General features: G+C 40.5%; 30 protein-coding genes and 2 long non-coding RNA genes across 60 annotated transcripts; 20 read left to right on the top strand and 12 right to left on the bottom strand.

Moving 5' to 3' along the window:
• Positions 1–59,324: 59,324 nt before the first annotated feature.
• Positions 59,325–94,546, top strand: nphs1 (NPHS1 adhesion molecule, nephrin). The gene is made up of 29 exons (XM_069695552.1): positions 59,325–59,402; positions 63,492–63,686; positions 67,711–67,833; positions 73,442–73,564; positions 74,272–74,353; positions 76,229–76,332; positions 78,112–78,233; positions 78,433–78,604; positions 79,830–79,987; positions 80,954–81,095; positions 81,519–81,643; positions 81,742–81,910; positions 82,117–82,246; positions 82,417–82,589; positions 83,278–83,418; positions 83,973–84,113; positions 85,381–85,502; positions 86,078–86,237; positions 86,334–86,490; positions 86,800–86,951; positions 89,265–89,376; positions 89,465–89,646; positions 89,760–89,810; positions 90,133–90,255; positions 90,811–90,859; positions 91,207–91,339; positions 92,220–92,298; positions 92,457–92,623; positions 92,773–94,546. Exons 1-29 carry the CDS (start codon positions 59,339–59,341, stop codon positions 92,860–92,862), a joined length of 3,741 nt encoding a protein of 1,246 aa, XP_069551653.1. The 5' UTR covers positions 59,325–59,338; the 3' UTR covers positions 92,863–94,546.
• A 3,010-nt stretch (positions 94,547–97,556) lies between these two features.
• On the top strand, positions 97,557–105,217 carry fxyd5 (FXYD domain containing ion transport regulator 5). Its single transcript, XM_069696232.1, has 10 exons — positions 97,557–97,769; positions 99,197–99,242; positions 102,117–102,200; positions 102,402–102,539; positions 102,627–102,674; positions 103,286–103,351; positions 103,765–103,794; positions 103,874–103,948; positions 104,062–104,107; positions 104,567–105,217. The coding sequence occupies exons 1-10, from the start codon at positions 97,659–97,661 to the stop codon at positions 104,589–104,591; spliced, it is 669 nt and encodes a 222-aa protein (XP_069552333.1). The 5' UTR covers positions 97,557–97,658; the 3' UTR covers positions 104,592–105,217.
• Positions 105,218–107,383: 2,166 nt separating this feature from the next.
• Positions 107,384–116,680, bottom strand: LOC138619608 (uncharacterized). Of its 3 annotated transcripts, none has more exons than XM_069696230.1 (8): positions 116,615–116,680; positions 111,536–111,596; positions 111,011–111,037; positions 110,078–110,110; positions 109,280–109,345; positions 109,060–109,128; positions 108,802–108,844; positions 107,384–107,603 (listed from the first exon to the last, which is right to left on the bottom strand). In XM_069696230.1, the coding sequence occupies exons 2-8, from the start codon at positions 111,585–111,587 to the stop codon at positions 107,558–107,560; spliced, it is 336 nt and encodes a 111-aa protein (XP_069552331.1). In that variant the 5' UTR covers positions 111,588–111,596; positions 116,615–116,680; the 3' UTR covers positions 107,384–107,557. The 3 variants fall into 3 exon arrangements, with proteins under 3 accessions (XP_069552331.1, XP_069552332.1, XP_069552330.1); XM_069696231.1 differs by lacking the exon at positions 116,615–116,680 and adding an exon at positions 115,368–115,453; XM_069696229.1 differs by lacking the exon at positions 116,615–116,680 and adding an exon at positions 114,374–114,454.
• A 6,319-nt stretch (positions 116,681–122,999) lies between these two features.
• On the top strand, positions 123,000–123,642 carry LOC138619606 (uncharacterized). Its single transcript, XR_011310824.1, has 3 exons — positions 123,000–123,079; positions 123,201–123,286; positions 123,435–123,642. It is a non-coding gene; the product is annotated as an uncharacterized lncRNA (long non-coding RNA).
• Positions 123,643–130,178: 6,536 nt separating this feature from the next.
• Positions 130,179–130,868, top strand: LOC138619607 (uncharacterized). Its single transcript, XR_011310825.1, has 3 exons — positions 130,179–130,236; positions 130,314–130,708; positions 130,824–130,868. It is a non-coding gene; the product is annotated as an uncharacterized lncRNA (long non-coding RNA).
• Positions 130,869–132,754: 1,886 nt separating this feature from the next.
• Positions 132,755–146,718, top strand: LOC138619605 (IgGFc-binding protein). 2 transcript variants are annotated; one of them, XM_069696227.1, is made up of 22 exons: positions 132,755–132,799; positions 133,800–135,038; positions 135,120–135,457; positions 135,587–136,163; positions 136,266–136,864; positions 136,963–137,530; positions 137,715–137,980; positions 138,127–138,465; positions 138,664–139,237; positions 139,366–139,565; positions 139,869–140,010; positions 140,112–140,440; positions 140,525–141,101; positions 141,190–141,788; positions 142,175–142,742; positions 142,849–143,447; positions 143,574–144,141; positions 144,248–144,447; positions 144,633–145,013; positions 145,128–145,414; positions 146,286–146,336; positions 146,443–146,718. In XM_069696227.1, the coding sequence occupies exons 2-21, from the start codon at positions 133,847–133,849 to the stop codon at positions 146,293–146,295; spliced, it is 8,913 nt and encodes a 2,970-aa protein (XP_069552328.1). In that variant the 5' UTR covers positions 132,755–132,799; positions 133,800–133,846; the 3' UTR covers positions 146,296–146,336; positions 146,443–146,718. The 2 variants fall into 2 exon arrangements, with proteins under 2 accessions (XP_069552328.1, XP_069552329.1); XM_069696228.1 differs by having other exon boundaries at positions 132,762–132,799; positions 134,771–135,038.
• Positions 146,719–147,364: 646 nt separating this feature from the next.
• LOC138619603 (FXYD domain-containing ion transport regulator 6-like) lies at positions 147,365–157,331 on the top strand. 2 transcript variants are annotated; one of them, XM_069696223.1, is made up of 10 exons: positions 147,367–147,614; positions 150,050–150,103; positions 150,256–150,282; positions 153,196–153,219; positions 153,413–153,436; positions 154,726–154,800; positions 156,700–156,736; positions 156,843–156,880; positions 156,958–156,982; positions 157,070–157,331. In XM_069696223.1, exons 2-9 carry the CDS (start codon positions 150,055–150,057, stop codon positions 156,975–156,977), a joined length of 294 nt encoding a protein of 97 aa, XP_069552324.1. In that variant the 5' UTR covers positions 147,367–147,614; positions 150,050–150,054; the 3' UTR covers positions 156,978–156,982; positions 157,070–157,331. The 2 variants fall into 2 exon arrangements, with proteins under 2 accessions (XP_069552325.1, XP_069552324.1); XM_069696224.1 differs by lacking the exon at positions 150,256–150,282 and having other exon boundaries at positions 147,365–147,614.
• Positions 157,332–157,891: 560 nt separating this feature from the next.
• Positions 157,892–160,892, top strand: fxyd7 (FXYD domain containing ion transport regulator 7). The gene is made up of 6 exons (XM_069696225.1): positions 157,892–158,285; positions 159,186–159,221; positions 159,365–159,443; positions 159,538–159,571; positions 160,189–160,226; positions 160,333–160,892. The coding sequence occupies exons 1-6, from the start codon at positions 158,273–158,275 to the stop codon at positions 160,370–160,372; spliced, it is 240 nt and encodes a 79-aa protein (XP_069552326.1). The 5' UTR covers positions 157,892–158,272; the 3' UTR covers positions 160,373–160,892.
• A 1,476-nt stretch (positions 160,893–162,368) lies between these two features.
• On the bottom strand, positions 162,369–168,274 carry LOC138619259 (NF-kappa-B inhibitor delta). Its single transcript, XM_069695551.1, has 12 exons — positions 168,232–168,274; positions 165,590–165,726; positions 165,422–165,455; positions 164,854–165,041; positions 164,566–164,747; positions 163,984–164,089; positions 163,703–163,849; positions 163,557–163,608; positions 163,226–163,383; positions 162,854–162,970; positions 162,552–162,716; positions 162,369–162,440 (listed from the first exon to the last, which is right to left on the bottom strand). The coding sequence occupies exons 1-12, from the start codon at positions 168,245–168,247 to the stop codon at positions 162,369–162,371; spliced, it is 1,374 nt and encodes a 457-aa protein (XP_069551652.1). The 5' UTR covers positions 168,248–168,274.
• A 4,700-nt stretch (positions 168,275–172,974) lies between these two features.
• hcst (hematopoietic cell signal transducer) lies at positions 172,975–175,134 on the top strand. The gene is made up of 5 exons (XM_069695549.1): positions 172,975–173,180; positions 173,678–173,756; positions 173,951–173,971; positions 174,190–174,324; positions 174,710–175,134. Exons 2-5 carry the CDS (start codon positions 173,711–173,713, stop codon positions 174,751–174,753), a joined length of 246 nt encoding a protein of 81 aa, XP_069551650.1. The 5' UTR covers positions 172,975–173,180; positions 173,678–173,710; the 3' UTR covers positions 174,754–175,134.
• Positions 175,135–177,507: 2,373 nt separating this feature from the next.
• Positions 177,508–178,773, top strand: tyrobp (transmembrane immune signaling adaptor TYROBP). The gene is made up of 5 exons (XM_069695548.1): positions 177,508–177,565; positions 177,690–177,710; positions 177,810–177,953; positions 178,057–178,124; positions 178,234–178,773. The coding sequence occupies exons 1-5, from the start codon at positions 177,529–177,531 to the stop codon at positions 178,288–178,290; spliced, it is 327 nt and encodes a 108-aa protein (XP_069551649.1). The 5' UTR covers positions 177,508–177,528; the 3' UTR covers positions 178,291–178,773.
• Positions 178,774–182,634: 3,861 nt separating this feature from the next.
• On the top strand, positions 182,635–189,813 carry LOC138619601 (casein kinase II subunit alpha-like). The gene is made up of 15 exons (XM_069696222.1): positions 182,635–182,715; positions 183,597–183,688; positions 184,038–184,114; positions 184,335–184,463; positions 184,592–184,703; positions 184,816–184,917; positions 185,020–185,070; positions 185,177–185,236; positions 185,378–185,461; positions 185,576–185,686; positions 185,819–185,920; positions 187,520–187,620; positions 188,349–188,497; positions 188,627–188,716; positions 188,959–189,813. The coding sequence occupies exons 4-15, from the start codon at positions 184,363–184,365 to the stop codon at positions 189,072–189,074; spliced, it is 1,179 nt and encodes a 392-aa protein (XP_069552323.1). The 5' UTR covers positions 182,635–182,715; positions 183,597–183,688; positions 184,038–184,114; positions 184,335–184,362; the 3' UTR covers positions 189,075–189,813.
• Positions 189,814–190,721: 908 nt separating this feature from the next.
• Positions 190,722–195,135, top strand: LOC138619600 (serum paraoxonase/arylesterase 2-like). Its single transcript, XM_069696221.1, has 9 exons — positions 190,722–190,871; positions 191,029–191,099; positions 191,187–191,242; positions 191,822–191,984; positions 192,819–192,945; positions 193,046–193,249; positions 193,324–193,405; positions 194,067–194,195; positions 194,391–195,135. Exons 1-9 carry the CDS (start codon positions 190,795–190,797, stop codon positions 194,550–194,552), a joined length of 1,071 nt encoding a protein of 356 aa, XP_069552322.1. The 5' UTR covers positions 190,722–190,794; the 3' UTR covers positions 194,553–195,135.
• A 596-nt stretch (positions 195,136–195,731) lies between these two features.
• LOC138619597 (potassium channel subfamily K member 5-like) lies at positions 195,732–199,507 on the bottom strand. Its single transcript, XM_069696218.1, has 5 exons — positions 199,265–199,507; positions 198,459–198,570; positions 197,761–197,927; positions 197,488–197,656; positions 195,732–197,403 (listed from the first exon to the last, which is right to left on the bottom strand). The coding sequence occupies exons 1-5, from the start codon at positions 199,448–199,450 to the stop codon at positions 196,649–196,651; spliced, it is 1,389 nt and encodes a 462-aa protein (XP_069552319.1). The 5' UTR covers positions 199,451–199,507; the 3' UTR covers positions 195,732–196,648.
• Positions 199,508–204,704: 5,197 nt separating this feature from the next.
• On the top strand, positions 204,705–236,368 carry LOC138619596 (protein 4.1-like). Of its 9 annotated transcripts, none has more exons than XM_069696210.1 (33): positions 204,705–204,866; positions 211,772–213,060; positions 214,332–214,604; positions 214,732–214,836; positions 214,950–215,068; positions 215,283–215,501; positions 215,720–215,807; positions 216,182–216,334; positions 216,760–216,857; positions 218,251–218,423; positions 218,512–218,628; positions 219,330–219,599; positions 219,952–220,086; positions 220,231–221,091; positions 221,422–221,649; positions 221,787–222,011; positions 222,137–222,367; positions 222,493–222,723; positions 222,824–223,066; positions 223,174–223,362; positions 223,545–223,778; positions 223,862–224,035; positions 224,650–224,835; positions 225,513–225,712; positions 226,027–226,095; positions 226,227–226,271; positions 226,944–227,006; positions 228,449–228,628; positions 232,456–232,845; positions 233,381–233,503; positions 233,729–233,848; positions 233,939–234,019; positions 234,579–236,368. In XM_069696210.1, the coding sequence occupies exons 2-33, from the start codon at positions 211,780–211,782 to the stop codon at positions 234,606–234,608; spliced, it is 7,134 nt and encodes a 2,377-aa protein (XP_069552311.1). In that variant the 5' UTR covers positions 204,705–204,866; positions 211,772–211,779; the 3' UTR covers positions 234,609–236,368. The 9 variants fall into 9 exon arrangements, with proteins under 9 accessions (XP_069552311.1, XP_069552309.1, XP_069552312.1 ...); XM_069696208.1 differs by having other exon boundaries at positions 233,939–234,029; XM_069696209.1 differs by lacking the exon at positions 204,705–204,866 and adding an exon at positions 205,528–205,885 and having other exon boundaries at positions 233,939–234,029.
• Positions 236,369–236,420: 52 nt separating this feature from the next.
• LOC138619598 (casein kinase II subunit beta) lies at positions 236,421–241,007 on the bottom strand. The gene is made up of 7 exons (XM_069696219.1): positions 240,924–241,007; positions 240,333–240,408; positions 239,245–239,347; positions 239,041–239,156; positions 238,883–238,958; positions 238,571–238,760; positions 236,421–237,565 (listed from the first exon to the last, which is right to left on the bottom strand). The coding sequence occupies exons 2-7, from the start codon at positions 240,402–240,404 to the stop codon at positions 237,475–237,477; spliced, it is 648 nt and encodes a 215-aa protein (XP_069552320.1). The 5' UTR covers positions 240,405–240,408; positions 240,924–241,007; the 3' UTR covers positions 236,421–237,474.
• Positions 241,008–241,119: 112 nt separating this feature from the next.
• LOC138619599 (allograft inflammatory factor 1-like) lies at positions 241,120–242,942 on the bottom strand. The gene is made up of 6 exons (XM_069696220.1): positions 242,844–242,942; positions 242,635–242,696; positions 242,399–242,465; positions 242,259–242,300; positions 241,969–242,134; positions 241,120–241,609 (listed from the first exon to the last, which is right to left on the bottom strand). The coding sequence occupies exons 1-6, from the start codon at positions 242,860–242,862 to the stop codon at positions 241,522–241,524; spliced, it is 444 nt and encodes a 147-aa protein (XP_069552321.1). The 5' UTR covers positions 242,863–242,942; the 3' UTR covers positions 241,120–241,521.
• A 912-nt stretch (positions 242,943–243,854) lies between these two features.
• Positions 243,855–245,943, top strand: LOC138619255 (uncharacterized). The gene is made up of 8 exons (XM_069695547.1): positions 243,855–243,911; positions 244,220–244,546; positions 244,624–244,899; positions 244,992–245,048; positions 245,154–245,321; positions 245,409–245,453; positions 245,560–245,619; positions 245,719–245,943. Exons 2-8 carry the CDS (start codon positions 244,297–244,299, stop codon positions 245,727–245,729), a joined length of 867 nt encoding a protein of 288 aa, XP_069551648.1. The 5' UTR covers positions 243,855–243,911; positions 244,220–244,296; the 3' UTR covers positions 245,730–245,943.
• LOC138619254 (uncharacterized) lies at positions 245,941–248,938 on the bottom strand. 2 transcript variants are annotated; one of them, XM_069695546.1, is made up of 8 exons: positions 248,601–248,938; positions 247,759–248,040; positions 247,387–247,674; positions 247,280–247,309; positions 246,731–246,976; positions 246,511–246,615; positions 246,343–246,368; positions 245,941–246,230 (listed from the first exon to the last, which is right to left on the bottom strand). In XM_069695546.1, exons 1-8 carry the CDS (start codon positions 248,695–248,697, stop codon positions 246,114–246,116), a joined length of 1,191 nt encoding a protein of 396 aa, XP_069551647.1. In that variant the 5' UTR covers positions 248,698–248,938; the 3' UTR covers positions 245,941–246,113. The 2 variants fall into 2 exon arrangements, with proteins under 2 accessions (XP_069551647.1, XP_069551646.1); XM_069695545.1 differs by having other exon boundaries at positions 246,114–246,230; positions 247,061–247,309.
• A 588-nt stretch (positions 248,939–249,526) lies between these two features.
• Positions 249,527–253,239, bottom strand: cyp21a2 (cytochrome P450, family 21, subfamily A, polypeptide 2). Its single transcript, XM_069695544.1, has 12 exons — positions 253,119–253,239; positions 252,746–252,937; positions 252,496–252,585; positions 252,255–252,409; positions 252,017–252,112; positions 251,728–251,838; positions 251,549–251,635; positions 251,132–251,215; positions 250,830–250,943; positions 250,579–250,745; positions 249,870–249,973; positions 249,527–249,780 (listed from the first exon to the last, which is right to left on the bottom strand). Exons 1-12 carry the CDS (start codon positions 253,237–253,239, stop codon positions 249,527–249,529), a joined length of 1,575 nt encoding a protein of 524 aa, XP_069551645.1.
• A 470-nt stretch (positions 253,240–253,709) lies between these two features.
• On the bottom strand, positions 253,710–258,634 carry LOC138619219 (tenascin-like). Its single transcript, XM_069695503.1, has 15 exons — positions 258,514–258,634; positions 258,277–258,408; positions 257,836–258,194; positions 256,964–257,675; positions 256,714–256,836; positions 256,407–256,550; positions 256,185–256,304; positions 255,624–255,779; positions 255,378–255,487; positions 255,153–255,285; positions 254,913–255,064; positions 254,735–254,831; positions 254,485–254,646; positions 254,232–254,395; positions 253,710–254,133 (listed from the first exon to the last, which is right to left on the bottom strand). Exons 1-15 carry the CDS (start codon positions 258,632–258,634, stop codon positions 254,035–254,037), a joined length of 2,784 nt encoding a protein of 927 aa, XP_069551604.1. The 3' UTR covers positions 253,710–254,034.
• A 6,190-nt stretch (positions 258,635–264,824) lies between these two features.
• On the bottom strand, positions 264,825–278,385 carry c4b (complement C4B (Chido/Rodgers blood group)). Its single transcript, XM_069696207.1, has 41 exons — positions 278,284–278,385; positions 277,829–278,018; positions 277,563–277,737; positions 277,375–277,445; positions 277,193–277,281; positions 277,020–277,102; positions 276,829–276,916; positions 276,114–276,237; positions 275,851–275,992; positions 275,031–275,143; positions 274,777–274,938; positions 274,523–274,690; positions 274,241–274,432; positions 273,704–273,847; positions 273,471–273,594; positions 273,129–273,200; positions 272,821–273,033; positions 272,587–272,701; positions 272,215–272,285; positions 271,998–272,137; positions 271,693–271,908; positions 271,520–271,571; positions 271,350–271,439; positions 271,058–271,264; positions 270,380–270,458; positions 270,094–270,274; positions 269,868–269,963; positions 269,164–269,326; positions 268,640–268,833; positions 268,375–268,533; positions 268,220–268,279; positions 268,050–268,140; positions 267,812–267,980; positions 267,601–267,691; positions 267,273–267,347; positions 267,051–267,153; positions 266,885–266,974; positions 265,750–265,854; positions 265,516–265,599; positions 265,301–265,433; positions 264,825–265,225 (listed from the first exon to the last, which is right to left on the bottom strand). Exons 1-41 carry the CDS (start codon positions 278,346–278,348, stop codon positions 265,084–265,086), a joined length of 5,121 nt encoding a protein of 1,706 aa, XP_069552308.1. The 5' UTR covers positions 278,349–278,385; the 3' UTR covers positions 264,825–265,083.
• A 5,777-nt stretch (positions 278,386–284,162) lies between these two features.
• LOC138619594 (CD209 antigen-like protein A) lies at positions 284,163–287,125 on the bottom strand. Of its 2 annotated transcripts, none has more exons than XM_069696205.1 (5): positions 286,916–287,125; positions 285,706–285,777; positions 285,138–285,497; positions 284,693–285,034; positions 284,163–284,559 (listed from the first exon to the last, which is right to left on the bottom strand). In XM_069696205.1, the coding sequence occupies exons 2-5, from the start codon at positions 285,755–285,757 to the stop codon at positions 284,432–284,434; spliced, it is 882 nt and encodes a 293-aa protein (XP_069552306.1). In that variant the 5' UTR covers positions 285,758–285,777; positions 286,916–287,125; the 3' UTR covers positions 284,163–284,431. The 2 variants fall into 2 exon arrangements, with proteins under 2 accessions (XP_069552306.1, XP_069552307.1); XM_069696206.1 differs by having other exon boundaries at positions 284,445–284,591.
• A 41-nt stretch (positions 287,126–287,166) lies between these two features.
• On the top strand, positions 287,167–295,516 carry rxrbb (retinoid x receptor, beta b). 7 transcript variants are annotated; one of them, XR_011310823.1, is made up of 13 exons: positions 287,167–287,271; positions 288,468–288,655; positions 288,986–289,139; positions 289,399–289,578; positions 289,961–290,014; positions 291,721–291,881; positions 292,078–292,207; positions 293,103–293,229; positions 293,312–293,353; positions 293,454–293,545; positions 293,639–293,744; positions 293,852–294,644; positions 295,282–295,516. XR_011310823.1 is itself a non-coding variant. In XM_069696197.1 (12 exons), the coding sequence occupies exons 2-12, from the start codon at positions 288,515–288,517 to the stop codon at positions 293,997–293,999; spliced, it is 1,335 nt and encodes a 444-aa protein (XP_069552298.1). In that variant the 5' UTR covers positions 287,167–287,271; positions 288,468–288,514; the 3' UTR covers positions 294,000–295,516. The 7 variants fall into 7 exon arrangements, 6 of the variants coding, with proteins under 6 accessions (XP_069552298.1, XP_069552303.1, XP_069552301.1 ...); XM_069696197.1 differs by having other exon boundaries at positions 293,852–295,516; XM_069696200.1 differs by having other exon boundaries at positions 287,183–287,262; positions 293,852–295,516.
• fhod3b (formin homology 2 domain containing 3b) lies at positions 295,251–383,625 on the bottom strand. Of its 4 annotated transcripts, XM_069696191.1 has the most exons (29): positions 383,098–383,625; positions 377,145–377,251; positions 370,237–370,301; positions 331,541–331,608; positions 329,861–329,966; positions 317,138–317,232; positions 316,137–316,248; positions 315,143–315,237; positions 313,780–313,923; positions 313,348–313,595; positions 311,815–311,931; positions 311,507–311,677; positions 310,369–310,428; positions 309,112–309,219; positions 308,825–308,959; positions 308,338–308,388; positions 307,278–307,468; positions 306,218–306,763; positions 305,219–306,135; positions 304,192–304,350; positions 303,314–303,496; positions 302,622–302,741; positions 301,627–301,788; positions 301,310–301,500; positions 300,940–301,132; positions 300,134–300,157; positions 299,420–299,606; positions 298,858–299,019; positions 295,251–298,258 (listed from the first exon to the last, which is right to left on the bottom strand). In XM_069696191.1, the coding sequence occupies exons 1-29, from the start codon at positions 383,260–383,262 to the stop codon at positions 298,176–298,178; spliced, it is 4,965 nt and encodes a 1,654-aa protein (XP_069552292.1). In that variant the 5' UTR covers positions 383,263–383,625; the 3' UTR covers positions 295,251–298,175. The 4 variants fall into 4 exon arrangements, with proteins under 4 accessions (XP_069552292.1, XP_069552293.1, XP_069552294.1 ...); XM_069696192.1 differs by lacking the exon at positions 300,134–300,157 and having other exon boundaries at positions 383,098–383,624; XM_069696193.1 differs by lacking the exons at positions 311,507–311,677; positions 311,815–311,931 and having other exon boundaries at positions 383,098–383,624.
• On the top strand, positions 383,618–389,543 carry slc6a19b (solute carrier family 6 member 19b). The gene is given in 14 exon segments (XM_069695502.1): positions 383,618–383,726; positions 385,024–385,131; positions 385,134–385,248; positions 385,994–386,136; positions 386,219–386,240; positions 386,242–386,354; positions 386,446–386,606; positions 386,609–386,629; positions 386,716–386,826; positions 387,356–387,468; positions 387,564–387,692; positions 387,810–387,966; positions 388,095–388,227; positions 389,359–389,543. Coding segments are annotated over 14 exon segments (1,620 nt in total).
• A 3,761-nt stretch (positions 389,544–393,304) lies between these two features.
• LOC138619593 (ferroportin) lies at positions 393,305–398,415 on the top strand. Its single transcript, XM_069696203.1, has 9 exons — positions 393,305–393,468; positions 394,113–394,218; positions 394,313–394,380; positions 394,514–394,673; positions 394,963–395,078; positions 395,301–395,427; positions 395,618–395,872; positions 396,697–397,377; positions 397,987–398,415. The coding sequence occupies exons 2-9, from the start codon at positions 394,116–394,118 to the stop codon at positions 398,244–398,246; spliced, it is 1,770 nt and encodes a 589-aa protein (XP_069552304.1). The 5' UTR covers positions 393,305–393,468; positions 394,113–394,115; the 3' UTR covers positions 398,247–398,415.
• Positions 398,416–405,613: 7,198 nt separating this feature from the next.
• Positions 405,614–425,009, top strand: LOC138619590 (rap guanine nucleotide exchange factor 5-like). Of its 4 annotated transcripts, none has more exons than XM_069696188.1 (18): positions 405,614–406,054; positions 411,589–411,728; positions 412,419–412,519; positions 416,426–416,504; positions 416,785–416,929; positions 417,019–417,116; positions 419,163–419,193; positions 419,352–419,430; positions 419,885–420,034; positions 420,688–420,785; positions 421,100–421,222; positions 421,385–421,563; positions 421,778–421,868; positions 421,998–422,048; positions 422,276–422,363; positions 422,512–422,576; positions 422,688–422,742; positions 423,032–425,009. In XM_069696188.1, exons 1-18 carry the CDS (start codon positions 405,875–405,877, stop codon positions 423,148–423,150), a joined length of 1,872 nt encoding a protein of 623 aa, XP_069552289.1. In that variant the 5' UTR covers positions 405,614–405,874; the 3' UTR covers positions 423,151–425,009. The 4 variants fall into 4 exon arrangements, with proteins under 4 accessions (XP_069552289.1, XP_069552288.1, XP_069552290.1 ...); XM_069696187.1 differs by having other exon boundaries at positions 422,688–422,751; XM_069696190.1 differs by lacking the exons at positions 405,614–406,054; positions 411,589–411,728 and adding an exon at positions 412,216–412,278 and having other exon boundaries at positions 422,688–422,751.
• Positions 425,010–426,240: 1,231 nt separating this feature from the next.
• On the bottom strand, positions 426,241–464,332 carry LOC138619589 (dynein axonemal heavy chain 11). Its single transcript, XM_069696186.1, has 82 exons — positions 464,108–464,332; positions 463,718–463,861; positions 463,382–463,575; positions 463,104–463,293; positions 462,900–462,999; positions 462,545–462,756; positions 462,178–462,399; positions 461,927–462,094; positions 461,678–461,794; positions 461,434–461,571; positions 461,216–461,331; positions 460,890–461,085; positions 460,422–460,526; positions 459,927–460,322; positions 459,004–459,336; positions 458,255–458,509; positions 457,992–458,161; positions 457,686–457,908; positions 457,422–457,538; positions 457,220–457,306; positions 456,971–457,129; positions 456,659–456,742; positions 456,372–456,530; positions 456,162–456,284; positions 455,517–455,639; positions 454,726–454,950; positions 454,559–454,650; positions 454,353–454,479; positions 454,086–454,238; positions 453,768–454,001; positions 452,752–452,883; positions 452,152–452,312; positions 451,890–452,046; positions 451,609–451,754; positions 451,413–451,529; positions 451,189–451,327; positions 450,908–451,000; positions 450,632–450,826; positions 450,474–450,551; positions 450,247–450,379; positions 449,986–450,113; positions 449,542–449,690; positions 449,288–449,438; positions 449,045–449,176; positions 448,379–448,552; positions 447,583–447,787; positions 447,138–447,303; positions 446,820–446,922; positions 445,971–446,210; positions 445,736–445,897; positions 445,446–445,639; positions 445,140–445,302; positions 444,564–444,687; positions 444,196–444,338; positions 443,023–443,184; positions 441,239–441,472; positions 440,934–441,080; positions 440,702–440,815; positions 440,465–440,608; positions 439,427–439,609; positions 439,198–439,299; positions 438,981–439,115; positions 437,488–437,661; positions 437,091–437,326; positions 436,867–436,989; positions 434,410–434,614; positions 434,107–434,271; positions 433,769–433,909; positions 433,326–433,496; positions 432,776–432,898; positions 432,448–432,641; positions 432,221–432,369; positions 432,001–432,128; positions 431,400–431,627; positions 431,087–431,278; positions 429,840–429,968; positions 428,985–429,227; positions 428,721–428,903; positions 428,536–428,651; positions 428,247–428,359; positions 428,029–428,169; positions 426,241–427,886 (listed from the first exon to the last, which is right to left on the bottom strand). Exons 1-82 carry the CDS (start codon positions 464,324–464,326, stop codon positions 427,639–427,641), a joined length of 13,389 nt encoding a protein of 4,462 aa, XP_069552287.1. The 5' UTR covers positions 464,327–464,332; the 3' UTR covers positions 426,241–427,638.
• A 45,594-nt stretch (positions 464,333–509,926) lies between these two features.
• On the top strand, positions 509,927–512,863 carry sp8b (sp8 transcription factor b). Of its 2 annotated transcripts, none has more exons than XM_069695543.1 (2): positions 509,927–509,984; positions 510,432–512,863. In XM_069695543.1, the coding sequence occupies exons 1-2, from the start codon at positions 509,964–509,966 to the stop codon at positions 511,767–511,769; spliced, it is 1,359 nt and encodes a 452-aa protein (XP_069551644.1). In that variant the 5' UTR covers positions 509,927–509,963; the 3' UTR covers positions 511,770–512,863. The 2 variants fall into 2 exon arrangements, with proteins under 2 accessions (XP_069551644.1, XP_069551643.1); XM_069695542.1 differs by lacking the exon at positions 509,927–509,984 and adding an exon at positions 510,101–510,258.
• Positions 512,864–519,502: 6,639 nt separating this feature from the next.
• macc1 (MET transcriptional regulator MACC1) lies at positions 519,503–526,134 on the top strand. 2 transcript variants are annotated; one of them, XM_069696183.1, is made up of 5 exons: positions 519,503–519,537; positions 521,141–521,263; positions 521,360–523,410; positions 523,665–523,853; positions 523,934–526,134. In XM_069696183.1, exons 2-5 carry the CDS (start codon positions 521,149–521,151, stop codon positions 524,135–524,137), a joined length of 2,559 nt encoding a protein of 852 aa, XP_069552284.1. In that variant the 5' UTR covers positions 519,503–519,537; positions 521,141–521,148; the 3' UTR covers positions 524,138–526,134. The 2 variants fall into 2 exon arrangements, with proteins under 2 accessions (XP_069552284.1, XP_069552286.1); XM_069696185.1 differs by lacking the exon at positions 519,503–519,537 and adding an exon at positions 519,561–519,631.
• A 13,861-nt stretch (positions 526,135–539,995) lies between these two features.
• twist1b (twist family bHLH transcription factor 1b) lies at positions 539,996–541,148 on the top strand. Its single transcript, XM_069695541.1, has 2 exons — positions 539,996–540,622; positions 540,862–541,148. The coding sequence occupies exon 1, from the start codon at positions 540,090–540,092 to the stop codon at positions 540,594–540,596; it is 507 nt and encodes a 168-aa protein (XP_069551642.1). The 5' UTR covers positions 539,996–540,089; the 3' UTR covers positions 540,597–540,622; positions 540,862–541,148.
• The last annotated feature ends 10,106 nt before the right edge of the window (positions 541,149–551,254 follow it).

Below are 551,254 nucleotides of genomic sequence, written 5' to 3'. Positions count from 1 at the left end.
TTGTTCTTTGATGTCGTTCATTAGTTATTCATGGGTCTATTGATTAACCAAAATAATGTGCCTTGCAGTCATCTGGTTAATCAGTCTTTCACTTGTATATTGTACCAAACAAGGACTTAATTTCATTTTCACACATCCCCCACTTCACACACACACACACACACACACACACACACACACACACACACACACACACACACACACACACACACACACACACACACACACACACACACACACACACACAAAAACACGTGCCCTGTTAACTCATCCAGGTGGTTAGAGCTGCATAAGACTGAAAAATTCATCAAAGTGTGTAGATGTGGACACTGAGGACTTCAGCATGTGTGGATAACAGAAAAACATCATCCGCTGAAATAAGAGTCTCTCTTTTTAACATTTCACACTGCATTTAATTAAACACTGAACCACAGAGTGATTAGGGCTCAATCCTCATGAGGGTTCCCCCCAAACAGTAGTTTTCAAACCCTGGGGCTGGCCTTCCTGTTTATTGCCTCCCTGTAATGCAAACATAAGGGTCCCCTGCCAGTAAACACATGTTGATGGAAGAAACAGCTTGCACAGCTGGGAGGCCAACCCAGGTTAGTGTGACTGAGCACATGGGTAAATGAGTGTGTCTGAATGTGAGTGTGTGTGTGCGCATGTGTTTGTTTGTTTGTGTGTTGGAATAGATGCTTGATTATTGTTTTTACTTACGTCAGAGCAAAATTCAGGATGAATATCAGTACTTGAATGTGCATGAGGGTAATCGAAAGAAATTGTCAATCATTGCAGGCCACAGTGTTTACGTATGAAACCATCAATGGAGGAGTGAAGGCAGGGGCTTGGCTGAGCTGTAAAACAGCGGGGTACCTCCACCACTTGTGCTGTGATAATAAAATCAACATCCATTGTGCAAAGTCTGTCACCAGAGGCATGATGCTGCGAATTTAAATGTATGAGCTCCTATGGCTCACACAGATGGACAGATAGATGAGGGCCAAGCAGATGATGCATGCACCAGTATCAGTTTGAGCCAACAGTCTTTAATTATATTGGCCTCAGTGGCATCAAATAGAGGGCGCCCATACTCCCCAAGCTTTTGAGTGTGTGAATAATTGATAAATAAAAAGGGGGTTTTCGGCTGCGGGTTTATTAATAATAAATATGGTTTGATATTTACTAAACTGTTCAGAGGGAGAAAGGGGTGACAGTTAAGACATCGTTTGCATGGTAATTGTAAGGAGGTTATAAATAAGGCATGAAGTGGAGATATATGGAAATGCAATTCACGGGGAAATGAGAATAATTTAAGAAAATATTATCTCACTCACTATTTGACCTGGGGTCAATTAAAAAAGAGATGTCAGTCATGGTGAACGGCATCCTGTGCCTTGAAAATTACAATTGCTTGCGTTCTCTTTTGTCCGGCTGGAGAGCGGATAACGTTCAAGTGGAGTAAAATGTATTCACCCTGACACAAACCATGTGTTTAGTTTGAATGAATATTAAACTGAATAAAATCAACCTCATTATTTCTACCGCAGGGAGAGAAGACATTTCTCTCTCATAAGTGAACTCGGAGCAGCGTGAGCTAGAAGTTGAGGAATGTGAGTTTTGTTTTGTTTCAGAGCTTTCTATTCGCGTGGGAAAACTTCATAGTTTTCATTGAAAACACACACTGTACCTACATAATGAAACATATTAAGGATATGAAGCAATTTATTGCTAAAACACACTCTTCTTTTTTCCCTTAACTGAGGATTGGGATTTGAACTATAGTCTGCAAGACTGATTAACATCCTGCTCTGTATACTGTATTGTAGTGTGTCCATATTGCAGTGTTCGATTCCTAAAGGGGTCTAAGGTTTATGCTACTATCCATATGAGAAACATTACACCAGCTTTTACTATAATTGTGATATTGAATGTTGAGCTGATCTGGTGTCAACCATAACTCTAAATGCCGCTACAAGCTCGTAACTCATAAGGACATATACCTTTGCTAGGCAGAGGTATCCATCTGCCCGGCTCGCGAGCAATTCAAAACCTGTCTCCTCTCTCCCATTTCAATAATATGACGTCAGTCTACTGCACTGGTTTGAAATTTGCAATTAAGCATTTTCTTTATGTGTGATTGACGAGCAGGAGGAGGGCCATTAAAGCTCAACATGGACCCGGGGCTTTCTCTGCAGTCTATAGAACTATTTTCAGGCTTGTATCAAATCCATGTCCTTTGCCCTAATATCAGAATATGATTCTGGCCACCCATGGATTCTGTTTTTGTCTGTAATGAAAGTCTCTCTGGGGATATAGTTGAGGGATCCTTTTCGTCAGGGGTCAAAGAGAGGTTGAGGCTTCTGGTTCACGCTGTGCTTAGAAAAGGGTGTGGATTACAGGAATGTGACTGTTGACCTCAGTTTCTACAGATATATAGAAATGATCTGCAGTCTGACACTACCGGAGAAGAATAAAGACTTAGTTTTGACAGAATTGTCAGGGTTTGAGCCTCTGGTTCAGAGTAAAGGAGTATGCAACTTCCCCTCCTTTTCTGCAAGCCAGCACTTCATCAACCTAGTGTGTGTTTTCACCTTCTTCTTCAATAAAGTGAGTGCAGTATCCCCAAAATTAAGATCAGAATGACTGAGTCCTTGGCCAGCCTGACTGTGTCTACACTGATAAGTACAGCAGTAGCTGTCTAAAATATTCATGCACTGATGCAGAGTTGTTGTCCCTTGATGGGCCTCACCATGTGCAACATCTGTTCCTGATGTCATGGCGCGTTCCTATGTGCCAGAAAAGCCCTGATGGCGTCCGTGGCATCTCTACTGTACGAAGCCATGTCCAGACACACACTCAGCTAGGATAAATATCTGAGACAACCGTAGCGATCTGGTGGCCTGGACAGAACTATTGAGCACTTCTGTCGATCCATACACATAGATTTAGCCAATGAAGTGTCACACTGAGATCAGCGATTCTGCCATTCACTGATGAATGTGTCCGTAGATTGTTGGCTCTATCAACGGTTCATGATTATTTGGAGACGATTCCATGATGAGTCCCTACGTAGTGGAATACAGGAGTAGTGATACAAACAACATTCATTGTAAGCTGCCAACGTGTTAATACAGTTAGCCCCATATCAATCTGATGAATACAGTTATTTTGCAACATTGTACTTTTATCAATGCAGCAGTAACTCATCGTACTGTTAAAAATGCAAGTTAAAGGTAAGCAACCACATTGTTTTCCACCGTCGACACTAACCCCACATGTCTGTGACATGAAAGGGAGACAATGAGAGGGACAGAGTCAGCAACAGTCAAGGTGAATCCTGTCCCAGATGCAGCGTCCATACTCGGTCACAACTGCAGTCACAACTTCCTTCACAACTGGGCTTGCCTCACTGTCTGCTGACAATCACATGAATAGGCCACGACTGGCTGCTTGTTTTGTGCAATGATCCCTTGCTGCTCATGCTGCTGAAAAAATAAATAACCCAGCTCTGCGCTGCTATAAATAATGGATGACTCGTCCACTGTCACTTTTCATAGCATGTCAAGCCACGGCCTGGCCATTATTAGGGTCTGTCCTCTTCCCCTTTCTGCCTCTGACTTCAGTTTTGTTATTGTTCTGGTCGACTTGCCTGCACACCTCCTCAGCGGGTCGGCTGTCAGTCCATCTCTTGGTTGGTGCGGTTGATGGTTGCCACAGAGAAGAAAGAGATGCTTTGGGGGCCTGGAACAAGATGGGTGATACAGAAAACCTCTGCTAGACGAGTAACAGCAGGAAATCTGCCTTGACCGGGAACAGGTAGCTAAGCACTTTCAGCTAAGATGTCATCCATCTGCTTGCTGAGGTGCTTGTGGGGATGTGGTTAGGGACTGACCTCATCAACTTGAGACAGACTTTCTGTCACCTCCAGACCCAATGAAAAACTAAGGATTTTGTTTTAAAGTCAAAAACAGGTCTACTTAAACAGACTCAGAATATACTCCAATCCACCCATCCAGCCGGAGAAATCATGGATTATTTACACATGCAGCTGCGTCTGAGAAAAAGGAACGAGGAACATCTGGCTGAGGGGGGAACATGAGAGAAAAATATGAGAAAGACTTAGTCATTTGGCCTCTGTAACACAAACATGAAGGTGTATTGAGGGACCAGAGGATGTTGTTGTTTGAGGGGGAGACACTAAGAAAGTGAAAACTGTGTTTTACCTCCTTATCGGTTTCAGCTCTCTGTTTGTTCAAAATGTACCTCGGTGCCGCCAGGCCAGGCCCGAGGCAAGTGTTGTCCACTAGCAGCTCCCTGCTCCGGCAGACTGAGCCAGTCTCTCCATCTGCAGAGTAATAGCATCAAATCAAGGCCTGCAGCAAACAAACCCTGACAGATCCTCTCATTTGGGATTCACTTTGGGACAGCTGTGGTGCCATCCAAAAGGGGGGACAGAGAGGGGGAAGCCAGCAGTCGGTAATGTATGCAGAGTGTCTGCACGTCCTGGATGACAGCAACACGAGTGCTTGTCACAGGAGACATCAGTTCTACTTAGTCACAGTGCTGCGGGGCAATCCATATGACTGCAGTGCTGTGCGAACTCTATTAATAGTTATCTACCTTTCAGGAGTTATTATGCTGAGTAGGGGATGACAGAAGAATATAATGGAAGAAGTCCCAAATGAGGAAAGAAAACAGGGTCTGTGGAGCATCTTTTGTGCCACTTGGGCTGTTACAACTTACGAATCCTCCTGCAATCTCCTCTCTCAACCTATTCCTGTTAGCGTGTGCGAACGGCAGCCTGGTGCCAGACCCACAGTTTATGTGAGAGGCGTAATAAGGATTAGTTATGGGGCAGGAAGGGGAGTGGGGGGAAAGGTGGACTGGAGAAAAGATCAGCATTAGTGGAAGGAAGGACTGAGAGTGAGCCAAAGAGATGGATGGCCGAGAGTATGGGTTTTTGCAGGTTCACTTGGTTCTGAGGAACCCAGACAAGATGTGGTCCTCGAGTCAGACCAAATCCAAAACCTACTCAGTCTAATAGGGTCAGATAGTGACTCAACTTTATGGCAGCCTGTTTATGTGTCAATATGTCCAGTGGATCTGAATGAACCTAAGTGTGTGATATCATTGCCTTTAATTTCTAATAGCTTTTATTATTTGTGCAGAATGTGGAAATCGGCCTTTATGGTATACATTTGTCTTTGAAGCATATAAAGAAATAATTTAAGTTTCTATGACTTTGTATTTTGCTCTATTATAATAATGCTGCTCTTTCCCATGGCGGCTGCTTTTTAGTTGTTCGAATTGATTGATAGCGCATTACGCTGGTGCCTGTGTGGTCTCCTGCAACCTGATTTCACCCCAGGGAGTCAAATACTGCCATTTTGTCAAAGCCCAAAGGCATCTCAGAAATACGCACAAGGTGCTTTAGATTTAAGCACCAAAACCATGAGTTACATTTGGGAAAAGACCAGTTTGTGTTTAAAGTAAATTACTTGTAAGGAGATAATTTACCCCCAAAACTCTACGAACAAACAAAACATGTTTTACAAATGCCTCACAATTCACTAACGAATACAGTATTGTCTGCAAATACAAAACACCATGAATGAACTAATGCATTTTGTTTTTCAAGTACAAAACTTACCTAACAAACAAATACAAAACATATTTCTACAGCATCATGCTTTAAAAACAAATACAGCATGTGCTACAAATTAAAAAAAAAAAAAAAAAAATCCCACAAAGACAAAAGAAATAGCAAATGATTTTTCCATCGTGTTTACATACGTTAGTATAAGTACGCTACTTAATTAAGTTAAATACGCTATGTATGTTTACTTACTGAAGACACTTATAATAACAATAGGGCTTTCACACCTTTGGTGCTCGGGCCCTAATAAATGACCAAATTGACTTTTGCTTTTTCAGGGGCTTGAACACCTGTCTGCTCTGTGAAAGTCTTTTGTTTGATTCATCCAACTTCCCCCAACCAGCATGACACAGACCCCAAAGTCCAGATCGTGCATTTCTCTGTGACACCAGCAGCTTTGACTAAACAGCAGTATTTGGTGCCCTGAGTATCAGAACTGTTAATGTCAACCACATTTGAGATTGGGTCAAATTATCTTTGGATCCATTTGGAAAGGTTAATGTTTCAGTTTCGGATCAGGTCCAAACTTTTGGACTGGCGATGGGGTTGTAGTGAGAGGAAAAGTAGGTGGACCTTTTTGATAATCAAGGTCTTCAGCTGGCCATGGTTAATTTTTCATCATACTCCTAAATTAAACATGTGAAGGGTCATCACTTATTTGTCAAATTGTCTTTAGCTCAAAAGGTGGATGTCACATTGGGTTTGCAAAAGGTCAGGGGAGCTAACAGCTAGCGAGGAATACGGTGAATCAGAGACTGCTGAGCCCACCAAATGCTCTGCTAAACTACCTTGTTTAAGGGGCTTTTACTCCAAATGGAGTTCCTGGACCGTTACACTAAGTGGAGATGACAGGATTTAAAATGTAACATCTGGAATGGCTTGTGCATACTTAAACAACATACCTTCATGGTCTTGCATGAATATAGCAAAGATATAAACAAAATACACCACATCAGATGTATATCCCCTACTTAAGTCTTAAAAGCCTTTAAGTTAATACCCACATGCTCTAAATCAATACAACATTCCTTTCACTGGGAGCATAAAAATCTTACTTTCTCTGTGATTATCATAACCACTCAAATTTGCTGTAGTCAGCTAATATATTGTAAAGTGTATCAGCTAGATTTCTGCATATTATTTGATTAATTCTTACCGTCCACCTTTACTTGACTCTCAGCATTCTTGTTATTTTAGTGCTTCTTGTAAAAGAAAAGCAGCATGTTTGAAGTGAATCCACAGCCCGGATAATCAACCTCCCCTGGTTGTGCTTACTGTGACTCCTTTTCTACATTTAGAAGGAAGGAGAAGGAGAGAAAAAATGATCGACTTGTGTTGCTTCTACCTCTTCAAAATTGCAAATGTGTGGATCTATGGATGAGTGCTTAGCCCACAGCTGCCAGCCAAAGGAGTGAGAGAGACACAAAGATCCCTTGTGTTCAGGCCTAAAGACCGGCCAAGAAAGGCAGCTAAAGATCTACTAGTGTACCTCAGCTGTCTTCAGGGTCAATAGATCCTTTCCATTCCACTAAAGGAGCCTACAACCCCCACTGTTCTGCCATAGACAGGTCAGCATTGGTAAATCAATATAATGAAATCCAACAAGTAAAAAAACATTTGATCCCAGATTCGTCTCTTTTAAAATGTCTGTCGTTACTTTAACTTTTCAAAGCAGATCAGATTTTCTTGTTTCCTGTTTGAATAGGAAACAAGTGCTAAAAAAAAAAACAACCCTGCCATTGAAAACCCAATTGTTTTTTGTATTTTACACATCTGGAGCACTAGTTCCTTTCGCCCCATTCCCTCATCTCTTCTCGATAGGCTAAGGATTAGCATCTGTTAGTGGGGACATCTTGGGAGATCGGGCAGCCTAACAGATTGTTGTTGAGGATGAGGAAAAGGTTGTTTTGATTCAAAAAGGGGACTTGGTTTACCATAAAGCCTTCCTGTTAGTTTTCTGACCTCGCCTCATGGAGGAGATAACAAATTATGATTTTTAGTGGAGACTGCGTTGGAGTATTGTGGGTAGGTTGAAAACTGCAAAACACCAATTTGTTTTTGCTGCACTGAAATCACCTAACTGGCATTGAATAATGATCGGATAATTTCTATGATATAAAACGGAATAAAGAGAGAGAGAGAGAGAGAGAGAGAGAGAGAGAGAGAGAGAGAGAGAGAGAGAGAGAGAGAGAGAGAGAGAGAGAGAGAGAGAGAGAGAGAGAGAGAGAGAGAGAGAGAGAGAGAGAGAGAGAGAGAGAGAGAGAGAGAGAGAGAGAGAGAGAGAGAGAGAGAGAGAGAGAGAGAGAGAGAGAGAGAGAGAGAGAGAGAAGAGAGAGAGAGAGAGAGAGAGAGAGAGAGAGAGAGAGAGAGAGAGAGAGAGAGAGAGAGAGAGAGAGAGAGAGAGAGAGAGAGAGAGAGAGAGAGAGAGAGAGAGAGAGAGAGAGAGAGAGAGAGAGAGAGAGAGAGAGAGAGAGAGAGAGAGAGAGAGAGAGAGAGAGAGAGAGAGAGAGAGAGATTCTTATTTGAATCTTTTAATCTCGTTGTAGGCTACTTATTTTTTAAGGGGAAAACAAATCCAAAATGTAATATTTCATTGCATCTGCACATTCAGCTCATGGGGATTGCTGGAGTTGTATAAATGATTTACTCATTTTCCTGCAAGACCAAATTTAAACCAGTTAGTCTGCATATTGTTTGGGTTACACCGGTGTCTTATCAGCTCTATTATTAGCTGGCCACTCGCTCTCTGCCTTCCTTCCAGTATTTCCTGATTGCATTTTTCATCCCTGTCTCAACCACGTCCCCTGTTCTTGTGCGCTGTGTACTTTCCCTGGCAGTTTGTACATAAGGCCACATCCTCACCGTGATTAGAACTGCTTTTAGAAAATAGCATCCCAGAGGAAGTTTATCAGACCCTTGCCACACCAAAGCAGCATGCCCCAAACCTCTGTAAAGATCCACACAAGTTACCCCCTGTGACTTAAACATATTTTATACCGGGGCTTGTAAGCCAAGGTTGTGCCCCACTGTCTGCACAGCTAACAACATGATTGTCATGACTTGTCAATCACTGTTCCCAAACCATTATACTCGGTCGGAAATAACAGAGTTAGGAGGGATTGAGACCTTATGTAAATATTAGTGTTATTATTTCATGGCTTGGCACAGGCTTTCACCCCAAGTGACTCACAAATTCTGGAACCCATTTGCAAAGCTGAGCTTTGCACCAGTGAAATGCAGGTAAAGTACATTGCTCAAGGGTACAACCGTTCCACATAATACGTGTTGTATTAAAACAGGTCGTGCTCAAATTAAGTGGATCCATGAATTGAAATGAAAAAGGGCCCCTTTTGAGAGGAAAATAGATTAGTTTTGCTGATAGATGATCATTTGAAAGCCCTCTGATATGAATAAGGAAATTTTGACCAGTTGCAGTAAAGCTGATTTATATCAGTTAAGATGTTGTCCTGAGGGCCAATGCAGATGGGTGGGGGATATGGCAATTTATACATGAATACATCAAAGCCCTCTGAAGTGGCTTATTGCTACAGATATGCGTTTTCATTGTTTACATTGTATAACCTAATTTAGTTTGTTAAGAGGAATTCCTAAACAGTGTTTTAGCCTTACATGCCTGCGACTGTTAGCATTAAGTTGGTTAAGTTAGTAACATAAAACGCTGCATGCACTTCTTCCTATATACGCCATATGCAAGTCTGCTGCAGCACTGATCTTTTAATAAGAGTATATTAAATAGGGATCCCTCTGGTACTGTTCATTATTGTTGTAACACTAGCTGAAGTACTTTAGTGGAAAGTAGAAATTGTGGTTCCCCTCAACCAAAACCTGCTCATTATTGTCCATGTGAACAGCTTGTCTGATTCATTAAGCGTTTCCCGCACTATGTGCTCAAGAGACATAGTTAAAGCAAAGAAGGAGCTGTAGGAGGGAGGGAGGATGATGGTAGGTTGTGGTTTAGCCCAACCGTGCCTGAAGAGAAATATGATTGATTAGTACATTCTTGGGTTGACATGCCTGTTAACCTGTTCACTCAATGTGCACAGACTCTCCCGAATGAAGAGTCAAACCTGTTGTGACTGCCACATGGCAAATATTGTGGTTGTCTGGCCAGGCCACAGCTCAAGTAGGGTAGCAGAGATATAAACAAACAGTCTACAATATGAATTAGGGTGTGTGTGTGTGTGTGTGTGTGTGTGTGTGTGTGTGTGTGTGTGTGTGTGTGTGTGTGTGTGTGTGTGTGTGTGTGTGTGTGTGTGTGTGTGTGTGTGTGTGTGTGTGTGTGTGTGTGTGTGTGTGTGCGTGTGTGACACTCCACGTCCATGTTTGGCAGAATGTGTGTTTGTATTTGTATAGATCCATGCATGAAATGATGGGTTGCATTTTTCCTTGGCTGGCTTGAAACATAATATATCAGGAGCTGAGTGTTCTCTAACATCTGTTTGCAAGTTTTAAACAAACATAGCTTCATACATATCTGACCAGAGACAGGCAGAGCTACATCCGGTGGATTACTGAGGGAAGTGAACCAGGGGGGATGTAATAGCACACGGCGAGATATCACATTCAGAGCTAATGTCACCAGCTTGAGTCATCTTTGTTGGATCACCATAACAAATAGGTTCTTTTCTCCTCTCTTCATTAATCCTAGACGGGTTAATGTGGATTTAACACAACTTTGCCGAAGGTCAGATTAAATCAGTTCTTGGTAAAATTGGAGCTTGGTCCTAGGAAGACTGGGGAAATACAATAAGAAGCACCATGATGAGCGGGATGTGAGCCTATCTGTCAGCAGCCACTAGCGGTCACATCAAAGCTTCAATGAAATCAGACTCTTGCTGAGAGCTGTCATTACAGAGCTGTTTGAGAGTCTGCAGGGCCAGGTTCCAGATCTCAATTGACCCCACAGTGCTCCACGGGGGTCAATGCCACTGCAGCAGCAAACACCATTCAATATTCATTCCACGAGGCCAAGTTCACACCTATTTCTGCCACTAATTAGCGAACAATAAAGTGAGAAAAAGAGATGTTTTGAATTCCTGATGGTATCAAAGAAGGTGTTTAAATCACTGTCCCCCAGGTGTCTACATCTTCTACAATGAAACTGCCTTTAGTACTTTCATTTTCTCTCCTTAGCAGTTGACCATAATGATTTCTCACACAGAATAAATACACCTTTCCAATAAAGGTGTTGGTTAAACTTTACTTTTTATACTGAAGTGGAAAGCTAGGTGAGCTGATTGCTCTGTTTTTGCACTACCAAAACATTCAGCATTGGATGAATGGAATTAAAGTGTTAATTCATAAATACATGCCTACATAATTCACTGCAGGAGATTCAGGTGGCACATAGCTCCACGTGCTGATTTCCCAGCGTTCCTGTCTACGTTGAACCACCACAGACAGAGATTTCAGCCATTCCCAGCCAGTCTGTCTAAACATCTGTGTCTGGGGCTTTATGGGTGGTCTTTGCAGCAGGGACAATCATTGTAATCTTGACCATGGTGGGGGAAATAGTAGCGCACTAGGAGTTCAGTGTGGCTGTCACTGGAGTCCATGCTTGACAGGCTTGCACTTGAAAAGTCCCTGCAGTGTGAGTGACTCTCTCCTGTCTATCCGTTATCTGGTCCCCTCAGTCCCCGCCACACACACACACACACACACACACACACACACACACACACACACACACACACACACACACACACACACACACACACACACACACACACACACACACACACACACACACACACTACGTTTATTCACCCATCACACAATCGTGTGCCGCAACAACTGTCTCTCTCGGCCACCTCTGTTCTCTGCCCACTTGGGGAAGATGACATGTGTTCAATGGCTAAAATCACTGCACTGTCTACCTTCTCTGTCTCCTCAGCGACAAAGCACACCATGGCCCGAGGTTGGGGGTGGGAGGATGAGTGAGTGTCATGTTTGTACTGCTGAGCGCCTTCAAAAGAGATTTAATGTAGCTGATATGTTGTTTTGTTTGTTGCATTGTGTGTCGCTCTTAATTAGCACCATGGACAAACAGTTATGTGCCCCCTCAAAGCTACTATAGCTAATCAGGAATGCTGAGGAGCCAGAGATGAAGAGGAGAATGATGCTGACCTCAAAATGTCAGCTGGTTTTGCATTTCTTATTGTTTGCTCTCACTCTTCCACTGGTGTGCATGATCATGCTGAAGGCTATTTACATATTTGAACTCTGCTTTTTGTCCATAGTTATTTCATAAATGTCTTAAAAAGGCTAGAAAAGCCTTGTGTCTTATTGTTGAGAGGATGGAAGCTCATTATGGGGAAACAGGCTGAACCTTGGCCACCCACACCATTCATTTGGGCAGCAATGAAGCTCATTATCATTTTGGAGCGACTACAGGTCAGGGCACCACAACCTGCCTTCGATAATCGCCACAGAAAAGAGCCCTGCGCAACTCAAAGGTGACATTAGATGGCACATTACAGCCTGTTTTTTGTAAGCTTATTTGCTAGTCAGTGAAAGAGCCAAGCGGGAATGACAAGAATGAGATGAGAAGAGATGACACCTGCCAGTCATTCAGAGCTTGAGTGATTGGTGGTGATAATGCAGTCATCTGCATCCCTTATTGTTTTTAAAGCTTTTGCCCTTGCAACTCTTGACTCGATGTCTCACACTTACATGGACGAGGGTAAGAAATTTGAGCCACAGAAAGTTTGCTCACAAGAAAATTTTTGGATAAATAATTGACGGTATGTTCTACTTTTACAAATGTAATCAAATTGTAATTACTGGAATAAAAGTCATAGTGGGTGGGCCTCAACCTGCCACAGGCACACCTGAGCTGATAAAAGGCAATATTTAGTCATTTCATTTGAAAGAGCCCACAGTGGAACCTGCTATCATTATTTGTTTGGTTGACAGAATTTTCTTTTTCCTTTTGATTGTACCATGCATGCGTTATTGACTTCAAATCCTCTGGAGCAACAACAAAATGAAAGTGAAATCAATGTGAAACAAAACTAAAGCCAAAATAGCTTTTTGGTCTTCATCATAGACTGTATTTTAACTGGTATGACAGTGAACATATTTCTTAAAACTCCACTAGAAATAGTTTTCAGAAATTCTTGCTATTTTTGTACATGATCTCGCTTGTCAGATTGCCTAAGCACCGAGAATGGACCAAAGAGCCCAAGCAGAATAACTTATGAGAGGCACATAACGGACCCACACCCAGAATCCAGCCTGCGTCATGATTCTTTTCGGGCACGTTTCCCGACTGTAAGTGGTGTTAAAGTCTCACGTACACCCTGGAAAACTGAATATTAAGGGCTAACAGATCATGAAAAGAAAGGATGTAATGCCAGAAATGCTGCATGCTATGTGCCATAACGAGGAAATAGCCATACTTGTATGCTCCACCCATGTCCACCATCTCCTTAGTAAACCATGTGCTGAATGTTGACCTGCAACTCAACTCCTGTCGAACAAAGAGTGTATTTGGCTCTTGCTCTTTGGTTCTCATTTTAACTGATATGTTAAGTCTTTTGAGCACCAGCAGACAAACAAATTTATTTTATTTTTTAAAATATTTTTTTTATAAATTTTTAACACAAACTTAATTGGCATCCATCAGTCTTGCCACAGTGTTACCACAATATCTAATAAAATGTTGAAAAATATATTTTCAGTTTTGAAAAATGAGCACCATATTTTTCGTTTACTCTGGCAACACAACTTTTTTTTAGTATTTCACCTGTCTTCTGTGGGTCCTGGGATTAAACTAATCAGGTGCAGGGCTCTGCCACGGGCACCAGCTGTTTTTATCTGCTTGTTGCTATTGGAAATGGTGACACTTAAACTCAAGGGCCCTTTCTTAGCCTTGATAGAGCTAGCTATCTATTCTGAGCCTCTTGGCTCTTTCAATACCCCTGCTAACAGTATGGCCACAATCTGTCCTTATCACTATCCCCACCATGGCCCCCTCCCTGAGTCTTGCTCAAGGAAAAGTGAGGGAAATGGTAGTTTGGGTGATGTTTATGATTCCCACTCTTTCCTGCCTCCCTTCCTCCCTCCCTCCCCCAGTCACTGAATCCCATGGCTGACTGATAATGGAACAAAGCTGCTGTCCACTCATCTGTGTGTGTCACATGTCCTGCTTGAAGCCCCCCCTCAGTTATGGTGAATCATCTGCGACAGAGTAACTGGAGCACACGGTCACTGTGCCCCTTAGCTCTGCCTTGCCAGTGCCAGTACTGAATCCATTGCCTGCCCAGGGAGAGCAAAGAGAAGGCAGGCAAGACTTTGTTGAGATCTCCCCTTCCTCTTCCCTGAAGCTCGCAGAGATCAAGCCTGCATGGGTGGCCCTGTCTGAGGCTGTTTACTCTTAATTGAGTTGCTCACTCAGCCACTGGCCCTGGGGGACACCTCTGTGTCACTTCCGATGATTAACCTAAATTTCATCCATCGTCCACGACTGCTGCCAGATCTGGTAAGGCCATGAAGTGTGTGTTGAGACTTAGACAATAAAAGAGCAAGGAGAGGAAAAGGGAAGGGGTGAGCAGAAGGCCGAGGTAAGATTTGATGATGGCGACAGAATAAATCCACCAATTAATACTCACATCTATACATAAAACAGAGAAGTGAGGATGAGGATAATTAGGATACTGGGTAAAAGGTCCAAGTTTCCTGCCTCAGCAAAAGCTCCACTGTATTGATGTCACACAGTCCGTATTGAACTGGTCAAGTGGATTTAAAAATGGCCTCTCGTCAGACTGGGTTCCATTACACAGCGTTGGTGCGGACCAATTTGGGCTTTTTAGCTCTGGCCTAGCTCCAGGGGATAGGACGGTAATGTATGGGGCTTTCTGTGAGTTGTCTTCGGCCAGGTTGCTCATTTCCCCAGTAAGTAGCAGGAGATCAAAGGCAGTGAGTGAAGAGCCATTCTGTCCAGTTCTACACTGAGCCAATCAGACCTTTCGTTTATTGGCACTCCAAGAAGCGGTATAAATCACGTCGACCAGCATCGACCAGAGCCTTAGTCATGAACAGTAGCTCACAACAACACATGGATTTGCTGCTGTCTTTGATCAATGTGAAGTTATTTAACAGCTTTGATGGGCGACCATTGGCGAGTACCATTGTTTTCCTATTTGGCTTTCAAAGCTTTTTCTTGTGTTCCTTCTCAGTTGCTTCCTTTTTCATGCCTATTTTGTTTTCCAAACACTTGTGTGCATCAGCAGCCCTTTCCCTGCCAAGGCACTCATGGAGAAGTGATAGGCATGGGGAGTCTGTGGGCCAGCAACCATGAAATAAATATGGATGGTCATGAGTGAGATGAGCGAGGATCATCTGTTTTGCCATCTGCTTGTGCGAGAGCGTGGATGTAATGACTGTAGTCCTGCCTAGCCCAGTGAGCCCTCCGTTGCCGGGAAGACGCCTGACAGAAATGCACACTTCCTGTGCCCACCAAGTCACACACACACACGCACACGCACGCACACACACACACACACACACACACACACACACACACACACACACACACACACACACACACACACACACACACACACACACACACACACACACACACACACACACACACACACACACACACACACACACACACACACACACACACACACACACACACACACACACACACACAATCACACAATTGCGCAAAGTAACACAACTTTTACTGTACATAGTCAGTTGATTCCCCAAAAGGGTACAGTGCCTACACACTGAGCCACATAGACACAGCAGTGGCTTCCCGTCTAGGCTCAGGTACAAAGCCTGTGCTGTTGCGTGTGTTCGACTGGCTTGCCTATTCTGCGAGCATCTGGCCCACTGTGGCCATTAGAAATGACAGGTTGACAATTGCCAGGCAGGATTGGTGTTGGTGATTGTTCAGCTGGCATTGCCCTACCATTCGACAGTCTGTTAGTGTCTCTGCATGACGAACAACGTGGGACTTGTGTTAGCAGCACTCTGGGCATCGAGGGGAGTAAAAAGCTGTACCAATCCAACAGCAAACTCCCCCTCCATCACCCCTCCGCTCTGTCCCCCAAGCAGACAATCCTCTTTTTGCCTTGGATGGCTTCGTCGCTGAGGGCTGGTAATAGTATGAGTGTATGTTTATAAAAAAAAAAGAAAGAAAAAAACAGGCTGTTGAATTATACATATTCCTTATGGAGGGTGACACAGTAGGAGCTCTCAGAATCAATCTTGACGCTTGGATGGAATCACAGAGCGCAGAGAAAATGGCAAACATTGCTGTGGCTCAATGGCCTGATGCTCTCATAAATATGTTTTTATGGCCCTGAATGAGTGGGCGCACAGAGATGTTTGGTGCTCATAAAGGTGTGTGTGTGTGTGTGTGTGTGTGTGTGTGTGTGTGTGTGTGTGTGTGTGTGTGTGTGTGTGTGTGTGTGTGTGTGTGTGTGTGTGTGTGTGTGTGTGTGTTAGACTGTACAGTGTAATGCTTCAAACTGGAGATTATAAAACATTCCTAATTTAATTATCTTATACAATATAAAAATCACTTGAATGTCAATCATAGTTCAGCGTGTTACACACCATGAATCAGGAGTTGAGTGTAAGAGATGGACTTGATTGCCGATACTGTCTTGTCTCTCACTTTGTCTTGCAGAGGCTGCTGTTACTATATTGAATTGTCCATTAGCACAACAAAGTTACAAATGCATCTAATGCAACACAACACTCTCAAATCAAACCCTGTCTCATTTACCGGATCCTCTGTGGAGAAATTGAACATTCTGCTGCCTCTGATTTTTCATCCATCCTTTGGGTTAAGTGTTGTCTTGGGAACTCTGAGAAAAGCAGCCGGCTGGGGGTGGAGTAGGGTGAGGGAGACTGTTAAGAGGCTCTTGAACTATAGTCTACTGTCAGTGGAGAGTGCTGAATGAGAAAACTGTCCAAGAGGAGAAAAGAAAAGCTGAAGGAGCAACAGATTCATGGCTAGGATGATTTGTTTTGCTTGTCTACATCCCCTGAAGCCGCCAGCCTCCACTATCAATGAAATACACTTGAACAAACCGAAGCATAGCTCCTTGCCATGTACAAAGTCATGAGATTGGAGTGTTAAAGCTGCTTTACTACCAGCCAAAATGTAGCTTTTCTGCTCTCTGTGTTGTTTTCATTCCCTGTTCCGAAGTTCCCTGTTTCTTTTTGTCTGATTAGGAATTTCACAATGTTCTCTTTGGAAGAAAAAAAACTGTGTACAGAAAAACAATGAAGCAGCTATTCAGCTGTGATGTTTTTCTCCCTCATTCAGTTTGAAGCTTCACCAACTGGCACACTGTACTGCTTTTTTCATGTTGCCCTGGCATTTAAGCTACTGTGAAAGCACTCTTTGAAATCTGTGGCTCAAAAAAAAAAAAAAAAAAAGTTATATCCTTCCCCACTGATATGTGGTGGCCACAGGACACGCCGCCCTGTTTTGAACCTGTGTAATTTGGTGATTAATGTTGACCCTGTCTGCCCTATACCTTATTTATCTCCTGTTTTATTGAACCATAGGGAATTGCAAAGACTGCAGAAACTCTGACTCTGGACGCCAGTAGTCTGTGAATATGATGCAAAGGGAGTCCCATACCTCTTCCCAGGCCGTTCCTTTATGCCCTTTAGCCCTCTGATGATTCACCTGCCAATAATCAAACGTGCCTCACTTTCATGTCTCGCATGCTCCAATAAAGCTTAATAAGAAGTTGTGGATTTAAATAGCATAGGCCAAACCCTGGCACCGGCTCTATTCCCCCACTCCACACAGGGCTAGAAATAGCCAAGATCTGGTCCAAAACGTCACAGGGAAATTGGGATTAAGTTCAGCTTGATGTCGCATGTCTCTCCACTGCCCAGCTTTCCACTAGTACTTTCCCAGCAGCACTCTCACATCTTTGTGGGTCACATCACTGAATTCCTGTCATCAAGGGCGGCGGGTTTTAACGTCAGGGACTGTGATATCTCCTCCCCAAACCCTTCCCTCTCCCTCTTCCCTTCCACCGATAACAGCTAATCCTTGCCTCACATTAAACTGTGACCAAGATCAATTAAAACCCTGCCTTACCCCGATTGCAATCTCCCTCCGCAGCAGCCAATGGCGAGGGAAGTTTGTGTGTCTGAGTGTGTGTACAATACATTAGTAGACATGTGGATGTGGCTGAATCTGTGCATGTGTGTTAAGGAGAGAGCTATAACAGAGAGCCATATCCATCCTCTTCAGTGGGTTGCAGTAGGTTGCCAAGCCGCAGGGATAGCCTGCCATTGATTTTCATCGCCTCTTAACAGAGATGAAAGACAATAAAAAACAATAACAGTGATGATCACAGCACTGATGGCCATGTATGCATATAATGATTATCCATATCTTAATTAGTATTCTTTCCTTTGTTGTAATTATTCTTATTTGGCACTGGCCTTATCATTGTTATGAATTCTGTAATGAAAATACATAATGCTTAGTGTGTCATATATTTGTTTGTGTGCAGCTGTGCGAAACGTAATACTGCTGAATGTGGGTCTGCACCCTACATTGTTCCTCCTTCATCTCATTTCTCATTTTGGGATCAGTCCAATGGAGATCTCTCACACAAAGAGGCTTTTCCCCGCCTATCGTTTTTATTTAGAAACTTTAGTGTAAGTGGGCAGCATTTTCTGTTGCATATGGTGTGCAAGTTTCATGGTGCACGGCTGTTTCCAAAACCATTGGCATAACAGTGAGACTGGCTGGCAGAAATGGAAGGCTCGGTTCTGGGGTGCCAAATGTGCGTTGGCATGTGAGATGGAGGGCTGGGTAGTGGGAAGTGGGGGACGCCGTGAAGGTGGAGGATAGGGAGGGGATGGCAGTGAGCGCGGCAGGACAGGGCGGGAATAGAGGCGGAGAGAAGTCTCCAGCGTGCAGATTCGCTGCCAAGCCGACTGTCATGTCAGCCGCTGGGATTGGCTGCTGTGGGCCTCAGGTTGTTTTGGTGTGTACATCAAAAGGACAAGCTGTGAATATGAAAACATAACAAATTTTTCCCCCTATCTATCCCATCTTTCGCCCACTCTACACTACTTTTTCCTCTTGCTCTTAGGCTCTCTTTTTGTCTTCTTTCCCTCGAGAGGCACATCCAAGGTGCTGCAGCATCTTTGAGCTCAGAAGGAGAGACAGCATGCCTGCAGGGTTGCCACTACAAAGTGCAGGAAGGACCCACAAGAGGAGAGGAAAGGATAGAAATGGACAAGAGAGGTGGTCAGTCAGCAGTCTGAAACAAGCATAAGCCTAACTATTGTGTTATCAGAGATGACAGGGGAAATGTGTCCACCGTATTTTCAACAGAACAGATGACCCAGGCAAACTAAACACAAGCATCTCACTGCATCACAAGCTGCATGAAAAGTGCCGTCTGGTGCCATTTTCACCCTCCTTCCATTGTGCCTGTGTTTCGTCTTTTGCACTGCTGTCAGCACTGTTTCAATTACATTCTGCAGCTTATGTCTATAGCGGATTACACCAGCTCGGTGTTCATGTGTAAGGCAGTGGGTTGACTTGTGCTTGTAGGCTATGCAGGGCTTTCTTCTTTCATTGTCTCATCCAAATACAATGGTGTACTTGGCCTGCGAGCGGTTTCCACCCCTATGTACCACAGTGGAAGAATTACATTTTGAGTGATCCAAATTCAGAACAGAGATCCAATTTTGATTTCTTAATGTTGTTGTTTTTGTTTTCTTCCCTCTTTGTACCGCACTTTTTATTTTTAGTTGGTGGGGCTTTTTTCTTCTCCTAGATTGGCTGTGCTTAGTTGTGACCTAGTTTATTAAAAGGGGGGGAGTTTGGCCAAGCCATGGGAATCAGGGGCAGATTAACTTTCTGTTAGTTCTCCCTCGCAAAGCTCCATATGTCAGAGCTGCTGCTGTGAAAAACGTGAAAAAAGTCACTAAAAGAGTAGAATAACTTGTGGGAGTAAAAATGCCCACTTCTACTGAGCAGATGCATCCCTAGTATGAACAAACCAAAAGCTAAATTATGCTTCTCTGCAAAGGTGTCTTAAAAGATACACAGGAAATGTAACTATTGAATGGGCCACCACAACACTACATCCATTTGTGCATTATCACACTGTGTTGTGCTTCTTTTTAAACCTGAAGTAATCATGATCATGTCCCTCACTCACTTGATAAAGAACAACAAATTCAGCAGGGAGAAGGTTAGAGCGGGAAACGGAGACATTAGATAACCCAATAGGAGTTTGTCCAGTGGTAGTGCAAAGAAGAAAATGACTTACCCTTTCTCTAACCTAATACGTGTTGTCGGAACTATCAGCAAACACTATCAGTGCTAGAAAGGTGTGGAGGGAAAACATATAGATGCTCATGAAGGTCAGTCACAATTGTTTTTCAGGACGCCACACATTGCTGTAGCCCTGATGTGTACTGTAATTACATTTCTGAAGAGGTGCACACCACAGGATGTAGGTATACCTCAACACCTCGATGCAGAATCATCATTCAGCCTTAAGAGCATGTATTTGCAGCTTAATTTAGAAGTGAGTGGCCAGAGGAAGGAAGCGGAAATAGGTTGTATTGCTGTGTTAAAACTGAACCGCATTAGCTATCAAACACAAACTGTGTTTGCCATCAAACACAACATCACAAGTAAGTGAAAGACATGCAGTTCATTACTTAATTATTGGGTAGAATAATATGCATCAGGCTTTGTGAGGAGGTATTTTGTAACTTGCCCTATATCTTCATTGTTTTTATCTCTCCTTATCTGTTTTTGCCTGATTTAATGTAAACACACCCATGTTATCCACCACCGTGATTGTAATTAATCGTATTCAGGAGTGATAACCTCATTGAATCTTAAAGCATTTACGGGTTATCCAACTGAAGTTGGCTTACAAAAGAAGTCAGGGATCAGGAGTAAATGACAAGAGGATAAAGGGATAGGAGATAGGAGAGCACTGAGGAAGGGTGTTTTGCTTCTTGTCTTGCTTTGCTGCTGTCAGAATGCAGAGGCTAGTTGGTTATTTGGATGGTAAAGGGCTTTAAAGGATCTTAAGCATGTTTGTTTGAACTCTCTCTTTCTTTGAGTGTTGTTTGGTTTCTATATGCCGGTAAGTGCTGCCTGTTATTTATTGTATCACTTAGTCACACTCGGTATTACTGACCCAGTAATACTGCAGCATCCTGATCTGTGCCATACTGATGAGGCAAATCCGTCTGAGCCTCACACATGGGAATGCTAGCATCCACACTATTACCAGCATGCACACTGGACCTAGAGTTAGACCAAAACCAGGAGAGAAGGTGTGATGATTTCATTGGCTGAGCTCTAAACATCTATACTAATCAGAGTGTGACCCTGGGGTCAAGACTTTTACATAGGCTATGGATGCATTTTCAAGGTCACTAATCTGAAATCTGTTATGAAATATGTTGTGATTTGGCGCTATATAAATAAAATTGAATTGAAAATTGAATTGATCTGGTGTCAGAGCAGTATTAGAGTGACAACATGGTCCAGTCAACATGCACTCGTTTATTCTCACGCTGCTCCCCTCACACTCATACCAAACAACAAAAGGCCAGATAAAATTACAATTGGATATAATAAAGGACACCCACATGTTGCGGTGAATTGTGGAGTGATGATCAATTCAAAGAGGATCCAAATTAGTTCCTTGGCTATGGAAACATGTGCACACATTTGCATAGTGACACAGGATGCACAAGTGGTCACATTATGTGGATAAGACACTCAAGTTTGACAGAATGGTCCCAACCAAATGGTCACAGTGCAGGAACATTTAGAGCAAATGTAGTGAATGCGATGTGGAATGAGTGACTTAATGACTGCAGAAACAAATCGCCCATCAGAGCACACAGAGGCACACAAGCACTAATCAAGACTGGTGAGTCCTGCAGGCAGATCACTCATCTATGTCTCTGCCTTTCATTACCTGCCCTGCTTCATGTGAGGACAGTTGGACAGTGCTGCTTACTGCCTCTGCAGAGCATCTCAGCAGGGCCCCGTCATGGTGGTCCCTCCTCCCCGCCACTGAAAAAACTACCCATGGCTACTTTTAAACTTGTATTGGATGATTAGACTTGGGTTGCATCCCAGAACACCGCTCAGCCCCAGCAGGGATTCAGCATGGAGCATCGCAGCCAATGCATAATTTCTCAAGATGGGGGGACTCAGTGAGTTCTCGTCCTGCGACAGTAGACATGTGAGAGGCTTATAAGAACTAAATAAGACAGTGTAGAGAAAATGAGGAGAAAAAAGTGACCTTTTCTCTGACACCCTCAGAAGGAGCAACAGTAAAATTCCCAGTAAATGCTCATTATGGGATGAAGAAGTGCTTGGCATTTCCTTTTTGTAAAAGGGAATAAAGCTCACCTCTATTTTTTTCTCTTGTTTCACCTGATGCATTCTACTGTCCTTCATCTCCCTCATTCTCCATAAAGGGATGCTCAAGAATACACTCTTCTCCCTTCTCAAACATATCTACATCTTAATTAAACGTTTCATGGCTTTCCTAAATTCCATTTAGCATTTCTCCTCAGTTATCTTATCTGAATTTTCGATTTCGGAAGAGAAACACTGCATTGCTGGAACAACAACTGCGACAGAATAATGTTATGAAGATATTTGTGGACCTCTCTATCTGCCAAATGAGGAGATTGCAGTCTCTTTCATCCACTTCTAATCAGCGCTGAACATGTGGGAAACTAATGGTGTTTTTCTGTTTGCAAAACAGTGCTCGCTTCACCTCTGAGTGGGACAGTATACCGGATTATGGACTGCGCTGTACATACCAACGGGTCAAACATACAAAATGTGCATCTTTTATTTTTAATGGCTTATGAATATTTAACTGCCAGGGTCACTTAGCAAAAATCCACAGTGGAAATCAATAAATTGGTCTTTTAAATGGAACCAGGGTAAAGCATTTATTTTCACCAAAAATACCATAAATTAGCCAGAGCTTAATCTCTTGAGCACTCAGCCAGAGTGAAAAAACAGGAATTTTTGACACCACTGAGTGAGTGAGAGAGAGAGTTTTTATGCATGTATGCATGGTTGCATGTGTGTATTCTCGGTTTTCTGTTGTGAGCCCATTGTTGAGCCTTTTGCACCACCGACTATACTTTTTGGGGTGACTGTGTGTACAGTGCATGCATTGATTTGAGTAGGATTTATGTATACAGTGTGTTTATGCGACTATAAAAGCACCTTTCATTCTGTCATGCTCATAAATTCAATTTCTAACTCAAGAAACATGAAACAGGAATTAAAAAAACAGACTTCCACTGTGACTGGATGTGCGCCAGCATACTTTCAGCCAATTTTTTTTCTCCTCAGCTTTTTTCTTTACCCAACAGTGAAACGTTTTAACTGGGGGTGATTGTGCAGACCTGTCTGCCAAGGGTTCTAGGGAGAGCAATGGTGTTACCATGGTGCTCGCACCCCTCTCTGTGTTGTAAACAGGAGCCAGTGAGTCCCCATTGGGATGATTTTGCATGCAGGTTGGAGAGAGAAAGCTGCTGGCCCCCCAAATGCATTCCATCACCATCACCCTAAGGGTCCACTGCTGGAACCTTATTTCAACACATAGACTTGAGGAGGGACAGAGCTTTGAGGGGCATACAAAGATGGGGATATTAGGGAGAAATAGGAGGAATGTGTTGAGGTGAATGAGAAGTAATACATTAAAGAGATACAGAGAAAGACAGATGCAGAGATTGGTGAGGACGGGAAATAGAGACCTGTGTGTATGGAAACAGTAAAAAAAAAATGGCAGAGTGGGATTTAATGCTTTGAAGGTATAGCTGTCTGAATTTACATACCTCAAAATGTTACCCTGGATGATTGCTCCGCTGTAGCCTTAGGGGGGAAACTCTTTTGCATGAGACTTCAAAAATCAGCTCAAGACAACTATAAGCAGCACAATCTGACATCAGTAGCGTCTCCAGGAAAATGTTATCTGAACCATGCTCGGCGGTCTTAGTGAGGCCCCATACACAGCCCCAGGTTAGTGATAGGGGCCATACTGATGAGCAGTCATGATGCAGTGAGAGTCAGAGGCAAGCTGCTATGGCTTAGAAGCTGCTGCCTTATCTCAAGTTGAATTTTTTTTATTTACTTTTTGGAGTCCAATCCTTTTTATCTGTGATCTAACCTGCAATGACGAGATAAAGCTGTGCTGACTTTTCCATAAATGCACTTATCAGAGCTGTACAAGCTCTCCAATGCCAATGAGATGGGCAGGATAATCACTAAGCATTCAGTATGCATGCCTTCACCTACACCGCCCTGTGTTTCACACACTCTTGCCCACAGATACACAAACAAACGCACACATACACCTACAGTACATGAACTCGTACACAAAGCACAGAGGTGCATACACAAACACACTTTTCTACTTGTGTTGCTGTGTCTACAGGCTATTCACAGTAATAGCTTGGGCTTTCAGCTCTAAGTGTGTTTTTTTTTTTTTTCTGCGCCAATCATACAATAGTGCCTGCTGAGCTGGCAAGTAAGAATATCAAACAGCAAATGAAATTCCTGAGAGCCATCTGCACCAACACCAACTTGTAACATGAATTTTTCATCATTTGGTGTGGTAATATTACCTCATTAGAGTACTCAGGCAGCCATTCAATAAATGTGGTCATTCTCCTTGCCAAAACTGGATCAGCGGTTGTATCAAAACAGTTCAATTAATTAATTACTCTGTCTATCTATACACACGTGCATATAGTATCTTACTGTACATACTTGCATCAATATGCAATGAGGGTCATGTGTGGCACTGGAGATGGACGTGCAGGAAACAGTCAATGGGAACATGTACACATTCAAACAGACGAATGCATAACGCCCAGTTGCCCACACAAACATTCTCAATCTTCCTTTTTCAGCGAGACACCGCACATCTGCCTCACCTTGTCTGCTCCACTCATTCTTCCACTCCTCCTAGGATTAAAAGCTATCATATATGTTGAGGGGTGTGAGTATATGTGTGTGTGTGTGTGTGTTGCGTTACCTATACAAATATTCCAAGCAGCTTTTAGAAAGTCTAAGTCACTCCAATCTGGTATATTCATTACTTCCCTGGCTCTCAACCCTTATGCTCACTAGCAGCCGACAGCTGCTCGCTCATTTTGGTAGGCTGAGGTCTCCTGGTGGAGTCAGGAGAAAACACCATTTTCACCTGGCTGCTATTTATTTGTGGGATGAAAACATCACAGGTTGGGACATTGCAGGTCTGCAGCATCTAGCAGGTGGCTAGCTAGTTATTTATTAATTTCTCTAGCTGGGAAAATATTTACATGTCTTTGCTGCTGTGTTTTCCTGTGTGTTGCTGCAGGAGTGTGTTGTTGTTTTTGTCTCTCCAGTCGTCATTCAGGGAAGGTTTTATCACTATTTTCACTGCAGGAAGCCGGAACCACGATGGAATTTATAAAATGATAATAGCAGCCAGAGTACAGGTTTTAGAAATCAATGAGTGAGTGGAAAGAGAACAAGTGGTAGTTTGACAGTGAAACTCAGTAATACCTGGTGCCAACTGAGTATTTTAAAATCTGAACAGTTTTACAAATATTGGAGACCTTAGACATAATGACAGATTTAACAGATTTCTAATATTTTAATTATAAGAACACACACACGATTCAGCATGGCTTATACATTTTTTAGCGTGACCTGGAGGTGAGTTGGAGATAAAGTTTCATTGGCAGTCTCAAACTGTGTTAGTGCAAGCTAACAAGATAACGTTATTATTTGTATGCAGGTTGAGGGGAAAATGGAACTTGTGATCATTACAAAAGCTGTTACTTTTATCCATTCTTTGACCTTCCCCTGCCTTGAAGATGCTTTTCCGTATTAATATTACTGTGTTCTGGGCTTGTGGCGTTGGTGACGCCTTCTCAGTGAGCTCGCTCACATTGGCTATTGCAGGTTTCTGCTCAATATTCCCTCGCTATTCTTTTCACATTAAAAAGATTTCAAAACAGGAATATCAAACGTATTTGATATTTATTATTCAAACACGGGGAGACTCTGATCCAGTTGGTAACATTAAGATGATGTCTGTAAACCCCTTGCACTACACTACAGGATCGTTTGGGCAGATAATCTTAAACCCCCCCATGATTGTTGGAGAGGGGGGGGGCGATTTGGCCCCAGAATCTGCCCAATTATCCTCTTGTGCAGGGCAACCCTAAGGAATCATGGAGTAGCTGCATCTTTTTGATGTTGAGCTCAAAAGAGAAGCAGGCTGCACAGAACAGAGAATTTAGTGTCATCATATGGGAGTGTGTGTGTTTGGGATTCACGTTCAGGCTGTTTCCTTACCTGAGTGCAGTAAATTATGGAAAGCAATGTTGGTGTATGTCTTCAAAACGAACTGAGAAATTGCTAATGAATAAAAATAGACAAACAAGAATGTCTGATTTGGCTAATTCAAGTCACTGATAATCACAATTCAACATACTGTATCTAATGATATTGAAGAAAGAAAAATCACATAAAGATCGAGTATATCTATACAGCAGACCTGCTCTTTACTTGCCCGCAGCGGCCTGAACAACCGCAGATGTTAAAGCAATAGATAATAGTATGAACATCTGATATGATCGCCCAGCCATATCAGTAATGTCATTTTTTTCCCCCGGGGCAAACAAGTAGGGATTTGGCAAAGAAGTCTGCCACAATCTGTTCCTGTGATATAACTATATATATGTTTCAACAGGTCTTAATCCACATTACACGGATTTAACATGAGATACACAGGGATTTGAAAAGATCAACGTCTGTTCAGAGACAGAGAGAAAAAAAAAATTACTCTTCTCTGCTTTTTGTCATCCCTATATCAAGTGCAATTGAGTGTGTGTGTGAATGTGTGGAGGGGATATGCTGTGGAGGGCAGATGCTGTAGACATTGTTTTTCTCATAATCTTTTTTTTTTTCATGTTCATGTCAAATATATTGTGGTAACAAGTCCAACATCTTTCTGCTCTCATAAGCCCCAAATCCTTTATCACTGTTGTTGTCATGTATGCTTAGCGCAGTGATGTTTCTTGCTCCAGCTACCCCCCCCCCTCCTCTCCACCCACCCACCCACCCACATTATGTTTGCTGTCGTAATCATCTTATTTACAGGTTATGGTCCCATAAAAACTGCCTCTCATGATCTCAGTCACAAGGATTCGTCATGATGAGGCATGACGGTTCGTGATGGAATCAGCCACGACTCCCTGACTAACCTGTCTGTGACTCTTGTGTCTGGTGGAGCCTGGTGCATTCTGCCATGTCTAACTTCCCCCGACCTTCATCGTGCCCAGCCCTACAGCACGCTGCACAGCTTCCGTTTGCCTCATGCAAAGAACCAAATCTGGCACAAGGCCGCTTAGCAACAAGAGGCTTCTGCGCTGTATTGTTTTTTGTTGAACAAGACAATTAGGCTACAGTCTGAGCATATAGAGTCCCAATAAGACTTCCCCCTTTTATCTTCACCAAATCCGATTCAAACTGATGAGAGCATCCTCAAGTAAAGTGACTGCAGACTCTCTGAAAATATTTCTTTTTTTTTTTCAGGCAGCAACCGTAGAGTTTCATTTTGCTAAGATTTTATGCTTTGAGCATGAGAGAGGATGACAGAAAAAATGACGAGTTGTGTAATGAAGCCTTTCTGCAAATCCTGTGGTGATTAATATCTGGCAGGGAATAATATTTGATCCATTGCATGCCTCATCCTGATAAAGACTGGTCATTTTTGCTGCCACAACACATGAAACACCACAGTCTCTCCACAAACAAAGAACAACAGCTGCAGTAAGTCACAAAAGGAAATAGGAAGATTTGTTTGAGGGTGGAATTGTGTTCAGCAGCCATGGCTGTCTGTGTCTTGGCCTCTGTCAACCTTATTGCTTTGGGGCTGTTTCTCAGCCCCTCTCCCTGCTCCAATATGATAAGATTTACTGGCATGTCCAAATGGGTAATCTTGTTTATTCACTGTAGCTGTTTGGATCCCACCATCACCAGGAGAATTAAAGCATCTGAATCTCAGCAGGGGGTCAAGCAGGAAAAAGAGGAATGCAGTTTTCTATCTCTATTCTGCCTCTGCCTTGGTGTTCATTAGTGTTGTAACAGCTGATATTATTTTCTCTGCAGCTAACTCCCTCCTCTGTGACTGATCTCACTCTATATATCTTTCTCGTGCTTGATCTCTTCAACCCTGCATCCTTCTGCGTGCGTGGTTGTGCATGTGCATGTGTGTGTGTGTATGTGTGTGTGTGTGTGTGTGTGTGTGTGTGTGTGTGTGTGTGTGTGTGTGTGTGTGTGTGTGTGTGTGTGTGTGTGTGTGTGTGTGTGTGTGTGTGTGTGTGTGTGTGTGTGTGTGTTTAAAAGAGAGAGAGAGATTCTGGATGTTGCATCTGCTTGTCTTGTTTCTGTTTCTAGTGCTGGTTCAACATTTAGGTTTCAGATGCAACTCTGAATTATGCAATCCATACCATTGATCTGACCAGCAAATTTAAGAAAAATGTCCACTAAATTGTTTAATTGAACAACTGGAAAAGCCTGGTTGTATTTGGACCAGAGGAGGCGATAGAGCTGACAGTCTGATGTGGTCTGTCACATGAGCATGGTCTCTCTCTCTCTCTCTCTCTCTCTCTCTCTCTATCTCTCTGGAAGAGATCTTCAATTATAAGAGGCTTGTACTGCTTTTGCATCCCCCCATCAATCCTTCACCTCCATTCAGATAAGCCCAAGCCTTTACCACTTGGTTTCATGAGGGAAATCTGCAGACACTGAGAGTTAATCTCAGTTTTTTACCACAAATCCTCTGTGCAGACCTTTCTTTTAGAGACATTTCATATACTGTATTAATCTGTGTTAACTTTATGGACATTGTCCTGCATTCACCCCAAGACATTAGAATGTAAAGATCGATCTGCAACTTAGCTCATTACTGGCAGAAGGTTGTGAAATAGGTTGAGCTTAATCTGTGATACAATTTCGCCATCCTTCCATGAGGAGCAGCATAAAAACAATCCCAGCTGAGCAGATGTAATCTTGGGATTCAGACAGCAGCAATATGTAGCAACCACAACACTAGCACAGCACAGCCCTGGCCAAAAAACAGAGTGCGCTTCTGTCCTCTTCGGGCTGACAATCTCTTCATCAGTGAAGCGGTTGACTCACCAAATCAATTCAGCAGAAAGGAAGAAACGAACCGTATGGACAAGACATCTTAGGTGACAGAGAGCTTTTATTTGCTCTCTTTCTTACTTTCACTTCCTAATAGATAAGACATCAAGATATCCACAGGGAATTGTTTGTGGTATCTGTGTGTGTGTGTGTGTGGGGGGGGGGGGGGAATGGGTGGGCAGGTTGGGATGCAGGTTGTATGTGATTGCATCAGCCATAGTGCTGAATTTGGATTCCTGGATTTCGCTCACGTATAGTGGGGCCATTGAAAGGAAACAGGTGGCGGAGTACAGCGGGGAGGGGGAGGGGGGGGGGTTATTGTAATTAATGCTGCAGATGCTGCTCTCTGCGGCGCATCTGGGCAGTGCTCTCATTTTCAGATATCTCCTCCAAATTCTCTGCAAATCCCTGCAGGACTTCAAAATCCTATAAAATCTCTCCGCAACTTCTTTTATTTCTGCTTGTTTCTTGACCATTTCCTCCTCTTCACTTTTTTAGTGTATGGCTTGTCCAAAACCTTTTATTCTTCTGCATCTGATACATCATTTTTTTCTCCCATCCTCTCATTTTTTTCAGAAGTAGTTTGTGCATGCTTCCCTGAGAAAGTCTTTTAATTCTTCAGCCCCGTTACCTCCACTTCCTCTTCCTTCCAAACCCACCTGCACCCACACCACCTTTGCAGAGTTCAGCAGACCAGTGGCACGTGTTTGCGTGGTCACAGTGGTAGGAAGCCCAGTCTCCTCTGATTACAGTGTGCTCAGGATTAGAGGGAATGTGCTCTAACATATTCAGTCTGGTATTATGTTGATATCCCCTGACGCTGCTTCACAGGAACACCACAGCCAGGCCAGGATGCTGTCTCATTGCAAACAGCATGCAGAGCCCCAGGTGGAAAATGGCATCAAAACTGGCTAAATGAGACGACAAGGGGTTCAGTTCTGAGGCAGGGGAAGTTTGTGTGGATTAAAGTGAAAGTGTTGGAACCTTTTAAATTTAACATAGGGCAATTTAGAGGCCAGAGAAATAAAGAAAAATATACTGTATGCATTATCACCATCTGATTTGTTCAGCTCCACTGTCATTTAGTAAAACTGCAACATGCAATACATTCAGGAATGAAAAAAAAGTTGACATATTATGATATGCATTCATTCACACATCAAGGGCACATTAAAATAAGGGCAAAGAATTCAACAATCTTCAGAATTTTCTCCCCTCTTATCTCCCTCAGCTCGGCATGCACCGTGCCAATGGAGCACGGGGGGACGGGGGGGACATCTTTGCATAAAATAGCAAGGAGGCAAAATCTAAAACAGTTGGTGAGGAACTCTAAATAATCACGGTGCTTTTGGAGATGAATGCATTAGCATAACTTAGTCCCAGCGAAGTAATCACTCGTCTCAGGGTGAAGAGAAGATCCCCTACAGGCTCATCTCATTCCTGCTGCTTCTATCCCCCTGAGTTCAGCCCCAGCAGAATGACTGACCCCCTGAGACTCAGGCGTAGATAGGACACGTGGCAGAGTTCAAGACCCCCGTCGGGTTGTAGCAAAGTGCCTTCGGCAAGTGATAAGATTATACGCAAAAAAGGATAGATCCACTACAATGCATCATTTGGTTTGTCTTCATCCCCATATCACCATGGGAGTGACCACATGCACTGAAGAGACAGAGCATACAGTACAAATGAAGCTATGACCATGTCAGCATGTGTTCAACACAGGGAGTCCACAAGTAAAGAGAGTAGCATCTAGATGAAAGCAAAAATAAATACTCCATTTCTAAATTAAAAGCATAGTTCAGTTTATGATCTGTGCTACTTTTGTACTTTTACATATCCCAGTGGTATCCTTTTAATAGGGTGGTTTAATGTTATGGGATTAGATGTTCACTGCTTTTATTGTTTTGATAATACAATATTGTGTTTGAATATAGGAAAAATGAATGTAAAAAGGTAGAATGGTAGTAGTGATAGACAGTCTAATGTAGTGGTGTGTGCAACAGGTATTAACAACTGAAATCCAGGTGGACAGCAAGACTTTTATCTTCATTTCAATAAATACTGAATGTATTTTTAAAATGTATAAATAGAAGTCATGTATTAACATCAGCAATTGCATACAGTTTACAGAAAAAAAGTATGCGATTTGGAAATAGTACGCTTCCTTTTTAATGCCTCATCTTCTTTTTCTTCTTCTCCTTCATTATTTCGCAGGTGGAGCATTAGTGCCACCAACTCTCCACCAACCAAAGATTGTTTATTAATTGTGCAAACAAGTGTCAGTAAGTCTGGTTTGTTTGCTACATAAAGTTGCCTCAGTTTAGTAAATAGCCAGATGATGAGCTAATTGAGCTCGTCACAAACATCACACCTACTTTAACTAGTCTGAACTGCATATCAACAAATAGCCACGGGCTGTGGTTATGTAGTTAGCTTTTTAAATAATGTCCACTGCTATTTCTTCACATTTTATAGATAATTTGAGTTAATCTTTGAAAGTTTTAAACTAAAATCGTAAATATTGCCCTTTTAAAGCTGAAATGGTTATTTTCAACGGAAGTTCTAGACCAAATAAATCACATTTCCACCTTCAAAATGTGCAGTGCTTGGGATTTTTTAATTTTTTTTTTAGATTTAACTTCTGGCAAATGTTTGTGAATACAGTAACACAGTTGCTCATGGTAACCCACAAACCTTGTTATTGGCAGTTTTGTTCTACTGCATGGAGATAAACGGTAGGCCGAAAGTAGTTCTCAAACTGTTCACAATAAGGTCATTATCATCGCTGTGGCATTTTATTTTATTTTGAAGAAATTCTTCTGTTGAACCTTTTAAATTTCCTTCGGCACGTCAGACCCACAACTGGCCCTGAGTGAACTGTACCAGGGTGATCTATGGGAAACATATATGGATAAGTAAGTGCAAACGTTTTGTTGTTATGTTGGGAGAACGGTGTCTTGACAAATGTGTCTGTTCATGTGGATAATGGTAACAAATAGTATTTCCACAGAAGTTGCCTTTAATTAGATTCCACTGAATCAGACGCAGGCTAAAAGTGAAAATTTCCACTGGAGCGTCAGCCTTGGGGAATACAAAGCTCATTCACAACTGACAACTGAGGCCTTATGTGTTTCAAGGGACATTAGCATAGTCCTCCTGAAGTTCCCTATAGTGGAATATCTCATGAAATGTTGCCACTTCTATCAGCAACGAGCCAGATGTGGCATGACTTCCATTGTGGGCCATTGTGTTGTATATACTCTCCTCTGCCTCTTGCAGATTTGATGCTAACTGATCCATAAGGGAAAAACACAACATGTTTACAGTAAATGTGGCAGTATATTGTACCCCCCCCATCTTTATTTACCCACGTCACACCAGTCATTTCCTTCTTACCTCTATTTCCTTTCTCGTATTTAATGAAATGGCTGCCTGTTGACTTCTCTCAATCAGAAACAGATGGTGTTTGAACAGCTTTTGATTAAAAAAAAAAAAAAGAGAAGTGGTTGTGACTTGCTGTTTTCAATCGTCACAGGCAGCATGGAGATCTAATACTGTATGTTGACCATTTGGTGAATTCAAGGCCTAAAGCTAGCATAGCGCTGAAAGCCACACATGCCCAAGGATTCAGGGATACACTCAAACACATGCCAAACGATAAGTGATATAAAGCAAAATACATTTTGCTGGGTCAACTCTTCCTGTGCTGAAATGTGAAACAAAAGCGGTGTAGTATGTTTGGCCAAGTTTTCTCATTTTAACTGCTGAACTTGTTGGCATCGCTGCTAGTTTGTCTGTCGGTGGGATTGCCATAGTTTTGTATGTAAGTGTTTGTGTGTGCATTTTTGGGTCTGAACTTATGCTCAAGTCTACACATTGGTTTTATGCGTGAATTAGGCAGGGCACATGATTAGGATAGAAATATGTGTTGGTTTACCGACTTGCTGGCAAGATTTAAATGAGAGCAAATGAAAAAGGAGGCCAGCAATAGAAGTCTGTGATGAATGGACACCGAGAAGAAGATAAAGAGGTTTACTTAAAGGCAGTGACAACCATTTCCATGTGCATGTCAACCCTCAGCTTTTTCAGGTGTCATTGTTTATTCCTTCTACTGTATAGAGCCACCATTTGCTAACACTTCACCCTCTCATATCACTCTGTGTGTGTGTGTGTGTCTGTGTGCTTCTCTGCTCTATCGTCTCTGTTTCCTCCAGCCTGAGTAAATGTCAGAGCAAGCTGCTGCTCTTCCCAGACCACGCCGTGGGAGACAGACCAACCTCATCGCCGTGGCAACCCTCTGTTCTGGCTCAAAGAAAGAGGCTGGGGTGAAGAAGAAAGGAACTTTTATGCCTCTGAACCCCCACCAGTTTCCTCATCCCCCTTGTCCTTGTGCATTGTAGCCCAGGCCTGAACCATGTGGCCAAGCTCCCAGGCTTCACTGTGTGACTTAAGGGGAGGAGGAAAAGAGGGCTGCAATTACTGAGTAGGCGATGAAGGATTTCTAAAATTCAGTTAGAAAATGAAGATAAAGCATTGTAGAAATATTGGCAGGGAGTGCTTTTGGATAGATACTTCATGAATTAATTGAATAACAGAAAAAAAAACAAGCTCTTCAATTCGGAAAGAACAAATCCTGCCAAAAACATTTCACATAAGAGGTAAAGAAAACTTCACTAGAAATTCCAGCAAGGCTAGGAAATGGCACTATTAGATTTCCCAGAATACATTCTTGGCTTGGAGCCATTGTATTTGGTTTCAATTTATACCAGCAAGAGGCAGCTTGATACCTTTATTCTCTCGTAATGGCTTTCTTCTCCAAGCTGACTTGTCACCTCTAACAAGAAGTGTACCTTAAGGGATTTCAGTGGTCATAGGGAGCCGTCGTAGGAGACTGGCCAAAGACTGTCACTCACATCCAGAGTGAAGACTATTTTTTTGTGACAGCACAATAAGTGGTGGCACGAAGTTGAGTTGCTGAAATGACAGCATTTAGCTATTACCCACCCTGGGGGAGATGGAGGAGACTGTTGGAGAGACAAAAACTGAGAGAGGGATAGAAGTGTGGCAGTGGCGGTCAGAAGTGAGGAACCATCTGGGTGTAGGTCAGGGACCATATTTATCACTGGCAGAAGCTCAGTATTGTGTTTCTGATGCACCCAAATTTCTGCCAATAAATTTGCCCTTTTCCCAGTGTAAATCTGTTCATTTTGTTTCTGCAATCTGTTTTTATCCTATATTTACTATTTTTTTCATTCCTTTGGGTATCAACAGGCAAACACACACACAGGCCACAATCTTTATCATGTTTATCTCTGTGTTTTACCGTTTTATCAGGTCCTCCCTCTGTTATTCTTGCATTGGAAGCAAAACAAGAGACTGCCCTTGATACATACAGTAGATATACTTAATTTAGTCCTTTAATGAGACCCATTTTATGTCACCCACACCAACTTCAGTGGATATTGTATAATATTTAGGCAGTATCTACAGAGAAGAAAAGACAACAATATCTCTCTTTCACCTTTGTGTTTACGGCTCAACTTTGTAGAACTTTTAAAAATGTTGTTCATGCAGCGCTGCTAACATGAATAATTACACAAATGCACAGGTGTTGCTGATGAATGCATATGTAAAAATTATTGTGCTCGCTGTTGTGCAGAAAAGGGCTGTTATGCCTGTAGTTATCAGTGATTACACATATGTGACTGCATGTTCCCTCATTAAAACTAATATGCTGTGGGCATGTGCGTGGAGGGGAGAAGGAGCAGGCTTGTCGTGGGAGCTGCGTCAGGTGTGCCTAACAGAATTTCTATGCAACATGCCCTGTTTTTGGTGATCTTGATCATATAAATGTTTTTGATGGTGTGTGTGCATGCCCGCTATGTGTGTCTGTATGGACTGTGTGTATGCATAATGCTGTTTTCTGCTCGGCTGGCTGTGCCGGTGTGCGCCTCTGTTCAGGTTGCACATGACCCTGGCTCCGTTGGGAGGTCCGTGTCTTTCATGTCCCCTGTTCAGTTCTGCCTCAAATCTGGGTCAAAGGATAAAAGAATAACCCCTATTCGCTATGACACTAACACACACTGACACACACTGGCTTCTCTAAAAAATGACTTCCTGGAGATTTGACTGGTAACAAGGTGCCATTGTGGAGTGGACAACTTTTAAAATTCACCTTATGTAGCGGCAAACACATTGTTCTACATCCTGTCACCTCAGTCTATTAACAACAGTTACTCATCCGATCTTCTCCATCTAATGTCTCCTCTGGTTTGTTTCAGTGCATCTCACAGTTGACTTTGCATAGACCAGATGAGAATGCTGTATTTACAAGTCAGCAGTAAGTTGATTAGGAATGCTGTGGCTCAGTGTCTCCTGGCATGCATCTCCGTGTCTGTCCATATCTCTCTTATAGTCTTTCTTCCTCCTCCTCTCTCACTTTCACTCTCTTCCTCTTCCCATCAATGCTGATGTTCTGGACCAGCTTCAACCCACAGAGGAGGAAGGAGCCATGCTGAGGCATTTGTGCATGTCAATGTGTGTGCAGGCATTCATGGATGTGTGTGCGTGTGTGCGTGTGTGTGTGTGTGTGTGTGTGTGTGTGTGTGTGTGTGTGTGTGTGTGTGTGTGTGTGTGTGTGTGTGTGTGTGTGTGTGTGTGTGTGTGTGTGTGTGTGTGTGTGTGTGTGTGTGACAGTTACGGAAGATAGTCCTTGCCAAAACAGAATAGTGAGCATTCGTAGTCCCCTGCATTTCAGAGCAGTGGGCAGTGGCTGTCATTGAGGTCTTTTCTTTCTATTGTTAAAAAAAAAATGAAGGGAAGCGGGGAATTGTTTCTGCACTGAGACACCCTGCCTCTCTGAAAACTTCAGCCCTGTTGGCCTACGGCTTGGAGAAGGACTGTGTGTGTGGATGATGTTAAGACCTACTGTCTGTCATAGATAAAGGCTGAAGACCTCCTACTAGCAACAGGACACAACCATCTGGGAGGACCACTTGCAGTGCCTTATAGCCATGAAACCCCCTGCTGCGCACCCCTGTACTCACACACCCAGCATCATCAGTGGTCCCTGCTGGGCGAGGGAGAACCCTGTCAGATTGATGGAGCAGTCCTCTTGGCACACTTTTTGTCTCCAACAACTTTGTAAAAAAACTGATGAACACAGACCCTCCCCCTACACACACCACCCCCCCACCCCAACCCAACCCAACCCACCATTCCCAACAGCCTGTGCATTCTTTCTCTCCTACCTCCCCATCCTGCACAGCCAGGGCAGCGCATTGTTCCTGGACCATTCCCTGTTAATAGAAAAAAGCCTGTGACTTATGTGTCATAGTGTGAGCTGTCATCAGTGCCTGGCAGGGGTCTGTAATGACAAAAAAGGTAGTTTTCTCTGTCAGCTGGCATGTTACAGGAGACGAAAGGAAGTGGAGGCCTCTGTGTGTGCTGGTTAATGTGTTGCTGCATGTGCATCAGTGTGAGCATCCAAATGGCTCTGCTGTGGCTTCTGTGCCTCTCAAAATTCTTAACATCCTGGTCTGCAGTTGTACCAGCTGTGTGCAGCTCTTTAGCTTGATTGTCTGTACAAGCAGCAGCTCTACAGAAAAAACAAATGTTTTATTCCTCTTTGTACTGTACCATGTGCCTTTCTTTTTGTTAATGATGACCCAGACTGTGCAGATATGTAAATTTCAAGATAAAGACTCTCTGTAGTGCACTCAAGCTTGATTATTTAAACAGCACCAAATTATCAACAAAGAATTGTCTCTACACAATCCTAAAGAGACTACTCCATTTTTCAAAGCGAACATATCTCTTGCATCCCTACAGTATTGCCCAAAACCACCCACGTTACTTGGCAGTATGATTAAATGAAATTCGTATTTTTCAGTTATTAATGACATGCAAACGCGACTCAGCACTGGTAGGAACTTTCTCGTATGCTGTCACATCTGGTGTAATGTCATGTTTTAAGTAGGACGATATAACTTAATTATGTAGGTTTCTACATAATATGGTATAACAAGGACTGTAAAAAGGGCTCTGGGAATATTGAATGGTAAAGGTTAATGTTTTAAGCAGTTGGCAGCTCCATGGGAACTTTCCAGACTCTTTAAACACTTTAAACACTCTGTAACTGTATCACAAAACTGAAGTTTAATGCTTTTTATGTGTTTTTGAAACAAGGGAATGCATGGGTTTACCTTGATTTACCTTAAGCTCAGTGAGATTTTCTGATGTGCTTTTAGGTAACTCCCACAATAATAGCCCAGCAGCATGTTCACATTCATGGTCATGACAGTACTCAAATGTCTACAAAAGAAGGTAGTGTGCTGGCCAAGGAAGTACTGTAGGTGTGCTAAATGGAGGACATTAGATAGAGGTATGAATCTCCATCCATTTAGTTTCCTATCCAGTGACTCAGGTGCTGATCTTCCATCTTTACCAGTGGAACTATGAGGAGTGAGACACAGAGCTATCCTGGGAAATTACCCTGTCGACAGACGGCACATTGAGACTTCGTTAGTGCAACCACCCAACCTAGTGCCTCTCCAGCCTGATCGAACAGAGCAGCTCTCTGTGACAAAGTAAACAAAGCAGAATCACACGGATGATGAGGGAGAGTTTTTTTTTTTTTTTCATGTGATTAAATCGCTACAAATCTGTGGTTTTGTGTGTTCATGTATACTTGCACCTAAGACTGAGGAGGTGGAAATGTCTAAGTGGGTTTCTCTTTGTTTTGATTACAAGTGTATACGTTTTATCTGTGTGTGTGCTTGTCTTCGTGAAGGTAATTTATGTCAACATTAATCATGTCAATGCGTACTATATGATACATTTCTTTGTTTGGGTATTTGTATTACTGCAAATGTTTAGGTGTTTATATAGGCTACTGTATGTGTGTGTGCCTTTCTGTCTGTTTGTGTGTGTCTCTTTGTCACAGCGAAGAATGTCAAGGAGAGAGAGGAAACAGAGAAGAGGTATAAGTCAGGCACTGCAAGTAAACAACCTGCAGTACCTCCAGTTAAGTGTCAGTTTTCCCGCCTCTCTTCCACAGCTTCCCTGCCTTCCTCTTTTACTTTTCATTCCTTCGCTTAAACAAACATACGCAGCGATTGTGCTGCCAAGTTACTGAAGAACTCGCTCCGCAAACTTCATGGCTTTGCGTCTCTGCTCAGCTTTTTGTGCCTAAATTGATAATTGAATTGACTATCGCCATGTAATCAATTAGGGTGTTCATCCCCAGCTCTGAATCAAACAGTTAATTGGCTTGTGCCACAGAGAGGCTGAGATGGAAAGCAGAGTGGTGCAGGAGAGACTCTTGGATTACCACAGATGGGCTCCCAGACCTATTTGCATTGTGTCTGACTTTAAGTCCTTGATTGCCTTTGTGGTTTGGAAATTGCTTGGGTGTGAAAGGCACACAGGTTGAGATTGACCTTGGTGACAAATCCTGCGTGTTTAAGCGAAGAGGGCAGGAACAGATATAGAACACACGCAGCTGGTTATCTCTCTGCTTTGATCCCAATCTTTCAGACAGATGCATGCAGGTTTCTCTTCTATTACACACCCCTTTGTTACTTTTTTACCAATGTCTGGAAAAATTATTTGCCACCTGCAGTCAGCACTGCTTTGTCTGAGCACACAGAGAGCAAAGCATTTCAAGTCCAAACAACCCTGCAGTATTGATCCATCCCACACCTTTTTCCATTTTGTCCTCTAAAACATGCCTTTTCACTCGGTAGACTTCTATTCAAAGCTATCCAGTGAGACCTGTGTCAATGGGGAAGCTCGACTTCATTCCATAACTCTGGAAGCCCCCTGGGGACTAGGCATAGGCTGCTAGACCATGACAGGCAGGGGGCTAATAGGCCGGATAGGATTGGATAAAAGAAGAGGGGGGGTGTTGTTACAAAAAAAGTTTTAAGACCAGGACACCGCCATCTGCTTTTGTGGTGATGAGCATCAAAGCCTGAAGGAGCTCTGTTGGGTACCTCTTTCAGATGGCCGGCCTACATATGGGCTTCATATTTCACCAAGACAGACAGTCAGCAAGGCCCATTGGGCCACAGCCGAGGCCGCTATTCTGTCTCCCTGCATGGTTTCTAGCCTTTGAGAAGAGCAGAGAGATTACTTGTATTTCTCCTGAGAAATGTGGCTAATAAATGACCAGGCTCGACCCAGAGGATTTGGCCCTGCACCCCCACCTCACTAAATGAAGGTACAGACAAAGATGGGCTGCGTGGGTATGTTACTGTTGAGAAAAATGTTAGGGAAATGGGTCAATGCATGGCTCCAACTACATGCTCCCAGGGTCATTAATTATTAAAGTGACTAATACTACATTTGCCTGGAAGCACTGGGGGCCTCAGTCCACATTGGTGGCACCATAACAATAATCAGCCCTGCTGCATCTTTCATAACTCTTTGCCCCTTTTCACTGCTCCCCATCTCCCTGACTTCCCCTTAATTTCTACCCTTTTTGTTATTCTGCCCCTAACAGGTTTCTGTCTTCCTCTTCTGTCTCTTTGCCACTTGACAAAAACAGACCTCATTATCTAATTATGCCCTTTCACTCACTCTCTATCTCTCTCTATCCCTCCTTCCCTTTGCCTTAGTCCCTTCTCTTGTTTACCCTCTGACAGTATCATCGCCCCCATTTATAAGGAAGACTGGGGGATAAGTGAGCACCTTGATGAGAAAAGCGAAGGCCAGACACATGATATCAGTGCTGATGGAAACCAGCCACTCTTGTCTAACTCTGTTTCTCCTTCGCCTTTTGCTAGACTTTGCTTGCCTCAAGGTAGCATATGGCATTCTCTCAGACTGCTGGACTTGTTGGCCTCCCACACAACAGTGTGCATCCATCTCTCCCTCACTCACAGCTCCTTTATGGCTTTCCAACAGTTATTTTCTCCCGTACTCCTCTCCCCTGATACTGTGTAGAGCCCCATCCCTCCACATTCTATTTCACACAGCCACACTCCAGTGACGCTCACTGCAGAGATGGCTCAGGTCTGGCAGTTGGTGGGAGGAGGGCAGCCGAGTCTTGAAGGCACAGTCATTAGTTAAATATTAGCCAGACTGTGCTCTACTCCCCTAACATCCATGGGAGGGGTGCAGAAGTCATACCCTTCCGAAACAATGGGCCATAAGGGGATGGATTTGTGCCCTTGTGCTCACGTGAACAGACACAGACCTCCCTTCTTTCCATACTCATCGAGATAGTCTTCTTTTTGTTATATCTTGTACATAAAGTATAGTACATCATCCCCCTTGAGAGATTTGTTAACCTTACCAAGGTGCAAGCAGAAGGTATAGCAACAATGAACGTAGGGTCACACAACAATAGACAAGGCCGACAATTTACACAGTGGTATAAAGCGAACATGACCAGACGTGGCAGATATGTGTTGTGCCTGCTGATGTATCAATTCTGGGGTGAGGACAAAAAGTTAGGTCTCACAGTATAGCTGAACAGATGGTCACACACAGTGAGAGTTGTGTAAGCATATACAGTATTTACTGCACTTTTTTATATTATGGCCAGGGGAAAGTGAACCCAATTGCAGTGACAGTCAATTCCTGTTTGGGGAAAATCACAGTCCAGTAGCTGATGCATATAAAGGTAGAGAATGCTTGCCTGGGTGTTTCTGGTAGAGAGGTGTGGCCTCTTTAAATTACAGCTGAGTCGCTGTTTCATGTTTCTGATTTGAAGTTTCTGTTAGACCATAAGGGACAGCCTCGTCCTCTAAATGATCAATCTGAGAGGAAAAAGTTGTAAAGATAAAATAGATTTTCTGAGTGCTTTGTTTTGCCTCCAGATGAAGACACATTTTTTCGTGATTATAACGAGAACACTGTGGATACCATATTGGTCAGAGTTTCAGATCTTGCTAGGGGTGATGCTATGTCCATGTGTTTCACTCAGTGTGTTTGTGTCTCTCAAAGGCATGGTGAATGGTTGGTGTGGGAGCCACAAGCCTCACACATGCAGTGCACAGGGTTCATGCTGTTTGTGTGGTGAAGGGTGTGTTGGATTCATGCTGCGAGACTCAGAGATCATCTCTCCTCTGCCCAGGAAGCCTCTGGTCAGACAACAGCTATCTCAGCACAATCCTTCTCTTCTCATTTTGTTCCGCTCACTTCCTTCTCCCATGCCTACCTCCTCCCTGTTGTCTTCATGTTATACGTGAAAACAACATTAAGCACATTGATGAAAACATTGTTAAATGAACCAAAGGAGCTTGAAAAAAAAAAAGGCAAATACAAATAAAAGGCAATACAACGTGATAATAACATTTACACAGAAATTAAAGAAGTAAATGCAACTTTTTTAGTTTGTGGAAAATATATAATGCCCCATTCAAATAAGATTTTCACATCAGCGGATGTTTTTTTGTAACATCCATATAATGTCCTGCATATGCTCAAGAACTAAAAGCAGATCATGGGACTGGCATTGGAAAACACTCCGATCTATAACTTAGGAGTCCAAAATCAACAGATTCTTTCTTGCTGCACCTTATCAGTAATCATGTCATTTTTGTGTTTTGGTATTTTAAAAGAGGGAGTATTTGAGCTGGTCATGCAGCAGGCCACTTAAACTTTGCAGCTTTCAGACTGTGAGTAAAGTGAGCTACAGAGTAGGCTACATTTGTGATGGCACAACATCATCCACCTCCTGTCACCTGGAAGAACGGGCAGATAAACTACAAACTGTAATCATTGCCACACCCATAGTTTATCGTTTAAACATTTTTGATATGGGTACAGACAGGATGCCTAGCATACCGGCTCCTCATCTTTTACCAATTTGTGCCAATTTGATAAAATTACATTATACATTACTATACAAATCTTTAGTGTTCTTGCAGTTTGGGGGAGGGACTTTGGGTTGTGGCCACAACACTCCCCTAGCACCCCCAATGAATTTCCTAGGTTTATTTATCATTTTTATTTTTTAGAATGTGAATACTGTAATTTATAATCAGAAAAACAACGAATACATAGAAAAATAAACCGATTACTTCTTGACTAAAAAAATATAAACCGGACACAGGTGATCGGATTCGGCCAATGGGCGCAGCACCTTTGAACTTTTGACCGCTACCACTTCCGGGTTGCCAGTGCACAATATTTTGGTAACTCAGCATTAGCAAAGTGGTTGTGTTACTCTGCAAACATTCGTGTGTGGAGACTCAATCAAAACCTGGAAACAAGAGTGAAAGTGTACCTAATAGGACTCATACTGCTGATGTTAATAGGTGTCATGAAGTAGTTACTGTGCAGGACCAAGAAAACCTGGATGGATTTGAGGAAGAGGACCTGCCGCGGTTGCCAGTGAGGATGCCAGCATTGCATTTAAAAAAAATATATATATTAGCATATATATATTAGCAATGATTCTCACGAGGGCCCATGTCTTGCAAGAGGACAACATGTCCAAATATGTTTTGAAAATCCCCTTAAAGGAGCAGCGGGGACCCAAGAACCAGTAATCTGCACTGTTGGCTGTAAACAAAAAACATGGACCTTGTGACATCGCTAACTTCGCCCTCAGACACAACAACGGAGGCTTTGCTTGTCATGAAGATGTCTATTGGTAACTGTGTGATTTTATTTTCCCTCCGTGACTGTTAGAAATTGAATGCTTGAGGCGCAAATTCTGACTCCAGGCGCCGCTCATTCATTAGGTCTGTGCAACAGAGAACTGTTGATTCAAGTTTTGATAACTGTTTAAGTTGGCAGGCTCATGAACCTTACATCTACATGTGATACTGTGGCGCCAAACGACTGCATGGCTGCAGAAATACAGCCTATATATGGGAAATGCTGCATTGGCTAACTGATGAGATTTACTCCTTTTTTTTTGTAAATGTAGCAAAAGTTATGCATTTAAAAACAAAATCGTATGAGTGTAGATGTAGCTTAGGTATCAACATTTGATACTGAATAACAAGGCATTGTTTGATACTAAATCGTACTGAAGAGATTCGGGAGGTACAGTGGTAGTATCGAGGTGCCCAGCCCTTCACACCCATGCGGTTCCGGCCTCGCTCTTTATCTTTCCATAGAATCCCCACCAGAGCAACCGGGGCAGGCACAGGTGTGAGCAATTAGTGGGATTCAGTAATGTACTCGCCTGCTCTCAGGTCTTTTCTCTCCAGAGTCCCGGGCAGGGTCCACTGGGCAACAGTGCAACAGTGCAATTAGTTCAATATAGTATCCTCGATTCATCGAACAGCAACACACAATTCATATTCTCACTACAATAAAAGACTGCACGCACCCTCTGGTGAGGAAGTCCGGGATAACTCTGAATCACTCCACAGTCACAGTCTAAAAAGCATTTTCAGTATTTTCCAAGACATTTGGTGCTCGGGCAATTGCAGAGAGATTACTCAAATATAATTTAGTAGGTGGTGACACGATGGTACAGTGTTTAGCACTTTCGCCTGCGTTTGAACCTGCTGGTCAGGAAACATCAACCAGTCCACACATGGGCTGCGCTTGACTACTTTATAGCAAAACATGTTTTGCATATGAATATTTCTTAAACACAAACATGTTAGAGCTAGTTGTTTGGTAAAAAAACAAAACAAAACAAAAAAACACGGAATTCTATAAGCAGAAGCTCCAAAAGTCTGATTGAGGCACCGTTCACACTTGGCATTAAATGCTTCTTGAGAGATACGACCTCAAGTGGACAGCTCAGACGTACAGGTGTGAACCCACCAAAGACACACTGAGGACACATTGAGAGCCCATCTGCTCAGACCACATCCAGAGGTGGTCTGGACTTTATATGGCCACAATCTTTTTAGCAGCGTGCACTCAAATATGTCCAAGTCCACACTGAAGGAGCGCATTCTCACGGGATTCTGCAGAGCACAGCTGAACTGTACAGAAAGTAGGATTTACTTGTAAACAGCAAAAAAGGAAAACAATCGCAACAATCACTCAGTTAATTTTCCTCATCAGATTATTTGTCTCCATCTGGTGCAACGTGGCTTTGATTTATCCATGTCATTATAATAATGAGAAACTAGAGACCCACAATAGACTATTTTCTAACTGTAATATATCAGCTCAGGAGTCTGAAGGCTTTCAGCCAGATCTATATCATCATAATAACAATGGTTATTTTACAGCACTTTTTAAAACCTGTTGTACTTCTCTGTACAAAGTTGAATGAAAATTAAATAAAAGAAGTGCAGTTGTGATAGGGCATTATGTATTGTATTTCTTTGAGCACTTCCAATTTTGTATGGGAAAATGATTTAGTTGAATAATTGACAGCAGTAATTTATAGATGTGAAATATGTATAAGTAGGCATTTAAATGAGGCTTGAGTGACCAAGGATGTCTCATTTTATTAAATGCCTGTTGCTTTGACTCCTTTCACCTCACATTTTTGTATGTATTTCTGTATGTATTTACATGTTTATTTATGTATTTATTTCCATACTGAATAGGAAAGTGAGATCCCATCACAAGTGGTCACTTGAGACGTGTGTGGACACGCATGTTAATGCAGTGTGTAAACTGCTGTACATTGAGCTGTCCACTTCTGATTGGATCATGCAAGATGCATGTTATGGCCAGCTGTGAATCCATTAAATCTTTTAACAAAGCAATAATTTCCAATCTGATCCCCACTACACGCCATTAATGACTCAACATTTGTTTGACCTATACAAAAACTAAAGACTAAAAATTTCAATTTGTGTTTTTTTAGGACCAATTTGTAGGATTAAGGGGAGGTCTATTGGTACAAATGGAACACAATATTCATAATTAAGTTTTCATTTGTGCACAAAGGGCAATTGAAAAGTTTCAATAATGTTCTGAACCATCATGTGCATGAACCATCATGTGCATGACGTTGCTTGATCAAAAACAGCAAGTTACACTTGTTTTTTTTTAGCAGTGGTACTGTACATGTGCATTTTGATTTATTTTTGATCCCCCATGTATAATCACCTGAAACTAAGAATGGTGTTTTCGTTTCCTAGAATGAGTCCTTCATATCTACATAGGGAGCAGGTTTTCTTTCACGCCATATTGCAGCACCATGTTTCCACAGTAACTCAGAAGAGACAAAGAGATGGTAATGTACTTTGTAGCAATGGCTTGATACAATTCAGAGGGAACCACAGTTTATACTCGGGTCTATGACCCTCATGATTACGTATATTGAAATTGGTTGGGAGTATTCCAGGCCTGACAAGACTTAGCCATATAACATGTGTGCCAAAGAGGTGGGGCTAATACATAGCACAGCAACCCCATTCACAGTAATTGAGGTGCAATCCCTCGCCCATATGGCATGTATTTTCCATGCACACATGCACACTCGGTAGCATCTCCATACACACATGTTCATAACCCTTTAATCAATTAGTCTTTGGATTGCACGGGAATGTCAGATGGTAGCACTCAGGAACCCCTTTAGTTTTTCTCTCACATACGCAGGCAGCTCACTAAATCCCCACTCCTGCCCCCAACATCCCCTGATGCCCTTTTTTCATACGGGATGTGCAATATGTTGATTTGCCCTGCAACTCCGCTGACAAAAAAATAAAATAAGATCCACTGATTAAGCACAGTAAGCTAAACATATAATGCATGTGGTTGATATTGTTTATGGAGGCAATGTATAATTTTTTTTTTTTTTTAAATTGCATATTTCTTGCCATGTGTAGTCCCATAAAATGCATAGACCTCCACTTGTCTGTAAATGGACCCTAACTACCCACCCAGCGCTCCCCCTGTTGCCACCTTGTGAGATCAGGAATGCATTGACACATTGAGCCTGTAATGTTTTTACCATTTGCACTGCTTGCAGCCCGCACACCCATTTATATACACTTGATTATTTTATTTCTGTGTGTATGAGAGTGAGAAAGAAGAGCGATAGAGAGAGACAGGTTCTGTTTATGTAGAGGTCCTCTGTAGTTTTACTTTCTGCCGATTATGACTGTCTGTGCAGCCTGTCTTTAGTTATTATATTATAATGCGTGTGTTTATTTTAATAAGACTTATAATGAATGGAGCCATCTTAGTGCTGAATTCAGGACCGTGCAGGCGGCACGGCACTGATTGCCCATTCAGGTTTTTCCACCCTGTTTTCTTGAGTGTGGTGCATGGCTGAGTGTTAGAGGAGTTTCAGGACTTATTCACGTTATAATTAGAAAAATCCAGCCATCCATGTGCAGTTTGTTTCTTTGTGTTTGGCAATAGAGGGTAAGCATTGCATGTCCGTGCTTGTTATTCTTGTTGAAAAACTTCACAGTGCTGTGCTTCAACAGTTCACAGCCGCAACAAAAACATTAATCAAAAGTTATTCAGTGCAGAAACTGTTTATCTTCGGCCCATTTTCAGCCTCAACAAACTCCCTGTTTAGGGCCTCTGAAGATGCAATCATAAATTGGAAATGACGTATTTCAATCAAATTATATATTGTCTAACACATGTTTAGTATGTACCTTTAAAAGGAGATCTGACTCAAATGTTTAATACGATTACAACTGGTGTTCTCTGCAGCTTTTTATTCTCAACCCTTTCCTCTTTGTCTTTGCTGGTTTTCTCACACTTTTGCAATTAAGCAAGAATTTCTTTTGAAGTTGATGCCCCCTTCCCTCTCATTGCTTTTGTCTGTAGTTATTTAAATGAGAGCAGAGTGACCTGGCATACTACACGTATTGTGCCTGCTGAGTTTATACCACTGCTATAGAGCATAAACAAAGACTGTTTAATTAGGTGCCTTGCACTTTATTAGTCCTTAACTCATAGTTAACACACACACACACACACACACACACACACACACACACACACACACACACACACACACACACACACACACACACACACACACACACATACACACCACCATCCCCCCTGAATACACCCAACACTGTGTGTTAGATTCTGTACTTGTTGAATAATAGGGCTCTTGCTTAGCTTGAACAAAGAATAGCTAAAACGCAATGACGACCAACTTGTGTGTGTGCAAGCACTTGTGTTTGTGTGATTACTGTATGTGTACCTTTTTGGATGCTGACAAAGCGGAAGAGCTTATTAAGAAAAATGTTTTCTTGGCCAGAAATCAGCAGCTTTTTGCTAACTGGCCTTTTTTGTCAGGATAACAAAGAGAAGCGGAAATGTGCAACATCTTAAAATCTTAAAGTGGGGACACCATTTCCACCCTTAAGCATATGCAGGCATATGTGCTGATGTCCTGTGTCTCAACTGTTTGCTTTTCTCTAACTTGGCTCCATCCTTTGTCCCTTTGACAACTTTGCCCCAGTGGACTCTTTAGGGCCGGTCGCCATGGAGACCCACCATCAAGTGGCATGGGAGTGGTGCGGGTCAGGGGAGGTCAAGCCGAGGGACTGTTTTGGCAAACGGAGCACGCTTCATTAGGCCTTTTGGCTTGGGGTTCATTAAAACTGCAGGAGAGGACATTCCAGGAGACTCTATTAAACAAGCAGCCTTGTGACACGCTGTCAGGCCAACAGATTTCAAACATATTGTGTTAAACCAGCGTGCCCTCCCCCACCCCCCAGCACAACAACACAAAGACACAAAAGCACAACTGCACGCATACACAATACATACTTGCACACGGACAAAAACAAATGTAGACTTCACATACACATGCACAAACACACTTTGAATCACATGCACACACGTGCATACCCCCCTCCCCTCCCCCCTCCTCCACACACACACACACACACACACACACACACACACACACACACACACACACACACACACACACACACACACACACACACACACACACACACACACAATAGCCTCCATCTGTTGGCCCGCTCAACTTTCCCTGGTGGTCCTCTGGGGGTTGTGAGTCTACAGGTGGAGGGAACCACAGTCACCCTGTTATTACTCCTATGACACCTTCAGATCAAAACAGAACAAGGGGGGCAGTAGAGGGAGTGGTGGAATGTTTTGGGAGTTAACGTGAAAGAAGGAAAACAAATACATTTTGTTAGGGATGAAGTGTTAGAGAGGTAAGAGTGGCTATTGGATAGATAATTAAGATAAAGTGACTGGTTGGAGGCAAATTGTACGGGTGGAAACATATTGACATATTGGGAGAATAATTAAAGAAAGCCATATGCTGTGCAACCCACCAGCACTCCATATATTTTTGTTATTGTGAAACATCAAGTGGAGCACACACCAGACAATGTGGTTAAAAGGACTGAGCGGATCCTTTTAGATTGAGCCACATGATATACAGTAAATCAAAACACTTTGCTTAAATCAAAATGCAAGGTATGGCTCTTCAGAGCAACGCTGTCACATCAGTGCTTTTAACTGTCTGCTGTATAAGCAGGTGTAACTGGATTATTCTTGTGTTTCGGTTAGCAAGCCTTATCATGTAGGCTCTACGGTTGGTCAGTTCAAACTGGGCAGATTATAGTTGGCAGAGAAGAGCTTTAGCCTCGTTTGGAGCTCTGATATGTTAATTAAAGTGGATTTTCCAAAAATGGGACGGGCAGGATGGCAAACTCCACCTCGACAAAGCCATAAGCCCATCTGTTGGCAGAGGTGTATTTGGGCCTGAATGTGTGTTTTTTTTTTTTTTAATTTATGCCTGTAGACTCTCGTACTTCTATCCCAGTGAGAACCACTCTGAACCTTTCAGAAAGAGGACATATTTGTCAAGTGAGGTCATTTTGGTCTGTGATCCATTTTGCAAGAGACAGGTTTAATAAGGGTTTACACAATTCCTTTTTCTTTTCAAAGAGTTAGGAAAGTACTACAGATAAATATATATTTTTAGTAGACAACGGCTTTACAGTATATATTGTGAATAGTTAATTTGCTGCAGTCTATTGTAAGGGTGGACTATATGGCCAACTGATGTTATGATATTTCACAATATTTCTATTCTTGACGAAATGACAAAATACTGAAAATGTTTGACCACTGGTTTTAAAAGTACAACTAAATGATTAGTTTTGTATTTCAGCATAATTGTAACAGTTTGCTCTCATATATTCAGTAAAAACTAACATATTACTGACATTTTGAACCAAACCAGTATGTAAGTAAGTACGTTTCACACTTAAAGACATGTAATCCTGCACACAATTTGCGTGATTTCATTCTTTTATTTTTATTTTTACATCCTTTCCTGATGTCAAATTTTGAAAGCAGCACATCCTGTCTTAGTTTATGGCTGCATCCACTCACTAATGTTAGACGCAAATCAGAGTAATGTTGTGTCGGTAACTTAGGTACAAAAAAAAACAAAAACATGAATCAGTCTTTCTTTCTTGCTCGCAGAGTAGATACATGTTTGGGAACCTACATGTTAAAGGTACCCGACAAGGCAGAATGTGTAGACTAACTGTTAAATTAAGCTGGATATGATTTGTCATCTCATTGCGCTTTCTTCTTCTGTTATGGTTTAATTGCACAAGAGGAGAATCGCTTAACTTCTAATGTTTGGCCGATCGCATTTTGATTAGCTATTGTCACTAATATTATTGATTTTGTTACATATTCAAACACCACAGCTCTTCTTCTTAATAAGGTGTTTTAAACTATGATAATGCTCATACTATAATAGCGGCAAAAAATGAACAGAAAAAGGCAATTCAAGTTACAGTTAGTCACATTCATTTGTATCACAATTACACGTCAACAAAAATGTCATGATCATGATGCCCTGCTAAATCTTGTTTGTGTTTTTGGTAAATCTGACTATTAAAATAATAAAACAAATTTGATTCATTTCATGGCGTTTTACTGCAGTCCAAAGCTTCATATTGCACAAAAGAGAAGCGCTAATTCACTACAACAAACATAGCTACACTTTGTGAAACAAAAACAAAAAAACAGCACTGCAATATGAAGGAAATGCCTATAGGCTTCAATGACGAACTACTGTGGGTCTCAGTTCTGGACACACCGTCTATGCAAAACACAACGTCTACTGAATTGAGGTCCTATCGCAACAGTGGCTTTTCTTTGAGATGACAAAGGTCCTGCAGCATTCATCCTCACTCACTAATAATCACAAATGATGTTAACTGAATTTGAATCAGCTACTACATCTTCTTTATTAAAAAAAAAAAAAAATCATTCTCCTGGTAAAAATTGCAAAATCTTCACCCCTGTTGTAATGGTGATGCTGTAAGTCGAGGTGAGGAGGAACATGAGTTACAGCTGTTGTGGTAAGAGTTATGTTTAAATGTTAACAGAGGAATGAATCCTGTCTGTGGAGTTTCTTTCATGGAAGATTTAGAAAGATGTTCGTGGGTAGGCCATGCGCATTTACATGAGTGTGTACATGTGTGGGTGTATTTGTTAACAGCGCAACATAAATAATAGAACACAAGGGTTTTGTTACTAAAGTGGCCTTTTATTGCTTAATAGCTTTTGTTAAAGGCTTGCTTTAGATCCATTCAATATTGTTTCTTTCCATGCCTTGTTTTTTTGCCCTCATTTTTAGCTCGCCCAGATTTAGCTCTGTTTCATCCTCTAATCCTTCTGTTTTGTTAGTGACACTGGGAGAACAGCCTGGTCTGTGTGGCTCAGCCCTGCCTGTCAAAGCCTATAACATCTCTCACCAGGATCAGGTTATTGCCTGAGCTCTGTGTATCTTTATATTGAATTGCTTGTGATAGGAGGCTCTGGTGTTGTGAAGGTTTGCCTGTGTGTGTGTGCGTCTCCGTGCACATATATTTGTGCGCATACTCATTGTACATGGATCAGGCGGCTCTGAATAAGCGAATGGGACACACAAGAGTGGATACAAAAATGGTCTTTTCTGACCTCAAATTTCAATATTGTCCCCTCATGTCTCTTCCACCCTCCCACCACCTCATTCTCTGCTTTGTTTTACATTCGTCCATCACCACATGATAGATGGGGCAGCGGAGATGGCGGAAGTGTAAAGTTTGTGGTCCGTGGCCGGACAGCTGAATATCAGTGGCACAGAGTAAGTGCTGGGAATTGGATGAGCAAGAGCGAGGGAGGCGTCAGCACTTTCCCTCCCATGTATTTTCACTCAGCCGGATTGAGTCTTATTATCTGACCCAGCTCTTCTTCCCTCAGTGACCTAATAATATTGTTTCAGCGATCCTGTTCAGCCTCTGACCCAATGACTTCACACAGGAATCTGTTAGATGAAGAGTTCCACTTTCCCAAAGAAGCTTGGTAGTTTTTAGCTTTCCTTCCTTGATTGTGCTGTAATCATAAGCCCTATAGCAGCAACTGAGTGATGTTTATTAGGGCCCGAGCACCGATGGTGCGAAAGCCCTATTGTTTTTTTTATTGTCTTTCTAAAAGTTATTGCAATTAAATTACCATAATAGAGCCATCAGTTATATCTAATGCTGCTTATTAGTCTGATGGAGATTCAATCTTATATTGATTCACTCACACTTGCCCAGTAAGCATCTGAATGCTGAACTGTACCAAGATAAAGATCTGTCTAAAATCTCATCAGCAAGGCTTGTCAGATTGGTCAACAGTGTTTGTTTGTTATTACCAGCAGAATCAAAGTTGTGATATCAGTGAATTAACATGGTTATGTAGGAGCTTGTTAGGCAGTGGAGTTAAATGGGGGAGATTTGGGAAATAATCCTTCTCCAATCTGGCCACCACAGCTGGTTGTCTCAAGCCTCTCCATCCATCCTGACACAGACACACATTTGCGCGAACACACACACACACACACACACACACACACACACACACACACACACACACACACACACACACACACACACACACACACACACACACACACACACACACACACACACACACACACATACACACTCAGCTCTGAACTCCATGTTCGTGCCAACATGAACAGGGACACAGGGATGGGGATTCACAGGGAACAGCAAAGAGTGTGTTGGTGTTTAATTAGGTTTTTCCAAATCCGTCTTAACCCTGATACCACATGCACATGCTCCGGTATCGCTTTGTCTACAGGTCATCCAAAGCACAGTGACTTGAGAAACTCTCCCCAGTGGGACAAGGTTCACGTCCCTATTCAGACTTCATCATAACATCCTTTCGGAGGAAGTGCTGCTGAAGGGGATTAAGCAACTATCGCTGTCAGACTTTTGAAAGTCCTCTTATCTCTTATCTCTGTTTGCAACTGTTATTTTAGTGATGTCTGTAATTGTCATTTCTGGTTTCTGGTGATGCAAACTCTCAGTCTGCAGCTGCCTGTTAAATCTCCTTCTCCTGTGGTCGACTGGGAGCCAGATTGGTCAGGGGAAAAATAAAAAGTATGTTGACCCTACAGATTTAGAACACAAGCATCACTGATATGGCAGCTGTACTGTGGCAGGCAACAGAAGCCCAGGCTCCAATCAGATCATCAGGTCAGATGGCTGTAGTTAATGCCAGGGCTCAGAGTTTGAATGTAATACTGCCTAGCTCATTGCACAGACAATTTTGAAGGCCTTTAGGAGGCCTCAGAAGTGTTGAAGGGTTACCAAGGCCCTTTTTCATTAAATTAACTGCTTCCCTCCAACTCTGGACACTGGACTAGTTAAACCATCTTCTTGGTGTCGATCACATATTGGCAGTGTTGTGAAGTAACTGGTGCCATAGAATTAAATTACAGTTACTCCTCAAAATGTTAATGATTACAAAGGGGTTACATCAGAATGCATTATTTTTGGTAAAAATCATATATGTATAATTTAAAATTCATTCAGTTGTTATGCATCTTTTCGCTGTGCAGGAATGCCTTCTGTCTACTTCCGGACAGGTTCCATCCATCTTGCAGTATGCGCTAAAGTTTTGTGCCGCTTTTTTGATTGGTTCTCTTATTTGAATTCGTTCATGTCTTGTCTGCCAATCAAATCAACGTGCACTGCCCTAAGCAACCACACCAAGGCGGTTGGCCATGTCGTCAGATAAGATGAAAACCATCACTCAGCATGGAGTTGACCTGAATATAGACTGGGTTTGAGGTTGTGGGAACATTTTTGCTTGACTGCAGTCAGCTATGATCTACATACCTGCAAAATCAAAACAGTTCAATATTAATTCAAGTCATATTTCAAGAACTTTTGATTCAAGCTTGACAGTAATCAGTGTTGAGTATTGTTGCCTCGTTTAAATATATTTTTTAGGACTGATCAGCTCTATTTCCCAGTTTATAACGTGTATTAGAAAGGTAATCAAATGTAATAAGTTGCATTATTTGGATGAAGGAATTAATATAGTTACATTTCTCACTGCACTTTGACAGGGTAACTAGTAATCTGTAACCTTTTACATTTCAAAAGTAACCTTCTCAACACTGCATATTTGGCATTCAAATATCTCCTGTCTGCACTTAGCAACTGACTCCAAGCTTTCATATTAATTTTGTAATCATGCATTTTTTGTATTTGTTTTGACAAGTGACAGAATCTGAGCAGCCAACTTGCTTGTGGCTATCCAAACGATTTAAACACATCCCCTACCTCATGCACCTTCCACACACATACTGCACACACCCTGAGGCATGCACAGGAACGCAGACACACCAAAATATCACACACAGTCTGACTCCTACTCCACTTTTCTGAATCAATCTCCTGGACATGACCCTATCTTTCCCCTTTTCCACATATTGTGTTGCTTCCCGCCGTAGTGCTTATTGCTTTCTTTGATTAATCTTCCTCCTTGCTTTCCCTGACGCACTGGTCTGAGCCAGTAGACTTCCTGTTGGTTTTCAAAACAACTCTTCATGTCAGCTTTCCTTCCACCCATCTCCCCCCTTCCTCTGCTCCTCCCTCGTCTTCTATTCATCACTCCACAGCCCATTTTACAGTATCTCTCTGCCTCTTTCCTCCATCCGTTTCTCTCGCTCCATTACCTTGCTCGTTCATGTCCCCTTCATCTCCCCCTCTGCCTGTCCAACCTCCTGACATGAATTCTTTTCGCCCTCTTACTGTCTTTTCCCTTCTCTTCCCTGCATTTCTCCCCTCTCCATTTATCTTCAGGTCCTCTGTCCATCTCCCTCCATACCTCACTACCTCCCTGTCAGGCTCCAGCTCTCTCCCTCCCCTTCCTTCGTCTGGCAGTGGAGCTGCTCCACTCTTGCTGACAGTGCTGTTTGTGGGAACTGAGTGCTGAGCTTCACAGCCCCCTCGCCTCCCATTGCTCCCCCTGCTGCCTCTCCTCCTCATCCTCCACCTCCTTCCCTCCTTTCCTCTTGCCTCCCACCTACATACCTCTCCAGGCAGGGAATTAACCTTCCAGCCCTGGGCCGCTGGGCTTAATGACTGTCTGTGGGGCCAGCTTCGGCTACATAACCCAGCTGCTAACATCTGGGCCACACACACCCACTCACACTGCCTATTCACAAATACAGAGACATATATGCAGTACACACAGAGCAGATACTGGACACCTGCTCTGCACATTATGCATAACATAAGGTTACAGTCATTGAATTTAATTATTAATTATAATTATTTTATTTATTGCGTGCTGCCACGAATATTCTCACTGACAGCGGTTGGTTTATCATTACTGCATGGCTGACCCACAGTGGAACAGATGCAGCAGTGCAACTGCTTTTCTGTTTATATTGAGTAAATAGCGGGTACATGTCAACAGAGAGCCACAGCACAAGTGCAGACTATCTGCAGATCAAATGAAAAATAAATGCACATTGAAAATAAACATGACCTTTGAGTTGCCTGGAAAAGCTTTCAGGATGTTCCACTAAGCAAGTGGTAGTATTCTCTGGCCACCATTCAGTTGGAAGTACATAATTGACAAAAGAGGTTGGGTGGGAGGAGGGTGCTGGTGGAGGGGCAATATTCAGAAAAAAAATATTCCACTGATAAAAGTGAATCCTTTGGCCCGTCTCGGTCTCCATTTCTGCAGTGGAGCAGATCAGCCCAGGAGTATTCAGTATAGGAAACACATTTATGTGGATAGTCTCTATTCCATTCATTATGTATGAGCATAAATGTTACAAACTAGCAGCTGTGAAGACATCCATGTTGCATCTGGAATTTTGAGGGCTGCTCTGCTCCTTCCAACCCAGCACAGTGTAATGCTAAATAATGGGATCCGTGAATGCTCCCCAGGAAGACGGTGCAGAGAGAAACAACAGTTCCTTCACTTACTGGCTCACTGCAGCATTACCAAGCCTTTATACTTATTCAATTCTAGTGAAACACAAGAGGTCCTACAACTTTTCAAGTGCTCACTTGTTACTATCTGACCTCAAACATACCAAAATGTGTTGAATCGTTGAGGCAGCCCTGACATTATTTTTTGACATCTATTTTTCTGCTCAATTGACCAGCACCGCACAATTGTAAGCACCGCTACCGACACCTCTCATTGCACACCTTACTTCATTCTTCAGCCTGTGCTACTGCTTCTCTCCCTCTCTTTATCTGTTTGCCTCTGTCTTAGACTAAGGAGTGAGAGAGGGGGGAGTCCCATTGGCATTCTTTAACATCTCCGTTGCTCACTTGTGTTCAGAGAGCCAACTGTAGATCAGGAAGACACAAAGACGCTCCCGAGCCTTGGCGTCACTCAACAGGTAAGCACAGCTCTCTTTCTCTCATGCAAATTCACAGACCTATTCAAAGATTCTTGGCTTTTTTAAGAAGGAGGTACGCCCTCTCTGTGTGTCTACCTCACTCTTTCTCTCTGTGCACCCTAGGCAGGCAGATGTGCTTGAGTCGGTGGAGGTTGAAAGGAGGTTTTGCCTCTCTGTTTCTCAACTTTTTCCTGGGGAGAGCAAGCGTGTGAGTGTGTGTAGCAAAGTCTGTGGAATCCAGTAAACTCGAACACTCGGAGCTAAAGGGAAGCACACAAACACCTTACTTGTGCTTCTTTGAGTGCTGTGAACATTGACCAAGCTGATATGATTTAGCCTGTCTGCCCTGTCTTTGTCTCGCACTGCCAGCCAGGTCTTAATCAAATGTCTTAAATAATGCAATGTTTAAATGCACAATCAGGGATTTGGATGTGATTAGATTATGTTGCTAATCTAATCTGCATCTTTTAGAAACCCTCTTTATCAGCAATTAAGTGTTAACATCTTCTATATGCTACAGCAATTGGACCCACAGGCAACTGGTGAGATTGGCAAGAGTTTAGGTGTGTATTAAAATGTAGGACCACATCTGAATTGGACAGCTGCATGGAGGTTGAAACTTCATTTTCTGCACATTGACTGATTTCATGGGGTTTCACGTTAAATTAGTCTAGGATTGAGTGTATTGAGACATTTGATGATGTTATGAAAGATGCCATTAAAAATCTACCTGTCGGGGTCACGCTGAATGGTTCAGCTACCTCTAATGTCCTTGCGGGGAGAGTGGCAGCCTTTTCTGAAAGCGAATCAAATTTCAAATCAAACTTCCTAATTTGCATTTGTAAGAAGCTGGTGTAGAAGAGGGTAAAAAAAAAAAAAAAAAAGCTGTGGCAATGAGTACTGCTGTAGTAAAATATGTCTTTTTTTTTTTTATTATTATATCTGATGACAACTTAAATTGCCATTCAGTCCGGTCTTTATCTAATGCTACATTTTTAATGACATTTTAGAGTTATTCCACAAATGTGAAACCATCACATATGCTTCATATAAAGGAAACAAACATGTATTATTTAAATAAGCATTCTTGCGGCTGGCTGTATTTTTAAAGCAATTAAGGCGGTTGTTTAACTAGGTAATGGGAATGTGGGCAGGTCAGGCAGGCTGTGTCTGCTTTCATTATGGGTCCCAATGAAAATGGTGACTCACCAGGCCAGCAGCGACCTTTCTGTGTTGGACAAACATTTCCCTTCCTCAGAGTGATGTTTGAGCTCTAAATCCCTAAGGTAGAGATACAATTTTAGCTTCTTTTTTTTTAATTGCACTGTCGACAAATGAATGAAATCCACTTCTTCTTATTAAACTGTAAATTGCAATGCACATGAGAAACAATTTCAACATTAGGAAGGGTATAGTGATTGTCTTGAAATGAGGCAGAGATAAATAGAAGATGGGCATTTTTAACCTCAGAAAAGAATTTCTATTCATTGAAGAGGGAAATAATTGCCCTTGTGTGTTCAAAGAGTATACTGCGGGCTCTGAAATACACAAATGTTTTGAGAGCGAAAAAATAATTGAGTGTGAGTTAATTCTTATCAAAGCCTGTTGGAGTGCAACTAATCGACTGAGGGGAGATGCGTCAAAAAGCTGTTGCCTCCAATTCATTTTGTCTATTCAGATGAGAAAATATTTAGTTTTCAATTAAGTAAATCACTATTATTTGTTCCACTCCTGCAGCAGATAAATTGAAGTGATTACACACTGACTTAAAATCCACAGTGCTCTTTTCCAGGTCAAATAAGTCAGTCGGTGCCCAGAGTATTGGCTGTTATGGGCACAGACCCATGACACTGCCTATGGCACTAATTAAAAAAATGTCCCTTTATCAATATTTACAATGAGAGCATGCCGTTATCCTGAAAGTGCATCACACTTTTACACTCGCATGCATTCTGGAAAAATAGCCTGCAATAACAGATACACACTGTAATTGACATAGAAATTGGACATTACTTTTTGAAAGGACTGTGCCATTACAATTACACGTGTTAACCTGTTTACTTGGTGTCCTCATTCCTAAACCAATACAACCACTCAAATGCATTTTTTTTTTATCTACCTTCCATTATGTTAGGCAACTGGCTGTTCATTATTTTCCTCGTAGATAAAAATATATTATAATGTTCTGAGAAACCATTAAGCTGTATTTACACAATTGATGTTATTCAAATTTACATTATTATTGAAGAACTTTGTATAGATTTTAATGCATTTTCTGATTTTCACACAGTCACTGATTTCCATTCATATAATTGCTGTTTATAAATCCACTTGCAGAAACTGAACACTTTGTGGAATAAAGTGTATGTTTTCCAAGGATCAGTGCTCAAAATGTCAGCATTTCCCTTGTCCACATTGGTGTGTGTATCGGCCAGTAACAGCAGATTATTAGGTATTACATTCTGATTATCAATGGTGAATAAAAGGTACTAGCAGATATTGCTGATCTTCGCAATAGATATTCAATTAAGTAGACAACCAATTTCAATTGGTGTCAATTGTTAGGTCAAAACTTATGTATATATACATAATACATATATATATATATATATAATATATAAAACGCTAGTGGGCTTTTATTTTAAAACGAGGGCTTTTAAATTGAATGGATACAGAATGTTGCAGCATTTGGCCAACCAATGGTGACTACAGCCATTTTCTTATCTAATTGGATATGTGATGGTGGCATAAATTCAGCAAACACTAGACATTTTATATTTATAGCCACAGGTGTTTTTGCTGATGCTAACATTACAGCCACAATGTCTTTGCTGCTAGCAGTGGTGCTAATGTTAGCTTGCTGCTTTTGGTATGCATTTAGTACTGGTTGGGTAGGAGTTGACTGATCTGCTGTGTCATCATTTGACTATGATTTTATTGCCTTTGTGCCCTTTTGAAGCCAAAATGGGAACTGGTGAGTGTCACGTAGTGATTGCTGGATAACGCAGTTTATGTAGGGCCATTATGAATCACCTAGATAACCTTGTATGAAACGTGCAGAAAAGAGTACCAACATTTTGTGAGAGGTGCCGGTGCAAGTAAAGACTAGTAAAAGTGCCAGTGTACTTCCTGCCAGGGAAAACTGGCCCGTTTCAAGCACTTTCTAGGATCGTATCTCCTCTGTTTCTGACTCCCTTAGATGATTCAGTAAAAGAAGCCTTGACAAAGGCTGTAAGAGACCACTGAGGTCTTTATATCTAATCACAAATTCATGTTCAGTGCTCACGGAATTGTGCACTCCTTGTGACCCATCAGGAGAACACGAGCTTAACTAACTACAACACTCAAACGCAGGAAGCTCCTCTTCATTTTCTTCATCTAAAACACTAATTACAAACACTGTGGCTATGGAACTGATTTTGTACTATTAAAATGATAACAAGACAATCATAATGACCTTTTAACCTACCTAATTGATTTTTAAAGTTATGCTTTAGCTGCATGAAAGTGAAGAATATGATTGATTGATCTGAAGTCTGCTGTGGTGGTGTTTTAAACATGTGCTTGGACGCAGTTTCTCAGAACTAAATGCTAAATTGAATAGTAGAAGGTAATGCCAACCCTAAGGTTTAGTGTGCTGTCAGAAAGTCAAACCCTGACAATAAAGAAGCACTTAAACACTTAAAAATAAAAAGACTAATTTGAATTGGATACCTTACACACTGCACTACTGGACTCAATACAAATAGTTCTCAAAAGCATTTGCTTGCTTGTCGGAGACCTTGAGGTTACATATGTTTCATACGTGTGTGTTTTTTTTTCATGGTTGTTACAGGGTTCTTGAAGGTCAGGTGTCAGTGGTGAAATGGACTTCTTGTCAGCATGGATCGTGTCTCCTTCAGCTCTACCCTTTCTCTGTCTCATCTTGGGTAAGAGAATCAAATGTCACCATGGAGTTATCATTACAGTAACTGCGGCCTTTTCAAGTCTCATCTATGTTCAGGCCATTCAGCTGAGCACCGGGAACCTTGACTTTATTGAAGCCGCAATTGAAATTTCACTATAACGTAAAAGCTAGAGTGTGTTTACATAGAGAAAGTTTCCCTCTCAATCTGCCTTAAATAGCACTTTATAGTGGTTCATGTTCTGAACAGACTTAATGTTATACCTTTCTGCAGCTGAACTAATCTATAATCAGTTATAAAATCAAGATTGTGAACAGGACTTACTATTAACACTGCCGTTATTATCCTGTTGTGTTTGCTTCGAGGGAAACCATATGCTGCATGTTTTTCACGCTTTTTAGCTGAGGGTCAGGCAAAAAGAGACCTCAGGTAGAAAGGAACAGTTTGTTAACAATTTTATTTATGGAAAAGGGCAAACCAGGCCAGTTTTTATACTCAAATGGTTTCATCTTAACACTCCCTCAGCTGTAATATGCCCAACAGTGACTTTACTGGTAGGGCTGTTCGGTACGGTTGCTAAGGTAAAATATCCAGGGTGAGCAGTAAGGATCGACTGGTTATCAGCCTGGCCGATTTAGCATTTTTACGATTATCGGAATAGGGAATTTTTATTTTTTTATTTTTTATCTTTATTCAATCGCCGATAAAATGAATGAATTAAAAATACGCTGCTTTGGTTCTGATGCAGCGTCCCTCAGTCTAAGTCAACCACTCTGTGGTGTTGAGCAATGTCCCGCCCACAGCTTTATGTGATTGGTTACACTTCATGAGTAATGGCCAATCAATGCTGATAACCAACGCTGTCTCACAGACAGCAGAGCAGAACAAAGAGGGGACGCAGGAATGTTACTCGAGTAGCTACACTTGTTACGTGACTGTAAAAAAAAAGCGCAATAAATGCCCAAACTTAAGCTATCAATGAACATACCCCAAGCACATTTTAAAATCATGTATTGAACATTCTGCTGGTGCCTCGATAAAGGATTTCTTTTTTATAATAAATACCCCACATTGCAATATACCTTCATAAAAAGATTACATAGTGGTGGCATTTGTTTATTTAAAGTCATTTGAATTAAGTTTTGTGTTCGAATTTGTTATTCCAAATTTTGACACAAAGATTTTTTATTTTTACTGCAACTTATTTTTATCTGTTCCAAATATTGGTTTATCGGTCTCCTTGATTACCAATAATCGGTATCCCCCCTGAAAAAGCCATATCGGGCGACCCCTAATGAGCAGTATTCTGATGTGCGTGCTGTCATTGATACTTTTTAAACCTTAGATATTGTCCTCCTTTTTTTTTACCTCTGGCATTGAGTACTTCATACAGAAAAGATATAACACAGAATCAATGTCACTTCTGCTCATGGTTATTATGCACACAGTTTCCATGGTGATTTCCACAATGACCTTCACTCCATGGAACTTAAACACATAACCCGACGTTATTTGAAAGTATAGTGTGGAACATCACCTTATTCATATATCCTACCACCTTATGACAGGAGAGTAAAATGAACCTTTAAATTTAACATTTGCATCAATAGACACCATTAGACAATACCGATATATGAGGTGCGTGCGGCTGTACCCAGACAATATGTGAACTCGTATCTGGAAACGAATTTGCTACTCTTGAACAACAAATAGACAATATCTTTATCTTAATATGTTCAAAATGAATGTGGAAATATGGGTTGAAAGAGACCAATGCATCCATACAGCACGTCATTATAGACATCCACTCTTGAGGAATGGAAATCAACATTTCACAGCAGACATTTCGACAGTTCATAGCAGGAAAGCACTGATGTAATTAATACCATTTAATTAATGAGGGTTGCATTTCATGTAGTTGTTGCAATTTCAGCACCATGCTATTTTACACAATACTTGCTTACTGGCAATCTTACGCGAAAATGAGCCGTCAATATGTTATTACCCGCACTTGTGAAAGGATAGTTCATTAAAACAGGCTGACTTTAGACTTCTTTTAAAGCTGTTTTTATATGTATGTGTGTATATTATTTGTATACCAACATTATCAAATGCTTGTAATTTAGTGACGCGCACAGTCACAATCTTACAGAGAATTACAACCCGTTTTAGCTGTATGTAATCTTTTTTGAGTAGCCAGAGATTTCCCTCAAGGGTCGGTGGAGACCAAAACAGAATAAAAACCAAAAGTGAGTGTTGAATTAGGCCTGGTCAACATGAGCCAAACACGTCGTGATATTTCGGGGTATTTCAGGGATCACGATACTCTTGATGATGTCACAAAATACCCCCAAAAAGATTGAATCATTTATCTCAACAACACACAATTGCCACAAAATCTGCGTCGTAGTTTTAAAGGCCATCATAATCCATAAACACCACGCCTCTAAATATTCAATAAAAAAAAAACCGAACATATCTCCGTGGTTTGTTGGGCACCTGATCTTTTATAACCAAACTGCTTCCACGCCACTAAAGTCGCTCTGCCGTGGAGCCGCTTTCAGCGACGCTTGTTGTAGTTCACAAGTTATGGTACATAATGTTAAGTCTTTACATCGGGTCGTACTATCGGCCTTATCACGATTCGAATCTGTTTTGACATATTCGATATGTTAACGATATTATCGTGAACAATCCGATACCGTCACCTTCAACCAGACTGAGAGAGAGGAGTCGTGTTGTTTTTGACGACGAGCGGGAAACAATACAACGTATTTTTATGTTTAGGTTTTAACTTCTTATTTTATTTTCTTGTTTTAAAACCACCGTTTATCTGTAACATGCTAAGAATAATGAGAATCAGGAGCCCAATCAAAGAAGGTTAATTTAGTCAAACTCTCCATAATTGCAGTTTTACATGGTATTTTAAGTTTTGCTAACTTTAGCTAACACCAGCCACAATAAGCTACTCAGTAGTTAATAGCCTCAGTGGAAAAAAAAACCTCTAATTGTAAAGAACTGAGGAAGCGTTTTGCTTTTTAGAGTTTTTCCATTTAGGACATGAAGATAGATATGTTCACTGGTTTTTGATATGGTATATTCTGTATCTCAGAAAAATGCAGCGTAATTCTATTCTATCAGCTATTGTGGACCATTGTTGAGGATTCATTTATGTAAACTGTATGCAAATATGCTCCTGTGTTTGGTTGTTTGTATGCATCCTCTGTAATGGCCAATCTTGCCCTTCATATTTGACGTGAGGTGACTGGTTTAGCCTTGATCTAAGAGCTCTGCCTCTCACTCATGTTGTCAGATGCAACAGAGCATGCACTTCACAAACAACTTGGTCATTTCTTCATTGAAGGTCAAGATTTAAACAGCCCAATGGAATCAGGCTGGCTTCTCTGTGGGGCATTGTTTGAACGAGACTCGTGCTTAGATATTAAGCACTAATTGGGGTATGCGCTTGCATTTGGCTCCTTGAACTGAATTTATTCATAAATGCGTATGTATAATAATCATATAATCCGAGCCCCAGTGTTAAAGACTGATGGTGGTATGCTGCTACCTTCTGTACACCAGCGCACTGCACCACATAGTGTCACCTAAGAGCCAGGCTGAAGGATGGCCAACACCACCTATGACAAACAAGGGGGATTAAAGTGATAATCATTACTCTTCCCAGGAGGAATTAGCTAGTGGGACACCGACATTGAAGAAAAACCGCAGGTGAACAAGGTCTCTGATACCCCATGCTTTTTTCCTCCTCCCAATACCCTATCTGCATGGCCGAGGGGGGATTTAATTTGCAGTAATTACTTTATTGACTCATTTTCAGGGCCGTATCACTGCAGTTTCCCATCAATAAAACATATGCCGGGATGACTAATGTGGCCAGACACAATGGGGTGCCTTCTCAGACAAAGACCACAGGACTGCTTCCCTGTGGTGTATGTTTATATCATACTGCCTCTATTCCTTTTATTTCCATCATAACACTTCTCACACATAGTCAGCCCTGATTATTCTCCATCTTTTTACATTATATCTCATCACAACCCTTTGCGGCTCTGCCATACTACTAAAACTCCTTCTCCTTTTTATGGCTCCAAGGCATGCAGGCCCAGCAGGCCTTCAGGTCTGAGCCCAGGAATCTTACTGTGCGGATGGGAGCCACAGCTGTGTTGAGGTGTGAGGTGCTGCGGGCCTCAGGGACTGTGCAGTGGGTGAAGGATGGCCTCCTCCTGGGACCTCAGCGAAGCCTGCCAGGCTTTCCACGCTACAGCATGATTGGAAACCCCAAGAGAGGTAAACAGGGAAACTCACAGAATATAGTCTCTGTCCTATTGGCCTTCTATGGATCCATCTAAACAACATAAACTTGTTTTATAACAGCTCCATAAAAATACATCAGAATTAGTTATCAGAGATACCCTGTGGTTGAAAGAGGCTTGTAGTATATAGGTTTGTCAAAGGATAAAAAAAAAAAAAAATCTCCCAGATGCAATAAACTCTGGGTAATATTAAGCCACCATTTGGGCAGCAACGTGATGCCATATGTGGAAAGGGGACATTGAAGTACGATCTACCAAATAGATTTACCCAATTACATGCTGTCAGTATTAGAATAAACCTATATACTTATTGTTTTATTGTGACATAAGGTTCTCATGGTTTTAATTATGAAGCACCGTACACAGCTGAGAAAGCATCCAACAGTACAGCTTGATGGTGGCTGCTCTACAAAGTAAATGAGATGAGGTCGTTGCTATGGCTTCAAAGTGCTGTAATAAAGCAACAAAGACATTGCAGGAACATTATGGCTGTCAATACAGGGAGCACCTGGGGCTGGGCAGGTGACGTGATTATCAACAGCCACTCACAAATCCCCCTTATCCTGTCACTCACATGTGAAGACAAAAAAAAATAATAGAAATTTAGTGTCAGCTAATCAGTGAAATGTGGCAGAGAATAAAGTGTGTTGCAGAATCTGCACCACAGTCTATAAAAAGTAATAGCCAATTAGAAGGCAATCCTGAGTAAGAGAAGAGCATCTGTTCCTGATCAGCCCACAACTAGACAAACCGCACTTCACTGTTGCACAGTGTGGGAGACCGCCAATGACATATAAACACTGAGGGACGCATATGCCTATGCACACATACAGTAGTCATACTACTTTGTACATAAACAAACATAAAACACAAAAATATTATTTCTCCCTTGATTTGTTGTCAGTGAACGAATTAGTAAGCATTACATCAGATACGGAGTTTGGAAAATAAAATCTTGCCACCTTTTACATCCAAAATGACAAAAAAAAAGACCACGCACATATGAATTTCAAGACTACAAACACACACAAGCTGCCAACCACTCATATGCTCACTCATGAATAAAATAGCCATCAGTGCAGGTACACTTTCCAGGAAAAGAAACTGCAGACTGATGTATGCAATCACTTTTCACCACACAGAAAGAGCAAAATCATTTAAGATGACACTTGACAGCACTTGATACACCACAAGTTTTCACTGATTGTCACCATCAGTGATGTTTATTGATGCTTATAAAAGCCATAAATCAAAGATTCACACACACAAGAGAGGCCAGCGTTGATTTCAACATATACTTACAGTAAATGTAGCACACTTAGCTTCAGAAAACTGAAGGAATGATGTAAATGTGAACATGCACGAGCCTAGGTTTGTGTGAAAAACTCTGATTGTGAAGGCAAACACATAGATGAACAGATGAAACAGCCTGATCAAGGCATCCAAGCATTAAGTATGTCTTTCTTGATCTATTTTCAATGATTGGCCACCAAGCAGTAATTTAATTGTAGTGCATGGCACGCAGCCAGTCAATCAGGCAAAATGTAATTTTAACGAACACACGACATCACATACAGCAAGTGTAGCATATTTTTCATGACTGATATCAACTATGGTCACACATGAAGATCAATTTAACCACTTACTGGGATTTCTTGTGTATGGCAGCCTGGTAACACCAGAATGTCTTTGCAAATAATGTCTTTGTCAAGTTAAACATTTTTATCCTGTAAATCCTTGCCAGTTTTCATATTTTACTTTATCTCACTTTTAAATAATAATCCAGTACAGAGTCAGAAAAAAACAAAAAGTGATAGTGAGTTAACAGCTCGTTCACACCTGTCTCATCGTGAGAACTGTCTGGATATTTCATTCTTGAAATAATTAAGGCTTTATGTCGAATCAGTTTTCACCTGATATTATAGAGGAGCACTAAACACATGATGATTAGTCTAATTCACAAGACTAATCCAGTCAGCATTCATCTCCTGTTCTGCTACCTGTGTATTACTGTTTTCAAAATCCCAGTTGCAACTTGGATGGGCATTTCAAGCAAAAATACTATTTGATATTTGCTAGGAAATATTCGACTATTATTCGAAGAACCCCTCCACCAGCCGCCGCATGTACGCGCGCACGCACACACACACACACACACACACACACACACACACACACACACACACACACACACACACACACACACACACACACACACACACACACACACACACACACACATACACATACATAAAGAGAGAGGGACTCACTCATACAATAAACTTGGTTTTAACAAAGGTCAGACTTCAAAAACCCTCACCTTATTGGACAAAGCTGTTGAGAAGCATGTCTGTAGCTATCATCTTTAAGATGAGGGCCGTTGTTTGCTCTGCACATCAAACCTCAAACTTATTACATCTAGCGATAAAGCTAGTACCCATTGTTTTGTAATCTGTGGATGGACCGTCTGTGGGTCATGCAATAAGGCAGGCCTGCTTGGGATTTATCCATTTAAATGCCAGGGCTCACCTCCCAACATGTCCACCAAGACAAGTCCCCCCCGACTCTATTTTGCAAAGACACTGTTGCCCCATCTCGGGCTTAGTGCTGCCTGAGGCGATTATGATTGGTTTAAAGAAATACAAACAAGCCAGAGCGGGTTTTTTTTTTTTTTTTTTTTGCCCTCTATCGCAGATTGATATATTGGTACAGCCAATTCTGGAGAATAGCCTAAATGACAAGCTTCCTGAAAAAGGAAGGGAAGTGAATAGTCATCAAATTATGGACTTTTTTTCACTCACAAAAAAATGTAAGTGGGAGAAACTTTGTCTGTACAGTCTTGCACAACAATTGATACTACAAAATGTTCTCCTTCTCGTTCGCTGTTCCTTTGGTGCTGACATTTCACAGTTATGTAACACTATGTGATTTTTAGATTTAGGTCCAATGCAGTATTGCATACTTGTTGAGGGGAGATGGTATTCTGCTGCAGGCATAATGGCTATATAGATATATTGCATCCCAAAATTGTGAAGGCCCTGGATTAAATAAATACAGAATAATGGATAAATAAGTAAATTGTGTTGCAGCGATCTACAATCCCCCCCGACCACAAATACACACTCTCTGCAACTTGATTGTACTATTTGTGAGTAATTTCAGGACAGAGGAATATGATTAATAACTTCAATGTCTCTCCCTCTCTGCACTCAATGATAACTTAGATGTGAAAATTGCTTCTGGTTGGTGTTAATTATCTTGCCAGCTTAGTTGACGCGTGCATTTTTAGGCCTGGGCGGTTGTCAGACCAAGATACTATGTTCCACATGTTAGTAGGCTGTGAGCCATCAGGAGCTGGAAAACCGACACTAAACAGCATCTAATCCCCACAGGTTATGGCAATGCATCAAACAAATCAAGCCCGGTTGGCATGCCAGAATATCAGAAGAGAGATACAGAGTGAGGTGCTCTGCCTGGCTCCAATTAATAGACAGTTTATTCAGTCGACATTGTGAATCTGGAATTGGATTTCATTTACCACACTGAAAATTCATTCTGAAACAAAATGCCTGTGTGAGTATAGACAACTGCTTGCATGTCAATGGCAGTGTCTGCACCAAGTGAGATGTTTCCATTTTACAGACGTAACAAATTTGTCTATTTGTAGCCAAATCTTCCACCCGAAAGTCAGTATTAGAGTATCTTATTGAATTGATATTCCAGACTGTCTTTGAACAAATTGCTTTTATTGTTAATTTTCTCATCCCGTAAAGTACAAATGGCTTATAAAATACACACACAAGAAGTAGGGCCTCCACAAAGTACATCAATATAGTGTCTATTCAACAAATCGGTACAGTCGTTGTTATATTTAGTGGAGTGTGAACAAGAAAAGTAAATGAACCCATCCTCTTTTTAATTATTTACATATATTTAGTGTGCACACCCTCATCACAAATATGTCACAAAAATAATGAATATCTCCATTTCTATTGCAGGGCAGTATCATCTTCAGATTGAAAATGCCCAACTGGAGGATGACACCCTCTATGAATGTCAAGCGGGACCGTCTGAGAGCAGTGGAGCAATTGTTTCCAACACAGCTGGAGTCACTGTGCTAAGTGAGAGAAAAAAAATGGAGTGTGTTAACAGAGGAGATTTGGGACTGATAAACATGTATTTTTCAAAGTGACAAAAGGATGTATATGGCACAGTGAGCATTTTCGGTAGTCCAGTAACATACATAACCTTTTGACCGTTCATCAGCATATAAAGAGCTGCTAAATATTCATTCCTATTGATAAGGAGCTTTCATTTGTTTAAAATAAGGCAGTTGCATTTTGAAGCAGAGACTGAATTAAGTGTGTCCTTGGTACAGTCTTACAGTATTTCTCTTATGCCCGAGTATGAACCATGAAGAATGTCACAATATTTCCAACTTTTCGGATCGTATTTATTTCTTTAACAAGCACTGTGCCATCCCTGCATGTTCCAGTAGGTGCATGGCTTTAACCAGCACAACCACCACAATATGAAGTAACAGTGGAGCCTGGATTCCTGAGCAAGCCTCAGGGCGATTCGTGTCTCTTCCTTGCACAAGAATAAATTATAACTGAAGTGATTGAAAACTTCCTACGCAGACATGGACGGGAATAGATGCAATTGTGCAACTACATTAGACCACCTGTTGTCACTCTATAACAACCGATATTTGTCTCTCTCTCTCGTTCTCTCTCTCTCTCTCTCTCTCGCTCTCGCTCTCTCTCGCTCTCTCTCTCTCTCTCTCTCTCTCTCTCTCTCTCCCTCTTGCTTGTGGGAGCAAGTCCATATGTGGCAAGGAAAGGAGTCTAAAAGAACCTTTCTTCTCTAGGCACAGTTCATTTACTTACACCCTCCCTCCTCATTCTCTCCCTCGCACTCAGGATTTCTCTTTGGTGACCATGGACTGTGGGGGGAGGTTTGGATAGCTGGGTCGCTGTGGCGATTCTAGCGGCCTCACTCTCCTCTGGGAAGAGAGCAGGTTTTTCTGACATCAATGGGCTGGCGGGAGGGACGGTGGGTGGTGTGGGGTAAGACGAGGCATAGACTGCAGACGTCTCTTTTGAATGGCTGCGTTCTTTTCTGCACTGCAGCAGTTTTATGTCCTACAGCACGCCTACACCTGCAGCCACAGCAGACTTGACTCCCACATTTATTACCTCCGAGATGCCTATCGCACGTGTGCCCATATACACAAAGTGGACACAATGGCCTTCGGCTTTGTCGAAAAGGTCAAAATGTGTGGGAATTATGTTGATGTTGCATCAGGGATGGCTGGTAGCGATATTGACCATGACTGAAACCTACTCTTTCAGATATGGATCGTCTCCACACATCTCAGTAAGTGTTTTTGTTCTGTGTCTTGGGATCACTTCCCAGCTGTTGATCATTTAAGATGGACAGTTGCAGCTGTACCATTGCAAAGGGCAAAGAGTGAAGCGACTGACTTAAAAAGCACGCCGTGGTCCTAAAGGGTCATTTGTTCCACTCCAACAATTCAAGTGATTCAAAATACGTGACTAATCTGGGGCTTGATAATGAGCTGATGAATTCAATCTCCCGTTAGTGCTGAACTGGGACTGGAAACTGTGCATCTTTTTGAAGAGTGCTGTCTCTGATGAGTTTCCCATGGACTTTTCCATCACTGAACTACAGCTCCCAAGGCCCCACACCCCTGGCCAGTCAACCATGGCCATATCCCATCGAGCTCTGCATCAAATCAAAACACCATAAACTCTTTATGAGGCAATACAGTAGGGGAGAGGGGAGGAATTTGAAAATAAAACAAGAGATTGCTGGTTGTATAATTGGATTCTTGGGTCAGAGGGAGTGGTATCATGACTGGCTAATTCAAGATGGATCACCACAGGCAATAAATATCAGGGATAGAGGCAAAAATGTCAATAAGCCCCATCCACGGGCTTACAAAGAGATGTTTTCAAGACATTTCTATTGGTGCAACATAACTCCTGTGTGTTTTTACCTTCCTGCGGAGCTTAGATAGGGGATTACTGCAATAGGCAGATCAAGTGGCAGTGAGTAATCCATGACAATAACAACCTCTATACCCCCTCTGCTGAAACCCCCTCCTCTGCTAAAACTTACCCCGCACTGTGCCCGTCACATACCTGACACATCCTGTGTCTCGGTTTATACCATTAGCCTTAGCATTTAATCCTATTAATGAACAACTCTCTCCCTCACCACATTGCATGCATGTACAGATGCCTCCTGTTCAAAACAGTTTTTGATGTGTTCTGGTTTTAGACTGTTACTCATTCAGTTGCCATAGTTGGGTCTCACAGAAGTGTGTGTGCGTGCATGTGCGTGTGCGTGTGTGTGTGTGTGTGTGTGTGTGTGTGTGTGTGTGTGTGTGTGTGTGTGTGTGTGTGTGTGTGTGTGTGTGTGTGTGTGCGTGTGCGTGTGTGCGTGCGTGCATCTGTGTAAGCTTAATATCAATGTTGGTTGGAGGTTAGAAGACATTTTAGGAACCAGGGCTATGGTGAGGTTTTTTGCAATAGCTAATGAGTTTAGCACTTGAAGAGTATATAATGAGCCTTCATTTTATGATTCCCTGTTATGAATAATGGAATTACTTATAAATGGGGGCATAAGCAACGTAAAACATGGCGACTTTATTCGTCTTTGTTCACGAAAAGTTCTGTAAGTTGGCCAAGATGTAACCCCATCAGAGGATGATGTGTTATACACTGGTCTGAGGGTGTGCATGCTACAGTGCCAGATGGATGTTAACAGTGTCAGGGTCTGTCTTTACAATTAGCGGGGGAACTTCTGCTAAATAGTCAAATGAGACAGTAAGGGGTTTGCTTTTAATTCTGTTTGGAATTAATCGTTAAGGTAAAGTCAGTTCAGTCTTTGCACGTGTCAGATGTATTTTCTGTAAATGGCCATTTGGGAGATGGACGCTGACAAATGGGAATGTAACTGTTATTTATTGGATCCCAAAACAAAGAGAGACATAATGGGTGGGACAGGGAGGAGTGGTGTGTGGGTGGATGGGGGCTGATGGAGGTAGAGCTGGGAATGTTTCATTTCTGTCCTAAACACCTTCTCCCCAATAAACGGAGAGGATGCAGAAAGGAAGAGGGAGACAGAGAGACAGAGAGAAAGGGAGAGCTGAAAAAAAGAGCACTGTTCTAGCAGCTTTCATTGCCAGATATCACACACCTGAGACCTACAATGTGTGTGTGAGAATGAGTGAATGTCTTTTTATATGCACATGTGGGTATGGTGCATGGATATATGGTGTTACCCAATATTTGTCTTTCACAGATAAAACTGATGAGTTGTGTCTGTCTGACAAGTCATATCTCCATTAGCTTGTATGCTGTTCAAGCTTTTTGGAGACTGTTTATCCTCTTGGCCTTCTCCAATATTTTTCAGAGAATCAGGTTGGTATCACATGTTAGACCATGCACATACACACTGGTGCCTGTTTTTAGAGCAAAGTGAGATGAATGTAGCTTGTCTGCACATTCACGCGCCTGTGTCAGTGTGTTTGTGCGAGCAAATCTGCATGCACTGTAGACTTGAGTTTATCTTTGGGTGTTTGTGTAAAGGAAAAAAGGGAGTATGTGCATCTGTATGTGAATGAGCGAGAAGGATAGGTGGAAAGAGCTGCTTATGCATATTGATGTGTGTCTGCTAATCTGCTTCTTATCTGCCTTATCCATCCATCCGTCTGTATTTGTGTAATGAATCGAATTTTGCGGCTCACTGTTTCTCGTCTGAACTGCAGGCGCAAGTCCCTGCCTATCTATTTTTGTGGTAATATGTACCATAATAAGAGAGATAGAGCTAGAAAGCAAAGAGAAAAAGAGATGGGCAAAGTAAAAGAGCTGATAGGCAAGTATACAAAGAAGGCGCAGAAAGAGTTAATCAAGAGCACAGCGTGTTGGATGTCTATTCTTGCTTCTGAGTCTATTAAATTAAATAGAATGTGTTTCGTAGTTGTCCACATGTGCTATCACATTTGCACAAACATTGGTGTGTTTCTAAGTTCATCGTGGCTGATTGGGTCACATGGTTTCCCTGAGTGGATGTGAGGGATGGTGGGCTGTAAGTCCCAGTCCAAGCTGGAATACACCTTCCTCCGCGCTTCTGCAGTTTAACTGCAGTGTGTGTGTGTGTGTGTGTGTGTGTGTGTGTGTGTGTGTGTGTGTGTGTGTGTGTGTGTGTGTGTGTGTGTGTGTGTGTGTGTGTGTGTGTGTGTGTGTGTGTGTGTGTGTGTGTGTGTGTGTGTGTGCGTGTTTGTGTAGGGGGGGGTGCTGCTGCTGCTCTCCTAGAAAGGGATGATGGAGTGAATGAGAGATAAGAGAAACAGGCCAGCAGGAGCAAGCGAGAGAAAAATTAGATACCTACCTGCCTGCCTCATTTGTGAACATATCATTATTCTTATTTTAGGATTTGTTAGGCTGCCAGACACTCCTCGAGCACAACAAGTGATGCGCCTATATGTGAATTGTGTGGGCCTGAGTAGATTGAGAGTGCACGGGCTGTCAATAGATGCATGGCCCAGTCATCTTCTCAGGGAAGAGGGGGAAAAAACAAACAAATGCATCTCATTATTGCCGTGCGTGCCTCTGCGGTGCTCTGGGTAACCCATCACAGTCCACACAGATTCAATTGCTTCTTTTAAATCAGTTTGAAGCTGCAGCCACATCTCATCTGTCTCAATAGCAGACTAGAGTCAATGGGCGACTCTGCACACAGCAACAGCTCCTCCTAGTGGTCAAGAATTCATTGAACGTGCCAAGAAAGCCGGGAAGAGCTGTTGAATGGGTGCCTGTTAGGTTGCTTGTGGTCCAGCTGTTTAGCCATACATTGGCAGCGAATTTATCTCTGAATTCAGCAGCAGCTATCTTCCTGCCCCTGTTATCCTCTACAGCCTGTCTTACACTCACTTTTCATTCTTGCCATATCTCTTTCCTCCTCTGCCAGTCTTTCATGTCTCTCACACACACCTTCCTCTACTTACCGGCTCCCCATTCTGTCTCTTAACTCAGGCAGCCTTTTCACTTGATCTCTGATGAAAGAAAAACAACCTTCATAGTTTCTAATTCTACAGGCTCATCCACTCACTAAAAGCTGGCACAATATATGGTCAGTTTTCTATAGAGAGTGCATGATTTAACTAATAGTTGCGGTGAAGAGGAGCTAACAGATCCGCAGAATAAATCTTTGATAATTAGTTGGTGACAGATTTCTCAATTCACTGCCAAACAATGTTTGGTCCCTTGTGTTAAATGCCATGTTGTTGTTTTTTCTGGAATCCCTATTTATGGTCAGATAAAAGGATTGTAGAGTAGAAAAGTAGAGAAGTGAAGAATGCTTTGATCAGTCCAGAAAGCACATATTTAGCTTGGGGGTGATCTGAGTGGAGAAGTGTTTGGTGTTTGCTATGATAGATTAGCACTGGATCGTTTTCATCATTGTTTCATCTCTGCATTCTCTTCTTGTCCTCAATTTGTATTCAAAAGCAACAGAACATCAAACCTCACTGTAGTAAATCACTCAAAAGCTGACAGAGTGACATTGCACTCACTCCTAAATGCTACAATCTCATTGTCATATCATTGCATGAGCTAATATCCATCTGTTACAGCAGCAGCAGCAGCAGCATATTGATGTCACAAGCATAAAACTTGAGCTGTTGTTTCTCCCCCGCAGTCCCTCCATCTAAGCCATACTTAGAGGTGGACATGGCAACACCTTGGGTGTCAGGGAAGAAGTACACCATCACTTGTGTTGCCCCTGATGCAAAGCCTGTAGCTGAAATCACACTTTTTAAAGGTGAGTCATGCTTTCTGCTGCATTACATTTGATAGTGATTGTCAGCTTGACAGGCTGGAACAATTAAAGAGCAACAGCCTTTCTGATACTCTACACTGTGGGATCTCTAAAGCATATGAAAACATTACAAGGGAGCCAATGCAAGTTCAGTAAAGATTTCTTGTTTTAATAGTTTTGGAATAGCTGAGTTAAAAGGAGAGACTCTGTGTGGGAGGAAAATAGCCTGAACATTTGAATTTCCAATTTCCACTGACTTTGCAATTGCACGTACAATGGATGCTCCTAGTTGTTTACAAAAACAACCACAATTTCCCCACTTTTTAGTTTTTACCTCTTGCTCTCCCGTCACACCTATTATACAACATCGTGCAGAGATGTGTTTTGTTTCCCCTGTTAGTGTGAATATGATTACCGGGTTGTGCTGTAGGTCTAAGATATATATTTTCCTCTTGTTAAAATGTATATCCTTATTGTATTCAATAAAATGTAATCATGTTCTGGTGAAATGTTTTATCTTGGCACAGATTTGATTTAAATTTAAAGAAACAGTGGTATATGTTACTGTAGCACACACAGATAAACATATTTATCATATTTCAGTATTTGCCATTCCACATTAGAATGACACATGTTTCTGTTTCACCTGAACAAATTTACACACTGTATTCTCCCCTTTTTGTGCGCCTTCCCCTGATTGTGTCTTTTAGATGGAGTCGAGCTGACAGGTGCAGAGTCTTTCACCATGTCTGGCTCAAAGGATAAGCTTCTGAACACGCATGCTGAAGTAACGTATGTGTTCAACCTGCCTGCCAGACTCATTCTCCTCACCAACCTGCTCAATCTCCCCAAGTCTGTCTGTGTTTCCTGCCTCCCTTGTTTTTCACCACGCTCCTTTTTTCTCCTTCTGTCTTAGTGAGTACAATGAATTTCCTCACAAAGCGAACTGTTACTTGGCACTGTGCGATTGAATTAGCTTCTGTCAAATGCACAAAATTACATTCCTGCAGCGAGACAGATCCGATCCTTGCTGGTTCACCAGGTGCCTATACATTAAACAGGGCTGTAGACTACTTTAATCCTGCATGTCTCTTCTGTGTCAAAGATAATAACCTCTTGTCATGTCCCGAGATAACATTGGTGCTGAGGAGCTGCAATGTTGTTCAGCCCTCTTGCAGAACAGCCAAAGTCTTAAGCAATATTTATGCTCCTTCCTCATATTCACACTGAGCATACACAGCAGTGGGCCCTGTGTGATTGTTACCGCTGTCTTTGTACTGTAGTTTGATAGAGAAGACAAACTGATAACTGGGCTCAGAATAAGTCCACATTTTGCCAAACAGAGTGGTGGAAAGTGTATATTTACTCAAGTTCTGTACTTGCATACTGTGTTCGGGTACTTGTATTTTACTTAAGAATGTCTATTTTATGCCTCAATAATTCCACTGCATTTTTTCTGACAATAACTGCTCAAATTATCCAGTATTTTACAAAGACTAGAGAGTAAGTTTGAAAAATAACCACAGATTTCTGCAGCAGAACTTTGTTTTGTTTTTTTCTCTGTGCTACTTCATTAATCACTTCATGACCCCCTTAGATCTTGTTACCAGTGTTTAAATTACATTCACAGACAGAGACAAAGGCAAGGATTTTATCATTGCTGCTGCCTATAAAACCAAATTTAACAAAGATAAAATAAAAAAAAATTAAAAAGCTGAAGCAGCTGCTTAGTGAGCAATTTCTACATGTTTATAACAAATTGGTCACTGGGTGGAAAACTTGAGATGCTAGGATGTTTCTCTATTGATTCTATTCTGAATTCATGTTTTTGTGGCTGGCATAAAGGAGAAATCTGCCTCACAAAGGTCTGTGGTCTGGACAGTAAATATACTTGAGCACATGCTGATGGGTAGAGGATATATGTTCAACTTTACTCACCAGAAAGGATGAGATGGTGGCTGCTAAACTGAATGTGTTGCAGGATTCAAAACAACACGTGAAAGCAGCCCATGAGCTGCAATACATTTATAACGATCCATCACATGTTCAGATACATTATTACAAATATTACTGACTGAAAACAAAGTCAGCCCCACAGAACAGACTGTATCTGCAAGCACGCATTTAAAATGAATGACAGGACGTTTTGCTTTTATGTTTGTCTTATCTGATTAACTGCTGATGGTTATGTATTACTTTTTGGAGAGTCCCTAAACTCAACATTATAATTCAAACATTGCTTGTTACTCTTGGGGAGTCCTGACCAATAGGTTGAGAACTAGAAGCTGAACTACCAGACTGTAGATAAAATTTGCTCCACCTCAAACAGCTACAACAGTAAAAGGCTGTTTACACATTCATGCAGAAGAATTAACAATCTAGTAAAGTCATATACAATAATATATCAGTAGCAGGGGGCATTTTACCTAAAATACTTACATTGAAGTACTTCTACTCAAGGAGGATTTAGACTTTTTTTTTTTTACTCATACTGGACTGTATTTACATTAATGTATTAATACATTTGCTCAAGTAATGGATCTGAATACTTCCTTCACCACTGGACAAACATAACCATGATATAATGTTTTTAGCACATTGTATGTGTCAGTATCATCAGTCTTTTGTCCCATCTCATTTCCTCTCTCTTTCTGACCCCTCTCTAAGGGTCACCGCTCTGAGCTCAGACAATGGGAGACAGTTGGCATGTCGTGCGAAGAATCCCGCCCTTTTCCAGCCTATAGAGACCACAATGACCATGAGTGTGTACTGTGAGTGTCCCAGCCCGTTTACAAACTGACAGTCCACACCCCCTCTCTTTAAATAAAAACACACTTATGTACAAGCACAGAAACCCAACCTCGGGGAGACCTAAGGGTATCCGGCCTAGTGCACTCAGTCTGTGTTAGTGGTCCAAGGAGAAGCATTCAACCTGAAGGCAAAGTCACACCGACTTCAAAACAACATTCAGCAGGGGAAACCTTGTGAACATCCACTTCTCAAGGCAGTCCCTGCTGGACTGAGAGTGATATGACCAAAGGAGGAAGCTGTTTTTATTTTCCCAGTGGCGGATAGCTGTGTAAAATAATACACCAACCTGCAATTAAATCTGTATTAGTTTAGATGTATTGTTTTATTGAGTAATTTTGAAATGAATTACACCCTTAGTTATTGCTCAAATGTTAACCAATGCACATAAACCAATTATTAGACCAACACGGATGCATTATATCAGCAAGGCTTGTGGTACAGAAATTTTAACAATATTAAAACAACTAATATAGGAGGCGGAGGAGACCACAGTTAATAATAATAAATCCTGCAAAACTAGCCCAGCAACATTTGTTCTCATCAGCTCAAATTGAATTTAGAATCCACTGAGGCAGGAAATGAAGCCAGTTTCTGCTGCTTTTTCTTTCATGTTATTATCACAAACTGTGTGACATTATCTAATAAAACTCGCTGCAGTACACGAAGGTCAGTTGACACACATGCTGTCTCTGCCTTTCATTGCATTTGGGGCTCTTTTTTCCTCATATTTGGCAAGGCAACAATGAAAGCTATTGTTTCTGAATGCGCTAACAGTGTGACACTGCAGCTACAGCCAGTTTAGTATTTTCTACCCTGTTGATCAGTTGAAGTAATTGATTGTTGAGGCCTTTGAGTCTACCCACCTGCTTCTCCCAGGACTAAATCATGTTGTTGATTAAAGTGGAGCAGGGCTGCTGACACATTCAGAAGCAAGTGCTCCCTTCAGCTCGACTGCCGTTATTATCCACAGGCTGACTAGACACCTTAACGTTGTCTCTATCAACGCTTCTCCATGTTAGACACCGCTGCTGCTGTTTTAGCAATGGCCAATAACCGTAAGCACTCCTCCCTTCCTCTCTGTCTCTCTGCTCTGTACTAAACAACAGGAGCTCTCTGCTAAAGTGCTAATGTTGCAGAACTTGGGACCACCGCTGCAGTCTTACTCAGTATGCCAGCCCATCAAAGCCAGCGCGGTGGCCATTTTCAGCCAGCCAGATTGTTAGCAAGGTGGCAATTTGTCATGCTGGCCCAGGGTCTGCAGGCTGCTCTCTGAAACTGATTGCAGCAATAACAAAGGCCCATCCTCTTCTAATTTATTTAACTGCATATATTTTATTCAAGGAGGCTGTAATTTATTCATATTTCACGTTCCCTTATTACTGTTTGAACATCTGTTATTTTGCTTTATGGACTGGATCCAGCTCACTGCTGCCTTAATAGTTAATGTTTTCATCAGATCTGGACCTCTTATCCCACAGTCATGTTGAATGTGACCAATTTATTGGCCCTGTCTCAACAAATAGGGAAACTCCCTACTCAATTGCCAAGAGTGTTCTCATCGCAGTGCGGTTTCTTTTTCATGCTGTTGTATTGATGGTCACTCCATACCTCTCTTTCTCTGTGTACACTACATCCCTTTTCTTCCCTCACCTTTCTCGCTTCCGTTTTTGCCCTCTATGCTATTCCCCTTTGTCAAAACGGTTTTTTTTGTTTTTTTTCTGTCTCCCCTCTCCTGACAGTCCCACCTCAGCCTCCAGTTATTGTGGGTCTGGAGAGAGAGGAAGTCAAAGCAGGGATAGTGCTCGTGTTGGAGTGTGTGTCTCATGGTGGAAACCCCCTAGCCAGTCTCCACTGGAGCAAGGTAAATCTTCTGCACCATCTGTTGAGGAAGCTTTGCAACACACTGTCGCACTGGCAAAATTAGCCATTTTAGTCTAAATCTTTGCAGCATAACTATACTTAGTAGCTTCTCTTCTTCACTGACTGCACCATATGGGAACTTGCAACTATTCAAACATTCTGCTGCTTTTCTGAGTTGCATGTGTTCATGTGTTTGTCAGAATGGAGAAGTTCTGTCCACGACTTGGGAAGATGATGTTGTTGCGCAGAAGTCCAGCAGTGTCCTCAAACTGAAGATCACCCCTGCTGACAACCAGGCAGAGCTGTGCTGTGAAAGCGTCAACCTGGTGTCCCTATCGCCTCGGCCCGTCAGCCGCAAAATAACTGTGCTCTGTGAGTGAAAATAATGCTTAATGTAGTGCACCGCGCTGGAACACACACTTGCACTCACAAAGGCCCGGCAGGACTCGCTGATTATGGATTATTAAAGATATGGACACGAGGCGGAGGAATATAGTAAATCTTGCCTCTAAAACCAATTCTTTTGCTGTCCCAGCAAAAATTCTAATGTTAATATCATTAATGAAACTAATGGTTATTATGGCTGCAGCCCATATTTCCGACTGCCTCCAGATTAGTATCACTGTATGCTCTTTCATAGCGGTTACATTAATTTAGCTGAATTGCTTCAATGCACAATCCTGAGGCACTAAAGGCTACACTTTGTGCGACAGTATCGCCCATGGTTAATAGATTATACTTTTCTCTCTGAATATAAAATGTTTGTTTCAGCAACAATAAAACAAATACAGAATTAATATTTAGCAGCCTTGGCGCATTGAGTCTAACAATAGCCTGATTTCCACTACAGAGCCAGACATGTAAGTCACAGCTTTAAATGCCGTCTGATTGATGCACCTATTTTATGTAAATATGATTAAGATCTGCCCTTCCAGAAATCTCTTGCTCATGCCGTGTAAATGGGGCTGAAGTTACATTAATACTTCTCCTTTGTTCAACGAGGCCCCGATGGGCTGTGGTGCCATGCCTCCCAGTCAGCCATTCAGGGATGTTGAAAATGAACTGACTGCTCTAGGCACTGGGAGAAGCTGGAGGGCACGGAGTAACATTCGCTGGTGAAATATGAATATGCCTCTTTTACCATACAGCACCTCTGTAATTTCAGCAGTCTTTGTGTGTGGCATGCTCAGATGCACTCCACTCGGTGTCTCATGTGGGGTAGACACAGGTATGCGAAAGATTTACATACGTGACCCCTCCTTCCCCAAGTCTGCCAGCTCAGTTCCCAGCCTTTGTGTTCCCCTGAAGGCTTTATACAACTGCATCACTTTGCCTGCAGCTATTGTACCCTGTCTCCCCCTCTGGTTAAAACGAAGCAGACTTTAGAAACCACAATGAAAACCCCCTGAGAAAACAAGTTGCCACTCAAAGTGATTTCCCCTCTCACCCTTGATACAGCTCTGTGTTTCACATCCAAAAATAGTTGTGCTGCCGCTGTGATCAGAATAGGTAGCTGTTGAATGTACTATTCAAGGGGTGATATTTTTATTGACTTTGTCTTTGTATGTTTGCCTGTGTATGTGTGCTTGTGCATCAGTTGAGCCTGCAGAGTTGACACTGTCGGGTTCGTTAACGGCCATCGAGGGGCAAGAGTTGGACCTGAGCTGCCACGCCACCTCCAGTAATCCGCCTGTCCACATTCGCTGGTGGCTGGGCTACAAGGAGCTCAACACCACGGTTGTCACGATGGAAGAGGTGGAACTGCTCGGCACACAATTTGCACAAAGCTGAAATGTATATAACTAACCCGGTAGAAGGGAACTGCAAGACACAGTTGACACAGTGGCTTGTAACTTGTGGTAATGTCAACGGTTTAAACAGAATTCTAAAAACGGGTATGTTAATGAGTCCTTTTTTTGTGAACATATGACAAAAGGAATGAAAGTTGATGCACAAAAACAGTCCCCTTCAGTCAAGCTTGCTTTTAGGGTATCATAAAAAAAACCCGATAAGAAAGCCTCTCATTGAATTTAAAGATTCCTCAATAAGAAATTTGACCTCATGTGAACCTTTAAAGATGAAAGAAAACAGTATGACCACGAGCAGTCTGTGAATAGGCCAACTGCAGCTTTGGAAATTAATCAGCTGGTTCCAAAAAAAGTATTCTGCTGCTCTTCTCCTCTTTTGTGTATGTTAATAAGATCAAAGTGAATAAAAGCTGACACAGAAGATGAGTATTATTAAACAAGCTCTTTATTCATCTGGCAGCAGCATTTTCATTTGATCTTCCATGAGGCTCTCAGTGCGCTGTATGTGAGCTTTAATGCATGTGAAACAGCGTGAGGTTAATGAAGACTGACGCTCCTGGCCACTGTCTTTGTTAGTCTATCTGACTGTGGCTTTTACAGTAATCACCACAATAATGGCTTTAATAACCAGATGTACAGCATAGGCATGACCACTATCAGGCAGGTGCAAAATGACACTTTGCTCAATTCATAACAGTGTTAGTGGGAGAGTCAGATGAATATGCTTATTTGTCACAAACCATGCACAACATCAGTTATTATAGCAGCTAATTTACCATCTGTATTCACCAAGACAAACCAGTGAGGATTGTTTTTCTCTCTGATTTTTTTCTCTCTCACCTACAGCTGAGGAAGCCACACTAAGGCTGTCTGTCCTCCGACTGAACTTGTCATGTGTGTCTTATGTCTTCAGGGAGACAATGGTGGGATGACAACCATGTCCAACATGACCCACCGGGTCTCCCGGGAGGAGGATGGTCTGATGCTCACCTGTGTGGCTTTCAATAAGGGCACACAGTTCTCCCAAAAACAGAAAGACAAACTAAGTGTCTATTGTAAGTGAGCTTAAGGGTAGTCGCATACAACTTTTTAGTACACATAACCAGCATAAGGAATCTCCTTGAATCATGAAATTAAAATTTGTACCTTACCTGTAAGTACACATCCATCATGGTTCAAGAGGGCAGTTATAGTTACAACCCTACATGCCAAGAACAAAACCAAGAATAATCTTTGACACAGAACGAGAACTATTTTCTAAGCCTGCTTTGTTTCATGTTAGAGGAAAGGTTTTCTGTACAGAATTTCAAATTAAATTCCTTCCAATTGATTTTGACTCTAGCTTTTTTTTAGCAGCCTGTGTTGATCTTTAAATACAGTTTAAACAGCAGTTCTGCTCAACATCTGTGGAAACCAGAATGAACTGAAATTGTGAAAACACACTTCCAATCTTCAAACCGTTGATTCTTTTATAACAGACCCCCCTCAAGAAGTATGGCTTGATGCTCCACTTCAAGATGTCCCCCTTTGCTCAGGGACCACGGTCCGTCTCACCTGTTTCTCCAGTGGAGGAAATCCCACTGGGACTCTGACCTGGTTCAAGGTGAGTGTGTACTGCATATGCATGTCTGTCTGTATGTGTGCATTGTCTTGTATGCCCAGCGTACCCACCCTGCTCTGTATCCTTACATCCTGTTTTAGAATGGGAAGGCAGTGACAGCTGCGCTGAAGCCGACGTCCTTTGATATGGGTGTAGCTAGAGAACTGGTCCTGATCCTGACAGCAAGCGACAACATGGCTACCTACCACTGTGAAGCTACAAATGTGGTAAAGAAGGCGATCTCTGCGTACACTAAGCTCATGGTTCACTGTGAGTAAGACTGGAGCTCTTCGACTAAAACGCACCTTGTCCTTTTTTCCAATCTAACTCATCTGAGAGAAAAGCACAATGTCAGATAAATGGACTTGATATAAACCCATTGACACAGATTTTTAGCTGCAGCATTTTATACTCTTCATCTTGATATAATCAGTGAGTCATGGTTGGATTTTCTTGTTTACTCCATGGTTCTCAAGTTACCGCCATAAGTATGGAGATCACAACCAAACAGGAGGTGCTGCGTCGGGGCCAGGTGCTAACTTTGGAGTGCCAGGCTGGAAGCAGTAACCCTAAGGCCAGCATATACTGGATTCTGGGCCCACTCAGGTATTGTCTGGCAGGGGGACATAGCAGACAATGCAGACAATTGTCCTGCAAAACGATTCACTGTCACAATAAGTCTGAGAAAGTGGTGTTTATCCTGTTAAAACTGTGATTGTTTGGTGAACTTGAAATTCTTTGTTAACTGGATTTGCCGGATGGGATTTGGGTCCAAGGTTCGCAGGAGTCGAGCACGCATCCGAGAAGGCTCCGTTTGGTGGATTTTCAGTGCGCAGCTTTCTATCGCTGAATCTGACTTCACAGCATCACAACCAGAGGGTCATTTGCCAGGCCTACAGCCGTGTGTTGGCAGAGGGAGCCAACACTTTCTTCAAACTCGATGTGCTTTGTAAGTACAGGGTCAATTGTTTATTCCTTTCTTTCTTTTTTGGGTTGTTTTTTTTACTACTCTGTTTTCGGTGAGTGACCAAGAGATGTGGTTTGCATAATTGTTAAAGAATGCATAACGATAACAATGGCGTGGCTGAAAGCTGCTTCACTGGTGTACTTCAGCAGTATGTGTGTGTTTGTTGTTTACTGGAAACCTTTGTTGTGATTTGTGGGTCTGTTGAGCTCTGCGGCAGTGTGTCCTAATTGTGCATTTGGTTTGCTGCATGGCCATGTTTGTCTTTGATGCCATTTCACAGGCAGCAGCCAGCCACTGCTTCAAAGCTTGGTACTGTGTATGAGCATGAAGGAATGTCACTGTGTGTTTGTGCGGAGCTGCAGTTGGACAACAGTACTGTCACTCGTCGTTTTAATGCCTGTCCCTCTCCCTCCCGCGCTGCCTTACTCCCCCGTCCAAGTGTGTGAAGTTGGTTAGATGTGGAATTATTGGTGGGATGTCGACTTTCTACTGGTTTGACTCTCATTAGTGTCTCTTAGTGCTGTCATGCTCAACATGTTTTCTGTGTCTTTGTGCTCACTCTTGCGGGTTGTAGTCATTCTGTGGGTTTTTGTATCCACGCCTCTGCTTATGTATGTTTGGTGTAAGTCCAACTCACTGTAGCTGTATTTCTGTGCTGCTTCTGGGTCAGACCCGCCGGAATTCAGTCCAGACCAACCAACAGAGGTCCAGGTGATGGAGGATGACATGGCAACCATCCCACTGCTGGTCTCAGCTAACCCAGAGGAGGTCTCCTGCATTTGGCTGCACCGCAGGGAGAAGGTGGTCAAAGGTGATCCAGGGCTGTGTGATGGCTCTATAAACCAGCTTCTAGTTTAGCTGAGCCAGCAAGTAAGCACTCAGCTCTGCCATTCAGGGTCTGAATAAAACATGGCAGGTTAGCCAGCACAGACCCTGCCAAATGTGATTCTCATTACGTCTCTAATGTATGCAGTCTAAATGAGGATTGCTGTCTCCCACAACGGTTCTAAACCTGGCATCTCCTCCAGGCCGGTGTCATCAGGGCCCTGCTGCACCCACTCCCTTTTTCTGTTAACTCTGTTAGCTCCATTATATGCAGCCAACACCATAAAATGACTGTTTTGTGTATGCGGAAACCCATTTTGTGTGCTTGCAGTACAGAAGGTGTCTCTCACGCAGCCTATTGTTGGCTTGATGTGGGAATCCAGCCAGGCCAATCAATAATGCAGGATTAGATGTCACTTAGAGACCAGTGGCCGGAGGACATGCAGTTGATGAGCATGTAATGAATACTTAATTTACCATTGGTTTGCATTTGTGTGCATTTGTGCCTGTGTGTGTGTGTGTGTGTGTGTTTTTGTAAAGAGGGGGATCTGCACTACCACTGGTCAGAAGATTACTCACTGGAGATCAAGAATGTGACGAGGAAAGATGCCGGAGTTTACACTGTCAAGTGTGCAAATGAGGAAGGTGTCAACCAAATCTCCATCACGCTGGACGTTCTGTGTAAGACCCTGCACACGGAGAAGGGATGAGCAGACATCTTTTCACCCCCACGCATACACTGATTTTGTTAGGTTGCTGCTGAAAGTCAGCCAGCAGTTTATAGGGCTTCACAATTTACTTGCTATTAAAGATGGACAAAAGAGAACAAGAGGTGAAAATAAGCACAGAATAATTTTTGAGGTTTTAACAAATGCAAATATACCTCCAGGTCCTGCCACATCATGTATCTCTGCTCAATAGCTCTTATTCTGTAAGGAGAATAAGAAGATTGAGCAGAATTTCTCTTCCTGATGATTTTCTGTTTTGTGAACTGAATTTGAATCTGCACCACAGCATGATTTTGAACTTGTCCGGTGCTGCTAAGTATCGGCGCCGTCAGTGCATCCACACACGCTGACACTCTCGGACAACAACACAGACTTTCAGCTCCTCCCCACCAAACGTACCTCATTCATTAGGCCTCCATGCAAGGCCCTCCATCTCCACAGCTGCCCCGGGCCCAGCCTCAAGCCGCAGGCCCTCTGCCCCGATACTGATGATTTAATAATGGGAGTGTTGAAAATGTAGGTCTGCCTGATTCACCAAAGCCCATGGTACATGCCTAATGGATTCTGCCATCCTGATCTGACTGGGCTTGACAGTTGTAGATATTCATTATGTATGGAGGATTGTAGTAGCTTTTATGTGTGGCAGTGTAGCCCACTTAACAATGTCAGTCTTGGTTAGGAGGCCAACATGGGTGGATCCCGCGAACCCAGAGGTCTGTGTCTTGCTAGTGTTTCCCGCCACTTCTTCAAGAGTGAACATAGGTTTCGACAAGTAGTCACTAATGGCCTTATTGTACATGACACCCGTGGGAGGTATAAAAAGCTTGTGAGGTAGTGGTGAACAAAGAAAAGAAGAGGAGTCTTGCAGTCATAAAAGAGAGATAAATTGATGGATAGATTGGTAAAAAGAGGAATCAAGGGAGGGTCAATTTGCTTTAGTCAGAATGAGGTGCACTCTCGTTGGAGGGTTTTATGGGTCACATAACTCATTTTCATTTCGGATGCAGAAGTGTCTGCAATGCTCCAGCACATAGAGAAGTTAATGGCATTGTAGCCAAAGCAGAGAGGCTGATTACAATGGGGTTATGAGCATTTTCAAAGGCAAACAAGTGTAAGTGTAATTATAGCAATGCAGCATGCCTATTTAATGGCTTGCCAAACAATTTGTCCCAGGCTGTCATTGGTCCTGCCTTAGCCCTGTCCCTTTTTCTCACTCTCAGATGCCCCCGGTGTCAAAGCAGAGAAAGACCCTGTGTTTGTGAACCTGGGGGAGACAGCAGACCTGATATGCGTGGCAGATGCCAACCCCATTATATCTGGCATGTTCTCTTGGAAATGGCTGGTGAGAGCTACATACACACCCACAGGAACCCCTAAATTATATTTCCTTTATCTGGCCTCTTTTCTATTATTCTGTCCCTTCATATTGTTTATCACTGGGCTTTGTAAATGCACAGATGCACCATATTTTACTGACTCTAACTATCCTTCCACCCCACCTCTTCCTGTTCCACACTCAGCCCAAATCCAGAAAAATAGCTTTCATTACTGCTACGTGACTAAAGGGCACATTCGTCAATGTGGCGTGGTCTCTATATCTACTGATGCTTTCTCCAGTTTAACCCACCCCCCGGCAGCAGAATGTGTCCCGCTTTCAACCTGCACGGCCCATCCTTTTCTTTTTTCCTGTGGCTCTCCAGCCATCGGCGTTATCCTTCTCTGTCCTCAGAGCTTGTTTCATCGAACGCCCTTCCCATCCAGACCTCGAACCCTGATGGTTTTTTCGTTCACTGTCTACCTGTCTTGCCCTCAGAACACAGCAAGACAGCTAGACAGCTGTCACCCTGGAGGAGGGGAATGTGTGTTGAAGAATAGTGCCTGTCTCCTGCTTATTCCCCCTCACTCTGTCTTCCACAGGGAGAAGGAGAGGTGGAAATGGGAGAGGAGACCCAGGAAGACGAATCAGGCCTTCTGACCATACGTGATGTGACTCGGGCTCATGCTGGTCTTTACCTGTGCTCAGCCAATACAGGCATAGGACTCACTGCTGATGTGAATGTGCGTCTGGTAGTGCAATGTGAGTTTGTAGTATTTATTTTCAGACACATACATTTACTCTTGTGCTGTCTGGTTTCTGCATCAATAACCTCCATGCCCATCTTTTCTCGTGTAGTCAAACCAGAGCTTCAGAAAGGACCCCAATGGAGGAAGGTAGCCAGTAGAGGGGATGGCACTACTATTGCCGAGGTCGTGTGTCAGGCGGAGGGCATTCCTCGTGTCGACTTCTCTTGGGAAAAAAATGGTGTGCGCATGGACTTTGCAAACCCCAGGTCAGAGAGAAGTAGTTTGCCATTATTAACTTTGGTGCTGTTGTCAGCAATTGGTTACATACTAATGAATCCTTAAAATTAGATTAGGCTCATCCCAAATATATTATCTTCCTATTTCTTGCTATTCCACTCCTAAATCCAGATTTAGTGCATTATATACTGAGCCTTTCACTATGCAAATACCTGTTTAACACTTCTTTGATGTGTGAAATTGGGTGACAGTCGGTCTGCAGGACATCACAATCCCTGCTGTCTGTCTGCTCAGGATTTGTCTTCGTCTCTATGTGTGTGTGGGTGTTTGTGCTGCAGGTATGAGGAGTGGACGGTGAGGGAGGGCTCCTTCCACAGCAGCACAGTGCGAGTGGTGAATGTGAGCTCAGTTCTGGACTATGCCGTCTTCAGCTGCACTGCTCGCAACTCACTCGGGGAAGACAGGCTAGACATCCAGCTCGTCAGCACAAGTACTGCATCTACATACATTTCCGTTTTTGTTGTGCGTGGGCGTGTGTCTCTGGGTGGATGTGGTTCTCTCCACAGCATCCTTAGTCGATGTCCTGCAAAAAACATGTGTTGCCAACATGTCTACCTTTCATGAGCTAAGAAAAAAACAACAACCTTGTTTGTGTTTTTCAGTTCATCCATCAGTTTCTTTAAAGAGTTTATTGAGTTTCAGATGTAGGAGATATCTCGTTTCACCAACACTTGATCCTTCATTTAGTTTTAAAATGTTTGTTGTTTTGTTTATCAGAACACCACAACCGGCACGAACACTGTATGGTTGAGTCTTATTGTTCTCATCAACACACAAGAGAAGCAAATTAAGGCCTGTTAGGAAGTCAAGCATCTAATAAGCTATAGACCCAGATAAATACCCACAGTTGGAGGACTAAACCACAGCTTTAAGGTAAGTGTATATTGGTTATTCACTCGTCTTGGTGTCTATGTCAGCTCGACGTGCAGTTTTTGTTGGAGCCTTTTTGCCCCCTCGTGGACAAAACTCACTCACGGCTGCTTTAAATGAACGGCAAATGATCAAAGCCAGTGGTTATGGCACACAACAAGTAAGGTTTATGCATATCGCATACTTCGCATGAGAGGACAAATTTTTCCTTTGGTTCTAATTTGGCAGCATTTCAGAATAACTGAGTCTCTGCCTCCTTGTCCAAAGTTTATCCGCCTTTTTTTTAGCAACATTGCAGTGGCTCGGGAGGGCCATCAACCACTCTGGGGGGAGTTGTTGCTCCTGAGAGTCAGCCCTTTAAGTAAACTTATTCCACTGCTCTATCTCTACCTTATCATTTAGCCTGGAGCACCATTTCACTTCTTCCTCAGATAATGGTGCAGTGATATGCTTTACTCTCCCGGCATACTTAGACTCTTCTCCCTTCAAGCTACCAGTGTATCTGTGCACTACCACCATTATCAACACAGTCCAGCTCTCAGCAGAAGCCTGCAGCCAACGTTGGACACATTTAATGTTTACTATAAAAACCATAAAATACAATCCAACATTGGCCCTGTTTTTCTCCAGTTATGTTTTATTTTTTTTTTTTTTTTTTTTTTTTTTTAGAGCTGTGAATATTCATAATTAATCTGACGCAGTGATAATAAATTTTATATGCTTCCTTATCATTTTAGAGCCCGAGAGGAAGAGAGAGATTTTTTTTTCTTAGCATGGTGCTTTTTGGATTTGAAGGAGACGAGATCCAAATAAGGCTGACCCTCTTGCCCTGAAATCTTATGAGTGGAACTGATAGTGGGAATTATTTACTTTGCAAACTGGGCTGCAGCCTGGAGCCATAGATGAGTCGAGCATCTTCTTCTTATGCTGCTACTCAACTATCTCTCCTCCTCCTCTCCTTAACTATCTCTCCTTCTGCCCCCCAAACCACCCTCCCTCTCTTATATGCTCCAAATGCAAAATAATCCACTTTCCCTGCACTACCCTGACTGAAGTGGTGCCTTGTGTCAGACTGAAGGCCCTGGATAGCCTCCTTTGATCTTTGTTCACAATATTGATAATAATCAAGAGGCTTCATCTTTTATTGCATAACTTTGGTTGGATAAATTGGACAAATCAGCCACTTGGTTCTGAGAGGGATCCGGCAAAGCTCTGCCCATGTTTCCTGATCATTCGTACAACAAAGCACAACCCTAAGCAGGAGCAAATGAGGAGAGCTGGAAAAATAATGCCAAGCTGTTGCTGTCAAAAAAGATGTTTTTGCAGAAGCCCTGAAAGAAACCGTGATTACCAAGATATAAATTGCTGAAAGAACAAAGAGGCTTTGGAGGCTCACTGACAAGTTTTGACCACTATCACAGTGGGGAGGGGAGGAGAGATGATCACCATCTCTCCTCCCCGATTGAATTTCATTCCCTATTTTTCATTATTTATCAGCAGTTTTCCTCATTAAACGTTCCAGACTTGTATTATAGTGCTTGAAATGATGTGTTATGAGTCACAGCCTGAAATCATGCAACAATTATACAACAAAAAAGTCCACCCAGAAAAAATATTTTTCTGAGGTAAACCGTTATTACCGATCCTTCTGACACAAATATCTTGCAAAAATAATTTTGTAGCCTCATGTGTTGTTTCACAGTCTGCAAATATAATCACTGAACTACATAATGGCACATATCTCAATTTTTTTTTTTTTTTATCACCTAAAGCCTTTTGAGATAGCTGTCTGTTCAGTAAAGGTGTTCAGCTCTCACTCAAATCCGAAAACATGGTTGCTTTTCCCACTTTTCTTCTTTTCTTTTGCCCTCAGGTCACCCAGATCCTCCCTCATCATTTCGCCAAGTCAGCCTTTCCCACGACTCCGTCACTCTGGAGTGGATCCCCGGCTTCAATGGTGGTTTGCGCCAGAGTTTCCGTATAAGGTGAAAAGCCCCCAAAAAAGATGCTACTTTTGGAATGACACCTTTTCATAATTAAAGACTTGTACTTGACAGACATTTTGGTCGACAGATACCGTTGGGATCAGTCAGTCAGCTTCCTGTACGTGGACGTCTTTCCTCCCAGTGCAACAACCTTCACTGTCACTGGTCTGCTGCCTGTCACCACCTATAACTTCTCTCTCAATGCACTCAATGCAATGGGAGAGAGTGGCTATGCTGACAACAGTGCAGTACTGACCATCACCACCAAGGGTCAGTTTGGAGTCACCCCAGCTGGACACTAAAAGGACTGAACAGTACAATCAGCTGATCGTGAATTTAACATAGCTTTAAATTGTGTTTTTGTCATCCCCTTTCTTATATAGAGAGACATGAGCTAGAAGAGATCCCATCAGATGAGGACTCATTCTCACAGAGTAAGTCTTCCACCACGGCAGCCTGGAAAAGCTCTTATAGGTAGTTGGAAATTGCTGTTTGCACAGAAGCTAGCCTCATTTGGCTAAATCATGTTAATGTATGCACCTCCAAGGCTGTTAATGTTTGCTCTACAAGAGTAGTGGTTGCCATGGCGCCCACCCATACTTTTTCCCCTCTGCTAGTTTTTAATCAATAAAGACAATTGAAAGACTGGGGAGGTCTGTCTCGGTCAATTTCTATCTTCACATATTTCCATATTACTTCCGCTTAAACTTTCATTGCTCTGCGCTGAGCTAATGTTTCTAATGTTTTGCAAACTAGGTGCAAGTGGACTGCCAGCCTATTTGACTGTAGTCTTCACTGGGATGTTCGGAGTCCTGCTGGTGTTGTACTCACTCGGTTGCTTCTTTTGGCTGAGGTGGAAAAAGAGGCGGGGTCAGACAGGTAACCAGAATTACCTTTTCATCTATGGATGTGAAAGTGTTCCTTCCATCACTTTCTGTCATTGTAATGTTCTGACTCCTCAACAAAACTCTAAAGAGATTACTGTGAACCATGATGCAATTGTCAGCTCAGCCTCTCATTCTCTCCTCATCTCCCCATGTCCCTCTCTCTATTCGTCTATCCTGTCTCCTCTCCTTTTGCTCATTCTCTAAGCCTCTACCTCCCACCACATTCATCCTTCAAAGCTGTCACTTCTATGTTTCATCCATATCTTTTATCTCATTTGCTAGCTTTATGTCCTTCCTCAATCTCTCCTTTTGTCTCTTTCTATTTGTTCTTTGGTCTAACTGTCAAGGTCTTCCTCTCAATATTTTATTTTTCATTCCTCACCTTCCTATGCCATCTGGTTTTTACATGTCTTTCAGTCACGCTCACTCTCTGGCCTCTTCATTACTCTGATCAGTTTCAGTGCTTATGATATGATGCTCCTCTCTTCAAGTTCAAATTTTGCTCTGACAGTAAGCCTCTTCCGTCCTGTTTCTATATCCCCGGCAGGTGGTAGAGGGGGCAGCGTGGTGGATGGAGAGAAGAATAAAGAGGACGGGTAAGTTAAGGGCCTGCAGTAAAAGTAATAAAGATACACACATCCAATCCACTGTAGGAAGTCTGAGACCTGATGGACTGGCTGACCCAGGGATTAAAACAGCCAAGCAGGCAAAACAACAAGCTTCTGTCAATATTCACTTATATTAGTGTCCTCAAACTTGCACCACAATCCTGCGATAAATGGGCCGCTGTACAACATAATGCATTGCTATTTAGAACTTTATGTATGCAGGAAACAACTTGTTCTTTTCCTTTTCATCACTGTTAATTCACACTGGGGGCTACTTATTACCAGTTGCCGGGAAATAAATAATGTAGATGACAAAATTGGCTTTCTCCATGCAGGTCGAGTCAATCAACTGCAAGAAACTCCAATAAGTATGAGAGCGGAGAAAAGATCAACACTGCAGCCCAGAGCACCCTCCTCATTGAGTCTGGATCTGAAACGGACAGCAACGTCTACGAGAGCTGCGTGGCGGTAAGAACAGGAGAGAAGGGGGGGGGGGCAGGACGGGGAGCGAAAAGGGCAATTGAAAAAAATATTCAGAGACGCAGAGAAGGTTGAGTAAACAGATGAGGGGAAGAAAGAGGTTAGACAAAGGATGAAGGGATCTGGCAGAAAAGGAAGTGGAAACTCAGCCATAACAAGGAAAATGGATTGATAAACTAATGAAACCTTTAGCTATGCACAGAGATGGAACATAGATCAATACCTCACAATTAGCATTCAAAATATACATCGATCCTGGAGAAATTATCTTTTTTCTTTTCTTTTTTTTTTACTTTAAAAAGGCCAAAAAGGATTTGACCCTTGAAGAAAACTGTTTACTGAGGTAAAAGAAAACGGATAACATTGTGCTTTCAGAGGAGGAAGGATCCTCAACTTCACCTCAACCCTAATTGACCTATAGATGTATTTCTTCTTGTGTCTGTAGTGGTATCTATAGCGGGGATAGTTTTGGTTGTGTGGCCAGGTTTTGAGCTGTCCTCCTGCACAATGTCTGCCTTTTATGCCAGTACAATGAAGTATCGGAAACAGCAACATATTAATTTATAAACAATATTCTTATCACTTTGGAAACGCCAGAGAATTCCTTGCCTTCAATTTTTATTGGGGCTATATCTTTTGCCTTTTATTGTAAATCAGAACCAGAAACCAGAAATCTTGAATTTATGTAATGTGTAAAACAAGGCCAACACAATCAAATCTGCCATATTACTACGTGGTCCATTACTAGAGGCAAGTTGGGGGAAAAAGAGAGTGCAAGCCCTGATGGAAAACGTGGAATTGCCATTGAAATGAAGTTACTAAAGGTCAAGCTGATCTGATGCTATCTCTTCTGTTTCACAAAATTCAGGAAAGTCCCCATTATTATTATCCCACTGGTGACTACATGCCGCCTCTCTGTACACACCCTGAGGAAACACGTCGGTTTGGTGAGACGCAAATATTCTTAAGAGTAAACAAAGTAACAATAAACGTGAAACAAAATATCGAGTGGCTATATCTGCCCCAGTTTAAACCTGGCAATTATTCAAGTAATTTAAGGACCCATATTTATGTTTTGAGCATGTGTTTCCATGTCCTCCTCAAGATGTTCTTCACCTCCCCATGGACTCGCAAAGCCATTTGTATGAAGATGTAAGAGCCGGGGGCCTGAATCAGGGCGTCCCGGCTTCCTCTCTTCCTTCCCCTCCATATTGGTTCGACCACAGTTTGCTTCAACAAAGGAATGACGGGAGAACACCAACCTATCCTCAGGTCTGCATATTAAACCCATACCTATACTGAGAGCTATTATTTCATACATTCATTGCATTTGTTAAAATCACAATTCAGTTGAAAAATGAATGAAAACAGATGACAAATTGTAGCTAGTGGTGACTGAGGTGCAAACCATCTCTTGGCAGGGTGCTGGGCGAGTGAGGCAGTTCGTGGATTGTCAACAATGGCAGAGAGATTCTGATCTTCCCTTTGAACTACGAGGAGAGTTAGTTTAGTTTCTCTAAATGGGAAAATAAGGTCCTACAAATACACTATGGCAGGGCCTTAACGGTCATTAAATGCAGGGTTGTATAGCAGATACTCAGCAAAGTGTTGTTTATTTTATTCTTTATGAATGGTATGTCACTAGCGACCTTAAATTAACCTTTCAAGAGCAGAACTGAAAAAAATATATAATTTTAAAGCCTATTTCACTTCTGAAGTGTTTTGACTTTTTTACTGTGATCATTCAACATTTTATTCAAAGGACCAGGTTGACCTAACAAATACTTTAATTTGACAAACTGAACAGAAGCAAGAAAGGATGGCAGAAATATTTGTAAAAAGAAAAAGATAGCCTCAATAAAGTCACGCAATCAGAGAGCGTCAGAGTGATGCTACTGCAGGTGCCTTTTATTTGAATACAGTTGTTTTTCTCGTACTTTTACGCCGCCAGCTTATTTTTCCCCCTCTACATCCCCGATGTTACGCTGTCCTCCAAATCTGTGGCCCCACTTTCACCTTCACAGTCTTTCTTGGGGCCAAGTCACAGTCGCGAGCCACTGTTCCCCCCCGCCTTTGGCCTGCAGGTAGACGAGAACCAGTCAGTTACAGACCAAAACAGACTGACATCGCTGTGGTTGTCACTGGGGCGGAAGCAGCACAAACTCTCAGTGCTAACCGAGCAGACATCATCCTTTTGACATCAACACTTTCGAACATGCATCAAGTTGAGAAACCTGACGACAGCGCGGCCCTGTGCTCTACGAAGAGTTTCAAATCTCACAGTTAGTCGGTGGGAATTCCTACAATGGGATTGTATTGAGTGGTATTTAGCACAGTTATGTCTTCAGGAGGTAAAGCCATATCTAGGGCCAGACTCTAATCTTGTTTTCTCTCGGATTGAAGTTCAGCTCACAACATCAGTGACAGAGAGAACCATGCAGGGAATTTGTCTCAGTGAGAGTGGGCAGTAAGAGAGCGATAGAGACCAGAAGAGAGGGTTCGGCTAAGCTGCGACTGTGGCCGCTGCTACAAAAAAAAAAAAAAAAAAAAAAAAAATCTTCTCTAGTTCCAGGAAAGCTTTCACTCCACTGTCGGTACAAAGATTATAATCTTCATTTATAAAGCACTTTTCAGAATCACTACACGGCAAATTCAAACCAACGAATTATACAAAATTTACGACAACATCAAATTAAATGGATTAGATTTCATTTAAAGTGGATAAAACCAAATTTAGTAACATAGGATAAAAGCAATTTCAAACAACAACAACAAAAATAGGTCTACAGCCATGCCAGCAGTTCTGCAAAGCTGTACTCAGCTAAAATCGATCATCACTCCACCATCGCTCTCAGTGACAATGCTAACATGTTAACATACAGCAAGGGCACTCTTTACACAGTTCACCGTATTAGTGTTGCCTGTTAGGAGGCAAATGTTTGCTAGTTAGCCTTCAACACCCAATACAGCTGAGGATAAAGTATTTCAGGTATCTGTCATATAGTTGACAATACATTTTTTTACCTGTTGATGGTGTTGAACAAAGAGGTGCTATCATCACCCACAGAGGCATGCCACTGCCTAAAATAAGCTAAAGTAAAATCCAGATAAGCTCCACGATAAAATCATATTTTAAGACTATATTTTACAAGTGCAGTTGCCTCAGCCAGCTTTAATTGTTCAGCCAGGTCATTCCAGAACCACAAACATCGACTAAATATCTGACATATCTACTGTTAATGTATATGAAGCTGCTGTCATTGGCATGTCAGCCTGAAAACCTACAGAGCACACAACACATACTTTTCCTGCGGGTTTGTGGGCTCTGTGTATCTGTATAACTTCATCTATTAATGTTTACTGTGAAGAGATCAGACACTTCTCAAAGTTTCCATGGCTCTTTTAGGCTGCAGTGCCTTGCAGTATGCACAAATAGTGACTGGGCTCTCATTATATCCGTACACAGATGCGTCATTCATACACCCTGTTTCCTCTTCTCGCACCTCCTTTTCCCTCAAGTACTATTTGTCACACCAGTGTCGCATGTCACAGACATCACATACAGTCACGTAAGACACACATGCAAAGAAATAGGATATAATCTAAATGTACTCTTCTTCAGTAATATAATGTCCCCTTTTTTTCTGATTAATATGATGTTTTACTGTCATATTCTAGTCTTTTTCAATGCATTATTTCTATGGAAATATTTGCTTACAGGATGCGAGGTGATATTTAAATCCTGGCGAGGTTGTTACTGTGACATTGGTCAAACCTACAGATTTCTGTTTCCACAGTGGGACCTGACTGCCTCGAGATAAATCTGAATGTTTCAATGAGCCGTATTCCCTCAGTTAGGCTTGCTATTTTCCATCATGAGCTGTCATTATTGAACAATTGTTTAAGTTCCTGTCTAGCTGACTGCTGTTTTCATACCAAAGCTTGCTCATAATGCATCATTTCAGCTCAGCCAGGAATAGTAATCTGCTAAACTGAAGGCTTGACAGCTCAATACTGTATGTCAACTTCTATTTTTCCACACTTGCCTCATGAGCATTTTGATATGTTGTTTTCAGAGGAATCCCAAAGGATCTCAAACAGACTGGCTGCATGAGTGCACAATTAAGTCAAAAGAGAAACAAATAAGAGACTTTAATTACCTCATCTCTTGGAGTGTTTCCACATCCCTCTCACACCTCTGCAATGTTTTTGAAAAAAACAAACGTGAGATTGAATAATACCTCTTTATCACTTTAACAGGTTGTGCTACCAGCAGGGAGCTCGCTCAAATTTAACTCAAGCTCCTGTAAACCTCGTCATGGCTCTCATTATTCCGAGTTTTCAATTTGAACTAAATAGAAATCAAATCAAAAGCAACCACAGGTTTTTACAAATTACAGCATGATTTTACTGGCAGTTATTATGACTCACTTTGTGCTTCTGCTCTCCTGGTGATAGTAATGAGGATATACAGTAATTTTCCACTCAGTGTGGATGAAAGAATACAGCTGCAGAAAGTAGTTCACGAAAAATAACTAAGAAGTTAAAACGATGAATTGTTAATACTTGAACGCAGAATTAAAAGCATTTTGGACAGTGTGTACACAGAACTGTACAGTATCAGACCACATCAGTAAAAATCAAACAATCAATACAGAACAGTAGATTTTCTTATCGAGTTTAATGTGCAACAGACATTGTCTTCAATTTATTATATTTATGTTTTAAAAAAAAACCGAATACAGACTAACACTGCTCGCATGGTATTTTTCCCACAATGGTATACAATTAGCAAAAATATGCAAGCACATTTGAACTTAAACACACCCACTCAGATAAAATGACCAAAACGACATTTATAACAATGCTATTATTCATTCAGAGTCTGATATAGGATATTGAACAAATATATTTGACAATTATTTACATTAATAAATCACTTAATTCTTGACTTTGGGGAAAAAAAAACATATATTTGTATGTGTTTATACATGTAAGCAAACCTACCTCCATATATAATATACATTTTAATGTATCTGTTGGGAGGGGGGGGAATACAATGCAAAACTAAACTGTAGTTACGTAAAAGAAATAAAAATGTTAAGTTGGAATGATGCATGTTGTGCAGCAAATTAATAAGGATGTAGATACGTGGTAGATAGTAGTTGGTCACTTGTTAGTTGTACCTCTTGTGTTATGATTGGCTGGACGGATGATGGTGAAGGGAATAATGGGTAGAATCTGCTTTTAATGAGTCACCAGTTTGTTTGGATGTTGTATCTGGAACCCTGAGAAGAACTGATTGAATGTGATGATCAAAACTGTATTAAGTAAACTTATTTTCAATGTTAGTAGGTTCTTAAAAGAAACATTGAAATGTGACAGAGGACAAGCTGGTCCAAAAACATTCCCAACACTGAGGACAAAGACTGTCCTCTGCTATTGTGGAATAATTGCAGGCTTTGTCTGCTGTAACAGTCTAGGTTTGTGCTTCACAGTTGGCTCATGCTGTTGGGTCACAATCACAACCTACTTTTTTTCAGCCTTGGAAGAATCTGTGTGAGGGGGGGGGGGGCGACTGATTTAAACATTAGCAGTGGCAATTTTTCCATTCACCATGATAAACATAGAGGAAAGTATTTTTGTTGTATTTTGTGATGGAGTTAGGTGTGCTGAAACTTTGACTTTGTGATTAGGTTTTTACAAACTCTTCATATTAAACCTCTGGTAAAACAAAGACATGTTAAATTGTATACTGAATGGCTTTTTAGATGCATCTGTAAAGATTGGTATTTAAAGTGAATAATATGCTGAACAGTCACAGATATTTTACAACATTCTCAATGTCACTGTGTTCAAGGGAGGATATTTTATGAATAAAGGTCTTCAACAATGAAAATAAGCCACATAATTATTAATGAATAATAATTCAACTTTTATTTGGTATGCACTGCATTTCTGAGTGAATGTAAATATACAAACAAGCTTTCATTACAAGGTCATTCACTCTTGTTTGTGAGCCAGCAACATGAGCACAGATGACAGATGGAACTGCGTACAGAAAAGTGTGTATACACATGGGAAAATTCAGTTAACTAGAGGATGGATAAGGCAGGAAGACGGGCCACTCCGCTGAGACTCCGCTGAACTGCAGACAGAGATATCAGCAAAGGAAGAGTGAAAAACTGGCGGCCAGAGAACAACAAGAAGGAGGAGGCCATGCCATGAGAAGGAGTGGGTGAAAGAGCGACAGTGAAAGACTGAAACGGTTCAGACAATTGGATGAGGAAGTGGTGGTGGAGAGCACATGGGTGTGGTTGGTTTGTTACTTCTTCATCAGCCTTTCAGAAGTGACATACAGAGGACAGCACGGTGGATGAATCTCTGGACTCAGGCGCCACACACGATGGATACTAAGGTAAGCATAATGGCCTGGAAGCAATACTAAATGTCCTGGGGTATGGGGTGTTTTGGGCCAAGCCAGCTGAAAGGAGATTGATGGAGGATGACAGACAAATGGATGAACAGACAGACGGAGAGTGAGTGAGAGTGCTAGATGTGACAAACAGGCGGGGGGGTCAGGGTAGGGGAAGGGAAGGACGCCTGTACAGCCCAGGGGAAACAGGTCTCATCTTGACATATGCTCCGGAGTGAAATGAAGATTGGCATGACCCGCTAATCTGAACTGTCAAAGCTCATGATGGCCACAGACGTTCACCTGTCACACTGTTCCCAGCCCGGAGGATGAGCTGCCACCAGGATAGGTCAAAGACCAAGATTCATTTTCTGCTGGGGGTGGATTCAAACCAAGTCCCTGGCCCAGACTTCCATCTGTCACCCACCTGTCTCTGTCGTACCTGCCTGGCAGTTGTTATTCTCTTATTGCCATAAACTCATACCATAACGGATACTTTTTATTGCCCGTTATATTTTTCTATAGTGTTTTGCTTCAAGCTATGGGCAATATGTTGAGGGGGAGGAAGAACTATGTTTTCCCGCTAAAGCGGAGATTGCTGCTCACCTGTACAGGATTTCCATTATGTTAAAGTGAGTTGTTTTGACACATCCTCAGATGCCATTTTCTTTTAATTGGTGACAGCTCACAAATGATGAAGTTAGACCTATAGTACCACAAAGTTCAGCCCAGATACATGTGGGAGGATTGCATACACACTAATGTGGCCTCGATCGCTCATTTTCAAAAGTATAAAAAAAAGAAAAAAAAAGTTTCCTATAAAGTCTGACATTCAAAGTAAGAATCAGTTTTCTGTCAAGCTGAGTGAGGAGTGTGGGTGATGTTGCCTGCGTGCTATAGAAGGAAGGAAACGTGCATGTGATGCTAACCTCAATGAGTACGCCCTCCCATCTGCTAGATTTTCACTGTACAGAAGTTTCCAGAGTGAATGCTGTCTTGCCTCAATCATCGAGGCAGTTCCTTAAATGACATAATTTGTACATCCGCACTGTGCTCATGCCCGGGCCAAACAACTGTAAGATAATTACCATGACTGGATAAACACTGTATAAATCAACAGTGTTTTTATGTGCACTAATGAGAAAACATTGTGTCTGAATGTGGTGTATCTGCTCCAATCCTATAACACGCACATCAGAGTGTATACACATGGTATAATGATCAGTCACCATGTGGTTACCTGCGTTTCTTAGTGGCTCTGAATTACTTTGAAGATTTTAGAGGTTATTTCAATTTTATAATCACAGACTGTTAAAATGGCTCAAGGTGACACACTGTTTAAGAGAATAGTTGAGATACAATCTAATTTACAATTACTGCTCCACTATCCACTCACTGTCTTTCCTTACATGGTGTCTTCTTTCTTTTAGATTAATTTGGCTTCCTTGATCTTCTTCCTGTTTCTCATGTTAAAAGGTGAGTGGCAAAAAAAAAAAATCTCCACTGGGATGGGATTAGCTCACTGAGTTTAAAATTAGTCTATGTAACTTTTTTTGCTGAACAACTGATTCACTTTGCTCACAAATGACAGAATATTTTGAGGATTTTGGGAAATACTATTAAAAACGGTGGTAAGAGCTTTTAAAATTGCCTTCTAGGTAATTGTCATTTAGAGAAAATGGTATTTCAACTGTGACCTGAGAGAATGCTAGAACATGAGAACCACAAGCTGGCGCAATTTTACACTAGTGGGCCTACAGGTAGTAAAGACCCACGAACTCGGCAAATTAACTCAATGTCAGTTAAACGGCAATATCTATCGGGTGTGTATCTACGGTCCCAGGTTCCTTTGATCACCAGGGTCCTTTGGTGCCCAGTTCAACCCTAACCCTATGTTCCACAGGTCTGATGTTCCCCAGATCTTATGTTTCCGGAATCCTGTGTTCGCTTTTTCAACCCTAACTCAATGAATAGTCCAACTGGCTTAGGAAGGTTCCTAAGTGAGTGACGTGACCCAGAAGTAAATAAGTGGCAGCTGTGTTAAGAGCTGTTTGAATTTTTCAAATGCTTAGGAAAGGAGCTTCAGTGCTTCCTATCTCATGAATGAGAGGATAGGGCCTTCCCACAATTCCTTGTGGCAGCAACATTCATTGCCACACATCACTTGTCCGTTCAGGGATGATGATGTGTGCAGTTGTACATTTGAGCTTAACATGTGATGCGCATATATAATTCATGTCGATAAATATGAGGACAGGAGGGTGAAAGTGAGCAACCGCCTCCTGGAAAAAACATGTTACAGAAGATCACTGTGATCACGGGACGAACATCAGGATTTGCACACATTTCAGCACCAATAAAGTGCTTCATAAAGATTACCAAGAGCAAAAAAATATCAGTTTTCTGCCTTTTAGTTGTGGAAAGTTCGCAGATCATCCTGACATCACGGATCACCTTTCATGTATAGTTCAGCCTCTGTCACGTTGCTCTCTCACCGCTTGTTGCTCTACAATTTAACATTTTTACGAACAGAAATGTCCAAAAAAACAAAAAAAGTTCTTAAATGTAATATGTTGCGTCCAGCTGTTTGTAGGAGTCTTTCCTCTGAGTTTATTAAACAGGCCGACCTATAACTTCATAGTTTCAGCAACGGGAGCCATACGAGCGTCTGCACAGACAGAGTTGTGCGCATTTACGCGCGAGGCACATCATCGGTAACTTCATTAATGAATCTGCCCGACACAGAGAGGATGGGTGTAACGGGAGGCTTAATGACAATATGAAGCAACTTTTTTTTCACGTCAGACAGGTTTCACACTCACAGTTTATCAGCTGCAGGTAAGTCATTGATCCACAGCGTCCGTCCTCTCTGTGAGGCTGAGTATTAATGACAGCTGTCAGGGTATTTTTATTTACTGTTTGTAAAAGTCTGATCTGTTTACTAAAGTCCAAATTTCTTTTCCTGTGATGTCGGGTATTTTATTACGGAGAGATTCCTGTTTCCGTCTCTCAGCAGGATGTCTGCAGTGTATTGTTGTGTCTATAAATGCGCTCCCATAACTGACGTGACCTATATGATCAATAATGTTTTTACTACCCATAATAGTCCGTGTAATATTCAGCCAATACAGAGGCGGGAAAGATATTTTTCAGGCCCCCATTATGTGTAACAGTATATTGAGCTCGACAACATAGAACCCTTTGAACATAGATATGATTAACGTTTGGCAGGATTATCTAACATTTGCCACCATAGGCTACTGTCCATACCGTGTTAGTAAAGGTGTGTGTTTATTACTTCTGAGTTTGACATATTGTTTGTTTAAAGAAGAATGCGTTATTTCCTCAGAAATTTAGTACATCACCTCCATGAAGTTAGGGGATATGCGAGAGACAATTTTTAAAATTATTGGCCAAAATCGAGGCAAAATCTCTTAATTTTTTCCCCAGTAAGACCCAAGTTGGACCCTACCTGCCTGGTAAATGGCCATATGAATGACATCATCAGGGTTGTTTTTCTGGTAGTTGACAAAACTCTTCCAGAGCCACATGGGACATTATATCATTATTCACAGTCTGAATAGCAATCCTCATTTATTAGTAAAAACTGATTGCCACATGTCAAATTGGTAGAGTTGTGTATTTAACAGCAAAAATAATTCAATATTCATGAGTGTGAGCATGTAGTAATAATTCTATACATTATAATGCAACTTGAAAAGTTGTAACACCTCTTGCGTAGCAGCCACAGGCTGAATGTCCAACCCTGTGACAGTTGAGATAATACTGTGTTCACAATAAACACTATAAACTAAATAAATGTTTCTATATACACACAATATATCTGACAAATCAAAACTTACAAGTATTCTAGTAAGCCATAAATCAATACTCCTCTTAATCAAGTCCCCTCATACGGGTTCATTAAAGTCGTTCGCATCACAGCAGTAGCCCAAGAAAGTAGAGGTTTTGTGGAGCTACAGCCCTAATTGGAAGGTGCTGAGTGAGTAAACAAACAACGGCTCTTCTGTCCTGTAGTCTTGCGCAACAATCCAGCTCTGTTGTAGGCAGAGGTTGCCTCACAGCCCCACTCACAGGACTATTACTGTGACATACTCAGTGCATCTGCAGGCCTCTCTCCCCTGCATGGCAAGACACATTCTGAAGTCTGGCCTCTGCCAGGAATACATGACAGCATTGTTTGAGGAAATCACGGCTGTAAAACAACACAGTGCTTTGTTTCTCCAGTAAAGTGGACTCTATTGAGGCCTCGCTGTGAAGTTTCATGTCATCAACTTGAGTTTTTAATGATTGAAATGTGTCTTTTTTTCTTTTCTTTTTTCCCCATAGTGTCAAGGGCTCAGGCTCCCACAACTGCAGATCAAAAGGAGACTGTGAGCACCAGTAATACAGACACTGTTCATCCTTTCACTGGTACAGTACTTTTCAGTCTCCAGCGTATTTCAGTTACTGACCATTAACATAAATGTTAGAACCCAACTCTTAACATGTTAGTTGCTTAGTCCTTGAATAAAGATAAAGGGGAGTCTTTATTTGTATTCAAATCTATATAATCGTATAATGAAAGGTCACATGTTAGTTGTATCTAATTCAGTTGCTTCCTGTCTGTAATAGGAGGAAGTGTGGAGATTCGAGTCACAAGAGATGTTGACTCCTCCCAGGAAACCTCCCTTGCAGATCAAACCACAAAGCGACACATCAACATGAGCAGCTCAGATAGCACCACTGCATCAGCGTTTAAGACTTCAACAGGTAGTCTGGTGTGTAATTAGCTCTGTATGCAACACCCATAATTTCTCTTTAACCTAATGTTATTTTTCATCATGTATTTACCTTTAGCTATCAGGGCAGAGACAACAAAACAAACAAAGTTCACTTCCACTCCAGGTAACGACTCCCCCCCCCCCCCACACACACACACACACACACGTTTATAGACTCATTGAGACAGAGAGAGTGCTGATATGCCTAAAAAAGTGTCAGCCTAAATTTTCTCTGAGTCATTCCACTGATATACAGTGAACCCTCACTATAACGCGGTTCACCTTTCACGGTCTCGCTGCTTCACGGATTTGCATCGTGCATTGAAATCACATTACGACTATATGTAACGTAGATATATTTAATGTCCAGTTCTATCTATTTCAATTGTAAAATAAAGGTTACTACTTCACGGATTTCGCCTATCACGGTTTCTATTTGGAACGTAACCCCCGCGATAAACGAGGGTTCACTGTATTCAGAAATTCAATTAAAAATTGAGTCAAACATAGGAATGCATCTTTAATAAAAAGTAACTATGTACGGACATGGCAAAGATAAGGCGATAACGCTTCCCCAGAAAAATATCTTCCAATATCCAAAAGCTTCTGAATTATAAACTTGTGTATTATAAATATTGGACTATATAAATATTAAATACAGGGGGGGAAAGGGGGCTAGATGTTTTTTCAAGTCAAGGGAATTAATGTTTTTACAATTTTTTTCAATATCCACAGTGACATCCTCCCCATCCACGCCTGACAAAACCACCAAATACACAACTGTTAAACCTGCTGCCTGGGGTAACTAATTTTTTTCCCTCTTCCGTAGTTACCTTAAATGCCACAGGCATTGCACTTCTATTGTTATCTCAAGGCAGACTGACAGTATCACAATTTCCTGTCTTCCTAACAAAACCCACGGCGGAGTGGTAGAATAGAGCACCTCACCTCCTCTCTTGCCAACAGATTAATGCTTGATTGTACCTTATGCAAGGGGAGATAAGATATTTGTGTCTTCGTGCTGTGCTGGCTTACCACAGATAGGGTTTTGATACACCATCAACCGCATGTCAGCGAGGCCAGTAGATCTGTCATGCCATCTCTGACAGTTGTTCCCCAGTTGATCCTCTTTCGGTTTTGTTCCCATCGCTGCTTCCTCTGTTCAACAGTCAAACTTAAGTCAATACTTGTCTTTCTACTGATGCTTCATATAGATTCGAAGTGGGACCAAGGTTTCACCTATGGTAAGAAGCTTCTCTTGTCAGTGTTTTTTGTGTCATCACTTGTCGTGCATTGTTGAGTATTTGTGTTTCACATGTACAGATTATGAGTCCCTGCGACATGCTGGACTAGGCATTGCTGCATTACTCTTCATCCTGGGCATAGCAGTTATTAGCTGTAAGTATCTGGAAATCTGAAAACTGTTTTTTTTTTTTTTTTTTTTTTTGTTACTATAATATCTTGTAACATTAAACCACCCGTATCATTCTTTTGCTTACCTCTGTCTTTAGTTGGGAAGGTCTGTCGGCTGCCAAAGTGTCACAAGAGGCCAACGAAGTAAGTATTTACAGCCATAACAGTTCTATTTTTGTCATTTAATTCTTGCTAATGTTCAAATTTTGTGTACTTGTGTTTAAATAATCTAAGACAATGAAAGCTGACACAGAAATTATATTTTACTCTAGTACAGTCCACTGCATGAAGATTATTAATGCTTATAGCATGCTGTTGGGAAACTGCAGTTGAGTGATTTAAGTAATGTATATGGCTGGATGATGTATGGCAAACCATCAGTCACTTCAAACATATAATAGCTCAACAGAATGCCTACTAGAGCTCTGTGATGATTAATAGATCAAAAGGATTATGATGAAGCTTTTTGTTGGGCAAAATCGCAAAACACCACCTGCAAAAACTGCAAACCACACTTTGTTTTCTTCATTAATACTTGATAAATCTATTTGATTGCTATAATAGTGCTTGCTTCTTTAAAAGGTTGTGTGTGATTATTTCCAGGTCATATCAAGTGGTCCAAGGATAAGGAGACAGAGAGAGCAGTTAAAAAAGCAAAAAGCAGCAAGAAACCAACCAGGAGTCCCTCAAGAGAGAAACACGCCACCTGGCAGCGTGTGTGTGCATGTGGACTGAGACTGTATGCTGCTTAGTAACCATGTCATAGAAAAACAATAAACATAGAAAACATGATTAATGCCGAGAAGTGAAAAAAGGGGACCCATCACCTGTTTAATCTTTGTCAAATGTTATTTCTATAGCTGGCAAAAGTCAACTAAAAGTGATTATTTGTCTTGGCAAATAATGAAGCGATGCTTCATATTTTAATCACACCTTCAGCCATGAAGCAGGCTTGTTCCTAATGACCTTTGTATTTAACTGATAACATAGCCATGGGCATGGTCTCACAGCTAGGATTATTATTAAAGGTTATGAGGAATAACCCCGTAGCATCTCGTATTTCACACTCTCACACAACACTTTTCGCTGTTCCATGAGGATATAAAAGGGAAGCTGGGTCACTTTCTCTTACTAATAGTTCCTGCACACTCTTTACACCTTCAACCTCAACAAAAACTCATGTTTAGCGAGTGTCTAAGATTCTTGGTAGTTCAATGCTTGCAAGGGAGTAAAACTCGAGATAAAAAAAAAAAACATCCATTGGCACAAGAACATTTTTATAACGTATTTAATGTCAAAATATACACAATTCGGAGTTCAGCAGAGCTACACAATGTACAGTATAATTCACTGCTCTAATTGTTATCAAAACAGTCATGCTGACTGCAACTGTACATCCACAATAAATTCATGATATTACCGTTTGTCATTGTCCTTGACATAAAATTATGTATGAGTTTATCTGGATAGAAAGTGCATATATGAATATAAGTATTTAACAGTGTCAATTCGATTTTTTTTTTTGGATTTTTTTTTTTGCTGCAATGGAGATGTGAAAATACATATGTATTATATATATATATATATATATAAATATATATAAAAGTTTTTGGCTCTAAGCAACTTCCACCCACAGTGGGACATAAACCCCAAAAGTCAATAGATATATAAAAAAAAACATTTATCCAAATATATCTATTTTTTTCCATCAAGAAACACGGTGCATAGCGCTACGTTTTTTAATACTTACAATATATCATATTAAAAAAGCAAGAATAAATGCATGGACATACAATACCTTTAGCTTTGACGGATAACTAAATTTAAAAAAGCATAACCTTTTCCACATGCATTACAGCTCTACAACCGCATGTGCTACATTTACTGTACACGAGTAGTGTCAGAACTGAGAGGCTTAACAAGCGGAAGTAAGAGGGAATTGTGGTCTAAACATGGACTTTGGTACTCTCTTTGGATTAGGCAATGCTACACTTTTGACAAATTGAGTGCACTCAAATGTTGTCACCCTGTAGTTTGTGTGTCCTACAGAAATGGCGAGTATCAGTAAATGAGAAGATACACATATCAAAATAAAAACTGAAATGTTTTGTACTGTAATTGTTGACAAATTCCCCTCCTTTTGAAATGCTGAGATATATTGAGGGCTTATTAGGCAATGCTGCGCTTTTGAAAAATAACATACTGTACGCACAGTGCTCAGATATGAACAGTAAAACAAATGCACAAAAAAAATAATCACATCTACCAATTTGTCTGTTATATCAACTTAGAAACATAATTTTTAAGATGGCACTGAAGCACAAACCAATAGTCCCTTTACACTGTGATAAAGACTCGACTGCACAATGTTTTTGTTCTCATGCCTGGCTGGATTTCAGCCAAGCCTTGCCCCCAGTGGCAAGATTAGTCGCAAGATTTAGGGAGGGAGCAAAGAGAAATATTGCTTTGACAAATTCAGTGTTTAACTCCATGTAGCCATTTCCTGTATCCATTATCTTCATGAAGCACAAAAGAAAAAAGTAACACGGCAAACAGGGTACATTCCCTTCTGCTTTAACCTTTGCTGACAACAATCAAATAAGGCAACTTCCTTAGGTTTCTGGGTAGCGTGCTTTCCATCACACGGCATGAGTGAGTTGATTTGAATGAAATCAGGGAATCTTTCATGCTCCATGTGAATGAAACAAAGGTATTTTTGGTATTTCCCCCCCAATCATCCTACTTTAATTTGCAAGATTTTATCCCTCTCTCACACCAAGCCTCTCTCTGCCAGTGTGGGAGGCATTAATCTAACTATCCACAGCATTCGCTGTTTACAATCTGCGAGACTAAAGTGAAAGCATTTCAAAATGAAAAAAAAGGAGGCTAAGAAAACATCATCATCCATGGTGGTTGATTAATTTGCAAGAAGGTTTTCAGACTTGTTTTTTTTACTGAGGTTCACAAGACAGGGGAACAGGTTTTTTATTTTCCTATTGCGTTTCCTCCTGTCACTTCTAATGGGCCAGGAACAGAAGATGTCAGGCAAGTGAATGAGAGAATGAAGTGAGCACTGGGTTGGCTTAGTGTGGATTAGCATGGTTTGTCTCTTAACAACCATTTCACACAGACAGGTCTGTTCCACATGCACAAAATCAAACGCAAATACAGTTTTGCTGCATAGCTGGTGGGAATATTTTCTTGTTTCAGGCAGTAAAAAAAAGGGGGGAGCTCTGGCTGTGCTAAATTATCCCTTTAAACAAAAGAAGCTTCAAGCCATATTCACTGGCTTTGATTTGGATTCCTCAAATAGAATCCAATTAGAAGGTTTGAATGTGTTCCAAACGTCCCTGGCTAAATTGTGTGTATGTGTAGTACAAACGGCTGGGACAAAGACAAAAGTATACAACAGTAGCATATGTTACATGTATAGGAGGTTGTGTAGGAGTGAGCAAATCAACTTAACAGTGAGAAGCAGGCTGTTGTGCAAAGAAGTCTAACTGTCCTGAGTCAAAGAGTAGGAGATAACATAGCCTGATGCATTGCTCCTCTCTTTCCTGCATGCGTGTTACAGGGCTGCTGCTCCGCCAGGAACTAGACGGCCCCTTTCTGGTCCTGTTCTGCCGGCACTGAGTAGATCCTGAGGAAAGAGTTGAGGACAGGCCACAGGAGGTGAGGTGAGACAGGGCCAAAGCAAAAGTATGTCAACTTTAAGATATTTTTAGGTTCTTTCTCAGATTTGTAACAGAAAACACAAGACATATCACTGCGTGGCGGAATTCAGGAGACGACATGTCTGCCTCATGCTGCAGGGTTTTGACAGGTGCACAGTGACTGCATCACCTCAAAAACACAGCTCATCCCCAGGTGGGACTTATAAACCTGGCAAGGCACTGTTGATCCAACAAGCCAGAGGTTGCTGTGTGATTAAGCCTCTTTTCAACAGAGCGATCAGTCAGCACCAAACACTGCCAGAGCTGACTGCAGCCCCAGGAGGCAGCCCGTAATCCTGCAGAGGAATTTAACCCTTGCACATTGACTTGGGTGTCTGCTCCACAATGGCTGTTCTCCTGCTGCTTGAAGATCTCTGGAGACTAACTTGAACTCTGCAACCCTGTGACCCAACCTGCAGGTCATGCTATACTGCACCTCCAGAACAAAAGAAACTGATTACTCTGAAAAAAGTCTTGCGACAGCTAACTGCAGTTAAATAGACATAGTATGGAAGGGAGGCCAAGAGCAGGGAGTCTTTCTGTATAACTGGTTTAGGCCGTTTTGATTGCTGTTGGCCAATTGTTGTCATGAGGTAAAGTTGTCTACTCAGGCCTCAGTTCATGAGGTAAGCTTTGGAACAGGTTAGGTCCTGTCCCATTCGGTCATACAGAGCCAGCGGCACTGTCTTAAGGCTATTGTTTGATGGCTAAGATGGATAGGTGGGGAGTGTTTTCTGGTGGCGGTGCATGACTTAAGACTGTAATACTAATTGTTGTACAAGTCCAGACTGGTTGAAATGGGTGGATGTTGGTTTTGTTTTTCTCTGGTTTTGATGCTGATGAGTTGGGTGAAGTAGGGAAAACTGGCAAAGCAGCAGGAAAGCTGTTACCCACCAGACTGGTTCTGTCACTTGGAAGCTAGTAAAGTGAAACAGGAATTTCTCTGCAAGACACTGACAGCGCGTGTTCATAGGAAGGCCATAAGAAGAAAATACATGTGTTCTTCTTAATTGAGTTTGACACTAAAGAACATGGATACAAAAGAAACAACTAAATATACTATGTATATATAAGAAAATGAAAATGTGAAATATCAACTCTGATAGTGAAGTACTTTGACCTTACCCTTGTTGCCGGTTGTGCATTTGGCGTCTTACTAATATTATGGCTGCAAGTAAAAGAGAAAAAAATGGAAAAAGGTCACATCTCTGCAAGAGAAAAGTTCATATTTGCTTAAGTATTAACAGCTTTAAAAGGCACACAGGGACTACAGTGATTCCGGCCAAGCACTGAGAGGCTTTACAGCAGCGCATTTATCAACTGTGGTAATGTAACAGGAACCATTTCACTGCAGTACGTCTCAACAAAACACAGAATACTTACCGACAATTGCTGCGACTGAAAGAGTCAACACTGTCACAGCTACAACAATGACAATCAGGGTGAGCTGATCTAAAAGACAAAATATGAAAAGTTGGCATGACAAGCAGTCATAGCAATGATCCATAATATAAGTGCATTATATTATGCATCATTCATACATGGTAATATTGAAATCTTTTTAAGACATTATCACTAATCATAATTAAAGTACTTCTCTCACTTGAGGTTTCATCCACACCAGTAGTTTTGTCCAGATTTGAATCTGCAATGTTCTCCTCACGAGCAACTGCGATTTTTGCACATGGCAAACAGAACAAGAGAGAGCTGTTAAGTTAGGCTGATTTCAGGTGTACAACACATTTAAACCCCCCGTATAACATGTCTTGTCTGACAAAAATGGTGCACTACTTCCTTAAATCACGTGTGGAATTATTTTTGACTTATGGAGATATTTAAAATGTACTTGAAGTAATTGAAAGGTTTGCCTAAGCCTGAATTAAGCCTATGTGCTTGAGTCTACAAAGACAGAGAAGGTTGAGGTTGTGGCTGTTTGCAGAAATGCTGCTGCTCCTCCGACAGCAGCCAGGCTGCAGCCCTGCTGCAAACAGACCTGTAATTCTATCAAATGACCATCAAAGCGAAGATGAGGAGTGACAGAGAAAGGCACGGAGAGAGAATGAGAATGCCAATGTTGATTAGCTGACCGACAGGATGGCGGAGATGTCGACGTGTTCATTGACATTTCGGCAGAATCCACAGGGCCTCTCTAGAGAGCTAATTGATTCCATTCAGGGCTTAATAGTTGGGGGGAGGTAAAAGCCAACGGGGGCCACAGCCCTTCACACATCTCACTGGACGAGAACACAATGCTGACATACTGACAATAATTACAGAGGCCATAACCTTCATATACTCTCGTCAGGACAGCTGCCATTACAGTGTTTGTGCATATGACACAGAAGACACTACACGATCCAACTGTGCTATCCACTCTGGAGAAATAAAGTCATTAACTCACCAGTTTTCTTGACAAAATCCTCATCATCCAGATCTGTGGAATAAGGAAAAGCCAGACGCTTAGAAAGACAGTGTAGCAAGGCAGGTTCTTAGTGTGAGCACTTTCAAATAATAACAGTGTAAAAGTTATTCCATTATAGATAACACCTTTCATCTTTAGCAACACTATTGATTTGAGGTTTTATGAAGTCAGTTTGGAGTAAAAAGGTCTGAGAGCAAAGAAAAATTAACTATAAATAAAAATCAATATTGTACACAGCCATATGAGAAATCTAAACTGTGGTGTAGACAACAAGAAAACTGCAAACAAGAAACCACATCCTTAAACAAATGACCGAAACTAAGTAAATAATAGAACTAAAATGACGAAGAAAAAAAATATTTAGAGCCAAAAGTGAGAGCAGTGAATGAGTCGTCACAAAAAAATCATGAAGCTCCTGTTGTGCACTTGGATAAAGTGAGTAGAAATGCGAAGATGGATGAGGATCACTGAGGAAAATGACATCCTATTTTTACCCATCAGGCTGCATTATGGAGCTACATCAGGTTTTGAAGTTGTTCCATTAGACATGGAATTCACCAGTTCATTTTAAGCCCATTAAGCTTACCCAAAGTCAAAACAACGATGCAATATTGGAACTTATAATAACAGTACAAGAAACATGTAGAGAAAAGCAAATCAGAACTTAACAGTGTGATAATTCTTTTCGAAACATATTCTCTGTTGTTACGTGTGGGTTTAGTCTCTCGGTTGATCTAGAAGGCTTAATCTAAACAAATTTGTGTCAAACTTTTTATCCCTGAATTGACATCATACGAGAACCATTTACAATTTATTTGTTGATATCCTTTCAAAGTTCAACAACCTGTGCCCAGGGGTTAAGAAGGGTGTTGTTTTTCTTTATTTTACTCCAAAAATGAATGCATTACATACCGTCATTAGCTGATCCTTCAATATCCTCTGAAACAGTTGCAAAAATAAAAAATTAGAGTTATGTACCAGGGAAATTAGTACAATTTAAATGTTAAAGTTCACACAGTTCTCTTGAAGACAATGGTACCAGAGAATGCGCATATGAACTGTACAGCACAATAAGTACTCGGGCTACAATGGGTTTAACGGTTTAAGTGCATGCTTGTATTTAGTACATTTGATGAGTCTGTCTGCTGTTATTTTCTTACATATTCTATGCTAAGAAAGTACACCCATTAGGAAACTGTTGCTAATTTCACCGTGAGTGGTTTTCTTTGATGTTATTCTTCTACTGTATGTGCGAATTGTAGCACTTTCTCTTTCAGGTGGTTGGATAATTCCGCTGAGTGCATACATTAATGCGGTTGCACCCAGAAAAAGGCAGTGCACATATGTAGGTAGTTGAGGAAAACGTGCCGTCCCAGGGACCCACAGACCCTGATTAGATGTTTATCACCTGAAAGCGTCACAGAGATGAGAACGTACCAGCAGCAGTTGGCAGCAGTAGCAGCAGACACAGGAACAGCAATCGCATCATCTTCAAATGCTGCAGGGGAGAAAAAAAAAAAAAAAAAGTTAAAAATATCTGCTATTAATATTCAGACATTGATGTGTGTGAAATCTTGGTGTTTTGGTTTTTGGAGACAGGGTGTGATGGAAAGCAGAGCGGCTGTCTATTATTGGGGCTTGTCGGGTACTTTGAGTTTCAGGATCACATACTGCTCGTCGGTGGAAAACTACAAATTCCAAGCCAGCCAGTCCTTGCACGGTTTTAACTAGTTTAAAAATATGCATGCAAATCTAGATCGTAATCCGAGATGGGTGGAGGCAAGAGGGTCAAAATGACAACCTTATTTCCCATAATGCTCAGCAGAAAAACTGCGCTGACGCTCAGTTGTCAACAAGTGTCTAGTCAACATTTTCCCCTCCTTATGCAAAGCCTGGGTGCCAAGACAGTTGTCGAGAAAGAAGTGTCCAGAACGATTTTCACTGTCAGAACAAAAAGGAAGTAAATAATTCTCTCTTTTTTGAGTTGTTTATTATTATTGCCCTGCTAAGCAATACTCTTGTCATGAATGATAATTGGGAAAGAAAAATCTGAGCTAAATTGAAATTGAACATACAGTAATCTGTCAATTTGACCTTTTGTCACCAGGATAAAGTGGCACACTTAACATTTATTTTTTGCGTGTTGTGGGTGTTGTTCTGAAGGAAAACTCGTACAGTTTCCTCATGGCACAGAGCCCAGAACAAAACCCTACCTCCGTTCCCCATTAGCACCACATAGATGTGGAACGCAGATGTCCTCTGCCCATCAAACAAAGCCCCAGCTGTTACCAACACAATATGACTGTTGATATTTTTAAATGGGAAATCATGGGAATGACCTCTCTTCCAGTTGAGGCCCCGGATGAGTCCTCATTGGTCACATTTAGCCACCGAAATTGGCGACAGGAACCTATAGTCACTCGTGCAGCGTTTGATACTGTACACAGGGAACTCTCCTGTTGACCTTTGTCACATATTATACTTCATTGTTAGCCATGCCCATTGTGTCCGTGTTTCCTCCATAATTAATGGCTATGTGGAAAGAAGAGGTGACCCACATTGTGAGGGTACAGATGATCAGACAGTGCTCTAAGGGACAAGAGCAAACCCCTAAAGAACCCTAAACCCCTTACAGCAGCCACTGACTTACTGTTTGTCATTACTACATTTTATGGAAGTGGATTGTGCACTTTTCTATAGCGAGTGGATTCAAACTACCAAATTTGGTCAATGGAAGTGAAAAAGAAGCTGTGGGGTGCATTAAGAAATGAGATTAGTAAACATTGCTTCCTTCTTGCAATAAAGGCTTTTGACAATTTTATGAAAAGTCCTAGTCACCAGGAATCTGGCCATATACTGTAATCTCGTCTATAAATATTGTTGTGGCAGTTGAAGTGTTCAATCTATCATGCAAGACACACGTCCACCATGTAGGGCTGCACAAGTGCGGGTACAGCAGTCTACAGAAAGATTATATTCATGCTAAAATGGCAGAACAGCAATGAGAACTATTTTGGTTGATTTTATTGGGGGGAAAAAAGATGTTAATCACACAGCTGAAGCTGATTGGAGAGGGAGTGTAGTGTGGGCTGTTCTGGCCTCTTGAATAGCTGAAGTAAATCTCTAAACACGACTAACCTAAGAAGCTGCAAATAAAATCCCCCTCTGTATCCAATTTGCTTTTCAGAGTCGCTTTGGGCGAAATAATAAGCTGATCCAATTTGGAAATATTTATCAACCCAATCCACTGCCTCTGTATCAAAATGGCTCCTGACGCCTGTATTATTTTTCAAATTGAGTAATATATTCTTGTACGTCTGAATGGCGACTGAATTTGCTCCTTAATACCACACGCAATTTGCAACATATAATAACCAGTGGCTTGCTTATAAAGTAGACATGCCAGCTGCCTTCCGGCTAGAGATGCAAAGATCATAAACGGTAAATGAAGGAATCAACAAATCCTGAAACTAGAGAGCAGTGCTGCAAAACAGGCATATACTATACTGTTGCTGCAGGGTGAATATGTCTTGTTTTTGTTCCCATTCCCCCAATGCAGTTATCCACTGACAGGATTAACCCTAGACCTCATACCTGTCTGGCCACGTTAGTAGATGTAAGAACACCAAAATCCTGTTTAACAGGGTTAATTTTGAATGAACGCATTTCATGTCTTCCAAGCCATCCAGTTCAATCTATGTCAACAAAATACAAACAGAAAGGTTTACGAAAACAGAATTACCGAATTGCAGAAGCTACAGACTAGCTCTTTCTTATCTGTTTTGCTCAACCACTGTGCATCACTGACAAGACTGTGACACCAGTGATAACGATCACAAATGTGTAAAGATATCAGAATTACCGTGGCACAGAGTTCACAGAAAAACAAATAGAAGTAAGAAAAATTGAGAGAAGGATGGAAAAGTATAGCACTGAAAAACGTTATGCCGTGTCAAACCAACTTGTTCTAAAAAGACAACAGTAAGGACAAAAACAGACTGAGTGAGGAAGGAAAAAGCACCCAAATCATTTGTTATTCATTGCCATTCAATTTTCTAAAAGTGGATGCTTATTTTGGTTCAGTGAAGACAGAAGACATTCTTATTGAAATGTTTACTCAACTCTGCCATCTCAATAGCTGCTGTTTGTCTAAATGAGGTTGATGCAAATCTTTTTTTTTTTTTTTTTCCCACAAGTAACTGCTATGCCACTGGACTGCAAACAAAGTGACAAGGACACTAATGATAAAAAATAAAATAAAGCAAAACTCAATACCTCAGTTGGTGCCATGCATGCCAGTGAGCAATCCACCACGGATCAACAATGAGTATGACAACTAAGCAGTTATTTCCTGTGCTAATGGCTTGCGAGTGACTCTTTTAGCGTTGAGGCTGGTAAAAGAGGATATGAGAGTGTGTCTGACAATGACGCACTGCTTTCTTAGAGACACATATCCTGTATTTCCCCCACTCCCTCTGTACGTTTGTGTAAAAAGAAAAAGAGTTTTTAGCACAGACTTTAAGATATGATTCTGCAGTTGCACCAAAATGCTGGTATTTTCAGCCTCTATACTGTTACCAAAACACAACAACCAGAATGAGGACACACAGGACTCTGGGCACGTACACCTCAGGTTTACTTTTTATCAGATGGAGACAAAGCTGTTTGTTCTTTGTTTTGTTAACAACACTATCATAAGACCTATCCCTGTCACATTGAGGTTTTCCTAAATCCAATCTATGTGTAACGCAGCTCTGTCACTCCTCAAAGAAACAAGCAACACAAAAAGTTTAAAATGAAAACTCCCCATGCTCCATCTCTGACAATCTCAGGACAGGCAGCTTGATTAACAACAGCAGACTTTGTTATTTGTTTGCAGACTAATTTCTCATCCAAAAAGGAAGTGAGATAAAAGGGTGCTGCTGGTGTGCCAAGTCACTTTTTTTTCAAGCACCTGTTTCTTTAAAAAAAAAAAAAAAAAAAAAGTCGGCACATTTGAACTGATAAAATAAACTAACGTCACACTGAATAACAACCAGAACTGCTGTTGTTTCGAGGTAAATCTCTCTCCATGAGCAGGACATTTGACAAACTCGCACAAACACAGGTGAACTTAATGAGAGACAGAAAAACTGAGAAAGGAAAAATATGGAGGTAGTACCAGAAAAACATTCAAGCTGCATGATTGGAGCTCATTATACCCGGCAAACATTTTCATTTGCAGTATTTGTGTATTATTACAGCAACATTTCAAATTCCAATAACCTACCAAATCAGGAGCAAGACAGGTCTACTGCAAAATGTGTACTCCTGTTGGGGAAATTAAAGTTCCACATTAAACTCCTCTATCGTCGTTTCTTCCCTGAAAAGTGACGCACACTCACCGCTGCCGTATCAGATGAGCCACATTGAAGCCGCGTCGTTAACAGGAAAAGCTGTCTGCTTGCTGTGTGGGTCGAGTTCAGAGCAACTTTATTCTCACTTAGTGCAAGGGGATTCACAGCCACCTCATTTAACGCCGAACTGCCCCTTAAACCTGCGTCTGTTTCAGCTGCAGTGGGAGGTACATTTGCCTATTTATTTTTGTTCTTTTCATAACAGCTATGAAGACAGTTTCCTGAAAACGATGTGGTTAGATACTGAGAAGAACTCGCCATGATTTCATTATCACGTTTGAGCACAGCGGCTCATTAATATGCGTCAAGCACAGGCGCGCTAACAGGCCAGCTTTACCATCTTCCCCTTGTCTCTGGCAGTGTGTCGCTCGCTCAATAGGTTTGGATGTTTAGTTTCCCCAGGCATGCAACGAGCCCAAAATGTATTCCTTGTAGGGAAAACAGAATCAATATCTGTTGTTCCGTCCATGTGAGTTGTCTTGTTTCAATGCAGTAATGCAGTCTGCACTGCTGCTCCAGTTGTGTCTTTTAGTACTTGGGCAGTGGCTTACAGGCTATTGATTGCAGGTACTGGGCTTTCATTTTCACCTAGATGCAAAGGTCATTTGCACAAACGGCAGAGTAAAGCTTTGTTGTTGTTGTTGTTGTTGTTGTTTTGCAGCACGCTTGTCCCTTCTTCACTTAGGCTGGCCAGCTTGCACTAGTCTTTTGCTCTGTTCTGCTGCTGTTGAGAAATTCTATTTGTCTAGTTTTGAGTGAATGGCATGTGGCTATGTTTCAACCCTTGGAACAAAAGATACTAATCTGTGCTCTGTTGGAGGGAACTGTTGTCAGTAATAGCTGTCCTGAGAAAATCTTTAGTATTTATTTGTGTATGCATCTAAATGTGAATCAACGTATTTTGAAAACAGAAACACCACACCAACAATCAGTTTGCCTTTTGTTCAAATGTGATTATTTCCTTGTTGTTTCATCAAGTTTTTTGACTTTTTTTTTGCAATGAAAAAACATACATTATATACTTGTGCAAAAAAAAAAAAAAAGTGAGCATGTCACAAAAAAATGCAGTTTGAAGCAAAACCCATACTCATCCAGAATATTGGCTAAAAGGTTTACTTACATTTAAATGAGATCTTGTTCTTTACACTTCTGGTATGTTGTTGCTTCCACGCCAAGATCCTTGTTATCATGGAAACTGCCAGTGTGTGCACACATTAATACAGGTGTACTCAAACAGGAACTGAAAGCTGTTCTTCATTGGCTGCTGAGCTTGTCGAAATATGACACCACCCAGTCTTATCTGTTCTACAAGTAGACTTGCTGTGCCTATTGTGAAACTTATTCTCTGCTCTCAGTGAGTAGATGTACAGTAATCACTTTAGTGCTGGTGTGTTGTTTGCTGTCATAAAGTCCTCTGCTGCTGTCAGGGTAGTTAATCTTTGTTTGTTAATCATGTAATTGCTCGCTCTATATGCACATATCCTGCAGTTGTGATGTGGGAGCATATTTAATTGTTTTATGTTGAAAAATAAAGTGTAACTCAATTTGTTCTTCTCCTCTGCAGGCCTTTCTGGGGCCAGTCCTGGGAGGGGGTTTCTGATGATGTTTCCCTTGCATAATGACCCTACAGCAAATCTTATTTATCAAGTCACAATCACAGCCACTGATGCTTGGGCTTCAATCGCTATAAAGGTTCTGGAAAGTATCTTTATGCATCACATCTTCCTCTCTGCTAGTCAGTCAAAGACTATTCACCTGCTGTCATCAGTGAGAAAGAGCAGTGATCACTCTTCCCACATCCTCAGTGTGATGCCTGTATGGCCTGTCACAGTCCTCGCCTCATTCTGTACCCAGACTGGTTGTGACCACAGCCTCCTTCGAGATGTGTCCTCCTGGGGGACTAGCTACTATCCCATTACTCACTTCCTTAACCAGACTACTGTCAGTCAGATGGTGATCAATCCAAAACTGGAGAACCATTGCCGTGAGTTTCAAAAAGCTTTTAGTATATTCTTAAATGTTTACTGAAAAAGAAAATGCTAAGATTGTGTTGTTCCTTTTACAGCTATGGCATGTCCTATGAACACCCACTATGAGATTTGTTGTTCTGCATGCCCAGCGACCTGTGGTAACCCCAACACTCATCTTAATTGCACGGTGCCTTGTGTGGAGTCATGTCAATGCAATCAGGGATATTTGCTGAGCTGTGGGAATTGTGTACCACATAGCAATTGTGGCTGTGTCCACCAAAGTCCCTACTATCTCCCCAAAAATAACTTCTAGATTGACAAGCAGTGTCAGGAGAAATGTGTCTGCCATCCTACCTCCAAGAAGGTTATGTGTGCTCAGTCTCATTGCCGGGAAGTGTGCAAGGCTCTGAATGGAGTCCTGGGTTGTCAGATGGATGGGCCAGGGGTGTGCATGGCCAAAGGACAGCCTCACTACCACCTTTGATGGACGTAACTTGGATGTCAATAGCAACTGTACACATCTCACTGTCCTACCTGGGGATACTTGGAATACTTTACTGTGGAGGTCCAGAACCAGATAAAGGATGTCACCAATGTTTCCTTTCACTGTGTTAAAATGGTGGTCACTGGCTATTCCATTGAACAGTCAAATGATTGGAGTAACTGGGTTAAGGTAGGTTAATTTATTTACTGCTGTGAAACTAGTCAAACTGTTTTCTATTTGCAGAGTAAACATTTCTATGTTTGTTTCAGGTAAAAGGTCTGTTACTGCGTTTTCCATCTGTGTTGAGTCGAGGTAAAGTAAAGCTCTACATAACTGGTCTGTCAAAGTAGAGATATAGCATAGAGACTGACTTTGGTGTTATTGTGACGTACAACTCTCATGTCCTCACTGTTCAAATGCCAAGGATCTACTCTGGTACTCTATGTGCCCTGTGTGGGAATTTTAATGGCAATCCACATGGTGATCTGATCCCTGAAGACGGAACTGATATCTCTCAGGCCACTAGATACAGGCAAATCAGTAGTGAACATCAATGTGTGGATGCACTTACAACCACCTCGGGTTGCAGTTCTCAAGATCTCTTTATCAGGGAAAATACTTTTGTGGAAGTTTACTGGACACAAATGGAACATTCCAGAGCTGCCACCAAACAGTTGAGCCACAAGATTTTGTTTTATGATAACTGTGTTCATGCCCTCTGTTATGGCAACCAGACTACCTTAAGTCAGGTTTTGTCAAGCTATGTTGCTCTATGTCAAGAAATGGGAGCTATAGTAGATGAATGGAGGGCTTCCAACTTTTGTAGTAAGTAACCATAAAATTTTTTTTTTTTTTTTTTTTTGCCTCCTAGGTATTTCCTGCCTACCTAACGGTGAATACCAACTGAGCTCCAGTCACACGTCTGACTGTGCAGAAAGCCCAAGTCCTCTCACTAAAATGCAAAGAAGGCTGTTTCTGCAAACCTGGGTTTTTCCACAATGGTGGTGAATGTGTACCGAACTCTTTCACTATGGTTGCATTCACGACGGGGTTTCCCATGAAATTCACGAGAGCTTCTACCCCGATGAGCACTGTCAGCTCCACTGTGTCTGTGTTGGCTACAACTTCAACTGTACAAATGGAACAAAATGTGCCATCCAAGATGGCCACAGGACATGTCAAACATTACAGCCGCTTAAATGCACAGTCATGGGTGACAGACACTTCAGGAGCTATGACGGACATAGCTTTGATTTTAATATGGAAAGCTGCAGTTCTATCACAGGTTTGTGATGGAGAAGAGTCTGACCCCACTGTTATTATCCAGCAAGGTCAGCTGCACATCAGGGTCCATGGAGTGAATGTGTCATTGGAGCATTTGGGAAAACTAAAGGTAAGTAGCTGCACATTTACAAATACACACTGTTTAGTGTGCTTTGATTGTAACTTCAGTATTTTAATTTAGCAGATTGATGGTGTTCTGAGGGGTCTTCCTGTCCAACTGGCTCATGTGGTAATACTGCATTATGGCATGCTGACTCGTGTTGTAGCCAACAGAGTTGTTGTTACTTATGGAGGGCCTAATCTGATCCAAATAGTAATTCCTGCCCTCCATACAAAAATGTGTGGCTTGTCTACAAATATCAATGCTGTTACAACAGATGGCAAACGGAGCTTGAATGGTGGTTTTGCAAGTGATGTTTTCATCTTTGCATCCTCCTGGTCACTTTTGCCACTTGAAATGAACTGCTACAAAGAATGTGATCATTGTTCAGTGTGCGGCTCTGTGACAGCTGAATTATTTGCATCTGATAAATTCTGTGGAATGCTGCTTGCGTCTGCAGGATCAGTGGATGCCACTCCACTGTGGATCCAAAACCCTTGTTTCAGAACTGTGAGAAAGACCTGTGTCTGTCTAATAGTAACGAAGGCTTCTTTTGCAGCAGCTTGAGACAGTACACTTTTGCATGCCAGGCGGCAGGAGCCAAGGTCAAACCATGGAGAGGTGAGAACTGCTGTGACTATAATTAATCTTGACCCTCTTACATGTACATGTGTTGTTACATTAGTCTGTTATGAAGTGCCAGTGGATATAAATCAAATGGGTCTGCATACTTGTTTCTGTTGTACTTGCTAAAACTCTGGCAAGCTCTGTACAGGGAAGCTGCCAGATTGATGTAAGGCTAGCTCAACTGTTCAGTATATAAAGCCTTTTTTCCCCCCTCCTACATCATTCGCATGCCCTGAAAACTCTTACTACCATATATGTTTTGATGCATGCCCTGAGTCCTGTGGTATTTTATCCGATATCCCCCGGCCCTGGCCCTGTTATGAGGGGTGTCAGTGTAAATCTGGTGAGAGTGGAAATGCTTGCGTCAGATCGGACCAATATGGTTGCTTCTACCATGGACACTACTATGATGTCAGTGGCTACATTATTAAACTCACAGGAATTTCCCCCTTTATCATTAAAATTGTGATTTTTTTTTTTTTTCTTAATCAAGTGAAAAATATGTTTGGCATATGATGTGGCCTAAAACGTACTAATTGTTTAACCTCTAATAAACCTACTGGTTCAGTTGGGATGTGTGTTATGACAAATGGGAGGCTCAGTAATAAACACAGTTGATGCCAAACCCTGAGCTAAACAAGTGTGAAAAGCCTGTTAATAACATGACTCACTAATATCCTGGCCAAACATGCATATGCCTCACCTGTGCATGTGACACATGACTAAATACAAAATCTGAGGCCTTTGTGTTATCCTGGGTTTGCTCAGTGTTCTAGAACAGTTAGGTAATGCACAGTGACTCACTGTTCTCTGTAGCTCATAAGGGATGCTCTGAGCAGTTTTACTGCTCTGACGCTGCCACCATGTGCTGAGAGCCAGCCTTTTGCCCCGAGGGACAGAGCTGCACCCTTAACAATACCTGGGGCTGCGCAAGGAAAGGTAGGAATAGCTGGTTCTGCTGGATTGGGGGACGTTTACTCATGTGCTATTCATCCAGCTGCACCATGCAGCACCAGTTCTTGCATTAGATTGCATATGCTACTTTGTTTTTCTGTCAGGGCTTTTTGGCAACCTTGTAAATACCACGGAGGTGGGGTTTTTTCTGTCCTGATATTTTACCTTAAATTAAACTAACCCCTCACCCTGAGGACATCAGCATGTTTGTACTGCTTGTCATAAGATGATGCACTTTTTTTTAAGAATACATTTTCTTAACCTCATAACATGAAATTTGAATATGATGCTTCACAAAAGATGGGGGGGGGGGAAGCCAAATTAGTTCATTGACAATAAATACAAATACATTCACTTGGGTAGCTACAGACTATTTGCACTTTAACCCAGAACTGTTATTTATTAACTATATTAATCCATTTAGTTTTTTGCAGCAGTTTCATAAATTTTCAGCAGTTGTTTTCTACCTATAAACCCATTAATCTGATACTTGTTTTTCTTTTATTCTTTCAGCTTCTGATAATACAATTTGTGAGAATGGAGAGCCATGTGTCCAGAGCCAGTGTTGGTTACTGGGAGGTTCCCACTTCTACACTTTTGATGGACACGTTTTTGAGTTTCAAGGAAACTATACTTACACTTTGATTCATATATTAATTGACACCAGTGAGTACAATACATTCTGGGTCGGGGTGGTGAAAGATAAAGAGAGGAAGCCTCGTTGGGGGTCCTGCTCCAACAAAGCTTCCTCTCTCAAAGCCATTCACGTCATACCACCATCTATAGAGGGGAAAATGGCTTTGTTTGAGTAAGTTTGAATTTGGAGATGAAGTCAACCATAACTGATCATGACTTCAAAATGACATTAAATGTACAATTGTTTGTTTCTTCACAATATGGATGTATAGAATCTGGTGATAAAATTGCATGAAAAAAAAAAATTGTAATAAGGTATACAAATTGTGTTTGTGTTTTCCCCACAGGTAAATAGTGAGAAAAGGCTGCTGCCTGTGTCTCTACAGTTTGGATTCGTAAAGATTCATCAAAATGACATATTTGTTGTTGTGGATACTGATGTAGGCATCCAAGTTAAGTATGACTATGCTCATATTACCACTATCCTCCTATCTAATATAACAAAAGTCCATGGTATGTGTGGGAATAATAATGGCATTAAAGAGGATAACTTCAGGACCCCAGAGACGGTTGACGCTACCGCCTTTGGCTGGAGCTGGAGAGTTTCTCACCAGGAAGCTCAGTGTACATCAGATTGTAAAGACACATGCCCACGCTGCTCTGCTGAACTGCGACAGGAGAAAGATGTTACCCATAAATGGATCTTCCTGCATGAGTACCTATGGTCACCACAAAATCCCTTGTACCTGTGCCAGGAAGTTAACTACACTAAAATCTCCACAACAGTCGAAATATTTGACCTGTGCTCTAGTAATGACACTCAGAAGACCCTCTGCTCCATCTTGGAGGCCCATGCCACTGCTTGGCAAAATGCTACAATTCAGATGGGAAAATTGAGGAACAGCGCATTCTGCCGTAAGTGATATTGTGTTATTATGAAGTCAGCTGTTATTTGTGACTTAAAATGTCTCTTGGACATCAACACAATTCATTAATTACAGGTGTCTTGTTTCCTCTCATTTTGTTATGCAGACATGCTTTCACACACAACTATGCTGACATCTTCCTAAAATTCCACTTATCATACTTGAGAGTTGTCAACATGTTATTTATATATTACTAGTGTCAGAAAATGTGTAGTTTTTATATTATTCCCCCTCTCTCCTGTCAGCCATGTCATGCCCACTGAACAAACATTGAGTCCTGTGGTACAGCCTGCCCAGTCACCTGTGAGGCCCCTTTCGGTTCAAGCCTCTGCACCCTGGCTTGTGTGGAGATGTGCCAGTGCAACCCTGGATTCATCCTGGATGGTGACACTTGCGTCCCCCTGTCCCAGAGTGGCTGCACTCACAATGGCAGCCGTTACTGCAGCAACCAGACCTTCTGGGCTGATGAGGGATACACTGAACGATGTGTTTGTGACACCAACACCTGCCAGATACGGTGCTTTTTGGATTCGTGTGATCCTCATGAATTCTGTGATCTTCAAGATCGAGTTAGAAGCTTCTTTCTAGCACCCTCAACAGACATGTATGTACACATAATCACCTTTAATTGGTATGATTATGATTTCTGTGGCACCTGTCAGTACCAATGACTGGGAATGTGTGAAAAGAAACAAAGCCTTGATACCATTCTGGTTCATGTACAGACAGATGGACACTTGGAGTCAATTTGGTGGTCAATGTGAGTGGTGTGCTTGTGAAGCTGAACAGCAAAGCCACTGACAACATAGAGGTGAGTGCTAGTATCAGGTTGTTTTGAAAATATCACGGAATACATAGGTTTTGACACAAATGGGTCAGAAAAAAATCACATCATTAGATTTCTTTTGAAAATGTTTCCTTGCATTGATTCTCAAATGCAATTTTGGCACCCCCTACAGGTTGATGGTGTTAAGAGGAACATACCCTGTGCCCTAAGCCTTACTGCACTGGCTTTCTCACTGGAACTGCACACTTACATTTACACGAGCATGGGCTTTGAATTTAGTCTTGGCATAGAGAGAACAGTAACCATACGAGTCCCCAGAAAATATGCTAATGATACTTGTGGCCTGTGTGGAAACTAAACTCGGATCCTACTGGTGACCTCATAGCAAATGGCACACAGGAGCATCTCAGTCCTGATCATTTTGCAAAGCTGTGGGCAGAGTCCTTGGTGTGTGGAGGGCTGTCTTGGAGGAAGTTCATCTGAGCGTCTGGCCCGCTTCTCTGACCCAGAGGCTTGCGGGAAGATTTTGGAAGTTAATGGACCATTCAGAGACTGTCATGGTAAAGTGGACCCCTCCAGCTTTTACAAGCGCTGCATCAGTGACCTGTGTCTTCATAGAGGTCTTCAGCCTGCACCGTGTCACTCTTTGGCAGATTATACTTCTTTCTGCTTTTCCCACAAGGCTACAGTTTATGCCTGGAGGAGTCTTGGATTCTGCTGTGAGTGTTAATGTGCTCTCAGCTCTGTTGTGCAAGTGAATTAAATGAATATCTCTTACAATTGTAACTATGCTGTTTAGAGTTCAGCATCATTGCACACCAAATGAAATATGGAGAGACTGCAGATGCCTCTGCAAGCACATAACATTTCATCAGGTTTAGGTTGTTGATATTGATAACTGAAAATGAGGAAATGAGAATGGAAATGATTTGCATACAAATCAAATATATGCCTGTAGGCACTTAATGTAAAGTTTCTTTCTTTCTGTATTTATAGCAAGTTGGAAATTGAAGTATAAATCAGATTGTGTGCCCATTAGTATTGAGGCCGCAACCGTTCAGATGCCATTGGGCCACTAGATGGTACTAATGCATCACTGGTCAACCCGAACCTTTACAACATATTTCTGTCTTCCTCCCCTAAGTGACTGATGCATCTCTGCAGACCTGTCTGGTCCCTCCAGTACCAGCTATAACATGAGTTCTGCCTCTGTTCACCTGTGACTCAGCTCGCAGAATTACACATTTGAGATGCCTCCAAACATTGGGGAGCCGGTTTAGCTCACAGTGGCAACATCTGTGTCAGTCCAGAAAACTGTGGCTGCTTTCACCACGGCGAATACCTGAAGGCAGGACAGGAGGTGTCCTCATGCAAAGAAAGCTGTTTATGCCATGGTGGGGGGACAAATTACTTGTCATAATGTTTCCTGTGGAAAGGATGAAGAGTGTAAATCTTATTAGGGGTGTTCAAGGTTGCCACACCAAACCTAAAGTGGCACGCTGCTCCGTTGATGGATCCTGGTACACCACGATTGATGGAAAGGCGTTTTAATTTTATGGTTCATGTAACTACACCTTGGTGCAGACATGCTCTCTCAAAAAAATGGATGTGGTGCATATTTTGATAGCAGCACAGGGCAACTGCAGTCATGGAAGGCAGATCTACCTGCAAGCCAATAACATGCATTTAAAGACATCAGTAGCTTTTCCTGGAAGAATTCAGGTAATTTATGTAATGACTTCACTACCTTCAACACGATTTATTAATCTCCATCATACAATCTGTATTGTATATAATGACGAAAGGTGAATTATTTCTTCCTCCCAGGTAAATGGAGTTTATGAAAACTTGCCATTCTCCCAAAACAAAATCACAGTTGATCAGAAAAAAACTGATAGATAACCTTTAAGGCCCCTCAATCAATTGAGCTTATTTCGGACCTACAAAATCACATTCTAGGCAAGATCGCAGACATTTACCACCAGGCAACCTGTGGCCTTTGTGGAAACTACAATAATAATCCCTTAGATGACCTGCAGCTTCCCAATGGAACTGTGACCTCTGATCTTAACATGTTCGGGCCATCGTGGAAAATGTTTGATACTTACTCATCCTGCAGCGACACGTGACAGTGCTTGTTAAAAGTGTCAGTGCCAGAAAACACTTCTGACCTGCGCTGTGGTCTTCTCACGCATCCCGGGGGACCTTTCTCCACTTGTCACAATTTAGTGCACCCACAAAAATACTACTCATTCTGCATGAAACATCTTTGTGCAGCAGAGGGACAACACTGGGCCTTGTGTGATGCACTGTGGGCCTATGATGCCGCACGTAAGGAGGCAGGGGGGATGGTTGAAGTCAGGATGAACACCACAGGCTGTGTGATAAGTCAGACAGCTTGATTAATTGTGTAATGCCATGGAAAATGTAAAATGATTAAGTGCAATAATATACTATAATTTAAGATATTTTTTGTTTGTTTTACAGCTCATCAGTGTCTTCAATTCAGCCACTACAGCCAGTGCCAATCCTTGTTCTGCACTGTGTCCTGAGATTAGCCAGTTAGTGCGTTGCTCACAGTACTGTGAGGAGGGCTGCCAGTGTGATGTGGGACATCTTTATGATGGCCATGCCCATGTGCCAACAGAGCAGTTTGGTTGTGTCCAGGATGGGAGGAGCTTTAAGGTCAGAATTACTGCTTTGTGTGCACTCTATCTGGGAAATGTAATTACTTCTACACATTTACTGGAATGGGGCCATTAATTTGCAATATTGTGATGAAGTATCCAATTCAAATTTATATTTTACCTCTTCTTTTATGCTTAGGCCTCTGAGAGCAAACATTTACAAAACTGTACTGTTAAAGGCACCTGTGGTCCTCCATTGCATAGTTGTGTAGTTTCAGATGCAATCATAGGCTGTAAAAAAGATGGTAAGCATCTGAATTAAAGAAACGTTTGCTTGCTGGTTCTGTTATTCATTTTCATTTGAGTAAAACTAACATTGCTGTATTTTTCTTTTAAAGCAGAGCGAAACACAGATCCATGTGAAGGGAAATGTGATGACACTGAAATATGTTACCGGAGCAGTGGTCTGCCTGTTTGTGAGAGCCACCAGGGTCCTCTGCGCTGGGCTTGGGGAGGCCAGCAGCACTACCACACCTTTGATGTACTCAACTATAACTTCGAGAGTATGTGTACCTATCTGCTAGCAGCCAGCAAAGGAGCAGCATGTGGTCTAACACCCTTAGTGTCCAAGAAAAATGAATGCTGTGGCAGCAGAGATGCATCCTCCACACAGGTGGTGACTTTACAAGGTAATGGGTACAGCATCCAGTTCAGCAGTGAACAGGAGAGCATAAATGTAAGCATGTCATTTTATGAGTGACAAAGCTGCTCGGGTTTTACTTGCTAATGACGCTCCCTTTTTATTTCCAGGTTAATTGTATCCCTGGCTACGTTTAAAGATTAGAAAGGTGATGTGGCCCAGTATCAGAAAGAACTAGGACCGCAGGAGCTCAGGAATGGAACGTCAGTAAAGAGGCACAACGCAGGAATGACATTTTCATGAACTGTATTAACAACTGCAGTACAGATGGTTAAACAACAAATGGCAAAATCCCCCCCACACCCCCAAAAAAAAAAAAAAACTAAAAGAATAAAATAAATGTCTCTGGGTCCAGTCTGTGATTGTCAGTTAGCGGATTGATCGCTGGCTCGACCCGTGTTTGTGTTTTTGTCCGTGAAGTGAAGAAGGGAAATCCACTCTCAAATAGTTGTTAGTCTGAACGATCCTCCTCAAGGACTCATCGGTTGAGTCGCCATCCAGTTAACTGGAATATCTTCTGCTGGATGTTCTTCTTTACCAAAAAACCTGACCTCCATCCAGGTCACACATTCATGAACAATTACATCCACACATAGTTTACACACAGGTCTCATTGAACTGCTGCACTCAGCGTGAAATGTCAGCTGTTGTTAAAACAACCTCTGCTTCAGATCACTGTTAATCATCTCTGTTGTACAACATAACAGTTCTTTAAGCTCAGGTTCAGTACTGAATTAATTAAAAATGCTTAACTTTAAAGTTATTGGTCTTCCCGACCAGAATTGACCTTGATTTAAGGTTGAAGACAACATGCATTCAATCCCACATCTTTTCCCACAAAGCGCACAGCCTTTTCAGCAGTGAAACGCTGAAAGCTCCGTGAGAAGAACTGCAAAAAGTGAATAAAACTAACAAAATAAAACAATTGTACAGCTAAACTTTCTTTAAATCTCTCCTCTACAGAAATATATGGCTTCACGCCAACAGCACGTGACCTTTACGAGGTTTCATTCATAGTTCACGAGCGCACGGATCACGGTTTTGCGAGCCACGTTTCCCCTCACACCACATACTAACACTATTAGCATTCATCTATGACATTTAACATTGTAAAAGTTAGCATAGCCGCAGGCGGATTTTTTTTTTTTTCCGCTCGTCTCAATCGAGACGTCTTCAGCTCTTATCAACTTCTCAGCGAGAAGCAGGAGAAAATGTCGCACGTGAAAAGCCACAGGTCAGACACTCAAGTGACAGGCTCGAGATCAGCTTGCAAGGAGAGGTGGAGACCCGCCTACTAGCCATGCTGCACCACAACAGATCATTTCATTGGCCCATCACAGTGTCAATCAAAAAAAAAAAGAGCTTCTTAACCCTTTCTACGCCATCTATTGCTTTTTCAAGTGCTTCTGTAACCCTGGTTTCATCAGCAATCCAGAGGGATGTGTGCGTCCACATCAGTGTGGCTGCCGAGGCTTCAGAGATAAATACCACATCCTCAATTGTCTGGGGTCCAGAAAGTTGTTCTGGATCCCAGACAACTGTGGTCAGCTCTGTATCTGTGGACCGGCTGCTGGAGACCTCCACTGCAGGCCAGACCCGTGCCCCCAGAGGAGTGGTCTGCAAGCAGTGACGTCACAAACGTGTGTGTCAACCTGAAAACTCCCTGAATTGTACCATCATCACTGGGCTGCATTTTACAAAGTTTGATGGTCATAAATTTGACTTTCGGGACAGTTGTATGTATTCATTAGTTGAAACCAACACTAATCTAACACCATTCGATATCACTGTCTCTGATGCAAGTTGCTACTAAAGGTTTTTTCATAGCCTCACCTTAACCCTCTCGGTCAAAGGTTTGATGGTGTTGGTAAGAAAAGACGACCCAGGGAAGGTTTGGGTGAGTACTTTGCAGGATTTTATCGGCACAGTTTTAGAATGAACCATTGTATGTAATTATAATGTTTTATGTTTCTGTTTATTCTCAGGTTGATGGATTATAAAGCCTTTACAATATTCTCAGCAGACAGGCCTTGTAAATGCCTACAGCAAACCTTCATCTTTCGTCATTCAAACTGATGTGGGATTACAGCTGATCGTCGACAACACCGGCACGCAAATGGTTATCCTCCCCGGCAGTTACAGTGACCCACATGATGACCAAATGATGCACAGTGAGGAGCTTTGCCCAGAGTTGGAGGTCTCAAGAAGTGGAGACCTGCAGGTCCAAATGTCCCTATAGACTGAAACATTGTCCTATTGAGGCAAAAAAGCTTTTTGAAGGCAGGAATCTTTGCTCAGTGTTGTTGAATGAGCTGGGGGCTATTTGCAGACTGTGCATCAATGTTAAGTCCCAAGCCTTTCTTCCACAGCTGTGTAGTAGATACCTGCTCATATAACGGACACTACTCAGCAGTTCTATTGCATCTTATGCTGCTGCCTGCCAAGCAGCTCAGCTGCCTATCAGGCAGTGAAAGACTGACACTTTCTCTGGTACGTAGTTCAATCTGTTAATCCGTTAAATTTATGAATCCCCTGAACCCTGACAGAGTGAAATTGTAAGTACTTGAGGATGCACTAATTGGTTTTCAGGCTTTTATAGACCTTTAACACAAAGAAGCAATTGTAAAACGTCATGACAGGAAATGCCCATATTTGGAAAATGAATAGATGGCATGTTTACATATGTAGAGAGTCAATGTCCTTAGGTCACACCCAAGCTACCACCTGCTCCACTGGCTTCAGTAATTTGCTACAATATCTCAGATAAAATGTCTTTTATGCTCTTTGTGAAATAATGAAGTGTGTTCCTGCAGTTCAAATTCTTAGACAAAAACTGAATCCACTACAACACTTGCTGTTTAGTATTGACATTTTCAAGATTTTAACAAAGTTAACTACATTTTAATTTCCTTAAATGGTTATAAGAATGATTCACTTCTCACAAAGTTTTGGCCAGTCCACATTTAACATTTTGAGCCCTTGTTCTGAGCTATATAATAAAAAGGCTCAGGGTTTATTTCGGTGTGAACGTCTATGTAGGATTAAAGTGTGATGTTTGTACAATATGACATGTACTGTATACTTATAAAGAAGTAAATCATGTTAAAAATGTATCATGAACTAAAGTATGACTTTTCCCCTCTCTCCCTCCCTTGGTATGTCATGCCCTAAGAATAGCCACTATGTGCTCTGTGAACTACAATGTCCTGTTGTGTGTGTTGAGCTGTCCTCTCCAGCAAATTGCAGTGGAAGTTGTGAGGAGGGCTGTCACTGTGATCCTGGCTATGTCCTCAGTGATGGCCAGTGTGTGCTGGTTTCTGATGGTGGCTGCATCCATGAGGGACAATATCATCCTGCTGGCCACTTCTTCTACACTGAGAAAAGCTGCCAAAGAAGAGAAGTCACCTGCAGCTCGATGGAAAGTTGTACAGTAAAGAATAGCCTTGACTGTCAGTATGGACTGTGCCAGGTGTTTCCTGGCTTTGGCTACATCACTTTTGATGGTGTTGTTCTGCCTTGTACATGATTAAAGTCTGCTACTTGGCTTTAAAAAGGATGGCAGTGGCATTTTCATAATAAGCCAGCTAGAGTTTAATTTGCCTTCACTGGAAGTGTCCGTTGACCCTCAAACTCCTTGGAAAATACAAGTAAGTTCTGCAGTCTGTATTAATTTGTGTTTAAGCTGCAAAGATATTGTGAAACTTACTTGTCTGTGTACTTTCAGATAAACGGAGAAGAATGCAGCCTGCCTTTTGACAGTTGAGAACTTAAAGCATCCCAAGTTGTCAGTAAACTAATAATCAGCACACCAGTTGGAGTAGGAATTGACTTGTCCTCTACCCAATACCTCAGGTTAACTCTACCACAGGTGTATGACACCTCTGATTCAGGTCTCTGTGGGAACTTCAATGGGGACAAATATCATGACTTGCAGCTGAGAAATGGTCGTCTTGCCAAAAGCTTTTCAGAGTTCCTGCACAGCTGGGCAGTAGCGTCTCCTGGCCAGTGTGCAGTGGTTCAATTTGATCTCTTACCACGGTCCTTGAGATGGCAGCTCCTCAATGCTTGTCACTATGTTTCAAATTCTCCTGCGAGGATCATCAATTGCCATACAGGAAGGTACAGTAAAGCTATAAATCCACTCAGGGTTTTGAAGGACATAAGCTGAAACTTCCTATTTTGAAAATGTATTTTGAAAGGTTTGTCCTAACTAAATCATTGTTGCATCCTAAAGGTGAATGGGCACTTTGTGTCACTCCCACACATTTTGCCATCAGGGTCGTCCCAGTCATCTGGTGTAAACTAGGATAAATCAGTGGTCATGGTTATCCTGAGGAGAGAGGCTGGGCTGGAGTCGGAGTTGGAGATAGAGACTGGAGTTACTATGGTGACAGTCAAGGTACCGCTCTGGTATTCAGGCAAATTGTGTGGTCTCTGTGGAAACCTTAATGACCTGCACTCACACAATTCAGTCAAGTCGTAGGTTCTCCCCGACTTTCCTGGCTGGTAAGTGATGCTCTCCACAACAATAGCATTGTATTTCACGAATTAGTGTATATGTTTAATAGTGAATTCACCAATGAATTATTTTTCTCTTTTCAGTGGCTTCACTGGATGATTGGTCATTTTAATGTTCTGAATAATATTGTCAATGTCTTTTTTTTTTTTTTATAATATAATAACAATTAAACAACTTTGTGTGGTCTTTCAATTAAACCCATTTTACATGGCCCTCTTTCCAGTTAGAGCCTATTAAACATTGGCCACACTTTATTTCAGAGGCAATGGGTCTAACAAAATAGAAAAACAGTAATGAGAGCACACCTTAGTCTTAATCCACTCACAGCGATATGTGTGCAATAACTAAACTACGCCTTACTGGTGCCCCTCCCAAGAACTGAACCAATTCAATATTTGAGCTTTTGATTACTTTTAAAACTGACTCGTGTCAAAATGTCCGTGCTAAGTTATATTTACTTTCTTTCTATTACAAATAATTGTTGTACCCACAAGTACATGCTGTTATTCTTTGGCTTAGACACAATACCAACAGAATCCGCCCACTTAGCACAACTACAACATTGTTACTTTGTTCCGTGGAAGCATCCGCCAATTTTGCAAGGTTTACACAGAACACTTACAAGGATGATCTGGCATGAAGGACATAGTGTGAGCATGGGAAGAAATTCGCAATGCACCTAAAACACATGACATCAAAGACTTAAGTGGCCAAAAAGAATTTCAAAAGTAAAGCAAAAGAATTAAGAATAAAGAGGGTAAATTAACATACTGATTAAAATGTCAATATGTGACATGGCACGCGCTAATACATATAGTCCATGTTCAAAACCCTTCCTTCTTATCCAACGAGACTGTTTGAAAGTCTACTCAAAATGTTGAAGGTAATTTCTGATTTTTGCCTTGCACAGACTAAAATGATAATATTTGGTTAGAAAAGAAAATAGAATACAGCTGAATGTGGACAAATAATTTAAAAAAATATCTGCTGTGTGTTAAATATCAAATGGTTAAAAAAGTAATAGAATTGAGTCATGTTGCATTGATCTAGCTATAAACTCTTTAATAGCATTAATGTGCCAATAATACAGTATATTATCCAAATGCCCTTTTCAGTATTTTTTTAATTTTCCACGTTAGATAAAATGAGAATACACTTTTATCATCTAAAGAAGAATTTATTTAGGTTTGTAGAGTTAATTTTTTCCCTTCCAACACAAAATGTAGTATTATCCATATTGACAGTCAGGTAAAGATTTCCCGTCAGCAGTTTTATGTAAATAAATTACAGGATGAACAAGGTGTGTTGCTACGGTTAAACATAAACCCTCATCTCATAGATTTGCATTAGACCTCAACTATATCAACATACAGCAGGACCTTGTAGTCACTAAAAAGCTCTGCCTTAATTTGTTTTAGAGGGAGGATGTTGTTGTTCATATCTGTTGGCTTTGGGGTATTTTTTTTTTATTGGTTGGGGCTTTTGTATAAAAGGAGCTGTAAAAAAAAAGAATGATCACATGAACGCCTTTTAGCAGGTAAGAATGCTTCAATTTGAGATTGTGTCAAATTCAAGCTTTTATCATTGAAATAATATAACTTTTAAATACTACTTTTAATAAAACAAGAATGTTTCTCTTTCAGCCATGGGCACCCTGTTGCTGCTTTGTGCTTTGGGGGCTTTACTCACTTGTAAGTATAGTTTATCATGCTATGATATATTTAATTGTGGCAAAACTCATTCAATTTGTATTGTGATGTATCTGTTCATGTCTTCTTTCCAAATGATAAATGAGTTAAACTGTGACCAAAAAAAATTAAATTCAGGAAAACATTTTTTTTTTTTTTTGTATCTGTTAAAATTCCAGACCATTACTGTGAAATCCAACTAAAATGTGAGCAAATCAGAACTCTCCAGCAGAATGTGAAGCAAAGTGATTGTTCAATTTGAAACAATTTATCCAGGTTGTGAACCCCATCAGTCAAGAGTATTGTTGTGCAGCCATACCAGGTGCTTGTGTGAATGAGGCAGAATGTTAAACAGGTGAAGAATATGTGGGTGCAGCACATAAAGGATAGCTATCTAAATTGAAATTTGCTTTTGTTGGGAATAGCATTTACCTTTAGCTGCTGTTGGAACTATTAAAACTAAATGGGTGAAACAGGAGTGTAATCTAAATCCCCCAGGCCCTGACTGAGCCCAGAAAGTGGTCTTTTCACAGCAAAAGCGCAGATATTGATAATATTTCCATGATGCAATTATATTGTCTGTGCAAGTGACTTATTGAGTGCTGCTGAGAAGCAGTCAAGTGACTATTCCTCCGTCTAAATCTCTCACAATGGTTATCTAGGAAAAAAGCAATCCATTCATTATAGACTAGCATTCATCCCCGCTTTTTAACTTTGAAATGGAAGCATTTTTCAGTCGCTTTCTCTGGTGTCATTTTGTTTCTTTGTACTGTGTATGCTATCCAAGCAGTCGCAAGCCAAGTTGTTGGATTGCTCATCTGTGAATCCTTTGATTGCTTTGGCACAAATAGTCTCATTAATTTCCAAATGCTTCTCTTGACATATTTTCACAAGATTTGTGAAGCACTGTTGCGCTTGACTCCTTAATTTTTTGGTAACTTGAAAAAAAGCCCGTCTTTTGACATGTGTTTTTGTATTCCCTTGCTCTCTCTCCATCTGTCAGGTCCATCTAGCGCTAGATGGGCAGGGAGGGAATTTGCCCTGTCATTTATGCAGAATTATGCTCGACACTCTAATCATCCTCGCTTTCAGTTACACATCAGTGCTGTTCAGGCCAACGCTAAAGTGACAGTAAAAGTACCTCCCTTAAACTTCATGCAAGTGAAAACTCTAAATGCTGGAGAGGGGGTCACCATCTGTCTCCCCACTAGTGTTGAGATGTACGACAGCAAGAAGTATTCCAACACAGTGCGCATTGAAGCTTCAGCAGATGTGACTGTAACCTCCTTCAACTCCAAGCCATTCACAGCCGACACCTCTGTGGTATATCCGACCACTGAGTGGGGTACAGAATATTTCATCTTTACACCTGTTGGATCGCCCAAAAACTCCTTTAAAGAATTTGCAGTAACAAATGGAAAAGACGGCAACAAAGTGGAGATTTTCCCAAAAGGGACAATCACGTTCATGGGTCATGTCTACAAAGGGAACAGCAAAATAGTCATAGATCTCAAGCCATATGAGAGTGTCCAGCTCCAGAGCACAGATGACCTTTCTGGCACCCAGGTTTCCTCTCGGCACCCTGTTGCAGTTTTCACGGGTCACACTTGTACGTGGCTTTTTTCAAAATGCAACCACGTTTATGAGCAGCTACTGCCAGTGAGCAGCTGGGGATCCAGCTTCATCATTCCTCCCCTGAGCTTCCAAAAGAAGTATGATAGTGTCTACATCCAGGCTTCCAAGCCCACCCAAGTCAATGTCCAACAGGGCAAAAATAAATATATTTGGAGTTTAACCAGGGGACAGATGAAGGAGATCCGTTACAGAAATCCTGAAACACTGTCCATTCAGGCTGATCATGGCATTCAGGTCCTCATGCTCTTCAATGGTCTCCAACTAAGCCAGTTACTCTATGACCCTTTTTTGATGACCATTATGTCCACCGACCGCTTCTGCTCTTCATACGCTCTAAAGGCTCTGAAGAAATTTGAAAACAAAGCCTTGATTGTAGCACAAACCAGTGCAGTGGCAGCACTGCGTATTGATGGTGCGAACCTGCCCCATGATGTCCAGTGGAAGAAGATTGCAGAGTCCGATTTCTCTTGGGCAGAGATGTCCTACAAACAAACCCCTGGCAGCAATAGACGCACTGTGTCCAGCCCCGGTTTCCCTTTTGCTCTCTACAGTATAGGAGTCAGTAGGGGGAATGGCTATGGTGCCCCAGGACAATGTATACAGTCAGGTAAAGTGCACACACTCACCGCCAATATTTCACATAAATGAATTGCAATGACATGCGCATTAGTTGTATAATGTTTTCCAGGGAAGGGAACTTTGTCCTGCAACAGTATCACCTGCAGTGCCAGTGAGGTGTGTAAGATGAAGGGTGGGTATCCCTCCTGTGTCCCCAAGCCTGCTACCTGCTGGGCTATGGGAGATCCTCACTACCATACATTCGACGGGCGTCGCTATGACTTCATGGGAACCTGCACATACGTCATCACTAAGCACTGCGGGGAGCATGATAATCTCCCTGCCTTTGAGGTCCTCGCCCAGAACGAGAACAGAGGAAGCCTCAGGGTGTCATATGTTGGCCTGGTCATAGTGAAGGTGTATGGCATCACTATCACAGTAGTTCGGTCTGAGAGAGGTCATGTGAGGGTAAGGCTTCCCATTTGTCTTAGTAAAAGATGTTTTTTCTTTCAAATATCCTATATTTTTACACATGTTAAACATTGTCCCAATTTTAACCTGTATTGAGTGATGTATTTTCTGTCTTCATTTTTGCAGATTGACGATAATCTGTGGAGTTTGCCAATAGCCTTGCACAATGACAAACTGATTTTGTCTCAGAGCGGTCGCTTTGTGGTCATTGAGGCTCATTTTGGTCTGAGAGTTCGTTATGATTGGGAACACCATCTTGTGGTCACAGTGTGCAGCACTTACGCTGGTAAGACGACTGGTCTATGTGGAAACTTCAATGGCAACCCCAATGATGACTTCACCACTCCCTCTGGCACTCAGGCAAGTGGGGCTGTGGCCTTTGGGAGCAGCTGGAAGTTACCAGGGCTGGGGAAAGATGCTGTGTGCAGAGATGACTGCGTGGGTGGGTGTGATCGCTGTGAAAACAGCCTGATGAAGACTTGGGAGGGTGACTCGTTTTGTGGGCTAATCACGCTTAAAAATGGGCCATTCAGCAAATGTGTTGCCGCTGTTGACTCAGAAGCATACCTGGAGAACTGTAAATATGATTTATGCATGGGAGGTGGTCTTCGACATTTCCTCTGCAGGGCACTGGAGGCTTACACTGAAGCCTGTCAGACTGCTGGGATCCAGGTTGAAAATTGGAGGAAAATGGCACAATGCCGTAAGTAATGTTAACAAAATTAATGATGATTAATAAACATAATTTTGTTTTTGTTATCTATTGTTCGCAAAGCATTTATTACACTACTTTTTCTCCCTAAAGCTGCCAAATGTCCAGCCAACAGCCAGTATGAGCTCTGTGGCAGTGCCTGTCCTGCCACCTGTTCTGACCCGAAAGCTCCCTCCAAATGTAAACATCCCTGTGTGGAGACCTGCACCTGTAAGGCAGGCTTTGTTTTAAGTGGAGAAAAGTGTGTGCCTGCTGCTCAATGTGGTTGTACCTATGAGGGTCATTATATTCCTGCTGGGGAAACTTTCTGGGCTGACCGCGGCTGTACGCGATGGTGTAAATGTGTTGCTGGAAGCACACGTGTAGAGTGCCAGGATAAAGGCTGTGGGGCAGGGACGCAGTGCCAGGTGGTTGAGGGCATAAGAAAGTGCCAAGCAGTGTCCCACAGCACCTGCCGGGCCACAGGCGATCCCCATTATGTGACCTTTGACAAGAAGAAGTTTGACTTCCAGGGCACATGTGTGTACCAACTCGCTTCACTGTGCTCCAAGGACCCAGAGTTGGTGCCCTTTAAAGTCCTGGTGCAGAACGATCACCGGGGCAACAAGAGGGTTTCCTACACCAAATTAGTAGAGATCAAGGTGTACTCCCTCAGCATAGTCATTACTAAGACACACAAAGGCTTAATTATGGTAAGAAGTACATAATGCTTTGTTTATCAATTCTGTTTGGTCATACTATAATGAATATTTATCAAAGCATTTAAATACCACCGTGTGTTCTCTTTTAGGTGAATAATGAACTGGTCAACCTGCCTGTCACCCTGGAAGGAAAAAAGATATCTGTGTTTAAGAGTGGCTGGTTTGCAGTCATTACCACAGATTTTGGCCTCAAAGTTACCTTCAACTGGGAAAGTGCTGTGTTTGTAACCTTGCCAAGCAACTACATGGGAGCTGTATGTGGCCTCTGTGGCAATTACAATGGCAAACCCCACGATGACCTGACTCCGAAGAATGGTGACAAACCTGTCTCACAAGCAGATTTCGGTGCCAGCTGGCGAGTGGCCGAGATCCCGGGCTGTGTTGAAGGCTGTAAAGGGGTGTGCCCTGCTTGCGACTTTGCCCAGAAGGTTCAATATGAAAAGGGAGATTTTTGTGGGATATTAAGAGACCCCGAAGGGCCTTTCCGTGACTGCCATGCCAAGGTAGATCCAGCAAGCTTCTTTGAAGACTGTGTTTATGATGTATGCCTGTATAAGGGAAGGAAGGATGTGCTGTGTCAGGCTATTACATCATACACGGCTGCCTGCCAGGCAGTGGAGGCCAAGGTTGACAGCTGGAGAACCAGTCAGTTCTGTGGTGAGAAATGCATTCAGTTTAAAAACATAATTTCCCTAAAAGAAAAGGTCACTAGTATTTGCTCTAATTGAAAAAAGTCAATAGGTGTTTTTTTTCCCCTATTTCCCTACTTTTGTGCTCTAAATTAAAATGTCTCCAGTGAATGAAAAAAAAACCAGCATTCTCTTATGTCCCTTATGCACAGCGGTGAAATGTCCCATCCACAGCCACTACGAAGTTTGTGGAATTGGCTGTCCAGCATCTTGCCAAAGTCTGGCTCCCCCTCAGGGTTGCCAGGCTTCCTGTGAGGAGGGCTGTGCCTGTGATGAAGGGTACATCCTCAGTGGAGATCTGTGTGTTCCCTTCTCACAGTGTGGCTGCCTCTACAACGACCGCTACTACCGCATCGGCCAAGTGTTTTATCCAGATGAGCAGTGTGCAGAGGAGTGCAAGTGCACACAAGATGGAGAGGTAATGGACACAAAAGTGAACAATTAAAACATGATAATTTGGTGCTGATCAATGTGATCTCACAGATCTCACAGTCTAGAAATTGTTTTGTTGGATTTTTTTTTTTTTTTTTTTTATAAAACTTGTTTCTCAAATGCTTTTTTCAGGTTGAGTGTAAGAAGTTCACATGTGGCCCTAATGAGAAGTGTAAGATAGAAAACGGCATCCAAAAATGCCAACCTGTTGGGAAGGGTGTGTGCCATGCTGCTGGAGACCCGCACTACCTGTCTTTTGACGGGCGAAGATTTGATTTCCAGGGCACATGCACCTACACGCTCTCTCAGAGCTGTGGGCTGGAAGGTACACACCTGCAGGCCTTTTCTGTGCAGGTGGAGAACGTGCGGTGGAACCGGATGCAGAAAAAAGTGGTGTCGGTCACCAAGCTGGTTGCTGTGAAGGTCTTTGGCTTCTCTCTCATCATGAGGAACAACATGTTTGGAGTCCTGGTGAGCGACAACACTTGGTCGTCAATTGAATAAGATCCATATTTACTGAAGTTTATTATTTGATTTGTAGAAATACAGATGTATATATAATTTTCTAATCATGCAAAAGATGTATAAGATGATCTAATATATCCTAATTTTTGCATTCTTGACATCAGTAGATATTTTCTTAAAATAACGCCTCTGCCATTCTTTTAGGTAAATGGAGTGTTTAACTACCTTCCTGTGAATCTTAATGATGGAGAAGTGACGGCCTATAAACAAGGCAGAAATTATGTTGTTGCAACAAACTTTGGACTGCTTGTCACTTATGACCTGGTATATCATGTGACAGTCACAGTGCCTGGCAATTATCGTGGCAAGGTCTGTGGCCTCTGTGGCAACTTCAACGGGAACCAAAAAGATGACTTCCAGATGCCGAGCCATCAGCTCACCAACCAAGTCAATGTGTTTGGAGGGTCCTGGAAGGTCGCCATTCCTAATGTGGTGTGTGAAAATGGCTGTAAAGGAGATAACTGTCCTGAATGTGACCCAGCGCGCAAGGCTGTGTTTTCAAAGTCAACCTACTGTGGAATTGCTACAGCACCCAAAGGTCCTTTTGCAGTCTGCCATAGTAAACTGGACCCACAGCCATACTTTAATGACTGTGTGTTTGATGTGTGTGCTTCCAATGGTGATGGAAAGGTGCTGTGTGACAGCATAGCGGCCTACGCCTTTAACTGCCACATGGCAGGAGTGGACGTCAAAAACTGGAGGACGGCTTCCTTTTGTCGTGAGTGACAAAGAAAAATTTACTTTTTTATTTTCCATCCAAGTAAACCACTTATTATTTTTTCCTACTAATACTTCATATGCGCATCTCTCATATATTTGTCCTTTTCTTATGTTACTTTATTTTAGCCATGAAATGCCCCGCTAACAGTCACTATGAGGTGTGTGCCGAAGACTGCACTGATTCCTGCCCCGGCCTCACAGAGATTATTGAGTGCTCCACCAGCTGCACGGAGGGCTGTGAATGTGATACTGGCTTTTTATTTAATGGACAAACGTGTGTCAAAGAGACTGAGTGTGGCTGCTATGATAATAGCAAAACTTACCAGGTACAATTCAGCAGCTTTGTCTGTACAAAAAGGCCACTCCAGATACAGAATAGTTTTTAGTGTCAAAGTGGTTTAAGTAAATACTAGCAACATTGATTCTCATAAGGCTATAATGCCACCTTTTTTTTTCTTCCACATAAGCCAATTTGATTTTAAATGTGTGCATTGACGATTTCTCCAGAGACTTAATTAACCGATTGCTTAAATTTGTGATTCTGAATGAATATGAAATAATGTGAACCCTTTCTAACTTTACTGTGTAGTAGTTCTCCTTGTAAAATGAAATTATTTCTCTGTCACCAGCCCGGTGAAGTTCTGTATGAGGACGACTGTAACACAAAGTGCACCTGTAATCCAGCGACTGGTCTGGTCTGCGAAAAACACTCCTGTCCCCAAAGCACCAAATGCATGGTCAAGAAAGGAATCAGGGCATGTTACAACACAGGCAAGACACAAATACTGTACCTTTGTCTTATTAAGTGAGTAAGTACTTTAATTTTAATTTATTTTAAAAAAATTTTAATAAACTGCAAAAAACCCTTTCAGATCCCTGCAAAGATGCCAACTGTCGGATCAAGGAGACGTGCCGTGTTGAGAAGGGCGAGGCTGTGTGCGTCCCCAAGTACACAGGTGTCTGCTGGGCCTGGGGTGACCCTCACTATCACACATTTGATGGTTACAACTACGACTTCCAGGGCACCTGCAAGTACATCATCTCAGAGACCTGCGGGGACCTGGATGGTCTCGTTCCATTCTCGGTCACTGAAAGGAATGACAATAGAGGAAACAAAGCAGTTTCCTATGTCAGGGAGGTGGATGTTTCTGTGTACGAATACAACATCACCATCCGCAAGAACCAAGTTGGTCGAGTCATGGTAAGATTTTATTTTGTTTGTCTGTTTGACCTGTTGTATTTCAGTACGTACTCTGTATACATTGTTCTGATTCATGTTCTTCAGGTGAATGGGGAGCTGCTGAATCTTCCTGTAGAACTAGGTGACAATGAAGTGTCAGTGTTGCAAAGTGGGAACGCCGCAGTGGTGAAGACAAATTTTGGCCTTATTGTCTCCTACGACTGGAACTGGAAACTTGTCATCAAACTTCCCAGCAGTTACTACGGCAGTGTCTGTGGTCTGTGTGGCAATTTCAACAGCAACATTCATGATGAACTCCAAAATCCAGCTGGCAAAGCAGTCTCCTCTGTGGTGGAATGGGGCAAGAGCTGGCGAACGGCTGATCAGGATCAGGATCATTGCGTGGACACATGTGAGAAAAACTGTCCTACCTGTGACAAACAACAGCTGAAGATCTACAACACTGAGGCTTTGTGTGGGGCCCTCACGGCCACGACCGAAAGTTTGTTCAAGAAATGTCACGGAAAAGTGGACCCCAAGGCCTTCATGAACAACTGTGTGTATGATATGTGTTTTACCAAGGGAGACCAAAAGATGCTGTGCCAGGCATTGGCCTCTTACAGTCAACAGTGTCGTGAGGAAGGCATAATAATCAAGAACTGGAGGGAAAAGTTTGACTGCCGTGGGTATCTGAGAAACTCTTTTGCAAATTCGTTTTTTTTGTGGGTTTTTTTGGAGTTAATGCCTGTCTAAATTTAATTTCTATCCAGCAATGAGCTGTCAGCGTCACAGCCACTATGAAGACTGTGCCAGCCCATGTCAGCCATCCTGCCCCTTCCCTGAGGAAAAGCATGGCTGCAAGGAGGCCTGTGTGGAGACCTGTGTGTGCGATAAGGGTTACGTCCTCAGTGGTGGTGTCTGTGTTCCTGCTAAAACATGTGGCTGCTCTTATGAGGGCCGGTACTACAAGCCAGGGCAGCGCTTCTGGGCTGATGAGGCTTGCGGTCGCCTATGTGAGTGTGATACGATCCTGGGCATGGTGACATGCCGCGAGGCTTCCTGTTCTGCCAACGAGAGATGCTCTGTAAACGATGGAGAGCGTGCCTGCCGAGCCATCAGTCACGCCACATGCACAGCCTCAGGTGACCCACACTACCGTACTTTTGATGGCCGCAAGTATGACTTCCAAGGCACTTGTGTGTATCAGCTGGTGGGACTGTGCTCTCAGCAGTCTGGGCTAGTGCCGTTCAAGGTGACTGTGCAGAATGACCACCGGGGAAGCAAGGCTGTGTCCTACACAAGGACTGTCAAGTTCTCTATATATGGTGTCACTCTCACCATCAGCAGAGAATACCCCTACAGGGTCTTGGTAAGTGTGGAGGTGGGGGTGTGGATAATGTGAAGCATACGGGTGATGTAATGAAATGGGTAATCTGTTTTAATGTAGATTTTTGAAGAGAAAAGAAATGGGACACAGCATGTAGTCACATTTGATAAAAATAAAAACAGCATAGATTCTCTGAGCCTCACTGAAATAAGTGGAGGATAATGCCTTTCGTCATTGTGATAATTCTGACATCACTCGTGCTGTTCTGCATATATATTTAATTGCATATTACATTTTTTGATCCAGGCAGACTTAATTAACTAAGATTTGACTGCACATTAGAATGGATTAGCAAGGTCCGCAGAATTATTAAATCTATAATCTCCGAAAAATATTCCTCTCTCCCTCCCTTGTTTTCTGTTCTTCAGCTCGATGGGCAGCTTGCTTCACTGCCACTGGATTACAATAATGAGCTGGTTGTGTTTCTCAGCGGACGGTCAGCTGTAGTGAAGACAGTGGCTGGTATCACTGTAACCTTTGACTGGCGGAGTAAGGTGAGTGTTACTCTGCCCAGCAACTACAAGGGTGCAGTCTGCGGTCTGTGTGGCAACTACAACGGAAAAGCTCAGGATGACCTTACCATGCAGAATGGCCAGACCGCCCCTAACGGAGCCAAACTGGGGGAGAGCTGGCAGGTGGCCCTTGCACCAGGCTGTTCGTCAGTCTGCCAAGGAGCATGGTGCCAGGCCTGTTCAGACTCCCAGAGGAAAGAGTACCAAGCCAAAAAGTACTGTGGTATTATTGCTGACAAGGCAGGGCCTTTCAGAGACTGCCATAGCCGTGTGGACCCAGGTTCTTACATGGAAGACTGCGTTTATGATGCTTGTCAATATCATGGACACCGTGAATCAGTCTGTGATGCTGTGGAAGTATATGTCTCTGCCTGTCAGAGCCAAGGAATCACCATCCACTCCTGGAGAACAGATACTTTCTGCCGTGAGTTTAAGTTTTCATTTCATTTTTGCTTTTTTTTAAATTTAAAATCTCTCTTTTTAAACATCTTTTTGTGTTACCTTTTCTCTCTTCTCCTCTTATCGCACAGCAATGGAGTGTCCCGCTAACACCCATTACACCCTGTGTGCCACGGGTTGCCCAGCCACATGTGGCAGCTTAACCTCCTTTGCTACCTGCCCCAGACATTGTGCAGAAGCCTGTGAGTGTGACGAAGGCTACTTGCTGAGTGGGGATACCTGCGTGCCTGTGAAAGACTGTGGATGCTCGTACGACAGCCAATACTACAAGAAAGGAGACATTTTCTACCCTGAGGACAAGTGCGCGGAGAAATGTGTCTGTGGAGAGAACGGGGCTGTGTCTTGCCAAAAGGCAACGTGTCATCCAGGAGAAGTCTGTAAGCTTGTAAATGGGGTGAAAGGTTGCCACCCGGAGGGGCAAGGAAAGTGTGTGGCTTCTGGTGACCCTCATTACACATCCTTTGATGGACATAGATTTGATTTCCAGGGTACATGTGTCTATGTATTGGCCAAGGTTTGCGATGAGGACAAAGGCCATCTGACACCTTTCACTGTCACTCAGGGGAATGAGAAATATGGAAATGGAAAAGTGGCTGTAACCAAGTCAATTGCAGTGGTAGTCTACGGTTACGTCATTTACATCCAGCAGGGAATGCCTTGGAAAGTCATTGTGAGTTCAACAGCTTGATCCAAAATACTTTTGTTGTTGCATTTGGGCGCGTTTCTTTTTTTTTCCCCCTTATTTTCTTAAAAAAGTTTCTCACACTGATTATGTTCTCCTCCCTTCTTTGCCCAGGTGGATGATGAACTCCTAAACCTTCCTCTGTCCCTGGATAATGGCCGTCTCAGAGTCACCCAGGAAGGCCGCAACATAATTGTCCGAACAGCCTTCGGACTGATAGTCCTCTATGACACTGTCTACTATGTCGAGGTGATCGTTCCTTCTACGTACCAGGGTAAGATGTGTGGTCTTTGCGGCAATTACAACAAGAAACGTGGTGAAGATTATAGACTTCCTGACGGCAAACAAACGAACAACATTGATAACTTTGGGAAGGCGTGGGTGGTGGACCTGCCTGGGCATGTGTGTGGCGGATGTGGAGGACAGTGCCCAGTATGTGAGCCTTCCAAGGCCGCTTTGTATGGCAAACCGGACTCATGCGGCATCATCAGTGCACCTAATGGGCCTTTCAAAGCCTGCCACGGTAAAATTGACCCCGCAGCATATATGTCCAATTGCGTGTTTGATGTTTGTGCTGTGGGTGGCAACAAAGATACTCTGTGTAACAGTGTGCAAGCCTACGCTTTGGCCTGCCAGAGTGCAGGAGTTCAAGTCCAGCCATGGAGGAGCAACTCCTTCTGCCGTAAGTTGGACACAACAGCATTTTAGCTGAAGAGTTATCCGTGTTTTCAGAGCTGTACATTTTTCTGGTGAACATTTAAATTTCTTACAAATGTTGTCTCTTGTAGCGGCTTCCTGTCCTCCACACAGTCACTATGAGCTGTGCGCTGACACCTGTGGTGGGACATGTGCCAGCTTTAACGCCCCATTCACTTGTTCTGAAAGCTGTTTTGAAGGATGCCAATGTGATGGTGGCTTTGTTTTTGATGGCGCACAGTGTGTTCCCCTGGAAAACTGTGGCTGTGGGCACAACGGCAGATACCTGATGGTAAAACTTTACTGTGCTTTTTACTTTGTTGTTGCACATAATAACTGTACCATAATTGAAAGTTAGTCATGACGAAATAGTCAGCATTTAATAAAAATATGAATAACTTATATTGTTGCCATAATATTTACACAGAAATGGAGATGTAACAAATTCTACTCACTGTAAACAATGTATGTTTTCAGGTGGGCCAAGCAGTGGTGGGCAAAGATTGTGAGTCCAAATGTGTGTGTCAAGCCTCTGGGCTGGTGAAGTGTGACAAGCTGTCCTGTGCCAGTGGAGAGGAGTGCGGGGTAAGAGATGGGGTCAGAGGTTGCCACGTCAAAATGGGCCATTGCACTGTCAACCAAGTAGGCCAGCTGAGCTCCTTTGATGGCATGTCGGGAGCCATAGGAGCACAGGGGGCATTTGAAATGGCGTTTCTGTGTGACGAAGCATCTGAGCTGTGGTTCCGTGTGGTTGTGGACGCCAGGATCTGCAGTAAAGGGGCATTTCCCACAATTGTCAATGTGTATGTATTCTTCAACGACACCACTGTAACAGTGAACAGCCAACATGTGACCTGGGTGAGAACTGTTAAAACCATTGACTTTTTGATGCAGAAATTGGTTTGTTACTAGTTTTAGTTTGTCTAATTCATTTTCTTTTTCACTTTATTTCCCCTTCTTTTCATCATCCAGGTAAATGGCAGGAAAGTGTCTCTTCCCAGCAAACTGACAAGTGAAGTATCTGTCCAAATCTCAGAAAGGACTGTGATCATTAAGAGGGCTTCTGCTGTGCGGATCACCTACTCCATTTCACAGAAGGTCGCCGTCATTATTGACAGGAGCCTGTCTAGTAAAATGTGCGGTGCTTGTGGCAACTACAATGACAACTCCAAAGATGACCTGAAGACTGCAGATGGGAAAATCACCCATGATGTGTCTGCGGTTGTTGGCTCCTGGAGCGCAGGAGACTTTTCCAGATGGTGAGTGTTTGAAAGACACACCACAACATTTCCTCAGTATAAATGTGGTGGGCAAAGATATATTGGTCCATTTAGTTCTAGCACAGCGATAGACCTTTGCTTCACTACTTTCTCTCATCACGGTGCTCCTGATGTTAACCTTAATTGTTTTAATAACATTGCAGTTTTGCCTGCTTGTCTGCGTGTTTAACCTTCAATTCCAGTTAGTGTGAATGTTTTAATCTGGAACTCTATCTTTCTCTTTATTATGTAAACTGCAAACTTAATTTGACCACTGAAATAATCAAGTACAGATCAGCGCGAGATGGGACGGTGCTATGACCAGTCAACCGCTTATTCTCTTAACAGCAATAACTAAACAAGGACTCCGCAGAGCCCTTTTAAAGGAATGAGAGTGTGGTTTTTAATTGCATTTGGTCCAATTTAATTAAGAAATGCCAGAGAATCCCCCATGGTAATTACTGATTAAAAAGCAGGTGAGGCTGACAGGCATGGCCATCAAAAGCTACCAAGCTTGCAATCCAATCACTGCTTGTCATCCAAGGACACTTAAGACTCATCTGGGTGCAATATTAATTTGGGCTCTCATCTTTAGTTTTGTGTCCTAGCCTTAAGTCAATCCTTTAGGGAACTGAGTTTTGTGAGTCCCCCTGCCTCTCTTTATTCAAAGTAGCTGACATTTTCTCATCATCAGACCCTAAACAGCACAAGAAAATACCCCCAAGATTCAGTGCTGTCCCTGAGTGTTTGCATATACTCTTTAAAAAATGCAATTTCAAGAAGTGTTGCTGGTAATCTCGATTGTGCCAGAGTGGACATGACTTTACTTTGCACCAGTGCCCTTTGACTGAAGTTTTCTTTTTCATTGCAGTGGCCTGTAGAGATGTTGGCTCTGTTGTCTCTAAAGGCATCTGGTACATGGGTAAAAAAAAAAATTAAGTTGTTTCCTCTCAAAAATACCCTCATTGAATAAAACAGCTGTACAAATAATGCTGCTCACATCCCTGTGTTTTACCCCTTTTCAACAGGATGAAGAATGTTGCTTGTTTTAAGTCTCTCTCATCATACTTCACTACATCCTCTTTTCTACATCCTCTTGATTCATGAAATTGGTTTTGGTTGTTTCCTGGTGGTCTGGTCCTCTATTGTTCGCCCGGAGTTGGAGAGACATGCGGCTCATTCTTGACCAACATCTCCATCTAGTGGAGGAGGAAATGATGTCATCTTCATTCCATATAACTCCGGCTGATACAAAAGGTGTTCTCCTTACTGTTCTAACCAATCAATAAATGTTTTTATGACAACATGTGCTTAAGTTATTTGTGATTCCCAGAGAATGTACTCTGTACTTCGACAAAACCTTGAGTTTACTTTGTTTATCAGTCACATTTTTAAATGCATCTTTGCAGTTTGTGTTTGGCTTCGTCTGCATCTGGCACAGCTAGGTAAAGAAAAAAAATCCTGTCACCCTGCTAAGAAAGCTATCTGTAGCCTAGTAAAAGTCCTCGGTGTAGGAGAGAAGTGATTTGTACAATAACAAAATTCCACAATGTAGATACCATATTGAGAGAAGACCAGCTGCCTTCAAAGCTTGGTCAGCTGTGTGTTTGTTCACAGAGGGGGGAATCTGGCACTTTGGTGTGGAAGAGACCTTGCGAAGACAGTTTTCAGTGACAGACTACTCTGGCCATGAAAGCGCTCTAGTGTTTATGCTTTCACTTCACTGCAATGAGCCTCTTTTTAAAGTCTGTAAATTACACCACAGTACACTATTTGTTGCTGTTTATTTGCCTGTAGGGGGAAATGAGCATGGTTTACAGTTCATTGTGAAATAATTGTACTGATCAGTTCCCCCCCCCCCCACACACACACACACACCGTGTGTTGTTTACCTCCGTGCAGGTTCAGGGTCATTTTTGGGAGTAACTTCAGTGGCACCACCCCATCCCCCCCACCCTGTCTCATTCCTTAGTCAAGACCAAGAAGAAACAGAGCTTGTCTTGGTACAGCTGAGTAGAGAAGAATCTCAACATTTTTAATCACTAGTTTTCTCTTTTTTTTTTTTCTTTTTTTTTTTTTTTGCCAGACATAAGAGAAGCTTTTGCATATATTTTATTTCTTGGCTGCAGTACATTTTGAGAAAAGTTTGGCTCACTGGGCGGAACAATCTAAAGAAGAGTTTGTAGGAAGCTGACACACGGTAAGTTTATTTTTAAAGTCCAAATATGAGCTCCGGTGAAGTGAAAGCATTTCCAAAAAAAACGCATGACTTATGACTGTGGCTTGAAAGTGAAGTTTAAACGCTTCAAATCTGCAGGCCGGTTTTTCTGTCCTCTTTACGTTTTTCTGGATTTTTTTTTTTTTTTTTTTTTTGTGCAACCCCCCAACTAAATGTGAACATGTTAATGTCTAATTACAAGCTGCTTTCACAAATTTTGATGCACGTGCCCAACGTGTATTTTTCCATTTACCGGTGCATCATGCTGGGTATGTGAAAGTGTCAACGTTTTCATTCAGTTGGCTCGGAGGGGTGCACCTTATAAATGCCACGCCATCGGAGAAGTTCAATGGGGTTTGGTGTCACACTTTCACTCGATGTGGCAGCCAAGTTGCTAAAGTTATGAAATGTTCACAACCTGTATTGCGGAGAACAACAACGCGATCTATCGTGAAGAGGAGTCACCGGCCTGTCTGATGCACGTATCAGTCTTGATAAGTTTCCAAACACTGTATCCTGCACAGAAGTTGCAGTGTCCAAATGTCTGTTTCATCAAACGTGTTCAACACGAGCCAATTAAAGTTCAAATTAATCGACCTCGCAAAATAAATTTCGTCTTGATTCATAGGTCTCAAAGCTTGCAGTAAGGTGATGATATGTCTATGTGGGGGTTGTCTATATGGGTAAATGTAAGTGAAATGTAAAACGTAAGCTCCTTTTCCTAATTGCAAACTGTCTGTGTTAATCCCACTTTATTGTAATCCATGGTAATTCATTTTAAATTGCTTTATGAGCTTCTTTACTGTCTCCACATTATATTCCTCTACATCACTCAGAAGGCTAACAAACAAGATTATTGGATCGGTTCTTTTTTGAATAACTCACCCTGTATTTGTTTGATTAAACCTGATTGGCAGGCCTTTGTTGTTAATCCTGCTCCCAGGGCTGAAATGTTAATTTCTCTCCACTCCAGTCCCATGTTCACACCCCCTCTCTAGTCTGCATGAATCCCAGTCAATGCTCTGGGCCAGGGAAGGAGCCCTTGGCACTGCTAACATAGGCATGATATTTACAATGCAACACGTTTCATTTCATGGCTTAGCATTTCTGCAGCTGCAGAGCTACGCAGTGTATACCTACATTACATTTTTGTTGTCATGTCTTGGGATGTTATGCCTGTAATTTGGCTGTGAAGCGAACACAATTGCAACCATTATGCTCTCGAAATTGTGAATCTTCTGCAACTCCAGTGTCCAATCACAAGTGGTAGTCTGGTTGTGGAACTGTAGCCTGTAAACATGAGTGTAAGAGAACCCCAAGGAATGCCCTAGATAATATATAGACAGAAAGACAGCCGCAGGAGTCTAATGCCCCAAATGTAAACTAGATGACCCAGCAAAACCCATCCAAACCCACTGACCAAGTATCCAGTGCAACTCAACACCAGCCTGGTCTTGCAGCCCCTCTACTGCCAAGCACCACGTTCTGAGGTGCTGAGCCTGAAATAGATCATCCTCTCCTACCCAGATTCATGAATCCATATCATTAAGACACATCCTGATAAGTAGTGTTTAGCTGAGATGGAACATTGTGTCTCAGGCATGGTTTTGATGAGAAGGCACTCTTTGGACTGAAATTCTGTTCAATTAAGTTGTCACCAGGAGTACTACTTAGCCTGTGAAAATGGTTGCATACCTCTGGTTCTGGAAGGTGCTTGACAATATAAAACAAACCCTTTTAGTGTCATTTAGGACTTTGGCTTGTCCATTTAATGACATAAAAGTGAAGAATTAGGAACACCAATTGTTCATCTCAACACTGTTAACTTCTAATAATTGACCAATTAATTGTTAATTGCAATTATTTGTATGAAAATTAATTGTCAACAAAAATGTAGTGTCCATAATGGTACTTCTAGATCTAATAAAACACTATTACGTTGCATTATGGATGATCCTGTGTTAATGCTGCTTTGATTTTAGCCATTCTGTTTTTGGTGTTCACCTTTAACAATATAATTTTAAGCTGCAGTTTAATGCACACAGCCAAGTTGATAAATAAAGCATTGTTTCCCATACCTGACTTCTCATTGCTCTTGAGAACAACAACTAACCTGAACCACCCTAAACTTTGCCTGAGCTGACTGCTTGGTAGTTTCTGTATGACACTCGAGGTGAGTTGCACTTTTTTTTTTAAACATGCTCCTCTGTTGGCAAGAGGTTTATGAGCCTGGAGGGAGTCAGACAGTTACAAAGTCTATCACATGAAAAATCTTCAACTTCCTGTCACTTAAGAACATGACTCTCATACAACTAATTATGAATGACACAGATCACAAAGCTACATTATTGTTTTAAGACATGTTTTATTTGTCTTTATTGTTATTTACATCCTAACAAGATGCTTGTCTGATTCAGGTACGATGGCTCTTGTGTTGGTGGCGTTCAGCTCCTGGCTGGCTCCTGCACTTGGTGAGCATCCTTTTCACTAAATTGTCAGCAGCTTTAGATTGATCCTCCTTTCAAACAACCTTTGTCAGCAGGATGTTCCTCAACTACTTTCCCTCTCTGTAGTTTAGTTTTAAGTTCCTCCATGCTAAAAAGCTGATGTGTCTGTATAACAGGATCAGCGTTTGGCAGGGAGGTGTTCGGTAAGTTTTCTGTTTCAGAGTGGACGCTGCATGGCCTTTTGATTTTATTTGAATCTTTTTACGCTGTTTGCTTATTTGTATGGCTGTTTTCCATGTGCCCCTTTTGATAAAAATGTTTGCATCATTTGCATTTGATATTTTTCAGCTAAAATGTTTTCTGTCAGTTTTGTGCTCTGTGAAAAGGCCATGTCAAGAGAGCATGAATGTTTCCTTTCACTGCAGTTTGAATTATTAGTTATTCAGACTTCAGACAAATTTTCCATTGTTGATGCAGGTCCTGATCTTTGATTTGTGTCTCTGCAGTGCACACTGCATGCCATCACTTGGACTTGATGTTAAGCAGATTTGCCTACACAAAGGCTTATTTTTATCTACTTTGACTCTTTGGTCAGACCTTATTTGAAAAGATTTGTCAACACCTAGATGGTAAGATTGCGTTTTCTCTTCAGTGAGAAAAAGACTAACAGGAGGTCTTAACGCCCAAGAATGAGGTCAGAGTTAACTCGAACACTCTAACCTTTTCTCCCCAGCAAACAAGATGCAACAATGTATGAGTTACTGAGTTCAGGGTTTCAGCCATATCATGTCTAACAGTTCATGTCAGACTTTTCTGAATCACATAAATAAAGGACAATTTTCTTTTACCAGGTCAGAAACGACTCTCAGCTTTTAGCATCTAAACTTACTGTTGAAGAACTGTAAGAATAATAAAGCTTGTCGTCTTACTCATCTGATTAAACTTGTAAATTATCATTGTAATGTATTCAGCATCATTTGTCAAAGTTTATACCCAAGCACAACGACTAAGACTGGCTGACATTTAAAATGCTGTTTACAGTCTGTTGAATATTTCAATGACAGCTGTAAAAACAACACATTAATGATGTGAAATTTATGTAAACTCCAGTTTGCTACCTCAAGGTTGCATTGTTCTCACTCCAAACATCCCTACTATATACAACATCTGCTTTATGTCTTACACAAGCTGAAGTTGGCCGTTTAATTGTTCTGGTTGTTGAACAATAATCATTCATTCAACAAAAATATCAATTCATGTAATATTCTTCCTTGGAGAAGTACACCCATGCCCCCTTTTAGGAGGAATAACGTCCTGTAGGTGTTTTTGCATTATTGTCCACCAGTCTCTGACCACTCAGCCATGCAAACTTGCTTCATTTTCAAGATATTTGAGGGTTTTCTTGCATGCTGCCTGTTTCAATCCCCTTACAAAATTCAATGGGATTCCAATCTGCCCTTTGACTTGGCTGTTAACCATCCATCTCTTCTGTTTGAGACATTCTTTTGTGGATTTGTGAGTGTGATTTGGATCATTATACTGTTGAAAGTTCCACTTCAACTTTCGGGCAGATGGTCTCACATTATCTTCAAGCACTCTTTGATATGATGCAGAATTTATAGTTGAATCGATGCATGGAAGCTGCCCAGTTCCTGAGGCAGTGAAACAACCCCAAACCATATCATTTCCACCACTATGGTTCACAGTTAATAGTCAGTTTAAACAAACATGTCTACTGTTACAGTGGCCAACAATTCTTATGTTTGATTTGTCTGTCCAGAACACATTATTCCAACTGTGTTCATTGGCAAACTGTAGTTTGTGCTGTAATGTTATTTTTGGTAATCAAAGGCTTTTTTCCTGGTGCAATCTGATTATTGACATGTGCACTTTGACTCCACCAGTTGTTACCAGAGTTATCTGTAGAGCCTGTGATACCTTTTTTGGGGTACTCTGAGATGTTAATTTGCACCATTTGTTTGTCTACTTGTAGATTATTTTCTTTTCAGTGGAATGCTTTATTGCAAATAATTTAGAGATCTTTTTAAATCCCTTGCCAGACTCACAGGCATCCACAACTCGAGGGCTCTTTAGATCTCATCAGGATGACATCACACACTAAAATAGCAAAGGGAACTGTTATTTATTTTAACCTTGAGAATTAGTACAAAATGTCAAGTCCTTGCGTCATTTGTTAGATTATTATTAATAGGCTCTGCTTTAAAAGAGGATACAAATTTTACTTGTCCAAATATATCAAAATGTTTACTTGTCCAAATATATCAAGACAGCCAACAATTTCCATGGCATTTACCAATTTTGTTACATAACTACAGTTATCTTAATCTACGGCAGGGGTGTCAAACATACGGCCCGCCGGATGACTTTGCTAAGTGTGAAAATTACAGAAAGACATAAATTGCATTTCTATGAGAATATGGAGGTTTATGAGTACAAACGTTTTGTAATTTTTTTAATCGATCCAGTAATTGCTTCAAAAACAGCGTAAATGCGATGTCTGCTCCGGAGAAAGAAGCGCTCGTTGCCACGGGCAGCGGTGCTCGCTGCTCACTTTGTGACACGTTTGACGTCAAACGCGTCACAAAGCGAGGGAATCTGCAGAGGAGAGCCGGGGCAGATAAACAGTGGGCTGATGTCTGAGTTTTTGGTCTTTATGTTTCTAGTTTATTGTAGAAAGACCTTAAAATAGGGTTTATCATCCAAAAACCTTCACCAATGATTTAAACATAGAGAAATATTGTCGTTATGTATGCTATGATTTTACTGGTCTGGCCCACTTGAGATCAAAGTGGGCAGTATGTGGCCCCTTAACTAAAATGAGTTTGACACCCCTGATCTACGGTGTATGGGACAAATACACTGTGACTGAGAGAGTTTGGAGAAATTTCATTTGAATCAGTTATCCATAAATTTTTCCTCTTGATAGGATTATTACAACCCAGTATGTGTACATAGGTTGGTATTTGAAGGTTGTGTGCACACTCTGGAGAGTGAATTTGCTCCACTACCCTCAGTTTTGCCATTTGCTGGCATGCACTTACACCACCAGGGGAATTTCTTATAAAGATTTATGTTTTCTGCTTCTTTTTTCACAGCTTCAGCAGCAGTTGAGGAAAAAGGTGGGTATTATTTGAACCAAAGTCAAATTAAGATAAGCCGCATACTCACTGTAGCTAGCATATAAATTAGTGTAGGTGAATGACTGAGGCACTAAAACTGCTGAATAGCTGTAATATCACAAGTACTCTGTGAAGTGTGTCAGTGGGTAAATCTGCTTCTCATTTGTTCCCTCTCTCTGCTCTCCCCTACCAGACAATGACAGCGCTTTTAATTACGGTGAGTGCCGAGCAGATGAACGTGGTCTTTTAATGGTCGACCCTCTGCACAGGAAACATCTGGGAGATTGAGATGAGTTTGCATTTTATACTTGTTTTCCCAGAAGGGATGGAAAAGTTTCACCCTAATGCCAAGCTTTTGGAGTAGCCCCAATACAAATACCTAAGATCCTGTCCACTGGGATGATTTTGAGTCTGCACAAAACGACAGAACATCTGTTTTGACATCCTATGAATAACTACAATCAGCTGTGCAGTTGTTAGAATTTGTTCTTTTTGGCAGTAGGTCATTGTGTTCTCGTAATCATGGTGTACCATTCTAACCATGGCCTGTGTCGTAATGGAAGACTATTCATTTGGTTTGAAAGGCCTAATTTCCTCTGGGCACCTTTTGTTTGTTTTGTTTTTTGTTTAGTTTTTTTTTTTGCCCTCCTCTCTTTTTCCTCTTGGTGTTTACATTTGATTCCTTCACTAAAGGACCAGTAAACCATGTCCTGCCAAAATCCAATTGGGAGAAGCTTTAAATTGAACCAAAGGTTAAAACGCACACGCACAGGATTAAGCCTGACAAGATGTAGTGAGTGATTTGCTTAAAGCTTTATTGTTTACTTGTTGATAAAGTAATAACAATATTTATCAAAATGTGTCAGGACTCTACCAGAAAATTGGTGATTGATGAGTTAATGTATTATAATGGAGAAATTAATGTGTTTTATGAGACAACAGATCTATTACGTGCATATTTATTTTTTATACTTGTTTTTGAGGTTTGTTTCTTTAAAGAGCCTTACTACTTTGTACCCTTCACTCACTTCGGACACCAAACTTAATCCCTTGATGGTTTCCCCTCAGGGGATCCTATGATAAATCTTAGATGTTACAAAATATTTACAGCTTTCCTCAGCCTTGTGAAATGCTGGGGATTTTCATCTCTTTTAGCCAGCACACCAGCGCCATAACTCATGTCTAATAGTCTCATATAATAAATACTTCCTTTTAAGGGATCTCAAGTCAGGAAGACAAGGGATACTTTTTTCTTTTTTTCAGAATTTCAGTTCCTTTTTCTGCAGCACTATCCAGACTAATTATGACATCCACTTAAAGAATTAAAGCTGACCATGCTGTTTGCAGTTTTGGTGACTGCTGGTTTGTGCAGTGCTGCTCTTCAATTAAAATGCATTAAAAACCTCAAAAAAAAGTCCTCAAAGGGCTTTCAAGTTCATATTATTAAGACTTTTATGTGCTATCATGCACTACAGCAAGCACTCTAAAGTACTTTTTTCATTTTAGATTATGAATCTCTGAGAATCGGTGGCCTGGTTTTTGCAGTGGTACTGTTCCTCCTGGGCATCGCCCTCATTGTCAGTAAGTATACAACTAAAGTACACTACAGATGTGCAGTGCTAATCCTTGTATGTGTGAACTGACCTCACAGTCTCCTGAATTCAAATAGTGCTGCAAACCAAGCAGGCTTCTGTTTCTACACAGATGCTGCTTTCACAGTCCCGTTCTGAATTTATGGTTCCTGTATCACAGCTATTTGGCCTTTATATCGTATCCCTTTTCTCACTCACTGTGTCCTTCCAAGGTTCCTCCTCGTACCTGCCAGCACATGCTGCTGCTGCCAGTGGTAGCCCTGAAACTAATACCTACTAATACATAATTCAGCGGGACACACACTCTCTCTGATTCTGTTAGTAAAGAGCAGCGTGGGATTGTAACTGCATTCTATAAAGACCTGTGTTTAAGACATTTCTTTTAGTACGAAACAGAGAAGTGGAAATACAAGCAAAATATTTACTGAAATCAAAAAACAAAAAGACAATTATAGAAATTGAATCATCTGTCCAAATGTTAATCAAAACTGTCATATCAGCTAATATTGTTGTTTTTTGTATTATTTAATTTATTCCAAAATTAAAAGGTCTTTAACAGATTAAAATAAAACAACTAAATTAGCAATAATTATCATTATGTTTATGGAATTTGCTTAAGAAGTAGAACATATTTGCTTGTTTTTGGCTCAAAAATGGGTCTTGAATTACATCTGTGAATATATTTAAACTGTCATTTTAAGAGTTACAATTGGGCCCCTTCAGGTTTTTGAAATCAACTGATTGCATGAAACACTGTTAAAAATCTGTTTGATCTTCATTTGATTTAATCAGCACTTTTAAAAGTGTGACATCAAATGCTTAAAGCGCCTGCGGCAACTCTTAAAGGCAGAGCATGAAATGGAACATAAAGACGGCAAACCTTGGAAGATTATTATTTGCCATTTAAAATTTTGCATTTGGAATTTTAAAGAAATTTATTGACAGCCGTAGGCAGCCTTTGGCTCCAATGTGTGTCAAAGTGAGTGAATAAAAGCTGAGTTTTAAGATGCTTCCTATTTTATTATTAGCCCTGTTAGTATGTAGGTCACTAACTTAGTCTGGGGTTTCCCAGCTGTTTTGTTGGCCACTAGGATGAATAAAGCATCCATCCATCCATCCTTCCCTTGGACCTTATCTGGATTTTATCCTGGCCTAATTTAGACCTTATTTAGAACTAATCGAGACTTTATACGGACCTAATTTAGACTTTATCGTGACCTAATATAGACTTTATCCGGACCTTATTTGAACTTTATTTGTACCTAATCTAGACTTTATCCGGACCTTATTTAGACGTTATTTAGACCTAATCTAGTCTTTGTCCAGACTTTATTTAGATGTTATTTAGACCTAATCTAGACCTTATCCGGATCCTGAGAAACCCTCTTCCATAGAGATAAGAATTTTGTTTTATCATCTTCAACCTATAAGACACAACTTTTACTCAGTGTCACTATAGACCATCTGTAGCCCAAATAGAAATTCTTTACAGAAAGTAGAGACTCGGAAAGTAGATCATACATGATTAATTTCATACACTCGGCTGGTGACTTGGTAGACAGAGACTTGAGATGCTTAAGAATATTTGTGAATGAAATATACACTGTCATGTCCTTCCCAGTGACATTCATTAGCAAACTGACCTGGGTCTGAATTACATGACATTTTTCAGCACACATTTGGTGTTTATAGTTTAACAACTGAATCTTCTTGTTATTTAGATATATGAATATAATCTTGGGCTCAGGCCAACAAGCTGCAAAAGCTCACTGCCATGGTCGCAGACATTCCCTTTAATAACACTTATGTCCTTTTTGTACAACAACATAGCAATGACAATAAAGTCCCTGTATAAATCTTTTTCTTGTGTTTCTGCCAAAACAAACAGCACGAAAATGTACCTGTTCAAACAGTGACAAGTCAAGGTAAGTAGAAGTCAGGTTAACAATTTGTAAAGACTTTTAATGTTGTTTTTTTTACATACAGATATAGAATTGCAGTTTTTCATTAACTAACTTTTTTTTTTCTCAGATTCAAGGGTCCTGATGTTGAATCAACTGTCCCAAGGGGTAAACATTTTTCTTTCTTTTAATAACAAGAAATTTTAATTGACTACGAAACGGTCATTTCAAAACTCTTTCTACAGCTCAACAGACACAGATGTAAAAGAGGTAGGTGTCTTAAAAAAACATCTTTGACTTTACTGCCTGTAGAAGCTGAAAGAACAAATCAAACTTATCTTTTGCTTTTGTCCACAGTTTTACTGACTGCCGTTAGGTGGCAGCAAATACCATGATCACAGCAGAGGACAATCTTTCCATGAACACAAGACATAGGAGCTTTTCTTCAATTTCATAATGTTACTGTTCTCCCTTTCCTTCTTTTTTCAAATGTTTTAACATCAATAATTGTTACTAGATCATGTGCCTACTTTATACAGAAGCAATAGTTTTATTATTGTTTGTATTTTTGTGACTTTCAAATTGATGCAAAATAATAAAGTAAATGATTGAAATAGTATCTTTCTTTGTTTTTGTATGCTTAGTTAGCTCATTTTCTGTGAGAGTAGAAGTAAACCAGTGAACCCAGCCCTCTATTACTCTGCACCTCTGCCTCTGCTGACACTGCAGACAGTTCAGTTACCCATGCAGTAGTAACTACTAGCAGTGAGTGTGCAATGATTTATGAGCTGTATTGTGCAGCTTTTGGAGAGAGAAAAAACCTCTCCTCATTTTACCTATCTCTGTGTTCAGAGCTGTTTAATGGCAGATTTTCCACCATAGTGAGTCTGGCAGCTTCTGCGAAGGAAAAAGCTGCATATGTAGGCTATATTTTCTCCCCGGAATTGCAGGAGTGGGCTGACTGCATTGCACTGCTCTGCACTGCACTGCACTGCACTGCACAAAAAACACAACATAAGACAGAAACTGGTGCATTTTCAGCATGCAAGTCCACATTTCTGTGGAAAAATGTTCAGCATTGTAAGAAAAGAGCTGTATTAGATGTTGGAGGAAAAAACACATCATGCACAAACAAATTATCTTAATTTTTTTAATCCATAAGTAATAACCACACTACTTTACACACCACACAAGACTGTATGATCCTCAGTAAATAGTTGAAAACAGTTCAATTGTCATGTATACTTTGTTGTAGGATAATATTAGCTGTTTTCCTCACTCCTTTATTTAAATTTTGGGTTGCTGTAGTGTCCCAGTATCCCCTGTAGGCTGCAGCATATCTGATTTTTCAGGATTACCCCTGGATTGCACCACTGGCTTTGCAGTATTTCACCATCACCACCAGAGGATCCCTACTGAGTTTACACTGAAGCTTTCATTAAGCTGCTCTGCCCACTGCGCTGTCCAGCTCCCTCATTTCATATCCAGTCCTAAACTGCAACCCAGCAGCCTGCTAAGTTTCTACGAAACAGAGCTTGTCTACATCCCTGTAGTGCAGCCATGGCCACCACAGGTATGACTGTTTTTTCTTCTTTTATGGGATTTTTAAGGGTGTGACATGTAGTGCACTGACAGTGGTTTTACAGATTGAAAGAAAAAATTGCACTTGTTTATTTTTTATATATGTGATCATATTGTGATATCAAGTAATTTGGACAATTAAGGTTAACTGTTTTATTGTTCCATGTATATTTATGTAGTTTATTTTGCCTACTCTATTGTTGCTACGGTGATGGGATCCTATTTAAGTGATGGTGCATTGATTAGTGTCATAACAAGGGAATTTCTAAGTAAACTACCCACTTGAATGAACAATTACAATATTTAGCACTTGTTCCTCTAAAACTGATTGTTTTTTTTGTAGCAGTAGGGAAACTGATAGAACAAAATAAAAACTGCCAGCTCAGCCACTTGAGACTGAGGGTTCAGCAACATGCAAGCTGCGTTATTGACATCCAGATCACAGTCTGGCATAGACTATAGCCTGCAACACGCTTGTATTTGCAAAATAAGTCACTGTATTGGTCCCGAGAATTCTTAATGTATCATTAAAAATAGCTAAAGCACAGCCATCTTTTCAAATGATCCCTTAAGTCCAAATCACCATTTAAACCCTTTTCACTATTCAAGCTCTCTCTTTGTCTTTGCTGCTGTGATGATACTTCTACATCCCGCTGCTGGCTTGTAACCCATTTTTTTCTGCTGAGCAAAGATGCTGCATTGAACGCCTCTCAGTGGAAAAAAAAATACTCCTGAGGAGTAGTTGAGCCAAGCCTGCAGATCTTGGGAGCTGAAAACCCTGCTGTCCATTGTGGTGGATTCAGAATACACCCTTAAAGCTAATTGTTCTCCGTTTTGCTAAAACAAAACGTTTGTTTGTTGCTTTATAATTAACAAAACTCTTTCTTTTCAGAAACAATGTTTCCAGACCAAAGTGACTTTGATTATGGTAAGATTTACATCATTTACTAATTTCAAAAATAAAACAAAACATGCTTAACAAATTGAATTTTGTACTTTGGACTACAGTATATTTTCATAAATTTGTCATAAAATTCCAATCTCTGTCGCATATGGTTTTATTCCTTGTAGATTATGAGACATTGCGGACCACAGGGGTTGTCCTTGCTGTTATTATGTTTGTCTCTGGCATTTTAATAGCCCTGAGTAAGTTTAGACTTTCTTTTAAAAATCCCCAAAATGTAGAGGCTTTATGATTTGAGAATATTACCTGTGTAACTTATTTATCATTCTTCAAACAGGTAAAAAATTCACAAAATGTGTAAAATCCTCATCCAAGTAAGAGTGCAAGGCTTAGTGGATGATCTGCCCGTGCATGTTGTATGAATTTGTCCTTGCTCCTGAACTTCTGGGGGGAAAACATCTTTTTCAGAATAAAACTGAGTTTCCCACTTTTTCTCCCACCCTACCCTGGATGCCTCCTCCCTAAATGTCTCCTCTCTGTTCTGCATATACACAACCCAAAGCACACTTCCAACACATTAATTATTTTTACGCAGAACCTTGTGGATCACATGCAGACAGTGCTTTCATTTTCTTTTTATCTCAGTGCTTGTTCTTAAGAAGCATTTTTAAATGTATGCATCACAGTGCTCATGTGTTGGTAGTGAATGGGCAGTGTCAGCTGATCGCATGCTGCTTGTATGGCAAGACAAGAGGAAAGATGAGAGCCGCTGTTTTTAACAGGGCGAAAAGCTGCATTTGGTCCGTGGTTATACTTGGAACCCTGTGACTTCAACTATTTTCACATCTTGTTACTCTGACAATGTCAAATGCACCTTCAAGTTGACGTTATTGCCACAGTTTTCAAACTTAATAAGCATATTTCATTATGAGCAATTCAGATAACTGAAAAAAAACCAAATATTTTCTAATATCTCCCTTTCTTTTTGCAGTTCAAGCTCATCTGGTACCCAAATTCCAAAGACAGAAGGTAAGGGTTCATTTTACTGAATGGAACTGTTTAAAGTCAATATGTGCTTAAAAACAGTGATATCATTTTTTTCTCTCTGTCTCTCTTTTCCCCTTTTCTTTTGCAGTACCTCCTCCAGCTGTTTAGAACATATAGCATATGCTTGAAAAGGGACGAGGAGTCGTCACAGGACCCACGCTAGCGATAACACAAACACACACACACACACACACACACACACACACACACACACACACACACACACACACACACACACACACACACACACACACACACACACACACACACACACACACTCCAGGTGTTTTGTGGCCATTCCCCTTATGGCTAATATACTGTACCTGTGCCATCTGGATGTTTGATAAACAGGGTTTTCCAACACACCCGCACCTGATCCCAAATCTCCCACTGAATTCTGTAGAAGGTCTGCAACATATCTATTTACTGCTCCATATTGTGTGAATATTGGGACTAAAAGCTTGTTTAAGACAAACAATTAAAGATTAAAAAAAATACTCCCAACCATGAGACTCAACAAGGTGCAATTAATCAAACAAATGCAACAAGTGTGGTTTCTCTTCCATATATTTTTCTGCTATTAAACAATAAAATTAAGATAATGATTGCACAATTATACATTTGTCCAGTTTGTGTCAACGAGTTAACAACTGCATGCATAGATCGAATTTAACCATTAATCTGTTATGATCTACTTTTTTGAGCTTTCAAAAAAAAAAAAAAAAAACATGTTTCATGAAAATATGTTATATGTATAAATGAAGGAAATAAGACATGCTAAAATGAAATAGTTTAATAATAAAAATCAAACTGAAATGTTCAGTAATGCCTTACATTTTGAGAGTGCTTTGAAAACTATAATGGGTATATTTTGTGCTCTTTTTCTCTAAAGGCAGAGGTAGGCCTATTAAAAGTGAAATTATGAAATTACCAGTAAGGCAACAAAAATTTGACTACTTTCAATTAAAGATCTTGTCTACTTGTCTCTAGTAATCTTAAAATAATTTGAAGCAGGAATTATGTTGCTTGAAATTATTTATGAGGTGAAAAAAAAATCTAGAAATAAAAAGCCCTTAAATGAGAAATATCAATATTTTCATGTGATTTACAGTAAATTACAACATGTCCAATAACAAAGATGACATAGGTGAGAGACTTATCTATTACATGGTCATTTCAATGTGAGTGGGTGCCTTGAAAATGAAAACTAATGACTAAAATGTACAGACAATTTGTCACCACACTTACTCATGTCATGTCTCAATGATAAGAAATAATTTTATTTGTCACAATCAGTTTCAAAAACTGTTTTACACAGTAAAGTTTCTGTTTCCACAAAGAAAATTTCACCGAAAGTTACACATATGTATGTATGTGTGTATGATGCATACACGGAAAGTTAAATTAGAGAATAGATTATTCTCATTTTGAACACACGTTCTTTACGTTAGCACACATGCTGATTGAAATTAAAACCATCTCTCAGTGTATCAGTATGATAACTTATCGATGGGGTTTTGTTTTAGAAGACTTACGGGGACATTGTCCTGGAGCTTATTCTAATAATTTCATAGAAATCAACATTAAACTGGGAGTGTAGCCTATCGGAAAAATGAAGATGACTCCACCTTCCACAACAGCATCTAGACCTTCTGCATTTTGTAATAACTAATGCTCTCCATTTCGGCCATTTCATTTCGAAATATCAAATATACATTTTACAAAAAATAAATACATACATTAAAATGTCTCTATCAGTCAAAAATTTTAAAAGATTACCTTTTGGTCAGCTTCAGCAGGAGCATTTTGTGAAAAGGCTTGATGGAGAACATCATATTTTAGGGTGAAACATTCACATACAGCTTATTACTAAATAAATAAAGCTCTATAGTTTTACAGCTGCTAAATAAAAGGCAATTTAAGCTTTATGAGTGAAACATTTTTTGTCTAATACAATGTGAATTGTACTGTTTCAAAACAATCATCAATCAAACTAATTTGTTTATCACTTTTAAGGCCAGAGACTCCCAAAACCTCATAAGAATAACTTGTAAATCCCCTTCTTAACGGGGGAACCATCTTAAAGACTCATTCCCTCCAAATGGGGATTGCAAGTCAGTTAAATCATTCCTGGTCCTGCAAGGATATGATACGTCGACGAGAGGAAGCGCTTCTTTTCTTCAGCATGAGCTTGAGCTACAAAGTAAAAGATTAATTAGTGACAGTGAATTACCCTTTATTAAAAACTAAAACAGCCAGACTTGAGATTGCTGATATAGCAGGCTGTTGAAATGATGGGCAGATTACCTGCTCTCCCTGCAGGCCGCTCTGCAGCAGGTGAGCTGGCTGGTCATTCTCCAGATTGCGGATACTGGGATCAGCTCCTTTGCTCAGCAGCAGCTGCAGGATTTCCTCCTGGTGGGGGTTACCATGGAGACCAGCAGCCATGTGCAAAGCTGTGTGTCCATGAGCCTATGGCAAAAGGGTAAATACCACATGAATTAGTCTGTTTACAGTCAGTGTAGTTATAGTCCTATTACAATAGTAAGCACACAAACGTGCCTAAATATGACATCAAGTTCTGAGTTTAATGTCAGTGTGGGACTCACTTTCATGTTGACAAAGTCTTTCATGTTTGGCAGGGGAATCCTCAGCAGATAACGCACCAGATCAATGTTCCCTTCCTTCACAGCCAAGTGCAGCACAGTCTTGTTACTTTTGATTTCCTGGAATTGGACAATTAGAAGTGATGGAAAAAATATATTGAAACCACAAGTCTAAGAACTAAGACATTTAGGACAAAACAAAAGAAAATGTGTGTGTGTGAGGGTGGTGATAACTGGCACTATGACATAATCTTGGTTAGACAAAGCCTGATCACTGCCCCTCTGAACTGTAACTGCCAACTGAGAGGTCAGGGTTTATCATATTGAACTTTGATGCTTCTGCTCCAGATTTGTTTCCCGAGTGGGCTACTGTACCTGGCTGAGCAGGGACACCTCTGCACTGAGAAGCATCTGTACACAGGAGAGCTTCTCCGCTGCCTTGGTCTGAAGATTAACATCTGCCAGCCCGATGGTAGACAAAGCCTTCATGGTGACACTGTGAGAAATGGCTGCACAGTGAAGAGGCGTCATACCTGAGGTAAAGAAGATGACATGTGGAACATTTGAATTAAGGCTCCAGTACGTAAATCTTTTTGAGTTTGTGATGAATACTTGGTCCAAATTATAATGTATGGCTCTGTAAACTCATCATCTCTGTTGTTTAATCATATTTATAGTAATAACAACAGGGAGAACATTAAATTACCTTCAAAATTTCGGGCCTCCAGGTTGACAGCCGGCCTGCTAGACAGAATTGCCTGTAGAAACAAATCAGTTTTAGGGTCTGCTCAGTGTACTCGTTTGTGAGGAACTTTTTCATCGTCATGATAGAGTGATTCAGTATAACTTTACCTGCAGAACCCTGGGGAATCCATAGTGAGCAGCTAGATGAAGGGCAGTTTGTCCTTTAACTTCACAGGCGTTGATGTCTGCTCCTAATGACAGCAGATCTTGCACAATCTCTGGCTGGTTTGCAGTCACTGCCACCAGTAAGGCCGTCTGCACAAGCACATTTATAATGTAGGTTTGTTTGAGAAATTATAATCCTGCATTTATGTTTGTAAAAAAAAAAAAACTGAGAAAAAGAGAAATCTGCACACTTTGGAAGACTTTTTTTTAAATTTTTGTATTACCTTTCCTTTATGCTCTTTGGCATCAAGCCCCCCTGCATCCCTGAGCCTCTCTGCTGCAGCAAAGGCACACTCCCTGAGCCCCTTGGCAGTGTAGATGTGCAGGATGCTGACAGAGCAGGAGCACATTATAAATTATTTATAGATGAGGCTGGATAATCGTGGTAATCCCCACAACCAATTTCCCTCAATTCACTTTCATAGTTGAACGTGTTGTTCCATTTTATGAGTTTCTAATCACAAAGCATGAGTGGCTGACTCATTGACATGTTGTTTTTTTTTCTTAATCTCTCTGATTATCAAACTGCACATGTGGTTCTCACTTTTAGTTCATGACTGAAAACGAAACTCTGCGGAAGTAAATAAATTGTGTACTCATATACACCCATTCAAAGAAGATACTCATATCAACAGTGGAGGTTTAAGCAGGTCAAGAAAGAAAATATTATATAGTTTCAAATCTTCTGTTGCAAAATATGCTGAATAACTAAGTTAGGGCCCATATGCAGTGACAAATTTGTATTTTTTTTTTCTTAGGCCTTGCTAGCAGATACAATCCGCACACATACACTCAGAAGCACTTACGTGTCTCCATCTTCATCCTGGCAGGTGGCTCTGCTGTAGTCCATCCCATTGAGCAGCATCCTTGCCTCCTCCAGCTTAGTAGCATCCATTGATGGACCAAAACTCAGCTGTGTGGTCTGACCAGAACTCAGAAGTGACCAAGAAGTAGCCCTGCCGGGATCTACGACTGCCATCGGGCCGTCCTGCACAAAAGGATGCCAGTTTAATTTACATCATCGAGGTAGGATTGTGAATTTACAGACAGACACAGGTTTATCATCTGAAAGTCCACAAAATGATTTTTCTTACATAAGTTTGAGACACTGTATCTTCAAATGGGAGCTGCTGCTGTGTGCTGTATTCAGATGTCATTGGGAGGCTGTAGGCTGCAGCATAGCTGGGTCCTGGATGGTTGGTGTAGTAACTGAGTGTAGACTCAGGGGCTGGGGCCCAAGACTCATAGCTCACTGCCATGTCTGAGTAGCTGCTTGCTGCACCTACAATGGCGGAGGCAGAATGTAATTCATCACTGGAGACTCAGTCAGTAATAGTTATACTGTGTTCTGTAATATGCTCAAGATATCAGGCCACAAACTTTAAATAATTTCATATTAGAGCAGTAGTTTTTAGAAAACATTGACTATAAATAGTATATTTGCTGAAGACCATTTTCTGAAGGAAAAATACAAGTTACCCAGACCAACAATATGCTTCACTGATGTGCCTTTTATAGTTTTTACACATTAGTGGATGTCTATGGCACAGATGAAGTCATATCACACTTTAACTACAGACACAATCATTTTTACAATCATTTAATTGTTCTTTTGGGGCTTTTCATGCTATTTCTTTACAATAAGAAATACAAAGCTCTTACCTGTGCAGGTAAATGGTTCTGGTGAAGACAACTGCTGAGAGAAGCAAAAAAAAAAAAAAAAGAGAGAGAGAGAGAGAGAGTGAGTGAGTGAGATCATAACCAATCCCAATTTAATGATATAGGCCAATATTCTGTGAGATGCTGGGCCCCTCTCGGTGTTGGTCTTACTATAACAGTGGTTGGAGGAACAGGACTTGTGCTTGCACTAGAGCAGGAGGGTGGCACAGAGGACGTCTCACGTTTTCTCTTCTGCTCCAAGAGTTTCTTCACTGTGGGTAGAGTGCAACACAGCTTCTCTTTTGGCGCTGAAAAAGAAAATTTAACGCCAGAGGGAATGACAATTTTATCATATACAGTCATATGAAAAAGTGATTTGTAAATTATTGCCAAATAATACTTCATAAAACAAGGAATATTTTATCCCTTTTAGAAGACGAATAAGCTTTTTAAATTATTTATTGGACAGAAATATTAAGTAACAAGTAATATTCCTCTGTGGAAAAAGGAACTACACCCTTGGCTTTTAGAAACTATTTGTCCCCATTTGCTAGAATAACTTATCTATCCATTTGTGTTTTGCTGAAACTTTTGTCACTCATACAAACTTCCTGAAGTTGCGAGATGTCTGGGTTTTTTCTTGCTTGCTGTCACTGAGCCGTTTCAAATTCCCCTATAACGTTTCAATGGAATTCAAGTTTAGACTTTAACTTGACTTGGCTTTGACGAGCTGATTGATTTTATTTAAGGCAGGTCTGAACAAATTGTTCTGGTGAAAAAACAACCATACAGTTGTTATCACTTCAGATGATTCTTCCTGCTCAGTTTCTCCATGGTGGCATTTTTCTGCTCACCTTTTTCATATGCATAAACATCAAATCCATTATGCCATCATTGTGTTTTCCCCTGTTGTTACAAAACTATAATTTCCATCGAACAGGTAAAGGAAATAAAAGAAATAGGAAAAAAATATTACAAAATCAAACTCTTGTTTCCAGCTTACATGATGTGACCACACAGATTGTTTCCTCCAAAACTTCACCCTACACGTGAAAGATAAAGTGATATTTCCGCCCAGAGTACAAAAGTATAAAGATCTGAGAAACCTCCTCCATTAGGAACACAGATTATGTGGCCATGCACACCAGACAGATTCATCAGAAAAACTTCAGCATGGGATTGCCACTGCTTATTTTCTATGACATCTTCCTGTCCCGCTCCGTTACGCTACAGAATCACAAACCACATCTTCCTGCCTTTGGTGTGTCACAGGCACGTCACGTCAACACGTGTAGTTGCCTTGTGCTCTCGATAGCACTTGCATGTCTGGGACACAGAGCACAAGAAGAGTTACATGCTCTTTTGTAACTTCTCTTTTTTTTTACTCCTTGAATATTGACAGCTGTGGTAAGCCTACAGGGACAGCTCTGTTCACTACAGCAAATGCAGAAAACAAATGCAAATTCAACCACTGACAGAAGAAATATGAGTCCATTGGCTTGCCAGTTTAGATTTCTGCCTGTTAGTTGTGTCTCCTTTGAAACACAACAATCTCACTTCCACTTGAAGCCCTGTCAAAGACAAAAAGTAATTGTGCTGCCGTGTGTCATTATGTCCCCAACACAAAATAAAGGTCACTTAATCAGAATATGTGACATCAGTCAGTACTTTTTAAGCGCCACAAAGTTTCATTTTCAAGTTCAGAAGGTGTTACTACAGGTCACTTAAATCTGACTCATTTGATCTTTACAACAAAATGCTACCTTTGACCTTTTCAACAATGATGTAACACAATGACACAATCTATATGAAAGAGTAGCAAAGGAAATGATCAGATTAACACAAAGAAACAAAAAGCACAGAAGTGTCGATGACTAGAGTAAGAAGACCCACCCACACATGAAGTTGGGATTTAAACTAATTGCCCCCACACTGTTTTGGACTACTCTGTGCTATATTCAAATAGGGGCTGTGGAAACCCCTGGACATTGAGTCATGTGCGTGGGAGGCTGGGGATTCCGACAACCTTTCAATTTTGGCTCAATCCTCAGAAAAAAGAAAGAAAGAAGCAGTGCAGAGCCAGTTTCCTCATTTTGTGGTTTAACAGATCCGTCGTTCACAACACAACACAACACATGCGTGTGGTCGTTCAGGCTTGTGTCAAGGAAGACACGAACAAAGAAAGCTAAGCAAAGCAAGTTACGCTGTCACATCACACTGCTTGCTTGTCTGGCACTTATCAAAAGGGGAAATGAAAACATGCTAGCAATGGTGGAGCTGTATCAGGGTTTCCCCAAATAAAGTCCTGACTCTTGGAGTCACCCAAATCATGATGTCATTCAGTGAAAACTGAGAGGAAAGCTAGTACATAAAGGTATCACCGAAATAACTGAATGAAAAGATATTGTACACTATTAGTAGAAAGGTGTTTAACCTAAAATACATATCCCCTTGTGTTTTACCAGTAAAACACACCACAGGTTTTTAAAGGGTAATTCCAGGTCAAATAAAGTCAAAACAAAATCTATCAAATGTGTTGAAGCTGATGAGATAGGTGTGTAATGTTGCAGGCTTATAAATTTAATTTAAATGAGTTCTCATTATATTAACACAATAAACCATGTTGTAAACAAGTTGAGCATTGTGTATTGTCCAGAAATGCAGTAATAACTAATAAGTGTAATATGTAAATTAGTTTACTGTCAAACCATACAATCTCATGTTTAAAAGTACATTAGAATATATAGGCTATCCAAAGATAGCTAACATCAAATTACACCTGTATTCTACAGATCAAGAGCAGTCATACTCACATTTATCAAAGTGCATGTCAGAAACGGTTTTGCTCAGAAGTCTTCGTCAGATCTTCCACTTGATCACCAATCTGTTCAAAACTGGATAAACCGATTTACAGAGCCGCAGAGATCTGTGATGTTGTAGTAGACTGAAGTCTGTCTGGTTGTTTTATGGCTGTGGCTTGTACACACAGAGCACGTTGTTCCCCATCACCGCCCCCCCAGCTGTGGTCCACGCCCTCTCGCAGAGGGGAAGCCACACATTCACCATTATGTCAATCAAGGGGAGTGAATTAAAGAGAATTGAATGTGAAAAAAAAGCTGTGAATAACAACTATGACAACTATTCAAATAAACACAAAGTTATGATGAGGTACAGTGATGCCAGAAGAACAGATTATTTTATCAAAAGTACCACACTGTAAATTAATTAGATAAATAAATTAGATTCTGCATTAAAAATGTTATTTTAAATGTTGTTTAAGCATATGTTTGTTTTATCAGCAAAATGTACTAAAGAATGAAAAGTTAGTCTTGTCAGTATTAGGTAATCATTACTTGTAATTGTGATGTATCTGGTGGAGATGGATGTAATGTTAACAAATTTGAACTAATACAATCTTCAGTTTATAATAATATGTTATATTTCATGAGCCTGAACTCAAGTTTTGTGTTTTAAATATTAATCTGTGACTAACACAAATTATATATGTCAATGTTAAATCAAATGAAGTACAAGTCTGGAAGTGATCAAGTACATCAGAAAGTGTAATACTTAAGTAAAGTACTTCAGTCTGACAGCAAGTCAAAGGTTTAAATACTAAATAAAACAGACCCAAAACAACTCATGGGCGACTGAACCAACACAATATTACAGAACCATTAAACTAACTACATAATACTAAACATAAAGTTAGAGTAAAAAACAATCACTTATTTGTTTACCCAAAAAGGAATCACAGCTCACAATAAAAACTTTGATCATATGAGTGTGAACTCATTTTACAGCATTTTATGCTCATTTTACTCCAATGTTAACACAATTGTGAAACACACATTTTTAGGTCTAGAAAACATACAGAAACGTGTTGCACCATATGTTAATATACCCCTTAATTGAGATTAAAAGCGTGTTATAATCCTGTATTTTGATTTTGATGCGTGGGTTAGCGGGGGAGTCTGCTGGAAAGACCTGGCAAGCCCAAACGTGTAGTGAGAGTAAACTGGGAACGTCCGGCGGAGGAACCTGTCCGGGAGGTCTTCAACTCTCACCTCCGGAAGAACCCATATCCCTGAGGTAGTCAAAAAGCTCCTCGGTGGCAAGGCGCCAGGGGGGTATGAGATCGGGGGGTCGGGAACAGTACCCACGGACTGGCAGACCAGGGGCGGTGGTTCCCATTTTCAAAAAAAGGGGACCGGAGAGTGTGCTCCAACTATTAGGGTATCACACTACTCAGTCTCCCGGGCAAAGCTTATGCCAGGGTGCTGGAAAGGAGGCTCCAGCGACCGTTTGTCGAACCTCAGATTCAAGAGGAGCAGTGCGGATTCCGTCCTCGTCGTGGAACAGTGGATCAGCTCTTTACCCTCGCAAGACTACTTGGAGTTTTCCCATCCAGTCTACATGTGCTTTGTGGACATGGAGAACGCTTTCGACCGGGTCGAATATGGTAAGGATCGGACATCAGGAGGGAATTTGGAGTAGAACCGCTACTCCTTCGCATTGAACTCAGCTGAGGTGGTTCGGTTATCTGATCAGGATGACTCCTGGGCGCCTCCCACTGGAGGTTTTCCGGGCACACCCAACTGACGGGCGACCCCGGGGAAGACCCAGGACACGCCTCGGGATCCGCCAGCATGAGCTGGAAAATGTTGCGGGGGAGAGGGAAGTCTGGGCCGGCTTGCTTGGCCTGCTGCCACCGCAACTCGAACCCGCATAAGCGGAAGATGGATGGAGAGTTGGGTTACTGATTTGGATTGCAGATTGTGTATTTGAAAAATGTATTTTCTTTTGTTCCCAGTATCGACAAAGTCTTACAGGAACCTTTGTGTCACATCAAAAACAACATCAAAGTGTTATAGTGAGCGTTGATCTTTTTACCAAATGACTAACATTTCGGTAAATATTTGCTTCATAATCAATTGGCACACAACAAAACGCTATGAGACGTAAAAAAAGTAGAACAGGTTAAAAGAACCAATGTGAAATAAGAAGTGAGAAAAACATTTTTACAAAAGGAAAAATAAACACAACAGGGCGAAAGGGAAAAGTGAGTGTTTTTTACGTTTTTTTTTTTTTTTATACTTACTTACTTGTTCATTTCCAAATCTATCTTTATTTAATTATTTAGTTATTTATTTATCTATATTTCTCAAAATCATCACAGATTCTTCCAGCTTTGCAATTCATTTCACACACTTACTGTAAAGCTGCTTCTGGACCACTGGACTCGAAACGATAAAAAAAAATGTATCTGACATATTCAGGACTCAATCATATGAATCCACATTAATAACAAAATCTTAAAATCTTACCACTTCCTCTGGTCTCCTGACGATGTTGTGTATTTTCATAGAAAAAAACAAAGGAGCAGAATGTAACTAAAAACAAGAAATAGCAAGACAAAAAGACTCTTTTCCACAGTAAGATGATTATATGGGTGTTTTTTGGGGTGTCTAAATTACACCATGTACTATGGCTGTGTGTATGTGTATTTTATGTTCCAAAGGTATGGATAGGGCATACATTGTGGAAGCTATTTATTGATAAGAACTGTTGATTTTTCATTGTTTGAACAGCATGATATTATTATCAGTAAAATTGGCCCCATAATGGTCTACATTGTTTCAGATGATACTGGACATTTTCTCCTTTTAGTTGACTGCAATGTTATTTCAGTCCAAGGAACAAAGTGAAACTCGAAAAAGCAGAAATGTAAAAGAGCAGAAACTACACCAGAGATTTTTTTTGTTTCAAGGCAAAGGTATCTCTCCGATGTGAAGCCTGCTGGCTGTGAAAAGCCTTGCAGCTCCCTCTGCTGTCGCAAAGAGAATCAGTCAACTCTAAAGGCAAGAAACTGAAACTGAAGGCAAACCACTGTGATATTGTGAATTGTATTGAACTTGGTAATGACCAGATAAATCATGAACACAAAAATTTAACGTCATCCTTGAGGACATTTAGGGAGCTGCAAATAGGACTAAGAGGGCATTCTGTGAATGAACAATTTGTCCAAGAAAATGAAATGTTAAGATAAAAGATGATAATCCTTTATTAAACCCACAGTTGGGAAATTTGCAGTGTTACAGCAGCATCAGTAAAAAAAAAAAAAAAAAAAAAAGAAAGAAAAAGAAAGCAAGGTGTAGTAAATAAATAAACAAACATCAAGGTGTAATAAATAAAAAGAAAGAAATTGCACCATTTAGAATACATTACACATTGATAATACAGAGGTGAATTTGTCAGTTTAGGTGTGTGTGGTAGCTCATACTGTGTGCAGAGTTTATTATGAAGTCTGAAAGTAGTAAGAAGGAAGGACCCACAGTATCTCTCCTTCACACACCGCGGGTGAAGCCAGCTGTTACTGAAAGAGCTGTCCAGTGCTGCCAGTGTCCTGCATGGGGTTCACCATCAGGGATGATGTTCTGTCTTTTCTTATATAGTGCAGTTGTTATGTCAGTCCAGTCGGGTTTATTACTTCCGTGAATGTTATTTTAAGTGTATCTGTGTATTGAGTAAAATGCAAGTTTGCTGTTGAAGGTGTCCGACCACAAAGAGTCAGCAGAGTTATGTGTTATAATGAGCACAGCGGTGACATTTTAAAATCCCACACACTTTATCGCCCTTCTGTCTGGATGATGTCTCCAGATCATCTCTGAGCAGTGTCTGAGTCAACAGGCCCTGAAGATAAAACTTGTGTTCTTTTTAGTTTCACTTAGTTTTAATGTATGGCCTGTTACAGAAGACATAGATCTCGACTTAGTGTACAGAACTGTGGCATTTTAAACTTTAGGCATGTAAAATATATTATGTATGTGATATGTGTCTATACTCAATGTATTTGAATAACACATTTTGTAGTCTTTTCTAATGTGTTTTATGAAAAAGAAAATCTATCAAAACATTATTTATTACAGACTCATGTTCCAGATAAAAGACAAAACATTAAATAGAATAGAAAAGCACAGAAAAGATCATGCTTTATTCAAAAGAATAGTGTCCTACAAAGAAATAGATGTACAGAGAGATGTTTCCACAGCTGTACAAAACCTTTTGTTTGGTAAGAAAACCATTTTTTTACAGAACTAATATGCCAACAAATAAACCTCTAAATGAGATTTCGTAGAACAGCTTGTAAAGTATTTTTCAGCCACAACCATTTCACTTGGACCACACCATCAGCTGTAGGTCTTAAGTAATATTCTCATGGCATCATTTCACAGGAAGACATGAAGCCTCTGTAAACTTGTTTTTCTGGAGTTTGACCACAAGTGTGCAGCATAGAGTGGTTTGCAAAATGCTCTGAACACAGACATCTTTACTCCATCTGTACACATACTAAACCTGCATGAGAGAATGTTTTGTTTTACACAGCATTGCCAACTAATATCATCATTAGCATCTACCATCGGTACTGCACAAAAATGCATGTCTGTCAATATTTTATTTAGTTTTTTGGGACAGAAACATTTCTCAACAGGGACATTACACTGCACTCAACTCTATTATATGAAAATCTATATTTTCTCTGTCACAGTTAAACCATCTATAAATAGGAGGATGAAATCTGCAGTTATGAAATTGCCAACCCGTGTTGTTTACACAAAACCAAACAGACGGTGTCGCAGTCCAGCAGAGGAAGTTAGAAAAACAAAAACTTGACGTCAGCTCTCAAGAGTGGAAACTAATGGGAAACTACAGTCTTAACATCGTTTGGATTTCAGAGTGCAGATCAACTTGAGCAGACCAGGTATGAGGATCTTGAGTCACACAGACTTTCTCTTCCTTGCACTACATTTTTTTAAGCTCTGGTAATCAAATCTGTCAGATCACATTAAAATAGTTTTGTATGTAGCTTTAGATTAAAACAAAAATATATATCCTCAAATAACTGGGGGAAGCTCAGTCATATTTTATAACTGAATACAAAACGTGCCACTTTAAATACACTTGATAGATCTTAATATTGTTAATACTTTCATGATTTTAGATCATTATTGGGGATTTCCCATTTTCGTTATTCATCTCTTCTTTATCAAATGCCCACGCAGAAACTTCTGACTCGTTGTTATGCAGTTGTTGGTTCAGATGAAAGAAGGTCAACTCCACCGTCTCAAACAGTTTAGATGATTTATCCTCGATGTTGAAATCAAATACAGTGAAACTTGAAAGATACAGCTCTGAATTATTATTGAATACATTTCTACATCTTTGAAAAATGTAAATTATTTGATCTCTGTCTTTCAGAAAGAACATAATTGAGTTCACGTACACCTAGCAATGGCCTGTGACAAATTCTTCAGTATTGCCCTATTTCTTTTTTGCAGTGAGTATAATGTCATCTCTTTACTCTCTTTGCTTTGCACACACACTCAAGATTAAGGGGGTCTTGCACAGGAAAGTGAAACCACAATCGCATTGCACAATGGAAAGTCAACTGACAGAGGTGTTGCTGCAGAATATATTCAGCAAAAAGGTTTCAACTTTGTTGCTCATTTTTGTTTCTTTTCTTTCTCTAAGACGTGGCTGTGGCTCTAACAGGTATGTACAACAAAACGAGACAAGACGAAACAAGACACACAACTCTGAAAATGTGTTTTTGATTAGTGCCATAAGTTAGAAATATTTTAAATACAAATGCAGAACTAGACAACCAGACCTGATGAATCAGATTTTCCAATCATGTCTTCGTTCATTTCTCTCCTCCATCCCTCTCCATTTTTGTCTGTGTGTTCATTAACTGTCTCTGTGTTTGTCAGACAGCCATGTGTCCTGCTACAGGATTGAACCTGGGACAATTGCGGGCATCATCTTTGCAGATTTGTTGCTGACCCTTATCATCGTTGTGGTTACTTACCGATGTGCCAGCTTTCGTCGTCAGAAGATAGAAAATGGTATGGCACTGAAATTACTTCTTTTTCTGTGTCTGCAGTAGTATATGTTGTTGTTGTTGTTGTGGTCTGCACTGGATCTTAAGAGTTTTCTCAGGGCTCACTATTTCTTTCAGAATTGCTTGTGCCCTTTTTTTCCACTCCTGTTTTAATATGATGCACAGCTTATATTTTTGTATACATTTTTGACTCACATGTTTGTCAAATATTTTGGCTACTTTTATTTTTATGTGATTGCTCATGTATCCTTGTCACAACTGTCTGTGGACTAAATACCATGATATTATCAGACTCTCTTATGAAGGTATTTGTACATTTGGTAATATGCACATATATTTTCAAATAATAAATTCTCTCTTTTTCTGTCTCTCTTCTTATCTCTTCACAGCCAACAAAGTGTATATGAACGTCCGGGCCAACTGCAAGAGCTAATCTGAAGATGATGCAGTAAATTATGTGTGGCTGTGGTAAAAAAAAAAAAAATCTGTTTTGTTTTTTAATATTATAAAATGTTATAAAAGATTAACTGTCTTACATTAAAAAAAAAAAAATGTTTGTAAGCATCATAAGTAGAGTGTCTTGCACATACTTATTACTTACAAAAACTCTGAAGTCATAGAAAACCTATGACAAAAAAACTAAAGGTCATCTGAATTTTGCTACTTTAACAATTAGATAGCACAGTTCTGAAAAGGCTTTGAACCTTTACAAAAGGACTTTTACACTTAGTCACAATGTGAATTATTTTACAAAACGTAATGGTTTAGAAGACACTTGAAGTGTGTCAAACTATTTCAGCTGCCTTGTGTAAAAATAGCTCTTATTTACATTCATATTCTGTTGCCAGATTTTCATGTCAAAATTCCTAATCAGGTATGTTAAGGGGCTCTGAAGATGTTACCTTTAAATCATCAAGATTTCAAGTATCAAGTATTGATGAGATGTGAAATGAAGTGCAGACCTAATTATTTTTTTGGAGATGTTTTACAATTGATGCAGCCTTTGACAAACCCTTTGTTCAACAAGAAAAAAAGAAAAGAAATGATGAAATTTTATTTACAGCTTAATAAAACGGGCAAAGCACTTCTATATCAGCAATGAGACTTTTGTTGAATGGACTGAAACATTACTGACAGAAGGACAGTTTTTTTTTTTTTAACTATATCAGTTATATTCTATTTTTAGTGATGTGGATTGGTGCATATTTTCAATAGGCTATGTTTTTCAGTTTCACTTTCTTCTTTTTGTCTATTTTAAAATGCTGTACTTCAGTGATATTTGAGCATTGTAACACCAAAGGCCTGATTAGATTCAAGATGTTCGAGCTATGTGTTGCAGTGAAACTGCAATCTTCTATTTCAGGCAAAGACACACAAAATGATGACCAAAGCTAATTCAATATCTGCATACTATCTGTCTCATCCACCTCCTTTTCAAGTTCGCTGTGTTATTTAAACCCTCACAAAATGTGAAGTTTAGTGCAGTCTCTGGTCTTTAGCCTTGTGAAATACAGCTGCCGTGTTTGGTTTAATAGATACTGAATTTTCTGTAACAGAACTGTTAGTGTCCTGTTTGCCTGTGGGTTTAAAATGGTTGCTGTATTTGTAAGGTCCCCTGTTTAACTATAGCTGTTTCTTCATCGATAATATATTAATTAGAAAGACTTCTAAGAAATAAATCTGGCTGCTTAGTCATTAATTGTTAAGTCATTAAATAAAGGTCATGAGCTTTACTTAATTAGACATCAGGTCTGTGCAATAAATATTAATAGGTAATTTTTTTAACTATTTATTGTGTTTTCATTGTAAATGTTAACAAATGTTTTCCAAAAGCCCAGCTCTTTTTGAGAAATTGTGATGTTAACCAATCAATAATAGGAAAATGCATGATAAACTAAGAAGAAAAAAAGAGTTCTGTCAGAAAAAGAGAATTGTGAGCTAAAGGGATTTTTCACAGCTTGGAAACCCCAAAGTTCTCAGTAATGGTTTATTACTTAGGCTATTAAAAAAAGTATAATTAATTGGTTAATTGGCCAAAATGAAACCATTAGTTACAATTCATGAGCCCTTTATGAATTTTTCTTTATTAATATTGATTGAAATGCAGTCCAAATGCTCAAATTGGTCTTGCTGCTGCAAAACCCACTATAAAAAAATAAAAATAAAAAATAAAAAAATAACCCATATTCTAAAGTTCCACGTATTATATTTCTGCATTTTCAGTTGCTCCCACAGTATTTGATAAAAAAGAAGAGATGATTCTGGGGAATATCAATAATCTGCCCCGAGAAGCTATTTTCTACTTTCTACTTTTTTACCTTATTTTTTTCTTTTAAATGGCCAACATTGATTTTGGATTTAACAATAGTTGTGTATGATTTCACATAATGATCTTGTTTAACTAATTCATCTCATTTGTTTATTTTGAATTTTGCTTTTAATTCTAATGAATTTTATACAGTTGATGTCATAACTAATTTAAGATAATATAAATCAAGATTATTGTTGTTGATGGTCAGTATACACGCTGTATGTATCTGATGCATTTTGTAGATTTATCCATTTCAATCATTTTGTTACTTGAACATCATGAAAAATGAATGTCTCATTGACCAAAATAGTGGTGTTCTTTCATTTTGCTGAAAGGGGCACCATTAGAGATAAACCGGTGGCTTAACAATGGCTCACAGAGTATAGGTAGCAGTAACTGTGGCCAACCGCCTGCACCAAACCACAAGCTAAGGGGAAACGCTATATTTGAAGATATGATCACACGTATTTCAGCAGAAACTGGAAGTATAATGAAACAAACCTTATACAGCTATTTATCTAGGTCTAACTTGAATACTTTGATTTAAACAGACAATATATGATTAAACAGTAAAAAAAAAAAAAAACCAGTGAAATATTTTCTTTTTATATGAGACCAGCAATCCTCACATGAATGTGACATGAGACACAAAACAGAAAAAACAGCTTCCTCTTCTCTCAGTGGACTCCCTCCTCCTCCCATCACTCATATGCTGACAAACCTTGACACCACTGACAATATCGCCCGTGGACAGTTTTTCATCTGTGAACACTCTCTAGCCACCAAAATTGTGTTTATGGGAGCGACAACAACGCCATTCGAAAGAGAGCAGAAGGACTTGTGGCCATCAGTTTCTTCCTCTCACTTCCTCGTCGACCAGAAACCAACATTTGGAAGATGTCTGACGCTCTCTGTATTGTGGGTTCGTTGTTTGGTGAGTGTTGCATGTATATTAGGGAACAGGGAACGATTATAGCAGTCATACAGTAGTAAATAAACATAGGCACACTCTTTATTGTTATTATCATCTGAGGTTTTATTGACTGTTTCTGTTGCAGGATCATCAGAAGGACAACAAGGTACCTAGCTTTCCTAAATCTTTTGCTCCTGTGGTACACTGGAACATGATGTTGTGTGTTTTGGTTATGTATTTCAATCCTATATCTTTTTTTCCACAGAATGTGGTTCCTGTTACTTGATAAACATGGGGTCAGTAATGGGCATAATTGCCTCTGATATTATCTTCACCATCCTCATCATTATCTCCGTGTTCTGCTTCGCAACTCACCACAGGAGAAGGAGGGACTGGGATTCTCATGATGGTGAGCACTAAATCTGTTTGTATTGCTGCTAAGTTATTGATGGGCGAGGTGTTGATGTGGCAAATGGGTCGAAGTAACGTGACATCTTTTAAACTCTTGATAGGTAAAAGAAATCTACCATCATCAGTTTCAAAGAAAATGGCAACAGAGGTGACAGAATCTCCCTACCAGGTAAAAAAGGACTATTTTGTTTTTAAGCCTCAAAAGACACTAAATATGACCAAAAAAATGTGTAATATTATTTATGTTGCAATGATGAACTGCTTTGCCTTTTTTGTAGGAGTTACATGGAGTCCAGTCAGATGTGTACAGTGAGCTTCAGCACTTTAGGAAATGAAACTATAAAATAGAAACTGTAAAAACGATATATAAAAAAGTAATGTCTGTTATTATCTGGTTATACCTTGAGAAACTAATATCAAACAGTCTTCTACACACACTTCTATCCCTGCTGTATTAAAGATAATAACCTACAATGTGTATATGTTGCATAGAATTGATTTATGTTTTATTCAGTGAGTACTGTGTTGCGTCGAATGTGATGTTTCCCCATCATGTTCTAGTTTTTTGTAAATCTTAAACTGTCTTAAAATATGTATTTAACTCATTTGAAATTAAACTATATATAAAAAACCTAATTACAAACGCAGGTAGATTATGCTCTAAGTGATCAAAAGTAGTTGTGCTCGTTTCTGATTACATTTTTCATACCATCATCTTCATACCAAACAACACACTCCAGCAGCTTACTCTGTTGGCTTTCACGAGTACACCCAACACAAAATTGTCAAAACCTCTTTATTTCTTACGTTTGTTAACATGCTCAGATAACAAGAAATGCATGTAAAAATCTAAATTTGGATGAAAAACTCCCAGAAGCCTGTCTGCCTCCTATGAGTCAACAGATGGCAGCCCCTGACTCACGGAGGAAGGAATCAAATCTGAAAAAAGAGAGCAGAAACTATTGTTGAACATAACAGATGAATGACAAGCAAGATATAGAAAACTTGTTCATCCTTTAATTAGATGAGAGTGACATATGAGGAATTTTGAGATGCATTATGTCACAAGTGGTTTCCTTCGACATGTATGGTGGATACAAGTATATGCAGAAAATTTTGTCATTCAGAGGAAACAGATCTCCAGCTGATCATCAGGATGCTTGACTCATGGCTGGAAGAGACAAGCTGCTGGGTGTCTGTGCTTGAGGTGCTGAAACACGTACAGGATCACAAGAAATGATGGATCTTTGTAGAAAACAGTCACTATATTTATGTGGAAATCAAACAGTGTATTTACAATATTCGCAAGAGGAAGAAAAATCAGTTGTTACCGACTGGATACATTTCAGAGCTGATGTGTTCTCTGGTTTCTATGGGAATAATAAGATGCATTGTACAGCCTTTGATTGCTCACAGCATATTTCCAGGAATATTTATTTTTCTAAGTAATATATAATCTGGTCTTACCATTGCCGTCTGTGTGTTTATTGTTGCCCACTGCAGCCAGTTTGCCATAGTTGTCCTCCAAACTATCCCTATCCAACACTCCTCTGCTTTGGCCAGAGGCCAACATACCATCTATCCCATTAGCTCTTCCTGGTGTTGCCTGTCTTTGGAAATGTATGCTTTGACTGCCACTGTGAGGCACACATGGACAGATGGCACGTTGGCTTGACAAATCTTTAGCCTCTTGAGTTTTCAACATCACTCCTTCCTCACTATTAGGATCAGCCCATTCTCTGCTTGCTTGACGTTCCCCTTGATCATCTGTGCTCTCGGCTCAGATGGTCCTGAATCAGTCTGCTGGTTGTATCCATCAGCGGCATGTCCTCTTTGCGCATTCCTCTTGTCCTCCTCAACAGAGCCTCATCTTTTGCCACATCATCAGGAAAGGTGATCTCATGGCTGTTGGTGTCTTTGAATGCATCTGGAAAGAGTGGACGTTATTGCTCATCTGTCTCAACATGTTATCTGCCCTGTTACAGACACAGTGATCAATAAATGTTAGAACTTAGATTTATGGACCCGTGCTTCTGCTTTCACCTCCATTTTTATACTTTGGGTTCTGAAACATTGAAAAATATTTTGTATAAATTTGTATCAAATTAAATATATGTTCTACATTTGTATGAAATATAAATCCTACATACCTGGAAATCCATTTGTGTCATAACTCTCTGTAGATTTGGCCTCTGACCTATCTGCAAATGTGTTGGCTGCGATTTAAAATGAAATCTGTCAAAGATCCGAAATCAAAAAACAATTTTAAATGGAAATTAAGCATTTTTTACTTCTAAATATTTAATAATAAATAGGCTATATTTATAACTCACTGTACAATTGTGTATTTTTAAGTACTCTATAAAAATCAGAACTCCACCTTGAGAATTTGGCTCTTTCACAGGTTGACTTGGAGTGATGCCATACGCTGCAAATATGAGAAAATGTGTGGTAAAAATCCCTGTAGTGTAACAATGAGATAATGTCATAAATGTTCACTACAGTATGAACATTTAAGGTAAACGATAAAGTAACACAATGAGGCAGCTGTATGTTTCTGTTCTCTTTTGTGATCTCATGTTTACTTTGCTAGGGAACCAAATGTACTTTGAGGATCTGGACAGATGAGCTGTCAGTATTGGATATAATTTGACCTATTGATTTTAAACTAACTCGATCTGGATATGCCATTAAGCTACATATCGAATCACAGACCTGTGATATTTGCAGGTATGGTCATTTTAGTAGTTGTGCCAAGTGCATCTATAAAAATAGGAGTGAACAAGTCATATGATCAATTCAAACAGCAGTACAAGCACTAGTTTGCAAACATAAAATCGAATGAACTTAAATGATAAATCTCACCTTTTAGAAAGCTTAACACATTTACTCTTCGGACTTGAAAAGAAAGAAAAAGTGTTATCCTTGCTGCCCTGTCAAATAAATCTTAAAATCTCAAAACAAAATGATGTGAGCTCACAACAACATTTGATCATTTGTTCTCTTAAAATGTGGTTACCTCTGACTGGGGCTGTTACTACCACAGCTGCAAATGGAAGCAGTAGCAGACTGCTGAAATAAATAAAATCACTGTTAATTAAAGGTTTACGTATGAAATGCATGCTTGTAATAAAACTGATATACAACACGGTATTTTATATAAAGCAAGAAAAATAAAATGCACGTCAATGTGATTAAAAAATTTTTTAACTCATAACTTACAACTTCATTGTTGACTTTGGTCCTCCGCTCTGTCCTGTTTGTCAGCTGGGGTGCAGTTGGGCTTTTATGTTCTGCCACTTTATCCTGCTCTTTAATAGGCTTTGTCCTGGTTAATTATGGGTTCTGACAAGATGTATCAGGTTGAGTTTTAGTCAAAGACTATTTCTCTGTGCTGAGCAATGTGTGACTTGCATTCAGAGGAGCAACAAGGTTCTTATAAGTTTACAAAGGCCTTTTCATTTCCGTTCAACATAAAAACAATTGTCCTTAGCACTCAAACTCACAAAAGTGATGAGTGTTTCCCTTTATTCTGATGATTACAGGTGGCTGGTTATTTCGGAAAAATGCCTCTGTGGTTATTCTGTGGCTGAGTTAGCCTTTTGAATAATGCCACAGAACATGTATTGTATTTTTGTCACTATTGTCCATTTACCATGGCACATTGGCCATGTGGCCCTTCATTTTGCTTAACAAAAGCCCCTTTAAAAACAGGCCCGACTGAACATTATCTATAGAAATTACCTTTGATAGATATGTCAGGTCATGAAGAGGGCCAGACTGCAGTAATTAGGGGAAACCATTTGATTTGCAATCTTATGTGATTCATGTCAGGAAGAGTTAGCTAAAATGGGCCATCAAGTAAAATGGGCCAGATAACATCAGAACATCATAGCCCTTTGAGATTTTACAGCCAATCACAATAACTGATCTTGCATTGTTGCTACAATAAGCAATCATAAGTGGGCTTACCAACAAAGTAAAACATGTACAATATTTTGACAGGATCTTTCAAATAAAAGTTTCAAATTTGAAAAAAAACGTGATTTTTTTGTGTGGAAAAAGGCCTTTTATGAACTGACTCACTTTACCTGAGCTTTACGTCATACCTCAAAAGGGAACCTGCCGATACTATACACTTCCAAAACAATTATAGGCTACTTTATCAAAACAAATTTAACAAATAAATATTTAGGAGACCCATGCCAATGTCTAACAAATATCAATAGATCTCATATAGGCTATTTAGTAATCTTACCAAAAAGTGGCCACCAAAAGTGTTTTTTTTTGTTGACTTCACCCTACTTCCACTGTTATAACAACAACAACAACAACAACAACAACAACAACCAGAAAACATTTAAATGATGCTGATGCACTAAATCATATTTACCACCAAGAGTGAAAGGAGCCCGCGGTGGTCAAACGTGCAATGACACCTGTGGAAATTAACCGTGAGTTTGGGGTTGGTTTACTCAAATGAGATTTAAAAAAAATGTATTTATTAAATTTATTTTATTTATTTATTTGAACTAAAACATTGCCATTTCACGTAGAGAGGCCCGCGCGGTTAAAAAGAAAGAAAAAAAGTTTCTGTTTGAATGAGACCTGTTGGTGGCAGAGGGAGCTACAACCTCCCCACGAAAAGGAAAAGAAAAAGAAAAAGGAAAAAGAGAGAGCGCCCTCTGCCGGACAGGCTGCTCGCACTAAGCTCCCGATCTCGAGCATCGCCATATTGACGTCCCAACAACGCTTGAGAGGTAATCGTGTTATTTAATCGCAAATCGTCGTTGGTTTCAAACAGCCGACGGAGTCATTTACATGTGAGAAAAAGCCGGGAACAAGTAACACCGCCGCGGCGTCCTCCTGCGGCCCGATCACGGTGTTTGTGGGGTGTTTTTTCAAGGCGTTGTCAGCCAGTTGCCTCGCCAGCCGTCAGGCTATTCACTCCCTTAGCTCGTTAGCTTAGCACTTTTTTTTTTTTTTTTTTCCAGCTTTAAGAAATATATTTTTCCGAAGCTCGGTTGTTTATTATTATTATTATTATTATTTTTTTACATTACTAACGATCACTCGAGTGATTATTGTATCTTATTTTTGTGTGTGTTGTTGATGCGGGCTGGTTATTTCTTTCTTGTTTCGGTCCCAAAATGTGGCCGAGAGCTAGTTGTGACTTTCCAAACCGGCTTTTCACTCTCTGCTGTCGGCGATGCTAAAACAGCTAGCTGGCTAACTAGCATCGCAGCCAGCTGCCCGGTTCGTGTGATCGCTCGCTGCTTTAAGCGCCACGGAGGGCCTCCGGGCCACGGAGGGTCCCCGCGTACACTCACCTTCTCATCCAAAAAAAAAAAAAAAAAATTAAGCGGGCAAACTGGCTTTAAAAAAAACAACAACAACAACCCTTGAACGGGTGCTTTGTACCGGAGACACCGGTCGTCGACTGGATGCTCCCCTCGTGTATACGGTTTAATTTAATTCAGCCTCACTTGACGTGAGCTGAAATGGTTGACGTACGTCGGTTCACACAGTTTGATCATGTTTGCTTCATTGACTTATTGATTTTTTTTTTTTTTTTTTATTGATTTTTTTTTTTTTTTTTAAATCAAACCCCCCCTTTTTTTTTTTTCCTTCCTCCCAACAGGAGTTACTGCCTTGGTGTAGCCCCCAGTGATGACTGTATTGAACCCTGTACCTCCTGATTAGACTGGTTGGATGCCCCCGTTTAACATCCAGGTTTCTCCATTTTCACACGCCACCAAGCAGATACCATTTGTGCAGTTTGGCTTGATTTTGTTGGATAATATATATATATATTTTTTTTACAATATTTGTTGGTATTTAAACACGGTAGCATTTCACTGAGTTACTGTTGCCTCCCAACTGGAGCATGTTAGAAACATTTGCATTTTCTTTTGAAACTTTAATTCACATCAGCATCTTGTAAAAAACATTGGCAAGATAAAATATCTGGTAGACTTTTATTACAAGTACTATTTTCAGCTCCGCATATGATGTTAAGCAATTGCAGTGGATTGTAGTAAACTCTTTAACAGGACATTTTTATCATTGTGTTTCCATGTAGCTTTCTTACCATAAAGGCATCTCAGCCACTTCTGTTCGAGCTCATCTGTCACCATTATCCTGGAGGGAAACTCCCAGGTATTGTGCTGTCTTGTATCTCAATAAATATCGCATAAATATATCGTAAGGATCTTAATGAATGCTAACATGGTAAACTGCCACCCAGAAGGATTAAGTACTGATTACTATTTGTGGTTTTTTTTTTAAATTTTTTTTATCATTATTGTAAATTTGTGCCACAGTAATGGAAGACAAGTTCAATTTCTGACTGGGTTTGTGTTTTTCTGTGTTGTTTTAGGAGATTTAGAAACGATCCTGTGTAGAATATGTCTGGCCCTGTTCCAAGCCGCTCTCGAGTTTACCCTGATGTAAACACACAGAGACCTCGGGAATACTGGGACTATGAGTCCCATGTTGTTGAATGGGGGTAAGGCAAAAGGGTAATCGGGGCGTTAATTGTATTTGTTTTGCTATGCTTTCATGAGTAAGCCATACCAGCATTGTTAACTGAGGCTTTTCTTTTTTGTGTGTGTGTTGTTGTTTTTTTTTTTTTAGGAACCAAGATGACTATCAGCTAGTCAGAAAACTGGGGAGAGGCAAATATAGTGAAGTGTTTGAAGCCATAAACATCACAAACAATGAAAAAGTGGTCGTCAAAATACTGAAGGTATGGAAATTGTCAATTGATTATGCATGTTTTTCTGGATAAAAGGGGTCATAACATTTTGTCATTTGAATGGAGATTTTTGTAAGTGTCACAACACTGTCTGTGTTTCCAGCCTGTCAAGAAAAAGAAAATCAAGAGAGAAATAAAGATCCTGGAGAATCTAAGGGGTGGCCCAAATATCATCTCACTGTTAGATATCGTTAAGGATCCTGTGGTAATTTTATCCTATATTTTGCTGTATAACAATCCAGGATTTGTAAATATACCAGGTTCCATACATAAACACATGCACATGTTGTTCTCTTTTCTTTTTTAGTCCCGAACCCCTGCTCTGGTCTTTGAACATGTGAACAACACAGACTTCAAGGTGACGATTAGCGATTGTTGACGTGTAATTTTTCAAGTATTATACCGACACAAAACCTCTTATTTTATTTTTTGAACAACTCATAATTTTGTAATTATTTTTACAGCAATTGTATCAAACCCTGTCTGACTTCGACATACGGTTCTACATGTACGAAATATTAAAGGTGATAAACAGCTTTTGGTTCCTAATCTCCATTGATTGTTTGATATTTGATACATTAGATGAATCTCTAGTTACACCTGTTTAACAGCCTGTTTATGCTTTTAAAACATCTTTCTCTTTTTTTTTTTTTTTCACCTGGTAGGCTCTGGATTACTGCCACAGTATGGGGATTATGCACAGAGATGTCAAGCCACACAATGTAATGATCGATCATGAACACAGAAAGGTATTGTATTTGATGCTGACCATTTTCATCATCTCTCGTGTTTCACACCAGATGTTGACACCAACTCAACACAAATATGCAAATAAATTCAACTTTGTCGGTTTAATCTTTCAGCTCCGTCTAATCGATTGGGGTTTGGCAGAGTTCTACCATCCAAACCAAGAATACAACGTGAGAGTGGCATCCAGGTACTTCAAAGGACCTGAGCTGCTGGTAGACTACCAGGTGAGGCTCCTACATCTTCCCTACATGTAGAGTCAGGCCAGTATACTAGTGAGTCAAAAGATTTATATTATTAAAGATGAGAAAATGTGATTTCTTTTTAACAATGGTTGTCCTTCTCGCCATAATTTGTAGATGTACGACTACAGCTTGGACATGTGGAGTTTGGGTTGCATGCTTGCCAGCATGATTTTCAGGAAGGAACCTTTCTTTCATGGTCATGACAACTACGATCAGGTACAAAGAATCTGGTATTTTTTTTTAATGTGTTTTTAATGTTCCTTTGTGGATGTGGTCACAAAACATATGGCCTAGAGAGCCATGTATTACCTTCTTATTTTTATTTTTTTTTACATTTCACAATACATCATTTTTTTCGTTGCACACTGGCAGACCTGTCTTCTCCCACTAGGCCACATAACAACTCTGCTAGGCTCCCTGGGATTTTGTGTCACTCTAAACACGTACTGTATGAGGGTTTATTTATTGTGAATTTTTTTTAGCGGTTTGGCGGAGTGACTATAAAACAAAATCGGTGCCAGACAGATCTAAGAGTGGACCAGTGTACACGTCATGGTGTTAGTTGTGTTATGGGCTTTCTATACCTACACTAGACTTAGACTTTATTAATCCCACTGTGGGGAAATTTAGTCGTCACAGCAGCATAGAAACAAAAAAGGTGCACACAATATGAAAACATTTACAAATACGCAGACATAAAATAAGATGGATAAACATAATTATTTTAGAAAAAAGAACGGGGATTGCTTAGCTTTTTTCTTTTTTTTTTTTTCAATTGAGTATCAAATCCTCTTATCATTCCTAAATCCTTTTGGATACTTTATTGAATCTCTTCATCATTTGCTTATTTGTTCAGTTTTAATATGTGACCACCTGTTGATGGGAGAAAAAAGCCAGAAATACTCTAGTTTTTAGGGGTTGAAAGAAAATGTAACCAACATAAACATTGAATAAGCTAGTCTGATTAATTTTCACAGCCTGTAGCTACAATGTGAAAATGAGATGAGGAGCAGAAGATATAAAATGTTAGTCGATTGTTCTTTCACAATATTTACACAATTTTACACCGACTTTTTCACAAACTACTGGATACAAATTATGGAGGTCCTGCTTCAGAACTATCAGGTTAACAAACTCATAGTATTAATGTGCCGTGATCACCAGCATCTCCACTCTGTTGAGATAAACCGCCGGCTAATGTTACCTTCATGTTTTAATGCAGGTCTTTGCTACTAAAAAAACAAACAGAAGAGAAAAAGGGTCAATTAGCAAATTAATGTATGGTGGCATCCAGAAATCAGTTTCAACTGGAACATCCAACATGGCATTTCCAGTTGTTTCCATTCAGGCTTTCTTTTCCCTTCCATCCTCTTCTACATGAATGATTGTTTCTCTGGTAATCGGGAAAACTGTTTTCTAGTTATTACACAATTGTTATTGTATTAGATGGAACATCAAACTAAACTTTGCTTTCTAAATGAGGGAATGTTTGCTTTTTTTCTAAACAACACAAAATTTTATATTTTCGGACAATTTTGTGATAATGTTGATTTTGCACGACTATAGGCAGTTAAACGTGATTTACCAGTTACAGGAGGAAGTCCTCTGGTTCACTTAAGTTTTAGAGTAAAACAAACCGTATGTTATCAAAGTTTACAGATATTAAATGAAAGTTGTGCATTGTTGATGGTAACAATGTTTATTTCTACATCTCTAGCCTCCCACAGTTTCTACTTTATGTACACACCATTGTTAAACAAACACCAATAGTAACTGCTCATTTAATTGACAAATAATGTTTCTTTTTTCTTGCAGCTTGTGCGAATTGCAAAAGTACTCGGCACAGAGGACCTGTACGACTACATTGACAAGTACAACATTGAGTTGGATCCGCGGTTCAATGACATTCTGGGAAGGTAAAACATTTCTAGCTGCTTGACCTCAATATAGTAACCGTAGCATTGAATTTATTTGTGGATGGTGGTGGCATCTGGAGGGAGAAATATATGAGTCATGTGTTCTGTCAAAGTCATGAGGCCTTCGGCCGGGTTGTTCAGTCGGCAGACAAGTGGGGATTCAAGATTTCTGCTTTAAAACTTTCTATGTATGTTAGTCCACGAGAGCGAGTCATGGTCTTAAAAGTTTTGGGTGTGTGGACAGATTATAAATTAATTTATAAAAACTCGTGTAGAATAAAATCATTTCAGAGTGTGATAAAATAAGTAGCATCCCTTCATGGTCTGTATTTTGGCTGAAAGTAAATTGGGGCTAAGAGGGACAACTTGCGAATGATCTATCAAGCTGTGATAAGATCTGCTTTACACTGTGTGTGTTGTGTTTGGGTCAGCTGCTAAGTCTGTTCTTAGTGAACCGGATTGGGCCCAGGGACGAGCCCGAAGAATTTGCTCCAGGGCTTTTAGATCGACGCCTATTCCGTTCGTACTTGTGAAAATAAGGCAATTACCTTCAGGATTTGGATAAAAGAAACTCTGGTTCCACTATTGGATTAAGTTAGTCAACCTTAGATGCAGCTTCTTTCTTCTTTTTTTGGGGAAGATTATTAGGAATTTATCCAGCAACTACTGATTATTTTGGTGAATGAATTCCCAACATCAACACTTAAGGACTGATATTTTCTCTTCAGACATTCCCGCAAAAGGTGGGAGAGATTTGTGCACAGTGAGAACCAGCACCTGGTCAGCACAGAGGCTCTAGACTTCCTGGACAAACTGCTGCGCTACGACCATCAAGCCCGCCTCACAGCCAGAGAGGCCATGGATCATCCCTACTTCTGTAAGTTGGCTGTTTCCCCTCACTCATTGCTTGATTGTACTGCCTCTTACCGAAATACATTGCAGTCTATTTAATGTGTCAACAACTGGATTCGGTTTATGAGGTGCTCACATTCGCTTCTGTTCTCAGATCCCATCGTCAAAGATCAGGGAAGGGGGGCCACTCCTGGAGGGATGGCTGCCAGCTCCACTCCAGTCAGCTCCTCAAGTATGATGGCCGGTAGGTAATCTTTTAGTCGTCCTGGCATTATTTAACTTTAGAGTCAAAGAAATAATCTGATTCCGATAGATTAGAAAGAAAGTTATATCTGTAGTTACAGAGTAGCTTTCTTTTCAGCCAAGAGATGGTGAGATGAACATGTGAAAATGGCAGAAAAATATAGTTATAGCTCTAACTTTTATCGTGATGACATGTAAATACGAGCATTTCCATGTGATGAACGAGTGTCCCGTCTCTCCTAGGCATCACCTCAATGTCCTCCTCACAGCCACTGGCTAACATTGCTGGATCACCTGTCATCTCTGCCCCCAACACTCTGGCCACACAAGTCCCTGCAGCCACCGGGGCCCAGCCCTGAAGCCACTTCCTCACCTGTGTTTATGTGTGCTCATGGCCATGTCCTGCCTAGCTCTCACTGCAGCCCAGGGCCATGGCTCCCCTTTTTATGTTGAAAATAACAAAGAAGAAGATTTAAATTGCTTTTCACATTCAGTTATATTTTGACACCTGGACTTGACAGAAATGTATTGTTGCACCTGTCAGGATTATTAGAATTAATTTGGGTGTGTTATTTGACAATGCCATTGTCTAGAAACTCTAATAAGATGTAGACATGAAGAGAATGGATAATAAACTTTATTTTGTATGTTCCAAATATACAGTCTTGCTTGAAACTGTTTGATGGGGATCCTGCTGTATTACACTGTGAACCTTTTCACGACTTCACAAAACAGAGTCAGGAAATCTGGTGTGCCCCGCCTAACAGTGCTCGCTGGATGCACACCATGTAATGTGCAGGAGTTGTTGGTGTTTTGAAGTTGTTAGATGCTATCATTCTTTAATTGGACTTTTGTAGATATTCTACAGTTACTGTCAGGTTGCATGCACCCAATGCTGAGTTTCACAGGGTCAATAGTTTGCCAATTTTATGTTACTTTCACTTCTGTATGTGTATGTATGTGTTCATGTTTGTTTTTTATGAAGTCTCTTACACATGATTTTGATTACATAGACAATTTTGTAACTCTTTTGTTTTATGTTGGGAGGAGTCATCACCTACAAAAAAACAACTTCAAAAATAAACAATTTAAACAGTGTTTTGCAGGCACGACATGTTATTGAGCAATATATTTTTACACCCGTTGTATAGATGAGTGCGAGAGAGCGAGTAAATGAGAATGCACATGTTTTTAATCCCTCACACAGCGTTTGGTATTTGGAGCTGAAAAAGGGGTACAAGCTAAATGTGTTGGAATGAACCACATTCACAACACTTTATTCTCTTAGTACTGTCCAATATTGGGCTGTAACTAATTGCAGTAGAGTGGCGAGTGAATCCTCCTAAAAAAAAAAAAACTTCAATCCAGTCAGTGTCAGAAAAGATCCTGGTTGGTCCTGTAGGGTAAACTCGAGTTAGAATTACATAAATGACTCCTGCCATTACACATGCAAACGTCCCCAAGATCAAGAGTCCAAATGTTCCGCAAGCACAGTACTGCTCATGCTGCACTATCCCGCAGCAGCAAAACAAGCACTGATATAAACACTGTCAACTCACTATCTAGAGCGGACTTAATCTGAATTATAGATCTGGTTTTAGATGTCTGCAGTGGCTCAAACCATTAATTTTTTATTAATAGATTAATACTATTAGTTATGCTGAATCCAAATGCTTGGCAAATGTCGGAAATGACTAATAACCTCTTGAGCGTTCATGTACTCTTAGGTCCATTGTTGATAAGGACAACAAAAAAAATGTTTTATCTTACTAATCGAACTATAAGGACGCACACCCTGCAGGTGTAACACCAAGAGGGAATAACAAACTCCGATATAATACTAATTTGGAAGTTGAAAGGAATTGTAATTAATTAAGATGGAGAGGCAATGCACAAATTGCAAGACAGCAGCGGTATTCAATGGAACTGGAAACAACAAACCTGTTAGAACATGATAGTTTGCGAATTTCCGATAGTTTTGAATGCAGCATTTTTGCAGCGCCGACTGGCACTCTTCTGCTGCTGCAGCAGAGTCGTAGTTTTAAGCAGTTCGCAAAACTTTCCCGTCGTGAGTTCAGAATGGGAAAATTAGGCCTCATCTCACTTGCTGTAGCTGCGTTGGCGGCGCTGTTCGGAGAGAGGATCATCAATTTAAGGTAGAATAGAAAGAAACTGCACATATGTCGAAGCGACGCGGCTTTGCTTGGGCGTGTGGTCCCAGTCTTTTTTTTTTTTTTTTTTTTTTTTTTTTTTTTTTATCTGGCAGAAGGTTTGGTGGTCAACAACTGCACTAATGTAACTTTTGTGTTGCAGGAAAAGGACGCTGGCTACCAGAGAGCTGACCCAGCATCACCTCCCCAACTGCGTTACGCTGAAAAACCTCGGTAAGAAACGCCACGACAAAATGTTGCTTAAACTTCAATGCGCCTTTCTCAGCAGATAAGTTAACAGTGCCACTCTCGTGCTTTCAGATTATGGGTCAGAGGATATAACAATCCTGAGAGACGGACTCGCCTTTATCAGCGCTGTAAGTGTTTTGAGTTGTAGAGCAACCAGAGCTGAGGTTATACAAATCTACAAGGGAAAAAAACACTTGCAACTTGAATGTCACTCTGCGTGTGTTGATGTAGGCTATTTAAATAGTTTAATGTTTAACCCAGGGTCTTTCACCTTTTTATTATTGGTGGGTTTTTTTGCAGTTAAAGTAGCCTTTTTTTTTTTTACATTCAATTTTTTTTAAATTATTGACATGCTCAGCATTGCTACAAATTAGTGCTTTAAAAACAAAAATAATCTCTACAATGGTTTCCAGAGTTATATTTAAAAAAAAAAAAAAAAAAAAAAGAAGCTTGATATCACAATACACAAACTTTCCTTCAATGTCAGCTGCTTTGTCTGCTTTCCTCAGAAAGTGTACTTGGCAGCTTTATATGCAATCCATATTATTTGACTGCAGGTGAGAACAAAAACTATGAGGGTTACGTATATATATCTATACGTAAACCTGAATTATTGCATTTACAATACACTGTCCCTTATCAAAGGCAAATAATTGTGCATTATTTTTAAAGTCTTTATAATTTCATATATTTTTAAATATCCATAGGGTCTTCAGTATCCTGGACTGTCAGCCAAAGATGTGACTGGAAAGATTTTTATTCTTGATCTACAAGATCCTCGGATGAAACCGGTGGAGCTGCGTATGCCGTGGAACTTTGACCTAGAGTCATTCAACCCTCATGGCATCAGTTTATACACCGATCCAAGTGGTAAAGGCAACATATATGTGATTTCACACATGCTACACACAAGTCTCTACACGGCAGCACCCGAGGGGCAAAAACCCTACTCTCATTGCTCTTAACTGGTTTTACATCTTGAGCCATTGGAACAAAATATAAAGTATCGTTTGTAAACTGTCACGAAAACCTTTCTTAGTTCACCTGACTGTATAAACACCTTACTAATGAAGACAATTTATACTTGGTTAAAGGTGAATAGAGCTTGTGTGTGCATGTACAGTAGAATATGTGGACAAACCTGATGCTCTGATTATCCCATTGGTTATGGTGTGGGTGCAGTAGTTACACTCTTAGGTATCTGTCCCCTTAAGCACATATAGGATCATAAACTGTCAATCATAATTCTGACACGCAGCTGAAGCCCACTGATCATAAGGGTGGTGGTTTGATTCCCGATTCTTCCTGCCCACACACTGAAGTGTCCTTGGGCAAGACACTGAACCCCAAGTTGCTCCTGATGGCAGGCGGGCACCTTGCATGGGAGCTCAGCCGCTATTGTTTTGTGAATGGGTGAACAGGAGGAAAACCGTTAAGTGCTTTGAGTCATGCCACATATTCTTTACATCGGCCATGGCTGTAAAGACTGCAGGCAGTCTGTACAGCATACAATACCTTCTATCCTTAAACACTCGAACTATTGCAAAAATCTAGCTGTTTGCACATATAACAAGTATTGAGCTGTATATTCTTAATGTAACTTTGATAAGTCACAATTGTCTTTTATTAGTAATGCATGCCCCTTTCACGCTCGAATCCCTTTCGCTTTGGTTTCCCATAATCTTTTTGTACAATTGTTTCCAGATAACACGGTATACCTGTTTGTTGTCAACCATCCTCAATACAAATCCCAAGTAGAGCTGTTCAGATTTGTTGAGGATGAGTTATCCCTGGTGCATCTGAAAACCATAAAGCATGAACTTCTCCACAGGTATGATGACTATGAAGTCAGTATAAACAGTATTTATAAAACTATACCATTTCATAACATAGCTGAAATAATTTTTTTCAACTCTTATCTTTCTTTCCAGTGTGAATGATATTCATGCCGTGGGAGTGGATTGCTTCTATGCCACCAATGATCACTACTTTGCCACTGACTTCCTTAAATTTTTGGTGGAGCCTTTTCTGGCTCAGCCTTGGGGTAATGTTGTCTACTACAGTCCAAAGGAAGTAAAAGTAGCCTCTGAAGGTTACTACATGGCAAATGGAATCAACATCTCCCCAGACAAAAGGTACAGATGATCTGCGGGGCGCTGCACAAGATCATTTATGTTTCAAATATCTGAATATTCTTTCTCATTTCAAGGCATATGTATGTGGTGGATATACTTGACCACAACGTGCATGTGTTGGAACGGAAAAAGGACAACGTATTGGCCTCTGTGAAGGTAAATAACTTAGAATTTCAGCAGCATGAAAGTGCACTATTGCATTGATGAATGAGTATTGTTTTAATAATTAAACTTAAATTTAAAAATTCTTCATATTAAACAAGAACATAACTTAATTACAAATTTATGGGATGTTTTAGACATTCAACTTTTGTGAAAGAGTAACAAAATATTATTATCTCAAGGCAATCCTCTCAAATTCAGTGTTGTTAAGCTCTAGGAGATCTACAGTAGATTTCAGAATAAATGTAGAATTTATAAATAGGCTAGGTTTCTAATTTGGTAAATGAGGGTTTCATTGCTTTGTTAATGTGGGCCTTGAAACCTAGATCTTAGACTAAGATAATACCAAGATTTGTCACCGCTGGTGTTATCTAAGGAGTAGTGGCTGCAGATTATTTTTCAAACCTCTACTGGAGGTGACTTGAAGTGTAGACATAGATTTCATTTCAAAATCTTTATCATTGGAAAAACAAACAGAAATAGTAAATATGCTTAATGTGATGTGGTTAAAGCACTGCAAAACCAGTGTAAACTGATTCATTTCCCATATTCTGGAGATAAGGACAAAATCAGGTGATGCTCGAATTGTCATTTAAGGTAATAAAGACACTATGTTAGGTGTATAATTCTAACCTTGTCTATGAAACCTCACCAGACCGTGGCTGTGGGTTCACTCTGTGACAACGTTGAAGTCGACCCTGAAACTGGTGACCTTTGGCTCGGCTGTCACCCTAATGGATGGAAGGTTTTCATGTTTGACCACAATGACCCTCCAGGATCTGAGGTTTGTCCATTTCCTTTTATGATGGCAAATTGTAAGAAGCCTGACAACATTACAAAACCAAAAAGACTGTGCATGCTCTGTGTTTTTTACATCTGTGTTTTCTCACAGCTTTTTATTTGCAACAACATAGCTTTATTGTTTTGGTTCTTTATCGTAATTTTTTTTTTTTTATTTTATTTTTTTATGTGTCTGCAGGTCATCCGCATCCAGAACATTCACTCTGATCAGCCAGTGGTGACTCAGGTGTATGCGGACGATGGCCACGTGATCATTGGCTCTTCTGTAGCAACTACCTATGAGGGAAAGTTGCTCATTGGCACTGTGTTTGATAAAGCCTTGGTCTGTGATTTGAAGTAATCAAGTGACTCTTAAAATTCTCAATAAGCACAGGAAGAAAAATACATCAAAATTTGTCGAGGTTCAATTAAAGGAAAGGAAATCAAGATTTATCTTAAATTGATGGGGCAATGATGATTTGAATGGTGATATGTGTAGGTACTGCATACGTTTACCCTGTTGTACTAGACAGAACCTGATAACAGAATCTCTCGGCTGGCACAAGCATACCTGAGGATCCCCCAGGAGAAGCTGGGGTAAGAGGGCGTTAACCCGAGCCATGGAGACAAAGGCATATTTATAAGTCAGTTTTTTCCTGGGCCCCTGAAAGAAACACAAAATTGAATTTGTATTACTACCAGCAAACTCCAGCAAATGGCTACACCAAGCAGTCAACTTAATGGAAACACTTAAAGTGAAATGTTCTCAGACACTGAATTTATTGAACTACCCAGATATTTGAACCATTGTGAAATACTTGGAGGCACTTGGAAAATAATATTTTGAATCAAACATGTAAAAAATACATTTAATTGCTTTGCTGTGTGTCATGAAATTAATATTTTTCACTGGTCAGCTGGAAATAAGAAATATTTACATCTGCCATGTATGTAACAGAATCTTTTTATATGTTTTACCATTGCCTGTCAAAATGTTTTTTCATGTGTGACTGTCAATAAAACAATAAAGACAGTCATGCTATGAATTGAATTTATCCTGTGATTCTACTAAAAGGTTGTGCAGTGTTCCCTCAGACTTTTTTGGGTAATTTGTTAGACTAGCAATGTCCAACAAGAAACTTAAATATATCCAGCCTCTTTATGATTTTGTACACAGTGTAACATCCTGAATTAAATGTAAAAAAAATAAGGAGATTGCTCATATCTATTAAAGTGTTTCATTTGAATAATTATGGTGCCAATTTGGATGACCTTATCCATTTTTTTAAAAGGTAATCATCGTGTAGAGATAGTACAATGGTGCTTCTTGCAAACACACTTTAGCACTCTCCTTGGTACAGCTGTCAATGCACTGAAAGTGCTCGAGTAACCTTTGACTTCTAAACATGGCTGCTGTGAAGAAAACAGTCTGATGCTGTTGTACCTTTGCAGTTTTCATTGGGTTCACTTCTGTAACTTCAGAATTTATTTTTAGATAAAAATTATAAACCAAAGATTGAGCCACAGTAAAGAATTAGTACAATTAATTCCTAATGTTCACAGCTGTTGTTTTCCACAGTAAATAAAAGATGAAGTGTGGTCATGCTTCCAAGGGACGTGTTTCAGTACTCAAGCTAAAAAAAAAAACTGTCGTACACTTTCATGTTTTGGTTGTTTTATTTTTAAAGGCTTTGTCATGTATAACTTTCTCTTCAGGGAAATGAGCCTTTCCTCCAGAGCCTTGCCAAGTAACATCACGGCAATACACTAGTTAAAAGACTTCAACTGGACAAACACATTGTGAGGCGGTCCAAGACATGCTTTGTATTTGTCTTGTTGCCAAGGCACCGACCAAAAATGTGTTTACAAAACAGGACAATCGTCATTTTCTGGGATGTGTAGTGGTAAGCCACACTTCCCTGTGACTGCCATAACCACAGGTGTGTCTCCGAATCAACAAGGACTAAAACCATATGGATTCAAACTTTAAATAAAACCTAGAATTGCAATAGCAAATGCTGACAGAAATTTTACTTTACGGTGAAAATAATGAAAATGTTGCTGTTTCTTTGCAGATGACTCTGTATAGCTGTTCATCATTAATCACTGTCAGCACAAAAGCCAAGGAGATGTTTTTTTGTTGAGGAGGACACACCTGTGCACCCAAACCTTACTCCACAGGTATGTACTGTAAATGAGCCTTTCACTGAATTAAACATTTACATTTTGACAATGTCTGTACATACAGTCTGTACACCGTACACAAAAACCAAAACATTAAACAGTCATTGTAAGGCAGGAAACCATTTTACATTGCAGAATTAATTTCTATATATGTTGTTGTTTCCACAAAATACAGTTTGTTCACTTAAACATAACAGGATTCATGATATTATTACACAAAGGTCTCTTCCACGACACAGCCTCACTGGTTCCTCAAAATTGATGAGGGATCTTTTATCCTTTCTCATATTTACTCAATAACAAATCTTCCTCACCCACCTTGGATATTGTAAACCTAGTCTCTCCACCATCGGGATGCTGTACACTTTCCTTTTCTGCAGCATCTTTGGGAGGTACAGTGAAGATGATACCATTATTTTCTAAAACAAATGCAGAACTGTCCTTATTCTCTTCATCATCTGTCCCAACACCTGCTGCAGGTTCAAATGCCCAACTGTCCTTATTTTCTTTAGCATCCGTCCCAACACCTGCTGCAGGTTTAGGGTCTCTCGTGTTTTCCTGTGGCGGACACTCTTCTTGTCCACCTTTGTGCATCTCAACCTTTGCATTCACGAACACTTCACTGATACTGATCATACGTCTGTGCCGCGGCGAGTGATCTAGGGTCTGGATATTAGTGGCCAAGATGTCACTGCAGCTCTTTGAGCGGTTTATGTTGTCCACTGGCTGTGCTGTCATTCCAATCTCTTTGATGACGGTGCTGTAGTCTTCGTCCTTCTCAGACAGGAATTTGAAGATGTCAATAGCACTCGGTTTTACATCCGGGTGTTGCTTGTCCTCTACAGGCTCAGGTTCCTCATCATAGACGTGTCGGTGCTTGTGTCTTCTTTTCTTTAGCACTTTGTGTGCTTCCACCACCATGTGGACATTCCAGCTGAAGAACAGAGATAGCCAGGCGAGACCCATGTAGATCCATAGCTCTACAAACACTCTGTACAGGTGGGGGTATTGTTTATTTGGATTTACACCTGAAATGAGAGATGATGCACTGGCGTGATTTTGACATAAAAAAAAATTTAGACCCACAAATTATGGCAAAAATAAAAACCTACCTGCCACATAATCTCCGAAGCCAACTGTTGTGAGTGTGATGAAAGAGAAGTAGAGGCCTTCTAAATAACTCCATCCTTCCACTGACATGAAAACAAAGGGAGGGATAACCAAGTGCACCATCAGCCCCCATAAAAGGAATACAGCTGTACACGTGAACTGGACCTTTTTCTGACAAAAAATGACAGGAGAAACACAAACATCCTCATTTGATATTGTAACATTCATACTGAATGTAGATAAATACTAACTCCATCCATCAGTCAGATTCTTACCACTGAAACACCTTTGCGTATTAGAACCTGGGACAGGCGTTTAGCCCGGTCACCAAAGAATGAACCCAGCTCACTAATCCAGACCAGACACAGGGGGATACCACACAGACCATACAGGATGCAGAACACACGACCACCTTTTGTCTTGGGAGCAACATTACCATAACCTGTAGTTCACAAAGAGAAAATATTAAGTCACAACCCTGAGTTGTATGATCAACATTTTATGAAGGTTTAAAGTTAGGGTAATAAATCACCTAATAGACTAAAGCAGGTGGAAAATATAGTAATAATACAAAGTTGCCAGGCTGAAAACTTGTGGTTACTATGTATCATAGTCTCTCGACATGCTTTGAATTTTTTTTTTAACTTGCTTAGTTACACATTTTGCAGTAAAACCTCCCCAATGCAGTTTAGTAACACACAAAGAGTTCAGTAACAAATCCATTCCTTCAAGACGATTTCATGAGCTGACAGCAGTTGTTTTTCAACTCATGTAAAAATATATAACTTTTTCTGTATGTCACTTTGTCTAAGTAGGTTCCTTTTGATTTTGAAACAAACAAATAGGCCAATGCATAACTGTGACTTACTTTTTTTTTTTTTAAATAAATAACAATGTGAGTCATGTAGCCTTCATCAATTACATAAAACTCTTTGCCAGGATAAGTATCAATTACTCAACCTTTTACACATACCTATAGTGGTGACAATAGTGGCAGCAAAGATGCCAGAATTTGTCCAGTCCCAAGTGTTGCGATGATTGTCCCCTGTGATGGTCACACCTTGGCCTGCAGCCTCTGACACAATCTGGTGGGTAAACATAGTAAATCAATCGGAATGAAACCCATTCTAACTCCTGCTATTTCTTAATCTTACAATACGAATGACAAAATAATCGAACATTTATATTGTGGCTTTTTTTAATGAGCCATAATAAACAGAGAAATGACAAATGCAGTCATATATTCTTCGAGACACACCCTGTGGAAACATTCAAATATTTGTGGTGACGTTTGTGCGTGAAGGTGCATGTCTCCTTCCGTTCAGCACGCCTCCATCTGTTGTTTAAATTGTTCTACTTTCTTGTGCTGTTAAATAGCCTATGAATATCAATATTTTTTTTTGTGGTAATAAATAGCCTGAAAATAACCTTTTAGTTGTGTTCCTCTTCAATCAGGTGTGTGTAGCCTGTTTTTTTGTTCCCAACCAAGAAAAACCGGTTTGAGGTGTCCCGACATGTAAGCACAACGAACTTCTCTTTTAAACTTTAGTCTACCTTTGTGTCGGCTTAAATTCAATAGAAATACAGTTTCATGTCGGGCAACACCTGTAGAAGGTCTGACTCCATTACTTGTTCCTAAAGTGTGGCAGATTTGATCGGAACTCGTTCGCAGTTTGATCAATCTCCGCAAACCCACATTAAGATATACCCCATTAAAGTTAAACAATTTAGTTGTTTTTTTCTGACGTATGCTACGATTCAAAAGAGATGGATTCCTACCGCCAATATCTCATCCAGTCCTTCTTTTGTTAAGCAGGCATAGTTCCGCAAAATGTTTTCCGTCTGTAGGATATATTTGTCTTTGGCTGATATCCAGTTGGGCTCCTCCAGAAGTTGGAATATTGCGGCCCCGATCGACAGGTAGAAAATAATACATGAAGTTAAAATCGGACCCTTATCAGCCATATTAAAGTCATAACTTCAGTCTTAGGACGCCGAGTTGCTCATTTTCCTCCAGGGGGCTGTACGTTATCCTACCTCCTCTGCTTTCTTCCTGCTGGCTGCTGGTCTCATAGGAAGTGATACAAACCCAGCAGCATTGTTCAGTTCATCAGGCGCTCCCAAACCTATTATTATTATTATTATTATTAATTTAATTTTTATTTTATTTTATTTTAAACGTATATCTTCAACCTAGGCCAATTTAAGACCATTTAAGATCTTTACCATTCATATTAAACTGATCACAACATTATTGACAATAAAACAAAACCAGTTTTCCAAAACTTATATATATATATTATAATAAAGTTTTCTATTCAAAATTAGCTACATCTATCTATATATCTGTCTGTCCCTCCCTGCAGAATACCTGAAGAGTGCAATAATGCTTAGTTTCAACAGGGGGCAACGTATCCTCAGTATGCATGCATGCATAGTGTGTATGCATGCCTAGTGTGTATGCATGCATAGTGTGTATGCATGCATAGTGTGTATGCATGCATACAGTGTATGAACTGGTGTCTCTTGGTGGTGACAGTTGCTCTTATCTTCATGTGCGGACACCCAGGAGGCTGCAGGGTTAAGTTCTTAAGTTAGTCACACTGGGTGGATCATGGCTGCTCTGTGTGATAATGGAGAGAGGTGGTGTCCGCAATGAGAATATAACAGCATTTAAAACTGAATGGAAGTTCATTGTTCCTGAAGTATCCATCCATCCATCCATTCATCTATCAATCATGAAAATAAATTAATATCACTGTTCAAGGAGTTAAAAGGGCACTTCACTAAATCCCCACACATGTAAGCTTTATGTACAAATGTATAATAATGTATGCTTAAGTTTGACCCTTCTTTTCTTTGTATTCTGTTTCCTGTGAGTTCTCCAACTTTACAAAGATGCAATACTAAATCACTGGCGTACACCTTTAAGGCTAACCTGTGTTTGACTAACCTATTGGGACAGAGCCAACACAGACCTCTGGGTTTTAGGTAATACTGAGACAGATGCTCCAGCTGCATCAGCTGCCAGACTGTGTTCTGCTGCACCTTTTGGGAGTTCACACTGCTTTTTTGAGGAGATATTCAAGGTCATCAAGTGGAGCCATATAGCTAAGATTTGGTTGTGTACCTTTTACACTTGATGCACTCGTTTACTTGAGCAGGGCAGTATTGGAGAGGGCACCACTGTATTTTAAGAGAAACAAATACTAGTAGCCTATCGTATGCATTGGATAGGACAAATTCATAAATGTATACTTAAAGCCTCGGCTCATATTCATGAACTTGTTACAAATACTATTTTGTCCCTTGGTGAATGTAAATGTATTTCCTAAATATCCCCCACACACACACACACACACACACGTGTGCTAACAGCGCCTCTGCGTGGAGCCACCAGCTGAAAGCGTGCTCATACAAGGCTCTATACACTGACTTTACTGATATCAGACTGCTTTTGACTTGTGCAAAAAAATTGCCAGATGGCATTAGCTAGATGAACAAAAGCTTCTTTTGCCCGGACCCTGATGCTAAAACTCATGCATCTTCATCTGAGTATCTCACTGCTGCAGGAACAGACTCACCTGTAATTGTGAACCAAAATAGGTAGGTAGGTAGTTACTTTATTAATCCCCAAGGGGAATTTTTTTCCGCTACAGCAGTATACAGGAAAGCAATAAAATAATAATAAAATAATAAAAAGCAATAAAATAACAGTAAAAAAAAATTAAATATAAAATGCACAGTATATACAGTACAGTATATATATATATGTATTATTATTATTTTTTAAATAGATTTTTTATATAAAATACCATGGTAAGTATGAGTAATGTTGTATCTTTGGATTAGAGGCAACCGGTATATAATTACCTTTTAAAAAGAGCAAGTGATCTGAAGCTTTGGAGCACAGCTCCCACCTCTGATCTCCACCCATCACTACTTAGTGCTTCGTCATTGTACTGCGTCACCGCCTCTCTGTGGAAACCTCATCGATAGTTTCCAACTTGTCCTAAAGGTAAACACCGGAATTATGGCACCGATTGACACCTGCCTGCTCAGGTATGACTCGCTTTCTCAGACACACCGCCAACATTTGTGTTTATATCGCGCACCTTTTCTAGCGAGGTTGTTTTTGTCTTCACGTCCCGTTTCTTCATGGCAGCGGCAGCGGCAGTTCGTGTAGAGTTCACTGCAACGTATTTCGAGGGATTATATCAAATATGGCGGGGTCAGAGATATTTGTGGTGTTTGCAGACATAGACAATAAGAAGCGGGACTTATAAACTTCTGCAGTCTTTCGAGTACATGATCGAAATGACCGGGAATGTATGTTGTTAGGTTGTTTCTAGTAGTATAGCCCAGACTGTGGGCTCTAAATACTTCAGAATCCAAAGATACTTAACCTAATGATCAGAAACGACACATTTACAGGTGATCAGCAGTCCTCTAGGAAATGTATAAGATGTATGGGTGTGTTTATTATTCTGATAACGGAAGAAAACGTGGTCATTTAATTATTTTGAGTGGAACAACTGATTTGGATATTCTGGCAACATTAATGAATCCCCAATGGTGTTTTTGTGTTCAAAAAGATGCCAGCACTGTATGCTTTAACTTAACAGGAATATGTCTGTTCGTCAGGCACTCTCATGCCTCCTTTTTATGATCTAACCTACAGTGCGGTATTCATTACACAAAATATGTTTCCATTAAGTTACACATCTCAGCTTGTGTGCTGTCCCCCTTTTGACCATGCCATGTCAAATACAAAAGTAATTTTCTGAACTAATGCACTCTCCCCCTCTCTTACATGGTCACACCATCTTGGACTGGCCCGTGCATTGTGCAATGACCTTTCACGTGAACCTGATGTGAGTATCAAATATTATTTAAGTTAAATTGAAAGGCATGTGAGCTCTCGTTTTAGTAATGATGTCGTTGATCTGTTGCTGAAAGGGATTGTTTTTGCTCTGTTGTTTTGCATACCATTATGAGTAGCAGTTATTTTACTTCATCAAATATATATTTGGGACTTCTTTAAGGTACTACAATATATTTCAAAGGCAATGCAGAGGGCTGGTGTAATTAAACAGCCCTGCTCAGCTGCAGAGAAGCATTTCATTAATATCAATGAAACATTTTTATAAGGCCATAACTCATCAGAGCATTAAATATTAATTCTTGATTATTTCTATTTGATGCGTCTTTCTCCTGGGATCTGACTGCAGACTATTTAGACCCCTCCAGTATCTTCTGCATGCTGTCTAGTTAGAATACTTTCCCACAATCATTGTCTCTGTATTTGGTAGGAATTGTGACCAATATTTCTCAACCTTGACTAATTCTTAATATCTGGGGAAATAACAATATATATTGCGTTTTATAGTGAAGTTATGATCCACTGTTTTTGTTTTGCCCAGCAGCTGATTTAGTTTTGGGAGGGGTGGGGTGACTGTCGCCCTGAGACACAAACACATCTTTATCTCGCATGAACATGCGTTCCCAGCATGCATTACACCTCTGTGCTTACATAGAGTAGAGTTGGTGGGGATTCCCTCTGTCTCACAACAACTTGAAGATGAAATATTTAACGAACTTCATCTTTCACCACAGTTTTTTTTGTGTTTTTTTTAGCTCCAAAACTCAAAATACACATATTTAAACCTAGATTACACAGTTTATTGGAATGGTGTCAGTGTAGATCAGACAGTAAAGGTATATGATATGCTGTAGAGTATGATATGAATATTTGGCCAGTTTTTACAGCAGTCCCATCACACTGGCTGTTAACTGAAATCAGCAGCATACTTTTAGCAAGTATGCATGCATGCTACATTTGCTGTCTCCACCAGATGGCAGTGTAAACTAACGCAACCTGGTCATTTACAGTGGCATCGGATGATCAAACACAATGTAGCGTGCACTTAGTTGGCCCCCAATGTCTGCCACAATTTGTTTAATGTACTGTTATCCTCAGGGCTCGGTGCAGTGTCTTTTTAAAGGGCGTTTTGAATCTCAGATGAAATCCAAGCGTTTATATATTCATTGATGAATTTCCTTTCCAGTCTGACTCAGTGTTTTGCGTTGTTTGTGGAAGCAAAAAAATTATTTTGAGGGGAAGTTGTCAAATGCCATTGTCTGTATTAAGCTGTAGAACAGGATGGATTATAAAACATAATGTTCTGACACTTTAATTGAAGAATCATCACACTGTGTAATTTAAGGTCTTGAAGGTACGAGATAATTCAAACCTGACTTTAGATAGTGAGGAAGGGCAACATGTCTGCGGGCAGAGAAGGGCGGAAACATGGAACATTCCTGCTTCATAAATTTTTCATAACATAATGGTGCGCTATGAATATTGATGCCCTGTTACCATCTATTCTGTTAGTGCTCTTGAGATCTCAGATCCTGAGCACAAATAAAACAAACTCTTGCAGCCATACGTCCATCACATGCAAGCAGATTTCATATTTAAAGCATTTTTAAAGCTGCACTCGTTGTTTTAAATAAGATACAGAGGGAAGGCGATGCGGTGTGTGCAGCATACCCAGATGCGGTGAAAGTCAGCGAGAGATGAATTGGGGGGGGGGGGAGTGGTACGGGGCATTATGTAATCACTGAGTGATGGTGCCATAGAGGGATAAAGATGTTCCAAACAAACATAACCCGCAGCATGCACTCAGTTGGAGTAATGCACTGCACCATCGCATGTGCGTGTTTTCCTGCGCTTTTGAACAAATGAGGTAGAGTGACAGGGGAAATGGAATATGTGCGTCAGTGCTTTGGGTGTGTCTGCTGTGTGAGGAGTGGGTCGTCTCAGAGTCTGTGGTTCCAGGCTGTCACTGTCTCTGGGGACTGTGGGTCTGTGAGTGCTGTTCCTCTTCTCCTCCCCTCTGTTCTGTCTTTCCTCCCTCTCCTGGGTCCAGCGTAACACCTGCTCCTTGCAGTGGGAACATGGGCCGGGCAGGGGTTCCTAAGCAACCGGAGGCAAATGCAAGTAGTTCATATAGTTTTTGTTTCTCTCCCTGTCTCACTGACTTCCATCCAAAACTAGAGCGGAAGAAACAGTCACTGCACCAGTGAACTACATCCGAAAGTATTCGCTTTCTGTCCACTTTCTGTTTGTACCATGCAGCCAGGATTAATGCTTTACGTTTCAGTAAATGTTTAACACCACCAGTTGGTGTGCTCAAGCCCTGTGTCGTCACTTTGCTCTGTGATCAAAGTCTGGAAAACATCCCACGAGACTGTTACTGCGCTACAGAGTTACTCTTAGTTCCCGCTCATCGTTTGGAGTCTCCAGTGTTTCTTGGTAGCTTGCGTTCGATTTTATGGCAATTGAAACCATTGGATTTACGGAATAACCTCTGAACTGGTAAGACTTTTTGTTCAGTGAAAATTAAACAGAGTAGACCAGAGAAGTTAAGACACTGATATGAATGCCACATGAACTTGCCTCCGTGAGACAAAGGTGATGGTTCCTTACCCCGTGTGGTTAAAGAGAATAATGAACCCCCACTTCCCTCCCCTCTCTGCCTGTTAGCTAAATGTCCCCTAATGGGGTCAGGCAGATGGGTGGGGACCATAAAGACAGCTTGTGTGTACATGTGTGCACGTGATCAGATATGAATGTGTGCTTGTTTGTTTTTGAATTTTAGATTGTTAATCGTGAGCGTGTGGGGCATTCGATTTTCCGCTGGTACTTCTTTAAACCGTGCCTCTTTCTGTATCTCATCAGTTGGGTCAAGGATGTCGTCCTGACACCCTCATGCTGTGCAGATCAATGCGTATTGGTGAAACTGGGCCAGGGGATATTCCTGGTGCCTCTGTGCCTGTTTCTGGACATTGCACCGTGTTAATGATTGCTGCTGTGGTCCATGCTTTTCGGGATATTTTTGTAACGAAGGACAATGTATTGTCCCAACATAGTGACAAGCTGGGAATGAAACCTTTACAATTAATGCAAATATGTCTTGTTACTAGCAGAAAATATACACTAATAATCAATCTGTTGTTACCGAATAGTTTTCAGATGTTAGCTTTCTGCAGAATATTCTTATTAAATCTATATTTCTGTAATACTGACTTATATTTCGTGTCTCAGGCCAGTGCATATTAACATGATATGGAAGTTGTGTGCGTCTCCCCCACCTTGACATGCGGTTGTGAGCCATGCATGCTGGTTGGTGCTCAGTTGCTCAACCCAAGTCCAAGCCTCATCGTGAGACTCCACCCCTTTTACGAGCATCGGACACCTTCGGCAGCACAACAAAGCATGTGTGGCTCTGAAACATTGTTCCTCCTCTGAACGTGCGGACTATTGGATATTTGTCGTGATTTTTTGTGTGTGTGCGTGCGCTGTTTGCTTCTCCCTTGATGCTAATCCTATAGTAGGTAAGCCAAAAAGAAGATTTATGTTCCTCGGGCGGATGAGTTAGTGTTTGTTTGTTTTGTTGTACATTCGGCGCCATTTTCATACACAGATTCTTTAAATACCCAGGCTGGCACGGAATTGGCCACGATACAGCCCGCAACTGTTTTGCGGTTTCATTAAAAAAAAAAAAAAAAAAAAAAAAGTTGGGAATTCAAGTGTTTTTTGGCTGTATTACCACGCGGCATTTAAACGATGACTTGTTAAAGCAAATTCAATTATATAGCCGTTTTATTACAGCATTCATAAATCAAAAGTGCTCCGTGTTCGCGGAGGCAGCGATGTGTTGTTTTTCTAGTTATTTCTATAGAAATGAATGAACTTGCAGGTTATCACCCTGCTGAAAGAGGGCCATTACATTCGAAAACTCGCAGGTTTTCAATTGGCTGTTTTTAAGACTACACTCATTAGTCTGTATTATTAGAATAGAGTAATGAAATGGGTAATAATACGTGATTATTAATGAGGAATTTATAGGAAAAACACGTGTATTTTATGTATGCCTTCTATCAAGCAATTCCCTATCTTCACATAAGTATAATATATAGATTTGATAAAATTCACTATGATATTTGAGAGGTAGCTGACATGTTTGTCATATTTTTCTCCATCTAAATCAATCATATGTGAAATATAATTTCTTTTCTGGTGATGCCCCTTCATGTGAGGATGTTCTTGGTCTCGAATGCTTCGCTGTGAGATGTGTTACAGCTATTTCCAAGACTGTGTCTTGCTCAGATGTTCTCGTGTTTTTTTTTTTCTGGCTGTATCAGAGATGGCTCTGCCTTGGATTTCATTTTCTGCTTGACATGTCTTACTTATGCCCCACGAGGAGTTTGTGGGTTAAAAATATCCATATTTGCTGGAGGGGGGCATAATGTGAATGTGTGCCTGTTCCCTGTGTGCACACACGCATGTGCGACCTGTAACACACTTAAGAGAAACTCATCCAATAAGCCTCATCTCCATTGATGATACTGCTGAATATATATAGTCAGATAATCTTTTATGAAGCGCTGCAGATATGGCGTAGGAAGGATGAGGGAGAGATAAAAGGGGCATTTTAATGCGTTAGAACAGGCATGTGTTTGCATGAGCGACAGAAGTAAACACAGAGGTTAAAAAAATGACAGAGATAAGACCTATAGGTGCTTGGGGTCTCCTGCACTGCTGAATCAGCAGTGTTGTGCACACAGGAGCTACGAAGTGATGCCAAAAGATGTTTTTGGCACCGCTGTGTCAGAGTGAGGTCACCGAGGTCTCAGAAGAGCTTGCTGGTGTTAATCCTCTTTTGGGAGTTATGATGCATTCGTGCAGTTAGACTACTACTCTGTTGTGTGAGCATTACTAAATAGGGAACTGACAACAGTGTACACATCCTTCATCCTTCAGAGTCAGTAGCTCTTTCCTCCATAAATGAAGAATGTGGATTTGAGTTGGTTAAACACTTAAGTAAAACACAAACTTTGCAGCATCTTTTCAAAAATAATTCAAACAGACAGATCAAATTGGAGAATTATTTTATTTTAGAGAATGCTCATTTTAAATCCTGTAATGAATCCTACCACAGATCGGGATTTTGTGTGTGTCCAAATGAAAAAGATCAGTTCTCTCACAATGTGCACTTACGTACACATATATTATTCCTTCATCGGGCTGTGGCTGAGGTGATGTTGGAAATGGTTTCAAAATTGCTTTTAGGGCAACCGCAGTAAATCAATCATGCTACTTCATTCTTTTCCCATGTCGGTTCATGTTACAGTATCAGGCTCACCGACCATCTGTGTGTATTGATTAGTTTAGAACTGGGTTTGGGATAGGTTTACACAGAGAACTGGACTAAAATAAACCTTTGTAGCCTAACATCTTTTCTTTGAGCATCCCCCCTGTTTACACAAGAGATACGGTGTCACAGTCAATGTTATATTACACCTCGTATCATATACAAACAAGTAAATATGAACTTATTCATGTGTTTTTACGATGTTGCTGGGCAGGCTTGTGTGTTCATCTAACATTTGAACAGTTCAGCAAGGCACATGTTAGCTTGCATGTTGGCATGTGTGTGTCTGTGTTTACTTAGAGAGGTTAATAAGAGCCACTATGTGGCCACAGGACTGATATCTTGGCCGCCAGTTCATTTCTGTTGATTTTCAGCCAGATAGGCGGGACTGCACATAAAACCATGAATCAGCACAGCGGATTTCCCCGCCCCATGCGCGCGCACACACACACACACACACACACACACACACACACACACACACACACACACACACACACACACACACACACACACACATATGCACGCACACACACATACAGACCGAGAAACAGAGACAGAGAATCAGAGCGAAGGGAGACAGTGAGATAGATACTGTGGGCAGGTAGATAGAGATAATCTCACTTGGTCACTTGGGGGCTGATTAACTCTAAACTCCTTCTAATTCCTTAAGCCTACTCTCAGTGCCCAGGAAACATGCTTTCTTTCTGTCTTCCAAGTATTTATACAATGCTGCGGTTATTTTAGTCCTCCTTTCCTGCTGCCGTCTTGAAAACGAGGCTTTAAATGTAGTTATGCGCACGCATGTGCAGATGCGTGTTGTGTGCAGCTAACTGTAAACAGAAATAGATATGAGCTTGTCTGTCAAGGCCAACTAATGAGTCCCTGCATCTTTGCGCATATGCAGCTATTTATACACTATACCTCCTCCTCCTTCTCTGCAAGCTCTTCCTCATTCAGCCCTCTCATTTCATTACACACACACACACACACACACACACACACACACACACACACACACACACACACACACACACACACACACACACACACACACACACACACACACACACACACACACAGAGCAGAATCAGCACTGCAGCATCACTGGCAAATAACAGGAAAGCTTTGGTATAGAGAAAAAAAAAATCCTGAAAATGTTTTTTTGTTTGTTTTAATTGGAGACTTTGGTTAATGAGGAATTAGGAAGAGTTTTGATCTTAGTAGCAATTGAGTATCAGCATCAGTTCAAGCTTTTTTTGTATAATTTTAATGAGAACAGTGAATAATGTGAAGCATATTTCCACAGTTAAGTAAAGTGCAATCTCATCTGTTTTTTATTTAAGTGAAATTTACTGAATCAAGTCAAATCTCTTCAGATTTCAGATGACCTTCAGGCGGGAACATTAGATTAAATTAAAAGAAATCCTTGTTCAACCCCAGTCCTGGTGTTTGCACCTGATCCAGCAGCTCTTTGTGAGCTCACGTCTTGCTTGAGGGTGGCCTACTTCATCTATAATTTAGCTCATTACAGACACTAATTATGTGGTATTCAGGGCAGATTTTTTATTCCTACAGTATAGCAATATTTCATCTAATTACCTCCACAACAAAGAAGAAGAAATATTCTTCGTATTATGGGAGATTGATGGTGTATTGGGTCCTGCGATGTGGCTGCCACTATCTCAATTGGTCGTGATGCAGGTTGGCCCTGCTCAGCTGGCTAACAGCAGAGATGTTAGATAGGCAACACAAAATGGAGGAGGCAGCAGACACAAGCTCAGCTGGTCCATTAGGAGCCTGTCTGTTTCCTGACAATCAGAATTGAGATGACAGAGCATTAAAAGACCCAGAGGAGCCTGTGAGCATTGATGCATACCGGTGTGTGCTTATATATATGTGTGTGTGTGGTGACCTAGGGAATACGCCTATGGGGGGTCTCGTGGGGGGAAGGGAAGGGAGGATTAGTTATAGAGTGCGGCACAGTTATTGGTCACTGGACACAAACAATGGGAGGGCTAAAGAGGATTTGGTCTGTGTGTGTACCCCCTCCTCCTCTCCTGCTGTCCTGTAGTGCCAGTGGGAAGTGTATGGTATAGAAGTCCAAGCTGCACCCTTTGGGGCGGCCCTGTGCATCTGGAAGATTGCCCCGTCTGACTGTCTAGCATTTTCCCTCCCCCACTCCATACAGGGTAGGGGTGGGACTTGAACTACATATGGAAGAGACAAACACAGCCACATTAGTCACCAGTCAGACAAGGCTTAGTCCAGACAGGATGCATGTCTGTCTTACTTAAGTTCAGACTTGATTGTGATGTGATCCACTGTAACTGATATATCTCACCAAGAGGAGGTATAGCGTGATTGTATAATATCTGCAGCGTATTTCAGTCTGCCGTGTGATTTAATCAGCTGGTTAGGAGTTTCTAAATATACTAGATCTGTCCTCTCGCTGCCACACTGCTGAATCAAAGTCATGCTGTTCATTAAACTTCAAGGACTGCACACTGTGACTGTGAATGACATCATTGGATGATTCTAGTTGCTTAATTCAAGTACTTGTACTGTTTCATGTTAACAGAAGTCTATATGTCTCCATAACCTTAGAGTCAGGTTGAACAAGACAAGAGATAAAATGCGATAAACCTTAATGAGCATTTTCAACACTGATCTCTTAAATTTGTCTTTCAAATTTTGCAAATAAAAGGTTGCATGCTGACTAACATGTAATTTTAGAGTCTAAATTGTATGAAAATGTAGTTAGAAAGTCCATCCATCCATTATATAAACCCGCTTATCCCAGCTCACTTTGGGCAAAGGAAGGGTACACCCTGGACACCTGAGGACAGTTTTGTAGAATCCCCAATTGACCTGACATGCATGTCTTTGGATGGTGGGAGGAAGCCGGAGTACCCGGAGAGAACCCATGCAGGCACAGGGAGAACATGCAAACTCCACATTGATTGAACCCAGAACCTTCTCACTGTGAGGCGACAGTGCTCACCGCTGCACCACTGTACCGCCCTAGTTAGAAAGTCCCAGATTTGATTGACCATGTATATCATTTTATTGTGTGTATATATACATATATTCATATCACTTAGCCCCAGTGCCTTAGATGATCTGTACTGGATTGGGCCTGTGTGTGATGAAGAGCCAAGCATGCTCAATGATGCAGGCGGTGCTAATAGGCAGATCCAGAGCAGAATGCTCCTTTGTGTCAGTGAGACTTAATGAGCCTGTGATAGGCAGCGTTGTGAGTTCACCCTCAGAGCTCCATGTGGACACAGACACACTCTTAAACAAGGAGGGCTATTGTGTGGTGACATAATGTTTGCGTATGTGTGAGTTTGTATGTGTGTTTAAGTTAGAATGTAATCTGTGGGTGGCGGCTGGATTCATATTTTATGGAGTAAGTTTCCGTTATGCCACAGTGGGCAGCTAGCAATACATTTATGCTGCAATGTAGATTGCTGTCAAAATTGCTCATTATAAATGTCTCTTCATCAGAGCATGAGCCAAAATGTCAACAAAGCATGCAATATTACCATGCACTGGGAAAACGAGTCAAGACAAGTGCAGGAATATTATATTATTTTGTAGGATTTAACAAAAGAAAATGCTTTGATTGTTTTTGTTTTGTTGTTTGATTCTTTTTTTTTTTTTTCATTTTTTTTTTTTAATCAAATAATCTGCTAATTACCTTTTTATTTGGTTAATTGTTTAACCTAAAAACTGTAAAATAATAATAAAAAAAGTAATTAAAAAAAAGGCCAAAACCATTTCTTAGAAGCTAAAGTCCTAAAATAGCTTCTTTTTTTTAAGACATTAGGTCCAAAACCTCAATAGTTATTACTTACCATATCAGTATAATTAGGCTCAGCCATGCAATCTGCTTGCCGTTCATAGCGAAGTGAAGTGTAAGCTTTCCCACACCAAAGCTAATAGTCCACAGCTCCCTTTCTTGTTTGTTGTGTTCCAAGTGTAGCCATACCGTGCACCGTCACACTCTGTACAGCACCATGACCTTTCTCCACCTCTGACTCCCGTCTGTTCTCCTTCCCAGTGGCTACCATGACAACAGAGGCGAGCGCTGTGAATGAGGCGGACACTGAGGGTAAGCAGAAGACCAGTGGTGCCGAGCCCGAACCTCAACCAGAGAACAAACAGAAGCCGAAGGCAGCAGCATCTGAGCCGAAGGGGGAGAAGTCAAGCAAGAAGGCCCAAGCTCAGGTATCCGAGCCTGGGCCTGCGGATGCAGCTACCTCCCCTGAGGAGGAGCAGCTGAAGCCCCGTACCAGGACATCGGCTGGCAAAGGACTTTCTCGCCTCTTCTCCTCCTTCCTCAAACGCCGCTCAGAGGGCTCCGAGGGAGAGGGGTTTGAGGCAGAGAAATCCAGGGAGGAAAAGGCAGACAAAGAGGAAAAAGCTGACGCTGCAAAAGAGAAGGTGGAGGAGGTGAAAAGTGAAGACGAAGGGACTACAGCAGAGGAGGAAAAATCTGAGGTCAAGGAAGTGAAAAAAGAAGAAGAACAAAAAGAAGAACAAAAAGAGGAGAAGAAGAAAGTGGAAGTAAAAGTTGAGAAGAAAGGCAGTAAAAAGAAAAAGAAAGAAGCCAAGAAAAAAGCAGATGAAAAAGATGAGGAGAAAGTGAACAAGGACGAGGCAAAAAAGGAAGAGAAGTTAAAAACAAAAGAGGAGACAAAGGAGGAGGAGAAGGCAGAGTCGGCCTTAGAAAAGGGGGAGGAAAAATTGGAGACAAAAGAAGAAGAAAAGGAGACTGCTGAAGTTAAAGACCAGGTGGCAGAGGCCGGACAAAAAGAGGAGGAAAAACTTGACAGAAAGGTGTCAAAGAAAAAAGAAAAAGAGGAAAAAGTAAAGAAGAAGGAAGAGGAGAAAGCAAAGAGGAAAGCAGAGGAAGAAGAAAGGGCAAAAAAGAGAGAAGAAGAGAAAGCAAAGAAGAAAGAAGAGGAAAAAGCCAAAGAGGCTGATAAAGCAAAAAAGAAAGACGAAGAAAAGGCTAAAAAGAAAGAGGAGGAGAAATTAAAGGAGCCAAAAAAGAAAGACGAGGACAAACCGAAAGAAGAGTCAAAAAAGAAAGAAGAGGAGAAGGTGAAAGAAGACGAAAAGAAGAAAGAGGACAAAAAGACAGAAGAAAAGCCAAAGAAGGAAGAGGAAAAGTGTAATAAAAAAGGGAAGGGGAAGAACAAAGGAAAGAAGGAGGAGAAAGAGCTGAAAGGACCAAGCGAGGAGCAAGTGAAAGCACCAATAGCTGCTCCAGAGCCTGAGCTTAAAACTGAGCCAGAAGCTGAACAGGCTCCTGATCAGCACTCAATAAGCAGCGCAGAGACACAGGTGAGTGTGACTCTTACCAGTGTTACATTCAGGATATTTACTCTTTAACTCTTTTGTCAAGAATTACATGAGAGGATTGATGCCGCACTCATGTCTGTAAACTTAATATCAAGTTGCAACCAGCAGGCGGTTAACTCTTTTTCCATAAGTTTGAATGATATATTATACATGATGCGTACACCAGCGACGTTCCCTTTAGATGTGGTTGTTTATGTTTTAAGAACAGAATTCACGATGGTAAGATGTCAGTGAGGATCATTAACCATGATGATAATCACTTGTGTCGAGACCTGAGACAATTCTGGTTGAGAATTCACATGTGGCGGTGCAATGTGTGACCAATGTGCATGTGCACCTCCCTTGTGTTTTGTCTCACTCGTTTTGGCACTCTGACTTTCTATGTAGATGAGCTGCTCAATCAAAGTCCAAAGGGGGAGGGGTTTAAAGATGTAATTGGGCCCAAAAGTCACATCGGTCCCCTGGGAAAATGCCTATGTGCCAGATGGCCAGTCCAGCCCCGAAGCTTACTAAACAACGCAAAACATTTTGCTTATTTAATATAACAAATTGCGAAGCGTAAGAACGACAACTTTTAGTTTTATGAGAAGTTATGTAGGCCTACGGGACTATTTGCAGTGTCTCTGCTGCTTGCGACGTCAGTGTGATAACAAGACACCGTAAAGTCACTGCTCCACTTTAAAGCTATTGTTTTACAAAAAAATGATTCAGAGAACTTTAAAGGGGCTGGTTGGCAGATTGTCTTTGGACAAACAGGCTAGTTTTTTTTTTTTTTAATGCTAACTCTACTCTGGCTGCGGCTTCATATTTATGAGAGTGGTAACGAACCTCTCATCCAACATCAGGCAAGAAAGGAAATCACTGTATTTTCCAAAACAGAGTTTGACAGGGACAGAAGTCAACAAAAACACCACTGCAGATGAAGTTTATAAACAGAGCTCCGCTTTACACAAATCCATGCTTCTGATGGGGTTGTAGTAGAGAAGCCAATGTTTTTTCTTTCTCATGAATTTTTCATGATGTGGCTCGCTGGCTCAGCAAAAGTAACGATGCTGATTTGAGCTGAAAGCTTGGTCTGAAACAAAAATGACCTATGCTGGTCTGAGCTAAAGCCAGTATGTACAGCTGGATGTTTGCTGTGATGTGTAGTGTTAAGTATAGTGTTGTCATCATTTTTACATAGTGTACATTGTGTCCTCCCACATTCCTGTAATTTGTATTTGACGTACTTTGTCTTGCGTTGACTCTGTCAGCCAACTCAAGAGGAACACAAGGAAGAAGCTGCAATAATGAAGGAGCCTGAAGTGGTGGAAGAAGTTAAAAAGGAGGACGCCGAGAAAAAAGTGGAAGAACCCTCAGTGCCAGAGGGGGTGGCCAAAGGAGAGGAAAAGAAATTGGAGCCGGCAAAGAAAGAGAAACCTGTCAAAGAAAAGAAGACAGAGGAGGCTAAAGGCTCCAAACGTCAGAAAACCATGCAGTGCAAAGTCACCTTACTGGACGACGCTCAGTTTGAGTGTGAACTTGATGTAAGAAACCTGCCAAATTACACTATATTCTGTTGTGTTTATGTAAGACTGTGGCCCCAGATAAACATCAGTCCATGAAGACTGAAAAAGCTCTCTCTCTCTGCCTGCGTATGTCTTTCTTATTTAGAAACATGCTAAAGGCCAAGAACTTCTTACAAAGGTGTGCGACCACGTCAACCTGCTTGAGAAAGATTACTTCGGCCTTTCTCACAAGGAAACCTCAACAAGCAAAGTAGGCCATTTTTTTCCCACCCCCCTCCTGTGTAATTTTTGTTACCCTTCAAAAACATTGTCAGATAATCTGCGTGACACCGACAAGACCTTTTTTTTTCCCATTTTCTGCAGACATGGTTGGACCCCACCAAAGAGATCCGGAAACAGGTTTCAGGTGCTGTCTATGAGTTTACATTCAACGTGAAGTTCTACCCTCCGGATCCAGCACAGCTTACTGAAGACCTCACCAGGTGAATGTCTATAGTATTATGTCTGGACAGAGCAGGGTAATAGGGCTTAACTACCACTTCTGGTTTTGATGCAATATTTAACACAGACATGAGTGGCCTCGTCTGTTATGTTAATTCCAAAAATCTCATCACTGGAGTCAAACCTTGTCTTGCATTATTAACTTTTTATGTGAGCATAAGTTATCTTATTTTTTTCCTTTCACGTCTTTTCCAGGTACTTTCTGTGTCTCCAGCTGAGGAAGGACATTATGCATGGAGTTCTTCCCTGTTCCTTTGTCACACTGTCCCTCCTGGGCTCCTACACTGCCCAGTCAGAGCTGGGGGAGTATGACCCAGAGCTCCATGGAGCAGACTATGTTAAAGATCTGAGCCTGGCCCCCGGACAGAGCAAAGAATTGGAGGAAAAAGTGATGGAGCTGCACCGCACATACAGGTCATTAAAGAGGACGGCCGTTGATTGTGATGGCATCCTTTACGAACATCATTTTCATCATGTTCATTTAAGTATGAAAAAGCACAGTTCAGCGTAATCAAACTGTGAACCTCTGTATTCTGTTTTTGTTTTAAAATTGCTTGAAATGATTTAACTTTAAACTGATCCTGAAGAACAAAGCATGTCTTTGAAAAGATCCTTCTACTCTGTTTGTCCAGGTCAATGAGTCCAGCCCAAGCAGACATGTTGTTTCTGGAAAATGCCAAGAAACTAGCCATGTATGGAGTTGACCTGCATCAAGCCAAGGTAGGGTATTGTTTAGTTTTACCTTTTTTAATGAATGCTTTGCAAATTAACTATTGATTACATCTTTTTTAATGGTAATTCTAAAATGCTAAAGTTGAAGTATGTACTGACTTCCCTTCATTTTCGAAATGCTTGTCATTATTTGCAACAGCATGCTTGTATGACATCAGTCACATCCAAATGTAATTACAAAATTGATGCCAGCCCCCTATCAGAAAAAAGGAGAGATTAATAACATTTCAAACTCCATGACCTCAAACTACACGCTCACCGTGTGAGGAAGTCTGCCTCCCAGTGACTGTTTGTTGTAAGTGCACGGTGATGATGTGCATTGACACATATCATAACCGTTTCATCCTGTTTTCTGCATGCAGGATCTTGATGGTGTCGACATTACGCTGGGTGTTTGCTCCGGCGGTCTGATGGTTTACAAGGACAAGCTGAGGATCAACCGTTTCCCTTGGCCCAAAGTGCTCAAGATCTCGTACAAACGCAGCAGCTTCTTCATCAAAATCAGGCCGTCGGAGGTAAATCTTTTTTTTTTTTTTTTTTTTTTATAACCTCCTCTCAACCACATATTTCAACTATCAACATTTTTCTCCAAGATTTTATGCCAAATATTTGGTACCCTGGACATGGAATAGTGTGAAGAACTTATTTTTATTAATTACCAATATTAAAGTTTTAGTTTTATTTGAGGACTTATTTCCCCAGATTTAGATTGATGTTCTTCTATTTAATTTTTCCGACAGCAAACTTAGACTTGCAATGTTAATGTTGACGTCATTAAAAAGAGAATATAAATGAAATACAGTTTTTAGACGACAGTTTAAAATGTTTGGTTTGTAATATTCTAAGAAAATTGTGTTTTGGAATTGACCATGTTTACAGTAGGTTTATTCATCGACATAAGGTCATTATATTTGACTTTAATTTGTTTCTTCACCCACAGCAAGAGCAGTATGAAAGCACCATTGGGTTCAAACTGCCCAATTACAAAGCATCAAAGAAGCTGTGGAAAGTTTGTGTCGAACATCATACCTTCTTCAGGTAAGAACAGGTCATTTTTCCTTGATTCTGAATGACACTTCCCTGCCTGGCAACAGAGGTCATCCTCCAGTTCTCCCTATCCCCTGGATAATTGGCTAACCGGTCACTGCAGCTTAAGCCCTATATTGGCTCCCTGGCAGTTTAACCAAAGAGGAGGAACGACATACCCAGGGTTGTGACCTTAGACTTAAACCCTAAAGGTTTTGTCTGCTTAATGAGATAAAGTGTTGTTAACTTTGTTACATAACTCTAGCGTAATATCACTTTTAATTAAAATTAATTTAGACTTGCTCTCGTTTATAGGACCGCCGATTAGACAAATTATTAATTCAAATCTAAACAAAAATCCGTCAAACATAATCTGAAACCTGAATTCTCATATAAGAAATCTAATCCTTTGATATTCTCAGAAAATTATCACTGTTACAACATTTAGGTCCAATTAAGGGTATTTATTGAGTACACAAATATATGAATAACGTGAAAATGGGAGTACATAATATAATGAGATTACAAATATACCAGAAACAAACCTTCATGAGCTAATTTGGTAGTGGAATGAAAGAGAGAATATTGAAGATCAAGCTAATCTTCTGCTTAATCACACCCTCCCCTGGGTGATTTTGGAGAAGGGAAGGTGAGAGACAGTGTCCTGCATGTTGGGAGGACACTGAAATCATGTTCACTGTGACACACACGCACACACAGGGAAAGATTCTAACATACATGATAACATGATGAATACATGGTTGAGCTTTATAAGAGTTCAATATTTAGTTATATAAAGTCCATCGCTTATTTTGTAGATGTTCTCAGCACCAGATGGTAAAGGGGGTTGTGTGGCAAGAAGGGGAGAGATTGGAATTTGGTTCTGGTTCTTATCAAGATTGTTTTGCAGGACATCACACTTGGTTTATGAACACTGGTCATAGAAGAGGTCATAGAGTCATTTGGTTATACTGACAGAGAGGTTTTGGGGGAAACAGAGGTGATCGTCCATCCATGTTCTTGGTCCATTAGTGTTAATCTGGTCAGAAATGCTGATTGTCATTTTGACAACTAAAGTTCCTAAAAGGTACTAAAAATGATTTCAATCCTGGGAAAGTTTAGACTAAAAGGGGTTTTATGATCTCAAAGATAGGGGAAAGTTTGTACCAGGTCCACATCTGTTGCCCTGAGGAGGAGAGAGGCCAGACATCATGGCCGAAGGGATGAAGGGTTGTAGAGGGGGTAGATGGCTGTTTGACCTGGAGGGAGGAATATTTGGATCTGTCCGCTACATAACAATGACACTTCTTTTTAGATAATGCATGATTTATCATTTTGAATCACTGTTTTTAATGAAATTGCTTACATGATGGGTGAAAATGTAATATTTGTGCGTATCACTCAGGGTTTCAACAGTGGAGCCGCCCTCATCACGTCGCTATCTTGTTTTGGGCTCGAAGTTCCGGTACAGCGGTCGTACTCAGGCTCAGACCCGCCAGGCGAGCTCCTTGATTGACCGCCCAGCCCCGCGCTTTACACGCTCTGCAAGCAAGAGGCTGTCTCGTAACCTAGATGAAGGTACGTGTGAGTGTTAAAATCATAGTGTAAAGTATGTGCATCTCGCAATACCGCAGGTATGATAAGCCGCTCTCTGACTCTTTTGCAGCTGGAGATGAGACTCTCCAGTTTCTGAAACAACTCTCAGCATCAACCAGGTCTGAGGTTGATAATTGGTCACTGATGATGGCTTCTGACAAAGCACAGTCTTCTCCTGAATTCCCAGGTACCAGGAAGTGTGTGGCGCTGCACACATTGCCTTTTGGCATATTTGCAACTCGCTAGTTGCTCACTCATCACTAATGGCCTTATTGCATCGTTTAACATGCTCATCCACGTTCCATTTGCTTTCATGCTCTTTAACCATTGAAAATGTTGCTTATCAGCCTGGCTAACTTGTCATAAAGGTGACCTATTCTGTCATGTGGGTAGTGACACCCACCTTGTACTTTCCCTGACATGATTCCAGGGCAGCTCTGGTCACCGTGAACAAGTTTTCTCACACACTTGGCTTTGCACAGACGTTTCCAGTTTTGAAGTGGCTGTTGCTCATTTTTTTTTTGGCATTTTATAAGTCTGTGCTTCATTTTCTCATAGCTTGTACGTTAATATTAAAGCTCTCAACTGACTGACTCACTCATCACTGCTTAGCAGCCGTCATCAAAACTGGTTTAAACTTCAAGGAACTTCATGCTTAGAGAAATAATCGCCAGTTTTGCCACCGTCATCTGTTCTTGCTCTGAAGTTTAAAGGGCATCTTTCGTTCGTTCTTGTACTAACTGTGTCTTACCGGACTGCCTATAGTGTGGCAAAAATGCTTGGCATGTACACCAGTAAAAACCCGCTTGAAGCACTGTGAAGCAGTGGTCGTCATCTCTCCAGCAGAACCATTACATAACTGCCATCCCCCCCGTCATCTCTTCACAGCCAGAAGGGAGTCTGAGCAGACTTTCGCTCAGTCCTGGGAGGAGGGGCAGTCTGTTCGCACAGTCACAGTTACCTGGCAGGGCACTGAGACTGGGAACACTGGCTCTCAAACCATCACCCAGACCGTCGGTCAGCCGTGGCGGGAGCCTGCAGCTGATGAGCAGCAGCAGCAGCAGCAGCAGTGGAGGAAGGAAGACGAGTGGTCTCCCCTTCTGCGTCGTCATCCTCCTTTTCCCTTTGTGCCACCTTTTGATTTTGTGAAACAGCCAGGTATCTACGCTTGTAATGCATACCGAAGTTTATCCGCATTTTTCTTTTATTCCATTTATAAATATTATAGGAGTTTGCTAACAAGAGAGTCAGAGTTTGGATTCTCTCTTAATATTCAACTTTATGTTGGAGTGTCAAAAGCCATGTGTCTAAATAGAATTTTATTGTGGCCAGAATGCATTTTGTATGTGCTGCCACTATACTGTATATACACAGCGCTATCCCATAACAAACCAGGCATGTGGCTCCATGTTGCCCTCTGTCATCAACTGTTTGCAGTCTGAGATTTGTGGGTGTTTGTGATTTGGTTAAAAGATGTTGCGTATTGTTTTTCTGATGTCATCTTTGCCAGCTAAACTCAGCTTGGCAAAAATGAGCTATATGGACCGACTATTGAGACCAGCACTGACACAGCAAGATGATTGGTTCCTGTGCTTTGACCGAATCTTCTACATATCTTCACTTGATTGTGTTGAAAAACCTCCATGTGAGTTTCTTTGTGTGAAAATGCGACAAACAATTATGAATTTGAACACATCTGGTAAAGAAACGCTATAACAACCTGCAATATGAATCAAATTTAAATACTTTTCACGGTTTGTTTGATCACCTTCCCTTTTACTCCTCCCAGTCTCTCCTCTCGTCCAGCTCCAGCTCCAGGAGGAGGAGCAGGGCATGCATGTTGCAGATCAGGAACTGACCACTAAAGAGGTTATTGAGAGGCTGCAGGAAACTGTGATCCTGGCAGACAAGTTGAGAGAGGTGGACATTTTGGAAGGGAGGCTGAGAGAAGTGAGGGACTTAGAAGAAAGGCTCGAAGAAATGGATGAGATGGCAAAGAGGATTCAGGACGTAATAGAGGACGAATTAGGGAAGGAAGAGGTGGGCAAGTTAAAGGAAGAAGAGGAAGATTTGGAGCAGGAAGAAGAAATGCAAGTCAAAGGTAGAACAGAAATGGTGGTGAGGAAATCTGTGAGGAGGATAGAGAAAGAAGAGGACGAAGAGGATGAACTGGAAGATCGGATAAAGCAGGTGTTTTTAAAGGGCTTGCTGCCTGTAGAGGAGGCAGCGGTGACGCAGCAGAGTGAAACAGAGTTGACAGATGAGAGTCTGTTAGATGATAATTTGAGTGAGAAACTACGGCAGATAGAGAAGGAATGGCAAGATGAGGTGGAGGAGAAGGTTGCCTCTCCAGATGTTGCCGGCACCACTTCTGTAGTGGCATACCGGAAGGTGGAGCGTAGGACTAAGAAGCGAGTGACTATTGTAGAAGAGAAAGGTGTGCCACAGGAAGATGTGCAGGTGCAGTTTGATGTAATGTCAGAGGAGAGGTTAGAAAAGCAGGATGTGTGGCGTAAAACAGAATATCTGGAAGAGAGGACACAGAGAGGAGTTACAGAGAGGCTTCAGGTTCAATCTCAGGTGGAAGATAAGGCTGTGTGGTTCACACTTTTTGACCGACCTCCATACAAATCTGTTTTCAAACCACCAGGTACAGTATGTCATTGTCTACTAATCTCTCTAATACTCTAATATCACTACAGAGAGATCATGTGCCAAAACACTAATATTAAGATATTAATCAACTAGGTTTTTATTTTTTGTTATTTTCTTGACATTGTCTTTCTGCCAGCTGCTACAATGAGGTGTATGATATACTTGACGCTGCATTTGCAGTTTTTGTAGTCTTAATAGTATCTCTACCTCGGATATTGTGAGAATAAACCTCCATAAGCTGCCCTGCTTCTCTCACAATGTACGTTTTCTTACTACATGGTTGCTCCCATGTTCAAATATTCTGTGTCTTTACTCCCATAATTAGTTGCCACTGTGGAACGTGCTCAGTTGGATGAGAGTGAGTATTTCTCTTCAAAGACTGAGATTTCAACACTTGAGGAGAAAACAGAGATTACAGTAGAGGAGAGGAAAATAAGAGAAGAGGTGTGGCCTGCACCGGAGATCCCACAACCGCAGACCGTCACAGAAAGGGTTGATGACTGGTTTGTGTTGCTCAATGTTGTTCGCAGAGCAACATCTTATGTACAACCAGGTACTGCTAAAATACCCGGCGCTGTTTTTCAAAACAACTTTGGCTTTCTTGTGCTTTGTTTTGTGCTTTCTCGCTTATAAAAGAAGTGCCTATTTCTGCTTGTGATAAAAAGACGTTCTCCCGACTCTGTTTATCAGTTACGTTGAAGGGAAGAGCCGAGATGGATGAAGAAAGTTTTGTCTCTGTGGTTGGAACTGCAGGGGATGAACAGAGTAAAGAAATAGTAGTTGAAATAAGAAGGATTGTAGAAGAGATGCCGAGAGAACTCCGAGAAATCCCACCACAGCCGGTGACATACAGAGATGATGAGTGGTTTGTCCTGCTCGATGTTCTTCCCAGAGAAACATCATATGTACCACCAGGTATTGGCAAAAATCCCCCGCGCTCATCGCCGTGCTTTGCGATAACCTTGAGCTTTGCAGACGCTGTTATTCCTAAAGCTTTTGTACTGTTCAGTGTCTGAGGGTTTTTATCTGTTTTGTTGTAGTTGTTGCTGCAGAGCGTATGGAAGTGTCTCCAGAAGAACATGTCTCTCGCATTGAACTAGCTGTTGAGCAGAGAGAAAAAAGAGCAGAGGTTTTAATAGAAGACACTGCAGTAAGACAAATGCTGAGTGAAAATCAACCAGTAGCACTGCCACAGGGAGTGAAAGAGACGGAAGACGACTGGTTTGTCCTGCTCAATGTTCTTCCCAGAGAAACATCATATATACCACCAGGTATTGGCAAAAATCCCCCGCGCTCGTCGCCGTGCTCTGCGATAACCTTGAGCTTTGCAGACGCTGTTATTCCTAAAGCTTTTGTACTGTTCAGTGTCTGAGGGGTTTTATCTGTTTTGTTGTAGTTGTTGCTGCAGAGCGTATGGAAGTGTCTCCAGAAGAACATGTCTCTCGCATTGAACTAGCTGTTGAGCAGAGAGAAAAAAGAGCAGAGGTTTTAATAGAAGACACTGCAGTAAGACAAATGCTGAGTGAAAATCAACCAGTAGCACTGCCACAGGGAGTGAAAGAGATGGAAGACGACTGGTTTGTCCTGCTCAATGTTCCCATTAGAGAACCATCATTTGTGCCACCAGGTACTGCATATTTTCCTTCATGCTCCATCACCATTGGTTGTTGTTTTTTCATTTTTGGTTCAGATGTCTTACAGTGCTCCATCATTCTCTTTATCAATAGCTTCCACAGCTGAGTATGTTCAGATTTATCACAGAGAGAGCATTTCTACTGTGACTGAAGCAGCAGCAGCCGAGTCCAGGAGGGAGGTTGTAGTTGAAACGATTGTGATGCGGAAAGAGGATGAGAAGCCTCCTGAGCAAATTATTCCAGAGCAGAAAACATTCCAGCCCGTGATGGAGAGAGACGATGATTGGTTTCTGCTGCTGGATCTTGTTTCCAAAGAGACTTCATATGTGCCTCCAGGTACTTATAGCCTTCCGATGTATTTATTTTTATATTATTACACAAAAAGAGATCATCCTAAACACGACCTCGGACAAAGTTCAAGTATGAATTTTGTTTGTTTTCAGTGTCTGTGCCATTGATGGCTAAAATCTATGCAGATGTTCCAGTGGAAGTGAAAAGAATAGAGCGGAAGGTGCTTCAGATTGACGTTGACCAGATTAGACCACAGCCTTCCAAGCCTCTGCCAGAGAGAGATGATGACTTGTTTGTTCTGTTCGATGCTGTTCGTGAAAAAACAGTCGTAATACCAGCAGGTATACAATTAACATATGTTTGCACCCTGTCAGAATTCAATCTGAAACATGATATTTCGAGTCATTTATGCATTGCCAGTTGTTAAATATGTGCAGCTTTTAACTGGCTTTCAGGACTGAACATTTTCACAGTGGACATTTGAGTGTCACTCAGCTTCTTTGACGATGTTTGTTTGTGACAGCTACTCTGGTTGAGATTAGTCTGGATATGAAGAAGCCATTTGAGGTTGAGGTGACAACCACAGAGACTACAACACCGAAGAAGGTGATAACTGGTGTGGATCGCAGGCAAGAAAGGACAAGTCTGGCTGAAAATAGACAGAGGCTAATTGCACCACTAGCGGAGAGAGGAGGAGGAGATGATTGGTTTATTCTGTTTGACGCCATCCCTGAAAAGCCAGTTTTCGTGCCACCAGGTACATTTACTTGCCAAAGAGTGCGTATACACTGTGTTATAAAGTTTTTATTAGAATGATTTACCCTACTGTTCCTGTGTTAGTTGCTGTGGTTGAGCGTATTGTCGATGTGGTGGCACCCATTGAACCAAAACCAAAGGTCATCGTGGAGGACATCGTGAGGCCACCTGTGAAGTTGGTGGAGATTAAACCAGTGCAATCAAGAAAAGTGGATGATGACTGGCTTGTGCTGCTAAATGTTGCAGAGAAAGTATCAGGTATTCTGCTGTTTTGTATGGCTTTTGTTATGAGTGGGATCAGACTGAAGAACATGATCTCTGAGTGATTTACGTTGTGTCTACTACATAGTTCAACACGCACACTTAACACTGACAGAACAGTACTAAGTAATACAGACATATCTAAAGCAGCATCAAATTGAGGATGATTGTTTGGTGGTACAGTTAGTTAAGGGCTGCTTTATGTTTGTTTCAGAGCTCCACAGGATACAAATCAGACCAACTGGAAGAGCTAAGGGAATTTTTTTTTTAGGAACATGACAGAGGAAATAAGGATTTAGATTTAACTGGCAAAAATGTTGACAACAGTAACTTTAAACATTAATGTAACAACCTTTTCTTTTTTTTGTCCTTGAGTTGAGGGAATAATTCACCTTCTGGTACATTGTTTAGTTTCATTTTAGTTATTCTTTGTGTGTATTCTGCGTCAAAAGAATTCCATCCAATTATACATGCCATAGATTTCTTATTGAGGTTTTTTCAGCATTCATTCATTTGTTACCTAACACTACATATAGCAGGTCAGGGTAGTTCACTGTAAATGCTCGTGTACATTATTTCCAAAATAATACCTGGTTGTGTATTTGTATTAGTCGCTGCCCCTGAGGTCATCCAGTTCCCAGCAGAGGTCAGAGCTCCAGCTGCTGTGGCCACAATAAGGATTTCTGACACTCGACCACAGTTTGAGAAGCGGATCCTGAAAGAAAGACGTCCACTCGCTCTCACACATGTCAATGATGATTGGTTTGTTCTACTAGATGTAGACCTCAAAGAGTCAGGTATTTTTTTATTTTTTTTTACTAGTGTGTTTTTCTTTTTTCTTTTTTCTTTTGGCAAATGAACAGCTCACATGGTTGTGCTTTCTTACTAACATTTGCAGCTAGTTTACAGGATACACTGGCTTCTCTTCGCAAAAGAATACTTCCACAGGTGGCAATCCACATTTTCCATCATTCAAGGACCTCTGACTGCACTTTGGTTTGCAGATTGAAGAAATAATGCTTTCTTAACCTCCGCATTTCACCGATCCAGCCTCATTTAGCTTTACAGCTTTTTGCAGCATAACATAATCGGCCTTTGCATCCACTGTTGGATTGTAACTTGTTAGAACTACAATGCGCTTTTACTTTCATTCCATGTTGTGGATTTTCGCTTCTGGCCCACCTCACGCTCCAACGTGTGCTTCTCTTTTTAAAAGATAGTAGAGGAAACAAATAGGGTACAGTATACCCTTGCATCACTTGCATTTATCTGATCATATCATGACTGTAAGTATGATTTGGCCGTTTGTATCGATGCATTCTTGTGGGTTTGTTACATATTCATAGCTGTTTCAACGTGCGTTTTGCTCACGAGACTATTTATGTCCAATGTGCAAATTCATCGTTTCCCTCCAAAACTGTGCTAAAAACACATTTCCTTTTATTCATTTCCATTTTGTCTTTATTTTGTCTAGTTATGAGCACACATAGGGGGACCCGTCCCGTCAGCGCTCCCGTCTTCTCCCAAGCTGCTCTGATGGAAGCAGGGATCCCCATGGCCCATCTTGACCAGCCACAGACCTCCACTCCAATCAAGACCAGCCGCCAGGAAGACAGGAGGCTGGAGGTCACTGTAGAAACTTTGGAGCCCTCAAAAATCGATGCTGAGGTCAAGGTATTCAACTTTTTATGGTCACTGTTTGACGTGTGATGCAATTTTAACAGAAGTCTTAAGGATGGTGTGTAGGCAAAATTGTGTACTATATATGTATGAAAGCCATACATAACAGGTTATCTGGTGCCAGTGAGAGATCACCAAATTATTGATGATGTGTCCTCATTGTTATTAATTGGCTATTGTGATTGATAATGTAAAGAAGTATTCTGTTGTAAATGCTTCATAGTCTTTAAGAATGGAAGATGCCAAAGTATCGAGCAGAGGTTGCTCTCTGTGTCTGACTGTGAACTGTGTCTCTCTTGCTGCTGTAGCCAGCAGTGTGGAGGGACCAGAGAGAAGTAAACTCTACACTGATATCCAACATCAATGGGCACATTCAGGTTAGTGTCAGGCACAGGCCTCTTGCATGTCGTCCCTCAGAAGACATGTTCTCACCGTGGCTGAGACGTGAGTGTCAAAAGCCAACAGGCAGAGGATGCTAACACGTGTCCCTCTCTCCTCCCCGGGGTAGCACGAGTCTGAGATGACGAGCACGGAGGTGGTGCGAATGCGAAAGGTCAGATTCCTCGCATCGTAAATGTAACCGTAGCCATTTCTCCACCTCCATTTTGATGATACAGAGCTTTTCATCCAAAAGACTAATTTCACCCTCTTCTCATGTTGTGCTTTCATACGACTAGGCCTAAAATAAAACCTGCATCAGGTTCGATGCCCATACAGTATATTTTAAGATGTAGAAAACGTAGTAATGGATAGGATATTAAAAACACTGAGTAACTCAGTATGATGAAAGTATGCTTGCCAACATTTTACACATAGCTGTTTAAAAGTATTCAGGGCCTTCATTTCTTCTCATTGCTTGCTGTTGTAAACACTGGAATCCACGATTATAGATTAAATGCACTTCACTAAATTACTTTTTTTTTTTTCACATTTTTGTCATTGTCATTCCTTACTCCTTTTCTCATTATAAGAATATAATTCTTAAGTTAAGATTTAGAGCCGTATCTTCTTTTCTTTGTTAGTAAAGTGCAGTATTGGCCCCTACGGTCACTTAGCCTCAAACGGTTTTGCATGTACTTGTCATAACTCTTTTGCATGTACTTGTCATAACTCTTTTTGTCTGTTGAACTTCATAGTTTGCATGTCCAAGGTGTGGCAGTTGATGCCAGCATACAGGGAAACTGAAACAAACCCACACTTCTTTTGTTATTTTCATTTTTCACAGAAAAGAGCTAAGACAATTGAGGGTGACTCAATTTATATCAGACATAGCCTTTTAATGTTGGAGGTTGGTATCCTTTCTGGAGATGTTGGTCTCCAGCTGTATTTTCTTGCTCTTTGGCACACTGGCAACAATTTAATATCACGCTTGCATGTGGCACGATTCACACTTCTTGCACTCACGTAAATGATTACATGAGAAATGTGTTTATGTGTGTGGCAATACTCTAATCCGGTTGATTCAGGAGAGTTCTGTTGAATTTACAAAAAAAAAAAAAAAAAAGATGAAGTTATGGCCAGGATTTTTCCACTTGCATTGGTCTACCCAAACTAGTGAAGGATGCTGCACTCCAGATCATCTTTTAACTGTCCACAGGAATCAGCCCTGTGATATGGTTGATGAGCTGAGGTCTGAGCTCATCAGGGCCAGCATGAGCTTTTCTAGTATAATTTTCATGCCAGGGTTCCCAGGCAGTTCCGTTTTTATATATTTTTCCAGATCTTCAGTATTCTCCTGTTCCTGCTTTTACGCTGTCTGCTACCATCTCATTTTCTAACTTGTCAGTAATGCGTTGCACTTTCGCAGCAATTATGCCAGAGTCTTTTGGCTGTAGAAATGCAAGTCAAAATAATTGTACATCTTTGCTGTGTTATGAATGAAAGAAATTACATTTTGACAAACACTTATCATTAAGTTGCTCTTTAGCACCACAACAGGTCATGATTAGCAGTTAAAAATGTCTGCAGTATGTTTTGGAAGATGGCTGTCGATACCTTGCAGTTGTCCATAAAGATCAACTTGGTGCTAAATGTTGCCAAATCAGCGCTTCTACTGTTGCTTTTGTTCATTTGTCTTAAATGAACAGGTTTCCATTTATACTGAGGCTTCATCGTCAACAACTTGTACCATGTCTGCTGCCATCACCTCTCCTGCACTATGATTTGCAGCCTGTTTTCTTAGCGTGTTTCATTGCAAGGCTAATGCTGTGAAATAGATCCTTAATGCTATGCTCTATAGTTTATAGATTATACCCTTGCAGAACTCCAAATAATAATCCACTTTGATAAATCACGGCACCGACTCCTCTCAACCTTTGCTTTATAAACCCAAGTTGGCTCGCATGAATCAGCTGCCAGACTTAATTTGAATTCTGAAGAGGAGTCGCAGATAATCTATCAAGAAACCATAAACATCTTAAATAAACGCCCCTCTAATATATGTTCCCGTAGAATCACCTGTTAACCCTGCTTCTGCTTATTTATTTAATCCGCAATAAATCAACACAAATTGTGCCAAAAAAGCAACCTAATCTGACTGTCTTTTTCTTTCCTCTCTCTTTAATCTCTCCCAATATATCCTTCATTTTTCTTTTCCCTTCCCATCCAACTGTCACTTGTCCTTTTTTGTCCCTTTATGTTTTCTTGCTCCATTTGTCAAATTCCACGGTGCCCTCTTCTCCGTACCCCACCACCACAATGTCTGTGCCCCCTCGGGTTTCCTCTGTATAGGTTTTTGATAAGCCTCAGGAGGACCTCCTCAGGCATCACGCCAGTATCAGTGAGCTGAAGAGGAACTTCATGGAGTCTGTCCCAGAGTCCAGGCCTAGTGAGTGGGACAAGCGCCTGTCCACACACTCTCCGTTCCGCACCCTGGGTATCAATGGTCAGCCTCTGCAGAGTGCAGACGGGGTAAGTCTCCCTCAGAAAACACAGAATGCCTTTAGTTGATTTAAACTGAATCTGTCAGTTCAGGAGTTGCAGGAAATTGTCCAAAAAAAAACTCAATAAATTTTTTGGGATGCACGATAGTATCAGCACATCATCTGTATTGACCGTGAAGAGCATAACATTAAATATTGCCATCAACTCGAAATGAGCATTTCTGCTGAAGATGTTTTAATCATGCCTAAATGCTTTATGCTCAACTAAATACTTGATTAAATGCTCAACACAATGTCCACGGTGCAAGGCTGATCTTACAATTCTTGCATCAAGTGAGAAAGAAAAACATGTCTGCAGTGTGGAGGTTTTTTTGTTTGTTTTTTTTTAAAGAGGAACCACATCATATTCCTTCAACATTACCCATGAAATGACCCAACATAAGACTTGTCGTCCTGATTATCAAAACGATTTGTGAAGAGCAAAGAAAATGTGCTCGCATACCTGTATCAGTATCGGCAATTGACCAAAAGAGTTAGAAAATATTGGAATATCGGGTTAAAATTGCTTAATCCAGTATCATGCATCCCTCTTAATTTTTTTAAGATGATCCATTCCTGAACTGACTCTGTAACTTCACTACACTAATGTGAGCTGTGTGCAGAGAATTGTTGGAACAGAGCAACCTGAAATTTTTATCAAACGTCTTGTGGTTGAGTTAAAAAAAACAAAAACAATAATTGTGTGTAAATTTTTATGTTGACGATAGTTTTGTAATTCTGGCATAAGATTCTTTTGTCCATGTGATGAATATATTCAAACTGGTAGAGGAGGCTCTTCCAGCTGTCATTCCTAGCTTGCTGACAGTTTAAACATTGTGTATGCATGTATAGTCCTATTCAAGGCAATGGCATGTGGTATGCAACACATGCATGTGGATGAAGAATGCGGTTGGACTTGCTGAATAGGCTCTGTACTCGTCTTCTTTCAATGAAAAGGCTGATGTGGGCAAGGCATCTTTGGGACAGGTTGTCCGCTCTCTGAGAACTCACTTGGTCTAGATCTGGTCTACATTGGATGCCTCTGAACCCTGACATGTTTGTATTGCATGACTGACAGACCTGACTTTGAAAACTTACTGCATGACAAAAAGATGACCACTTCCATGAAGTTTTGCACGTTCTGACTTGACCTTTTCCTCTCTCCTCTCTCCCTCCTTCATTGTTGAGCTTTCTTTTTTTTTTTACTGCTTTTATTTCTTTGCTCTGCACTTTCTTTTCATGCTGCTTTCACCTTTTTTATTTGGCTGCTGCTTTCTCCAAGCCTTTGGTTGTTTTTCTATGAAGAGACAAGGCCTCATTCACAGTTGTATCAGCTATGTTTATGCCACAAAAACAATAACAAATATTACGACATTCACATTACAACTAATACAAAATAATGATTGCTATTGATAGTTATGTTTCATTTAAAATTATTACATAGCCTTTTCAGTGGAGTATAAACATAATTCCAAAATGACTGCTTCATGATTGACGGAAAACACTGTCACATTTGGAGACTAATGTCTCCCCACACATCATATTGTCAGGATGCATTTGAATTGTACTGAAATCAAAGTAAAACAAACTGGCAGCTCACAGTAAGGAAATGTAACGGAGCAAGTGTACAAAGTGATTTTATGTACACAATTAACAATATGACACTCGTCTAATTTCTGTCCAGTGGAGTATTCACACATTGTTTATGTCAGTTTTACAAGCCAGTTTATCATTCTGATTAACCCTCAGTCAATGTGTATGGACAAAATACTGACTGCACACTACTGAGAAAAGTAAACATTAAAATGAATGGTTGAAAAGCAGTAGAAGAAATGGTTCTGCTTGTTGTGATGGACAAAAAGATGGCCAGTTCAAAATGATCTGCAGCTAGTTGTCCAGTTATCAGCTAAAGCTGTAAACTACTGACATCATGAGCCTTTATCACAGTTTACTGTTATTCGAGATGAGTAGTTTTAAGTGCACAATCTTTTATTGCTGTTTGGCAGCCTTGACCCAGATCAAATCCATTTACAGATAAAGCACAAGACTGCAACTAACAGGGCATCTTTGGCAATTTTAACATCGTTAGGCTGGAGTTCAAGATCATTCTGACACAGCTGATTTTATCTTACTGATATCTTATAATCTCAAAAATGTATAAATGTTTCCTGTTATTAATTAAGATCCAGCAAATGTGGATGACTTTCTGTCTTTTCAAAAATAAAGCGAGTTGTTTGACATGGAAAAAAAAAAAAAACCCAAAACATTGCATGTGACAGTAAAGTTTCCATGCTCTGGACAACAAAAATAGAATTTCTGTTCAAATGAAGGCGTATGAATTTTATATTTTCGGGGATCGCGTCTTGCGCAACGCCGGCTTTTACAAATTCAGCTCATTATCGGTCACGATCACATTAGAAAGTTCCTCCCTCTCATATCTCTTCCCTCCTCCTCCTCCCCCTCAGTTTGTCATCCGCCTCCCGCGCGGCCCCCTGCTAGACTTCTACTCCAAACGCAGCTGAGGGGTCGTCTCAACCCTGCGAAAACCTCACACAGGTGTGAAAGTGACCCGTGGAGACCGCACCCAGTCCATCTACCCATCAACCTCTAGCTTTCTCTTCTCCTCCTCTCCTTACTTTGCCTCCTCTGCCACATCACCCAGCCTTCTTCATCTCTCATCCTCTGCTCCACTTGAGAAGCTGCCCCCTTTTTTTTCTGGCCTCTGTTGAACAAGACTTTGTTTCCCGCTGCAGCACAATTTCCCTGGTTTCTCCAGCCAGAAACAGACGTCTTCTCCGAAGACCGATTAGGACTGGAAATGATAATCGACCCACTAGCATTTTGCATTTTTTTGTGATGTCTTTTTGGACACTAAAAATACATTGACCAACATTTCCTAACTGACTTTTATCTGGAGGTTTTTAACGTCTGACCATATCACTTTGAACCTGTTTTTATACACATCTTGAGGTACATTTCTATTGTCAGTAGTCTTAGATTATTGTCTTCGGACGAGCTGAACACTGACTTTTTTTTTCCTGAACCCACGAGGTATGCACTAAAAAACAGCAGTCTTATTTCTGGGGAATTTGTCAATATTCATTGTCACAGTATGGCATTTCCTGGAGTGGGAAACCTTGAGGCAGCTTAATTGTAATACTTAATTACCTATTTCTCCTTCACCAGTATTAAACAAGGCAATATGTAGCAGCTGCAAGAGATTCCTTGTTGCATGACTTTTTGACAATCAACTTTGACCAAAGAATTAAAGTCATTCCATATACAGTTCATATGATTGTTCTTTTTCTTTTCAAGGAGGTGGATTTTGACATTTAAATTTCTGATTTTCTTCTAATTAAACTACAGTATGTGCAAGTTCATGGCTTGGCTAGTTGCATATGTCGTTTTTGTAATTCCTCCCACTTTAAGTTCAAACAAAATAAAATCCATTTCATTCTGAAACATACAAAGTTATATTTATAGATGAAATATACAACTTGCAGCTAAATCTGTCTTCATTATCCAACTAGATTGTTCACCAACTGTATCATGTAGCTTTTCTTTGTTAAGCTGAAGGGTTATAATAGTGCTGACTTTGTCATATTATTTCCATGACATCACCACTGTTATTCTGGTGTCTTTATAAAAATCTATATTGTGTGTATGTACTCCAATGTACTCTATGTGCATGTATTTTAACTTGCATGCATACATTTTAAATTTTTTTTTTAATGTAAATTCAATTTAATTCTGTCAGTAGGAAATATTTCACTCGCCCATGATCAACTAGTGACTATTTTATGTCTTTTTTTTTAGAGTGTGTGCTTTAGTCCACTATGCAATGGTTCAGAGAAAAAGGCTTCACATGAGGAAACCAGCAGTAATTTGGGCTTTGCAGGCATACCCAGTCCCACTGTGAGCCACAAGAGTGAGCCTCAAGGTGTCCAAGCCCACAGCGCTCTTGTTGAGGAAGAGTCATGTGATCAGGAGGAGGTTGTTGTTTTTGAGACGAACTTGGTGCCACTCGTAGAGGTGGAAATGGCACAGCTGCCTCCTTCCTTTGATCCCTCCTGCAAAGCTCTAGATGAGACCCAGGAGGAAGAAGGATCATGTCGCGGAGTGTCGGAGTGCTCTGGGAGGATAGTTGGATCTTCCCCAGCTTCCTTTTTCTGGAGCGATGGTCCACAGGTCGTACTCTGCTTCCAGGTAGCCTCCTGACTCCCTCAGGGTGATGCTGATTCTTTCTATGCTTGGCCTCTGGCAGCCACACTTGCCCACTCCTTTGCAGCACCATGACAAATCAAAACTTGTTAATCTGTAAAGGTATCAAAATATCATTCTTTAAATGTATCTCAAGATGCTGCACAGGTGTAGCACAGTGGTGCGCTAAGTTCTTAACTATGGTGATGGGTCAGTGTAACACTAGCACATTCTTCTCTGTCACAAAATGATTTCATTCACTTCACTTTGTATCATCTTTCCAACCCGTTTATGGCTTGATATTTTTTGTTTCACTGTTTGTCTTGTAATGGTTGGTGGTGGGAAGGAAATAAGAAGGTGACGCTGTTGTTTCCAAAAATAATTGAAACAAATCTGGTGAGAAGAAAGGGCTGTTGCGGTGAAAATCAAATCCACATAGGCAATGGCTGAAGGGAATGCATGGTGTGAAATCAAATGTTTGGTGTAAGGTGCAAAGTGTCTGGTTAAACAGCCAGTCATGGAGCTATGCTCCCATTCACAGCCCCCTCTGGTGCAGACCCAGACTGTCACCATCACAGCTGTCTCCAACCCCTTACCCAGTGGCAGCTCCACCACAGAGGTCCCCATCGTCCCAACCAAGACCTTCACCTATGAGTCTTCAAAGGTAGGGGCTCCGGCACCTGCTCAGCCCAGATCTCTCTCAGCTTTAGGCAGTGAGGTTTGCATGGAGGAGATGGCAGCTGAAGCCGACAATAAGCAGGTCTGGGAGGACCAGGACGAGGGCTCCAAAATGAGCACGAGGCAACACCGCACCTTCCTTTGCGGAAGCTTAGGGTCACATAATTCAGACCTGATTATTCAGTGGATCTTTTTTTGGTGTATTTGTCAGGTGGCAGTTGATGGGACAGACGAGGACAAAGATGGCACAACACTGTCCAGTTCTAAGAGCATTTCTTCAGAGACCACCAGTGGCACCGCAGTCACCACAACTACCACTCACATCTCAAAGGTCAGCAGGACAAACCGGGCTCTTGCCTTTTCCGTTTTATTTGAATGTTATTTTGTACGCCTCTAAAATGTGTCTTTCTTCCCTACACAGGTAGTTAAAAGCGGATCTTCAGAGACTCGTGTGGAGAAAAGAATCGTCATAACTGCAGATTCTGATGTTGACCAAGATAAGGTACAAAACCGTATGTACTCGACACCTTCCGCCCGTGACACGAAACAGTATTTGCTCTCTTGCATTGTTTTAGAATCCACCCTCATATGGGTCTGCTAAATATGAAGCTACAGCAAGAAGATGGATATCTTGGCAGAGAATAAAGTCTGGAAAAAGGGGGTTGGAACTAGCCTGTCTCTGGTGTAATATTATATGCCTTAAAGAACCCCTAAAGATCTCTTATCAACACGTAGTATCTTGTTTATTTAATCTGTAAAAATATATATTTGAATGGGAGGTCATCACAGGTTGCTGCTTAATACAGGTTTTATGTTTGGACTCCTTTGGAGTATTTACATAGCACTTAGACATGTACAATCAAAAAAGCAATGCAAGTCTAAATCTATAAAATATGGGACCTTTTAAAGGACAGTTACAAGTGTGGGCTCGGTCTCATTTAACTCTGGGCAAGGAACCGTTTTACCCAAAATGTCTTAATATGTCTAATGTCTGTTAAGTACCATCTAAGGAAGATCACCATTGTGACTTTAGATAATATGAATACACGTCTGTCTTGCAGGAGAAACATGGCGGAGGATCAGCATTGTAACTGAATAAGAACTTTCCTCGGCCCTTTGACTCTCCTGTTCCGACATCCCATCGTTAGAGTGAAGCACTCAACACACAGTGACCGGCTCTGTTTGCGCACATATATCCCAGAAGAAAGATCTCATAAATCGGCACCGAAAATGATTGATAACTGACTAGATAAATCTTAGTAGATCCTCTTTGTTTTTCAGTTCATTGTAGGTAGGGCTGCACAGTGCTCAGATTTCAATCAAATGCTTATATCATCCTGGTGTTGTAAAAGCTTAGTGAGTACAGTTTCATTGGTTTAAAAAAAAACAGCATTTTCAGTTGCGTGATCTGTTATGCTTGCTTTTAAATGCTTTTATTTTCCTAGTGGTTTTTACATTGTTGATTTTATACAAATGTACTGTTTCCGATATAGTTTAGACACCATTGTCAGCATTTATTCCCTTGGTGCTGTTAGGGGAACGTTAAGACTACATTCAAAGGAACTCTTTATTTTTATCATTGTTTACTTGTCTATTTAATTCAGGAGAGGCTTTTTTCTTTTCTTTTCTTTTTTTTTTTTTATAAATGAAATGACATACCTCACATCAATGTGTGAACAAAGATATTCTGTGCTCTAATTTGGACAGTTTGTTTGGCTTTGTTCACTGCTCAGGTACAAAAACAAAAACTTAAATCTCTTCTTCCCCAGCCAGCCAAGAACCAGTAGCCTACACATTCTTGTAAAGTTTGAATTAAAAAAATTGATCTATTTTGAATATTTCTCTATTTTATAGAAGTAATGCTTTTTATAGTATTTGTAAAGAATTGAGGTTTTTAAGTTATTCCTGTCCATCTGCTCATGAAATTGTAGGTTACCATTGTGCTGTTTACTGAATTTTTGAGGTCCCTGATTTAAGACCCGTCTTGCCTGACGCCCTGAATCATTCTTATTCGTTTCCTCTTGTAGTGCACCAAGTTGATCAAACTCTTCACAATTTACAAATGACAGTGGAGTGCTTCCCTCAGCCCCGTGTTTTGTTCAGTATCTTAGACGTCAGAATTGCTTTGAACATATTTGGTTGATAAGTTTTACAAGCTTTGGTCTGTTTATCTCAGGTTTTGATATTCTTTGTAAGACTACAGACCTCCATATGATTGTATGAGGAATGTCCATGTTTGTATACCCATCTCTATTGTAAATGTACATTTAAGTTCCGTCAAGTGAGGTCAAGAAATATGAAAAGCTTGTCTGTCACAATAACCACACGTGTAAGAGATGAAGGCAGCTGCCCCAGTACATGTGACTTTTCTCTCATAGGAGCACAAGTTGTCTTTTTTTTTTTACACGTTCCACTATACAGTAATTTATTTGTAAAGTAGGAACTGTTTCGTGTGATTTGATGTACTGTGATGTTTCAGCACAAGCTGGTTTCCAGGCTTCCAGTAGAGATGTCGCGATGTTAAATATTGCATTCATTATCACTCAAGTTTGTAAAGCCTTTTTACCACATAGTCCAAGTAGCTCGCGCTCTCACTTGCTGTTTTCTTGTACTTTTCCATAGAGAAGAAAATATATGAATTCCTTTTAGGTGGCATGTTTAGCAAACTTTTTTTTTTTAAACCCAAAAGAAGCCATTGGTCTTGTAGTTACATGGACAAACTGCAATCTTTCCTGGATGAAAAAGTAGAATTTCACATTGAGGAAAATTAGTTGTTAGACAATTGAAAATATTATTGCTTTGTGACTTATCCCTGTCTTTTTATGAAAAAAATAAAATATGCATTATTTTGCATCTTGTCAGGCTGTCTGTTTGTGAAACATGCAACACAAAAGTAGGGGATCTTGGTAAGAAATAAATATTTAATTCCATTCACTCGCTCCGCAGTGGGTGTTGCTGCATGTTTAACACTGCACTCGAAGAGGATAAACTGTCACATCTAGATTGTTATACCATAATCATGTAAACATGAGACTACAAGTACAGTAATGTCTGGAAAATAGTATTACAGTTGTGTAAACCATTAAGCACAGTTACTGAATTCCTAGGAAACTAAACAATAATAAAATTGCAATTAAGCACAGGTACATTTTAAAACTAAGTTGTTTTTTTCAATCTAATTTGGTATTTATTTGCTTTGGAAATAGTTACAGATCACATTTACACATATTGCTTTCATCAAAGTCTTGGACCATTCACCTCTAGGCAGAAAAATGTTTTACTAGAAACTGAATTTGAAGCATTTATGTTTGAATTGTCCAACTTGAATAACTGCATTATAAAACTAAATTTGAATTTCTTAATTTGAATTTGTAATATTAAAAGTCAATATCCGCATTCAAAGTTTGAAGAGTAAAATTTGAAAATATTTAGTTTGACACTGCATTTCAATCAACTTGAAACTGAATGTAATATTATGAAACTATTTGATCCTCAAAAATCTCAACTTTCTGTATTCTTTCACATTCAGTTCTCACAATTCTGTCAGAAGTCTTGACAGACGGTCACTGATAAGGCAAAGCTGTCTGGGTCTGGTGCCACAGTTTCCCGTTACATTCAATCACCTGCCATTTAGCCATCAGGCAGACAGAGTAAAAGTCACTTTTCTGTTTAGAAACAACCATAAAATGTTGTAAGACAATCAGTTGAGGTTGAACACTGTATCAGGAGATCTCCCCTCAAGGAATAGTAGCATTTCTCATACAGAAAAAAACTAACTTGCTTAAACTTCAACCGTTTCACCAAATGAGAAGAAATGGCTGAATCTGAAAGTGTCTATCAACACAGAGGTGAGTTTTGATAACTACGGGTATTTATTGGGAATATATAATCAATTCTTTTCAAACAAGTAGTAAACAACAACAATTTTGAGTCCACGGTCTTTGTCAAAGCTGACTTCTAGCGAATTGTCTTGACTGGGCTCTTGAAACTTGACGCAGCCTGAAGTTGGAGTTGATAAGCCATTGGGTGAATTTTGAAACCATATAGCCTAAAAAGAAACACAAAAAAACACAATCAACTTCTGGACAAAAATAATTAGCATTTTCTGAGATCAATGACTTGGTTGCATTTGAAATTTGAGGCTACAGCTCAATCTGATGGCGAAACTGAGGACACTAGGCCCGCCCACCTCTTGCAAAAACATGACTGCACCACAGGCCTGTCAAACAGACACCCCCTAACCCCCAAAACATACCACTTTTTGAAGCCCAATATCCAATTAATAATGGAATTATTGTCAGATGGTCCACCAGAAAACTAATAAGAAGTAACGACTTTAGCAAATGGCACCACAGTGAGAGTTTGAATGGAAGTCTACGGAGCCAGAGCCTTTTTTGAGCCAACCTCTAACGGCACTCGGTGGTATTGCATTTTAAGGCACTTCCGAATTGGCCTAATTTTTCAGGCCCGGAAGCAACGCCCACTTTTGTAAACAGTCCATGATTTGTACACACCGGCAGCGGATTTACTTTTAACTAATTGACAACTACATTTTGACACCAAAAGGGCATCAACATGGTTGGAGGACATTTTATGTTATTTAGCAAAAACTAGAAAACTATTTTTACACAATTTTGGACTATTATTATTGTGTTATAGGCAGATTGTATTTTTTTTTTTTTTTTTTTTTAACAGTACTCCCTGATATTAGCAAGTAGAAAAAAAATGAACAAATATGTTCACTGATGGATGAAGACCTGAAGTGGTGCTGCGTCACAGTTGAAACAATTTTGGGGAAACATTGTCCATGTTTCCCCTAACATGGAAAATGTTAGGAGAACATGTTCGGGCTCCTTATGATAGGTCAAAAGACTGCGAAAGCATGCCATGTGAAAAATGTTTTCTTTAATAATTTAATTACATTTTTAAAGTTTGCGTGTTAAAAAGTTTAATACCCAGTAGTCTACGACAAACTTGTCCCCAGTCATTTAAAAAAACAAAACACCAAAAAGTAGTAAAAGTAATAATAATAATTAAGGACATCAGAACTAACCTGGGCACAAACTGGTTGGCTGGTCGCTTTGGACGGTACTCTGGGTGCACCATGAACAGCATGTGAGGGAACCCTGTGCCAAAATAGGCTCCATCTGTGTGGTGGTGTCTGGAGGATTTTGGGGTGTACACATCCATGCACTTTGGGCAATAAAGCTTCACCATTGCTTCTCCTGGGATGTCTGACAAACCTGCAGCAGGCAGGAGAGAAATGATTAAGGAGGGTTTCTTCATGACAAAGGTCACAAAGTGCTGCATAGTTCTTGAGTGACGAAAACACTGTTTAATGTGAAGGTTAAGAAGTCAGACTTACCAATAGGAAGCATTGGCTGATTCTCACAATAGACTCTGGGGCAATAGCCAAAATCCCCTTGTTGATACTTTTCCAGCTGGGGAAAACAACACAATTTAGAAACAACTGGTGATGATCATGTTATGGAGCACGTAAGAAATGATTGGGTAATCGCCTACCATTTGTGCAATGCCTCTGTTTGTGAGGATGTAACGTGCATGTATTAGCCCGTAGAGCATCTCTGCTGCCTGCTCTATCAAGTCGCTCTGGTTCGGGTTATCTTCAAGTTCCTCATCTGTCAGAATAAAAGCGATTCAGGCAGTTCAACCAACGTTACTGATTTATCTAACTGCTACTTTGTACTACTAAAAAAAAAATCTCACCTGGCTCCAGGTCGAGGATCATGTCCAGAGCCTGACGATAGTGAGGCACCTGTTCATTCAAACCTGTCAGGTTAAACTTGTCTTGTATGTAGTCTTCATCGACCTGCAATACAGCAGTAGAAGATAATCAATGGCTATTAATGGCCTTCATTACTGTTGCAGCAGGACATTACTACAGAACACTGATGTGGAGACATTACATAAGAGCTTAACAGGATTAGTTAGAGGCTGCCAGCGTTAAAATTAGACCTTAGTATTTTAAGTGCCCGAGATTATAGGCACTTTATACTTTACGTGCTTTATATATTTTTTATTTAGTTTAAACTCAATACTATAAATGTTATATAATTTCTCAAATTCCAAAGTGACATTTTCAAACACCAAATACTACAGCGTTGAACAAAGAGGATAATAAGTCCAAGACTTCTGGAGTGTTGTAAATAAAACAAAACAAAAAAAAGCTATTTGGCAATACCCGTCCAACGGGCATTTAAATTAACATTAAGTGAAATATTACAATAACAAAGCGTCCAGTGTTTCCTCTCTAATTTTAAAGGGCTGTAGTGCTTCGGGCCTGTTTTCTAGTTTTGATTAGAGCTGGGTTTCTAATGCTAAACATAAAGTGGAGGCGATGTTTTGCTGTGGTGGTGCACTAAATTAATACAAAATATTCAGTTTACTATCATATAAAACAGAGAAAAGCTGTCAGTGACAAAGGTTCATTTTGCTAGAAAGGTTTCACATAATAGTTTATCAAAGCACTTGCCGATTAATTATTTGTTTATCTGCCATTTTCCACACAAGGAAACAATAAAAAATTTAAAAAAAAATGGCCACGAACATTTTAAAGTGTTGACAGGGGAATATCAGAGAGGGTGGGGAATATCAGAGAGGTTGGGGAATCCGGGGGAAGAGGCCGTTTTTCCTCTCTGATTATAAATTATACTTCAATACGTCCTGTCAACATGCGATACTAAAGGTCTGCGAAAGGCATGCTGTGGTGTGCTTTAAAAAAAAAAAAGTTTTTGACTGGATTGTGTCGGATTCTTTATTCCCAATTTGAGAGAGAGAGAAAGAGAGAGACCGACCTCGCAGAAGAACTCATTCCCTCTGAGTCCACAGAACCACGATATCCAGGACACCTCCTCTGAGCTGCTCATCCTCCTGGCAAACCAACGCAGAGTTGCAAGTGAACCATTTTACATGCACACGTGTTTTTATAAAAAAGGCCTCAAGTCTCGCACCAAAAAAATCTGTGATCCGTCAGATTCTGCAAACTGCAGCGTTAATTGTGCTCGCACAATTTGATGGGTCGCAGATTTCGGCGTAACACCGTCTGGAGATGCGATTGACAAAAAAAAAAAACACAAAAAAAACTTTACAAACACGAATTTAACATTACATTCCGCCGTAGGCACAACAAACGGAACCTGACATATCTGAGGTTTGAATAAAAAGTGTTATTTTTGGCGTACGTGATCTTTAATTCACCTCGAGTTTCCCCTCACCAACCTGCGTTAGCGCGCGTAGCTTGCAGGCTAGCGCTCGTGTTTGCACGTAATATAATACCGATGGTGTGCCAGTTAATCATTACAACAACAACAACAACGACGTGTTTTTTTTTTAAAGTGCTGCCAATTTGTGTATATAATTGTTTACAGAGAATCACTTTTACTCACCCTTCCCTGTATTAATTAACACATCAACTTGCAAGCTTGGCTGGTTTGTCCTCTCTTCCCGGATTGATGACAAAATCCGGTCATCCTGAAATTTCAAAATAAAGTTCCTCATAATGTTCCACATTGCAGTGAAAGGAAATGTGTCGCAATGTTGTTTGACTTAAAAACCCATATCAGTAAGAACAGGAACACAAAACTTTTTTTTTTCCTTTCCCATTTTAATACATTTCCAACAAAGTTATCATAACAACCAGTAATTGTTTTAGTCTCGTAGGTGTCTTAGAAATATTTTTTAAACCTTAACTGATCTTCTGTATTACGTGATATTCCCTTTCTTAGGTAGTAGTTTATTTTTGCCACACGTGATAAAGGCGACTCCAATGTACTTTCAATACATCATTAAGTTACATTTTGCATTTAATTAAACAGCTAAAGCAATACATATTTTTTTTTGTAGATTCCATTGCATAAAGTTTCACATTTTACAATGTGTTTCATGTTTTCTCCAATTGGCACAAATGTTGAAATATTAAGACATTTTTTTAATACTGAAAAGAAAATAAGGCTCATTAATTTTCAGCCCAGATGGAGAGATCCTTCAGGGCAGATCTGAAAAAGTTTTGCGAGTCGGTGGTCCAACATCTTTCTGCTCCTGCTCCTTTCCAATGCCTTCAAACATCAAGATCCTTAAATGAAAAAAAAACAAAAATATTTGACCTTATTTACATTATTGTAAACTTTAGACAGATTTAGACATTACAGATTGGTTTGTTTTTAGTAAACAGTTATTGGACATTTTTTGTTTTTTTAAACCAATATATTTTGCTTACAGGTTTTACCTTGTGTATTGAGATCAAGAAACAAGCTATTTTTTACTACCAATCTTGTAATTTGAGCAGAGAGATTTAAGATTGAGGCCATGATCATAAACATTTCAGCAACATTTCAAGAATTTGGGAATTTAATCCTCCTCTAACCCTAATCCATTTGCGACCCAACTTTAGTCTCCACCTATTCTCTGAATTACCGAGCATGTCATACTCACAGCTTCAGAATTGCATTTCTTTTCCCCAGCATCATATTCAGGAAGTCACTGTAGCTGAAAGTGTCTTTTGATGCACCCCCAACCACTTCCGACATCATCTTTTTCAGTTCTAAGTGAGTCTTGGCCAATCCAATTTTTTCTAGCATTCGTTTTAATCCCATTATATCTAAAAAAAAAATGAAAATAAAATGGGTGTCACAAAGAAAACAAGTCAAAAAGTGCTGATATGTTTAATATCTTGTCATGAGTGAGTCACTTCTGAAAGCAAACGTTGTTTACTGTGGCCTTACTTATGTCCCCTTTGTCATTTAGATCAAACTCCATGTATTTTTCTGTAATACAAACAAATATAAAGTCATACCAACATCTATGACAGTGCAAATATTAAAACAATGACCTGAAGAGTTCTTAGTAGCCCTTGAATACTCACTTTTAAACATTTCGAGCTTTGAAGTCAGGTCTTCCTCTTCTGCATACTGGGGATCTGAGAGAAAGGCCTAAGGATGTGATAGATAAATGATTAAAAACGAATACATGTGACATTATTTTCAACTTCACACATGTATAATATTTTTTTTTTTATCAAGCCCCTGTTTGTAAAAACATCCTAGTTATTACTAGGTAGCGTTTCTAAAAGATATCAATTAGACTATTAGTTCTGCTCACCTCATTGATAGAGTTCAGTTTTTCTTCTTGTTGACACTTCCGGAAACCATATGCTTTACCTCCTGTGAAACAATAATCAGCAACAACATTCAATGCACAGAAATCTCACAAATTACCCATTTAAAAATATGGAATTCAGAGTTTTATCATCACTGGTTAAATGAGTTTTAATACAATAGAACAGTCTCAGCAGGAAAAGTCAAACTAACCTTGAACACTGTTGTCCATTGTTGTGAACAGTGCAGAGAAACTGTGAAACCAGCACTGACAGTGAAAAGTTGTGATGGCGTTTCAGTATATCGAGCCAGAAGAGGAAGGGAAGTGACAGAGTTTCAGTTCACAATTGTGAGGTTCCTCTGTTGTATTTAAGACAGCAGCAAATAGAGGTCAAGTGCATGATGCAAATAATAACATTTCCACTTTGTCTGAATTTCACCAGACATGGTGTAAAAAAGTACTCCTGTGTTGCTCAGTCAGAGAAGTTTTCATACAGGCTCTGCTGTGTAATGGCCAGGCTGAGCTTATTCAAAGCTATATGTTATGTTTCCTTTCCGTTATCAGTTCAGATAAGTTTTAATTAAGGAAGGAAGACTGATGTAGCAACAAGAACTGTCTTTTAAAATAGAAACAAATACAAGTTGGTTGTCAGAAGTTATGTGCTTGCAAGAGGCATGTTTGAAAAACAGTAGACTTTTATCTTTCAGGAATTAGTTTTTCTTTCTTTCTTTCTTTCTTTCTTTCTTTCTTTCTTTCTTTCTTTCTTTCTTTCTTTCTTTCTTTCTTTCTTTCTTTCTTTCTTTCTTTCTTTCTTTCTTTCTTTCTTTCTTTCTTTCTTTCTTTCTTTCTGTCTTTCTGTCTTTCCTTTCTGTCTTTCCTTTATCATAGACAGTTGGAAGTCAAATGCATTGCTCAAAGGCACCAGAGTGACTAGTGACTATAAGTGCTACTCTCTCACTTTCCCCACCAAAATGTAAATGTGGGCTCAATTAATAACCTGACAACAAAACGTGCTCTTGTGGTCAGTGGTCAAGTTGATGTAATGTTTTATTCTCGCCACACGGTGGGACTGTTACTTAGTTAACAATCGTAAAGTTTGACTGTCCAGGTAGTTCCAAATTGAGACTTCTGTGTAATTATAGGAACTGAGATTGAATAAATATAGAGTTTAGAGGAGAATAACCTTTTGTCTCTTGACTCGCTGTGTTACATACAGAGAATGGCACATGTTTATACGCAGGCTCTTTTTTCATTACTTCTGTTAATATCAGAATACAGAGGTGAGTAGGTTACTCGATAATTTATTAACCAAATTGTATCATAAATATATATCACACAGTTTTCTTCTCAGTAGACAATTAGTGTATTAAGTATATACCAGATGTTGATCTGTGATTGAACTTTAACTGTCTATTTGATAAATAATGGAAAAAAAAAAAAATTTCAATACATGCTATAAATCTTGAATTATGTCTTGCTCTTCTGACCCTGCTTGCTTTGGAATCTATCGAAACATCCGACATATAGTATGTAGTTCTAACACTTGTTATATGTTTTATGTCTATACGTTACATTGTCCTTATTTTAGCTACCTCGCTACCGCCTGAAACTGTGTCAGCTCTTAAAGAAGAAGATGTGGCTCTCTCTTGTTTACCTTCAAATGTAATGGACCCAAAGAGCTGCTACAGAGTCAAATGGATAAAGGTTACCACGGATATCAATCAGAGGGAGGATATATTTGTGTGGCCAAATACATCCCGTGATGCCAAACGTGTAAGATGGGAAGCTGATGGAAATGGACAAATGTGTCTTTTTCTGACAAAATTACAAAAATCTGATGGAGGACTGTACAGCTATGAAATCTGGCAAGGATGGGACCGTCTTCTGGTCAAATCCATATCTTTAAGAATAAAAGGTAAAACAAATGTTTTCCATTCATTTATTTATCTATTTTACAAATCAATGTCACTCATTTATCACATGATCTTTCAGACTGCAAAATCCTTCCAGCAGTGAAGGCAGCGCCCAGCACGCCTGCGAGGCTGGACTGCCCAGGGAACATAACATCAGGACAGCAGGGACCCCAAAATACCACATGGGCAATAGTGAAAGGGAACAAACGTGAATTTGTCCCCTCTGAAAGGCATACAATTAACGGCACATCTTTGGCTATCCTGTCTGTGACCACCAGTGACAGCGGTTGGTATCGATGTCATTACGTGCTTGGACAAACTCAGCGATGCTTTGACATCAATCTACTTGTCCAAGGTCAGACTTTTATCTATTATATTAGTTATTATCACTTAAACAAATGATAATATGCATAACTCCTGTTTACCATTTCTGTTAATTTAATGAAGAGGAGAATGCTTTTGTGGCCACAACGGTTCCTGTTATTGCAACAAAAACTCAGCAAGGTCTGTTTGTTTTCAGTATTTTACATATAAATTCAATTGAATCAATTGTCAATGGTGGTTCTGTAACTCATTCAATTTGCTTCCTGTTTACCCCAACACTGACAGCTAGTGAGAGTGCATCGGACAACAAGGAAGAGGGCGGAGAAACTTTGATTGCAGTTGTGGCCTCCTTAATTTTTGGGGTCATCCTAATTGCTGCACTGATTGGATTGTTCATTCACCGCAGGCGTAACACCCAGAGAGCCACGGAGCAACTCCAGAGTTACACTCCAGGTTTGAGCCGTCTTTACAGCAGGTTAGTATGGCACATGAAAGAGCTTAGTGAAGTGTGATCTTAGGTGAACATTTTCTCGTTAATAGAGTCTCTGCATCTGTATGAGAGTGTGCATCTTCCACTTCCCCACGGTGAGTGACACATTACTTCCTCATTACCTTGTTTAAGTTTACTGATGTTTCTTGCTTTGTTCAATTCTGCCGTGAGAACTTTTTGTTTATTATCGTTATTTCACAGATGCTGCAAACCCACAAATGAACAGTCTTTGCCAGTTTACAGATGGAAGCACATGTACTTGTAAGTAATCATACAGTAACTTATATTATGGAATCATATTTAGACCCTTATCATATTCATAAATAGTAAAAGAAAATTATTTTCTCTTTGTCATTGCAGTCCATTGGTAATTATTTGAAGTCTGGCCAAGAAAAAGAAGAAGAATTTTCACGTAAAATTCACGCACTTGCCACCTAAACTGGATCTGCCTTATGTAAAATGTGTAATATGTAACTTTTACCTTATCATCCAGTTTGCGTTATTAGATCTAATCATCTGTATTGTTCAAATTAATGGAGACATGCTTATAATGTAGTCTTTGAATAAAATCTTTTATTCAGTTTTCACACATATCTGTATGACGATGCATAATCATGGCAAAGGAGTCATAAACCCTGATCTGTTTCTGTCTGTTACAAGAACAAATTTCCTTTAAAAACTGTATTTTTATAGTGCTGATGATAAGAAGTCTTTACTGTATCAAGATTGAATTGAGGACATACTGTTATGTCCCTTTAGTTTACAACCTGTAATAAATCATAGGAACTCTCCACTGTGGGGGCTGCTTCTCTTTTGAGTTGTCTTTGTGGTTCCTCATTATTTACATCCTGAACCATTTCATAAACATGAGTCTGTGAGGAGGAAGAATAGTGATGTGAGTATGTGAGGACATTACAGCTTGAGACAAATGAAAAGTTTTTTAAACTATTTTCAGCATTATATCGTTTTTTTGTTTCATCTCACCATTCCCATACTTGACTGTTCATTTGCTGTAAATAGAGAGATAGGAAAACATTGTCATTATTATTATTATTATTATTATTATTATTATTCATTTTCATCAAGGCTATCAAATCATTATTATAAAATAGTTGTGGTCTGGATGTATGATCCCTCAACCAGATTCTGTACCTGCGTCCTTGTTGTGCTTCCTCTTCATGCAGATGTAGAGTCCTCCAGCCCCTAGGCACATCAGGAGGCCTAGAGGAAGGCCTAACCATGCAGGTGTTTGCAGAGCTGAGGACATTAAAATATTATAATCTTTCTAGTTTACTTGGAAACAGAATGTATTTTGTCTTACGCATGGGTTTTATTCAGGAAAAAAGACAACAATACCACAGTGCACACTTACGGTTAACAGAGCGCCATTTCTTTGATGCCATCAGAGCACCCTCTCGACGCACAGAGCAAGTTATTTCATCTGATCTCGTTGGGAGAAACACCTTCTTTATAAGGGTGTTATTGACTGCCATTAATGTGCTCTGCCAGTCTTCATGGTTACTTCCAGACCAAGTTAAATTGAAGTCTTCTTCACATCCTTTAGCGCAACTAAGCACACAAGTCAAGGTGAGGTGATCTCCTCCTGAATCTGCAGTAACTGTGAAGACAAAGAAGAGGAGAGATATTTTAATAGCTGTGACGTCTGTCTTTTCATGTTCTGTTTTGGGACTTAAGCACTTACTGTCCAGGGTATGCAGCCTGACTCTGTTGAGCACCTTTTGTTGACCCATGGACTCTGAACATTGGTAGTCTCCAGCATGCAAAGCTCTCACTTTATCAATGACTAATGATGAGTCTTTAGTCACATGAAAATGTTTTGTTTTGTCATGCATTGCCCACTCCGTGCTGCCTCTCAAATCAAGAGGGGAAGTGTTGTTACAAGGCAGTGAAACTGACTCACCAACCACAGAAAACACTTCCTCCAGGCCATCTGGGTAAAAGAGGGAACTAGTCACACTTTGCACATATAGTATTGAACCACATCTTTCATTCTGGCCAGTAGAGTACCTTTTACTGTTGTTGTGTAACTGGTGGTTGCTTTAAACACATCATCCTGAGATATTTTGCATTTCCATTTTCTGCGATGGTCTGTCAGTTTCTTTCTGATGATCAGTTTAGAGAAGCAAGCAGATGGATTTCTGAATGTAAATCTGTTTCCATTTAATGGTGTGTCATCTTCAGCACTCCACTTGATATGTATCCCTCTGCTGTTGGTACAGCCGATGTGTCCTTTAAAAGTATTAAGGGAACAGTGAAGCTCCATCATATCCTCAGCAGCAGTTGAGCTCCTACTTACTGGTGAATGAAAAAATAAGTGACAACTGTGTCAGTAACTGTTACTCTTAAAAATGGTATAAAGCACGAGGAAATCGAACTTACGTTGAAGAAACTGAAGAGAAACATTTGAATTGAGTGTTTCACTGTGGCAGGAGTAAAGTTGTGCATCATTCAGGACCAGGTGAGTAATCTCCAGAGAGCAGTCCTTTAGCAGGACGTGTCTGTGGCCGTTTGGAACCGTCACCTTTCCAGCCTTCACCATCTCAGTCGGCAATCCAAAATGTCCAGACATGTTCCAGTTGACAGAGGAGCAGGATGTAATAGAAGGTATACCACATGGCAAAGTAATACTATCCCCCTCTGTGGCAAACATCAGCAACTGATCTGTCAGAGAAGATAAAAAGGATGCATTTCATTTTCTTGGTCATTTGAATAAATAAACTTGATATAAGATTTTCTAAACACACATTTATTATTGACATACACGAGCAGTTGTTGACCCTTCATTGACTGACTGAACTGGTGAATTCACTTATTAATTCATAACCATAATTTATATTTAAGTTGCTTTTTATGGTCAATTTATTTAGAATTTGCAGTGTATCATATTATAAGTAAGAAAAGTAAGCATTCAGTTGAATTAATATTAGACAGTGCCTCACCAGATAGAGAAGGTCAGCTGGGATAAAATTATGGCACAGCCAAAAATAACTATTCAACAGGCTTTTATATGTGTTATATATACAGTATATAGATAGATAGATAGATAGATAGATAGATAGATAGATAGATAGATAGATAGATAGATAGATAGATAGATAGATAGATAGATAGATAGATAGATAGATAGATAGATAGATAGATAGATAGATAGATAGATAGATAGATAGATAGATAGATAGATAGATAGATAGATAGATAGATAGATAGATATTCATAATTACCAGTTGACTGAAGTCCACCGGCCGCCTTTGTGAGAGAAAGCAGGCAGAGTCCTAACAAAGAAAAGGAACCCATTCTTCTCTCAAGATGTCTTCGCATAGATTTGCCTGCTTATTGCTAAATCCTGTGATAGCAGAAGTTTTACAAAAGACACACTCAGGAAATGACATCGACCAGCCCATGAAGGGAACCTATATTAATGTTCTCCATTCTGATAATTTTGTGCCAAAATTGTGGCAACTATACAAATTAGAGTTTCATTTGTCCCGTCTGTTGTTTTACATGTAATACACTCACTTTTTTATATCATCAGATAGTAAACTGGTAAAAATTCAAACACTTCCCCCCTATGCTTCCCACAGATACCCACTCAGAGATGAGGATAGTTAACCTGTTGGTGTACAGAGCATATTCAACAGAGCAATTTTACTGTCTGTAGTGTGTTCAGTGTTTGTCCACTGGGTGGTGCTCTCAGGCTCAGTAAAAGAGATTACTTTTGTTACAAAATTATCAGTGGCTTCAGTTAACAGTAAAACGCAGGTTGATTCAGATTTTGTTTGACATCAAAAGTGTTCAAGTCTCCTTAGCTTCAGTTTCCACCTTGAAAATATGTTTATGTTTATGATTACCTGCTTGATTATTCTTGTAATTTTCCCTCTCCACATGAAATGTTGAGGTCAGATTTTATATCTTAGTATCAAGTACCCATAATGAAGTTTGCTTGTGTTACTGTACTACAGAAGAAAAAACTTTCTGGGTTTAGACATGTTATTTAGTGATCAGCAAATACATCACTGCGATAAATTGATTGTTATGAGTCCATGAACTTACTCTTTTAATTAACACCAGCAAATAGACAGCTGAAGAAAGAACTCTTTAAAAAGTCATTCATGTGCACACAATTACATAACATGTGAGGAACTGAAGCTCAGGGATCAGTCACAGGTCTTGGATGGGCTATAACTTTGTAGGACTTGACCTTGAGCACAACACTGGCAACTCCTCTCAGGTCAGGCAGCGAGGTCTTGCTCTCTGCAGGGATGAACTGGAAATCTCTCAGTAAGTAGGCAGTTAACAGAAAGAGCTCCATTTTGGCAACTGACTCCCCCAGGCAGAGCCGAGCCCCCCCTCCAAAAGGGATCAGGGCACGGGTGGAGCCTCCTCCTCCTTCCAGAAAGCGCTCTGAAAGAGAGAGAGAGAGTAGCCACTTTATTTGAGACCTGCTGAGCCAAATGAAAGGAATGCACTTCACCCTACATTTACAGCCGTACCTGGCTTGAAGCAATACGGGTCAGACCAAACTGCAGGGTCGTGGTGAGCTCCAAAAAGATTAGGAATGATGACTGTATTCTTAGGGATGAAATAACCTGCAATACTAAAGATGTGGGGGAGTAAAAACAGTATTATCAAGTATTATGCTGTGAAAAATATCAACAAAATTTTTGTACACCTAACCAAGTGATCATTGTGTAAATCTGTTCACTGACTTAACTAGAAATAAATTGTTTTTAGGTTAATGTTATAGTCCCAACATGACCCAAGTATACAATATATCAATACATAATAATATATTAACATATAGAATTATATTTTCTTACAGATTTCTGCACACTTTTTGTATGAACACAATTTTGGTGATTTTTAGTTCATTTATTTGTTCATTCTGTTGCTGGTTTGCAGGAATGAAGTAATTTTTTCATGCACAGGGACATTTCAAGGTCGGCAGGATATCCAGGTTTTGTATTATTGCTTTAAAAAAGTTCAAGGCAATTTTTTTCTGAGCAACCATGTTCTATGTAGGAATTTGCACCAAAGCAGTTTGAATATGTGATGTTTTAATTGATGATTCCTCCTGCACTATGGGTTTATGGCAGATTTGGAAACTTCTCTCTATCGAACCACCATGTTACCATTCTTAAAACAAGTCTCAGCCCTTATCAATAAAAGAATACAAATCATAGATTCATCCCCTCAGCTGACCTGCTGTCTCTGATTGCTCTGTGTGGCACCGCCAAAGGGGCAACTGGCCTGAGTCTGAGCACCTCATTGATCAGGGAGCACAGGACAGGGAGTCTGTGTCTGTCACTGTACTTGGGGTATCGGCCCTCTAGTACTGTGCACAGCTCCTCACACACGCTAGTCTGCACCTGAAGGTTAAAATAGAGAGGAGAGAGACACTGAAATAAACTTCAGGGTTTGTAAATGTTGTGGTTTGTAAAACTTTGCCGTGCCTCTGGTCTGTGCAGTAGGAAGGCCACAGTCCAGTTCAGCCAGGATGCCGTGGTCTCTGTTCCCCCGATGAGAAGGTCCACAGTTGCCATGTGAACATGAATATCTGTTAGGAGCTGAAAAAAGAAGACATGTAATGTAGTAATCGAAATTTTCATTTCCAGATTATGTTTATTTAGCAGAATTATTAAGACATTATGTTGTTCATTAAAGAAAAACATTGTATTATTTGATCAATTTAAGAAGTTGTTACTTTACAAAACTTTCAAAATCCATCTCTCCTGTCCAGTATGTATATACATACCCCTCCATGCTCTGTGTTGTGATGTTTGTCCAGGCCCTGGAGGAGGCATCCTGCGATGGCATCCTCATTTTTTTTGTCCTGTAACTGCACAAATAACAAAGCAAAGGATGATAAAAAAAAATTAACATGCGGTAAATAACACATGCCGGATACATGCACAAAGAAAATTAACTCGAGTTTGAAATGTGTGTATAATGTGAATTTTTTTTTTAGATGACTTGAATTGTGTGATTTTGACATTTGTCTTTTCTTGCACACGAGTATTACTATAATTATTATTAAATCATTAAGCCTCACCAAGCCTTGCTTTCTGACCTGCGACGATCAATATAGCATAATTAGACCTCTCTATAGCATCTCTATAGCATATCTCTCTTTTACAAAACAGAAATATTTTTCAACCTTGACATCACTAACCTTGTAATTGTTGAGGTGTGTTCTTATAATTTCATCTCTCCAGGCAACTTCTTTCAGAAGACGGGCAAACACAGGATTGGGTAATTTCTTTGAAAGAACAAATATTGTGACGTTTGATTCAAAATGTGGTTTTATACCGTGTGATCTACAGTCAGCATGGTGATTTTTTTTTTACTGACTCTGAGCAGTGGGAAGGAGTCCAGAGCCGAAATCCAAAAAGAGCCCCACAGAGCAACGATCTCATTCAGACAGCTGTGCAGCTGCTGCAGCTCTGAGGAACTCTTATCATACTAGAAAAAAACAAAGACATGAAATAAGGGAATAGAACTTGTGAATGCAGTCATACCACACAAGCTTCTGAAAAGGGGCAACATAAACAAGCAATCGTCTGCCACAACTATGGAGCTTTTATTGTCCATCTCCAGTTTTCAAAGGTACAAACAGAGTTACAGAAGAAAAGTTACTCACTTCTTTTCCAAAAGTCAAAGTGGTGATGACATTACTTGCTGCCACTGTGAAATCCTCTGAGAGATCTACAGCACTGCCTTGATAGTCCATCAAAACCTAAAGAGTGAAGAAAACATGTTTATGTGTTCACTTTGGAAACACCCTAACATTTGGTTTGCTCTCTCACATCACATTATAGTATTTTTAGAGAAAAGACACTGTATATTTGACTTGTGAATAATTTGTTTCTTTTCTGTACCTTTCGCAGATGCAGTGCCTGTCTCTCTATCACATCGTGTAAAGACTGCTGGCAGCACCGCTGCAAAGCACTGTGGACGAGACGACGATGTGCCTTCCACTCGTCATTATAGTCCCCCAGAGAGATGGTGTGTCCTCCTCCAGACACAATATCACCTGATGAAAATGAGGAGAGGTCATTAGGACATACATGCATACGCTATGGGTCTCACAAAGCATGCCAAACGAACTGAGTTCTTTACCTGTGTATGAAATCGGCCTCCCAGCAAAGTCAGACCATTTCTTCACCAGCGCTTCTCTTATTACTTCACTACTATTAAGTACCACCATGGCTAAAAAAAACAACAACACAGTAAACATACAATGTTTTGGTATGGTGGCCATCTGATCCTCATTAAACATGTCTGGAACTGAAGTTTTAGTTGACATCATTGTTGTCATGTCATCAACTCATGTAAGAAAATGGTGCAAAATCCATAAATAGATGATTACTTGTGTTTCCACATTTAAGGCGGTAAATGTTTCCATAGCGTTGCGCCAGATTGGTGAGGTGAATTGGTAGATGGTTGTGTGTCAGCTCCATCATATTGCCTATAAGGAAGAGGCTGGAAGGGCCTGGGAGGGAGGGAGATGAGGAGCGAGGAAGAATCTGATAGATGTACTGCAGAAGGCTAGATTGAGCTCCTAGACAGAGTTAGAAAAGGCAAAGTTAATATATAAAGAAAATGTTTACAAATAGTAAAAATTCATTCGATTTATAATGGATTTTAGTGGTTCATTAGTTGGTCATACATTCAATAATTATGCCATTCAATACTTTACAGCTAGCATGAACTAGATATTAAGAGAATAAATAGATATTTACCTGCAGACTCTCTTCTGTTGTGATTTCCCTGTACTCGTGTGTCCCTCCACATCAGCACCATGAACAGCAGTACTACTACAAACACAGCTCCCACACTGACCATTGAGATTTCTATTGCCATTTTGTGTCTCCTTCCTGGTGTCCCACTTCAGAAAGCTGGTCAGTACACCGCTCTTCACATTTATAGTCATCTCATAAGTCTCTGAGTGCATCAGCTTGATATGATGTTGGTGTTTTTACTTAAATCAAGGATGTCTAAATATTTTTTAGTTAAATATATCTGATGGTGAGATGAATGCAACACATGTAACAAGAGGCAGCCTGATAAACATGGCCGGGACAGGCTGAAGGCCATAATAACATATCACAGTTGACATGACAATCAGTCATGCTGGTGTTTCTTTATCTTGTAGAGCAAGAGAGCAGGGAATAAAGACATTTTCTGTGGTTTAATTTACTCTCACAAAACAAAACAAAAAAACCCAGACTCTTAAGACCCACATTAGCAACATTTATTTCAATGGAGTGAGACAGTGCATATTTAATTACATTAGTAGTGGGGTGGTATACCATGGTGGTGCACAAGACGGTGTTAGAGTCAAAACCAAAATTGTGTTGTAATGGATGAGTCAGGCAGGACAGCACAACAGCAAACAAAAACTTGCAACAAAACGTTTCTTCACTTTTCTGTTATATTCCCTATAAAAAAACAGCTCAGAAAAAAAATCGTGCACATTGAATCAAATGTACTGATAGCTGCCATTGTAGCTATCAAAACTGCTGTATGCAATCTCGGTGGGAAAGAGACATGCAGCAACTGTGAGATCCGCTGTCGTCTGGATTTCTAGAGCTCTAATTCGCGGTCATTCTCGGGTCGGTTTCCAGGCTGGAGAACTGACTGGAGACTGATGCGTCCTTAACCGTGAGTTGCTGGAGAGAACCTGGAGGGTCTGAACTTCATCTCAGTGAAGGGAATGGAGGAGTCTTTACCTTTCCAGTCTATCCAAACTACTCCCTATATCAGAATAGAAACAGAAAATGAAAGATATTTGGTCAGTGTGCTGTATCCCCAAAGAAAAAAACTGTTTAAATTTCAGTCAAGATTCATTTTACCTGATTATTACTATTGATGGCATAAAGACCATTGAGGTTGGTCTTGTAGCAGTTCTTGTACCACCAGCCTCCCATGTAAGCCCTGGCACAGTGGATCCCCAGAGAATCGGGGTCCTTGTCTCGGGCTGAGAATGGACGCCCATTATGGTACCTCATGGAGTCACCTGACAGGGGAATGCATTGATATTAGGATCTGGTATAAAATGCACATATTCAAAAATATTGCGTTTTATTCCAGTTTAAAAAGATGCACCTGCTGTTCCTGTGTAGCCAGACACTGTAAGAGCATACAGCATCTCCTCTGAAGCAGTAGAGAAGTTGCTGTAATGAGCGTAAGCAGTGTCGTTTCCTGACCGCATATCTACTCTCAAACTCATGGGGCCGACACTGGTCAGATTGTGCAGGAGTTCATTTCCTGGTGAGAGCACGGAGAAAGTCCACAGATTTAGTGAAAACTGTTTTGAATCTGATTCAATGGAAGTATGAGCTTGCTCTAACCGTACCAAGCCAGAACTCTTCACTCAGGTTTCCAAAGCCAGCGCTGTATTCACTCCAGGTTCTGTAGAAATCTGTTTTTCCATTCATCCTCCTCTGGAACACCTACAAAAGACACAGACTACTGTCTAAAGCCATTTTATCATTTTGTTTAAAGTTTAATTAAAGTAACAGCAGTTTGTTTACCGTCCAGCCACCTCCATCAGTTTCCATGTCACAGTAGACTCTCACTGCTCTCCCCTCTTTTCCTTGTGGATAGATGTCCAATTCTCCCGACTGCAGAGCTCCATTCAGCAGCTCCTGCGAGCACTCAGTAGGGAAAGGGAAGCGCAGTTTTCCTACAGGGTAGAGGAAAAATGTGAGTTAATGTAATGATAGCACAGAGCAGGTGAATTAGCAGACAATTCACTGTATAAAATACAACACCTGTGATGAATTCTGAGGTGACAACAGACGTGTAGTGTCCATCTCTCTCGCCTTGTACCACAACAATATAGCGGGACATGGGTAACAGGCCTGTCAGCTTATACTCTGTGAGGGTGGGCTCCAGGATCAACTCCTAATAAAGAGACACACATGGAGGTTTAGTCTTTTGCATTGTTGTGAATGCTGGGGCAGTCTTTGGACCGATCATGAGGGATTACGACTCACCTTTGTCTCCTCTCCTGCCACCTGATAGATCACTCTGTAGCTGTGATAAATGACGGTGGTTCTCCAGGTGATCACTGCAAAGCGAGCACCAACCTCACTGGCTTTAACCACTAAGAGACAAAAGAACCCAATGGACATGAAGTAGATAGAAATTGATGGCTACTCATCAATAGGCATTTTATTCCTGTCTTGCTTATGAACATGTATGAAGTAAAATAAATGTAGATTTATTCCCTTTCGGCTCACCATTAGCAGTCGTAAAGGTCGTTGAGATGGCCATACTCTGGAGACTGTCCTTTTGGCTCAGCACTTTGACCGTGTACAGGGTGCCTCTCTGCAGGCCTCTCAGCTGGTGCTCCACTGAGTTTCCTGACAGCATCACTGTCACTGTCACATTAGGAGCTGTGGCAAGAGGAATTACAAACACTTAGCTTCAACATCTACAAAATCACGGCTGTTTGCTGTCCTGGCTCCTAAATGGTGGAATGAGCTCCCCAATGACTTCCGGACAGCAGAAAGTCTATACATCTTCCGCTGCAAACTAAAAACACACCTCTTCTGACTCTACCTTGAATAGGAAGCGCTTTAGTAGCACTTAAAATGGCACTTACTTATAGCACTTTGAATTTTGGCTTTCTTGAAGAAAATTGTACTTTCTTGTTTGTTGTTGTTCTGAATTTGCACCCTCATGGTTGAAATGCACTTATTGTAAGTCGCTTTGGATAAAAGCGTCAGCTAAATTAAATGTAATGTAATGTAACATTAGCACTTTGTAATTAGCAAGTAGTTCAATGCAGCCACACTCACTCTTGGAGGATTCGTAGCTGATGATGAAGCGGTCTACTTTCCCCAGACTGGGTGTCCATTGCAGCACAGCTCTGGTATCCGTCACATTGACGACTTGGAGATGTGTTGGAGGGGCAGGCACTGCATTCAAGAGATAATCCATCACATATTTGTTTTCAGTTTTCACATGCTAAGACAAGAAAAAGTCGCTGTATATAACTGTAAGTTTATCTCACAGTGTACCTGTGGTGATTACGGATGCGAGTGCGTCACTCTGGGCTCTGCCTTGTGTCGTGGTTACAGTGATAATGTAGGAGGTTCCAGCAGACAGCTCGGACAGAGCAACAGAAGACTGCTGAGAGTCCACAGTCAAAAAGCGGCTCTCCCCTGACAAGATGATCATAAGCATCATGATTCAACCCTTTGTAAACACACTTCCCAATTAGAAATTCAACACCAACCAACACTATGATTTAGGAGGGTTAATATTTGTGATTTTAGTGAGATAGATCTCACTTGAGATGTAGTGCATAAGCAGTTTTCAACAGACCTGTGACAATGTTTGTGTATGAGACCCTGAAGCCTGTGAACACGGTCTTTGGTTTTGACCAGGAAACAGAGAAGGACGAATCTGTGACATTGCTGAAAACCATCTCAGTGGCTGGCTCAGGACCTAACAAGAGAAAACAAGGGGATTTTTATTGAATACATAGCATATTAATTTCTCACCGTAAGTTGTTGACTACGTCCCTGTTGGTAGTGGAGGAATTCTGCTATGAATGTGTTGGGACTGTAGTTACCTGTGGTTGCAGTTACTCTGTGAATCTTTGATCTTCTCTCTGCTGCAGTACCATATATGTGCAGGACATAGCGCGTGTTTGCCCGAAGATTACTGAACTCAACAGAACGCACACTGCCGGGGACCACCATAGAGATCCTCTTGGTTTCAGACCTTCCTCTTGATCCAACAGCTTTCCCAGAGGAGGCAGTTGTGTTGGTGATTTCACTTTGTACCAGGACTTCAGTTGTGTTCCTGGTCCTGTCTCCTTCAAGAGCTTCCTCTTCAAGCTCCTCGTGCTCGTCTTCGTCACCCTCTGTGCTTGGCTCTCGTCTGACCACGGTGAAGTTCTTGAACATCCCCTGCGGTGCTGACCACATGACAGTAAAGCTGTAGGACGAGATGTTCACATTCTTCACAGACCCTAATCCAGACCCTCCAATCCTCCTGGTTCTGGTGGAGCCATGGATAGTTGTATTGTTTTGCAGGACTTTGTTCTCGTCTGAAGTTGCCCCAACGGTTGCATTCACTACGTACTGACTCCGCTGTGTTGCTTTGCCTTTTCCAGTCTTGCCAGCATTAGGTTTCCTGTTGTCAACAGATTGCACATTTATAGTATCTACTTTAACTGTCTTAATTTGTTTCTGTCCAGGCGACTGCGTCACATTCTTCTCAGCCAGTGTGGATTGCTCCAGGGACTCTTTGCCAGCTCTGGTTTTGTTGGTTGCTGCGACCTTGGAGAGAAATGGTCACAATCTTAGTTGTGCCATTAATTTTCTTCACAATACTCTGTGTCACATTATTTTGAGGTTCGTCTTTTAGTTGGTCAGACTTAAGGTATGTTTTAGTGGCAGCTCCTTCCTTAACGAGCTTGGGGTCAGTTTTTTGGAGGACCTTTTTAGTGGCCAGGACTGTTGTTTTGCCTTTACGGGCCTCTTCTTGCTTTCTTCCCTCATGTTTCAGGAGAACCTGACCAACAGTTGGGTGACTGGTCTTTGTGGCACTTGAAGAACCTTTAACATTTATTTTCTTAGCAGAGGCTTCTTTTTTTGTTTGTGTTTTAATGACTCCTGCTTTCCCATCAGTGGCCACTTTGGACTTAGTGTCAGTCTCTTTGGCATCGGCCCCCTTCTTCTGCTCCCTCTTCTGGAAAAGCATGTGCTCTGCTTTGGTAGTTTTCTCCTGCATGTTTTCCCTGTCTTTGTTCACCTGCAGGGTCTCCACTGTTACCTTGGTCTTCCCTTTGATTGCTTCTGAAATTTAAGAGTAAAAGTTGGGAGTCAGTCAAAGACCAAATTAAGCATAATTTTCTAATAGCAGAGCAGACTCACTTACTGTTATTACATTCAGCTCCTAGTGCACACTGAGTGCAGTCTGGACCCACGAATCCCTGTTGGCAGACACATTTCCCCTTCTCACACTCACCATTGCCACTACAGTCATTTGGACAATTTTCAGAACACGGACCTAAGCAGCAACAAAAAGAAACAGAATCATTAAATCCAATCTATAATGATTTGTGTTAAATATAATAGTATGGTGAGTAAGATGTAAGATATAAGACAATTATACATTTGTCTTTTAGAGAGGACATCTCTCTTTCTAGTCGGGCCAAACGTCCTTTCAGCGTGGCCATCTCAGCCTCACATCCCCCAGTGCAGCCACCGGGCATCAAGCTGATCTTGTGGGTCATCACTAGTGGAGCACCAGGCTTTAGCTTCAGCTCCTGGTCCTTTGGGTGACTTGAGTCACAGCCGTTGCTGATAACCACCTTAATTGGCTGTGAAGGGGCCGGCTTCTCTTTGCTGATGGTGCTGGGAGCCTTGATTAAATTGGTCTGATTGGCAGAGGCTGTGACCTTATCTTTGTTGGCTGCTGAGCTACCAGCTGGAGCAGCCTTTGCTGCTGTTGACAGAACAGTTTGAACTTTTGTGGGGGAGGGCTTGTCTCTGGACTTCATGTCACTGGTGAAGGAGGATTTAGCAACAACAATTTGATTGGTGGAGGCTGCGGGCTTGTTTTTGGTGGTTTTAGTGCCAGTGGCAGGAGCAGACTTCGTAGATGTTGACTGAACATTTTGAACTACAGTGGGGGCCGGCTTGTCTTTGGCCATCTTCCCATTGCTGGTGGAAGGAGATTTCATTGAAACAGTCTGATTGACAGAGAGTTGAGTTTTATCTTTGGTGGTTTTAGCACCGCTGGCTGAGGAAGACCTTGTGGATGTTGACTGAACATTTTGAGCCTTCACTTGACTGGCTGAGGGAGACTTAGCTAAAACAGTCTGATTGACTATATGCTTGTCTTTGTTGGTGATGGTGCCACTGGCTATATTAGCCTTTACTGCCACTGACGGAGTAGTTTTAACTACTGCCAGGCCGGGCCTTTTGGTGGTCGCCGTAGCGTTGACCGTTAGAGGTTTTTGGTTGGTGGCTGGATAGGGTAAAGCTGTCTGATTGACTGTGTTTGGCTTTAGGGTTGGGTGACCGGTCTGTTTGGCAGAGGCAGCAGTGGTTTTTGGTTTTGAAAGGGTGAAAACGGCATTGGGTTTGGTCACGTCGCTTCCTATGGCGTCTCTCTTCTCATTGGTCGTGGTTTGAAAGGAGAGAAATGGGGTGAGAAGGAGAAGTCCTAGAGTAAACAGCATTTTGAGCCAGCAGCTGCAGCCAGAGATGGTATTGCCTTTAGAAAGTTTTTTTATATATGATCCTGTAAAAGTATGAAGTCCTTCCTCTGTACTTTGTGAGCAGTTGTCAGGGGGACTTTGCCAAAGTCTCTCCTAGGAATGAAAAAAAAAAAAAAAAAAAAATTAAATGCAGGAAACGTGATGCCAAGTCATATTAGAACTTTTTTGGTGTCCCAGTAGGGTATTACTTGAACATACATGCTCTTTTTCAGCACTGGCCAGCTTCATATTCACAGAGTTTTCATTCACACTCGATGCTCCTCAGTACAACTGGCTACTCAGAGGCTTACATTTTCAGTTTTTTTGCCTTGCTCTAAGGACTTCAGCCATTTATGGCTAAAGCAGATTATGATCATATTTAAGTTGTAATCACTTGTCTTTTAAGCTACAGGTTCTAAGATCTGTGCAGTGATCTAATATTTGAGCTGAATAATTAATAGTGGGCAAAATTATGGGAGCATATTAAAACATTTCTTTTAAACTTTCTATCTTAACTGGGTTTTTTTATAGGTTAGTTTGTAAAACTTTCTTAATCCACATTTAACAGACAGTCATTGTGCAATGTGCATGTGCAAGACAAGCAAATAGACCAAGCATTTTGCAAAGAAATTTATTACACTTCACTTCTCATAACATAATAAAATGTTATTAATGATTGCATTTGGTGTGCTTACTACACTATGGCTCTTTGTAAAGTGTTGATAAAGCAAATATAAATTTAAAAAAAACCAACAAAAAACATCCGTCAATCAAATCGACAGCTTTCCAAGCCAAGTAAAATCTAAATTAGTAGACTTTGAAGAGGAAGGAAGAAGGTGACTTGAGCGGGAAATCTGGAGAGGGAGAGTCTGCTGGTGGGACTATGCAGAGAGGTAACAGAGGGTCACTGTACAGAACTGTGGGACACTGTATGTCTTTCACTATACAGAGCGTTACATAATCTGCTGCACCAACAACTCATAAAGCCACGAACAGAAATATGTCCAGCCTTGGCTTTGAAGCTGTAGAAAATCAAACCTCATGCAGCAGATGAACATTTTATGATAATTTACTGCACAGCAAGTCCAAGTCTAGATGCTGCAATTTGATGCATGGATTATTTTACTAATGGGCTCCAGTATTGACATAATTAAGAGGTACTCCTTACCTCTAAAATAGAAATTGTCATACAATCACTGCTTTCATTTTGATAAAATGAAATATCATGAAAACTCAGACAAATTAAGGGAAATTATGCTAAAACAAAATACTACAACTATGTGCACTAAAAGCTACACTCAATGCAACCATTACTTAAGAACCCTTTACTGCAACTAAAACAAGGCATTAATCAACTTTTTCCAAAATCCAAAATAAATATTTAGCTGTAAGACATTAAGATTTGAAAGAATATCAACACACAACAGAGTGGATAGCATGAATTCATTCATTCACATGACTGCAGTTATCACATGTAGATATCAGAATTAGATGGAGAAAAAAAAAGAGAACTTACCAGAATAATAAATTAGTTCTTGGCTTTATCTCTGTCGATGTTTTTCTTGCTCCATCTGATTGGAAAAACTCACGTGGACTTGCTGGATATGATCTGGGAGGAAAGACGTGACAGAAAGGACCACCACTAGAAAGGAGGAGAGTGATAAAGTCTGCTGCTACTTAAGGACACCCCCTCTCCCCCACCCTCCACCATCACACCCCACCCCAAGCCCCTCTACCACACCTAGTGGTCCCACTCTCTCAACCACCATGGAAAATATTTGTATTGGACTTACAAAAAGAGTGGCATTTTAACACTGATTAGTGTATCCACTATGGTCAGTTACTCACTTGGATTCTGTTACATTTGTCTTGTGTTTACCACATAGTGTGCTGGTAGATTTAACAATACAGTTGATCAAAGATGACTCCATTTAGTCCGTTTTTTGTTTAAAAGGTATATAATGAATCTGTCTGAATAGAACGTTTTTAGAGTAATTTAAAAATCTAACAGGATTATATTTATCGTACAGACTCTCAAATGTGCAGCACATTCTCCGACTGACTTCTATGTACTGTAACACAAAAATAACCTGCGTGTTTCAGTTCATGACAGTTCTTTCCCTGTCTGCTGTATGTAACTTCACTTGTGCCAGACATTGCTAACGTCGACACACAGTATTTTATTGAATAAAGCCCCGGTCTGAGAATCATGATTCAGCTGGAATACATAGCACAACACTGCAGGTATTCAGCGCTGACTCTGGGGGACAGGAACCTCTCACTATATGAATTGGCTATTTGTTGGGAGTAATGAGATGTAACTACGTGGGAGTTATGTAAGTGACCAAATATCCACCAGATTTAAGGAATGCTCTGTGAAGGCTCTGCATCTCTGACCAAACGGCCACCCACCATCTCACCTTTTGTAAACCACATGAAGAAAAGTATATCAAGGGTTTCAGAGTAAACAGGGCATATAAGTGACATTCTACTAATTTTACAAGAAAGCAAAAACAACAATTCATAAAATTGCAGGTTTTTCATCAAAAGATATGATATGCTTACATTGATTATCTTGTCTTATGAAGATAGTGGACAAACGAAAGCATTTTGCATTTGCAAGACAGCTAACTATAGGACATGCTTAAGAAATAGCTTTCTTCTATTCTATTACTGTTACATCCTATTGCTCAACCTATATATGTAACAGAGCGGTATGTAAGAGTCCATACAGTTCATCATCTATTTACCAATAGATATTTTAGCTGCAAAAAAGTTGAGGTAGCAAGTTTTTCTTGGCAGGTATGTTATGTTCGGATACATTAGACAAGGAACCAACAGTACACTGTTGCAGCATTGCAATGCAGCAGATAATAAACGTATAAATAATGGAAATAGTGTAGTTAATATGCTATGCTAGGTCATTGGGAGTGTTACATGAGCAGCTGATGCTACACACTGAGCCAGTCAGCATCTAGAGGCTTCACAGCAGTATGTGGTTGGTGTTTGCTTTAAAAGCTAAATGGTTCTAAAGTGGGATCGTGTATGAAAATTAAATCAAATGTGTTTAACATAATACAAAATGACAAAATCAATCAACTTAGTTATAGTGACATACAATGTCATAAATAGACCACACAAATACACACATTTGTACAACATTTTGTGTGGTGTATTTCTTTGCAAGATGACCCTAACAGAAAAAACACATGCGTTTCTCATGTTTTCCAAATGTGATCACATGTATGACACGTGTTTACCTGATGTCGCAACATGTGATAACATGGGGAAAACAGGAAAAATGTTTTCACATAGGAATCTATGAATTTTTTTTCCAAAGCCACATGTTTCCCATGGGCACAATACATGTGCACAATCACATACTGTATGTGGTCACATTATTACATGAGTTTTTGCACATGTTAATTTCATGTGTTTTATCTGTAAGGGGAGTCCTTTTATATGGATACACATGCATATCCCTTTATTTTAAAATAAGTATCTGCCTTTGACTTTAATTTGTGACCAGATTAATTAAAGAAATCCAAATTTCAGGGAGAAAATGTGGTAAATGTGGTGCTAAAATTAATTAACACTAGCTGATTGCTTCTGTGGTGCAAAAGAGGCCTTTTTCACAGAAGATATTTTGACCTTAAATTCACAGGTCTTTTTTTTTATTAAAGAGTTCCAACAACAATCACAATAGAAGGGCCCTGAAACGGAAGCAGCTAAATGCTAACATTTTAAATCAGCTAAAATCATTAATTATTATTTACACCTGACCTTTTGTTCCTGTGATATGTCAATCCTCAGACCAAGTTACCATCATACTGATGTGAAAAACACAATGTAATGGTCATTGTGGTGTGGTTTCCTGAGTGGGTGGTCCCACTCCACCATGCAGCAGCCTCCAGAAACAGCTCTGCCTTCTACTCCTTTCTGCACCGTAGGCCACCCTCAAACCGCTGACCCTGTCTTGGCCTTTGCAAAAATGACTGTAGACGTACCTTCAACAGCTTCGGCTCAACGTACACCCAAGAAAATACACCTGATCATACGAGCGCATTTTCCATTTCCCCAGGCAGTTCTCAGATGCTGCTGCAGCACATTTGGTACATCAGCGCAGGTCAGCAGGTATTCATGAAATATGTATATTTACAGTAAAGCCTATATGGCAACACACAGATCTACAGAAAGTAAATCTATCACGCAGCCTGTCAATCTGTGTTTGGAGTGAGAATATTTCATTGTGCTTCACAAACGGCCTGAACAATAACTAATCTGAAAACCAGTCAGTTGTCAAGTAAATTAACTGTGTAACATATTGCTGCTGACAAACTTTGAGCTACTCCTGATATACCATCTTGACTGCTCTTGATTTATTATGAAAATTCCAAACTGCTTCGTCATGACAAACCATCGATTACTTTGAGGAGGCAACAGTAAAAAGATCACCTTTTCCAATAGACTCTTGGCTGCTAACAGCACATCAAAGTAATGCTGAAGTCTACGTATTTATTTACCCTTTATTGATTCAAATTTAATGAAATGTCTAATGGTGAGGCTGAAACAGTGCAGGCATTGATCTGGCTGTGATTGAAGTGATGGTCAGTACCCCCGTGTTGCTTACACTGGACTTGGCCTCAGAGATTAGAATAATATAAGCACATAAGCCTTTGCTTGTTCCTGGCCTCGTCCCCCACACCCCCCTCCTACCTCTAGCCGTCGTTTTCTCCCATTACCTCTCTCTGCATTTTTGAATTATATAATTGCACTGAGAACCTTCTGCTTCAAGTTTTTGACCACGTTTGAGAGGAGACATATTAAGTCTCTCTAACAGAGAACTTTTATTCGGATGATTGATACAAAACCTGTCACTAAGAAACTCCAATAGGAGCAAGTAAATCGGTTTCATGTAGCTAACCATAAGCACTCCCCTTTTTTCCTCGGCTCACAGATGTTGAGTAGGGAGGAGGGAGGTAACTTTGACTGGGGTGCGTTGAGTACAAAGACACCTCTAACATCCTTTACTGCCTGTAGCAGAAAAAAAACATATATATATATATTCAACAGGAAAGCTACATCAAACCAAACTAAATCACACTTTTGGGACAGATGTACGTTTTTTGGTACGCCCTTTTTTTCTGTTGAGCTTCATTTCAAGTAAATATCTCAGTGTATGGTACTAAGCAACCAATAATACACACACAAAGGCATGTGCTATTCTGCATTAATAGGTGTTTATTTGAACTGAAACACTGGTGTCTGACCTAAAGAAAGGAATGGTTACACTGAAATGATAAAGTGACACAATGACAAATCACTCAACCACTTATCATCTAAATCGGGCTAGCAAGGTCTTTGTACTTGTAATAGATAGATGCTTATATACTATATTTTCATTACTTAATGTAACTGATTTGCATTAAAGTGAAAATGACTGAAAGTGAAAGTTAACACATTTGTTGTTTCAGTCTGTTTCACTGCCTGCAGCCGTCCATCTTGTACGTAGCTATAAATGCATTAAACTTGGTACAAGCATGTCTGCGGACAGATTTTTTACACTCTTCTTCTGAAGGCTTCTTTTCAACCCAGGTATTGGATTCCAACAGGTACTGCATCCTGCAGAAAGAAGTAGGGAGTGAGGAGTAATCCGTGTAAAATTACACTTTTATTAATATCACTGATTATACTTACTCTCCGTTTGAGTCGGTTGTAGATCCATCTTTGCCCATGATGAGATACAGTTTTCCCAACTCTAACTGGCCTTTGCACTGAAACCTCTTAGCAAACACTCGAACAGAATTCTCACTCACAAGCACATCTCCGTCTAGTAGACAGATGACAGTCATTATATTTATGTAAAGTCTTTCCAAACATAAAAATGATGACACTTAACCTAGTTTACTTACTGGATCTGAGTACGTCTTTTACATTAGTTTTGTACAGCTCAAAGTTGCTCTTCACAGAAACACTGAGGACTTCCACGATGTACGCTGGAATACAACAAGAATCAACCTTTGCTGAACAAATACTTATTTTTAACCTGCATAAATGTGATATAATGTGAATGTCAGGATTTGAGATCTTCATTGTCACGTTTCTGTTATGTGCTCTCCACAAAATGTCTTGTGTACAGTACTCACCGTAATCTACGATAGGAGAGAAGCAAGCATGTTGTTCACGTTCATTCTTCACAGGTCTTTGAGGTCTTTCTTGTCTGAATAGATCTTGTAGTTTATGACAGGGTCCTAAAGAAAAGATTAACATAATACAATTAAATGTTTTACACAAAACCTGAAGAGAAAAATTGGATTTACTGAAATCACAAGTGGTTGTCAGTGTGGGTCCACACTATGGACAATGTCTTTATAAAAGAAAATCGTTATCAGTGTCACATCAGCTTGGTAGTGACTGATGGGTAACATTCAGTGTCAATGGGCTGTATTTTCATCTCATTGAGTTGTCTGACAGCAGAAAATATGTCAATAAGAACTATACTGTAAATTTTACAGCATTAAGAAACAGTATAAATGACCACCACTTACAGAAAAAATATGTGTTCCCCATGTTTTCCATGTGTCATATGTGTAATCATATGTATGACACGTGTTTATCATATGTTGCAACATTTGATAACATGGGGAAAATATGTGGAAAGGTGTAAATCTACATGGGCTTCACATTTTACACCATGAAAATGTTCCAAATTATGCCCATGTTTCCAACGGGCAAAATACATGTTTCAATCATGCACAATCACATGTATATGCAGTCACGTGAGTTTTTTCACATGTTAAATTCATGTGTTTTTTCTGTAAGGGACAGAGAGCAGGAGGAGACTGAGCAGATGTGTACCAGGCCGTTACTCATTAGAGCACACTTATGTGTAGCCTTGTCACAGAAAGGGGCTTGGTGGCAACAAAGTTCAGAGGGCAACTTCTGTCATCAAACACTTTAAGTAATCACACGTTTTAAATGTGGCCATTCACAGAGCACAGCTGTCATTCTGTATTTATTTTGAATGGTTGGAAAACACTTTCAATGTTACGACTATGAAACAATGATCTGGTCATCTGGGCTGTCTGTCCTACGTCTTACCAGATTTTGGCTGTGATGAACATTATTGCTGGTTGATGAATAAAAGAATGGCGAAGAAGAAGAAGAAGAGATTGAACAATTTTTATGTTGTCCAGGTGTTTCACTGTGAGCAGAGTTCTTTAAAACCTAGCAAAGCAAATTATTTTAATGTTAGATAGCTTAATGTATGTAATGACCTACTTTCTGCACAGTGGCACACATCCTCTGAACACAGTTTGGAGACCATCTTGCTTCTTTGTGGGGCAGAGTAGAACACAGTACACTTTCTGTCTGCAAGGAAATCACAACAAAATCTATAAATTCCTGTTAAATTAAAAATTCAGGAAATATAAAGAGAAAAGATTACTTGGTTCATAATAATCATAGAACACGGCTGGCGCAGGCTGTAGAAGGCCAATTGGTACTGTCTGTACAGCATCGAAATGAATACATTCCTTTTGTTCAAAGAGCTAGAGGAGAGAGAGAGAGAGAGAGAGAGAGAGAGAGAGAGAGAGAGAGAGAGAGAGAGAGAACATCTTTTAGAGTTGGACTTGTATAATTTTTGTGTATAAGTTGATTTCAGTCTTACCTCATTGAAGTAGATCAGCACTCTTCCATATGAGACCTCATAATGGCTAATGTATTGTTCAGGTGTCATTACTAACTGTCATGAGAAAAGAATTGAGTTATTTGACATCATAGTTCTGAAGTTCATTCCTCTGATTAATGCTTTGTCAACACAGATTTGGTGCAATGGGATAGAAGAGCAAAGCGGGACAGGCAGATGGTTGTGGAAATCTGTTTGTCCATTTTACATTCCAACTTCAAATTGATCTTTTATTGTGATGCCTGAAATAGCATCTCCCCTTTATGATGAGGATACAAATGATGAAGATGAGATGAAGAGAACTACTAACCCTGTCCAAGTCTTCAATGACAGCCTCAAATCCACTCAATAATGTGATGTCAGCAATGGCCATTCCTGTAAGACTGCTGTTCAGGCTATGACTGTGCACAGGAAAACAAAACAAAAATTAGAAGTTGATCAGGAATTGTTACGCTCTCTTTCTCATGAAAACTTAAGATGAAAACACAGAACGAATGTGATGTGGGAGTCACTGAACTAACCTGACACAGACTCTGTAGGTCACAGCCTTGTCTATATTTAAGCTGTTATCAAGATCTCTCCTATTCCTGGTGCGAGCATCAAACCACTCAATCGCTGATCGTGGCACTCGTACTTCTTTCTCCTCGTTGGTATCATAGTCATAGTAGTCATAATTTTCAATGACCTTAGCTAGAAAGACAGAGATTACTGAAACAGTGTAGCTTTTATCAGTGATTGTTATCGGTTTCAAGAGCTCACCAGTGTACTTGACTTTCCCCTCCACTGTGACATTGATAAACAGCTGGTCACAGTCATCTTTGGGTTCCAATAAATAGTAAGCCTTTACAATCTGCAAGGACATTAGTGATTCACTGTAAATTATAAATCTTGTTCATGATTTACAGAACACAGTAATGAATCAAACTTACTTTAAACTTGGCTTCCCCTGTTCCTGTCAGCCGCACAACAATGTTGTTCCCTGTCAGTTTCTGGGAAAACAGACATGAAAGAAAAAAAAGTCATTTCAGAATAGGATTAAATATTAATTAATGTGTGTATTTGTTGCTCTAAAGCTCTATGATACCTTCAGGTCTGTTCCCACTTTCTCCTCCTTATTTGCCAGTGCAAGCGTTACAATGTCGCTCTTTCCTGGGACTGTAAACTCTGCTATGATATTTGTTTCGGGTCTGACGGACCTCTTTAACTCATACTCTGAGAGGGCTTCCAGAGCCAGGATGGTATCCTGGGCATGGTAAGAAACCATTAATGACATGTTTAACATCTTTAACGGTTAGTTAAGACAGGGATTCTTTGAGTTGAAGATTTCCTCGATCTATCATCCTAATCACCTGTGTGGATTTGAAGCCTCCAGAATGGTTTTCTTGGGTGGTTAACCAGCACGCTGTTTGGTCTGCCCACTTGGTATGTCCGAGCTCCACTGCAGTCAGGAGGGCGTAGGCTGTCGTCTCTACTGTGATGGCATCTGCATTTTTTTGGTTCTGTGGGCTGCGATCGGCTGTCCAAAGATAACAGTCATTCTCCCCTGATAAACAAAAAAATAATAAGAAAAACAACATGATAATAAAGACTGAGAGATTATATAAATGGGTCATGTTGTTTTTACCACCACAGCTATCAATTTAATGTTTCAGGAGTAAGTGGTGATGTTGTAAATTAATAAACAAGACTGATTGATGGCAATACTGGGTTTTTGCATAGATGTTGTATCTAGGTGATGAAATTAATTGTTGATTATTTGGATTTGTCCATAATTAACTCTTTCATTAGATATAGAATACAATATTATAACATATATAGCAACAGAGGATTCAACCCATATCGCCCACTCTTTTTTTGCTTGGATTGAACATACCTTTAGTCACCTTTGATATAAGTTTGGTCCACACAGCTGAATGATTTGTTCCCTGTGGAAGGCAAACTGAGAGACAATAAGCTGTAATGGCAACAGCAAAGGGATGCTGAAGCTCCTCTAATTGTGACAGGAGGTATGTTGTTGATGTTGACATGCTTGCTTCCTGGCAGAAAAAAGCACAAAAGGCAGACAATTAATTTTTTTTCCCTCTGATGTTCTTTGCAAATTACGCATTGACTATGGTGTATAAAAATTATAATAAAAAACAAATTTCATCATTCATTGGTCATCAGTCTTCCTGGGCACTCTGAGGCCTAGGTTGTGACAGTGTTTTGAGCTAAATGTTAATACTAATGTTAACATGTTGAAGTGAAGCAACATATTTTACAGGCAATTTATAAGCATTTTATTTGAGCATATTTACATGTTAACCTTTGTTTATTAGTGTAAACCTCAAAGGGTAGCTGTGAGAATGTTGTAGTTTTACAAGAATTTGCTCAGGAAGCAAACTTTTGAATACACTTTATTTTTTACTTGATGATGGCAGTAGATAAAAACCAGGGGATCTACAAAGTAATTGGGATTAATCCTCTGCACAATCTGAATGCTCCATGACAATTGATCAATTGGTTGAGAAATTACAGTCTGGACTGACCAGAACTGTCACACAGCTAACAGGACAGTACGTTTTTATATGATCTTACCACAGCACTTCTCTCTTCAGGTTGCAGGAATTGAAGGGACCGGAACAGTGCAATAGTTATGAAAGCTGTTATGGATGCGTCCTGGTCTTTGGCTTTCTATGTTAAACACACAGAGACAATACTGCATTCAAATCACTGCCATTCTGTTTGTTCTAATATTCAATATCATTCTCACATTCAGTGTATGTGCACATGCACAGTATGTTTAACTTTTAAGAGCGGTTACCAGGACTCTGTGCATCACAGGATGTGGGTCACTGAACGACCCATCAGTCTTCTGTACCGAGAGCAAGTAATTGACTGGTTGCCTGATTTCTTCTTCTGGTACAACTTTATTCCTCCGGCCCTGCTGTCCAATCTGACGCTGCGCCACCAATGAAAGCACTTTCACTACAAGTGCCGTCACCCTGAGGAGAAAACAAAGAAAATAAATGAGAAGCGTGGATGGAGAAGGGCGATTTATAATTTGACATACTGGAAATAAAGAGAGTTAATTTAAAACAAATACTCACCAATTACTATACGGCACGGTTCGGAATGCGCCATAAGATCCATTGCTTTTTACCTTGTATTTTAGAATGTGCATGTAACCTGAAAAAAGAAGTGTTCTGAAAATGTCTGTAGCATTTCTAATTACATGTGGGGGTTGCAACATTCATTACATCCTCCAATACTAATATGAAACAAGAAGAGGAAACAGAAGCTTCAAGGGATCACCTCTGATTCCCTGTTAAACTTTCACCAATCAAAACATGTAAAGTTATTCTGCCCAATATTTCTGACAAACAAGTCATCCATTGTTTTGTTTCCTTTCATTGTATTCATATATAATATATAAACTTATACAGAGCAGCAAACTCTCATCGCAACCATTATTTTTTTTTTATCTCATGATGTATTCATGCCTTGTGTAGGTCTAGGGTGTCTGTGATTTATACATTTAATGAAGTACTGTTTTTGATGTTATATTTACTTAGAATCAAATGTGCAAAAAAGTTTTGATCCTGTGCAAACAATCGACAAGGATCTATGTCTTTAACTGATTTTTCTTGTGTACAAGTACAAATTTTACCCAGATGGTGGTAAAATTGGAATAGGGTCATGAGGTTCCCGAAAACATTAGAAATGAGAATTACATATATACTCATGAAATAACAAGATATTGTGCATGCTGTGTGATGTGTTCCTACCCTTCTCAATTTTATCCATAGCATCATCTCTGGCACCTACAGGCAGGTCGAACCATTGATCACTCAAGTCAAGGTAGCGCAGGGCTAAAGCTGTAGGGGCCAGTCCCGACATTGTCTGCTCTAAACATCCTCGAGGCAATACGACCAGCTGAGCAACCTTCCCAGGAGAAAGAAGGTTCTTCGCATATGAATTGCCAAATCCGTCCCCTGTCAGGTGAGAACAATGAAAGGGTAAGACACCTGTCATACACAAAGATCTGTGAGTTATATGTTTGTTTCTAACATCTCCTACCTTCCATTGAAATGAAGATATTGGAGCTAGAGTCTGGGACTGTCTCATCTGGTAAAAGTCCATTAATGGGGATAGTCCTTGTGCTTTTTCCTATCGTGACAAAGAAGTATTAAATAAATAAAATGACAACTGTCGAGTAAATATCACAGAGAAATACTAAAACAACTCACCATCTAATTTGAGCACATTAGTTTCTTCTGCTCTCTGTTCTAGTCCTTCTGTCTACAACACACATAACAGAGAACCAAATAAATGTGTTTGCTTTGTTGTATTCATTTTATCTCTTAGGCTATTATAAAATTGTTATTTTGCAAAGAGATTAAAAAAATTCTTTGTCACTTACCTGCACTTTCAAAGTTTTTTGAACAGCATCTATTCCTCTCTCATGCTTCAAATCATAGAGACGTATTGTGATGGGTATTGAGCCGGTTACCATGGGGACAGCAGAAAAGGAGACAAACTGAGAGGACATTTTGTCCACAGTAATGTTGACAAAAGATATAGAGGTGGCTGAACCAGGTGAGCAAAGTCCTTCAGTTTGCTCCATATGAACTGCCACCTATATACATGCAGAGAAAAATAACATTTAGAGTTGAATTTAATTACTGTCTTCAGTGCTGCTTGATGCCAACATGAGATCATATGTACCTGCAGACTCTCAGCTCCGTAGTTGTAGATAACAGGTGAAATAGACAGTTGCTCGTATTTCTTCACTGAGTAAGGCAGTTTCAGAGATACAAATGTGTCCTTTACTGATCTGACCTCAGAGGGCTCAAGTACACAGAAACCTGAATCAAAGAGAGTGAATATCAGTAGCAGTCATTATTACTAAGGAGCTCTTTGTTGAAATATTTGCTATTATTACCAGTAGAAGCGGATAAAGTGATGACCTGAATCTCCCACGTGGTGATGGAATCAGGTAGAGTCATCACATAGCTAAAGAGTTTTCAGTAAGGACAAAAAAAATATGATTTGGCTGTAAAATGTAACTGAAAAATACTTAGTCAATTTATGTTTTACACATTAAGTAACATGCTGAATTTACACTTAACAGTGGAAAAAGCTGAAATGATCACATTGACAATACTAGAAGCAACAAACAGTAAGAAAGGCAAAGGATAAAAACAAAACTGCAGCACAACAAATGTTTTAGTGGTTGTAACTTGCCACTGTATTTTACTGGAAATGCAAAACATTACATGAAAACCTTTTTAAAACTCCGCTGTCCTCCTCTTACCGTCCTTGGCCATTCACATCAAATTCTGTGAATGCAAAGCTTGGAGGGAAAACTCTGCGAATATACTGAGCAGCAGTCTCCAAGAAGAACTCTTCAATGTCAGCTATGGTTGCAGCTACAAAACAAAACAAAATAATGTTTGTGTTTAATTAAGCTGACTGTTAATCACGCCACAGTTTTCAAATGTCATTCAAGTAAATTTGTTTAAAGCGTTTAATGTCCACATCATCTCACTCCTGCCAAATCCTGCCTCGGCATCCTCCAGCATCTTCTTTTGTCTCATGCGCTCTGCTTCAATGCAGCATTTCAAAAAGGCGTCGGCACAAGTCTGGTTTGTTTTCACCAGAAGGACTCTCGCCGCTCTTTCCTGACAGGTTCGTTTCATAGGGATGGCAGAAAACCCATGAACACAACAGTCTTGCAAGTCTGCATCTGCAAAGTTTGACTCTGAAGGGGACATTCAAAGGGAAAGAAAAGACACATTTTATAGCATATTCTTACCAGAAGTATCCGATATTATCTCAGACCAAAGTTGTTCTTACTTAAGCTCATCATTTCCTGTTGAAGGTCCACAGAGCGTCCTTGTCGGGCACGTTGTGAATTACAGCCAAAATCTGGAAAAGAATTTGGTTGTGGTAATAAAAGGCTCTGTACCAGCACACAACCACTTCCCTGAGATTCTGTCAACACCAACTGTAAGACACAGCTGTTTGAGTTTAGCATTTCAATGTCGGTGATCATTTTACATCCAAAATGCTAATAATGTATAGCTACATTTTAAAATTGGTGAAAAGCACGTTTTTGAAACTCATTTGAAACAGTAATCGGTCAAATCAAGGTCACAGGAAAGAACATTTTAAAGTAATTAAATGTTTTTGTCATACTTTCTCTGAACACTGCCTCAGACTTAGATACAAAAGACAGGCCAGCATTCAATAGCACCGATGCTGAGTCAGATCCTCCACTGTATGAACAACCAAGGTCATATGACTTCATAGTGGAAAAAACCTGAAAAGTGAGAACAAAAGTTTGGACTAACTAGTTTTACTATTTACAACATATTAGTTGAAAGGAAAATAAAGAGAATACGCATGAAAGGAGTGTGTGAACGTGTAACCTGTTTGGCTGTGAGTTTATTATCGGCCTTTAGAGCGTAGAAGGCCTTATCCACAGCCAGCAAAGCTACTCTGGCTCTCTGATCATGTAGATCAAATCGTAGCTCATTCTGTTGTCCAGGTTCAAACTTTCCTTTTTGTTCTACCTAAATCAAAGATAATACAGAGATTTATTTTGTCCAAACTCTGGGTTAATTCAATCAATACATGAAAACAAAACATATATAAACATACGGTATACATGTAAACACAGGCTGTGTACAGGATTTCAAAATAACCTAAACCAAAATGAATTGCATATGAGAGTGATAATTGCCATGCAAACTAATAACACCCATTGTTGCAGTGTTTAGAAATGTGGATTAGACCCTTCAAAGATTAAGTCAATCTACCACTCTCCTTTTAGCCCCATTTACAACAAAAAACGATCCCATTTTTTAAAGAATGAACTAATCCAAGCACACACAATCAACAGAGGTAACGTCTGTTTACTGTCTTACTCCGCTCAGGCTGCACTCTCATCTGCTCTGTTTACTCACCTTGACCTTTATTGCACATTCATCCCTGACATCTACCCACACTGAGTCAGCTACGATGTCACCACCCTTGTTGTGATAGTAGCAAACCAAACGGAAAGATGGAACCATATTAGGCTTAATCAGCAGGTTGTGTTTCGCTGTTGTACTAAGTCTTAAAGAACCTTTGTCTATTATAGTGCCACGGCTTAGGACCTGCAACACAGACAATAAAAGATGTTTAATGGTGATAAAACGTTGCTCCGATATCTAAAATACACCATGTTGTATTCAGATGTTCCTCACCATGTAATATATAAATTCATTTTCTGGGCCGTTGATGGTGTTGAAGTGTATGGTAAGTAAGTCATTCACAGAGTAGATCTTGTTGTCAAAAGTAAGGTAAAGGTAGCTGTTACTTGGAGATGAAGCACGTCTAATTATCTTCTTCTGTCGCTGGCCATTTGCAGTCACCTATTGGAATCACAGGTGGAAACAGTGAAGAATTAAACCAAAGTGAATTTGATGAAACTGAGAAAACTGAGTTTGGTGATACTAACTTCAACTTCAACTTCATCGGGTTCATTTTGAACATTAAAAGTACAAAACACTGCCCCCTCCTGATCAGTGGTTTTTCTCAAAGATTCCCCTGAAGATGGGTGTATATCAATATTTACTGACACACCAGCAGCTGGGGAGCCATCTGGGAGATGTATGAACACCTAGAATAGCAACAAAGAAAGTTTTTCACAAAAGATAATCACAATCATGCGTATAGCTGCTGTGTCTACCCATTTGCTTTTCTCAGGCATACCACCACGTCTAGTGGATATCCAGGAAGAAAATGGGAGCGAGTTCGATCAAGTTCCATGGTGTATTTGTGGGAGATGATGGGAAGGTGAACCTCTGCCTCTTGGATTTCACCATCTTGGAAAAAGATACGCATAGCCATATCAGCCTACATGAAACACAACAAACATATTTCCAATGTCTTCTCTTCTTCTAATCTCACAAATACACAAAGGCACATCTCAGGGGGGTTCTGGTTAAATATTGAGATGAATTATTATTATTTGTTATGGTAGAAGATCATTAGTAATATGATCATTATAATTTCAGAAATATACTTGAAGTGTAAGTTTGTAGCGACAACAGGGTGCTTTCTGGGATTTCTGATCTACTGTAGCGTCACAAAAATTCTGTAGCAGTTTCATGTGGTTTCATTAGTTTTGCTGTAAATCTGGCATATAATTCTATGAAATGCAGAATTGCAATAATTCATTTTAATTTGATCATTATTTCACTACACTATTGTATAATTTATGACAATAAGAGGTTGTGGCTCAAACTGCCGGGTTTCAACACATTTCTCATTTTTGGCCATAAATGCAGCATTCACACTCCTTGAGATGCATAACAAGAAACAGAAATTAGCTTTCTGGCTGTTTATATCAAACATGACTAAAATTCTTCAGTATAGAATTGTGCAAATCACTTGCTGCTATATTCAAAATCAAATATTTTACATATGTAGTCTATTTAAATATTCTCTCTCTACCCCATAGGATACTAATAAAAAGAAAATCAGATAAATGATAAATAATTTAAAAAAAAATTGAAAGTATGTCCTTTACTTTGTATGTTGGTGACATATACTCCCATATAAAGTTGTGCTCCATTTTCCTGCAGGTCAGAGAGGGTTTGGTTGTGCTGGTTTTGGAGTTTCAGATTTATCTTATCAGTCTGAATAGACACTGCTGCAGTTCCATTCTTGACCTGCGAGAGATTTTATTTTATTGTTGGTTTTGAAGAAAAACACTCAAGAAATGCAATGTGTTGCCAGATTTTCAAAAGAACAGCACTATGAATTAAGGATGAAGATAATCCGTTTCCTCACCGACCCAGTCAGCTCCAGTCCCCTGATAAAGTCAGGCTTCATTTTCTGATCACGAGTTGCACCATTTTTTACAACTCCAAACCAGCAGTGGTAAGCCCCATCAACTTTTTGACCATGCGAATACCTGGAGGAAACAACTGTTGGAATTATAACACAAAGACAGACTGAAAAAATAATGGTAACTTTGGCAATTGAAATGACTAGCTTATGACATTAACCTCCCATTAACTCGATATTGTAAACAATGCGGGCTCAATAGTAGCTAAGCTTTGCCTCTTCTTGAAAATGTAAAAGTGGTCACTGTTTCTCCATTTCGGGACGTTCACTGAGGAGGAAACAATCCTGGAAGTCATAGGTAAAAAAAATAATTCCCGCTTTTTTTTTTTTTTTATTTTTTTATCCGTCTTCCTCCGTGACTATAGGTTCATGTTTTAATAAGGGGAAATGCGTATCTAGTGCAAAACAGTTTTTGAACAAACATGCGTGACCATAAGATAACATTTGCTTGATGTAGCCACGTGCACCTTGTTTAGTGTTTACTAACAAATTAGCATAACCATGGCAACACACAACCCTGTTAGCTGAAGCTCTAATGGTTAGCAACTCCATAAGGCAATGTCACAGCTGTGTTAGCAATAGTTCTCCTGATCAATGCAGTATCAAGAGAAATGATTGGTAGTAAAGTGCATTTTTTGAAAAGCTAATCAACACTTACATTGCTAAGATGTCGAAGTTAAGCTGTCCATCATTCAATAGAATGTAGCTCTGCTCCATTGCGATGGTCACGTCAAAACTTGGTAAAACTAGGTTGTATAACAGTTAAACGTGTTTTTAGAGGCAAGAAATACTGTCTGTTCGTTTTAGGAAAGCAGTAAAATAGTCTACTTTAATCAGTTTGAAGCTTACCAAATTTTTGGACTTTGAACTCCCGGGTAGCTGCATGTGCTTCATCGCCGTCATAGTGTGCTTTTATCTTCCAAGTTCCCATTCTTTATAAAAAATTAAAAAAAAACAGACTTGTTAAAGTTGCTGGTGATGTCATATTTTTCACACTTTATTGCAAATCTGTTTGAACATACTTAGATACACTGGCTATGGAGAATCTGTCTTTGTATATTCCTCCCTTTGCAGTCTTAAAGGAATTCATTATCCTGTTTCCAGCAGCGTTCTGCCATAATACAATAGCAGAAGGAATCATGACATTAATACTTTGTGCAAATCCTTGAACATCTTTATTCTTAAAGAAAACATATCTACTCACAAATATTGATAGATGGAACGGTTCCTCATTTGGTCGCATTGTGTGGTCAAGAGTGAATACCCTGTAACTTACTGAAAGAGAGATAATCAACATAAAAAAATCTTTAAAGATATTCACTTTAAGTCCAACACTGTTGGTGTAGAATTATTTGACATGGTTTTACATGATTTATACACATTTGTTTTTACCTTTCTCTGTTGGGTTGTAGATTGGCTGATGAGTCTGAATGAAGATATAACCCCTGTGTTTTGATACCAGGACCCTTGTTGACTTTCTTTCAAGTAAGGGGAGGCTCTCTGCCACTAACAAAAGGTAGGGGCGATCAGATTTTTGAATCAGTCTTGACCACATTTCCATAGTTATCTGTAAAGATGAAAAAGAGAAGTTTGAATTAAAGACATCTCAGTCCTGTCTAAATTGTTTACTTCTTGTATGAGTGTGAAAGTTTTCATACCATGAGCTCAACTTGTTTGATATCATGTTTACCAGCACACGAAGTAGTTTTCTTCTCAGACATAACCGCGCCGGTACTCTCATGCTCCAGGTAGAGAGTAACATCATTGTTTAGATAAGACATTCCCATCTGGACAAACACTTTTTCTTTAACTCCCACATGAAAGACATTCGGGGCTGAGATGAAGAAGCTGCAATCAAAAGTCCACATTCATTGACTTTTCATGTTTGTAGATAAGCATCTGCAACGCTGCACATCCCATCTTATCTTATTTACTTACTTTCTTATTACATTATGACAGAATACTTATTTAACATATAATGATAATATATGTAATTTTCTATATTTATAATATCAAATTCTAAATGAAAGAAAGCACTGTCTTTGCATTAATCACAAAAAAAAAAAAAAAAAAAAAAATTCAGTTAGAGCATTACTTTATGTATTGGATTTACCTATTTTCTGCTGAACACTCCACAGCCAGGATCAGAAGTAGTACCCAAGCAATGTGACGCTTCATTGTGCAGCTTCTATCTCTTCGTCTGCTCTGACACTGGTTTTGGATTAGCTGAGGTTTTGTAAGTCAACCACCCCTATATTTCTCAATCGGTGGATCCTCCTGTGCCCTCCCTCTATTTCTTTTCCTAATGATGCAACTTAGAAATACATATTGTTCCTCAGACTGATGTCTCATGTTGCATGTGCTAATTGACAACATAATCTGAGGATGCTGTGCTATACCGTGAGACACATACCGTGGGTAGCACATAATCTGATGTGTGCAGAGATATGTGACATACTTGTTAGTTGCATGGTGTGTGAATTCCGGCACAGATACAAATACCGAAACAGATTTATCTAAAACATTAGCTTTAACATTACATATCAGATCATAATGGACTGACAGATGCATTTCTGACTAATATGAGCAATTTTCTAAAAGTAAATTTTATATCTCTGCTCTGCTTGCAGCTGGAAAGCGTTAGTTTCTGTTGCACAATGTGTGACCATGCCCTTGGCCAAATTTCCCCTAAATCACGTGATTTACAAGAAATCAGGTTTTTTCTTGTTGGGTTGAGTGTTGAAACTAAGCAAAGGTTCAGGAATGATCAAATTACACATTAAGTTCACCTGCAGACATCCTATCCACAACAATTTCTTCACTCTAGTCAAATTCTGAAATGTATATTTTCCATAGTTAATAAAGATTTAAGACGTATAATATTAAGATTTCATATTTCTTTATATATTATTTTATGTACTAAAGACAAACCAATATTAACTAAAACAACTGAGAGGAAAACAGTACAAAAGTCAATGAATAATGCATAAATGAAATGGTCAATATCTATAGATCATTAGTAATAAAAACAGTAATAGTTAAAGTCCATAAAGTGCATATATCTGCAATGTGGGAGAGATTGGGGTCTGTGTGTGTGAGTGAGAGGGTGGATGGAGGGGTAGTCAAATCGTGTTTACAGTAAGTTTAGAAGGTTAACTTTCTAGGGGGAAGAGCTCTTTAGTGGCCTGGTGGCTCTTGTGTGGATGCTCCTGTAGCTTTCACCAGACTGCATGGGGCAAAAAGTGGGTATGGGAAGGGTAGGAGAGATTAATGATGATGCTAGAGGGTTTGTGGATGCTGCGGAGGGTTTAGTATTTAACACATAACAAAAGCGTAATACTATTTATTGGTAGCTTACTTATTAGATCCTTATCTGCATCAGCAGTGAACTGATTGTGGGCTGAATCAAATTTACAAAGGTGCGAAAGTATTTTTTTAGACCTGGCAGAAAGGAACTGGATTGTTAACAGAGCCTGACAGATACTGGATTTTTGGGGCCAATGCCAAGATTAGGAGGTAGATAAAATTCTGATATCGCTATATCAGCTGAATTGTGTTTATCAAAATAAAAGAGATGCAATAAAGAGAGGCTATTTGACTGTTTAACAATATACTTCCAAAGTCAAATCAATGCATTGAAACAGTGAACTCCGCTTCAGCTTTGTTCTGTAAAGAAACATATCAGGAAGAATGTGCACCGATACCAACTAATAAATCAGTCTGGCTTTAATGGTTAATGACAAAAACAATGTCTTTTTTTTGACAAGTCAATTTTTTTTTACATACAGCTTCATGAAAAAGGAAGTGAAGTCAGTAAAACAAATGCCTGTCTATCTTCCAAGTTAAGCATCATGATACTCAACATTGAACATGCTGTAGGCAATTACCATATATTTTTTTTTACATTTGAAATATACTAACACTGAAAGTGAAAGTATCAGACGTTTACACCTTTGTCTGTCAAGTCCAACCCCCATTAATGTAATATTTGACTCACTTATACATAGTTCACAAACATCCAAGTAAAGATTTATTGACACCCCCAAAAGTTATCCCAACTCCAGATTAAGGTATTGATCCACAGAGTTTCTGAAAATAGTCCTTAGTGTTTTACTTTGCTGGGATCTTCTCTAAAAGTGTGTGGAAAATGAATTGCATTTTTCCCCCCCTTAATCATTGACTGGGTAAGTGTCCTCAGAACAAAAGTGTAATTTGTAAAAAAAAAAAAAGTTTTTCCACAAGCTTATTGAATAGCAATAACATCAAATGACTGATGTTAACTTGCAATCAAGTTAAGCCGTTACAGTATAAAATTAGACATGTCAGCCTTTATAAAGACACATCTTTGGCCCATCTTTGGAGAAGACACATCTGTATCAGCCTTCATATTACATAACCAACCACAAGCTAAGAGGTCCTGTGTTAAATCATCTCCTCATCCATGAATACCTTTGTTCTCCCAGTGAGAGATACAAAATTAACCTTTTCACATTTAGTTATCCACGAAACAACTTGTCCACATGTTCATGTTTTTAAATGGTTGATTTGTTTCTTCAAACACTTTACATTGCACTATGCAACATTACACATTTTTACAGATAACTTCAAAATGTTAGTTAATTGCTGCAACTTCTGGGCCAACACACAATGAAAATGCCAAAGTCCTGCTTCTGGAAGCTCACTTGTAAATAAGAAAATTTAACTGAATTGAGAAACCTATTTCAAGATTAAATTCAAAGCACCTGACACTTGTCACTCTTTTTGATGTCCCTATTCTGTCATTACAAATTCCAATAGTTTGAAATCCAGTGTGGGCCCTGCAATGTCAAACTTCTTTGATTTTTAGTTCACAATGTTCAGTTAATTCCCGTGTTGATCGCTGTATATCTGCAGTGATCGGGAGCAAACGAGAGTTGGGGGCATGATGTCCATCCACAACTCCTGGATATAAGGAAGTAACACAAGAATTGCGTTTGGACAATCAACACCAGACTCTCCGTCAAACTTGGAATGAAACAGCAATCGCATCTTTTAGCGCCGGCATTAAATCCTGCAACGGATGGATGAATAAAAAAAAAATATCGCAGGAGATTAATTTAAATAAATGCAGAATTATGTATCCTAAAATATATGGGGATTTTTAAAGCTTCCTTTCCAATATTTGCTGCTGTTTCGCAGGCTAAAGAATTAATTACAATTTACCCCAACATTAGTTACTTCTTAAAAAGATCATACATCATCTAGTATTTATGTTTGAAAAACATCAATATTGGTGATGTACTAATCTATTTTTATCAATACACTACAGCAGATTAGTCAATTCATGTGTGCAAACAAGTGAAAAATAAACTATTTCAATACTTACATTCTGCACCATCAATATTACACTAATAATAGTCCCAGAGAAGCAGCTATTAATCATATGTCCTCGTGCATTGAAATATTAAACTCTTACTCTTTTTCTAACTTTTCCAAATATTGTGATGTCCACTCTGCTCTGCATCCATCCTCATCTGCTGCTTGTTCAGTTTGCCTGTCCATGTCCCCCTGCCTATCTCTTCCCCTCTATCCATCTCATTTCATGCAGGAGTGGGGTTACCTAAGAGACTGGGCATCAATGGAGAAAATCTCCTTTTCTACAATTAACTGTGAAAGTGACAGAAGGGAGGGATCCATGGAGGGGTGCAGACTCAGAAAAGAAAAGGAGAGAGAGGACAGACTGAAGTGTGCATGGCAGGTAGAGAGAAGTGGGGTTAAAAAGTTTTTACTTTTAAAGTTTGAACTTCAGAAATATGTGTTCGCTGATGACAGTTAGCGATTGATTTTAGTTGAATATCGTATTGCCTTGCTCAGATTGCATTGCTTATAGTTTAGTGCATTCAACTTTTTAAATTCATTAAACTTCATCTTTAGTTGTAGAGTGAAATGATTTATGATAAACTAAACATTAAACCACCCATGAAAGCATAAACTTTTATTCTGTATTTGTGATTTCTTCACAAACCTTTAAATAATTAATTTTAAAAAAGTTTGAGTTTTGTAGCATCTAATACTTGAATTGAGGATTAGGCTAAATTAGGTTGCATTACACTGATCCCAGTGGAAATGAATTATGTCGCACTATAATCTCAAAAAATTCAGAGGGAGTGACCACTGGGTTAGCGTGGAGAGAAGTGCACAAAAGGGTGTGGCGTGGGAATGTCGTCAGGGTCAGGAGTGAGGGTGAAGGGGTCAGAGGTCAGAGCCAGCTGGACAGCACACAAGAGGAGATGAGGGTGAGAAAAGGAGGGGAGGGGGTAGTCCACGAAACCGACTGACTGAACCCAATAGGACATTAACATTGAACTGATAGGAGGCTCGCTGACCAATGCCCATTCAGGGAGAAACTAAGCTACGACACCCTCGTGTAATGGTCCATAGTAATTGACAAGTGACAAGACCCTCATTGTGGATGCAAAAGCTGTTATTAAAATGCAGCGGTGAATTACAAGCTGTGAGTTCAGCTATTCCCTGACTATATGGAGTTATTTAAACACACGAATGCAAACACACTCATATACTAATTAAACTGCTTAGTAGATAACTACTTTACTGTTTAAACTGAGTAATATTAAAGTTGTAGAACAATATTGAGAGCTTTATTATATGAATGCGGACATATATAGTTGTATCATCAGTTTGTGATTTAAGTACTCATCTTAGTATCCAGCTGGTATCATCATTTAATTTTTTTGCCCCTTTTTTTACATCATTTTTTACATGATATCTTTTCACATCAAAGCGCATAACTATAACATGTGCAAAATGACAATTAATCACTATTTAATCAAGTATGTGGAGTTTTAAAGGAAGTTTTTATTGTGTTGTGAAAAGTGTAAAGAAAAGAACAGTTAACAAACAAACACTCATGAAATTACAATAATCACAACTTGTCTGATAGCATGAGTACAGTTTTCAACACTGAAAATGCGTTATCATGTCCTGTTCCCATGGTTTAAAGATTCTCTGTGCAACTCAAGGGTGCAGACAGGAAGGTGAGTGTCTGTGAGCTGTACTTTCCATGTGGCTGCCAGTGAAGGTCAGGTCAGTCTGGGTCGGGGCCATACTGGCCACGGTGGTCTAAAAAAGACAATCTTGGGGCCCCACCCAAAGGGGTCAACATGCAAATGGTAACCCCCGAGTGAAAAGCACAGAGCAGATCAATTTTCTCACATTATTCTTGCTGCCCATGACTGTGACTGCACACCCACATGCCACATAATGTGTTCATATCTAATGAAATTCAGTCTCAATAATAGAGAAGGCAGCTGTATTTCAACAAAGGTAAGAGGAGGACGTCATAGGTTAGCGTTAAAACATCTCTAATATCTCTGTTTAGAATCATCAAAGTTCACTGGCTTGATGTTCTAATTGTAAAAAAAACATATCTCTAAATGTTGAATCAAATGCAAATACACAGGACCCACACAAATGTGTTATTGTTTTCACACAGCCTGATGAAAACTTCCGCATCTTTGCCACTTAAAGTCTCACTGGCCCTCCACGTTCATCCGGCACATGCATAACAGATGAAGTTCAATTTTTCCATCTCAGGCAAACCTACCCACTGCTGCCTCCCAGTGGCTTCAATGGCGCCACTAACACCACACTCATACTCCCGTTCTGATCCTTGTCCTGGTGCCCAGTTCTGGTAACATCCTAAGGTCGACTCGGTCCAGAACCAAAAGTTAAAGCGGAGACCCAGCCAAACATGGGGGGACGTGGCGTTCTTTACCTTTTCAGCCACCTCATCCTGAATGTCTTTGCTGGTAATGTGGACAAGGTCAATGTGGTGCTCCCTGCAGTAACTCACAGCTTCAATCCATGTCATGTTCCCCTGGATTAGCATCAGATTTTCTTCAGGAAGACAACAGAGAGAGAAAAAGTATTAAATTACATAATTTGTATGCTAAATTAACACATCGACCCATGATATCTTAAACATACCTGAATGCAGACTTTAACTGCTGATGGTTGCGGATTGTGTAGTGTTTTGGGCTGAAGGGCTGAAGACACCACCCGTGGTTACATTCACCGTAGTCGCAGGTAGCTGTGTTGTTGTCACAGTTGACATTTCTGTAGTTGCATTGTTGAGCTCACTGCTTGAGTTATGTGACACAAAATCTGTGGTATTTGATGTTGTCAGTCCACTGGCGGTAGTTTCTGCTGTGGTGGTGACATTAGTAATGTTCGGTTGCTGGGTAGTAGCAGCCACAGTGAAATTAAATGTTGCTACGACCTCTTGAGACAAATTGTTTGGAGTTGGGAGTTTTCAGATTCGTCGGCTGATCTGCTGTAACGGTTTCTTGTGTGATTATTTGATTGGGGGTTGTTGGAATAGGTTTCCTTGCTGTTGAGAGAAAGCATTAAATGAACAGACACCTAGAGGATGACAAAGATAGATGTAGCTCTTATTAAAATACAACTAGCAGACATAAGAAACATGTACAAACTGTAAGTAAAAAAAAAAACCACCAACTTACCCCCACAACAAATAAATGTGCGTTCTGTTGTGCATTTCAGGTCATTCCACTGCCCTCTTCCGTCTCTAAATACAGCAGCAACACAATCCTGACTCTCGTAGTAGTTGGGTTGGGAGGGTTTCCAGAAACGGAATGATGAGTTACTCCCATCCGACCACTTCCAGGGGTCTTTGAAGAGACCAATCCACACATTTTGTGCTTCAGACACATTTTGTACTGCCGTATCCTCCTCCGCTGAGTGTATGCTAACTAGATCAGATGATAAGTCCCTGCAATGGCTCTGAGCGTCCCTCCATGACTTGGTCATAGCAACAAAGATTTGACCACTGGTATCAGCGTTGCCTGGAAGGCCAAAGGTTAAACATTTTAAACAACTTAGTGATTTACTGCATTTAAACATTTGCGATCTAAAAAACCTTTATTGCCTTGTTGTCCTTTTACTTACCATGACAAACAAAGCTTCTTTTAATTCCACAGTCACTTTCAAACCATTCGCCGTGTTGATTCATTGCCGCACATGCATCTTGATTCTCACTTTGTGGTTCTCCTGCCTTCCAGCTAAAAAAGTCTGTGGTTTGATCAGACCAAGACCAATGCCACAACCACACATCTTCAACCTCCAGTCCTATCCAGGCTCGGGAAACAGTAGCTGGAACTAAATTGATCAGATTATTCATGTCTGCTGAATTGTGAACTGTGGCTAAATCAGTATACACCTCTCTGCAGAAGCTTTTTGCTTCTGTGTAGGTCCTTGAAAGATTAATAAGGTGAAAGTCTGGAGATCCCAGTGCGAAGAAGCCAAATGCTGTGAAATGAAAGGCAGCATATTTAGTCACAACAATTTGAATACTAACAACCAAAACAATCCTCTATAATTTATTATTCTGTTATTATATATTTCAAAAATGTTGGTGTTCACGGAAATATATGCATTCATAGTATTATACATAAATATTCACGAATGTGATATTAGGAAAACAATATACAGTACTGAAAAAGCATGAAGTACATACCTGAGATTAGAATTAATGTCCTTTTCATTGCAATGAGTCTGTTTTCAGTCATTGTGATGGCAAATTGCAAATCTAAACGCAAAACAAATGCAACATATATGTCACTTTTTATTATAATGCTCTGCTATGACTGGTTACCGCTCATAAGGTGCCAGCAGCTTTGAGCAGCACAGTTTTTGTAGTAAGAATGTCACTTGGCTTCTTAAGTACCACCTCCTCGGGAACTACTAGACAACTAGGCAAAGCTGTTCTTCAGGTTTCTTTCTGGCTTGTACCTACTATATGTTTGTGATTTTCTGGTTTGTTCAGATGAAATGATAAAAAAAAAATTATGATTGAGTTGTCAACAGGTTGCAATGAAAATTACAGTCTTTGACATCGTGACGAGGTTGGTCAAGAATGAAGACGAGTGTGCCTTGTCTTGCTGAGTGAAACAAGACAAAAGCTGTCGATGAACGAGGGTTAACGACTTTAAAACAATACATTTCACAAAATACTTGGAAAATGAACTGGAGTTTCCACACAGTTTCTTTTTTTTTTTTTTAGAAACTGTGCTTTAAGTACTGAGAAGGACATTTCATCAAAAGGCTTAAAAAAATATTACCACAACTCATTTACAACTCTTAAAAAAGTGTGAGTCATTCTGCAGCCTAGAGAAAAACAGAGTGTAAAGATGAACTTTAAAAGCAGAACATTTTGGATTGTGGAAAATATTACTGAACTAAATCACTGCAGCAAGAACAAATTGTGCAATACTGTTTAAACCCCTCCTGTCAAAGACAAAACAAAACACTGCAGCTCCTCTTGTAGGTGGGCTGTCCAAAACAATGCTCAGATTAGATATAGCCTACAGTGCCATAATTGGACCACCCAAAAGACAAAACATTTTTCTAAAATGTATTTACTTCAGTTTATTTAAATTCTAGTTCACCACTGACACATAATACCTAAAACAAACGCATTGTCCTGGTGTGAAACTTTTGTCAGGATACATGGAAATCCACGGGTGTCAACTTTCCACAATTGCCACCCCACGTACAGCCGCGCAGTACCCATTGATTTTTGCGCAAACTTAATTTTTTTTTTGAAAGGTCATTTTACTTTTACGTTTCAGAATAAACATACGGCGGGAAAGGGAAAGGTAATTTAAACAGGCAGGTGAGATTTATGCAAATATTTAAATATTTCCGCGCAGGTACGAAACACTCACCCGAGTTCCGCGGGATTAAATAATAAATCAGGCTGAACCTGCGCCGCGCCGGGGTGTCACGTGACAGCGCGGTGATGGGTGGTCCCGTGAGACATTTTGGCTGTACAAAGATAGTGGCACCGAGCCACCGTGGCCTGTAAACAACAACAGCGTCAAGCTGAGGAAAACTGAGCCCGAGTGTCGGCCTGCAGTCATTTATTTATTTTATTTTTTTTTGGGGGGGGGGGAAGAGAGAGAGAGAGAGAGAGAGAGAGACAGAGACAGAGAGAGAGAGAGAGAGAGAGAGAGAGAGGCTCGTCCACGTTACAGCGGATACAGGCGAGGTGGTTTTCAACAATGCGTCGAAGGTGTGTCTGGTACGTACTCGCAACCTTGGAGGAAAAAAAAAAAAAAAAAAAAAAAAAGCCCCAACCCCGACCGTCGCGAGTTATTCGGCGAACAGCTGCTTCCTCTCGGGCTATCGACCCCCTGGTCGAGCTAGCGTTTAGCCGGGGCTAGCCGTGACGTGAAGCTAAAGCAGCTAATCGTAAGCCAGCTAGAAAACAGTGCGCCGCGTGAGGGGCGGATTTATTTCAAGCGGGTCTCGATTATGGCTGTCGAGTCCGCAAGCTTCGCGTTTTTTTTTTAGATGTCAAACTGGGTACGTTTCCAAACGTCGCGGGCCCGGAGTGTGAAATGCGACAGAAACAGGAAGGCGTGTTGTAACTGAAGCTAACCCCGTGAGCTAATGTCGCCGAGCCCCCGGGGGTCTGTCGAGGCTTCACGGGTTCACAGCTAACGAGCTATCGATTAAACAACAAAACAAATACAAATAAAAAAAAAATAAACGTAGGACATCAATTGTATGTTTCCCGCGTGTAATTCATCTGAAGTTAACGCGGATCTTTAGCAAACATTTAGCAAACGTGAAGTGTTGTTGCGATGCCGATAGGGGCTAGCTGACGCCACCAAACACTGGCTGATGTAAATGTTAAATGTGTCTTTATGTGCGCGGTTTTAAACGAAAGCGTTCAATTAAAATGTTCCGTTTTCTGTTAGTTTGTCGAGTTTGATTGGGGCGAGGCGTTTTATTTTATTCAGCAACATGTGATGAATTATTGTGCGTTAATCGTCCATCAAATAACTTCTTGTCTAATTAATATGCGTCACGTTGGTTGTTTCGACTTTATTCAAACCCCTGGCTTTCCTTAACTATCACGGTGGACTGTGATTACAGGGGTACAACTATTATATTTGTGTTTAATTGTTGTTATTTATTTTTTTTAAATACTAGTAAATAGTGAAAAAAACAAAATCCTGCCACGCTTTCTTTCAGTTTTCACGTCTTGTTGTTCAACCTTAAAGATATTACACTGTTCTTGATCATAAATACAGGAAAGCAGCATTTCCTTAAGCTTCCATCAGATAATGTTGGTTTGAAAAATGACAACTAATTAGTTGCTGGACTGTTAAATCTAACTACTTCAAAGAAGTGTGTTAGTTTCAAGCAAAGTTGTCATGGCTAATCGTGCCTTTTTTTTTTTTCTTCTTTATTTTTTAATGTCGCCCTCAGATCCTTCACACGGGACATCATTCTCTTCTGCGGGTAGCTTACAAGTCATGTCCTCACAGCAGCCCAACAGCTCAGCCTCCAACAGCCCCACCAACATCTTGGGTTCCCCGTTTTCAGTCATCAGTCCCTCACTTAACTCCCCCGGGGTGTCGCCCTCTCTGGGATTTGGACCCATCAGCAACAGTCAGGTAATTGATTTGCCATAAGAGAGTTGGTATTGGTGTCAGGGTGCACTTAATTATCGTTTTTTTTTTTTTTTTTTTTAATTATTGCTCGGTGTTTGTTTACATTTGACAGAAGGTGCACAGCTAATTTTGGGTGCGCCGCAGTTTTGTCTTACGACACTTATCGTGCAGTAAATGGTCAATAGGAGGGTCAAGCACGATTTCATAATGTATGCAAAAACAATGGTCAATAGTTAGTCTCACTACTAAACAAATCGGTGTGGTCTTTGCATGCAGTTAACCAATAGCATGATGGTGTTTTAATTGTTCTATTTGGTCCCACTGTGTATTCAGATCTCTTCCTCAGCACCCATTTCAGGGATGCATTCAATCAGCAGTTCAGAAGATATCAAACCTCCATTTGGCCTGAGGCCCATGCCAGCTCACAGCCCCGGAATAATGTTGTCTCAGAAGCGACTGTGCGTCATCTGTGGAGACCGCTCTTCTGGTGAGTGAATGTCCAAAATACAGAAGGACCAGAAGCGTAGCATACTAGCTAATGTCGCGCCAATGTCAGTGTGGGTAATCCCGCCCTGCCAGCATCTCTTGCTTGTGTACACGACACGTTCTCACATAATGGGTCTCCTTGTTATTGCAATTAAAAGTACAAAATGTCTGTCGAGGCGGTGCATTTACTTTGCTGTTGTGTTTGAGCATCCCCTTGGCCTCGTAATACATCATTTTGTATTTATTTGTGTAATTTCCAGGCAAACACTACGGAGTGTACAGCTGCGAGGGCTGCAAAGGTTTCTTTAAACGAACTGTGCGCAAAGACCTGAGCTACACCTGCAGGGACAACAAAGAATGCCTGGTCGACAAACGCCAGCGCAATCGCTGCCAGTACTGCCGCTACCAGAAGTGCCTGGCCATGGGTATGAAGAGGGAAGGTATGCAAAGACAAGCATCATCTGTGAATGTTATGTTCATATCCAGAGCCTGTTGGCTATTAAAGGTTTAGAAACATGTTGTTTTACATGCATTTCCTGCAAGGTGACATATAACCAAGAGTTAAATGTGTATTTTAATACGTATCTAAACATTGGCATTAAATTAGGTTTGTGAAACTAATTAATTATGCCGAGGAAGCCCAAATAAATAGTTAAGGTAATAATGGATTAGCATACTATTTCTGGTATAGGTGAGAGTAGATGCTAGATTAAACAAGCAAAGGACAGAGACGGGTGTATCGGGGCTGGTTTATATAACTAACCCCTCTCCATCTCTTCCCTTCATTTTCTCCAATTCTACCCTTTCTCCATCTTTCAATAGTGATCAAACATGTAAAGTGGATAGAAGAAGATGGAAAAGATGAGGGATGGATGGGTATGACATTGAAATCTTGAAGATACTGTATTTTAATGTTACCTAGACAATTAGCCTCTTGTTTTAGAGGTGCAATGTTGAAGACATTTACGTGTGAAAATGCACTCAGGACTGATGCAGAGTGAGGACCGCCAAGGTGCACTGCCTCGTGATGATTGACTGCTTCGTCTGCAAGCTGTTTGTTTTTGTTTTTTTGTGATGAATGTGTGTAAAATCTGGTGGAGTGAACAGGCGTTAAAGCAGCAAAGAATATCATGATCGCATTTTAGTGGAAGCCACCAGCTCAGTTCAGAGCATCTTCAAAGCATCCAGTAAACAGAAGGCGTCGTATGAGCGGCGATGCCTCTTTACTAGATCAAGCAGCTCCAGTTTAGGTCGCTGGTTAGAAAGTCTCTTTGCACGGCCAATTTTTATGGCTGCAGTTGTCAGTGTCCGATCTAAATTTGGTCCCAATGTCATAATTTCAAAGAGAACGTCAGAATTTGTGGATTACACCTCCCTGAGATCCCTCTTCTTTTTAAGTTGCCGTAGACTAAAGGAAACCGTCACTGCTGTGAAGTTTTAACAAACTTAATATGCGAGTGTTGCGGCTCCTCAGCTGTCCCTGTGGTGCTTCGTGCTGACACCACCCCTCTGGAGTAAATGCTGCAATTTCAACAGGGAGGGGCGGAAACACAATCGATTCTTAGATGCATTGTAATTCTGTCTTGAACAATGTACGGTTTCACGTGAAACATTTTGGTAATGCATGTGAGGTGCCAATACCTTAATAGCAAAATCATGCATGTAACTTCAACTTGCTACAGTTACTGTACTTGTTTGTCATAATGGCTGTTAATTTTGTTATTTTTAAATATAGTAGTGTAGAAAAGTGTTGAAGTCAAAAATGGATGTTTACAAAGATGCACATCCATTTTTGTGCGCATTTTTGTGTAGCTTGCAAATCAGGTAAAGTCACATTCAAAAAAAAAAAAAAAAAAATAGCTCAACTGGGCATTGTTTAGCGTGGCTCAGTGTCGTCCACGAATCAGCAGACCGCAACATCTCCAACAAGCAAAAAGTGATGCGGTGGTCTCATTGTTTGGCTTTATCAAAGGACTGGAGAAGAGGCTTCTGACTTTTGTCGTTTCTTCTCTTTGTTCTTCACAAAGTGACGAGGAGGACAGTTCCTAATACGAGAACTTAAATTTGCAGCGTTGCAGGGATGCGATGTGGCCCTTCCTCACATGACCAGTCGTTGCAAATACCAATTTTGCTGTCCGTTTGAGACATTTTGCTGCAATGTCTTTCGCGGTGACATTGTGCACCCTTCACACCGATGAGATGACATCTAGCATTTAGTGGAGCGTTGAGCATTTAGGAATAATTGAAAGTGTCATTTTGTCCCCAGAAATGTTCATCTCCTGCCCAGATTTTATTTCGAAGCCTTCATCGACTAATACAAATGACGTGTCGGCATTGCCGTGCATCCATAACTTGTCAGTTGCACATTTCAGTTAAGTCCATTTTGCCGTTGCTGACGAGATACCATTTTTGTCAGGATAACACCGAATTTGAATATGACTTTGTCAAGTGCAGCAGCAACCCCGCAAAGAGTCAGAGCATTTAGCGTAACATCACTCAAACGGACCAGTTTCTGTTCTGTTTTACCTGCGGGTCTTTTCATTCCTCCGTATTGTATTTGTTTTTTGTTTTTTCTGGTGCAGCGGTCCAAGAGGAGCGTCAGAGGAACCGAGAGCGGGAAGGAGAGATGGAGTTCGGCGTGGGAGTGAACGACGAGATGCCCGTGGAGAAGATCTTGGAGGCGGAGACGGCCGTGGAGCAGAAGACCGAGCTTCACTCCGATGGAGGCTCTGCAGGCAACTCTGTGAGTGCCAACGCAATTCAATACGTGCACGGGAGCAACTGCCGGTCGCCCGGTTATCACAGCAGCGCAATGAGTTTGCGCTGCTGTTCTCTGAGATAACTTCCTTTTTTAAACACGAAGCTCCTGGAATTACTGGAAGTGTTTATTTTTTGAGCGGTCATCGGGAAGTAATGACGCTGTCGTGTCTTGGTTTCAGCCCCACGACGCTGTCAGCAACATCTGCCAGACTGCAGACAAACAGCTGTTTGCCTTGGTGGAGTGGGCAAAGAGAATCCCTCATTTCTCCGAGCTGCCCCTTGACGATCAGGTCATCCTCCTGCGCGCAGGTAAAAAGGAGCGGCTGCGCTGCGTGTTCAGAATCGACAGGAAGAACGTCGGCGAGCTTCTTTTTTTTTTTGAAGGCCGAGATCGCCACGAACGGCACCACTTTACGGGTTTATCAGAGGCACACGGTGACTGTTTGAGCATCGTAAAGCTTCTGAAAAAAGCAACACGTTGTAACTGTCGTGCACAATGACGCTGTGGTTTAATCAAATATATTTGTACATTTGAATAAATAACCTGTAAAACGAACCAGTGTTCAAAATTAGAACAAAAAAATATATTTTATACTGTTTGTTAAAACTGGTTTTTCAGCCGATTTAAACCAGCCTATAAAGCTTGTTCTTTGGCTGACATCAACAGAAACTAACTGTGAATCTGTGAAAATCAGAAATTACTCGTATTTCAATCCAAACATTAATCAGATAAGTCGGTAAGACAAATCATACATCGCAAACGACAGTTTTTGTGAAATTATACTTTAAAACATGCAGCTGTGGTGGCAGAGGTGTAAAAAAAAACCCACCATGTTGCGGTTACTGTTGCTAGGGCCAAGTTATTATGTGTGCGCGATGTCGCAATGGGATTTTTGGCCAAAAGGGCAAGTGAGAATAATGAGTAGTTTGTAATAGTGTGTTGTATTGGCAACGCTGGGTCAGGACCCCGTGGGAGGGAGTCTCGAAGGGAACGGGGTAGGCAGCTCAGCTCGTCAGTAGATACGACCGTGGGAGCGCAGCCGGACGTATCGGGCTTGTGGGGACGGAAATAAAAACGACGTTTTTGTAGCGGCAAGTTTCCGTTTGAAATGGCTCTTGTGGCGCGTGTATTTCTCCTTGATGACCACTAAAATGTGTTGTTCACTGCCGTCGTCACATAAATGCGCGTGTCGTCGTGTTTCAGGCTGGAATGAGCTGCTGATCGCCTCGTTCTCCCATCGCTCCATTCCTCTGAAGGACGGAGTTCTTCTGGCCTCTGAGCTGCAGCGTGACAACACAAACAGTGCAGGAGTTGGAGCCATATTTGATAGGTACCCGCATAAAGCTTATTCAAGTGCAGATGGCAGCTAACTGGAACGACTTCTCTAACATAACTGCTTTTATTTAATGCAGGGAGAGTGTGCAGAGTGCAGAGGTTGGCGCGATATTTGACAGGTATTTATTTATTTTTTCCTAATATTAATGGGTGTCAGTCTTGTCAATTTCTCGTTTGTCTTTTGTGTTTTACACTCTGAAACCTCGTGTCATTATTCAGGGTCCTTACCGAGCTCGTCAATAAAATGAGAGATATGCAAATGGACAAAACAGAGCTGGGCTGCCTCCGAGCCATCGTCCTGTTCAACCCAGGTAGAAATCCAGAAGACTTAATTCTTTTTAACGAGGCGGGACGCATCGTTCGGTGTTCATCTCTTCATAAAACCTCCGGTGTTTCTCCTGCAGATGCGAAAGGGCTCTCCAACACCAGCGAGGTGGAGCTCCTACGAGAAAAGGTCTATGCATCATTGGAAGCCTACTGCAAACAGAAATATCCAGAGCAGCAGGGAAGGTAAAGGACCCCGGCGACGACGGGCTCGGCATTGGGCTCGGCATTAGGCTCGTTTGTTGCTTCGTTAATCTCATTATGCAAACTGACATCCTCTTTGTTCCCTGCAGGTTTGCTAAGCTCCTCCTTCGACTGCCGGCACTGCGATCCATTGGCTTGAAGTGCTTGGAACATCTCTTCTTCTTCAAGCTGATCGGCGACACGCCCATCGACACTTTCCTCATGGAAATGCTTGAAGCTCCCCATCAGTTGTCGTAGATAGGAAACTCGTACTGTGGTTTAGATAGCTGAAGTCTGGGGAGGCGGGCGTGGGACTGGAGTGGCACTTTAAGTTCTTTGAAGATTTGTCAGTTTGTCTCACTGCTGTCTGCGTTACACTTCTTCAGTGCAGCACAGATTTGCTCTTTAGACCAAACCCAAGGCTTAACGTCATCTACAAGCTGGTGCTATTTGTTGAAATAAGTTCATGAGTAACTCTGGTTAAAGAAAATATTTTTAAAAATGTAAACATTTACATATTTCCCTCACAGGAGCTCAAATTGGTATACGTTTTTATATCAACTTTTTAGACACCTCAAACATTCAGTTGTTTCTCCAAATGAACGGATCCCTAAAGCCTGTTTTTTTTCCTTTTTTTTTTTTCCTTTTTAACGGAAGGCAACCGGAATCACGCAAGGACGTAGTGTTTTTATAAATTCCAATTCACGCCAGATGTAAAAGTGCATTATTGTACCAAACAGTTACCGGGAACTGTGTCCAACAACAGCTCTGAGTTGACTTGTATCCATTGCAGATGTTAACAGCGACCCTGGGTGAGATAGAAGACAAGTCAGAGGTTGAAACTGTCCGGCCCCAACTTGTCTGTGTTGATTGAGGATCAGCTTTACGTGTCTCGTATATATGGTTAGTGTTGTTTACTTCTTTGCCATTTAAAAAAAAAGAAAAAAAAATCATAAACACTTTGTGGTTATTGATTAGACTGCACTGCACACTTGCTATGTGCTATTTCTAAAACTTAACCTTTAAACAAACGGTCATCCGTTTGCCTTTTGGTGCTATTTCAGAGATAATTTGACATTATCGGTGCAGACGCACACCAAACCACAAACCTAAGAATATATGCAAAACAAAAACAAATTCTTCTGTTAATCTTTGTTTAAAATGTAGCAATATAAAGTGTAAACTGCATAAGCCTGTCAGTTATTCAGGGGTTTTACAAAGAAAATTGTGTCCGGTGGAAAGGGAATACTCTATTTTGTAATTTATCTATACAATTCTAAGGTACTGTGCAAAAGTAAATATTCAGGGAAAATGTACATTGATAAATTTGAATTATGATCAGGAAATACAAATTATATAATTCTTGACATGTGCCCTTGTTTTTAGTTTCAGCTAGTGTTAAGCAGAACGTGTCTTGGGTTGCACTGGATTTGCTGAGACTCTTTCAGCTGATTTTTTTTTTTTAATTTTTTTTTGTGCTTTTTTTGATGCCGAGTTGTATTTCCAACCTTTCCTTCCTTTTTTTTTTTTTTTTTTTTAGGTAGCTGTCTTGTTCATCGTAATGTCTCTGCAATATATTAAAAGCAAACCATAATCACATTTAGATCCATAACACCTGTGGACGTATAGGAATTTTCAACAAGACCAAATGAGGTCTGTGTGATGACCATGTGGAACCACCAGATGAGCTCGTCATCGACCTCTGTATGCTCTTGAACGTAAAGTGACTTGAAGCATGGGTTGTGTGGACTAAAAATAAAGAGGCTTAAGTTTTATTTGGCTGCTTTTCCTTGTTTAAAAATATCACATTTGATAATTATTTTTCTCCCAAGAAGAAAGGGTCACTTTTGGGTGACCCAGCAGAATTGAAAGATGATTTTTTTTTTTTTTTTTTAAAAAGTAGTCAAAAAGGAGTTTTAATCAGCCTTTTTTTATTGTAGTTGTTACATAGTTTTCGCTGTGGGCGTAGACGCAATAGAAGCCTTGGTTTGTAAAGCACTTGTGTCCAAGTTCCAAAGTGGTGTTATGGCACAGGCAGCGATGTGTGATGGGCTAATGTTAAATTAGATAAAGGAAAAACATGGGAGTGCAATGAAAATCAAAGGCTTCTAAGGGATGCCACTGGAGTAGCTGGTAAATTAAATCATTGCATTTCTCCACGTTTACAGTCTGAAGTGAGAAAGTTTAGTAACACACGCAAACCCCACAACCCTGAGGACCAAAGTGAACCTCCCTTTGTATCAGGCATAAGTGACACTTTTCTTTTAAAACCATGCATGGCTTGGTTTTCTTAAATTAGATTTAGAATAACACTGCTTTTAGTCTATAATACACTATTCTACACATGGAGCCAAAAAAAACAGAAAACAGAACAGAACATAAAAACATTGTCATGACATGTACATTGTTTTACAGCATTCCCCCATATTGCTTTGAACATTTGTTTTGTTCTTGGAAACACACGGAGCTGCTCCTCCTGTAACTTCAGTTCTACTAAGTGGCATGCTACACATCGAGTCTAAGGTGCTGAATAGTTTCCAGTAAATTCGAAATAAAACCAAAAACACAAAAAAAAAAATGTACTGCTGGTGTAATTTTTACATAGCTTTCTCATGATGCGCTAAATTATTTTTGCTCTCGATGGCTATGTTTCCATCACAGTGAAATTTTAGCAAGTGGATAGATTTAGTTTGCAAGTTTCAAGCCGTGTGAAAACCGAACGAGTTATGCGCATTATAAACGCGGTCAAGGTCATTCCAAATTAATTAATGAGCACATTAATAGTTCAAAAACAGACCAATATAATCAAAAAGTTAAAACCGCAGGCTCCTTCTTATTCACCTCGGCACAGACTTGCATGTTTTAAAATATGTAAATTATGGAGATTTTATGTGCATCAGTATTGCCAGTATTTAATATTATGTATCGCCTGATGTTCACATTCATAGTTGGTGAATGAAGAAAAATCCCATTAACCCCATTCTGTATGTCCTGTAAATGAGAAACTGAGGTCTCCAGTGATGCCTGTTGAACTACAAATGAATTTGACCTGGTCTATATTTACCTCCTAAATCACGACTGGAGTGGAACTATGCGTGCCCACAATTTTACAGTAAGGCAACAGGATACAGCTAATGTGCATAACCAGTCCCTAAGTTGTCATAAATACTTTAAAGCTATCTTCATAACAAACTATTTGATCCAAGACAGCAAACAACAACAAAAAAAAAGAAATTCTGCCAAGACAAGTTTTAAAAACACTGGTTAAAAATAAATCACAGCTCATGAATGATCTACACTGCAATGTTTATCCTCGTGCCTCCGCACAGACCGCGCATCTGTAGTAACATTTTCGTGATTATATGTCCCTGAAAACGTCTTAATAAATATCTGTCTCTGAAAGGCACTCTGAAATGTGCAGCTCATAGTTTCTACAAAATACACCTCTATGACGGTTGCTGGAGCGGGACTGCCTGCCTCAGAGTGTCTCCAAACCTTCAGTCCATCAGTGACAACGGATCACGGGATGCAGCGTGTGTTTAAAATGTTTGCGTGATGAGCGTTTGTGTGAAACTAGTACCCACGGCAACCGAACGCTCGGTCTCCAAATAGCCTTTAAAAAATATTTGCACTATTTCTCTAATGCACATCTGCTTTGAATCTGTGGACTTTGATTATAGACGTTAAAAACTGTGCTACTGTTGACTTGCTGGTTGACTGGTGAGTATAATTTTCAGATGCAGATGTCAAGAGTGGTTCATCAGTGTCGAGGATCTCACATTCCATTGATACCCAACTTTTACGTCCAGTGCAATTGTTCCTAATTTGAGCACCTTCTTGAGCAAAATGAAACACAAAACTACCACAGTAGTATAGAAGAGAAAGAACCCTCTGCACGAAGCCATCTATTCAATAGATGAAATGTCTTTCAGTTCAATTTGTCGCCGACACCAAACCCAAGCACTTCAGTGTCGGTACCACACTTCTAACCTTCTGGATCCGGTCGGTGCCACGGAAATTGAAGCACACGCACCGCCGACCGTCTCGATGCCCTCGGCTTTCAAAAAAAACAAAACACTGTCACGTTCAAAGGATGATTGTGATGAAGCCTTGTGAGTGCAGATCATTGATGTTTATCCAGCAATAGCGAAGCTTAGTGGTTTGAATGCAGTGCTCTGTTTCATCAAAAAAAATCTTGTTGAGCCTTATATCCTCTCTCTTCAGGAAGAACCTGTTTCAAGCCCATGTAAACCAAATGCAAAGAGATGAGATCAACTCATCAAAGCTGGAGGGGTGTGTGGGGGGAGAAAAGGGGGTGGGGTGGGGGTGGGGGGGTTTGGTGCCAAGCCAGGGTGTAGTGGGTTGCCAGGTTGGGTGTGTCGGCATTGGGGAGGTGGGGCAGTGAAAGGGCTTCCAGACGTCTTCATGTCCAGATCACACCTGCATCTCTGAACCACTGGACAAGCCAAGAGCGTTTGCCTCCTCTGTTGTCAAACCGTTCTTCAGTGTCCTTCTCACTGCAGCGAGGGAGAATAAAGGGGGGAGGTGGAGAGAGAACGCTGGTCAATAAAAGCTCATCATGTTAAGTCCCTTTTCCCCCTGACGGTACCGGCTGTCGTCCACCCGACTCTACTCGCTTCTGCACAAGGTGCTCTTCCAGATTTCATTTTCCAGTGCAGACAGTACCCCTTGACGCATCACCGTTACCATAGCGACACCATGTAAAAAAAACCAAAACACCATGACGTCATCTTTAACACGACGCATGCGCTGGATCCTTTTTTTAAAAAATTTTTTTATCGGCAACCAAACAGGGCAACAGCTGCACCTCCTTTTTCGGGTTGTCATTAATCGTGTAGTGAATTAAAAAAAACATTGTGGCAGCTGTAGACAATGGCAGCTGTGTGTGTGTGTGTGTGTGTGTGTGTGTGTGTGTGTGTGATCGTCCCCTCAGTGGTCTGCAGTGTTTTCACGTCACCTTTAGGTGTCGAACTGGAGTGGAACCGGTACCAGCAGCGGAGAGGGAGCTTTAGAATTTTGCGCATGCAGCTTAACGGCACTTTGCACCTGCACGATAATGTATCGCACCACGATCCCAATAGTTGACATCACTCACAAGATTTGCGGTTGGCTCGGGATCGCCTCCTCTCTCGAGGTTGCGTCCGCTGGCCGGGCCCCTGAGTGGCTGACCTAACAATCCTCTCCATGATCTCATCGGCTGTGTCGTCCGTGCAGTTCACCGGGTCGTCACTGGCAGAACACCAGGGGGCGACGCGCCCTGAAGTAGCGGGGGAGGGGGGGTGGAGAAGAAAACGACAGGCATTGTGTTGTAGGATACGTTTGAGGAAAAAAAACAAGTTTACAGCCACGCCGGTAGCTCTGCGAGCTAATACCAATAGCTTAATGGTGAGTCATAAACACAGGTGCTGAAACTGAAGACAGATCCGAGGATTACCGCGGTCGCTGTTATTCATCCTTCGGGGACAACAAATGTCTCCACAAGATTTCATAGCAATCCGTCTAATAGCTGTTGGTGCTAAACGGTCCAAATTTAGCTCGAAGGTTTCAAGTAGAAGAGGAAGGAATGCAAAAATCGGGGTATACTGGAGAGACGGTGATATTGATATGGGCAGCTATGCAGGGGCTTGTAACGGTACGAGATGTTTGCGGGGACGGACCTCTGGTGCTGCCGGCTCTGGTGCGTGTACGAAGGCCCGGCACCGCGGACGTCCCGCTCTCTCCGCCCTGCGGGCTGCTCTTCAGTACGGCCTTCATGTTCTCGTGTTCCGCTGCATCTTCGGCATACTGGATACCCTGAGGCTGGCTCTCCTGTGCGTCTGACGGGGCTCCGCCGAATTTACCACTCTGCGGGGTAAACACAGTCACAGGATTACAGTCGATGAGACTTTATACGCAGGGTGTGGTCGGATCCATGCGCTGGTGCTCTTTGGCTTCGGGTATCAAAGCCGTCACACGGGTTAGTCTTTACGAGTGACACGGCACTTTCCAGCTAAAAATACAAACGGGTAGTCACTTCAAAGAGTCAAGACTTCGGTGGTCCATTATTCTCGACCAGGAAGTATCTGTGACTCCACGTGAGATTCGCTCAACAGTCCAGCCAACACCATGCGGCCAACCTTTTCTCTCATTCATGCGAGGTCACGCACGCGCGCACACACACACACACACACACACACACACACACACACACACACACACACACACACACACACACACACACACAGACAGAGAGCCTGTCCGTCTCACTAATGATTCATCCTCTGTTAATCTTCATAAATTCAGGAGGTATTGTTCGACAGCACGTCCCGGTTCCATGTTAGTCACAGCAGAGTTCACGCATGCATTGTTTGCATACGAAACGAACCCCCTACCTCACCATCATCGTCATCCTCACTCTACAGAAAAAAAATAAACAAATCAAATCAAAACAAATCAAAAAAACGTCATTGCCGTGTTGCACATAGCACTTGATTTGTATTGTAACTTTATTGCAAGACTTTATGCTAAGCTAACGTGGTACCAATCTTCTCATTTAACTCTCAGCAAGAAAGCGAATAAGGGGATTTAACAAAATGTCAAATTATTCATTTGATCATGAAAATAACAGATGTTATGAACATAAAATAAACACTGCAGATACAGTACATACGAGTTGTGGAAAAAGAAGAGTGCTTTCGACTGAATATCTTTGTAGGAGTGCGGCTGAGGTGCGGCCCCTGTTATTCCTCCTTCAGGGACGTCCAAAGGTTTGAATTTTCACACAGTGATTGAATTAGGGTCCCTTTGAAGAGAGAGGGGCCTCTGCTCGGGCTTGATGTGGAGCCTGCTCCGAGCGGCCGCCTCTCCGGGGTTCAAGGGATTTTAATCATGCAGGGAGGTGTTTGCTCTGGCCTTTCTTGGCCTGCTGCAGCTACAGAATGAGACACACTGAAAACAACTCACTGATTGTTGTTACAGTAACCTATACATGAATACCGAGGAACTATGCTGATGTCATGACAGATGCAACCCATGTCTGTCAGGAACGGGCCACCTTTGGTGCTTTCCCCAGATTAAGGGTATAACCAGTGTCGAGGGATCGTTCGCATCGTTTCAGAGAATTGAGAAAGTCAAACCAAACAAAGACGAGGATTAGGAAATGAAGAAAGTGTCTATGTGACTGCGGAGGACCACTTACATCTGTTATCATTTTCCCCCTGGTCTTGTTCCTCTCTCGGTGGTTGGCCCTCTTCTGTTTCTGTTGCAGCACGCGCTCCCTCGTTGTGCGATACTCCAGGGCAAATTCGCTCAGGATCTTGCTGAAGCGATGTATGCTGACCTCGCGGACCGTGTAGATCGGATGGCCCAGGAACAACAGGAAGGCGTGAAACCTGCAGATGTGTAGAGAAACATCACATCACTGTACAGATATCCTCTGGTAGAAACAAAAGTTTGAACACGCTTCATCGTGACTGAACACTAATGATGGATGTAAATTCCACTGACGCACTTCTAATACAAGTGACAAGATATAGTAACATTTGGCAAAATTGTACATCTGAACATACCTGTTGATAATTCTCCGATGCACAATCTTGAGAATAATAATCCTCTCTGCGCAGTCTTTGAGGAAGTCGGACATTTTTTGCTTCAATGCTGGCTTCATCTCGTGTTTCGCAATGACCTTGAGGTGATCCCATGATGCTTTGCACCGTCGCTCCATCTGGGTCAGATTGTCCTGAAGCTGGTCGAAGTCCACCTGACAAAAATATCACAACAGAACTCACCAAAGAGTGTTGCGGACTCTTTTCATTGAATGGCATTTTCATTTACTGTTACTAAAAACAAACTGTGGAGGAGTTTGTAAAAAGTAAACAGGGCTAACCTTTGTCAAGCGGGTGATAGCTCCTATCTCAGAGTAGAGGTCGGTACTGTCTGGAAACTTCTCGACCACGATGGAGCAGGCGTGGTGCAGCAGAGACTGCTTATGAACCGTGTCTTTCACCTCCGGGACTTTCTCCAAATAACTCAGCTCAAAGCCTTTAGCCTGGAAATACACGCAAACACAGGAGCACACTCAGAGCGTGGGACGGAAACAACTGTCTAAAATTAAAAATCAAGAGCCCCGACTCGGCAAACAAATTGCAGTGAATTTCCTTTTTGGCACGGTCGGAAGAAAGGGGCTCAATGGAGTGCACCGAGTAGATATGTAGATTCATTACACTGCGATTATCAGAAACCAAAATCTACTTCAGGCCCGACAGATTATTCTGCTCACCACAGGAAAGCTTAAAAAAAAGGCCAGAACATATCATGAAAGACATAATCCTAACAGGATCTCCCTTGTTCTTCTGCCAGGTTTAAATGGCTTACTGCAAAATATAAATGCAGCCATTATTTACGGGAACTACTTGTTTTGATGTTGATGACTTATGTTTCCCTTTTGCAAGTTTGGCTCGTACGTACACTTGTACGCACAGATGCACACACACACACAGAGGCGAACACAAGGACACGGAAACACAGAAAACCCGTGATAATGCGCCCCCCCCCCCAAAAAAAAAAAAAAAAAAAACAGAGCCACAGATGCAAGTTCACACGCAAGCGGCCAGACAAACACAAACTTTCAGGAATCGCACAACCTCCCTCCCTTTTTCCTCTTTGACAGACAGAGCCAGGTTCAGCGAAGTCAGAGTCTGCTGCATTCAGGCAGCACATTCTTTTACACACACAGAGTCCACTGTTACCCTTGCCAAATTAATATGTTGTCGGGGCAGTTGGGGGAAGAGGAGCCCCGGAGGAAGAGTGAAAGGTGCAGAAGGAGACAAAGTGAAAAAAAAGAGAAACCTTTAAGGCATCTGTGTCCTGAGGGTTACTCACATTAGAGCCATTGAGGAAGTTGCCGATGGCCAGCAATGTGGTCAAGATGTATCTGAGTGTCTTGTTTTTCTCTAACTGGTCCATTCCCTCCTTCAGGTCCTGCAGAGGCTCTGCCACCTCCTACAAGTGCAGGAAAATGCAGTCAAGAAGCACATCCTTGCCTGTTCACATTTCTGCTGCTGAATTATGCTTCCCTCTCTCCTGATAATGATGATGATCACAGGTTTTGGGAAATACTACTGCACACAGGAAAACAACTTGTATCTCCAGAATGTGAAAGCCTCAGTTGGGGCTGAAGACCACAAGTTTTAAAATAAAAGTGGGGGTATGGAGTCACCGGACCTTTGTACCCCACTCTTCGTGTCGAAACAGCAGCCGGTCAGCGTAGCTTAGCACAAAGAATAGAAGCAGGACAAACAGGAAGCTCGCTTCTGGCTGTTTCCCCCTTGTTTGCAGTCTTTATGCTAAGCTAATCAGCTACCGGCTATACATTTACCCTTTAGACATGAAAGTGGTTTCAGTCTTCTTCTCTAAATCATGACGGAAACAAAATGAGTGTCTTTCCCAGAATGTAAAACTATTTATTTAATTCACAATACTGTGTCCATGGTAAATTAAGAAAAGAAAGGTATGCAACTGCCCAAAGTGGGACATGTCTGCATGTGATTAGAGTGAACAGGAATGTGTCTGACCTTCTCAATAAGCTCATAGTCCATCTTGAATGCCCACAGCTGCAGGCGAGCAGACAACTCCGTGATGGAGGAGAGGGTGAGGAGGAACTGCTCAGCGCTGCCCAAGGGAATGTCGGGGTTGACCAGCTGAGCCTCCTGGATCCGCTGCTTCTCCTCCTCCGTGGGGATCATGGTGAGGATTTTCTAGGAGAAGGAAGAGGGGAAAAAAAACAAAAAAACAGGCTTAGAGGATCATTCATCAAACATTTCAAACGTTTTCCCGGCCTGTGTAATATTTTTACATAATATGTCAAAGAGTAAATCACCGAGAAGAGAGCGGAAACTAATTGATTGTGACATTTCCAGATCTTTTTATCTGAGTTGTTTCCAGCTGTCCCACAAATTTGTTTGACATCTGAACTTTCAACCTCACTTCTGTTGTCTGGCTGAAAATACCTTCAGAGACAAAAAGGTAGGGAGGAATACTCCCTCCCTGCTGAAAATGAAATGGAAAGAGAAGCTCTTAAAACTATAGATTGTATAATACCAAGAAGAATGCAACATTTACCGAAGGCTATCTGCTGATGTGAAGTCCTTTAAATGCCTCGGAGCTCAAAATAGGATTTCATCACCGCAGTGATTAATTACATGAAAACAACCCAAAGGCCAGCCATAATCACATTAAGGACAGTCTCAGCCATCTATATCTCTCGTTTGAGGAAATTCACTGGTACATTTTGGTGTGCTATTATAAAATATCATTGAAGAAAACCACATTTATTTTGAACCCAACGAGCTTGAATGAGTTTTATTTGATGGGTAAGCGGCAGATAGTACTGCATCAACAACTTAAGATATACTGTGTGCAGCTTCAGACAGAATCTCATGAGACGTCTTACCTCAATGCCTTCCTTGTTTAGTGCGTACTCGTCGAAGTTGAGAATAGCGGTCTTGATTGTGCGTGGAGGAGGTAAAACAGTCAGGCCGATGTTTATAGCGTTGCTGCGCTTTGAATCCAGGACTATGATTTCTTGTCGTTTGCCATCAACAGCTGCTTTCTATGAGATACAAAATAAAATCAGCATGAGATTATTTAAGTGGTGGAGGCAGTTCTTAATGGTTTAAAGATGCGCTGCACAAGATACGAGTAAAAATACAACCCACTGATCGACGCCGACAGAAAAATACGTTCTATTACAGTTTTTCTACTTTACTGATTACCTGCGAGACTGTACTTCTCATTACATCTGAAAACATACAGATGATAAAGAGGAAATTAATGTGCTATTTGTTTTTTAAATTACTGCAAAAACTATATAGGGTGACACCATACAAAAATCCCAGTTGTTGAAGTGATCATGAAAGGGATCTGTTTGACAGTACAGGGGTTGTACTGAAGGAAAGCCTGTTACTGTCATTCTCTCAGAATATGTCACTCCTATGATATTATCTGTCAACATTTCTTAGTTTCCTGAGGGCCTGAGGTTAGTGCGAGAGCTGGGGTCATTCCAAATGATATTTTATCCTTTTGAGAACATGAATGAAACTACATATTAGTGAATAGACAAAGATACCAGTGAATTAGTCAAGCATGAATACTGACAAGATGGATTTGAACACTTGTAAGTCCTATTTTCAGAATGACTCTTTCCAAAGGTAATTTTTCATTTCTGTAGCGATGTGGTTTTGTTCCATTCTATTTTAATTTCAGTATGAGGTAGAGTTCACCTAATTTAAAGGCTTACTTGCACCTTTGTGCTTCTGAATTCATACGAGACACCAAGCGTGACAGTAGTTTGGCCGCTCTAAACTCACAAAATGATCCCCTCAAATACGGTGCCAGATAGCAGAAATCCAGAGCTATGGGAGGGAAACTGAAACAAGAAGTGCTGCATGTGTCTGTTGTAACAGCAGGACAACAGTTACCTTCGTGACAGGCAGCTCCTTGGATTTGGACTCAAACAGCTGCTCCAGCTTGGATGTGTCCAGTTTAATTGGCTCCAGTTTGGACCACAGGGACGCCTTACAGAATTTATGGCTCTTACACTGCCAGTCCACAGGACGCACCTCATTCCAGAAGAGACGGATGGTCTTCTTCTTCTTCTGGAAGAGAGGCAGTTCCCCTCGACTCAGCTGAGGGGAGGGTGGAGGAATAGGGGCCATGAAAGGTGGGGGTGGGGGCATCATTTTGCCAAGAATGGGAGGAGGTGGGGGACAGCCAAACAGCGGAGGAGGTGGTGGCAGGGCAGCGCTGCACGGTGCAGGGGGAAGTGGTGGGATCAGGCCACCTGACCGCGTCACATTGTCCGTATCTAAAATGTCCAAGTCATCCTCATCCCTCAGGTCCGTGAAGTCCATTTCTTTGATCCGCAGCTCCCTGGGTGTGGCCATCAGCTGATCCCAGATGTGGTCTGACTCTTTCTTCTGAGGTAAAGCTGATGAGGCAGGGGTTGATGATCTGTCAGTCTGCTGCTGCTCTTTTGAGGTCTCCACGTCAGGTGGAGACGTTAGGCCTTTGACCAAATCTCCAAACTTCTCCGCCACTGCTCGGACACTGCCCTGGTTGTCTAGGTGTCCCATCTCCACTTTCTTCATAGTTTCTTCTCTGGCCTGCCTGTGAGCCTCCAGTGTGGAGATCCTGCTGGCCAAACTAGCCACAGACTCATTGACCTCCGTCTCTTTCTCACACTTACATGTTTCCTTCTCAGATTCTCCTGCATTCCCATCATCCTCTGTGGTTGTCTTCTGAGCATAGAGCATGTCCAGCATGAAACGCTTGCTGTTGAGAATTTTGTTGCACTGGTCAGTCACATCTGCCTCTTTAATACACTGGGTCCATTGGCCTGTTGATATGGAAACAATTCTGACAATGAGAGAAATATACATAGTTGATTATCAAAGAAAGCAAATGAAATTAGCTTGCACCTGCTTCAATGTCACCGTTGAGTTTCTCCTCCCGCTCCTCTCTCTCCTCCCTCTCCAGAGTGCTACTTGTAGAGGAGATGCTGGATGCAGAGCAGTTGTCCTTTTCATTCACTTCCTCGTTCTGTCTCTCCTTCTCACTCAACAACACACTGTCTTCTGCATCCCTCTCTGTTGGCTGCTCCTTCTCACACTCCTCCTCTAACCCCACCTCGACGTCTGTCTCTCCCACTTCAGCTGCATCACCTGCCGCTGCCTCTTCTACTGCTACCTCACTCTCACACCGTCTCTGTTCCTGAACCTCCTCCTGCTCCTGCGTCTCTTCTTTCTCCATGCCTGACTGTTCACCTGACGTCATCTCTGCCGCTACATCCTTTTCAGACTGGGTCTCAACATCGTCCTCTGTCTCTGCAGGGGACTCTGTCTCCGTCTGCTGTTTGTCTGGTTCGGTGGGAGGTGTGGAGGAAGGTTCTGATGCTGTTGACTCTGGTTCTGGACTTTTGGTTCTGGTCTGTGGGTCAAGGTTTGGGTCTGAAATGTGTTCCGTTTCTGACAGACGAATCAAAACAATGTAGAATAAAAAAAATGTTACTTTAAAACCTTCAGTTATATGCCTTTATATCATTGTATTTGTTTTCAGAAAAAAAAAAATCTTTGTTTATAATTAAAAACAGATTTAAATTGCTTCCTGGCATAATTCTAATTTCACTGACATTTTCATACAGTAGAAGAACTACACAAACAAATCATGAAATACTGTTTGATAACATGACCGTAACATGATGGTGCTTTTCAACCTCAGAGAAACAATTAGTTTAATCTAGTTTAAAGTGTTTTACAAAGATTAACTACTGCAATGCTGACAGAATAAATATTATCTGATTCCACAGAAGTGCAGCTGAATCTTATTTCAGCTCACTAATCAAGCATCAGATGCCAGTGCCAGGCCCAGTGTGTGGGACAGGTGCACTGACAGTAGGGTCTCTTCCAGTACTGTAAGGATGTCACGCCCAATGTCTCTAAGCACTAATGATGACTAAATGGATGGACAAACACTGCTTACCCGACATCTGAAGTGCAGTGGTGACGGTGTCTTCCTGTGAGATAATGGGTGACGGTGTGGTGCAGCGCGATGCCGAGCGGCTGGCGGGGTTCGGAGTCAAACACAAAGTGATCTCTGTCCGACCTCTTGTTGGCGCTCTCGGCCGCTCCCGCTCTAACTCCTCCGCAGCGAGCCGCTCCACAGCCTTGTACCTGCAGTGACAAAGTTCAGCTTTCATATGTCTGCACACTGTGGTTTAGATGCATGCAGATCACTGCTACATGTTAACAAACAGTTTACACTGCAGCTCAGACTTTTGATAGTTGTGGCATAATGATATAGAAACATACATGTACAGGTATGAAAACTGATGTTGTTGACTAAATGGGTATCTCCATTACTCAGATTCAGTTTTTTATGGTGGTTTTTTTTGGAATAGAGAAATATAAATAGTCCTCACTCTAACAAGCTTCCAAAGGAATTGATAAATGAAAGAATTCGAGCTTTTGAAAAGATTTTGGAGATTTGAGGGCCTCATGTTACAGTGATCAAAAGTTCTGACAGAGAATAATAACAATTTATGCTCTCATTCCAGAGTAATTATGGAAAATGGAGCTATAATCCCATTACTCTCGGACACAAATGATGACAAATGATGCCCCCTTTTTGTTTAAGTTGCCAAGGTGCTGTTTAACATTTTTGGCTCGTACCTACTGATCTCACTTCACATATTCTTTGAGGTGCATGTTTAAATTCACAGAGGTGAAAAAGGTGAGGGCAAGTGATTGAGTTTTGAATTATTTTGCTCACACACTCACAGTCAGAGGGAGATAACTGAACCACATGCATGCCAAAACCCAATTACACACTTGTCCTGTTAACCTTTGGGACGTCTTAATGGTAAGCAGGCCCAAAGGGGCCCCGACACCTATAATTCAGCCCGAGGCTGGGTGCACCTCTCTTTACATCTGCTGTTCATTTTGGAGAAGGATCTCAAAGCACTTACAAGCCTCCTTAGTTTTTCCCATCAATCTCCATAACTGCAGCATTATTGTGAACCCCTGAAACAAAGTGAACTCACCTCTCCTCCCTGGCTTGTCTCGCTTCTTCCCTCTTGTCCACATAATCTCGACTGAGACAGAAAAAAAGAAACCAAGACAGACGAGCATTATTAAAAGACAATTTAGGAACCTGTGTTCATGATATGTGCAAATTAAGATTTTATTTTAAATCTGATATTTGCTAAACTGTAAACTATATGGTATGGTTAGCACATATATCGTAAAAAGAGCATGAGCTCTTGACACATGAGCAGAACATTTTCTTTTTCAGAGTCCTCCTGCCACAATTCAGTGTATCTAATGTTGCTCATAAAGAAAGCCCAGCTTTTCTCAGACACATGGGAGATTTGTGAACATCTCTACTGAGGCAGGATTAGAGCCACCTGTTTATAAAAAATACACAAGCCGACATGTCTCTATTGGCTGTCTCTGGTACAAAGTAAATACATTACACAGTACTTCCTCTATTATATGAAGTTACAGTCTGACTGGTGAGGGGAGACTAACTTGAAGCGGTTCCTCTCCTCTCTTTCAATTCTCTGCAGACGCTCCTCCCTTTCCAGGCGTCTCCTCTCTCTCTCCGCTGCCAGAGACTCCTGATGTTGTCTGTACGATGAAGTTAGCAAGCCCCCTAAAGCAGGTCTTTAAGCCAAAGATAAACAAACTGAGGGATTTCTTTACAGTTCGATTTAGATAATTGCATATTTGTTAAAAGAGCTTTACAGAGTTGATTTCAATAATATAATCATAGCCAAGATGCTCTGCATTATTTGTGAGGAAGTTGGTGTGTGAACCTGTCAGATTTGGGTTCTGGTGTGGAGGTTGTTGAACTGGTGAAGCAATGGATGGGTGATGGAGGAGTCTGGTGCTTGCCGGGGTAAGGAGTGCCAGTGGCACTGATTCTGGAAAAAAAAAAAAGAAAAGAGAAAAATAAATGATTTATTTTCTTTCTATACATTTTTCCACTGAAGGACTGGAAGACAGAGATGGATGGACATCACATTAAGAATCTGTGATGTGACACAATCAGTGGTGAAAAGTGACTCAATTTTGAGGTACTTTGAGTATTTAGATTTGAGAATTTTTTATACTTCCACTCAATGACATTTCAGACAGAAATATTGTACTTTCTGCTACACTACATTCATCCCACAGCTTTAGTTATTTTTCATATGAATATTTTTTACAATGGATAATATAACAACCTTTAAAGTACAATACATCGGAAAGATTAAACCAGTGGCTTCCAACCTTTTTGTCTTCTGATGTCTTACAAAATCAGTATGTAGTTGAGGTCACATTTTAGATATCCGAGTTGTTAACAGCTTCACTAAATTGTAATTTTTCCCTCACTCTACACTCAAATGATCTAATATCTCACCAAAAATCAAAGATTAGATAAAAAGTCCCAAAACTAAAAACACTAGTTTGACCAAACTTTTACTTAAATACTTTAACTACATTTTGCTGCTAATACTTCAGTATGTTCTCAAGTAGGACTTTTACTTGTAAGTAAAGAGGAGTATTTTTACATTTATTGATACTTTTTACATAAGTAAAGTATGTGAATACTTCTTTAACCACTGGACACAACGTGAATTATCATGCTACTGGATAGCTTAGACTGAGATATGACTGTGTTGAATAAAAGAACGGTGCTCTTAAGGGCTGCTCCCCAGGCCCTCGAACAGCTTTCCTGTGAGGAAATCCATGCGATCAAACGCCAGTGCATTGCTCATCCATATCTGTGCATTAGAGCAGTCGTTCATTTTTTCACCTGACAATTTTTTTGGAAGAGTCCTTATAATTTATGAATGAGACAACATATTGTGCGCACTTTTTTCTTGAACACTTACACCTCAATAATTTTGATAGATGGCAGAATAAGTCACTGAAAACATTGTATAGTGTTCAACTATAAGTGTAATACTAACGATAAACCACAGAACTTTTAGACTCCATTATGCGTTTAAAGTCGTGACACCTCAGCACCAACATACATCTCGTCCCTGGACATTTGTTAGAGTTCACCTTTTGACCGCTGGTCTTACCTGTCAGCCCAGCAGGGCTTTCTAGCTGTATAAGATGTAGGAGATGTAGTATCTGTCAGACTGAAGATGGAAGTGAGAAAAACAGTCAGGTCAGACACTCCGAAGATAAAATGATAAAGTGTTAGTCACAGAGACAGGATAGTGAGACAGTCGGAGGAAGGACGGCTGCAAGACCACAAGACAACAGAGCAGACAGGGCAAGACAATATCTCTGCGTCTGATGATTCACTACTGTTTATAAGCTTTTACTGAATCATTTTTACTATGTAGTGTAGTTAAAACAGGGAATCACTTCTGCTCAGATAGCATCAGGGATACATGCTGAGGAACTGCTTTACCACTTCAGATTTAGTTACTTATCCTGTTTCTATTTGCTACAGATCTCTGCAGAAACATCAACCACTAAGAGACAGTGACTGTGACTTATGCTAATACTTTGAATTCCTTACTGCTTTGACTTAATTTATTGACTTGTCTTGGATTAACTGTGGTGTAGAGCTACAATAAAAGACAGATGAGCAGTAAATGTCTCAAAATAATTATTTCCAGCAACCGAGAAAAGGAAGTAATAATGATGGAAATGGCTTTACTTTTTCTTGCACAGTAGGTCTTCAGAGATGCAACATAAATCACATCAGGTGGGAAATAAAGGAATTTCTGGCCACTGTGATCAAGAAAACATTTTTAAAGGAGGAAGAAAGTAGTGAAGAATTGAGGTAAAATATGTCCAACGTTAATAACCTCATGGGACTCAATTTGGAAGAATGAAATTTAAACGAAAAATAGAAAAGATGATCAAACATTAGCATTACTATTTGTGTTTTCCCTCATCTAAAGCCTCATGAAGGTAGAGTGAGCTACATAAAGACACAGACACCAGTGATAGAGAGAATGGTGTTTTGACATTGAGAAGTGTAATGGTCTGGCGTTACATAAGTAGGTGACCTGAAGCACCTGCCTTCGATCTGTGGTGCTTCATCGGCCCCCCAAAACACACCTGGCTGTGGTTCAAGTCAGGGAGTGAAGGGAGAGGAAAGTGGGGTGAGGTTGGGGTACATTGACACTCAGGGTGTACAGAGACTGACACTCTACTTAGAGTAACAGGGAAGACACAGTCAGGTTGCCGGGAGGAACACACCAAGGACTAAAGGTCCTCTTTTTAGGTGCGACGGACACAGGAGAAGATGCCCTGGTCTTGACGCTGAGATACTCTCTCTGCCCTTCAAGGTCACTGGCTTTAGGGAGGATGTTGGCCATACACTTTAAGTTCAAACACATGTTAGGAGTGTCTGCTACAGCTGGAACCACACTAGGATGACAAAATACAAGAGAGTCGGAGTCCAAAGAGAATAAAGATCACACTTTAAAATGGAAGAGACAACTAGTGAGATACTGGAGGAGAATGGGGAAACTATCACGCTTGGGAAACCAATTGGCCTAAAATACCTGTGAGCGCCCTGTCTAGAGGACTCAGTGACTGGATGACTTTCATCATCTGCCTCTTCCTCGTCCTCCTCATCCTCCTCCTCCTCCCCTTCCTCGTCTTCTTCCTCTTCCTCTTCTCTGTGCCGAGAGGAGGGGCCGAGGGTTGAAAGGAGGAAAGGGAGGATGTAGGCAGGTGAGAGGGAAGAGAAATGGGACAGAGACAGCATGAAACCACACGGCAGAGGATGGCCCAGGAGAGACAGCACACAGAGATGACAAACAATAAAGACATGCTTGTTAAAAAAGCATTGGAAATGTTAAGAGTAGAAGAGAGACAAGTGTTGAAAAACGTCCGAGAAGGTTAGAGGGTTTTGACAATACAAAAACATTAGAAATAGATATGCAGACATGCACCAGTTGTAATAGCATTAATATAAAAATAACAGATTAACATCAAATATCGCTCCATCATTTTAATTGAGAAGAATATTTAATTCAGTAACCAGTGTGAGGGCTGCAGCAGATATCTTGTGTGGTTAAACTGATAGTCTGGGATCGTCGTACATAAATCTATGGCCACTTTGCTATTTGGATCCCTTTCGGTTGTCTGGATTTCATTAACAATATGGAAAATTGTGATCTTCAAAGGCGGCTTGAATTTCCTGTGGTGGGCTGGAAAGAAGCTCGTCTGGTATCATATGACCCTGCTGGATTGAATTTAGGTAAACCTGAAAATGTGAGTGCTACCAGGAATATTAGTAAGTATGCTACTTAAAGAAAGGTTGTTATTAATGAGAGGCGACTGGATTATGTGGCAGAGTAATCAACTGTGATTTTAAAGACAAAAAGCATGGCGAGATATTATTTCCAGTTTAAAATTCAAGCCTGGTTTTTGTCTCCTGATGTATGAACTATAATAAAAGAGGACTAAAAGGTAAAAGAACTGTCTAAGACATCACCCAAGCTACTGTATAATTAAACGAGACTGCAATTTGCTTATCGCCTGAGTCTCCAGTTGTTGTCTCTCTGAGTTTCTCACAAAGGTTTGTTCTGTATTATAAACATGTGGCACTGTGGAGTGTAAGATCAATGCACTCTCAATGAAGGAAGTTTGACTTGAGACAGAGAGCAGATAGCTCATATCATGTGTTTGCAGAAGCTTCCTATTTCCACCAGTGGCAAGAGAAAGTCTCTGACAGTGGGAAAATTAATTTAAATGTCACTTTGCAGCAGCAGTCTCCCCCTTTGCCATTCTTTAAATTACTATATAATTAAATTTTCTGCTTTGGCTCTGGATAGAGTAGATGCATCTCTCCAAGACTGAAATATAATACACACTTGCAGCCAGTCTGTTTCCTGTGAAACGGAGTAAAACTCCTTGGACCCAGAAATAATTTGTGATTCCGTTTTACTTGCAGATATCTCTCAGGCTTTAAAATATAAGAGATCAAAACAAACCCTGCTGGCTGAACCTTTTAAAACCAGATCGAGTTCAAGATAAAGTTTCTTTTCTTCTCTTGAATATCTTCTTTTCTCCATTCCTCCTCGTCTCACCTTTCACTGATGTCTTCAACCCGTTGGCCACCGAAGGGCAGGAACCTGCTGGCATGAGTGTGAGGGCTGCTGGGTGATGCTGGGGCAGAAGCATGGCCCCTGCTGTTCTGAAGCGAATGTCTGCGGCTGCGTCTTCTCTCCAGACCTCGCCTCTCATTGGTGCCACCAACGCTAGCACGTCGGCGGTCCTTTCGGCCACTTGGGGGCAACTGGGCTTCATCGTCACCATCCTCATGGCGCAGAGTCATCTGGGTCAAAGAGGCATCAACAGACTCATTGAGTAAATAAACTCCAATGTGAGCAGCATGTTTTTCAGAAACAGCAGTCTTGATTAACACAACATTTCTGGCTGCTGTTGGAATTATACTCTTTTATATGACACCAAATGTTGTTCTGGTTGTTGAGTTATGTTTGTCTTATAGTCTTCCTCACCTCGTAGATGTTGAACTGTTCTACAAGGTCAATGTCAGTGCCTTTCCTGCTCAGGTGTCTCTGGGCCACGGCTTCGATGCCCTGTTCCTCCAGACCGTCCACCATGTCATAGTAGGAGTCCTGGTCTGGGAGGCCTGCCAGAGTCTGAGACACAAACAAACACATTTAATAAAAAAATAAAATAAAACAACAACACATGATTATAGGATTATTCTGCCTTATCGCTGTTCTATTTAAAATTTTTATGAGAGAAAGAAAACCGAAACAATAAACTGGATTTTATCTGGGAGAAAGAAAGAATGTAAAAACACCTTTGATCTGCTACCTAAATCAATTAATAGTATTGAAACACCTGTCATTGTCTGCAATTAAATCTAATTTCCCATTTTCCACCACAAAAATGGCTAATTGAGGAATTCCTTAGTTCCCATATTGCATAAACATATTTCCATATCTTTTTTGATTATAAAGCAGGTCTACGTGCAATATTAATATTGTAAAAGTGTCATAATGCTCAGTTCACAAAGAAAGGCACACAGCCGTTATTCCGCAGTTTTGATGTTTGGATTTCCATAAGTTTGGGATGTCAAAAAGTCATGCTAATGTCACATGTCCACTCTCAGCACGGCCCACTGTCCAGCCTTGACAGGTTGGACAGGAACATGAGGAAAGAAACATGGAGTGGCTATTGTGCCACGGAGATAACAAACTACAGAACCAAGAAAAAGACCTGTGGCCGGCCTGGGCATGCATCACTTCGAAATAAGTCAGTCAATCAAAGGAGAAGGTCATTGATATTAATGCATCTTAAAGACACCCATAAACCACTTATTCTTGGTAGAGCTCCGCAGAGAAGTTTAAGATGGGAGATGTCAAACAATTTAGAGATGGATTTTGGTACTTTAAACCACACAAATATCTTCTAATGGACATTAAGTCTGCCAATAAAACACTTTCCTTTAAGAGTCTTGTTGCTGTTGTAAATTGCTACAATCACATCTTCACTATTGGTGAGTCATTACAATTTCATGGAAGTAACACTTTATCACAAAAGCAATCACACTATACAGATTAAATCTGCACCTGATTCAATCTAACTGAGAAAGTAGTCTAATGGGTCTGATCACATTCCGGAAACAATGCTGCTGTACTGAGAGCATTTCCATCTCACATTAACAGACTTTGATTCTTATGTAGAGAAGTTATTCAGATGCTGATAACACTTTGAGACAATGTATAAATGAGGGTTCTCTAAAAATAGCAGATCGGAAAGAAAACAACTGAGGGAAAAACACGATACAGGGAAAGTATGTATGCTATATTGCCAGTGGATGCAGCAACAACATAGAAATAATGTACTGACCTTATTGACGAGCGTCATTGCGAACACCAGCAGCTCTGTATCCACTCCATCCTTCTCATCCAGGATCTCCATGACATTCGACCACAGTTTTGTACCTGCATCACCAAAAGATATTGAACATATTGTGCGAAACAAGACAATCTCTACACAAAAACAGCTACATATGGGTGCCTACATTTCAATGCTTACACAGACCCGGAACGACACAATTTCAACTAATCCATCTGGTCATCTTACAGCAAAAAAGCTGGTTCAGCTCTACCACTGTGCAGGAAGAAAAAAACACAAACTCCAGTAGGAGATTTACAGTCATAGAAGTCTTCCTCAAGAAGAGTGTCAGCGGAAAAACAGAGCAGGGGTGACCTGATCTCCGATAAGAAAGGAGCACCGTGGCGCCTCAGCCATGAGGTCAAGTCCACCTCCTTCTCATCAGGAGACTGGGGATCATGTTTAGTCTTCTTACGCAACAGCAGAAGTGATGGGATAAGACATAGCTGAGACAGAGGGATACCTGATCCCTCCACACGGATGACCAACCCCCTGCCGTATGCCACAGTACAATGTTGAGCTTTTAGTGTGGCAGGTAACCGAACCCCCTGCAGGCAGGACGTATGGCCTTTCTCAATAAGCATTGTTCTACATGTGGCTATGGAGCAGCTCAGGACAACTGCACCTGACTACTCTTTCTATATTGTACTGTTCAGGTTCCATCTAACAGCAGACAATTAAAACCAATATGATGACAAATACCGGAGGGACTCCATACAGACACACACCACCGAGGATTCTGTGACAGCACATACTGTGATTTTACAGGGATATGAAGACAGTTCCCAATTGGCTTTAAGCCTGACATTCACATAAAACGTTCTCACTGAATTAACAAAGTGTGTCACTTAGACAATGTGCCAATATGAAAGTACGTCAGCTGATTACAATATTAGTTTCAGTCTGCAAATATCAACATCCAAAAATCACTAGCCTGGACTCTTACCTCTTTTGGTATCCACAACGTTCACAGCCTTTATGAGCAGGGCAGCATTACATTCGGTGTACTCGACAAACACCAGCAGCAGCTTCAGTGACGTCTTCACCACCAGACGAAACTACACAAAGAAGAAAATACAGTTAAAACAGAAACAACAAAGCAGCACCGACCCTATATCACAATTCATCTGTGAACTTCATGTTGTTATAACAACCATGGACGAGAGCAAAATAAGCATGTGCGAGTCCTTTTAATTCTAAATGGTTAACAACATCACATTGTAACAGCTTTTTCCTGTATGAAGAGTCTTGAGAGGATTGATAAGGGTGCTGTGTGACACTGACAGCTCATTGGAACATACTGTACAACAGTCAGGCAGGCAGTACACAAACACCATCAAGATATAAATTGCATAAATATTACAATAAATAAAAAAATGTAAGTTTAAAAAAGTTTACACCACAAAATATGGAGAAACTGGTCGAGATAGGTATAATATTAATGAATGAAAAATAAACACAATGTCAGGAGTGGTGAAATAATCAAAGTTAATTAATCACTTGTTAAAATCTACCACATCAGCAGAATAATTGGACAGGTAACAGCCCAATGGTCCTGATGAAAATATCTGTTAACAATGGAAATTTGCCATACAAAATGATTTGGATGACAGGGTTTTGATAAAAAAAAAAAACAAGGCAGTTGACAAATATTACATCAGTATTCACACAGGAAGGCAGTAAAGTAATTTGTTAGAACATACAACAGTGGAGGTACAGGAAGTGAGCCAGTGTAGTTCCCTCATCTCCTGCACTTGAAGCGATCTGGCCACTAGAGGGCTGAGGTGACCACAATGATATGAGGGTTGCTTCCATGTGGACAAAGCAGTCCACGACTTTATCCGTTTTGTCGGTTCCCAGATGGGATTGCTGAGCTGATTTTGCAGTCTATTAACTGCGTGTAGATTTTGTAAACAAAATAAAACAATTCATGCGCACATTCTTTACCTTGGATCCGACCAGGGTGTAAAGCCACTGGACCGTTTCATTGTGAGATATGAGGCCGTTCATCCCATCCACATACAGCATTATTTGACCAAGAGCTGGAGAGACAGGAGAGAAAAACAGTTCATCATATTTGTGTTGCTCAACACAAAAAGGTATGGGCTTGCTCTGGATGGTTTTGTATGTCCTTTGAAACCTAAGAATCTCAGAGGAATCCTTGCTATGAAAGCAGGTGAGACTTAAGTTTCACTGTGGATATAAGATTAAGGGATAACATACGGTATTCATGAGAAACCAGCAGGTACTGTCGGACAAACATATAGTTTGGTCTGTCTCTTTGTGGAATGACTGAAATATCTCCTTGTACGGCTTTATTAAGAGACTTCAGCCCACACTACAATACATGACAGGGCAGGATGGACTGGACCAAAAATGTTAACTATAAAAATGAGAAAATGTTGTTGTAGTCACACACACATAAAGAAACCCTCCCCCCTTCCTCACAAATGCACTTAGTCATTCTACTGTTCGTGAAAGAAGACAAGACAATGATATTTCTCTGCCCATAGTGGTTAAATCAAACTGGGCACACACATACACACACTGCAGCTGCTGTGGTGATAAACTATTCAAAATCACAACAATTAGGTGGAAAAAGAAACCTTCACTTGTCTACTCATGTCTCAAGCCAGTGGGCACAACTGGGGAGGGGGGGCAAAGTGCTTCACTGGATGCTGACATGACTTCTGTCTGTAACAGGACACATAAATAAGAACATAATAATAGCCAAGGGATCTCAATGGGGGGCAGTAAAAGTGTAGGGCTTCTGTTGAAGAAGGAGATGGGGGAAGGGAGACACACAGCGCTGGACAGGAGTGGAGCAGACAAAAGCACCATTTAAATATGTAGTCTTTTCGCAGGGGCAGTCCACACACAGGGAGTCGATGCTTTCATACAGACGACCACAACAAGATGAGCTCGGTTTGAACCCACAGCAACTTAAGATGATACATTAGCTGACACACGGGAAAAAAAACTGAAGAGCTTGTGAACACATTGAAAGTGGAAAATTTTTGGTGGGCCAGCTCGACTATTTCTTGGCAGAAGTTCGTTTTTGGGGGGGGTAATACATGTGAGGATTTTAGCACTAAGTCATGACATTCCTGTTTTTCTCAAACATGATCAAGTTCAGAGAGTGCTTCAAAACTGTCAAATCGAGAAAATAAAAGAGTTCGATCACAACAATAAACAGACTTATTGATCAGACCTATTGCAAGCTTCATAATAAAGTTCAATCTAATGTCTTCATGCTGTATTAAAAAAAGTTTCTGACGACATGTCACGATGCGAGCCTACAGTTTCTTGTCATGTTTTTCCTCTCCTCTTCTCTAGAGGTGCATGAAAATTGTAAATATGCTGTAGATAAGCCAAAATTCCCAGGTGCAGCAGCTGTGTGTACATGATGCGTGTCAGTGGACACATGAGTGTGTGTGTGTGTGTGTGTGTGTGTGTGTGTGTGTGTGTGTGTGTGTGTGTGTGTGTGTGTGTGTGTGTGTGTGTGTGTGTGTGTGTGTGTGTGTGTACGTGCTGACGGCCCGCAGCAGCAGCAGCAACAGCGACAGCAACAGATCATCTTTTATCAATCAGGGTTAATTACTCACAACATGTCAGGCCAAAGCATTCCTAAAGGTCCTCTTCTGCTTGCGAGCTCTGAGCCATGTGTCACAACAACCAGCAGGGTGAACAACATGGTGCACTAAAGCAGACCACAACAGAATGTGTTTATGAAAACATGATTAACTCCCTCAGTCAATGTGGGCCAGAGTGCCACCCATCTGTAAGTACCCCGCTTTGTATGGGACAGCTGCAGACAGATGAGTGACAGCAGTAATGACATAATGTTAAGCTGGTTTACTGACACCATAATGGATTCCTAACGAATACTGTTTGTGAAGAAGTGCAACTAGCATGGCTAAAATAATGGTTCATGGTAATTCCTTACACAAACAGCAGCAACTTTTGCTTGATGAGTTATGATCTACATGCTTCTTTTCAAACTTGTGGCTGACCTGCAATCTCATCACTGCACAGACTTTTATCTCGTGTGTGCACCTGTGTGCAGTATCGGCCCGGTGAAATTCGGTTTTAAGGAATGTCCATTGAAAACGGGGGTTAGAAAAAATAGGTGTCCTTAATGAGGCTTTTAAAAGTGTCATCACACAACATGAATGTTCAGCTGCTGACAGATGAGATGTTATCGTCAACCACAAAATGAAAGGACTTTTAGATCACTTTGACATGTTATCATAAGACATTATTTAAAATTCTACAGACAGGTTTTGGGTGGCTTTCTTCCTAAGACATGCGGCCAAGTAAAATAAAATCAGAATGCATGTCTATATCATATGTGAATTTAATACAGTGGGCAGTTAAGATACAGAAATAACGTGATATTTAAGCTGTTATAAACCATGCCAGAAACCACAAACTCATCACTTTTTTTTGTCACATTCATTAAAAAAAATTGCTGCTTCATGAAATTACACATTTGCCAGTGGCCACTTATGTACAATTCAATTTAAATGACCAGAAACCACAAGGAATGCAGTTACCCTGTGAACAGTTAAAATGATACTGCAAGTGTTTAAAAAAAAAAAAATTACCTTTCATTATTGGAAACTGAAACCTTCAGTCTGGTCACCTAACAACAACAAACATCTAAAACATCTCATCTCTTCTCTAGAAACAATCACATTTGAGAACTGATTTACACACACTTTTATTAAGATAGTCATGAAACCTGAAAAGTAAGTTACCTGTGTGTTCAAATAATTAAACTGTGGTACACTTTCCCTGTGCTTTACCTTTGTAGATAACAGAGACTGTGCGTCCAGGACCCAGGGGTTGTTTTTAAAGACAATCAGTCATCAATAACTTTGGCAGTGGGTTAACAAGAGGACCATGTGAGTCTGTATCAGACTCCCTTCACTTCAAGCACTGACCTGGGAGAAAGAAATGTGGGCCTCTATTTATAATAATCATGAGCAGCTTTACAATACCTCACACAAAAAAGAACAACAGTAACATTGCAAAGTCCTTTTGCATGTATGTCACGTAATAAGATGCTGGCAGACAATGAGCTGCCTTCAAAGCACAGTGATTAGAATTTAGATGGAAGCCATTGTGGTAAAGGATGGCCAAGGAGGGAAGATTGAGCATAAAAGAAACTTAGAAGTCTTCAATGAGCAGTCTGGCATCTGCACAGTGCCCTCACACTCAATTTCCTTCAATAGATAAACATGCATTTGTCTTAAAAGTAAATAGAACATTTGAATGATAGGAAGCTGCAGGAGTGGACCGCAGACTGACGACCGGAGGAGCCAGACCCCTGTTCCTGTGTCTGAACCAGAATTCTGAGAGAAGTACAAACTTAAACAACTAAGGTCTGGTGGAAGTGTTTCTTCAGGGCCTCTCCCTCTCATAAACCGCAGCAATTATCTTCCACAGCCCCAGGAATGTGCAGGAAGGGCTGCTCCGTGACCACTGCCGAGGTGAGAAGCCCACAGAGGTCTGAGAGGCAGCACAACACAAGCCAGCTGACTCGGACGTAAAAAAAAAAAAAAAGACAACCTTATCTATAAAGATGCCAGAAATCAACTAAAAAGCTTTCCCCTTTTAAAAAAAAACAAAACACCCTGTCCACTCCCCTCCTACTTACCACACTGCCCCCTTTGGTTTCATTTACATTTCGGAATGTATCTAAACTGGGTCAGCCAAACTGTCTGTCAGCATGCAACATTTATTTTACCAGGACTTTGTGTTAGGGGCCAAATCTCCATCCCATACAGTGCAACTTAGAGCCTCTTATCTTATATGCTCTCCATTAGCCAGATGTTGCACTCACAGTTGTGAAGTGTGCCTCCCCGTACCTCATGAGCCGGGTGTGCTTTACTGCAAGGTCTGACGGAAACGTTTTTACATAGATTCTTGCTATATTGTGTCACTATATTTATAGTAAATCATTACAATTTCAAATGGTTTTAGTGCTAATGGTAGTTTCTGGGAAAATACAGGCAGTGACACAGATCAGTACTCAATAGTGACCTATAAATTTACCATTTTCCATATTCTCAGTATATCAACGATGGTCGCGAAAATCATGAACAAAATGAAAGTCCCTCTCCAGGAGCCAGTGTTTAGTTTGTCCCTTTTGGGATGCTGCAGAAACATGGTAGTGCAACATGGCAGCCTCTGTGGAAGGGGACCTGCACCATATGTCAATATAAAGGGGCAATTATGCAAAAAAGAAGACATAACTCTGAATATCATATTCTATTTCTGCCAACAGATCCCCATAAACCCCACAGGCTGAATCTTTAAGAAATATTTTTATCATACTAGAGTAAACTTCTATGGGCCAACCTAAAACATTGACATCATGTTAAATACACAGCAGATCCTGCCCACATCCTTCCACTCAGAAAAATAAATAATTAAAGCAGTGGATCACATGAGCGCAAGGAAAAACTCTCAGTTTCTCTCTGCTCTGCGAAGCTTTATAGGATCTTTTTCCTCTTTATGGCTTGCAACTTCCTGGTTTTGACCCTCACCAGCAGTGTTTTCATCTGAAGGTAGCTGTTTTGCTGTAGCTGCAATACTGTATTAACTACAAACCCAGTTTATTCTAACTGCCCTGCACAAAAGAATATAGCTATTTGCTTTTGGTGGAAAAACATAACTACAAGGTGAGTGAAAATTGGACATACACTCCAAATGAATGCTATTGCTTCTCCGAATGTGTTAAGTAGGCAACGAGTTTGTTCACATGATGACCAACGAGACTTTAGAGGGCGAAAATATGGAAGTGTTTGTTTCCGTTGCCCGAAGTGGTTAAGAAATGAGTTATTGCAGGTTTAAATAGGGGTCAGAGTCGAACGCAAGAAGTGCTATGAGTTCAATCAACCCCTCTCCTCCAACTGTGTCATGCTGCTAACGTGATTAAAAAAATTGTCTTTACAACATATTATTTTGCAGAATTTACTTAAGAAGAAAATGTATTTAAACATCATGTTAAAAGTGGATTTTCTTTTGCTACTCATTTCTTATTGCTGCATCCATGCATCTAGCTAGGTTCTGATTTAGAGTCCGTCTAGCATAAAAAGACACATTTATTACTCAGCTCGTATATGGACTGGATTGAGGCACGTTCACGGGTTACATTGTATTTGTTAGTCAGCTAATCACCCAGACCATTAGAGTCAGACAAAGCGCCTCTGCCAGACCGATTCCAGTCACTGAGCTGACTGCCAGACTTACATTAAGCCCCATACGGTTAAAAAAAAACAGTTGGATGCTTCCATTTTCAGACCTGTATACATGTCTGCCAGCATTTGACACAATTTACTGTGGACGTAAGCCTAAACAAATTCCCCAAAGACAAACAAGCAGACCTAATGGAACAATAGCATGAAGTAAGGCAGGCAGAGATTTGGCAGAGGAAGCTCTACAAGCACTGCAGACCCGATGAACTACAGCAGAGCTGAGCTGGGCAGAGCCGAGAAGACTACAACACTGTAAGAGGAAGAAATATGTCCCATTAGCTAAAATGCTTTTTTCCCCCTTTGTAATTAAAAAGCTGTAAGAGCAGACGTGCTACTGTATTGAAGAAGTCTTAGAAAATGATTTTAGTACACTGAACAACTGGAAGATGTCCAACAGATGAGCTTTTTCTATCCCATCCAAGTGGGGAAGACTTTGGCACAAAGCTACTGCATGACATCCGCCCACTAGTAAAGTGAGCTGAAAGATGATCTGCGGTAAATTCTTACTGCTCTTGAGAGAGTAGTGGTGTGATTCGCTCTGGTTCTGGCCAGTCACATGCTGAACTCCATCCCAAAAGAACAGTCAGCTTACAAAAATCACTCGTAAAACCCACTCAAATGTTGAGGATTTCGGTCTACTGCCTGCCTGCTGCATTACTGCAAAAGATTATTATTTTTTTTTCCGAATGATAGTTTACGTATTTTAGACGTCAAGGTCAGAGATGATCAAATGAGCACTTGAGACATGAACCGAATCAAACATTCTTGTGTATATATAAATATCTAATTGGCCTGTATACTGAATTCTGTTACAGTAAAACAGGCTCCGGGACGGGGTTTGTAATTCCGCTGCCAGTGGGTTTGCCGAGGCTAAAAACTTCTACAGATGTAGGCAGAGGAATAAGGGGAGGCAGAATATAGGTCAGGCAGGTGGGGTTGAATTGGGTTCAGATGCGAGCTGTCTGCTCATGTGAGGGCCAGAGGGTCTGACACAGAGCGGGACATATCCGGTGGGAACAGGGCTCTAAGTTTAACCAAAAACATGACAACAGATTGTGTTTGTGTCGGTACAGGATATCAAAATGAAAGGTAGTGTTAGGTACACCATGAAACAGTCCATGGAGCGTACTTTAGTCCGGCACTGAGTACGTCAGTCAGTTTAAAAGCTGGATAGAATGGATAAAAGAATTCATAGTGAGGCTGAAAGCAAAAACAAAATGTTACCAGTGGAGCACCGAGAGTTGGGAGGTTGTGGGCTGAAACCATGCGTAACACTAATTTTCTAACTTTCATCCGACCAAATGAAGTTATTCCTGACATCCCAAAAGAGAAAAGTGTCACACAGCTACAAAAGTTGTATTATGTCCAAAAATAACATAGGCTTTCTCAAGAAGACAAATCTTTGTAATCAATGAAAATAGTTTATTGGATTTTTTTTTTTGGCGGGGTGTTGGTGTTTGGTTTGGGGGTTAACTTCTATTTTTATACAATATGGAGGTAAACAAAACAAAAAACAAACATAAAACTCTCAGTTTAGTGACATTTAGATCGTAACCTGCAAAATAAAATGTTCGTGTGTTAGCATCCACGACACCACAAAGTGTGGCCATCATGCATGTGTGTGTGTGAGTAAGTGTATTTTAGATGAAAAGAGGGGCAGCAGGAGCCATGGCTGCTTCAAAAAGTTGCAGGAGTTTGGGTGGAAAACATGCACGTGTTCCCATGGGATCTCATTACAAACCAGGAGTTCATGTTTCTATTGCTACGACACGGGCATTCCTGGATTTCTCCTGCTCGCTCCCAAACACAGCGCTCGTCCACATATGTGTGTCAGCACTTCCTGTGTTTCTCGCTCTAATTTCCTTCATCCTAGTGGAATGAACCAAGTATTAACTTATCTTATTCTCAACATCATTCTTGCCTGATCACAAAAACAAGAAGAGGATAGAGGATTACATCTATAATAACCAGCATATAGTATATATATATATATATATATATATATATATTGATACGCAAAGCCACTCAGCCCAGCTCAGACAGAATGGAAATGTTGATCCAGACGACAGGCCATCGTAAAGGTTTCAACTCCAGAACAGACGACCTATAACACAGCCAGACAACACAATACACACTGTTTCCAAGAAGAGCTTCCAGCCCCGCTGTTAACTCAGCTAGAGCGTGCCTGGGTTTTCACTCAAAGCTCAGCACAATAGTCAAAACAATGATCCAGATTCTAAATTAAGAGACCTGAAATCCCGCTCTAGTATGTAATGGTACACTGGAAAAATTGCGTTATTTCAAACATCTGCGTATTAGTCAGACATTAGCTACATTAGAACACTTCTATCTATACACGCAAAGAGTCAGCCCAATCGGACAAATGTGCTTTCATCAGAACAATGATCTGTTGATTGTTATCAGGAATTGTTGACACAGTTATAAAATAATATTTTGGTGAAATGTGCTGTATCAACAAAGATTATTCCTATAGTGGCTGTGCAGGTTTTCAATCCAACCAAACACTAAAGCAACTGGTTCAACGACAAAGGAGGAGTAAATAAGTGAGGCTGGCTGCTGTTGTGTTTGTTTACATTGAACTTGTGGATCACACACAGATGACAACCACTGCACAGGTGTGTCACTGGATGCTGTTCTGTGACATATAAAATGTAATGCCACTACACTCAGAAAGACTGTGGAGCCTAACACCAGTTTTAACAAAAGGGTCTTGTGTTTCAGGTGCACTTGTAGCTCTGTGAAAACTACTGCTGCCCACTGAAGTTACTGCTGTGTGACACTAAAAGCTGGACTGAGCGCTGCATTGGGAGCAGTGTTCCAGGTCCCAGACAGTTTAAGAGGCAATGAAACACTGGAGTAGAACACATCTTCCTTCCCCACCGAGGCCCACTGAGCACCTTCCCCTCTGGAAACCAGGAAGTGGAGGTGCTTCAACTTATGGCATTATAACAGCCGTGTCATTAAAAACAGGAGATCTTAAAACGGTAGCAGCAGAGGGAGATACACAGCGGGAAGGAGAGAGGAAGAAAGGATGAGATAAAGGCATGAAATGAAATACGGGCATGACTTATTTTGTACAGTAATACTTCTCGACTGTTCACAACACAGTGCATCTGTGAGAGATATAAATTTGCGAGGCAAAGTTATAGCATGTAAGTCTATGTATCGTACAGCATGAGATGAGAAACGGCCCTCTGGGTATGAAGATACTTTATATAATGTTTAAGAATGTGTTTTCAGAAGACTGCTCTGAAGGGTGTAACAAAAAAGAAAAGAAAAAGGAGCCCGTTTCTCTAAATTTCCATCGATCAAAAACTAAAGCTTCACTTCCAATTTGTTTCCACTGTGGCTTAGAGATGGCAAGTGTTTAGTCAACAGCAGTGTGCAGACAGAAATGGCACGGCTTTTAAGAAGTATACGCAGAGAAAGTGCAGCTAAAAACATGGCTTATGGTGAGGAATGTCAACAGTGAACATTTCAAAGCAGAGAATAATTGCTTCAAGTTGACTGTAATTGGTTTGTCTTTAATCTGCCCTGTCCGTCTGACGCTCCCATTTTTACAGTCACCAATTAAACAGGGTTGTTACTTTTGTTGGAGTTCTTATTATAAATTCTACAAATGGAACGGAGATCAGGAAAAACCTTGTCATTTGTTCTTCCAACTCATCTCCCTGTTTTGCTCATGATAATTAGTACCACAGGGATTCTTTTTCTTACCACAGAGAACAAAGTTTGAGCTTACTGCTGAAACTCCTTTGACCTTTTGCAAAAGCTGCTTTTATTTCGGGGCTGTGGAGGTTTGCTGTCAGCAGCACTCGGTCCACCTATGTTATTTGGTGCTTTTTACATAAATGGAATAGAAAGTCTTGTAAGACGGAATGGCACAGAAGGTGGACAAAATAACAGAAACACCTATTCATTTCACATTGTGTACACCTGCTGCATCAGCAGTTTGGACTTTATTGTTAGTGTGGGCTTCATGACCCGTATAAAAAGCTCAATTATTAGACTTCTAATAAGGCTGAAACATACAATGTACTATCATTTACTCGTATAACTACACTACATATTAAGTCCTCAAAAGTCTCAAAAATTAGGACAAAATGATACACACAGCAAGTCAATGTTAAAGATCAGACACACTGACTGAACTTTTGGATAGGTTTTTATTCAACACTAGCAGTCTTAATCACTCCTGGCTGTGTGACCTCCTGTCAGTCCTGAAAATTCCACTCTGGCTCACTGGTAATCCATAATATCCTTTCTTAATCACATGGAGAGATCTAAATCCAAGAATGTCAAATATTATTTTAATAACATTTTTTTCTTTACTTTTTCCCTTTACTTAATAATCTATATTTTTCTCTAATGATTATTGTATTTACCTCAGCTTCATTTGTCTCTTAAATACTGTTTATTGTTGACCTGGATGGGGGGTGGATGGTAAAAAAGGAAAAGTTAAAATGTGTACCTTTCATTGTTCTGTGCATGTTCCCCTTTGCATCCGTGCTCAATAAAAATAAATAATAGCACAGATCAATACGGGGAAAGCAGTGTTAATTGAATATTTATTATCTCAATTGTATTTCATTGGAATGTGCTCACTATATTATTTTGTCATATAGCTGTGTGTTTAAAGAGACCAAAAAAAGATTAAATATTTTCACGCATGGAAAAGGTGGCATTCACATTTAACACTTTAGTTGTAGATTGAGAGCCAAAGACTTGGAGAGTACTTTAAAATGTAAAGATAAATGGTGATAAATAAAAAGAGAAAGAACATTTTACAACCCAATCGGACCTTTGCAGTTTGAGAAACAAAATTCTCAACAACAGAAACATAAATTATGAAACCTTCACTCAGATTTCGACTTCATCAACCAACGATTTATAATTTCAAGAGCTATTTTAGAAAGATTATAAACGAGCAAAGATGTTCTGTCATGAATGAAGAATGAATAACCTGAATGAGTCCTTCATTACCCTTTTGGCTCCTGTGTGTTTGCAGCTAACTGTAAAGTTTACAAGAGGACCAGATGGCATAGGCACCTCTGAAACCGTGACCTCACACCCTTCCCTCTGATGGGGTGATAAAGGCATACAAGCTTTCCCCAGGGCTGAAAAAGTGCAGGTCTCAGAGGAGTTAAGTCCAGGTCTGGAAGCCCTCCGAGCCAGGTGTGAGGGGCCATGAAAGGGGCCAGACCCCGGCCAGGCAGACCCCAAAACTACCCACATCACTGAGGGAGCACTAATGTGCCACAGACACCTCGAGGGCTTTAAGAAGAGGGAATGAAAAAATGAGAAAAGAGAAGAAAAAGTGAGATGGGGTAGATTGCTAAGAAAGCTGCAGGAATATCCTTTCACAATGAGGGCAATGTTCCACAGAGCCGAGGCTGGGAACCTGTTGCTGTAAAATGCAAGCAGAATGGTGTGCACGTGCGACTGTGCCTTTGTCAACTACAAAAGACCCGTAAGATTGATTTTGATTCATGAAAGAGAGCAAGATTGTTTTGTCGGGAGGTTTTAATGCACACCAGACAGATGGGTTCAAGGCCACATTCCTCCTACTTCTTTTTTTTTTTTTTTTTACTGGGCTCAACTTGAAAGACAATACAGCAAAAAAAAAAAAAAAGAAAGAAGAAAAATCACATTAGAAGTGATCAGTGTTTGATACCAAAGCAATTACTGCTGTTGGTTCGGTCTCTGTCCCTCCCCCTCTTTCTCTCTGTGCACGTGTGAAAATTTCAGCCAACTAATTTACTTTCCTCTTGGGATTCCTTATGATATAGCTCCTCTTGGAAGTCATCAACAGTAAAGCAGCCAGATCTATATAGATTTCTGACCTGTGCATCTGGGTTCCAGCACATGCTCGGTTTGTGTTCTCCAACACATGGCTCACGAGGGAGGGTGATCTACTACACTCTCCATTTCCTCAGCTGGTCAGGAGAAATTAGGTCAGGAGTTGAAAAAGGTTAAAAGGGCTTTTGGGAGAGTAGTAGTTTGGTTTAGTTTCTCACAGTGATGTAGAGAGATACATGGTGGTGGTGGTGGTGGGGGCGGGTGGGGGGGCTGTAGTTTGCAGAGATGAAGAGATAAATTAGCACATGAAAGAATAATTTAAAAAAAAAAAGAGTCCCACAGAGATGAACTGACACAGATGTTTTATCAGAATTCACAGGGACGTGAAAGAAAAAAAAAGATGGCACAATACAGAGGAGTGAACAGATATGAGAAGTGGTCTCATCACTCACAGCCGAATGACACTAACAGCTCTTACATGTGGTCAACTCTGAAGTTTCCACAAGCCAGTCGTTATCCTCCTCTGTCATGTTTTGGCCATTCAGAGAACAGGCGAGGTTCAGATGAAGCGTCAGAGCCGGCAGAGGTAGTCCACAGGGGTCATGTTCATGTTTCTAACCTGCCCAGGGGGCCTCATCGGTACTTTGTCACGGACATCCGCCCTTCGCTCTTTGATTTTTTTTTCTCACTAACAGAAAAAGTCAACAATGAGCAGGTTGGAAAATTAAAGAGGAAGCATTTGGGAACATGCTGCATCTAACTGAATAAACATGAAGGAGGTCATTTCTGATTGAAATGTGCAACCAAATCACCAGGGTCAACTACACAGTGACTTCTTTTTAGCAGTGCTTCATGAAGGAACAACAAAAGAGGTGTCTGAACTCTGCAACTGAAAGCTGAAATGAATTTTCTTTAAACCACAAAAGTTGGATCCAAACTTTTGGTTTTGTGTCGACATCAATATTTGATACATATGAAACCAATTGGCTAATAAACCATTTATATGCTGGCTGAATTTCATCAACAGAAGTGCCACACATTTGAATGAGAGGATGAGGGAACACAAAGTTGAATAAAAATGAGACAGAAAAAAAGAGGAGGGGAAATTAGTTTTATGATCTGTAATATCCTGCCAGAACTTTTATTAGTCACTTAAGCATGTGTGACCTGCCCCCTCACAGCAGGCTGTTAAATGGTGGTGACCTTGGAGGGGGTGCTGTGGCCCTGTAGTATCCCAAAACATGCTGTCCTTGCCCCTCTTCAACCTTAACACATATGATCTTTGACCTCGCCGACATGAGGCAGATAAATTCACCAGCTGCCAAACGTGGCCTCAACTTCCACATTATCTGTGGCACACATTTGAGTTTGTTTACATGCTCTAAGTGTGTGAGTGTGAGAAGGTCATCAAGCAGAATCATCAATTAGCACAGTTTATATAAACACATGTGTTTGTAGATAGGTTTATGGAAAGGGAAGTGTTACAGGATTGATTAACAACATCCTCATGTTGTAAATTGAGGTATGAGGAAAGACTGCTGTTCGTTTATTGGTGCCGAGCGGTGCTGCTCTGCCGTGTACGTACCCCTGAGGATGTAATTCTGGTAGTTCTGATCGGCCTCATCTCCCACTTTTATCAAACACGTCAGTCCTTCGGCCACCACAAACTCGTGCACCAGGTCCTTGTCATCCTGGAGGGAGGAAACATATTCAAGATCCATCACAGACATACATGTTTATACATCATAGATGGAGTTGCAGACCATGCTGTAAGTCTATTTATTCATTTTTGGATAAATACTAAGAACCTCTGGACTTAGTTTGGGTTTCCACTACATAAATGTTCTCGTAAACATTTGAGTAGAGGAACGTTATCTACATATTATTCACTAATGGCTTCAGAGCAAGCAGGAAAATAATAGCTCACACAACTCTTTCCACTACTTAACAAACGTTTATATAATATATTTTTAAAATCAGGGGGCAACCCGATAGCCGAGTGGTTCGGGCACATACCACATGGGCACATATGCCACTGTCAAATAAATGCATGAATTAAAACTTCAAAATAATAAAATGATTAAAAAAAAGAAGATAAATCTGTCCCAGAAAACGGTGAGATTATTTGTGTTTTTTATAATGTGATCAGTCTGTTTTATGCACACAGTGGTTAAAACTGCTTGTTATGCTTTCTGCAAGGTAGCAAATGTACATGTTACATGTCTTAATATATTATTAAGGAGTCATAAACAATTAGTTGTGAAAGGAACAGGTACTCGGACTCCTTCATGAACCCCCCTACAAAATCTTCAGCTCAGTGATAGCTACTGCAAATGCCTGCAGCTTGTTCAAATGGATTGCTGTAGCTTTGACCCCTCAACTCAATCCCACATTTTGTTCTTGACGACCAAACCACCTGCATCTCTCACAGCTGTCGCTGACTCTGTAATTTAAGGCCGAGCATGAAGTTGTCTGCAGGATTTAACATTTTCTGATCCACTCCACTGTTCAGATGGGATAGGGAGGAAGGCAGCAATAAACACGGTGGGGTGGTCAGGACTTCCTTTCTCCCAGGAGGAAGTCCAAGTACTTCCAGAATATCTTTAACGTGGATCTGTGATGGAGACTCCAGTCATTTGGCAAAGAGTCCAGATATACAGGAGTGCACTAAAGCAAAAGAATGAACAGCAGCTCTGAAAGTCATACAGTATAGAAATGTAGAGAATTAATGCCAATATCAGGCAAGGTGGACATTGTTCAACAGAAGTTATGAATATTCACCACAACTGATACCTTACAGAGCCACTCAGTGTAAAAAGTGAGGTATTCTCATCTATTCTGGGCCTGCATCAATGTCTGTTGCTCTCTTTTCCATTTAACTGTCAGTTAACCCTCCCCCTCTGCGACCGACTGCCCGCGAGCCCAGCCCAGTGTGTGAAGTATGACCAGACCTGAACACTCCACAGCTGCCACGAAGGCAGACTCTCAGCAGCACAACTCTGCCTCAGGAAAACAGCGCGGTGTCCAAGTCAGAGTGTGCATGTGTGCACTGATGCACGTGTGCACGCCACAGATAGTTCCTGCACACTAATGTGTGTACATGCACATTCAAAGCACCGAAAAGAGCATGGTAAGGGATACTTCAAGGGGAACTGCTGCCGTTTTACAAACACAAAACACAGCAGTTGACTGAATCTTGGGAGCTGCAGTTCTAACAAAGATGTTTTCAAAAGGCCAGCCAGATCTAAAATCGATAAGTAATTACCTGAAAAATCTGCTTGAGGGAAAAGAGGGCTCTCCGTAGCTCCCGTCCCGTTGAGTTGTAGAGTTTCTCTGCATGGAGAGAGAACAGATGAGAGTAGAAACATCAGTTGATGGTCACACAGGTGGTCTCTGATGTTACAAGACATTGAGGATGATTTTCAGGATGACTTTTCGGAAAAATAACTGGCATATACACTTTACTATTTTACATGCATCACACATGACGATTCCACAAACTACAATAATTCTAGAAAACCATTTCCTTGTTTCTTGCACATTTCACTGGAAGCACAGAGAAGAACAGTGAGAGCACAAGTACAGTAGAAACATCTGTAGAGTTAGTGAATAAAAGACGATTCCTGCTAAGAAAGCCTAATCTGTAGTTTACCATAATACAAAGTCATTACAGAAACATTAGCCAATAGCGACCACAATGGCTAAGAAACAATTTGTGCATTAATCAGTTATGGAAACTCTACAGAAAGAAGAGATATGATGGATGACACATGCCTATGATGATGGTGTACATTTCCTGCAACTACTCTGAGGATCCTTCACCCTGTGTGCAGACTGCAAAGTCTACCAGGGAGTGGCAGCGTTGAGCACAAATCCAGTAGCTCATTTGTCGCTGCTGTGTGAACTCTCTCTGACTCAGCAAAACCTGCCTGTTACTGCTGCAGATACAGCAGCATACAGTACAGTGAAATGCAGAGCAGTGCAGATCTCTCACTCTGCCTCTCTCCCTGCATTATCCTTTTATTCACTGTTTCACTGTGATGCACAAAAAGCTCGTCTTCTGCATTTCAGATGCTTTCTTGCTTGAAAGCATGATTGTACTGTATGTAAGGTCTAACGGAAGATTAGCATAAAAAGGCATGAACAGTCAATGAGGCACTTTATTTGTCTATTTGTGTATGAACAGCATTGAGGTAGAAAGTGTATACCCTAACATGCAACCGAGAGAGGGGAAAAAAAAGAGCCGACACAACATTCATATGGTACATATTGCCTTGAATACACCCTTCATACACACACATACAAGTTCCAAGACTTTACAAACAGCTGCTCCTAAAACTATTGTGTGAGAAACACACACTGATGAGCGTGTACACTTGGCTGACAGGCTCCTATTCATTATTGTTGTTGCCCTCGTCAGCTGTAGAGTAAATCCCTTCAGCTGATGAACGGAGACTGAGACAGAGACAGGGTGTGTTGCTTGTCAGTTCTGTGGGCACACATGGGCTACTTCTAGACACCGCACCATGACAAAGTGAATACTCGTGGTCTCACGTCTTGGGGTGCCTTTTCATGACGCACAACAATTTGACAACATACATAAAACTTCACACGAACTGACAGCTAGCATACGATGGCTCACGGAGACAACAAACATGCAACATCATTAATCCCACCCTTTTGTGAAAAGAAAAAAAAATCAAAGAGAACATGTCAACAAAGTAGTTGTTAAAAAAAACATCAAAAATATATCTCAATCCTTGCATCTCTCTTAACAATCTTAAATATAAGTCAACCTCAGCACTCCTGGTTTAAAACGTGTTGCCATGTTCCAAGACTTGTCATTACAGGTAAACTCTACACATTTCATATTATTGCTGTTATCCACTCTATTACAGGCAGACAAGACACTGGAGACGCAGCTGTAATGCAGACTACCTGGGACGAGGCCATATGTGGTTAAATGACTCTCATCTGAGGATTCTGTGTAGTGAAATCATACACTTCACAATCCAGTTCAAGCAGAGTTTCTTATCTTTGGAAGACGTCTTGTTTCTAATTCATGACTCTGATGATATTTGTTATGAGCAGAGCCGAGCCTTGAATGTTTTGTGCATTCAGTACCTTACATGGCTCAGATTCCTGATGGGTACAGGAGTATTGGTCTTCTTACAGAGGAGTCCCAGCAAGTCACTGGCAACAACATCCATAAGAAATAAATCTCTACAAGTCCAGAGGTATTAAGTGGAGAAACATGTGATGTTGGCAATTTATGTCTTTCTAAATAACAGGAGGGAAGTGTGACTCTGGCTCTTCAGTTTGGGCCCCCCGGCTCTAGACCTCCAGCCTGAGCAAATCCAGGTTGCCAAGTCTGCATCACCTTTTAAATCTCTTCCGACACATTTTTATTTATTTTATTTGCTCTTTTTTTATGACTGTTGTCATTGTGGTAACCTTGAAAGTCTACTGATAAAAAGGGTATGTAAATGAGTGATAAGTTCATTATTGTGAATCTGCCATTGGATCTCTAGTTGATTTCACATCATGTAGAAATGTAGCAAAGCTTTTTAACTACTGCAGTCTCCCCTGCAGGTCAAGGTAGGACCATATCCACTTCCCTGTACTTCAGGAAGATGACTCAGGAGTTTAGATTAGGGATATCAAAACAGACAAAGTCTCAGATGACTGAAGTGGAAAGACAGAGGGAGATAATTCTGGGTTACTCATCACACCTTCACCATAAAAAGCTAACTTGATTTGTGGTCCTACTTAACCCAGTGGTTTAAATCAATATGCTCTTTCTCTTCTGAAAGTCTTAACTGCAGTTCCACATGGACACCGAACGTTAATCAGTCAACAGATGAATTACACCCAACACTGCTGAACAGCCAGTGATGGCACTGCTCGGATCAGAGCACAGCACTAAGACAGTGATGCATTAGCACTGGGTTTGGATACATCCCTGTAGAATGATATGTATATGTGTGTGTGTGTGTGTGTGTGTGTGTGTGTGTGTGTGTGTGTGTGTGTGTGTGTGTGTGTGTGTGTGTGTGTGTGTGTGTGTGTGTGTGTGTGTGTGTGTGTGTGTGCGTGTTTTTGTTTGTGAGTGTGTCGATCAGGCAGAGAAATTCTTCCATGCAGACTTCTACTGCTATTTGCACAAAGAGCTTATGCTGCTCTACTTAGCCGTCTAGTTTGGACTTCAATAAAACTGCCAGAAAGTTATTCCTGCCCAACACCAAATAAAACCAATCTACAGAAACAGACAGCTCCTTGCATTTCCCTGTCAGCTGTCCACACACCGATGCACTTCCAAGAGGCCCATCTCTAATGAGAAATAACTCAGAGGAGATTAGTTCCATACCATTTGGCACAGATATGCACCCAAAAGTAGGGACCCTCTGCATTTCCCTATTTAGGAAAAAACACGAGGACCTCATTTATTGAAATGTTTGTGAGGCCCGACTCATGTTATGTTCACATGAAACCCTGAAACTTTAAACCTAAACCTAGTAACAGTGGAACAAAGGAGGATATGAAGGGTAACACTTTGTGCACTGCAAAACGCACAAAGGCACATGAGATGCAATCTTTGACTGCATTTCAGCCATAATACAGCTACAAAAACAACGCAAACAAACTGCAGCAGCTGGGGTCTCCACACCCTGACCTTCTCATCAATTTCATACCTTTTACATGTCAACTTGTGTTTGCACCATAGAGCCATCCAAATCATGTTGCTAATTACTCCACCGAAACAAGACCACCTTGAAAATCTAAGGAATGATGAGTGCATAAGGACAACTCATTATTTCTGAGATCTTAACATGCACCTTGAGATTTTGCTGACAAGCACCAGGCAGTAGAATGACTCAACAGAGTGAAAGCATTTGATTTGATGCCTCATATTGATGTACGATAGAGAACAGCTGTTTTCTCCTCTTAAAAATCCAATACACAGTCAAGTTTTCTCAGCTGAAATAGCTACAGGGATGTAATGGATTCATAATTATAACCATCACAAAAGTAACGGCGGAATTTCCAGAATCATCAGGAATGTGCTCGACTACCCAGAGTCGAGAAAACAAACTGCTGTGGTGGGTTTAGATATCCAGACAGACCAGGACCTTGCGGATGGTCCTACCGCTGCTGAGAGGAGGACTTTTAAAAGTGAAACAAAAAGTGAAGCCGCTTCAAGCATCTTACGACTGTCTGTGTCAGGGCCACCACATTCCAGTGATGCTGTTGTGTATGAGTCACAAGTCACTTTTTTTCTATTTATCTCCATATGCCAATCTCGACCTAAAACCAGTGCCCACCACTCACAACTAACAAAAAAAAAAAAAAAAGGGACATTCTGTTCTCCAATAAAGCCATTAACCTTGCTCACTTTCCATCTACAAACACCTCTAACATGCTCTGTTACTCATCTGTTCACATGGCTTTCTTTCCAGAAGGTGCTATAAAATGAGGAGGATGACTACCGCCGCTCATGCATAGCGCAGCAGGCGGAACACATAAACCATCTCCAAAGCACAGCCGGGAAACCCACAAAGACCCCACTGGGCAGGACAATCCCGCACACACCGGTGTAAATTCAACCGTGTTTACCTTCGAGAGTGGATGTGTCAGACTAGAAGGAAGATCCTTAACATCGGATTGGTATGTGTATATACATTTTCCTTACAATGTGTGATCAAATCCACAGCTTTATGTGGGATTAAGATTGAGACTAAGGTTGAGAAGGATAAAGTACAATATGAGACCACAGTTTGCTGCCAGGCACGGAGGAAAGAGCGGAAAAAAAAAGAAGCTGAAAAATAGTTCTGTATATGGGCTAGTTCACTTAAACTTTACTGTGGACAATCTGGCCTTTCCTCATCATTATCTGTCACAACCACAACAATAGCATACTTATTTTGAACTAAAGTAGGTCATCAGTCTATCATCAACCACTTGATCTATTGTGTCGTGTGCTGCTATCATAGTTTCAGCTAGCAAGTTAACATAAGTAAACAACAAAAACTGAATTTGAGTGGAGGTACGGAACAGATAAGCTAAAATGTTGCACAATATCCAAACACTATCTAACCAAACATGGTAAGAGCCTCGTCTTGATTCAAAGTCATAATACCACCAATGCATTTGTTTTCTTTGACTTTTGTGTGTGTGTGTGTGTGTGTGTGTGTGTGTGTGTGTGTGTGTGTGTGTGTGTGTGTGTGTGTGTGTGTGTGTGTGTGTGTGTGCGCGCGCGTGCTAATGTAATCAGATTGCAATGCAAGAAGATTTAGGGTTACATGATCATTGCTCTTGTTCCGGCTTCAGTTCTGCAATATTTGGTAGCATTGCTACAACTAGTGGTATCGCTTCATACAGCTCAGCCACTGCCACAACGCTTGACTTCAACGTCAGCGCACTTGGTCCACCCTCAAGAGTGGCTGAGCCAAATGTCTGGTGATCAGGGTTTCCAGGCTATAATTACAGCAAAGACCAAAGCTGTGAGCAAAAGGTGGGCGGAGCCAAGCTAAGAATGACTAGAAGAATAGCAGAAATTATTGCAGTGCAACTCAAGTTGTCTGCCGAAAACAAACTCGGAAGCATTGCTCTTTGCATTGTAGAGCTGTTTTCAGATAATATCCTTGAATAGGATCACACAATATTTCGATTTGAAAACAATGAACAGCATCAGTACACAAAGATGAATCCATGTGAAGGCCACAAACTAACAAGCTATAATCTACATTATTCATATGGCAGCAGGCTCACAGGAATAACGGTTAGTTTGTGCTGCAAAGTCTGGGTCTGGTCAAAGCTTGACCTTCAGTCACAAGCCAGTGCCCTGCCCATGTCTGGATTTAGCCCTGTCCCCAGAGAGCCAGGAGCCTGTTCCTCTGGTCAGCAAAGGCCACAGACTCTGTGAGAGGTGAAGGCTGAGGTCAGGCAAACTGAAGCCATCTGGGAGAGTACAGGGCACCAGAATCGCCACATCATTTGGCTGCCATGTACAAGGATAAAGGGAACCCATCTTTCACTTCATCCCCTGGTATTTTCATGAGAAACCCTTAGAGTTTACAGTATGCATAATGACCCCTCTGCAGCCACCAAGCACAACAGAACAACAACATCAACACGGCTTCCTTCTCATTTTTTCCTTTTCTCCTTTCTCACTCTGTAAGGGAAACCTTGTGTTCGGAAATTTATGAAGAGAAAACGCAAGTAATTAAGGTGGAAGACCTCCCAACATGTGCAACAGATTGCAACATGCTACTTTTGTGGACTGGGGTTCCTTCCACTCTTTTTATCCCCTTCTTTGAACGAAAACATAAGGTGAATTATGGGTCAATAAAAGCAGATTATAGCACTCAGGTGGAAATCATTAAGCGGGAATGCAGGTAAAAATAGATCGATTTCAACATGTTTGGATTTTGTGTGCAACCGAACGGTGGATCAAAACAGTTATGTGGAAAATGTCCGTGCATGTGGGGGGGTGTATAAAAATGAACATGCACTGCAAGAACAATCACACACACACACACACACACACACACACACACACACACACACACACACACACACACACACACACACACACACACACACACACACACACACACTCACACACACGCACACGCACACACACACTGACACAAGCAGTTTACAGAGCGCACAGATGAATATAGACATTAATTAATTTCTTCCTGTTGCCTGGAGTTTATTCAAATGCTTTGGAAGTTGTGATAGAAGACATATGGTGACGATGGTTTAGATTAGAGTAAACTGAGTCGGGCCACACAGAATGAAGAAGCCTGTGTCACTGGCAGCATGCCTCACAGGAAGGCCAGCATTGGACCCACGGGGCGTGAAACGACTAAGGCATGGAGGAAGATCAAAATCATCAAAATAGACAATAAATATCCACTTAATCTGCTGATGAGAAGAGAACTGGCAAACAATGCAGGACTGCAAGTGCTGTCATTGTGCTTGATTTGAAGTCATTCTTCAGATAAGTGCTATGAGGACCTTTTATAAAAGATCTCACCAAGTCCACAATGAATTATGTCTGGTGTCTGGACACGTTCTTTCAAAAATGACAGCGCTAGAAACGTGCAAACAAACCATGCTAATTCATTCTGATTTGATTTCCTTCACAGATGTTGTACCTGGACTTCCTCTACACATTGTGCACGGGGCACAGTATCTCCAGCCTCATGGGAGCAGTGAGGAGATCAGGTTTCTGGGCTGTGACACTCTATCCTGGCAGAGCCATCTGATACCGAGGCATACCACAGCCAAGTTCCAATAAACACAAAACTTGGCCCGCAGAGCTCAACAGCACTCATTGTCCCATGATGGAAATGGGGAAATTGGATTGTTGTGTTTATTGGTGTGTTTACATAAGGCTTTGAGTGGGAGTTTATGTTTTCATCAGTCACAATAATTCTTCTGAAAAGCCAGAAGTGGCATCTGTCTTGTAGAGCTTGGAGCAAAATCCTACTGTTTAGGTTCACGTCCCCTTTTCCTTTAGAGTTTGAACATGATCTGCATAAAACTTTAAGGGCACTGCAGGCTAATTAGTAAGTCTCTTCAATAAGGTGTATGCTAACGAACCATCAAGATACCATCTGAGGCTGTCAAACAGAAACAGAAGAGAAAAGTGAGGGTGGAATCTGCAGAATTCCAGACGAGGAGAAAGACATGACAGCAAAGCCAATGTGAAGACAGACACATCTTTCATTAGTGCCTGCCTGTCTAATGAGTCATTCCTTAGCTGCCAGGTGGAGTGACCCCCGCCCCTTCTTCTCTCCACTTTTTTTGTAGTCCACCCTTTTACCTCCTCAGCAGGGGTTTCCCCACACTCACCACCACTGACACAGATACGTACCGGAGCGGAGAGCAGAGCAAAGGCGTGCATCCATTGAGCTGACCAGACAAAAGCCTGACACAGATATAAACTAGGAGATCAACAATTGAAGTGGGTCGCGTTGGGGGGTGGGGGGTGAGGGGGGGGGAGTAACAAGGCCAGCTGTAGCACAGTTAAAACAAGCAATCGTAATGTTATATGGTAACCACTGACGAAGCTGAAGCTGAAGCTGTTCATTAGCATTATCTCTGTCACTATTCTCCTATAATGATCTCAGCTTATAAAGTTGGCAGGAGGTTGGGTCGAGGCCGTTCCCCATGTGTTGTTTGGCAGCTGCTTCAGCCAAACAGCTTTTTTTACTGCAGTAAAATGTGCATGTAGGTGAAGGACCAGATGCCTAAAGGGTAAAATTTAACATCACAGTCCATATATTCACCAAATATCTTGGGATTTTTATCTTTTTATCCATAAAAAGAAAGGTCCACAAAGCCAAGTACTTTTCTCAATTTAGACTTTATGATCCTGAAAAATCAAAACCGTTTCATTTTATGTACTGCAATTAAATGAGAACTTTAAAGTTAGTTTTTTTCCCCCTATAGTTGAGTTGGCAAATATTGTCACCAATGACCTTAGTGACTCTCCCCAAACCTACTTCACTCCCCTCTTGCTTCTCTCACTCCTCTTGGCCTCTCTACTCCGGACTTTCTCTGCTCCCTCCTATTCTTAACAACCTGACACGTGGGGAAATGCACCAGCGCAAACTCTATCCAATAAACACAGTTGTGCTGAGACCACATCTATTTCAGACTCTGCTCTAGGAATAGGAAGCAAAACGATGTGGAGGCCAAACACATGTGTCACAGTGCACCATCTCATTTCCATACTGGCCACCCTGTGACTGACTTTTCTCAAATGGAAAAGAGATGTCAAAACACCTGGTTTCTGCACAAATGGGATCCATTGGTGTTTTACTGCCAGGGCCAAATGTGGTTCCTCTTGTTTCAGTGAGGAAGAGGAGAACCTTTGGCACATGTCCATCATTGGCTTCCGTAAGGACACAATCTAGTTAACCTGACATCCAGTCTAATAGGAGGAGGCCCTTGTCATCAGTGTCTTTCTCAGCCCTTAATGACCCTGCATAATTACTTCCACCATTCAGAGACAGACAGACGTTTAAAAACTTGATAGGGAAGAGGAAATAATCAGATGTTTAAAACGTATAAAACATGCATCTCCAAATTTGACTTTTTAGTTTTTTATCACATTGAAGGAATAAGTGTTGCTCTACTTCTTGAAAAATTCCCAATACCTTTCAGGTCAAATAAATCTAAAATCCTACTGGACACTAAGCTGAAAACAGAGATGTATTTCTTAGCCCATGAAAAGTTGATCTTTAGGAGATACGTGACTTCCACAAAACTGTGCCTGACAACAGATAAAATGAGCTGCACAATGCATTATAGAGAATAATTATATGAGAGCCTGACTGAAACAGCCTGGCTCCATATTTTCTAGAATTACATAGAATTAATGTATGTATGTATAATGTATGTGTGAGTTAAACTTAAGTTGTACTAAAAAATAAGCAGGATTGTATAAGTATAGAGACACTCTTGATAGTTAGCTTGAAATAGGACTGGGGAAAATGGACAAAATGGGAATCACAATATTTTCAACTAAACATCAATGTCAATATTGCAAGGATATTTTAATGATGACTAGTGGTGCTTTTACAAACACAAAAAATAATCATCAGTAATGTGGATATAATGGCCCAGTGTGTAATAGCAGATAATAACAGTCTGGCAAGTTCAGAAAATGTATGTAATACAGCCTCTAAAACCAAGAAAAGACAACACTTATGCCATATCACGATATTACGGTATCCAAAATCTGAGACAATGTCTAGTTCATCATAATGGTATCAATATATTGCCCAGCCCTACCTCGTCAGAACCAATTGAAACACCATGCTCCAAACACTACTCATTTCTTGGCTGAGTGAAGTGTATGCCATTATCTTTGATCCAGATCCACAATCAGACTAGCACATACGTTACCTACTTCACAATCATCAAACGAGTGAGTGCTTGAGGTTGTTTTTTTTTTTACAGTGTGCGTAATCTTTTCCTTTTAGATCTGGCCTTCAAAGTATTCACCATGAAAGGATTGCTAATGAATACATGGAAGAAGTGTAATGAGGAAAAAGCTTCATCAAAAACACTGTTAAGCTTCTTGGCAGACATAAAATGGACCACAAATAGTTACAATGACTATGTGGGCCTTGCATGAGTGCCCTGTCACGTCAGGTTGTTGCACCTTGGCACCGGCTTCGCTATGCCAAGCTGGGTGTGAAGTTGAACCAACTGTTGACAGGTGGTAGAGCTCAAGAAAAGGGTCAAGTCAGCACTATTACTGACACCCACATAGTCCAGATAGAATGGACTTATTTGAAAGGCATACTCTAATTAGAGAGGCATGACATTCATGCTTGTGGTAGAATTAGATTTGACATTATAAGTATTGAAAATTAGGTGTAATTACGGTCAAATCTAACTTGTTTAACTGACACCAAATGTACTAAAACAGAACAGAGAGTTTCATCCTGAACTGTTAATTATCTCTGTTTTCAAGAAGGTGTTTTGTTTGGACAGATACGGCTTTATTCTGAGGTGCCATTGAAATGAATATAATCCATGCTTGGCACAGACAGTCAAAGGAGTCAAAGACCTGTTTTGTCCTCTGGGCCTAACCTGCTTGCCCAACTGAAACAAATTCACAATCAACATGACTGACTGCTTTCTCTTCAAAATCCTACTTAACAATGCCAAACGACTGATGTGTTCGCTGTTCTGTTCCTCATGGATCATATCAGAAAGTTCCCACTCATGTTCGTGCTGGCAGATAAGGATTAAATATTTGCTTGGCAAGCCAAATAAGTATGGTCAGCGACTGGCGTGATTCATGTTTTTTTCCCCTTATTTTCTTTTCTTGTGGGCCTACTTTAAATGTCTTTTTACTGGCTGTCTTGAACTTTTTCTCAACATCTACTCCTGGCATGAGATATGTGAATAGTGTTGCAGTTTGACATGGTTATTTGGCTCTATGATATAAAGCACGAATGCTTTCAGAGAATTATTTTAGTTACCAAATCCAAGTTTCTTGCTGTGGTAAAGCAATACAAAAAATGTAGCGACGCCTCAAATTCGAGAATGTTGTCCTCCCTGTCACCTTGGTGATGAGGGTCAACTGTCATTTTTCTTCGGAGTCACTGGGTCTCATCGTAACCTCTGACATGTTTGGACTGGTCTGAATAAATATGGTGATACAGTACCCTGAATCACAGACCACATCATGGCCTGTCTGAGAGAGAAGCGGTAACTGCAGCTCAAATCCAACAAACTCTGACACACTCATGCACCCAGCAGACATTAATGCATATTATGATGAAACGAGATACCGAGGGATGCCACAAGTTTGAGATAAATTGCAAAATATGCCACTGATAGATATGAATGCCCTATGTCATGTCATTTTACCCAGAAAAAATCCACAGCAAAAATCCACAAGAGATAGTCCAGTGTATTGCAGTGGGCTCCTTCTCTACATTTTTCAGCAATGTGCTGGGCCTCTTCCTCATCATTCATCTGTCATATGTGAGGATATATCTACTGCATTTCCCAATAAATGCTATTTGACTATGTGAAGGGAAATAAGCCCCTTATACCATGCATAATCCTTAATGAATGAATTTAACCATGACCTGCAGTGTTGGCTTCAGCCTGCAGTAATGTTGATGAAACAGTTCAGAGAAAATGGCTCTAAAAGCAATAATTTCCCAAATTAACTTAACAATGAGTCAGCAAATATTTAGGGACCTTTTTTTTTTTTTTCCACAAATTGCAAATCAGACAAGCAAGGGAAACCTTGAACTAAAAAAACAACAGCCAAGCTGCATTCAAAACAAGAGATGGAGAAAAGTCACGGCCACAGTGTCAATGAGATGGGAGAAAGTCTATTTTATCTGCAACTGCTCCCCACTTTGAAGAGGGACATACCTGCCTTTCAGCAAACGTGCCCTAGCAATATAAATCACACTCTACAGATTTTAGAAACCCACCATTAGGAGCCAGTCGTGCATCTCTGGAGTCTGACAGCGTCAAGGTGGAGAGGGATTGGCTGGCACGCCTAAAGCACCCTCAGTTTCTGATAGGATAAAAAGGAGTTCTGGCTCGCAGCACTACAGAGGATCAGCCGTCTTTTGGCAAGAAAGAATGTGAAGTGTTCTCTTACCTTATTTAGCCAAAGCCAGACATCATATCACAGAGCGTGCAATGGGAGAAACAAAGGGAGCAATACAGCCAAGATTATGATCCTAAACTATGAAAAAAACAATGTCAACACCACATACCTTGAAGAAATATAAAGATATTTGTGATATGAGGATGACAAGAGGTGTGCACAACCCAACACTCACGTTATTTTCAGGAGGACCCGCGTGCCGTGAGAGAAGAGTCTCCGTAACATTTAGTTTTTGGTAAGGGGATGGGGATGGGGTGGATATATATATCACAGCTCTTGTTTAAATAAGTGGTATCTATTGAAACGCTGATTTGAGATTAGCCTGATCTGCAACTAAATTTATGAATCTGACAAACATGGCAAGACACAGAATGAGTGGTTTAGCTTGGCCACTCTTTTATTCCTCAGCTAAGGATGGAGGAGATTTGATTCCAACACTAAAACAACCTCGTTCACAGTACGGACACTCTGATATACACCTTTTATTATCTTTTTACTGCATTGTGTCCAATGATGCCAATTTTCTATTATCTCCAAACAAAACCGGACCTTTACTTGTATAAGTCTTTTTGTGTGTGTGTGTGTGTGTGTGTGTGTGTGTGTGTGTGTGTGTGTGTGTGTGTGTGTGTGTGTGTGTGTGTGTGTGTGTGTGTGTGTGTGTGTGTGTGTGTGTGTGTGTGTGTGTGTGTGTGTGTGTGTGTTGTTTGCAGATGAATCAGTGTTTGTGTGTCTCTCAGGATGACAGAGATAAGAGATTCCTGGCAGTCTTTTAAAAAGCAAAGTCTTGACATATTGGATGGGGAACTAAACATGTTACCGTAAATTAAATGAAGAGAACCTGTTCAATTAAAAGTCAAACAGAACTGCAAATTAGATTTATTCTTCCTTCTAAACATCCACATTTAGTGATATATTTGTTTGTAGTTTATGGGTAATGTGTGTGGAGTGGGTGTCTTTACCATCCTAACCCCTAGAGGTCTCTGTCTATTTTTTTTGTTTTCCCAAGCTTCACTGTGTCAGCATGAGAAGTAGAGTTAACAGGTTTAACCATCCCAACAAGACGGGAGGCCGGTGTAATAAAGCCAAAGGAAAAAACAGGAGAGAAGGACTTTGCTCTCTGCGCTGCAGGGGGTGAGATTTACACATGGCTGCATCCAATCCATGGAGACTTAAATATGAGGAAAAGCTCTTGTGTAATTTTGGTCAGTAACATTGGGGTTTTGGTATTTCATCCACTTGCCCCCAAATTGTTACAGATTAAGTATATTGGTGTCATCTTGTCTGCTTTGGCAATACATAGGTTTTATAGGCTGCATTTTTAATATTTATCTAAATATATCCTGACTGACAAATTTGAAAAATCTAAGTCGATGAAGTAATAATCTTTACAGTACTAATATGCTGACTTCAATTTCGGTTTTAAGAAAAAGAAAATGACATGCAGTTTAGTGGGGGAGAGTGTAACCCAAGGTTGTTTTCTGTAGCTACACTTTGCAGATTTCCCCAATATGCTAAAGATGTTCTAATGTACGAGACAAGACTTACTTCTGTGTAATGAAATGCTTAAAATGAAAATTTGGTACTACCTTTTTATGAATCAATGGTACCACCGTTTGGTGCCATAAAGGTTTGGTGCCCGGCCCTACATCAGATACTTTTAAAACCACTGCAAAACCCTCCTGATTGTATTGTTGCAAGAAGCATGAGGAGTGTTCCCAGAACAAGTTCACTGAACACCAGTTGTTTAGGAAAGAAATAATTTGGATAAGATAACCAAGAAAAGCTGCTTGGTTTAGACTCTCCTTCATAATACATGACCACACATACCTGTGCGGTATGGTTTGCATGAAGCTGTGGGTGTTCTGCAGGGTGTAGCCTGATGCTTCACAGTTGGGAGATTAGTTTTTTGCCTCGCTGGGCTGTTGTACAGAGGCCATGACAGATTGTAAATCTTAAAACCTCCCCTCGTTTGTCTTTCATCTTGACCAACTGCAATGTACCCATGGAATCAACCAGATTTTACAACCAAATCTTGAAAAAAATATCAATGAGTTCACATGGTCTTCATATACGCTGTTCCATCTATCCCCACATCGCCTAAATATGCAATAATGCCGTGTTTGGGGGGGGGGAGCACCAGCCCTGCACGATCACACTGTAACAAGTTTAGATACCTTAGCCTAACACCGTGGTACTAGATTCAGGCCGTTTGATGTTTTCACATTAGGCAATTTCATTCCTCTGGTACGCCCTCCAACTTCCATCCTGTCTTGACCGGGTGCCAGTTTCACCAAAATCTTTTCAAGCACACCTGGTAGTGGTTATGGCTCAATCGCAGCGTAAAGCTCCCGAGTCCTGCTGCAGAAGAAAGGAAGAACTTCACAGAAACACTGCTCTTATTAACACATATATGCTTTATACTGTGTTTCATAGTGGAGTAAGAAGGGTGTAAGTGAATGCACTTGACACTTTTATTGAGGTACATGTGTTGTTTTTTTATAGAGCAGTTGGACCAAAGATAATTGCAGGAAAATGTAGAAGGCCTAACTCTGTCTAAGTCTGACAGTATCATGTAATGCAGGAATGTAGATCTATTTTCTTTTGACTTTTTACAGACCTTCATGTTAATAGTAAACCTAAAAATAGCTTTGATCTGCATTCAGAGGTATTTTTGTGACAGGACTGAACAGGAGGAGCTCATTATAGAGCAAGGGTGAGGTTCCAATATTTTACCACACCTGCTGAGGAGAGTTGAAGCACTTTGGATGGAGCTGGGATCGGATTGTGCGGGGCTGCACCTTCAATCACCTGCTGCACAGGCTTAATGGATGGTTTAATTTCACAGATTTAGATCCAACTTCACAGTTCAAGAGATGTGAAATATGTTTTTTTGCTGATTCCAGTAACCTCCTCCACCATGTAAGACATGTACGCGTACCAGCACGTACAATAGAAACTGGTATGAAAACAACTTCAGGATCCCAGTATTTAATCTCTACAAATGTGCTCATGTTCTTTACAAACCCTTGCAGTTTCCAAGGCTGCAGTGGGTGTCTGACTGGACGATGCTGTGATCTGGTTCAGATAAATGTGGAACTTAGGAAATGCTGGACTAAACCAGCTGGATTCCATAAAGGCTTCAAAAATGGCCTTTGCACTCTTTACAAGGCTCGGGCTTTAACTAGCAGACAACATAACGTCTATACATTATAAATATTACATGATTAGAAAGAGGAGAGGTTAGATAAGCAGAGCACAATATACCACACAATTACAGACATACAAACACAAGCTGTGTTTGGACTGAGAACAATGGCGGCCTGTGAATGAACGCTGTGATCTGCATACGATTGAAGTATGGAGAGGAAGAAAGAGCACTTTTCGCTCAATGACTAAAACAAACATTGAAACAGTCCTAATGGCATCCAGAGGGAGAAACAGACATGTTTGTTTACAGTGTTAGGGTAAAGGCTGTACTTTTTCATTTGGTCTCCTTTGAGTGGACTGATGATATGTTTGATCATGGTGTGGGCTGGATAAGGTTGTTGTTTTTTATATGTATATATTATTACTTTCCTACTTGCTCTGTGGTTGGACAAAGATGTTGTCTGACAGCTGTATGAGAGTTTAAGACATAACCACCAGCCAACACAAGTTGAACACTAGCGGATGTTAAAATTAGTGTCAAAACGATTTTGAACTTGTCTTAATGACATTATCACATCTATTAGTACTTGTCGTACTTAAAAGCAGATGTGCAAGATGGTGGGGTTTTTTTGTTCTTTTTTCTGATGACATTTTTTGTAGTAAGCAATCACTGCTGCGGTGTTGAGACTTCATAAACGACCCAGTTTTACTTTTATTGATAAGTTCCAAAAAAACTATTATTTCACATGGGCAGACAACCTTCCTGTGACGATCTGGAGTCGCCTTAACTTGCCTTTAACTTCATCTGTGAATCAGAGCTTACAAAAAACAACCAAACAGTGTTTGTGCGAGCTCATGATCTTTGTTTATGTTTACACGCACACGCACGGTTGGCCTGCTCTACAATCTGGCCACATAAAACACAATACAGAACAGAACAAAGCTATCATCGAACGCTCCAAGAAAAAGTTGCTAATCCAAAAGAAAACAACCAAATTAGCATTGGTTAATACATTTCAGACTGCAGTAGACCAGAGGACAGATTTGATATAGATGTTTCAATTCTTTTTACATTTAAAGAGAATCCAAAAGTCAAACGTATCTTCTTGCTTTGAACTATGACATGCATGTGTCACCAATATATCCACAATTAACAACCTAAAAGCATCTGGCACTAATTCAAATACGCTCAGCACACAGGAGGAGCAGATCCATGACAACTGCTTTTTTTTACTTCAAAAACTGACCTTTGACTCCCTGATATCAACATCTCCTGGAGCTGGGCGGCCTCATCGAGAGTTAATTGTCTCACACAATGTTTGAGGATCCACAGGGGGGGAACCACACTTTAAATGCAACAGATTTGTTACCCGTCATAAATGAGTTCTTCCAAACCACATCTTATTCTCCACATTGTAAAAGATTGATTGACAGAGCTTTGAGTGAGACAGTCAGGGCGTTTCATCAGGAGAGATCTCAATAAATCTTGTTTTGATTTTTGATTTGATGCATAGTGTAAATAATCAGACCTTATTCAGGAAAAATGTGTTCTGCAGCTCCCTGAGCACAACATCGTGTCAGCAGATTAGTCTCTAATTTAGAAACAATTCAGGTGTTAAGTATAGCCGTATTTACAAAGGTCACACACTTAAAATCTGATCTGAAACTGGAGAAGGGCCGGTGGCATTCATCAGACTGCTGGGTCTTCAGACACATTCTGGCTATTTCCATATAGTCCGAATGCAATAAACGGCTGTGAACCATGTACTGAATTAAAACTTCAATTGTAACATTGTGTGCATTGAATACCCTCCCACATCACCACAGCTAATCTTTGACCCAGATCATTTGTTGTTGTTGTTGTTTTGGTTTTTTTAAATGATTTGATCTAATGTTAACACAGCTACTTGAAGCAGAACAGAAGAACATCTCTACATCCCAGACTTTCTCTAGAAGAGGTGTTTATATAAATATCAAGAAAACTGTCTCCCCTGCTGTCCATGTCAAAATGTGTACAATTGCAGCAGAGTGAACACTTTGTGTTTGCATTGCGGGAGAGCAAGTCTGTACTTAGCATGTTGTTTTTAGCTTGTCTTAATGTCTTCCATGTCCGGGCCCATTTGTCTCTGGGCTGACTGGGCCACATCAGTGGGGAACATGGAGGAGAAAAGTGAAGCCTGCATGTGTGTGATGTGTGTGACAGCTGCAGGCCCGGTTCACAGAACCACTGTGGCCCACTCTGTCACACCAGCCAACAAACACTCAACTGTAATTAGCGTATCCAGGGTGAGATTTCTGTTTCAACGGGCTTGCGCTTGCACATAAGTCTTGAATATGTATTTAGTTAACACAAATATGAATGCAAACATACGCAGTGAATAGCAGGAAATAATCTTTTGAAAGTTGTGAATGTTACAAAAGATATAACAAATTAAAAAGCAAAAGCTATAACTCAGAAAACACGAGAGGGAATGACGTGTGGTTGAGGTGGTGATGACAAAGTAAACTGGAAGAGCTCACTGAGGTTTTAGGTGTATGATATCAGTTTTTTTGACAGTGAGGTTTGACTAAGTCCTCCACTGTTTATCCAAACTGTCAAGCAGATGGCTGGTACGAGTAAATGCCTGATCCCTGGACCTCAAACTATTCACTTGCCTGCTTCTCTGTCTTCCGTTTACTGATAGTGGGGAATAAATCTGCAAACCTTCATGGACAAACTCTCCCTATAGATAAGCAGAGTATGTTAAATTAAAATATTTTTAAAAATCTATTTTTTTTTTTTTTTTTAAATTAGACCATGGCATGAGCTCTATTGATTTATAGCAGAAAGACTTAAGGGCTCGATCCCAACCAAGTCTGACTGATGCCTTCTTCTGTAGAGCTTGTGTGTGTGTGGGTCTCCTTTGGGAGCAGATGTATGGGTCACATCAATGGGAAATGCCAAACTACTCACTCACAGGTGTGATTGGGGGCGTAACTCTGTCTTTGTGTTGATGTATAAAAAAAAAAAAAGTGCAATACAGCAAAACACTGAGGTTGCTGGTCCCTCATATACACAGACAGACAGAGTTACACCCCCAATCACACCTGTGAGTGAGTAGTTTGGCATTTCCATTTGATCTGACCCATACATCTGCTCCCAAAGGAGACCCACACAAATGCAACACACAAACTCTACAGAAGAAGGCATCAGTCAGACTTGGTTGGGATCGAGCCCTTAAGTCTTTCTGCTATAAATCAATAGAGCTCATGCCATGGTCTAATTTAAAAAACAACAACCTGCAAAGTACCTTTTTTTTGTAGGTATAATCAATATTAATTACTAATAACAGCTGGGAATTTAGTGTTAGACAGAAAACTATCGTAAGCATGAATTAAACACAATAATAAATGTCTGAGTGATGAGTCAGATCAACCCCAACTGTAATTTTGATCATAAACTCTTCAACATGAGCTTAACACTGAGATACTGTCACAGTCTTGTCTGTACAAACTTTGGATGGAAATAACTGTATAGTGGTTGTTTGAACATTTGGAAATTATAACCACAGAAATAAACTTAATCACACCTTCTAACATGATGTGAATGCGACATAGCAACCGAACCATGCACTGCCTCAGAAAAAGTCATCGACAAAACAAAACAATATCCTGCCGGGGTCATCCAGTCTGTTCTACAGTGGCAAAGAGTGAAGAAGTCCAGTCGACTTGCCTGCCCTGTCACACTTGTGTGACGGCCCCTTGTGACAAAACAATAGAACATCAGATAATGACAGGGAAAACATGAGTATAATCATGAAAGAGTAAAGTTATATATTTGTTTGACAAGATTATATTGTTTGAAAGAATATCCAAGAGAAAATGACAGAACTCTTCAGTGGATGGAAACATACCAAGTATGTCCACCCCAGAATTTTGTGACCACAACAAAACAAATAATAAAATAAAATAAAACAAAATAAAAATAACATCATATTCATTACATTGTATTGACATGTTCAAAACCCAAAATAAGAGCATTAAACTCCCATGGAGCTAAGAAAACAGACATGTGAATTCACTTTGTGTTGATACAATTGTTGAAGGCTGTGCTGGCTGGCAAAACTTTGTACCACACAGTTCTTGGCTGCAGAGCTACAGGCATGTTTGCCACTCAAAGTGTTTGACAGCAGTTATGTCTTCAAATTTCTGGCTGTTATCTTTTGAAAACACATATAATTTCAGACTTTGAATGTTTCAGAAATGAGATATTTGAAGTCAGATTTTTAGTTGCTATGCAGTGTGTGGAATCAGAGGTGGTGTCCCATTTTCTACCCTGTGGACACCACTAACATTTCCTGACAGCTGTGTTAGCTCATATGACTAAAGCAAGATAAAGGTCTCTTATAATACTGTGAGCCATGGGACATAATCATCTGATTCTTCTGACCCATATTTTTCTGTTGTTGCATTGTTGTGTCCCTACAGTGAAATGTAGGGATGGGGGGGAATTACTTTCCGTCTGCTCATGCATCCAAATCTGACCAGATGGATGAGTTGTGGCCACACGTAGACCTCGGGTTACATTTTAAACTATTAGAGCAGCCTTTAACCAATCGGCATTGACCACTCATTCAGCTGTAAACAACACTCACCCTATATCTTATATTGTTGCTGTTGTCAAGGAGATGACCTATTGACTGGGGCACATACAATTTGAATCACCATATTTGAAGGATGTTACCTTTGAAGTAAGTGAATTATAGTGATAGACGTTGATACGAAAGGTCGACGCATGTAGAATGCCAATTAGCAGTGTAGAGGATTAAGAGGATTGATAACCACCACTACAATATGTGAGCCTTCAAAGCAATTTAACTTGAGAACCAGAGAGTGTGACCAAAATAGACATCACTCACCAAACTTCTTAAGTTATTTAATGTGGCCTGAAGAATGGTCTAAAAAAAAACACAGACGTCATGAGTCAAACGTGTATAAGCACTCTAAGTCAGAGAGGTAGAGATGAAAATTTAATATGATAGTTGCTTAAAAATACACAGCAGTCTACAATTTGCAGTTTCCAAACAAAAAATGTCATCAACTTCACATAGATGATATTTACAGCTGTACTGCCATTTGAAAATCACTCACTCCAGGCCTATGTCCAAGATTAACATGCAATGACGTATATTCTGGCACCAAAAGAATCCTGGAAAAAGTAATATAGTGTGAGAAGTTTTCACCCTTCCCCTACGTGGTGGATCTGTAGACATCTCATGCCAGGCATTTGCTCTAATGTTCATAGCAGTGTAACCACCAAGAAATATGAAGCTTTTTTTTTTTTTTTTTTTTAACAGGACCAGGTGCACCTTTTGATGCATTGTTCATCTGTAAGAGAGGGCAAAGCCCCCATACACACAGCTAAGCAAATTCAAGTGCAGTTTCATGAACACCAGGATGAATTCCAACACCTTCACGGTCAAATCTCCTCATGCACACGGCTCAGTACTTGTATTACGGCATTCCGTGGAGACCTGAAGCTGGTAGAAAGGCTGAAAATGGTTCTAGTTCTTTGGTAATCAATATGTTGTTTTTTTTTTAATTGTTGTTGTTGTTGTTGTTGTTCTCTTCCAGTGATATCAAGGGTTAAAGCAATCCGTGGACCAATAACCAAATTACCATATGTAGACATTATGCCAAATTAAGTTGTCTTCACTGCTTTCCCCAGTTCTTTTTTTTTTCTGAACTTTACTGAGCATGACAAACAAATTCTCAGACATCCCGTAAAGCTATCAACCTGATTTCCCCTCATGTCACAAGTTAATGGTGGAATACTGCAGCATAGCACATTCACATACTGAGAAAACACCACCCCGCTTGCATCATGAACAGCCGTGTAAGCAACTCTGTACTGCCTCCTTGCAAAGGTAAAAGTGGAGACTGATGCTATGTTACATAATACTGAGAATGAAAGAAGAGTGGGCCACGACCAAACTGCTTAGATAATATCAAGTATGAAAAAGTGCCTTGTCATTTGGTACCAAATTTTGATTCCTTAGGAGTAAATCAGTGTCAGTGAGCCAATACAATGTTTCCTAAAGGGTCTTCTTGGGTGGCAAATCCAGATAAGTTAAGACTTATTTGAAACGCATCCATTTTTGACCACAAACCTGTCACCCCCTTTAACATGCATGGAAACAAAAGACTTGTAAATTAATTTTCTTTCTTGTAAAATGGATTCTATAAAATCATTATTGGTAACTGTATCGAACATCTTTGAACAATACCCAGGCCTACAGGAGAGAGAGATTTGAGTGATCATATGTATGTGACAATATATGGAATTAATAAGCAATGATTTCATGATGGCTCCATTTAAAGTGTTGTAAAGTTTGTAAAGTTATACTCGGATTGCACGTCTCTCCATGACCTATTATTGGTCAAATTACTCACTAAACATAGAGCATGAGACTAAACTAATCAGCTGGAGAGAGCTGATACGACTGGAGCATGCTGTATGTATGCAGGAGGAAAGTGAGACCTGTCTACACCTAGAATATATGCGGGCTAGATCAAAAAATAAATTGGCACCATTGCAAACACTCTCACTGAGTCACCAGCTGAGCAGTTTAAACAGAGGGGGGAAATACTAAATATAAACACAAGCACATGTAAAACCACAATATTAAAATACAGTATGTTGCAATAGACACATGTATGTGGTACATAGCATGTGGTTAAATCTCAAAGCAACAATTTTCCCTACTGATGCTGAGCTCTTCTTTATAAGCAAAATAAACAACAAAGCCCCTCTGTTAATATTCAGGTCAGTCTTTCACTGCCACTCTTTATCTAACTTAGAGTATTTACTGTGTTATGAGCACAGCTGATGTCATATTTTAGTCACGCATGCAGATCAAGTGACACAGGGTGCTTGGTCTGGTGTTGATAACAATAATAGTCACATTTAATTGCTTGAGTCTAACATTTCAAATAATTGCCTCAAGAAAAAAGGAAATGTTTCCTTATTAAAGGTTGGTGCTACAAATAGATGTAAGGCTATTTTTCTCATTAATCAATGAAACATCATGCAACAAGTTAGCTGAGCACGATACCTTCAAGGTTCGATCAAATTGAGTAATTTGAACAGGCTTCACACAGGGCTAAGCTAACTTGTGTAACGATATTTCATTATTTTTGGCAATTTTATTGACCACACAATTAAAAGAAAAACACTTGTTGCTTCACCCATGTGGATTATGGAAAGATTATTGGTTTGTATGTTTTTTTTATCTTGCCTCAGAAGGAAGCTGTATTTATTTACAGATGTGTATCTGTGGTTGTATATGCCATGATAAGACATTTAATCTCTTACATTTACGTTAAGGGAATATATAACAATAAAGACATTGTATGTGTATTATATGGTGTAATTTGGTTTACTTAATTATGCAGTGTTTTGGTCCCAAATGGGATGGATGGGCATCTCTGTTCAGAATGTAAGAGATTGTTTCATACTAATGAAATACACTCAAGAGAAAACAGGGAATCTGATGAGAAACTGTCTCTGCCTGAAAGCCTTGTGAATGTTCCATTATACCAGAACCTTCTGTTTGCCAAGTCAGGAAATGCCCATGCTGGTTTGATGAGACAAACATCCATAGAAATGCAGCTTTTCGGCAGGGTGCTAATTTGTCATGCCCCGCCACAACATGCAGAATGTATAGGAGGGGGGCATCCAATCCCATGCTGGCTCTTTGGGGGTCATTATGAAGGGGGGGGGGGAATCACAGCAATATAGACAGACAGAATGAGATGGATTCCTGCATTAAGTGGATGAGGCCCTCCTCACTACAGGGCTTGGGTTACACTACAGTCTTATACACATATGGACTTCTTTGTCCCACATTCTCTCAGCTTTTTCATGAACCCCCCCCCCCCTCTTCTCCCCAAAAAAAACCAAAAAAAAAAAACCCTAGCTGTGTTAGCTAAAAGCGATGTCCAGTCTTGGACCATCTTACTGGACCCTACAGCTCTCAATATCAGAGAAAGCTAACCATGTCATCTCATCTCAAACATGGCTGTAGTCCTTACTGTAGGATAAATAAACTGCAACAGTGATCAGTTCTTCTCAGGAGCAGCCACATAACCAGGAAGGAAACATTTCCAAATGGACAGAAGGTCCTTTGGATATTTCTAGTGTTAATTTCTACTGCCTTTTTCAATTCATTCTGATGCAGCACAATGTCTCCATCTTTCCTAATAGTGATCCTGGAACGTCTAGCTGACACTGGACTCCATGCTCCCGGGTTTCTGTGGACTCGACACTTTCCAAAGATAACATGGGCCAAAGATTTCCACTCACGGGCAGGCTGAGGCCCTACTGAGGCAAACTGCCTGATGGGGAACAGACCAAAATGAGCAGGCCCATCTCCTAAGATGCATAGCACAGTACTATCCGATATGCCTTCAAGGTTTATAGTTAGTCGATACAGATGAGAGAAACAGGGACCAACAGCGTGAGAAGAGTGAGTTGTGTGGGTAAAGAAGCAGACACATGAGGCGCCGCTGGTTTGATGATATGTTACCAAAGATAGAATAATAAGGATGTTATCAGGTACAAAAAGGCAAACAAATCAAGTGCATTTTGTCACCATACTATAAATCTTCTATAATAGCTCCTGTTTCTCATTAACTCTCTGTTTCATCTAGATGTATATGTCTGTGATATATTGTCCCTTTCTATTATGCAGAGGTAAATTGATATTTCCAGGAAAGGCTTGTCCCTCTGCGAGGGCCTGGAAAGCCCGGCCTGGCGGTGTGCACAGTCATACACCACATGACGTCTTAGTAGGGGAACATTCCTCCATGTCTTTTTCTCTCCCTCTAAAACCACCTTTCTCGATTTAGAAATGGGGGGCACGAAAAGTGGTTTAGCGCAAAAACTATGGGGCAGCAGATTAATGCAAAATTAAGCCATGAAAAACCTGACATATGTGAAATGTCCCAGACTGGGAATGAAAAATAATTTCTCCTATTCAGGAACTTTCCACAGGAAGAAATACATGAGACTGAATTCCACTTAACCTCTTTCTCCTAAGTGCCAATGAAAAAGAAAGACACAAATTGTCAAACATTACCATTACCTAACAGAATCTCTCTGAGGGGAGCACGTATCTATGGTATGTCCAAAAGGTAATGTCTTGGAAGGAAGTCAATACAACTCATGCCAAAAAGTCTCTTTAAAATATTTTCTTTCCAACTATGCCCTACTAAACACCACAGGGGCAGGAGGACTGAAATGATGTTATGGCTTCAGTATTCAATGCAGCTTACAGGAGCTGGGATTGTGTCTTTTCTGCATAAATCACTTCATGGTGACAGGAGGTTGGTCTTCCAGTCAGTCAGCCGAGCCCCTCCGGCTGACCTCTGGGGCAGCAGCTTCCCTCGAGCGTCAACCCAAACAAAAAGGGGTGCAGCCAGCTCCCATAGCTGAAGCTACAGAGGTCACACAGGCCTTTGCCAAACCATCCCCTTTCACCCTTTAGCATTTACACAATCAGCATCTTAGAGCATAGGCATCAAATGTAAAGAGAAGGGAAGAGAGAGACAGAGTCAGAACTGACCCTTGTGACCCTTAATATGTGTGCAGCTCATGTGTAGGAGGGTGTGGGATAATCCTGGTGAGCTGTGTAGTGGGGGTCTCCAGGTGGCCCAGAGGGTTAGACGGGGTTAACCCCAGTTGATCCTGACTCTCTTCTATCAAAAGTAGAATATCTACCCTCAGCTTGTCAAGGAAATCAGAACAATGTGGTGTGTCCATCTTGCAAGACAGCCACTGAAAATAGTTGAAATAGTAGAAGTCTTTCATGTTTACTTTCCTTGTACAAAAGTGCATCAGGAAAACAAAAAGAAAATCCCTGTTATGAAACCAAATGACTGGAACACTCCACTATTTCTTCATCTTTCTTTATCTACTCAAAGCCGTGCTTAAATTACACCTTTTTGGACATATTGTAATAAATACATAATGTACTTCTGCCCAAACTTTTCATTTTTTTAATACAACTCTTACCATTGTATGCCAAATTTGTTATATTAATTCCAGTAAAGTCAAATGAGTGTCTATCTCAGGACAGGCCTGGACAGGAAGACATGGCTGGTTGGCAGGTTTGGGTTAAACACTTCCTCTAAATGCTGAGACACAAAGGTCTCAGATGACAACACATGGCAGAGGGAGGGGTCTGCTTTAGTGTCAATTTAGGTAGTGGAGGCATGCCTGCAGCCTCAAACAGCTGACTGTGCCACAGCTAAGATACCGTCAGACGACAGTGAGACAGACAGGTGTGACAAAGAATTGTAGTGGACGTTGTCTAGGAAAGCTCCCCGAAACAGAAAACGTACATTTGTTAGAGGGACGATGACAAAACAGGACGGTATTCAGTTCACTGTGATACAAAACAAAGACGAGGAGCTAATTCGGATATTTGGAACGAGAGAACGTATGAAAAGCTCACTTCTTCTGCTCGAAAATGATTCAAAGAATCCTTTATTAAAACATTTGCTGATTATTTTTCTGTCAATCATCTAATCAGTTGTTTCGGCGCTTGTGTAATACATATATAATCTGCACTGCCTCAGACTTAGTCGTGTTTTGTTTTGTTCCAGGCTTCATGTCAGGGCTTCAAATGTGCCTACGTGCAGTAAATTAGGGATTGGGAGTAAAAAGCTGCCAAGCACCATAAACGTTTTTATTAGTCACTCATGTGGCTGGAATCGTGCTAGTCTGATCAGAATGAGATCAATGTGTTTGTGTGTAGAAAAGGCGGCACAGACTGCTCTTGTCAGGAAGCAGGTGTGTGTGGAGACCAGCGAAGACCGTGTGTCGACTTTTGATGATGAGTCCGAGAAAGCTTTGTGTGTGCTTGTCAATTTTGGGCTAGACCAATGATGCACCATATATTTGTGTGTAGACACTAAATAATAAATGATACTAAGCATAAATAGGCAAATCCAAATACCCTTTAGTCTTGAAGCATGGCAACATTTTTTGTTTTTGTTTTTTTGTTTTAGTCATTGACAGAGACTTTGTTTGTTTAGTTGTAATAAAAGTAAAAAATTGGTCTGAAACTTTTAGTGTGTAAATCCAGTGTTGCAGCGTCAGCTGTTTTGCAACACTTTTTGCTCTGTGACTGGTGAACAGTGATTATAACCTCAGTTCAGCTGTTTCAGAGATCTGATGTTTGTAGAGCAGAAAACAGATAAATAGAAGAAACCATACTTTTCTTCTTCCATGACTCTGATTCCAACACTGCTCCTTGCCTGCCACTGTAAGCTTTGCTCAGCTGCAGGGATGGAAAGTTAGGAGGGAGTCTGGGACTAATATGTGGTTCATGATGACACATAAGATGTGCAGTTACTGCATTCTTTGCACATAGTGTCCAACTAAAACTCAGATGATTGAAATCATGAGGCGCACCAAAGTTACTTGCCATCTTTGCCACTTCAGGTCAACTGTGGTGAATAGCATAAATGGATTCTGCACTTCCTGCCTGTCGAGACAAAAGTGACTTACCGCCTACAATAATAACTTTACTTTTTGCATAATTTAAAAGCACTGATTGTGTTTTGATTTAAAAATATCAGTAGTGCAGGGCTACCACTTTTCCCAGGGCCTGCTGGAGTGTCCTCATGTCAACAAACGGGTGAGTTACGCACAGTTAATATTGCCTCTACTGACCATTATACATTATAGATGCCGCATTATGTTTAATGGTTGTCAGCAGACAGTCTGGATTTGATAGTGACCTTTCAGTGTATAGTAGATTTAAGAATAGTGGTGACAGACCACTCAGCAAATGTTCCTTTATATGCCACTGGTGCATGCTTTAGTTGTTATCCTTTGTATTAGCTCATCTGACTTAATGCACTGACCTTAAATAATATTACTCGCCCATCTCTTACTGTCATTAAGCTTCAACTTGTGAACACTCTTCTGCCAAACTGCTATAGAGTTGGAGAGTTCCTATTACTGTAAATTTGAGGACTTCAATCAGAGGCTGTATGCTCAATCACCATTGTTTTACTTCATTGGGTGACAGATAATGACCTACACATTATTTATTTTTTTAACTTCTTTTTTTTAATGTACCATTTCTTATGCATTCCTTTGTACAGATGAAGGGAGTGACAACAGTAACACCTGTACAATCATGTGATGCTTCTTTTCTAAAACCTTTGTGTAACATTTGTTGAATCTGTGTTGGGAAACTGCTGATTGAGGTACTTTGTGTTTCAGTGGTGTGCTGTTTAGTCCCTAAGCCTCTCCATTGAAAATAAAAACCAAAATAAGAAAAGAAAGATAACATAATGCAAAAATGGATACAGCAATCTATTTTGTTTAACAAACAGATGTTAACATATTGTGTTCACCTCTTGTTTTTTATCTGCGTGTCTGGGAACAGCAAATTCTAAATGAAACCCGATACAGTCTCTCTTAGCTTTGTGCTGAATCTCGCTAATACAAAAGGCATTCATAACAGAACAAGAAGAAACGAGCAGAAAGAACAGCCACTGATGTCATTAAATTCTGAGGTTCAGACACTGGGAGAGATTCATTTTTTACATTTCCAAACACAGAGATTAAAGGCTTATATTGAGGCTTTTATCTCATAAACAAGAAGCCTAAGCAAAACATTTTAGAGCTTTGTGTGTTCAATGATCCTTCAGTGACCACTGAGAAAACCCACCGTACAACACATCTGAATGGATCACAACAATGTCTGACATATCCACTGAAAGATGAGACTTAACTTTACACAGCTTTGACCACAATAGTGATGTAAACATGGCTCGCTTTCCTCGCAGCGTCAGGAAACATCACTTATGGTTTATACCAATCAAGATTTTCACTCCTTTTTAAAACGCAGACAAAGCAAAAGCAGACAATAATTATTTTTTTCTCACCACAGAGGCAGATCGGGTAGGCCGTTTATTCAAATGTAATTAGGACAGATTGTTTCCGCCACAAAATTTAACAATCTATTGTTAAAATTTAAGAACACTCAACTTGCAAATTCCTTCACTTCCCTCTCCATTAGAAGTCATAAAAGCTTTTTTGAGTCATGTTCATATATTTGCATGAGTGCCCTGCATTTGTAAGAAGCTTCACCGCCATGTGCAACATGCAGACACTTTGAATCCTCTTGTAACCTGCAGTTCACATGGAGCCATGTCAACTGCCCTACATGCCTGAAACGATAAAGTAGGCTTTTGGCCAAATTCACACAAGGCATTGGGGCCTTTCTCTTTTTTTTTTCTCTATCTATGGTTCTTTTCTTCTGCTTTGAAGAATGTAACAAAGGTTGTCCAGTCTTCTCCTGCTAAGGCCACTACGAGTGGTCCCCTTGAGAGCCATGGGTGGGCTGCAAGAGGAGATTCTCCTGGTGCTTGAGCTCTTTATTCCAACTGGGATCTCCAATCACCCAACAACGCCTGGAATGGAGGTGAGAGTATTTCAGTCCTAAATACGAACACTGAAGGTACTTATGTTGTTTTGACTTATTCTATTTACTTTGAGTTTGATCATCATATCATACATATATTGTGATTCTCTAGAGAAGTGTAATTTTGTATCTATAAAATATTTCAATGTTAACTTTTTGTACCCGTTATATTTGTATCAAATCCAAATCCAGATTATTATTTTTTTTACATTTTACAGAACTCATAAATCTGCCCCCATTCACAGCATTGTTCAGTATAAACTCAATAGAAAATGATTTGTAGGGTTCACAGTGAGAAGGATATTATGTTTCATTAAAGGCTCTACAATATAAATATTACTTATCCCTCCTCTGGCCTGTATTGAGCTTACATCAGCTCTCAAAATAACAACTGTAGCTGTTACTTGGCCTTGAACATGTTTGAAGATGATAAAGAGAGACAGATACCTGACAGCATGGCTAATATTTACAGTGGATCAAAATATGGTCGACGATATCCTTAATCATTCCACAGCTGCGTATCATGCCTCTATGTCTGGGTGGTTACACTGTTGTGAACCAGAACATGAGTGGACAGATTTCAAATCCTGAACACATCACCACGAAACGCCACATACTTTCTGCCTTAGCCAAATAACTCACAATGAATATGCATGAAGTTTTTGTTGGCCTGCAGCCAGTTACCACAACACAAAGTGAAACATGGGAAGCTGCAGGTGTTCAGAGCTCGAGCACAGCTCGAGTCATGGAGAGATAAAAAAAAATAATAATAATAAAAAAATAAAAGGACATTGTTAATCTGCCTTGCTCAATGAAATAAAATAGCTACTATTAACCTGATAAAACAGAAACATAAAATCTGTCAGGTTCCTGTGACTCCATAATCATCATCGTCTAGTCATAAAGTCAGTGTGTGCCCAGGGCTTGAGAGGATAATAAAACAGGGAGATGGAAAGGCAGAATGAAGGAGATACTACTGTCCCACACAACATGACAGCCACCAGTGATGGTAAAGATCTTTGGTTGTTGAAAGGGTCCAGAAAGCCTGATCAACATCAGCAACTAAGTTACACACTTTACTGTGACCACTGGTATGTGCGCATTTGCCCTTTCACCTCAGACCTGAAACTTAAGCAGATATTGCACATAAAAATGTTGTGTCAAAGTCTGAAAGCCATCAACAGAGACCATTGAAATGCTCCGGAAAGCTTACGGCAATGAAGCAATGAGCTGGGCGAGGTGTGTGTGGCATTCACGTCTCAAGAGGGTCAGAACATCACTGTCCGAGCCCGAAGAAGACACGTCACGCCAGGAGCACAACTGGGTGTGCTTTTTCTTGGACATTTAGAAGCACTGTGAATTCATCTTTCAGGCTCATACCGTCAACACCGAGTTCAGCTCTGTTCTGAGGCAAAACATTCCGCCTCGTCTACAGCGCGATGGCTTATGGGTTCCTCAACATGACAACATGCATTGAAAACAGGTGAGTTTCTTGCCCCGATACAACCCAATCGTTGCTCTTCAACACCCCTACTTGCTGGATTCGGTGACTTCTCTCTGTTCAACCTTTTGACACTTTGCAGGAGATTCAGAGCGAATCACAGATGGTGCTTAATACACTTACAGACCAGGACTTCCAGGGAACGTTCCACGCTTTGCAGGAGCACTGGGAGCAGTGTAGCGATACACGAGAGGACAACATGAAGGGAATGCCGGCTAGATGTAATCAGGTGCAGTTTTGTTATTTTAGGTGCAGTCTCATAACTTTTTGATCACACCTTGTCAGTGGCCGTCACATATTCTCCCACAATGGTGCTAATCTCACCATACCAAAACAGCAAACCTCCACCACTTTAATGAGGGACATTTTGAGTCCAGTGTCCAAACTCGTATTATGCAAAAATGACTGTCACGTCCGTCTAAACTCAGATGCAATTTTTCCAACAGATGTCAGCTTAAAAACGAAATCAATCTCAGCACATGAATGTGACAAAAATCCAATAAATCCCCCTTTAAACAAACCATCACTGGTAAATGGTTCAGAGTTACCCAGCTGTGGCAACACTACTTAAACCAAGGTGAGAGAAGAAATAACAACTGTGTTTCATACAACAGTGGATGAGTGACAGTTACGGTAATGACAAACAGAGAAAATGTGAGGTGTTTTGGCTCTCTTAAGCATTTCTCATATTCTCTTGATAGATGCAGAGGGAAAGAGACTTTTGCTTACAAAGAAAGTGACATCAAAGCTGAGGGAAAGAAAAGGAGCCAGCATGACATGCGAGGGAGGATGTGAGATGAATTCCATGGCACACTAGGATTTGGCTGAAGGCCAGTGTGGTACTGAGGTAAAGGTCAGGTTTTTTTTCTTTTTTTTCTAGTAAATACTGACACGCAGATCCTTCCTGCCATATACCATAACCTCAAACTCAAGTCTCAAATGTGACAGAGATGATGAATTAAACACCATCTGAAACTGCTAAAATTTCAGGGACAGATGATATATGGTGGTGTACGTCAACACGCTGAAACACGCTGAAATCTATCAGTAAATAGAAAACAATCCAGCCTCTTGTCAGTGCAAATTAATATCAGCTGGTTCAGTCCCAACTGATGGCCTATAAAAAGGTGTCTCATTACCAAGGTGTCACACAAGAAACATCTCATAATGGGTAAAAGCAAAGAGCTCTCTCAAGACCTTGCAGCCTTATTGTTGCAAAACATACTGATGGCATTGGTTACAGACACATTTCAAAACTTCTGAATGTTCCAGTGAGCACTGATGGGGCCATAATCAGGAAGTGGAAAGAACATCATTTCACCATAAACTGGCCACGACCAGGTGTTCCTCGCAAGATTTCTGACAGAGGAGTGAAAAGAATTAGCAGAAGAGTTGTCCAAGAGCCAAGGACCACTCATGGAGAGCTTCAGAAAGACCTGGAATTAGCAGGTACAATTGTTTCAAAGAAAACAATAAGTAATGCACTTAACTGCCGCGGCCTGTATGCACGCTCACCACGCAAGACTCCATTGCTGAAGAAAAAGCATGTTGAAGCTCGTTTAAAGTTTGTTGCACAACATTTGGACAAGCCTGTGAAATAGTGGGAGAATATAGTCTGGTCAGATGAGAGCAAAATTGAACTCTTTGGATGCCATAATACACACCATGTTTGGAGGACAAATGGCACTGCACATCACCCTAAAAACACCAGAACCAACAGTGAAGTTTGGAGGTGGGAACATCATGGTGTCGGGCTGCTTTTCAGCATACGGTACTGGAAAACTTCACATAATTGAAGGAAGGATGAACTGGAAAAATGTACCGAGACATTCTTGGTAAAAAATCTGCTGCCATCTACCAGGATGATGAAGATGAAACGATGGTGGACATTTCAGAAAGACAATGATCCCAAACACACAGCCAAAGAAACTCTCAATTGGTTTCAGAGAAAGAAAATAAAGCTGCTAGAATGGCCCAGCCAATCACCTGACTTGAATCCAATTGAAAATCTATGGAAAGAACTGAAGATCAAAGTTCATAGAAGAGGCCCACGAAACCTTTAAGATTTGAAGACTGTTTGTGTGGAAGAATCGGCCAAAATCACACCTGAGCAATGAATACAACTGGTTTCTCCATACAGGAGGCGTCTTGAAGCTGTCATTACCAACAAAGGCTTTTGTTACAAAGTTTTAAATAAATATCAGGAAGCGTGTTCAATACTTTTTCCCTGTGTCATTTCACATTATTACACGTAACTTAATTTCTGAATTAATTTGTTCTGGTTTCTTTCTATGTATGGCTTACTCGGGTTGTTACCAACATCTGGTGAAAATGTCACGTCAATAGCACCTTCGGAAATATATTTACTGAGAACAATAGTGACGTGTTCAATACTTATTTTACCCACTGTAACAGGATTTAATTGTGTCAATTAAATCATTCACATAAATACAGAGAACAATTTATGTATGAGTTTTCTCAGTCTGCTCTTTCTTGTCCTCTATCTAAGTACACAGAGCGAGGGTGAACACAGGCTGTGCAGAGGCACCTCAAACCTCAGCTCTAGACCACAATAGACCCCTGCAAAAATACAAACAAACAATTCTGTGCAGACAACAAATGGATGTTGGTTCATGCAAAAAACTAAATCCAAGATTTATTCCAAATTTTCCTTGCTGCCCACAGTCAGTTGTTTAAAGTCTGTGGTCACTGAGGTTACACACCTGTCCACTTCAACAAGGACTGCTGCAGTCTCCCACCAGTGGTGAACCTCAGAGTGGTCCGCTTCACATGCCATCCACTCTTAGCCCTCCGCCTAATGCATCATGATGTGCCTCTTTGAAAAGCCCCATTCTGTTATTAGCTGTACCAATTTTGACCTATCCGTCATCTGTTTTTCTGACAAGAGGTTGGCTTATTGCCAGAAGAGAAAGGAGACAAATAAAAGAGATAAAATATAATTTACTGCACTGAAATGCAATAATTAGGCTTTCCTTGTTCTCCACAGGGATTCGCTTTTGTCCACTGGTCAGACTGCATACTCACACTCCTGCCTCAGTCATGCAAACACGGCAAAAAATAAAAAAATACTCCCCTCGTGGATGAACATGGAGACAGCTCCCTTCTTTTCGGGATGGGTGAGGAGCAGCGCTGAGGGGCCTTACAACTAGAAACAGATGGCTTCTTAATATGTGCATGCCTTTGAATGAGTAGTGGATGTGAGCATATGAGTGTGCTTATTTGAATTAATGTTATAGTAGTCTGCAGCTTTGTACAGTATGTGAAGCAAATCTCCAAAAAAAAGAGCCCGCAATTAGATTTAATCAGACCAAAAAAAAAGGAAAATGTTGCATTTTTAGTAGCAAACTCATAGAGATAAAGTAGCAAATGAAGGGAAGCATTGTACTGCACTGTTGTGCATAAATTACACATTAATCTAAGCTATGGTGTTATCTCACTACATGTGGCTGCTGGGCTCATGATCACACAGAAAGACTATATAAAAAAAGCAGATAGAGCTAAAGTGTGAGTTGAGTGACACCATCAAGCCTTCTAATGATCTAGTTTTGCTATCAACTGTGATTTGAAGGGCCAGACCTCTTCCTCTCACTCTTCTTGTTTACTGCCTCAGATTTCTCTTCTTTGGCCCAGTCTTGTTTAGCTTGGCCTCTCGGGGAGACTCTAAGCCCACGATCCCATTTTGGGGTGTCTTCAAGTCCATTTGATCTTTCTCCGTGTCCCACAAGTGCCACGTGATATGTGTTTTTAATTATTCCCCTCTTGCTTGGCACACCCCAGTCGTACAACTGTGACTGGATATTTGATTTTATTGCTTTAATGTGACTCCAAAGTGCGATGTGATTCTGTGGATCATCTGTATATGCATACACTGACAGAGACTAATCCAAAGTAGATAGGAAAGTAAGGCTGAGTAGCAAACTTTAATACTTTTATGGCACCAACCGAAATGACTTGTCATTCGTCACAAAATTTTGATTCGTAGGCCACATACACAGTCAAATATTTAAGTTTTGAACCACATCGCTTTTGGGAGGCCTTATTTCACTCTTTTCAAACAAAATTTTGGCCACACACCTGTCTGAGTTGCGTGACCTGCAGTAACTGGAGACTTGTTTGCGTGCAGCCGGCTAGTTTGAATCTTCAGATCGTATGTGAGAAGTTTAAGGAACTTCAGTAAATTGTAGTATTGAGAGATAAATGATCTACACTTACATAGCGCTGCATCACCTTCACGGTCTCAAATCGCTAATAGTTTACATGTAAAATGTTTACCAGATAGAATTAAACCTGTAGAAAACGACCTGGATTACAATCTCCCACTCAAACTGCATGGAAAATAACAATTTGCAGCATTGTGGGTAATATAATTTGGTTTGGTATTGAAAAAAAGTAGCGTTCCGTAACCAGTATTGACGTTAAAGTGTCAGTATGAGTAATTACAATTTTTGAACGACACTCAGTCCCATGATGAAGCCAAATAAATGCATCGATATATTTGCTTTATATTACCTGAAATAATAATGTTAACCGAGTGCAAAGCTGCATCTATGACCGTAATTAAAGCCTTTGGCTCTTTACAAAATGATAGCAGACATTTCAAGCTGATCTCAACCTTTAATAGGCAGTTTAATTACTGGAATTGTTTTTTTATGTGTGTGCACAAACGTGCTTATGGCTTAGTACGAACCTGGCAGAGTGCGTGGAAAAGGTAAGCACTGTGTTTGAGAGCACCGCAATAACCCGCAGGTGATCTTATCATTTAAAGTCAATGTGCTGACATCCTACATACAAAGACACATAACGCAATAACGCATTCATTAGATAAACAAACATTGAAAAAGCCCACACTCTGTAGTGTATATTTCCATGCAGCTATATTGTTAGCTGCCAGGAACTAATCTTCCAACATGGTTTGCAGAGAGATAATTGTAGAAAATGTACTGCTCATTGTCTTCCATTTTAACAACCACAGAGTTTGCAGTTGTCAACCTGAAGATCAAAACTACCAATTTGACAAAAATTATAGCATGAAAGAAAAACACAAGTCAACAGAGCGGTCACGATGAATCATGGCCCGAGCCCAGATTATAAGAGGTTGTAAAAGACGAGGCAGATAATCCAGTAAGAATGTGTCACCTCTGATTACAGCTGTCATTCCTCAGATGGGATCAGTGTGTTGAGAGATGAACCTGCTCTTAAAGGGGACTGCCAACAAATTCCAGCTTTCAGATGGATGATTTTTTACTTCTGATAATAATAAGTACTTGCTAATTTAAAAAAAAAAAAAAAAGAAGTTAAGAAGTTTGTACCACCCACTCTAATTTGTGGTGTCTGACTGGAGTACAGCTGGCTCCATATAAAATGATTTGTACAAATATGACTGTGGCAACATCATTTTCTGGGGGATCAATGAGAATGTTCTGGATTGCAGTTGATAGCTTCACCGCATCAAATATTAGTTTAGCATTGCATAAATGTCATTAGCTGCCAGAGGAGCAGCTTCTGACCATATATGAACTCAAGAGAAGCTCATTTGGGGTCTTATTTCTTTACTTTGCGAGAGCTGCTTATGATTACAAAGCACATGTGATATTTGATCATTGTTAACTTGGTATCCTCATTTAAACATTCTGCGGCCCACTCTACAGTCTGTCTCCGTCTTCAGTCTACATACTATCACATCACGGCAACTCAGGCAGCTTCAGAAAATGCACATAAAAAGAGGACCTACTGTACTCGCAAACAATACTAAAATAAGCACGAGACTGCTTTAATCAGGCTCTCGATACCACATCTAGTCCACCGACAATAACAACAGCCCAACAATTTAAACAGCCTGTGGCAAATGCTAACACGCAGAGAGAGGGACGAGTTTATTTTCTAAATCCCGAGCTGTTGTGCTGACCATACAGAAACAAAGATCAAACCAACGCCACTACAGGTTACTAGTGGGAAAAAAACATATCCATTTAAAAGTCATTTTCGTTTGTTCACCTTTAAAGAACTAATGCACACATCAATAACTTGCAGCTTCATATTGCCCAGACCAGAGTGGGACAGCCTCATACTGGAAGCCACTCTCACCTTAAATGTTAATAAGTGCCATTAGGGCTTCATTTGCACTAGAGGTTAGTAGTTATAGAAGATAATTAAGCTGCATGCTGTGCAGAATACCCTGAGATAAAACTTTGTGTGTATGAGGTAGGCACTTTTAGTATACAGAGACTCTGGACTAACCCATTTCATGATTACAACAAATTGCTGTGCCAGAGCTGGATTGCTAAAAAGCAGTTTAATAAACCATTAGTTCTTTGGGTGAGACATTTCCTTCCTCCTCTTTGTGGCATACATTTCTGTCTCGTCCCGGCAGAGACATATGCATGTGAGTGCTAATGACTATGATTACGGATGCTTGGATTAGGCCTTGCTGTGGTTCATGACACATGCACACTGGAGTACTGACACACGCACGCACGCACGTACGCACGCACGCACGCACGCACGCACGCACGCACGCACGCACGCACACACACACACACACACACACACACACACACACACACAGGAAGTCTGCCCTGTGATGTGTAAATCTGGAGAAACCCAGAAAACCAGATAATATCAACAAAGAGATATACTACTTAATTAAAAATGGAAATACACGCAATGGCTTTTCCACAAAATAGTGTTAATAACACAGATTACAATACACACAGTTGTTACCAACTCATCAGTCACGTTCATGGAGGGGGCCTCTGGGATAAACAACGTGGGTGTGCTAATCTAGCACTCACTCTTAGTGTTAAAGTCACTCTGACGCCTCTGTACATTTTTTTTACTGGCCCTTCTCCAAAAGGCAATTTATTGGAACAAAAGGGCAGCTTTCTTTTCAATACATAACATCTCTCATCATAGAAAGACAAAAGAGTATCCCCAGCAAAAGATACAGAGTCACTGACAGCAATGGGGAATCTTCTTTAGAGACACTGTGGTCTCAGAGAAATCTTCAGTTCCTTAACACAGAGCAAGTGCACAGTCTAAAGAATACCATGCCATTTGTCTTTGGAAGACTAATGAATAATCTCCTATGCGAAGCAGGAAAATCACCCAGTAATTCCCAGTAACTCATGGGGCTACAAGGTAAGCTCACTAGTCAGATAAAATTTGGCTCAAATGTCTGCACAAGTCACAGTAAAGGGTGACCACCACAGCTAGGGGAAACAAATCAGCTAGCCACACAGGCACTCACTGAGGGGGGGGACTGGAGAAGAGCAACAGGTGGCTGTCTACTTAGAGAAAAAGAGGGTGATCATCCACTTAGAGAAGAGCAGCAAGTCTGTCTGCTACTCCCCAGGCTCCACTAAGCTGAGCCGAGCACCAGCAGGAGAAGACAATAATGTAAAGCCACTTCAGAGTAGTGTTCAGCAAAATATTCACAAGTACAGCCATGTTAAACATGTGACCCCCCGTTACACCAGCCAATCAGAGAGTATCTCCTAACAATATTATCAACAACGTAAATTTAGCAATGTATGAAATTATATACAATAGGTGTACTGTATCAATTACATAATTACAGTGTCAAAAGCATTCAAGAGAAGTTTTCTTTGTAATCAACATGTGCAAACTTGACCTCACAAAGTTCAAGCAAAAGCCATCTTTCTCATTCCTCGTGTGTCTCACCAATACTTTAATGAGCCGTCATCGCAGAACAATCTCCACTGGAGTTTCCAAACTTTTCCATTACACGTCATAGATCAGCAGGTACAATAAATAACCAGAGGACTATCAGAGACAGTTTTCAGATCATGCTGACTGAAGTTCAATGAAAAATTATCCGTGAATTTGGTTTACTCTAAAGCACTACAGGAAAAACAACCAAATTTAAAATATGACAATTTACAGCCTAATCTTTGCAGAAATTGGGTTATGTTTTCACTTGAAGCATGTAGAGGGAGGACCATGCGGGCGTCTTCACGAGAGAATATGTGCTCCTCCATGTTCTGCTGCTGACAACCATAATGCTCTTTGGAAACAACCCTACTGTTTTAAAGGCTTCTGTATTAATTTCTTAAATTAAACATGCATTAAACAAGGTAGCAAAACAAACAACAGCTACTTATCAGTTGCATCTTTCCACAATGATGCAGAAAAAGGGAGCCTGAGTAATTAAACCAAAATCTGACAGAGTACATTGCAGTTAGTAAAAGCTTAGGCATCCTCAATTAAAAGCCAACTTCTGGAACACATTGTGTGTATACGTGTCTGCACGCGTGCTGAGTGCACACGTTTGCATATGTTTTCACTCAGCCCTTTGTGCTAATTCCCACACATTACTCAAGGACACCAGGAGGCCCAATTAAACAAGGTGACAGAAAACAGTAACTCTGAAAACATAAAATGTTGCTCTGTTTGCAACGTGTTGTTGAAATGCTGTTAATTGTCACTCAAATCAAGATTCTTGGCTCCTTCCCGCAATTGCCACTGTGCGAGTTTAACAAGCACAAAACTAAAAAAAAGTCTACTACTGATAGAGGTGATTAAAGCTCACCTCACTTCTGATATAGATTGAGGAAGATAAATGAACCATCAATAGCGTGAGAGGAGACAAATGTACAGTGAAGAGAACAGTACAATTTATTACTCACCAATGCAAGCATGAACTCTGACTGATAGCTGTGTTCGAAGAATAATGCCGTGCTTCTTGCCTCTCCTATGAAGAAAAAAGAGAAATGGAGAGAAATGAACATGTTATGAGGATATTAGGACCATTATGATCATTTATAATTGTTTTTATTTTTATTTGTGTATAGGCTTAATAGACAAACACAGCTGTATCAGGATAAAAAAAATAAATAAAAAAAAACAGAATGATTGTCTGTTCAAAGGTGACAAATGATCTTCAAACTAAAGTATTTTTTCAGCAAATTATACCATTTAGTTGTATCCAAATCTAGCAGGGAACAGAACAGGGGAAAGGTCTTCATAGGTGAAAATGAAGGATGGGAGCGGCTCAGAGGTCAGCTCCGCCCCCTGTGTTAATGGAGATATGCTAAGACCCTATCACCATCCTGTCAAGTACTTACAATGTCTGAAAGACACCCCAAAACAAAAGACGACAACAATGAACCCTGATTCTATTCAGTCGTGAAAGTGAATGTGAGAACAGCGCAGTTTGTATTCTTACTAAAGATAATTTGCCTACTTTGAGGCACACTCTCTAATGTGTATGTGTGTAAAATCTGAAGTCTGTAAAAGTTCCTGTTTTAGAGTAAAAGTCTTGAATTAATGTTTATTTAGTGTCAAAAAACAAACAAACAAACATGAAAATACCTAATCCATGGATGTGTGAGTCTATTTCTCAATACTTTCCAGGTTTGTCTTCCCTGCCTGTGGCACTCCCAAACTCACTCATTAAACATGTTACATGCAGTACATAATCACTACTTTCAGTAATATTCTCAAAGAGTTGGGGGTTGTAGTTGTCCTGTGTTTTAAATTTTGCTTATGTGTGCCAGCCTTTTGTTTTTGGATCCCAGTTTGGGCCTTTCACCTCCCAACTAGCCGAGGAAACATACAAACAAACCAAGTAGACACAAATGTAGACAAGAGCACAGCAGGTAGAGTTGCACAACACCCCCCCACACACACACACACACACACACACACTACCCTTCCTAATTCGGCTCACTGACAAATGGGCTTTTATGCCGCCTGCACAAAGGTTGTGTGATTGTTCAAACCGGCGGAGCGCCAGCAGCAGACTGTCATTGTTAGTGACCATCAGGCAGCAGTCTGACAGAAAGAGGGAAAAAAAAAAAAACTATCAGCACGGGAGGCCACAAACAAGCAGCGTTACTGCATAACGGCTCCACACACCAACACAGACATGCTGACATCTCTCCTGTCCCGACCACCAGCAAGTGGGAGACAGCGCCGATAAGCACACAAACAGACTACGTAGCAGGAGAAGTCAGTTTATGCTCACTGTTTATAATACGTTATAATATCCAGCAACAAGCTGAGGCGACACAGGAGCAACATCTGTCAACATGAACCTTCACTAAGGAGACGAGACGGCCAACAGGAACTTAATCCTCTGTGATGCTGTCGAGGCAAATAGGTAACTAGAGCCATTTTGTCACGAATGTCTGCTTTCTGTCTGCTTCGCTGCAACAGTATCCCTGTGCTTAACCAAGACCTGAGGCAACGCAGGCCAACATACTCATTATCAAATTAAACAAACGTGCATGGAATAGAATTGAGGTTTTCAGACCCCCCCTCGGCAATTAAACATGACAATTGGACACTCCCACAGACAGTGCTTCAGGCCCATAAAAAGTGGAGCCTGAAATTACAGAAACAATCAGAACTTCAAGGAATGTCAGCCAAATAACAAATTGGCATCATGCTGGCACATAATACCGACTGAATTCCTTGGTCCTCTCTTGGTCGGTATGTTCCTCTGTGCCAGAATGTTCTGGTTTCTTCCAGCGATGGTACTGTATAATAAACTTAAGCCAAGGTCAAATTAAACCCAATTCATCATGTCCAACATAATTGTGAAATACTTTGCTTTTATAATCTCATGAAATGAATGAATGTGACCTCTACCTTAAACAATGACTTCCTACTTACATCATACCTGACCATTACCCAAGGCAAATAGTCACAAGTTGATTGCTCTATAAAAGATTAAATAAAAACATGTGCACATGTTTCTTTAGTCTGAACATTGAAAGGGGGAGTGCACAATAAACATTTTCTCAATAGCATAAATCTGATCTTCATCATCATCATTTTGCCTATCGAATGTTACACACAGGAATGCAGCTGCGGAGAGAACAAATGTACCTGGTGATTATATGTGCTGCATTATTGTATTTTCTATTCGTCGCCCTTCACTGCTGTGTTGTACAGAGCAGCAGCAGCAGCAGCAACTGGACCAGTGGATGCCTGCCAGCTCCCTGCTCTCTGGCTTTATCTGAGGGAGCATTACTGGCCCTGTTTATAAAACAATACTAAATGTGTACCCACAGAAAGTGCATACGCATACTTGGAATAGAGTAAAGCCAGTATTTCCCCTCAAAGGCCAATTAATGCCAGACATGAAGGCCCCACAGAGGTCTACTGACTCAGCACCTCTTGGACACCCCTGCATCAATGTCTATAGGAGGACCTCCAGAGCCTGAAGTATGCCAGGTGGGGGCTCAAATTATTGACAAGGTCCAATTCTCTCAGAGCTGCTTCACTAACCATTTACCAAGTCTAATACCCACACATGCACATATATACACACAACCACATAGGCATAAACACTAAAGGATCACCAAGCTGCTCCGGTCTGTTAATAATACCCTTTAACTGCAAACACAGAGGGGACAACTGGTGTTTTATTTCCCTCCTTGAAGTTTAAGTTGTTCTGTGTTTGACAATTCCTCTGGTTCTCTTCAAATGCACTTTTTTCCCTTCAAATGAAAATCTTGTGTGCTGCGAGCGTCTACGAAACAATGTCCAAGTGGGTCAGAAAAAAATTAAAATAATGAAAGCAGAGCTGTCCTAAGAGAGATGAAAGGATATGATGAGAAAAGGCTGAATAGTTGAGGCCTACAGAGCAAGAGCAGTTGGATTTTAATATGCCTCACTCTTAAATGGTTATCAAACACATCAAAAACACTCAATAAAACTAGGAAGAGCATTTTCAGCATAAAATTGTTGGTTTTCTAATATAAATTATATGTACAAGGGCAGTGAAATGCTCAGAAGTGAAATGCTGAAAATGTTCACATGCTGAATCAATTGTGCAGTCAATAACAGCACTTGATGTTCAAGAGAAGCCACGGAATATGTCCCTTTGAGGACTTTTATATCTTCACTAATCATATGACAATCAATGTCACATATGAGCAAAAAAGCTGAATACATAACTCCACACAAGTTCAATACATTTTTCCTGCAATATTATAACCAAGTTCCACTGAAATGCTACAACAGGCTCCCACTCTTTAATTCATGTTATCCACTAAAATATTCTGAGGGCTATAAATGTCTATACACACATGCCAGGCCATCTGATCCTAACAATGTCCTGCTTTCTCAGGGCTACAAATGCAGGACATTGTGTGTATGTGATTCAATCTATCATAGCTTGAAACCTCAATGACGACGCAGACCACCTCAAAAGGTGCAGATCAATGTTTGAGCACATGTTTGGGCTACATGGTCAGTTTACAACCTGAAGTGAGGCCGTATCAGTGATGGGACGGGGGATTTACGAGTCACAATCTCCCATAGCTGAGCTTCATAACACGGTGTGGAAGTGATTATGGCCCTTAAGCTCCCGTGACATGGATATCTCCTGGCTCTGCGGCACTCTGTCAGAGGATCATACTTTAATCTGATTGTAAAGACACTAGGTATGACACAGGCGCCTCAGGAATGTAACCTGTCATTAATATCAATTACAGATGGATTCAATTGCCAGTGATCAGGAGAGTTCAGGAACTCAGGCAGCACAGGAATATTGTACTGCTCTCTTTCCAAGGGGTAGGCGGCTTGGCCTCATAAAAAAATAGTGAAAGCATATGAAAGCATCATTCTGCTTGTTAACTGGAGTTGGTGCGAGGGTTTTCTTTGAGTTAAAAAAAAAAAAAAAAAATGTATCAAACCTTTTCTGTAGGTTAAATGTTTTGGAGCTCCGACACGGCTGTTGATAGATCGTATGCAGTAAAAACAGAATGAAACATGAAATAAATTGGAACAAGTAAATGTGAAATTCCTCATCAGACCTTTTATTAGCTCAATAACCATCAATTCAACAACACTGAGCAGTGGGGGATGTGATACTGGGCACATCAGCACCATAAAAAGCCAGCAAGCAGAACTGCCCTATTTTTTTTTTTTTTTTTTACAAAATAATTGGCTAACCACCTTCACCCCCAGCCTCCTCAGACAACACTGTGTGGTTTTAATGACACACATCCATACCAGCCCGTGCCAGCTGGCACCACACAGGCACTGGCAAGCTCTCTCTCTGTCGAGAGAAGAAGTGGACCACTTTCACCTCACAGCTTTCAATAGTCCCCCATAAGCTCCTAACAATTTCAGCTGGAACTGGGAAAGGACAGCACTCTCAATGGCCAATAGAAACACCAAGCCAGAGTGCAGCTTATGAATTCCAAGTTAGACAAATAAATGCATACATGTTTGCGGTCCAGCTGACCAGGAACTCTCATGCCAACCTTTGGTTTGTGATCATCTAAAGTGGGCGGCACATGAATGATATATCAATATACTCCAGAGTATGAGGAAAACATATATGGAGCCAATAAAGTGAATGCGACAGAAAGTGCATGAAACACAATTTGAGATTTTAAATGCTCTTTTCTTCCTTTAGAGTTCAGGAGTTATATCAAGAAAAAGTATCATCTAGCTACATATCAATCCCTCCAGTAAATCATGATCTTTAAATCACAATAACTAATGCAAATTCAGTCAGTCTCTGCATTATTTGTCAGTTTGAAATTTTACAAAATTCCCTAGATTTTTCCACATCCAATAGAAGCTCTGCCGAAGGCAATATGGCACAAAGTAAGCCTTCCCAAGCAAAACTTGTTTTATCAAAAAATAAACTCCTCATTTACAGTCAGCACGGCTATTCAACATCTCATCATTATCAAAACAAACCACATGCTGGTTGACAGAGAAAAAAAATGGCAAAACAGGAAGTGGCATAGTTGAGAATTAGGCAAACAATCGCCGCACTTTCCTGCATCAGTCTAATTATACAGTATGTGATAAAAGACACGAATTGTATCTTGCCGTAAAGTTGTAAGACATTGCACTTTTTTTCAAAAAGCATTTAAAACACTTTTTGTCCTACAGGAGATGTAGCTTTTGTATTCTATATTACAGTCACAGGCTGTTTTGTAAATCTAGGCCACTTTTTTGACTCAGTATTGTTTTTAAAGCTTTTTAAAGACTTGAACCCTTTGAACCAAAATATTTATTGCTATTTCTACGATGTGTAGAACACCAGTTACGAAGTTATTATACTGTTTTATTATTAGGTAGTACTTAAAAAAAAAAAAAAATAACCGAAATATTTCTTAGAAAAGCCGCTGCGAAATCATGCCATTTTGAGCATAACAATCACAAAACTACAGTGGTTGAGGGCGAACAACTGTTGTTACCTCAGTGTTCTAAAGAGAACACCAAAGTAACTGTCAATTGAGATGAGGGTGATTACTCATGAGACGTGTTTACAACACAAGTGGTTTAGATTACATCATTGCTCCCACTCGACCTGAGAGGTATTTTCAGGGACAGTGAATGGATGAATGCCTGGAAACCCACAGACATTTAGTCTGTTACAAAAAGAGTACTTGTATCACTATAGAACTTAAAATGAACATATCAAACTCTGACTTCCTCCTCAGCACCATGTCAACATGACACACTTCAAAACATGTCTTTAACTTAGCAACAGCTTGTCGTGACTTATACACAGATAAAATAGTCGGTCCTTGCGTGATGGTTGAGGATGGTGTTACTAATATTTAATTAAATAGAGTTTTTCCTTTAAAATCTTAAAGTGCTGAAAGACTCTAGAAACCGAGAGCCCCCCAGGTGGAGTTGATGCAGCCAGCCCCCCCCCCCCCCCCATACACACACCCCCCCCCCCCCCCCCAGTTCTTCAGCAGATCCAACTTCCTCCTGAGAGCAGATTTTGGGCAGCAGAGCTCAATCATCTGAGGCCCAGAAGAGGGATTGTTTCACTCATTCATCCTGGATCCAAATAGGTATCATTATGATTCAAATTGCTGTAATAGTATCAAATTAGGCAAAGGAATATAGCAAATAGAATATCAATATGTATCTCCATAGCCAAGGGTTTAAATACTGTATCTGTTCCGTCTTATCTCAATAGATTTTTTTAAGTCTCTCAGCAAACAGTAATCATATTGAACTGATTACATCTGACTGTTAAAGCAGAGAAATATTTGGGGTGTTTTTAAAGCCAGATTGCTGTAATCAAACCTTTTAAGTCACTTACTCTTAAATAATTCACTTTTTATTTCTGATGGACGACAGCTCAATCGACCACACCAACATGAACAATCTATTTCTGGACAATCAGAGCCTGGCAAGCAATGTAGCGGGTTAATGACGTGTTTGCACGGAACATAACTGTCAAGTGTTACGTCATCTTTAACGACACGCATCAAGACGGCCGTGCATGCATTTTGCAGTTACTTAATTAGCTTACGTTACATTATTGTATCCTGTATTGATGCCACTGCCAAGCAGTGCCAGTCCCTCTTATGTTTTCAGCCTGAGCTACCCTGGCACCCATCCCAGCGACACCTTTTGAAGTACAGGAAATATATGACCAACTTTTTATATCGGCATCTAATTATATTTCAGTCTTTACCTTTGGTACAGTTATGTTATTTTTCCTTTCAATGTGCTGCATAAGTGCATTTTATGGCTTTGGAAGTTTGGTGATAGTGAAGGAAAAAATAAAGACAAGAGACAGAGGTGGTTGTTATCTTACCCTCCGTCCTCCTGAAATCCCTCCAGTTCATCTCTCTGCTCAGCCAGGGTGGACTCCAGGTCCAAGTAGCTTCCATTATGGGACAGCTGAAGGGCGCAGTCATCGGGCTAAACAGGAAGAAGAAACAGTTCAAATGTATAAATGTATAATGAAAATGGCTAAAATCAAGTTAATCAGGAGACATTTAAGAGGATTTGATGCTGGAATACCATTTGAACCCTAAAACTATATGCCGGCTAGAAAAAATGGCCACAACATCCAGAGAATGAACTGCTGTTTCTGTGACACAAATGATGACCGGCTCCATCTTACATCCGGTGCAAAGCGTCGAAGCAGTTGTGATTTTTCCATCTAGTGCCCACCTTGTTCAAAAAGCAAATATACTAGTGCCCATCTGAGCACCCATTGGCAGGTTGGTCTTAAAATGAGGTGTGGTCAGGTGGATATTTTTAATGCATTGCAATCTTAAACCAGTGGAACACAATTGCGCGACTGACCAACAAAAATCTGATCTGAAGTCATTGGCGCAGTGTTTTACTGTTATTTTTAGGGCACTTTATTAAGATAGCAGCTCACACCATGCAACAAAAACTAAAACTACAAATATTTCAATGTGAAAGATTATTTTTGTGTACAACAATCTGCTCATTCCTTGCACAAGCAGAACCATTTCCCCTGTACAACATTGTTCTTTCCTACCACTCAGAAAATCTACTGTTATAATATCAATCCGCCAAAATGCAACCACTTTTATTGGTTTATTTCATGTTACGGCCAAAACACACATATGATTAATTAGCAGACTAAGAGCCACCCTTTTGAAACAGGCGCCTTACTTGGCACCCAGATTATCCTCGGTTAAACTAGCAAAAGTGGAATTGGACACACCCTAAATGCACTCTCACAATGTGTTTTAGATCGTGTGCCTTGATCATCAAAATAAAGCCCTGGTTCTTTCTTTTCTTTTAAAACAGAATTACAGTTATACAATTTCATAACTACATGCAAAATAATTACAATGCAAAACACGGAAAACTTGCATTGCTGAAATCACCACTCTATACTACCACTCACGTACGTTTTGTTTTGTGCCAAAAAAAACAATGACACTTTACATAAAGCATAACTTATTTTTTTGGGTCAATGTGCCATATGCGCAGTGTGTTTTCGGTTTTGTGCAGTCTGCAGTGGACCACAGAAAGTTTGTATCAGCTCATGTCAGTGCTCTATAATGACAAGCTGTGCAAGGTTGGAGAAGTCATGCAGATTTGGAGAAGCTTGGCAGGCTGGTGCCTCTTATCTCCCTGCTCCCCTCCCCTCCACTCCCCTGTCTGATAAACTATCATCACACCAGATGATTTTGCAGAGGAGGTATGATTTGTCTGGTCTTGCATGGTTGTCATCACCTGACTGTGGGCAAGGAGATGAAGAATGAGAGTGTCTGTTCACTTGTCTGGTTGACCTCCAAATTGGAGATATTAACCTATTTATATTCAGAGTCCATCAGCTCCACGGGACAGTGGCTCCAACAGAGAAGCAGAGCGCAGGAAAACAAACACTATTAAGGGAGGGCAAACATCTGACTTTAGTGGAGAGAGTGGCACTTCTCTGCTCTGACAAAAGTATCTTAAAAACAACATACTGTATAAATATAATGAAATCAACATCGACAATGAGGCTTTGGAAAGTAGAGACTGTGACACACTTACATAAATACTACTCACACATAGGCAGCCTGGTAGATTTTGTTCTTAATGAGCAACACATGTAAACATATATGTAACATGTAAAGCCATGTGGTTTTTAAATCCAACCAGTTATTGCCAGGTCTGATGCAGTTCAATTTCCTTCCACATATGACAGTAACTTAATTAAATGTGGAGGAAAAGTGCTGGGAAAGACATTATGGCTTTGATCTGTTCAGCCACTCTGTTTGTGTTACTGCACTGCAGCACTCAAGGACTGTGTCATATTTGAGAACTGAAACAAAACATGTGGTTGGTTGGGATAACTTTCCTCTTTCCCTCCAACTTTCTCTTTGCCTCGGAGCTGCCTTGTTTGCTTTCCATCCTTGGTAAGCCTAAAGATTATTGGTGATATAACATTTGTAGATATAATGGAGCTGAGCATCACCTTTTGAAGAGCACACCAGAGGTGAGGTGAAGCACAAGACTGATGCAGTAGCCTAAAACTGCTGAGGAAATCCTATATTTTCTAAAGGCAGCCACAAGTTATATCCAGAATGTTATTAATGTTCTGATGTTCAGACAGACGGAGATAGAAAATGATATTTAACAAGAGGGACAAAGGTAGACAGAGAAGAAGAAAAACAAATGCATTTATACTGGACGCAGTCAAGAAGAGGAAAGCAAGTGATTCTCCAGATTACAGGACAGATTCTGGACTGACAGGAAATCCAGGCATAAGGGCTCAAGTTAAGCCCACTGTTTGTATGCCCATGGACTGACATCCCTTTAAAAACAAATGGTATGAGAGTAATATGAAATGTAGCAAGAAGGAGAAGACACACTTAATCATACACTGATTTCATAAAAGAGTTTTGTGTTTATTTTTTTCCAAAAAGATTTTCAGATTTCAGATGACTGTTGAGGCAGGGATTGTTGCCCTCAACGTCTTACATGTATCAATTTGTTTACCTGCTTTTACTTGACTGTGCCTTTGCTGTGAAGTACTGCATCTACCAGTGATTCCTTGTCAATTCAACTATCTGAAACCAATTTTGACATAAAGAATAAAAAAAAAAAAATAAAAGTGTAAAAAGTGTAAAAGTTTTATACCTGGAAACAAATGCCATCAAATTACAAACACAAATCAGATATATTATCACAATTCACTGTATTACTTTTGTTTTTTGTTTTTGTTACTCTGTACTGAGTACATGTAATTGTATTTTAAATTTCACTTTAAGCACTGAAATTAATGGATTGGAAAAAAGGAAAAAAAAAGAAAAAGAATGTTGGTTCTCTTTCAGCTTTTCACCCTGTATCACACCCTGAAATAGACAAGCATTGGCCTGAATTTGCAGCTGTAACCAGTAATTAGCCAACTGTGGAACCAAAAAATGCATTTCCCCACACAAGGTTTGGACTTGCAGACCAAAAGCGACAGAAGCAGAAAAGTTCAAGTGAATTATGCAAGCTTGCCATCAACCAATCCCCATCTCTACATCAATCTATTGTTCAACAGATCCACACATTCATCCCCTGACCAGCATCACCTTAGGTGCTCATTACATAATCAACCCGGATTACTAATTACAGGTATTGCCATATCTAACTAGGCCATGTTGAAGCACTTACATTGTCCTTAATCGAGGGATTGTGCAACTAGATTATCAAAAGCAGTGGCATCTTTAGCTGTCCCCTGCCCAGGACTTGAACCCACAGTGGCCCTGTGATGACCAAGTCCAAAGAAGCAACCACGAGCGCTCTGCTCACACACTGAGGTCTGGCCTATCCCTTCAACCACCATACTGTGGTCCACTGACCAGGGAGGCAGTTAAGGCAGAAAAGACTAAAAATAAACACCATGCAATTTCCAATTTAAAACTGCTATCTCACTCCAAATTTCCTCGTATTCCACGGCGGAAAGACAACTGGAATGAGATAACATATATTGTCTGCAACTTGCACATTTGAAACTCATAACAACAACACTGTTTTGTACATAGTTTTGTACAAATGCCTGTGTTAGCCTCCTTACACATTTTCATATTTAAACTGCAGTGGACTTAAATAAAACAAGTTTGTTTGGTAAAGATGCTATTTGTGGCCCTTTTGTGAAAGCAAGAGATTTAAAATGCATTAAAACACACCTGATGCATGAAAGAGAAACCACAACAGTAATCTTAAATTCCTGTCAAGCATGCAGATGAGCCTGTCTGTGGATGCATTCTTCTGAAAGAAGCTCTCCGTTGAGACAAAACCCTCCAAAATGCAGAGACTGGCAAAACCTCAACTCTGCATGACAATGTGTAAAAGAATTCAAAGGAGCTTTGACAGGCATGAAGGACAAAACCTGTATTTTACAGCAATTTCACATAACTTCTCATTACGGGACAAAAATGCATAAAAACAACGGTCCCAAATTTGAAATTGGTAAAGTTAGAGTCCATTCTCCGAGACCTCCCTTGTGTTCTGTTTTTGTAAACTGATGGAAGGCCTTAAGGCCACCAAGCCACAAATGATAAAGCACTGACAAAATAGAAAGTGGATGGAGGGCTGCTATATTGGTTTCTGGTGACAAGCTGTAAATATGAGCATCAGATTTTGAAAAGCATGTAAAAATTTGTCTTTTGACAAGTCAGTGCATTATCCATTCGATAATCTGAAGCCAGAGTCAAGTGGTAACTACTTTTAGTTTCCTTCTAAAGGATCAACAAACAAGCTTATTCACAGATAAGATGCTACAGACAGATATCATTTTGCATCTTTATCACAGATGGTCCTCAAAATATAATTTTCATTTTCATTAAACCTTTCAGTACTACTACAATAAGAAAGTGATGAGTGATGCTACATGGTGGTATTGCATTTTCCAAAAGGGAACAGGGTGGAAAAACTGACTTCAAAGTGGTTCTGCTGTCCTGACAAAGCTGTTGCTACACAACAAGTATTTATCCTGTGACTCCATGTTGCTGTAAAAATGTAAGCTTGGATGCTTAACACTCCTGACTGACGTTTGAATCTGTACAGTAGCACAGACAAGGTGCCATCCAACGTACAACAATATACAACACACACACATACAGATCTCCCCTCTCGGGACTGCAGACTGGAACTGACAGCAACAGCCCAGGAACAGCATATGCTAGCTGTTTTGACTCCCTCGGCACAGTGTGTTAGCAGTGTACTATTTTTTATCAGACTGACCTTTAGCAGAAAGAGAGAGCTCAAAGACAACAGCTTTGTTGTGAAAGGTATTTACACAGTCACCCCAAAGGACACTTTCTCAAACCTCTGGAGGGCGTGAATCAGATGTGGTGACGCATCGTCATCCACCTGACTGTTTCCGTTCATACTGCTCCCACAAGTTACTGCTAACACCATACCAAAGAGGAACATTCGGTTATTTTGATCTTTTTAAAACTGGCTATGAAGTTGTGGATCTTGGAAAGTCCAACTTTTGAAACCACAACAATGTTTCACCGCCTCAGACAGTTAGGAATAAATGAAGACTGATGTGATGGAGCTGATCAAACACTGTGTGGAGGTACAGCAAAATACATTCTACTTTTGACATAGGGAACAACAAAATATGCAGAATAAAGTAAAACATCAAAATATAAAATAATGTGTTTGCAGATGTAATATATCAAAGGGAAATTATCTTCTTCCATCCCTCAAGACCTGGCCAACCGAACCCACCTCTATTGGGGCCTTGTAGTGACAACAGAAAAAGTGGTTTCCTACACGGATTTAAAGCCTGCTCATTCATGACACACAAAAGTACAAATGTCTCCCAGACGACAAACAATTTTTCTACTTTTTCTTATCTGTTAAACAAAATAAATGGCATAACGTTTGGAAAGTTCTCCTAAACAATGAGTAGAAAATGAAAATCAGGTTGTGAAAGGGGCTTTGTGTTGTGGCTGATGTAAACACTTCCTGATACTTGCTCTACCTCAGTCAATTAATGGGTGTCCCCTCAAAAATCACCATAAGTCACAAAATATTGCATTTTCTTATGTCATAAGCCAATTATGCTGAGTCACTGCATACAATTACTGATTGAATAGATGTTGATGCTCCATCAGTAGCCCATATCAGCAAACCGCTTCAAGTCACTTGTTCATTGGTCCATTAGCTTTGTTTGGTGGTAACCCATCAACGCGTTCAGGCTAATTATTAATTTAGGTGAAGGAGTTAACTTTGAACTCGGCTCAGAAACATGAATAAAACACAATCAAGACATGAACAAGGTTACTGCATACCTTCTGTGGGGCTTTTAGCAGCCTGTGGACTCCAGCAATCTGATTTATCAGAGGAATATCCTCCCTGAAAGTATACAGAGGTGGTCGGGTGGGCTCGGGGAAATTGGTGCTGTTAAATGGATCAGTATCATCTAAGAACTGCACCCTGCAAATAAACGCAGCCATGACGCATCCATGCACGGCGATTTTAGCTCATCAAAATAGTGGATGCGACACTATGCGGCTCTGACAGACGCGCAGCCCCGCAGGCAGCCGACTGCCGGCAGGTCTTCTGCAGTAGCAAAACCCTGTTATCCTTGGACCTTCTCCATTCTTTTCACGCAGCGCAGATGAGTCAGGCAGGACAGTGCACACAACAGTCCAAAAGTAGAGATCCAGGGTAACGCGCTAAGGGACGCGGTTAGTCAGAGCGTGGTGGAAACGAGCGGAGCGGCAGTATCCAAGGGCATTGCGGGCGGTTGAGGTGCTGAGGCAGACTGCGGACGGGACTGCTACACTTGGCGTCTGGTCTGTGAGAGCGATGGGAAGCGGCTCCCTCCTCATGCACAGACTCTGCCAGGGGGACACAGCAGCCAGACCCCAGTCGGCCCGACAAAAAGCTCATATTACAGGCGCGATTGCGGCCTCCAGTGGGCAAAGGGAAAAGTAAACAAAACCCTCTGCATTGATGTTGGCAGGGACGCCAGTTTCAGTCCGTGTCACTTCCAACTCAAGTGCTGACAAACATACTGTAGGCTACCTAGACGCAGTCAGCGGTGGAAGAAGTACTCAGATCCTTTAGTAAAAGTAGCTACCAATACATCAGTGTAGTGAATTTTACCCCAAGTAAGAGTACCGCATGAATATAGGTGAAAGTATCAGCAGCAAAATGTAGTTAAAGTTTTAAAGTAAAAGTACCGGTTTGGTCCCTCTATCATATATGACACCATCAGATTATTAATAGGAAAGCATCAGTGTGTAAGTTGCATGATGCTTTTGTAGCTTCTACAGGTGGAGCTGGTTTGAGCTACTTTAGATATAAACAGGGACAACAGATAAATCGGAGGGGTCGTCAGATGATTACTGGGAGAGGAATGAAGAAAAAAGCACGTTCTAACACACAAATTTGTTATCAGTTTTTGGATTTTCATCTAATCTTTGATTTTTGGTGATATATTGGATCATTTATTGAAATGAAACCATGTAAGAAGTTCACAGGGAAAAATCACTACTTAGTGGAGCTGTTAGCAATTCAGACATCTGAACTGTGACCCCAACTAGCACTGCCTTCTGTAGGACATCAGAGGCAAAAAAAATGTGGAAATCACTGGTTTAATTTGTAACTATGTGTTGTATTTTTAAAGCTTGTGATATTATCCAATGTGTAGAAAGTACAACATATCTCTTAAATGCAGTGAAGTGGAAGTATGACAGCCTCAAATGGAACTCTTTTTTTTTATGTGTGCTTGTTAAGATATCAACCATATTACTACATTTTCTATTCACATGTGTTTATGCACTGGTTATGGATGCTTCATATGAGAAGTTGATTATTGGCAAATATGTGACACAACAGAAATAACAGAGATGGAAATCTGTAAGATTTTCAATATTATGTCACAATGCAATACCTGAGTTTTGGTAATTACACCAAATTGATGTTTTAAATCATAAAGTACTGACACCTGAACAAATTATAAAAACTGTGAAATGTACTGCAGCCAACCTTTAAAAAGGTGGACCACACAATAAATCCTATAAAAACTGTTCCTCGACCTTCCCCATCAGATAAGACACGAGTTAACTGTCATGTGTGCTCTGGCTCAGCTCAGGCTTCAAAGGCTGCACACCTCCAGCTGATGCTCTCCGACACTCCAGCCTAGTCAATCTATTACAGACGTCCAAGTACATAGACTCTCACAGTGTGAGCCACAATTTACATTCCAGCACTGTACAGTGCACTACTGTATGACTACAATAGTACAGTGTTGAACAAGCTCAAACTTCCCAACCCGGGCCTGGGGGACAGGATATTGTCCCATCAGCAGCTGGACAGGCTGGAGACAGACCAAAATGGGACAACAAGGCCCAGTACATGCTGACCTGTGTCGGGTTCTGTGTAGGCCTCGGAAATGTGCGGCGCTTCCCTCATCTCTGTCAGAGTCATGGAGGAGGGAAGAGATGAAAAAGACAAATGGTTGCATGGTTTGACTGTTTTAAATAATGCCGTTTGAAAAGAAGAAAAATAATTGCTGCACTCATGAAATCTAATTCAGACCTAGAAGAAGAACAGAGGAGCATTAGTTATACATCTACAGTGTAATAACATTTAATTTACACCTTGTGGTTCATTCTGTGTCCTTTAATGTGACAAACAAAAAAAGCTTTCCAAATTATTTGTCCGCCTGCTAATGCCATTAGCACTATATTTTAAATTCCTGTTTATTTAAAGGAAAAGAAGAGCTTTGTATTTTTACAGAGGCATAATTTTGCTTTGATAAACAGTTTGTTGTGACCATTTTATTTTTGAAAACTTTCTTTATATTTTCCTTGACTATGACTATGAAGAAACAGTGGACAACGTTCAAGTTGAGTGGTTGATGACCAATATCCCAAAGCCATCGAGTGAATATTGACAGCATGTAGAAATCACATTCAGAAGATGGCGTAGAACTGATCTGCTCTGATAAGAACTGTCGCACCTGCTGACTGGCAGAAAATGCTTGCAAAGTGCTTCGGCTAGGTTTAGGTTGACCTCATTAACCGTCTGACTTTATCTCTCAGTTTACTCCCGTGTAAACAAAATGATTAAAATCACTGTGTTGGAACTCATTTAGTATTTGTTTTTGTATACAAAGTCTTCAGTGATATTTGTTTGTTACCGTGACAGCATTAACATGCCTCTTGTTTTTCTGCCAGGTGCATTTATGATACCATTTCTAATCCTGCTGGTTCTTGAAGGAGTCCCGCTTCTCTATCTTGAGTTTGCCATCGGTCAACGTTTAAGAAGAGGCAGCTTGGGAGTTTGGTCTACGATTCATCCCTATCTGACTGCCATTGGTGACTAACATTTTGCGGAATATTTGCTACAACTAGTGGAAATATGCCATTAAAATAACTCCTTTAAAACATTCATTGGCAGGTATTGCATCCATGTGTATCTCTGACCATCAGTCTCTATTACAACACCATCATTGCCTGAATTACGTGGCACTTCTTCAACTCATTTCAAGAGACGCTGCCTCGGAGCCGATGTCCCACAAACGCCAATCTAACAGGTAGAGCTAGGACTAGTGCAACACTTCTGCTGGATGGAAACAGACGTTAGAAACTCTTCATTTTAGTGACGCACACTGCACATTTTGTCAGGAATTGTCTCAGAGTGTGAGAGGAGCTCCGCCGTGGATTATTTCTGGTACAGGGAAACCCTGAACATAACTCCAAACACTGAAGAAGATGGCGGACTGCAGTGGTGGATACTGTTATGTCATGTTTGTGCATGGTCTGTTCTCTATGTCTGCATCATTCGGGGGGGATTGAGACCACTGGGAAGGTACAGCACATTGCTTACTACAGTAACAGAGAAGATTTTAGTTTGCTGAAACAATAATAATGTAAATATTATATTTTTTTTCCAAGGCTGTGTATGTGACTTCAACCCTTCCCTATGTGGTGCTAACAATATTCCTGATCAGAGGTTTGACCCTGAAGGGCTCTTTGAATGGAGTCAAGTTTCTCTTCACACCAGATGTAGGTTGCATCTTTGAAAGTATTTCAGCTACCACACACAACAAATAGTGAATAGTGAATTTGATTACCCAACAAATAAAACATGTTTAAATGCTGTTTGGCAATTAACGGACAACATTTTTTTGGACTAAAATATAACCAAATTTGTATTTGTCTGAGGTACACTAATAGTAACCAGTCTATTGGATCTTATATCAAATGTCTAGCTCATTGTTTCTCAACTGGTCCAGTCCAACAAAGAAGCAGACGTGCAGTATGTACTCCAAAAATAAGGGGCGCTACATAAGAACATTTGTAGACTTCAAAATAAAAGTTACTTTGTTCCTGCCAGTTTTATTTTCTCCACGCAGACATCCAAAACCCACTCAAAACAGCCCGTGATTTAGTTTTGGGTCACAACCCACCAGTTGAGAACCACTGGCACCGCTATTTTAGTCCTTAACCATAATTCTTCATAAGACGTACCATAGAGTCTATGCACAGCAATAACCAGTTTATCCATAACTTTTGACTGTACAAATTCATCCAGTTAACAGAGCTGGCCAAACCAACAACATGGCTGGATGCAGGAGCTCAAGTTTTCTATTCCTTCTCCCTGGCTTTTGGTGGTCTCATTTCCTTTTCCAGCTACAACTCAGTGCAGTAAGTTTGGTATTTTTGTTTTAAACCGCATAATTCAATACTGCAGGAAGTTACACTGTACTGTGAATAAAAATAAAATGTCCTTTTTTCTTTAGTAACAACTGTGAACAGGATGCAGTGATCATTTAGATCATCAACGGAATCACCTCAATCTATGCTACAAATGTCATTTACACCATTATTGGCTTCAGAGCAACAGAGAGATTTGACAACTGTCTTTCTGGGTATATTCTATCTTTTTGTCTGACTGTAAATTTTAGCTAATCACATACTTTTCTTCTTCAAGAATACATTTACTTGAAAGCTTTTTTTAAAAAATTATTATTATTTGGGGTTTTTAGAAACATCATGGCTTTAATGAATACATTTGAACTGGCTGAGGGCAGCATCACTGACGGCAACTACAATCAGGTTGTTCAACATCTTAATGGGACGTACCCTGAGGTTATTCAAGGAGTGGATCTGAAAACCTGCGACTTAACAACTTTCCTAAGTGAGGTGAGATTTCAGCAGGTCGTGTTTATGCATCGTGACAGTGGCCTAATTTTTCAAGGGAAATGAACATGTCTATTTATAAGTTATCCATATTATGTCTTGCTACAACCCTGTGCTGTGTTTGGTCCTAGGGAGTTGAAAGAACTGGGTTAGCCTTCATTGTGTTCACTGAGGCGATCACCAAGATGCCCGTGTTGCCGGTGTGGGCCGTCCTTTAAGACCTCAACGTTTTCCCTAAAAATTGTCCAAAAGAAGCGGTCATGGGTAACTTCATATATATCCTCTCATTTCACATTATTAAGGATGTCTAATATATTTTACAGGGCTTTATGGTCATGCACTTTGTCCGTTTGTGACAAACCATTTTGGTGCATTAACAAAGATTAGTGTACAAAACATTCAGGTAAAGGCTTCCCACCTGCAGTCGTGCTGATTGTTGCAGTTGCCAGTAAAAATGACCAACAGACGATCAGATCAACTGTCCCTCCTAACTAACAATAATTTTAAGACTTAACAGACCAAAACAAAACTTTACTCAAATCAGCATTATTTAATTAGGCTGCTATTTCTAACTGTGTCTGGCAATTTCTTTCAAGTTGTTCAATATTTTTGTACATTTTCAGTTGAACAGTAACTCTGCTATTTCTACCCAAATTTCAAGAATCTCCATGCTGTTTAAAAAGGGTGCACTAATAAAGAAATTGAATTCCGTCTTTTATTTTAGATCCCAAGAACAGTTTAGGTTTAAAAAAAAAAAAATCTTTAGGAGGCTTCTTGTTAACTCCTTAAGCCTGTTTTTGGAAAAATTCCACCTAAAAAAACATACCCAAATTTAGGCAGGAACAGGTGTACAGTTGTTCGGCCAAAATGAACAACCTTGGGCTAAACGGATGAGACAATAAGTCTCCTCATCCTAATCACCAGGCCAGAGTAAGACGTGAAAAATTCCGCACAAATTTTAATTTCTAGTTCTGCCAAATCAAAACTGTAAATTCAAGAATAAAGAACAACTTTATAGGAATGAGTCAGTAAACAGTATTGCCATTGAACCTATTCTAAAAATGTTCAACTGTAACTTTATCAAATCTGAAGCAACAGAAATGAAGCACAACAATTGCTGGTTCCAGTTTAGTTCCAGTGGGAGCAGGTGGTCCCTTCAAAGGCATCGCAACCTTTTGAAAAATGGTGCCAGTTGTGGTTTTATAACAAATACTCTCTGATCCCACTACAGGGTGGAGAAGTCCATTTTTAAAAAAAAATCTTGTCTTACACATACTATACTATACTATACTATTTGTTTTATGTTAAATTATTGCAGTTTAATTTTTGTACGTGCCAATGTCCATTCAAATAAATGTAAGCATAGACCCGTTATTAATGTTTACACTTCCTCAGGTGTTTCTTGCATACTCTGCTGTCTGGTGGGTCTGATATTCATCCAAGCGTCAGGGAACTACTGGCTTTCACTCTTTGACGCCTACGGATCACTCTTTGACGCCTACGGAGGATCCATCCCTCTTCTTGTTGTTGCCTTCTGCGAGATGGTCTCAGTGGGAAACATATATGGGACAGACAGGTGATATGTAATGCATTGCATGTTATTCTGCTCATCAGGCTGTCTGTTGACACAAGCATAGACATGTCATGAATTATCAAACACAGGATGTGGATATTATAATAAGTTTATGATTGGACACAAGCCCAACTTCTTCTGGCAGGCATCATGGAGAGTCATCATGGGGATAAATCACATCTCTATATCTCAGACCAAGTGAAAATGAACGATGAGCCCATAAAATCCCCAATCTAACATTCAAGTGAAATTTATTTTTCAAGAAGGTTAATTCATTCATATACAGTTTAATTCAGGAGTCACTGTTTTCTTCGACATAACTTTTTAGCAATGAGTGAGGTAACAATATGATATGCTGTCAAGTTCAAAAGACACAGTTAAATAACGATTCCTCTGTATTTTACGGTCAGTCTGTTTACTGTTTGCTTCCAACACAGTAGCTCATTTACTTCCTCAGCTTTGTAAAGTAGTGATGTGGCTTTCTGCAGTGCTTCACTTTAAGGACACCATAAAACTGCCAACCCTTGAGGAATGTTGCTAGCATGGTTAAAAATATTATTAACTATGGCCTCAAACAGTGTTGTGGAGTAATCCTGAGCGGCAGTCTGAAGAAAATCTGAAAACTTTTATCTTAATAAAAACAATTAAAAAAAAAAATGTTGTTCAATTAATTTGTTCATGATATTGTGGCGTGGGTTTGCTTTTAGGAACATAGTGTGCACCATTAAGCATAAGTCACAAAATCTGAACTGAAATGGGTCCTGGGGTCCTTCCAATGTGCTCTGCAATATTACCTTTAAGCTCTGTTGCACAGACCTCTGCAGGAGGTGTTAGATCTCTGAGCCCTGAGACAAAATCCCACAATGTCTTTCCTATAATTCTGTTTGAAACTCCGTTAACAGAGCACATTTTAAAACAAGGTTGTATTTTGTGTTCAAAATCTGCTAAAAAAAAAAAAAAAAAAAATCAAACAACAGCAAATCACAAAGATTTTCTTCGTGTAAATCCACAGCAGCTTTCTACTCCCAGGATCTATCGCAGATTAAAACTTCAAATGAGGTTAAGTATGATCCGACAGTAATAGTCTAACATGTGATTAAACAATTCAATTGTGAGGCCGGGAGGAGGTGCTGGCCCAGAGGGAAGCAGACTTGGAGCCATGAACTGAGGGTACACGTATCTGTCCAGCTGGGGTCACTGTTGTGACATTTTAACAGTGGAGTGATTGAGAAGCCAGTTAAATACTGATTAAATTGTTTGCAATTTGTTATTTGTAATTCACTGGTTTCTGTTATTGCCTGTAATTTGTAAAGAAGATTAAATATATGTGTTTTGCTGTACACGGTGACTTCCAGTGTCCAGTTGGGACCGATAGAAACTGTATGACTGATAGTATTCTATGTGAATATGAACCAGAACAGAAATTCAATACAAGGTAGATAAGGATGTTACACACGCTGCATCTGTTTTCTTCCAGTGGAAGCAATGTGTGGTAATTGCTGTTGACTGGAAGAACAGATTCACATAACAAATTGAAAAAGGGCACTATTATGGTGTTTAATGTTTCTATACATCTTTTCTTTGGCTTTTGGGAGATTTCTTGCTTTTTCCAAGTTAGAAAGCATGTTGTCACTGGATATCAATAGCAGACTTTTCTTTTAAATACATGTGAGCTTTTAAATGACTTCTGTGTATGTAGACTCTTTAAAGGTTTCTGTATCTGTAATTTCAGCATATTACTTTATTTAGTGGGTTAATAAGTATTACCTTCTTTCCTGTGGCCCTCCTCTTCACTTTGGGCTCTGGAAAATCCTGGCGGGGATTTGTAGCCAGCTTTGTGGGATGCACGCCTCTGCTCATCACAGCCTTCTTTGAGTTCATTACCTTGGCACACGTCTACGGAATAAATAGGTGATATGGTAACTCACGTCATCACTATACTTATGTTAGACAGAATATTTTAATGATCTGACAAAGTGTTTCCATTTTCCCAAAGATTTGTTGCTGATATTAAATGGGTGACTGGTCAAAGACTGGACATCTATTGGCAGATGACATGAACACTTCCTCAGCCCTTTCATGCTTCTGGTGGTTGTTTTGTGGCATTTGTTCTGATGAGAAATGAACGTCATAAAACGACTGGATCCCATATTATGTAAAAAAGATTTCTACACATCACTGTGATGAATTAATTAAATCCATTCCCACTTCCCTCTTGCTGATGCTCTGCACTATCCTGAATGAGGTTTTATCCGTGTACTCTTATCTGTCCCTCTTGTAGTCGCCATTACTCTCGTGGCTCGCTAGAAATTAGTAATGGGCTTCCTGAAGAATTACATCAGGATCAGGCATCATCTAAATCCACATGCGCATGACTTGTCATGGCGTATTTTAAATTAAAATTTGGAGCTGCTTTATCTGATTGGTGTTCAGGATTACAAGTGGTTGTCATTTAAGAACTTCCTCTTGCCTATCTTCATTTAGAGACAAAAGTTTGTACCGATTAGTTTCTCTTTCTTCCATCTTTTGTATCGTTGAGGGCCTCTCCATCTCTCTGCCTCCTTATGAGTGCGTATCTCTCCTCCTTACTTCAAGGTCCAATCCTGCTTGCATCTGAGGAGGGAGTGGCCTAAGGGAATAAAAGAGCAGCCTTCCTGTAATTGCTTTCTGTTCTTCTGCTGAGAAGCACAGATGCCGACCACATGGCTGACATTTGGACTTATTTGCTTTTGTTATTTCAATTTACACGTATATTCACTCTTCACTCATCCACACATGCTTACATTACTGATACCTTACATTCCCACATTTTGTTCCGAGTTGCTTAGTTTACTTTAATAAACACTCTTTTCTCTTTTGGATTTGTGTGTGTGGAGTCTCCCATTTGTTGTCCAGCCTTGAGCCGGGTGGTGACAGTATAGTATGGTACTGCATGCTTCTTATTACATTAAACATGACAATATCATTAGCATAACACGTTGGCAGTCACATCTGTAATCTCGGTTAAATTAGAACATTAATTTTGTCGTATTTCACACCAGTGCATTTATGCAGGTGAAGGAAATACAGACGCTGTCGGCCTGATCAAATCAATGCAGGAAAATATGCCTGCAAAAAAAATAGATTAAAAAAAGGCCGGAAGTGCATATCATCTTCGGTATTATTTGATTAAAGGAAGACAACAGCTAATTTCCTGTGTTGATGTTTTGAATGGAACAAGTGGAGTGTGATCAATAACTTGTCTTAATGGCTTGTGATAAGAACATTATGAATTTTCAAAAAAATAAAAAAAATAATCCAATAAAAATGTGTACAAGCAATGCCACATGAGCTGATGTTTGTAGCTATTTTGTGCTTGTATATTCACTTGAAATCCAAGTCATTTATTAATGCCACACATTATCTTATAAATCCCATTGACTGGGGGCAGCTTTTGCTTTGCAATATTTATAGTTATGTATCTGCTTCCTGCTCGTTACCTGCAAGTGGAAAAGGGGATTTGGTGTTGGATGATGTGTCCGTTATGTAACTTTTTTTGCACATCAACAGAGCATGTGGGTGTATGAGAACAGTAGGACTGTGCTTGTGTGAGTGAGGGTGCATGCATGTGCTCACTTTCCATGTCTGTATTTAGAGTCATACGCAGTTACGCAGTTGTCCTTTTTGTGGGGTGGGTGGACAGTGATATTGTCCCTGCAGTGTCACGTGCTTTGGAATATGCTGGCTGCCTTTGTTGTCCCTCTGCCTGTTCTGCTTTTCTGGCACTTTCATACAATGGTGCACTTGAACACTGTGATGTTATTAAGCCTTTCAAACTACTACAGCTTGAATTCCAGCTCTCAGGAAAGACTCGCATCCCAATGTAGGATACATGGCAAAAGATACATCGTCGAGGAACAACAGCAAGGATTGAGTGCACCATCCAAACAAAGGTGACCAATTAGCTTGCAATGACTTCTGAGCACTTTAGTTATTGCCAGCTAAAGACGGCATTCATAGAGCTATGCAAGGTGACAAACTAATGCTATGTTCAGCATTGCTGTATGTAATGACATACTGAGAGCGACATACTTTTTCTTTAATGCTCTTCCGTTTTAAAATGTGATTTGACCCATAGTAACCATTATTTATAGCCTTTGTATATTTGACAAAAAAAATCTGATGTGAAGGAAAGTAGATGTGGCAAATTTAATAACACAGTGTTTCAAATAGCTGGAGAGGTTGCAGCGGTTTATTGAGTTCAAAAGGACATGTGTTACAACTATTGTAAAATTAACTTCCAGGAAAAAGAAAACGGTGTATTTAAATAGTTACTACAATATTGTGGCATGTTGAATTTTGCTGTTGTTTTAGATTTGCTGTCTAGTATGTTAATTGCCAGTCATCTTATGAGTGGTGTACACTTAGTAGTCATTGAGAATGAAGTCTCCTTAGTAGGGTAAATCAAAATTTTTGCATTTTTCACAAAATCTAAAGGTTAGCATTACCTACAGTAATGGAACACTGTATTATTAACAACAGAACAAGAGTAGTGTGCAACAAGTTCAACGTTTTTTGACCCACAATCCTTCACTAGGCAATGTCCCAGCGAGCAGATGCCTCCCAGTGCGGTGGGGTTGTGGTCGAGTTTGAGTCTGACGACATCAGGGATGCAAGAGCTAAAAAAGCTAGAAGTATACCAGGTGAACTCAACCTTAAATCCAACTAGAATTCATGCAATGTGTTCGCAGCGTATATAATGTGTGCTTATTTGATTCTCATACATTCCCTTGCAAGGTTCAGCTCTCATCTACCTCAAGGGTCCCAAGTTTCTCATCTATGTCAGTGGAGCATTGTCAATGTGGGTAAGAACCATTTCCTGAAGAAACAGATAAGACATCAAAACTTAAATAAGTGAAAGGTAGTCTACTTACTGTGACGTGTGTGACAGCATCTTGCATGGCAACACATGATGACCTTTAGTCTTGTGTCAAACAGGGTGACCGCATGTGGCACTTTGCAATCTCTGTGTTCCTGATTGAGCTGTACGGCCATAACCTGCTGTTGACTGCGGTGTTTGGGTTGGTAGTTGCTGGGTCAGTGCTCCTGCTTGGGGCTTTAATTGGAGACTGGGTTGATCGCAATCCTAGGAATAAAGGTGAGCGCAACAATTTCACACCTATTTGAAATTTTCAGCATGCAATACATCAGAGAACAGCGATATAGATCAGTGGATTTCAATCTTGGGTCTAGAAATTTGCTGGTTTCATATCTCATTGGGTGGTGAATTGCATTGATAGCTACACTCAACCAGCAGGACTCACGGCACAAAGTTCTCAGCCACTGACTCTTATCTTTCACAGCTAGCATTCATTTTTACAGAATATTCCATTTATGACTAAAAGTCTGAAAATGTTTCCCCCCCCCCCTCCATCTTCTTTTTTTAGTTGCACATGCATCTCTTTTCATTCAGAACATCTCAGTGACAGTATGTAGCATTGTGCTCATGTTGGTGTTCTCATATAAGCAAAGGATTGAACAGATCTGGGATGGATGGCTCACTGTGAGTAGACACTACATGCTTGCCCATACATGCTAATAATTAGATTTGTTGACTTGGTACCATGTTTATCTGTACACAGGATACTCACCATGATTATTACACAGAAGACGTATTGCTGTTGTTGTTGTTCCCTCTGTCCTGTGTCCCTGTTGTCTCTGCTTCTGAGCTTGTGGCTACTTTGTGCTGTCATAGTAACATGTTGCATCGCAAAACTCACACAAGGTGGTTTGTTATACGGTGGTGATCGTCCTGGCAGATGTGGCAAACCTCGCAAGTACAGCACTGACCATTGCCATTCAGAGGGACTGGATTGTGGTTATCACAGGCTACAACAGAGGTCACCTTGCCGGTGAGGACATTCACTCTCTGTTAATGCACAGATCGCTTTGTATTTCATGTTTGTCACAGGGTAACATTGCTGGCTGCGCATGATAAATATTTGTACCATGGAAAATAACAGATATTGATCCGTTTCTGCTCTTGCTTGAAGTCCTGTAGTGGACACACATTAACTTCTGTGTGTTTGATCCAAACAAAAGGAATGAATGCAACCATGAGGCGGATAGATCAGGTGACTAACATCCTGGCCCCACTAGCAGTGGGACAGGTCATGACCCTGGCCTCCAATGTAGTTGGCTGTGGCTTCATCCTGGGCTGGAATCTTGTTTCTCTCATTGTGGAGTTCTTCTTCTTGTCCCGGGTGTACCGCATCGTCCCTGCTCTTTCAGTCAAACCACCAGTGGTGGAGGTGGCTCAGTCGTACCTGCAGAGGATGGAAAGGAGAGGGTCACAAGGTATGGCCTGACTTTCACCTGTACTGGCAGATTAGAACAGTAGGAGATTTACAGAAAATGCACTTAATGGGCTGCAGCATAATGGCAACATAAAGATAATATACAGCAGCTACTTTTATTCGATGATCATGCAATGATGGGCAGAATCGGTGTACTACAGTTCACAGAATACATTAAAAAAAAAATCTATTTCTGCCCTTGTTATTCATTTACATCCTATTTGATTTTGTTTGTTAAAAAAAAAGTGTTCAAAGCCCACCTGAGTTTTAGCTTTGAAATTGAATTCAAATGTTGAAAACAGCATGTAAATGTGATGATCAGCAGGCATCCTTAAGGGTAATATTGTAGTGAGATTTGTGGCATAGGATTTCCACTTGGTTTAAAGGATGTGATGGTTTAAAAATAGACAACTTCACACTAAATAATATGGCAAACCACTTTAGAAGCATTTGTGGAGTTATAAAATGCTGTCATTAGCCTGAAGGTGTCTTTAATATTGGGCTTATTGAATGATCGAATTTCATGAATACAATACACACCCGGACAATCACTGTCAAAAGGATTCAGGCATAAAGAAAAACAATTATCAAGTTCAAAAGCTTCTTTGAAACACACATTATTTTAAAACATAATCCTCAGTTAGCGAACAGCACCCAACTGCCACAGTCCATATGGTCATCTTTCCATTTGCAGCACATGTAGATCAGTGTAGATGGACTGTATTTGACAGGTGATGTAGAGTCTAACATGACATGGAGTAGAAAGGATTAGGCCTTTAGACCTGATGAGCAGAAGTGATGGATGCCATTCTTCTCTCTCGTTAGGGGAAGTCAATGTTGCTCGACCTCAACCTCTGACAGAGGGCAACTGCAACTCCAGCGTGCACCTAAAAGAAATCACCAACCTGCCGCTGTGTTTCCAGAGGTTTCGCTGGCTGGTGAGCACCTGTAAAGATGGCTGGAGGGCCTACTATCGCCAGCCTGTCTTCCTGGCAGGAATGGGTCTGGCTTTCCTCTACACCACAGTGCTGGGGTTTGACTGCATCACCACTGGCTACGCCTATACTCAGGGCATAAGTGGATCTCTCCTTAGTCTTCTGATGGGCGTGTCGGCCATCACGGGGTTGATGGGCACCGTGATGTTCACCAGACTCAGAAAGACCTATGGCCTGGTTAACACAGGCATCATCTCAAGCTGCCTCCACCTGGGCTGCTTGCTGCTGTGTGTGTGCTCCGTGTTTGCCCCTGGCAGCCCTGTGGATCTTCGCTTGCTGATGCCCTACGTTACCTCCAATTCCTCCGCTGAGCTTGGAGGGATGGCAAGCCAAAGGCGAAAACACACTTATCCTCTGACGGGAGGCAGCAATCAGCCACTGCTGCCAGACCGCTCCTCCATCCACTGGACCAACAACACGGTGCTTTTTGACAACGTGCCCTCTGGCGCTGCGCCAGAATCTTATATCTCCATTATTCTGCTGTTCTTGGGTGTCATCACAGCGCGCATTGGTGAGTAGACAGACCTCCAAAGCTGGCTGAACTCAGTGGACACTAAACCTTAAATTGCTCATATATTGACATTGAATGGGATACTGACAACTGTAGAGCTTGATCCATACATTGGTATGCCAGTTATTATCAGCCAATAATGGTTTAATATGATTACAATTATTGCTATCTATGCTGGGCAAAGAGAAATTGACACCTTTTGAGGCATTTGCGACTGCATCACGGATCAAGCAGATGGCACTATTCAAAACTATAAATTGTTCTTCACAGTACTTATAATTACAGTATTTTTGAAATTTTAACGGTTTCTTGAGAAGCGACAGCAGAATTAATTTGTCAGCATCCAATACGGCACCCATCATCACCACTTGGCAATCACTTGGCCACCAGGGAGTCCCAAAATTACAGTATTCAAAAATATTTTAGGTATCCTTTAAAAAGTCAATATTGGTATTCAGTTGTAGCATTTTACTCAGGCTCTATTTAACTGTTCCCATTGATTCTAGTTCTGTTTGAATCGTCACAAGCATGGAATGAATGCCCAGCTGTAATTGGCTAATATTTAATGGGCGGGTTCATTTTTAAACACCAATGAAAACTGTGTTTTAGGTCTCTGGTCCTTCGACCTGACCGTGACCCAGCTTCTGCAGGAGAACATCTGTGCGTCAGAGAGAGGGGTGGTAAATGGAGTGCAGAGCTCTATGAACTACCTGATGGACCTTCTTCACTTCATCATGGTGATCTCCGCTCCACAGCCACAACACTTTGGCATCCTAGTTATCATTTCTGTATTATTCATCACCACTGGGCACACCATGTACTTCCTGTATGCACATAAAGCCAAGAGAAAACGCCGCCTCGACACATAAGGAGCAGACATGGCTTCCACATCCATGCATGAGATGCTTTACCAGCACTGAATCCAGTCTGCACCTGTGAAATGAATGTCTCCCTCATGTTCCTTCAGCAATCTTATTGCAACACTCTCCTCCTAACTTAGCCATTCATTTCAGCACAACACAGCAAGTGCTTGTCCCACCTCGGTTGCTTTCTTCCTGCAGGGCCATGTGCTTTAGCAGCAAACAAGAACTCAGGTGAAGTAGAGTGGGAGACAAGCTCTCCCTTCATGTACATAAGTTGAGGTGGCTACAATAAATGCAGCAACAATACCTCCGGGGGAAATGTCCTAATCTAGCGTACAACAGGACACAAGGAAATGGCCAAGGCACCAGCATGTGCCTTCGCAAACTGCAGAACTACTGCAAGTGTTTCAAACAAGTCTGTTAACTTCCCTAGCTTTTTGGAAGGGAGGGTAGGTGAACGGAGAGGTTTTCCTAACCTTTCACTCAGTAAAGAACTGATGTTGTGAGGAAAAACAGTGATACCTGAAAATACAGACAAGACGAAACACAACTTTCACAAGTGGCATTGATGTTACTGATCCGTCCACTTGGAAATATTCCAGGATGTCCAAAAAGGAACATAAAGGGAACTTGATGTGAGATTGTTTGATTAAAAAACTCTGAAAGGCAGCCCCCCCCCTTTTAATGGACAGAAGTGAAAGGACAATTATTTCTTTCCCCTGGTTTGTTTCTCTGTGGATGAATCAAGCAAGCATTTGCCTTTCTTTTATGCACGTAAGCCTGATTTATGGATTACAACAACAAAAACATCACATCACGCCATGTACTTTTGTCTAACTTCAATACAAACTATTATATTCTAATTGCTTGTGTACTTAGATAAATACAAAGTTTCCTTTCTTTCCTTCCCATATAAAGAGTGATATTAATAGTTTCATAGAAATCCAAGAGGAAACAATCTTCTTTTTGTGACATGTTTGAAATCAGTGATAGCTAAATGTTGATAGCAAATGTTGATCACTGCTATTTGCAGTATTGTTTTACACTTTGCTTCATTCTTTTGTAGTTCTGATGAACTCAACATTACCTTACCTCAACTAAGAACAAGAAAACTAATACAACTTAGGAATTACTCTCAACTACTGTATGTTTTCATATCTCATTCATGTACAGTGGAAATAACACCAAAGTTAAACTTTTGTCATACAACAGCATCACATCTCTCAATATATTTGTATAATTTTCCTGTGAACTTTTCTGTATTGTATGTTGTCCTTATTTTTAAGACTGATATTCATGATAATAAAGATGACTGAAGAGGATCTTTGGCCTCACATCTTGAACAAATTAATACAAATTAAAGTGCTACATATATCACACAAGATGGATTTCATCTAAAGGTCATTTAAATAGACTGCAAAATGGAAGTCTTTGTAAATGCATTGGGCCCTATTCAGTCATAGCCAGATACTTAAATAAAGTCACCTGTTCAACCTTCACAAGTTGCTTTTAGTACTGGAACCAGTCCAATAAAATGGACAGCCACATGGTTTTCTCTCTGTCCCTTGTGGAGTCTGCATATTTGATGTATACATCTACAGAATCCTTCCACATAACCCTCAAGAGGGTCTTTGAGATTTTGCAAACAACTTCCTCCAATAACCCCTGAACAGACGGTCCAACTGCTAAAGAGCTTATACAACCTGGGGTGTAGTACCACATGGGGTGTTAATTCATTATCAATCAGAATGAAGCTGTAGCACCCACAAAGCAGTGAAGGGGAGACTGCTAGAAGAAATAAAACAATGACACTATATAAATATTGAGGACATAAGCATGTTCCAGCCAGGGCACATGCAGCTACTATATGCAAATGTAATGGCTTTTGGTGACCACAAGAGGTCAATGTCACATTAAAGGCTAATCACCATACCAATTGAATTCAATTCAATTTTATTTATATAGCGCCAAATCACAACACAGGTTATTTCATGGCACTTAACACATCAAAGTCCTTACAGCAGAACTTTACAACATTATACAGAGAAACCCAACAATTCAACAATTCCCACATAAGTGCCGGTGTCCCAAAGAAATGAGACAAAAGACACACATAGTATGTTATTAGCATGACTTAATCCTCAGGTTTTCTATAACATTGTGTGCACAATCCTAGGGTGACCAACGATGATACGACTACCATCCAGAGGACAGCGGGCACATTAGTGTGAGTAACGTTACATGACAACCATCTAAAGTCCTGAGTTTTCAAGAGGGAAAACATCCAGAATCAAAGGACATGGAAATCCAGTCGGCACTGCAGAAATTCTCATCAGCAAAGTTCAATTTCAACACAATTGAAGTAGACCTAAATATTCATGCAATACACAAGTACACTGAGAACTCCAAGAACTGACTGGTATCGGCACCATTGCCACTAAATTGCCATCAAAAGGCCCTCCAATAGGCCATTATTACTTTATTGTGTTAGGAGAACAGTGACCTATATTATATTTTATGCATTGCGTTGTTTCCATGATGATAGTAATGACCATCAGTCTCTGTCTCCATCATAAAGTCTCAATATTTTACACTAAATTAAGGTTTTAATATTTCCATCACAATCCCTGGCAGTGTTATCTTGGTAATGTACCGAAGCTATGAATAGGCCGGTAAAGGCAACTGGCCAGGAAGAGCTGCCACAGCACTCAGAATCAGAGCCTGTCTTCATGAAAGCAGCATGTAGCACCGCAGACCTGATAAATAGTGACGTTTGAGAATGAATCCATACAGGTCAAGCCGTCATTCATTACTGACCAGAGCATCTTTGCAGGAAACTAGAGTGTAATCATGGTGAACGTTAAAAATATTGTTGTTACAAATATTTTCTACCTTTTTTATGAATTACACAATTGGCAAAAATCATTTTAACAAAGACTCAAAGTTGCAGTATGTGAACGACACACACAAAAAAAAATAGATAAACAAATACCGTTCTTTTTTTTTTCCTTTTTTTTTTTAAAGAGTCTGCAGTGGTAGAAGCTGTGTTAATCAAAACATGCATCAGAAAATGAAGATACCCTGCAATGCGTAAATTCACACTTCAATTCTCTGAGACAAGTTGCCAGCTGTGCCAAGCTCAAAGAACAAGACATGAAGAGACAGCTGCACTCAACAACTCGGTGTAACTGCAGTAGGAAATAAAATGCTTCACATTCATTTCTCTTCAAGCTTATGACTAAATGTATTCGTTACTTGCTGTATTAGTTTCAGTTTTGCATAGTTCACAAAACGGAAATATGTTAAGTTAGGTAGCCAGTGACCGTGGACATCTTCTGGTTATTTAGTTAACAGCTAACACGCAAGTGACAGAGCTTATGATCCTCGAAGAGCCAAACAGTGAAAAGAAAATAGCTTGACAACACTTACCAATGTTGTGAATACAGTTAGAGGGTTCTCCTGATACTCGACTGGCCATGTAGAAAAATAAATAAATTAACTGGGTAGTACATTTTAACGACTCCAGCCAATGCCTTAAAAGGTCTCGTTCAAACAAAGATGGTAGTCGGAAGTGAGCTTCTTCTATGACGGCTGCAGGCACGAGCGCCAGGTGTGACCACAGCAGCAGCGGTGCGCGCGCCCTCGGCGGTGATCGATGCCACCCTGCAGTCACAGTGAGCTACTACCGTCGTAGTAGTAGGTACATGGCTATTATGCCTATATTTGTGGCTATAGAGCTTTTTAACTGCAGCAGTTTGAAGAGTTTGAAAAGCACAGGTAGGATTAATACCATTTGTTCTGTTCAGGATGTGCAATTTCAGTGTCCTGGTGTTGAGCATTCTTGTGACACAACTAAATGAAACTTGATGAAAGTTTATTGTTCATTCTATTTTTTTATATTTTTTTTTTATGACACATTGCTGCGTTGTCTGCAGTTGTCCCCGGAGAGCAGAAGGGCGATGTTAGTTTTCATTTTACTTTGATAACGTGCCGCAGTGCAAAGACGGGAAAGGAATCAAGGTCGCGGTGTATAATGAAGAGTTGCTATCCTTGAAAGATACACAAAATGGAGTCTAAGAAGCTCTGGAGCATCTTACTACTGTTTGTTCTATTGTTAAGAAGATGATGAAAATTGGTAGAGAGCAAGAGTCTCACATGTGCCTTACAGATTACTATTCAGAGGGTATGTGTGTACAAGTGTATAAAGGTTTTTTTGGTTTTTTTTTTTGTTATTCAGTGTATCTAAATGATGGTTTGTGTACCCGACCACTAGAAGGGACTATTCATTTGAACTGGGTTGGCTCAGGTCAGATAATAGCTGACAGATGTCCAGAGTGTCTTTTGGCCTCCCAAGACAACTGTATATCTCTGTGACAAATGCAAAACGTGAAAAATGTCAGGTAGCCTATAAAAAGCATTATTTTTCTCTTCAGTAAAATTCATCCAGAAGTAGGCCCGCCTTAACAAATACCTGCTGTGAAAAGGGTAGGCTATATTGCTTAGTATATATCTATGACTGTGGGCTATAACTGTTGTCTTTGCTATGATGGTTATGGATATAGGGATCATGGTGTCCAGTGGCTCTTGATAAGGTCATAACGTAAACTGTGACCGTGCTTGTGACATAGTAGACTAGCTACTGTAAGGACAATAAGGGGCTCTGACAGAATATCAGAAGCACCTACACAATTCAATTCAACAGCACGGAAATTTACAAAAGCCTCCAATTGATCGCAAATTAAGTTTTGAACAACGAGAGAGCAGGATGACCTTTATGAAAATAGGATTTATTGTAGAGCTGTTGAAGTGAAATGTATTCGTTTCAAACCGTCGATGATATTTCACAATTCCCAAACAGCTGTCAACATATAGAAAATGGGATGAAATATTTTGTGTATAGGAAATGAATGATTTTCATTCCAGATGACTATAAAATCCCCTTAGGAATGTAGAAATAACAGAAAATAGCAACGGTCCTGTGTGTCATGACTTGCCCCTTTTAAATCAAGCTGTCTCCACCATGGTTTCCTTCAAATTAGCCTCCATTTCTGAACGAACCCTATAACAGGCTTCCCTTTTCTCTTGTGAGAAATGTTGATGTGTGCTTGGTAAATGCAGTAGTGCAGAAAACATAGCTTACACTGTCATCACTCTTACACTATGTGGAAATGTAATTGTTTCTGTTGTTTTGATATCTAAGACTGCATCTGTTGAATTTCTGTACTTGAGTTGGTCGACTTTTGTTTTGGAAAGGGGATTCTGTAACAAGCTCAGAAGAGTTTCATCACTTTTTTCTTTTGCAGTGCTGCAGGCCTACAGTAACAGAGTGCCTCCCCTGGTTGTCATGGTGTAGTCCCTGGTTAAAGACAGCAATAGAGCAAGCTCGCTAACAAGTCCTGCTTTAGGCATTCTCCCTTTCTAATTCATTTACTTGAGAAACTGGGTCAGTGGTAGCACATTAAAGCTACATTAGGTCCTCCTGGCTTTGTCTCACTGAGGATCGTTCACGTTTAGTGATACATAGTGAAAACATAACATATGCTCAAGGACAGTGGTTAGGTTTCAGTAAAATCAAGGATGTGGTCAAATGAGGACATTTAAAAGTAAATATTTCAATAATTTAAGAAGGATTTGAAAAAGACTTGCTTACTATATGAAGTCATATGAGGGTAATCCAAACAGTAATGTCCAAAGAACAAAAGAGCATATTGTGAAATGATGGGACTCAACCTCCCATGAAAGAGAAACACCATCTAGAGATGGGGACCTTTTCTCATTCTGCACTTTGCTGGATCAGCAGTTTGGAGCAGCAGCACAATTGAATGGCTTTGCAAGGACCCAGTCAAGCATCACACTGCTGACAGAGGGGAAAAAGACATAACGATAATAGATAAAGTGTTCATATGAGGAATTAATGTCCTTGCTTTACCTTGATCGATACATGAAGTACCACACTGGTCCCTCTGTGGTTTCACTAAGCAACTGACAAGCTTCATCTAATTTGAAAATGTTGGACAAGTCAGGGATATTTAAAAAAAAAACAACAGAAACTTTATGTTTGGCAGGACAGCTGAACAAAACATTACACCACCGGTGCTAGCAAACTTAATTTAAAGGCTATATTGATTGCAAGTTTGTATCAGAGCTACAGCCACAATTATTATTGATTGATAATATATATATTTAAATATACATTGTTTTCATTATTCATTATGCTATTAAATACTTTTACAGTTAATCAGTGTCGTGCTGAAGCAATTAGTTGAGAAATCAATTAGTTAAATCAACCCAGGTTAATCAGCAACTCTTTTGATGATCAGTTAATTATTAGAGTTGGCTATTCAAGCAAAAACATGCAGCATGTTTTGTTTCTATCTTCTCCAATGTGAGGATTTGTTTCTTTTCTTTGTCGAATGCATAAACACTTTGAACAGTAAGCAGTTTGATATCATTGCCTTAAATTTTCGAGCAACTATGTTGGACTTTGTTAATATTTTTTGACATTTTATACACCAAATGATTAATTGGTTCATTAAGAAATTAATTAAATTGATTACACATTAATCAGAAGATTAAGAAGATTTTTTTTTTTAGTCTAAAAACCTAGTGTCACAGAATAGTAAATAAATCTCTTCATCATGTCCCAGCATGAGTTGATGAAGCCTACTGCTTGTTTGTCTGGCCCAAATCCATATTGAGTGTATATTATATAAACAGAGAAAACTGGAAATGATCTTATTGGAGAAGCTGAAACCAGTCAAAACTTGGTAAACAATGTATACTATGAAGTGATAATCAGAATTGTTTTGATTCATTTTCTTTCCTATAAACAAACCCGATTCTGCACCTGCACCTCTTAGTTCTTATTATCCTGCTTGTGCCTCCAAACAACAGGCAAACACCCAACTCAACATATTTACAAATATCAGCAACAGCTGGTCCTTCCATCTCATTATGTGATCAATATGTGGATAATTTACTATAAAACATCTGTAACCTTTGTATTTTATTTTTTTTAATTATTTTTTTATTTTTTTACTTTAGGAGCGGCTTGAAGGTATCATTCATACACTGTATTGTATTCTTTCTGACTGAACACAGTTAAGTATTGTTTGGCTCTTAAACCAATACATACAGTATAATCCTTCCCCACCCGAACAACAGTTTGACCTTCTAGTGTAAAGCACTCTGTCCAATCCTGAATCTTGACTCTCCTGCTTTCGGGAGATTTTCAAACTTCCTTTTTGGGTCTGTCTGGCGCACCAGATGTTTCCTGAACCTGTCGTGTTCTGAACTCACTCCCCTCCCTTGTGGTGAAAGGCACCAGAAGGACGGAGAGAGGGACTCTGTCATTCACTCTCAGTACAGCCAACAACACAGAGATACCTGGAGCCCAACTGATGAAGTCGTTTCTCTTTGTGCCTCTCTGCTTTACAGCTGACCAAGACGCGCAGACTCTGGGATTAACTTTGATGACAGAAAACTCAGTAACTCACTAGGCAGCATACACACTAAAACACACGCTTATTTTGGGGCTGCTCACCTCCTCTTACGCTCTTTAAGAGTTGTGCGAGCTCACGTTCAAGAGTCGTGCGTTTTCTTCCGTTGGAAAGCCAGTGGTTTGTGAGTTGACAATGTCGTGGGACTGTGGCCTCAGGTACATGTTCTCTGTGTCCCCTGCGCTGCAGCAGGGTGGCAAGTGCATCCTGCATGACAAGGAGGACCTGTCCAGACTGGAGATGGTCCAGAGACTGGCCAAGGACGGCTGCCGCTTCCTGCAAAACCACAGCAAGGGCCCAGAGAGGACAAGTGAGGTGAGATACACTACACACAGATATCTGTGCAACGTTTTCTCACAACTAAAGGCTTAAATGTAGAAACACAGCTTTAGAGTGAAGTGCTGCACACTTTGATACATTTCACAGAATAGCTATCGTTGGCCTTATCGTAGTGAAAACGTTTGGACAAGGTGTTTATCAGATAGTTGTCTTTATGAACTGTACTCATTTAGATTAGATGAAATTAGATTGGATTAGATTAGATTTAGACTTTATTAATCCCGCAGTGGGGAAATGTAGTTGTCACAGCAGCATAGAAACACAAATAAAGGTGCACACAATATGATAAAATGTTCAAATACATAATACACAAATACATAAAATAAGACAGATAAAAATAATTATTTTTGAAAAAAACAATGAATAAATAAACAAATGTAATTCAAATAAATATATACAGTTTGGGATGAATGGAAAAGTGTCACGTGCTATGAAATGAAATGAACAGTGCAACATTATTTTATGGTGGTGTTGAATAGTCTGACAGCTGTCGGGACAAACATACTGTCTTCTTGAATATTCAATTAGATTCACTCATGCATGCTGTGGTGTTTTATGCTGCTGTGCTGAGTGCATTGTGCCTAAAAAAAAACCCTGCATTCTTTGCACTGAATCAAAATGATGTTATTTGTTGTCTGGGTTTTTTGGCCTCCATATGTTCCATAATGTCTCAATATAGCCGTTTAGATTCTGTGCACAGTGCAAAATGTTACCTCAATAACAAAGTAGTGCCTGGACTGCGTGAAAGAGCAGCGAGAATGGATAGATAAATAGAAGATATAACAGTATGTTATTGAGGTTCAAGTGATTAACATAATTAATAATACAATAGGACTGTTCAATATCCATACAGAAATGTAGCAGGCTTTCAGTCAGCCGTGTGGCAGCATCTTTAGGTTTAAGGAGGGTTTTCATTTCAAAGCACATCTGTCATTCCTGAAAACATAACCACAGGGACTGTATGTTCACTTCAAAAAAAAAAGAATGACATCACCTACCAGTTAGCTGCATGCGAGCCATCTGATTGGCTGACCTTGCGGTGGGCTCAGCTTCTCCCTTCCTGCCAGCTGTATCTGTGAGCTAAAATGTGAAACAATTGCAGGAAGAGTTGACGCAAGTGGCCACAGACCACTATGCCAAGACATTGTGTGGTTTTCAGGGTGGATTCCCGAGCGTCGGAATTATGACCTTTTCTCCATCACAAGGCTAGATCTTCTTATCTGGGTTGGCATTCAAGTAACAACCCGTCACCTTCAGTAAACCACTGACAATCTACGTACGATCAAATGTTAATGCTACATTATACAATAACCTGTTTTTTACTTTTGTTGTTTTCATGACATACGTGTGCCAAGTTTCTAATGTTCTGATAAAACAAAAAGTATTCCAAAGACGTGTGTATATGTCATTTGTAATTCCAGTGATAATGGCCAGATATGATGACTTTGTATTTAATACCTGACATTATCTCGAAATATTTATATCAAGCGAGATTTTCTAGAAGCGTTCCTTTATTATACAGTGGTTTAAAATAATCCAATGATGCTACAATGCACAAACTACATTACATGTGACTATCTAAGCTGAGACATCAAAGAGCTTAGAAATCAGTAAAATCCCAGCTGGTGAAACAAGGGTGCTTAATATACAGTCGGCTGCATGTCTGTGGAAGAGTTCCTGATGCAGGGAGATCATGGACGTTATGCAATATCCTTTAATCTAAAAAAGGAGATAGTTCAAATGCTATTCATAATTCATTTTACTATAAAACATCAGTTTTAAATATAATAGTTTCAAATTTCAACCTTGGAAATGTCTTTTGTTCTTTTATTTCACCATTTTTTCCATCAATTTTATTTTCATTTGCTCTGTGGGTTTGATGACATATACTGTCCCCTGCCTTATAAGAAAACATCACAGGAAGCAAAAGAAAGCTTATGTGTAAATGTTTTAAATATCATACACGTACGAATGTTTGCAGTGTATTATCAGACCTCACACATTAAGTAGGAATTCCAGTGACTCATGGTTGGACATGAAGCAAATCTGCACCAAAGGTTTCTTTGAAAACAACACTGATCTATTAATCCGTGGTCTTATTCTCCACATTTTGTGTAATCCACACTGTTGCTTGAGAGAAATTAGGACAAATCTGCATTCTGTCAGGACTGAGACCTTCCAGGTCTCTGTAAGTGTTCCATACCATGCGTGCCAGACCTGCTGCTGCAGCGCAGAGACACGCATACAGAAAGTGTCCCTCTAGCCAGCGGAATGCATCTCGACCCCTGAAAGAGACAGAGAGGCATTTGGTGGGACATAACTTTGTGCAGAGGCCTGATAAGTTTTCTGTTTACTCTTCAGCTGACGGTGTCCGTGTTGGGAAGACTTGAGTCGATGTACAGGAGCTGTGTGACTCCGTGCCTCATTACAATCCTCCTCTCTCGTGGCCTTATTGTTTTTTGTGTTGGGACACTGGTAACATCAAAGCCACTCAGTGCACACTAAGCGGTAGCCTGAAGCAGCCGAGGCAGGATCAATAATTGATTGTGAGGAAAGGTTTGTTTGCTGTTTGACCCATTATTGATACACTGAGCCATTGTGTTAATTATAGTCAAAGATTCATCTTACTTTACTGTCACGTGTAGCGGGACAAGAATTGGGTACTTTTATGATTTTGATGAAGCTAAAAGCACACAGTGTACGTCATGTGTTGATAAAGACAAAACCAATGTTTTTTTTTTTTCCTCAAGGACCAGGAAGCTAATCAACAAGGCTTCCCTTTCTGTGAATTCCCCACTCCTTTTCCTTTAGCAACACCCCTACCCTTATGTCATACCCTACTGTATGGCCTGTGACAGAGTAATACTGTCCTACCCTCCGTCACAGCCTTCTTGACAGCAATTTCTAATTTGCATACATATCTCCACATATGGTTTTGCATCTGGATATAAAGGGAATTAAAACTACAAGCAGTGATATGCGAGGGTCAGCATATTCCCGCTTGAAGTTTCTCGATCTCATTCCTTATTCTTCTTTAAAAAAATTGCCTTTTTTTGGCGGCTTTAACATCTTCATAAACTCATGAAAGTTGATGCCTGACGCATGTGCAAAGTTTCGTGAAGTTTGGAGCATCGTTTGAACTTAAAGATCAACTTCCTGTGTCACGGCGAAACATCGAACTTAGCTGCAATACCCTGGCTATACTATATACTATATACTAAGATCACTTTTGGGTCACTTTTTGGACGACAATCTCCTGGGAAGATTAGTGGTGTAGTGGTTAGCACTGTTACCTCTCATCAAGAAGGTTTGAGTCCCCTCTTTGTAATAACTTTGAAAAAAATAATTCTATAGCATGTTGTTCAAATTATGAAAAAAAGTCATACTGTAGCAAAAAGTCATATTTGGGTCACTTTTTGGACGAAATGCGATAGTATGAATTTTTTACGGGCACACCGATCGACGAAAACAAATTCTTTTGATAACTTTTAATTCCAAACATGTTAAGAATGCACAGAAAAAATTTCAAGTTGGTCCAACAAAATCTGCAGGAGGAGTTAGTTAAAATACAACGTGTGAATCGCCAAAAATGCCGACTAAATTCAAAATGGCAGACTTCCTGTTGAGTTGATGAAATGGTGATCTGGAACGTTTTTGTACGTCTCGGTGTGATACACATGTCCACCGAATTTCGTGCATGTCGGTAAATGTAGCCGCCGGGGCATCTCTTTAGGGGGCGCTAGTGAACCATTTAGCCACGCCAACTCGCGACTCCACTAAAATACGAAATTTTTCGCCGGGAGAGACGCCAAAAATGCAGTTGTTTACGGAGAATAATAATATCGCGGAATAATAATTCCTTGAAGAACAATAGGGCTTTCACACCATCGGTGCTCGGGCCCTAATTAATTAATAAGATGTTGTTGAGTCAGGAATCAAAATGATGAAGGAATAGCAAGCAAACATTGCTGTTAACGGTCCTTTCAGGGGTTGAAAACATGTCTGCTGTTGATTGATGGGACTCATCGACTGTGTAACATTGATACTGCTAACGTGGCCCAGCTGGTGATGGATGCAGTCGGGCATCTTTGCTAAATTCAATATTGCATGTGTGTGTTTTGCATGTTGTGCAATGGAATTATTTACCTCTCCCAAGGAGGTTATGTTTTCTGTCTGGTCTGTTTGTCTGTTTGCCGGCAGGTTTACAGAAAAACTACCAGCTTGATTTTCATGAACTTGGTGGAAGGGTGTACATTTTGGAGCAGATCCAAATTATGGGGTGGATCCACACATGTTTATTTCCGCGAGATAAAATATTTGGCACACTAAATGCCATGTCCAATAGTTGGTCATAAAGTTCCACAGGGACAAAACATCGGCCATTTTAAAAATACGATGCTTCCATATCACATCCACATTCACAGGTACCTGGAATCCTCTGAAGTCCACACGTACTAACTCAAAGTTAATACAGCAAGCAGTTGTTATGCGGTTACTCGAAGACAGTGGTTTCATAGTGGAGAACTGGGAGAATTGGAACCGGTACAACAGCTAAAATGTGATTCCTCCACATGGCACAAACATATTTTGCCATCATTTTGATAGTTTTGGAAGTATATCCAAACATACAATAGGAGTGGCTGTTGCAGATTTGCATATCTGGGCTATCTTGGTAAAGATCTGTGCTCTCCGAGTGCACACTTAGTTTGTATATGTGTTGTTTACCACAGTATGTCTGTTTGTCCATATATATATACAGAATATGTGTCCACAGCTCATTTGGTAAGGGCTAATGTGCCAGGAAGTCATGCTTAACTGAGGGGCCCTGGATGTATCGCTGCAAAAGTCAATTAGGGCAGCAAACTGCAACCTCTTCTAGTCTGTCTGCCTGGCTAATTGCACGAACAGAGGCTTGTGTTGCAGTGACTGACGGCTGAGGCGGGAAGGAGGGTCAGGGGAGCGGGGAGGGGGAGAGAGGGGGAGGGCTGATTCAGAATGTGAGTGTGTGCAGTATACAGTGAACAACATGGCAATTTGGTGACAATGTGACTGCGTGACTAAGAGAGAAAGAGGGACTTGGAGTGAAACAGCAGCGCCAGGATGAATTCATTACCAGGAGCACCTTATGGTGGTCATAAGACACAAACCTGCTATGTGAATTAAAGAACTGAACTCTGACCCAACTAAACTATTGTCAGTGTGAGAGACTGCCTCTAGACACCACCCATAATTTAATAGGCTCTATACATAAATCAGTAATTAAAATATGTGAGTCTTTTATGTTAATCCCTGAATGGGCTCCGCCGATAAGGACTGAATAATGATATATGGAAATTCTCTTTCATTTACAGTTCTGGCTTTGACGTATTGACTATTATGATGGAAATCAGTGGTGATTTGTGTGAGTGGGACGAAATACGGGGGAATCTCCTTGGTGATAACACGCTCCCTCCCTCTGTTCCTCCGTCCCTCCCTCCCGACCTCCATCCCTCCCCCCTTTCTCTTTCCAGCCCCAGAGTGACGAGGCAGTCCGCTTGTGTCTGAGAGAGAGGGGCCACGATGTGCTGGTTCTCCAGAGAGTGTCGTCAGAGCAGCCAGCCCTCGCTGCATCGACGAGGGGAGGAGGGAGAGAGGAGGCGAGGAACAGGAGGTAAGCCTTTTCCACTCCCCCTCCCCTTTCTAGATTCCCTCCCTCCCTCCTCCGCTCACTATCTGTTTCTCTCCTTCAGCACTCTCCCTCTCATCATTCTCCTTCTCTGTCTCTGTGGCTCACACACTCACTCAGGCATGCTTGCATCACAACTCCCGACACATATATGACCACATTAAATACATAGAAGTGAGCAGCATTGGACTGTGAGGCAGAGCTCTTCTCATTCAAGTAATTCAAGAGGTTTTTCCAGTCGTGCTCATACCGGGATACCTCACTGTGCTTGGGGGACAGACAGCAGTGGACTACGGGCTGTAGCAGCTAAAGGTGGATGGATGGGGAAAGGGGTCATGCAGCAGTAACCACGGCAACGTTGCCGGCGTAAGGTCACGGGGTCTCTGCAAGGATGGGATCTCGGCCACAGCCCCCGAACCTGAGGCAGGAGGAGGGCAGGTTACTGCACGCCGCCTTGGTGGAGCAAGAAGAGGATGAGGGGGATGATGAAGGCTCTGAGGGGAGCAGCAGTGACAGCATGAGCCGGGCAGAGCCGGTGACCATGCCCACGTTTGACGTCCCTTACTTTCGCTACATAGATGATGAGGGGACAGAGGGAGAGGAGGGATGGAGCAGCAGTCGCTCTCTGTCCTCTATCGAGGAGGACTCGTCCAGTGACTCTGTTGTGTCTGACAGGTACATGGTGGTGTCAGGGACCCCTGAGAAGATCCTGGAGCACTTGCTGAATGACCTGATGCTGGACGAAGAGCCAGGGACAACACATGGCAAAGAGTCAGGTTAGTGTACTACTTTACTGTTATGAAACAGCTTTCTCATCCTCTTTGTCCTTACTTTGCTTTGTCAGAAGTGTAAATAAGTATTTTGGAGTATTTTGGAGCAGAAATAGTTGAATATTTAACTTTATGACTGTAGCACTGGTGTGGTCCACCAATATTTGTTTTTGCATTCCTGAACGATAGATAGAAATAGGGACAGTGATAGAACCGCCTTCGCTTTCCGTTTGACTTTATCCCTCCCCACCCCTCTCTCTCACAGATGAGCTGGGACAGCAGCTCCCTCTGGGCAAAATTACTGGACTAATCATGTGCTATGTGCTATAAGTTTCAGCCTGTTCATTTAAAAGCCTTTGACAGAGATAAACATCGCTCATATCTTTCAAGCGGGGCTGTAACGGACTGTGTGACACGCAGTCCAGCCTCCCAGCAACAACAAATCAACACATTTCCTCTTGTCCCAGCAGGTACATGATAATGTGACACTGTTGCCAAGGCAGAGGAGACCCTCTGTTGCTGAAACTGGAAAGACAGCTCGGTTAGAAATGACAACTGTGAGCAGCAACACGGCCAGACGAGGAGAGAAGGAATACCGGGGGAAAAATGAGGAACATTTAGAGGGGAAGAAAGTGGAAATTCTGATTTTCTTTTCCTGGGAGATGGAAACGGTCACACATGATCTCTCATCGGGATGGAGGCAGGCTTACCACATACTAGACGTCATTACTCATTCTGAAAAGGAGGGGAATGAAATTGATCTAAATGTCCTCTCTGGAGAACGAGATTATGCATTTGACCAGCACAAGAGACTTACGTCTTATGTTGAAGCACGTATTTTAATTGCTATATTTAAGTATGAGGAAGTTAGTAGGACGTGTTTAATATCGATGTAAAGTTAATGAGTGCGCGAGAAGTTAAGATATCTCATCTTTCAGTGTGTATTCACAATGAGCCCATTTGCTTCTTTGCTCATTTTCACTGGGCTCAGAAGGGCAGTATGCTGCTGATGAATCATTCACCATTAGGACATCTTGCGATGAGTGTATTGAAGTTAATCAGCCATATATGGAGCTGCGGATGCGAGCGTTATGCTCAATCATATCCCAGGGTCAAAAAGCCTGAGACCTGAGGAGCACAAGTACTGAGCAGCAATTGATCTGCGCTCAGTGATGTTTAATAGTCTGACTCCTGCTGGCCTTCGGTCTCTCTGCGTGAATACATGAAACAGTGAATGCTCCACTGCTGAGCATGTCCTTGGAGGTGCAGCTCAGCAGAAGCATGATAGCATTTTATTTCATCTAAAAGAGATTTATTTGAACATCCAACAAGCTGCCATGTCTGATCTTTCTCTCAAGGATGGCTCGGGGCAACATGACTGATGATTGCAGCAGATTATTGATGTGTTTATGACTCGCATACAGTAGAGAACATTAGCAAGACAGTTTTACATCATTACGGTAGCACTTGCTCAGTATACAACATTAAGAATGCAGAGGAGCTTTCTGTCTTTCTGCAATAGATGGCACTTTTCTGAAAGCACCACAGGCATGTTTGAGGAAAAGCTAATGTGAACCATTGCAGTAGTCTTATCTGTGCTGTGTCGGATGTGCCTGCGTTTCCTTAGCATTATTGGTAGCATTCAAAAGTGTTCGGCATTGCCTTCTTTTCTGTGCTCAATCTCTGAGTGCAGCTATAGATTCCTGCTCTGCACAGATCACACTGAACACTGCCAGCGCTGACAAACATTTAATGGAACATTTGTGTTTCGAAATGAGAAGATGTTCCAGCTCTTTCACCAGCGCACCATGTGGTGAGCTGCTGCTGCTGCTTACTTGTAGTGAAAAAAAACGTCTTAAAGTGAAAGAAAATAATATTCCGGCTCTTTAAATGCTAAGAGGATGGCTCCTGAGCAAGTCAGTGACACATTAACATGTTTATTTCAAAGGCTTCATTGATCAATTTTACAAGTACTTATTGGAATGCAAAAGGGATTTGGTAGGTTGATTGATTTCACAGTAGAGTGACAAGTCAGATCAGTGAATCAATTCTGTAATTCCTCTGAAAAGGAAACCAAAAGCAATCATGCGTGACAGATTACTAAACAGCAGCGTAGAATACATTTTTTAAAATATACCAACTACAGGTTGTAACGGAAAAATCTTAAGAATGGTGGTGATGTGAAATCACACACTGTTGCACTTTATTTATACAGCGCAATTCTTTGGGTTTATGAAACAAACACATCTTCTGCTAAACTACTTGAAATAAATCTCTATCCTGCAGGACATTCCCTTCTTTTTTGCTGTGCTACACATAAAAACTTGAGAATATAACCTTAGGTCGTAAAATTAAATATTTATCCTGTTTTCCAACTTAAAAAAACTTACATAGTGTACTGCCTGGAGAGTAGTATGTGAGCTGTTACTCTTGAGAAAGTGTTTCGGTCAAAATAGCTTGGAGAAAATATACAAGTACACAGCACCGTGAGTGAGCAGTGTGTAAAAAGTGTGTGTGTGTGTGTGTGTGTGTGTACACAGTAGGGGTACAGTATGTGAGTGGGTTGGTAGTCTCTCCCGTGTTGTTTTCTAGCTTTGTAGGCGTGTTGCGTTGAATTGTACCTCTGGACACTTCATGTGTACGAGTGTGCAACCTCTCATAAGCATTGAGTGATGTACCCACAGCTGCTGTGCACGGATTAACATAATGATGTCAGGGAGTCCTGTGGACCAGAACGCACACAAAGGCCTTGGGAAGCCGGTGTGAAATTAAAGGGAAGAATTTACAATTCAGGGTGTGAGGCACACTTACAGAAGGGTTGAGAGGAGCTCGGCCCTAACAGGATTTGTACAGCTTTTTGCTTGTGGCTGGGCATTATGTCTGGGAGTTAGTGTCCCTCTCTTTATGCCTCAGAATTATTTTTTTGGTGACTTTTCTGACAATTTATTAATTGCACTGTCAGATGAATAGTTGCTCATACTTCAAAAAGGATATTCTGTATTTTAATGTGATTCTTAAAAAAGAGCTGACGGGGTAAAAGGAGTTGGCCTTTGTCTTAATCTATCTTGAAAATACAATGCTGAACATGTAGTTATAATATAGACTTTAAATGGACAGCTGTTGGCGATCTGTTTGACCAGCTTTGATTTAATCCAGTTACAGAAACACCTCTATGTATAACCTTGGTGACGAATCACTGAAGGATACGGTGGCATAATATGCTGAGTGTAAACACATTAGGTTGATGGCTAAGCAATATCAGATTGCTTTTCTGTAAGCGAGATAATAACAATGAAAACACAGACTTCATCAGAGGTCAGAGAGTCATCTGACGCATTAACATTATTGGCTTATCTTCACTGATACAACCCGGAGCAGGGAATGTGTGAGGCTGAAAACAATGCCAGTGACGGCTTGTTTGAACTTGTTGGAGCAAAATAGATCTGAAGATCTGAGACTGACCGTGAAGAATAATGTGGCACGGAGAGATCTCTCACATTGTGTTTGCCTCAGCTTGGTGCTGGTTAAGTATTTGACGGCAAAGAATGAGCTCTCCTCTTTGTATTATTAAAGGGAAAATAGGAAAAACTGAAGTCATCTCAATTAAAAGTACAGTCCCACTGCATGTGTAGTTCAGCGGACGTTAATCATACAGTTAGTTGCCATGGTCACTAGTGTACCTGCCCTCCAGCATCCTGTAGCACCAACATAATGAGGCTGCGTCTATGAGATTCATGCGATGTTCTGCGCAGAATTGACACTTGTTTTAAATCTCTCTCTCGGCTTTCATAGATTGTCTGTTTTATAAATTCATGGAACCAGCAGAGGGTGAACTTTTTCTAAATTTAGATTACTTGAAGTTGCTACATTTTTTTTTTTGGTCTGTTGTGAATAATGTGTTTCTCTTTGCAGATACACTTGTGGATGACTTTCTGCTAACCTACCCAGTGTTCATGTCGACCAGTGATTTATGTCAAGCTCTGCTGGGACAATATCCTTAAACACAGGGTTGTTTCTATAGAAATATCACAAACATTCACACATAATTACCCCCAATTTTGTGAATTCTACACAGAGAAATGGATGTTTCAGACAAAAACTGCTTTTGCTGACTCAGAGCTGCTCCACTCTTCATCCAACAGACTCTTGCCGCCTATCCTTAAATCAACATCAAATGCTCCGACTCTATTCATGCTGGATTGTGTACTGTGTTTGATGTCAGCAAATATGTCTCCCCATTCGTCTGTGCTGAAGCCTTAACCAAAAACCACCTATTGCCATAAGCGACACAGAGGGAAAGAGGACCGGAAGGAGGCCCTGGAGAGGAAACAGAAACTCCTGCACCTGGTGTCACAGTGGATGTTTCTCTGCAGGGACTTCCTGAGAGAAGACGAGCACGTCAAACTCTTCATGAAGGTAGGAAACACGTGGAAAAGGGTGGAAACGAACGTGGAAAAGGGTGGAAACTGGGTGTGAGGTGAACTTAAATTGACATTTCCTTCCAGACTCTGTATCGTTACGTGTTGGATGATCTCTATGAACACCCGGCTTTGGAGAAGGATGTCGGGGAACTGCAGAAACTCTACCAGCTGCAGCGCAGACAGTAAGGGACCATGAGAAAACTGAACATGTTTGGGTGTGTGCAATATCCAGTAAGAACGATGGCTGTCGGGGTTCTGAAAGGAAGCACAGCTGGTCTCGGAGTACAAAGGCAGCCTCTTCTCCACTTGGTTTCTTTCTTTAGCTTCTCATCAATGAATCCATTCAGAAATTGAAAAGTAATCGCAGTGTTCTGGGCTGTTGTGCCCAAAAATATGAAGGTCACTGAGCTCTTCATCTCCCATCTCCAAAACTGAGGAAATACAGGAATTAATAACAAGCTGTCAGACATGTTTGTAACTGGCCATGAGAAATGGGAATTCCATGAAAAAACAACAAAGAGCACACACATACTTTGTTCTTATCAACTTGTTTACAGGACTCTATTTCAAGCCAGCTGACTGGGAATAAGGTCAAACGCACGAGTATAATCGCACATCCACACGTAGGACCACAGCGATACACGTCAGTGTGGCTTCAGACTTGTTGAGTCACAAGGTCATTATGTAATGTAGTTCAAAATCTAAATAGGAAAATCAGTACCAGTACTATCAGCTCCATATAGTCAGATGTACAAATTGGGACAAAGAAGAGATCCAACATGACTCTTGAAATCGCCACATTAGATGCGTGGAGACTTTGGATCAAATGCTGCTATTGCGTGCTGCTGTACATGCTCTAAAAACGACACGGTAAAAAGCAAAAGTCTCTATTTAAAACAATTACGTTATAGGGAAGTATATCTTGTACATTAAGCTCTGCATGTGTTTATAATTGATCTAATATACTGTATCTAAAATTCAAACGTCTCACTGAATTTTAATATTGGTCTGACTTGTTCTAAAAATGGAGCCTTTCCACAGCTGCCATTTTGGGTTTAATAAAATTAAGCACCATATTGCTTTTTGACTTTGTGACAGAGTGAGTCACCAGACACACTGCCACACCCGTGTCCCCCCTTGCCCTCCCTTAGCCTCCCATCAGATCGTCTCCCCAGGGAGGGAGGGGTTGGGGCGGGGGGGGTCCTCCGACCTGCCGCCCATTAGAAACCAGCGCAGAGAATTCAACCTGCCCCTGCTGTCATTATCTGCCTTCTTCATGTTTATATCCAGGGAGGGAAATCCACCACACCCACTCTTTTAAAGCAGTGGACTCTGTGTGGCTGTTACGAACTGACATGCTCTTCTATTTATGAGCTTTTCCCAATCAGTAGCACCCCAGGGAAGGACAGGGTTGACTGCTTTGTGGCAATTTATGGCAAAGTGAAAAGGTGTTTCCTATTTTGAATCGAAAGAAGCCTCCCATCAACTTCCATCTGGCCTTTGTTCAAAAGGAGGCTCAAATCATGTGATTCTGAAAGCTTCAGGGGAAAACTCAATTTGTTTTCTCTGACTGTATCATCATGTGGTTTTAAAGCTTACTGTGCTCAGTGACAGCCACAGTGATTGTTTTTTTGAGGATTAAAAGAGCGAGTTAAATCACAAGCTCTGTTTTGACATGATACCGCTGTCACGTCAAAAACAGAGAGAGAAAAAAAAAAAAAAACTCGTCCCGTGAATCAGGTTTTTTCATTAGCGCAGGATTGCTGCTGCTGCTGCTGCTGCTGCTGCCGGCCAGGGACAGGGGATCCCTCAGGGCAGGCTTTGTGCCAACATGCCTATTGTGATGCAGAGCCCAGTAAAAGCTGAGGGATGATAATGGACACGGGGCTATCCATCATGCTAGCCAGGACTAACCGTTAAGAATGGGGTGATTAAATGAGGGGATCACATTGGAAGGTCTAAAATCTACAAAGCACTCTAATCTCTCCTTGACACCGAGCTTAAATAATGAACTGAAGTCGGCAGAGGAGTATATATACTGTAGATATACATTGACTTTGATTATAGATTGCATGCAGGGTCAAGTTGTTTTCATACTTGATGCAGCTCGACGTAGCTCAAAGAAAATCAACAGATTAGGGTTTTTTTAGCACAAAGTGCAGTTTTTTTTTTTTTTTTTCCATCCATTTGTTAGCACATGAAGGTTTGTTTCTTGTTTTTTTTTCCAGCACGGTGGATGAATACTCCCCTCAAAGAAAGGTAAATGAAAAGCTCTTTCTACCACATTTAGCCCCAACAGATTTTTATCAAACAATTCCCCCCTGAAGACATTGTTCTGTATTTCAAGCTCAAATGTTCGACGTTCTCGGGCAGCATGAATATATGTGTCAAAATCCACGTATTTCCCTTCTTTCTAGAGCAGAGCACTTTTCCACCAATTGAGCTTGAAAGAGAACTGGCCGCAGTCCAGAGGCGCACAGAGGGAGACCAAGGAAGGTAAGTTGTAAAACGTGACGTTCTTCACACATTCCTCCCATCATACGTTGTTTCCAAAATAAATGAAAGGAGACATTTAGTCTGAAGTGTAGAACAATGGGAATCTTTCCAAGGAAGGAATAAGACGTTTTGAAATGGCACATTCCTCACTCATGACATTTACATTTATTTTTGCCTTATTAGAATCAGTGTGTGCTTCTTTTAAAGGGCAGGTTCATCTGAATAATAATAATAATACTTTTTTTTTTTTTTTTTTTTAAATCAGCAGATGATGTGAATGAAAATCTGTGTAAACTCTACCCTCCATATCACTCAGTAGCTTGATTAGCCAATGACGCCTACAGGGGCCCCAGAAGCCCCCAGGGTCACTGGGTTTTGGGGGGGTTGTTAATAGGGGCCACAGAGTGTGTATTTTACATTATAACTAACTGATTCCCCCCCCCTCCATTTCCAGTTCTGTGTCATGTGTACATCACAATGGACTCATACCTAAGTGTGAGGGCTCATTCTGGGGTGGTGGTCAACGAGCTGGTGCAGGCAGTGGCGGAAAGGATGGATGTCCCCCAGGGGGAACTGGTACTTGTGGACGCCACTTACCCCGGAGGTAAATACTATTCTAACTAACTGGCTGCAGCACATACAGACTCCAACACGTACAACCACAACCCAAGTGCTACACGTGAACATCTAACAGTAGCGGCTTAAACTGTAGGCTATAACAATAATAATAATAATAATAATAATAATAATAAGAAACATAGCACTCATTAAAAAAAAAAAAAAAAAAAAAACTCATCATTTTTGCACTGCACCAAAACAATTTAACGGCAGAGTAACACACAGCACACAACTCTGACGTGACTGAAAGTGAACAGTTCTGATGAAAACCTCATCACGTGTCGCGTTTTCTTCCCAGGTAGGATCGCGGGGGATTTTTTTTTTTTTTTATTTTTTTAATCAACATAACTGACCTCAATGTTCAAAGGGAGAAGCAGTTACTGAGCAGTAATATAAAGTCTGTTATCAGTGACTGAGGTGACCGGCTACCTCAGAGTGAAGCCCGCCACACACACACACACACACACACACACACACACACACACACACACACACACACACACACACACACACACACACACACACACACAGTCTTATCTCTAACCACTGTTGGCTGCTCACACGCTGCCCGACAGCTTCTTTTTTTTTTTTTTTTTTTAATGGTATTCTGCTGTTTGTGGTACGGTTTCCTCCCGACAGGCCGACTCCTCCTGCAGCCTCAGGACAGAGTTTTCTCCAGTTCTCTACGGCCGGTGGGGAGGCTGCACGTATGCAGGAAGGACCTCGGTGAAGTCCTGGTAGGAACATCATTGCAACGCGTCAACACGTATTTACTCAAACGTCAGAAATACACGTGAATTTACAACATTAAATGCACAAACGTGCTAATGCGGCGGAGGCGGCTGAGTTTAAAAGCCTCAACACAGGATTGTCAGTGTCGACATCAAACACCGTGTGGAAAAGAACGAAAAAAAACAAAAAAAAACGCCATCTTTCTTTTTTTGTTTTGTTTATGCCAGTCGTTAGCAGTACGGCAGTATAGTTTAAAAAAAAGAAAAGCTTAACGTAAGGACGTCGCTGATCTGGTAACGGTTTGTTTTCCCCTCCGCAGAATCCGTTCACGGGCAATTCAGAGCTGCAGCAGAGGACGGCTTGCATGCTGAGCTTGAACACGTGGGACGTGGCCGTCGCCCTCACCGACTTGGACTGGACAATTTTTGACTCGATGCACGAGGTTTGTCTCGCCGCTGGAATTCTCAACGCGTAAACTGCTGCTGAGTTTGGTCCGCGAGGTCCAAAAGACACCAGACGTGCTGCCGTTCGCATCGCATGCTCTGCTCAACTCCTAATGCTGTTGTTTGTTTGTGTTGTTGTTGTTGTTGTTTTTTTTTTGTAGCAAGAGATAGTCTACTTCACCTTCAGCCGCCACGCTGGCGCCAACCGCACCACGGCTTTAGAGCTGCTGCTGCAGCGCTGCAACGAAGTCCAGCTGTGGGTCATGACTGAGGTGCTGCTGTGTCCGACACTCTGCAAAAGAGTCCAACTCATCAAGAAGTTCATCAAGATTGCCGCCCAGTGAGTAGCTTAACTCGCTGATCGTCGTCACGGCAACAGCTTCTCAACACTGTTTGGTAAACTGCAGCCGGACGCGCGACGGGGGGGGGTTTAAGATTTGCACGGGAACGCCGACCCCGTCCAGCGGCGAATCGATAAAACCGCATCCGCTTCTTTGCTGCTGAGCCGAGGCCCCGGAAGTAACTAAACTGTGTGCTCCGTTGATCTTTTATAGCTGTAAAGCACAGAGGAACCTCAACTGCTTCTTTGCTATTATAATGGGCCTGAACACGGCAGCCGTTAGCCGCCTCAGTCAGACATGGGAGGTTAGATGTACTTTTTTTTTTTTTTTTTTTTTACTTACAGAAATTCTGTTTTGTCTATGCTGATGCAAAAAAAAAAAAAAAAAAAAATACTATCTTAAAAAACTATTTTAACAATTTCTGCCTCCACAGAAAATCCCTGGGAAATTCAAAAAGCTGTTTTCAGAGCTGGAGACAGTTACAGTAAGTGCACTCGGCGAAGAAACACTGTGTTAAATCAAATCAAATAAACTGCACTTAAATGAAAAACACCGCCACGAATCCGCTCCGTTACGGGGAATACAAACCTCTGAAACAAACGGTGGCTTTTCATTTCCAAACATCTGGTGAAACATCAGGGCGTTGTACGCTCGCCCCCCCCCCCCCCCCGAGAGGATTTAGGCTCATTCGTTTTGAAAATATCTTCGCAGGATCCCTCGCTGAACCACAAGACCTACAGGGACTCCTTCAAGAAGATGAAGGCACCGAAGATCCCCTTCCTTCCTCTGCTCCTGAAAGGTGCGTGCCCGTCGCTCCCGTCGCCTCAGAGCCTCGCAGCTCAGGGACGAGAGCGCCGAGACGCTTCTGTACAAAGCAGGTTTGACAATGAAACGAGGCGCCTCGAAGACCTGCCGGCGAACGCTAACGGAAGGTCCGTCTCTTTCAGATATCACGTTCGTTCACGAAGGTAACAAGACCTTTCACGACAACCTGGTCAATTTTGAGAAGCTGGTAAGCGCCGGACGTCCCCCTCGCGCGTAACAACAAAACAGAACGCGCTGAATTTGAAACGTTTAATGGAGCCTGCTGTTCATCTTTTGGTTTGTTTTTTGTTTTTTCCAGCACATGATTGCAGACATGGCGCGGCTCATCCGGCAGTGTCAGAAAGATCACATGGGTCAGTGTGGTGAGAGATAACCGATGCTTTTTACCCAATACTTCTGGTCTACTTATCATCAATGATGTAACAGCAATTTAAAAAAAAAAAAAAAAGTTCAAAATAACCAAATCAGTTTCATTTATGATTTGCAAATGCCACACCGTAGCGCACAGACCTGTCTCGTGATCAAAGATATATCATCGTACGAGAAGAAGTGGTCATCGAAGCTCACTTGAATCAATACTGAAAGTTGTTTCTTTCTCAGACGGATAGCTCGGAAGTCAAATAATATTCTTTCGTCTTCCAGGAAATGGAATCACCCAGAAGAGCAGCTCGGAGGTGCGGGCCTACGTCGACTATCTTCACATCATCGACAATCAGCAGACTCTGTTTGAACTGTCCCACAGGCTGGAGCCTCGTGCTTAGAGAACAGCTCTTACTTATTCTTCCCGCTCTGTCGGGAAGTGCGAAGGAACAAACCCGTCGCCTGTCTTCATCTATCTCTCAGGACACAGTCAAGCGATCACAGGAAGGCTTGCATCGTTCCGGCCGACCACAGGAGGGCGCCATTCAATCAGGAGACTGTCAAACCGCAGACAGGAACAAACGAAATGAGTAAATGTTTGCATAGATCCACAACAAGGCGACTGATCCAGAGCACCTGAACGATGCCCAGACGATGGTAACGTGCAACTTAAAGTCGAACTCCAAATCTGCTGCTGCTGCTGCTGCACAACACACGATAATGACGAGCTCCCCTTTGAGGACAATCGGCAGCCTGCAAATTACCAGTTCGTTCGCAGGTGAAGCGCTTCAATCTCAAGAAGAGCTACAGACAACAAATATGTGGCGAAAAATCCAACTCAACGGAGCTCACAACACACCACACAACATGATTGAGAGATGCAGATTTGGCACGATGCATCTTTATGAATTTTCTGACAGCGTTTTGAGATCCGGCAACAGCAGTTTGCTTCGTCAGATTTAACCAAAGATTGTTTCACAGTTTGAGACAGTTCACGTTGTCTCCTTGCCGGGTGTAAGACGGTGAATCAGTCCGGTGCGGGCACAACAAGCGGATGTGTTTCTCAATCAAGATTACTTAAAAAGTGAAAAAGATGGTTAAACACTGAACATTTTCATATATTATTTTCACTGTCTTTTTTGCTTTGCAGAATTATTTTTTACCACATAGTATTTTTTATTATTTACCCATAAAGTGCGGTGAATTAGATGAGGCTTTACATAATACAGGTATTAATTGCAGGAAAATAGAGAGGAATATACAGTATATTCTATTTTTTTTTGGGGGGGGGGGTGTTAGTGCCAAATCCCATTAAAATGTAATGCTCATTGCTCCGCTTTTCTTTTTTTTTTTCTTTTTTTAAAAAGCATTGGCACAAATATCTCCATCTCGCTCCACTGTGGACAATCAATGAAATGAAGCAGCCGGCCCATGCTGTTACATCTCTGTATTGGTTGTTAAAGTTCACGTTAAAACACAGTACAATCCTTTTTTTGTTGTTTTTTTTTTCTCATATTTTCTCACTTCCAGGTAGTTTCGGTTTGTTGGAGATCAGTTTTAGCTTTTGGACTGTGGTACTCACAGAAGGAAAAACTTAGCATTTCAAAAAACGATTTGATCCTGATAAATATTTGGATGGATATTCTTGACGAAAGATTAGTTTTTTTTTTTTTTTATTATGTTTTTGGATGAACTGTCCCTGTGAGGAAGGAACTATAGCAAAATCAAATACTACAGCACCTTCTGGACAAAAATAGTAGAAACAGGAAGACAAATGGAAGCCATTTGCTTGTGTGCAGTGTGTGGTAACACTACCGTACAGACTTACGCAGTCTTGGAGGATGCAGTATTTATTCTCTAAATTGGTCAGCTTGCCAGGTTAAGTAAGAACATTTTATTTGGGCTTTGCGAAGTCTTGTTGGATTTTGTTTCATATTCTTGCCATTTTATTTGTATATTTTGTATTTTAAAGCCCCCAGGAATCGTGAAGAAAACTTCAGCAGTATCTTATTTTGAATTTCATTTAAAACATCAACACTGTACAGTTGATTCTATTTATACTGTGTATACATGTTGGAATTCTGGATATTGATATTTATTTATTTCACAATTATTTATTTGCTTTATAGATACTAATAATATTTCTGTTTAATTTAAAAAAGAAATGTTGTTAGCACTGTTTTGGCTGGTCTGCGTGATATGTTGAACCATGGACTGACCACCTGTGTCAACTGTGCATGTAATAAAATATTTTTCATCATCAGGAGTTGGTTAATCCAAAAGATAGAGCAGGTGACATTCAAAGTTAGTTCAAAACAGGCAAATGGTATTTTCATAACACCAGTGATGCTGTGGTTTATCAAGGATACAGCAAGGATACAAGTTGCAGCATGAACTATTGTAGTACATGACTTATTATACTGCTCATTGTTAACACATTAACCACATGTGAAACTGCAATCAGGAAAAACACATAAAGAAACCACAAAAGCCACGTTGCCAAACGTACGAAACGAAAGATGAATTATATTTCGTGCAAATAATCTATATTGTACTGTATATATATATTATACACAATATGAAGGCAAGTTAATGTATTGTCTCTCACATCTCATGAGTTGTACTTGTTGGCATAGATGAGGGATCAGAAAGATGTGACTCATAACGTGACTTGTAGTAAGTCATATTAAAATGTATATTATAGAAAACTACAAAGGATAGAGTGCCTTTATTTCTTTTTCAGTATATATGGGCTTACATGGACATTGTATTTTATATATATGTATATATATATATATATATATATATATATATATATATATATATATATATATATATATATATATATATACACACATGTGTGATTACTTAAGTTCCTATAAACAAATTGTTATTTCATACACAACCCCTAGAAAGTGGGGGAAACGGAGAGGCTCCTCTAAGAAGGGCCAACAGCTCATTTTTGTTTTGGATTTTTTTTTTGTCATACCGCCCCCTTGTGGGTTCATAAGTAATTGAAGTCTGTGGTTGTAAACACTAAAACTGTCCACTGATTTAGGTCATATTTTAAATGAATTTATTATGAAATAATGTATTATATTGCAGTAAACCAAGCTAAGTTCTTACATCTTTTGTTGTTGTTGTTGTTGTTGTTGGTATTTTGGACAAAAAAAATCCACAGATCACAGGTGTTTTCTTTTGGCGCTGTGAGAGGAGGTGTGACCCAGATGCCCTTGCTGACTTTAACCAGGCGTCCTGCTCGGCCTTTAACATGACTATCTGTGGCACGACCCCCTGCTGAGCCGGGCCCCGTACCCTGCCATTTCCCTCCAAAACGCAGCCAGCACTGTATCATTTCCCCGTCACCAAATGACTGGCTAGCTGCTGTGGCGTGCTAATGAGAGGAAGAGAGGGCAGATGAAGAGAAACTGCAGGAAGACTAGATCTTCACCCCCCCCCCACCCCCCACCCCTCCCACCCACCCTCCTCCTCCGCCCGAGTGATACAATACACAGAATCAATCCTCAGTCCTCAATTTGTCTGTCTGCAGCCACTTTGGCTGCAGGGAGAAATTAAGAGCAACATAACAGTCATTAGCATTGAGCAAAATCTTATTCGAGAAGATAAGCGTGCTGATTTGAACCCTACTAACAAAAACAAAACAAAAAACACCAGTGTGATTTCAGTGTCTGTAATTTGTACATCATAATGCCATTTGTTTATTCTGGCAGATAATATGGCACCTGTCTTGTCCCCCCCCCCCGAGCATTTTTAATATCATAGAGCTCCTACTCTGACAGTCTGTTTTCTGAAAAAAATTAAAAAATTAAAAATAAAAATAGAACAATGAATGCAGCCTTAATTTTGTTGAATTTGGTCAGTAGTTTTCTCTCCTGTTGGCACCTTAAAATTCCTTCCGCACTTAAAATAATATGTTCCTCAGTGTAGTAGGCTACCGAGCTACATGATCTTAGCCTTGACTTTGGAGCTCCCAATGTATAATCGTATCATATCTTGCGAATCATCGTACCCACAGCTCGCTCAGTTTGTATTTTTTTTTTTGTATTTTTTTTTTTTTTAATCGCAGTCAAACTTTAATCTGAGAATCCTCTCCGTTTTCAATAAACCTCAATCAAGTCAGATAAAGAGATAACATTTTAGATAAGATCCCCGTTTCTTTACACTCATTCAAAAGTTAAAGGTTTTATTTTGCTTCAAACCAAGTTCATCAGATGCTAACAGAGAGCGGGGACAGATAAAGGATGAGTAATCTAATGTGTTGCTTTTTCATACAAAGCTATCGGTGTCTTTGAATAGGTTTTTCCAACAGGCTCGGCTGAATGAATTACACTAGTCTGTTAGTATTCTGCCTCTGCCGTACAAAAGGTCAATGTCAAATGCACCTCATTTAAAAGTCAATAGCAGCCATGCACATCATCTCCTGGGAATTCTGTCTGGGAACCCTCCAGACAGCATTGTGTATCATTCAGTTAGTCGAGGGCAGCCGGAGAGCTTTTTTAATCTTGACCTTCCAATAAAATATGCTCCCTATCCAGAATTACATGGTCTAAAATGGAGACATAAGCTCCCAACAAATCACCGCCAGACTCCAGGGAGAGGTTCAACAGTGTCGGACACAGACACAACAGGTTCAACGCTGGCTAAACACGGATCTCTATTTATTATTAAATTGACACCTGCAAACTAAATGGAAACAATAATAGAAATATTATTAAGGTATATTATTCTGTCTAGCAATTACATTTTGAACTATTATTATTGAATAACATGAGCCTATATTGTTTAAAAAATAATAATAAAAAAATACAGTTTTTAACACTGTAAATTGTAGATATTATGAAACGCCTGACTGCCAGTTCCATGACGACTCACACAGACAGCAGCAACGCAACTCCAGCTGCAATCCACCGGGCGGGAGGCTGTTTGGTTTTGAGGCGGAGGGCCCAAACATATGTGGGTCCCCGCTGCTTGGTGCGGTACACTGGGCACTCGAACGTATTCCTGAGCTCCTGCTCCTCTGCAGGCACAGCTCTGACATACAGCACCGGCATGGCCGGGGTCAGATCTCTCAGGACCGCCTCGGAGATGACCCCGGACTGAGTGTCCCAACGTGCTCCTGAAAGGACACGGGACATGTTGCGCTGTGGGTTTGACTGGTTACGTTTACAGAGATGATGATTTTACCGAGACTTGGGTAGCAAACTGAATTCGGTGCGGCAGGATTTGTCGGAGGGATTGTGGGGTCAATTCATTCTGACCTTCCATGAAGAGTCCGTGGATGTAGGCTCCCTCCCGTGGCGGATGTCCAAAGTCCTCTTTAATCTTCTTCGTTACATCCACACTCAGAGCCATCTTGTCCAGGGGCAACTGATTTCTGTGCGCAACGCTCTGCAGCACAGCTGTAAAACACGACTCGGCATGTTACTGGTGTGCATGTCATCAAAATAATCATCTTGTTTACAGACCGGAGGCTCACCAGTGAGGAAGGACTGCGGGTTGAAGAGCCCCGGGAGCCAAACAACCGCAGGTAGAACAAAGTCCTGAGTCCAGCTATCAAGCTCATGACAGCTGCACATAAGATCACTCAACCTGTAAAATCAATAAGCTTTAATCAACAACAAGGGAAATCAGTAATTAAAACCTTTATAATCTGTCTACCAACATTGGCTTCATGTTTGAAGACATAATCAATTTTTTAAAAGGCCACGTTGAGTAAAAAAAAAAAAACAACAACAACAACAACTTATGACTGATTGAGAAGTTACCATTGTGCCAGTGTTTTAGTGGAGGGAGAAGCAAGTCTGGCCCAGGAAACTGGGACAGACTCATTGGACAGTGCTGACTGCAGAGTCTCCATGCTGGAGGAGACGGTGAGTTCTCCCTGTGAACAGACACGTCTTCATGAGTCACAGATATGTGTCTGCGGTACACATTTACAGGAAAACTGTACCTTCAGGCCGAGATCCAGCTCATTCAGGGACTTCCTTATTTCAGCGAGCAGAAGATTCATACGTTCACACTCCTGAAAGCACACTAACGCATACGGGTTTCGCTCCGTCGTCTTTGCGATCATCTCTGCCACGTCGTACTCCTCAGGAAGCTTGTCAAAGATGTCTTCAATCGTAGACGTGACCTGACAAATACAGTAAACTCGGTCAGGGGTTACAGGTATGTTCTCGTACCCTCAGCAGAATAATTCTTTCCGCCTCCACACCTTCTCCTCTGCGCTCGGAGCTGCCCCCTCTCCTCTGGAGGAGTCCCGTGGCTGCAGTTCCAACAGAGTCTTTAAGAGGTTGTCCGAGGTGACAGTGAGGCACTCGAGCTCAGCGTTTGGATGCAGACCGTACAAAGCGGGGCTTTCCGAGGGGAGGTGTCCGTCAATATAACTGTGGTAACCGATGTAATCCAAGAATGGAGGAGCAGGGAAGCCCGGACCCAGAAATAGCTCCGCTTCGAACTAAGAAATCAAATTTGAAAATACGACGACGTAAAAATGATAACAGTTCAAATATTGAATATGCAATTAGGATTTACCAAAAGCTTAAAGACAATTGTTAGTCTGTGTATTTTATACTATACAAATGGACAACAGTACATGTGACAGTGAAACAGATAAATCATCTTAAACACATGTTAACCATAAAAAAATAGCAATAATAACACGATAAAACAAACCAAATAATGCCTGTAGTGGTGTGTCATGTATACACTGAACAGGAAGATAACATTACCTATGAGAGAATGGGAAACTCACAATGACTTCAAGTGACAAACTGCAGTTTAGTTTTACATCCCAAGAGGGCACCCTTTACCTTGACAACTACACAACAAAATTCAAAACAGCTTTGCAGATGTCCTTTATTATCTGGCATTGAGAAATTGAACATGACCACAATTAAAGTCTGTATACCAAATGAATGAGTAGAGATTTTCTTTTAAATCTTGATACTTATACTAATAAACCTGTTCGACTTAACTCGAAGTGCAAACGTTTTATTGTAACTAACCACAACAAGCCAATGAAAAGTAAACAGATTATCCTCTCAAGGAAACATCTCAACTGACTTACCATTTTTGGATGCATGAATTCTTGCAGATACGTCTTACACAGTCTTCTGTCCCAGTCGTCAGTAATGTGTCCTCCGTACATGATCTCTCCAAAAAGGTAACACAAGTCCTCCCAAGGCACCTGCATGGACTACAAAGGACTTAGACTTACAAAAGAGAGAAATTTGTGGGGGGTTTTTTTAATCCTGAGGAGACACTTAAACTCTACAAAAGCTAAAAGGTTATCGTGAAAATGATTTCCAGGATGTCATTAAGATTTCAGAATTGTCTCTTAAATATTTATCTGCAGTTCAACAAGACATTGATCATTGATTTTTTTTTTCTCCCCCTTCTTTTTTCCATTTCTCCTTTCAAACTTTATGCAGTAACAACAGATCACTTAGACCACAGTACGTTCTCTGAATAATGATAACGGTGTGGAAATATAACAAAATTATGTTTCTTTACACACACACACTGATCTACTGCATGACAGAAGAGTCTTCTCCTCAGCGGGAGATTATGATCCGTGAGGGTGAAGGAGGAAGAAAAGAACCTGTGATTCATAACAAATTACAAAAGCTGTAGGTTCACAATCATTTGTACCTGTATTGTTTTGCAAATTGCTTCCTTCATCAGCTCTAATTGCAGTGATCACTTATGTATCGTTGTGAACTGTCACACTGGCTGCATGTAATTACATTTAGGATAACGCTTCATTGCCCTCCTAATGAATTCTCTGTATACGCACATACAGGTTACTGTTTGGTTAACATAATGAAGGACATTCGTTTTTGGAGGGCAGAAAACCTTGGAGACATAATTGGTTATGATCAGAGTAATAGGAGTTCTAAGAGAAATGCATTAGGAGTTGTGAGAGGACCAGCACCACAAGAATGGATTTTTTTTGTTGTTTTTTGTCTTCATGAAATAAAGCTAAATTATAGGTCGCGTGTTCATAGTTATAAGAGAAGAAATGTGGAGAAAAAAAAAAAAAAGATGGGAATGAACATTTTTCACAGATAACAGTGGAACAAAAGATTTCAATAAGTAATTGGAGACAGTGCACAGTAATTCAACATTCCTGTCTGACAATAATGCCACAGCAAATACCTTTATCATTATAAATTTGCACAGCTAAGTAGGTAGATGTAATAACAAATTAAACGTTCTTTTACATTAATAAAAGTAGGAATACAATATAAATACAAATGTAGAAGTAGCGACAAAAAACTGTTGTAATAGTAAAAATAATAGTGATAAAAGTACTTTGGTGTTGGCCTCTAAGTAGTTGTACAACACATTGGCTGAGATGGTGAGGTCTCCTGCGCTGAAGGGGTAGTTGTGGTTCCACCCTTGTGGACCAAATTTACGGCGCTCTGTAACACAGGCGTGAAAGAAGCAGAGGGAGAAGAGCATGGAGTTGAACTCTTGTTCTCTGGAGCACATATCCAGAGTGTCCTGAAAGGAGAGTAAGTAAGAAATACAGTTTGCAGTGAATACAGTTAAAACGTATTGGATCTGAAATGTAACGCATATTAAAAAAAAAAAAAAAAAAAAAATCTTTGAATTTTTAGCAAACCTGACTGAAGTTGCTGAGGGCTGCATGCAAACTGGCGTTCATGCCAGTGGGTGGCTCATTAGTGATCTTGATGGCATTCTCCAATATGCCTCTCGGAATGACGTGCTGCTGAGGAGTCGGCGCTGGTTCCCCCGTGATGAAAACCCTGTAGCTGAGATGACTGTCCACTGCTGCTGTCTCCAGAAGAGCATCCAGAGAGGGCAGCCAGCGAGCCACCAGGTGCACATTCTAAACAACAAATATATCAAAAAGATTACACCAAAGTTTTATGTAGATTATGCAATAGGTTTATAGAATACATGTATTGTCAAGTACAGTCATGTTTGTGTTTTTATATAGAAGATTCATTAAAAAAAAAAAGAAAAAAAGATCCATCCGTGTTCTGCATTAGTAAGAAAATCTTCACTTAGCTGCAGGCTTCTCCCTAAGGGAGCCATTTATGGAGCTTATCTAGCCAATTATGGCTTTTATTGAACCAAATTGAGTTTGTTTCCCTTGCTCAGGGGGGTGAGATAATATCATTAGGTGCATTGCAGGCGGGCTACAAGAGCAGCCTGAAGTCACTTCAGTTACCAAGTTAGTGAATAATAATATTCTCAACCTGTAAAATGACCCAGTGTCCCTGTTTAGAGGCACTCCTGAGAACCCTCTCAGCAACTTCCTCCTGCCCCTGTCCCAGGGACACATTGTGTAAAGTGCTCTGGTCAATGGAGAATCCCAGTTTTAAACCTGCACAGAAAGAACATTTAGAACATTTAGACCTGTCAAATAATACAGGACTTGTAAGTAAAAAAGCAAAAAAAAACCAATACATGTACCACCTAGTTTCTCTACGTCTCTGAGTGGATCCACTCCAGATGAGAGGATGAAGAACACCGGGGTTGAGGGACCACTATCCTCATACAACTTTTCAAATTCCAACCGGGCAGTCTCCACATATTTGGTTCCCATACTTTCCTCCACAAATTTCCTGTGAGGAAATATTGTCAGAAAGCTTAGTGACGTACAGTAGTTGCAAAATAGAAACATACTTTATCTATCTACTTACCTCAGTGTGTAGGTTATCCTATCAGGGCGGAGTGCTCTCAGGATAATGAGCTTCTGGAGGGCGTTCTTATTCTTCCAGTCCTGGGGAAGCCTTTCCTTTTCAGGACAACTGGACTCAACAATCTTCCTCCAGCGTTTCGGTGAGCTTTCAATGTCTCTTTCGAGTCCACTGAAGTGCTCCAATGTAGAAATTGTCTATAACAAAATAATAGGCGTAGTAACTTCACTTAACAGTAGAATAGTAAATGTAGTAATGACCTGTTTGCAAGCAAGAACAAAATCTTTACCCTTTCACATGTTTTATCACATGTTCATGGGCTGTACTGTACCTTGATGGCCCCCCAGGCATGAGGAGAGAGGAAGGACACTGGACTAACTTTATTAGCTTCCACTGGGAAGTGCAGTAGGAAGTCAAATTCCTGGGCATCAATCAGGCCCTGCTTGAACAGAATCTGAGGGGAAGGAACAAGAGCAGTTTGTAATGATCTATGTGGTATTGATCTCTTTTCAATATCTTCCGCAACACCGTAAGACTGCAAGAAAACTCTGTCGAAGGAACTGGGTAAACTTAACGAGGGTTGAAAAAGTGCCTCTGAATGTGAAATGGCCACATGAAGGACAGCCTTCAAAGTAGCACAATTTTTAAGATGTAAACAGTTGGCACAATGACGGATAATTGCATTATGCCATCAGAACCAACCCCCTTGTCAGAACCAACTGTCTGAACAGCAGCCATGGAGCAAGGTGTGAGAGGTAATCAATAGCAGCGTATGGTATTGCTGACTGCTTTTAATTGAAGTTAATGTGGGGGCAGAAAAGTACTTTGATTGATGAGGATGACAGCAGGCCCCACCTTTGAGGCGGTCTAGAGTCCCTCACCTGGAAGGCAGTATGTGACAAGAAGGTTAACTTGTCTCTCTCAAACAGGCCCTGGCTGGTGTACAGGAATACAGAATAGGTGATGGCCTCAGTGAGGGTGTGCACTCTGGTCCTTACATCCTCATCCCATTCCGCGTGCTCCATTGCTTTGTTAAACACCGAGTTAAAGGTCTGGAATACAAAAAAAAAAAGAAGACACTCCGATGAGGTAAACATGCATAGCCGGTTGAACTGCACTGACAGACAAAAAAATAAAACAAAAAAAAAATAAACAATATGTGGTGTATGGACAGATGTGCCTAAAAGAGAAACAATTACAAAAAGGATTGATTTTTAAAAAAATTTTTTTTTTTTTTAAATCCAACAGAAAACTGGTTAAAGTCAAATCCGAGCATTGTTTGATATACTGCCCCCTGAGAGCATTTCAGGGTTAAAGGTTTCACCTGGAGAGAAAACTGGTACATGGGGTTAATCTTGCTGAGGCCATTGACGATGAAGAAGAGGAGTGATGCTCTCTCAGCTGCGGGGCGGTAAAGTTCTCGAGCCTCGTTGATCTTTGTCTCGTTCTCTCTGGCCTCCACCACCTGTGTGTTCCAATTGCACAAAATGAGCTATTAGGCTCTCAGCCATGCTCTAAAAGCCTCTCATTACACATATTCCTAACTACGCGTCATTTACAGCTAATGCAATCAAATGAGGCGCTGGCTGTTGTGTGACATTCAAAAAGACCAGAGTGACAAAAAAAACTAAACACAGGACCCTTTTGGTGCGATAGCCTCACCTTGTGCTGAATGTGAGCGGCCGTAGTCTTGGTGTTCTCAAGTTGCTCCACCAGGGAGATGTCACCCAAGAAATCACCGTTGGCTGCAGAGAGGCGACTCAGCAGGTCATCTTCAAATCTCTTCAGCTCAATCTTGAAGTGGTTCTGCTGCGCGGTCAGCTGCATCTTTCAGAAATATACACAGAACAATACAGATTTGTGGACTTCTCTCTGTGGTATTGTGACCGAGGTCTTAATGTAGACAAAATGCTTTTACTGTCCATCTACCAGTCTGCAACTTTGACAATATATGTATGGATTTACCTTTAGGGCCTCGAGGTCAGGCCTCTCCCTGGACACGACCTGTCCCAGCAGCTGCTCCTCCAGGCCCACAGGAGTCACTGTGAAGTTGATGAGGGTGGTCTGGGCCTGGAGCTCAGGAGGGAAATGTGGATTGGCCAACTTGGTGTGAAGAATGAGTTGAAAGTTACTGTTGTATTCAAACTCCTTGCCCCCAATCACAATGTACCTGGATAACAGGAGGGCACATTTTTTTATTTTTTTTTAAATTGTTGAAGGTAATTGATGACTTAACGACTGTGTTGTTATATTCAATAAAGAAAAATGACAGAAAAGTACCTGATCTGATATTGATATATAGCTGTTATAGAGGAGGAAGTGTACTTTCAAACTAGTGGAGAAAAAGTCAACATTTTTGCTGCAGTTGGCAATAACTGATTCCAAAAAAAACTTTCGAGAGTGAACTTTTGTGTTCGGAGTTATTGTTAACAAATTATACATCACTTTGTTGAAACCATATTTGTTTGTTTCTGCCCAACAATAATAACAATCAAACCACCAATACAGTGGGCAAGTTCAATCTTCCCTGGCAGGTTTTGTCTTCTCACCTGCACCTTAAGTGAAGTGAAGTGAAGTGAAAAATGAAGGAGGGTTACGTGATTAAAAATGTAAAGGACAGTGCAGCTGATTTCAAAATCATGATGATGATGATGATGAGAATGATCTGAACTGTGGCACTGCAAACCGTTTGTATCCAGAAAGTTATTTTTGCCCTAATGTATCTGAGCTCAACCTCACACTTTCATGCACTGCAACCTTAGTCTGGCTCCAAATGTCACTTATACAGTAGATACATATTCTTGAATAAATATGAAGGATTATCACCGCACCGGCCAATATTTATCTGTTCCTGCATTTCAATTAAATTAGCACTGGCTTGACGAACCTGGTGGCTTTTCATTTATCTCTAATTACCCTTTGGATGTCAGGCAAGACCCCAATTTTTATGGCACAGGTTCCTCATGGCCTGGGTCTGATTCAACTCTATATCTTCACAAGCCAGAATTAATGTACTATTGATAGAACCATTACTCCACCAAATTAAAGTCCTTGCTGATGGATTGGCTTGTAGTCTTCCGTCAGCCATGAAAGGAATAATTAGTATTCATTACTTCACACTCTACAACATTCCAATTATTAATGAACTTCAGCTGTGGAGCCCTACCAGATCCATCATGGCTGCCCCTGCAGGTTGTATTAATCATCGACAGAAACAAGTGTGTGGGTCATCTACAAGGGATAAACTTATAATCAGATTTACTATGATAAATTGTTACGTCTGGACAGACAGGACTTCAAAAGGAGCTCGATGAACATGCACCCAGATACTCAATATTCATGGTCATACATACATCAGAGCAAGAAAGATGTGAACATTTCTGAGGAGGAAATCAAAGCAGAATGTCAATATGTGGTATTTTCTTTTTATTCTGCTGTTGGTTGTCCACTTTATGGAATTTTATTTTAGGGTAATTGGTATCCGAGGTATTTACAGAGCAGCTATTTTGGTAGCACTGCTATATTTGTGAGGTGGATTACACTCTGCAGCAGCAGTAGTCCTGTTTGAAAATCAGAGATTTACAAAAGTAGTTTCAAACAATTGCCAGAGTGGATGACATGTGTGACGTAATAATAGCTAACAAAAGGCTTAATCATAAGTGAATGGCACACCCAGCGAGATAACCCACTATCTAGACATGATCCGATCACTACTAAACATATCTAGGTGCGACAAGTTTTTTTTAGTGTGAGGCCTAATTTCACTCTGAAGTAATGCAGACAAACACCAGCAAGTCACCTATCAGTGTTTTGAAATTATTGAGGATGAATTGAGTCTTCCATAATGATGGAGGACCACTGAATTCAGCTTGTTACATGCCAGCTTTCTGCGGCAGACAGGAGTCCTTATACATAACCATGACTGTTCTCAATTCAGCTTTTACACTGAGGCTCAGCTGTTCAATATTCATCACACCTCAAGAATATGAACACACAAATATACATCTATCACCCGTCTTGAGGGGCCAATCAATATGTTGGCCTCAGGGATTCAGAGCACGTGCCGCAAATTCATTTATAATCTAAAGAGTGGGCAATAATAATGCATTCAGTCATGTCTTACTGGTGTTTCAAAGCTCAGTGAGATTCAACCATCTGGCAAATCTGCTCCTATTGTCTCCCACCACAGACACATTGAGACAAGTTGGGGGGCATATTGACTTGTGTATGAACGGGGATATAAAAGCCTTACACTGATTTAAATTGCATTTGGTGTGCAACAACCCCATGCTACAGTAAGTAGGTTCTACAAAACACAGTATTTACTGTTGGTGAGCTGGTTAGATGCTTCATATATGCATTTTTAGACATAACTTTCCAAGTCCAAAAACATAAATGTAATGTTGTCATTTCCATACCAACCTTCCTCTTCTAATAGTTTTTCTGCCTAGCAGAGGTTCCAGGACTGGGTCTATCTTTTCTGGCAGATTCTCTATCAGGACTGTTTCACCACAGACGAGAGCTTGTTCAATCACCACTAGATACCTGGACAAAAAAGGAAAGAGAAAAACAAACGTGGCTGGGCATGCTCTGATATTAAAAAAAGACACTGCAGTTGCAGACTGACAAAGTTTGACCCCTCTCACCCTTTCTGCCCCAGCCGCACCACCCTCAGCTCTGACCCATGTTGGTTTCGGATCCACTTGATGCCCTGCTGCTGTGGGTCGATGATGAGTGGCCAACGCTCACTGGTGGTCAGGATGGCAGCGTTTTCAGTGGACATCCTATCATTTGGCAAGCCCTGGTTATGCCAGGCAGCCACAGTGGCATCATCTGTAAGCATGAGGATTGGATCCAGGCCGTCTGTCAGGGGTACAGAGACCTGGAACAGACACGGAGGAATGAGGTCACTGTAATTGGAGCACCGGTAGGAGTGCACTCCAGTTCACAGACTCTGCTGTGTATGTTTGTAGAGGGAAAGATTTTTCTCTCTAAAAAAAACCTCTCAAGTCTAAACAAAACAATTTCTGTTGCAAAACTGACCTTCTGAGACTGAAGAAAAGGAATCCATGCATTGTTAAAAAGCTCCACACGATATTGGCTGGTTAAATAACCCATGTAAGAGACAAATGCTGACGTGAGGAGGACATCACCGCACAGGGTTTTCTGCTGCTTTTCATACTGGACAACCTCCTGAGACCAGCGCTCCTTTTCTGACTGCGAAACACAAAGACCAGGCTTCAACACCATCTTAAAATACACAGAACATGACAAAATTACAAAAATTGCTTCTAGTTCACCTGAAGACCATTTAAACCAATAACTAATGAATCTGTGCTTCAGGCAAATGTTAACATTTGCTAACTTCCCACTCTATTTATTGTACAAACTGAGAAAGCAGTAAAGCATACAATTGCAATTCCCTCACAATAGCTGTGGAAGTTTGGCTGTAGATTCATTCAGCATCAATTTAGCATTCATTTAAACCTTCAATACTATGACTGTGACAGCCTACAACAATAAATCATGCATGGCATTTTCTTACAAGGGGCTGTGGATCTGGAATATGTCACATAATAAATTCTCAGACAGTTAAAAATCACTATAATTTTCTCTAATGTATTATGGATTGCCTGTAATATCACTCAGTCTGGGGTGAGACACTGTTAATTTCCAACAGCTGTTGAGGCTTTGAGGTAAGTTAATGATTAAATATAGACGGCCTGATTTATTAGTCTGTACACTATTGCTTCCAGGTCAATGCCATAAAGACAAAACATTTATCTTGATATGCTTAAAAGCCAAGCTGTTCCATGCAAACCACATTTATTTTCTGGAATAAGAAAGTCGAACTTGCAAAATGGCCATTGAAATGACCATCTTTTATTTCATATTAGCATCCATAAAGATAAAGACATGCCCATAACAGGCATGCAATGGAACGCAAAAGAGTTGAACATAATATTTAACTAATTACAGAAATATTTAATGTTTAAATACTCCATATTTTCATATTCTATAATTTATCCTTTTCAATTTATCAATTTTGGCAAGAGATTCTTTAGAATTAATTATTTTTACTCCTCGGTCAAACTGGAACGCAGAAATGCCCACACATGTGTAGATGTATACGGGAAATAGAAACTAATTCAGTTCACACACAAACTGTCAACAGCATAGACAGAGGGCAGTGTTAGTGTAGCCTTCTTGCCATCTCTCTTCTTTTCTCAATTTGGAAACTGCTCAGCCTGCCAGTTGTCCAGTTCAGCCATGCGTTTTCTGTGGTCCAGCCCTCTCTACCTGTCTCACAAGTCCCCAGTATGCTGCTGGGCCAGGCTGTAAAATATCCCTTTGCCTGATCTGTTCTCACAACTGTCAACCTATCCTGCCAGGACATCACAACTTTGAGTCCAGATTACTGATGCAGTTCGATACACCAGCACCTCTCCATGCATGCCCCCAGCAAATTGACAGTTAATGTTATGCCAGGTCCGCCCCAATGACACCACCAAACTCCTCTATCTCTCCTTCTTTACCACCAAGCCCTTGACTAGTCGGTTGGCCAGCTCAATGGTCTGGGTGGTACCAGTCACCTCCTCCTGACAACTGATTTTCTCAGCTGTAGCCTTTTCAAACTGTGCTGTTAGGCTCTGGAGGCTGGCATCAAGATCCTGGAGAAAGAAAACAAAGGAAGACATTAGACCCCTTTAGACTGAGTGACTTTAGTCAGTGTATAAACCACGATGCACTCACCGCCAATTTCTTTTGAACTGCCAACAGTTTGGCTGTCGCTGTTTCTAGCTCTGCATTAGCTTGGGATAATGCATGCCGTTTGGGAATGACCTCGCAATAAATCTGCACAAAAATAAAGCATTCTTTATGAAAAAAGCTCTACAATGAAGGACAAAGCCTCTTGCAGAAAACATAAGAAAATGTGTTTAAATGTATTGTGATTAAAACTTATTTGAAGACAAATCCTGACCTCGTAGTATCTGACAATATTAATAGTCCAGGCACAAAGACCAGCTGCAGCTGTAGATTTGGTCCACACTAGATCAGGGTGGAAGTCTGGGTTTTTCAGATATTCTTGTTTTACCACAGTCAGACAGGACTCATGGATGTGCTCCTTATCATATGACACCAGGGCCTGCAGGAAATCATCCACCTGACGGACATAAAGACAAAAACAGGCGAGATATTAGTACCTGCACCTGCATTCTGAGCTGATAGGACTTTAATATCACTTGACACTATGTTTACAAAAGAGACATACAATACTGATTACAATTTAATATCATTTACCATGACATGCCACATGAATTATATAATCTCTTTTATGTGAATTTCATGACAGGAATTGGTGAAAGTTCAATACTGTGATTCCAGCGATAGCAGAAGATAACTCACAGTCTTTGTGTAGTCATAGTGAGAATGCAAGGTCTAACAATGTATAATTGTATGATAACGTATTATTCGCAATGTACTATAAAATATTTCTAAGTTTCCAAAAGATATATATTTTTAAAGTCATTATAGTAATTTTTCCCATTGAAAGTCAGAGGCTTTTGCTTTTGTTTTGCCTATTACCCACCTGGACCCACTTACTGCTTAGGACAACAGGGAAATTCAACTTTTTAGCTTTACGCGGTCCTTTAATCGTGTGTCAGTGGCAGGCCTTACGAGCATATGTAATTTAACTCGTTAAATTAATCCAATCAATCAGTCAATAAATATTACAATCTACTTTTTGGAAAAGAAGGACTTGATACTCATTCCATGCAAAATTCAAAAGGCTTTTTAAAATCCAAAGGCATCTTTTTACAGCCACAGTTGCATTAACAGCAAGAGGAAGAGAAGCAGGTCGGCACACTTGCTCCACCAGTGAGCGAGCATATTCATAGAGCCATCCAGCTGTGATGTGAGCATTGGAGGGATGTTGAGCAGGGCCAGGGTCAAGGCCCACTCACAAATTAGATCGACATTAATCAGGCAGATGTGATTGACATGATGACAGCTTAACCTTGCCCATGAAGGCTCGTGCCGCCTTCCAGCTCCGATCCTTAGGCACTCGACCACGGGGAGCCAGCAGGACCATCACAGCTGCTGCTACATTGATTACTGCTGATGGAGGGTTTGGAAAGGCCTTCAGCTCAGTAAGATTCATCTAAAAAAAAGATTACATAACATCATATAATCATATAATTTGAATGACGGTAGATTTGGGGGGCATTTTGTCTAGTCAGATAAAATTAACCACCTTGTTGAGTGTGTCCAGTGCTGCTGTGGCTGCTGTCAGTGACGGCTCTGCCTTAGCTAGGTCATTTTTACAGTCCTTCTGTTTGACAGCAATTTCTGCCTGGATGGCAGCAACCTGTAAAATAACATAGCAACCGTACAGTACATACGTGATATGTTGTGTGATATGTTGTGGTATGTAGAGTGTGATGCCAAAAAGCATGTGAAAACCAGTATGTGATGGAATATCTCACCTTTTGTGCCTCAATGTCCGCAGCCTCTCTCTTGTTGCTAACCCTCTCAGTCTGCAGTCCAATCTTTGTAATTAGAGCTTCGCTATTCTGGTTTTTAAAGGTCAGCTCGGCTTCTTGGGATGCCAGTTTGGCTTTTAGATCGTCAACCTGAAACAGAAAAAAAACATCATTACACATGTTTTAATAAGTAATGTCACAGAAAAGCCCACAACTCAAACACAAATACTATTTCTAATTTGCCTTTGTCAGCCTTGTTCTTTAAGCCCTGATATTACTGCCCTTCAGTAAAGAATAAAGACGTTTACCTGAGCAGCAGTGGTTTGGAGTTTTTGAAGGCCACTGTCAAGCCGGCTCATCTTGTGCTGAAGCTGAGCCCGGCTCCTCTCCAGAAGGTTTCTGTACAGGGTGATTTGCTGGAGAAAGCTCTTGGGGGTGGTGTAATTGTACCTCTTCTCATTGCGCTGGTATTTTTCACTTGCCTGGTTGACACTGGTGTGAACGTGGGCCATGAAAAGACTGATGGATTCCTGGACGGCAGGCTGTAAAAATAAGCAGACATGGGTGGAGGGGGGGATGGGGGGGGGACAGGGCGAGCTGGATTGAGTGGAGTTTAACATCCCCAACCTGATGGGAACTGAAATATTATCTTCATAAATTTTGAATTCATCTACAAGTTTTGCCATCTTACTTGGCTGGCCCTGACTTACTCAATCTGAAATTTAGGTGCAGCCAGCAGAAGTGATTATGCTTTGAAACCTCTGTGAAAATAATGTGTTTAGACCACTGACGTGCAGCTTGTAAAACATGCACACTGCTTACATTATATCTGGTGTCCTCCAACTTTCTAAACACTGTCTACAGCGTCTGTGGCACCACTTTCCAACTAAGTATTCATCATGTGGTGCACAATGACACACAGCCTTCATTAATCATATAGTTAGTGATCAATTAAAGCAAAAACAAATGAGCAGAGAATACAAGGATCAAACCTGACCATAACTCACAAAAAGCCTTTGTTAATGATCATAGAGCCAGTAGGAAAAAAAAAATCATTATTAATTAAGATCTGACATAATGCATTTTGACAAAGCATGCAGTGCTCTGTGTAGATGCGAAGGAAGCTCATTGATTGGCCTTGTGTAACGACTATTAGCAGCTTGTGCATTTCTAACTTTAAATAAATGATCACTTCATTTCTTGTACTCCTGCCTCTTTAAGAAGATAAACAATCATTAATGACTTTACATATAATGTCTTATATATTCTTTTGTTTCAACTTTTCAAGTTTTTGTTAAATCTTTTGCGCCCACAAAACTTTATTATTTATTTCTGTGTACCTTTCTATTAGCACCACTTTATTACTACCTCCATGCTTGAACACCAATCTGAAGCTGCAGCTACAACCATTACTCATCTCCACCTTCTACCTGATATTAGATGCTGTAATTACTATTGCTTAGCACTGATACTTTAATAATACCACAACTTCTAAGCACTACAGCTACTAATACAATAAAGAATGTTTTTCTGCGCATGAACATCCACACATGGACAGATGTACACACACACAAACAGTGGAAAGGAGTAGTCTGGCGCATGTTCACATATGTGATGATACTTCCTGGTTGTGACAGCTGTGCCACCTTAGAGGGTCGTTATGTGCTTAATCACTCTTCTCTCATTAACATAAATGATTCTGGGTTGTGATCGTTCCACCGCTATGATGGAAAACAATGATATGCCTGCACTCACTCTGAGTCTCCAGGCATGTGTTCAGCAATTTGTCAGTACCTCAGTAGAGAACTAATGATGAAGGATCTATGGAAAAGTTAATCCAGCTGCACTGCAATAATTAGAAGGTGTTCATTAAAGTCTAACCCAGTCTGCAATATTGGGGTACATGACAAATCTAGACAAAATATTGCACCACTTCTTTTATTTTCAGTAATATTGCAAAGTTCAGACAAGCACAGTGAAAAGAAGGGAGACAAAAAAAACAAAAAAAACAAAAATCAAAAAATTCATTGAGAATCTGACTGTAAAGGTGAGAAAGATGGTGCGATAAAGTACTTAGGTTCAAAAGCCTGACCTCAATGCCTTCAATCTCTTGGATGAAGCTGTAGCTGACCGACTGCAAAGCTTCAGTGGTCCAAGGATGAAACCAGTCGATGGTTGTGCAATTGACGAGGGCTGGGAACTGACGGGCCCTAATACGCAGGGCAGTGCTCACAGGAGACAAACACAGTACTACCTACAAGGAAGAAAGCAGGGAGAGTCATTCAAGAAAATGTACATTAAACGGATTTTACAAATGCGCCTCACCGAGCTTGAGTATGACGTGATATACAACCAAGTGCACATCGGAAAACAAACACAGATCATGGATATCAAAGGTGATGTGTCTCTAAAAGGGAAACCCATAACTGGCAGCCATCTGCACCCCCATGTTCATCACCTTGGCATGTGGACAGCAGCCACGTCCCCAGTTGGCTGGAGCAGACGGTGACGCTACCAGAGGCCCTGGCGCAAACATTAGCTGGATGGCATACATGTGTACTGAGAAGAATTTCCTTCCTTTTAACCCCCCAGTTTGTCTGGCATGGTTAATTCAGCTTGTCAAACATATTTAATAATATTATACAGCAGCTGTGCTTTTCATTTCCTAGCTCAGAAATGCTAATGTGTGCGTGTAAGATTTTCTCATTAATTTCTTGTTGTGAATGTCAGTTGTGATGGCACCTTTAAGTGCTATCAAAATTGTCATCTTTGGTGCAACATAGATCTGGTTTGCATTTCCCCATGTGTCTATCAGTTAATGGTGTTTACATGTTCTCCTTAATTTAAGTGGAGCGTACATCTGTAACTTTTAGGAGTAATACTAGCTATATGTTGGCTCCAAAAAGGTTTTTATGAGTTGTTAATTTCCCTTTTTAAAATTTTTTTTTTTTTATGTTTGTCTTATTGGCAAAAGCATTTAAGAACATTTTAGGTAAAAAAAAAAAAAAAAAGTGTTCTTTTTCACAGACGACACCCCCTTGGTCTCAGAACGAGAAACCACAAGGTTTTCTCAGACTAATTACAACATTATAAAGGAAACATTAAGATATTAATACGTCTGATGATATAATTGAACATATTACCAAGACAAAAAACTGTTAAAGTGGAAGAGGAACAAAATAATATCTCCAGAGTGATACAGTTAAAAGCACTAGTGGATAAAAAAAAAGAAGAAAGAAACCAGAAAGAATTTTAAAGACGAGACCGTGAGCTGCAGTTGCACTCGCTCTGTAAAGAATCTCCAGCAGTTCTCCCTGTTGTCCAACAGCCCGAGGCCTCGTACCTCAGCTCTCACATCGGACACAATTCCTTTAATCTCCTCCTCACTGAAGAGCTCAGGAATTTCTCCTGCAAGGAACAGGACAGTCATAATCATAGACAGACAAGCTCCAGTGATGAGTACTTACTCTTCAATTCTACTTTATAATTTCAGAAGGATTTCAAAGACTGAACATGTTTTATAATTGATAATGTGCATTTATGAAGTAAATTCTGCAACTATGATGATATTAGCTCTGTGTCAGGCAAACAAAGGTGAAAAACAGCGTGACTGTTGTGGAGTTTGGGTCTCACCTGATGCCAGTAAGTCATTAATAATGACCAGAAACCGCTCATCAGGTATCTGTGCATCAGTCAGGAGCAAAACCACACGCTGGTTCTTCACTCCAGTCTTTAGGAACAAACCTGCCAGATCCATCTAAACAGAACACACGTGACATGAATGGAAACCTGCAGTGTTCACACTAACGGAGAGTCCACTGGAGAAAATCAAATTGTTCAATATAGTAATCAATTAGAGAACATAAGTCCCATGATAACACCTTGAGTTTTTATGAGGCTATTAAATAATTAAATTGATAAACTTGCTTCATTAATGAAATATTGAAATATTTTCCCGTGGCTTTTAATAGTATCTGACAATTGTTTTCTGCGTCACTGGAGAAGCTGAACAAAATTGAATTGCATCAATATCCTGCATGCATACAGGGAAACCTCGATTTATTTTACACAACAACAATGTAATTTAAGGCCTTGTCTGCATACTATAACGTAAGAAGTACACGTCAAGGTTTCCTAAAAGCATATTTTATTATGTCATACTATGATTAATGTTCTTCTTGGCTTTAACCTATCAACATCCATATTTACCTTGAAGTCCTGGATACTATAACCCTCACTCAGAGTGATCTGGAAGACTTCCACAGAGGATATGTAGGCAGCCAGACGAGTCAGGCTCTGCTTCCCGCTGCCCCCAACCCCAACCAGTAAGCCATGACCTCTTGGAGCCTCCAGGATACGACTGATGTGACAGCTGGGAACAATACAGCCTTCGTTATTCTTCTAAAGACACAGATTATTATCATTTCTTTATTTATAATCATCAAATGATAATTTCATTAACTTCATTATGTTTCTTATAATTGCTTTCATAATATAGAAAGTAAATACACTCACACATGTTGCATGGCATCTTCAAACAGCACTAGATTCATGGCTGGATGGAGCTCATTGTAGCTTTCCAGGGCATCTGTGAGGACGGTCCTGAGTGCAGACCAGTCTGTGACAGGAGCATAGGAGGGTTCCTCACCCATTTGGGCAAAGTGGCAATAGAGGAGGGGCTGCTTTTTCACCTTTTTGTCCTCCAGTCCCTGGAAGAGGATGAGCATAATAAAGCTTTTGGTCAGTGTTGTTCTGAAGGTGAAGAACAGCATTATTCATTCAGTTTATCAGACTCTGAATTGCACCTCAAAGCATTCATGCACAGTCTCCATCTGGAGCTTCCGGAAAAGCTGCAGGTCCTTGTCATCCACCAGTCTGTCTGAGTACACTCTGCAGGACTCATGGAGCCATAACAGTGCCAGGTCACTGCTCTCTTTCACATTCTCAGGCCCAGAGAAGAGGATGCCCTTCATAGCACAGATAATCATGAGTATTTTACTCATAATTTCAACTGTAAAATGTTCTTACAATGAGCACTACCTGAAAGACGTTTGATATGTCTCGAAGATTAAATGTGTAGTGAAACTTGATGGCTGTAGGCAGAAAGTTGTAAACCATCTTGTGATGAAGAGTTATAGCAGCTTGGACCACAGCTGCAGCGCTCTGATGAACCAGGGGACTGAAGAGCTGCTGCTTCAGATGGCCACAAATGATCTGACCGAAGATTGACGTCTGAGCCTCAGATGAAGGAAAGCTTACTGCAAACACTGAGAAATGTCTCTGTAGAGAGCGAAGGCATATTCAAATTTCAGAAAATGTAAAGCAGTACATAATACACTTGCTTTGGGATGACTTCCATCTAACCCACAACACTTAAAAAGTATAAATAGCAGGCATTCTAAAATTAATATATATATAATATATATTTAAAATAAACACTAAGTACTTGTTATTTTAGGAGAAGTAATAGCTACATGATCATAATACATCTCTATGATGTCACTTCAGTACAAAACATTGTCTTAAAATCTGTAATATGATGTACTTATGCTCCAAGAATTAGTTTCTTGAAAGACCAGATGGTGCACCTTCTCTGCAAACAGAAGTTTCTGCTAAATAAGATTTACTTTGAACACTACTCAAGATTTTTGACAGGTCTTTGAAAGTACATATAGACTGTGCATAAGGAAAATGTAGGATAAGAGTCTGTGCATTATTTTAAGTATACTCTAATTTGTATTTATTGAAAGATAAACTATATTTCAAGCATTTAATGGCATTATTCTAATGCACTTGATTGTATTGATAAAGTAATTATGCTGATATGATTCTTTCTTTTAACGCCACTTCAGAAAATAAAATTAAGGGCAATTTAACTGACAAACATACCTGTAATCTGGGGTTGATAATGAAGCTCCCAGCAGTTGGATTCATGCAGGCAACATACTGCGTATTGTGTATTTCTTTTAGGGTCAGTTTCTGTCTGCCATACCTACAGAGAGCAGGAAATTGAAGAAGCTTTCAATAAAAAAAAGAAAACAAACTGTCATGAGACCCAAATATATAACTGAAAAAGTGGTAATGTGGATTCATATGTTTACAATTTATCTATATTTTTGTCACCCCAATTGTCCATACTGTAAATTTACTGTGTTACTATTATTGTACGTCTGTCTGTTATGGAGACATGATGTTTGGGCTTCTCACCAGTGTCCATAGTCCAGATGCTGGCGTATAAGTGTGTGAGGCTGCACTGTTCCGTAACTATCAACAGCTGGCATGTTCATGTCATCTATAAAGTAGACCAGCCTCCTGTTGCCTACAGGGGCGTAGCTTCTGCCTGCCCTTTTCTCTAATGGTTGCTCTAGGATCACTGCAAGAGAAAGTAAAGTGTTTTGTCAGAAATGAACAACAGCAACAGAAAAAACATCAACCAAACCACAGTTAATTAACACATGCAGGAGAAATAATAGCTAGAAAAAGTGAAACCATCTTTAGAAATGCAGGGATGTCTCATGACTAGAAATCATACAAGAGGGTGACGTTTTCTCCCCCTCAAGCCTTTCTGAATCTAATGACTGCCAGCAGATGGTGCTACAGTTTCCTTGATGTGCTCCTCTGTATCACAGAACAATCAAAAAAAAACACTCACCCTGCAACATGAGGGAGGTGGTGTAGTAGTTGAAGGGTACTTTTGTGGTCTTGTAACTATCTGGCAGACAGTTTAACTTGTTCTTGACAAGTGCAGTCTTTCCCACTCCAGCATTCCCCACAAGCATCACTGGCTTTCTCTTCTCCAGCAACAAGTCCATGAAGTACCGAAGACGCACAGTCTCTGCTGTGAGTACCAGAACAGCCTGCAATCATAGAAACAGCAGGAAGACACAGAACAGAAACATACATGGTTATTATGGCTTTCTTTGAGTGTGATTTATTGACAGACATGTGTTCAGTGAATTGTATGTGATTTATAATTTCTTGTATTTCCCCAGAACACCACAACTATTCTGTCATAATAGCATCATTTGCTCAGAACAAAACCCCACTAATTATGGCTCAGCAAGAGCCTTTGGAGAATTCACAGCTGTATGCAAGAGCATACAGAAAGACAAAAGAGCGTGGGTGATAGCTCAAGCCTTGTTGCTCATGCCTTCACCCCCACACAGTCTGGTATGGGGAGTAGTAGATGGTAATCAGACACAGTGGCAAGCCTATCATCCATTTTAGCACCCGTGCCATAACCTCATGATGTGACTTTACCCTCTCTTATTATGTTCACTGAGGCATACATACATTTTTAATATGACTGTATTGGTCATTTTTGGTTATTTTTCCTTAAGAAGTTTACTTCTTGTGATTGTGATTATTTGTCAAACCACTTTGAAAAGTTTGCATTTCTTCTCGAAGGTCCTCCTCTTGTAGATGTAGAAGGGAATATTTTTTTTTACCTGTAACGGTGTACAGGTTTCCATTTCAAACGGAGGCACGGTATCACTCCAGGGCAAGAACCGTCTGGTTTGATGGTCAAGGTAGAAGTCAAACACTGTCCCTTGTGCTGGCAGCTTCACCGTCTTCATTTCTTTGGTCCACCACTGACTGAACTCGAGCCGATAATCATGGAGCTGGACAAACCATCAAAGACATAACATTATGTATCAGTTCAGATCATTTCATTTGGACAACCCCACCATTAGTCCAAATGACTAACAGTTATATTGTTTTTGGTCACTTGACACTCTTGACATGTCTCTCAATACAATGCACTCTGTCATGCATCACTTTATATGTATACCTTTAAGAAGAAGATAGAAATAGACAAAGCAAAGACAAAATGGAGTGATAAGTAAGTGAACTATTATGAGGATTATTAACAAACTACCCAATAACACTCTCTACCAGTCCTTTATGTTGTCCAGTTACACATTTTTCTGTGGAAAAAAGTAATTTCAGCTGAAGGACAACTGCTATGTTTTGAGCACCCAAGAATTTTTTTTTTTTATTTGTCATGTCAAAACTTGTGCACCCAAATTGTCCATATAGTTGCAATATGTAAATTGAGATGTAAAATAAAATTTGAATTATCATACCCTACTTAAATTAAACCAAATAAATACCTGATCTTGATACAGGGTGCCACCAAAAGCCCAGATGCAAGCAAAAGTGAAATAGGTCTCGTAGATTTCACGAGGGGATTCAGAGGGAATATTTTCTGGTGTTAGAAGGCAGTCAAGCAAAGTGCAGAGTGTCTGAATAAGAAGGAAATTATTACTGTTATTATTATTAAATTGCAATTTTCTGACTGTAAAAGCAGATAAAAGAAGAAATGAATATACTGTGCATGCTTGTGTGTTATGTACCTGCACCATAGAGATCTCTAGGATGGGAGTGATTGTCTTGAAAGTGTTTTTCATCTGTTCTAGACAACGTGGAACATATTTCTCAAACAGTATGGTGAGGTGGGCCCTTTCTGTCTGCCGCTCCCGTTGGTCGATCCAGCTGGCAACGTACCTGAGCAACAATGCCAGTGTTATGTTATGTTACAAAAACAGCATTGCACTGAAAACCTCTGAAATTACATGAATGAAAACAGAAAGGGTTCTGTGTAACTCACGGGTTCCAGCCCAGGTCCTGCTGGTTCACATAGAGGATTCCCGCTCTAGACACTGTGGCAGGAGTGGCCATCCTTAGGTGACTGATTTCAAATACCAGTCTCATGGATGAGGTAAGCGACACGCGCTCATTACTGGCCAGAGTCAGTACCTAAAAGACATTATCCAAATATCATGATATTTAAATGGTCAATATGTCAGACAACTCTGCCCAAACGATAAGGAAAACACTTCCATATCTCATCAGGTCTGACAGACTTGCTTTAGAATATTTCAAGCACAAGATCCCTGTGACATGATTCATTGCTCTGGAAAAGGACTTCCAAATACTCACACTCCAGGAAGTGATTGCTGAAGGAAGGGGAAAGAAACATCTTTTTTCTCTTTACACCACCTTGCTTGCTATGTGTTGTACAGCGGTGTATGTCTGAACAGGAGGGAGGTACCTTGTTGTCATCCATCACTGTGTTGAGTGATTCAATCCACATCGGATCAATGTCTCCATCCAACACAATCCACTTAGGCCCCAGGTGAGAGATGTTTGCCTGCTCTCGCATCAGTGATGAAAGCAAACCTTACATATAGATTCAGGGATGTAAAGAACAACAGAGAGAGCAAAGTATAAGCATTGTTTACACTTGGTGTGAGTAAAAACGACTTCTTGTGTTCACATTTTGTTATCTTCATTAAAATCCAGTTCCATTTACCATCTTTCCACTCTCGAGTTGCAGGATGGATGAAGCCAAACAGTTCATCTCGGTCGATTGCCTTTGGATTAAGGTCATTCCATACCGGCTTCCTCTTCAAGTTTACATAGGTTTTATGGAGAACTCTCAATATCTGTTGAAAATGTCAATACTTCACGTTTGACACCTATTTTACAAAATCAAGTTGAGCATTTACTTTAATGATTTTTTACGCTTAAAAAATTAACCTGGCTTTTCCCAGTCCCTGCATTTCCAACAACAAAGACAGAGTGACGCACTGCCATGAGCTCCTCCAGCTGCACCACCTGACAGAAGAAAAGATGTTTACAAGAAAATTCTTTTATTCTCTTTTTGAAAGGTGGGTATAAACCAAATCATGTCAAACCTTGAGGATAAAAGTCTCCTCAGGCTGCTGTCGGAGCTCCAGAGTGGTCGTCCGGATGGCCTTTTCAAATTCACAGTCTCTCTCTCTCTCCACCTCCAGGCCTGGGAATAGATCTCCCAGCAGCCCCAAGAAGATAGCCACATCCTCAGTCACAATTTTAGGCATGTTGAAATCCCGCAGTGCACGCATTAGCACCTAGGAATTAATGTGCATTCATATGTAAGAAAATGCTTATATCTAATGTGGTTAGGAGATGACATCCACATATAATGTCACCTGATCATCTGGTCTTGTCTTGTCTCTTCTTCTCAGTGCTCCTGCCAGAACCAGAACAGGCTTGGCAGCACGTAAACCCCAATCATAGTGATCCTAATAGAGAAGGAAGTGAAGATTTGCATTCCTGTGTTTTCACTTATCAAAAATCCTATCATACATAGTAATACTACTTACATGTTTTCATGCTTTTCTGTGCCCCTGAGGTATAGCTGAAAACATTTATTACTAGTTCCCTCTGTTCAAATCCAACATTGTGGTACTACTAAGTGCTTTTCTCCTACCTGCTTGGAGAGCAGTTCTTTGCAGAGATTGTGCAGAGTGATAAACTTCCTGGCTAAAACCTTAGCACCACGGAAGCCCTCTGCCACCAACATGATCTCACAAATAAGTTCTGTGTCGGGCACCACCATGGCACAGGGCCTACAGCGAGACACAGACAGTGCAGACAATGAACTCTGTGCAGAATGAAGACACACTATCAAGAAAGTTACTGTATTGTTCCCACCTGAAAAGAGCCTTGAGGTTCTCGGGTAGCTCTGTCCTGCCGGCATAGCCAGGATTCATAGTGATGAAAATCCCAACAGAGAGTTTTAAGACAATCTCTTTATCAAGGAACAGGAACCTATGAGGTGTCACACAATGTGAATTAATTTTTCAACATGCACTGTTATATGACGATGCATTCAGCTTCAATTACTGACCTTTCCTTTTTGGAGCGAATGGCGTCCTGAATGGTTTTGACCTGCACCGCTACAACCGACAGAACATCCACCGGGATACGGTTGAATTCATCAAAGCAGCCCCATGCTCCAGTCTGGGCCAGACCCTTATAGATATTTCCAATGGACTTAACATAAACCGAAAAGAAAGTTTGCATTAAAACATATTTGTTTACTCAAACATCTAAAACAAGTTAAAAAAAACAACAAAAAAAACAGACCAACTGAAATAATTATGAACTCTGATCTGTTGAACTTTAAACCTTGTAGTCCATCTGTTCTGAACAGTTGAAGATGTACACCATGACACCCATGGCTCTGCCAAGATCCTTCGTTGTCTCAGTCTTTCCTGTTCCTGCAGGACCAGAAGGAGCTCCACTCATGGTCAGGTGGAGTGACTGAGTCAAGGTGATGTAGCACCTACACTTGCCAACAGCACAAGGAGGAATACAAATGTGCTGTATGATATGAACTTATTGTACTGAATGTGTGCATAAACTGAAAACTGATATGCAGAAGAGTTACCGGTCTGTGAGGGGAGTAATGACCAGACGAGGTGTATTTCCAAGATACTCGTAAGAATATAGGAACTGAGCATCACAGATGTTAATGTAGCAGTGATGGAGCTGTTCATTCCAGCAATGTCGAAGCTGTGAAAGCCACTGGAAGGCCTGTGAGGTGGTGACCTGTGAGCATAAACGACTGCTATCAAATTACATCAGAGATAATCTGTCACAAGAAATATGGTACAGATGTGGGGTATTTTAATTAATCTATTTTAGTGAAATAAAAGTTGTGCATCCCTTGTTTATCTTTTGCAATCAATATATATATTTTTACAGAATGGCGAATTGTACTGTTGTACATTTAAGTTAGTCGTGTTATTATTATCAAATATTATTTCAAAATTAAAGCTACTTTTTCTCTTTTGCAAATGGAAAACTGAACTGTTGCCATAAAGGTTGCCATTTTTAATAAATTATAACCTGATCTTAAATAGGCAAAACCAAAAATCGCAGTTATATGTTTATTTATACATCGATATGAATTCTGTTTTAATGCCAAAGTTTGCTCAATCCGACTAAAATGAAATACTGTTTCGTGGAAAGATTCACTTGTGTCAACCTTTTGAGCGATGAGGCTGGCAACAACATCTCGAGTATGGATATCAATGGTGCATATAGTCATGATCTTCTGTCTGTCGCTGGAGCTCAGCTCTCCCAGCAACAAGCCAATCAACAAGTTAAGCTGAGAAATCTGTAGGGAAATAACAGATTGAAAACAATGGCAAGGAAAACAGAAGTTAAGAGAATAGTGACAATTTAAATTCACTCATGGGACTGAATCAACAGCAATCTGATATAACACCAGTTGGTTCGAGTTTCCTGTCTTACTTGTACTGTTAACTATTCAATGTCATTAAAATTTTAATCCATGCAGAACATCATAAACTGGCAGTATATGAATGTGGACCTTGTGTACTTTAAAGACAATCAAAATTTGTCTTGTGTTCTTGTTTGGACTAAAACAGCACTGGATGGATGTCATTTATCCCTGGTCCTGTATGACAGCAGATCCAATCAGTGCAGTGCAGTGGGTTGAAGGGAAAGACAGATTATTCAAACAGCAGCCAAGGACATGTTAACCTTAAATACTGCTGATGAAACTGACAAGAGTGATAATACAACTGTGAGCATACCCCACGATGAGGCTCCACAAGCCCAGCTCGGGTCACTGACTGTGAGGTGATAATAATGGCATGATTGAAAATAATAAAATAAATGTGGGAAATTTACACTATTGATTTATCGATCGATCGAAGTTTCTATTAATCTATCAAAAATATTGTGTATAATAATAACTACTATAATCCAAAAACCCATGATTTGTGGTGGTGCTGTACTGAATCCAAATTTTGCAAGCAGTTTGTCTTATTTCAGGTACAGCTTGCATTTATTACAGTCAAATATAATACACCACAAAGTATGACATCAACAATATAATACTAAATCAACAACCCTTTTTCACTATCATGAAGATATGTAACTTCATGTACCTGACAAGCAGTGACAGCTTTTCTTTCAAAGCTGCATTTAACTTAAATATTGAAATGTTAGTGTGTACATCATCATAAAATGTACCTGTTTCTTGTTGTAGTCTTTTAGTGCAGACTCAAATCCTTCCTCTAGTCTTTTAAACACGAGCTCCATATCACTGCTCCACCAGATCTGAGATCCAGTGAGTGCAACCTGGGCAGGGAAGTCGAAAATCCACTGCTCTCTGGGTCTGTCCTCATACTCATACACAGCTTCAAACAGGTGACCCCGGACACTTTCCTTCATAGACTCCTCGAGACAAGTAAGCCATGCCTCCACCTAATGTAAAATAATGTTTACCAGTGGTTAACTTATTTTATGAAGCATAGCTCATTAACACTCTGACACCGAATATGATCTTACCGGCCCGTAACAACAACATTCAGTCTGGAACAGGACATATTCTCTCTCTTTGCTGTACATGCCGACAGCAAGTTTAGGATTATCCGACTGTTCATTTTGAGCAAACTCAAGATCTGACATGTTGTCGAAGAATTTTGACAGATGGACAGTTACCTACAAAAGACAATTAGTCATTACATTTGTCATGATAGACACAACAAAAGCATTATGATAGTGACATAAATGAACACTAAACAAAAACAAAAAATGAATTCAACGTAAATGTACTTCTGTGGGACGACTGCCTTTAGAGAGGATGTCCAACAAGTCTGCAGATGAAATGAAGTAGAAACGTGGAAAGGCAAGTCTCTTTGTCTCCAGGTATTCGGTGAGAGCTTTCTCACATAATGCCAGCCTGTCACAAAGAGGGAATAGGGACAGTAAGCAGGAGGCTTCAAACAGTATCCTGAAAGTTCAATGAAGTAAACATGAACCTTTGTTGTAGATCCTCTAACTTCTCAAAGAGATGAGGTTTGTTGGTGGCCTCGATGACATTTTCAGTCTTAGCACTGTCCAACATTAACTCCTAAAAGAACCAAAGAAAGCAGTGTTTACAATAATGGACTTTACATGACTACACAAGGGGCATTTGAGTGCAGACCTGAAATTCTGCATCTATTGCTTGGAATCTGTGCGTATCTGCAGGCAGCTGCTGGCAAATGTCGTCAAATCCTTTAAAGATGCTTTCGAGGTAGGCCCATGTCCTTTGGACCTCCATCCAGACCGTCAGCACCGAGTCAGCCACAGTCAGCTGTTTCTGTAGTTCCACTAGCTGGAACAGGAAGTGATCTACATGCTTGCTCTGAAAGACACTCTGGAGCTGAACCTTGAAGGGAAGGAAAAATAAAAATTAGAATGGCCTATCTAAAGGATTTGGTCCAATTAAAGACTCAAAGTGCACCAAATTACCACCCGATATGTGGCAAGAAAATGCCATGTCTTAATAACCAGATATCATAATATATATCAGTTTTATTTGCAAACCCATTCCAGCTCATTAGCATGCCAACCTATAAAATGTGGGGGAGCGAAAGTGACTATTCAAACAAAGACAGAGGCACTAAAGTGGCAAGACTTCTAATTGCTGGCTGTAACCCGCCAATACATCTGGTGTACATTTTCAAAGACTGCCACAGTGCAACAATGCCCTGTGTTCTCTAGCAGCTATAAATCTAAAAGGACTCAATAGGGACCTCTCTGCTCTCAGCTGTGCTGTCAGACACTCAAGACAGGGCGGCCCTTTCTGCACTCTCATCTCTATTCAGCATTCAACTATCAGCGCCTCTCACAGACAACCAATCTTGAGAGCAAGTTGTTGTGCTTTACAACCTTTATACATTTTTCTATTTTGTGAGGTCACAAGTAAAATCTCGTTAACATTTAGGTATCTACCTGATGATCTTCAAGAGTTTCAATGAGTTCCTCATCACATTTAAGTAGTGGCACAGAGGTTTGGTAATGTTCTTCGTATGAAAGCTCCATTGACGCCCATGTTTGACCTATCTCTGTTACGACCTGAAATAAAAATGGACAGCATATTGATGACAATGTTTAAATAATACAAAATGTATTCCCTACTATCTGTACAGAACAAATTTTGCTAAAGGACCATGTTTCCAAGGTTGGCTCCAAGCTCGATGTCATTAGTTATCTAATGTGCATCCTAAAATAAAAACGTATATAGTGTTAGGCTTTCAGGTTTTGATACAGATCTGGATTTTAAGTACTGCAAGGAGTCCTGTTTGTTTGTTCAGCACATTTCTCTGCATGCAAAAACATACAACTCTTTGAAGTAGTGTTTGTAATAACAGCCAAATGGAATACATGTTTGCTTTGAAGCGACATAGTAAGGGTAACTCTTACTGTATTCAAATCTCACCACAACTTTTCAAAGTTAATGCTAGCTGGTAAATTTAAAAAAAATACTTTACCAGAAATGCTGTTTAGTATGTTACATAATATAATGGGTAATTATAACTAAAAAGACTACTCGTGTTTTTGTGTTTGTTCATGATATATTTCTGATTGAAGAAAAACCTTCTCTATGGCCATTTCTTTGACCGCCTTATCCACTATGTTGCGAACGTCGTCTTCAAACAAGTGGAGCTGCAAAGACAACAGGTCTTCCAAGGTGGTATTGTCCGTCACAGTGAAGTCCATCTATTCAAAAATAATTACAGTCATGAAACAAAGTCTCAGATTTCTATCTGTTCTACAGTAAGACCTCTGCTGTGTGTATGTATGCACCTCTGTGGCTCTAATTAGCTGCACCCAGTGGCGCTCTCGTATTGCCAGGTTCTGCAGTTGACTCACGGCCCGCAGTGACGTCAACAAGTTCTTTACATAAAGGTCTAATCCAGAGTACACATCCCACACGCGGGCCTCTTTGTCAAGCTTCCGTATGCCCTACACAAACAGAAGGTAGGTAAACATAATTAGTTATTAGGGGCATCTGTTACAAACAGCAATGGTGCATGACAGCAAGACAGCAGGAGAGATGAGTTGGTGTGATGTAGCACTGCTGGTGACCTCACCTTGGCAAACATCCTCAATTCTGCATCCATCTGGTCCACGTTTATCTGCCGCCATTTGGTCATTGTCCAGTTTTCTACACTGCTCTGAATAGATAAAGATGCATGGAGAGGGGTCAATGGGCTGACGGTGCTTAATGGGGACATTTAGAGGCTACAGGGTATTCAAAGACTCACGGACAGCCTCCAAGAGGACAGACAGGTCAAGTCATTAAGTTATTGAGTATTGAGGTCGGGTGACGAGGCATTTGGCTGGATATCCATTCCCTCAAGAATAAGGACATTTAGGTAAACAATATAGATGAAGCTACCCACCTGCACATATACAACATTGTCCCACAGTTCTTTGAGGACCGTGATCTCTTGTCTGCAGAGCTTAATGTCTCTGTAGTCAGGAATAGTAACATCAAACAGGTTTGTGGACTCTTGTAGCTCTCCAACTTCCTTCTCCATTTCCCGGATTGCTTTTTCAGACTAGAAAACACATGGCTCTTGTCAAGCAACATGTACAGTACAATACAATGTAATTTTAATCCTCTAATCAAGCAATCGTTAAACTCCTACTTTCTCCAGACTGATGTAGGGAGACGTTGCGTTGGAACTAAAGGGTGCCGTTGCTCTGAACATTTCCCTGAATTTGGTTTGTTTGACCTAAGAAATAAGATACCAGCTTCATTATTTCACAGTCGGAAAGATATAATACAATAGCTTCCACACTGTGTATATGCAATCTATCTGGAAATAAAAGATAAAAGTGATCTGTCACCTCAAAGTCCATGCATCGCCTTCGTAAAACCAGCACTTCTGCATTCTGCATGGGTGCCACCTCATGTCTCACTTTTAAGGCCAGTTTTTTAGCCCCACTCCATTTCTCAGGGAGTTCCTGTAGAAACAATTATTTTGATTATTTGAAGCCCAGATGTGCACAAAAATCAACACACAGTATTACGATTCTTTGTACATAAATTATGATTTGTTATCTGTTAGTAATTGAAAGTGGCATGAAAATAAACCAAATTATTTTCCTTACCTCCATTTGAGAGTAGAACTGGTCTGGTATGGTCACCCCGTACCGTTCCAGAAGGATTATTGTGTCTCTAAGAGGCTCAAACATCTTGTCAGTGGCTTTTTGTCTGTATCTGACTGCCAACAGGTGACTCATAACTTCCACAAAGCCCCGGTGGTCCGTTTTAGTCAAAGGATGATTCAACCCTTCAACAGTGGCTCGGATGAACTTCTGCAGCTCATCAAGACTGAATGGGAAAGTTTGCAAAGTAAGAATAACTGATATCACAGTTTAGTCTGAATTAAAGAGCCGTGCAGAAATTAATTTTACCTATTAGTGACATATGTCAAGAGATGCTTTTTCAAAAGCCAGCTCCACTTTTTGACAGTGTTGAGAAGGCTGACTTTAAAGAACTTGATATCCACCCGAAACCACTCATCAAACACTTTGAAGTCTTCAAGCCGGGAAATTTCACCATACAGAGCCTCGTAACACTCAATCTGTAAAATTAGGACAACGACAGACGTTAAAATAAAAAATAAAAAACGCAATGTTTTGGAAAATATAATTCACGAGTTTACTAAACTTTTCACCTGTTCTTTGAAGTTATCGATTGTAGGGGAGTTCTCGGGGCGCACATCAGCTCGATGAGCCTCCATCTCCTCTGTTGTAAGGACATGTCCATACAGGAGAAACCGGCGGAGAAATTCAGCCCTGTCATCTTTCCATAGATGGGTGTAGCAATCAAATTTCCGCTGGTAATTTATCGCTTTCTCCAGAACATTCTCCACACGCTCCATAATTTCTTGCCTCAGGTCCAACAAATCTAGCATGTCATCTATCACATCCTGGAAGAGTTATAAAATATGACATAAAACATCAGGTGTAGCCACTATTTGTATAAGAATACAAGATATGAGTTCTGCAACTTTAGTACAGCAGGAGACGCCATTTTTCCAAATAACTGACTTAGTAAAAATATTTTAAATCTAACAATGTACAAATACAAACTTCTACACATAAATTTCACTTGATAATACCGAGGAGGTAACTGAATATGTGCCTTTTACAAGCTAAATTAGACTAATAAAACACCCCAACCCAGTCTACTAATATTCTAAAACTAGGAAAGCTACAGTCTTTGTGCTTGTGAGGACAGGTCTATGGCCTATGAACACCAACTAGTAATCCAACAATTTGAAATGACAAGCATGTTAAAACAAACATTGTTGTGTCACTTTTACTGGAAATGCAAAGAACTGACTTTCTTCTTTCTGTATTTTCTAAACAATTGCAGTGTGAAAGAAAACCTGTATTTACATTCAAATTTAGAGCAGAGTACCTGATAGCTGTCCGTGCAAAGATGAGCAGCAACTCTCCTGATATTCACTGAAGTCTTCAATATATCTCCGACCAGTCCCTCCATCAGCTCATAGAGGCCATCTCCTGCATCTCGCTCCATTGAAGGAGTGAAGGTCATCCCCGAGCCATTCAGCGTCAACTGAGCCTCAAACAGAGGAGCCCTGATCGGCCATGACTCCATGTTGTCCACAAAGAACTGAAGAGAGTGGTTGATGTAGCTGAAGAGCCCCTCCACCACCATCTCATCCACATATTCCAGGTAGGATTGCCATGCTTCAGAAGCAGGGTCAGCATGGAAAAGAACCAGATTCTCCTGGTTAAATGTGGGATATTAGACAGTGTATCAATTTTGATTTGATTTGATTCTGAGCAACAGTGAATAAAGTCTAATTTAATGTTCAGGGCTTTTATATATTATAGAATAACAAAAGTAGTTTTATCTGAATGGCTTCCCAAGCTCTGAAACATGTTAAATTATTAGTACTAAAATCATTTTTGGAGGTCAAGAAAATAAATTAAGTGACTAGAACTAAACGTTCAGAAGCTAACAGAATAAAAAAAAAAATTTTTAAAACTCTGGACACATGAAACAGATATGGGGATTTGATTTACGTTGACATTTACTATCATATCTGAATCATCTTTTCATCAGGAAACTGAGTAAAAAAAAAACCCACAAAGAAAATGATTAAATTAACAAAATGCAAAGGAACAAAGTTTGAAATTGCCGTTTAACTGTTCTTTAACCTGTTGAGGATAAATATATATACAACATGCTACTTTGGAGCCAGGCCAGTACTTTTATCTTTTTTTAGTGTGTATTTACAGTGCAGCATCACAAGTATTCATGACAAATCTATAATGCATAAGAATGAATATTATCATAAATGCAGCCATACACACCTGCACCAGCTCATGTATGAAGTCTCCATCCTTCTTCATGGAGCTGTACTTCTTGCTGACACAGTCTCCCCTGTCATCCAGCTGTATGAGTGAGCCTCTCTTATTGTCCTTTCTGCAAAACATGGTCTGTTTGCTCCATGCTTTCATCACTGACTGAATGGTATCGCAGTTTTCTTTGGCTCTACTGACTCGACGTACAAGGTCTTGGACGAGGTGTTTGGTGGTGCTGATAAAGTTCCAGCAGTCCTGGTCCTGCCATGTCAGGATGGTCTCGGCTCTTGTCAGCTGCAGGTCTATGGACTCCAGCTCAGCTGTGATGAGTGGAAGTTCCACCTCTAACACTGTCTGCTTCAGCTTGTTGTGCCATTGTACTAACAGCTGCAAACTGCTCATATACTGGAAAAATACAATTGTGGAGAAAACGTGTATGTGAAGGATATCAAAAAGGTGGGGCATGTGTGCAAATTAGTATAATGTTACATGTTTCTTTCGTACCTTTGTGAACATGTCACGCTTCTCAAAAACTGTCAGTGCAGCTGCAGGGATGTTGATCTCACTAAGCGTTTGAATGTACTTCACATCTTTTAAGACTTCAGTCAGCTAAGAAGTGAAAGGGAATAGTAATTAACACATACACACCGTGCACAAAGTCTGTCAGCAGCATGCTAAAAAAAACAAGACAAGACTTTTTTGAAAAAGATGCAGCTGGAGCCAAGGAATAATTGAACACAGGCAAGCAATGACTTGCATCTGGAGTTTACACTATTAGAACAATGTTATTATTTTGCCATACCTATTTAACTAACTAAATCTCTGTTTTAGGGCCTTTTTGGAGGGCCAATTACCAACCAATTTGACTTGTTTTTAAGAGACATGTTGCAAAATCAGCAGAAGAGGAACTTGGATAATTATTGAGCATTATAAATTGTCCACAAAGGGAGTGGAGGACATGACATCACTTACCTTTGGATTGAAGTTGACTGAGATCAGGCCAGTGGAGGTGTTTCTGGAGATTAGTGGCTGGTTCAGGTTGCTCAGGCAGGCTTGTTCCAAACCATTACACCAGTCAGAGTGAATATCCTCCTCATACTGGTCCAGGAGATCCAACATTTCCATGTACATGTGGTGCTCATTCACCATCTCCACACCTTCTGCAGGCCTAGAAATGTTACATGAATAGTCAATTTTTCATCTTGTTACATGCATGTATCTATCCGTTACTCTACGTTAAGCAATTATTTGTCACAAACGTATTTATTTAATACATTTTTTATTAACTTTTTACTGACATGTCAAACAGTGAGCTGATTTTTTCCCATGGTCTCTGAATGCGTTCTCTGAGCATTTTTGCCCACTTCAGAGCTGCAGATGTGTGCGCCATGTTCTTCATCAGACCACTCCCCATCTGTACACAAAGTCGAAATGGAAAAACAAACAAATGCTAAATTAACAACATCTATTGTACACTGCATGCATATTGCTAATATATGATTTTAGCCTATAGTACCTGATTAAGCTGAGATTTAAACAGACATTTACATTTCTCCAGTTCTTCTCTGAAATGTTGCTGAAGCAGAAGGAAGTTGGGACTGAATATTTGTCTGATTTCTCTTTTCTCCAGGAAGGGTCCAACAATAGTCAGCACCTGAAAGCCCCAAAAACATAATGATGTCCTACTTTTTCAGCATTCACTCACCAGTCACTTCATTAGCAATGCAGTTAACATCACACTACTATTCAGTCATGCTTACTTTCAAAGCTGATTCCAGTCCTGAGCAATCCTTAAAAAACAAACACAGAAGGCTGGCAAGGCGGCACTCAAAGTCCGCAATCCTTATCTTGAACTCCTTATACTCGTTTTCAAAACCCTTAGAACAAAAATAACAATTCAGTTATATTTTATGAGGGACATCAGTGTAAGATTGTCCATTACGACTTTAACAAGAATTTTAATCAATATTAACAAAAAGGAAAGGAAAAATATTTTTAGATGGTTTCACCTGAGAGTTGAAGTCAAGTGGACTGTTTTTACTGTGTTTCAATGCTTCACAGAGGTTACTGAACTCTTTGTGCATATTAGCAGCGTTCTCATTGTAGACTTTCCCTGTAATTCCACCAAATTCTATCCTTTCCATCCTCTGAAAGTCCAGCATAATTTCAAACAATTCCTGCAGAGAAAATTTGTGGTAACAGGAAACAAATAAAAACACAACCTCAGTTTGACACCTGAATTTAATAACAAAAAACTCACCTGCAGTTGTAGCATACGATTAAAGAATTGGTTGAAACGTGAAAATATCATGGCAGATGGGAAATCCCAGGGTGCGTGTTTCACTTGGTTGGCCAGCCTCTCCCTCTGGGTCTGGTAACAATCTCGAAAACTTCGAAAGGCTTTTATCACCCTTGATACCATTTGTAAACTCTCCTCCGTATCCACTCGTAGCAGCAGATCTGCAGAGAGGTATGCGGAGGCCTGCAGGGGGAAAGGTTTTACATCTGCTAATTTGTTCCCGCAGACAGCCAACAACCGCAGTCAGAGTGATGCTGACATCAGAAGCATGCACTGTTTTTAATTTGACATGCGTGTCACTCTATTTAATTCTACTGAGGTTTCGTACCTGTTCAATGAGCAGATTGCAGAGTTCCTGCAGTAACACCACAATGCGTGCTGGTCTTTGATAAGACTGGCAGTTGGTCCAGATGAGAAAGAGCATGTGAAAAAGTGCAGGGGTGTATGTTTCCATGTGAGGAAACCCTCGTTTTTCCAGTTGAGAGAGCTGTGCACGTAGTGGCTGCAGATGGAGATCAATGTCCTGAGCTTCTTGAAGCGCTTTTTTTTTTTGGCAGAAAAAAAGCAAAGAAACAATCTCAATTTAAAACAACATAATAGAGACAGTGATATTGAGCATCAGATATTTGACAAGATACAAACTACAGTATGTCATCTTGGAAAAATAGACAAACTAATTTTACCATTCAACACATTTTCAATTAGAGTCTTGATTGCTGGATGATAGCTGCTATCCATCATCTCTAACATCTCCGCCATCATGTGAACAGAGGGACTCTGAAGCTGCAAGTGAAAGTTTAAAACACTTTAACAAAGAGTGAAATGGAGGAAGGTGCAAAAAAATTAAATAATATTTTAGTAAAGATCAAGAGGAGAAGGAAGCATACCTGATGATAAATGCTCTCTACATTGCTCTTCTTGGAAGCCCAAAACTTCATCTCTGCATCAGGCCCTGGATTACATCCTGTCATGAGCAGGTCAGATGAATCCTCCTTTAAAATTTTCTGGATCAGATTCGTCCAGTTGATGACCTGGGTCTCGATGGCGTGCGCCAGAGCCCTATCATAGTTTTCATAACTGAGTTGGAAAATAAAAGCCGAGAGGGTTACTTCAATCTTATAGTATCACCAAAGATCAAGCAGTACGCATTTGTGGTCTCACATACGTTTTAAAGGTGCTGCTTGAATTTCCCATCCAATCCATTGAAGTGGGGTTAAGAAGCACAGTTTTCCCCAAAACCTGTCCTCGAACAACAGACGTCTTACTGCACATGCTCTCAACATGTCGAATGATGTCTTCAGACATTAGATTTGGCCACATCTGATGGTTTTTGTAGTTTGACAGCAGGGGCGCGCATACCTAGTGTAGAGACACAGAGTGAATGCACCCAGAGCCCATAAAGCCAGAGAAGCATGAAATCTGTATCACAAACATAACTGACAGAAAATACAACAGAGGTAAATGCTTTTTCACAATGTATGATGGAGGGTATAACAATCACCTTCTCAACTGTGCATGACAGTTGCAGTAGTGGTGGTGGAGACAAGAGACCGAAAAGCAGAAGTTCCCTGAAGTTTTCAGAGTTTACAGGAACAACTCTCTTCTTCAGAATATAGATTTGCTTGCTTTGAGCAGCATCTGGGACCTGCGTTTGAAATAATAAGAAAAGATTTTTAAAAAATAAAAATATGCTTTTAAATGAAATATGTCATGCCAAATACATCATTTCTAACATTTTTAAGGACCATTTCCTTGTCACAGTAGGATAGTGACAGGTTGAATCAATAACATAAATGATGATTCAGTTCCACTGAGTGTGCTTTTCCAGCTCTAACATGTCAAAATGTCTGCTGTTAAAAAGGTTGATAGGAGAGTCTGCGAACAACCATACCTCAGTAGAAACAACCAGACCACCTTTTTGTGAGGAGGAGAAAAATATAACCGACTTCTTTTCAAAGAAGTCTTTGAGAAGCGTTTGAAACTCCTCGCTGGCAGCACTCTTCTCCCATGTTTGGCCGTGTTGCAGTCGCAAAAGCCCACAAACTTTTCCCTCGACAAACTTTACCCTGGCGTCCTCCAGGAAAGAAGGCACGTTTTCCTCGTCGGACATGACGTTTCTACGACCATGACATACTTCAGTCCCGTCACTTCGTTCAACAAAAACGTAGTTTGAGGCAGTTCGCGACACTTGCCTCTGCGTGACCCAGTAACTTCGTGTCGTGGTTTTAAGTCGCTGCGTGTACAAACACGGACATGAGCTGCACAGTGGAGGGGGCGGGTCAGCATTCCGTTGCGTAGCAACAGTTCCTCTTCTCAATCATTGCCAGGTATCTAGCTCTGCTTAACTAATTGTGTCGCAAAAAAAAAAAAAAAAAAAAAAAAAAAATTCCCCAATTAAGGCCATGAAAATGGTGTTCTTATTTCAGTAGCCAATTACTATGTCTGCTACTGTGTACTTTATGATTTGTATTCATAATTCATTATTTCAAATGAACTTAAAGCATGAATTATGAATACAAATCATAAGGTGTTCAGGTATCAGGCATCAGGTATTTGCATGTAGGTTACATTAGTAAAGGATGCTATTTGTCTACAGTGTAGCTGGTTCTTATTGTCTTGCAGTTCTTTATCCACAGTTTGCAGGCTGACATCATTTTTGTACTTCAAAACATTTTTGGTTTAAATAGGTGCAAAACTGTGGCCTCTTTAAAGACAGGACTGGACAGAGGAGGAGTGTGTGTGATGGACACACAGACTAATAAAATGTAGGCTATGTGACTTTTTGGTTGTCTAAGCAGCACAGCACTATGCCCAGCAACTGCTATTTACAATGAACTTTATTGCACCTCATTTCAGAGCAACCTAGAGGTCTGGCTGCTCTGAAATGCCTTTAAATAAACAGCAAATTGTAGCCTACTTTTGGCAAAGCTTATAGAGATTTAATTAGCTGACTAGTATCCTGCTCTATTAATGGGTACTCAAAGTTTAGTCTTTTCTATAAATATAGTGGAGACGGAGGATGAAACATTGATAACAGTTTATACAATTTCTGGAAATGCACTTGTTACTGTTGCGTGACTATTTCTACTTTTTTCACATCAAGAGATAGATCCTCGGGGAAGAGAGTGAGACAAACTCTTCAGATTTGCAGCTGGCACTACCGTTTTGGACCTCATCACTAACAATGACAAGACCACCTACGGGGGAGAAATTGCCAGCCTGTTGCTATGGTGCTAATAACAAGTTGGGAGCGATGCATTCAAGCAGCTAAGATGGAGATGGCTTCTGATGTAATCCACAAAATAATTTTACTGTGAAAATCAGCACAGATGTTAACATGGTTGAGAACATAAGTCATTCGATATGCTAAATTAGAACAGAAAACCCTAATGGCCTCATATGAGATGTGATCATAAAACTATCATCAGGGAGAGAGAGAGAAGGTCGGTATCTTGCAATTCGTTGCGTGTTATGGCTCTGCATGTATCCTTTTATTCCTTTATCATTGTACAGCCTCCCTGTCAGTAAATAATTATCTCTTGTTTAATTTTACTTTCTGCCAGCTACCTCTGATCCAGGAGCTGTAACATCACAAAGCTTGCAAGACAGACTGCACCAATTGCATCCTCTCAAGCAACCAAAAACTATTTCTTTTGGAAACAATGCTGTTCAAGCCTGGCACAGTACATGCAACCTCAACGCTTTTCCTGCCAAGGCTTGTTACACTGCTGAGCTAGCATTCGTAATATCTCTATCTAGTGCTTATTGAGCAGTCTGCCATCACAAAGTATGTGCTGCCTGCAAATAGTTGAATTAATTTATCTCTTGCAGATATTTTGCCTGCGATCAAAATCAGTGTTCTGAGATGGTGCAAAGTCTGTTTTCTTGAAATAATCTGTTATTAACACGTTTCTTTACCTAGGTTAAACTCTGTATGTACAGTATAATGTTCTGTACTCTCGTGCATGCTGCACTTTGTCTTTTGGCCTTCAAAAAATGCACATTGAACATTTGTATTATGAAGCATGTCATTAATGATTGGCAGAGTCCACAGACTTTTGTTGATGATGCCGTATTGATTTCTAAGATGAATCACAAAAAAGCACTACATTATGACAATCGAGTCAATCCGAGAAGCAGCAATGAGCAAGCAAATGTTTTATCTCAGTCTAAAATGAGTTTCGTATGTTTCATTATGTGCCATTTCTTATTCTGAACTAAGATGAAACCACACTGTGTATGACAGGGTAGTTTTGATTAGATAACTTCTCCCTATAACTTGCCCAGCAGGAAAACAATTAGTTTTCAACAAAATGATTATAAGCTATTTATTTTAAGATTCACTGTGGCAGTTTGAAAATAGAATTTTTAGAGTGCCATTATATCAACTATTTTTTTTAACCATTAAACCACAATAAAATAGATGAAAACCGAAGGATGCTGATGAAAATGAAATCTGTATTACCAAACAAGTTTTAAAAGTGAGTCATTTGACCAGCAACATTTTTTATTTAGGTTGGGTGGAAAGGTATATTTTTTATATATTTTGAGAGACATTACATAGCTATATGTGATATGGAAAAATCATCCAGTCAGACTAATCAGTTACTAAATCAGATTAGTTTTACAATTATCATTGACATACCAATAGTCATCAAGATATTTTAAGCTTGAATGTGTTTTCCCCTGCAGACCAATGCTTTCCTTTTCAGCAAATGTAGTTGTTTACATAATCTCAAAATCATGTTGAAGACACAGTTGTGAGATAATATGGTAACATACATTATGCAAACTGGAGTTCTATTTTATAGACCTACTTGTCACCTGGTTTGTGCATATAAATTTAGACCCCCAAGTCAGAAGGACCACACCACAAGGTCGCCCTCTACAGGATTACGGTTAAGTTTGGGCTACTCTCTCTACACTGTATTATTATCTTCTCATAGGATATATACATAGCCAGGTCTTTTTTATACAGGACTAAATCACAGATTATCTCAGAAGGCTTCATAATATAGGCCTACAACCCCACTCTTAAACCTTGCTCCTCGTTCACGCCTCTATTGTTGTACTCCCTCTTTCTGTTTGATAAAGATAAAAGAAACTATACAGTGAAGGTGAATTAAAAAGGAAATAGATTTATTGAAGACAAACTTGGAAGTCATGATGAGCGTGAAAAAATTGGCGATGCGCTTCCCAGTGTGCGCTCCGTCACCATCAGTGTCGTCCTGTAGAGGGCACTGGCTTTTCTCTTTTGACAGATCTTCCTGCAGACCAAAGGGACATGGACATACAGCAGGGAAACAAAACCGTTTGAGACAGTCTGTCAATGTAAACGTTTATTTTAAGATAGATAGATAGATAGATAGATAGATGGATAGATAGATAGATGGATAGATAGATAGATAGATAGATAGATAGATAGATAGATAGATAGATAGATAGATAGATAGATAGATAGATAGATAGATAGATAGATAGATAGATAGATAGATAGATAGATAGATAGATAGATAGATAGATAGATAGATAGATAGATAGATAGATAGATTTTCATCAAAGCAGTTTAATTTTATTTCGTTTTTTGTAATTATAAAGCCAATAGAAAAAAAAGGTAGCAAGCAGCCGGTTGACATAAGTCCAGAGATCAATTTGTAACCTATATTTAAAAACACAGACGCGTGAGGAGGGGAGAACGCTGCGTGGGTCTGTTGTTTGGTGACCTCCCGTCCATATAATAATTGATCGCATTGACTAAATAATAATATATTGTCAGTCACCCCGTCATAAATCATTGCTCCACCTGTCTCCGGAAACACAGACACGATAAACTAGTTTCGATGTGTGTTGGTGGCAAAAAAAAAAAAAAATACACGTGGGGAATTTTGTCCTATAGTGAATTAACGCTCATGTAAAAACCGGCACTGCTGCGCGCTCAACCTGACGGTGGATTCTCTGTTGGCAGATCATGCTAAATCCAACAATATAGTTCTGAAGCTCTTCGGGTGTTACGTAAGCCCCGGAATGAACGAATTTGTTAGCTCACACCCGAGGGCATCTGGTGATGGATATGTAGTCCTGGGGGACTGACGAAGACGCAGTACAACAGCCGGCCGTTTATCTTGAAAGGCTTGTTTTAAGTGTTCCTCGGCTGGGAAACAAAAGCTTTAAGGGCACCCATTACCTTACAATTGTTGTACAATCCCCATTGTTCAGTAAATTCACATACATAGGTATTGGAGCATGTGTAATGCATTAGGATTAGATTTAAGGCCACTGGTTTAAGTGGTTTATACAGATGAATTAAACTCAAATTGTTAAATAAATCCAAACTCTGCTGTGAGCATTATTTGTAGTTTAAATTGAGGCCTACTTCTTCTGTATGGTGCATTAAATAAAATGGCTTACACTTTATGATGTGTGTGTAGGCTTATGCTTTTGTCTGTTGTATCTGTATGTATCTACAGTGCAGTGTGGGGTGAAGCTGGGTCCAGGCGGTGAGGTGGGACTCCCCTGAGGATGGCCAGGCTACTTGTGTCTGAGGGGCTGGTTTATCCCACTTAATCAGCATCCTGAGAGACTGGCACTGCCCCCATGGCCATAATGCACGGGTCACTTTGGGCTCCTCAAAATGAAGTGAAGCCCCACCAGACAATGCTGCTGTCAATCAGCCTTAACCTGAGCTGGGCCCTTTATTCCTCATATAGTGTACTTGTGTAATCATTCACTCCATAAATGCAAATTAATCTCATCAATGTTTTGACTAACACAGGGCAAGGATACATGGAGAGCATTTTTGCATATCAAATACTTGCATTTCTCACAGTACAGTTTCCCTTCCTAGAGACTGAGTATGAACTTACACAGGAAGGCAAATCATGGATGTCCTCTGTGCAATGTTGACCACACATAAACCTGTTGAAATGGAGTTACAGCTTTCCTTACGTGAGTGACAAACATCCTCCTAAGTTTTTTTTGCATGTATCTTGTTGATAAATTCTTCTTGTCCCTGTAGGGAAGAGAACTCTTAATCTGATCATCACAGCCACATGCTGTTGAAAACACATTTATCTAAAAAAAAAAACTAACAAGATAATGAAGTCACAGGAGAATGCTTCCTGCAATTTGCTAGAGCTCTTCCGCTTCGTTTAGACCACAATTTGTACTTGTTTGGATGGCACATACAGTCAGTGGTTTGGGGTTTGTAGCGGTAATGTCCCAGGGGCTTCTGTCAGTCCTGCACCATTATAAATGACAGAGCTGAGTGAGCCTCCTTGGCTGTTTCTCTACACGCTGGCTTCCTTGGGGCCTTGTGTAGCATTTGCAGAGCGCGTGCCCTTTTGATTTCCTAATCCCAGCACGAGCTGTGGAATGCTGGTTCTCTATGAGATATTCCTCTCACAAGCCGTGATTTATGTTCTTGTGGTGCAAGGCTCAATGGTGAGAGGATCACAGGTGTTGTGGTGCCTCAGTAAAAACTTTTAATATGCACACCTCGTGGTCCCCAGCCGGGCCCAGCACAACGATTACTGCTATTCAGTGGGGGGATGGGTCAATAAATGTTTAAAATTCATCTGAGGCTTTACAGTCTGATGCTTATTATACAAACATGTATGTGTTTATTTTAGCAGAGGTACAGTATCACACTACATCTTTATCAGGATACACAGTGCTTGTTTCAGTATGGTCAGCTTGTATGATAAAATAAACAAATATGAATTTGTGGATTTCAATTTTTAAATGTTGGTTTGGGTTTATTAAATATGTTATTTTGATGATAATATAAAACAAATTAGGAGAATTAATACAATATTAGAACCCTTACATATAGCACATTAGGAAACAACAAGCGAAAGCATTTGGCACCAGTTATATTGGTAGTTAATTACTGGATTGTTAACTGGGCAGTTAATGCCCACTTTAAAGTGAAGAGGTCGACCTTTGCTCATGCCATAGTAAAAGTCTCAGCATAAAATCAAGAGTGCAAACTAAATGGCATTCATTGAGAGCTCAAGTGTTTGTCTTCTCCGTAGCCACCACATTATTCTACTTAATTTGATTTTAATTAAAGTATGGGAAGGTCATCCTTTTATCGAGCAAAACAAACTTCAATCAAGAGTATGTTTTGAGGTGAAATTCCATGGTTGGGGAAATAAAATAAAAAAGAAAAGTGGTTTACTTCCCATTGGTGTTGCTGTCAGACAAGTTCACTGATTGTGAATTAATGTGTGACAATTTGCACTGCAGTGGTCCACATATGCTACATTTCATTCATATGTGTCTTTGAGAGTTTTGGCATGCGTTATGAAAATAAATTTTACAATTCGTGCCAATTTCCATACGCCCAGGGAGCTAGCGTTTGACTATTACTATAATCTTGCATTTCTCTGAATAAGGTTGTAACGCTGACAAGAGAAACAGATGTAGTTCATCATTAAATGTGATGACTCTAATTATGCCATATCTTCCCATCAAGTAAAAAGAAAAAGAAATTCCATTCAGAGATTTATTTGGGCTCTTCCTGCCAGTGATCCAGATTTTGTCATGACATGTTACAGACAACTTCATGTGCACTAACAACCTTCCTGTATGATTTAATAACAGTGATCTGTGTTAATCACCCACCCTCCCTTTTCCGCTTTTCATACCTTGCCAGAGGGATTGCTGTAAACTGCACTAACTTAACTCTCTACAACTGTCTTATCTTCTAATGGCTGCATTAGACCCCATCCCCCCTTTCTTTGACTTGTTATCTAGACGCAGAGGTCAGGAAGGCCTTTCAGTCATGAGTGTGTGCTCAGAGTATATAGTGACCTTTTTAACTCTATGCTTTACTGTGAATCCCTGAAGCTGTTGTGGTTCGGGCTGTTTTTCATTCCAAACCAGTACTGGATGTTACTGTATATAAAAATAAGATTATAAATGAACAGACTGAGAATTTTGTCATGTCATCTGAGTGCCTTCTGAAATATATGTATTAAATTACAATGTTTAAATATAACCATGCTCTTTAATGGGTGTTAGAAATAAATAGTTATAAGCATTAATGAGATTAAAGTACCAGTCTTTATTCAAGTAGAATGTTTATCTGTAGTCTAAGAATAAATACTAAATAAAAAAAATTGTCGTTGACCGATGGCAAGCATGTCATTTTTGTAAATTTGTTATTTTTCAACAATACTTTGAGAAACACGCGATTGGTTGCATAAGCTCTGTTGAGCAGATTAAACCATTTAAAAAGAATGAAGTATCTGAAAAAGAGTTTTTCATGATATATTGCTGTTTTGAAGATGGTGCTTTGACAATAAATACTTTGTAAATTGATGGTATTATTTATTTATTTGGAATCAATGTATCTCTAAATATTACAACATTTTAAATCTTAATGGAAATTGTGGTCACATCTCCCAATGTTTTAGACATGTTCCAGTATTTTAGTTACCCTCATTTTTATGTTATTTCATTTTCCGTATGGATCAATGAAAAGATCCAATGTAAACTAAAATTATTTGCATGTGGTAATGCTTTTATCAGCCCTTTATATGTCAAAATATTATTACAAAGAAATTACCACACACCTTTGTTTTCTTGTTATTTTGACTTATTAAACTATTACAGCCTCTGAATTTCCGTAGGACTGTCAGAATTTCACCTCTGAATTTATGCTAAAAAATCTGCCTCCCCAAGGTTGCATAGCAGATTCATTTAGTCCTGTGCCAGCCCCCTTCTCCCTCAACCTCCTTCCCTTCCTCCTCTTTCTTTCCCATGTCCATTAGACCTTGCAGACTAATCGAGCAGCACCAATTGCTCCCGTGGTGAGATCATTAAGTAAATTATTTTAAGATCAAACGGTCAGCAGCCACAATGAAGTCCTGTGTAATGGTAAAAGCCTCAGAAACTGCCACCCACCCGTCTCTCAAATTAAAGCCCAGTGGGGAGAGCTCTGCACCTCTCAGGTGGATGCCCCCACCATTAGGCCTTTTAGCTGCAGGCTAAGGTAGGACCCACTAATTGGTCCTTTGAACAAAACTAACCCACTGACAGGATCTGACTTGTGTGCAGCTTAAGAGTGCAAAATTGTTCCTGGCCAAAGACAGCAGTTTCAAACCACTGTAATAGTCTACCTATAGAGAGAGTCAATATGTACTTGTACTTAGGTAGCAGCATATACAGGTGATGATGTTCAGGGGGATTTACTGTAAAAAGGGGAGAGGCTTTTCACTTTTTTGTCATTGGACAATTCCACCAAGAAGGATTGTTGTTAAAATTACATGCACTTTATAACTCATATGACTTTTACAACAGAAGTGCTTAGCACTGCTGTGTTTTTACTCAGTCATTAATTTTTCTAAATTTTTGCAACCATTTTAGATTTCATCTCTTATTTTTTTTTTTTTTTAAAGTGTATCTTAATCTTGAAAATATGAAAACAAATCACCTTACTTTTAATTTGTGTTGTAGATGTATGGTTGATCGTGCCTCTGGTCTCTCCAGTTAAACCTGTGCCAGGATTGCTTTGGATTACCTATGTAAAACAAAAAGCAAAAACAAAACACTGATCAGGAAATAAAACCACAAAACGAAAGAACAGATGCTTCAGATTTGTGTGTGAGTATGGCCGCATATAGGTTTATGTGTAAAATTCACTGACTAAGTATAAAACCCATTAGACAATGATTACTCACAAAGTGCTGGCCTTGGATGAATAGGTTGACAGTTTCCCTTTTAGCAGGTCAGAGTTTCACTTGGCTTGACATAATTAGGAGCATGTACTGTATGCTCATAGAAGGATAAATTCATGTACATTAGACAGAGATTCATGCGCTGATGTTGGCCTTAACAAATGACTTTGTTTCCTCAGATTATTGCACACATCTGACAAAGAAGCAACAACTTAATGCTCAACAAAACGTTCAAAACAAACCATGGGCAACAACACTGGGCTTTTTCAGTTCTTTATCCACTTCCACTGCGGAAGTGTTGGACTTACAGTAGCTTATGGTGTGGAGACAGAAACCAATGCAGCAAAGTGACTATGAGAGTGATTTATCCTCCTTTGACATGAAGCGTCAGTGACATCAATCACATGGTTTTAATTAGTGATGGCTCCCCTTTGTGCCTGAGAAATGTGCATGTAATTCAATTTGGGACCCACTGCTGCCTCAAGAACCTCACACAAAGATTCGCCAAGCCACTGTAAGTTTATACACAGGTGGAATAGTTGATATTGGCAAAGCAGGCTGACATGCAGAGAATATAATGCAATTCAGGCGACACAATGCTTTGAATGCATTAATAAATATTCAGCGTATAGAAAATATCCCAAATATATCCATTAATCAAATTTAGACTTATTTATTATTTGTTCTATTGTGCAATGCAGTTGTGGTTGACTTCCAAAAATAAATACAACTGACTAGTAAACAACTTATTTTGATACTTTAAAGAGCAAATTATTATTTTCTATTGAGCAGAGTGATAAAAGGAAGAGTGAGCCAAAATGCTGAATTAAAATTATCTCCAAAAGTGTTAGAATATTGTGTTTTAACCAAAAATCTAAAAACAAAGATTATGTGAAGTGGGATTTACTTGAAAAACAGGAACAATTTTATTTTGAAAGGTTGCTCAAGGGAAGTTAAAGAGACAACCATTTAATCAAAGTCCATTATCACAGTTTTCACTTTCCAATGGTGCAAATGTCAGCCTTTGTCGGACACTTCATGTGCACACTTCTATTATGACAATGGACCGATAGCAACCATGCAGAAATAAACTGAGGTATCTTAGTCCTTTTTATGAGAACACTGTATTCATTAGATGCACAGTGTGAGGGCTATCACTGTTACTTTGTTTTCCCTAGAGGTCATACATTGGAATGGAAATACAGTGATGTAAAATAAAAACAACTCCTTTTAGCTCTCGCCACACAGAGGCCTTTTATCTATCATTTAAATATTGGTTTCTTCTGATTTCCTCTTCAATGGGAAACTTAACTGATACCAACAGCAAAAGGCCCGAGCCTTAAATAAAAACAATGACAGCTTAGAGAGTTAAGGTTGCTATTGAAATGCTAAAACATCAATAGCAGTTATTTAGTTCCCTAAAGACACTTGAAAGTGTCTTATCTGACGCATGGTAAGGCCAGTCACTACAATGATGTTTATTTCACAGCAGTCATCCATTATATTGTCAAACCAAACACTCTGTTTGCATCTAAAGTCATGTTTCTTATCGTGAATTTGACCTCTGACCTCAGCACTTTTAAAAAGGTATAATATATTTCTGATGCGTTTTGTTCTGCTATATGTCATTGTTCTATGTGAACATGTGATTTTGATCAGAAAAGGTAAAGAAATTAGTTTTGGTTTGAAAAAAAAGAGCCTTAACTAACTTAATAAACTGCAAGTTACAGGTAAATATTTCTCAGTCAATTTTTAAAAAGATTCTAAAAAATAGTATTTCAAACTCTTAATAAATGGAAATTTGGCCAGGTGACACACACCAACAGAAAAGTACATCTTACATTTGTTGCAAAAGTGTCAGTGTCAGTCTTATGTTTAATAATAGTGTTGTTGTTGTATTAAATGTAAATGTATAGTATGTTGTATTTCTGAAATATTTCCTTAATTGAATTTCATGTTTTCAGGAAACACAACTTGTCATGCTATACTAAAAACTGCAAAGTACCTTTAAAAAACAAAACAAAAACAAAAACAAAACAAAGAAAGAAAAAAAAAAAGCAAGAATTGTTTTAACTATACAAAATCATACTCTTACAATGGTTGTCCTTTTAGCGCTTTTTTTTTTTCATGGCTCTGTCAGCTATCAGCATTAAGTGACCCTGAATTCACTGCACCTGGCAAAATCAAATCAAAATATCAGATTCTACCAATGTTTCAAATTTATATAATGATGACCACAAGATGCTATTGATTCCACAGTCTGATTGTGCTCCTGCACACTGAAATGTCATATTTAAGGCTGCTTTTGTTCTTGGGACAGATCAGCTCCCTTACACCATCTTCCCCAATCAGTTCTTTGATGCCTGTGTTCCGTTTAACTTTTAGAGGTGCTGATTATATTCTGTCTTTTTCCTCTCCGGATCCCCTCTAACAGCACCAAATCAGTGTCCCAATTCCGCACAAACATGCGGCTCACAATCAAGCTGTCATTTGGCCTATGAAAATTTGGCTTCGCCATTAGCTGATGTGCCGAGAGGAGAAATTCCAGACCTCTGTCTGTGGAAACGTTGGTTTCACCCCCTGCTGATTGACTCTAATCAGCCACACCATCACTCTGTCATGAGGCCCATATATACTGGTGACTGATTAGGTGGGAAGACTGAAGAATTGAAAAGAACATAAATATTTATCATGTCTTGATGCTTTATAAAACATACATGTAGTGTACTCTGTAGAGCCTATAGTGGGGCCACATTAATAAAGTGTTTTAAATTATAAACTGGTCTTTTCTGGTTACAGCCGTTTCCATCCTATTAGCAACAGTCAACTAATGTAAACAGCATTAAACGGAGTAGATTTTGCCAGCAGCAGTGAGTGTTCATGTTGTTGAAATGCTTGTTGTCAAAAAGAGCTACAGTCAAACACACCACAAGTATTGGCTTGTATTTCCGTCTGCTGAACAGGACTGACAAAGAAAACCTTGTTGACGCCAGGCTCATGCTGTGCTGTCTGGGTCCACAACAGGTTAAAACACCCCAGTGCCACAGCTCCAGGCTATTCTCATGCTACATGCATATTTCAACCTGACGATTACAAAATGATTGCAATATAATCTTTGTTAGTCAAATTAGTCAGTGCACGTATAAGTCATCACGTATAAGCAGAAGGTCAAGTGAATTGAAACATTAGTGTAATGCTACACGTGGTTGGTAAGCCAGTTCATGAACAATATCCAGGGGCTACGAGAGACAGGTACTTCCTATATCCTGTGGTTGATGGCGAGGGGCCTCACCTGGGCTGTAATCTGGGAGGACTGAACACAAAGAACCAGAGTGAAGTGGATTCCGCCTGTCCTACTTCAAACGCAGCAGGACAGTAAATCAGACCGGTAGACAACACGAGGCAGCTCACAAGTCCCTTATGTTCACTGCTTCTGCCACCCGCCCTCAGGGCAGAACAAGAACAAGTATGCCAACAATGTCACCTGACAACATCATAGAGACATACCCACAAAACCATTTTACAGGACTGCTGAGGATGATTGCTGTGAAGAACGATATTCTCCACAACACAGTGAAGGTTACATTTTTCAACATGGTTTTACTAGAACAGGCCTGCATTATCATTCATATCAGCGAATGTCAGCAAAGTCAATGAAGTACTACTTTTGAAACTGTTAAAAAATATTGAAAAAAATAATCCACTGAATAATAATTTATTGGCCAACAAATACAAATCTAACTACATGCTGTTGGCACCTTAATTTATGTCACAGGTTATGTAAAAAGTTCAAGGTACTGCATTAAAACCATTTTTTTAATTTAATAAAGATGATTCTAACAACATATTTGTATTCTTGTGCAGAATAAAAATGCAATAAATAAATTTGAAATCCCCTGTTTACTCTGCACAAAATTAATTTTACAGGATTTAAACCAAAAAAGACAAAACTCGATTGTGATGTTGCACAAGAACATAAAAGTATTTCATCAGTGAATGAAAAATTTCAAGGGAAGACTCATAGTACAAGTATATCAGTTGGATGTGGAACTCTTGAGAAATCCTATTTGAGGAATAAGGTGTCAGGGAAAAATGAATCAGAAAGGAACGCCAAGGTCAGTGTGATATTTCAAGGCTTCTACTTTACATGGCCGCATAGTAAATGAAGGCCTTCAATCAAGTTAGATTGGGTGGATGGACTATAGGTACACCAACACGCTGCCATGAGAGCAATGACAAAGGAATAAATCCATCAAATAAAGGAAAAAAGGAAACTATAAAAAATTCAGGGTCACAACAATACCTTGAAAGAAAAATCCTCATTTTTGGGGATTCATTCTAATAAAACAAATAGTTTAATGAAAAACTTTTGTTCTCAAACACTGCCACATTAATACATGACTATGTAGCCTTATGCTGCTGGAAGTAAAATAAAAATAAAAAATAAAAAAAGCAAAACATTTATGTTCCTTAACTGAACTTACTATTGTAATTTGATGCATATGTTTTCCTTGGAGTGAGAAATACTTTTTTTCTTGCTTGTGCCCGAAGACAGATTCATCTCTGACCACTAACAGCAAACATTACATTTTTATTACTGCAAAATGTTCACTGCTATACAAACTATGTGGCTTTTCTCTTTTCTTTATGTAACCTACTAAGGGCACTTTACAAATTAAAAGTGTTAAGATGGCTGATTCTCCCTAGCTGTGCTGTCAAAACTGAATATATCCAGGATATTAATAATATAGGGGTTGATGATCCATCTCCCAGGAACCATTTATCTAAAGTTTGTGTTATCTAAATATGAGCCAGGGATCCACTGCACCAGTGCTTTAACAATCAATACATTATCTTATGTGCAAAGTCTAAATGTACAAAGATTTTTTTTTTTGCAAGTGTGTGGAACAAATTAAAAGCCCGGCCAGTCAGTAAAAGACCAATTCATAAAGGTGAAAAAGTGAGACTGCGGCTGTGATGGGGAGGACCAGTGAAAAATCTCTGCTGACCCTCTCATCCCTCTGCTCATCTATCTCTCACTACTGTCCACTGATAGATTTCCCCTCACTGATTTATGGGAGAAAAAAAATGTCACAGTGGAATGGGCTTTTGATAAAATTGTTCAAGAGATTCTGGGCAATAAATCCTGATCTTTACATCCAGGTTGCAAGCTACTTTCACATTCTTGTGCCATCAATAAGAGCCGCCGAAACATGACAACTAATCAATTACTTTACAATATTCTGGGCAGTTTGGGAAAACAGTAACATTTATATTTAACAGAAAAGAGCAAGTCACTCTTTTATACTGAACAAACTCTGGAGGAGAGGAGCTTGACTGTAACTTGAGCTGAAAATCAGTCACGTTGTGTTTGCACTGCCACCACGAGAGAAATTCTTGTCCTTCACTACAACTTTTGTAAAAAAAAAAAAAGATTCAGTCTAAAGTCATTTTTCAGCAAATGACAAATGCTATTCACAGTATATTTCTGTATTAACATTATGCACACGAATGTGTCAATCTGTTAAATTCCTATTTACTAAAATATTCAGCTGATCAATAAATCATTTGTATTTTGCCACGAACCCATTGAGTAATGAAAAAATGGTAATTTAGTAATCAATCAAAGTGACTTTATATTGTAATGGTTTCCAAAGACGAGCCTGTGAGGAAAAACAGCCCAATATGAGGGTAGTAACAAGTTACAGGATCTCTAATCCGACATCAGTTATGATGGAGTGTTTCTGACAGGAACTCTTCAGTCAGCCGAGTGGCGCCAGGAAGGATGAGTGATTCAGCAAACCTGCCTGGTGTTGTCTCTCTGGTCTTTCAATCTTTACGATGTAGCTCAGAGAAAAACAATGAGCCTGTTGCTCAGTACAGGTGTTTCTCAGAGGAGATGACTTGTAAAAACAGGTAGATTTCCACTGAGACATGAACTGACTCACATAAAAGGCTTCTGCTGCTGCAATAACTCACAGCTGAGTCCTGGCTGTCAGCCCAAAGACACTGAAATCATTGCAGTGTTTAATTTGCACAAATATCCTCACTGGAGTTGATATAAAAAATAAAAAAAAGTCCCGGTGCAACTGAAAGCATTTGATACCGTTTGCGGTAATGTCTTCCATTGTTGATCGAGAGATAAACGTCAGCAGTGTAACCTCAGACTGACAAGGAGACAAACAGTCATGGTTGTTAAAGGAACATATTTTGAGGGACCTTTGCACTCACAGTAAAGGCAGAGAAATACTGGAACATGAACTTAAAGCCCTCTGAAGACAAGGTTGTCACAAGAGATGAGAGTGGAGGAAGCAAAAAGACAAATAACAAGCAGAGGGGGAGCTATTTGGCTGACTTTGTCTTTCAGATTAAAGCTCAAGCAACAACCAGCAACAAAGACATTTTTGACAGGATGAGGAAATGAAATGTTTACAGTAAGGGGACTGATAAGTGAGGCCACATCAGACATTCGAGAGCACTTGTTTGGAGTGTCACTTTTTGCTACAGATGAGGAGCAGTCACACTTAAAATAGGTGTCATTACAGGTCAGTGAGAAATGGCAAGTTGTGCACTCCCCTATTTAATTTACTCCATCTGTATGTCAACCAACCCCCAACAATTTCAGTTCAATGCTGCACTTGGATCAGCAATTTGTTTTATCTTTACAGTGAAATTGAACGATTCTTTTCCCCATGCACTGCTAAAAGGTTGAATTATATTTGCTTTGCTATAGAAAGATTTCATCCACGCTACGGATTCAGCTGGAGCCCAAGGAGATGTTATATTGCTTCTATTATGCAAAGCCTCCAAACCTGAGAGGCCTAGGACATTTGAATTATTTACACCAGTTGTCACAGGCTGGTGTGATTTCAAAGAACATGCTCCCAGAGGCCTATTATCCTGCCCTTGTTTGCCAGGGGAGATGACACATTTTCTCAGTGATAGGCTGCTTTTCTGATTCCTGCGGGAAGAAAACCACTATGTTAATCTAATGTGTCCTGGCCCAACACGATACACCAGCACACACGCAAAAAAACCTGACTGCTTGTTCTCATCTATGTAATCACAGCGGCAGGAGCAGAGGGCACACGTCCCCTGTGCCTCATTTCAGGGCTAATCTTTCATTTCATAGCCCATCTCTCCATATCAAACAACACAAATGGCTCAATTTGCATGACAGGATTTGTAACATGGCAAATCAGGTGTCAGACTCGATTAAACATTACACCAGCACACTATCATAATCAGCCGTCTAATGAGTGTGGCCGCTGGTGTGAGAGGCTTGGATGGATCAGGGAGAAGGGCTTCTCCACGCTGCCCAGCGGGGGGTGAGGAACTGAGGGATTAAATCGAAGATGCAGTCGCTCTGGCCCTGACAGAGGGACTCCTGTGGGTGGTGGAGGCTCGAGCTCTGTGATGCTGACGAAACAAGGCGACACAGGCCACACACACATATCAGGAAGACTAGAGGGGAGGGCTTCTCTCATGGCTGAAACACACAGACAGCCCCACGAGGCAGCATCTGAGGACTGCTTACTCCTGTGTATCCTCAGTTTTGAATCCTAATGCACGGGGTCATTGCAGAGGAGCAGAGTGACCTCAGCCCGAGATCACACCCAGCTATCACCCAAACGAGACATTGGGATCATTGAGATGCAACAGACACTCTGAGTGATAATTAATCTCACAATACTGGTTGTGCTTTCACTTCATGTAAACATCGAGTCACATGATGAGCTGATGTCACTCAGCCTCTGCAGAGCTGCCCTCCCCCTCCCCGCTGTCATCTTCAATCCCTTCCCTCCTGGTGTACAGTTTGCCACTCCCATTGTCCAGCCCTTATTGTTTTCTGCTGAATATACACTGATGCTAATTCTGCTGCTGGCTGTGTAGATGTGCAGCTTTTGGTTGCTGGTCCACAGAGAGGTCCCTATTGCCACCATCCTACCACCCTCAGCATCAATGTCCCCCTCTCCTTTACTCCTTCCCCCACCCTCTGCCCTGCTCCCCATTTGGGGTGACCCGGGTGCTGTTCTGAGGGTTCCTCACACCCCAGAAGCTGTCAGTGGCCTCCTTCCTTCCCATGAGCGGAACACACAATAGAGAAAGGGCTCCGGCTGAGAGGTTCAGTAGCCATTAACCCCTACCAGCTGTTCCTGCCGAGGGTATTCTGTGCCACAATACGTGCCCCCAAGGGGGCCCTCACGTCCACTAATCTAGCCATTGTTGGCCAGGAATGCTGACAGAAGAAAAGAAATTTTTCTTGTGTCCATGCAAGCGTGTGTATCCATGTGTGAGAGCCGAGAAACGTAGGGCTAATTTCTATAGTTGCCTGTGAAGAAGGGAGACCATGAAGAATACCCTATTTAGCTGCTTGACAAAATTCTCCTGCTTAAAAATGGAAAAACAATGGCAATTGTTTTCAAGTGGACTTCTTTACACTGTCCAGATCTGTGAATTTAAAGAGAAAAATATATATATATATATTTATGTCTGGTGTGCAAAAAGTTAAAATAACTTTATAAGATTTAAATTATTTAGTTATCTGCGATTCCTTTTTAATGATTGCCCAAGCAAGCGTTCTAAAACTGCGATCACTTCCAAAGCCATTTCTAAAGGAATTAAATTCTGTGGAAATTATTCCATTTTGGTACTTTGCTCTCAGAATATATTAACAATTAGTCCATTTCAATTAACATGGAAATTAAAACAGCATTTTCCAGTCAATTTAACCATGATGCAGCCATTAGGGGCTTCTGGTGTGCTGAGCATGTTTGTTACTCCAATCTATAAATGAAAAAAAAAAGAAAAAAAGAGTGCACGGCAGAGAAAGATTCCCGCTGCATATTCAGAAAGTCATTTTGATATTCCATTGAGTGCATATATTAGTTAATTTATTCTTTTTAAAAAATGCTACAAAGTAAACAAATCCAAAAAGAAGCACAACTAAAAAAATTCGTCAGGAAATTTGTCACAAAAACTGGGTCTGTAATGACAAAGAAAATATTCACAATGATTTAATCTATTTTATTGCACTATAATCTGAGTTCATTTAAATAATAATGGAATATAAAAAAAAATTCAGCCAATTTTAGGACCCCTAAATGTAAAGAGCTTTAACTGCAGCACTGTACACACCCAAATACAGTTTGTGATATCTGTTGTTGTCTTCCCACTAAGTAAAGTCAATAGATGTGATATCAACAGTGTTGACAGCAACAGGAAGCAGAGCTCCATAGCTGTCAGCAGGCAGTGGCATGCAACATTTGCATGAAGGAAGTAAACACAGCAGCACCTAAAGACAGGGGGAGGGCAGCTCTGATGTAAACTGTTAGGTGAATTTTGAAGAGGATAGGTGTTTTTCTGTATGTGCTCCGTCCCACAGTCTGTGCTGTGTTGTGACAGGCGGGGGATCTATGTCAGTCAATTATACGTCCCAACAGACTTTTGTGCTAATGAGTTGGTCCAGCCATCGGCAGACTTCCCCTGTCGTCCAGAAAAGATCACTTTCATTGCTTGCAGAACTAATTCAGGGCACAAAAGTGGGAGCTTCACCATTGCAGCCTCTTTTACTGCTCCTTTTGTGGAAGCTTTAGAAGTGCGCTGAAGAGAGGGCCTAGCGCTCAGGCCTCTTCATCTCCAGTCCATTGCCTGTCATTAACATACATATCCATATGAAAAGTGGGGTAAGGCTGGAACAGCTGTCCAGTAAAGAGGCAGTGATTCCCTCTCCCAAATGCTGACAGAAGCCTTTAGCCTTCCTCGGGCAATAATAAACCAAACCATTTAAACAGTCTTTCAGGGAGCGAGAAAGAGATTGGGCAATAATGTTACATTCACAGGCATCAGTGGCTCTCATTGGCTTGCAACAGTCTCTAGTAGATTAAGCAAAGTTAAGGGACAAACCAAGGAAAGAATCACAAAACTAAGACAATGTGAATATCATAAAATGACAACAGCACTAGATATTCCTCTTGTTATGAGTGAAAAAATATTCCGATTTAGACACGAATAGAAATCAAAATCATTTTAGTTCAAAAGATTCAAACAAACCATGATTCATATTTTTTAAATTATTTTTAGGCACCTAAATTGGATAGAAAACAACAATCATTATGCAACTGTTTCCATTTCAATAGGGTTATTTATGTTCGAAGTACTTCTAAGTGATGCCGAAGGTTGGACATTGTAATAAAAATGGTATATTTGTTTGCACTGAGAGCTCTGTGTTGAGGGCTTTTCACCCTGAGCAAAATGATTTGGTCTAAGGGGACTCGAGGAGTGTATGGGGATGGAACTGAGCAATCCTCTTGTTTAAACTTGGGCGGTGGGCATGAAGACAGAGGTTAAGTGACTTGCCCCGGGTCACATGGGAAGTCGTTTACTTAGGGTGGATTTTCTCATCTAAACCCTCATCCACTTAGACCAGAAGGGTTTCTAACACATTCCTTCGTATATATCACTCATGTGGTATTCAAAATTATTTATTTTTACTGTGTTGTTGTTTTTTTTTTAATTGTTGCTGTTTGTTTGAAGCTGACTGTTGAAAATCTTGAATAATGTTTTGAAGTGTTGAACAAAATCCTGTCTTTTGTTTAATTATGAGGCTGTTTTGTGGCATCCAATTTAGGACAACTTGGATTTGATATGCCTAAAACATGAAAAGCCATGAGTAAAAAACACCAGGGGAGAAAATTTACAGAAAGTGAGCTTTTTAAAGCAGATTCAATTTTAAAAGTATATTTAATTTTTGCCTGTGAATTTTTCTCATAGTCAAATGTGATGGTGGAGAAATTACAGTTATCCCTGTGTTGGCAGAAAAGGCATTTTTTTCATTCTTTATATCAAATTCATCTGTCTATGCTTCACAAACAGAAATTGGCATTTGATCATTTATGTCAGACAAAATCTGCACAAAAGAAAAGTGATTGACAGCAACAGCAATGAGCAGCTAATGGTGACAAGTGAATTTTTAAAACAGAATTTAATGAAAACTGACTTATTTTTCTGTGGCATTGTTTATTTTTTCTTAGATTATTGCATACAAACATTTATGCAATTTAAGGTCAGCAATATGATGTTAACTGATTTTAAAAAAAAAGGTAATTTTAACTCAGTCATATAGAGACAGTCTATGACGTTATGCTAAACCTTGGTTCAGAGATCTTTTTGAGTCTTGTGTCCTTCCACTGAGTGGTTTTCTATGCTTGAGATGCCTCGCTCTCTAGAAAAGGAGGTAAAGGGAGAAGCCAGAATCCGGATCTAATGAATAAGAAAAGCCTTTGGTTAAAGGGGGACTGGTTTGTCTCTTCACGGGTCGCTTTTTATTCAGCTTTAGAAAGACGAGGAATCCTGATTGATAAATCCCCTCCCTTGCCCCCCGGTGCCTGCGTGACCCCAGAGTCATCAAATACAATGCACAGCACCATAAGTTTCTAAACCTGTGACTGAAAACTATAAGAGTCGAATTTGTGTCAAATGAGGGAGCTTTGACGTGCTTTTACAGCAGCGATTATTTTAAAGCTGCATGCCCACTGGGTTTCCAGCAGCTAGCTGCATGCAGCATTTATTTTCCATCTGATTCTTCTACCCCGCCACCTCCTGCGCATCAGCAGCATCCAAAAACTACAGTAATGGCACTTGTTGCAAGCGCTTAAATCCAGCGGAAGTGATTTTTAATACATAACCAGCCAACACCTCGGGCCCTTATCACACTGCCCCTCTAGTCTATCCTTTATTTATCACAGTTCTGCTGTTTGTTGTCTCTTTAAAGTCCCACAATTCATTAAAGAAGGAAAAAGGGGGTGGGGAGCAGAAGAGAGGGACAGGGTATGGAGAGGCAAATCTGGCTGGGGGCTGTTGTGAGGGAGCAGGGGGTAAAGGGGAGGGATTAGGATGACTTCTTGAACACATTTTCTCCCTTTTGCTGCAATTAAACAAAGTAGGCCTGTGATTAGTGCAGCGCAGGGAGCAGAGAAAAAGACACCCTTGAATCCCAATGGAGGGACCTGACTGAGCATTATTGCTTGACAATGCCTGAGTTTATTGCTGAAACCTGCTTACCCTCCTGCATGGCAAACCATGGGAACTCCAGTCAGGTGGAAACTTTCCTTTTCTTTTCCCGCGCCTTGTTTTTCTCCCCCCTCTGACCACGGAAGCCCTCCAGGAGCTCACAGTATGGTTGAAGCCACACAGCTCCCCCCTGGTAACTGAGATGTTTAGGATAAGCTCTGCCTGGTTTTTGTGCATGAGCTCACACTTGTCTGCTGTTGTTCGAACACAGTTAATGATGAGCTTCCTCTGTTTTTTCCACACCCCTTCCCTCTCTCCTGTCCTCCTCCTCCTCCACCTCCTCTCTCTGCTCCTTTTCTCCTTTCTTATTTGAAGCTAAGCGGCTGTTTAAGTGGAGTGCCTCCTCCCTCTGGCTCTTGGGAATGCTCTCAAGGGGCCCTTGCCTGGCACTGTGTGCATGACACATAATGAAAACAATTTTACGCTGCAGAGGGAAGTATGAGGCAATTACGGATGTGACAGCCACCTGCAGATTCACCCCCTGACAGGCTCCAACTGCACTCTCCCAACCACCGCACCATTGCCACAACCACTGCACTGTGTCACCGCACTGGTAAACCCCCCACACACATATACACACCCCCACCCATCGCTCACAAACACCACACTCCACCAGCCCCCAGCTTCATGAATATGTGATGGCTTGATGATGTTGTGAATGGCTGGGGCAGGTGAGGAGGGGTTGAGAAAGACCGGGGCTGTAATAAGTTGCCCAGCTGGAGATGGTGTTGTGGCCCTGTCGCCCTGTGGCAGTCCATAGAGGCATCGCTCCACAAGCACTGACCCTGGGATCGGCCTCCTGAGGGGAGCCAAGGGATGACGTGACAGGAGTGTGCAAAGCGCTCCCCCAAATCTCTTGTTGGCCAATTTTACACATGAAGCCAGGCCCAAAAGCCCAAGTGGCAGGCCTAACAGAGCCCTGATTTAATTTGATAACCTGCTTAGTGAATGTGAATTAAATGAGTATTTCACATACAAATTATTTTCTTTCACTGCTATGCTTTAAAGAATTACTCTTTTGGTTTGCAAAACATGTGTCTGCACCTCTTGTTTGTTTCTGATTTGCTTTGTTTTATACATTCAGATAAATCTGGTCTAGTTAGTCTTGGCTCTCGCAAGTGTCGTCAAGATAGATATGAAATTCAGCGCAAGTACTACAAGATCTCCAAATTGTCAAGCCTTTAAAATTCCCAAAGGTCTCCAAACTAGAAAAGTTGACCCACACATGTGATGTGTGACTTCAATCTGTCAGGTTACTGTCCCGTAGCACTTGTTCTGAAGCCCCCAGCTATATGCAAAGCCCTTCCGGCCTATAGATTATAAAGTGAGGCCAAAGGGAGTATTTTATGCCTGCCAGTCCCTGAGAGCTGCCTCCTGATAGCCTGATGTGTCCTTAATGGTCTGGTTGAACAGCAGAGACAGCTGCGTGATGAGTGGATCCTGTGCAACATCTGACACATTAGAGACCAACTGATAAAAGCCACTGGGTAGACACACACACACACGCACACACACACACACACACACACACACACACACACACACACACACACACACACACACACACACACACACACACACACACACTGCTCATGCATACGCTGCTTCAGACAAGGATGTCCTACATGACACAAAGCACAAGGGTATAAACAAAGACACTAGCTGGAGATGTGAACACAGAGCAACTCATGAGCGCTGATCAAATGAAACAAAGGTGGGAACATGGTGAAAAATGGCCCACTGAAAGTTGATATTATGCAATGGTTTCTGTAACCATCAATCCAATAAGGCATGAGGAGCATATTCTCTCAGTGCTCGGAAGAAGTGTAATATAGAGGATGAGAAGATCAAGGTGAAACAGGAATGAATAAGTGAAAAGAGCATATCTAAGCATGAAAAATATCACGGGAGACGCAGCAGACAGTAAACTGAGGAGCAAACAGATGAGAACTAGTAAATTAATCTTCGTGCAATATCTTGCAGCGGAGAAAAGTGCACCAGTCTTTATTTCTTATAACAACTCAAGACAAATGACCACCGCTGGTACATTAGTTCTGATAAGGGACATGCAAGAAAGACAATGGCTTTCAATTTCTGATTTAATCAGCCCCTGGCATGATGTACCTCTGAAAATAACAACATAGATTAATCAGGAATCAAGACACGGAGGGGGTGCAAGGGCAAGTGTGTGATTTCTCTGCATGGCTGCGATGAAATATACATAGTGTAATAAAGGGTCTGCTGCTGCCAGCACAGCCTGCCATGCATAGGCACCTGTGAGATTGAAGCTGTGGACACAACATTACCAAAATACCGACTGCGCTGAATTAATGAGACAAAAGCATCAGTGTGTGCACATCCAGTCCGATCTGGGGAGTCTTAATTTATTTTCTCTTTCCAACTCATCCTTTACAAAAATGACAGTGTCTTCTTATCGATTTTACACTCGGAGATCAATCAGCTTTGCCCTGACTCAGAGAATATTTACACACACACACACACACACACACACACACACACACACACACACACACACACACACACACACACACACACACACACACACACACACACACACACACACACACACACACCACACCCCCCCAACACACACACACACACACACACACACACACACACACACACACACACACACACACACACACACACACACACACACACGCACACACACGCACACACACACACACACACACACACACACACACACACACACACACACACACACACACACACACACACACACACACACACACACACACACACACACACCACCCCCTTCCCCCCAACACACACACACACACACACACACACACACACACACACACACACACACACGCACACACACACACACACACACACACACACACACACACACACACACACACACACACACACACACACACACACACACACACACACACACACACACACACACACACACACACACACACACACACCTTCCCCAACCTCCACATTCCCATTCAGAGCCCGGCTAAAATGGCAGGAGTGGTTATATGACGGATACACACAGACATACACACACACACACACACACACACACACACACACACACACACACACACACACACACACACACACACACACACACACACACACACACACACAATCACACCCACATATAAACACACTAACCCATTCTCTGTCTGTGTAAAAGCCTGAGTGTAGTTAAAATAAGCTAATCTACAGGACAGAAGGAGACTGCTTCCTTGTTCAGACTGATTCTAGTCGTATTTCTTACCCCCACCTCCCACACCACCCCCCCACCCCCTCCACGCCAGCATTACACTCCCTCACCTCAGGCAAAGACATGAGCACAAAGGAACTGAGGATGAGAGCTGTTTATATACAAGAGCGACTACATGCAGGGAGCTGCCAGAGCAGAATATGACTGAACTGAAGTAAAGCCTGCCATACAGCCTCCGAAGTACCAGTTTTATGGTTGAGATGATTGACCATAATATCTCAAAGTCCATTAAGAAGAGAATCAATCTGATGTAGAAATTACAAACTGTTTGGGTTTACACTACATTGCCTTGTGAAGAGTGCTATTGTATCTCTTGGATCAAATGCAAAGATTAAAAACTATCATGTTCTCCTAGAGTGTCCTTTTCCATGTTTGTCAAGATGGAGATGAGGCCACAGAGCGTGGTGTATGATCCCAGCTCAATGGCACGGTCGAATATTATCCCCCGCCTGGCAGTGGCAACGGATGCCAGCTGTACAGAGATGGCCATGCTGTCATACTGCCCCTCAGATGGAGCAAATTGTGCCAGCGAGAGTCAATGGTACCTGGCACTGGGCAGCCACGGACATTAGCCAAGGCCATTACCTTGCACTCGGGCCTGGTGGGTTAATCCAGGGTTAATTCTATTGGCCTGTCTGGCAGAGGAGAACTGAGCAGACTGACAGCACTTCAGTACATTCAATACTGGACTACTAAGTCTGAAAACAGGGAGGGAGGTATATTTCTATGCTATATGCTTTAGAGCCAATACTGAATGAAAATAGAAGTTTGTAGTTGACAATCAAAATTATAATAAGATGAATTAAAGTAATTTTCTCAGTATTTAGGAGTTAGAGTTGTGAGAGTAGCCGCGACTTCTGTGATAGAACATTCAATTTCTTATAAGTGTTTATACACTGTAGAAAAAAATGTCACAAATAAGAAAAAGGAAAGAGGAGCCAATCTCAAGTGTGAAATTCCAGCAATACAATCTTGAGTGAACTTCAGTTTAATATCAAACATCATTATTAACTCCACAGATTTACTGTAATGCCTCAAACCACCACAAATGTCGAAATGGCCACATCCGAGCCTAAGCGGTGGGTAAATGCACATGATTGATAGTGTGACAAAATATTTCCATATTTAACAAGTCTCTCATATGGACGAGGTTATTATAGGCTTATTACTGTCACACATGTACAGGGTATAACTAAAACATCTTTTCAGCAGGGCCGCTTTCTAAAATAAAAAAATAAAAGCCTGGCTCAACAACATCATATCAAACAAATGACACTTTATTCCCTAAAACCAGAAAGTTCATTTACAAAGGACTAGCTGTTGCAATCACAGCTCTAATGTAGTAGTGCGGAGAAAAAAAGGGTAATTGGTTTGGTAAAGATCGTTTTCCATCGCACCATAAAGCACTACACAATAGAAAAGGTCGCCAATTAAGCAATCATGAATACCAAGTACCATAGCTGATGAAAATAGGCCAGTGGTTTAAATAGATTTGCAAGCAATTTACCTTTTCACAATGTTGGCAATCTGATGCAATTTGCTTGCAATTTTGTCTGCTTTCAGTAGCACTCTGCGCTGACACTACACGGTGCAAATGGCAAAGAGGACCACATAGAAAATGTAAAACTATCTTGGCCACATCAAGGTATCAGAATGGCGCTTCATCAGGAAAATTACAACAATTAGCATAAGTGCTCCAAAATCAACACTTTAAATGTCAGCGCCAAAGGTTGGGCCACAGATGAGCAAGGGTGCGCAATGTCCTCCAGGATGGACTTGCCGTGGAACGCAAAGCAATCACCCATCGTCTCTTGCCAGTGATGGCCCCACAATTGCTGTGACATTCTCCCAGGCCTGTCATTCTTGGTCACAGGCTGTGTTTTTTCTCTCTGCCTTGATTTGTTTGCAGCAGAATTGCGACGGCCTTGCTTCTACTTCAAAGTCTATTATTTTTTTCCTTTACATTTTTCGACATCATCATTCTCTACTCAATGGATGACTACCACGAATCTAGAGGTCAGGGCTTAGGTATTTTTTTCATTTTAGTTTACGAAGGTCCACCGGTTTTTCACCATCAAGGATGTGAAGAAGTGACAGGAGCCACCTAACTCTGATGATTCCCGTGATGCTTTTTGTTGTTAAATACATGTGCATATGCTTCGTCATATAAAAGCCACAAAAATCTTTCATAACATAACTTATCAAAACCATTTTAACATCTAGAGTATGCTCACCTAACATGAACCCTTTTAAATTTCGCTTTGAGAAAAATCTATACAGTGCATTTGGTTTCTTTAAAAAAAAAAAAACAGCATAAAATAACATTATTAACGTTATGAATACATTTTGGTAAATATGAATTACCCACTGGGAAAACTCCCTGAATAAATCCTATTCAACTTTTTTTGTATTCTAAACCTAAATGTATGTAAATGCTAAAATTAAAGAAAATCTGTCATCTCTCTCACGTCTTTTACACTGACTCAGAATACAATGTAACAGACACAACACAATCTAGATTGAATTAGTCAATCAGCAAACTGTCTCTTCATTGACAGTTGAGTGTTTGAGTGCCTGTTTTAAGAGCATATGTGATGTACTGACACCTGAAAGAACACAAGTTACTAATACTCCACTGTACATGACAAGCCTTGCCTGTCAGCTTTCACTTTAAGCAACTAATTTTAAGGTGGCATGGCCAGGACAGCTCTCTGTTGTGGTCTACGAGAACCACTCAAACATTATCTCTGTGTCTCGCCTGCTGCCTTAAGGCACCACTCAAGCAGAACTTTTGGCTTTGCCCAGCAGCTCCTCCCCTTGTCTCACAGGCTCTCCAGTTGAACTTGTCAGGAATAGCCAAAGGGGACAGATGTGTATGCTGTCTGACTATGTCATGACAGAGCAGGAGGTAGACTGAGAGGTTTGAGAAAGGAGAGAGGAAGTATTAGTGTGTTTTAGGGCTTTAATGACAAAAAGATGTAAGAGTTTAGGTTGAGGGCTACAGATTTCCTTCTTTCATGTATTTGACAGAAAAAGTCTAAAATCTACAACCATATTTTCATTCAGGGCAATTCTCTTCTTTTTTTTTTAAATGTATGTATCGGATACCTATATGTGTATTCCTGGCCTTGCTCTGATTAGGGTTAGTGTTAGGGTTTTTCTTCTGTCACAATTTAGATATTTGGAATTGAGGCAAGTATATTTTAACATAAACATTAAGAGGACCAAAATTTCAGTTTTCATGCAATTCCTCTCCGATAAAAGCAAAACAGGCCTTATGATTTTCATGTGATTTTTTTTCCCAAGACTACTTTAAAGTACTGGTTGGTGTTTCCAAGTCAGTTTTAAAGGGTTGAGGAAACAGCGGTCTATTCAAGATTTACTGATTTTACTTGTTATTTAGACAGTTTCTGTTTATGCATCTTAAATTGCTGTATTCCTTAATATAGCATGTGATAGTTGTCTTACCCTGTTGAAATAGTTTTTCTTTATTGTTTGAACAAAAATTTAATGCTGCTCTCGTGAAAAGAAAAAATGTAATTTCAAGAAAACTTTAACCTGGTCAAATGAACAAAGAAACTGAATGAAAAAATAAATCAAATAATCTGATGTGTAAAACACAAATTGAAAAAAAAAATCCAAGTATTGGACAGTGCTGTTTTTTTCTTTTTTTCATTCGAAAACACAAACTAGAATTATTGATTGGCTGCTGAAAGGAATTGGCAGACAGATATTGTGTTGACTGGTGCTGTAGATGACCTATAGCAATGACATATTGTATACATGGTCAGTAATGAGTGAAATAAAACTGATATAGGTCACTGAGATGTAAGAATATATTTATTATTTCTATCACTGTGCTAAAAATACAGAATAACAGATTCAAGGAAGTTTGATTTGATGTAAAATGTTAAAGATATGTGGTTTTAAAACAACCATGCAAGTGTGTGAATGAAAACAACATCAGTTGTGAGTGTCTTGCTGACACTTTCCTGTGTTTGCTAATTTGTCCATATGGATTTCAGCTCATTCCATCCCTCTAATGCTGTGTTTTGTCAATAGCTGGTCACAGTGTTGTCTGTTCCTCACTGTAGTGTATTTAATATTTACCAGCGGCTGAGCCTTATTAAAGGAAGATGAATTAGCCCGGTGCCGATAGATTTTCTTTCAGGGCAGAATGACAGAGAGCAAAGTGAAAAAGAAAGATAAAGACAGGGAGGAGGCAGGCAGAAGAAAAAAGTTTGAATTCAATGATCAGCGTGCAGGGGCCCGGCTCGGGAGCGGCCCCCAGCGTTGGAGGAGTTTGATGATGGGGCTGCACAGATGGGGTCGAGCCTGGCTCCCAGCTCGCTCCTTTGTATGGACACTGCTCTCTAATTACAGCTGATGAGTGTGTATGTGAGGGAGAGTAAGGGGGAGAGGGGGAGGGAAAGGAGAACTAGAGTGTGTGTGTGTGTGTGTGTGTGTGTGTGTGTGTGTGTGTGTGTGTGGGTGGGGGGGGGGGGGCGCACAAGCAGGTGACAGGACGAGGAGAGGAACCTGTGGCAGATCCTCGGCACCATCAGGCACAACGTATCCGCAGCCTGACAGCTAATTAGAAACGACACGGATTTCTCCCAATGTAACAGATGTTGCCTAATCAGTCCAGCTCGGGAGAACCCTGCGCCAGCAACATTTCATGCACAATTTAACCATCTAAAAGGGATGAAATACTTAATGCATTGTAAGGCCAGCACAGCTGTTTCTCTCGTCTGAAAATTTCCCAGTTAAAAATATGCATGTTTTATGTAACTCTAACCGAGTGTTTATAATGCTATAATAGCTGAGAAAAATTGCTGCCACACATCTGCCAAAGATTTCAGCTCTATTGGTTACCATAACATTGATGGAGCAAAAGACCAAATGCAGATTTGACCCCCTTTTTTTGCATCTCAAAGAGGTCATCTCTCTCTGACAAATAATCAATGAACTTTCACACAACAGAAAAGATTTTCTCTGCATTTGCCATTTGAAATATATCTATTAGGTGGATAAAATGTATACCCTGTAAATTTTACCTGACATTTTATCTCATAAATACAGTCACTTTTAAAATACAAGACACTACAAAATAACAGGCTTTTAGTTTTAAAGTATTTGATATTTTTTTTAGGCTAATGCAGGCAAAGCAGCAACATGTTTTTCATCCTGCAAACTGCTAATTATATGCATGTGTAGCAGGTACACCATTTTCACATGATATAAATCTCAAATCTCAATGCCAAGAGGGAAAGCGTCTGTGATTGTGATGGTAATAATATGTTCTATTTGCCACACTGTCAGATAAATGTAAATTTGTGTGCTCACCCTTCCTTTAACGTCTAACACTGTCCAAATCTTTTTTTTTCTTGCTATCTGCTTCAGTGTTGGCTGTATCTCCTCAACTCTGCATTTTTATCTGATGCACTGGATGAGAGGTAATCTAGTAATCTATCTGAAAGTTCCAACAATTGCACACAGAGGAAAAAAAAAAGCCATGGCTGATGAAATCTGAGCAGTTATCACACTAACCATTACCTGTCAAGCCCTCCGCTTCAATTTAAGGGTGCATCAATTTTCTGAAGAGGAAATCAAGGGCGAGGAAGAAAAGCAGTCCAGATAAACAGTGACAAAGGCCTCTTTTCTGCTGCTTTTATTTATGATGGGATGTTGCTGTGTGGGGCAAAGGGCTTTATCAGACCAACTGATACATCTCTGATAGCCAGGGAGTCTTCACCCTTGATGAAGTGTTGCACTTGCCATAGAAGATTTCGAACTCAAATGACTTTCCCTCAAAAACCTGTGGAGATAGGGGAGTCCCTGAACGGCCACACACGGCTGAGTGAAGTGACAGACTGAGCAAACAAAGACACCCGCTTCTGTATGTGAGTCTGTGTGTGTGTGTGTGTGTGTGTGTGTGTGTGTGTGTGTGTGTGTGTGTGTGTGTGTGTGTGTGTGTGTGTGTGTGTGTGTGTGTGTGTGTGTGTGTGTGTGTGTGTGTGTGTGTGTAGTCCTGTCGATGACGTGTACAGCCTGGTTTTTGTAGTTGTTGTTGTTGTTCATGAGAGAAAGTGTAAATTCTATGAAAATTGATTGATTGTGAAAGAGGCACTGACATTTATAAGACATGTTAGTGCCAGGTTACACTGTAATCGAACATGACTTTGTCCCTGCACTACAGTATGTCTTCACATGTAAAAAACAAACAAAAAAAAAACAGATTGATTCTCCCCTTTGTTTAAAAAGCATATTTACAAGGAGAATTTTGTGGTATTTATCAAATACTGAAAGTGGCATGATGCTCTGATCAAGATTTTATAAGTAATATTGCCATTAAACAGTTATAAAGATAAAACAAAATTATTGGTTGAAGGTGGGAAAAAATACCCAAAATCAATACAAAAATAAAATTTATACAGAGTAAAAACAACACAGACATCCATAAAAGGAAAAATACATTTAAAAAAAAGAAGAAAAAAAAAAGCTTTACATTCAGTGTCTCTGTAAGACGGGAATTTTATCATTCAAACTAATAAGCACTTGTCTCCGATGCCATCATGCCTGCTTTTGCTTTTGCACCTGGTGTAAAGCTTTATGGCGGGATGTTAAGGAAGGAGGTGGGACTCTAAGACAACTGTCCTAATGCTTTGATAGCTCTGTGTGCATCTGTCTGTGTTGTTTGTGTGTGTGTGTGTGTGTGTGTGTGTGTGTGTGTGTGTGTGTGTGTGTGTGTGTGTGTGTGTGTGTGTGTGTGTGTGTGTGTGTGTGTGTGTGTGTGTGTGTGTGTGTGTGTGTGTGTGTGTGTGTGTGTGTGTGTGTGTGTGTGCGCGCGCACATGTGTATGTGCGTGAGCTCATCCTGGACTTACAGACTAAGGGCTCCCATGCTGACAGTTAACTGAGTAGACAGAGAGGAACCATAATTAGATTCATCTACTGTTATTGACAGATGTGACAAGACTCCAGTCTGATCAATACACACACTCACCATATTGTCCCAAATACCAATAACTGGGAATATCTGTCTTAAATGCATTAGTTACAGTCAAATAATTAAATGTAACCTTTTAGGTATGGATGGTCCTACATGTCAATGTGAAGATCTATTTTTGGTTTAAATGTCTAAAAAGAACCGCTATTTTTATCATTTAAAACATTGAAAGACAAAATCCTTTAATGAAAAACTGATTGTGACTAATTGTTTCAAAGACTTTTGAACTGATTTGAACCTTGTAGTTTAACATTTAACATTTACATTAAAATCATTAAGTTTGAAGGTTAAAAAAAATAAGAATAGTCGGTTTTGCTCACATTTTCCTTCTGTATCACGTAATTTTGGAGGGAAGGAAGATGCTATAGACTTCATCTTAATCATGTGTTTGCACTGCTTTATCAGTATGTACATGATATAGTGTTCTTGCATGAATGACTTTGGCCCACCACATCCCACCCACCGAAAGCTTTTCACTGTGAATATCCCACCCTCGAACAGAGAATCCATTATCGACAATACCAAACACTCTCCTACTCCCTGCCATTGACATTTGACCCCCTCAGTATTTTTTTCTCTATTCAGAATCACTGATAGCTTTTTGTTTGCCATAACTGCCCCACTTATATTTCCACAGACGCAGTCCTGCATTGACCGACTGCCTGGGAGCGATGCAGATAGCCAAGCAGTGCATAGCACATAATAGCCACCATCTTTTAGCCTCTAACAATGCCCTTAAAATCTGCTCAACGGTGACATCTTAGTAGCTGTCAAGTGTGTCAGCTGATATTTGTCATAGAATAAGGCAGAACTTCAGCTTATTGTTGCACACCAAAATGGGACACACACGTGATAATTGATACTAATTAACCAACAAGAAGTATTTTCCTCACTTGTTGCTTTATATTATCCATCATTATTTGTGACTTAACTAATGACTGAGATGTGTACCCCCACATTAAACTGACAAGCCTCATTCTGTTGCCATCTCTTTTACTTTCCTGCACATTAGCTGAGTCACTCTTACTTCCCAACTGTCAAACAACAAGCCATTTGAAAAGCACTATTGTCCTTTAACATGTCCTTTTAAGAGTTTGTAATTTTTACTAAAATAAAGGTTGAAAAATCATCAAAGAGAAACAGATCGACAAGTTTGGTGTTCAAGACAAAAGATGAGTGAATGTGCTCACTGCTAACAAACATGCAGTTTGATAGTTTGCAACTTGTGACAGGTAATTACTCATGCTAAGCGATTGCTGAGAACACCAGAGAGACGCTCATAACTAATGAATGATTCACATGTATTTTAATTTCGTATGTCCTTTGACCTCCAGGGCAGTCTAATGTCTTTTGGGTCATGCACTGGCCACTCACACACAGACACCGTCTCCTTCGTTCTCTTTCTGAAACACACACACACACACAAACATAAACACCGGGAGAGAGGGCTATAGGAGTCACAGTTAATGGGATTACCCCAGCAGTCCTGAGCCATCCCTAACCTCACCTCCAGGTCCCACTGTGGCAATCAGAGGCATCAGCATCCTTAACGCATCATGGAGAGTGCTTGTGTTACCACGCTGTGGGGACCTCTGCTCTCTAACCTCTTAACACAGCAGCACTCTAACTGAAGTGACCTCTGCCGCTTTATAGAGCTTCCCCCAGAAGAGACCTAAATGCAGCACCCACCAGGTCACAGTATAAGACACCATTAACCCGAAACCTCTAGGCCAGACTCAGTCTGTTTAAAAATCTCTCCTCCGGCAATCACAGCAGCATCGACACCTTGTAGGTTGACCCTGTCACACAGCAGTCCTGATACTTGATCTTTAATGTGAGGGTCACATCTCTAATGGATCTGTACTTGTGCCTCTGTGATATGTGTAGCTGACAATAAAAAGAAATGCAAATTTTTATGCTACTTTGATACTGAAAACACGGGAACTGGTACACATTCCTTCCTATCCACACTCCCAACACGATTACTTAGAAATGAAGCGGAAAATGGAAGCGATTTATTAACGAGACATTAGAGGCACTTTTAATAACCTTCCCATCCTGCTCAGCAGGGAGCTGCGGATTACACCACACAGGTTTCGGTGACACCAGAAAGGAAGTCCCCCGCCGGGTGTGTGAAGAGCGCAGAGGGACACAATGCCCAGCCTGGGGTTCTCACATCCCGCTCTGGGCCCTCACCCCAGGGGGAAGGACAATGGGTTAAAAAGGCATGAATGTCCTGCCTATCCAGGATATAATGTAGGTGGCTGCCACTGGGTCTGAATGGCCTGACAGAGCAGCGGAGGGAGAGGCACAAAGAGCCCGTAATAAAAGAGATTCCTCGGGTCAGTAAAGCATTGCATTCACTTTGGCCTCCATAGCTCACAGCCTCTCCTCTCACATTCACCTTTAGTCTAAACTGCAACAGCTATAGGATTTAAAATAGCAAACATATCTGTGAAGTGTAAGTATTGTTCTATTGTCTAGAAATAAATCTCATTATTTTAAAAAAAATCAACATTTGAATCCTTTTTAAAGCCATTATTTCTATTTATCACCTTTATTTGAATGAAATGATAATGATTTAAAAGTTTAAAAAAAAAAAAAAAAAAAAAAAAAAAAAGCAAATATTAATGATTTTGATGTTACTTAGTAGTCATATTGGTACTGGCACAAATTGTGCATCATATATTTGAGAGGACATAAGTAAGGTGTTCATATGAGCTTATTTGAGTGCACTTAGGGAAAAAAAACAATCTACTTTAAAAGGAAAAGCGTCACTCCCACTAAAAGTAGAGAGAAGGATTAGAGGAATTCCACAGTATCAGGTAACATATGTTCGTGCAGAAGTGTGAGAAATCAACAGCTTGATTATATTCTTTCAAAAGGTCTGTGTACTCGCAAATTGTCTGAGCTGTAAGCGATATGCTCAGGTTAACCTAAAATACTTCTTCATTCATCTAAATAGTCAGAAAGTGCAGGTTGAAATTTTATGCAGCAACAAGGGAAGAAAAACACATTCTTCCAATATATGCAAAGTGTCTCCATTGACTGCATGGAGTGAACAATCATTAAAATGCGTAACCATTGTCCAATTCAGTGGCCGGGACAATCAGATAATGCAAGGAGACAAGGGATGATGCCCACACAGACACATGCCTTTACTGCACCCTTAATCTAATTAAAGTAAATAAACTTATAACTGATCTCCTCGGTGACAAAACGCTGCTGAGGAAGCTAATTTGCTTCCTTGTTGTGGCTCCAGAAACAGATAATACTGTTTTATTACACAAAGGTCACCAGGGAAATTAACTTCTGGGCCAGCAAATAAAAGAAAGACCCAGCACTCAGAATAACAAGTACATACTGATTACATTCAATCATGAGAGTCCCAGTTGGATAGGACGCTGACCTTTCTGCTGTCTCGTCAGGAAATAAGATATGTAAACGCAGGATGGGCCACTCGCACAGGACCATCTCTATGTTGTATTGTGGAAACAATCTAGCGAGGTAGCCACTACACGGCAAATTGTGCAAGTTATCCGTTTGAAAGAAGTTACATTTTAACAGTTGAAAAGAAATTCATTGTTTTTTTTAAGACTCGGAGAGCACTAAATTGGATGAAGAGCACACCACTGAATGCACAATGAATGAACAAAAAAGTTTCAGCTTTTTTGTCTCCTAATAAATACAGCCTAAACTCTAAGAGTATTATAAGTCACTCTACATTAAACTGATAAGACAATTCAAGTTTTACTCCTTCTATGAGATGATTTACCATAATTGAACAATCTAGCCATCATTTGGTGGTAATCGAAATTTATTTCTGGTATTATTTATTTCATTTTCTCCAACAAATACCAGGTTGGATGTTTCTTTTATTGTATACTTTCATTTCATTTCATCCCCCTCTTGCTGGTGCAGTTAGTCACTGCCTCCCTCTTTCTTCATGATTGATGTTTACAGGTCATAGCAATACTCTTAACTCATTAGTTAGAAAGGGAAAGATGGGAGCACTTGCTGGAGTGAGATATTGCCAGGGAACAGAGGGAGCTATTTCAATGGGGAGACAGAGAAACTTCGCGTCAGTGTGATAATAGCCCCTGAACTATTGCATGTTTCAATCAATGGAGACAGAAGTAAATAAAAACCAGAGGGGAAGATTCACCGGCATCGATCCCTGCTCAACACAGACCTTGCTGACAATCTATGGTCTGGGCCTGTAATGCTCCCAGTCATCCGCAAAATCAATGAAACCCATCCTTTCAATAGCATCCAATTATTAGCACAAAGTAAAGGCAGCCTTCCACAATAAATCAGAAAACTTTATTGAAAAGTGACACAGACAAGATAAATGCTAATTGGAATGTGACTAATGTGCAATACTAAAACAATACTATTAAAATGGTCAACTATGTCTCCAGTTTGGGTTGTATTTCATAACATGAGAACAGTACTTTGAATGAACAGCAGCACTACGAATCACAATTTGCATGAATTTTGCATGTTGCATTTAAATTTTGTGTTTATAACTTCACTAATGATGTATTTATTTCAATTTCAAAGTTTTAATAGTCCCGCATGAAAGAGAGAAATCTCATAGCCAGAGGATGAAATGTTGACCACATCAAATACTAAGTACACGTTCCTGGTAACACATTATATATTGCTAACTTGTTAAACCAAAATATCATATTTACAAGTTATTTATTTTGTATATAAAATCTTAATTTTTAAAGTAACTCACAAAACATCAAGTAAATCAAGATTAAAATAGAGCATTTACTAATTGTAGTGGACTAAAGTATAAAGTAGCATGAAATAGAAATACTTAAGGACCAGCACTTCAAATTAATACTTAAGTACAGTACTTGAGTAAATATGCTTAGTTCAATCCTACAACTGCCCATAATTCACCTGATGTCACATAAGTGAGATGTTTGGCAAAATGCTGAGATGGATTATCAAAGGATGGATTCACACAAATTGAAAAGTTACATCACAGAAATTAAACAGAATATTGTCCATTTAAAAAAAAAAAAAAAAAAAAGTCAAAACTTGTAGTAGGATATAAAGTTGTGGGTAGATTTCATTGGAAATACTTTTTACCCACTAAATTTGTCCTCCTCATATTGTTGCCAGTGTGTCCTGTGAGCCCATTCATAACAGAGGGATGAACTTGTTGCTGTTGTTTTGGTATTGAATCTCCAACGATATTTTTCAATGCTATGAGCACCCCAGTATAATCACCTCCAACGCAGAAATCTCATTGAGGAGTATCTCAGAACAACCATAGCTATCTGCATGGGAAGTCTAGGTTGGTGATAAAATATGTTCAGGTCAACAGATCCTCAATCTTCATCCCTGCACCTTAATGGACAGCTTCTAATATTACATTTCATGAAATTACATTTCATGAACTGTACCTCATATTACAAACTGAGATGAATAAATCTATAACACTGAGAACATATGGTAATGATACTAGCTGAGCCCCTCAGAACAGTCCATGCTTTCTAAGGCACTGGTTTACATTAGGTCTGGGGATATCCAATGATCCCCTCTGCTGGCCCCCGAGTAATAACCATTAATTTCCCATCATAGTTTGTGTTAATTAAAAAAGCTACAGGTTTAATTGCCGTTAAATGTAATGATGTTAGATCTCATGTTCATGTGTTCAGCTCCACCCATCACCAGCTCGTTACTCAGACTTGCTGGGTTTAATCAGATCGAGAAGGAAGACTTGTCTCTAATTATCTGCTCCGCTTCATCATTTAATCTTACTGAAACAGCTCCTCACATTTGCTGCAGCCGGAACTTATAATACATCTTGGATGAAACGAGGACTGATGATGAAACACTGGCACAAACTGTTCTGCCGACGTGATTATTTGTTTACATATTATTCTGTTGCATTTATATTCAACACCACGGCTTATTTCTTGTATATTTGATCATCTATTGATTGTTTTTAGTAAAAAAAACAACAACAACAAAAAAACATTTTTTTAGTAAAAATTGAAGAGGGAAATTCAGTATTAATTAGCCTAGCATATGTAAAACATGATTGTTGTGTTTCTCTCTGCTTTACCATACCAACATAAAATCCACAACATTGGGGACACAGAAAGGACATAATCATATAAAATAAATTGGATTTTAGAAAATTAAGCTGCAAAAAAAACAAAAATAAATCTTTAGTGGTTTCAGCTCATATTCAAATTTGTATATCAGAGCACTTATCTATATCTTACAATTTAGTTATGGAATCACTCCTTTCATAGTAATCATCATGAATGAGGACTACAAAAACGCTAAACGCCAGTGTAAGTCATCTTACTGTGAGAGTTTTCGTAAATGAGCCATTAAAGTGGTGGCTTTGATGCTGACCTACTCTCTCAAAGTATTTTAGGTATTAAAACACAATTATCTGCCATTCTTCCAAAATAGCCTCCCCAGTGCTTTGCAATGTAATTTAGAGCTGCAGCAGAGTGCAAAACTAGCTGCAGTGCAACCGTACACCAAACAGAACAGTTCCTGTAGTGCGTGGGAAGATCATAGGTATTACTGCACCAATTTATGAGCTTTCCCCCAAATGTCATAAATCTCCTCCGTTCAACAGCTCATCAGAACCGCTGCCTTTATAGAACAGTAGCTGGTAAGTACAAACACAAGATCAATCAATTCATCTTCATCCAAAAGTACTTTGGGGTGATGTCACCAATCATGGTGGAAGAAACCTGCCAATCATGTGTTTGTTTGGCTAAAAGTTTCTATTAATAAGAAGGATATGATGTGTTGTGTTAATGTCTGTTTGCTTCAAAAGTCAAAGATAAATAATAGATACAATAATTCCGTGCATTGCAATTTGGCTCTCGCACCATTAGGTGCTCGGACCCCAAAGAGTCCAATATCATCAAAAACATGGGTGAAATGTTTGTACATGTGCATTTTTACTAGTATATGACGAAACATGACAATTCTGCAGTATCTGAGATGCCATCAGGAACAGACTTCTAGATTTCCCACCATCCTCATACCCCTCAAAAATCTCCTATAATCAAGAGCGTGGGTTCCTTTCACCACGTCATTGAGTGAAGTGCTGGTAGAACGCATTTGCTGGCAGTATGGAGGGGAAGAAAATCTGATTAAACAATTAGTGTCAATTAGCCCCGACCAAATCATTCTCCAAACAATTGGTCTCTAGTGCCCGGCTTAATTACAGGCGACTTTCAGCTCCTTATCAGGAGCCATGTCACCCGTGATTCATGTCCGACTCACGCCTGTCCCTCAAGCACCATCAATTATCCACCAGTAAACAAAACACCAGGCAAAAAAAATAATAAAAAAAATACCACAGCTCCAGGTCCCAGGACTGATTAGCATACCTCTATGTATGCTCATCAGCTGCTGAGCAACTAGAAGTGATAAAAGCAGGGATGTGATGAGATGAACAGTATGCCGGGGGGGAAAAAGATACGAGATGATCAGGAAAATAACTGAGCCTTGTTAAGGAGAGAACTGAGTTAAAGTTGTTGTGATTTTGCAGGTAGATTCATACAAGCCCCCCCTCAATGGTGAGCTTAATTGAATATTGGCACAATAATTAAAATGCATCATTCTATTTATATTGTGCTTTCTCATGTAAGTGCTTAATTTGATTCCAGTCTTTGGAGAGGTACACTGACAACAGGTGGGATTTTGAGGTTTGATCATGTAAAAATAAAGGTGTGCCAGCACAAACACGTCTAAAAATGTGAGGTAAGAGCCCTCGATTTCAACACACTAACACATACAGTATACACCAAACATACTCGATGCACAGAACGTGCAAAGGGGCGAGACAGCAGGCACGATGACATGTTAAATTACCCTGGTGATGTATAGCTTAATGAACCCCTTGTGTTGATCACGCTCCACATTAATCAACAGCCATGAACAGATTCCCTTATTTTCTCAATGCTGCCTTGATAAACTGCAATTTCATTTAACCTTGGACAGCAACTTTAATAGCTTCCACAGGACAACTGTCAATACTTCCCTGGGTATACAGTGATTAAATTGCAAGGCGAGAAGTGTGTCCCGGCTTCCTGCTCATCCTGCGTCTCCCTCGCTTCAGCCCCCCCCCCCCTCCCAAACCCTTTTCTTCAAATCACAATTTGTACTTTTACACTTGCAGTCTGCACTTAAAACCCAAAGTCAAAACAGACACTTTTGGACTGTGCTGTGTAATCACCAGTAAACTGTTTCTTGTGGTTTTACTTCTTTATATACTACTATATTTTACTGATTCACATTTTGAGTATAAATATAGCTATATATTTTTCCAGCTGCAACCTGTTGTTGTTTATTCTGTAAATAAAGAACACTTCACTTTAAACCAGCCTGTAATCTGAATAACTACTGCAACTATAAATGTGTCCAAAACTTTTGCATGCTGTGTAAATAATCCTGTGAAGACTTGATGTGAGCCGTCTCCAAAGTGGAATATTTCCATCCCATTTATCAGCCTTTTCTGAATTTTGTTACCGTCCATGAGCTCAGTGGATGGGATAAAACAAGATGGTGACAGGCAGTGACCTGAGCCCTGTCATAATGATTTTCTGTGATATCCTCCACCCTTGTCAATTTAGCATAAATTATCAGCCATGAAAGGCCTGCTGGCTGATTAAAACCAATTGTCTGGGTAGGGAAGGACAAGGCAACCTCTTTATTATATGATAAACTAAGTTAATGGAAGAAGACAATCTCCCCTCTGGGAAATCGGACTGACTCTTAATTAAAGCATTGTGTTTTCTATGCTGGATAGAAATACCTTTCTATTATTCTAACATGCACTTTAAGAAGAAAGTGATACATAAACTGAGGCAACACGATGGGAAAAACATATATGGTTATCCTTTCTGTGTGAATATCTGACAAGAGAAGGATGGAAGAAAAGAGATCTCATATTTGTGCAGCTTGCAAATGTAATCAGTGCCAATCAGAAAATAGTCCCTCTAAAAACAAATAATGCAATAGTGGGTTTTAACAGATTTGTTTATCCCAATCAATGCCTGACACTTCATAATTACACCTGATCTCAAAACACATTATCACCTTCCGCGAACATGTTTCATTATCACATCCACAGCTGAAAAGATTCCAAGTAGAGCATCAAGTGTTAAGCACAAGGAAATCAGCGCTGTTATTCAGTTTCATATGCACTCTGCGAACAATACAAGTTTGCCTTACTCTTGTGCTCCTCGGATGACATAACAGAAAAGCAAACATTTCTCTGTCCTGCGCCTCTCGTTGGCTTCCTCCACCCACACTTGAGAGGTGACAGGCGTACACCCGGACTTCCATTATTATCCAACACAGCAAGAATGCCTCCACGAGGATAATTACTGAAACTTGAAGAGCCAGGGCTAATCCTAAGTACTTCACTTTGTATGACTGCCTCGCCCGCCTGTCTCTTAGATTGCCGCTCACGCTGACAAAGTGCAATGTTGGGCTCAGTGAAAGTCAATAAGAAGACCTCATGGCCCACAGATGTAGCAGTCAAGCCAAATGGTGGCAAAATACACTGTTAACTCTGTTTATCATAAACAGCCGGTGTTTGAAACACTGTCATCTATCACCTCAGCCAAGCAAACAAATGGTCTGGGGCATACGGATCATAACAGCCAGCGAGGCTTTCCAACAAAACCCCCAAATAAATTACTTAACTCATTTTATTCTGATAATAAACAGGCAGTCTTTTGCTGGGACAAGAGCATCAAAAGTAAAGATAGTGGTAGGATGGCAGCACTGACAGCCACTATATAACCTGAACTATAAAGTCGTGGTCAGAGAATTTCACTGCTGCGGCTGTCAGGCATGCATTGACTGACAGGTGCCGAGACGGATCATTAGCCCCCTTTGCTGACATATTTGCGTGATGAGACCCATCGCGTGACACCCACTGTAAGGATATTCGTTATTTAACATACAATTATCTTAATATAGGGAGACAAATTATGCCTGTCCAAATCACCCTTTATATGGTTTCCATGTAAACCATCAACATGGCAACTGTGAACAAAGAAGCCACTGTGAGGGGTTGTCAGATAGAGTATAACAAGCAACTTTAAATTAAGGCTTTTAAACAGCCTCAAGAGGATGGCAGGCTGATTCATGATTTTATTTTATGTGAATGTAGTAAATATATAAATTCTGACCTACGGGAGGTGACGAACGGCTTCTTGTTTTGATTTCTGTCTCAGCCAGACAAAACTTGAAAGGCCGCAGAAAGTTTTTTTGCCAGCTGTGTCCATTCATCCCAGGAGGAACCAGAGGGTCCCATCCTGCCAGACAAAGCCAGGAACAGCTGGCTGATCGATACCCGACAAAGGCTCAGAGGTTAGAGCAGTCAAAAGATTGTTAACTAGCCATTTTATTTGCCAGACATTTATATCATTGTTTATGGTTCAGTGCACCCCTTCGGTGCAGGCCATGCTACACACCTGTGCTTGGAACACTTTCTCTTCAGACACTCTTCATGACCTCATGGGCAAAGAGAAAAGAAATGACACATTGTAGATAAAATAGAGATACATAGATGTATTTGTTTACTATGTTTTCATTTTTAAATCTACAGTTTGTGTCACCAGCAGCTCATTTGAAAGATAAAAGCAACCGTGAACATATTTCTACGTTTATGTTTTAGAGTAGGGGCTGTATACAGGTGGAACGTGCACTGATGGCCGTGCATTGGAGGCGATTTGGACTGTAAGTGTGCATTCCTGCAAATGCATGTGTATTTATGTTTGTGTGAACATGAGTGTTGGTGTGCCGTGCACCCCAGCCGGTAACACATGGCTTTGCTGCCACCACTCTGGCTCGTGTTGTGAGTGCCCCTGCAGGCTGGCAGAGAGGGGAGACCCTCTCTGTGGCTCACCCAGGCGGAGAGGGGCTTCCTGCACATCTTTTGTCACACCATTTGGGCCCTTGTGTCTGTGGCTGCCCTGCTCCTCCGGACCCACTTGGCAGCCACTGTGCAGACGGACATCTGCTCTTTCCAACCTCCCAGTGAATAGACAAAACAACAACTAACTGATCCTGCTCTCTTACTGCTCTGCACACTTCTCAGCAGTTAGTGCTTTATCTAATCTATCTATCTATCTATCTATCTATCTATCTATCTATCTATCTATCTATCTATCTATCTATCTATCTATCTATCTATCTATCTATCTATCTATCTATCTATCTATCTATCTATCTATTGTACAAATGCAAGAAAAAATATTATTGTTAGATGATCATCTTTTCCTTAATTGTTAAGTTAATATTAGTGTCTTAATAATGTTCCCCACATATTTCTATTTTTCTAGTAATGCAGAAAAAGAGTAATTAGAGCTGCCTAAGCTGCAGCAGTCCTCTAATTGCTGGTGAGCCACAAGTGATTACCCTGCGTTTTCCTCCAGAGAAATCCGTGATAGGAAGGCCTTCAGACTATCGAGCTGCTTTGTAAATCTCCACATTAAAGTATAGTTCTGCATCTATGGCCTGACTCCTTTCTCCCGGTTCTCTAAGCAGAGTGATTCTGGAGCACGCAATATTGAACACACTTTGTTCGCGCTCAGCGGCCCAGAATAACTCGGTCATTATGGTGGCGAAAGGGACAGGTTTTGAGTTTGATTTCATGATGGTAATATAGCCCATGTGTGTAGGAGAAGAAAGCCTTCAATGGGGACATCTGTTCAATGCGGCTTACAGTTACAGCCGTGCGATAGGAACAACCTGTGCACACCATATGAACGAGGACCGACCCTCTGAGTCTTGCTCAACGCAACAGGCAACAAAAGACTTTTTTTTTTTTTTTAGAGAAGTGTTGGCCCAAGAACACATTAGACAATTTGATTTTGAAGATAACGTGGATTAAATATATATTGTACCTCTGTGGCCTCAGCGACTCGATGTTTCCTGTCGGGGAGTTATCACACTGACCTCTGACATCAGTCTTGCTGGTATGATCACTTGGTAATTTGTCACCAGCGGCCAACACGTCCCCTAAAGCTGCATCTATACCTTAGCGTAAAAATCACTATTGCGCATAATATAATGAATGACCATGCTCTTTAAAAAAAAATAATACAGAGTAAAATCAATCTAATTACCAATGTTTCATTGTTTTATACTGAAATATTACTTTGAATTAAACAAAGTCTGTATATCTAATTACATGTTAAGGGTTTGGATACATACGGAGGGAACATGGGTCAGCGGAATTTTCCCCAAATTATTCCTAATTGAATTGCCAGAGTAACATTCATCTGGCATGGTCGACAATCTCACCGGCAGCAGGAGATGTGTTCTACTCTGCTGAGAGCAAACGTCGAGGGTCAATCTGCGGAGCGGAGGAGCACGGTATGTAAGTTTTATTTCTCCTCATTATTTTGTCACATTTTATTCGCTTCAAACAGTGCAGCGCAATATTTGCAGCTCGGTAGGATTTCCTAGTGTGACTGGGTAGTTTGACAAAAAAATAAAAATCATGAATGTGCAGCAAACAGATCTATAGACTACAGTTTATTTATTATCTCCAAACGTCAATAAGCCAAGTGAATGTGTGCGTGCGTGCGTGCGTGCGTGCGTGCGTGTGTGTGTGTGTGTGTGTGTGTGTGTGTGTGTGTGTGTGTGTGTGTGCGTGCGTATGGGTGTGTGCGCGCGCGTGTGGGTGTGGTTGGGTGTTTTTCTAAAATCTTTCCTTTGATATATTTTTATGAATGTGATAAATATTTTAAGGGATATTCATCGTGTCGCTTATTTTCACTATAGCGCTTTTCACCTTTAGTTTGAACACGAGCCTTTGCACAACTTAAAACAGAGACAGATGTTAAAATATATCCGTGTAATTAATTTCAGAAATTTGCGAGAATTTTTTTCTAAATATTGGCAGCTAAATAATACATATGCTGTATGATAAATAATTAAGATGTAACAAAAATAACTGCATGTATGGTGTTGCTGCAACTGCGTCAGTGTTTTACACGCTGCCATGTGAATCATTTTGGCTGTTTCATTTTTTTTTTTTTACACCTGAAGGTAAAGCAGCGTAAATCCAAAAAGCTGTTGTCCAATCCTAGAAACACACGAATTAATCAGATAGTCCATCTATCACGCTGTGTAATAAAGAACGCGACATGGGTTAGGCAGATGATGTGATGAATAATCCCTGGTCGTTTTAATTAACTTTTCCCTGTCCTGTAATGACCAAGCTGGTCAACAGACCCGGTCAATAAGCATGTTAATATCAAACAAATAAAACTGCGGATGATTAAAAACCTCCTGCGTTATTAAATTTGAAATTCAAATGAAATTTATGCTTCCAGCGCACACTGCATGCTAATAGCTCCAACAGATAATCCCAGGGTTCAACGCGCGTTTTGCCTACAACTTATTATTATGTAACATGAGTTTCCTCTATAGATTTTATAAATGGTCAAAGTGACGAATCTATTCAATATAACCATCTTATCATTATATCTCCTGACACACGGCGTAATCACATACCTTCATAAATAATTTCAGTTAATCTGCTGCACCAACGTTTTGTCTATATTAATAACCCCTAAAACAAATCCACATTTTCTAATTTTAAGGCAGAAAATGTTCTAAAGGCAACTACATGGATCCCCCATCTTCTTCATCACTATTATAGCCTGTGATGAAATGAATAATCTTCCCCCGGAATGCACCAGGTACCACTTTTAATCAAAACTGTCAAGATAATTGAACACAATTACAGTAATGTGAAAGTTTGAGACGGTGCAATATAGGTCCACAGCCAGAACAATGCACCCTTTATATCTTGTGTAATAGTTTGTGTATATTAACTCTTAAGAAGTTAAAACATGCAAAACCCCGCTGGGGTGAATTATGCCGGAGCCAGAATTATTTTATGATGAACACACACACACACACACACACACACACACACACACACACACACACACACACACACACACACACACACACACACACACACACTTAAAAACGTAAGAAAAAGTAGGCTACTGCACAGGATAAAGTGGAGTTGACCCACTTTGACGCACATTTATATTTTAAGAAAATAACTAAATTGAAACTTTTTGAGGTGAACTCACTTCAAGTAAGGAGCCTTGAAAACATCTGAAAATAGAAAATGAACCGTTAGAGGAGTTCGCGTTTATTTCTACTGTACCACGGTGGCTGTTGCGCTTTGCTGGAGGCGGTGATGGCGTAAACCTATAACTTACCATCCCTTTTTTTTTATTTACCAATATCCCATATCAGCTGGCACAGGTCGCCATCACTCTTTCTTTAAATTTATGGAATGTAATGTTCTGTAAAATTTCAATAAGTAGCCCCCTAATTCCTCCTTCCTAATTCGCTCTCATTTAACTTTACCTTCCTTCCGCTGTCTTTTATGATGGAGGGGGCGGTGGGGGAGGTGGAGGAGGGTGAAGAGCTGTCTGAGGCGCTCTATTGATGACCTCACGGTAGTATGTGGCAGTGCGGCGGGACGGAGCCGCTGATTGGTCGCCCGTGTCACAGCGGCACTTCAAAGCCGGAGAGGAGCCTACAATTGTGGAAGAATGGGCGGAACACATCATTGTATTGCACACCTCTAAAAAAACAGTGCTCTGATTCATAAATATAAAAAGATCCTCTGAGGAGGGCAGTGTTTTTGTGTGATGGCAACTTCACTTCTAGGGGTGAGTCTAAAGGACTTTCTTACTGGTTTAATTAGTTCTTGTCATTGTCCTGCGGAGGGGGATTAAACTTAGAGCGGTCGCAAAGTAAGCAGCAAAGCCAGTGGGTTGGTTATAATTTCAGCAAGCGGTTCGTATGAGAAAGTCTGGGCGTTGTGGACGGGATTTAAGTTTGAATTGGTGCTCAAAACACGCATGTTTTCCTTGGTGTCCGGTTTGGCATGCATTTGTAAGCGCCGTCTGTCGCATTTCACTTGTCTACTTTCTGTTCGTCCAGGTAGGAAGTGGTAATAATCTACTGTCATGATTTTATCAATCATGTAACTGGAAAAAAAAAAAAAAAAGATGTCCTACTTGAACCTTCTCTTTCGACCAGAACTACTGCGTAAAATTTGTTTGAACTAACCTGTGAGACTGACCAGCTACTTACAGATTTTCTTGTCCTTTCAGGAGGAGCCGAGGTTAGGATCGACTCCTTTAGCCATGTTAGCTGCAACATGTAACAAAATAGGGAGTCCGAGCCCTTCACCGTCCACAATTTCGGATAATTCCTCGTCGTTTGGAAAAGGCTTCCACCCGTGGAAAAGAGCCGCTGCGAGCAGCTGCAGCCTCGGATCCGGCCTGTCCGGCTTCGGGGTGTCCCGTAATGGATCGGGCATCTCGGACTCTTTCGGCACCAACAGCTCCACCGGATCCAGTGCCTTTTCCCTCACGTCTGGTACCTCGTCTGGTTCACACTTCGGAAACGATTACTCTGTTTTCCAAGCCTCCGTTTCGAGCAGCTCTCAAGAGTCCAGCCACCAGCCGGTTTTCATCTCAAAGGTGCACACATCCGTGGACAGTTTGCAGGGCATCTATCCGAGGATGAGTGTTGCGCATCCTTACGAGTCCTGGTTCAAGTCGTCTCATCCCGGTATTCCCACTGGAGAGGTCGGTACCACCGGAGCTTCTGCGTGGTGGGACGTGGGAGCGGGATGGATTGACGTTCAAAACTCTAATGGAGCAGCACTACAAACGTCCTTACATTCTGGTGGACTCCAGACCTCCTTGCACTCTCCTCTAGGCGGATATAATTCTGATTACTCGAGTTTAAGTCACTCCGCTTTCAGTACAAGTCCCTCTCCACACCTGTTGACAACCGGCCAGCACCTGATGGACGGTTTCAAGCCGGTGTTATCCTCTTACCCGGACACGAGTCCCTCTCCATTAACCGGGGCTGGGGGGACTATGCTCTCCGGGGGTCCACCTGCATCTTTAGCGGGGTCCCCGAGGTCATCTGCCCGGCGGTACTCGGGCAGAGCCACCTGCGACTGTCCAAACTGCCAGGAAGCAGAGAGACTGGGACCGGCAGGCGCCAGCCTCCGGAGAAAAGGTCTCCACAGCTGTCACATCCCCGGCTGTGGGAAGGTTTACGGGAAAACGTCGCACCTAAAGGCGCATTTGAGGTGGCACACCGGCGAGAGGCCGTTTGTGTGCAACTGGCTCTTTTGCGGAAAGAGATTCACGCGTTCCGACGAGCTTCAGCGACATTTACGCACACACACCGGAGAGAAACGATTCGCTTGCCCGGTGTGCAACAAGAGATTTATGCGTAGCGATCACCTGAGCAAACATGTAAAAACTCACAGCGCCGGGGGATCCGCCGGCTCTGGCTCCGGGGGCAGCGGAGGGAAAAGGGGGAGCGACACCGACAGCGAGCACAGCGCACCGGGAAGCCCTCCATGCCATTCCCCCGACCTGTTGCACCCACCCGAGTCAGCCCAGGGAGTAGGCATAAACGGCCTCTAAAACTCCCTCCAGTGAAGTAAAAACTGTAAAACAGCAAAGTGTTGTGACGGAACTTTCTGTGTGGACATGAAAGTGGATATACATTTTGGTGTATGCGAAACGCTTCATCCTGACTGTTGTCATTAATGAGAAAATAGGCCTCTACGTTTCTTTGACTTTTTCAAAGTGTTTCAGACTACTAATTGCATAATTTCCTAGTTGTACCATCCCGAACTTCTCATTAATACATCTGCGGTGTGAAAGTGTAATCAAGTTATTGTGTGACACACGTGGAGCAGGGCACAAGTGAAACTTTTTGCAGCCCGATCCCGAATATACCCCTGATGTTTCAATTCCCAGTGCACAAGACGCAAAAGACAGAAATGTAGGGCCTGCAGAAGTTCTGCTACTGCTGCCATACATGATGTTTCAAACCAAACACTGGCACTTTATTTTCGAGCAGGAGAAATTATTTTAGCCACTGTGGATGGACTGCTCGATAGGATCAAATACCTGTGGTGTAGTATGGTGAAATATGGGATGGGATGATTTTCATGATATATCTGTCTGATCCCATCAGAAGAGCAGCTGGATGATGATATCACGTATTGCTATTCTCTCCACAGCCTACACTGTGTGCGCCAAGTTTGTAAGTATAGGCCAGTCGAGGTTACTTATACTCGACTTGGCTGCGAAATGTGTTGTATATAATGAGAAATGTAGGTTAGAGTAATTACTGCCCAATGTAAAGGTGAGCAATGTATTTGTCCAGGAGACGATTTTGTATAGGTATTTCTAGTTGTATATGGACTCTAGTAAATATTTGAAAAATATACGGATATGTACTTGGATTTTTCTTTGAAATGATATGAAATGTATTGTGGGGAGTTATATTTAACCACGAGTTTTCTTGTATTTAGGGGTCTATCATTAGGCGCACTTTGAATTTATTTGTAAGGTTTGGAAATCATTTACTGTTTATCCGTTCATTTAATTTAAGTAAGCATGTTGTAAAGTGATTTTAATTTTACAATGATATTTTTTTCTTCTCTTTCTCTCTCTCGCCGAGAATGGCTTTTTATGGGAGCCACTCAATAAAGTCAGTCTGAATTCAGAAGAACGTTGATCGACTCAGTTTGTTTGATTGTTGAGTCGATAAAAGGCTTTTTTTTTGTTGTACCACACAGGGAAGAAAGTCTGAAATTACACTTTGCCTCCAATTTATTATTTTAAATTAGAACATATGTGTTTTAATGTGAAATACTGTAAAGACTGTGAGTCATGATCTCCGCGTTTGGCTCCTGTTTTTTTTTTTTTTTTTTTTTACAGCTTTTCACGCAGGAGTGGTAAAAGAAAGGGCCTGCAGCAACTTCAAGGCCTCACCCAGAAATTCATTTAAATTTCAATTATACAAAACTCTGTGTTCAGAATTTAAATTTGGGGTAAAATCCATCATCCTCGCTTTATGTCCAAGTTTCCAGTTGTGCATGAAAATGTCAAACTTCTCTGAGGACAAAACGTAACTGTGTTTAACCTCCGCTTATTATGAGTTAATTACTGTGTGGTAAATATCTCGTAATGAACCATATTTTTAAAAGGGAAATACAGTAATTTTCAGTTTAGCTTTTTTTATTTATATTTTATAAGCCTATTTATTTTGCTTTTTTCATAGTTTCTTCATTACCTAAAATTACGAAAACATTGTCTTCCAGTTGTTTTCTTTGTAATCACACTTTCTTGCTCTCAGCGGACATTATTCCAAAACACTCTGGGGTTTTTTTTTTGTTCATTTTAAATGGTATTAATAAATGCGCAGTGTAGATTTCGTGTTCACAAATCAGTGATTAAATTAGGCCTACGTAGTCTGTAAATGTAATACGGGCAATTTATATGATGGGCTTAATTTAACTTTATCTCGGTTCCGTAAAAATATTTGCCTATTAAAAAAATTTAAAAAAAAAATCAAGACTAACAGTACGAGCTTAGAAAGTTCTACATGTCTAAAACTGTATTCAAAAATTTGTTCATGTTCATTTATCTTTTGTAACAGTGAATATTTGGACTGAAACACTTGTCTGAGGACACATACTTTGAACTAACATTTAGTTGCCAGGATTTTATGTTTCTGACATTACGGCTGGAAGGATAACAAAGCTTAGATTATTTTATACCATTTATTTGTATGTTTATTTTGATGTGGTCCAGGTTTGACGCATCAAATTCACACAGCCGATTTTACATGACTGTTCGCACAGACACCGCATTCCTCCTCTAAACTGCGTTACAAACATGAAAAGCACGAAGTGGGGCTGTTTTCCATGTGAGAAGCCTTTGCAAAAACATCAGCATTACTAATTATTATAACTTATTGCGTTTTCTTTTTTCCAGCTCTCAGTAAGGAATAACCTACAAAGTCTTCCAACTTCTGTTAGGCGGCCTTTCATTTACAACTTTACAGCGCCATCTAGCGTAAATTAAAAGACCAGCCTTGATCCGTCCTGAGCAATTTATTTGTTATTTCAGGTCAGACAAAGAGTATTCTGAACTATGTAAGTACGACCGCAGAGATCAACACATGATGCCCGTGTTCCCGCATTATGTTTATCAGTACGGACAACATAAAGGGATCACATGTCACCGGTTCACCCACCTGCTCCTCTTGAATCACATCTTGTTGGACGACGTGTTACAGGTCCGGCTTTGATATGCGTCACTCAAACTGTTAAATGTACTCTGCTGTTTCTCTGATCATACTTTTTGAGGTGATAAGCAAATCAGAGTTGAGGTAATCACACTCACGACAGACGCCTCATTTAGCAGCACATCATGCACTTATCAGAGCAACGGATATTCACTGTTGGTCCATCACCCACACAGCTTCCAAATGTTTGGTTGGAGTTTCTGAATAAGACCCCAAATAATGCCATAAGCATTTATCTACCTTAAATTCACCTGGATTTCTTTCTCCGTTACTCACAGTAGAAGTTCAGACACATATGCACATATAGAAGAATGAGGTTGCAGCTACCTCTCTACTCTCTTCGCTTAGCACTCTTCTCCTCTATCGTTTTAGCTGTGGTGCAGTCAGGGAGGAAGTCAAACCAAGCCAAGTTCAGGGGAAATCAAGAAAAACAGCATTGCTTTGACTTGAGATATTTTGCCTTTGCTGGGTCACGAGTGCACTTTAGCATCTGGGATCTGATTTTAGAGACATCTAAGGCTGCAGCATGGTTACACATCCATGCACTCTGCAGAAGGCAGAGTTTAAACTCCCGTTCAATTACTTTAGTTATAATAGTCACAAAACAAATACAGCCAGAGAATAAACTGAAAGATTTTGTAGCTGTAATTATTTTGTGTTGCTGAATTTTGTTTTGTAGGAACAAGGCAGGAACAACAGATGTGGACTGTAGGGGGAAATTAGTTACGCAGTCACGATTCCTCTTTAGCATGAGGATAACTAGGTTTCATTCAGGCTTATTTGGGGTTTAGTTTTAGACGACCTGAGCCAGCATCCTGGTGAAGTTGTTTTAGATTTTCTAATTCTATAAAGATTTTCTAAATCCAAGAAAAAGTGAACAAAGAACTGACTTTAAAGACATTACAGTGGGCACTATTACCCTAGTGGGTAGTTTTAAACATGAAATATGTTTTATAATCTGATATTAACATGGATTGATTTGACACCAACATGGGACCATATTACTCTACACTGGTATATGTATAACTTAAAATGGCCTTGAACATTTATAAGTAAAAAAACAATAGTTTTAATGTTTTGTCTGAACAGATGACTAAAAATACTGTGAACAGCCAAAAAAAAATCTGCAAAAATCAAAATCATTTAATATGAAAAGAGTCATGTCAGGGTGCACCCTGACATGACTCTTTTCATATTAAATGATTTTGATTTTTTTTTTTTCTGTGTTGTCATATTATTAGCACCTTCTCAGACTCGTGGCATCACTTGGTCCCTCAGAGGAATGTCCCACCGCTGGCCTCATTTGAATGGACCTGGCCACAGGAAGTGCACACATGCCAGGATGAGGAGGGTGAGCTGCCAACTGTGGATGAAGGCCACAATAACGGCTACAGGCAGGGCACACCGAGTGTTGGCAGCCATGTTCAGCTTTGATCCAGTCACCTAAAAAACAGGAAAGAAATAATATTATTCCAGACGAGATACAATGTGCATGTTTGTGCAGGTTCTGTTCTGCTTAATACATTTTAAGCTGAATCACAGGAGGCTTCAGGGAAATGCCAGCTGCTATTGGTACGAGATATATATATATTTTTTAGTTCTACCAGTAAATCATAGCGTTGTCGTAACACCTCTCACCGGTGATGCATCTGCGCCAATTTTGTGGTTAAAGCCACCAACCGCACTGCAATTGTCATCAAACCAACCAATCTCCTGGGAAGAGCAATTTGACGAGGTCCAGAGGTCGGTCAAAATAATTAGCAGTAATTGCTGTAACTCTGTCTTTATACAATGCTTTCAGCAGGTGGTGTTTCACCTGTCGGATGAATGAGTGGGGGATTCAACAGATTTTTAACACTGATTTAATGCCATCACGGCAGAAGTCAATATATAATGTCCATTAACTACAATTCAAAGAACACTAGTTTTCTACATGAAAATATCTTCCACAAAAGACTGACAAAAAAAAACTTGTTTTTCCTAAAAAATTCATGAGGCTGCTGAAACTCACTCATGTTGCAAAACTTAGCGTAAAAAAAAGTCATGATCACAATTCATGCTGCCAAAGTTTTCTGTGAATGTCCTGGTGTTTTCTACAAAGATTACAGCAAAAAGGTGAAAACTATCTGACCATCTATGATGAAGACCTGAGTCAGCATCCTGGTGAAGTTGTTGTTTTTGACCAAAAGCCTAAACTTTGCCTAAAACATTAAAAAAAAAAAACGTTCACATTAATGGTTATCTTTAATACAGTCCAACCAGAGACAGAATACCTTTCTAAACCTGCAGGTGTGTTTCACCAGTTCATAGTTGAAGAAAAACATTATATTACGTTATATTTTGGCCTTTTAAAATCAACCACTGTCCACCAAAACTTTCAGAATGACAGATTTTGCTTTGGGATAAACTGAAAATTTGTTTAAAAAAAAATTTGAACAGGTAAAAACCTAAAATACACAAAAACAATGTCACTTTCGGGTTTATGAATGAAAACGTGTCTGACCAGTTGAACTGTAGAGAAATGGCTCCACCATGTGGCACAATTATGAAAGTGTCAGACACCTTGTCTATCTTTTACTCTTAAATAAAATGTTCTGTTATATTTACTTTAATATTCCTCTCACATTAAAATTATATCAGTCCTGATGACAATACATTTCGTTTTTAATTAATCATTCATTTAAAATCAAAACTGAAAACACAATTTATTCTCTTAAACTGCAAGAAACAGAATATAACGCTTTTTACTTAATAGAGGCCATATTCAAATAAATGTATTTGTAAATATTGTAAAACCATCAACACCATGCTGAACTCTGGTGAACATCATCCACATACATTCTTGCACTGGTGCAACAACACAATGCAAATACAAACGCACAAAAACTGTATGATAAGCAAATGCATCTGCTGCGAAAAAGGTCTGTAACATTAATAATACTCAGCAACAACATTTTTACTTTTTGTTTTGTCCCACAAACTAAAATAGGTGGACCTTATAGTACTTTTTACTCCAACTTTGAATCTGTTTTGGCATATCTTAAAACTGACAAACTTTAGACTACTTATTCATAAATAATGTTGTTGTTAAAATGAAAATATGTGCAAACTTACTTGCAAGTGTACAATTTTCACTTATTTTGGGCCTCAGGATAATCCCTCTTTCGTGTCTCGGCCAACAGAAAGGGGCTCCTCTTTCCTTGGTACCGCTCAGCCATGTTCATGTGAGTGTACTGGGGATAAAGGAGAAAAATAAATTCTGAAAATATATTTCGAGTCAGCACAGGAAAAATACAAAAGGAACATGGGACAAAAATCTTTGTTAACCAGTGTAAAGTCTGCAAGTGTCCCAGTGTTCATTACAATGTGGCAGTGAGCCAACAAGCATCAAATACCACTATGATTAAACTGGAACAGCTACATTTTATTGTTTAACCTGTGCTGTTTCCTCTCTTACACTTAAAATGTCTTTTGCAAAAACAGCCTATTGCAAGAAAGGTTGAGTCAAGCATTGTTCTATATTTTTCTGCTTGTGAACAAATATCAAGAAAAGACTAAAACCAACAGTCCGTCCATACTTTTTGACTTCTCTGCTTAAAAAAGGATAAGCAATTTCCTACAACAGCAAGGCACTGCAGTTTTCAGCAAACATTACTCACACACGGGTAGAAATATTTGTAGCAGAGAGGAATAAGATACATCTGGCTTTTAGTTGCACAAACAGTGCTTCATACTCATTGTTGGTTTTGGTCTTTCCTGTTGGATAATAATGGACAATAAGAAAACCAGATCATGCCACCTGCCTCATCCTGTTAATATTACAAAACAGTCTCAGGGGAGCAGAGTTTGTTCACAGATCCACAGACAGAGTTCACAGATCTTACGGTTTTCTGTTTCCCATGCTGGATACATAATTATCTGTGCTGTTCATGAAATTATTGCAACTGTGTTCTGATGGAATGTGAATGTTATTCAGATAACATCACACATATGCAGTACAGGATACTTGGGAGGAGGATAGTTTGATAAAAAAAAATAAAAAAACACAAAGGTGAATACATACAACATTAATTTGAAAGGTTCGGTAACATATTTTCACTTCTGTTGGATGGAGCTGTTTATGTGTGGCACCAACATCCAGGGTACAGCATATTTGTTTAAAGATTTATAATCTACTCAACAGTGCTTAGTTGCATTCCTTGAGTGCTTCTGGTGGGTGAAAGGGCTTACCTTCATGCAGAAGCCACTGAAACAGCTCCAAAGGGACGTTTCAACTTTAGCACTGATATTCATCAGCAGCGGTAACAGCTGGAATATAAAGAGTGAGCTTCTTCTAAAGGGATATTTGCAGTTGTAACTTTTCATTCACTTTGGCATGTAGTTGTTGAACTACAGAGTTAAGCTGTGAGCAGCTCAAATAGTGCTTTCCTTTTATAGGTATGGATGAATATCAAGTAGTCTCGTTTATGGCCCTATTCAGGCATTCATTACAGAAAACTGTTCAGTCAAACCACATGACTCCTGTCTTTGATGAGATTAAGTTCTGTTAACCTTTACGTTCATTTTCAAGTGACTTAGTAAAATCAATAAAAACCAGCAAACTATTACTGAAAAAAAAAGTATGAAATGACTCAACAAGCAAGACAAAGAACAAGTAACTTTTTCACAATTGGACTTCTTTTGTTCTTTTCGGCTTATTAACAAAAATATAAGCACCTGTTCCTGCTGCCAAAGTTTACCAATGCCGGGACACCTTACACCATGTAGTCAAAATATTTTCTTTCGGCTAAATACCAACTATGTGAACGGAGCCTGTATCCTTGTAGATACAACCTCTGTGATAACACGTTTTTGACGCCTTTTAAACATGCTTATCACCAAACTCTGCCTCCTGTCGAAACCACAGGTGGCTATCGTTCAGTTTCAGGTCAGACTCGTGCGTAAACATAGCGTTGCATTGTGGGTAGTGTAGTTACTGCCCATGAGAGGCCACTCCTACGCCGAGGTTTCTGTCTTAATTCAAATTTCCAGTCCCTGAATGATCCGTGCTCGAGAGGAAACCGGGTTAAAGGGCTGTAACCTGAGGAGGTGAGTTTCAAAGAAAAGGGAGTAAATTATAGTGGATTGGTCTTTTTGTAATGCCAACGCGCCGACGCAAAACTACAAACATCTCATGCTGACGGTTAGATCAAACTTTGTTTTCTTTGACACGTAGTTGATGGGGTTTTTTTTTTGTCTCGATTTTGATATCAGGAAGTTGGGCTATACTATATGAATATCTAACTAATCCGTATCCACCTGCTACTGACGTGTGGCTGCTCGGCTGTGGTGAATGAAGCTGGGAGCTGAGAGGGATTGTATGTCTGAATCTGTGCTGCCAAGTGTTTCTTACTCTGTATGGATTATTATTGTGCGAGAACATTTTCGGCAGATTAAAGATGAAAATAAAAGCCACAGGATTACTGTAAACACTGTTCATGTTGAGCGGTCTATAAAGAAAATGAATACAGTGTACACTCAGAGAGCCTACCGTGCAGTGTTTGGTCAGAACAGATATTTTGACTGTCAGCAATGTCACTGCACTTTTATCATGGCAAGAAGCCCTAAGAGGACCGACTACTGTGTCATAGGCTTGACAAGACCAACCTGTTTTTGTGCACTGGTGTAAGAAACCACATTATTAATGACTGACTCACTGTGACAAGTCTGGAATGGGTAGTGTCATTTTACACAGACAACTGACAGACTTTAGAGTTCAGGCTTTATTCCCTGGTTTGGAACAGTTTCATGCAAGCACCGCAGAAACCCTGAGGCCCATTGAACAAAAGCTAAACATGTTTGAGACACAAAAATAACTTTACTTGCCTGACTTTTATTGTGTAGGTTGTTGTAATCTGTCACAGCATCTTAAAACCGATGTATATGCATAGATAAGTGTTCGTAAATCAATGCTTCTGCTTATTATAATATTGATTCATCATCTGGAAGTGTAAAATACCCATCCTAGTTTACACGTGTTTATAGTTTACATATTCAGATTATTTTTGTTTCACTAAGAATCCAAATCTAAAGTTAACCAGTTTATTTTGATAGATAAAGAAAAATGGCAAACGTTAAAAAATCTATAGTTGCCATTTTCTTTCTCTAACAGTTACTTACTTGTCAAAATGCTGCTGATTATTTTTTTGTTGATTAGTTTGGCATTATTTGTATTGTTTAAGGAATAACAAAGCAGGGCTATAAGAAGCAGGGTCTGGGGGCTGGATATGGCCTCCAATAAGATGCTTGTTTGGTGTTTCACTGTTTTCACCTTTAACAAATATGGATACGGAACTTCCATAAGTACATTGTGTCTGCTTGAATTATTTTGATAGTATCATAAACAGGTCCAAACTGTTGTACTATGTTCATCTTGTATTTTGTTATCCAATAACAAATTGATACACTAAAACTGATGCACACGATTAGTTTCTTACATGTACAATATATCTATTAACATTAAGAGTTATCTGTAGCCATTAATTGACAAAATATTCTATGCGTCCCCAGAGCCCCCAGTGATCTTCCTATCTGGCCCTCTTGCTCTCGTCTTTGAATAGCCCTGACGTAGAGTAAGGGATTATTTTAAGATTTTTATAGACTAGTAAAACGAAAAGTAAGAAATTAAACCAACAGCTTGAATTGTTTACAGATGAAAATATGGCAGCTGGAAAAGTTGGGTCATTCCGCCGTGTTGGGAGTCTCATGCGAAGTAAATCTGAGGGCACACTGATTGATCTGAGTGACAATGCTTCGACCAGCGACAAACTGAACGGTAAAATTCTCAATTTCCAGCCTTGGCGGCCTGTGCTCTGAATCTTAAAACTGATAATATTAATAGACATTTTAATCTTTCTCTCATTCTTCACAGGTGGTTATGTCTCAGGAATCACACAGAACTCAGAGTGGCTGCTGTTACAGCCAGAAGTCTCACATTCGTCTCGGACACAAAATCCCTTTTGGAACAAACTGTCCGGATCAAACCCTTTCTTAGATGACATTGTACACAGCAGCACAGACAAACACATTTCCAACACATCAGCTGTAAAACAAGATAATAAAAACCATCCTGACACTAGTAACGATGATGCCATCAGCACATCTTCAGATGAAGGCAACGTGGGGAACTTTTTGGATAACAGACACAAAATCAGCAACAGATCAGGGAGATGGAGGAGCGCTTCAGACATCCTGGACGATCTCGAGAGAAAGGTGCCAAAACGGGACAACAGCTTCAAACCACTGGGGCCGGTGCTGAACCCGGATTTTGAGTGGCTTAAGGATGACAGGGAGGCCTATAAGATGGCCTGGCTGAGTCACAGGCAGCTAACCCGCTCGTGCCTGGACTTAAATCTGATGAGCCAGAGCCCCGGATGGGCTCAGACCCAGGCCACGAACTTTCAAGTTATCTGCAAGATCAGCCACAGCGGCGGCTCAGTGCAGCTACCAGAGTCCGAAATTAGCATCCATATCCCCAAAGGACATGTTCCACCTGGAGAGGTCCAGGAAGTTACACTGAAAGCAATGCTAGATCCTCCTCCTGGACTCAACAACAACTACATGACAACCATGAGTCCACTTCTCGAGGTGGTCCTCAGCAGCATCAACACTAAGGAGTGTCTGTCTCTGGAGATGAAACTGTCAGGAGGGGTGAAGGAGGACACTGTAAGTCAGGTGATGACCACTGTGTTTGGACTCATGTCAAACAAAAGGGAGGGGCCTTATCTCAAAATGAAGGATTGTTACATTTACAAGAACATGATGCAAATGAAGCTCCAAGACCTCAAGACACATTTTTATGTGATTGCCGTCGCAGAGGCCTCGGTGCTGCAGGCTCCTGCTACATCAGTCTGGGATTACCTTGACCGCCAAATCACCGTCGCCCTTTATGGTCCCAGGTACATCCATCCGTCATTCAAGGTTGTGATAGTCGTCTGCTGCCATGAGGACGTTCCACCAAAGCTTCCCTTTTCAGATATCTGCAGAGGCAATAAGAACCTGCCTCCGCTTGTGCTGCAGCTTTGGGGAAAGCATTTGTTTAAACTGGACCAGCCTAGCAACCTGCATGTGGGAGTTGGCATCACGGGCTCAATGTTTAAAATCAAACCTGAGGACAAACTGAAGGAAGTGAGGCAAAGTCAGTTGAAAATAGGGACAGTTTTGCACCTACCAGTTGCATTATCTTGTTCTGGCAATACCGAAATGACTCCTTTTAAATTAGATATACAAGTCAAGGAATCAAAAACTTCAACTATTGCACATTTCTTGGTGCCTTCACCTCCTGCAGCACCCATCAGATCAGAAAAGCGAGCGCCGAGGCAGATAGAAAGGAGGGTTGAAATGGCCCGAACTGTGCCCATTCCTGAGGAAAGTACTCCAGATTCACCCCAATTCACAGACCGACCCGTGGACCTGCACTGGTACGGTGTAGCTCTGAAGTCCGTTCTCCGTCAGCCACGTGTAGAATACCTGCTGGAGTACTTCAAGGGGGATACAGTGGCTCTCCTTTCTAGAGAGACTGTTAGGTCAGTGGGTAACTCAAAAGTAAAGGGGTGGTATATCGGCTTCCTCCGAGGGAGGACTGGTTTGGTTCACTGCAAAAACATCAAACTCATAACCAGAGACCAGGTGATGGACTTCACCGGCATTCAAATCAGCACAGAGGTTCTCTTGGACAGCATGACACTGCCCTTCAAGAAGCTCACTTACATGTACTCTGCCATCCAGACGCTGGTCACCGAACACATAACCAGCTGGAGAAGTTTTGCAGACGCTTTAGGGTACAGAAACCTGTCTCTGGACACAATCACCAGGAGGTATGCCGAAACTGAGGGCGATAAGGTGGCCTGCGTTCTGGAGAAGCTCAAGGAGGACTGCCACACTGAGAGGAACAGGAAGAAGTTCCTGCATGAACTCATGGTGGTAAGTAGAAGAAAAAAAAAGATGCATTTTTAAATATAATGAAATCACATTATTGAAAGAACAGGGTTAGTAACTATTTAAAGGGGGTTCTTACTGTGGAAACATCCAGGACTACAACCTCACAAAGCAATGGACACAAACATGACCCTGTAAATATTCATGCCAATTTAAAAGCCTCTCTCCTCTGCCTAAGTCTCTGTATGCTTTCCATGCTTTTGTTACAGCTAATTTGTGTACTTATTTTCATTATGAAGGGCCTGCTGAAGATGGACTCTGTGAATCTTGTAGCCCAGGTCATTCAGAACACAGTTATTCTGTCCACCGCTGTGGAGCTGGGAATTCGATGGCGGGAGTTGGCAGAAAAGACGGGAAAACTCAGCAGTGCTCAGATAGCCGGCTATGAGGCGCCACATCGAGGGAAGAGCGGTGAAGTCAGTCCCCAGGTCAGTAATACATGTACTGTTGGTGATACGGATCGTGAATTTCATTACACGTCTAATCAATATGTGCTGTTGTGTTTCAGTCGATGTGGAAGCCTGCCTATGACTTCCTGCACTCCTGGAGTCTGCGTTATGGAGACAGTTACAAGGACATGATCCAGGATCTGCACCTGGTCCTGGACAAAATGAAAAACCCGGCCACCAGACAGTGGAGGCACCTGACTGGTGCGCTCATCACGGTGAACTGCCTCGATATCTTTCGAGCCTCGATTCACCCAAAACCCTGAAACATTTACAAACTCACCCCGGCGACAGAGACAGCCTTTCTGCAAATGGAACAACAGAATGACGATTTTGGTCTTAAGTCTTAAGGTTTGAATTATCATCTTATATTGCTTTCTCTGTTGTCTGACAGCTCTTCTTGCATGACTCGATGCTCAAGTTGTACACAACGCATTAGAAGACGTTTTTAATAAAGTTCAATCAGGAACATGCACTACCTTTCTCACAATCAGTGAGCTGTTAAGGAAAACTGTCTGTGAAAATATGTTATAGCCTTCAAATACATTTTCATTTCGGTAGAACATTTCCAGTCTCATGTTTATGAGGTCAGTAATACCTGACTGACATCAGCTGTCCTGGGTATCAATTATCACATCTGGTGTATGTTGACAATTGTTTTAATCTTTTATTCCTTTATGTTTTAACAGAAAGCTAATACTACACAACACAGATTATTCTTATCATCATCAATCATATTCCCAGTACATGTGCTGTTCCTACACCTTTTCAAAGGAGCAGATTTAATTATTTTTCTTAAATTACGTTATTCAAATCAATGACTGTATTTATCAGGATCTTTATGGCTCCATTGAATGTTTGTATCAGTGAATTTTCTACCTTTATTTCTCTAACAAACTGTAAGTAGTTCAATGGCCAGTCAGGAAAATGATGAATGTGAACATTGTTTCTAAAAAAAAATCTCCAGGGTTGCAGTGCTGACAGTCCATTAATCTTTATTATCCGTTGAGGTTTGTGTGGTGAAACTGAAAATGTTCTACCAAAGTGAAATTTGACAATAGAAAAGAAATCCACTAAGGCTACAGTAACACTTAAAGGATGTTCATAAGACTGACACAACACCTGTCATGAACATGAACCACTCCTTATGAATGTGTATGACTGAGTCATTTAGTCAATTAGGTCAAATTTAATGAAAAGGTGAAACAACCGGTTAAAAACATGCAACTCTAACTTGTCCCACTGATGCTGATGTCAAAGAAAATATTCATTAAAAATAGTTAGGTTTAACAGTTAAGCTAAGGGTTAGTTGTCATCAGAAAATTGACAGGTTATGTTGTCTTGGTTAATGTCAAGTTGTCATAACACAGACATCTCAAACAAGGTTAACTTTGCTGTAAAAAAAAAAAAAAAAAAAAAATACTGAACCTAAATGACTAATACTGATAAAAACAGTCATAATCTGCATAAAGACTCCCATGTTCATGACAGGTTTCACGTCAGTCTCTTCTCGTTAAGTGTTAACAAAGCTACATGTGTCATAAACAGGTGTTTTCTTAAATATTTGTGCTATTTTTATACTGTAATGTTTTAGATTATGCACAAAACAGGTCATTTAATAAAGTATACAATGTAATCATTACACATTCATTGCGTTATATAATGTTTTTATTATTGAATGGAAACCTCAGTTTGGTGCCATGTATAGTACGCAGCGCCTTCAGTCTGAATTTTCAGATTTAACACGTATGTGTAAATGTGTTGCATGAGATATGAATAAATATAAAATGTAACACTATTTCGTTCGATCAGTTTGCCTTACAGTATTCTTAAATACTAGCGACTGACTAGACACTCACAGTAACCGCTTATGTGGTTGATTTTGCATTTTTCCCTACAATTGTAGTAAAGATGAATCACACCATTTAAACCAGTGACTTATGCCTGAAGTGTTTTCCATTGATTTTCTCTTGACTGTTTACTTTTCCCTGCACTGTTTATTTAAGCTAGTTTCAACCGAGAGTATTGTGAGCTGGCTCTCCTTCAAACAGAGCACAGATTGCTGAACTGACTACTTTGGCTCACTAAAGGCACCGCAGGAAAAGTAAATCAAATTTCCAAGGTGACGGGGATTGAATGAAGTTAAAGCATTTTTTGTTGTTGTTGAAACAGAATAGGGCAATTAAGTACAACTTAAGTTACAAGGAACATCTAGGACAAAATCAGTGAAATTAAATATTAACTATACGTCAAATAAAAAATATTTTACAGGTCAACGGTTTGTGGTCTGTTTTCAGTTAGTAAAATCAGGAAACTGCATCATCAACTGATTTAATATTATACATATTATACTTGTTGAAAAGAATTATGGTGGGACATTTTTTTCCAAAATTTAAAAAAAAAAAAATACGCCTCCACATATGAAGAGCAGCAGTAAAATATGCAGGCTAAAGAATGTCCAAACTATAACTGTAACTCACCGACTCCAGAGACAAATTACACAAATACACTTTAGTTTCAAATATTGAAAAGCACAATTTAAATTTGCCACATTTATATTGGTCATATAAGACTAGGAAGCTGAAGTGCCGCTGGTCTTTGTGGAGCTCTGGTCTGTGCTCACTCCATCCTTCATTAGGAAACAGGACAATGGTTCACTGTTCTGTCATTATAGCTGAGGGTTAGCTCAGAGAGAAGATTCTCTGTCAGATTATTTACTTGATTCTCTGGTTTAAACATATGGTTTACCAAAGATAAGAAATAAAAGGAGTTATAATAAAACATCCATACTAAACATGATTCCTGTAGCTGCTAACACACTAGATAATGACCATAATGTGAAGATACTGACAGATGTTTTATTCTTATAAAATAAATGTGAGTATTTACTGTCCTTATGCACGTGTGTACGTGGGAACAATAAATGGTGTAATATACTGACAGTGTTACAGTAAAGGAAATAAAAACTGTGAGGCATGTCATTTTAAAATGGCCTCTGCCTTTCTAAGGCCTCATTTTTCAGATGCAGTGAGGTGTTAAACTTTGTGACTGATGAAATGTGACCACTTTTGTTTTGGGAGCCTTTTATAGCAGCAGTGTGAGAGCGGAGATAACAGTTTAATTATATTAATATTGTTGCCTGTTAAGAGGCTTTTCATGTTTGCAACTTCTCTGAAACTGGGACGGACAGATCTCAGTCTCATCAAAACAGGGAGTCATGAACTCATCCAGGGCTTTTCCAGACTGCTGTCGTTTCACTCAGCTCTCAGTCAACCAAGTTCCTCATTAGACATCAAAACATGAACTGTCATATTTTCATAAATGGAGAGGACCTGAACACAGCACACAGGAGGTGGAAAGAAGAAACAAAAGTGAGCTTTACTTACAAACACTGATACACTGTTACAAAAACACAGGGAGCTGGCAAAAATGCAAAAACCTGAAGTCCACAGGAAAAGAAGCTTGGAAAGAGGGCGGGAAACCGGTGCTGTCACCTGACAAGGCAATGACAAATGACAAACAGGAGGGGAGGCAGGAGTTTATAGATACACTGGTGGGATTGAAAATTGGTGGGAAAAGACACAGAAGCAGGAAGTAAATTCACTAAAATACAGGCGTCGGGGGGGGGGGGGGGGGGGTGATTACAAAATAAAACAGGAAAACCAAACTACAAAAGTAAAACACGACATTTAACATAGTAAGTTGTCCCTGTCACTCATACTACTGCCAAATCTGAACCGACAGCAAGTCCTGCTTCTAAATTTAACATTCGAAATTAAAAAACAGCCGAATAATAAAATCCTATTTCTTAGAGGAAATATAAAGTTGAAATTGTTGTTTCTTCTCTATCCATAACTCTATTACTGCATTGCTCTTTTCAACATCAACTTTAATGATGCACAGATGATGCTGCCTGTTTTAACTTGACTGTTTCAGGTACAGTTCCGTTTTCCTTTCCTATGATGGCTCACAGCATGTTTCCTATTATCACAACTGTAATGAACTCACTATTGACACATTGCTTTTGCTGTGATGGCCTCTGGATTCATAGTTATTTTGAATATTAAATCATTCTTACTATGCAGACTTAAAAATGGTTTCAGTCTACATGGCACACTTTTTTTTTTACACCGTTATACTTAAAATTCATCCTTAAACGTCACAGAGCCCGACGTTTTCAGTCCAGTAGGTGGCGCCATTGTATTGAGAGCAGGGTGGTTTCAGTGCTAGTCCTCAGCTGTTCATTTGTGTTTGGTCTGATGTAATTTCAAACAATGTATTTTTCATAAATAAATAACGTAACCCTCTATTGCACGAAGGTTTATTTTTGATACCATTTTCAGCATTAAAGAAAAGTTAAAAAATCCCTCTCCAGATATTGGTTTGTTGCCTTTGGGCATTAATGTGCTACAAGGATACGGAAAACTTTTCAGATGAGTGGAACAAAGAGAAAACAATGAATGTATGTTTGAAAATATCGATTAACAAATGAGTACAAACCACAACTAACATGTTTAAACATGCCTCACGTAGCATATAAAGTGGTGGGAAAAAAGAGGCCTGTGGAATTGCAAAAATATTAGGCCGTACAATAGACTTAGACTTAAACTTTAAACTTTAGACTTTCTTAATCCCATTGTGGACATTTACTCGTCACAGCAGCATAGAAACACAGTTAAGGGGGAAAAAAAGTGCACACAAAAGGAAAAATTACAAATACGTATACAATAAAATCATTTTTTAGAAGAAAAAAAAAAGTAAGACCAATGAATAAATACAAACACACACAAACTATATACACAAGAAAATGATGAATACAGCTTGGGATGACTAAGGGGTTGAAGTGCAGTTCGCATCACAAAGTTTACACAAAGCTTGAATGAACTCCATTAAATATGACTGTAACATTTAATATTTGCCATTAATGTGCATCTCAAAAATATTATATCTCTGTTAGTCCCCGCCTACCATTGGAAAAATTGTATCTGCCTTCAACAAAAACCTTAACATGAAATAAAATACTCTAACAAATAACACACAGTAGATTTCTGCCTCAACCATGCTAGTAAATCTATGTTGTCCCTTCATTGAACAATTCCAAATGGCACATGGTTGAACCTAATTGCTGACCTCTGACATTTAAGTGCGTGTGTGGAGGGGTTAGCCTGTGTCTGCCGGTATGTGTGTTTCAGTGGCTCCAAACATGTTTGTATGGGTTGTTGTTTGAATTGGTGTTTACAGTAAGCGTGGGACATCTTCAACAGTCTTCAATTTATTGAAAAACTTTAAAATTGAGGAAATTTCACATATCAATAACAAAAAACTATGGTTTCCTTGAACTCTGCAAAAATGTGAAAGAGAAACAAATAAAGTGTGAACAATGTTGCATTATTACACTATATTGTCTATATGTTGTTTGAAAATTTGACGATAGTTGTTGTCAAAAAGTATTTGGTAGATATAAAAAGTATATTTGTGTCTTGTCAAAGGTGAACGATACAGCAGAGCTGGAAACATTTTGTATTATTTGCAAAAAAAATTTAATCGTTTTTATTTCAACTGATATCCATCTGATATATGTAAACCTGCTAGTTGTAAGAATGCTCAGAGTCCAAACAGTTTGACTCTGATTTCTGAAGCAACAGCCACGGGAGCCATCCACAAATCACTGTTATGAACAGAAGCATTCCTCTGTCCTCCAGGGTATATAAGGCTTCGTTTGGTTTGCCTCCGTGATATATGTAGAGGGCAAGAAGTCATTTAGCTTTCAATTTATTAGCCTGGTGATTTATGCATGCTGCAAAGGTAGTGGTGGTGTCTCTTCCCCCCCCCCCCCACACACACACACACACTGCATCACCCCACCGTCTTCCACCTTCCACCACTTTCAGATTCGACTATAATAATTTGGTAATAGATGATGTGAAAGAGGAGAAAGTTCAGCAATTAGAAAAAGTCAGAAAAAAAACATGGGTTTACAGTTTCTGTGGCTGCACATCATTTATCACTGGTGTTTTAGTCGCTCAGTGAAGGATTAAATGCTGCGACCACAGCAACCAGCACCATAGTTGCACTACATATATTAAGAGAAGGAAACACGACCACAACACCAACAGTTAAATTCTGGCTGAAAGTCAGGATTGTATTGACTCGATTTAGGTTTAACAGTAATATAAGGTACAAATCAGCTGTCTGCACTGAAACAGCTTCTTTCTTTTTTTTTAAACTGAACTTTTGGATCAATTAAATTTAAACAAACAATGTCCAAAATTTAAAAAAAAAAAATTCGGGATCCAGATTGTTGAAATAAATTCTGGATTCTGGTTGATTTTCTTCCTGTTTGAAAATCCCAATCACCAAAAATTTTGAGACAGTTGTAGTTCTGCGTACCTGTAAAGGTTTGTAGTTTCCAGTTTTAGCAGAAAAATGTTATGAAGTGTCGATTGTTGCCCACAGATCAATGCCTTTCTTCTGACTAACAGACTCTTCCCATGACCACCAGTGGGAAGGAGGAAGCTCTATAACCAAATGACTCATAGAGAAGAAAAAAAAAAACAACCTGAAGTGTTTGGCAGCGTTCAGAGCAGCTTTGTGAGTAATCACCTCATCCACATCCTTGGACACCTCGCTTTGCTCTCACTCTCACTTTTTCCATCAACCAACCTCACACAAACCGAGTTTCGTCATGGCAGAACATTGCGATAAAGATTAAGGAAAATTAGAAGACACAAATAAGCCCAGCATGTTTTCCTAAACAGTCGCATCTGCACCTAAGGTCACAACAAAGTCCTTGATTTACCGAGGTTACATTGCCTTCAGTGGAATGATGGCAGAGAGTTTCTCCAGTTCCCCCGTGTTAGTACAGATTTATTTGTGTTGATGTGATCACATGCTATCTCGCAGTAAGACGTTTCATCAGGTGTACCATGATAGTGTGGAGGAGGTGCAAAGAGTGCGTCTGCTGACAGGTCTAATGTACCAACCATGACACTCCCAGTCCGTCAATAATCTAAAAACCAGATGGAGGAGAGCTGAAAAGGAGACATGGGAATGTGCAGGACTGCAGCACAACATTTAGATAATGAACACTTCACTACTAAAACTCTGGCAATGTTTTTTATTTCTTAAAAGGGGCACCATTATTACGAGATAAGCTCTAATAAGGATCCAATCAAATCTGAAGTTGTTCTCTTTAGTAACTGTCATTATCCACTCTTAGATTATGTATAGTATTACCCTAAATGCTTTAAGAGTACCAGTGGTGGTAATTTACTTAATTAAATTAATGAGCACTTTTATTCATGTAAATGTCGTGCATTCAAAATCACGAGTACAGAAGCATTATCTGCAAAATGTACTTCAAAACAAAAGAACTTCTTCAGCAGGAAAATGGTTCCTATTATTAGATCATTAATAATTATGGGTAAAAGGAGCAGTGATATTTTATTGTTGCAGCTGGTTGCTGTTTTTCTGAACTCAAACGTATATTTAAATTTGAAAAGATCGGATTACAGTTTGGTGTAACCGCTAACTACTAACATTAATCAATCTATCAAACTTTGCTTGTGTTGCACCTTTAGGTTATTGCAATTCTGAGTGCACCTGATATATGACAAGGATTGTAATCGTGAAAGTAACAATAGCCATTAAATGAATATGTTGGAGCAGAAATATAATAAACTAGAATTATACAGTGGCAAAAATTATTTCAACATTGCACTTAGCTGCTTTCCACCACTGTAGAGTTCCCAACATCACCACAAGCACTGCCGCTTGTATTATAGACTCATTCCCTGCTCTTACTTTAAGAATTTTCAGCAGATGGTGAGAGCAGCCATAAGCTGCAGGTGCCTACACTTCACAACAAGCAGTAATGTCTTTGACAGACTCAACCACTCAGTGTTAGGATACAGCTCAGACAGTCCACCTTCACTCTGCCATGACAGCTCTGTTGGTCATCTACTGTGGAGAAAAGAGCCAATATGTGACGAACGAAACGAAAGTCTGGTCTGAAAACGTCACATCTTGAGAAGAGCTCGGTGGCCGTGATTGCACAACTTCCACATTAATGTTAAAGTAAACAACATAGTGAGACCGAAAAAACAAAACATAAAATCTACAGTCAGCTGAGATAAGGGAGGGGGCGATAAATCCATCAAAGGAGAGTGTCTTCTCGGCTTATTTCTGTCAACTGAGGGGGAGAACAAGCAGGGCTGAAGGGTTCCCATTCCAAAAACAACATAGCTGGAGAGGTAGCCTATTGTGTCCTGACAGATTGGTCTGACTGAAGAAGGAGGAGGAGGAGGTCGCCTCTAACTGACACACTGGGAGGAGCAGAGGTGAGCAGAAATCTGGGGGAGATGGGAACACAGCTGCGGTTCGGAGGAGAGAGTTGGTGTTGGTACTACCTCAGTCTTTGAATTTATTTGTGGTATATGGGTTGAAAAAGGGATCCTGATAAAGAGATTGTGGAAAGGGTAAATACCTCTCTATCTCTCTATCTCTCTATCTATCTATCTATCTATCTATCTATCTATCTATCTATCTATCTATCTATCTATCTATCTATCTATCTATCTATCTATCTATCTATCTATCTATCTATCTATCTATCTATCTATCTATCTATCTATCTATCTATCTATCTATCTATCTCTATCTATCTATCTATCTATCTATCTATCTATCTATCTCTATCTATCTATCTATCTATCTATCTATCTATCTATCTATCTATCTCTCTCTCTCTCTCTCTCTCTCTCTCTATCTATCTATCTATCTATCTATCTATCTATCTATCTATCTATCTATCTATCTATCTATCTATCTATCTATCTATCTATCTATCTATCTATCTATCTATCTATCTATCTATCTATCTATCTATCTATCTATCTATCTATCTATCTATCTATCTACCTACCTACCTACCTACCTACCTACCTACCTACCTACCTACCTACCTACCTACCTACCTACCTACCTACCTACCTACCTACCTACCTACCTACCTACCTACCTACCTACCTACCTACCTACCTACCTACCTACCTACCTACCTACCTACCTACCTACCTACCTACCTACCTATCTATCTATCTATCTATCTATCTATCTATCTATCTATCTATCTATCTATCTATCTATCTATCTATCTATCTATCTATCTATCTATCTATCTATCTATCTATCTATCTATCTATCTATCTATCTATCTATCTATCTATCTATCTATCTATCTATCTATCTATCTATCTATCTATCTATCTATCTATCTATCTATCTATCTATCTATCTATCTATCTATCTATCTATCTATCTATCTATCTATCTATCTATCTATCTATCTATCTATCTATCTATCTATCTATCTATCTATCTATCTATCTATCTATCTATCTATCTATCTATCTATCTATCTATCTATCTATCTATCTATCTATCTATCTATCTATCTATCTATCTATCTATCTATCTATCTATCTATCTATCTATCTATCTATCTATCTATCTATCTATCTATCTGTCTATCTGACATGATCCTTCACACTCCTCCTCTGTTGTTTTTGGCAGTGGATGGGAGTCTCTTCTGTCCTGATCACTCCCCAGGTACTTCACCCCACCCCCACACCTCTGCCCATCATCCCTCTATACACTACTCATCCTCATGTGCAGCTGGAGCACTCTGTTTGACCTCCCCGCTCCTCATAGAGTCCTTATTAACAGGGGCTGTGGTGGGAGTTCTCGCAGCACGTGTGGTTTGAGCAAAGAACCACACTGGACTACTGACATTATGCTCATCACTTACATAAGTCTATGTGACATGGCATGCATACTCTGCTTTCCAGCCTGCGCTCTGCCTGGGTTATTTCACTGGGCTGTGAGCCACGGATAAAGATAAAGACAGTGCTGTTGCATTTCAGTTTTTTTCTGCTATTATTTCATAATATTGAGAGCATGAGTGATAGCATTCCAGCCAAAGGTGGTCTTTGCCAAGTCAGTTATGCTCAGGATGATAATAAAAGAAGAACCTTCAAAGCTCTTATAAAAATACTCAGTCCATTCCACCCTTATTTACTGTAAGACCTTTACAAGAAGGAAAAGGTTAAAAACCCCACTAAGAGTTGCCTGTGTTGCTGTATTATGTGTGAATTGTCTCACATTGTTTATTTGAATACATGTAATTTAAAATCAGGATTTTTTTTTTTTATCATCATTATTATTATTATTATTATTATTATTATGAACACAAATTCAACTGAGGATTTGTAACCTTTTTGGACTCTTTCATCACCATAAAATAGGTCCAATAAAAACTGTTGACAGCGAGGTCTGTGGATTATCGAGGGTAATTGGAGCATTGTTTCTGGAAAGACATGCTGCTGTTGCGTTTCATGAATGTTATTTTTCAATGTTATGATCACCACAAATGGAATTCCACTGAAACAGGGTGGCGACAGATTTCACAGAAACAGATACCTCAAACTTAAGTGCATGAAACCAAAATTCCTTGTGTGGTTATCTACCACCAAGTGTTTCTGTTATTTGGCTGAAATAACCTTTAAACACTGCTCATAAACAATACTGTATTTGCAGCAATGATCTCCACTGTGTTCACCAACTTTTCCCATCTAACATGCCGTTTAGTGTAGGAAGACTTCCTTCTACATCTCTGCAGTATATTTGGTATCAAAACAAATAACCCTATTCTGTTAGTTTAATTTATATTTTGTTATTCAAAACATATAAAATTATTAATTCATTCATTTATGGTTTTTTGGGTTGTTGTTTTTTTTACCAAAAGTGTATATATAAATGGATTGAATTAAATAGGTGGCATATTATAAATATTTTAAAAAAATCCTACTGAAGATTAACCTAAAATGTACAGTTGCAGGAATCTAAATTGTAAAATCACAAAGGAACCTTCCAGCATGCACCTGAACAACAGATTCATCAACACAAATTTCATTGTATTGTTGCAGCATTGTTATTGGGGTTTACATTGTGCTCTACAGGGCTCCTACTTGGCCACACTCCGTTTATGGTAAGGAGTTGTTATCATGAATAAAATGGTAATATTGTGTGCACAATTAGTGAAATGCTGCCAAATTTAGAAGCATAAAATAAACTGACCCAACTTTAGGATCCTGGGATTGGAACCTTTCTTGTATTGCATAATAAATGCTTGAATAGTACAGTGCTCTTGTTTACAGTGGTGAGTCTCAGCTTGATCCTGAATAGAGCTCACTCTAAACACTGTCTTTAGTGGTGAAAGTTATGACTCACTTTACTGATTCAAACTCAGTTTATTTCAAAGTTTCAAATTCACTGACTGTACTGTATATCTAGTCTGTTAATTTTTCCCCTGGCTAAGTGGTCACACAAATGTTCAATAGCATATCTGTGTTTACATCAGCAGTGATCACATCACCCTTCAAATGTACTTATGTACAATGGTGGGGAACACATTGGTGTTCTTACACCGACTGTGACGGAAGTGATCTCTGTCACCAGTGAGGGAAGCACCACTGCTAAAAACGACTTATTAGTTCACTGACAATGGGGAATCAGTGATGTCAGTTCACTTTGACAATTTGATGGTAAAGATTTGTTTGTATGTGTAGTGAACACCTCGAATTAGATTAATTCAATTTAGTTGGTTCAATCTCAACATATTTCCTTTCATTTTCAAAGTCAAGACAATTTTTTTCATTGTAAAATTCACATCACTCTACCTTCAATAACATCAATAAAGTGAATACATTATTACAAACCTCTTAGTGTGACACAATGTAATTCAAAGCACCACAAACTTTAAAACATTATCATAAATGTTTGCATCATTGTAGGGTTATTGTGATAAACTACATACATTGTATCTGGGAGTATGTAATAAACTGGGAACCATCTACACAGACACAGTATTTCTAAACTCAGCTGCACCTGTCAAACTCTTATAGTCCAGGCAAAGGATGATAAAGCTACTGTAAGTCTGTGAACAGATATTTTCATTGCAAGGGTCAGTGCTCGGGTCTCTGTGCTATGGTAGCCTGGCTGAATGTGTGTGTGGTCTGCTGGGTGGCAGCGTGCTTTAAAATAAACAGAGGCGATGGCTCAGGAGCACTGAGGTAAAAGTTTTAGCCGAGGTAAGAGCACAAAATATATGACACTGTATTCATCTTACGGTCCTCTTTGACAAAAAAAATTAGGATATACCCACTAAATGCAGAAATCCATGAAACCCTAAGCTTATTTTTCCTCTGTATTGACTATATATTGTGTTGTTGTTTTGTAAGTAAAGTTTGGCCAATGAAACTCTTCCTCAAACCCTTGGAGGAGGGTTTCTGTTTGTCTAGTGTGTGTGCATGTGTCTAAAGTGTGTATGTGTGTGGTATGTTTTAAACACAGATTATACTGCTGGGATGCCAGTTCTTCCACAGACCCCACATCACCCCGAGCCTCCAAGCTGTGAAAACATACTGGACGTTTGTTGGTTCTTAGTGGCTAATAAGGTGTCATTGTGCAGTAGAGCTGTCTGATATCCCACAGAGTCATTAGGATCACATGAATAGATTTAACAGAACATCTATTACATTCACACACGTGCACATGCACATGTGCACCTCTTCATGCACAAACTCAGCCTATCATTCCACAAAAATCAATACGTTTTATGAGATGAGACTTCAGCAGTGGGCCGGTTTCGCTGCATTTTCTCAGACAAAGTTAAATTGTACTCTGCTACAGGAATACAGACGAGAGCCACGATTAGAACATGCAACATCAAAGCACTCAGTTTTCAAAGGCTTTCTTTTACAGCTAACTTCAGGAGTCCTGGCTCTTATGTGTCCAGACAGATTATAAAGGGTTGTTTTCATCATCACTTCCCAATTGAACACCCAAAATCCTCTCTCACCACCACTGGACCTCAGCTACCAGAAAAGAAAACACTGATATGATGTCTGGATTTTTGTACAGAATGGGGTATTTGGAGACTATTGCTGAGGAAAAAATGCTGTCATCCAACCCTGCTTCTTGACCTTGTTAATCCCGGGGTTTGATTAGAGGCTATCTGGAGCTGCTCTTTGAAGAGCGCACCTCTGTCTTTTCTCATCCTGTGCAGATGATCCATCTTGGCGAGCTGGCACTGGACTCGTTGCGGTTAAACTTTAATGGAGTGAACATGAATATCACTGTCAATTGTGGGAGCCTTGTACATGTGGAGGACTGTGGTTTGTTATTTCAATAGATATGAGAAGGCTGATAGTGAAACGCTGCCTTCCAAAGCCCGAGCAGTGAAAATAGACAGGTCTCTGAGGATCTGGCTCTGACTCAGTGAGTGAAAGCCTGAGTTGTGTCTGCCTTGATGTGACCTTGGGGAGGGGCTGTTAATGACGCTCTGGGGTCACTCAAGACTGGTGTGTCAAGTTGCATGAGTCAGTAATATACATTTGACTTCATCATAACACCCACTGACTGCTCATCGATAAGGAGAAAGATGTTCTTCATCTGTTACTTGCCAACGCTCCAGGCTGGGTCGAGGCACTGTACGGTAAATCACATCGACAAACGATCAGTGCTGTTTATCTCCTTTTTATGTACATGTAATTGCCCCGGCATGACAGTCTGTAAGTGACTGATGAAGGTTTCGTCTTTATTAAAGATCAACACTGGAGGAGTTGTCCCATGATGACATCATATTCTCGAGAAGCAGCTGTGTTTTCTCTGAGTAAGTTCAGCAGCAAAGAGTTGAACTCGACGGAGAAATGTGCAAAGAAATGTAAATGTAGAGTGGGCCCACACTAGTTTTTGTATTATTGCTTTTGAAAATGTGGAATGATGTGGTGTCCTGGTGATCCAGGAGTGTAACAGGCCGACAATGACAGCATCCCTGGCACAAGTCTGGCTCGAATGGGGACTCACTTTTAATGCACAATTAAAACACTTTGGTGAAAGACATGCAACCATAAAGATCAGTTTATACGTAAAAGGCAGGGAGGAGGCTAACAGGCTTTTACCGATCCCTCAGAGATTCAGTACAGCCTAATTAGACAGCAAGTAAAAGCAGAATTAACAGGGGATAATATAAGAAACATAAAAAACTTAACTTTCAACAGACATTTGTCACATATCGTCTCCCCCTAAACACTTCTTTTGTGAAAGCCTCTCTAGTAAGGCACAGTACTGGAAGTATTTAGTTCATTTTGTCAAATAAAAGCAGTAAAACGTATTGTTACTGTTTCATCTGTTGCAGTGTATCATAATTTATAAACTGATCATATGATTTTTATGTCAGAGGTTAATCTGAGAAGTGCAGCTGCTAAATTAAAATAATGGAGTAGAAGCTGAAATACTCAAATTAAGTGTGATTGTCTCTAATTTATACTTAATTACAGTATATTTAGTAAATGAAATTAGTTCATTTCCATCACTGCTAAAGTAAGGTTAAAAAAATACTTGGATGGACACATTTATGTGCAGGGTTAAAACTTGAATTGCATTAATTGCATTTTTTTTTTTTTTTTTTTTTTTTTTTTTTTTTAAGGGACAGCTCATCAAACTTGAGTCAAACATCAAATTAAAATATACCGGTTGTCTCCTCTTGTGCTGTGACAGCACAGATGAGGGCAAAAAGATTCAGAGAAGGTGGTTTGAAATGTGACTGCTTACCTGTGAGGTGCAGCAGGTAGAAAGTGGAGCGTGCTGATATCAGCACCATGGACAGGGCCGCTGAACAGGTACGCTCACCTTGAAGAGACTTGAGCTGCTCTTTGTTCCTTCTGTCAACTCTATATACAGATATAGAGAAGTTTAAGTGATACAAGTTTATATTTACTTTTAGTGTTTTAAATGATCGAGGGGGCATTTTTGAGTCAGTTTAAATGCAGTAAAAGCGATCATCGCTTTGGCTAAAATGTAAAATGTTTGATTCAAGAAGAAACCATATAATCTCCCGCTTAGACAACCCTGTGTCTCCCTTGGAACAATACCTTACTCTCAGGCCTCCACATAGATGTAAATGGGTGTTCGCTGGTGTTGTGCCCTCTGACCCCGGCTGCTCCCCCCTGTTTCCTGAGCCAGATGCTGCTCCTGTGGACCACAGTCTTCTCAACCTAAACAAAGTAATCCTCCACTAAACAAGATGGATATTGTATCACCTAGTAAATACCACAGTGCCAAACACACACAGCTGCCCTCTTCTCATCTCTGACCGGAAATAACAGGAAAAAACAAAAACGCTTCCTTTATTATTTCATGAATGAACAAAGACATATAAACTTTATTCCACCTCAGTTTTATGTATTTTTTTGGTATTATACAAAAAAACATCCCCTCTTGTGCAAGATATATGCGGCAGTCCGCCAAATAATTTTTTTTTGCTGGCTCCATGTCCAAAAGAAAAGTAAGATTTAGATCATATGTTGCATAAATGAAAGTCCTTCGATCGCACTTGGTTTAGATGGAAACATAAATCCAACATTCATGTTGGATTTATGTTCTGCAGAGATGTGCCAAAGTAGGATTTATTTTTAAGAGGAGGAACCAGTCCTTACAGTGATAACAGATTATGGAAAACACATAGCAGCAGTGATATTAAGGGACAATCTTTGGATGAAAAATGGATGGCATAAAAAAAGATGCATGTCTGTGCTCAGATCGGCAGGGAAAATATATATAAGTTACGATGTGTTGATTTCAATTATATTTTCCTGTTATTTAAATAATAGCAAAAGCATAATGAGGCAATTTCCTTTTCCGTTTCCCCTCATTTATTTGACATAAATTTAATTAAAATGATGTGATTCTTTCATCCGATTCAAATATTATTGGACTCATATGATTCATATTACCATGTTTCCTTTTTGCAATAATATTGTAATCATGTAAAAATCGCACCTTTGGTTGTCTTTTTCCAACTCGGTCTTTGTATTAGGAGCGTTTCTGAAAGTTCCTCACATGCTCCCGCCCCTTTCTTCACGTAATTTATTGTCTTAGCCAATCATGTCCCTCCCCCAAAAAAAGTTTACGCCATGCAGCCTATAAGAACTGCTTAAATTTCTCCAGGAACAGAAAAGACTTGACCTCCTAGGAACCATCTATGGATTCTTTGGCGTCTTCAAAGCCAGCTAGATCTGCAGGTGGACTAATTCCTTGACCTTATGAGAGGGGAATCGTTCTTGGACAGTTTTCTGGCCGCCGTCTACCCAGGTGGAGATGTCTGAGGAAAATTTTGGGGAAGAGTCGGGCAGCTCCCCTGTCTCTCCTGTGGACAGCCTGAGCAACAGCGAGGGGGAGCTGGACAGACAGCCGAAGAGATGTGGGAGGAAGAGGAGACCGAGCAGGAAAAACGGGGAGGACTCAGATAGCCCGACCCCTGGGAAAAGAGGGAAGAAGTCCAGCAGCAGCAGCCCCCAGTCTTTCGAGGAGCTCCAGTCGCAGCGGGTCATGGCCAACGTCCGGGAGCGCCAGAGGACCCAGTCTCTCAATGAGGCGTTCGCATCGTTGCGGAAAATTATCCCCACTTTGCCCTCGGACAAACTCAGCAAAATACAGACCCTAAAACTTGCAGCCAGATACATCGACTTCCTCTGCCAGGTGCTGCAGAGCGACGAGCTGGACTCCAAAATGTCAAGTTGCAGTTATGTGGCTCACGAAAGGCTGAGCTACGCCTTCTCTGTGTGGAGGATGGAGGGTGCTTGGTCCATGTCAACATCTCACTAGCATCTGGAGAAATTATGCCCAAAATGGTACGCTTGGTTTTTTTTCCAACTCAACTGCATGATCCAAGCGTTAAAACACGATAAAACACACACATGTAAAAATGTTTTTTTTTTTTTAATATATATATATATATATATATTTTTTTTTTTTTTTATGGCTGTGCACATGGGGTCTAATGCAACCTAAATAGTCCCAACAATCTGAAACAGATTTGTATTGTTTTCTGTGGCGTTTAGTGACACTTAATACCTTATCTAACCTACAGGTGACTGCTGAATCTACTTCTCACATTCTGAAGGGACAATCTGGAGTCCAATGCTGGATACATGGGATCACTTCAACCACATACGACTCTGGGGATCGAGGCCCGATGGGGACTCAGAGCCGTGTGTTACAGCTCCATACACCCCTATTCTGATGTGCTGTTGACGACGAATGTTGAAAAGATCATTTTTGTGTTGGTTTTTTTGTGTGTTTTTTTGTTTTTAAGAAAATGTTTAATGCATGCTGCCTTTGGACTTATTTCTGTGGAGGTCAAAGTGCATTATTGAAGTCTCGATTTTTTTTTTTAATTTTTTTTTTGGTGTGAGACTGTCAACTGGTGGTGTAGCTCACATTACAGGCTGACTTTGTGGATCTAACCTGTGCAAGAAATATTTTCAGAATACATTTATTTATTTATTGATGTTACATTGAGGAATAGATCCTGTGTCTGAGTTATTCCTGAGTTCCTATTTTTATTATCGGGTTTTTTTTGTAAATGTTTGTATATTTTTTGCATTAAAGAAAAAGACGATGAAAGGACTTTTGATTTTATTTTCTTCTTCTATCCAACGTAAATGTTAATTACAGATGGCTGGAGACTTAGTTTAAAAAAAAACACACAATCGGCAAAATTATACAGCTATGAAATGAATAAGCTTTAATACATGCATCACATGGAATACGCCTTTATTTGCATACGTCAGATGAATGAGCAAAGCTTCCACTATTGCCAGTCACAAGGGAAAGCAGATAAGAGTTTTTACTGGCTCAAATCTCTTTTTTTATCATCCAAAAATGGGGCGGGGAGGGGGGGGACATTTCAGGGTTTGATCAATTTCTCACGTCACCTACAAATAAAACTATCTAAGGAAAGGCCGGTGCACGTGATTCAAATGTGAGAAACGCTTTAATTGCTGCAAGGAAAAAAAAAAAAAAAAAAAAAGTGGTGCAGAAAAAGTCTGTGTAGACAAAATGACGTTTAATTAAAATTTTAAAAGCCTCGTGCAGTCTCCAGTTTCTCACTCACTCTCTCTTTGCCTGGGTTTGTTTATAGTTGGATGAAGCTCTGTGCCTGAAACTCACCATTATAAGTAAATAAGTTATACCGGGGTCATGTCAGCCTGTTATTGGAACCATGCTACACTCTCCTTTCTGCCAGTAGCTGAACATAAACAGCAGTGAGGTTCAAAAAGCACAACTTTCTTCTGTACTAGTCTGACACTCACTGCAGCCTAACAATAGATGTCCTGTATGACAAAATCTAAAATAATCGAATAATAACTGCAAGGTTATTATTTTTTTTTTCCTATTATGCAATCCTCCCGTGTGATTCCGCAAAATCTGCAGCGCAACATGGAGTTTGTGTCCTCGCACATATTCTCCGATTATTGTCGCTAAATAAACCTTTCATCCTGTTATCGTGCTGTGATCGATCTCAGCGATGTGAGAAAGTGTTTCTCGCTGTCCAAATCAAAGCGCGTACCCGTTTGAAGGTGTGTAATTGGCTTGCGAGGCATGTATGGAATTCCCAGATGTCTATGAAATTTAAGGAGGCCGTGAAGGTAGAGCTGGAGGTCTGTACACACAGGCTATTCTCACTCAAAGTTGTGGAGGTGAAAATCCTCAAAAACACAGCATATAGGCCCAACGATCAACAAACAGCTCTTCTCGAGACGTTTACAGTCAAGGATTTTCACTCAATACCAGATAAATAAACAGGACCTACAATAAACATAAGCTGTAACCTGTCCGTGGCATGCAACTTAAAAAGTTTCGTTTCTTTTTAAAAAAAAAACAATTTCAGTTCAGCCCTGACGCATTGTAACAGCCTTAAATACGTTTCCTAAGAGCGGAGTTGGCAATTGACACGATGCAGAGGCACAGAATGAAACCTATTTAGAACAGATGTTAGTATTTTTAAAAAAAAGTCACGTGAAATGAGCAGATGTTCAGGCTGTGCAGAGGCTCGCCGTGCAGTGCATTACTCTGCAGAGAGAGCTCGGAGGAGCTGTGCTTCCACACAGGCACTCACGATGAGCCTGTAGTCTGTACATTCAGATCATCCGGTGTCTTTGATGGAAATGGATTTATTAAAGGGCCGCCTGCAGGGAGGAAAAGGGACCTGACTGACCGCGCTGGGACAAAGGTAGGCTGGAGGAAAGAGGTGGTCAGTCTGATTATGATTGTGTAAGAGGTGGACTTGCTGTAAGACAACACGACCAAATGAAATGCGCGATGTCTTAAAAAAAAAAAAAAAAAAAAAAAACTTTCAACACTAACGGGCCGACAGCAGTCACAGTTTCAGACTACTTTGAAGAGGAATGTACTTCGTGTGTGTGTGTGTGTGTGTGTGTGTGTGTGTGTGTGTGTGTGTGTGTGTGTGTGTGTGTGTGTGTGTGTGTGTGTGTGTTGGGGGAGGGAGGAGGCTTAAAGGAGGGGAAGAACGGGCGAGAATTTATCATCCAACCATTTTGAAAAAAAAAAAAAAAAAAAAAAAAGCATGACACAAACCCCTGACCGAGGCTATACAGAACTCTTGTGTAAGACATGAACGATCACTTGAATTTAAAACTACCTGTCTTCACCACCGACAGACCTCGGACTTTATTCTAGACTTGTCTTTTTGTTTTTTTTTATCTGAAAAATGTTACCATACCCATATTAGTGACCAATAAAATCCCACGATTTATCTGCAACGGTGATGTAGACTATTAAATCAGCAATTTTAAAAGAACGTTTTGAAACAACCTTATTTATTTGTCGATTATTGATATTATTATGATTATTGCATTGGTTCGTATTTCACACAAAAAATAAAATTACCGTCCTTATTTTCTTTCAGGTCTACAAAATAAAATCCATCAATTTTTTATTTTATTTTTAGTGACAGGTTATATGAATCACGTCAGACTTGTTATTCATAAATTAGATAGGCTACCAATAATTAACTTTAAACAAAATTCGACTGGAAAATGGTGCCCGTTTTTAATTATTTTGTTTTCTACTTTTACTGAATTTATTTATTTATTTTCAGCCTAAATTTATCTTTAAAAGGATAAACTGATAATTTTCTCTGTAAGAGCCTTTTAGATTAATATAAATCATATTTGCACAGTATAATCTAAGTTTGTTTTGTTTTGTAGCATAAATAGATTTATTTTTGCACCTAACAAGGAAGGGGGCAGGTGCAGACTTTCCAGCAAGCTCAACAATTTAAGTGAAACTCCAGATTTTCCATTTTGAGACTCACCGAGAAAACAAAAAACCTAAACTAAACTGTAGTTTATAATCAAACTTTACAGAAACACACGCAGTTTCATCCTCGCCTTCAACAATGTCTCAGACAGTGAATGTTAAACTCAGGAGTGCTGAGCTGCACGGAGACAAGATCAGAGTCCTAGGCTGCACTTGAGGCAAGGAAACAAGAGGAGAGGCCAAACAGAAGCAGACAGCTACAGCACATACCTCCTGCATGGGGTCTGCTGATTATTGGATACATTAACATCTATAACACAGCTCTTTGAAAGTACATTCAAGACTTAAATTCAAGTTGAATGCAGCCAAATTGTGCACCATCAACATCATGTGGATCCACATATCTGAGTGAAATTTAAAAGGTGACAGAAAAAAACAGAATAAGTTCATGTAAAATGTTGTGGGATAATTTTAATTTCTTTGTTATCAGATTTCTGGTGTTGGAATGAAAAGAATAATACATTTTCTTGTAATTTAAATTAAAACTTTTGTTCAACGTAAAAGTGCACTCAGCTGAGGATGAGAAACTTCCCTTAAATCAAACTAATGTGACTGTAGACAGTTTTATTTCTATTTATATACATGCACAGGTGTGTTTCAAAAAAAGCTTTGCACAGAGGAAAAGGTCCATGTAATATGTAAGAATACATATTCAGAATATGTATATATACATATACATATTAGAGGTGTTAAATTTCCTGCCTCAGAATTGTCTGAAATAAAGTGAAGCTCATTTGGCCAAACTTCAAACGTTCCAAAATATTTCGTCGTCTGTTTTTCTTCATCCTCTCTTAAAAACATAATAGACTGAACACTTGCATTAAGCAGCTAATTACAAACCGATCAAAACTGCTGTGGAAATAAATGGGAACCCGGCCTTCAACATTTTATTTCTCCTGAATTTAAACCCTTTATAAATCAGCTTGATCCAGGACAGACACTGACGCTGTGTCTCTAACGTAGCACACAACGATATGTTCAGACCAAAAAAACATTCCTGTGCAGGTTCAGCAGCATTGGAAGTATAAATACTGCAGACAGACACCTGTGGTGCACTGACCTGATTTATGTAAACATAGGAGAACAAAACAGTGACAGCGATCATGGGGTATTTGGCTTCAGAAGTATTTGGTCAAATTATTGACAGAGATGTTGTTTTTTTCTTGTTGATTTGCTGATTGTGCTTTTGGACAAACTCAAACTGCGTAATTTGTCTTGTTATCTTTCATACGGAAAACCTGTTAGATTTGTTTTGCATTGAATAATTAATGTGTACTTGCAGAGTGCTGGCAAAAGGATGACCACAATTTATTGTTTCCTTTCTTTTAAATAAGCATTCATTTGGAAGATTTTTTTTTTATTATTATTATCTTGAAATTATATAAAAGTGTAAAGCTTTATGAACCTTGGCGTAAATGTACTATGTCAAAGTAGGGACATTACTTGAGATATTTGGATAAAAATAGACACAACAGTTGTCAACTGCTGAAAAACAACTGTTTTTACCGACTTGAAAAAAAAAAAAGCTAAATAAATTAGCTTGAAGGTTGTGGACACATCATGTTTGAACAAATTAGAGATTTAAGCTGAAAATCTGAAGCCATTACAGGTCATTTTTTCATCACAGTGAAAGGTACGCTGGTCATGTAGAATGACGCCATTATTTCTGGCATGCAGTCCAGGATCAGAAATGTCCTGTGATACACAGTCGAAACGAGTGCACTTAGTGCTTAACCTCTGTTGCGTGTGACGTGCGCCACCCAGGCTGCAGACAAGACACGGATCAGTGTGTTTTAGGGGTATACACAATGATGTCACAGACAGGAAAAGGCTGGAAAAAGGCTTGGCACCTTAAGGAACTGGCCAGATCTCCATTGGCTCAGCAGAAACGCTGTAATAATAAACAGGCAATCAGAAGGCAGTGTGAGCGTACACAAAGGCATTGCAAAACCTTGCAGATAATAAAAGCAGATTTTTCACTGGAGGGGGATGATTATTTGTGCTCTTCAGTTGTCCATAAATAGAGGGCCCCTCACAGGAAGTATAAACATACAGATGAAGTGAAGGGCAGTCGTAGTCCAACGCAGTGATTTCAAACATTCCTGTTTACGTTCAATCAAGATGGAGTGTAACTGTAGCCTGAGTTTGAGCATAAAATACAAAAGAAAATTTTCTGAGGGAATAAAAACACTCAACAGAAATTGTCTCATGAGTGTTTCACTCATTTTGAAAACTAAACTAAATGTAGTAAAGCTCATTAAGCACATACATCAGTTCACTAAATAAACGTACAAAATACAATGTAAAAATTTAAACCTATTTACATCGTCAGAAATTCACTCCAGTGCTCATGTGTGTGGTGTTATAATATAAGAATTCCCCAATATATTCAAAATAACCTCTGTGAATTGAGACAGAGCACAATCTATCCCTTATTGAGACTCTGAGTGAATTGTGTATTGCCCGGGGGTTAATAGGGCTCTAATGATGCAGCATCCCTGCTCCTGTCCCTGAGGGCGCTCTCCACTCCCTGGGTATTAATCCCATTGCCTTCATTAACCTGCTGGCCCACCATGCCCACCAGTACTGAATACCAGGACTCTCATGTCATGCTGGTAATTGATGTGTTGTTACCTAGAGTCACAATGATCTCCTTATTCCTCCCCAACCATCTTAAATACTTTATTCTTATCCAGTTTAGTGAGTTCTTAGCAGGAAGCGGCATTATGTGGAAGCAGGGAAATTCTGCAAAACCTTGTTCTCAGACAGACTTTGCTGGTTCATCATTTCATCTGGACAAACATGAACAGTATAGACCAACTCTTTGCACTTTGCTATGATATTATATTTAGAAATAATATAAAAAAAATTACAAAAATGTATAAAAAAAATTTTTTTTAAACTCAACTAAATGAAAACTGGTTGTTTTACCATCATCATCATATAGGTAGTCTGAGGTTAGAAATGAAAATAAACAGATTTTTCTGTGAAGATGTTGTTTCATCTTTGATTTAAATGCCCCCCTTACCCTCATTAGAACTGAAAAGGCCTGTCATATCATATCTGTCAAGGGTGCTGTGTTTATTGTTAAGTTGCTCAAACAAAAAAATATATACAAGGACAGAGAAATTGTCCTAATATAAAATCTAGCACCTTTGAACTGATTGATAAAACTGGCAAATATAACGGGTGCACATTTGCACATCGCTTCATTTGACTGAAATTCTAAAACCTAACCTTTAAAACTCTCACCTGGCTTTGATGTTCTGTATAAGTTATGACTCATGATGTATCTTTCCTCACGTCCCAACAGGAGTATTGGTCCAGGAAGCTGACCCTTCAGTCACGACATCAGGATCCTTCAGTCCACCAACAGTGGAGCCACCTGGTCAGACAACAAGGAAAATGACATCGAGTACAATAACAACATAATTAAAACTGCAGGCAGTGACATGCGGGCCCTCGCATGCTGCACATCGGAGTTTACCACGCCTGACACAAGTGCAAAGTTTTGAGAGGTTTAGAACATCCCTGGACCTTAAAACATCAACTTCCCGTGTCATGGCGAAACATCAAACTTTGCCCCATCGCCCTGGCGACGCCCATTCGCAAAAAAGCACGGGCTTCTCAATACGTCATCAGTCTGACCCGAGTTGATGTCGATGTGATCAACCAGCTCGACGAGGCACGTGAAAGTGTGAAATATGTCATTTCCTGTTGCCAGCAGGTGGCGCTATGACTATGTCAGAATATTACCATATAGGTGTCTTCAGGGCGGGACTTTTATCAAAGATGTAATGTTTGAGGAGGATTGGAATGATAGCAGTGTAAGACAACATAAGCCTCATTTTATCTCCTCTATCTCCATGTCATCAGGGTGCTGGCTTCCTCCTCCACAGCAGATGAATGGCTGTTTGTGACCCCGGTGCTAAATCAAGTTCAAAGAGGACCACTGGTGTTTGGCAGATAGTTTTACATGAGGGCAGAGGGAGGACCATTTGTTTGGTCAACCTCTGGATCCTCCTTTGATCCGCAGCTATCTGTGACCCCTGGCAGAGCGACACCACTTAAGGCTCTTCATTCAGCCACAATGGTCAGTCTGATAGCATCTGAGCGATAACTTACTTTACTTTCAGTCTCTGTCCCCTTAAACAAATAATTTTTATAACTTGGCATTCAAACCTTTTTATATGCATGCTTCTATATTAGAGGAAATTAGAGGAGAGAAATGTTATATGAAACGGTATCTGCGAGATGTTGGAATACTGTGGAATGAGTCTACACTTTCACCTGCAGACTTTAATTAATTACACCAGTGTCATTCTAGATTCAGGATTTCAGTGGTTGATATATGATTCTTTTGTATTTATCCAAAGTATACAGTCTAAAAGAGGAAATAAAGCGTACTGCAATGAATCAAATTCGCATTCTCATCAGTGGAAAGACTTTCTGTGCAGCTGATTGGCCTTTTTCCCTTTTTAAAATATATGAACAAGATGTCTGAACCACATCTATCGCGTGAAGGCAGTAGTCTCATCTGTGCCATGATCTGAGTTTTTTGAACCGAACATTATCCAAGAGAAAAAAACCAACATATGGCACATTAACTTTCCAAGGACAACGTCTGAACACAACTGGAAACCCATCAGGAAAAACAGCACTGTGTTTATTTTGTATTACAAGAGTATTATCGCATTATAATAAAGTATTGTGATCGGGCTTTGTTTTTTTTAGGACAAAACTCAAAATATTAATAAAATCATATTTTGAAACAGGAGAATGGCTGATTATTTCCCAGTGCATGCACTCTCCAGTGCTTTTTATTAACCAAAGAATATATACTGTTTCACAGTAAGTACAGTTTTAGTGTTTGGTGCAAAGAAGGAAAAGAAAATGCAGTGACATATAACCTAAAATAGTTAAACGTTATAAGAGGATCAACTTCTAAGAGTATCTAAGAGCTTTCTTTACTCTAACCTTGGCAAAATAGAGCAGAAAGTCGGCGTTTCAACGGTCCTCGAAAACATATGTTTCAGTGAGTAATTCAAGAAATGTTTAACAAAAAGAAATGCCTGCCAAAGTGTTGGATGTGTTGCAGTGAGTCACCTTTTGTTACACACGCAGAAGTTTGCTTTGCTGTATTCTTATTTTGGTTCATTTCCCTGACCTTTAACACTTGCCCCAGAGAGATGCAAATGCACAAAGAACATAATGGGTCCCTTCCTGTGTAAAAACGAGACCGTAAAAGAAGATAATTAGGGTTGTCATGACAACAGAGTCCGGCAGGCTGATGGTGCCGTGTTCACTTGCAGAACTTCAAACGGTATCAAAGCTCCACGGGCTGGTACATGAGCTCTGGTTTGAATTAGGGACTGACTTCCACAGTCTCTCTTCAAATTCAAGATGTATATGGAACACCCCCTTTAACACAAAAAAAGGAGAAAAGGGCCCGGCTAGTCCTGGTCCAGACAGACCTAGAGATCTGGATTTCATTAGAGACAATTATCTTATCTGTTTCATCTCAATGCTGCCCCAAGGGTTGGCAGGCAGACCAGTGGGCTCTTTGCAGTTTGAAAAAGCCTGCAGCCAGCCAGAGGCCTGTGGATCAGGTCATTAAAACACTCCTGCCCCTGCTGCTAGTGATAAAATATTTTCATGCTTTTGTAAATAGATTTTCTTCTTTCAACCCCACGGGACACAAAAAACACAACTTTTCTTCTCTGGATATTCCTGGATAAGGATGTCCTAAATTTTGAGAGGAGTCAGCCGAAACGCTGTTAGTTTTGCTCTCAGGTGAAGCTGCGTGAGTTTGTCAGTACTTCTGTTGCATTTCTCTTTCCAACATGGAGCTGTACCTCATCGCCAACATGGAGCCGGGTTGCTCAAGTGTCCAGTTGACTTGTTAAAGCTTGTGGCACGGCATATGGCACAGATACCTGTCAAAGCAGCATGCAAAGTCAAATCACAGTCTTATTCCTCACTGAAAGACAGGAAAACTTACTCCAGAAATAATGAGGTTGTAATGCTCTGCATATTAAAAGAGTAAATGGACATTTGGGAAAATACGCTTATTTACTTTCTTTCAGAGAATTAGATGAGAGGATTGATACCACTTTCATGTCCTTCCATTCGATAAGAAGCTATTTAGAGCCAAAAAAAACAAAACAATTAGCTTAGCTTAGCACAAAGACTGGAAATAGCGATCTTGTTTCTGTCAAACGATAACCAAAAACAACCCTGTCTCCTATAAATTACCTTTCTTTTCTAATATACATCAACGAATGTATTTTGAAAGAAACATAATGCAGACTGGATTTTGTTTTTTGTGAACAGAATGAGGAAATGTTGCTAAATAAAGTATTTCTTCTGCTATATTGTGTTATGTGGGCACTGGCAGCAGTTGGCTAAGATTGTCTTTGTAGTTTGGTGGAAAAGTCCAGTAATTTGATGAACAAGACCAAAATCATACTCTTTCTCCAACTTTAACCACAGACTGGAGTCAGGACGTGAATCACTGAGACAGGGTTGCAAAATCCACCTGCCACCACCCTTAAAGCCAACCCTGTCTTCTGTTGGTAATCTTTTGCAATATTATGCAACATTACAAGGCCTATGGATTTCATTATTTAGTTTACTGACAATCTGTTTGCAGCAACTAAAGCATTATTTAACTTTTTTTTTTACGGTTATGTTTAAGCACAAGTTTAGGAAAGATTGTGGTCTTGATTTAATACTAACAAAGTCTTAAGTGACTTGATGCTGGGAAATAACATGTCTACTTAATTAAAAATAACAATACTTCTATCGATACCACAATCATTGTAAAAATGACATTGGTGATTTAACGCAGGGTACTGTGCCGGACTATGCCTTGGCAGAGCGACGTAATTCCCTGGAAACTCTGCTGATGGCACAATTTTACAGTGACAAGACACAGAGGAAGTTACAACAACCAGCAAATAAAAATGTCATTTTTTTTTTCTTTTTTTTTTTTTTTTGTTAGGATTAAACACCCGAGGTATAAACTGTTGATTACTGCGCTTTAGCAGGTGCAAGGCTAGCAGTTTTCCCCCGGTTACAGTTTTCGTGCTAAAATAAGCTAAACTAACAGTCTGGTGGTAACTTCAAATTCAATGTAC

This window comes from Brachyistius frenatus, unplaced genomic scaffold (genome assembly GCF_029030835.1).
Source record: "Brachyistius frenatus isolate BFR_SWC_R1_liver_20210118 unplaced genomic scaffold, ASM2903083v1 Contig_20, whole genome shotgun sequence".
Taxonomy (NCBI): domain Eukaryota; kingdom Metazoa; phylum Chordata; class Actinopteri; family Embiotocidae; genus Brachyistius; species Brachyistius frenatus.
Note: the sequence above shows the minus strand (reverse complement) of the source record. Positions and strands in the feature narration are given on the sequence as shown.

Excerpts from the sequence above, each read along its gene's own strand:
- nphs1 (XM_069695552.1), top strand. The coding sequence starts at position 59,339 with ATGGACTTCTTGTCAGCATGGATCGTGTCTCCTTCAGCTCTACCCTTT. Across the intron at positions 74,354-76,228 it reads AACACGCATGCTGAAGTAAC|GGTCACCGCTCTGAGCTCAG; the intron begins GTATGTGTTCAA and ends CCCCTCTCTAAG. Across the intron at positions 89,811-90,132 it reads TGAGGACTCATTCTCACAGA|GTGCAAGTGGACTGCCAGCC; the intron begins GTAAGTCTTCCA and ends TTTGCAAACTAG.
- fxyd5 (XM_069696232.1), top strand. The coding sequence starts at position 97,659 with ATGGGTGTGGTTGGTTTGTTACTTCTTCATCAGCCTTTCAGAAGTGAC. Across the intron at positions 97,770-99,196 it reads CACACACGATGGATACTAAG|ATTAATTTGGCTTCCTTGAT; the intron begins GTAAGCATAATG and ends TCTTTCTTTTAG. Across the intron at positions 103,795-103,873 it reads GGACCAAGGTTTCACCTATG|ATTATGAGTCCCTGCGACAT; the intron begins GTAAGAAGCTTC and ends TCACATGTACAG.
- LOC138619608 (XM_069696229.1), bottom strand. Across the intron at positions 110,111-111,010 it reads TGAAGGATCAGCTAATGACG|ATCTGGATGATGAGGATTTT; the intron begins GTATGTAATGCA and ends CTTATTCCACAG. Across the intron at positions 109,129-109,279 it reads TGGTGTGGATGAAACCTCAA|ATCAGCTCACCCTGATTGTC; the intron begins GTGAGAGAAGTA and ends TTTGTCTTTTAG.
- LOC138619605 (XM_069696227.1), top strand. The coding sequence starts at position 133,847 with ATGCAGAATTATGCTCGACACTCTAATCATCCTCGCTTTCAGTTACAC. Across the intron at positions 136,865-136,962 it reads CACACAAAGGCTTAATTATG|GTGAATAATGAACTGGTCAA; the intron begins GTAAGAAGTACA and ends GTTCTCTTTTAG. Across the intron at positions 144,448-144,632 it reads ACAACGGCAGATACCTGATG|GTGGGCCAAGCAGTGGTGGG; the intron begins GTAAAACTTTAC and ends GTATGTTTTCAG.
- LOC138619603 (XM_069696223.1), top strand. The coding sequence starts at position 150,055 with ATGGCTCTTGTGTTGGTGGCGTTCAGCTCCTGGCTGGCTCCTGCACTT. Across the intron at positions 150,283-153,195 it reads GTTTGGCAGGGAGGTGTTCG|CTTCAGCAGCAGTTGAGGAA; the intron begins GTAAGTTTTCTG and ends CTTTTTTCACAG. Across the intron at positions 156,881-156,957 it reads TGAATCAACTGTCCCAAGGG|CTCAACAGACACAGATGTAA; the intron begins GTAAACATTTTT and ends CTCTTTCTACAG.
- fxyd7 (XM_069696225.1), top strand. Across the intron at positions 159,222-159,364 it reads CCAAAGTGACTTTGATTATG|ATTATGAGACATTGCGGACC; the intron begins GTAAGATTTACA and ends TATTCCTTGTAG. Across the intron at positions 159,444-159,537 it reads ATTTTAATAGCCCTGAGTAA|AAAAATTCACAAAATGTGTA; the intron begins GTTTAGACTTTC and ends TTCAAACAGGTA.
- LOC138619259 (XM_069695551.1), bottom strand. Across the intron at positions 165,042-165,421 it reads AGAACCATTTACCTGCACAG|GTGCAGCAAGCAGCTACTCA; the intron begins GTAAGAGCTTTG and ends CCGCCATTGTAG. Across the intron at positions 163,850-163,983 it reads CCAAAGAGCATAAAGGAAAG|ACGGCCTTACTGGTGGCAGT; the intron begins GTAATACAAAAA and ends GTGCTTGTGCAG.
- hcst (XM_069695549.1), top strand. The coding sequence starts at position 173,711 with ATGGCCTGTGACAAATTCTTCAGTATTGCCCTATTTCTTTTTTGCA. Across the intron at positions 173,972-174,189 it reads CGTGGCTGTGGCTCTAACAG|ACAGCCATGTGTCCTGCTAC; the intron begins GTATGTACAACA and ends TGTGTTTGTCAG. Across the intron at positions 174,325-174,709 it reads TCGTCAGAAGATAGAAAATG|CCAACAAAGTGTATATGAAC; the intron begins GTATGGCACTGA and ends ATCTCTTCACAG.
- tyrobp (XM_069695548.1), top strand. The coding sequence starts at position 177,529 with ATGTCTGACGCTCTCTGTATTGTGGGTTCGTTGTTTG. Across the intron at positions 177,566-177,689 it reads TATTGTGGGTTCGTTGTTTG|GATCATCAGAAGGACAACAA; the intron begins GTGAGTGTTGCA and ends TTTCTGTTGCAG. Across the intron at positions 178,125-178,233 it reads TGACAGAATCTCCCTACCAG|GAGTTACATGGAGTCCAGTC; the intron begins GTAAAAAAGGAC and ends CCTTTTTTGTAG.
- LOC138619601 (XM_069696222.1), top strand. The coding sequence starts at position 184,363 with ATGTCTGGCCCTGTTCCAAGCCGCTCTCGAGTTTACCCTGATGTAAAC. Across the intron at positions 185,921-187,519 it reads GTCATGACAACTACGATCAG|CTTGTGCGAATTGCAAAAGT; the intron begins GTACAAAGAATC and ends TTTTTCTTGCAG. Across the intron at positions 187,621-188,348 it reads TTCAATGACATTCTGGGAAG|ACATTCCCGCAAAAGGTGGG; the intron begins GTAAAACATTTC and ends TTTTCTCTTCAG.
- LOC138619600 (XM_069696221.1), top strand. The coding sequence starts at position 190,795 with ATGGGAAAATTAGGCCTCATCTCACTTGCTGTAGCTGCGTTGGCGGCG. Across the intron at positions 190,872-191,028 it reads GAGAGGATCATCAATTTAAG|GAAAAGGACGCTGGCTACCA; the intron begins GTAGAATAGAAA and ends TTTGTGTTGCAG. Across the intron at positions 193,406-194,066 it reads ACGTATTGGCCTCTGTGAAG|ACCGTGGCTGTGGGTTCACT; the intron begins GTAAATAACTTA and ends AAACCTCACCAG.
- LOC138619597 (XM_069696218.1), bottom strand. The coding sequence starts at position 199,450 with ATGGCTGATAAGGGTCCGATTTTAACTTCATGTATTATTTTCTACCTG. Across the intron at positions 197,657-197,760 it reads TACGCAAAGGTGTTTCAGTG|AAAAAGGTCCAGTTCACGTG; the intron begins GTAAGAATCTGA and ends ATTTTTTGTCAG. Across the intron at positions 197,404-197,487 it reads CTTCGGAGATTATGTGGCAG|GTGTAAATCCAAATAAACAA; the intron begins GTAGGTTTTTAT and ends CTCTCATTTCAG.
- LOC138619596 (XM_069696208.1), top strand. The coding sequence starts at position 211,780 with ATGACAACAGAGGCGAGCGCTGTGAATGAGGCGGACACTGAGGGTAAG. Across the intron at positions 215,502-215,719 it reads GAGCTGCACCGCACATACAG|GTCAATGAGTCCAGCCCAAG; the intron begins GTCATTAAAGAG and ends CTGTTTGTCCAG. Across the intron at positions 232,846-233,380 it reads AGGTCGTACTCTGCTTCCAG|CCCCCTCTGGTGCAGACCCA; the intron begins GTAGCCTCCTGA and ends TCCCATTCACAG.
- LOC138619598 (XM_069696219.1), bottom strand. The coding sequence starts at position 240,404 with ATGAGCAGCTCAGAGGAGGTGTCCTGGATATCGTGGTTCTGTGGACTC. Across the intron at positions 239,348-240,332 it reads GGAATGAGTTCTTCTGCGAG|GTCGATGAAGACTACATACA; the intron begins GTCGGTCTCTCT and ends GCTGTATTGCAG. Across the intron at positions 239,157-239,244 it reads GATCCTCGACCTGGAGCCAG|ATGAGGAACTTGAAGATAAC; the intron begins GTGAGATTTTTT and ends TTATTCTGACAG.
- LOC138619599 (XM_069696220.1), bottom strand. Across the intron at positions 242,466-242,634 it reads AACTGAACTCTATCAATGAG|GCCTTTCTCTCAGATCCCCA; the intron begins GTGAGCAGAACT and ends TCACATCCTTAG. Across the intron at positions 241,610-241,968 it reads AGAAATGCAATTCTGAAGCT|GATCTTGATGTTTGAAGGCA; the intron begins GTGAGTATGACA and ends TTTTCATTTAAG.
- LOC138619255 (XM_069695547.1), top strand. The coding sequence starts at position 244,297 with ATGGACCCAAAGAGCTGCTACAGAGTCAAATGGATAAAGGTTACCACG. Across the intron at positions 244,900-244,991 it reads CATCAATCTACTTGTCCAAG|AGGAGAATGCTTTTGTGGCC; the intron begins GTCAGACTTTTA and ends AATTTAATGAAG. Across the intron at positions 245,322-245,408 it reads ACTCCAGAGTTACACTCCAG|AGTCTCTGCATCTGTATGAG; the intron begins GTTTGAGCCGTC and ends TCTCGTTAATAG.
- LOC138619254 (XM_069695545.1), bottom strand. The coding sequence starts at position 248,697 with ATGCGAAGACATCTTGAGAGAAGAATGGGTTCCTTTTCTTTGTTAGGA. Across the intron at positions 247,310-247,386 it reads TTACACAACAACAGTAAAAG|ATGGCCTGGAGGAAGTGTTT; the intron begins GTACTCTACTGG and ends TCTTTTACCCAG. Across the intron at positions 246,231-246,342 it reads AACAGTCAAGTATGGGAATG|ACTCATGTTTATGAAATGGT; the intron begins GTGAGATGAAAC and ends TCCTCCTCACAG.
- cyp21a2 (XM_069695544.1), bottom strand. The coding sequence starts at position 253,239 with ATGGCAATAGAAATCTCAATGGTCAGTGTGGGAGCTGTGTTTGTAGTA. Across the intron at positions 251,636-251,727 it reads ACTCCTTCCCACTGCTCAGA|AAATTACCCAATCCTGTGTT; the intron begins GTCAGTAAAAAA and ends GTTCTTTCAAAG. Across the intron at positions 249,781-249,869 it reads CCCGTATTGCTTCAAGCCAG|AGCGCTTTCTGGAAGGAGGA; the intron begins GTACGGCTGTAA and ends TCTCTCTTTCAG.
- LOC138619219 (XM_069695503.1), bottom strand. The coding sequence starts at position 258,634 with ATGACCCACAAGATCAGCTTGATGCCCGGTGGCTGCACTGGGGGATGT. Across the intron at positions 257,676-257,835 it reads CAGTCCTGGCCACTAAAAAG|GTCGCAGCAACCAACAAAAC; the intron begins GTCCTCCAAAAA and ends TTTCTCTCCAAG. Across the intron at positions 254,134-254,231 it reads CCATCAATAGTAATAATCAG|GGAGTAGTTTGGATAGACTG; the intron begins GTAAAATGAATC and ends ATTCTGATATAG.
- c4b (XM_069696207.1), bottom strand. The coding sequence starts at position 278,348 with ATGAAGCGTCACATTGCTTGGGTACTACTTCTGATCCTGGCTGTGGAG. Across the intron at positions 277,446-277,562 it reads CTACAACCCAACAGAGAAAG|TAAGTTACAGGGTATTCACT; the intron begins GTAAAAACAAAT and ends TCTCTCTTTCAG. Across the intron at positions 274,691-274,776 it reads CCGATGAAGTTGAAGTTGAA|GTGACTGCAAATGGCCAGCG; the intron begins GTTAGTATCACC and ends TGATTCCAATAG.
- LOC138619594 (XM_069696205.1), bottom strand. The coding sequence starts at position 285,757 with ATGACTGAAAACAGACTCATTGCAATGAAAAGGACATTAATTCTAATC. Across the intron at positions 285,498-285,705 it reads GACATTAATTCTAATCTCAG|CATTTGGCTTCTTCGCACTG; the intron begins GTATGTACTTCA and ends TTCATTTCACAG. Across the intron at positions 284,560-284,692 it reads CACATTTATTTGTTGTGGGG|CAAGGAAACCTATTCCAACA; the intron begins GTAAGTTGGTGG and ends TTCTCTCAACAG.
- rxrbb (XM_069696197.1), top strand. The coding sequence starts at position 288,515 with ATGTCCTCACAGCAGCCCAACAGCTCAGCCTCCAACAGCCCCACCAAC. Across the intron at positions 293,230-293,311 it reads GTTGGAGCCATATTTGATAG|GGAGAGTGTGCAGAGTGCAG; the intron begins GTACCCGCATAA and ends TATTTAATGCAG. Across the intron at positions 293,354-293,453 it reads GTTGGCGCGATATTTGACAG|GGTCCTTACCGAGCTCGTCA; the intron begins GTATTTATTTAT and ends GTCATTATTCAG.
- fhod3b (XM_069696191.1), bottom strand. The coding sequence starts at position 383,262 with ATGGCTGCGTTTATTTGCAGGGTGCAGTTCTTAGATGATACTGATCCA. Across the intron at positions 301,789-302,621 it reads ACTTCCTCAATGGCTCTAAT|GCTAAAGGCTTTGAGCTGAG; the intron begins GTGAGTAACCCT and ends GTGTATTTCCAG. Across the intron at positions 300,158-300,939 it reads GGGGGAAAATGATAACAGAT|AGTGAGGATGACGATGATGG; the intron begins GTAAGTGGTCCT and ends TTTTTTCTGTAG.
- LOC138619593 (XM_069696203.1), top strand. The coding sequence starts at position 394,116 with ATGTCCCAGCGAGCAGATGCCTCCCAGTGCGGTGGGGTTGTGGTCGAG. Across the intron at positions 394,674-394,962 it reads TCGCAATCCTAGGAATAAAG|TTGCACATGCATCTCTTTTC; the intron begins GTGAGCGCAACA and ends TTCTTTTTTTAG. Across the intron at positions 397,378-397,986 it reads TGTCATCACAGCGCGCATTG|GTCTCTGGTCCTTCGACCTG; the intron begins GTGAGTAGACAG and ends ACTGTGTTTTAG.
- LOC138619590 (XM_069696187.1), top strand. The coding sequence starts at position 405,875 with ATGTCGTGGGACTGTGGCCTCAGGTACATGTTCTCTGTGTCCCCTGCG. Across the intron at positions 416,930-417,018 it reads ACGTCAAACTCTTCATGAAG|ACTCTGTATCGTTACGTGTT; the intron begins GTAGGAAACACG and ends ATTTCCTTCCAG. Across the intron at positions 421,223-421,384 it reads TTTTTGACTCGATGCACGAG|CAAGAGATAGTCTACTTCAC; the intron begins GTTTGTCTCGCC and ends TTTTTTTTGTAG.
- LOC138619589 (XM_069696186.1), bottom strand. The coding sequence starts at position 464,326 with ATGTCCGACGAGGAAAACGTGCCTTCTTTCCTGGAGGACGCCAGGGTA. Across the intron at positions 445,640-445,735 it reads CTGTGCATGAATGCTTTGAG|GGACTGGAGGACAAAAAGGT; the intron begins GTGCAATTCAGA and ends ATCCTCTTCCAG. Across the intron at positions 432,370-432,447 it reads AGGATAACCTACACACTGAG|GAAATTTGTGGAGGAAAGTA; the intron begins GTAAGTAGATAG and ends ATTTCCTCACAG.
- sp8b (XM_069695542.1), top strand. The coding sequence starts at position 510,118 with ATGAGAAAGTCTGGGCGTTGTGGACGGGATTTAAGTTTGAATTGGTGC. Across the intron at positions 510,259-510,431 it reads TCTACTTTCTGTTCGTCCAG|GAGGAGCCGAGGTTAGGATC; the intron begins GTAGGAAGTGGT and ends TTGTCCTTTCAG.
- macc1 (XM_069696183.1), top strand. The coding sequence starts at position 521,149 with ATGGCAGCTGGAAAAGTTGGGTCATTCCGCCGTGTTGGGAGTCTCATG. Across the intron at positions 521,264-521,359 it reads GACCAGCGACAAACTGAACG|GTGGTTATGTCTCAGGAATC; the intron begins GTAAAATTCTCA and ends CATTCTTCACAG. Across the intron at positions 523,411-523,664 it reads TCCTGCATGAACTCATGGTG|GGCCTGCTGAAGATGGACTC; the intron begins GTAAGTAGAAGA and ends TTCATTATGAAG.
- twist1b (XM_069695541.1), top strand. The coding sequence starts at position 540,090 with ATGTCTGAGGAAAATTTTGGGGAAGAGTCGGGCAGCTCCCCTGTCTCT.